At 34.3% G+C, this 576,716-nt stretch overlaps 1 protein-coding gene, 1 long non-coding RNA gene and 2 pseudogenes across 4 annotated transcripts, besides 4 other annotated features; 2 read left to right on the forward strand and 2 right to left on the reverse strand.

The window, feature by feature from the left end:
• RN7SL808P (RNA, 7SL, cytoplasmic 808, pseudogene) lies at positions 9,418-9,716 on the forward strand (annotated as a pseudogene).
• Positions 17,803-17,852: an enhancer, noted in NCBI's record as "active region_21841". NCBI's record gives its function as "activates an Ori minimal core promoter by ATAC-STARR-seq in GM12878 lymphoblastoid cells {active_cell/tissue: GM12878}" and the evidence as "EXISTENCE:reporter gene assay evidence [ECO:0000049][PMID:35858748]".
• Positions 17,963-18,166: a silencer, noted in NCBI's record as "fragment chr4:115729032-115729235 (GRCh37/hg19 assembly coordinates)". NCBI's record gives its function as "represses an EF-1alpha promoter that drives an FKBP-Casp9 reporter gene in an ReSE screen in K562 erythroleukemia cells {active_cell/tissue: K562}" and the evidence as "EXISTENCE:reporter gene assay evidence [ECO:0000049][PMID:32094911]".
• Positions 18,183-18,232: an enhancer, noted in NCBI's record as "active region_21842". NCBI's record gives its function as "activates an Ori minimal core promoter by ATAC-STARR-seq in GM12878 lymphoblastoid cells {active_cell/tissue: GM12878}" and the evidence as "EXISTENCE:reporter gene assay evidence [ECO:0000049][PMID:35858748]".
• On the reverse strand, positions 37,850-323,707 carry NDST4 (N-deacetylase and N-sulfotransferase 4). Of its 3 annotated transcripts, NM_022569.3 has the most exons (14): positions 323,531-323,707; positions 286,146-287,369; positions 187,274-187,361; positions 180,517-180,671; positions 147,405-147,590; positions 145,293-145,421; positions 80,855-81,037; positions 62,812-62,908; positions 58,302-58,425; positions 55,910-56,084; positions 49,465-49,635; positions 43,693-43,802; positions 39,877-39,979; positions 37,850-38,022 (listed from the first exon to the last, which is right to left on the reverse strand). In NM_022569.3, exons 2-14 carry the CDS (start codon positions 287,121-287,123, stop codon positions 37,903-37,905), a joined length of 2,619 nt encoding a protein of 872 aa, NP_072091.1. In that variant the 5' UTR covers positions 287,124-287,369; positions 323,531-323,707; the 3' UTR covers positions 37,850-37,902. The 3 variants fall into 3 exon arrangements, with proteins under 3 accessions (NP_072091.1, XP_016864034.1, XP_016864035.1); XM_017008545.3 differs by lacking the exon at positions 286,146-287,369; XM_017008546.2 differs by lacking the exons at positions 187,274-187,361; positions 323,531-323,707 and having other exon boundaries at positions 286,146-286,194.
• Positions 210,906-223,133, reverse strand: LOC124900764 (uncharacterized). The gene is made up of 2 exons (XR_007058239.1): positions 220,810-223,133; positions 210,906-217,655 (listed from the first exon to the last, which is right to left on the reverse strand). It is a non-coding gene; the product is annotated as an uncharacterized LOC124900764 (long non-coding RNA).
• Positions 353,005-353,783, forward strand: MRPS33P3 (mitochondrial ribosomal protein S33 pseudogene 3; annotated as a pseudogene).
• Positions 429,372-429,941: an enhancer, noted in NCBI's record as "OCT4-NANOG hESC enhancer chr4:116140441-116141010 (GRCh37/hg19 assembly coordinates)". NCBI's record gives its function as "activates a minimal SCP1, AML or CMV promoter by ChIP-STARR-seq in primed H9 embryonic stem cells {active_cell/tissue: H9 hESC(primed)}" and the evidence as "EXISTENCE:reporter gene assay evidence [ECO:0000049][PMID:30033119]".

Raw genomic sequence — 576,716 nt, forward strand, 5'->3', positions numbered from 1 at the left:
CAGAAACTGGCTCCATTACTAAATCACCTCTCTAAATTCGCAGTTCTGCATTGTTTTAGCTTTAGAATAATTTCATTTACTTTCATATAAGGTCAGCCATTCATGAGAGCTTTGTTTGTTTGTTCTATTACCCTCATCGATGATGTTTTTAAGTTTCGTAGCCTTCTTAGATTAGATATAATGATTAATTATGTGTGCAAAAACTTGTCAATACTGACTTTGTTATTAATGGACATTTATACCTTTGCTTGTCTTATATTCGGAAAGTTGTAAGATGGAGGCTTGGTATAATCAGAGAAATGTCAAGACCTACATTCCACAAATCTGTTGCATTTAACCCTATTTCTATAAGATGCTCTGATAACACAGGATCTCATCATGAAATAAAGCTGGGAACCATTGCATACCAAAGCCTCATTTTAGATTTACGATGAACATTTGCACAGTAAAAGTCCCAAGAAGTCACACCATAAATATCACTGTTTTATGTTGCTTAACATTTTTCTTAAAGCCTATTAATATTTGAAGAAAATAGTATTCTGTAGAATAAACTTTCTTATTTTACAAGTGAAGAAACACAATCTTAATCAGGCTTATGGATAGATACAATTAGAACAGAGTGAGGAGGAGAAATAAAGTCATGCTCTCAGTTAATTTATCTTGCTCCACACTGCACATATCTTATATCAGAGAAGCAAGTAGGGATCCAAAAGAAATGGGTTGCAGATGACATAAATATGCATATATTTGTAATTAGTAACATAATAAGTTCCAGCATATAAAAGCCTTTCCAAAAGTGATCTCTAGTATACTTGGACAGTCAACAAGGAAAGATGAACACATTACATTTTAGATTGGTGGTAATAAAAAGATCAGGCATTCAACAAAAAGCAGTGGAGAAGACCAGAGCACTCACTTCTCCTCCTTCTGCTTTTGACCAATTGACCTATTATTAACTACTTGCTAAGCAGGTATTTGAAAGGACACAAATGACCTCTCTCTTAATGAATTCTTTGATGTGGAATTAATGTTCAAAGACATTTAAATTCTGTACAACACAAAACTACTTTTTTCCTTTTATTCCTTTAAAACCTCTGCTTATAAGCATTAAGGAATTATCTTAATCCCATAAAGACAAAAAATTTAAAGTTAAAAAAAAGAAACTATTCCATCATATTGTAGAAATCTTTTAAAAGTCAGTTAGTCTACCATGACAAACACCTTGACTATTTTACCTTCATATCTTGCCATTGCACAAACTGAATTTTATTTATTTTTCACCAATATTATTTAAACATTCTCACTTACTAAAAAAAATCTGGCCGGGTGCGGTGGCTCACGCCTGTAATCCCAGCACTTTGGGAGGCTGAGGGGGGTGGATCACGAGGTCAGGAGATCAAGACCATCCTGGCTAACACAGTGAAACCCCATCTCTACTAAAAATACAAAAAATTAGCCGGGCGTGGTGGCAGGCGCCTGTAGTTCCAGCTACTCGGGAGGCTGAGGCAGGAGAATGGCGTGAACCCAGGAGACGGAGCTTGCAGTGAGCGGAGATCATGCCACTGCACTCCAGCCTGGGCAACAGAGCGAGACTCCGCCTCAAAAAAAAAAAAAAATCTGAATTTACTCCTTTTTGTATCACAGAAATCTTTTAACAAATAAATTCTTAAATAAAGTCCATATAGAATGCTTTGGTGAAGAAGATGTAGAGAATTTGCAGCTCAATTTTCTTAGCCATTCTCCAAACCATTTACCCCCAAGTCATGCAGACACCTCCTCAAAACCCTTAAGACTCCACACAAACACCGTGAAAGACTGTAGAAATCTTACTGGAAAGGGATCCCAATCCAGACCCCAAGAGAAGGTTCTTGGACCTCACGCAAGAAAGAATTAGGGATGAGTCCATAGACTAAAGGGAAAACAAGTTCATTAGAAAAGTAAAGGAAATAAGAATGGTTACTCCATAGGCAGAGTAGTGGTATGGGCTGCTGCACTTAGTATACTTACAGTTATTTCTTGATTATATACTAAAGACGGGTGGATAATTCATGAGTGTTCTGGAAAAAAGGCGGGCAAAAAAAAAAAAAAAAAAGGGCGGGGAGGAGCTCTGGAACTGAGGGCTCCTCCGCACTTTAGACCATACAGAGTAACTTCCGGATGTTGCCATGACATTTGTAAGCTGTCATGGTGGGAGTGTCTTTTAGCATGTTGATGCATTATAGTTAGTGTATAATGAGCAATGAGGGTGACCAAGGTCACTTTTATCTCCATCTTGGTTTCAGTGGGTTTTGGCTGGCTTCTTTACTGTATCCTGTTTTATCAGTAAGGTCTTTGTGACCAGTATCTTGTACTGACCTCCTATTTCATCCTGTGACTAAGAATTCCTAACCTTCTGGGAATGCAGCCCAGTAGGTCTCAGCCTTATTTTACCGAGCTCCTATTCAAGATGAAGTTGCACTGTTTCAAAGGCCTGACAGAAACAGATGAGAAACCTGAAGTTCTGTCTTTGCTATCCCTTTCCCCTTAAGCTTCATCTCCTAGCAGTTCTGCATAAAATGGCAGAAGTAGTTCTGCATAAAGTGGCCATCCACTACTAAGTCAGCTTTTGTTATAATCCACTCTTAGTTCTTACTGACTTCCATCTGCTATTCTCAGTCAAACCTTAGATGCCCATTATTTTCCCTTAAACAAGAGAACCCCAGGACTTAACTCTTTTACAGCCTAGTGCAATACTAAACCCACAGGCAGTTCTAGGATTCTGCACTACAATGCTTTCTAAATTCCATTAACTCACAGCATTTATGTGTATCTGACTTGAAAGACTTGAGGATAATCTGAAATAAATATATTACAAGGAAAATAATCACACTAGATGTTAAATATGTCTGTTTTCAGACCAGAGAGGAGAAATATAATTTATATCTCTGCAAGATTTCCTTAATGAGCACATTATTGTTCCTAGCCTTGTCTGTCTGAGTCTACATTTCATCCTGTAATTAGCCCTTCACCCTCCACTCTTTTATCCTTTTACTAGGGAAACCCATGATTAAATAATCCATAGTCGATTTTCAGAAAAGTTCGAATTGTTCTGGCTAGAACCAACACCAGGGGTGGGCAGACTTCAGCAGAACAGTGAAAAATGGCTTTAGTCATTTCAAGCCTTCACCTCTTTAAAACCTTAATTTCCCTCCGACCCCTGGTTTTTGTCCCTTGTTAAATTTTGGAAAGTAAAGATACTCACAAAACTATAAACACTGGCTGGATGTGGTGGTTCATGCCTGTAATCCCAGCACTTTGAGAGACTAAGGTGGGAGAATTGCTTGAGGCAAGGAATTCGAGACCAGCCCTGGCAATGTAGGGAGACCCTTTACCTGAAAAACAAAAACAAAAAAAAAACAAAGAGGCCAGGCGCGCTGTGGCTCACACCTGTAATCCCAGCACTTTGGGAGGCCAAGGTGGGTGGATCATTTCAGGTCAGAAGTTTGAGACCAGCCTGGCCAATATGGTGAAATCCCGCCTCTACTAAAAATACACAAATTAGCCAGGTGTGGTGGTGAGTGCCTGTAGTCCCAGCTACTCAAGAGGCTGAGGCAGGAGAATCACTTGAACTCGGGAGGCAGAGGTGGCAGTGAGCCGAGATCGCACCACTGCACTCCAGCATGAGAGACAGAGCAAGACTCCAGTCAAAAAAGAAAGAAAGAAAGAAAAAGAAAGGAAAGAAATAAAGAGAGAGAGAAATATAAACACTGACAACACACAAGTCATTTTCAGAGACAGAATCTACATTATTATTGAAAAAAAGAATTATTTTCCAGATGGCTCTATAATATGACTTTTCCCAGCCCACAATGTATATAACATTTAACATAATTTTTAAAGAAAATTCAATCTCCCATTCTTAAATATTTCAAACCTGCAATCTATTAAAAATTACTATTTGCTATAGTGATTAATATATTTTAATGAAATAAAATATTATAAATACATTTAAAGTCTAAGGTAACAGTTCAGTCAGTGTGTTTATTTCTAGTAAGTGTGTTTATATTTTACTGCATGTGGGTTCAAAAAAAGTTTCACTTTTAGGGCTCCAATCCAAGCCCTAGGGTCTTTAGGTCCTATTACTAAACCTTTCCAAACAACATTTACCTCTGGTTTGTTCACAGTTAATTGCACAAAGAACCTAGAAATAGGAGGAGGGAGTATCTAAATTTACTGGGACCCGAACTTGTGCAGGTGCTTTACCTATCTTTTCATATTTCATGATAACATTCATTATATAAATGGAGAATTTGGGACCCTAAGAGTTTAGGGTCTTAAACCAGGCCTCATGCTTGTAAAGAGTCAGTATTTGAAACTCATTTAGCCTTCCTGCCAAGCTGGAAGAGAAACGTGGCATCGCTGCTCTCTAGAGTAGGTTTATTATTTAAACTATGAAGTGATTGATGTTAATGTTAGTACTGTTAAATGAAGGCTAACTCTGTAATGGAATATGTATATCACTTTAACAAGTACCTCACCAATGCTTTCTAAATATTGTTCACAATAGAATTTTCCATTTCTAAATACATGATCAATTCAGGGAGATATCTCCAAAATTAATTTGATAGTCATGATGAAAGCTTTGGGACTTTTAATATAAAATATAGATTATCAAGATCACTACCATAATAACAAAGACATTCTTAAAAATAACTAGCTACAAATTATGGATGGAACAAATGGGACGTATGGAATAATAAATTTTTAGTAGACTTTTGACAATGATATGCACATAATTTTAAAAGATAACATCTTGAAATATTACTATTTTGGGGTCTTCTAAGACTTTGAAATCAATGTTGGAAATAAGTTAATATTATGTATTTATTCTATTTTCAGGAAAGCAGTTTGTAATGTGTTTCTATTGATATTACCCTTAATGTAACTTTACAACAATGAGCTATTCATGCTCCATTGTTTTGATGATCTTAACTAGGATCTAATATATGACATTCAGAAGATATTGTAATATTGGCCCTACAACTTAATGAAGGGCAGCATTACTTACTTTTATTTTTCCACAGGCAGCTGGAACTTAACAGCTGTGTGACTAATAAAACATGGCATCTACTTTCTAATATAGAAGCAAGAAAGTAAAGCTACCAACATTATTGTAAACTGGGTCACAGTCACATAACATGTTATCTGAAAAAGCTGAGTGGTGCTGCAATTAATGAATCACCTGGAACTATAACTGGGCTGAGGTTTTTTTTTTTTTTGACCTAACCCATTTTTCAGAAAACTAAATGCAAAGCTTTGCAGAAAGAAAACAAAAATTTAATGGCATCATTATCACATATACACATAATATAAATCAAGTATTGAGTAGTGGAGGAAAAGGGTAGGTAACAGAAGTAATATTTATAGAGTGCTCATTTTTTTATTGATATGTACTATGACTCTTATATAGGTGCCTTATTTAACCCCCACAAAAAAATCTTGTGCATTGATATTATGATTCCCATTTTACTGATGACAAAACTGAAGTTTATAATGTTTAAGTAATTTCAGCAGGTATGAATGAGGTAAAAAGTCATTCAATTTGACTCCAGGACCATACTTCTTCCCAACAAACCTCAGTGCCCATGAATGAAAAATACATTTTGAAGGGTGAATGTTCCTTGAGTGCCCCAAAGAAGAGATTTTGACATAGAACTTGGCCTGCAAAATGCTTGTTTATACTCTTAAAATTAATGCTTGTGGAAGGGAGGAGATGAAGCAGGAGCAAGCAGAGAGAGAGAAGTCAAGCTGTGACAGAGACCCAAGCTGACGGAGGTCATAGGAGCTGAGGCAAGTTTTTCACTGAAGGAGGATCTGGGTGGCCTCTCACAGTGCCCACCTCAAAGTTACCAGGTGGGCTAAGGGCTTCCCAACAAAACTTATGAGTTTAAAAATGTATAGAGGATGACAGTTTTTTGCATTTGTGAGATATTTCAATGGAATGGCTAGTTTACCTATTATAAGCTGAAATTGCAATACAACGGATTCATTGCAAGATTAAGAAACAAGAAAAGGAGGCCAGTGCAGTGCAGTGGCTCAGGCCTGTAATCCTAGCACTTTGGAAGGCTGAGGTGGGTTGATAGCTTGAGCCCAGGACTTCGACATGAGCCTGGACAATATAGTGAGACCCGCACCTCTACAAAAAATAAATTAGAAAAAAAAAAGAAACAAGAAAAGGTATTTTCTGTTTCATTACAAGTAGATTGTTGAGTTTAAGACAGTGGTGGAAAAAGTATTTTCTAAGATAAACTGGAAAGCTACCTCTCCAAGAAAATTGCCAGAAAGGCAAAACCATAAGGTGAATAACACTGGCCAGGGAGTGTGTCTACACTGTCAAGAAATCCTGCCTAGCCAAAGGCAATTCCCAGGAAATGGTGGAGATACAAGTTCTGAGGATAATGGGAATTTGATTTCAGTTGAGATTTTGGTCTCTGAATGTACTATTATTTTGAAAAATGGCAATATGATACAACTATTACGATTTATCTGGCAAAATGCATTCTAGAATGATGATTTTTAAAAATTAGGCATTTCCCTGAATAACATCAAGTTCATAAAATGTTTTATTGGTAATGTAAACATGTTTGTTTAATTTTTTACCTGTTAGCTTACTGTTTTCTGCTTATGCATTCATTTTCTGCTTATGCATTCACAAACCTTAAAGTTTGTGTTTCTTCACATATCTATATCCTTTCATTCTCTCTTATTTCCACTGACTTTAGATCTCCTTCATTCTGAGAGATGAGAGCCATGAAAATGAAAGAAAATAGAAAAGAGTTGACAATAAGATCCAAAGAAATATCGCCTAGACAAAAGTAAGTGACAGTTTGGAAAGAGCACCAAGAAATAGGGTAGGAATCACTTTGTCTTGGGTTTATTTAACTCCCTGTAAATATCACTTCAAATGAAAGATAGGTACCAAGGACAGCTTACATACCTGGCACTCAGCAGACTCTCAGAAAATAGTAAGTGAACACCAATTAAAGGACAAATAAATCCAGTTTATGGCATTATTAGACTGTATTAAGAGTTATTTATGGCCACAATTCAAAATTATTAGAATTGGGAGGGGACTATTAAGATGTCTGTGGCATTCTCCGTGTGACTTGCAAGTTGAGAGATTATCACCTGTGATAACTTCCAAGGATGTTACACAGATAATAGCTATGTCTTCTTAAATTATTATTTCTTGAGGTATCTATGTTAATATAATTATTAAAGAAATCTACCTACCTAAACTTCTAGAATTGCATTCCATTGTAAACTTTAGAAAAGCTTAGATACCGTTTGTTGAGAATGATTTAGGGACAAAAATTTCTATTTGTTTTGAAGTAGAAACCAGGGGAAGAAAAAAAGCCCAGTTAAAAACAGAACACCTCTGTTATTGGGAGCAGAGTCTCTCTTGATCCTCACTGCATCATTTTCCTTGATCTTGCTGACTTGGAAAGCTTAGTCTCAGAGTTGAAGCCACAGACACTGCACAGAAAGAGATGAAGATGACGAGCAAAAGGAGAGAAAACATTCTATACTTTTGGTGAAAAATAGACTCAGAGAGGAAATTTAAAAACAGGCATTAAAGCTAGAAAAAAAGTCAGAAAAAAATTATAAAGCTGCTATAGGTAGTAAAGGAATTCCTTTGTAATTGATGAAGAGAGAAAAGATGGGATACGTTTCCTTTAAAACAGTAGTTGGAAAGAAATGATATCCTGGAGCACATGTGCTAATCATCATCTGGACAAATAGCCATATGATTAGTATGTTACTGACCAATTCATTCCACTGGCTCTTGATTGATGTGCTCTTCTTTAATGCATGCATGCCTTCACTCATTCAACAACTCTTTCTGGGAACATTCCGTGTAAGTCACTAACTGTACTCCATGATGGAAATCTCTTTGTGAATGAGACTAAAACCTTTCTTGTCTTCTTAAAGTTTGAAAGCTACTGCTTGGGTGAGTGTTAGCAATCCTATAAAAAAAAATGAGCCGTAGATATATGAAGAAATATTATCCTCTAAAATGTACAGGTCTGTCTGACTCAGGCTGAAGGTCACCTTGTTTTAGTCATTTTCTTTCTTTGGATCCTACTTACTATGCATATATCCCTAGCTTTCTGAATTTGTTAAATAAAAAGAAATTTGTGTATATTTAAAATGTTGTATTTTTATTTACTCTATTATCAAGTGAATCAGGCTTCCTACAGTGCACTACCTGGATTTCAGTCTCAACTCTGTAACTTATTCCCTATGTGACCTTGATAAAATATATATATCCTCTTGATAACCTATGTATATTCCCATCCATTAAAAGGACATAATAATAGTACTTGTGCCATGGGTTTGAGTATAGGGTGAGATAATGCATGAGATTGGGCATCTTTTCCCATGGTTATTAGCTATTTATGATTTATCTTCTGTGGTATGTGTATTTTTGTCCTTTGCCAATTTTTTGATTGAGGAATCAGTCCAGTCTCTAAATCCAAGTTGAATTATTTGGGAGATTATTTTCATGCCTACCTTTCTCTTTTTCTAGGTGACTGATGTGGGCCTGAGCTAGGGTGTACACTGGCTGGTTCTATGAGGAGGGGAAGAGGAAATGAGGGTAATAGATCCACTGTAATACTAGATTAGGCTGGATTCTGACTTCCATAATGAGGAGATCTATTTGTCTATGTATTATCTATCTATTAATTACCTACCTATTGTCTGTATATATGCACACACATATAGACATATATACATATGCAGATATACATACATAGACATATGTACTGTCCGTCTATATACATATATGTGCATATATATGCATCTATAATTATTTTTGCTATTTTTAATTAAGAGAAGGAAATGAACTGTTTCAAAGTAGTATGGTAGAGACTTTTGTTGCTAGCCAAAAGGAGAGAAAAAGCCTGGAAGCAGGATCAACTCTAACAAGCCCCCACAACACCATTTGAAGTTATATGTTGTATTAGGCTGTTCTGGAATTGCTATAAAGACACAGTTGAGACTGGGTAATTTATTAAAAATAGAGCTTTAATTGGCTCATGGTTCTGAAAGCTTTACAGGAAACATGGTGCTGGCATCTGCTTGGCTTTTAGGGAGGTCTCAGGAAGCTTAGAATCAAGGCGGAAGGCAAAGAAGGAGTAGGCATGTCACATGGTGAAAACATGAATTAAATGACCAATCTTGCAAGACCTCACTCACTATTGCACCAAGACAGCACCAAGATGTGAGGGATCCACCCCCATGATCCAGACACCTCCCACCAGGACCCACCTCCAGCACTGGGGATTGCAATTCAACATGAGACTTGAGCAGAGATAAATATTCAAACCATATTATATGTAATGTTATCATATTACATAAAATATTATTTATATAGCCAGGCGCAGGGCATGCACTTGCATTCCAAGCTACTCAGAAGGCTGAGCCATGAGGATCACTTGAGCCCAGGAGTTCTGGGCTGTAGTGCATTGTGGGTATCAGGTATCTGCACTGAGTTCTGCATCAATCCGGTGACCTCCTGGGAAGTGGGGGACCACCAAGTTGCCTAACAAGGGGTGAACTGGCCCCTGTCAGAAATGAACCAGGTCAGAAGTCCTGTGCTGATCCCTAGTGGGATTGCACCTGTGGATAACCATTGCACTCCAGTCTGGGCAACATAATGAGATCCTGTCTCCAATATAGATACAAAATTTATATAGCTATTCATTTAAGTGAGTGAGAAGTGTATGGAGTAATTCTGGAGCCTTGTGAATTTCCTAAAAATAGGAAATTAATGCAATGTAAAATGAATATACATTATACAATTCTGTTTTCAATTGTCTGTTTGATGGAAGCAATTATAAAATACACTTTGTTTTAATTTAATGGCTTCCTTAGATACTCTATTATAAAAAGAGGCATTGTAAGATAGTATTACATTTGTCATTCATTGCTCTTGCTGTTTACATTTTGTTATTCTGATCAGTTTAAATACTGATGTGGAGGAGTATTCTTTACTTCCTTGGTCTAATGCATTATTATTAAGATGTTTAGCAATATTACATATTTAAAATAGCAGTCTAACATTTGTTACATTGTGTATATGCTACACCAAAGTTTGCTAATTCTCTACTGAGTTACTTCAAAATAAGTATACTAAAATAATATATGAGATCTACAAAAAATACGTAGTTGGTAGTAAGGAAGCATTGGTATTTTAAATCCTTAGCCCTTTATCAAATATTCTAGACATTTGTGTTTTTTTTAAAAAAATCTAATCTCCTACCACAACAGAAAGACTTTAATTCATATTCAAGAAAATTTTGAAAACTTCAGTAACATTTTCAGTTTTCAAATGCAAAGTTTACTATACCAAACCATATGTTTATTTTTTCACCAAATCAGCTAAATAGGGAACACATTGCTATCACTAATTTATCCAACTCAGTGTTTAGACTACATAATTGAATTCTTCTCAATCAATTTACAGGTGTGTATAACATATTTATAGTGACTGAAACATTTTAAATGATGCATGCTTAGTTTATGAATATACCTCAAAATGTAATAAATTTTTATTTTTTAGCATTTTTTATCTGGAGGCTTAAGTTTTTATCAGTTTAGTGTGTTCCTTTCAATTACACACCTGGAACTCAGTAAATATGAACGCATTTTAATCTCCCCTTTGGATATGTGTTTTATTCTTTAGATGCAACAATGAAGCGTAAAAAATAATCTCATCTCTGAACATATAAGCATCTGAAAGGCAATCGAGTTTGTAAAAATTGCAGATTTTTATTGTCTAGACATATTACAAATTTATCAATCTAAAATGCACTTACCATTACTTAAGTGAATCAATTGTAAAACTACATTTCAGAAGTGCCCTTAATGTAGAGAAAAACCACATTCAATGAGCTGTAGATGACCATTAAAGAGGGCATTTTTCCAAATACTCTCTATGACATTGTGTTCATGTTCCTTAATGCCTCTTCAAGGTAACTTATTTGTTTACTGTCACTTTAAATTGTTTTTTTTAAATAGTCAGAAGATACAGTACATTAGATTAACATGCAAGCACCCCCGCTAAGGTTTCGCATAATTTCTGTGCTACTAGTGACTCTGATTTCTGTTTTTATTTATATCCATAATGAGTTAAAATTGCAATTTCACCTTATTTCTAAGGTTTCTTATTTGGTGTTCACTTAATTAAAAGTATCATCGCTGCTGCTATAGTGATAGCAAAATATGAAGCTGTCTTGAAAACTTTGGTTAAAGGTCTTTATACATATAAAACCTGCATTTTGAGAAAACTTGCAATGAAGTTTTAATTCTAATAATTTGGTATTTCTTAGAAACAAAAATTAAGATATAGTATTTTTTTTCTTGTGACTAACTACCATGTGGCCCTTTGTGTGTACTATTGTATTAATATTAATAAAAGAATGCTATGTCTGGTTAAGTTTGATGGCTTAAAATATTAAGCATTGTGGTTTCCAAGTCTAAAGCATTTGATACTTGTACAACTAAGAATTGCAGAGAATGCTCAATTTCCCAAGTTTAGTTGTATAAAACCAGATTATTGACTGTGACAGCTCCACTCTATTAGATGGATCACATTTCTATATGGTAGACATCAGAATGGTGGGGGACTGTAGACTAGAATCCACAAATTGTACCAATCCTTGAAGATGTAGTAAAACATTTTAAAGGTATTATAATGCTAAAGCATGCTTTTTTTTTGCATTACTGTAGTCTGAAAAATAATTTGTTTTTGACTGATCACTTACTATATCAGATTAGAACAATTTTAGACCAAAATAATATTGATAAACCATTTAATCTTCTCTTTTTGTGTATATACATACACATGTCAGTTGAAAAGAAACTTAGCTAAACTTATAAAATAACCATTCAATTAAATTGAATTTTACTTGTATATCTTCTTTATTCCTGCCCTCTCTAATTTCTGCCCCATTTCCTGTCCTACTATCTGAGTCAAGTCACTTCTTATTTCTCCCAGAAAAACTTGTGCATAGTTTTATGAGAATTTCAACATTCTACATTGAAATTGACAGTTGTTTGTCTTTTCCTTTACTTTAAACAACTTGACAGAAGCTGTATATTTTTCATTAATCTTGTAATATTTTAATAACTCTATAAATACTTTTTAAGTTAATGAATAACAGTAGTGTATGTAAAGTTACAGCTGAAGTGTCAGTTGGCCTGAAAGTCTTCAGCCAAGTTTAAACACTTGTGGCTTTAACTTGGTGAGAGTCTGATGTACAAGAAATATTTCAGTTGATTAAAAAGGGAGATAATTTAGAATATTTGGCATCATATTGCATATTTAAATTAATGATGAGGGAACAATCAGATGGATACTGATTGGCTCATGTAGGTCAGCTTTACAGTTTTCATTCCTATGGTTTTGACCCAAGTCCAGAAAGATGTTTTGAAAGATTATATGGATAATTTCATCATTTACATTTATTTTCCTGGTTAGTCAAGCATAATGATATATCGTAAGAGTAGACCAATTAATTTTATATTGCTCATTTTTTATATTTTGGATAGCAGATCAATATAAGAATAGATTTACAAAAGAAATTATTAGGCTATTATGGCAATGGTCATAAAACAATTAGATATTATTAAATAAGTCATAATCATATATGCTTTATTGTTTGATATTTCATTATTTAAAATTATGGTTCGTGAAATGAAATATGACTTTAACTCATTTTTCATGATGTAACAACCATTTCACTCCATGATATTTAATCTTATGAATAGTAGTGTCTCCTTGTTAGAGAAAAAGATACTACAAAATGTAGATTTGAACTAGGATATTTTTCCAAATTCAATTCAATCAAGTTTGATTTAAAATAATTTAGTTTAGCAAATTTTTACTGAAAACTTAACATTATCTTTGGCATTGTTCTCTACACAGAGTACCTCTTAGTCCAGGCTTACTATTCAGAAGCATTTCTAAACCTTATTACTATCACTGAAAGATTTGTTTGCAGTATCCTAGCAATCTTATTATTGCTATAACAAAACTAAATGTATTTATTTACAAACATATCACTTTACTATTTGTAGTAAAACAACACTAAATAGCAGTAAGCTTTTTAGTGTGTAAAATTATCTATAAGATTTTGTAGGTAGAAAATAGAGGGTGACCTCACAAGCTCCTCCAGAAATGGTCTTAATGAATTTACTCACACTCTGTAAACCTCTCAGATATGTTTTCTTATTTACACTTACGTTGTAAAAGTTCTAGGGCTTTTTTCCTAATCATTAAATTTCAATGCTACATATAACAAAGAGATATTTAACAAATCTGAGTTTCATTAAGAATAAACATTTTGAATAATTAAATGAGAATATTTCTGAAAGCTCACTTTAGATTTATATGTCTCCCAAAGGATATAAAGAAACAAATCCATATGAACTCAAGTTACCTTAATGGAATGTGTCTTATTAACTTATTTTTATTTTATTATTTCTTTTACAGACAGGGTCTCATTCTGACACCCAGGCTGGAATGCTATGGTGTAATCATGGCTCACTGCAGCCTTGAACTCTGGGAATGAAGGTATCTTTTCACCTCAGCCTACACACTACCTTGGACTACAGGCATGCACCACCACATTCAGCTAATTTTATAGATTTTTTTGGTAGAGATAGGGCTTCACTATGTTGCCCAGGCTGGTCTAAAACTCCTGGCCTCAAGCAATCCTCCTACTTAGGCCTCCCAAAGTGCTTGGAATATAGACATGAGCTGCTGTGCCCAACATGTTTTATTAATTTAAAATACTATGTTCAATCAAGTCTTAATGATATAATTAAGAATGAGCTATGTCTATATGAGGGGAGAATATAACATTTTTTGATTTTCAATAATTTTCATCCAAGAAACTCAAGGAAATCAAAGAACTCAAAATAATTCTTTAAAGAAGGTCAGCAAACTACAAGAAAATACACAGAAACAATCCAATTAAATCAGGAAAATGACAAATTGCCAAAATAAGAAATAAAATAAAGAGATTGACATTACTAAAGAAAAATTAAACAGAAATTCTGAAATTGAAAAGTACAATGAATTAAATAAAAAAAATTAAAGGGCATCAATAGCAAAGTTGACCAGGAAGAAGATTCTGTGAACTTGGAGACAGATTATTTGAAAACATACAGTCAGAGGATTAAAAAACGGTGAAAAGGCATAAAGAACCTTATGAGATTTATGGAACTGGATCAAAAGAGAAGATATCCAAATTATAGGAGCTGAAGGAGAAGGAGAGATAAAGGAAAAAAAATTATGTTATGAAATACTAGCAGAAAACTCCCAAGTCTGCAGAAAATTATAAATTTCCAGGTACAGGAAGGTCAAAGGTCTCCAGTGTAATCCAAATTACAGTACATCAAAATATAATCAAACAGTCAAAAACCAAAGACAAATAAAGGATCCTGAAGGAGCAAGAGAAAAATAGAAAATGAAATATAAGGAAGTTCTGATAAGGTGAGCATCAGATTTCTCAGCAGAAATTTCTTGGTGCAATCATGGAAGGTCAAAGGTCTCCAGTCAGATTAAATTTAAATTAAACTACACTAAATTTTGTTGTTTTGAAGGTTTGTCAAAAAATTAAAAATAGAACTACCTTATGATCCAGCAGTCTCACTACTGGATATATATCCAAGAGAAAAACAAAACAGTGTGTCAAAGAGATATCTGTACTCTCATGCTCATGGAAGCATTTATTCACAGAGGCCAAGATATAAAATAAGCCTAAGTGTCCATCAACAGGTTAATGGATAAATGAAATGTAGTATAAATAATGTATGGATGCACATAATACAATTAATGAAATGAAAAATGAAATAAAGAACATCAATGGCAAAATTGATCAAGAGGAAGATTCTGTAAACTGAGAGACAGATTATTTAAAAAACATGCAATCAGAGGAGAACAAAGAGGGTGAAAAATGATAAAGAAGTTTATGGAATTTATTGAACAGCATCAAAAGAACAAATATCCAAATTAGAAGCATTCAACAAAAAGAAGGAATAGTATTCCTATTCAGTTCTAAAATAAAATACTCTTCAGCTTTAAAAAAGAAGAAAATCCTGTTATTTACAACAACATGGATGAATCCAGAATACATTATGTTAAATGAAAGAAGACACAGAAAGGCAAATACTGCATTATCTCACTTTCATGTAGAATCTGAAAGAGTTGACCTCATAGAAGTAGAGAGTGGCAGGGGCAGGGGTTGGGAGTGTTGGTCAAAGGATCCAAAATTTTAGTTAAGAAGAACAAGTTGAAGAGATATATTGCATAAAATAGCAACTGGAGTTATTATCAATGTATTGTATTTTAAAAAACTGCTGAGAGGATTTTTAAGTGTTTGTACTACAAAAAATAAGTATGTGAGATAATGTATATATCAACTGGCTCTATTGAGCCATTCTACACTGTTCATATATTTCAACACATTATGTTGTACATGACAATTATATACATTTTTAATTTGTCAATTGAAAATAAGTTAATTTTCAAAAGATACTAAACAAAATCAACTGCAAAACAAAATTTTTGAAAAAGAATCATAAAGTACCAAAACACAAAACAATTCAAAGATTTACATAGCTTTTTAATGGGAACAATAATTTTCTCACAATGAAAACTAACACCTTAGATATTACATGGGGGAAAAACATTCCTCATGCACTATATGTGATATATTACAAATAATAATACATGGAAAAATTTTGGGGACAATATAAAGACATCTCTATTTTATACATGTTATTATATATAAAATAAGACAAATAAAAAACAATAATTGTGATGGGAAGACTAAATAATTTAATGATATTATATTTTATGTATAATGCAGCTCCATACCAAACCTTTGCAGTAGAATTAACACGTTCATGTACTTAACTTAATGATGGTAAAATACTGTTGGATAATAAACAAGAAAATATTTAATACTTTTCAAAAATGAGAATAATTCTAACAATGTGAATTAAAAGATTGGTAAACAAAGGTTGATATTGGTACAGTAGATATTTCAGTAGAAGTGAATATGAGTTTGTATAATATAGTATTTGATAAAAAGTGGCATTAGTTCCAATTGAGGACCTAAAGGAAATAAATTTAGACAACTAGTATTACCTGCCATGTGAACTGGGGTTTATTGTGTAATAATGAGGAAAAAAGCACCATCATTCTTTCTGCAGAACCAAGTAGTGAAAAACATGACGATATTTGAGATATCCCCTTTCAAAACAAAATAAGTCTAATACATGTATAGAATAATGCACTTGGAACAATTTTATTAACATGAAGGAAAACTAACTTGTTTAATAAAATTGCTATTTTCTATAATCATACAGCTGCAGAATGGTGTCAATATACATAAATATACCCTAAATTAAATGTGTGCTTCTAATCATATGTGGATCAGTCAATAAAATATAACAGATATACAAGCAAAATGTTTGCTATGTATTTGGTTGTGAAGGATAAATAAGATTTTGGTTACATATTTAGTTTCTTAATACTAGGAAAAGTGATACTTAGCATAATTTTACTGATATACCCTGTTAAAATTTCCCTATGATTTACTATCTCCAAATTTCTTGTTCAATCCTGGAGTTCTACAATGATCGTTGTGATAGAAGATACTATACCACTTCTTTTTTTTTTAAATAAGGATGACTAGGGATATTGGATGCCAGTTCTCCTCAGAGAGAAGATCAAAGTGCAGGTGAATGGTCATGATCTGAGTGGAAGGCTGAAGGAAGAGGTCCAGGACCTGTTGGACAGCCCATGGAAAGAAGCTGGAGGACAGAAAAGGAAAGCAGCAAGAGTCTAGCAGGGATGGACCACTGAGGAACTCAGAGTCCCGTGGAAAGGGTAGGTGGCGGTATTTCTCTGTGTGCTCCCCGCACCCCTGTGACAATCTACTGACTGCCAAATTGTTTGGGAGCCCCTCTACCCTTATGTTCCCAGGTAAACCTTTTGGTGACAATTTGGGAACTTCTCAGGGATAGAGCACCAAGTGGCCAGCTCCTGAAGGTGTGCTGGCGCTCCCCTCAGGCCTGAACTGAGATGGTGGGCACTATACTGACTCTGCACCCATTGTGGGTGAGTGCCTTACCTGGGAAACCTCAGCCCTTGTTTTGCTGCATCATCAGACACACCATAAACACACCCTAGAACCTGCTCTGACTTTGGCAACCATGGGGCATTAGTGGGTCTCTGGGGAGCGGCAGAATCCCTGGAGATCTAGTGGCAGAATCTCTGGGCAGCCTCAACACGGGCTGCTTCCAAGGGAGTGGGTAGCACAACCTGCCAAAGCCTCTCTTGGGACAAAAGAAACATGGGCACGGCATCAATAGCTGAAGGGGGTGTAACAAATGGCCAGAAATGAATACTGAGGGGAGGTTCTCTCCCACTCCTCCCAACCACTGTCGCAGACACAACAGAGACTTTACTTGCTGGAGGCTGACACGAGTGCATTTTTACTTGTGAGACAGCCTTTTCAGCACTTTTTGTGCCGGCTGCGCCCCCATTGAAAGTTAGCCCGTGCTGCATGGGCTTGCATGAAGGGTGGACCCATTTCCCCGACCTATATAGAGCAGCAGTGTCTGGGCAATGGAGAGCAGAGAAACCGCACAGCTGTCTGCTCTGGAATGGAGGAAGAGGCTCTGCATTGAGCCCATTTTGTGGGTAGCCACCAGAGGAGGATTTCGGGGGACCTCAGTTGCACTGCAGCTGGTAGCCAAAGGACAATGTCAATATTAATCAAAGGTCGCAAGCCCTGTAACAGGAGTTTGATGGGGAAGAAGATCGCATTCCTCTCTGGCCAGAACAAGGACCTGGTGCATCCACCCTCACACCGCCTCTTCCTCACCCAACCCGTGGGACCTCAGTGTATCCCAACACAATCTCACCCTGCTATCTCTCCTCAACCTCCATCAGGGCAGGTGCTTCCGTGCATTATTGGGCTGCCCCAGGGCAAGCTGGCGCTTACTCTTTTACGCCACCTACTGGAAGGTAGACTGAACTGCACCACCGAATAAGAAACCTTTCAAGCATAGGCTGGCGCACAAGATCAGCTTCCTGAGACTTTCGCACTCTCAGCCCTGTAGAAAACAGTGTGTCAGATCATATATCTAATCTTTTGCTACAACAAGCGGCATTTAAGAAAGCCACGGCACAAAAGCTATCCATAACTAAGGAACCCATACAGAACCCTGGCCTTCTGAAAATACCCAGAAACAAAGCCAAACAATCGTACACAACATACACTACAATCATATGCTCAAGGAAAAAACAAATAAACGAAAGTCTCATCCAAACAATAGCAAATTCAAAAATACTAAGCAAGAGCTTTTTTAGATGAGAAGGAATCAATGCAGTAACTCTGGAAGAACAAAGAGTCAGGGTGTTTTGACACCTCCAAAAGATTGCATCAGCTTTCTAGCAATGGATTCTAACCAAAATGAAAATTCTTAAATGACAGATAAAGAATTCAATATATAGATTGCAAAGAAGTTCAATGAGATGCAACAGAAAGTTAAAAGCCAACACACACACAAAAAAACAGAAAAAATGATTCAGGATATCAAAGATTAAATAGTTTATAGCTTTATACATATAAAACAACATATATAAAAAACACTTCTGAAATTACATATACTTTATAATTATTATATATAATAATTATTGAATATTACAGTTTTAAATTATATATAATTGAAAAAATTATTATATATAATATGCATATTGAAAGAAACTAAATATTATTATTGTATATATTATGATATATGTATATTGAAAGAACTGAATGAAATTAGAACTAATAAAATCATAGATAGAATTAACAAAACAAAAAGTTGGCTTTTTTGAAAGGATAAAATTGATAGACTGCTTACTAGATTAACCAATAAAAAAGAGAAGATTCAAATAAGGACAATCAGAATTTATAAAGGTGGCATTAGAACTGACACCACAGAAATACAAAAGATCACTATAGACCTCTATGGAGATCTCTAAGTACACAAACTAGAAAACCTAGAGGAAATGAATTCCTTGAAACATATAATCTTCCAATGTTGAACCAGAAGAAAACTTGAAATTCTCTACAAATAACATGTTATGAAATTAAATCAGTAATAAAAATAACTACTAACCAAAAAAGCTCAGAACCAGATGAATTAACAGCCAAATTCTGCCTGACATACAAAGAGCTGGTACCAATCTTTCTGAAACTATTCCAAAATATTGATGAGGAAGGATTCCTCTCTAATTCATTTTATGAAGCCAGTATCATCCTGATACCCAAATCTGGCAAGGACACAACAACAATAACAAAAAAACACAGGCCAATATTCCTGATGAATGTAGATGCAAAAATACTCACCAAAATACTAGCAAACCAAATCCAACAGCACAGCAAAAAGATAAGTTATTACAATCAAGTAGGTTTTATTCTAGGGATGCAAGTTTGGTTCAACATACGTAAATCAGTAAATGTGATTCACCACATAAACATAAATTAAAACAGAAACCATGTGATCATCTCAGTAGAAGCAGAAACAGCATTTAGTAAAATCCAGCATCCTTTTCTGATAAAATCCCTCAACAAACTAGGCATTGAAGGAATATACCTAAAAATAATAAGAGCTGTCTATGATAAACCCACAGCCAACATGATACCGAATGGGGAAAAGTTGAAAACGTTCCTGATAAGAACTGAAAAAAGACAAACATATCCACTGTCACTACTCCTATTCAACATAATACTAGAAGTCTTAGATAGAACAATCAGGGAAGGGAAATAAAAAGCACCCAAACTGGGACAGAAAGAATCATATTAACTCTGTTACAGATGACATGATCTTATACCAAGAAAATCCTAAAGATTCCTTGAGAAGATTCCTAGACTGGATAAACAACTGCAGTACATTTTCGGAATGCAAAATTAGTGTTCAAAAATCTGTTGCATTTCTCTAAGTTGACAAGGCAGAAGCTGAGAAACAAATCAAGACCTCAATCCCATTTACAATAACTACACACACACACACACACACACACACAAACATAGGAATACATTTAACTAAGCAGGTGAAAGATTTCTGCAAGGAGAGCTAAAAAACTGATGAAAGAAACCATGGATGATAGAAACTAATGGAAAAAAAATCCCATGATCATAGATAGGAGGAATCAATATTATTAAAATGACTATATTGTTCAAAGCATTCTACAATTCAATGTAATTCCTATCAAATTACCAGCACCATTTTTCTCTGATTTAGAAAAAACAATTCTAAAATTCATATGGAATTGAAAAAGAGCCTGAATATCCAAAGCAATCCTAAGCAGAAAGAACAAAGCCAGAGGCATCACATTACTTGACTTCAAATTATATTACAAGTCGAAAGTAACCAAAACAGCATGGTACTGTTACAAAAATAGACACATAGATCAATGGAACAGAATAAAAAATCCCAAATAAAAGCCACATATCTACAACCAACTGATCTTAGACAAAGTCAATAAAAGTGAATAATGAAGATGGGACCCCCTATTCAATAAATGGTGCTGGAAAAATTGGCTAGCCATATGCAGAAGAAGGAAGCTAGACCTTTATCTCTTACCATATATAAATAATTAACTCAAGATAAATTACAGTTTTAAATGTAAGACCTGAAACCTAAAACTTCTAGAAGCAGACCTAAGAAAATCTCTTCCAGATATTGGCCTAGGCAAATAACTTATGACTAAGACCTCAAAAGCAAATGCAACAAAAATAAAAATAGACCAATGTGACTTAATTAAAATAAAGAACTTCTGCACAGCAAAAGAAACTATTGGCAGAGTAAACCGACAATCTATAGAATGGGAAAATATATTAGCAAATTATGCATCTGACAAAAGACTAATATCCAGAATCTATAAAGAACTTCAACAGATCAACAACGAAAAAAATCCCACAAATAATCCCATTAAAAATGGGCAAAGTATATGAACAGACACTTATCAAAAGAAGACATACAAGTGGCCAAAAAACATAAAAATTGTTCAACAACAATTGCTCAAACTAATTTACTTTCTTATTTGTTTATAAGTGTTTTTAAAACATTAAAGAAGAAAACAGAATTTTTTGTAGCTTTTCAATTGTATCTTTTACTTGTTTTATTTTTATATATAATTCTTTTAAATTAAATTATTGATTGATAGATTATTACTTGTTAAATCACGTATGGAAAATAACTATCACCAATACCAACTAAAATAAATGTCATTTGTTTAATCATGTAAATGCTATGTTTAAACTTTTATCTATCTCTTTTTACTTGTTTTACCATTGAATTTAATGATTTGGATTCTTTCTTTTTTCTCATCTGAATCTGAAACCCGAGCTATGCAGCAGAACTCTAGCCTTTGGGAAAATTGGTTACCATCAGTGTGACTGAGAGTAGCTTCCAGGTCACCAATCCAGTCCTCTTTAGTTTCCTCCTAGAAAGACAATTAACAAACAAAATAACCGCCTTCTAAAATTTAACAACAAAAAATTTAACGACTGAAAAATAAAGCATCTTATTTTGCAACCCTCTTCTGTTTCTTTCCTCGGGCTCTTTGAGATATGAGGAGCATCTCTTGTCTTCCTGGGTTCTGCTTCTCCTCCAGGGTTCTGCTTCTCCTCCAGGGTTCCTAATCCTTAAAAATCCTCCACTTGTTCTGGCTGGTCATGCCTCAGGGCCTCCTCTGACTATGTCGTGAATAATTAGGCTGACTTCTGGGACTTTCCTTGTGTTTTTCTTGGCTTAATCATGATACAAGCTTTCTATAACCAGTACCTAAATGCAGTCTTTTAACATGGCCCACATGACCACCGTTTTCCTATGCTGTTTCTTGCTGAATCCAATACAGCTTTTCTTACTTGGTTTCTCTGTGAATCCTGGCTTTCTGTAATTCTGGTGGGATATATCCTAGAAGTTTCTGCCTTTAAAAAATGTTGTAAAGGGAAATTGGAAACAATACAATTGGCACCCTTATTGGAACAGTGAAGAGGTCTGCAATAAATCTGTAGAACTTATTGCTGCAGCTTTGAAGCTTTGAAACAGGCCAATTTACTTTCCTTTCTGCAGGGTCTAATTCATTAGACTCCCACTATAAAAGTTTTATTGGAGAAGTTGAATCATAAAGTCAACCAGAAAGAAAGGATTTGGTGATAAGTGGTATAAGTGTCATAATGCAAAGAATAAAATGCTACGCACAAAATAAAAGCATTTATTTACTGCTTTTAGAAGTGAAACAGCTTGAAAAAGACAAGACTGCATTCCCAGTGATGATAAATTTCTGTTTCGCAAACTTTACAATGGTTTGGCAAAGTGGCAGGCCTGCTGTATTGGAGACATGATTACTATATCTGTACCACTATAACACACACATACATACACACACACACACACACATATATAAGCATACATTTTTGTGTGAATGTGCATATATGTGTGTATGTATTTCATATACATATATATAGACATATTATATATATACACTATATATAATATATGTATGTTCTAACTAGGGCAGAAGACTTGATTTGGAAATCAAGAAATTGCTCCCTCTTTTCTAGTGGGGTAGATATAAATCTCCTCCCCACATGCTTCTTACTTAGCAGATAGGTTTGATTAAGATGACTATCTGAATTATAAATAAATGAATACTTCTAAAAAATAAAGGTAAAACCAATAAATTGGTTTGTTGGTTGACAAATGGATAATCAACCAACCAATCAAATATTAGTTATAATATCCTGTCAATGGTTATACTCTCTCTCTGTCTTTTATTTTATACTAAATATCATATTCTTTAGAACTGGAAAGGAACAAAAGGCTAGGATTTTAGACTTTTTTGATGATTTTCTGGAAAACTCCAATTATGTCTATTCTTGAAGACTTAAAAATATGTGGTTACTTCTCCAAGCATCTCATTCCAATACCCTATTTACTAGAAAATATTTTCCTATTAAAGTATTTTAATAGGAAACACTAAATATTTTTTCTATTTCCTATTAAAAGAAAATTTGCCTTTCTATAACTTCTGTTCTTTTATGCAGCAGGTTCTTGATATCAATATGTTCTCAAAACCTATTCTTCACTTGCTATGACTTCATTTCCCTTGTCTACACACAAACTTTTGTTAAAAAACAGTTCAATTTTTTTCATGTGCTCCTCATTTGTTACGGTTTCCTGATCCTTCACCATCCTGTTTTTTTTTAAATTCATCTTTTTATTAATATCTGTTGAGAGCCTAATATAATGTGCCAGAGAGCTCCAGGCATAGGAAAAGCAGCAGGGAATAGAAGAGAGTCCTTTTCTCATGGAGTTGATAAGATAGAGGAAGCATAAAAATAATCAAGAAAACCCTCATATGTCAGTTGTTGGTAAGTGGTAGGGAGAAGAATTAAGCAAGAAGAGTAGATGAAAGTATAATGATGCAGGAGTCTGGGAAGACCTGCCTGACAAGGTGATATTTAAACAAAGACTTGAAGGAAGAGAGAGGATGAGCGATGCATATATCTAGGGAAACTTTGTTTATGCATAGAACAGAGAATGTGAAGGCTCTGGGATAGAGCCTGCTTAGCATGTTCAGAGAAATCTAAGGATGCTGGTGTTGACTGAAGATGGTCAGTTGAGGGGGAAGTGATAGGAAAATTGGTCAAAGAATTTCTCTGGTTGTTATGGAAACTAGTCTGTAGGACCTCAAGTTTTAAGTAGAAAAAGCTATTAGTTTATTTTGAAAAAGATGGTGGGGTCTTGAATTAGCATAGCAGAGTTGGAGATGACAGGAATTTCTTAGAGTCTGAGTAGTCTTGGAGATAAAGCTGACAGGATTTGTCAATAGACGAAGGTTGTGGGAAGAAAGAGATCATGGCTGACTGAAGTTTTTAGCCTGGACAAATGGACTTGTTCTTTCTGGAAATGAGTAATCCAGTTGTCTTAGTTCAGAAAAGTACTAAAGTTGGGCTATAATTCTTTAACACCTTACTCTTTCATAGTGTAAACTTCACCCAAGAATTTTTTATGTCCTAGGTGTGATCTGTTCAGTACAAAATAAAGCAATCTTTTTTATGATGATTTATTGTTATTTTTTCTCATGATCTAGATGCACTGTTATTAGTGGACAGTGATATTGCATCATCGTTTATGGATGTCTACTATTTTTCATGTTGAGTTTACCTTTAAACTAAATCTTGGTCTCATTTTCAACCCCAATCTGTGGGGCAGCAGATAGATAGCTGTTTATCAAATATGTATGCCATTCTTCTTTTCAAACAGCTCTACTACAGTTCTCAGCCTCTGTTGTAGTGAAGAGTAGCCAAATGACTGAATTCTAGACAATGGAACATGGGCAGAAGTGATGAACATGACTTCAAAGCTTACCTTTCAAAAATCTTTCACTCAGAAAGCCTCCACTCTTTTCTCTCCATAAGGCTTTCTCATTGACACAAGATAATCCAGGAAGATTTTCAAGGCAGATTCTCTGTGTAGAGGAAAACGGTTCTCTCTTCCACTATTTGGAGTATATGTGAAAGAAAAAAAAATGATCTTTTGAAAAATGATACTGCTAAGAATTTGGTATTAATCCATTACAGCAGCTAGTAGCACCTTAACTAATTTGAAAATTGGTAGCTTAAGAAGGGATGTTATAAACAAAGGTTAATATTTGCAACATTTCCCAGCAGTGGGAGTGGCTGCTAATGAGAACACCGAAATGAGAGATTGGATATTTGTGGCAAAACATTGGTGAAATTGTCATTTATGATAACTTGAAAAACAGACCAAATGCCTCCAAGATTGTATTTCTATGGAGAAAGCTACAGGATAGGATGTTTTTTATTTGTAATAGAAGATATTAGAAGAAAGAGATGGGCTCGCCCAAGAATTAGTTGATTTTGCAGGCAAATATAAAATGAAATAAATACTCCAGATATCTGAGGCCTCAAAAGTTTGAAAAATCTGAATTCTCCTAAACCTCAATGATACAATATTGAGAGAAGACTTTAGTTTAAAGGCCTCATTAAGATTCAGCCTTTTGAAAAGAGTAAAATTGAATATTACTTTTACATTTAAGCCTGGTGCCTCTGAAGGCTGCCATTAAATTGAGGAAGGAAGAGAGCTCCAGAGACAGAGAGAGGGAGTAACACAGAGAGAAGGAATGACTGGTGCAAGAAAATGATGGAAAAAAGCAGATACAAGAACCAGGGTTTGGAAGATGATGACTGGCCCACAGAACTAGTGGAGGCAACTAGATTAGATACCTACTAAGTTTTTGAGGTAAGTGTAGTGGCAAAGAAATCATAAGTCCAGATTATAAGGGAAAATGCTCCTAGAGGATAGAGATGGTCATCACTAGCAGCTCTAAATCACCAAACTCCAGATCACCAAATGATCAAGGGAACTCCTTTCAGAGAGCAAAACCAGCTCTAATAAACAAAACAAGTTTCCACTGCAGGCATCCCCTGCCTTGCCAGCAGAAACACATAATAATTACTGTCTATTAACAACCGTGTGTTACCTAGTCTTCCAATTTCCAAATGGGAATGTCTACTGTGGTTATCGTGCCCCTGGTCCACCATTGTATACCTGAGAGAAGATGATCTGCCCATGGATTGCTAGCCCACAAAAAGCCATACCTGGACCTGATGAAGAGGCTGACGTATAACTCAAAGATTTTCTACGTTGAGCTGAATGAAGTGGACAGACAGGATTTTGTGCTGTTTTCCTTGAGGAAGGGATGAATGTGTTCTATGTGTGGAAGAATGTAATGGATATTTGGTGACTAGAAGGGTGGACTAGGACAGAGAATGTCTAGCTATTTATCAAACCTATTTCCTTTTCCTTTTGGCATACAGCTAGACTACATTTCCCAACCTCCCTTCAGTAAAGTCTGCCTTATAATCAAATTCTGGTCAATGTTGTGTGTTTTAGAGTGCCATGAATCATTCTGAGGTCCATAAAATACTCCCACTTTCTGATTCCCACTTTCCATGTCTTGCAGGCTGGTCAAAGTCTAGAGTGACAGTGAAAGCTACATTTGCGTTTGAGGACAACAGAGCCTAGAGCAGCTTGATTTTCTAAATAACAACATGGAGCAAAATTTCCTCCCTTGCCCATTCCTCTTCCTTACTGATTAGATTTTTATGTGAGTGAAAAATAAACTTTGATTGTGTCAGGCTATAGCTTTAAAAATTTATCTTTTATAAAGGATACTAGTTTGAAAAATCTTTACTAAAACTATAGTACTTGGTTAGTTGGGTTTTTGAACCTAAGACAAATTATTTATGCTGAATCCAGATCATAACATTGCCTGAGATTTATATATCTTCCAATATTTTCCATATACAATTTTCTTAACGATAAATTTCAGATCAGGGCCCATAAACCCTAATGCCTTCAGCATCTAGACAGTTATAAATGGAAAATAGAAGGCAGTACATCCCAGGGAACTAGAGAGAACATGCCCTACCTAAAAGCAATACAGTAATTTAAAAAACCTACTGGCTAGTGTACTCCAAAGACTGCAATATTGGGACCTTTGATTTGGTTCTTTATTTGAATATTTTAATAAAAATTTTCTTGCACAAAACTGAAGAGTAAGCCACTCAAATTTTCTTTTTAGACAAACATTTATTCATTAACCATATTCTTTGAGTATGCTATTTCAACTGTTTGCCAGTTTACTGAACTTCATTAGTTTGTGGTTCATATTTCTCTTACTCATTTATAAAGATATCAAGAGAAACATTGGCTCATGGCTGCTGAAATCCAGAAAGATGATTTACTTACATCTACATATTTGGGGCTTCAAATGTTTGAAATATCTGAAGGCCATCAACATATGAATCACATAAAGAATTTGGACATTCTGTCTCATCTCGATTTATTCACTCAGATTTCAGGGGAGATGGAACTGTGAATCCAGATTCTTGACCAGCTCCATAAGCAATTCTTACGATTTAGTTCCTCTGATTTATTGTATTTTTCTAATCTAGAATTCTAGCATGTAAAATTAGATAATGTTTACTATAAAATGACTGCGTCTTTAAATTAAAAGTTGCCAATCTCTTTTTTTGTAAAAGATCCCACAGTGAGTATTTAGGCTTTGCAGCCTACCCACAGTTTCTGACTCATATTCTTCTTATTTTGAATATTTTTAACATTCGTTTAAAAATATAAGTCTATTAGTTCATGAATTGTATGTATAAAAAGAGGCTCTGGCCCATGGGCCATGGTTTGCTGGTATGAATTCTCTTCAAGATGTCTATGTACCTTTCTTTAAATGAATGGTTCCTAACTTGTACTCCGTGAAATTGTACCCCTGAAGGATGTATAAGCCAACAATTCTCATTCAAATTATTGGTGGAAGTACTGTACATTATTTCATCCTTATGGAGATTTGCCAAGTAAATCAACATAGTAAATGTTCATATATAAAGATTAGAGTTGTCTGGCCAATTAGCTCCATTTTTAGCAGTACTTTTTGAATATAGAATCCTTTTCTTTCTCCACAAAGTTCTCATTAATGTCTTTAAAATTTAATGTTAAATCATATGTGTTGAAGAACAGTTGAAGAATTTTAGTGTCTGTAAAATACTTTTGGGAAATTTCAAACACTCTTTTCCAGGATCTTAAAATCTTGCCCATGAGTAAATATTGTTAAGTTTAATAGTTTATAGTATACAGAAGATACTTTTTAAAATCCACTTTCAAAAATAAGTTGATATTTTTAAATCTCTGGTTTTAAAAAACTTTTTTCTTGTCCATTACTCCTCAGTAATAGCACCTAAACAGATTTATGCTGTTCTTTTTCCATATAATGATCTACATTGCAGGTTTTCTCAATGGTCCGTCCTTTATAGGCAACTTTAATTTAGTAACAGTTCAGTTTTCTATTTAATTTCTTCAGTAATTCACCTTAAACTTTGGGTTCACTTATTGGTACTCTATCTTTAAGCTCTTATTCTCAGTGTTTACTCAGGAAAAAATGAGATTCAGAATTCCATAATTTGGTCAACCATGTAAAAATAGTTGACAGAATTAAAATTTTAAAATACTTATATATCACAGGTAATCATCTTGTTATTGCCTTGTTATTATCTATAACTATCTTGTGGTTATAGAATCTTACATTTTTAAATATACTTAATCTTATATATATTTAATTTTATATGAAGCCAACACATTTGGAACATATTTTTAAAAACATGTATTTTGTGTCTATAAACAGAAATGCAAAAAGTAAATAACTACAGCGAACACTTTTAAAGTAGTTGCTATGTGGTAGCTACTGTTCTAGGTGCTTTTATGTATTTTAACTCATATAATCCTCACAATAGCCCCAAGGGATAGGTGCTATTATTGTTTGCAATGTAAAGATACAGAAATAGTAACACAGTGAGGGTAAGCAATGTGCCTGAGACACACCACATATTTAGTAAATGGTAATGTCAGAATTGGAACTGTCACTCTGGCTTCAGAAGTCCATACACTGTGTTATGTTGCACTCTGCTTCTTCCAGTTGAAAGCATTTTAAATAATTTGAAGGACCTTGTTGTTGAAATCGCAGGGGCTTGATACGAGTTGGTTCATTTCAGAGACTAGCACAAAAACTGATAAATCCTTGCATTATTTATTTTGATTGAAGGTAGTTGAGAATTCTGTGTTTGTATGTGTATCACCTGTGACAAAGGCACTATAACTTTTGTTATCTAAGTCTATTGCCTTATTTCTTTTAGCTTTGCCATGCTGCTGAAATGGGATCCAAGTGGCCTCAGAGTCTCATCTACAGGGAACATTACCAATCTCTTCAAGACATAATTACAGGCTTACATATGCTTAATTTAATTAACAGGTTAAAGACTTCTGTGTAAAAACTCTGTGATTTCCAGGCAACATTCTGGAAGCAGCAAGAGAGAATTACAATTGATCTGGACTTGAGAGTTTCATGTATAGACTGCTCTCTGGAGGTACAGAGAGAAAAGCAAGTCTACAGCTTCACTCTGTAGAGTGAAGAGAGCTTATTTTAGATAACCCAGACAAAGCAAAGTCTGTACATTTTTCATCTCAAATGCCAAGTGGGTTACTACAAGCCCATCACCCTCAACACTCCCCACCACATACTGCTCTATCTTTGACTTGTGATCTATTCTCATCAGCAAACAAGATGGGAGAAAAATAAAAATACATTCAAGGTAAGATTTGCTCCCCTGACACACCCTCATTTGGATATATATGTGTCCTGGTTCATGTACCAAGATGCCACCTCTTGCTCTGGGTCAAAAGAAGTTGATGTTTCTTCCTGCTTTTCTGAAAACATTGCTGATAATTGTACAACTCATAGTAATTTTTCTCTCCTACACCAACACATGTGATCTGGAAATGGCCATCAGGGGTCATAGGAATGCAGTCATGATTCTTTTGTATTCTTGTGCATTGGTTCCTGGTTTCTCGTTTCTGCTGTGTATCCTTACTGTGTTGCTAGTGTTGTATTGTTGGCATATTATTAAGATTTCTGAAAAGACTTATGAAATTTAAGGATATGAGAATGGAGCCTTAAATAATTCAGAATATTCTAGAAATAATCTTGTTTACATAGATACATCTGATTATGTGGGGATATTTTAATTCCACTTGAATTCAAATGAAAAAGTGCCATAGCTTTCTGGCATAACAATTTCACCTATCCTTTTTCTTGGCAGGGTTTACACAGACATTTTAAACATATCATTAAACAATTAGCATTATTCTCTTTGTCAGTAGAAAAAAATATATAAAACTCAAGAGCCTCAATAGTCAAATGCTAAGACAGTGATCTTTCATTCCCTTCAATAAGTTGAACTCTTTTTAATTCTAAGGCATGCACTGTCACCACACTAATTGCATTGTAGATAGCTCTTAGCTTTGCTCTGATTATTAACAAATATATTTGTAGGAAAAAAAATGCTGTGAGATCTTTAAATTAATACAAAAGAGCAATATCTGATGTAGTTAAATTTTTATGTGTTTAGAGTTGCTTAAATTTGTCTGTTTGGCAAAGTGGGAGCATGATCTTATTAAGCCAGAATAGGTGATTCAGATATACACACATAAAGACTCACAGAAAACAGTCAATACTCCTAAACCCAAACATCCTTGAAAGTGTATATTTTGAGCCTGTGAATGAGAGAATGACAGTAATTTTTTATGCTTAGAAATTGAATTTAATATCCCACCAGTGTAAAAATATAAGATCATTTAACACTCACTTTACTTATTTTGTGCCAGATACTGCGTTCTGCATGAGAGATCCAAAAATGAAAAGACAGTGCTCCTTTTTATAACTTACATTTTATCATATAGATAGACATGTAAAAAACTACGGTACAATATATGTTCAACAATAATGGTATAATGGAAGAATATCAAATCACCTTCTGGGATTATGGTTTAAATATATTATCATTAATACCCAAATATTGATGGCCTAATGCCAAGGGAACCGGGAGATTTCTGAAACTACTTTAAGCTGGAGATCCATGTGAAATCTTGTAAAGTTTAGAGGCTTGATATTTCTGTATTTTAGATACAAAGGAATAGGGGGGAAAAGGAAGTGGACTTTCACAGCTAGGTTGCTTGAGGTCCAGTGTTAATTATGTAAGTGAATCAGCAACTCCAGTTCATACAGGAAATTGATTGAGGAAGGGACAAATAAGTGTTCTAGGCAGCGTCACTTACAAAGGCCTGGAGATGTAAAAATTATAGTAATTGGAGAATTGCAAATGGTTTGTTGCTACTAGAATTTGGAATGTAATTTTTAAGAGATTGCAAAATAAAAAATAATAATAATAAAAAGAATAGTCTGGGCTGGGTGCGGTGGCTCACACCTGTAATCTCAGCACTTTGGGACGGCCAGGCAAGTGGATCATCTGAGGTCAGGAGTTCACTGCTACCAGCCTGGCCAACATGGTGAAACCTCGTCTCTACTAAAAATACAAAATATTAGCCAGGCGTGGTGGCAGGCGCCTGTAATCCCAGCTACTTGGGAGGCTGAGGCAGGAGAATCACTTGAGCCTGGGAGGCAGATGTTGTGGTGAGCCCAGATAGCACCATTGCACTCCAGCCTGGGCAACAAGAGCAAAACTCTGTCTCAAAAAAAAAAAAAAAAAAAAAAGAAAAAAAAAGAAAAGAAAAGAAGAAAGAAAAGACTAGTCTGGTATACAAGACCTTAGCTCATAAAACACTTCATAGAATAAGTTGTGGAGTTTTCAAACATTTTATTTGGAGGAAGATTTAGGGGTTTTTAAGGAAAGGAATGGTATAGTCCAATTTAGAAGCTGTGTAGACCATCCCATCAGTAGTGTGGTGTATGATTTAGAGAGAAGTGAAAGCTCCTGGCTGTACCAAAGGGAGATAATGATAGAATGAAAGAGTGTTGAGAAGTGTGATATGAGGCCAAAAATTAAGGCTCAATATCATCTGCTGCCTTGATATCTGGTAAAATCTGAAGGACCTTGAATGGCATATCCACAAGTTTCTCTTACCTCTCTGCTCCAGTGGATAAGGTTTTCTAGCTAAAAATCCTCCTGATTAAATGGACTCATTGCAGTTTCTGCTCATCCCTGAGTAGCGGGTTTTGGTTCCCTGACAATCTGCAGAGGAATTCAGACAAGCCCATCACATCTTCCTGTGGGAGCTAGCAGTGACCCCTCTCTATTGGTACTCCAAAACCTGCCTCCCATAGCCCCTGATTGTTCACTGTGTTCCTAAGTGCAAGCCCCATGGGGCTGCATGGCATGGGATGTCCTCCTCTCTGGGCTGTGTGTACAGTTGATCTCATCTGTCTTGTGTTGAGTGTTGTGTGTTCAGCCATTTTTTTATAACCCCAGGGTAGGAATCCCTCTCTCACCAATGGGGTGAAAAGAGGACCTCATAACAAGTACACGTGGAGAGTAGAGCTCAGAGCTGTTCTGTCTAGTAGCTTTTAGCCACATGTGACTATTAAATGCTTGAAATGTGGCAAGTCCTAATTTTTATGTGCCATAAGAGTATAATACAAACTGGATTTTGAAGACTATGAACACAATAATATAAATATCTCAGTAAACATCTTTATAATAATTGCAGGTTGGTATATTTTACATATGTTGTTGTTGAATAAAATATTAAAATAATTTTCATTTTTATAGTCTTCTAAAGTGGTTACTGGAAAACTAAAAATTATATACATGGCTTCCATTTGTGACTCATGTTATATTTGTACTCTGAGACTCTGGTTTAGTGAAATGGATTCAGGAAGAGATGCAGCATAACTTGGGTGTATGGAAGAGAGAGATTTCTAGAAAGGACTAAAATGTTGGTCTGGTTGGGTATAGTCATTAAAAAGACAAAAAGATAGAGGAGCAGAAACTTTACTTGCGTGATGATTTTGGATGTCCTCATTTGAGATGTCAGGCGGATATTTAGTTGAAGATGAACAGTGTAAGGTGGATACTAGGTCTGGAATTCCTGAGGAAGGTTGGTGCTGAAGATACAGATTTTGGAGTTGTTACTTCTGGCATCTAAAGTCATGGATAAAATTTCTAGAGCTAGAATGTAGAGCAAACTGAAAAGGTGGGTGGTACATATTAAAATACATAAAAGGGTTAAGTAAATTAGTACTGCTGAACACACTTGAGTGTTAATTAATTAACTAAAAGTTAATTAACCTTTAGTGGCTACCTACTATGTGCCAGGCTTTGGTGATATATGAGATTTTAGGCATTAGAAAAACAATAAAAGTTTTTGAATGGAAATTAATAACATATAAATATCTTATTTCAGGCATAAAATGTTGTGTATTTGCAGTTTTAAAAATGCAGAAAACAGGCTGGGCAGCTGTGGCTCATGCCTGTAACCCCAGCACTTTGGGAGGCTGAGGTGGGTGGATCACCTGAGGTCAGGAGTTTGAGACCAGCCTGGCTAACATGGTGAAACCCTGTCTCTACTAAAAGTACAAAAATTAGCCAGGGGTGGTGGCAGATGCCTATAATCCTAGCTATTCGGGAGGCTGAGGCACGAGAATCGCTTGAACCCAGGAGGCAGAGGTTGTAGTCAGCCAAGATGGCACAACCGCACTCCAGCCTGGGTGACAGAGTGAGACTGTCTCCAAAAAAAAAAAAAAATGCAGGAAACAACAGTGTTTGATATTAATAAATGTAATAGAAAATACATTTAAATATAATAAATAGTTTTTATTTGTGGCAAAATCTTTCTAGAAGAAGGTGACATTAGAGATAAAGACTTGTGGAGAATTCTGAAAAAGTTTCTTGTAATTTTATAGAACTAATTCTTTATTATATATGCTTTTATTATATATATGTCTCCATATGATACATATGCTGCCATTAAATTTTGTGACTTTGGTTTGAGGAAGTTGCAGCTCTAGATCTGATATTTTTGATAGAATATGTGTTACGTTGCAAAGAAATTTAAGAGAGCAATATAAAGAGAAGGTACAAGGGAGATATTCTGCTGAATAGACTGACAAAGGAATAGATAGGAGGAAAAGGAAAGAGACTTCAGTAGAATGGACTGAGACGGCACTACTTTGCTGTCAATGTTATCAGAAAAATAACAAGGAAAAGCACAAAATTTATTTTTTGATAGTGATGAGGAAGACAGTTTCCCATTTTGACCACATATAATTATATGTTTAAGATTTATATGTTTTATTTTAAAAGGAGTAGAAAAAACATATTCTTTTCGATAAATGAAGAGAGAATGATTCAAATTTTACATATTGTTGTAATTAACATGTTCCCACACAACTGCATCAGCATTGTGCTAAGTTATTTAAATGTATTTTCAATTAATGCCTATGAAAACCCAATGAGTAGCTATTGTCTATTTTTTACTAACTGGCTTAGAAAAGTTCCACAAACTGTCCGAGGCCACACAGCTAGCAGCTAGTAAGAGGGAGAACTGAGATGAGAATTCAGTTCTCATAACCTTGTGGTTATACTTGTTAAGGGTTTAAAATTCAGGGAGTATGTATACAGTGAAGAAAGATAAAAGAAAAGATAAAGAATCAACTATTGATTAAAGCCTTGGATTTCAGAGGAGAAACAACATGACTCTAGTGACCATACCAGCAGTAGTATTTATTCTGAGGAAGTGAGAGCCAATGATATGCTATGCATGTACTACATCAGTTTTTTTTTTTTTTTTTAACAATTTCAGTAAATACAGAACTCTCTCCCTGCTTTTCCCAGCCACCTCACTGGCTGACACAGAAAATATAATTTGGGAGACAAAAAACTAGTTGAAGTTTCTCAGACACCACATATATGCATATACATTTGCATTATACACATATAATGAGTGTGTGTGTGTGTGTGTGTGTGTGTGTGTGTGTGTGTCCATAGCTAAGCTGTGTTCTTATTGTTGAAAGAAAATTCTGCTTGCAAGACTAATAGATTTTTTTTCTTTTTGGAATAATGGGCCAGCATTATTTTTGAGGTACTTCCATCAAGGAAACAATTAAGTTTTCTAGCCACCAGAAACTGAGCTTTTAAGATATCTTTCCTCCTATAAATTTTTTGTGTTTTCTGTAATTAAAAATAAAGCAGTACTCATGGTAAATGTGTCACATTATATTAAAACAGTGAGACAGAATAACAAAAACTACACAGGGTAAATGGATAGGTTTGTTAAAATTGAAGGCTACAAAATCTCGTATTGGACTAAAAGCTATTTTTCTAGAAAAAAATGTGATAAAAAGAGTATAAATTTTTCTCACTAGCATTCTTTCTTGTTGTTTATTTAATTCTCTTTGGGCCATTGTTAAATACAAACAAAATTTGGTTTGGGGCGAGTTTTGTAATATAATTTTTAGAGACTGTTACTTGATAAGCATACACATTTTGATAAAGACAATGATCAAATATTGTTTTTGCCTTTATAAATGTGAGGTCATCAATGATTATATCTGTGAATTAGGCAACTGGATTATAAAAAAAAAAGAAAGGAGAGAAACTAGCTTGCTTTAGAATTTTTAAAGAAAGTACGTCATTCAAAGTGGTGAAGAGAGAGTATAGGATTCTAAGGTATGGTTATTTCACAGCGAAGAGGTATCTATCCCTTTTCAGAAATATTTATTGAGAAACTTCTTTTGCTTTATGGCCCACCATGCTGTTATTATTGTGGCTTTTGTCAAGACACTGTCTCTGTATTTATACTGACTATTGAATAGATACCACTGAAAGTTAGTTTGACACCTTATTTGGGAGATTAATATACTACTCTACTTAATTGCTTTGCCTACGGTTTGTGATGCTTCATATTCATTGGTAGAAATTAAAAGAAAGTTTAAGCAAACAGCCTGAATTTAGCCTAAGAACTAAAATTTTCCATTTCTGTAAATTCATTGTAATCACTTTTTTATTTATGGATAGCTTAAATAAATTTCATGACTACTAAAACATATATTATTTAAGACCATGAGATCAAATTTATTTAACATTTTAAAGAATTAAATGTATTAAAATCTTGAGTCAATAATTCTAAAATAGCCAGTGGGTAAAAATTGGAAAAAGCAAGATATTCTTAAATATTAAATTTTTCCTGATTTATTATAATCTCAGAGCCCAGAGTTCCTCTTAGTAGTTTATTGTAAGATGAAGATAAATTATACAATTAAAATTTATTTTGTTGTCTTCATTATCAACCTTAATGAGAAATATGTTCACATTGACTGAAGTAACCAGATTGAAAAGAGTAGTTGAGTTTGGGGAAAATTTTGCTCCCAGATATCTGTAGACAGCTAACTGATACTGTATAAATTATTTAGAAAACAATGAAAATGGCATAAAATGAGTTACACTTTTAAATGCCAGGTGATGGGTTGGAAAACCTTGAGTTACATAGATTGTACTTGAGATGTAAAAAAGTTTCCCTCTGTTCTATAAATATTACTTTTATCCCACTTGAAAAAAAGTTAATCACTATTTTTAAAAAGAAAGATTTATAATATAAATTGGAGGAAACTAATGAATAAATCAAAGGTTCGAGCTGTACATGCAGTTACTGTGATTTTAGTGTGTGTAATAAAATGCTGTGAAGCACACACTCACTTACGCAACAATAAGATGGATAATTGAGCCTCATAGTTAACAGAAAGGGACAACAAAAGTATATGTGATTTATACTCATGTCCATGAAAAGCCTTACATTTTTTGAATAAGGTCAATATCCTTTTGCTGAGAAACAACAGGAAAACAAACAATCTTAATGAAGTATAAATGTAAAGTTGGATGCTGAATACCCCAATTAGGACACATAAATTTGATGTGTTTGCTTAAAAATCAACAACAAACTAACATACAGAAAAATACAGATCTTTGATTTGCTATTATATTATTGCAAGCATAATTTCTCAAATTACAAGAAAAAGTAGTATTTTCTACAGCCAATAGGAAAATTACTCTGGAGGAAGAATAGGTTGTTGGGTAATGTTACCAAAGTCAGTTTGATTTACTGTTCTGTTGAAATTTTACCTTCATGTATTACTGAAAAGTTTAACAAAATATTAATATGCCATCATTGACAAATGAGATAAAAATCCAACTAGCCTTACAATAACCTCTAAATAAGAAAAGAACCTATAACTCTAAGACAGAAAGAACACCACTTCTCCAGAAATTAACATTTGGGTGGCGTGGCTGAGAAATTGGGTTTAGGTTAGAGAATTAGTGATGTTTGAAGAGGTAAGATTTGGATTATACTTATTTTTTTAATAGGCATTAAAAACATAATCTTCTACAATAGTAGACATACTGGCATATATGAAAAATCCATGCTTTAAAAAGATTAACATATACTATGTAGAAGGCACACTGCCTCACTATATATGCAAACACACCTTGGTGTTTTCATTCCATATTTTATCAATAAAGCTTTATTTCTATCTCAGATAGTGAAAAATATATAAATACTATATCGTTGTCAAGGTGGAAATATCTAGATTATTAGTATAGTAAGATTCGGGACCGACTTAAAGATGGCCTTAGACTTAATAGTGGTATTATGCAGCTTCATACTCTTTTTCTTCCCTAAAAACTTTAACAGATTTTGCTGGAATCAAAATGACAAATTCACTGGGAAAGGCATGTGCTGCCAGATAAAATAATATCAGTGAATATGGAAGCTTTCACGTAGTCCCCTCTTACAGGAGGAAAACAAACAAAAAACATGGGGAGCTATAACTTCACAACTTCTTTAGCAAGTCAAGAAATTAGTAAAGAGGAGTCATTGCAGAAAGAAAATATGTGGGCTGATATAATAAAGAGTAATTACTCACAAATAAGAGTATGGGGTTACATAATTCCCTCTCATAATAAAAGCAAAATTGTTTTTAAATTCTCAAGGGGAAAATGTTAGCCCTTAATTCAAATATTGAGTTACGACTAACCTCATTTACTTGGTTTTTCCTTAAAATTTTAACTGCTCACTTGTATATAATCCAGATTATCAGTCGTACATAGAGTATCTGAAACCTTATGCTTAACATAGGAACTGGGCTGTGCTATGATCTATACACTAGAAACTGGATAATGCCACAAACCCCCACATAATCTCCCAAAAGCTTACACAGGGATTGGTGCTAGTAATTGTCAATGCGTGCATATATAACAGTTTTCATTTTATGAAAAAGGCTGAAGGAAATTTATTCACACAGTTCTTTGTTGACAATCACAAGTGCTTGAGAATAAAGGTGGATTTATTTTTTTTTTAACACTAAAAGTATCTTGAGAGGCTTAGTTCTTGTCTCCAGTGCTATCTCACTTTCTGCAGTTCCTGTCTCAGCCACGATGGCAGAGGCTGTCCCAGTCTGTGTAGCAGTTTGGATAGTTCCACATTATGATCTCGGTAGTAATTAGAGAGGAACGTTCTAGACTGGAAAGAAAAAAAGAAGAACTTGAAAGAAGCTCTTTGTTTCATCAAACAGGATATTGTAATCTATATTTCTTAAGGAATATATCTACTACAGTATACGTGTCTACAACATATTATATTTCTTGTATTTTTCCTCAAATATCAGTTATTTTTACCTTTTGAAAATATTTGGCAAAGGTGTAGCTAAAAATAGAAATAGGACCAAGTATATCCTATATGGCGTATCTGTCATTACGGCACATATTTATTGTGGGATATATGAAGTCTACACAGAAAGAAAAAACGATGACAGGAGTGTAATACTAGAGATAAATGAGATAGGGACTGCATGAGGAATGAAATTTATGGAGGTAAGCTAGATAAATGTACATACATTTTTTTTTGAAAATTGGCCTGTAAGATAAAAATTGAATGTGAGCATAATCATAAAAACTAAAATTCACTATTACAAATAATAACTTGCAATATTATGCAAAATTTTTATACATTTACTCAGAGCTGAAATATATTTTTTTAGTCACTAAGAGCTTTTGGTTTCCAAAATATTATAAGGTCTCTGAAGCCTGATCCTTTTTGCAATTCTTATATTTCTAATCATGTTGCAGAGATGGGCCGTTATTAGAGAAATGCTAAAAAAAATATGAATGGTTTTAGTTTTATATTTATCTTTCATCTACACAGATTTCTGGAAAACAGGACATTTCTAATTGGACTTTCTTTCTGGATATCACCTATATTATAACCCAATTGGCAGATTTCCATCTCTTTGATAAAATTGGAGACGAACACTTTTCCTGTTGCTGGCATAGGTAACAATGCCTCCTTCATTGTTTTCCATTTGGTCCAAGATCCACCATCTCTCTTAAGCCCTCCTCAATATTTCAACACAAATGGTCTTTTACCACATAAAACTCCCTTAGCAACTTTTGTGTATACTGTGGAAATGGATTTAAGACAACTACATTTCATCTTGGAACGTTCACCAGGTATTTCATTATGTTTCTTCCCTTAAACCAGATTGTAAACACTTCACATTTCGGATAAGATGTTTATAGTAGTAGTGGGAACATTACATTTATTTCTTGGTGGATTAAAGTGATTTCTGAAACCCTTTTGAAGTTATTGAGTTCAAAAATGTAGCTTAAGGACCTTCTAGTATATCTATTTCCATAGTAACCCATGAATCACCTGCATCCCCCTTTGCCCACCTTGCCATAAGAGAAATATGTATGATACCTGGCTGAGCCAATTGCTGGCTGGTTTTCCAAGCCTGTTCTACCAGATAAGACATTTCTTCTCATATCCTCACTTCTATTGAAATATTTTCCTGCCGTTTTCTGGTTTCGTTTGTCATTGTTTTACGTTTTTATGTCCCTAATACAAATCAGTGGATATAACTAATTTATCCTGTAATAAATCTGAGCTCACAACTGTTTTATCTTTGTATTCTTTCCATTGCTTAGCCCACTTCCACCTGTAATGTAGGCCTTGAATATCTGTATTGAATATATAATAATGATACTTGAATATTTTATCCAAAATCACTTGTTTAGTAAACTATTTAAGTGCTTTAAGCATTTGGAAATGAGTCATTTTTTAGTAAATATTTATTTTTGAATTGCATTCAAACAGCAAATAATTTCTAGGAATGTATATTAATTTTAGTATCTATCTACCGATCTCTATCTATCTATCATTTCTATGTGTCAATTATCTCTATCATCCTCTAAGTATATAAAATTATTAATTGCAAAGGAAGAGCAGAAAAAGGAAGCAAATTTCTTGTTACTAGTTTTGAAATAGCTGTTTGCAAATATTTTTGCTAGAGTAATTCAAAGATTAAAAAATTATTACCTCTGGATCCATAGGTGGATATTTTCGGCCTTTGCTTTTTCCAAGGCATTTTGTCTTTCCTCCTTCCAGTAATTGACACCAAAAACCCTTTTGGGGATCAAACCTACAGTACATAAAACATAATGATTACAAATTGTATGCAGAATTTTCAGTGAGACAGCCTCACCAATTGAATAAAGGAAATGTATTTTTGTATGCCCACTGATTTAATTTAATTCATTTTTACAGATATTTATTTAGCTGATTTGAGAGAGGCTAACTGAGATGAAAGAAGCTATATGTTATTATATATTTTAAGTAGCTATACTATACTGAAAAAAGAAATAGATCTTTAGTTTACTTTTACATGAACATTTTTAACTTAAGTTCCTTAGCTTACCTATGCATCCATAAAAGATCAAAGACCAATAACTGAAATTACAGCCAATATATAAAGGAACTTTAGGATACTTTATTTACTTATGGATGTGATTTCAAAGATATGTTAACAGACTTATTTGAAATCATTCACTGGTATATATTAAAGGGGTTGAATGTAATGTAGGTATACTTCTGTGAATATAAACATGAATTAAAGCTTTCAGTTCAGAAATTATTGCATTTTTTACAGTTCAAAATGCTTACACTTTTCAAAAAACAAATTAGAAGTGTAAAAATAAAGTGGAAGATTAGACAACCTCTTATTTCTCTTGTTGAAGGCAGATAATCTGTTAGATAATTCAGGTACCTATATTCTTACAGAAAACTCTAATGTCGTTTTGCTCACATAGCTGCACTGAGTTATAAAAGAAAGGATGTGTGGCCTAATTTGTTTTTAAAAGTCAAATATGTAAGAATTTTTGTTTAGGACTAACAGGAGAGGAAAAACGGAAGAATGAACCAAATAGGAAGGGAAATTTTAAGTTCATTACTATGGGACTTGCTGCATGCATAAAACATCGAAAAGGTTTGCATTTTTGCTGCTCAGCAGATGTTTTAGAAGGATGAAGCATAATTGACTGGGATATAAAGTTAATTAGTTGCAGAATATTTTGTTGCCCTGGGCCCATTCCTATAATACTGGTGCACCTGCAATTTGCTTCTGTACATATGTGAATTCATTTAGGGGGAGAGGGAAGTTTTCTTCACAGTTCTCTGCCCAACCTATTATTAGAGACCTGAACCTTGCAGTCCAAGTTGTCCTAGTACATGTTGTAAATTAAAATTAAATACATCACTAGTTAAATGGATAAAAGAAAGAGTCATTTCCAACCTGGACTTTTCTTTTTTTTTTTGAGACGGAGTCTCGCTCTGTCGCCCAGGCCGGACTGCGGACTGCAGTGGCGCAATCTCGGCTCACTGCAAGCTCCGCTTCCCGGGTTCACGCCATTCTCCTGCCTCAGCCTCCCGAGTACCTGGGACTACAGGCGCCCGCCACGGCGCCCGGCTAATTTTTTGTATTTTTAGTAGAGACGGGGTTTCACCTTGTTAGCCAGGATGGTCTCGATCTCCTGACCTCATGATCCACCCGCCTCGGCCTCCCAAAGTGCTGGGATTACAGGCGTGAGCCACCGCGCCCGGCCTCCAACCTGGACTTTTCAATCTGCTCTTTGCCTGTCACAATCCTTTCTCCTGTTTTCATTAATTTCCCAAGAGGAAAAACAATTCAGCATGCTGTATAAAATGAGATGAAGTTGGCATAACAGTGCCCCTAAACATTGTTTTCTGCCTCAGGATGAGAATATTTAACTGCATTAAGGTAAAATACAGCCCTGGCAGCAAAGTCAACATATTTATACACATGCTGAGAGCATCTCCTTTGCTCTCAGGTAATGCCGAGGTCTCAGGATGGGCTGTGGTCTCTCCTTGTTATCCACAGCAGCTGTTGTAAGGCACAGCTTAATACAATCAGAGAAAGGAGAGCCCTCCAGAATACCGAAAGTCATTTTTTTTAGATAGGGTTGTCATAACCTTGAATCTACATGATTTTGCTGTCCTGGTTTCATTTATTGCATTGGCAACTTCATATGCCTTAAGTCTAACAAAGGACATTTATCCTCTCTAAGTTATATCAATTCATTGCTTTGTGGTTTTACTTTAGTAGGCATGAAATTGTGAAATTAAGATGCAAAGCCTGCCTCAATATAACTGTTAGGCAACTTTTAGTACATGAGTTGGTTGTGGTTTGAGTTTTTTTTATTCTACTGAACATCACTATAGTTATTAATTTTTGTGATGTGTGAGACATATTAAAAACGACATATTTTGTACTTGTTTGTAATCTCTCCTTCAAAAGTGTAATTTTACAGGTTTATTGAACCATAAGCAACTATTTTTCATAAACAGGATAGAAACATTACCTCAACTACGGCTGAGAGGCAGGAAAAGAAAGCCAACATCAGTAACTATTAATACAAACATATTATAGGAAGCTTCGTTTACTTAATTAACAGGAATAGGCCTTGTGTTGTTGTTATTTCCATGTGTAGGTAAAAACTTCATTAAGGTTGTTTTAGTGGATAAGGAACAACCCAATCTTATTACTGCTTTTCCTGTTCCTCTGTTAGCCTCTCTAATTGTCTAATTGCTGGTTCTAATCTGCTGCGAACTGGGAAATTACATAATTGTGCTTGTTAGAATTTTGTCAAAATTTCACAGGTTTTGTATCAGACCTTGTGGGAGAGGCTTTTATGAATAAAGTACAATCCCTTTTAAGGTATATTTTGGCTACTTGTTTTTGTTTGTTATTCTGCTTCTTTTACATTTCTCCCCATTTTTAATTATAAAAATATATGGTTTTATTTTCCCAAGATGACAGCAATCATATCTCCCATCCCACATTCATTCCCACTGGTGATGCTGTCCCACCCCACCAAGAGGTGCAGTCTTGTTTTTCTCCCCTTGGATTTGGACTGGCTTTAGTGACTATTGTAACAAGTAGAATGTAGCCTAAGTTATACTGTGTGACTGGCAGGTCCAGGTCAGAGAAGGACTTGGCTGTCTTGGACCACATGCTCCCTTGACTTATTGCTCCCTCTTGGAACACAGCCACCACAAGGTGAGAAAGCCAAGTCATCCAGGAGGCCTCATGGAGAGTCTTCAACCCACTGATCTCAGCCTTTGAGCCATGCCAGTCCAGGATTCAGAGACGTGAGTAAAGGAGACTCCAGATGATTTCAGGTCCCAGTCATCTGAGTCAAAGCCAGATATTCAAGTCTTCCAGGCTGTGGCTCTAAACATCATGAGCGAAGACAAGCCATCCTTCTGTATCCTGTCTAATTCCTGACCCACAGATTCCATGAGCATAATAAAATAATGGTCATTATAAGCCACTAGGCTTTGGGATGGTTTGTCATGCAACAATAAATAGCTGGAACAGTATACATGATTATATTTGGTTATAAATAATTTAATAAATACATAATAAAACATGAATATACTCATTTCCCAATTCTGTCCTACATATTGCATTTCATTTCTAACCTGTAAATTTCTTGAAAGAGGAGACAATATCTTTTTCACCTTTGTAAACTAAATTTCTAGGACACTTTCTGCACAGGTAGGCATATAAAAAATTTACTTAATCAAACTGATAACAGGGAAAACTCACAAAAAGAAGAATTTGCAATAATATAACATATACTTTACAAAATAAAGTATTTCTCATATTTAAAAGAGAAACACTACATGATTGATGAGGATATTCCTTTGATTGCTTGTAGGTAGCATAGGATGTATAAATTCTAGCTAGTATTAATGATGTTATATACACACCTACCAGTGATAATTTATGATGGCAAATAATGGAAATGAAATCAAGCATGACAATAGACTCACGTTAGTGCTTCAGAGTAATTATAACGAGGTGTAACTCCCAGAAACTTCTGGACTTCATCCATCACAGTAGCTGGGTCAGATCTCAGCTGCTGTCCATCAATAATTAGCAACTGTAAAGTCAGAAATAGTCACTTTATGAAGAAAAAAATTAAATTGAATAGACTGTGATGCCTTCCTTTACCTGGTGTGACATTCATAAATTAGATCAGTGTGAATAGGAAGCAAATATGCCCTACTTAGAATACATCCGAATGTTTATTATTCTTGCATCCTTCCACATAAACAATAAAGTTTGCCATAGGCATCATTTCTTGTGAATTATCAAGTTATAGCCCTTAACTTGCTTTTTGTAAATCAGAAGTAAACATAGACACTTTCTTGATTTAGTGCTTCAGTAGAAACATAATTTTCCATTTGTTGTGTGATCAGATAATTATCCAGCCTACCAAATTCCTATTAGCTAACCCTGGAGCTTAGGGCTCAGAAATAGTGGTCATCCAAATGAAAATCACCCATCTAATCTTAAACAAACAAGACAGAGGGAGGAGGGAAATGTTTGTCCATGCCTTACTGATCATTGGATCACTGCCCTAGAATATCATAATTGTCAAAGGAATACTGGAAAAGGCCGGGCGCAGTGGCTCACACCTGTAATCCCAGCACTGTGTGAGGCTGAGGTGGGTGGATCACCTGAGGTCAGGAGTTCGAGACCAGCCTGACCCACAAGGTGAAACCCTGTCTCTACTAAAAATACAAAAATTAGCCAGTCATGGTGGCAGGCTCCTGTAGTCCCAGCTACATGGGAGGCTGAGACAGGAGCATTGCTTGAACCCAGGAGGCCAAGGTTGCAGTGAGCCAAGATCGTGCCACTGCACTCCAGCCTGGGTGATGGAGCGAGACTCCATCTCAAAAAAAAAAAAAAAAAAAAAAGGAATACTGGAAAAAGGTCAATGGTAAGGCCCAGCTACTAGGGCTTCAATTTGCCCTGAGCTGGAAGATAGAATATTAAAGTTATGCTTTTTTTGTTAAGTCTCTGCCAGGTTTTGATATCAGGATGATGCTGGCCTTATAAAATGAGTTAGGGAGGAGTCCCTCTTTGTAACTCTGGTAGAATTCGGCTGTGAAGCAGTCTGATCCTGTGTTTTTGGTGGTAGGCTATTAATTACTGCCTCAAATTTAGAACTTGTTATCGGTCTATTCAGGGATTTGACTTCTTCCTGGTTTAGTCTTGGGAAGGTGTATGTGTCCAGTAATTTATCCATTTCTTCTAGATTTTCTAGTTTATTTGCATAGAGGTGTTTATAGTATTCTCTGATGACAGTTTGTATTTCTGTGGGATCAATGGTAATATCTCCTTTATCACTTTTGATTGTGTCTATTCGATTCTTCTCTCTTTTCTTCTTCATTAGTCTAGCTAGCTAGTGGTCCATATATTTTCTTAATCTTTTCAAAAAACCAGCTCTTGGATTCATGGATTTTTTGAAAGGTTTTTCATGTCTATCTCCTTCAGTTCTGCTCTAATTTTCTAATTTTAGTTATTTCTTGTCTTCTGCTAGCTTTTGAATTTGTTTGCTCTTGCTTCTCTAGTTCTTTTAATTATGATGTTAGAGTGTTGATTTTAGATCTTTCCAGCTTTCTGTTGTCATTTAGTGGTATAAATTTCTCTCTTAAGACTGCTTTACCTGTGTCCCAGTGATTCTGGTATGTTGTCTCTTTATTTTCATTTATTTCAAAGAACTTCTTTATTTCTGCTTTAATTTTGTTATTTACCCAGTAGTCACCCAGGAGCAGGTTGCTCAGTTTCCGTGTAGTTGTGCGGTTTTGAGTGAGTTTCTTAATCCTGAGTTCTAATTTGATTGCACTGTGGTCTGAGAGACTGTTTGTTATGATTTCCATTCTTTTGCATTTGCTGAAGAGTGTTGTACTTCCCATTACGTGGTCAATTTTAGAATACATGCTGTGTGGTGTGGAGAAGAATGTATATTCTGTTGATTTGGAGTGGAGAGTTCTGTAGATGTCTATTAGTTCCATTTAGTCCAGAGCTGAGTTCAATTCCTGGATATCCTTGTTAATTTTCTGTCATTGTTCTAATATCGACAGTGGGGTGTTAAAGTTTCCCACCATTATTGTGTGGGAGTCTAAGTCTCTTTGTAGGTGTTTAAGAACTTGTTATATGAATCTGGGTGCACCTGTATTTGGTGCATATATATTTAAGATAGTTAGATCTTCTTGTTGCGTTGATCCCTTTACTGTTATTTAATGCCCTTCTTTGTCTTTTTGGATCTTTGTTAGTTTAAAGTCTGCTTTATCAGAGACTAGGATTGCAACCTCTGCATTTTTTTTTCTTTCCACTTGCTTTGTAATATTCCTCCATTCCTTTATTTTGAGCCTATGTGCGTCTTCGCACGTGAGATGGGTCTCCTGAATACAGCATACCAGTGGGCCTTGAATATGTATCTGATTTGCCAATCTGTGTCTTTGAATTGGGGCATTTAACCCATTTACATTTAAGGTTAATATTGTTATGTATGAATTTGATTCTGTTATCATGATGCTAGCTGGTTATTTTGTACATTACTTAATACAATTTCTTCATAGTGTCATCAGTCTTTATATTTTGATGTGTTTTTGCAGGGTTGATGCAGGTTTTTTCCTTTCCATATTTAGTGCTTCTGTCAGGAGCTCTTGTAAGGCAGGCCTGGTGGTGACAAAATCCCTCAGCATTTGCTTCTCTGTAAATAATTCTATTTCTCTTTCGCTTATGAAGCTTAGTGTGGCTAAATATGAAATTCTTTTTTCTGTTTGAAAATTCTTTTCTTTAAGGGTGTTTAATATTGGCCCCCACTCTCTTCTGGCTTGTAGGGGTTCTGCAGAGATCTGCTGTTAGTCTGATGGACTTCCCTTTGTAGGTAACCTGACCTTTCTCTCTGGCTGCCCTTAACATTTTTTTCTTCGTTTCAACCTTGGAGAATCTGATGATTATGTGTCTTAGGGTTGGTCTTCTCATGGAGTATCTTAGTGGTGATCTCTGTATTTCTTGAATGTGAATGTTGGCCTGTCTTGCTAGGTAGGGGAAGTTCTCCTGGATAATATCCTGAATTGTGTTTTCCAACTTGGTTCCATTCTCCCTGTCACATTCAAGTACACCAATCAATTGTAGCTTTGGTCTTTTCACATAGTCCCATATTTCTTGGAGGCTTTGTTCATTCCTTTTTATTCTTTGTTCTCTAATCTTGTCTTCATACCTTATTTCAGTAAGTTGATCTTCAATCTCTGATAGCTTTTATTCTGCTTGATCGATTCGGCTATTGATACTTGTGTATGTTTCACAAAGTTCTCATGCTGTGTTTTTCAGCTCCATCAGGCCATTTAGGTTCCTTTCTAAACTGGTTATTCTAGTTAGCAGTTCCTGTAACATTTACCAAGTGCTTAGCTTCCTTGCATTGGGTTACAACATGTTCCTTTAGCTCAGAGGAGTTTGTTATTATCCACCTTCTGAAGCCTACTGCTGTCAATTCATCAATCTCATCCTGTGTTCAGTTTTGTGCCTTTGCTGGAGAGGAGTTGCAATCATTTGGAGGAGAAGAGGCATTCTGGTTTTTGAAATTTTCATCATTTTTGCACTGGTTTTTCCTCATCTTCGTGGATTTATCTACCTTTGATCTTTGAGGCTGATAACCTTTGGATGGGGTTTTTGTGTGGGGGTACTTTATGTTGATGTTGATGTTTCATATGGAACCAAAAAAAGAGCCCGTATAGCCAAGACAATCCTAAGCAAAAAGAACAAAGCTGGAGGCGTCATGCTACCTGACTTCAAACTATAGTACAAGGCTACAGTAACCAAACAAGCATGGTACTGGCACCAAAACAGATATACAGACCAATGAAACACAACAGAGGCCTCAGAAATAACACCACACATCTACAAACATCTGATCTTTGACAAACCTGACAAAAACAAGCAATGAGGAAAGGATTCCCTATTTACTAAATGGTGTTGGGAAAACTGGCTAGCCATATCCAGAAAGCTGAAACTGGACCCCTTCCTTACACTTTATACAAAAGTTAACTCAAGATGGATTAAAGATTTAAGTCTAAGACCTAAAACCATGAAAATCCTAGAAGAAAACCTAGGCAATACCATTCAGGACATAGGCATGGGCAAAGACTTTATGACTAAAACACACAAAGCAATGGCAACAAAAGCCAAAATTAGCAAATGGGATCTAATTAAACTAAAGAGCTTCTGCACAGCAAAAGAAACTATCATCAGAGTGAACAGACTACCTAAAGAATGGGAGAAAATTTTTGCAATCCATCTGACAGAGGGTTAATATCCAGAATCTACAAGGAACTTAAACAAATTTATAAGAAAAAAACAACCTCATCAAGAAGTAGGCAAAGTATATGAACAGACACTTCTCAAAAGAAGACATTTATGTGATCAACAAACATATGGAAAAATCTTATCATCACTGTTCATTAGAGAAATGCAAATCAAAACCACAATGAGATACCATCTCATGCCAGTTAGAATGGTGATCATTAGAAAGTCAGGAAACAACAGACGCTGGAGAGAATGTGGAGAAATAGGAATGCTTTTACATTGTTGGTGGGAGTGTAAATTAGCTCAACCATTGTGGAAGACAGTATGGCAATTCTTCAAGGATCTAGAGCCAGAGCTACCATTTGACCCAGCAATCCCATTACTGGGTATATACCCAAAAGATTATAAATCATTCTAATATAAAGTCACATGTACACGTATGTTCATTGCAGCACTATTCACAATAGCAAAGACTTGGAACCAGCCCAATGCCCATCAATTTTAGACTGGATAAAGAAAATATGGCACATATACACCATGGAATACTATGCAGCTATAAAAAAGGATGAGTTCATGTCCTTTGTAGGGACATGGATGAAGCTGGAAACCATCATTGTCAGCAAACTAACACAGGAACAGAAAACCAAATTCCGCATGTTCTCACTCATAAGTGGGAGTTGAACAATGAGAACATATAGGCACAGGGAGGGGAACATCACACACTGTGGCCTGTCAGGGGTGTGGGGCAAGGCGAGGGATAGCATTAGGAGAAATACCTAATGTAGGTGACGGATTGATGGGTGGAGCGAACCACCGTGGCACATGTATACTTATGTAACAAACCTGCATGTTCTGCACATGTAGCCCAGAACTTTTTTTTTTTTTTGAAGATCAATACAAAAAAAAATATATGGATGCCTTTTTTCAAATCCTTATTTCTTGATCTATCTCATGTTCCTGTAGCCATTATAACACTCCCCATTTGGCAGCCTAGTGCATGACCTTCTTTCCTTATAAGGGCCATACAGAACAAACAACATGCAGGTATCTGCATGTGGTGTTTCGTAAAGTTGTTGTCTAACTGGCTATTGTACTGGTAGTTGAGAGTTGTTGCCCATAAATCACATGATGTCTCCTGTATGAGAACTTATCACCTTGAAACTAGCTACTGTTCAAAAGAAGATTGTAAGAATGTGTTTTAGAGATATTTATAATGTTAATAGTATTAATAAAATTAAAAATGTAAAATGCACATTTCTTCCTTACTTATCATTGTCTCTGATTATAAATCACTGTCTCTGGCAATGTTAATTCCCATTTTCTGCTTGTCAGTGCAATACAATCATGATAAGCAGAAGAAAGTAATTTCAGGACATTATAATAAAATATAAAATTTCAGGACATTATAATAAAATAAACAGAAGAAAGTAATTTCAGGACATTACCTGAGAAGTAGCAAAGTAAGTTAGCCATCTTTCTATGTGGACTGCATACCATCCAGGTACTAGGCATCTTCTCTGCAAAGTTTTTAAGTCAGATGGAGCCCAATGTCCTGTTGAAATAACTTCATAGAAATTGAACCTCAGAGCAGCTGGATCTTCATGTGATCGTTGGTGCTTTAACAAGAAAGTCAATTGTAAAGTTAGATTTTTTTTAATGCCTGTGTAGATATGCATATGTGTATGGGTGAGCACATGCATGTGTGTGTTTGGTGTGTATGTATAAATGTGTGTGTCCTTTATGTCACAAAATAATAACAAATCAAATACTTAATTTTAGAATGAAAATAAACTAATGAAATGAAATAGAATGACAACCGTATACATTGGAATACCCATTGGCACACTGCTTATTTTAAAGTAAATTAAAGTACAAGCCTTCACTATATATCAAGTGGTATACACATAAACTTGTAGTTATATTTATGTCTAAAGTGGTTAGGTGCAAGGCAGAGGTAGGATGTGAGGATTTTCTTCATGGATATTATTAAGACTGAGATGATGTCAGAGACCAGACAAATCAACCCTAATGAAAAATTTAGATTTTGCAAGAATAATCTTTTTAAGAGTAGTCTTACATGTTTCTTGGGCCACTGTTCCATTACTGCCACTCCTTCAGATTCTGACATTTCCCCAATATCCCTGTGTATCAGGTGCTATGGGTACAGAGAAAGCTGCTGTCTATTTCTCATGCTTGTTTAGATGTCATATTCATATTACATCACCCAAGGTCCTTTCTGTTTGAAAGGGTTTCTATCTAAACCTGCTAATTCACGAATACTGCTTCACTTCTACTTTTCAGTATCAAATCCTGAGTCACACCAAACTATCATTGGTCAAACAGGAAAGGGCCCAGCTCAGTGAGAGATAAATTTAACAGTCAATACAATTTAACAAGCATTATTTAAGCTTCTTTCCAGAACAAAGATCTGAGATAGATCCTGGAGATGAAAAGATATAAGACATAACCACTCTCTTCAAAGAAATCAGATCTAGTGTGGGAGACAATAGATTGGAATAAAGTTGTATATTTGACATATTTGATTAGAGGTAGAAGTTACTTGCTGTGACAGCCAGATCAGTAAGGGATTAATTCTGACTGCAGCATGAAAGGACTTTTCAACGGTTGAAGCTTTCAAGCTAAAATGTAAGGAGAAAGATTGTGATAATCAGAAAAACAAAACCACCAAACACATATGAAAACTAAGAGGACTTCGTCATCTAAGGTAAGTTTGAGCTAAGATAGATGAGGTATGCGGGAATAAGTGTTGTGAAACTTCTAAAAGTGAATTTGAAGAAATTCTAGTGTAGGGTAAATGTGGAAGTATACTGGTCCGTGCTATGACTGTGTAATGGCTGGCCTTATGTGTGAGTGATGGATCTTATGTGTGAGTTAGAAATAAAAATAACTAGAAAAGTAAAGATGATTAGGAATTGATGAGTGGTTAAAGAATAATTAGTAAGTGGCATACACTTTTGAAGTTCTCTTGTTGTTGTATATTTATTGATATTTTTACATGTGTATACCTTATGCTGAGTATATAGATTATATAACTCATTTAATTAGTAAAATGTGTAGAAATTATATAATTTCAATGAAGAATAAGAAACACACTACATACATATTTAATACAGTAATGCTAAAATGTCTACCTTAAGCAGTGATAATATGAAACTGTGCTTAATCTGTTCTATGTTGACTTTTACCAGTTTAGCACCAACTTTTCTTTATATTCCTGCAACTAAGTAGATTAGCATAAAAATATGACCATGAAGTCACAAAAGGACATATTTTATGGAAAAACAGCACTATAGCTCCTCTGCGAGGTCCGTTATAAAAATGTGGGGTAGAAATTACAGCGGCAGGTGACATTTGTAGGAGTTTCTGAATTATGCCTGCTGAGCTTTGGATTTATGGTATTTACTGAATAGACAGGACTAGCTAAGTAATAGGCTACATTATTTTGAAATGTGGAGCAGTGTGGGGCCCTGCTCACTGCAATACAGCAATAAAAAGTATTATCAGAAAAAATAATTCCTTTCAAACCTGTATGTATGTTCAAAGAATTTATTTGAAAAAGCAAGCGCAGAGAGGCACACACATCATAAAGATTCTCTTTTATTGAACTGGTTTAATCTATGTGGAAAAAAAAGATTCACTTAAATCTGCTCTAGATAGTGACCATGCTTTCTGCTAGGGAAATGTTTAACATTTTCCTCAATTGCTTAAATTTATAACTTTAAGGCTTCATGCTTTAATGCTTTTGGTATACTGAAAAAATAAGTTTATCTTGCTTTGCAATGAGTGTTCACAAACTGAGAAAGACATAATTCTTGTACCTTGTGGGAAATACTGACTCGTGTATTAGATAAATTCTGATGGTAGTTTATAAATTTTGCTTCCAATCTAAGTGTTTTTTTTGGATCCCAACTACTCGACCTCCAGTTTGCAATGTCACATTTTTCTATACATCAGTATTTGTTTTCAGTAATACATTTTTTATTAAATAAATTTTGAAAAATCAAGAAAAAGAAGCAAAAAAATGAAATTACTTGTTATCCTACTCCACCCTTCAAAAATTCCCTTTTAGTCTTCTTTACTTTGGTATTAATTTGTATATGCACTAAATTCGTACATACACAAAATGCACTCACATCGTTGGGATTTTGGTATATATACACTGTTACCATCATAACTTCAAGATTACCAACTTGTATTAGGCCATCATTGCTGTAGGCGAATTTACATTTTTGTTGTCAGCTTTATTGCGCCACTGTATAATGATTTCACATCCTCTTTTTTTCCTCTTCTCAAACTGCTGTGTCTTCAAACTATCACCCTCTTTTCATCAGATTAACTCATTCCAGGCTTCTCAAAGGAAGGAGAGACCATCACAGTCACTTCAATTTTTCCATCTCAGGTCTTTGGATTTACCAGTGTCTACATTCATCCCCTCTTCTATCCCTTAAGCTTCAACCCAGGGATTCTCAAACATAGGCCTGTTGATAGAATACAGTGTGTCTACGAACTCGGATCAGCAAAAGAAAAAAAAGAAAAACGACAAAAATACTTTTTGTGGCAGGGCGCGGTGGCTCACGCCTGTAATCCCAGCACTTTGGGAGGCCGAGGCAGGCGGATCACGAGTTCAGGAGATTGGGGAAAACACGATGAAAACCAGTCTCTACTAAAAAAAAAAAAAAAAAAAAAAAAAAAAAAAAATTAGCCAGGCATGGTGGCACGCACCTGTAGTCCCAGCTACTCAGGAGGCTGAGGCAGGAGAATGGCATGAACCTGGGAGGTGAAGGTTGCAGTGAGCCGAGATCACGCCATTGCACTCCAACCTGGGCGACAGAGTGAGACTCCATTAAAAAAAAACAAAAAAGCAACAACAACAAAAAACTTTGTTTTCAGTAATTACTGAATGGAATGTATGTAGACAACAGCCACAGTATTTATTGTACTGTGATTGTGATTTTACCACCAATAAAAATCAGTTATTTTATATCCCATTACCAGTGTCTTAGATATATCAAAATGTTGCTTATGGTCACTATTTCAAAGTTATTATAGTACTAGACTCATCATTATCATATGATGTAGTACTAGACTCATCAAATCATATATCATATATCATATGATATAGTACTAGACTCATCAAATTATCATATGATGATTTAATTAAAAAGTTTGTTACTGATTGAAAAAGTATTTCACATTAACATAGCAGTTTCTTTTGTATACATATTTCGTTTTAGGCTTTTAAAATATATTTTTGAAACACTTACAGGAACCACCAGACAGCTAGAAGAATCTCAACACAAGAAAAGTTAAGAACTCAGAATGCAGGCAGGGTTGCCCCTGGTCCCACCATCTAAGCCATTTCCTATAGCCATTCTTTCCTGTATCTCCGCGGAGTTGGTTACCTATTTTCTCTTCTGGGCCTTTAACCTCTCTTTTTCTTTGGAAATGACTTATCAAATCAACACTACTACAGATCATGTTTTCTCAGTTCTACTTCTACTTCTATGTAATAAACCAGTGTCCTGTTTTACCCCTTCAAAATCACACTTTTGGAGTCTTTCGCAAGTGCTGCCTCTATTTCTTCACCCCTAATTACTTCTTTTTTCACCAAAATCCATCTGGCTTTGCTCTTTTTTACTGTCTTGCTAAGGGCTCCACTTCCCTCCACATCTTTCGCTTTGCCTAATGGTTTGATTTTTTAGCAGCTTTTGGAATTGTTGTCACGCCTCCATCTGGCAGCACTCCCTTCCCTTCGAATCAGTGCCACTGCACTCCTGAATTTTTTTCTTCTATTTTGGCTATATTTTCTTGTCTTTCTTGGCGCCTCATCCCGCTCTGCACTTTTCATCTCTAAACTCTTTCCTTAGGTGATTTCACCATTTACATGGCCATGGCTTCATACCTCTGATTCACAAATATCTAGCTCAGACTTCTCCCAGAGTGTCAGCTGACTTCACTGTTCTTTTGATAATGAAGGGTTTCATTCATCATGATCATAATCCACACTTTTTTTAGTCCCCACCTCCCACCCCACCCCAACCCTCCTGTATACTGCAGCGATTCTTTTTTCATGGGAATGTGTGGCCATCATCTAGGGCCCACATTGGAAATTTGTTTCATCCTTGACACTATGTTCTCACCAAATTCTGTTGATTTTAATGTCTAAATATCTCTGAATACTTATTCTTCATTCAGTTTCTACTTACCATTTTTGTCTACACCATTTCCATACCTCACTAAGTCTATTGCAATAGCTTCAAGTGTGATTTCTCCAAAGAGTCATTTGTCCTATTCCAGTTTCTTCAAATAGCAGATAATGTGATGTATTGTAAAAGAAAATCTGGTAGTCACACACTGGCTACTGTTTTTCAAAGGCTTTCAGTTGCTCAACAAATGGCAGCAGCCAGATGGTTCTAGCCCTAGTGTGCCTCTCAGCTGCAACTCCTATAGGTCTCTACCTAGGATTTTCCCACTAGCCACGCGGAATTTCTTCTAGCTCTTTAAATGTGCCATGATTCTTTATATCCAATGCGTTTAACATATACTGTATCCTCTACTCCACCTTTCTTCTATTCTCACTCAGGGAATATCTACTTGTCCTTCAGTTTTAGGTCTTAATTTATTTTCTTACACAATGCTTTCAGAGAACCTTTACATACTTCCTCACAGTACATTCACAATGTTTAATTACATATCACTATGATTATTTAATATCTACACATTAGACAAACAACTTTTAATTACTATTTTATTAATTAAAACCACAGTTAAATGTTGCTGCAGAATATTCCATTTTAGTATGACACAAATCTATGTCAATGAACACTTTCCTCTTGTTATTATTTTTGTAGATAGTGCTGCAATGCTCCTAAACATTTGTCCATCCTTTTGAAGTTTCCCTTATGATCAATTACAGAAGGGGAATCACATCACTAAAAGATCTTTACATCCTTTTTTGTAATTATTGCCAAATGAGTTTTCAGAAAATATCTTAAGTGTACCTTCTATTGGAACACTTGAGAACCTTTGTAATCACTTTCTTGCCAGCAGAGAAAAACATCATAATTGTTGTCAAGATACTAAAAAAAAGAATGGGCTGGGCTTGGTGGCTCATGCTTGTAGTCCCAAAATTTTGGGAGGCTGAGGTTGGTGGATTGCTCGAGCCCGGGAGTTCAAGACCAGCCTGGGCAACATGGTGAAACCCCATCTCTACAAAAAATATAAAACAAATAGGCGGGTGTGGTGGTGTGTGCCTGTAGTCTCAGCTACTTGGGAGGCTGAGGCAGGAGGATAACTTCAGCCCAGGAGGGAGAGGCTGCAGTGAGCTATGATCACGCCACTGCACGCCAGCCTGGGTAATAGAGTGAGACCTGGTCTCCAATTGGGTTGATTATTTTCACATAAGTTGTTGGACTGTTGTTTTTGTGTGTGCGATTGTTTAGCTGTGCCTTTTCTTCACTTTGCTCATTTTTCTACTGCGATATTTTACTTATTTATTAACTTGGACGAAACTTTTATAAAATAAAGCTCTATGCCATTCACCATGTATTGTCACTCTAGAAACTGACTTTTAAATTTGTTAATTTTTGATAAATCAACATTCTACATGTTTATATAGCTTAGGAAATCTATTAATTCTTTGGTGATGTGTGAGTTTTTAAATAATTATTTTATGCCTGAAAGTCCTTGCCCAACTTGGTACGAGTTAAATATACAGCTCATATTTCTCATATTTTTTGGTGGGGGTTGTGGGTTTAGATATTCTTACATTTGACTTTTCATATGTTTAGGTTCTATTCTGGTTATTTTTCATTGCCTCCATTTAAGCTATAACAAAATGCTTTTAGCCGATTTTTTTACTGACCATACCTGGTACCAAGAGTATGCCCTGTCTGAGGGGTCAATGAGGATGGTGATGATCTTGGCTTTGGGGACAAGAGATGCGGCTCGTCTTGGAGCTTCTTCCGAATGGAAGTAATTAGCACTCTTTTCAAACAGAAAGTCACTTGTAGTATTGGATGGTGTAGGGAAAAAGTCCATATACCTGAAGGCAGAGAAAGACAATTAATTAATCTGAAAATAATTTTTCTTGCCATATTCTGAATGTGAAATAATTGGAACATTTTAATATTCATTTATAGCTATTTCTGATTATTATGCTGTTATAGTTTAAATAATAGATATTCTATACACATTGAATGTGAAGTCAACCCAAAATATTCCTCTTCTAATGACCCATTTTGGGCATGGGAAGGAGTGAGGTGAAATAGGTAGGCCAATAAGGGTCAAAGGAAAAGTACTATACATTTGGGCTGATGTTCTGTGCTATAAAACTCCAATTCCAGAAATACTATTTGCCTGTGGCAAATAGCAAATTACACTATATTGTTTAGTTGATATTAAAAAATAGTAAATTTATGTTTGCAAATTTGAATGCAGAAATTATTCGGTGAGATTAAAGTTCACAAGACAGAAAAATGTGTGAGTCTGAATAGCTATAAAACACCAACAATTTTAGGGCATGGCGGTTCTCTTCCTTCTTAATTTCTTCGTAATTTGTAGTATACGTAGCGATGTGAACACTTTATAGTCTATCTAGAGTAATTAAGGGGATATTTCCTGCCAGTTGATCCTGTGGTGCCTCAGTAGGTTCCCTCCTCCATATGCTGTCAAAACGTTCCTCTGCGTGTGGATTATGGAATCAATATGTTCTGAGGTTAATTCAGTGCAAGTCTTTAATTATGTGTGTAACCCTCCTTACAGCTCATCACTTCTCTCACCCTCAAATGTTCTAGAAATAAATAATAAGAGCAATTAAGAATTCATATAAGACACTTATTTCCCTCTTTGACATTTGTTATTATGTTTCCCAAAAGCGGAGTGGTGAAGAGTCTCATCTATATTCCTGCTAAACAATTTGTGTTCCATTTGGGCTCACAGATCAGAGAAAATTGCCGTTCTGCTTTTAATAACCTGCATGCAATTCCAAAGGTTATTTAGCCTTTTAAAAGTAAGGTAGGATATAATGTCCCAGATGCAGAGTCGACACATCTCCAACAACAATGGGAACCTTGATCTGCTCGCCGGTGTTGCACCTGCCCAACCCTGATCCTAGCTGTACCTTAAAAAAATGTGTCTTTCGGCCGGGCGCGGTGGCTCACGCCTGTAATCCCAGCACTTTGGGAGGCCGAGGCGGGCGGATCACGAGGTCAGGAGATCGAGACCATCCCGGCTAAAACGGTGAAACCCCGTCTCTACTGAAAATACAAAAAATTAGCCGGGCGTAGTGGCGGGCGCCTGTAGTCCCAGCTACTTGGGAGGCTGAGGCAGGAGAATGGCGTGAACCCGGGAGGCGGAGCTTGCAGTGAGCCGAGATCCCGCCACTGCACTCCAGCCTGGGCGACAGAGCGAGACTCCGTCTCAAAAAAAAAAAAAAAAAAAAAAAAAAAAAAAAAAAAAAAAAGTGTCTTTCATTGCAAACAGGTTCATGCATGATGATGACACACAAACTTACATGCTGCAGATGTGTGCATTGAGGGGAATTTTCCTCAGGTGAGATTTGCTTTATATACCTGTGAACTAGAAATTAAATTCAGGACCATGTTTTCTTGAAAAATTGGAATAGAGCTAGAAAAAATCACCAGAGTGAAAATCATTTCCAGTATCAGGTTTATTCTATTTTAGTTTAGGGGAAATACTGTGATTTTATTTTTTTCATAATTTATCATGTGTTACTTAATATTTATTTTATGTACGTGTGTGACTAGAATTGATATGGTTTTGAAAATGTCCTGTTATTATTTGCATGACAAATATCAGCCTACATTATAACAAAACTTACAGTTTATGTGGTTAATGAAGATACATGTCACGAATTATAAAATAAACTACTGATTTATTTGTTGCCTGAAACATTGTTGCGAAGACAAATTATGTGTTGAGAAAAAAATTAGGCACAGTTAAATAATGCTACGCTTAAAGAGAATTTTAAATACCCTTATGAATAATTCTGATGAAATATATCCCATAATGTTTTTTATTCAATCATATTAATTTAGCAGAAAAATATTATCATTATTGCACTGTCCAAATCACATTATAGGCAACACTGATTAAACATATCATCATTATAAATTAATTTCTAATTCACTGTGGTGAATTTATCCTGTAATTATGCAGATGCCACACATACATCTGTAATTGCTCTGCAGTGATTGAGCATGTGTTAATAATGGAATTTATTTTTTGTTATTTTTCTTACCAGTCTATTCCTTTGTGATAGTTGTTGCCATTAAAGAACTGAACTTCCTCAAATGTCTTTGGACTAGGGAGATTGCTGATGATTGAAGGATGCATAAGAAGAAATAAATAAAGTGCAGTTGTTCCTGTTACAAAAAAAGAAAGTAAAAGGTTATATGGCAATAAGAGACAAAATATTATTTTAGCATATTTTTGCTCAAAAAGTAATATTAAAATAATCAACTATTTCCAGTATCAAAGTGATTTCCTTAAAATCAACTAGATGCATTCCATGCAGCCACAATCTAAGTGTTCTATTTTTAGTCTTCATGATTCTATTGATCAGAATGCCTGATTTAATATTAGCACATGGCCAAAGTAAAGCAGACTGATGATGCAGCTAGTGTGGCACTGCGGAAGTCATGCAGCTCAACTTTCCTCCAGGAGTCAGGTGAGTGGCTAAAGCATGAAGGGCAAGGGTCCTTCTGGCTCCATCTTTATCATTAGGCATGGTATCTTACCTGGTGGGTCTTCAATTAGCATTGAAATTCAGATGAATGAAATCAAACTATTTAACAGAGGTTGATGTGCTACTCTGTGTATGGTCCGGAAGTAACTCTTGATTAAGAAAACACATTTGCTGCCCTCAATGAACTTAAAGTCCCTGTGTGGACTTGGACAAGTACACAAGTAATTGTGATGTTGTGGGACAGGTGCCATAATGAGAGAAGACCAGAGCACCTTTCCAATATATGAGAAAATGGGTGATTTAGACTTGGGAAATCAGTGACAGATTCTAGGAGGAAGTGTATTCTAATACTTTTCCTTAAAAACATAAGTGTTACACAGCAAGGTTGAAAGAAGAAGGCAGGACTCTTGAAAGATGGCTGCTTCAATGACTTCTCTGGCAAAATATGACAAGTCTGATAATTGGAGCACTAGATAGAGCAGACTGGCTGATAGAAACCACCTGTGTGCACATTGCAGAGGTCTCAAATGTAATCTCTGAACCTTATTTCCCTCAGAGCCAGGCCGGAGACTGGCAGCTAGCTATAGCAGAAAGAACTCATGAACTGACTGGGTCATCATAACTCTCATAAATCAAGACTTTTCTTCTGGAAAAGGTAAACTGTTCTGTGATACATTGGAGTGAGCAGCAGTTGTTAGATTTCCTAGCCCTAGCAGAGCTGCAGACAAGCTACATAGGTGGGCTGGCAGAACAACTATCATTGCAAATGGGATCTGGAAGTAGACAAGGCCAGCAGATAATTGGCATTTTGTTCACATATACCTTAAGCTCATATGAGCAAAGGCTACTGCACTTTGAGTATTAATGAGATTGCCGCCCTTTTAGATCCTCCCAGCTTTACATGGCCACCAAGAGGTAATGAGTAGCTAAAGGGAAGAACGTAACAACAGATCCATGGGGACCAACCACCTTGATGGAAGACATGTTAAAACACCTAGAATGAAACACTGTGTGCGAAATAAGATGGCAAAATTAATAAATGCCCTAGGGATATGTAATTACTAATTTAAAAAGATTTAAGGAATAACAAATGTGAAATCGAATTATACAAACTTGATTAAAAGAATGAAGGAGACAGAACTGGTTAAGAACTAAATTAGAGTCTTAAAGTTTAGACAGGAGAAATCTCTCAACCACACTGAAAAATACAGATGTAATAGTTATGAGGGACGAGGGGCATCCTCAAGAGCTTATATGGTTTACTCCTAAATATAACAGGAGTTTAAAAACGAGAAAATGTGAGAAGAGCAAAAACAAAAAATGTTCTAGGGAAATGAATTAGCAATAGAGTAGAAACTGGAAGGAAACATGAAATCTAGAAGTTTTTTTTAAAAATACTTTTTAAGATAACACTTTCTTAAGGGGGGTGGAGAGAAAGATAGATTTGAGACACACAAAACACAAATGAGAAAATTGATAGTTTAATATTCCTAAGGTATTGAAGGTAGATGCATGCAGGGCACAGATAAAAATATTCTTTAGTTGTTGATTATCTAAATATAGACACTTTATAGCCTCACTCAGTAATAAGTAGAAATGTTTAATTACCCTGTTGGTCACATAATCGTACCCCGATCTCCCCTGGCCTACAGAAAGCCAAAGCCTTTATGTTCTGCACACATACCTTCATGCCTCCAGGACCTTAAGGGACATCAAGAGGCATCTGATAGGGAGGAGAGAGCAAGCACTCTCAACTAGAAACAGAAAAAATGTGGCTTGATATTCATGTAATCAGCCATAAAATCTGGGCCCATTACCTCAAAATGCACATTTTAAAAATTATCACCTAAATTTTTCATCTATCCTTGACATTAATTTTCTATCAATTTCTTTTACCTCATTTCCTTTTATATCAACTTCTTTAATATAAATATTTCATGGAAGAAGAGGAAAAAATCCTATACTAATAGAAACTATTCTATTTTATATACAATCAACTCCTCCTTAGTTTTAATGTACGGGGGTAAGCCAGGCAAATCATGAGACATTAATATTGACAGTGTGAACACTGATCTTCTGAAAGATCTAAGGCCAATGAGTTATGCTCTTATAATTGTTGTGCTAAATGTAACCCTATGAGAATCCTCTTTTTACATTGACAATACCAGAATTTGACTCTGAATGATGAAGGATGAATATCTGTTCAAAGGCTCACAAGGGACTATGATTTGAACTTTGAGTCCCTTAAGTCTAAGGTCTCTAAGTCTATGTCCATCATCTCTGCCTATTTCTCTTCTCCCCTTCCTCATTCCCTGACCGACTTTCAGCCCACAGGAATCTCTTCTGGGATTCAGCAATGGCAAAGTGAAATATCACGTCTTTCCATTCTCACCTCACAAAAACTGAGCAAATAGGAGTTTGGGAACCACTTTTGTACCTCATGCTTCTTGTAAGAGATGCATGCACCACATTTAAGTCACTGAAAGACAAGTTTGCATTTAAGGGAAGATTGGCAGCACGTATTTGTGACCCCCCTGCAGTGAATTTATAGTCTCTGACAGCACTGGGTGTTTTGCCAACTGAAGCAATAAGAAGAACAAACTATGACTTCAGACTTCTACAATTGGATTTTAAGAATTACTACAACCGTTTTTATATTAGAAGAATATTTTCATAGCCTATGAAATATTATTACCATCTGATTCCTTTGTTTTAACATCTTATTTGTTTGTTTGTCTTAGGAAAGCCAAAACCAGCTAAATGCTTTATCATTTCCATACTGGTAGGTCAAATATGAAAATCTAAACGTATAGCTTAATGTCTTTATGAATGCAAACAACAAGAAAGAAAAATAGATTTATAGTTACTAAGCTGTAATTTTTTCACAGAACTAAAACATAATAATATTCAATGACAAATGATAGGGGATACATCTTTCTATTAGATTTTTAACACAATTTTACAACACAGGAGTGTTTTATTTCTTTAGTAGTCACTCCAGAGTTAGCAATGCTGTAAGGGAGTTGGTAGAAAATTAATGTACATTTTAAACAACAACAAAAGTGATCTATCTGAAAATATGTGTTGCTCTTTCCCCTCCCTGCACATGTGTTAACTTACTGTTGTAATACAATTTATATTCCTAGAGAAAGAAAAGATTTCAACAACCAATATTTAATAGTCTGGAAATTTTGCCCACAACTTTTAAAATGACCTACTTACTTGTATTACAAATACCTTCATCTGGGCCAGGCTTATTTATTGAGACTGTTTGTTTTCTGTTATGGTTTGTGCACTCACTGATGAAAATGCTTCTAGTCAAAGTAGTGAATTCAAAATACAGCAACTCAATAAAACTTTAATTAATCAGGACATGAGCAAAGTGTATAAAACTGTCACATACTGAAGAAAGTATAAAATATTCTAATTGAAAGTGTCATCTCATTGGTGAAATGCTTTCACTCTCTTTTACTGCATTCTTATACAGTTGTCCTTCAGTGCATGAGAGAATACCAAGGAAAAAATACCTGATGAACTTCAAGTGTTTCAGAAAGTAAGTCCATATCATGCTAATACCTAATGATTAATTTTTTAAAAGGAATCACATATGTAAAATATTTGAAAGTAATCATGGCAGTGACTGAATAAAAATCAATTCAAAGGCTGATATACCAGATAAAATAGTTTGAATCGGGCCAAAACATGTTTTTATAAATTGCTTTAGAAATTAATTAAATAAAGCCAAAAAAGTAAAAATTAAAGATGAGGTACAACAACTGAGACACATAAGTTCAAAGTTGTCCAAATTTGGCATGTATGTTGAACAGTTTTAAAGTTCATAAAGAATTTAGTGTTTAAGGCTACTTAGTGGGAAACTTTAAGATCCTCTTGAGGTTCATGGTATAAATGCGAATCATGGAGATGACAAGCAGTTCAAATAATAAACTTGCATGGATAGCTAAATATTTCACAAAGAAAAATCTAATCTGATAAATCCATATACCAATGTATTTCATAAAATATTTTTAAAAAGGATATAAGTAGCACAATTGGCTATTTTTACCTGTTTTTTGTGGACCAATTACTAGAAATTTTGGTAAGTGGTCACAAGTTTTCTCTCTGGACCAGATGTCTTTGTGTCGTTTATCATCACATGGATTCTGCAAGAAGGAAGAATAAGTAACCTCACAGTGTAATGACTGTCTGGCTCTGTTCTCTAAAAATTGTTCAAAAGATGGAATCAAATTCTGGCCTAATACCTTAGAACTTGGAGTTAGACCTCACTCTCGTTCTCTGGTTTCCAAATCTTTTTTAAATAAAGTTATTGACACCTTCCTTATCTCAAGGCTGGGACTCAGCATCAAGTCCTTCCTGTTGTTATCATCTTTCAGTGTTTGGCAAGGCTCTAATCCCTGTGATACTACTCTATTTCTTGGTTTATGTTTTATGTCTATATATCAGAGGACTTGACTTAACCTGGTTTCATCATAGTTACTCATATTACTGTGTTCTCCCTAATCATTCCTATTTTTTCTCCCTAGAGGCTGGAATGCTATCCTTGAATTCCAGACTTGGCCAACTTTTCCTTTTCATTTCATTTCATGTTTTGATTCAAATATTCCCATGGTTTGGCCACATCTTATAAGCTGATAGCTTCTAGATCAGTATCCAGCCTCTACCTCCCTCCTGAGCTCTAGACTTAAGGTTTTATATTGCAAATATATCATTTTTGTATAGATACGGTGAGGAAATTTCAGACTCAACATACCCAATGTATCCATTGGTCCAATATTATGCCCATCTAACCTACACTTCCAGTGCCAGTTTTTATTTCATTCTATCTGGCTGACTCTAATTTATTACCAAAATCATTACACTTTTGAGAATTAAAAGGGCTTTTAAAATTAAAAGGATAAAATTTTTGAAATATTTATTGACTGCCATGTTGGTTTTATTATATTGGTGACCTACACAATAATTATATTCAAGATGATTGTCACAAGTAAAAGTATTTTTAAAAAACATATACCTTGGAAATTAAAACATTCTATTTTTATATTTATTATCCCAATATTAACAATGAAACAAGAAGGAAAAACATTTATGGTTCATATTTCTGTACTTTAATCAGTTCCTTTTTCACTTAATTTTTAATTTTTTAATTTTTAATTTTATGGCTACATAGTGGGTATATACATTTTTGAAATACATCAGATATTTTGATACAGGCATACAATACATAATAATCACATCAGGGTAAATGGGGTATCCATTACTTCAAGCATTTATCATTTCTTGTAGTACAAGTGTTCTAATTTTATGCTTTTGTTATTTTAAATGTAAAATAAATTATTGTTGACTGTAGTCACCTTGTTGTGCTGTTAAATACTAGATTTTATTCATTCGATCTAACTATATTTTTGCACCCATTAACGATCCCCATTCCTACCACCTCCACTTTGCTTCCCAGCCCCTGGTACCCATCATTGTATCATTATATGCTCTATCTCCATGAGTTCAATTGTTTTAATTTTAAGTTCTCACAAATGCATGAGAACATGTGAAGTTTGCCTTTTTGTGCCTGGCTTATTTCACTTAACGTAATATCCTCAGGTTTCATCCATGGTGTTGAAAATGACAAAATCTCATTCTTTTTCATGGCTGAATAGTACTTCATTGTGTATAAGTACCACATTCCCTTCATTCATTTCTCTGTTGATGGATACTTAAGTTGCTTCCAAATCTTGGCTATTGTGAATAGTGCTGAAATAAATGTGGGAGTGCAGGTATCTCTTCAATATACTGATTTCCTTTCTTTTTTTTTGAGACAGAGTTTTGCTCTTGTTGCCCAGGCTGGAGTGCAATGGCACAATCTCGGCTCACCGCAACCTTCGCCTCCCAAATTCAAGCGATTCTCCTGCCCCAGCCTCCCGAGTAGCTGGGACCACAGGCACGTGCCACCACACCCGGCTAATTTTTTGTATTTTTAGTAAAGACGGGGTTTCACTATGTTAGCCAGGATGGTCTCTATCTCCTGACCTCATGATCTGTCCACCTCAGCCTCCCAAAGTGCTGGGATTACAGGCATGAGCCCGACCAATTTCCTTTCTTTTTTAGAATATTTTTAATATTCATGATGTTAGATTGCTGAATCACATGGTAGTTCTATTTTTCGTTTTGTGTGGAAACTCCATATTGTTTTCCATAGTGGTTGTACTAATTTACATTCCCACCAACAGTGTCCAAGTGTTCCCTTTTCTCTACATCTTAACTAGCATTTGTTATTACTTGTCTTTTGGACAAGATATGTCTTAACTGGGGTGAGATGGCATCTCATTGTAGTTTTGATTTGCATTTCTCTGATGATCAATGATGTTGAGAACATTTTCATATAATAATTTGGCATTTGTATATCTTCTTTTGAGAAATGTCTATTCAGATCCTTTGCCCATTTTTAAATCAGATTATTAGTTTTTTTTTTCCTATAGAGTTGTTTGAATCCCTTACATATTCTGGTTAAAAATTCATTCTCAGATGGGTAGTTGCAAATATTTTACTTCAATCTTTGGGTTGTCTCTAAACTTTATTGTTTCCTTTGCTGTGCAGCCTTTTAACTTGATGTGATCCCATTTGCCCATTTTTGCTTTGGCATGGACTTGTGGGGTATTGCTTAAGAAATCTTTGCCCAGACTAAATGTCTTGGGGAGTTTCTCCAATGTTTTATTTTAGTAGTTTTATAGTTTGAGGTCTTAGTTTTAAGTCTTTAATCCATTTTAATTTTATTTTGTGTACGGAGAGAGATAGGGGTCTAGTTTCATTCTTCTGCATGCAGCTATCCAGTTTTTCCAGTACTGGTTACTGAAGAATCTATCTTTTCCCCAGTGTATGTTCTTGACATCTTTGGTGAAAATGAGTTCACTGTAGAGGTATGGGTTTATTTCTGGATTCTCTATTCTGTTTCATTGGTCTATGTGTCTATTTGCATGCCAATACCATGCATTTTGGTTCCTATAGCTCTGTAGTATAATTTGAAGTCAAGTAATGTGATTCTTCCTATTTTGTACTTTTTGCCTAGGATGACTTTGGCTATTCTGGGTCCATTGTGGTTCCATGTTAATTTTAGGATTATTTTTTATATTTCTGTGAAGAATGCCATTGGTGGTATTAATCAATTCTTTAGATACATCTTTCTTTAATACTATGTCACCAAAGTTCTGAAGAATGATCGTTTTTGATATATTATTATGTTTTGCTTTTCTATAAAATTGTCTTCAATCCTTCTCAAATTTGCATTTCATAGTTAATAAATGTGAAAGTGTTGACACTCAAATTACTCTTCTCTGTAAGCCACTGTATTTTTAACTGGAGAGAGAGTTGAGATAAGCCCCTTCCTTTCCTTTCTTTCTTTCTTTTTTTTTTTCAACACAGTCTCGCTCTGTCACCCAGGCTGGAGTGCAGTGGTGCCAACTCGGCTCACTGCAACCTTCTCTTCTCAGATTCAAGTGATTCTCCTACCTCAGCCTCCGGATTATCTGAGACTACAGATGTGCACAACCATGCCCAGTTAATCTTTTATTTCTTTGGTAGAGATGGGGTTTTGCCATGTTGCTCAGGCTGGTCTGGAACTACTGGCCTCAAGTGATTCTCTGGACTTGGGCTCCCAAGGTGCTGGGATTAGCATGAGCCACTGTGCCTGGCCAATAAGCAAATTTTCAGCTCTAATTTTTTTAATATGAAAATGTCTAAATATTAGAGACCAAATATTTTCACAATTATTTTCCATTAAGAATGTTTTTCTTTGACAAATACTTTTAAATATAACACTTGTCAAGTGAGTTTTCTCTAATTATGATTCTTTTAACCATTTTGCCAAATATAGGTGCTGCAAAATCATAGACTTCTCAATATCATTTTATTCTATGACAGAATATAATTTTATCCAATTAAAATAGAAGATCCATTAAGAAATGCTTAGGCCGATTCTTCCCAGTGTTATTATATAGACTAAAGGGACCAGTATCACCCTGGCATTCTGCAGAACCTAACACTGGCTCACTATATTGTTGACATGATATTTGGACCTGACAAATAAGTGGAAATTACTCTGGCTGCCTTAATAAAACACATGCACCTCAGAGGATGGAAGACAAGCATACAAAGTTTTAGGAGCCTGCCACCTTTTAAGCTTTCAGGGGTCTGGACATCTTGAGCACACTGGGACATCCCGTTCATAGCAAAGTGTAAGTTGTACATTGCAACTCCTACTGCTAAGAGGTAGCACAGTGCTAGGAAATATTTCTCTGTGCATTTATTGAGTGATACAGATAGCTTCAAGTTTAGGATGGGGCCTAGAGCAAGAAAGGGGTAGGCAGTAGGTAAGGCTGAAGTACAAGCCACCCTCACACTTGGGCTTTATATGCTGGAAGATTCATGATACTATGGCATCAATGATATAAATGGATGCCTTGTGGAATATCTGGCAAGTACTTGAAAAGAATCACAATGTACACTTTTAAGGTTCTGTAGCAAAGCATACTATCTGAATCATATTACGCAAACCATAGCACTTGTATACTGCTGTATCCAAGAAGAGAGTGCTATGGAAGAGAGTGTTTGTCATTAGTCACTAATGTGATCAAGTGGCCATAACTACCCACCATGAACTGAATAGTGATAGACCCATCAAATCATAAATTCAGGTATGTCCAGCAACAATTCACTGTAAGATGGGAATGGTATATCTGGGATCAGTGTCAGGCTGATCCAGGGGCCACTTACAAATAAGTGGCCCATGATTCTAAGTCACCTGTCACTGTTGCACTGATGCTTCTCCATCAGCTCATTTTTAGTTTTGTGAAGGGTTTCTATAACCTGCTGACAAAGAGGAGAAACCCAGGCTTGGTTTGCAGATGGGCTAACCCATATGTTAGTAGAAGACTAAAATGGACTTTGGTGGCACTACAGTTCCATTCAGAGGGGTTTCTAAAAATCGCTGGTTAATGGAACTCTTTCAGTTGTCAGAGTTGTGGGCAGTGTACCTAGTCATCTGCTTTTTGTTTGCTTTGTGGATAGACTTATAGCCAAAGGTAAGGATATGACAAACTAATCAGCAGAGATGAATAAATGGCATAGGATGGACAGGACAGGCAACTTGAAGGAACAAGCTAGGAAAATTAAGATAGGAAGTTCTAAGAAAGAGGCATGTGGATGGACCTATGATAGTGTCCAAAGTGTGTGATGGTCTTTGTATTATACATTAATGTACACCAGAGAGCATTTTATGTAGAAGAGGCCCTGACAACCAAGAGAGCAGTATGATTCAGCCAGGTTACAACATTCCTACGTGTTGCCTAACCTCTGTTGTCAACTAACCCAGAGCTAATGCAAATGGCTCATGAATAGAGTAACCATGGCAGCACAGGTGAAAGCCATGCATGGACCTCTTTCCCCTATGTCTTCTGTAGTTACTGCCAGTGCTGAATATCTGACCTGACAGTAACAGCAAATACTTTCAAATCTCAGAAATAGCATTATCCTGCCACTTAGTGAAACATTGATTATATTGGACACTGTGATAATGAAAAGGGCATGATTCACCTACATCAGGTTTGACATGTATTCCAAACATTAACTCTCCTTCTCTGCCCACGTAGCCCTGGCTATCACCACTATGAAAGGGCTCACAGAGTATATGGCTCATTGACATGTTATCTTACATACTATTGCTTGGGATAAGGGAAACTTCTTTCTGGTAAAGGAAGCATGGCAGTAGGCATATGGCCCTGAAAGTCACTGGTCCTATTAACATACCCCAGTTTCTACAAGTTGCTCGCCTGAGAGTGATGGAAAGGCCACTTGAAAGATACAGTTGAGGTACCAGCTTGAAGATATAGTGTACGCATTAAATCATAAACTATTAGTTGGTGCAGAGTCCAACAAATAGTTTTTATTTAAGGAATACACTATATCACCAACAGGTGCCTCTACTGTACCCTTTGTCCAAAGAGTTGTGTATTTGAGTCCAGGAGTTGATGTGGGAATGGACCCCCTTACCAGTATTCCCAATGATATGCTTGGAGAATTTGTGCTTTCTTTCCTCATAACTTTAAGGTTGGTGGATCTAGGAATTCTAGCTCCCATAGCAGGGAAGATTCCACCAGGAGACATGGGAAGGGGCTCACCAAACACAAAGCTAAAACTCCTACCTGGTCACTTTGGACTTTTTGTGCCAGTAGATTGGCAGACATGGAAATGAGTTACCATCCTGGTAGGGGTAATTGACCCACATAAACATGAAGAATTAGAACAGCTACTATATAGTGAGAACAGGGAGAAGTATCTTTGGCATTCAAATAGTTCACTAAGTTGCTTGTTGGTACTTCCTTACCCAGTTATAACTGTAAATGGCAAAGTATGGCAACCACTGCCTGATAAGTGCTAGATGGGGGTGCCAGAACAGACTACCATAGTGTACTCCTTAAGTCATCTTTATCTAAACACAGCTTTTCTCCTAAAGAAATTTACAAGAGGAGAGTCAGTGAGACAAACTATCACTGCTGCTACTTCCTCCAGTCCTAAGACTATCTGACCCACCCAGTATTTCTTCTAGGCCAGCAAAAATGCTAGACAAAGGTGGGGGAAATACAGAATAGGAGACAAAATGGGAGAAAATAATCACTGATTTCACCTTTGGGACCAAAAGCAGCAATTGTGTTATAGTTTCTCAAAATAATTCTCCTCTTATAAATTTCCCCAGGCAGGAAGTTTATAGAATCATGAGAAAAAATGTGTCTGGTTGGAGTGAACATAACAAATGAAACTGAGCGTGTACAGAGTAGAGTGTGGTGGAAGCTCTTTTCTCCACTGAATGCATCCTCTTTTCAGACTAGAGCAAACCCTCCACTCCTCTGAACTTTGCCAGCTGCTATTGCCCCCAGCTAGGGGATTGAGAATTCTCCCCGGCTAATAGAAGCCACCTGACCGGAAATCAAACTCTGCATCCCCTCCTCACTCTCAGGGGATAGCCCACCTCCAGTGGATGCAGGGGTACGGAAGACTGACCTGCTTGCCTCAAGGTGAGAAAATTGGCCTGTGACTAGTTCTCTCCCTGCAGATCAGGTAAGGCTAGGCTTTACCAGAGATGACATCCTTGTCAGCTCTTTTCCCGTCTTTTCAGTTTCATAGTTTCCCTTATAGGTTTTTCCTGAAAGCATTTCTTAAATCATTTGCAATGGAATCTCTATCTCACATTCTGCTTCTAGGGAACACTACCTATGGCAATGGCTATTCATATTCATACTCTATAAAATTAAAAGGCACTCTTGACTCAAATACATTTCTATCCCTGCTCTCATTGGAACAAGGCTGAAGTACAATCTAAAGGGATCAGTAATGTATAATGACAACCATATTATGTTAGAATTTACCTTGGAAAAAATTAGGTTACAGATCCTGGATTTTTCTACAAATTCATCTATGGAAACTGTGATAAAAGGAATTAATTAGAAGCCAGTAAACAACATTCCTTATTTAATTCACATAACTGAAATTTTGTTTTAACTGGTATCTCCATTTTCTGCCATCTTTTTATTTAGTATTCCATCTCATATACTCATATGGTGTAGTTTTAGTTCAACTAACCATATTTTTCACTGTGGCAGAGAAGGCTGAACTATCTATTCTTCACTTCTTCAGTCGATAATGGAGCATCCCCTATTTAGCTTATTATGCAGATTCCCAGCTAGAGAGTATATTTCACACTCTTTCTTCAATGTAGCTTTCTTCATATTAATTTCAGTTCAATGGAAAGTGAGACAAAATGATATGAAGTATCCTCAAAAATAAAGCCACACTCCCTGGATTTCTCCTTTCCAACTTACCACCAGCTGTAAAATGGCTAGATTGCAGCATGTAACTTGACCTCAAGTGGAAGCCATATATTGAAGAGCGTATCAGTCTGAGCCCCTAGGTGATCATGTGGCGTGGAACTGTCTGCAGCTCCAAGACTACCTGCTTACTTCTGGACAGTTACATGAGTGAGAAATACATCTTCATTTTATTTAGCCAATGTATTTTTGAATGGCATAATTACAGCAACATCACCTATACTCTAGCTCATTGTGTTTCAAAGTACTTGTCTATGAGAAGATAAGGAGCTTGTGCAAGAATGTGAATCAATGCATTGCTTGTTTCAAAAAGAACATTCTGTTACAAGATAAAAACAAAATTTCAAGGAAAGCAACTGGTATGCTTAGTGATATAGTTGATTTCTACTCTGGCACCAGCTTCTTGTCTCATGGTAAATCAGCAACGAAATAATTCAAACAGGCTATTAATGGACCACACTTTGAGTAGCACTATTCTGAGTTAATAATTGCCAACATCAACTTAATGCTTCAGTTATACTGTATTCACTACTGTAGAAATTCTCATGTTTGTACCCTAATCATTGAATTATTTCTCCATGTGATGCTCATATTTTTCCCCAAAATTTTGCCTACATTTCTAGCTTAAGCTAATATCTACCATAAACCTTCCCTATTTATTTTAGAGGGGTAGCATAGCCCAGTCATTAAGAGCATGAACTCATGAGGGAGACTGCCTGTGCATTAAGCAATTTTCCTAAATTATCTGGACCTCAGTTCCTTATTTATAAAATAGTGGTTGGTAATATTTATCTCATGTGGTTGTTGACAGCATTATATGTTATTTAAAATCATTAAATCATGCTGTATGTAAGAGTATTTATTATTTGATTCCACATTTGCCCTTCTTTTCTTTTTGTCCAGATTAGTTAGGCAAGATTAGTTAGGCAATTGGAGCAAGAGAAAGAGTAAATCTCACTGATGGATTGCTTTACTACAGGTGTTCATCTTGAGAGACTTCTTGGTCCATCATTAGAATGTACCAGCACCATGTGTGACTGTCTGTCCACAAGATAAGTTTTGCCTCACACAGTCAGATCACTAGACTTCTGGCATCTGTGAGTTACTTTGTAGAGAAATAGCTTGGAGTATCTTTAGCCAACTTGAGGATATAGATTGCCCTACTAGATTACCTGAAGACCATTATATAATCCTAATTTAACACATTTCTGTGTATACTTGCTGCCTGGTTCCTGCAACTCATAAAGCCAATAGTTTCAGCACCGCTTACCATTCAGATCTCAACACAAATGTCAACCCATGCAAGTGGCCTTCCCTGATGATGATAGTCAAAGCTTCTTCCCACTCTTGTCTCTTTCTGAGTTTCCTGTCATATTTTCTTAATTACATGTCAGTACCTAAAATTATTTTCTTTGTGTGTATGTTTGTAATGTTTATATATATAAGTATAGTTATAGTTAATAGTAATTCTATGTCAACTAGAATGTAAGTTCTCTGAAGGTGAGGTCTCTGTCTTCTTTATTGCTACAACCCAATACTTAAGAAATGCTGAATAAATATTTGTAGAATGACTTAGGACAGGCACAGTAAACATTTAGCAATCGGCATAGACTAATTTGGATATATGTTTGAAAACAAACATAATGTTAATTGTATAGACATTTAGCATCTAAAACTCCTACAACACACCATACATAATCCCCAATGCTGTCTTTCATGGCAGTCCCAGAAGCTAGTTAATGAGTACACCATCACTTTAGAACTTAAACATTATTTCTCTCATATTATCATATAACTATTTATAAAGAACTTCATTTCTGTACTGCATTTTTAGATACAAAGCAATAGGAAGGCAGTTCTCAACCTATACTTATTGAATTTCCCCACACATAACCCAGCAGAGCAAATCTCAGAGTAGATGTTCACTTCATTTGCTCAAATGAAGATATCTTTATGCTTAGCAAAGGTAGAAGAGTAGACTAATTGATAATTCATTGCCACTGTTGAATGTCAAAGTCTTATTTGTGAGCTCGTTCTTGGTTCTGTATGTTCAACTCGGCCACTTATCTTCTTTATTGCAGTGCACATGTCTTTGGCATTCTAATTTCTGCTTGCAAAACTGGTGAAATAAAATGTTCACAGAAATAAGCAGATTTAATATAAGACTTGAAAAGAGTTGTCGTTGTCTCCAACACAGAGAGAATATGGATAAGCATGCTTTTTGGGGGAAGAGGATGACACTAGTTAATATTTATTTATACTTTCCCAGAATGTTGGGATGCTAAGCTGTTACAATACTTGCTGTTCCAAATATTTTTATTACTAACAACTTAATTTACATTATTTCAGGTATTCCTATCGGTATGTTCCTCAATATAGGCAGATTGTCTTTTTTTGTAACTGCAATCCTTTTATATTATGCTATTTTAGGGATTTCCAGATGCCCATTTCTGTTTTCACCTCTTTTCCTGGCAAGTTTTCCCTTTAGCCTGTTAATCAAAACTTTATTAACGGATGTTTGTATTTTCTATTTTATATTCTGAACATGTTTGTTCAGACTTTTCCTACTCTGACTTTTCTTATACTGTATGAAAATCTGAATACCAGCAAACATAATGTCTAACTTTTATTGATCACCTTCTATATTCCAGGTACTTGATTGATGTAGATTATTTCTAAGCTTCAAAGCAACCTGGCAAGACAGATATTATTATCCCTTCTTGATAGCTGAGAAAGCTGAGATGCAAGGTGTTTTATTTAGGCCCTGCTGAAGGTCACACAGCAAGGTAGTTTCAGATTTAGAATCCAAATCTGGCGTTCTCTCTGCAGTTAAATTATGTGCGTGTGTGCATGCGCACATGTGCATGTGAAGTTTTTTGACAATGATTATGAAGGGTAAAGGATCTTCCCTCCAAAAAAGCTAAGCATTTAATTGCACTTTCTTACTTTGTTCTGTTTCTATTGTTTTAATTTTTAAGTCAGAAAATTAGAAAGCAATTATTTCCCTTTTCATTCTCCAATCTTATTGTTCCCTGCATAACTGAAACTGCAACAGATATTTACTGGTTTAAGTATCTAGCACTATAGATATATTTAAACTTTGAAAAAGGAATTCAGTTAAAATTGCTTTAGGCAGTTTATGGCTACAGTGCCAGTCTAGTGAAAGTACATGTAACTCAGCTGTCACACAGGTACAGGTGATGCACATGGTTTGTATTTGTGGAATATATGAGGCAAATTTACTTTTAAGTAAACATAAACAAAGCAGGCAGAAGATTTCCTGAAGCAATGAACAAGACTTAGAAAGGGCAGTAAAATCTGATGAAATTATGTTCCTTGCAAGGGCAGAAGCACCCTTGGATATTTCCCTCCAAATAAGTAAAAATTGCAAATTCGCAATCAAGCTAAAAAGAACATAGATTGAAAGAATATCATACCATTTACCTTATTATAATTCCATATTTTTATAGGATGCATTAAAATAACTTTTGTTCTTATTATATCTAGTTATTCAAAGTCTACATTGCCTTTTTGCTACTAAAATTTTGCTTTGCTCACTATTCTCCACATCCTTCACTGGCAAGGACACCATGGAATTATCAATTCAAGATTGATGATCCTCATCCAGGTCACGTGCCTATTCTAGATAACTAGGACATTTCTAGACCTTAATAGTTGAAACTTTAAAAATGCCCAGTGCTCATGATAGAAGGATTATTTTACTAATTACAAACATTTCAGAGGCCATTGGTTTGCTTTTCATTTCCCTTTTGGTATTCCCCTGACGGTTTAAAGAAGAATGCTATAAAAGGCATCTTTTAAAACACATTTTTCCTTTCCAATTGGCCTGTGTTGTTTCTTAATTTTTTCTGCTTATTGAGTCTTGCTCTGTGTATGTCTTTAAAATGCCCTTTCCAAGTTGTATTGTACAGGGTGGTGACTTTCAAGTTTTGTCTCTCAATGTCATTTAAGCCTAATACAATCCATGTACACTGATGAGGAAGTTTAATAGATTAAGGGTGTTTATTCTCAGTGCTCCAATCAACAAATCTTTATGGAAAAACTGAGAGACATCTTTATGAAGGCTTGAACTCTCCTTGTTCCCCATGTAAAATCCATGCAGTCCCTCAACTTCTTGGGAAAGTGTTCCTCGTGTGAGTACACTGATCCATAATAAATGCACTCACTACAGAACTCCTGTAGCACTTAATAGACTGATTTGTCAAACTTTGCTACAAAGTACCCTGAATTTCAAAGGTTTATAATGCCAACCTCTGGGGGTAGGACTGGATGGAAAGGAGCCCATGGTTCTGTGTCTGTCTGGGGTGACAGCTTCAAGAGTACTGCTTTAGACACAAAATGTTTCTAATTTACCCTAAATGTCTATCTATTCTTCACCATATTATACTCATGTTTATTTAAGTAAGTTAATACTACTGGTATTTTCCCATGAGGTAGTCTCATAGTAAAACTGACCCCAAGAGAAGGTGGCATATTTACTTTGTAGCGCTATCATTTTTTTTTCTTTTTTTTTTTGAGACGGAGTCTCACTCCATCACCCAGGCTGGAGTGCAGTGGCACAATCTCGGCTCACTGCAACCTCTGCCTCCTGGAGTCAAGTGATTCTCCTGCCTCAGCCTCCCAAGTAGCCGGGACTGCAGGCACACACCACCATGCCTGGCTAATTTTTGTATTTTTAGTAGAGACGGGATTTCACCATATTGGCCAGGCTAGTCTCAAACTGCTGACTTTGTGATCTGCCTGCCTCGGCCTCCCAAAGTGCCGGGATTATAGGAGTGAGCCACTGCACCCAGCCAGCTCTATTTTTAAACTAATGACTGTGTACTTTTGAACATAGTCCCTTATGTTATTATTTGTGTTTTAATGAATATCCTGGCAGGGAAAAGAAAGCCAACTCAATAAAATGAACTGTATTTTTAAACTCTTATGAATCAGTTGTTCTAATACAGTATTATGCACTCATATATGACATTGAACTTATCAAATGTTTCTGTAAGGCACAAACAAAAAATTCAGTTTCCTTTTTCATTATTATACTTGGATTAAATGCTCAAATATATTTTATGATGATTTTAATTTAGAAAGTATTGCCACTTTATTTTATTTTCAAGGGAGCTATCTGCAAGTAATTTTTTTTATGACTGAACCTCAATAAGTGGTTTGTGTGGGGAATTTGACCCTTGACAAGAACATGTTTGCAACTGATTAACAGGGAAAACAATCCAAGACTTAAGTCATCATTTTTGGATGTCAGAATGACTGACAGCCTCATATAATCAAAATGTTGCTTCAGTGTAAATTAAAGAATCAAAATCATGAGAAATTATTGCCATATTTGGTGGAGGAGATATTCCTGAAAGGTATATAACATACTATCGCTAAGTTAGGAGGAGAAAGATAACATGGCAAAATATAAATTTAAATTTTGATTAGGAAAAAATATTTAAGATAATAATGAAATCTGTCCTCTCTCATCTGTGATATGATAAAAACTATACTGACTTAATTTCACTGAAAAGACTAAAAGATGAAAGAATTAAAGTGAAAAGTGCTATTACAGAACTCCTATTTCCCCAGCAATGGGGGTAATTAGTCACAGATCACTCTTTCGTTATTCTCAGTCTCACTCACTCCTACTTCGAAGGTCTTGCTTTTCACAACCATGAAGCTCTTCTGGGCTTCCCTCTCTCATAGGTAGATTATTTTCCTATCTTCAGCACCTCCCTATTCTTACCTGTCCTGAGTAAAGGCTTCTGGTGTACTCTTCATTGACCAACATTTTTTTAAGTCACTTCACTCTCAACTTCAGAGCCTATAGCTTGTTGTTCCTAATTGCCTATCAAATTCAAATTACAGTGGCAGCATTCAAAGCTTCCCGCACTGACTTGTACCTGCTTCTATAGGTTACTTACCATTACATCACTATTTACTATCTGAGAAACAGATGTGCCACTTTTCTTGTTCTTTGTACACACAGCCCTCTGCTTTTGGTTATTCTTTAATGATATTTTGAAGAGAGTGGCTATTGTACTATGCTAGGTTCCAGGGTGCAAATATGAACCAAACAAAGTCTCATTCTTTAAGGTTTGCAGGAATCAGTATATGACAAGCATAAGTGTCTGCAATTCTGTGTGGTAAGTGCAGTAATATAATTATAAATAAGTTGTAGGGTGGTAAAAAGAGAAATAAATATGAAGACAAATTTGTAACACTATTTTGTTCACATAACAAGCAGTTATTGTGGCTTATAAGTTCCATGAAGGCAAGAATTTTCTTTTGATTATGTAAGTACTTCAAAAGCATAGGTTGAATAAATTCACACTGAACATACTGTCAGATCCTTCTAAAGTGAGGAGTTACCCCTGAAATTTCATTTGATGTAGAGTTGATGATAATAGTATACTTGCTTTTTTAATTGTAAAACCACCATCTTGTGGTTGAAATCACCCTTGAGGAGGAGTAAGAAAACCTAGGGCTTTAGTCCTGACTTGTTCCTAATAAGCCATGTGACTTAGAACAAGGCATTTCACTACACTGAGTGTCATCCATTTTCTCTCTACAATGAATAGGTTGAGCTAGATGTCCCTAATTTCTTATTCTGCTCTTACAATCTTTAATTCTCTGTGTCAGTATTCCTTCATTCCTTCAACAGACACATACTAATAGAATCTACAGTGTGTATGCCACTAGATCTTAAGATTTGTTTATGTCACAGCTATTCAAATTTCATCATTTCTAAACTGGGGCTGGATGTCTTGACAGCTGGAATCAGCAAAGGGATTAACCACCTAAGGTTAGTGCTCTGTGGTTTATTTTCCCACTTCTTTAACCCTGGAGACGTTGGCATGGGGAGAGAAACTTCAGCTCTTTGAGCATTCTCCTAGTCACACAGAAAAGCAGGAATCCACATCATGTTTGGCATGTTTGTTGATAGTGAGACTCTGGAGTGACTGAGTGAAGACTGGAACTGAGCTAAGCTGACAGTTTGAGAGCTTAAAAGCATCGATTAGCTCATGTGTAAGAATCTGACCTTCTAACTTCCTCCATATTGTGGTTTTGGTTCCCATAATGAGAATTATAAAAAAAAAAAAAAAAAGCAAAAAAAAAAAAAAAAAGAAAGAAAAGAAACCCTATTCTTTTACACTGTGTAGTGATTATTCTACCAAAATAATAAAGGACATGAATTAATGTACACGAGTGAGTACAATTTTAAGAGTCTTACACACTAAGGACTAAACTGACAAGGATACAGTCTGGGGATTGCATTTCATATGTGTCCTCAGTACACATTCCCATGTTAATCACCTGTGAAAGAATCAATTTCCAGTGAGAGATGAGCACAAATGCGTTTTGTGCTCTACTTATCAGGGTACCCATTGACAGATATTCATATTGCAGTTTTTAATTAGGTGACAAAGCAGCTTCACATACATGGTAGTTGGTGCTAATGAAACTTTACATGAGGAACCAAAGGAAATTAAATAGATGTGAATATTATCATTTTTCACTTTTTCTTTTATTTGTGGTAACAAGAATGTGTGAATTGAAAATCTAAAGAAAAATAATAGTTGACTTAGTTTTAAACATGAAATATACTGAATAAGAAGTCACACTTGTAAATACAAAAGAGTACTTTAATATTTTATTTTGACACTTTGTAACAATAACAGAAACACACCATGTTTATCTATTCTAACTCTCTAGCATTGTGATGAATGGGCCATAAAAAACCTACCAAGTAACGCTGGTTTTTTAAATAAAACTAAGTTCATATTTTATAGAGAAAAGGGTGACAATGCTTACCATTTTAAAATGTGTTATTATAGATATGAATATGAAAAGAAGAGATAACCACCAGGGAAGTGAACTAGTATTATGCACTTTATTGTTACTTCACAACTTGAAGACTTTTGGACATGATGTGTTTGGCAAAGTTCATCAGATTTGCTGCAGTAAGTCAACTTTTGTCAAAATCTCATGTATCTGAATAATTCTCCCTTTAACTTAACTACTCTATTTTCTATTCCTTGTTTTTCTTCTTAAATATATTTGAGAATATATGATATTTAGTTAACAAAAATGTTTGCAACTTTAAAATTTCAGTGAAAAGTAACCATATAAATAATATAATTTCATAATAGCAAAGGGAGTCTTTCAGTAGGAAAACATTTACTCATGTATCATTTAAGTACTCTTACAGAAAACTATATTTTGATAATGTATATGAAAATTCCTAAACTTATATAAACAACAGCAATGATGAAAATTTGTAAACTCTATGTTATCTTTTCTGAGTTATTCTCTCTCTTATGATGAACTTCCTAGGAACTTACCCCTATGATATTATGCAAAATTAAAATTATCAGCACTTGCAAATTATATATATATATATATATATATTTCTTATATCTTCCAAGAATGATGTAATTTCTTACAGAATAATCCCATATTTTAATTTCTAATTTCCATTTATACCCCTAATCCACCAGCACTGTATTCTATATTTAACAAACATTCAATCAATACTTAGAATCATCATGTTGCCCAAATCATATTGGAGCTGGCATATCTTTGATTATATTTATTTTTTAAGAAAAGTGTCACTGATATCCAAACATATTAATAAATACAATTCTTTATCTTAAAAATTTCAAATAATATCAAGAAATTTAGTTCATCATTAAAAAAAAGTTTTTCCTTTTTTCTACAGATAGAGGAAGAGTAGCGCTGGAGGCCATTGAAGGATTCTTTCTATGTAAGCTGTCTAAAATCTTTGTTAATTTGTCTGATTTTTATTATTACTGTGCCATAAATATTATAGATATATTTTATATAAACATTTGTGACAAAAGAATTGATTTACCATCAATAATTTATCAATTTTATAAAAGTATGTGAGATCTTTTGAATAATCACCATTTGTGGGACACTTGCTTTGTCTTTATACAATTGTATTTTGTGTGTTGATATATGCGCATAATACTTATGCTTCTATCTATTTACCTGTCTTTCTAAATTACATATCAAATGGTAGATGGTCAAGTAACTTATTGGGATGGTAAATAGAATGTAGTTCAGTGTAAACACAAACGGTAAAAAGCTGCTTAATAAATCATCAGAATATAATATGACATGTAGCAGTCAGTTTTAAAACACATTTTTGAAATGTATGTTAGTGAATAATGAGAAATCTCTCCACTGGCTTTGAGAAAAAATTTATTTTGTTCTTTGCATGCCCTAGAACATCTAGCCTTACCTTACACATAACAGATGGACAATGAACATGTGTTGGATGTATTTCTGACAATGTAGACAGAGTGGCATGTAATATGATTTATGGAATAAAGAGAAACAAACAGTCTTGACCAGAGGGAGAGAGGATGACAAAAAGTCTGTTTCACAGTAATTTCTCATTAATGGTGATGCTACTTTCTCAGCCGACTGCTTGGCAGGGGACTATCTGATCTGCTCTCTGCAGCCAGCCTATTGATTTTGTGGGTCGATGTAATCTGATGCATAAAGAGGCAAGAAAATGGGAGGCAACATTTGCCTAGATAACTGCCAAGAAGCAGATAGTTTACATTTGATGCATCCAGGCTAAGTGGCCCCACATGAAGTTGAATTATTAGTAAAGCAATCCTAACACTGACAATTCTCTTTTTCAGTAGGTCTAATATTAGTGAAAGATCTGTTAGATTTAAAGAAAAGTGAAGATATGCTTGAGAGGTTAACTCTATATGGATACAAGGTGAAAATTGCTTTTCCTTTCTTATATACACAATGTTGCACATATACATATCAAAGTCTAATTATAAATCTTAGATTCCAGTGGCTCTAGGTTTTTATTTCCCTAGATATCTACTGTCTAACCATTTTACTGCTAGTTAGTGCTCACACTGCATGCAAGTTAAAATGATTAGCTTGGAGAAGACACCAACAATAAAACAACATCTTCAAAGCAAAAATGTTAAACCAACCAAGCAACCAACCAAACAAAAACCCAGAAAAGCAAGCAAAAAATGCAAACAATTCATAAAATAAGCAAAAATTGTTGAGGAAGAGGATAAAAGTATTGTATAAAAGAGGATTTTGTGTTAAATTCCAGTTTTAATATGTCCAGCAGAGTGCCTAACACAAATTATACACTCACAAATTGCTAGTTTCTTTCCTTCCACCCCAAGAGAGAATGTTAAATGTTACCTGCCATAGAGGGTCTTTCTGCTCAGGGAAGAGCTCAAAATACTGGTGGGCCAGTTGCACTGGAGGCAGAGTTTGCAATTTCAGGTTGGTCCAGCTCTGCACAAAGTTGACCAAGTTCACAAAGGTATATAACCCTAGGCGGTCATTTCCATAGTTTGATAAATGGGTCATGAAAATGCTGATCTGAAAGATAAATAAAAATGACCACAAAAATATCATATGCTTAAGCTTAAAAGTAGCAGTACAAGCCCCAGGCAGCACCTCACCTCACCTTGGAATTTCACAAGAAGTACAATGATCTTTTTAAGTGGAAAGCCACACATTTAATTTTCATCTCAAAATAACACTTAAACTCACTTTTAAAATTGAAATTGAAATTGAGAGTGTCATTTCCTCACTGTTCTTCAGAAGTATAGCATTACTTTGCATATCAGTTTTGCTTATTGTGGAGCCAATACCATCAAACTTCAATCTAGTAACTTTCAGACTAGTGAAGAACCAATATTAGACCAGTTCTAAAATTAAACAATTTTTCCAGAACTTTCCTGGTGTAGATATGTGTACAGGTTGAAATAGAATCAGATTCAAGAAAACGTGTTTCTTTGTGGTCTAATTAAACGAATTTTATTTCAGTAGAGACTGTAAATGTTTGCACAGAAACTGATTGCATTTAGCCAGAAACTTTTCCCCACTCATTAATCCTTTTACAACTTTTCATACCCCAATATTAACTCTAAAAATATCATGGCATTTCAGTGTTGTTCTTTTGTGTATCACAGACAAAGAAAAAGTGAAATTAGATTAATTGGTATGGAAAGAGCAAGCAAAAATTCAAATGTTATTACAAACATAATCTAATATTTAGTTCATTAGGCATTGCAGCAGGGATTTAAAAAATACTAAATAAAAGAGAAATTGCAAAATTCTGATTGAAATTGCAGAGATTGTTTACGCAACTCATAAAAAGAGAGTTCATTACTTTGTGACAAGTATAATTTTGTACTTGTTTCTCAATTTCATGATATTTTCAAATTTAATTGTCTTAAAAATTCATTTTACTATTTACTGTATTGATCTGTATTGTAAATGTTTTATAACAACCCAAATATTATAATGAAATAATTTATTAACTTTATTAGAAATGTAAGGCTAATATAAGGTTATAAATAATAATATTAGAACAAATGTAACATCTGAAGCTGAACAGAAGAATAATATAGAAGAAAAGTCAAGTGTCTCATGGCTAATATTTGTATGGAAACTCGCTGACACTTTTTTAAGGGTTTATGTTTCTTGGTGTGGTTATTTGGAAATAAAATAGGTTTGCAGAACTATTCCAATGTTAATTTTATTGACACCTGGTTAGATACTAGCCATGCAATAAAGACTATATGCAGACCTTCTGTTCCCATGATCTAATATGTCACTGGATAACTATAAATGTCTAAAGAGGAGGCCTTTTATCTTAAAAAATAATAGAAGCATTATCTTGTACCAGAATTTAGAAAATCTGCTCTGGCAAGCCACTGTAAGTTAAAACCCCACTATAGGTTAAAAACATCTAAACATTAGTTGATAAAATGGTTTTACTTGAGATTCATATGGAATCATTTAAACAAACACAGGCATATACGTCACTGGCCAATGTTACGCTGACCAATCTGATAGATATCAGTTCGTTGTTTGAATGCCCTTTTTATTGTGGAAAAGATAGTCTCTATTATGTGTCATACTAGAATACTGAAAAAAATATCTGAAGAAAACCTATTAAAATGATCAAAGTCACACCTCATCATGGTTGAAGGTAGAGAAGAGAATGTGGCTTTAATGTCTCTAACTTAGATAAAATCTTACCTAAAATTCATATAGTGTTTGCTTACTATGTACTAAGCAGGATTCTAAGCCCTTTACATATATGAAATAATTAAATCCTCTCAATGCTGTTACAGATAACTACTGTTATTGTCCCCTTTTACAGATGAAAAAAAATGAAGCACAGAGCAGTTAAGTAACTTGTTCAAGTTCTACATCTAGTCAGTGGCAGAGCAGGACTTTAAAACCAGGCAGTCAGATTCCCAATTCTGACATATAATATAACTGAAACCTTCGCCAAAACATATATATACATTGAGTTTGACATCCGTCATTTTTTTTCCTTTTGCCCTTTTCAACAACAACAAAAAAGCAAGACAAAGAACATATTTTTATAGAAGGTAGTAGAAAACTATATAAGTATTATCCTGGCAGCTGAAAGTTTTTATTTTTCTTTTTAAATTGGAATGAAAAAAGAAAAAAATATTTTGGAAACCTTAAATGAAAGCTTTTAAGACAATGAATTATAGCATCTGAGAAGAATATTACTAATAGACTGCAAATTTATCTTTGAAGACAATATCACTCATCATATTTCTAGTCCATTTTTTATCCTTGGAGTATATTCAAATCTTTTATTTGAAACATCAAAAAAGACTATAGATATTTTAAAAATATTATTTATTTGATTTACCTAGGTAGAAATTTAAGTTAAACCCCTTAAATTTAAGTTAAACCACTTAATCTCTTTAAAGTTAAACCTCTAAATATTAGTTGACAATGATTTTAATTGAGATTCATATGGAATCTCAAGTAAAATTTAAATCATTTAAAAATTTAAATTATTTAAAAATTTTAAATTATTCCATATGAAGCTCAAGTAAAATCATTATATCAACTAATATTTAGGGGTTTAACTTAAATTTCTACCTAGATACATTATATAAACATAACACTGTCCAATGTCCCAATCTCTCACTCTTGAATTCTTTTATCTCAAATAGAAAGTTCCCTCTTGGCAGGACTTAGTTACAGAGTTTCTGTAACATAGCATGGTATCAGTAGTTGATGACCATATAATTGCAATTATTGTCATAAGAACTTCTTTATAATCACCACAAAATAATATGCATTCGATCCCAATAAGTATGCATTTATCTCATGTCACTACTGTAATTAAGAAATAAGACGGTGTAAGTAGCATGCTTCAGGATAATTATGGTTTTCCAGGACTGAAAATAGTATGAAAAACCAGGCTGCAGGCTAAATGCCTGAAGAAAGATAATAATGTCCTAGAAATCTACCACCTGCCTTCTTAGCGTTGTTATTTTAAGAAGGAATTGTAAATTTGTATTGTGCTAAAGTACACATAAAATGTACCATCTTCATCATTTCTAAGTATGCAGTTCTGTGGCATTAAGTGCATTCACATTGTTGTATAACCAGCATCACTATTCATCTCCAGAACTTTTCATCATAACAATATTTTTTATTTTGAATAAAATCATGCAGATATTATTGAAAAAAAAGAAGGAATTGTAAGACACCTGTGAGAGTCTAAAGTCTGACAAAATTGTAAGTAAGAATATTACTTTGAGAGTATCATAAAGAGTATTTTTATATCATAAGCAGATGTATATTATCATTTTATAAGGGTATTAATATAGGCTTTTAAAAGATTTTCGCAGCAGACTGGTTCTAAGTCATTTTTCCAGAACATTCTTAGGAGGATAAGCTTTGTTTGATGGAAAAAAAAGCTTAAAACTGAATGCAGGGCAAATGGAAAATCTGTCTTTTGAAGAAAGCAGAGTCTGGAGATATGTGGTTCTAAGCTGAGGCATGCTGCTGCATTTAAATTTTCCTTTACTGAGAATAAAAACAAGCACGCCATCCATATTGGTTGCAATCACTGTTGTATGGGGCAACATGTGCACATGCCTTACTGGTTAGAAACAAATTAGTGCTGGTATATGGTCAATTGGTTGCACTTTAAGAAAAACAATTCTGCAAGCACAGCTTAACTGTGCATATCTGGCTTGCTAAAATCACCTATTGTGCAGACACAGCATTTTAGTTTTAGCATTTCTGGGCAAATGGCTTCTTTAAACAAACAAATAAAACCTATTTCAGAGAGTATAGGTGTATAAGACAAATTAAAAATGGATGTTGTTGAGGTATAAATAAGAGAATTCAAAAGATATGTGGTATGAGATAGCAGCAAATAATTTTTCACAGACTTATGTTGCTACTATTTTTTACTGTTTATCTTTTTTTATATATTTATTTTGATTATTATTTTCTTATTGCATACTAAAAATAATCTTTCTCAACAGTGTACTCCCAAAAGTATCATCTGGGGAAAGTATGACAGTACTACATGGATAAAAATGGTTTATATATACAACCCACTGAACCTTGAAATATTGCAGCTCAGAGATATGCATTGATTCAAACAAGCAGAGCTTTATCTTTCATATGAAAAGGACAGGAAAGGAAATCTTGTTCAATGGATGAATTGAAGAATAAGATGTTCAGTATGTGCTAATTTCAGTAGGCCAATTGCAGCAGGCCTTCCAAGAGGGCACCAAGGTCTGGGTGCCACTGCTTCTGGCATCAAGCACTCTGGGCTGCCTTTATCTTGTTGTTGGCACTTCTACCTATGTTTCTCCCTCAACTCTCAAGGCTCTCAACTTCATTATAACCAAACATAAAACAAGTCTAAACTTTCTTATCTGTTGTAAAAATATACAAGCAAGCTTATGGGCACGTTCATAGTCTATTCATTAGAAACATAAGCAGTTTTTCATTAACCTGATTGTCAGATACAATACATATACTCAAAATATGGGAAGACATTATCTATGGAATAAATCTGTTTAATGATGTATCTAAAGTTCAAGGAAAAAGGAAGGTTTATGTATCAAAATGTATAAATCTTGATAATAGGGAATTGAGTAAATATAATTGAACTTTATGGATAATCCTTAACTGTGGGTAAACACACTGTCATAGTGACAAATAGAATGGTGGTAAATAAATTAGGCAACTGCTTATCCCCCTGAGTATTTAATTGCAAATTATACAATTAATTGTTTTTTGTAACATTTTGTGTTTGACTTATGAAGCTGCTAATATCCAAAATATAAGAAGAGAAGAAAAAAGGAAAGAACAAAATAAAAGTGAGAGGCCTTATTTTATCCACAAAATAAAGCATTACTCTCCAGGTTGAGTCAGAGTGTTTTCACTGCCAAGTCCAGAATAGTTTCCTTGCTTTTCCTACTTGTATGACAAATAGAATGGTATTGTAAACTGTATGATCATGAATATCAGTAGCCAGAATATATTATACAGCATTTTTAAATTGAAATTAAAAATCATTTTTAGAGCATACATTTTTAGTTAAAGTACACATTGAATATTTGGGTACTTAGTCCTGTGCCTTACAGTGCCTTTAAAAGTCAAATCATGTGCAGAATAGTCAGATATTTGGTTCCTAGGAAAAAAATGCACAATCACAAACACAGGATGAAACAACGTCTTTGCAGAGCAAGAAGAGAGCCACCCTGTTTTAGGGCAGCTTGCTTTGTGCTCACGCTGCAGCACAGTATTTTTCAAGATAGGCATTAAATATTAGCAGTCGGTTTCCATTTTTGCCTTTGTGGCTCTGATAGCGTGCCCCTTTTCAGAATAGTTCATTGTGTTTAAAAATATGTCCATTAGCTTGTTAAATTATTGATTATGCTTTTAGTTCTCATAAAATGTGAAGATAGATGGAATATAGGGAAATACATCCCTGATGGCTCATCTGATGGGCTTTGGCATTGTACTCACATTTTTCTTATAAAAGGTAATTTTGTGTCTTTATTTTATTCTAAAAATAGTCTGGAACCACACAAGGGATATTAAGAGTCAGACTAGGCTTAACATTACTAATATGAGTGCCAGTAACACTTCTTGATTTAAACACACATAACTATTGATAATAATTGTAGGCAACCCAGTCTTAGGCAACTCTTCAGGCCTGGACAACTAATAACCTGGTAAATGTCAACATCTATGTTCTTAGATATCAAAAGTAAGGAAAGTTTGTCCAAACCTAATATAACTATATTAATCTTTTGCTCAATCTAAAAATGGTTCTCAGCTTGGAGTCTACTATTTAGATACATCATTTTGTTTTTCTAAAAGTGAAACATTCCAATGAATCATTAATTAATGATTGATTGTAACATATTATTTGTTGAATGTTAATGTTAATTTACTTATATAACTTTACAAAGTGGTTTTATGTGCACTTTTGTTGTGTTACTAGGAACTAAGAAACTATCTTATTTATGAGAAAAGGAAATGAGGATCAAGGGTTTCAGGTGACTGTCTGAGTTTATATAGGGAATTCTAGCAAATCCAGCATTCAAAGTAGTCAACAAGCGGATTGCACGCTTAATGATTTGTTAAGAGAGTAGTTCCTATATTAAGTGTTATTAACACACACACACACACACACACACGCGTGCACGCGCGCAAGCCTGGGCATAGGAATTCAGAATCAATATTCTTTCTTATTCCATGGTTCTCCCAGAACTTTGGCTACAAATTCATCAAACTTCCGTCTATTTTCTGCTTCATTTTATTCTATTATTTTATTTACCTGGTGAATTTTATTTATAACAACCCTATATTGCAACTTACGATATTTCCTCATAAGCTTTTCCTAGAATGGATTAAATCTAAAATATCACTTACATATTTTTACTTTTTTGGAAATGAAAATAAAATTTGATATTTCAATATGTATATCTATGCACACACATGCATGTCAGCTGATTACTGACTCTAGACACTTTAAGATAATAAGTACTTAAGAGAGAAATGATTGTTTCACTTGGAAAGATTTTAATTCTCTTGCAGCACTAAAAATAGATGCCAAGTTTTTCACAATGGAACACAATAATAGATTTCCACTAAGAAATGTGTTCTATAAATAAAAAGTAACTCTGATCTTCCAATTTCAAAGAGACACATTTTATTAATTTAGGTAGATGTTTCAAGATTTATTCCTGTAAGAACTACACTTAGAAGGAGAAATAGGCCGGGCGCAATGGTTCACGCCTGTAATCCCAGCACTTTGGGAGGCTGGGCGGGCAGATCACCCGAAGTAAGGAGTTTGAGACCAGCCTGGCCAAACCTGTGAAACCCCATCTCTACTACAAATACAAAAAGTAGCCGGGCCTGGTGACTAGCTCCTGCCTGTATTCCCAGCTACTCAGGAGGCTGAGGCAGAAGAATTGCTTCAACGCTGGAGGCAGAGTTTGCAGTGAGCTGAGATCATGCCACTGCATTACAGCCAAAAAATGAGAAGTAAGAGAAAGAGGAGAGGAAAAAAAAAATAAAGAAGGAAAGAAAATGGAAGAAATAAAGAAAGAAAGGAAGAAGAGAAAAGAAAGAGAAAAAAGAAATGAAAGGAAAAAGGAAAGGAGAAAAAGAAACAAAGAAAAGCTCCAGAATCAAACACATCTCACCATGTGTAGGTCAGATGAGTAGTAAAAAGGTTAGGCTACTAAAAATTGTTTCGCTCATGTCTTTAAATCTCCACTTACAGTAAACTTCAGTTATTGATCTTTCCACTCAGGCTACTTCCCTAAGCACAGGAGCTCTATTGCTCCATGTGACTTTCAGGTTTCATATAAGATGTGCATCACCACAAGCATTTATAATTAATCACTAATCCTAGTTGATGTTTTAACATCCCATACCCTTGACTGTTAAAAGGAAATCTTTTTTTGGATGTGTGAAGAACTAAGTTTTTGGTTATTAATTTGGAGCAGGCTTCATGAAGAAAATAATAGTAATTAAAGAGTTAACAAATAAAAAAAGGGTATCGATTAAAATATCCCAGAAGTTTGTATTTAATAAGTCTGAAAATATTTAAAAAATCAGATTGCTATAATATTCATATTGTTTTGATTTGCACACAATGGAGCAATACAAACATGAAATTTGAAATTAGAATGCCTACGCTTGAGCACTGGCTCTTCATTAGTGTATCAATTAACTTCTCTGAATCTCAGAGATCTCTAAGGCTAAATGAAAACAATAATTTAGTTTATAGGTTTGTTGTGATGCCCAAATGAGTCGAGGTATGCCAAAACATTTTATAAAATGAAAAACATTGTATATTATCACCATGGATATTCAGTTAAAATAAATTTAGAATAATTAATATATCAAATATAATTTAACTTATTTTATTTATATCTAATAGATCATATCTTTTGTAAGCAAAGCCAGTGTTTCTTTGTTCCTCTGCTATCGTCTGTATATACCAAGGCCTATGATAATATAATTTCTGGTTAAACCAGTAAATTTTGGATACGTGTATACCAGAGTGAAAATGACTAACTTTGATACCTAATAAATGAAACTCTTTTGTAGTCTTTACGTTATTTTTAGGTTTTATTTTATTTTTAATTGATAAATAATAATTGTATATATTTATGAAGTACAACGTGAAGTTTTGATACATCATTGTGGAATGATCAAATCAGGCTAATTAGCATATCCATTACCTCAAATATTTACCTTTCTTTGTGATGAGTACATTTAAAATCTTCTTTTAGCTACTTTGAAATATACAATACATTATTATTCGCTATAGTCCCCAGGCTGTGCAATAGGAAACTAAAACTTAATCCTAATAAATGCAAGTTTTATCCATCAGAATCACCTCTGACAGCTGCAGTTAAAAATCAATATAGGAAGAGATTGTTAAATGGAATCCTTTGTTTCATTTTCAAAAGTTCAATTAGTAGATTTGAGAAGCAGACATCACTCAAGGGTAGTATGATGAGGTGATGTCTTGTTTTTCCCCTCCTCTACACACCTAAATCAAAGAGCACCCCCATCCCTCTTCCCCATTCCCTTGCCCTTCAGGCCACTCACTACCTGACATATTATGTATTTGTTTGGGTATTTCCTGGCTATTCCCTCAGTCTCACATTACATTTTAATCTCCTTGAATACAGGGACTCTGGTGCTGTTGTTTACTGCTGTATCTTCAATGAGTAGTAAAATACCTGGCACATAATAGGTATGCAAAAAATATTTATTGAATGAACAAATAAATCCTTGATAACATACACTTCTTTGCCAGTAGAAAATATGGAGTAATTTAATTGCCTTCCAATTATTCCCCAAGGTCTGAAAACACAAGGGGAAAAACAAAACACTATCCTAAAACCCTGAAAACAGCTGGCATTTAACAGGATACAATGAATTGTTAAATTACATTTTTTATTTGTGTTTCCCTTTCCATTATCAGACTAAATGCAACTGAAGTTCCATTCTGCATCTGATTATTTACCAGTGTCCCAGTTTTTCAGTCATAATATTTGGTTAGTGCATTATTAACAAATCAAAACTGTTTTGATTCAAGACTGGCTAGAGTGTAAACACCGACCTTCCTCAATAGAGAAGTTGGGCAGTGACTTCGTCAAAGCAGCAGTAAATAGGGCAGCTGTTCTAACTGAGAACAGAAGGCTCCTGCTATATTTCAGTGAGCAGGTGCTTTACTCTCTATTTTTCTTGTACATTAATAAAGGCTTAGTCATTAAAAGGCAACACATGCTCACAACCGTACAGTTGTTGCATATATTTGTGTTTTGTTTTCTTTTAGTAGGCAAGTCAGAACTGGGATTTTAGATGTCATGGCAATTACATTTTAGAATACCCTGATTTTCAACAAAGATCTCCCAATTTTACATGATGGGAGACAACCAGAGCTGCTTTCAATCTGAGTTATTTACCATTACTCTTTTTAAGAGATTAAATCTCCCTTTCAACCATGTTGCAATGATGCCACATAAAAGTCACTGAAGTGCAAATTCATAACCCCAGGAATAATCATGGGCAGTTCAGCCATGGGGAGGAGAAAACATGTCCATTAGTAATCAGTGTAAGCTTCACTGACAACCTCAAATAGAGTTCAACAGTTTTCAATGAAGAAAATAATGTCACATTTAGTTATTCAAGCAATCAACCAATTGAGAAACATTTATTAATGCTTAATAAGTGCCTGGCAGTCTATTAGAAACTAGAGATATAATACTAAATAAATTATCCATAGTTTTTGCCTAAAGATGCTTAGGGTTAAATGGGAACATAAAAAAGAGAACAGCAGATTATGATACAATGTGAAATGGAAATTCTGTTGTTCTATAATATCACACAGCTGCTTGGGGCAGGGTACTGATCTAAGACTTGCAGATGTCTTCTTGAAAGAGAAACATGGGAACTAAGTTCTGAAGGATGAGTAGAGAATCTTCACGTGAGACAATGGGTTGGAGTAGGAGCGGGGCTGAGATTACGTGTTAAGACAGAACGCATAGTGAAAAGCAATTGGTAACACAGTGCCTTCTAGAAACTAAAAGTTATACAATGTGGTTCATGAAAGGAAAAGAAAGAGACCAGCTCATATAAATCTTTTAAACTGTTGAGGGCTTGGACTTTAATCCTAAGAGCCATAAGGAACCATTGAAGGATTTTGAGTAGGGAGGGATCATAGTCAGATATGCATTTTACAAATTCTTAGATCCTGAGTGTCTTATGAAGAAGAGTGAAGACTGGAGGTGGGGAGTCATTTAGAAGGTTGCTGTAGGTGTATGATTGAGAGGTGATGACTACTTGAACAGTGACAATGGGAAAGGAGAGAAATTAAATAGATTCAAAATATGTTAAGATATTGAATCTCTAATGATCTGTGTTTGATTTGACGTCAGGGATGGAAAAAAAGGAAGGATCGAAGGTATACTCAGGTTTCTGGCTTAGGTGACTGGATAGATACTGGAGCAATTTCACCTAAATAGAGAACAATAAAGGGATGAATGAAACACAAGACTGAGAGGAACAGAAACCTCAAAATAGTGACTATCAGGAACCACACAGCGAGCTAACAAGAGAGTATAGAAGCATGCTGTGGCTGCTCTGAGGGTCCAGGTGAGCCCATATAAATTTATACAGCCTCTAATCTGCATGCTCTTCTCCAGCAGTACACCAATGAGAAGCCAGTTATAGGTCTGGAGGGAGAGGACAGCTGAATTCTTCTAGCCTTGAGTATTTGCCAAATAAATAGAATGAAAGTGCAGTGGCATAAGAGACATGTTTGTAATGATTGGAAGATAGGAATTGAAATGATTTCCCATCGTGTTTTCTCTAAATTAGTAACAGCTTCAATCTTCTAAAATAGATTTTTATAATATTTTAAACAACTCACTTTATGGCTACATGTAAATCATACTAAAATATGTTTACATATTGAAGTGTACATTTTAAAGTTTCTATCAAAGTGCATTAGGAAGCATTGACAATTATTTAGATATATTTTTTTTAAATACTACAGAACTCATATACTCTCTACTCCCTCAAATGTCAAGGGAGTATTCTGATAAGTGACAACAGTGAAGAAAGGGATATGCAGTGTGTTGTTTTAAAAGAAGAAAAAAAGGATCAAAATTTTCTCACACATGTTTACTCTCTTCCCTCTCCTACTAATTATTTAGAAGGATTTTTTTTTTTTTTTAGTTTTTAGTTTTCCTCTGGATCAAACTTAGCTTTTCATGACAAAACACATGAATTTCATGTGGGTCAGGGTGACACTAGGGAAAGTATCTTCACTGGAGTTATTTTGCAAACAAGAAGATTCCCCTCAAAGCAAGAAATCTCAAAGAGTAAGAGGCTTTATGACATGTGGGCCTTAAGGGGGCAAAAGGAGTTGAATATACTTCTGCAATAGGATATGGGTAGAAAACATCACTGCTATATTCCTGAAGAACCACATAGGCCTCCCTGAGAAGTGCAGCATTTGAATTCTGGCCACACTGGACACATACTTAGTGAGCTGGTGTTAACTACTCAGTCAGTTATTTACAAATAGATTCAACATGGCCAGGCAACAAATTAGTGAGCTTGAAGAGAGGTAAAGAGAAACTTCCCAAACTAAAGTACAAAGAGAAAAAAAATAATGAGGAAGAGAAATAAGCATGCAAGAACTGAGGGGCAATATCAAAAGTTGTAATATATCTGTAATGCCAGAATAGGAAAAAAGAGAGTGGTGCAGAAGAAAATTTAAAGTAATGACAGCTGAAATATTCTAAAATTAATGACATAAAGCATATCACAAATCTAGGAAGCTCAGGGAACATCAAGCAGGATAAGTACCAAACAAACATACAGAAACAAACAAATAAACAAACAAAAACACACCTAGAAAGCCAGAGGAAAAAGAAACATTACCTATTGACACACAAGGATAAGAATTACATGGAATTTTTCATATGAAACCATGCAAGCAAGAAGAGAGTGGAATAAAATATTCAAAATGTTAAAAGTTAAAAACTACCAATCTGGGATTCTATATCCAACAAAGTTATCATTCAAAAGTGAATGAGAAATAAACACTCACAGAAAAACAAAAAACAGGAATTTCTTTGTCAGTGGACTTGCCTTGAAAAAAGAAAAGTCAGATGAAGTTTTTTAGGCAGAGAAAAATGATATAGTTCAAAAACTTAAATCAACATAAAGAAAATGTGTTTAAATGAATAAATAAAGGTAAAATTAAATTTTTTATTTTTAATTAATCTAAAAGATAACTGTATACAGCAATAAAAGTAATGCATTGGGTGAGTATAGCATTCAAGTAAGTGAAATGATTAACAGAAATGTCATAAGAAATAACAAGGAAGCATTGGGGATACTGAGTTATAAGGGACCTGCACTACAGCACTACCTGGGAAATAGTATACTGTTATTTTAAAGTTGTCTATGTTAGTTTAAAATGTATATTGTCAACTCTGGGCAATCACTAAAAAAGTTAAAAGAATATATAATTGATGTGCTAAAAGAAGAGATAAAATGGAATTCTATGCAATGTTCAATTAAAACCTGAAATGTCAAAAAAGAAAGAGCAGAGAGCAAATGCAAAAAGTAGAAAACAGTTACAACTGGTATAAATAATTCAACCATATCAATAATCACTTTAATCATAAACTGTCTAAATACACAAATTAAGAAAACAAAAACAAGACCCAGATATTTGTTGTCTATAACAGTGGTCCCCAACTTTTTTGACACCAAGGACCAGGAAGACAATTTTGACAATTTTTTCATGGAAGGCTAGAGTAGGGGGAAGTAGGGAATGGTTTCGGATGAATCTGTTTCACCGTAGATAATCAGCAGGCTTTAGATTCTCGTAAGGAGCCTGCAACCTAGATCCCTTGCATGCGCAGTTCACAATAGGGTTCATGTTCCTATGAGAATCTAATGCCACCGCTGATCTGACAGAGGCATATTTCAGGTTGTAATGCTAGCTTGCCCTCTGCTCATCTACAGAGTTGGGGACCCCTGGTCTACAAGACACTCCCTACAAAATAAAGACTCATATGAAATAGAAGTCAAGAGATAGAGAAAGTCATGCCATGCTCACACTGACCAAAAGAATGCCAGAATGCTTATATTAATTTTAGAAAAGCCCACTTATAATGAGAAAGATTATTATGATAATGAATACATATGCTGCCCAGAGCTGACGCTGGACTTTGCACACTCACACATATGCTCACACACACATAAGTACACTCACATATTGAACTTAAACACACTCACTTGCACACTTATTCACACATGCATGTGTGCTCACATATCAACTCCAAGCTGCTGGGGAGGCAGGAAGAGGTAGTCAGAATTGGGAGGAGAAGAAAAAACTTTATTTGGGTTTATAATTGCAGTTTTTAACTTGAAACATCTATAATCTTCTTACAACTGAAAACTGCTAGTGAATTCTAAATTCTGGCTAAGGTTATCTTACAAAATTCCCTTACTTTAGAGGAAGTAGGTTTCAATGTAGCACATGTGAGAGTTCTCAACAAACATATAACCATACATGTTCTGATAGTAGTTCTTTAAGTCTCTACAGTGATGTGGTACCTTTAAAAATATTTTGTCTAAACACCTCAACAGACATAATGTTTATGTCTACATTAAAGCTTGTTTTAAGAAAAGTTACATCAATATTTTCTTATAATGTTGGCTTGAATTAACTTTTCAGAAATATTAATTTCTCATTTGAAAACGCATTTTTTGCCTTTATTGCCTTTTAGTGAAGAAGTCATAGAAAGCATATGAATGGTTCTCCAGCTTATGCTAAATGAAGCATGTTAGAATAAATCATTTTTTGAAATATCGTGATTGACACTATCAAAATACGTAAGATGATGTTTAAAAATAGAGCTATTAAATTTTTGATTAAAGTAAACCAGGCAGCTAAACTGAATTTGGTTTGGAGGCCGACTCTATTGTGAGATAGTAAGCTCAGAGTGGTTTTGCAGTTTATACATAAGATGATCTGAGAAACTAAAATTGTTTTCTTCTGTATTTCACCATTTTCCCTCCTGTCTGCCTTTTTCCTCTTTTCTACTCTCTTGTATGCTGATATAAATTGGGGTTTTGCTAGTCTCAGACTTTTTATTATACTAGCAAAATGTTCTATAATTTCCAAGCTGTCAAAATCTGATCTGCATGCCAACAGGCTATATTTTTAAATACATGAATAACATTGTGAACAAAAACATTCCTGTCAACTGTCCATTTCCCAGTACTAAAACATCTCCATCCTTGGTTATCTGTCACACAAGTTCTTTGAGATTTGAGTGTTGAACATGTGTCACATGCTGACAGTCTACCATTACAGATTATAGTCTGCTATTATAGATTAAAAAGCATTGTCCATTCATTGCTGCTGGATCTCCTAGAACATTTGGACATGGTAACTCAACAAACAGCTGCAGTAACAAAGAATTGCTGAAACCTAGATTTTGTGTTGACAGAGCATTAATTTTAATAATGACAAATTGTCTCAGAATTCAATGCTTTTTATAATATATTCATGACCCTTCTGGTCCTGAAACAAAGTAATTTGTGTGCCTGAAAATTGTTTCTGTGCCTTAATTTGGTATCCTTATAGATTTCTTGTATTTTTATGTCAGTTTATTTGACAAAAAGTTAAATGTTTTCTTTGTAATATTTTTTCAATGAAAGGTCATACAGGCAACATATGAATGGATTTTTTTCTTTCTCTTCTGTATTCCCATAGGATTTTGAGCATGGATTTCTGATACTGCTTACTGTATTTTAATTAATTAATTATTTCTTCCACTAGCTGTGAGCATATCTGGATCTGGAATAAATTTTATACACATTTCAATAAATTTTATACATCTTTATCTTGGGCTCTGTATAGTTTCTAGTAAAACCAGAGCAGGAACCACAAACTCAGTTGCATGTAAGGGACAAGCAATCAAGTTATAACTGAGCAGGTAAAGCCTATGAATTAAAAAAATACAAAATACAGGTACACATTTCTAGAAAGACCACATTCATATTTGAGACAATAGAGAGTGGTGGTGTCAATACTGAACTAGGGAGGTCACCTTTTGCTCTCTACTCTCCAACAGAAAGTTATGCTATATTTCAAAAGACTTCAAGTAAATTTTTCTAATATATTTATAATTTTTAAATGGTGAACAATATATTTGCCAAAGAAAACGTGCCTGTTAAGTGAATTCAGGTCATTGGCAGACAGTTTTTCAAACTTTAAAGAAAGTATTTGAAAAATATAAGAATGGTTAGCTGCAGGGCATCACTGTCTTACGTGGTAGAAAAAGTCAAGAAGTGCTGAGATATGTCGCTGTCCTACTTCTTCATTCTTGGAATCTAATGGAACTGAGTGTACTTCAAATACTTCAAAGTATAGAGGTAATCCTTGAATTTATTGAGGAACTCTTTAGACGGAGGCAGAAAACACTTTCCGGTAGCTGTTTATTGTTCATCTGCAAGTTATTCATTATTTTGTGTGGAAATATCAAATTGCCAATTAATGATGATGAGAAATAAGTATTTATGACATAGCAATCACGTTTTAAAGCTAATATAACAAAAAAGTTTGTGTGCCACCAAGTATTTTCTAATTTGTGAAATACTATAAACATTAAAAAAAGTTCTGTTTACAGTTTGTGGTTTTGCTCATTACCATGTAGTTTTTGATAGATGGGAAAATTTGTTTCTCTTATTCTTAGATACTATATGTTGCTTTATTCAATAAGAAAATAAGGAATAAATAATGAAGAAGTGATGGAGAGAAAAAAAATCCAGCAAGTACATGATGCTGGGTTATTCTGGTCTCCTAATCTCCTAGTCTGCTTGTTGGAAAATAACAAAACGAATTTTTGAATACTTTTGTGAGAGTAGAGAAGTCTTAGCTTTATGAATTGCTTGCAAACAAAGGAACTCACAGGAGAGCAGAGAAAAGTGAAAAAGATAAGACAGAGTTATGCCATTTAGTGAATATGTGGAATTATCTAGCAGATATACCTATGTAGTTTCTTTTTACGAGGTACATAATGGCCACTAATCCATTGTGAATTACACTTTGGCTTTCACATTGTGAAAACAACAATGCAGCAACAAAAGAGGCTAATGTGAAATCCAATATTCCTCAATGTGCTAAAGATTTATTCTTAAGGAATCTGAATTCAAAATCAGGTTTTAAATTAGAGAAATTAGATTATTTATAAAGACCTTTAAGAATATCTGGGTCTAATGTGAGACATTTTGGAAAGTGGCAGCAAACTCTTTGTTTAGTGTAAAAATTGATAGACTTCAGAAAGAAAACATGATTTTTTTGTGATACAGAAAGAAATCAGATAAATAGAAATTAGCACACCTGTGACTTTTGAATCTGAATTATATTAAGAATCAAGCAAGTGAAGATTATAATGCTGAAGAAGAGTTCAGGGCTTAAGTGTCAGAACTGTTTAAGAGGATGTCTGCCTGGTCATACATCTATAAGTTTCAGTGCTGAGTTTTTGATTAACAAGGATAAACTGACATTCAGCTGCAGCTACACAGAAGAGGCTATGTGATTAAAACTTATAAGCATTGATGTCTGCTTGCTGGCACAAAAGCAAACAGACATCCATACAAGGATCCACTTAATAATTATTCTATGAAATCCCAAACTATCTAGCTTAAAGTAATTTGGCATTTAAAATCCTTTAAATGTTAGTTAATACATCTGCTCATCTGGAGCACATTCAATTTATTTATTAAAATAGAGTTTGCTTTCCCCATGCAACTTAACTTTTTCACCCTTTAGACTACTGGTAAGCAGGAGAAGGGGACATTTACTCACCAATTTTCCACTTTGTTGTCACTAGATAATTTCAGGTTTTTCTTCACTGTCTTTAATGATAGATAAAAGGAGATAGATTCTTCTTATCAAATTAGTTGTCCTAATAGGCCTTATAATTTTTGCATTTAAATATTGATACCTTTGAGATGCTAAGGTGTGAGGATCACTTGAGGTCAGGAGTCTGAGACCAGCCTGGCCAACTTGGCGAAACCCTGACTCTACTAAAAATACAAAAAACTAGCTGGGTGTGGTGGCACAGGCCTGCAATCCCAGCTACTCAGGAGGCTGAGGCAGGAGAATCACTTGAACCTAGGGGCAGAGGTTGCAATGAGCCGAGATGGTGCCACTGCACCCCAGCTTGGTGGCAGAAGGAGACTCTATCTCAAAATAAATAAATAAATAATTTAATTTAATTAAAATATATATATATATTTATTGATACCTTGCCTTTGTGCATTTCTTCAAGAACTCATCTTAGAATGTAACTAAACCTTACTACAAGTGATAAAATTCCAGGGAGAAATGATACACCTGAGAAGTATAAACAGTTTAGTTTCAACCTGCTCATTCAGCATGGCTCAAGCTTAAAGGCATTTATTTACCTGGTTACTGATGAAAAGGACAAGTGAAGTTTAAAAATGTCAATTCGCTAGCACTCCCAAAGTAGCTCTTATATGCTAGTCTTTGCGACTGCCTTATAATGCTCATTTAACGAATGAACTGGTAAAGAAGTTAAAACTCAGAGAAATTGCATAACTTAGAGTAACGCATCAGGCTTACAACACAGGAGTTTGAGATTCCAAAGCTCAGGTTCTTAACCATAGTTCTAAGTACACTGCATCATTTTTTAATTTCTCCTTGTTAATCCATAAGTTATTTCTTATACTTGATACAAATTTTATCCCACCTCTTTAATTTTGTTGTCTTTGTCACTGCTTGCATCAGTTCAATGAGTAGCCCATGACTCTGGCCATAAGAAATACGGTATCAGCATTTCTTCGGTTGAGACCATGGGATCCTACAATAGGTAGTGGATTTTAATCACATAGTCATTCTCATTTTTTTTCTTATTTCACTTTTTTGATGTTTTGGGAATCAGAACACTAATATATTTGCATTTTATCTTTACTTTCCCTTATTTCTTCTTATTTTTTTAAAGGTTATTTCTACCTCCAGGTTCTCATCCATACATCCCTGCCAGCTATCAGTTCCTCACACATATATGTAGCAACACTAGATATTATCATGCTTTCTCAAATGACTACTTCCTTGATGGTATAAAATATACACATATGTATTTCCAAACCAAATTTTTATATTTTACAAAAGCACATGTGTTTGAGCAAAAGAAAAGCTGCCTACTTTGCTACCAAGTTAAATACTTAATTCATAATTCTGTTTTTGGAAAACAGGGATATTCTTTCAGACTGCCTTCCCAAGATACGTGTGAATTGTTCATTTTAGTGCATTTTACATTTAGTGGATTTTGATCCCACTTACTCTAGACAGGTGATGAATATACAAATTATATAACTGGTTATTGCTTATCAAATATTAAAGAGATGTCAAACGAAGAAGTGGAGAGTAGACTGAAGATGACCTTGAAGAATATATTAAGTAAAGTAATCAGAAGACCATGATCATAAAGTCTGTGCTGAACATGAACACTTTGGCGGAGATAATAAAACTTGTGTTCACATTAGGTAATAAAGTGTTTGAGGTTAAGCCATATTTGGAACAAAGCACAAAACTTTGATTCAGCAAAGGTGCAGCAAAGTTGATAATCCTTATGGAACTTTACAAAGATTTTTAGAAAATGTCAAAGCAAACATCAATCATAAGCTTCTTTCAGAAACATTATGGGCTGTCTTCAAATAAAGCAGCTGCGCCTTTCAGGGAGACAGCCTTGACTGGGGGGAGAAAAAGCACAGAGCTTAATATTAGATGCACCTGTGTCTAACTTCGGGCTTCATCGTTTTCTAACTGTTGGCTATGGGGAATTTTTTTATTTTCCCAGAGCCTCAGAGACTCCATCTGTAAACTGGGGAAAATGATACAGTCATAACTCTCTGCTGTGAGCAGGAAAGTACTTGGTTCACAATGAATACAAAAAATGTGTTTTCGAAGGTATAATATATTCGCACGAAGGGACAAAGTTGGGCCTGAAAAAATCTTGGTGCCTTTCTCAAGCTATTCTTTGGAAACCCCAATGCTTTATATCACTCCAAATTTTTATTTTACCCATGGATAGGTATTTTCATTATTTTAATGCATGTGTACAAATTTTGAGTAGTTAACCATGGAAATTGTTAGTAGTTAACAATGGAAATTGTTAGTAGTTAACAATTTTGAGTAGTTAACAATGGAAAGCTCTGTTTTATAAAGTCTCTTGACATCTTTTTTTGTAGACTCCACATTTGTACCATTTTCCAGGTTGTATTTTGGAGAATAAGGATATTTATAAATCTAATGCAATTATAGTTATCACGATGACTATAAGTAAATTAAGAATATAAATAAAATATTAGAGCAACTTTAAATAAATAATAACAGGTGGTCAAGGGCATGTTATTAAAACTTCATTAAGGCACAAAGTCTTGCATATAGAATTGCCTTACTCCTTTATAGGAAATACTCTAGGACAAATCTCTAAACACCTTTTTTTCTCATGTCATTATCAATAATATTTTCACTAAATATATGGAGATTGACTATACTGCATAAGCTTTCCTTCCACAGAAGTAACAGTTGTTATTCCAATCTTAGTATAGGAAGCAGTGCTAAGCAATAGTTAGAGATTTCTGCAAGTGCTTTCCCAGTATGCCCAAACTCTAACTTTATCCTCTCTCTCTCTTTTCCTGCTTCTTCAGAATAGAACAGTGTACTCAAGGTTAATCCTCTGTGTTCGAGTGGTACTCTCATTTGTCCTCAGAGAATTTTTCCTATTAATTAACCATTCCCTGCTCCTTTCTTAAGATAGGCACAAATTTATTCTCCTGCCTCTCCACTATCACTTTGCCTACAATCATATAGTCTCTTTATGCTAAAATTGGCTAAAATTCACTTATGCCCTGGAGCTGTTATGCAAACTTTCTGCTACCTCCCCCTGACTGATTTCTTCAAATTGCTTCATGTTTTCCCCAGGAACTGACTCATTAGTTCTTTTGTATTTGGCTTTGGGTTTGACCTCTACACCGAAACACCCTCCTCTTTTGAAAGTCACTAATGACTTCCTAGTTACTAAATTTTGAGGGATTCATCCTACTTGACACTTCAACCCCATTTGACAATGATGACTTTTCCTTTGTCCTTGCAGTGTTTGTCTGCCACAAGTGATAATAAACTCTCAGTTCACACTTTGTTTCTCCTTTATTGATTCTTCTCTTCACCTGAAAAGTCCTCTGAGTTCTACATATAACATTTTCCTTTTATTTTTTTATACAATATCCTCTTCTAATATTATTAAAGGTCTTAGCTTCCATTCCTGTCTTAAAGTACTCACAACTACCTTCAAGGCTAAAAATTTTAGTGCTACATTTGCAATCTGAAATGTAGACCTCTCTGACTGAATATCTTTAGATCATTTCACATTCTTCTCAATTTCTTGGTTTTCTTCCCAAACCAACTCCTCCACCAGATCAGCCAGTTCAGAATCTTTGTTTTACTCATTGCTTTCCCTTGTTCTCGATGCCCTGTCAGTTACCAGTCCTTTTGATTCTACCCTACCATTTTTCTTGCCGTAATTTCTTCCTTCTTTATTTGTATTTCCATCATTCTAATACAGAGTCTTTTTAATATCTCTTTAGCTATACTGCAGGAATCTTCTGATTGGTCTCAACTTCCATCTTTGTTCTAGAACTTCATTCAGCACCAAACACTGCATTAATCACAGTCAAGCTTATCTCTGCCTTTCTCCGACAGAAATGTTCACTGCTTTCAGTACTTTCTCGTTAAAGCTGAGGTTGCTTCAAAACTATTTGAGGCCCTTCATGGTCTAACCTTAACCTTGAGTTCCAGGTGTTGACTCTTTGATACAAAAGCATTCTATTGCCATCCTTCAAACATAACATTCTTTACACCTTACACATGCTCTTGTCTGTGTGATCACATTTCCAATTTTACTTTTGGAAATTCTATACCTTCAAGACCAACTTATGAATAATTGTAGCACTTCACTCTTCTCTTAGTGGCTGCACCATACACACTGTTTTGGGATTTTTGTTTTATTAGATGAACCGTATAAAATTGCCATTTTGTAGGACAAAAATTGTAGAAAATAGAAAATTTTACCAGGTGTAACCTAATATTTTTCCTATTGAATTGGAAGCTCCTTGAAAGTACAATTGAGTTTTACCTATCCTTATAAATTCCCCAGCATACTGATATTTATAATCACTCAATATTTATTTATGGAATTTAAGAGTTGGTAATACATACCATGTACATTATTTATACTTGGATGTATTGTAAATAATTTACTTTGTGCTTTTAGCTTGCTTATATTTTTCTACACTAATTGTTTTTAACATTTTGTGCTTTGATATATACTGTGCATGCAGAAAAGTAAATAAAAATTGTTTCTATTAGCCGTAGTATCTATTTGTGCAAGTTGTCTCAACTTCTTTTTTAAGAAATGTAAAATGTTATCTTTCTTTTACATACAAATTTTACCTAAGTAGCCAATACTTCTGACCATCAAAGATGTCTTATTTCACATCCCTACCACTTAAGTTTTTACCATAATACAAGCAAACTATTTCACATACATTGTGCCTCTCACAACTAACTCATTAATTATTTGTGTGTGTGTGCATTGAGTTAGAAATGGGTATACCGGAGATAAGAGGGGCCCAAGAAGGAACTGTATCTGCTGAAATGCTGAAATGTGTCTCTATCTACTTCCTAATTTTCTTTTTTTTTTGTGGGGGTGGGAGTTGGGAGGGCAGTCATAGTTTATTTATTTATTTATTTCTTCTTCTTAAAAAAGGGGTACATTTGCAGAACATGCAATTTGTTACATTGGTGTACATGTGCTTTGGTGGTTTGCTGTACCTATTGACTCATTCTCTAAGTTCCTTCCCTTCACCCCTCAACAGTCCCTGGTGTGTATTGTTCCCCTCTCTGTGTCCACGTGTTCTCAATATTTGACTCCTGTTTGTGAGTGAGAACATGGTGTGTTTGGTTTTCTGTTCCTGTGTTAGTTTGCTGAGGATGATGGTTTCCATCTTCATCCATGTCCCTGCAGAGGACATGATCTCATTCCTTTTTATGGCTGCATAGTATTCCATGGTGTATATGTAGCACATTTCCTTTATCCAGTATATCATTGATGGGCATTTGGGTTGGTTCCATGTCTTTGCTATTGCAAATAGTGCTGCAATAAACATACATGTGCATGTGTCCTTATGATAGAATGATTTATATTCCTTTGGGTATATATCCAGTAATGGGATTGCTGGGTCAAATGGTATTTCTGGTTCTAGATCCTTGAGGAATCGCCATACTGTCTTCCACAATGGTTGAACTAATTTACATTCCCACCAACAGTGTAAAAGCATTCCTATTTCTCCAAAGCCTTGCCAGTGTCTATTGTTTCCTGACTTTTTAATAATTGCCATTCTGACTGGCATGCGATGGTTTCTCATTGTGGTTTTGATTTGCATTTCTCTGATGATCAGTGATGTTGATCTTTTTTTCATATGTTTGTTGGCTGCATAAATGTCTTCTTTTGAGAAGTGTCTGTTCAGATCCTTTGTCCACTTTCTGATGTGTTTTTTTTTTCTTGTAAATGTGTTTAAGTTCCTTGTAAATTCTGGATATTAGACCTCTGTCATATGGGTAGATTGCAAACATTTTGTCCCCTTCTTTAGGTTGCCTATTCACTCTGATGATAGTTTCTTTTGCTGTCCAGAAGCTCTTTAGTTTAATTAGCTCTCATTTGTCAATTTTGGCTTTTGTTGCATTTGCTTTTGGCATTTTAGTCAGAAGTCTTTGCCCATGCCTATGTCCTGAGTGGTATTGCCTAGGTTTTCTTCTAGGGTTTTATGATTTTGGGTTTTATATTTAAGTCTTTAATTCATCTTGAGTTAATTTTTGTGTAAGGTGTAAGGAAGGGGTCCAGTTTCAGTTTTCTGCGTATGGCTAGCCAGTTTTCCCAGCACCATTTACTGAATAAGAGATCCTTTCCCCATTGCTTGTTTTTGTCAGGTTTGTTGAAGATCAGATGGTTGTAGATGAGTAGTGTTATTTATGAGGTCTCTGTTCTGCTCCATTGATCTATATGTATGTTATAATACTAGTACCATGCTGTTTTTGTTACTGTAGCCTTGTAGTATAGTCTGAAGTCAGGTAGCATGATGCCTCCAGCTTTGTTCTTTTTGCTTAAGATTGTCTTGTCTATTTGGGGTCTTCCTTCATTCCATATGAAATTTAAAATAGTTTTTTTCTAATTATGTGAACAATGTCAATGGTAGTTTGCTGAGAATAGCATTGAATCTATAAATTACTTTGGGCAGTTTGGCCATTTTCATGACATTGATTCTTCATATCCATGAGTATGGAATGTGTTTCCATTTGTTTGTGTCCTCTCTTATTTCTTTGAGCAATGTTTTGTAGTTCTCTTTGAAGAGGTCATTACATCTCTTGTTAGCTGTATTCCTAGGTATTTTATTCTCTTTGTAGCAATTGTGAATGCGAGTTCATTCAAGATTTTGCTCTCTGTTTGCCTATTGTTGCTGTAAAGGAATGCTTGTGATTTTTTGCACATTGATTTTGTATCCTGAGACTTTGCTGAAGTTGCTTATCAGTTCAAGAAACTTTTGGGCTGAGATGATGAGGTTTCCTAAATACACAATCATGTCATCTGCAAACAGAGACAACCTGACTTCCTCTCTTCCTATTTGAATAGGCTTTATGTCTTCCTCTTGCCTGATTGCCCTGGACCGAACTTCCAATACTATGTTAAATAGGAGTGGTGAGAGAGGGCATCCTTGTCTTTTACCGGTTTTTAAAGGGAATGCGTTCACCTTTTACCCATTCAGTATGATATTGGCTGTGGGTTTGTCATAAACAGTGCTTATTATTTTGAGATGTGTTCCATCAATACCTAGTTTATTGAGAGTTTTTAACATGAAGGGGTGTTGAATTTTATCAAAGGCATTTTCTGCATCAGTGTTAAGAGGGAAATTTATAGCACTAAATGCCCACATCAGAAAGCTAGAAAGCTCTCAAATCAATACCCTAAATTCACAGTTAAAAGAGCTAGAGAAGCAAGATCAAACTAATCCAAAAGCTAGCAGAAACAAGAAATAACTAAGATCAGAGAAGAATTAAAGGAGATAGAGACTTGAAAAACCATCCAAGAAAATCAACGAATCCAGGAGCTGGGTTTTTGAAAAAAATTAACAAAATAGACCACTGGCTATACTAAGAAAGAAGAAGAGAGAGAAGAATCAAATAGACACAATTGAAAATAATAAAGGGGATATCACCACTGACCCCACAGGAATACAAACTACCATCAGAGAATACTATAAACACATCTATGCAAATAAACTAGAAAATCTAGAAGAAATGAATACATTCCTGGAGGCATACACCCTACCAAGACTAAACCAGGAAGAAGTTGAATCCCTGAATAGACCAATAACAAGCTCTGAAATTGGGGCAGTAATTAATAGCCTACCAACCAAATGAAAGCCCAGGACCAGAGGGATTCACAGCTGAATTCTACCAGAACTACAAAGAGGAACTGGTACCATTCCTTCTGAAACTGTTCTAAACAATTTAAAAGGAGGGACTCCTCCTTAACTCATTTTAGAAGCCAGCATCATCCTGATACCAAAATCGAGAAGAGACACACAAAAAAGGAAAACTTCAGGCCAATATCCCTGATGAACATTGATGTGAAAATCCTCAATAAAATACAGGCAAACCGAATCCAGCAGCACATATATAACTAACCTGCACATTGTGCACATGTACCCTAAAACTTAAAATATAATTAAAAAAAAAAGCTTATCCACCACGATCAAGTTGGCTTCATCCCTGGGATGCAAGCCTGGTTCAATATATGCAAATCAATAAATGTAACCCATCACATAAATAGAACCAAAGACAAAAACAACATGCTTCCTAATTTTCAAAATGATCAAGCTTGCCTAACAGATTTGCCTTAAGAATAAAGTATCTTGTATTTAAAACCTAAATAAAGCCTAAAGAATGTGATTCTAATACAAAATATTAAGTAATATCAAAATTCTCCATATATTCACATTCATGGGATTATGGTATGAATTTTTCTGGGAATTAGAGGCTTTGATACCATTTAGCCATTGACAATTATGAACATCAGTCTCTAAACATTGGACTCAATCTTTGAGATCATTCATCTGTATTTCTTTTAGTAGAGGCTGAAAAAAGCACATTGATTAGTGTAGTTTTATATTATTATTACTTATTATTATTATGGCCTTTTGAGTGAGGGTGAAGGTATCATCACCTGCTGTTAAATTATTTGCTTTTGGGCCGGGCACGGTGGCTCACGCCTGTAATCCCAGCACTTTGGGAGGCCGAGGTGGGTGGATCACGAGGTCAAGAGATTGAGACCATCCTGGCTAACATGGTGAAACCCCGTCTCTACTAAAAAATGCAAAAAATTAGCCGGGTGTGGTGTCGGCCGCCTGTAGTCCCAGCTACTTGGGAGGCTGAGGCAGGAGAATCACTCCAACTCAGGAGGCGGAGGTTGCAGTGAGCCAAGATTGCGCCACTGCACTCCAGTCTAGTGACAGAGTGAGACTCCGTCTCAAAAAAAAAAAAAAAAAATTTGCTTTGGGTAAAATACTGCATTTTAGAAGAACACATATTATTCTAGAAATCAACCTTGTCTATATATGAGATGTTCACATTGCATGAAAATTCTTTGCAAGAAAACACAAGCCAGCAGCTATTTTACATGGTAATTTTAGTATCACTATACTTGTTTTTTTCTGTTTGCATGTTTTTAAACATTTATGATTTTGTCACCTTCTCTTTATGTTTCCCAGAAGTCAACCATGTACAACTCAAACTTTCTTTCTTCCTTATTATTATTTCTTAGTAGACTATTGTTTAGATCAATTTTCGGTTCAGAGCATAATTGAGTGGCAGGTACAGAGATTTCCCTTAAATCTTCTGACCCCACATTTGCATAGACTATCCCATTATCAATATCCCCTATGAGAGTGGTACAATTTTTATGACTGATGAGCTTACATTGACACATCATTATTACCCAGAGTCCACAGATAGTTTACATTAGGTTTCATTCATGGTGTGGTACATTATATAGATTTAGACAGATGTATAATGGCATGCATCTACTATTATAGTATACATAATAGTTCTGGAGCCCTAAAAATCTTCTTTACTCCACCTTTTCATCCCTATCTTCCCTCTAACCCCTGGCAGGCATTGATCTTTTTGCTGTCTCTATAGTTTTAACCTTTTCCAGAATGTCATATAGTTGAAAATCATACAGCCATTTAAGATTGACTTCTTTCACTTAATAATATACATTTAAGTTTCTTCCATGTCTTTTCATGGTTTGATAACTCATTTCTTTTTGGCACTTAATAATATTTTACTGTCTTTATTTACCACAGTATATTTCACTATCCACCTATTGAAGAATATCTTGTTTCTTCCAAGATTTGGCAATTGTGAATAAAGCTACTGTAAACATTGGTGTGCACAATTTTGTGTGGACAAAAATTTTCAGCTTTCACTGGTAAATATCAAGCAGCATGATTGCTGGGTCTTATGGCAACTGTATGTTTAGTTTCATAAGAAACAAATACACTGTTTTCCAATCAGCTATACCATTTTCCATTCCCACCAGCAATGAATGAGAGTTCATGTGGGTCCACATCCTCACCAGCATTTGGTATTGTCAGTGTTTGATATATGGGTAATTGTAATAGGTTTTTAGTGGTATTAACCTGCATTTCCCTGATGACATGATGTGGAACGTTTCTTCATATTCTTATTTGCCATCTGTATATCTTCTTTGTTGAGGTGTCTGGTAAGGTCTTCAGCCAATTTTTAAAATCTGGTTGTTTCTTTATTGTGGAGTTTTAAGAAATCTTTGTAATAGGTAACAGTCGTATATTTGATGTGCCCTTTGCAAATATTTACTCCCAGTCTGTGGCTCATCTTCTCATTCTTTTGATGCTGTATTTCGCATAGTAGTTTTTAATTTTAATGGAGTCCAGCTCATCAATTATTTCTTTCATGAATCATGCCTTTGGTGGTGTAGCTAAAAAGTTATTGGCATACCCAAGGTCATCTACGTTTTTAACCATGCTATCTTCTAGGAGTTTTATAGTTTTAGGTCTTAAATTTAGGTAGGTCTATGATCTATTTTGGGTTAATTTTTGTGAAGGATATAAGGTGTCTAGATTTATTTATTTTTTTATTTGATGTGCAGTTGCTCCAGCACCAGTTATTGAAAAGATTATATTTTTTTCAATGTTTTGCCTTTTCTTCTTTGTCAAAGATCAGCTAACTATATTTATGAATGTCTCTTTCTGGATTTTCTACTATCTTCCATTGATCTATTTGTCTGTTGTTTCATTAGCACACTGTATTTGATACCTGTAGCTTTATACTATCCCTTGAAGTCGGGTAGTGTCCGTGCTTCAACTTATTCCTCCTCCTTCAATATTTTGTGGGTCTTTTTGCCTCCTCGTATAAACTTTAAAATCAGTTTGCTATTACTCACAAACCACTTTTGGGGATTTTAATTGGGATTGTGCCGAATCAAGTTGGGAGGAACTGGCATCTTGGTAATATTGAGTCTTCCTATACACAAACATGGAATAATTCTCCATTAATTTAGTTATTCTTTGACTTATTTTATCAGAGTTGCATAGTTTTCCTCACGTAAATTTTGCACTTATTAGAATTATACCTAAATATTTCATTTTCAGGGTGCTAATGTAAATAGTATTTTTTTTCAAATTCCATTTGTTTATTGCTGGTATAAAGGGAAGCAATTGACTTTTGTATATTAACTTTGTACCTTGTGACCTATATTCACTTATTATTTCCAGGAGGGTTTTTTTTTGTCAATTATCTCAGATGTTTTACATAGACAATCATGTCACCTGCAAACAAAGACAGTTTTATTTTTCCTTCCCAATCAGTATACCTTTCGTTTCCTTTCTTTGTCGTATTGGCTGAGCTAGGTTTTCTAGTACAATGTTCAAAGAGTGTGGTGAGATGGGACATCCTTGCCTTCTTCCTGATTCCTGATTTTAGTTGGAAAGCTTCCAGTTTCTCAACATTAAGTATGATGTTAGCTACAGATTTTTATCGTTTTTTGTTTTTGTTTTTGTTTTTAGATGGAGCCTCGTTCTGTCACCCAGGCTGGAGTGCAGTGGCACAATCTGGGCTCACTGCAACCTCCGCCTCCCAGGTTCAAGGCATTCTCCTGCCTCAGCCTCCTGAGTAGCTGGGACTACAGGCCTGTGCCACCACGCCAGGCTAATTTTTTTTATTTTTAGTATAGACAGGGTTTCACCAGGTTAGCCAGGATGGTCTGGATCTCCTGACTTCATGATCCACCCACCTCGGCCTCCCAAAATGCTGGGATTACAAGCGTGAGACACCACGCCCAGCCTAGATTTTTTATATTAAGTTGAGAAAGTCTCAATCTATTCCTAGTTTACTGAAAGTTTTTTTTTTTAATCATGAATGGGAGATGGATTTTTCCAAATTCTTTTATTTACGTCTACTAATATGGTGTGATCTTTCTTCTTTAGCCTGTTGGTATGATGGATCACATTAATCAGTTTTCCAATGATGAGCCAGCATTGCATACTTGAAATAAATTCCACTGGATCATGGTCTTTTTATACATTGTTGGATTTAATTTCCTAATATTTTGCTGATAATTTTTACATCTTTGTTCATAAGATATATTGGTCTGTAGTTTTTGTTTTTTGGAATGTCTTTTTCTGGTTTTGGTACTACTAGGAAAATGATGGCCTTATTAAATGAATTAGAAAGTACTCCCTCTGCTTCTATCTTCTAAAAGGGATTGTAGAGAATTGCTGTGATTTTTTTCCTTAAATGTTTGTTAGAATTCACCAGTGAACCCACTTGGCCTAGTGATCTTTGTTTTGGAAGGTAATTATTGACTGAATTTCTTTAATAGATATAATCCTAATAAGATTGTTTACTTCTTCTTGTGTGAGTTTTGGCAGATTTGGTCTTTCAAAGAACTGCCCCATTTTACTTATGTTATCAAATATGTAGACATGGAGTTGTTCATAGTATTTCTTTATTATCCTTACAATGTCCATGGTGTCTGAAATGATGTCCCCTCTTTAATTTCTGATACTAGCCATTTGAATCCTCTCTTTTTTTTTCTCAGCGTAACTATAGGCGTATTACTCTTATTGATCATTTTAGAGAACCAGCTTTTGGTTTCTTGATTTTCTCTACTGATTTTCGGTTTACAATTTCATTGATTTCAGCTCTAATTTTTATTGTTTCTTTTGATTACTTTAAATTTTCTAGTTTTTTAAGGTAGAAGCTTAGATTGATTCTAGATCATTTTTTTCTAAAACAGTAATGGACTACATAACAGTGTTTTAGTCAACAATGGACTATGTATACAAGGATGGTCCCTGTGATTATAATACCATATTTTTACTGTACCTTTTCTATGTTTAGATATGCTTAGATACACAAATACCAACCACTGTGTTACAATTGCCTACAGTATTCAGCTCAGCAATATGCTGTGTAGGTTTGTAGCATAGGAGCAATAGACTGAACTATATAGCTTAGGTGTTTAGTAGGCTAGACCATATAAGTTTGTGAAGATACATTCTATAACATTCACACAAAATTACCTAAAGATGCATTTCTCACAATGTATCCCCGTCATTGTTATACATGACTGTACATGCATTCAGTGATATAGATTTTCTTATAAGCACTGCTTTTGCTGCATCTCACAAATTTTGACAAGCTGTGTTCTCATTTTCTTTTACTTCAAAATCTTTTAAAATTTTTCTTGAAATTTCTTCTTTGACCCATGTGTTATTGAGAAGTGTGTTGTTAATCTCCAAACATTTTGGGGTTTTCTAGCTATCTTTCTATTATTGATTTCTAGTTTAATTCCACTATAGTCTGAGATCAGACACTATATGATTTTTTTTTTTCCTTAAATTCTGTACGGTGTGTTTTATGCCCCAGAATGTGACCTATCTTGGTTACTGTTCCATGCAACCTTGAGAAGACGGTGTATTATGCTGTTGTTTGATGACGTAGTCCTATAGATGTCCATTATATCCATTTGACTGATGGTGTAGTTGAGCTCAACTATGTCTTTACTGCTTTTCTCCCTGATGAATCTGTCCATTTCTGATAGTTGGGTGTTAAATTTTCAATTACAATACTGGATTAATCTATTTCTCTTTGAAGTTCTATCGTTTTTGCCTTCAGTATTTGCACATACATACTAAAAATTGTTATGTCTTCTTAAAAAATTAATCACTATTTTATTATTTAATGCCCCTTGTAATCCCTGAATAACTTTCTTTGTTCTGAAGCCTGCTCTGTCTGAAGTTAATATATCTACTGCCACATTCTTTTGACTAGTGTTAGAATGATTTATCTTTCTCCGTTTATTTATTTTTAATCTATATGCGTCTTTATATTTGAAGTGAATTTCTTGTAGACGACATATAGTTGGGGCTTGTTTTTTTATCCACTCTGACAATCTCTATCTTCTACTTGATGTACTTAGACTATTGAAATTTAATGTGATCACTGATATAGCCAAAATAATATGTGCCATATTAGTAATGCTTTGTGTTACCTATTTTCTTTGTTTCTATTTTTGTCTTTCAATTTTTTTTTTGCCTTTTCTGGTTTTAGTTAAGCATTGCATATCATTGTATTTTCTCTCTTATAGCATTTTTCCTCCCCCTTCCACTCCTTCTCTTCTTTTCTTCTTCCTTTTTTCTTCTTCTTCATTTTTTTAGTGACTGTAATAGAGTTTCCAATATACATTTACAATTAATCCAAGTCCATTTGCAAATAGCATTATACTGCTTCATGCGTAGTGCAAATATCTTTTAAGAAAAGAAATCCTAATTTCTCCTTCCAATGTTTGTGTTATTTCAGTCATTTACTAGACTTATATGTAAGCATACATATGTGACACATATATGAAACATACAAATATGATTACATATATGACTAAATACTTTGTTGCTATCATTATTTTGGACCAACTGTTATGTGTTAGATTAACTAAGAATTGAAAAATACATTTTAATTTTACACACTTATTTTTTTCTCAAATTATGTTCATTTCTTTATGTAGAATCAAGTTTATGACCTGCATTATTTTCCTTCTGTTTAAAAAAATTTTTTCGCACATGTCTAGTAAGGCAAGTCACTGGCAACAAATTCCCTCCATTTTTGCTTTTCTAACAAAGTCTTTATTTCTTCTTCATAGTTAAAGGATATTTCTCACAGTACAGAATTATAGGTTGGTGCTTTTTGTCTGAACATTTTAGATATTTCACTTTGTTCTCTCCTTGCTTGCATGTTTTCTGAAGAGAAATCAAATGTAATTCTTATCTTTGCTCCTCTGTTTCCCCCTATAACTTATTTCAGAATTTTTTAAATTTTGTTTTTTGTAGTTTGAATATGATGTGCGTAGGTGTAATTTTGGGGGAGATTTATCCTCCTTGATATTCTCTGAGGTTCCTGGATCTCTGGTTTGGTGTTTGACATTAATTTGCGGAAATTATCTGTCATAATTGCTTCAAATACTTATTCTCTTCGTTTCTCTCTTTCTCTCTTTTTGATATTTTCATTAACCATGATTACACTTTTGGTATTTATTCCGTAGTTCTTGGATATTCTGGATTTTTCTTTTCAGTCTCTTTTTTTCTTGGCTTTTTAGTTTTGAAGATTTTACTGAGATATTTTCAAGCTCAGAGATTTTCCCCTTAGCTGCATCCAAGCTACTCATGAGCCCATCAAGAGAATTCTTCATTTTTGTTACAGTGTTTTTGGTCTTCAGCATTTCTTTTTGATTTTTCTTAGAATTTCCATCTCTTATATTCTACAACATTACATCTATTTACATTGCCTATATGTTCTTGCTTGCTGCCTAGTTTAACTGGTAGATTCCTTAGCATGTTACAGTTGTCTAAAACTATTGTTCTGAAATTTCCACATCCCTGCCATCTCTGAACCTTGTTCTGATGATTGATTTTGAAACTGTGTTTTCTGCCTTTTAGTATGCCTTGTATGCTTCGTAATTTTTTCTTGGCAGCCAGATATGATTACTGGATAAAAGGAACTACTGTAAATAAGTTCCAATAAGCCCCCTTCAGGTTAGGCTAGTTAAATATTTTCTCTCGAGGACAGAACTTGTTAAGAAAAACAGATTCTCTGCCATATTTCAAAATAATTACTTTTCCTCTCCCACTGAAGATAGCAGAGAGAATTATTTTTCTCCAGTATTCACTGTAAAAACCTGGTCAAGCTTCTGGAGGTAAAAGTTACAGAAGTGTGGGGGGCCTTATGACTGGGTTTCCCTGGAGTTTCTGAATTTCAGACTTGTCTACTGAGCCTGTAGCAATTTGTCAAGTACAGTTCAGTTTTTCCTACCTGAGCACTGATTCCCACGGAGATTTCTGCTTGGGAGGTTTCTGTTCCAGTAAGTTGTAATTATTTGTATTTGCATTTCTAGCTCCAATTTTGAGGGCAGAGGTATGCCCTGTGACTTCACTTCTCCTAGAGCTCTAACAAAAGTTGTTGATTGTTTAGTTTGTTCAGCTTTGTAATTGTTAGAATGGAGTTGCGACTGCCAAGGTCCTTAAATGCTAGACCAGAAACTGTAAGTCTCTGGATTGATTTACAATAAAGAAAAATAAAGGAGAAATAAAGAAAAAGCAACATAGGCACTATTTTTAATAGTGAATCACTTGTGATCTGAACTCTGGCTTCTTATTTTTAAACCTCCAATATCTGGTAATCTCTAGATTTTTGACATGCATAGGAATTTTTACTTCAGTTATAGATATCAAAAGTAGAAGCCAATTGAATGAATAAAATTCTGCAAGGCTTAGTTTGGGATTTCTTTGAGGTTGTCATTATATACCTATTATATTCAAGCTTTTAAAAATGTTAGCCCTGATGTCACATGCCTTTCACAATAATATTGACTTACATGTAAAAAAGTTTGCCCTTTCATTAATGCAGTTATTAGAAAAAAGGGTAAGAAGTATGAAAGTGATCTCTCAATTCATAAAGTGCTATCCTTTTCCATATTAATTATCTCTTAGTGGCAGTATTTTTGACCATGAAATAATCACTATTTCCCACTCAAGCAATATACATTTTTTAACTACCACATACATCATAAATTTCTCATTCATTTTTCCTTTCACAACTAACAGAATAATTATCAAAAATGTGAAGAAATTTGAAACATCAGAATGATAAGCAAGGTACAGAAAGAGAAAATTTTACACGATATTCTTGTTCTTTTACTCTAGAATTATACGTTATTATTAGTAATGTAATTGATATTATTCTCATTAATAACCTAAACTAACAAAATAATTTTAGCACCAATAATACATGTTCTCTTTATTTGCTTATGATACCAGATTGCTTAAAAGTCATAGAATAGAAAGAAGAATAAAAATGTGTGTTTTTATGCCTGAAACTTATTTTTGACAATGTTTATCCAATTGTTTTTGTTGCATAGATACTAGAAATAGCTGAATGTTATATGGATTTTTTTAGAATGATTATATCAATATTTCTAAAATATTTGACAGAAAGAATGTTGTGTAATTTGTAGAGTTTTTTTTACAGGGAATAAGAGGTATCAATTGTTAATAGCAATAATATTAAATATACACAAATCCAAGTAGATTGATAGGCATGTCATATCTATATTCTCTTCTCTAATTACTGTAGGCCACACTTGTGCTATAGAAATTCTTCCCATAATTAAACAGTTTTGTGACATTGTTATTCTTGCCTATCCATACAATCCACAATTAAAGACTGGAAAAGACCTCAAAGGGAATATTTTCCTTCTTTGGTAATGGATTATTGAGTTAAAAATTTTTACATAGTATTGAAGTTATTTTGCCTACAGCATCAAACCAGGCTGAAAAATGAAAGACAGATGAGCAAACAAACAAACAAAAGACAGCCTGTAATGATTTGTTTGAATCCTCTTTCTTCATCTACCCTGTCAAAAATTTAGTTGCAGCATAAAAATTCTTCCTTTTTTTTTTTTTTCTGCAACAAATCAGTGTGTGGTATGTGGGTAGCCTCAACCTAGTTAATATACTGCCCTATAAAATCCCTAAATTATGTATTCCCTGGACCAGTTCATTGCTAATTGGTGGAAATAAAGCTTAAGTGGCTTATCCATCTTGGATAGAATTACACAAATAATATTTAGCTTCACACAAATTGAACCTCTCTGTGATATGTTAATGGGGATTTCTTAACAATTTATAAGCTACACACAGAGAGGACAATCTGATTTTTTAATCCACACAATTTTAAGTGTAGATAAAGGGTTTTATTTGATATAGAGTAAAAACAGAGTTCTGTTTTTAAAAAAATTTAGTTATAAAAACTAGTGAATTTGAAATATAAAAATATAAGTTATTTGCTTTTCATGACTTTGTTTTTGTCAAGCTGATTTCAATAGCAACATTTTAAAAACTACTTGCAAATGATAATTAATTAACATCTATTTTGAAGTCTTACTATGTGTAAATAAACCTTAAAATTCATTTTATTCACTATTCAGTCAGTTCAGTAGAGATTATTATATTTTCAAATTAACCATTATCCAATTAATTTTGAATGATAAACAGCACAGTTGGAATACTGTTCTTTTTCATTTACTTCATTAAAGATTCATTTTAGGTAATCAGAGAATTTTGTATCAGCTGTTTTTTACCTTAAAGGTTTGTTTCTGACACTTTAATAAATTGTTCTGTAGTCTGTGCTGGAAGGTAACTGAATTTTTTTTGCTCAACAGCCCTCTCTTTGACACATGTTCATTTATTACTATTTCTTCCATCAGCTGACTCACTTGAGGCTAATTCTGATGAAGTGCTTTCAAACAAGGACCACTATTGGTTTACATTAACGAGGAAGTGGTGGAACGGCAGCTTCAGAACAGGAGAAATTAGAAAAAGAAAAATGATGAACCTTGGGATCAATTTTTCTATGAGTCATAACATAATTAACTATAAAATACGAAGCTGAAAAGTATTATTCTCAGTAGACTGATATTTTGCCTCATTTAGGAATTCTATATTAAAAAAACAAGGGAGAAAGATTGAAAAGAAAGATAGACTTAGTCATATTTAGAAAGAAAAATTGTGCAGAAAAGCTTGAGTTAGGAAGAAACAGATTTAATCATATATCTGGAGTTGGATGATAAAAGTCCCTTCTAGTTTTATGTTTGCACTCTAATTTTTCTATCATGTTATCTTCTCTAGCGGCATTTTTTTTTGTTATGAAAGGAGATATTCGGGGGAGATTATTCCATAGATAAGCATTCTCTAGTAACATACTGTTCACTAAGAATGTAATCTTCAAACTTCCATGCTGTAAACATAAAGTTTTGGTTAACCCATTCTGTCTCTCTAGTTCAGTTAATTTCGCAGGCCTACCACCAACTCAAAATATATAAAATATTTTACTTCTCAAATTTCCCTATATTTATTGAAGAACGATAAAACCATGAACCATCTTTTTTACCTCTCTGGTTTTAGGTCTTTCAGTTTTAAAAATATGTACATCTTAAGAGATATAGCTTATATATCTTGTCTACATAAATATCATTATAAATATATCTCTTAAAACATATGAAGATATATTTATAATGATCTTTTTGTAGACAAAAGCCATGCCTCCAATCAACTTGGACTTAAAGGTATCTAGATCCAGCTCTTCTGAAGGGACCATGGTGTATTTATTTTTCACAATTAAGCCTGTTTGTCAAGATTGGACTCTTTTGCACATTTTTATAACATTTGGCTTTTAATAAATAAAAGCAATAACTCTATGTTCTTTTAGATTCATGATTATATTTTCTTCAAAACTGTATCTTAATTTGACATAAAAGAAGTACTAACTCAGCTTAATCTAGTGGGAAAGTACATTAGAATTAGGGAAATGAAAACTAATATTTCCCAGATATGATCCTAACTAGCTATAGCACATTGGTAAATTATTTACCCCTGACAATCAAATTTTCTGAAACTCAGGGAAATAAAGCCGAGGCAGTGATATATGTCCTCACTGTTTTAATTAGTTATTTTGCTTTAAAGTCACATCTCATGCTTGTCCTTGGATTCACTGTAGATGGAGAAAATACATCTGGCCCAGAATAAGGGCACAAGCTTCTGCTCTTGAGGGCCTGCCCTCACAATATGGCTCTGACATTTACTAAATGTCTAGCTGTCAACACATTGCTTAACCTCACTACATTTCAGTTTATCCGTCTATTTAAAAATACGGTAAATAATAATACCTCTCTCATAAGGTTGTGAAGATTTAATTACCTTAATACATGCAAAAAAGTTACAGCAACTTCTAGCACATAGGAAAGTTCTTAATAAATGTTATGATTTTAAATTGTATTTAACAAATGTATTTATAAGCAATAAGCCACATTGTTGAAGCAAAAATCAATCTAATATGCACACTTAAACCCCAAGCTGCTTGCTATCTAAACAGGAGACAGATAAGCTAACAGGTGTTTTCCATATGTTATGATAGGGGATCAGTTACAAGTTTATACAAGCTAACATGGAAGCTTAGGGGAGAGGTAACTACCTCAACTTGGGGTGGGGGTGGTCAAAAAGTTTTCAAAGAGGAGGTTGTACTTGAAATGAGTGTGGAAGAGGAGAAAGAAAAAAGAGGGCCAAAGAGAGGGTCCTAACTTATAGGCATGAGAAAAAAAGGCTTTATTGGGAAGAAGCCAACATCAATATTATTGGACGTTAAAGTCTTCCTGTTGGTGTGAGACTAACTAGAGTCAGATTGTGAAGAAACGTGGAGCTATACTGAGAAGTTTAGACTTTCTCTTAAAGGAAAATCATTTAATATTTTGAGAGCAGTAACTTGAAAAGATTTTTGGCTTAACAAAATATATCCCTGGTGGCAGTGTTAAAAGGTGAACAAAGTGAGCAATATTGGTAAGAAATATTCAACAACAGAGGAATGATCAAGTGAATATTACCAAAGACACATTTTTATCTATAATATAATCATGTATAGGGCAATATAAATAAATTCTGACATCAGGGGAAAATCCCAATGCTATCATACTAAGTTAAAAAGCTAAGATATAAATGAATTATCTGGTGGTACATATATTTAAAGTACTTTCTAGTACTTTAAAATAAAATGTTACTTGTGGCAGGAGTTATGTGAATTTTATTATCTACTTTTATTTTTCTTTATTTTCACATTGTCCTCAATAAGCATGCATTTATTATCTTTGTTACCAGAATAATATATACTTTTAAACATTTTAAATCATATCAGTCGAATTTAATTCTGGTGAGTTTCTCTCTTCTCCTCTGGAACAGTAAAAACAATGTTGACTTACTTTTTAATTATGTAGAGTTTGTTAGATATAAAATGCTTGGCCCTTCCATTTTTATGTGATATGATATGATATGAAAAGTCATTTTACTGATTAGCAGCTGCAGGGCACTTGGGTGGTTTGAATTATGAATTATATTTGAGTTTTAAACAATTTTTTGGTTATAAAAGGTTAAATTTTCCTCGCTTGTCTCAGAAAGGAGACTAAAAAATTGAGTAAAATCAAGAAACGTGTTAGCACACATATATACACGTACACACGGGAGACTTTCAAAGCTTTTTTCTTAAACTGATGAATTAATGTTAACTAAGCCTTATTAAGTCCATACTTTAAATATTCTAAAAGAATTTTGATTTAACATTTTCTACTTTCATAATTATAGTAAGGAAAATAAACCGTAAATTGGAATATATATATTTAGAATTTGTTTAATTAACTAACATGAAATGTGTGCCAATATTATCAGTTATAAAGACATACAGAAATTTTACGAAAAATATGTTTCAAGTAAAACACATGAAGTAGAACAAATCTTTTTCTACTACCTTGATATAATGCCTCCTATCCACATCTTAATTAAAACAGTATGGTGATTTCATCAAAATTCTATAAATTGAAATACATCTCTACATTTATTATTATTTTTAAAATTCATTTATCAAAAATTATCTCCTCCTATTCTGGAAAATTTTTCAATATAAAGTAGAGTAAATAATGACCAAGATAATTAAAAAGTTAATGTTTTCTCATGACGATGACGATGATGATAGATAAAGCATATTGAGGATGTGTGGGTTGTTTGGTAATTAATTACATGTATGATGACTTGGTATCAAGGTTACAGGTCTTAAAATCTCAACTACTGAGACTTCTTAGAAAGCTAAATTATTGGCCGGGCGCGGTGGCTCACGCCTGTAATCCCAGCACTTTGGGAGGCCGAGGCGGGTGGATCATGAGGTCAGGAGATCGAGACCATCCTGGCTAACAAGGTGAAACCCCGTCTCTACTAAAAATACAAAAAATTAGCCGGGCGCGGTGGCGGGCGCCTGTAGTCCCAGCTACTCGGGAGGCTGAGGCAGGAGAATGGCGTGAACCCGGGAAGCGGAGCTTGCAGTGAGCCGAGATTGCGCCACTGCAGTCTGCAGTCCGGCCTGCTGGGCGACAGAGCGAGACTCCGTCTCAAAAAAAAAAAAAAAAAAAAGAAAGCTAAATTATTAATATAGATTAATTCAATGGCCATTCAGGGATTTATAAATTAAGATATCATCGGTTTCCTTGGGCAAACACTTATTGGTTAATAAAGACAATTTTATGGATTAGTATGACATTAAAAGTCTATTGATATGAGTAGCAAGATATGTTATTTAAATGCCAGAAGAATTGCTAATATCTCATTTGAAATGTAAATTTTATTTTTAATTTTGACTTCTACAGAGCTCTTCTGGGTTGGCATAAGGAATTATTTCTGAACAGATAATTATTTGGCTATTGTAAGGGGATGGTATTTAGAGCTGTATTTATTAGCTTATCTTGTCTGTTAAACATTTATGAGCTAGTTCTTTATCATCCAAAACGCCAAGGGAGCAAGAAAGATGAGCTGGAAAAAAGATACTATGAGACTTGTGGACACTGAAGAGATATGATCACAGGTTGGATTCTGTCTCAGGATGTTTTAAATATGTCAGAGCACATTCTCTCAAGATCCACTCAAGAGCTTGATGAAGGAATAGGGGGAAAATTAAAGGTATTCAATGAGGCATAAACTGCAGTAGGTGAGCAAAAAAGTAAAGCTCATCTCATTCATTCATCTCCTCAATTTCTCAGAATTACCATTTCAGGAAATGTACATCTCTATTAAGGAGAAAAAAGAGCCTTAAAACATCATAATATTTCAATCTTATGACAGTCATTCTAGAGAACAGGTGTCTGTGTGCCTGTGTGTATGTGTGTCTGTGTGTATAACAGTAGTAGCTCATTCTTTGTCCTAGAGAAAATGAGAACTTTTTTCCTTGAAATTACTAACAAGAAATAGCAGTGTCTGAATAATATTTCTACATATGCAAGATAAATTTATGTTTTTGAAATGTGTTCTTTTTCTCTGCAGATATATCATTCAGTCCTGTAATTTTATATGCCATCTAGATGCCAATACATCTCATTGTTATGTAGCACTTGAACTACAGACTCATCTAGCCAAATGACTAACGTGTTAGATGCCTAAAATTTATTTCAAAATCAGCATATCAATCCATGTACCCTTACTAGGCCCTTCTCCAAACTGATCATCTCCCAGTATTCCACATCTTAGTAAACATGCTTTCACTCACCTGCTCTTCAGGCTAAAATATTTGATACATCATTGACTCCTTTTTCTTTTACACTTCACATCTAATCCATCAGAAATTAAAACATATCCCATAGTCAATTGTTTCTCATTATCTCCATTATTACTGCCTAGCTGAAGCATTAATTTCTGCTTTGCAATAGCCTCCTAATTGGTATCTTTGTTCTACACTTGCTGACTACTGATTCTTCTCCATTCACTAATCAGATTGTTTTAAAACGTAATCTGATTGAATCAGATCCCTAGTCAAAAACCTTCCAGTGGCTCACATCTCACTTATGTGAATAAAAAGGCTTTATAAGAACACATTAAAAAATATAAACAGTAAAACAGTTCTTTCCATGGCCTAGTTCGCATTGCGTGACTTAGTCTTGATTCTTTGCTGATTTTATTTCCAACCACTTCTTTTGCTCAGTGTGCCTCAGCCAACCAGACCTCTGGAGGTTTCTTAAACATGCCAAACAATTCTACCCCAGAGCTTATGCCAATTGCTACTCTTTGTAACAGGAGCACTCTTCTTTTATATGGCCACATTAATGAATGCCTCATTACTTAGCTGTCTGCCAAACATTACCTCATCACAGAGGCCTGCCATGCTAATATATGTAACTCCCATTTATTGACAAAAATAACTCTATTTCTTTATTTTTTGTCACTCCCCCTTATAATATAATCTCATGAAAGCATGGATATTTTTTCTTATGTCTCTGTACCTAGGGCCTACTTGGAAGAAAATCCATGCTCAGTAAAAACTGTAGAACAACTGAACACTATTGCAGAGAAAGAGGAATGACCAAATATTTCATTTTTCTTAAGTACTTGTTACTCTTCCGTAGAAAAATGGAGGAAGAAAATCATGAAAATATCGCGGGTATTGGGTATTTTTTCCTTTAAAACCTCAAAATAGTCTCTTCTAAATTGCTAAGTGACAATTTTAGAACAAACTTTCATGATCTCCTACAATAAGTATAGAATTGTTATAGATTATATTAAGAATTGTTTTTATAGCCCCTGTTTCTTTTCACTATTTCAACCATCTAATGCTATCATTTACCTAGTTTGAGAAAGGGTTAATTACTGGCCAGAAGAATATACAACATCAACTGAAAGCAGCTGAGAGGGGGAAGTTTATAGGCATTAGGTGCAGACAGATGTAGTCTAATACAATATGTTGGTAATAACCTGCTACCAATGGAACATAAATTTGGTGCAAAGCTTTCTAACATCCAAAATGTAAAAGGGAAATTAGTTGTGAAAATTCCTGTTTCATAAGACTCTAAGAGACCAATTGCTCAGAAGAAATACTCTAGATGCTAAGTTTTTTCAGGATTTCTTTCAAGATCCTCATAGACATGGCACTATCAATGTGACAAGTGAGGTGATCAACAAAGCCACTTCTTATAAAGTCTCTGACACTTACACACAATTAAGTTTAAAAGCATCTACTATGGGCATGGTGGCTGTGAAGGGAAGCATCCTTGAAGATTTGAATGGCCTAAGAACACGGCTCTCTTCTTTTCTACTCAAATCCTCAAGTGGGTGTTCAAATACCTGGAGGAATGGAGACTTCGTAAATGTCAAAACCATTCTCCCCAATTACACATATTTGATAGACACTGAGTCAGGATGAATTTGAAATGATGCTTTCTGACGTACTTGTAGTACAGCTTGTCATGTTGGCAGTTAAACCCGAATGCAGGTGCCTGAACAAGCATAAAGCATGAAAAGCAAGGAGGAAGACGGTAGAATTAAACCTTCAAAGAAAACTCAGAAGTTTAGCAAGAACCTTGCCATCCCACCTTATCTCAAAAATAGCTATAAGACATTCATTCAGAAGTGGTCACAATTCTCTTATAAAATCATTTTGTATTTAGTTAAATTGTAGACAAAATAGTGTATCTGAATCCATTTTGGGGGCAAGAATTATCATGTCTGCTTCACTGTTTGGGTCATTAGCGTCACAACAACAAAGTAACTCATTGTCACATAAAAATCACTTGTTTTTACTTTTTATATATATAGCCAAATTAGGATGGATAGGTGAAAATGTTTATGTATCCAGACCATTTAAAAGTGATATATTTTTATGAATCAGGCTGTAAAATAATGGTGGATGCAATATATCCATCTTTACTCAATTTTAAATTCTCAATGTTATATCAAGAGATCCTGAAACTGATTCTGACTTTCTCTGTAATATTATGAGTTTGTTTTTCAATGAGCATTGATAAATTATTGAGCTCTTACAACTCAACCCATATCCAATTTTTGACAATGGAGTTACAGGCCACAGAAAAAAAAATAAAATTATATTTTTTTTCAAAAATAAGAATACCACAAATATTCTTTTAAAATAAGGACTGTATGTTAAATATTGACATTGTGATGTTAATTCCTCTTTATGCTTCTGGGATTAAAGGGCTAATTTAGAGTGATTGCAAATTTTGATAAGGTTTTTGATTGTAAGCTATCTACATTTGGAAGAAAACTTGGGACATGAAAAAAATAACTTTCTAAAATTTTCAACAATAGTTATTTTTGCCTATAGTGGTGCTTCTCAAACTTTGGTATATAAAATAAAATGTCTTAAAATGTTGACTTACGATATGCGGAAATACCTAGACTTCAACATTTTGATTTGGGTGATCCTAATAGAGATTATCTGCCTATTTTGAAAAACACTGGCCTAGAGAAAAAATGAACTTTGTTTTATAGAATGAGATCATTGATATAATCAATTTCTTCAGTTTTTAAAGGAGAGATTTTAATAACTTGTTTAATTTCTTGTGCATATTTAAGAATATTTTTCTACCTTTTAATCAACTTTTCAATCTACTACAGTGCTGGTCCCCAGAATGGTATGCAAGAACCCCTGTGGGTTAATAAACCTATCTCCAAGAAAAAAAAAAAAAAAAAAACACTTTTATTTCTATTCATTTTGCCCTTCAGTATAATGCATATGGCATAGTAATGCATTGGTATAGTAGGAATGCATTTAATTTATATATAAATAAATATTTATGAACATTTTGAGGATACTTGTTCAAAATTATTTTTATTGATATGTTAAAAAGTGTTGGCTGCTTCCAAATTTTGGCTACTGTGAACAGTAACAGATGAATGGATACAGAAAATCTCCTTTCAAACAACAAAGTACTATTCAACCATAAAAATGGAATAAGATCCTGTCATTTGCAACAACATGGATGAAACTGGAGGTCATTATGCTGAGTGAAATAAGCTAGGCACAGAAAAACAAACGTCTCAGTTCTCACTTACTTGTGGGGCCTAAAAATCTAAACAATTGAATTCATGGAGATAGAGAGTAGAAGGAAGGTTACCAGAAGCTGGGAAGGGTATCAGGGCATTGGGGGGAGGTGGGGATAATTAATGGGTACAAAAAAATAGAAAAATAAATAAGACCTACTGTGTGATAGCACAACAGGGTCAATAATAATTTAATTATACATTTTAAAATAGCTAAAAGAGTATAGTTGGATTGCTTGTAACACAGGGATAAATGAGAGGACAGATACCCTATTTTACATGATGTGATTTTTATGCATTGCATCCCTGAATCAAAATATCTCATACATCCCATAAATATATATACCTACTGTGTACCCACAAAAATTAAAATATAAAATTAAAAAGCAATGTTAGATACCACTGCATTAGAAAGAAGATTTTGCTTTTCATTACCCATAGGAGGAGAAATAGTAAACACATTTTATATAAATATATTAACTACAAGCTAGGGACTGTGTGTAGACTATGGGGAACATTTTATTGTTTAGTAAGGTAATGATATTGTTTTTTTCAGAATCAGTTCTGCTTTTTCAAGAGTTCCCTGAAATTTCAAAAAGTCATGGCATTAACCTAAATTCAAGTTTTGTTTTTGCTTATGTTTAAGCTGAGGTAGAAGGAAATGGAGATGCGAAGTACCTGAATTTCCAGTCCATGCTTTTAATCACTGTTTTTTTAAAAGGCAAGAGCAGCTGCTTGTTTCCCTTTAATGTTTCATTAACTTATTTTTACTCGTGCTATCGCCAGGCAGGGAATAGGTAACTTGGACTCAAGACAGTGGTAGGTGGAGGTGGGGCATCTTTTAATATCTGTTCCTATGATTCTTCCTGTATTACTCAATATCTGATCTTTATTTTCCCTTAAAATATTAAACTGGCACTATTTTTAATGAATTAAAACAAGAAGAAAAAATTAAATACAGCAGATTGCTTAGCAGAGGTGCTATGTATGAACAACTAAAAGCAAAGTCCTTCAGAGTTGATAAGAAGATTCCTGAATTCAAATGTTCTTACCAACCTCACCCTGTTCTCAGGGATTCTCCAGCTATCACAAATAGCCAGTTTGTTCTGTGGCCTCTCTGGTCTGTAGGCTAAGAACAAAACCACCAAGCTGTCAAATAATCAAAAGGAAGCCTGGAAAGATTGTCCAATGCCGTAAGGGGTCAATGAACCAGCTGTACTTGACTTTGATTTTATTTCTTCACAGTTCACTATTATCCCCCCACTTACACCAGGTAGGATGCAAAAAGGTTAATAAGTCAAATTAGAAGTTAAGATAAATATGCTATATGATAAATTCATTCCTTTTTAATAATAATCTTGTTAACAGTCAAAATGTGCAAAGAGTTACAGTAATTTTCATGAATAAAATTATACTGAAAAGTTGTTTTTATTGGGCAGTGACAAAGTCTTAACAATAGTTACCTTCCTGATTTTTCTTTAACACAGAAAACACTTCATTAAAGACACTAAGTAAACTAATGTAAATCCTGTGTGCTTTTCTAAATACAAGTTCATTTTAAAATCCACCTCATTGGTTGTTAATTGAAATCTATCACTTTTATTATAAATGCCATTAAAAGTCAGTGGACAGTGTAATATTACTACATATTTTATTATAGTCTAATAGTATAATGATTATAGAAGCAATGAGCTGAAGTTGCTTATTAAACAGAAAAGAAGAAGGAGGAGAAGGAGAGGGGGAGAGGGAAGGGAAGGAAGAGGGTAGGAGAGAAAAAAAGAAGGGTAAAAAGAAAGAAGGAAAAAATGCAAACCCCAACCACTTAAAATCGTAATATTCTCATTTGTTACACAGTTTTAAAATCAGTTTGAAAAGAAGAATTTTCAGAAGTCCTGAGATCTTTTATTTTGCAAACACAGCCTAGGAAGAAGAAATGGCACAACCTGTTGGTCTCATACCACCATTTCATTTGTGAGTAATGGACTATCGATATTTATCCTTATGTTCTTTAAGATGACAGTTTTTTGAAAGTTCTAGCAAGGGGCTGAAGCCACTCTCATGGTCTGGTGAAAGAAAAACTATCCTTTCTCAAGGAAGGTCACCATTTCAATGGAATAGCTTGAATATTAAGAAATATGAACATTAACTTTTGTTCTAAACCTGAGTATCATGCCATTCCCTTATGTAAGTGCCCCCACATGTGATCCATAAAAACCTGCCGAAAGTAGCACCACATTCTCTTCTAGCCTCTTTCTCTCCTGTCACCCTTATCTCTATCTCCTTTTATTATACATTCTTTCTATAGTCTTTTCCATATATGCTTCCAGCTTAGTAGCTCACTAGCTTCCTCTCAGCATGAAATAATATTCTTCTTCAATTAAAGTAAAAATTTTAAGTACTCTGTCTAGTTCAGATGTCACATTGTCCTGGTAGGCTCTGTGTGTGTGTGTGTGTGTGTGTGTGTGTGTGTGTGTGTGTGTGTGTTTGTGTGTATGTGTGTGTGTGTGGCAGTGGAAATGCACTCACTTTCTGTGTTTTTATGCTTTTTTTTTTTCTGACAGCTCTAAGCATCTTTCTATTTTTTTCTAAGTTATATTTTTTATTCTTTTTAGAGACAGGGTCTTACCATGTTGCCCAGCCTGGATTTGAACTCTTGGGCTTAAGCAACTCTCCCACCCTCCCACCTCAGCCTTTCCAAGTGCATGCCACAGTGCCTGGCTTCAGCAAATCTTACGTAAATTTTCTGTTGTATTTTTTTTTCTCCCTCAGACCATGAGAACCGTACCCTTAATTTTTTTTATTTCTCTGGAACACTATAAATCTTTAATAAATATTTAATGAATGAATCAAATAACCTATTGCTGTGAGGTGAACATGGAATTCTGAAAGGTATATATAGTTGTCCCTTGGTATCTGTGGGGAGTTGTTTCCAGGACTCCTTGCAAATACCAAACTTAATGGATGCTCAAGTCCCTCACATAAAATCATTTGGTATTTGCATATAACCTATGCATATCCTCCCATATATTTAAATCATCTCTAGATTACTTATAATACCTAATAAAATGAAAGTTCTACGTAAATAGTTGTTATATTCGTATTGTTCCAAGAATAATGGCAAGAACAAAAGTGTGTACATATTCAGCACATATGCTTTTGTTTTACTGAACATTTTTGATCTGAGATTGTTTGAATCTATGAATGTGGTACTCATATACAGAAGGCCAACTGTATACCTCTGCAATTACAGAAATGTGTTCAACCTTGGAAGCTGATGGAGTCTAGTTATTGCTGCTAAAATTCCTATCCCTCAAAAAGACATATATCTCCAAGTTATATTAGTATTTTGATAGTAGTTGGCCTTAGAGAGACAGCATAATGTACTGATCAAACAATAGGGACTTTGGAACTCGACTTTCATGCACCTACAGAGGCTGAGGTGGGAGGGCTGGAGGATTGCTTGAACCCAAGAGTTCAAGTCCAGGCTAGGCAACATAGTGAGACCCTGTCTCTAAAAAAATAAAATATATAACTTAGAAAAAAATAGAGAGATGCTTAGTGCTGTTAAAAATAAAAGCATAAAAACACAGAAAGGGAGTGCAGGGGTGCATTTCCACTACCAAACACACACATAATGAAGTTCACACGGTAGCTCTGCTACTCACAAGCTCTCTGATACTGAATTAATTAGTTAACTTCTCTGAATAGTTTCCTCATCCAAAAAATAAAAACAATACTAGTCTCAACTTTACATGGTTGATGGGAGGCTCAAGTGAGTTAATGCATAGAAAGCATTTGGAAGATTAAATAAGGTAAACACAATAAATGTCATTTATAAATAATCAGAACAAAAAGAGATTTATTACATTAAAAATAATCATGTCAATACTTGAGTGGATACTGAAGATGGCTTGGATATCACAGGAATTTTGCAGATTTTGCTCTCATAGTCCAGTTTTAGATATATGTTTCTTAGAAAATGATTACAAGGTATCTTTTCCTAATGTTAGACAGATCTTACTATAACCATTTTGAAAAGGTAAAATAAAATTTTTCTTTAAGTCAAACTTGTGCCAACTTTATTAAAAATGTTAAAATATGCCCCTGGCTGACAAAATGGGCTCCTCATGGCTAACTGGGAAGCTCAAAGTTAAAACAGAATTGGGCTGCGATGCTGGGTGAAGGAGCAATCATGTACTGTGTTCTCAGAAAGATGTTGTAAAAGTGTGTCAGGACTTCCCTTTCTAGAATCAAACCACAGGAAGAGGAATATCACACTCTGGGGACTGTTGTGGGGTGGGGGGAGGGGGGAGGGATAGCATTGGGAGATATACCTAATGCTAGATGACCAGTTAGTGGGTGCAGTGCACCAGCATGGCACATGTATACATATGTAACTAACCTGCACAATGTGCACATGTACCCTAAAACTTAAACTATAATAAAAAAATAAAAATAAATAAAAAAAAAATAAAATAAAAAATAAAAATAGAATCAAACCGAACAAGTTCCTGTTGTCATTGCCAAGATAAACTGCAGCTGGAAACCTGTCCCACCCCTCCCCTGACCATTTGAAAGAAACATCTGACAGAGACTTCTGGCTTGGGCTTGGAAACTCCCCGGTCAGAGATCAACTATTTTGACCAATCAGAAATGAACAAGTTTGAAGTCTTCATTTGCATAAATGGACCTGATTGAGAACATAGGGGAGCACTTTCTCTATTTAAGCCAGACTCTCACTTTGTTCCTTGGAAAGCACAATTTCACTTTTACCAAAGGCTGTGCCTCCCCAATCTGCAGATTGTTTTTTGTTTCTTGTTTTGGTATTTTTTTTAGAAAATAAAACTCTCCATTTTTCCTCCACAGATGTCGTGGTCTTTTGTTAACAAATACTTCAGGTATATGCTGTTTCCATAAAAATTGTAAAGTTATCTGTGTATGCCAAAACAAACAATGATCAATACAGAATTGATCTCATTTGCATATTAAATATTTAAAATCTTAGCTAAAGATTACTTCCAATGCTCATGAAGATATTTATCCAACAACATACAGTGGTTAAAATTCAAATCAATTTCTATGCCATCGGTCTCTTCCCTGAATTTCCCACAGCAATAAAAATGTGGCTGGGCTTACTGAGCTAATGTGGAGTTGATTGTTGGTGATATGAAGGTGGGGAATGAAAGTAGGGAAGGGAGACAGATGAAAAACACATAAATAACTTTAGAGAGTGGTAAATGCTATGAAAAAATAAGACAAGTTAGTGATAGAGAGTGACTGGAAAAAGGTGGACAACCCTTCTCTGAGGAGATAACTTTTGACCTGAGGCATGAAAGGCAGAAGAAATCAGGTTTCCAAATTCCTGGAAGCAACTTATTTCAAGAAATTAATGGTAGCACAAAAGCCCTGAGGGACAAACAATCCTGGCATGTATGAAAACCTATATGGAAAGAAGGATGGTGTGGTTATAGTGTAGTAAGTGAGTAAGTGAAGGTCAGAGTGGAACTTGGTAAATGCAGAGAGGGCGGCAGAGGGCCAGGTCATGGTCCAGAGTTTGAAGTTAATTTTAAGATTAAATGAGAAAGCATTGGAGGACATTAAGAATGGCTGTGGCATGCTCTATTTTACGTTTAACAATAATATTTTAACTGCTCTAGGGATAATGGATTCTATGTGGCCAGAGAGATAGCAATTTTTCTGGGAGAGAGAAAACAGATGCCTTGTCTTGCAGGGTTGCTGCAGAGATGGAGAGAAAATAATTGGGATATAATTTGGAAGGAGAGTTGACAGTACTTACTGATGAATTTATTCATTCAACAGATATATAATAGAACCTACTATAGGTACACACTGGTGAAAGGAATATCTCTTGGTATTATTGGGAAGTTGCCTACCCTCTAGAAAGTCATTTATAAAACCATAATAATTTAGCCAATGACTCTGCACACCACAAGTTACTATCATCACTGATGGGCTTCTTTTTCAAAATTTAAAACAGTAAATATTCAACAGTCATTATAAATAATTATGTATAAATATATATTGACATATATGTATTTTTAAGATGCATTCAGCAGAAGATTGGGTAAAAGCTGCATCAAATTTGGGGCAGTGTGATATATTTAATTTCTTTTTTATTTTTCTCAATAACTCATAATTCCCAAATTCTGTGTATATAAACATAACATCTCAGGCCATGTAGGAAGCTCTGTCTATATAGATTTGATTTCTTGAGCAAGTTAAGTGAATTGCAGAATGGACTTCTAAAAATAAATTGCAGGAGGATGGCAATTTTCAAGTCACATCTTTTATTCACTTTTGATTTGAATGTGTACCTGTGTGTGAAAGAGAGTTTAAGTGGATATAATAACAGCTTCAAAAAGGAGTAAGATTCTGTTACTTACACTTTATACTTTGAATGGCATTATTGAATATCTTAAATTGTGTTAGAAGTGGCAACTATAAATCAAGGAAACACTTCATGCTTGGAATCTTATCTTTTACATTGTTTAAGGTGGTAATTTCCATACAGTGCTAGAGGAGGCTAGCAGTCATCATGAACTTTCTGTTTACAAGAACATGACCTTTTCTTTACTTCTAAATCTCTTGGCTGTTTCTCTGGTTTTAGTTAATGTTCTCACAGAGAGGTAATTGAACACTGACTGTTCTGTTAGGTGTGAAGTTCAATGGAGACAGATCTGTAGGATCAATAACTGCAGACATGAAGAGTATCCTATCCACTAGTGATAGGTGATGAAACCCAATCTAAAGGTTTCTATTTGATTTGTGGGGTTGAATTTCTTATTTATATTAAATTCATCTCAGCCCTCTAAATTATCTGTAAAAATGTAACAACTAGTAAGGGCTTTAAGTTTTCATATCATTAATATATGTTTACCAAACACAGAGGTTGCCATAATTCTATGTATTCCTTATTCGAGCTAAACTTCTGCCACAGTCAGTGTTGAAGATAAACAAAGAACTTAGTGTTTCCAAAAATGTGTCTATTAATACAAAAATTAAAACACCTTAAAACCATCAACACTAGCAACTGAAACAAAAACGTTTGCCAAAAACATCTGAGGTATTTTAGTAGAGAACAAAATCAAAGAAAAAAAATTGTTTAGAGCAACCAAGCAAGTATTGCGTTCGATGACTCCATTCGTTTCACTGGAATAAAAAATAATGATGGAAGTGTTATCACTTAAAAATAGCTCAGAAAGCATAATAAACTGATACCACAAGAATAGTTTCAGAAGCAAAACATGTAATGAACTAAAAGCCTTTGTAATAGAGGATGTCTTTATCACATGATTTATGTGTTCAAGCAGCAAGAAACAACCAAGCAAAATTCAAGCTGTAAATAAACCCAGCACTCATGGGCTTCTAATACACCTCAAATATCATTTGATGATAAAAATGACATTTTAAATAACAATTGCAACCAAATTATTTATATTTTTTGTCCAAAAAATAAAATCACTTGCTTTTTATCACATCTTATACTGTTTGTGTAAAACAGTAAGAGAACCAACATTTATTTCTCCCGTTTTATAGACATATTCAGAAGCACAAGGAACTTAGATGACTTATTCTTCGCTATTTAGTAAACTAGAAAAAATAAAATAAGACAAGATTTTCTGAGTTTGGGTTATTAGATGATGCACTACCATTCCAGCTGCCTGTTTGATTTCATGAAAAAAGTGAGAATAAACTTCCTATTTTCTTTTTCCCCCTTCATTTCCCCTTTTCCCTGCTCCCCTTGACTCACTCCCCTGCTGTCCCTTTTTATCATTTTCTTCCTTTTCTCTCCTCCTCTTTTCTTGACTCCTCTCCCCTGTTCTCTCATTTCCCTTTTTTTTCTGACACAACATTAACAATTCATGTGAAAGTGTTACAGTCGGTAGTTAGTCAGACCCAGGCAGGGCAGGAGACCCCACCACCCCCCACCGCCTTCCAGTCACCAGGAATGTCCGGCCACCATCGGGTGATGGTCAGGCGGTTGTTAACTGTCTCTCTAAAATAATAATCGGTTGCAGCAGTGCCAGGGAAAGGCAGTCTCCTGACATATCAAAACCCTTGAAACTGGTGATCAGCAGCTTCCTGATAAGATCTCAGGAGTGAAGCGAGCAGGCTCAAGCATGCACAGTAAGAGGCAAGATGGCAGGGTTTAATTGGTATATGATCTTCCTCTAGAAACACTTGACTGGTAAGGCAAGAACACCTCAAGTGAGCATGCATATAGCTTCAGTAAACACACCATGCATGCTCACCTTCCAAATGTCGGCCGGCCACTGTGCATGTGGACAGCCTCCCCCAGTGGAAAAATCGGGCGAGAAGTAACACAACCGCAGAAGCATGTCAATGTATAAGATCCCAAGTCAAAGGTCAAACTGTGCACTGATCTCTAACACTGCCTGCTTGGCCCTCTTCCAAGTGTAATTTACTTCCTTTTGTTCCTGCTCTAAAGCTTTTTAACAAACGTTCCCTCCTGCTCTGAAGCTTGCCTCAGTCCCACACTCTGCCTTATGCCCCTTGGTCAAATTCTTTCTTCTGAGGAGACAAGAATTGAGGTTTCAGGAGACCTGTGTAGATTTACCACTGCAAACACACTTCGGTACCATGTGACCCAGATCCATTCCGTAGTGGTAACAAAAGGGCATGTGGTAGACACATGCGGTTATGGCATAATTTTCATTTGTTAATTTATTCAACCTATTGAGCCCATGCTCTATGCCTAGGGATACATATAGTAGAGGTGAAGAAGATAGTCACTAAACAGGTACCACCATGAGCTGTATTATGCATATGACTCTATTTGTGTAAACAGCTGTGACATCTGACCCAAACCCATGATCAGGCTCAGGGGATGAGAAAGAGAAAGCAGAGATGAAATCTGATAGACAAATAGGTTAAAGTGAGAGTAGTAGAGATATTAATAGAAAAGTACTGTAGGCATAAGAAGCTATACATACCAAAGCCTTCTAATACAGAATAAGCCCTGACATGTCAAATGGAACTCCAGGTCACCATTATTTAGCATTTACATACATACTCCATATCATATCTGCATATTAGCCACTTAGGGAAATGCTAAGCCAGAAGTATTTGCTTTCCTCAAATATAAAAATAGGAAAATATCAACATGTTTTAGAAAAGAGTTTATATTTTTATTTTCACTGTATCTAACTCTGAGGAATAACCAGAGGGACATAAAATAGGAATAAACAAAGTGAAATAAGGTAAAATGATCCAAAAGAGTCTTTGTCATTCACTGTACTTAAAAAAATAAATATTAAGGAAAAGAAACAAGACATATTGAAATATTTAGGTGTTATAAAATTTGTAAAATAGATAATAAAATCTAGCATTTTGAACCCTTCAGTAGAGTGAAACCTCACAAACAAACCAGAAAGAACAAACCAAAAAAGCACACATTTCCAAATTTAATTTTGTAGACTAACCAACTTCTACTTTCTCACCAACTCATTAGTCATATAAACACTGATACAGGGAGTGTTTTCTTTTCTTTTTTTCTTATTATGAATTCACTGATAATGTTTGCAAACTGTCCCTAAATGTGAAGAGCATTATGCACCTAGTACTTACATATTGCATGCCCCAAAATATATAGAGAAAAAAGGTTTTATCTGCTGACTAACATCCACATAAACAGGAGGTTGTGCTTTTGCTGTTGAAAGTTTATTTATGCTAAAGAGCTATTTTACTACCTTTCATTCCAAACTTTGGGAAAACTAAAGTAGCCAGTTATACTAGATGGAAAAGACTCCTCTAATAAAATATTGCAGCTTTCATTTATTTTTCGATGGAAACAAAATTGAAAAAAAATGCAATCTTACGGATTTTTTCATGTTCTGGAAATACACAGCAGTGCAAATTGTATTCCATCAGAACCGGTAGCAAATATTGTATTAGAAAGATATATGTCTACACAATAATATAAATCTCTCTCTTATTTCATGAGAAGACAGAGTTCAAGTTCAGGAGGCAAACATATTTTGGTCATTTTTTACAGCACACTTGATATTCTGAACTACTCATTTTTAAATAAATCCTATTGTGGAAAATTGAAACAAAACTACTACTAAAAATCTAGGGAAAAAGCACAAAATTTACTCACATTCTCTACATCCTTATGCTAACTCTGATCCTGATTTTCAGTGTTAACAGAAAGAATAATATCATACGTTGTAAGTCCATGGATCTTAGCTGACTCCAGATTTTACAAAATCTCTGCTGTGAGTGTGAATCCCTTACAGAAGTGGTGATTCATGTCCTTTTGTAAAGGTTAGTCCTGCAAATCTTTAAGGATAGAAAAAAAAAAAGAAGATAAAGGAAAAAAAAAAAGGTGACTGTAGGTCTTTCAGTGAGTGGAAATAGAATTTTCCACAATCTATATACTCCACAGGGGTCCATTCCTCTCACAGTTGGTGGCTGTTCTCCTCAGCTCTAAGCCCCAGAGCTCCCAATAACATTAATTGCTTCAAAGTCCCTGTCTAGAGAAGTAGATTTCACTCTAGTAGAAAAGTTACAAGTTAATTTCTATAAAAATAAATACCCCTGAGTTCCGGAGAGGGGCTAGGGGATGAAGAGACGTTGATTAATGGGTACAAACATACAGTTCGATGGAAGAAATAAGACCTAGTGCTTGAAAAATTTGTAGGGTGGCTACAGTTTACATAATCTGTTATGTATTTCAAAATAGCTCAAAGAGAATAATTCCAATGTTGCTAGCACAAAGAAAAGACAAGTATTTATGGTAATGGATATCCCAATTACATTGACTTAATCTTTCCAAATTATACAGAATGCATTAAATTATCATATGCACCACCCAAATATGTACATCTATTATGTATCAATAAAAAAGATAAAGAAAAATATAAATCCTCCTGGAACACATGTAGAAAATCTCCTAGGTCTCCAAGTTAGAAATATTAATATATTATTTTATGAAGATGAATATTTTGATGGAATATATAATTGCTTTGTTCTCCATGGAATATTATCTCATTGTCATAATTTTCTTTAAACCACTGTGTTTCTATGTGGTTTCTATTTCTATAAACCACAATGTTTATAGGAAATCAAAGCCAAAATCATCAAAGAATACTTGGAGACCTTGATATCAGTAATCACTTCTTTATAATCTGCTACAGACTTGGGATATTGCTTGCATTTTATTTTGTTGCTCTGCACATAAAATAGTTTTCTCTAAATTACCTCATCTATGCAGCTCTATATTATTTCAGCATTAAACAGAATTTCTCGAAGTTTGTTTCAGGTTATTTCATGTGGATGTTATCCTGTGCCTCACAGCTGCCTTTTCTCTAACCTGTCTGAAGAGCCAGCACTAATCCATAATGTACTGCACCTGCTATTAGATTCCATGAACTCAGAGATTGATATACACGGAGAAGGAAAGCTCATTAACCAGACTAGGTATATGAAAGTTCAGCAGACAGCACACGGAGAAGTTTATCATTGCAGTTCCATTATACTCTACTGTCAATTTCAAGTACACCACTCTTTCAGGCACATATTTTTTGTTCACCTGAATTTGCAAGTGGCCAATAGAATAGGTGAGGTTTAGTGAGTCTAGGCACTGCTCTGAACTTTGGAAAGTGTAATAACTTTTCTGGCTCCTGAACTGCTATTTTAGAGCATTCTACAATCAGAGCCTATTGAAACATATTTGTCAAGAAAACAGAAAATTCTATTTTTAATGTTGCTCTTTGTGTAGCATGAAATTAAAATGAGTAGAAAAAATTAAATCCTGTAGGACATATTAATTTCAAGCTTTTATACTTATTGTGGAAACCATCTGATAAGACTCCAGACTGTTTTGACTATTTTCAGTTGCTGCATATTTTATAGGGTAGTGTCTCAACTTGAATGATGGTGGACTACCTGGTGTAAGCTGTTTCACCTCATACATGATTAAATTATATTTCTTCCTGTCTGAACAAAGATTATTTGAAAATACAGGAAGGATGTGGCACCAGGGAAATACATGTTAGTATTTGACAAGTGTGGAACAGTGCAGAAAAATATCAATATGTGATGAAGGCATGATAAGAATCTAAGAAAAATAAGAGGGAGTTATCTGAATGTTAAATAGACAGATGTCGAAGTATGCTTTTGAAATCCCATTGAAATGGCCCTCATATCATTTAATTTTCAATTGTTAGGCTCATTTGGGCAAAGTAAGTTGGTATCCAGGGAAATCAAGAAACCCCATTCCTTGCAGTTGGCTGAATCAAAAAATATAACACATAATAGCAACAGGAGTTCATATGTAAATCAAGATGTAAAACTTTATTCCAACTCATATCTTCTGTTTTATGGTAAATTATAAAATAATGACATATTTTGAAATGTGTCAAACTATGAAAACAGGATATATCTCTGAATGCCAGTGAGAGTCAAAATTAAAAAAAAAACTGTTGAAAATGCAGAAAGAAAAAATATCAGAGACTTTTGAACACAGAATAGATACAGTTGTATTGTAGAGAGGGCCAACACAAAATAATGTGAATCCTCAAACTGAGTGCTGAAGAAATAAAGAAACAATACTGGCTTTGTTGTGGCATTTGCCTTTTTGACTGCAGAGCAAAGCTGCAGATGTTATTATAAACCAGAAAAACAAAATGTGAAACTTTTCAAGGTTATTTAATCCAGTTTCCTTCCTTTAGGCAGATGAATTCCCAAGGCAATAAGAAAGAACTATAGAGTTGTTGATTCTATTTTAAAGTACTCTAGAGGGGAAAATTCCAGGACATTCCTTTATATACTTTTTCCAGCTTTTATTAATCTCATAGGATGCTTACATACATATGAATTCAGTAACTACTAATCAAAATTCAAAATGGTCCTGCAAAATCTGGAAATTATATTTCAGTATACAAGTAATGGGAAGGTTTTTTTCTTTCTCTGCTTCCCTCAATATATCTACCATTAGATATCTTCCCATTTTATCTCATCCTTTAATTGTCAAATATGTTGACAAACTATTATTTCTCCATTTCCTCCGATCTTATAATTATAGATTAGATCCAAATTTATAATGCTTGTAGTATTTAAAATTAACTTGATTTGTGTGTGTGTGTGTGTGTGTGTGTGTGTTTTACAATGAGAGAGATGTAGCCACGATTTAATTGTATAAGAACATAGAAATCACGTATTCTTAGTACAAGATGAACTATTAGAAGCTCAGTAATAGATTTCGCATTTCTACAAAATTTCTGTTTGGACAGCTTCAACAACAGGGAACTTAATATGTCATGATTGTAGCCCACACAATTTTCTGACAGATTTAATTTATCCTTATATAATATTTATCCTTATATAATGGTGAGATTATATTATTATTTTATTTCAAAATGATTAGGGGCTTTTCATTATTTCCTTTTAAATTTCACCCTGTTAGATTTGCTTTTTTAATTCTAATATGCTAACAAAAACTAGATATTAATATCATAATCTGGTGTATTTACTTTCACTGTCAGCTTTGTGTCATGCTAGCATGTCCTTATTCATCCACTGATGAACATACTAAAATAACAATACTAAGTACAGAAAACTATCAATCATTTTCAAAACCACAGAGAAAATTACCATCCAAGAGAGATGTCATACATTGTCTACAGCATTTCTATAATATTAAAGTATAGATGATTAATGGAAAAGGAAATCCAGCATAGATTGGCTTTTATGTTTTAGAATTTATCCTAACACTACTGATCACCTCTTCTACTTATAAGTTCCTACAAACATCACTTTTATACACTAAGAGTCAGCTGGGAAAGTAGGTAGAGAAAATGGTAGTCTCTGGATGATTTCATGGATGTTGAACACTTCGCACTAAAAACACATTTCCCCCGGGACTTTGATACCTAGCAAAATGTATTCATGGATCTTCCCTTTAAAAGTCAGCTCTGTTAAATAGAAACATTCTTCAGAGTCAGCATATTATTTCATATCAATAATTTTAATCTTCATATTAACTAACTTCTTTCCTTGGCATGGTTTGGGTGAAAGATATGAAAATATTCTTTACTCTGACAAAGAATTAAATGATGATTGAAAGAAAAGAATGGAACAGAGAAGCTGGCTTATTGTTTTCTTTTTCTGGTTACTTCTTTCCTCATTCCATTCCTGCAGGCTCCCTCCTTGCCAGGCTTGTTGGAACCTTAAACTTAAAATAGTAACTCATCATCAAGTAGCCCCAATATTTACTTTCTCAACATTAGTGAGGTAAATATTAATCATAGCCCATCACCTCTCTATTTATGAGAAGACACTTACACAGAAAAAATCCAAGTGTGAATTATCTTTTCTTTCATTCAATTCTTCCTTCTTTCTGTGTTCCCCATTTTCTTTCACTTACTCCAAGTCTGCCTGCCACATTAAGTTCCTCATCTGGTATGATGGTTAATCTTATGTGTCAACTTGACTAGACCAGGAAATGGCAAGATATTTGGTCAGACCTTATTTTGGGTGTGTCCATGAGGGTGTTTTGGGATGAGAATAACGTTTTAATCAGTCCAGTGCACAACCCCTGTATTGGGTAAAGCAGATTGCCCTCTGTAATGCGGGTAGACTTTAATCAAGCTGTTGAAGGCCCGAATAAAACAAAAAAGCTAAGTAAAAGGAATTTCCTTCTGCTTGACTGCCTTCACTTTGGGACACTGTTTTTTCTTCTCTGCCTTTGAACTCTAACTGTAATCTTGGCTTTCATTGGGTCTTGAGGCTGCTGGCATTTGGACTGGAACTATACCATCAGTTTTCCTGGGTCTCCCCAGCTTCTTGATTGCATATCAGATCTTGGGTCTTGACAGCCCTCGTAATTGCATGAGCCACTTCTTTATAATCTCTCTGCCTCTCTCTATATCCCTATCTATCTGTCTGTCTGTCTGTCTGTCCGTCCGTCCGTCCGTCCGTCCGTCCGTCCGTCCATCCATCCATCCATCCATCCATCCATCCATCCATCCATCTATCTATCTATCTATCTATCTATCTATCTATCTATCTATCTATCTATGTATCTAAATCCTGCTGGGTCTGTTTCCCTGGAGAACCCCGTCTAAGACATCTGATAACTTCCGCCTATGCAAGCCGGGAAGTAAGCTCCATTTGGCCTGGGCTCTACCAGATGCTACCTGTAGTCTGTTTCCCTTGAAATCTGAGCAATATCTACTCAGATTGCTTGAGGCTATGCATAGTCCTTGTTTTGAGCAACATTGTTCCTTAAACAGTCATCTTTATGGACTAGTGCTTGCTTGATCTATACTTCATATTCCCATATTAGGATGTGCTATCTTATCCATACTATCGACCCTCTTGACCATCTACTCCTGCTGTGTCTGTCCTGGTCTCTATCATTTACCTATGTATCATATTTTGAGCTCACCATCAATTTACAATGACAAAGCAAGTATAGTTTGTGACTGGATAGATGAAGCCTCCTGAAACTCCCCTCTTTCACTATCCTATTCTGCCTAAAATTGAAATAAATGTGTGTAGCAATGATAAACTTTTTAAAGTGAGATTTATAAGACTTACTATAGTTTGATTAGTTCACAAGTGGTAAACATGGAAATATTAGAAGCCAAATAGTCTTTTATGTTATTTAAAATCCTGAGATTTATTTTAAGTTTAAATCTCCAAATTATGCTCTATGAGGGGTATTGGGTTCAAAATATTTAGAAACAGATGCATAATCCATGTCTTTATTGACAAATAGACAAACATTCAAGTAATAAGCACCAGTAACAATCACACCTGGGCAAGAGGTCCAGGGGAGGCAATGGTCAGTGTTCTGAAAATTATTGACTTACCCTAAAGAGATGACTAGGGCAGATATGTGTCAGGAATGTAGCCCCAGAATGAAAAGGGTATGATGAAGTGACTCTTACCTCTGTCGAGATTAAATTCTCAGTAAGGGAAGGAATGAAGAGAGAGGTTTCCACTTGCTTTCATTAACATTTACATCTCAATTTTTAAAAATTATTTTAGAATATCCTTGATGTTTTTAAAAAATATATACAAAAGGTGTTGATTTTGAAATATGCACAAAAATTGAAATATCTCAGATATAGCTTTGGTTGGAATACCTTTGAGGTACATTGAGGATTAATTCAACTAGTTTGTTATTCAGAAGTACAAGCAAGTTCTGAGAAATGAAGTTTCTTGCCAAAGATCACAGAGCATCCATGCGCCTGTTCCAAGTGTGGTGCCATTAAACCCAACAGACCTTTTGTTTTGTTTTGTTTTGTTTTTAATAGCCATGCAGTTGTAGGGGAAGACAGTTTAATCTGACAAAGCATTTTTGCCCTCACTTTCTTATCTTCCAGTCAAATTTAGAAGTTTCTATTTTCATACAATGTGAGTTTTTATTTATTTTTTTAGGAATTGAAAATAGTGTATGTGAATTATCTAATGTAATTTATTTTAAACACACCTAGAGCTTTACCACAGCCAACTTAGCTATAGCTTTGTTGACAGTGTATCTTTTTCTTAAGTATAAGCCTTTCTTCCATGAAACAAAGTGGGCATAGCATAAGGCTCACTATTTCATATTTTCTGTATACACTGGGACATGATGAGGACATGCTTTCCTAAGACCTCAGAAATGGAATCATTACAGAAGAAGAAATTAGAAAGCTGAAATAATCACAATATTATATAATGTTGGGATTCCCACACTGCTATACCATTGTACATCTATTTATAACAGAAAATAAAATTACAACTATTAAAGATGAAAAGACACACACACAAAAGGGTCAAGTTCTCTATCTTTGATTCCCAAAAAAAAATTAGCAAATATTTAAAAAATAAGCTTCAGGTCATCCAAGCACACAAAGATAATACAAAACTATCTAGTTTCAATTCAGCTTTATATTGTGGTCACTTTTAGAAACTGAAGTAAGTGTGCCTACTGAGATCTCCAGCCAGAAGCAAACTTAACTTATGGGCCTAATAGGCTCCTCTGATAAAATTATGATTTTTAATTTTTGGCTGGAGATTCACATATTAATATGTCATTACTATAATTAAAAATAGAAGCCAAATGAGATATTATATAATATTTAATTATTATATTAAACACACGCTTCTTAAAAATATGTGGTTTTCTTGACTACCATAAGAGAAACAAATTATTTAGAGGTGCAGTCTAAATTCTTTGTAGTAGTGCTAGAATTTACCAGCTAGTTTTGTGAAGAAGTTGTGAAATAGCTCTAAGAGGGAAATTTATGGCACTAAATGCTTACATTAAGAAAAAAAAAGATATCAGATAAAAAGCTTAATTTTATATCTCAAGGAACTAGTCAAAGAAGAAAAAAATTAGTCCAAAGTCAGCAGAAAGAAGAAAAAAATAAGGAATGCAGCAGAAATAAATAAAATAGAGATTAGAAAAATAGAAAATATCAATGAAACTAAGAGTTGGATTTTTAAAAAGATAAATAAAATTAGCATGCATATAGCTAGACTAAGGGAAAAGGAGAGAAGGCTCAAATAAAATGAGAAAGAGGAGATAGACAACTAATACCACAGAAATGCAAAAAGGGATAAAAACAGACTACTATGAACAATGATAAACCTAACAGGTTAACCTAGAAGAAACAGATAAATTCCCAGAAAGATACAATTTACCAAGATTGAGTCATGAAGAAATAGGAAATCTGAACAGACCAATAACGAGTAAAGAGAATGAATTGTAATTAAAGGTCTCTTAGCAAGGAAAAGCTCGGGACTTAATGGTGTCACTGATGTATTTTATAAAAAAAAAAATTAGAGAATTAACATCAAATCCTTCTCAAACTCTTGCAAAAAATTTAAGAGGAGAGTACACTTCCAAACTCATTTTATGAGGTTAGCATTACCCTGATATCAAAGCCAGTTAAGGGCCCTATAGGAAAAGAAAATTACAGGGTAATATTTCTGACAAACATAGAGACAAAAGTTCTCAATGAAATCCTAACAAGCCAAATTCAATACCAAATCAAAACATTAATACACCACAATCATGTGGGATTTATTCCTAGGATGTAAAAATGGTTCAACATATGCAAATCCATAAGTGTGATAAACCATATTAATAAGATGAATAAATGACAAAAATCATATGATCATCTCAATAGAAGCAGAAAAAGCATGTAACAAAATTCAACATCCATTCATGATAAAAAGCTCAACAAATTAGGTATAAAATATTCATCACAACACAATTAGTGCCATATATTACAAACTCACAGCTAATATCATCTTTAGTGGTGCAAAGTTGAAAGCTTTTCTTCTAAGATTAGAAGCAAGAGAAGGATGTTCACCCTAACTGCTTCTATTCAATATAATATTAAAAGTTCTAGCCAGAGAAACTGGGCAAGAGAAAGAAAAAAAAGACATCCAAATTGGAAAAGAAAAAAGTTAAATTGTTTCTGTTTGCAGATAACATGCTCTTTTATATAGAAAACTCTAAATATTCCTTGAAAAAACTGTTAAACTAATAAATTCAGTAAAGTTGAAGTATATGAAATCAATGTACAAAAATAGTAGTGTTTCTGTACACTGACAAGTTATCTGAAAAAGAAATAAAAAAGATCCCATTTACAACAGCATCAAAAAAATACTTAGGAATAAATGTAACCAAGGAAGTTAAATACCTATATACCAAAAACTATAAAATATTGATGTAAGAAATTGAAGACACTAACAGACAATCATCCCAACTTCATGGATTGAGCGAATTAATAGTGTTAAAATATCCATATTACTCACAATGATCTACCAATTCAATGAACTTTCTATCAAAATATTAATGACTTTTTCACAGAAATATAAAAAACAATTCTAAAATTTCTATGGATTCACAAAAGACCCAGAATAGTCAAAGCAATCTTGAGAAACAAGAAGAAAGCTGGAGACATCATGTTATCTATCATCAAACTATACTACAAAGCTGTGGTAATAAAAACAGCAAGGTACTGACATAAAGAGTGACATAAAGACCACTGAAACAAAGCAAACGGTCCAGAAATAAATCTATGCACTTACAGTCAACTGATTTTTGCCAGAGGTTGCAAGAATACAGAATGAGGAAAGAACAGTCTCTTCAACAAACAGGTGTTGGGAAAACTGAATATCCCCATACAGAAGAACAAAATTAGACCTTTATCTCACACCATATTTAAAAATCAACTCAAAATGGACTAAAGGTTTAAATCAAATACCTGAAACTGGAAAACTACTAGAAGGAAGTATAGGGAAAAAACTTTTTGACATTGGACTGGGAATTGATTTTTTCTTTTCCTTTTTTTTTTTTTTTTTTTTTTGTGTGTAAAAACCCAAAAGCCCAGACAACAGAAGCAAAATAGACAAATGGGATTGCATTAAGTCAAAAAGCTTTTGCACAGCAACGGACATAAATAACAGAGTGAAAAAGACAACCTATGGAATGAGAGAAAATATTTAAAACCATATATCTACAAATGCTTAATATCCAAAATACGTATCAGGAACTCAAACAACTTAATAGTAAGAAAAGGAATGACCTCCCTTAAAAATGGGCAGAAGATTTGAAAATATATTTCTCAAAGGAAGACATACAAATGCCCAACAGGTATACGAAAAAATCCTAACATCATTCATCATCAGGGAAATACAAATTAAAACCATAATGAAATATCACCTCACACCTGTTAAAATGACTATTAATCAAAAAGATGAAAGATAACAAAGTTGGCGAGGATGTGGAGAAAGGGGAACATTTGAACACTGTTGCTAGAAATATAAATTACTTCATATTATGGAAAACACTATAGAGATTCCTTCAAAACTACCATATGATCCAACAATCCCTTTACTGGGTATATAGCCAAACGAAATGAAATTAGTGTGTTCAAGACATACCTGCATTCTCATGTTCATTGCAGCATTATTCACAGTAGCCTAAACATGGAATCAATCTATGTGTCAATTGACACATGAATTAATAAATAAAATGTGGCATATGTATGTATCTACACATAAAATAAAATATTATTCATCCTTAAAAAAGAAGGAAATCTTGTCATTTGTGACAACATAGATGAACCAGGAGGACATATGCTAAGTGAATAAGTCAGGACCAGAAAGACAAATACTTCATGATCTCACTTATATGTGAGATCTAAAAAAGTTGAACTCTTGGGAGGCCGAGGCAGGCAGATCACGAGGTCAGGAGATCGAGACCATCCTGGCTAATACGGTTAAACCCTGTCTCTTCTAAAAATACAAAAAATTAGCCGGGCGTGGTGGTGGCAGGCGCCTGTAGTCCCAGCTACTTGGGAGTCTGAGGCAGGAGAATGGCGTGAACCCGGGAGGCGGAGCTTGCAGCTAGCGGAGATCGCGCCACTGCACTCCAGCCTGGGCAACAGAGCGAGACTGCCTCTCAAAAAAAAAAAAATAAAATAAAAATAAAAAAAATAAAAATAAAAAGTTGAACTCATAGATCCAGAGAGTAGGATGCCAGTGGCTGGGGGAAAGTTCGTGGAAAGGAACAAAGTTCCAGTTAGATGGGATGAATAAGTTAATAGTTAATAGTAACATATTGTATACCTAAAAATTGCTAAGAGAATAAATATTTTAAATGTTCTTGTTACAAAAATAATAAGAATGAGAGATGATAGTATGTTAATTAGATTGATTTAATTATTTCACAATGTTTACATGTAACAAAGCATCATGTTGTACTGTAAAAATAAAAAAATTTTATTTGTCAATTATACCTTCATAAAGCTGAGAGAAAGACCTAACTTGAAAAAAATAACAATGGAAAACATTGCTACTTCTTTACTGCTAGAAATAAACTTTTCACTACCCACATTACAAAGTAAAAACCATGACTTTGTAATGAAATCTACTGAAAAATCAGTCCCAAAGTCAAATTTTATCAAGAAAAGTATTTTAATATAGATTTAAATGCATGACCAGTAAGATGTGCTGTAAATAAAGAAAATAAATATGATTTAGTTTAAAAGACAGGAAAATAAAACACATTTAAAAATGCTAATCTTATTGTAAGGTGCATACATAGAATACATACTGGGTTTAGAAGGATTGTGAGAAAAAGTTCACCTCCTCTGATACTTTTATCCAGTTCTTGGGGTCCTCCTGGATATTCTTTGTAGAAAATAGTGTGAGTGAACAACCCACAAGTCTGTCGAGGGAGGACCTGAGTAAAAAAGGGGAAAAACAGCACATGGACGTGATTTAATTAAGAACTTCACCTGTGTCTCATAACTTTAGAATCTGCAAATTGTAATTTCCTATTGGATTTTCTTGGTTGCTAAGGCCAAATCTTATTATAATCACAAGTTGATGTTGGTGCAATTCTGTAAATATTAAGGGAGTTTCCATATCAAAGGCATAAAAAATATAGGTTAAATAATTTTCAGTTGGTTTTATAAATCTAACCCACCACCTGTGTTATGTTAAATGATTAGGGAAAACACAAAGCCTTCTTAGGGTTAAGTTCACCCAAAGATGGAAATTCTCCAAGGTTCCGTCTTTCATGCCATTAGGCCATTACTCTCTTCACTTCTGAAATCGAGTCCTGCATTGTAAAGGTATGCAGGTTCTGGGATTTACCACAATTGGTTTTCATAACCCCTTCCACATTAGCTTTGTTTTCACTACAATCTGAATTTACATTTTATGATATACTAGTCAAATTATTTAGTGATTACTTCTGGTATATTTTGTGGTTACTTCTTTTGTAAGTCTGAATGTTTAATAAAGAAAGCAAATAAGTAATTTTATTCCAAAATCATATTTTGAATGACAAACTACTGGTAATTTAATGGACAAATGCATCTAATTGCCTACAGTTTTTTTTTTCAAAATTATTTGCTTAATTATCATAAGGGTTAATATTAAACTTAAGGTAAATAAATGAATATAATATTGGTTAAAAAGAATGCTTTCATTTCATAATATGTTGAATGGTCATTCAAGGCAAGGAATTAATGCCATACAAGATCCAATGATGTTTTAGATACAGAAGGTAAAGGAAAGGTAAAGGGAAACCTGGGTATTTTCACTATGATTTGAAATTATGTGAGTAATTCTATTTATACCTTCTGGATTTCTATGGCCATCAATGCCACTATTTGCATTATCAATAGCTTCTCTTAAATCTGAGGCTTCTTCAGGCCTTCTGGTACCAATTTGCAATAAAATAGAGCTTCATGACTAATAAATATTGTGTATCAGCTCTGGTTAGATATATGTGTGTGCATTTGCTTTACTCACAGATGGCGATTAGATAGAAAAATAAATCATAGATAGATAAATAGATGATAGATGGATTTTAACAGCAATATGAATAATGAATTAGGAAGGTGTAAATATTCAAATGAGTAAGAACAGTTTGTAAACCAATGCTCTGATCTTGGCAACTAATTATAAAAACATCATCTAAGTCACTAGAAGTAGGTATACTTGTTTTAAAATAGGCTATTTTATCTCAAAATGAGTAATATAATGTTTTCTTTCCCAATGAATGATTGCAAATTGCCTTCTGAAATCCAATTGGTTTTATTCTCATTTATTAGGATTCCTACATCCTATTATTTTTCAATTACTATATCTGAAAAGAAAAAACATATACCTCCCTTTTTGGAATATGCAAGGAAAAGACAAAAAGAGAGAGCAGTATTCTTAGATACTTTTGAGTGCCTGAAAGCCAAAATAAACTGAGTGAATAAATTTAACTCTCAGATGCTATTTGTAACATTCTGTCTGTTGACAGAATAACAACTTGAGAGGTGTTTTCTTAATCCATGCAGCCTTACTCTGCCTGTAAAACTCTCAGTAAAACCACCCAACCAAATAGATAATGAGAAATTTCCTAGGAAAAGTATGGAATCCACAGGCAAAATTTCAATACTGAAACTAAAGTGGATAATCTATACATAACTCATTCCTGTTAGTTTCAGCTTGTTTTAGATTTGCCAAAGCCACTCCACAGCTTAGGAGCAAGCCTATCACCAAAAGATGGGTTAATGCATAACCAGTCACCATTGAGATATGTTAGGTATTTCTGATAATCATGTAAAAGAGGTTCGAGGTTACATCCTTAGAGGAAATGGCCCTCTGTCTTCATTCCACATGTAAATATTAACATCCTTCAATATACATGGCTCTCTGTGCTCACCATGATGCTATTGTGAATGAAGCCCTTTCTGTACCGGGCAGGTTTCAGATGTGGATATTCTTCAGTGCTGGTGACTTGAATACCCCAGACCTTCTTCCAAGCTGCATACAGCTGAATGTGAACCGGGTAGACCCCTGAGTGATGTGGGGCCACAGCATAGCCCATGTTGATTGGTATTCCATGTTCCTAAAACAAAGCCAGAACAACATCATGATGGGACAAGGCCAATTAATTCAGTGAAAATCATTTCCACCAACATCTATTTAGAATACATTGAACTCTATGCTAAATATGAGAATTAAAAATCCAGCAAGGTAGAGGTTTTATCTTCGAGCAGCTCATAATCTTATAGAACTCTGATGGCATAACAGATATAGTCATTACTTTGGGCATGTGGTGTGTGGGTGAGATTAATTTAAAATTTTGAATATGTAAAGTTTTGGGGGAAGATAAGAAGTGAAATTAGCCCTTCCTTGGATAAATGTGGGGGGCGGGGAAAGGTGTCATTTGAGGAAGCGCTCAAATATGAAGGATGAAAGGGCATAGAATGCGTGTGTACGTGTGTGTGTGTGGCGGGGGGCGGGTATTGAAGAAAATCAGAAAGGTAACTATGAATAATGAAGTGATGAGCTTTTACATTTAAACTGAAAGATTTTGAATTAATTCGATTTCAACAAGGTAGATAAGGAAGCTCTCTGAGCCTGGAGGGCCAAGATCTGCTCTGAGTTTTAAGAAGAAGAACCTAGTGACAGCATGTTAAGATAAACTGTAAGGGGAAGAAAGTGAATAAAGGCTGTGCATTAGGAAACTATTTCTATGCTACCAATTAGGTGAACATAGGTAACTAAATTAAATTATTTATGGTCAGATTCAAAGGCAGGGGATTAATACCATACAAGATCCAGTGATGTTTTAGATACCCAGGGTAAAGGAAAGGTAAAGGTTAAGATTTTCTCCTTGGTTTTGAACCTTAACAACTCAATTTGTTTTTATAAATCTTACACTTCACTATGAGATTCTTGGGTAAACAGTCAACTCTAAAAGAAAACAAGTATAAATTTAAACAAGAATATAAAAAATTGTCAAAGAATGGGATTATATTGCTAGGTACATAAAATAGATCTGCAGTTTTCTAATTTCTGTTTCTTTATATCCCTCCCTTTAAATGCTTATCTGCTTTAAAAGACTCCTTGTAGGATTGAATCTCATCAATTGAGGTTATAAATGACAATGCACAGTCACACATGAAAGCTGATTGAATCAATAAACAGAACACAAAAGTGTTGACTTGACAATTGCCATTTATATTTTCCATTATATGGTACACAGCATAGGAAAAGAATTCAGTCTCGTCTAATAAGCAAGTAGTGAATGGATCACATATCTACAATGCCTTAGTCATACGCTACACTCAGTTCAGAAGATGAACCCTAAATTTTTCACAAGTCTCCATCATTCTGCCTTTCATGTAATGACCCTCATTGTATAGCCAAAGTCACCTCTCTTTCTCCAAGACTATGGGTGTTTCCTAACATCTGTTACAGTAAATGACTCTGTAGAAGACTGAATTATGAAATCAATGCTGTAAAATGAGCTAGAGTCTTTTGCTAGACACTGGGGAGAATTTCATTTCTTGATCTGTGCAGAAGAAAAATACTTCTTCCTAGCACTTGTGTTTCCAACACAAGGCAAAGCTGGAAAAGTCCAGTAATAAAAGTACTTGGAAACTACCAGAGAGGACAGGCAACAGTTGTTACCCTGATATCACTAGGGAACATGTACTGGGACAGCCTTAGTTCTCTCAGGTTTCTTCCATGCTCGCCAATGAGTGGTCACAAAGTGTTTTGAGGATAAGCAATCCTCCAGCATCCAAGACATTGCAAGCTTGTGGATGCATTGGGTGTGAGACAGATTTTTCTCATTACTTCATGAGAAAAATCTAGAGACAAGCGTGTCCAGACTCCTCTGTCTGGTAAATAGAATTTGTATGAATGTGCCTAGAGAGGTGCTCCTGATGTACAGGAAAAGGGAATCAACCTGTTATCCTCCTTTTTACTCTCTCAAGTGATTCATACTGAGGTTTTATAAGGCTTGTCCCACAATGTGAAAAGTGACAAAATCAACAGTGTACAAATCCTAATAGTCTTAACTAATCACTTTGTTAGTCCTCATTCTCTATAACTGTATAAATTTGACTCTAAATTTGGGGCCTAGAAGGTTAGATGAAGTATGTGAGTGTCCTAGATACAAAGCAATGAAAAATAAAATCAGCAAAAAGTATTGAAATATCAAACAACTATATCTCCTCAGGAAAAAAAAAGAGACATTTCACTTTTGACAGGTAGTAAAATGAATTGTAGAACTTTCAAAAAAAAAAGGTAAAAAGCAATTGATTCGGTGAGTAGGAAGGAAGGGCAGTAAAAAAAAGTTACTATATTTATTGATTTCTGGGGGCCCAGTGTTATACTGTTCATAAGGTCATCTTATCACACTGGCAACTGGAGCTCAATTAAAATAGTATATCACACTATATAATTATGAGTTTATGCTTTTTCAATCTAAATGACAACACAAAGTGGGAAGTAATTCCCTAGCAACTCTTTTGCTATTATCATGGCGCTTACAGACCGAGAAGCTTCTATTTTCTATTGTCCAGGGCTTAAAACCTACTTCGCAGAGACTTGGCCAACTAGAAAATCAACCAAGCATCATATTTCCAGAAGATCACAAAAATTACAAAATTTGAAAAGCCTTCCAATGTAAATATAGGAAGCACTTGAGACTCTATAAATATAGACACGTAAATGACAGAAAACAAATAAATTCAAATATGGCTTTAATTATTTATTAGAATAATGTCTCTTACAGGATCTATGGAGTCTATACTACAATAAGACATGATACCACAAATATTCAGAGGGGTTTGACTTGATCTAATGTTTCCAGTCCATTAAATCCCAGTTAGTTGCGAAATAAGATATTGCAGTAATTTACAGACTATATGAAAAAGATCACCATTTTTCAAAAATTAGAATAAAATAAAATGTATTTAGCACTAAAGCTCTAACAGCAACTGAAATAATGTCATTTAATTTTCCCTTGATAATTCCTACTGATCATATCTTCTTTTAATTGCTTAGTTGAAATGGGATGGTTCCCTTGGGTTTGCTAATTTACTCAGCCCACAGCTTTCAATCCCTAACAGGACGGGGAGCATGTAGGTGAGTGAGCAGGTGCAGGGGCCAGCATGAGTGCTTCTGGGCACCGGCAGGAGTAGTTGCACTGTGCTCTTTTAGCTTTGCCGTCCATGGATGGCTTGTTTAACAGCTCGGTGGAAGGTCAGGTGACAGCCTTTTGCACCCGCCCTCTTGGTACCCAAGTTCTTGTCCAGTGCTGAGGAAGAGTCAGGTCCTATGAAGGAATTGAAGGGTGGTGAATGTGGGGCGGGTTTATTGAGTTTGTCCATGGTCGAACACTTCTCCAAAGTCCTGCTGTCAAGCTGGCCCTCTGAAGTCAAGCTGCTACCCTCTGGCATCCAGCTGCTTTTTCTCTTCTCTCCTCTGCTGCTCTGCTCTGCTGCTCAGTTGCTCTCCTGCTCTGCTGCCCCTCTGCCAGTGGTGGAGCCTGGGGTTTTTATGGGTACAGGATGGGGTGTGGGGCAGGCCAAAAAGCAACATTCAAGTGGGAAAACAAGAATGCATGTTCTCACTTTGGGCCGCAGTCCCAGGCTTGAGGGTGTGGCCCCTGTTGGGAACCTCCCTCTTCTACCTAGTATTTTCCTGCCTCATGTCTGCATCAATATTTATGAAGTATTTTTACATTTACGTGTAATATGATTCTCATAATCATTCTGTGAGGAGGACTGGATGCTGCTCTAAAATGTGGAAACAGAGGCTCAGAGAAGGCATGTAACTTGCTTATATTCATTCACAAGTGTCTGAGCTATACTTCTACCCAAGTTGTCTAGATTCATCATCTTTGCTCTTACTTTTTCACTAAGTTGCTTCTACTGTGACCCCTCCCCTCCCCTCCCCAAAGTATGAAGACACTTGACTTACAAAAGGGGTTTGATTTTAATATGCATGTTTCTGAACTGGATCTCCTGTTCACTTTTTTTTTGTTCTTGGAGAGGTTATAAAACAAAGTCTACATTTCTCAAACTCCTCTGCAGCTATCATTTTTTTTATGAAAATGAGTTTCAGCCTTTTAGGAGTACTCAAGACCAATTTCAGAAGGCAGTAGGAAGGCAAATCCTAAATTTTGGCAGCTCCTGGCTCCTGTTGCTGGCTGTAAGTTCTTGCAAATAAGCAAGTTTTTTTCTAGCAGTGTTTGGTGCCCATTTGCAGGGCAGCAGCAGAGGCTTTTTGTTTTTAACGGAGATCCTGTGGCAGCCTCAGAAATGGCAGCTCCCCCAGGGAGCCAGTTCTATATGGTTCTGAGAGTCCCTGCAGGAGTACAGCGTACAATCTGCTCCATGAGTCCTTCCAAAGATTTTGGAAGCACTGAAATCATTAAATAAAGTCTTCTTGTTTAAAATAACTTAAAGTGGCTTATGTTTCTAGCTTGGAAACCTGACTGCTAGAGCTGATTTTTGCCCATTTCTAATAAGTATAAAAAGATTTAAGAACTTCTGTTGAGACGTCTAGTGGTTTAAGTTCTAAGAAAACAGAGGAAAAATTTGGTAAAACACTGCTCAATACTTATCCAATAAAGCTGATTAACATAGTAAATATGTATTTTTCTAGCTGGATACTATCATGTAATGTATGTGACTGTTAAATGTCATGCACTGAGTAGCCAGTGAATACTGTATAGAAAATAAATAGGAGACTACAGTCATTTAAATGAAAAATACCAAATGCACATCAAAACAATTAAGTTAAACTACACTTGAAATAATTGTTTTTCAGTTCATGACTTACGTTAAGCACTTTGCTAAGTACTGGGGATGCCCTGGGTATAAGATAGGGCTTCTACCTTCATGAAGTTTGAAACCTGGAGACAATTGTGGAAATCAGATAGAAGTGTCTTAATTTTTGGTGAATTTTAACCTAAGATTATTTAATTTTTTAAAAAATATATTATTAATTTTAACTTTTAGGCATTTTCCTAGCAGAAAAGAATGATATCCTTGACACGAACATCTATAGAGGCTGAAATCTTCATCCTACTAACATTTCCTTAGTAGAGATTGAAATTAAAATAAGAAATTTATATCTAGGGGACTACAATTTTAATCTTCCTCAGGCTATTATTAGTAATTGGGTAAATGCAATTCAATATAATAAATTGTGTCTAGGAAGCTTTTGATAAGAATGGAATATGGATAATTACTGCTTGTGTTACAGTGATTTTTCTAGTGATGTGGCTGCACAAGCAATTTTTGACCCACTGACTTTATGTTGGTAAATGTTTCCCACACCCAAAATAATCAAATGGAACTTAGTATTGATGCTTCCAAGAATGATTTTTCTAATGGATTTTAAATAACAGTTAATAAGTGTAAACTTCAGAATCAAAAATATTCCAAACAAGGTCATAATCTCATAAAATACTGAAAGGAATAAAGTACTCCTGATCAATGGTTATTATGAAAAAAATTAGTATCTTGAATTCTTGAATCAATTTGTTTATATCAGTTTGTTTTATTTTTAGATGAGTAGAATTTATATATACTGATATATAATATTTACATATATTATATAATATAATTTAAATTATATTATATGATATATACATATATTAATTTATATATTATATAATATAATTTAAATTATATTATATATGTATATGATAAGGATAAGCTTAAAAAGATAACATTATTAGATCCCATGTATTTCCCATAAAATTCACATAAAAAGTTTGAATGTTTAATAATAAGCTTAAATCTTAAAAACAGGACAAATAGGTATTCATTCATATACCTAAATATACATTGACATATACAAATAATTTTTAAATAGTATATTTACACTATAATTCATATCTGCACTTTTACCATCAGAATGTTATTTTAAAAGTAATAACTTAATTATGTAATTCACCAGCATTAACTCATCCAATGGTTCCTTGCTGTGTTCAGGTTAAAGTACAAACTACCAAACTTTGCCCTCCAAATATCAGTAATGATTTCCTCTTGGGTACACTCTCTGATTCTTTTCTCCCACCCTAGACTGAGATTGGTTAGGTACGTTTGGGGCCTTATAGTCTTACATGAATATCTCTACATTAAAACTTTCTTTATTACATTTGAGTATCTCTGCCAATAGAACTTAATCTCTTCGTGTAGAGAGATTATTTCCGTTTTCACATAATTATATATAATATTTTAAGTACATAATAAAAATATTTGTTATTCCAAACAGTATACTAGAGCTTGGAATCTGGAGACTGGTTGGCTGGATTTGAATTTTGGCTTTGCCAAGTATTAGTTGTATGACCTTGAGAGAGACTTATTTTTCTGTGCCTCAAATTTCTCATTTATAAAATTAGTTTAATAATATTAGGGGACTAAATAGTTGGGGGGAATAGATGAGTTAAGAATTCCTCTGCTTGAAATAGTGGCTATGAAGTCATAAACTCTATTTAAGTGTTAATTTGTTGAGAAAAGGTACATAGATCATTTTGGAAAAACATCAACTTTGGGAAATGCAAGCACAAGGACCACAAGCTTGAGTCAAGTATAATGACTAAGGATTGAAGCAGAGAGGAGATTTAGACCAACAGCCAAATACTTTCCTAGGTCCCACAGAGGTGGAGCAGAGCTAAAATCTGGAATAAAAGTGGCCTGTCCATTACCACTGCCACCTCTTTCCACCCTGCTCTATAATTTAGGGGCCAGAGTGTGTGAACTGTTTCAAGGGGTTCTCTTGCTTTCTTGCTTCCAGTTGAGTCTGGCAAATGGAGAATCCTGGTAGGAGATCAGAGAGAAGAAAGAGTGAAGTGGATATTTATTCTATTAGCTCTTCTTATGCAATGCCATCTAAAGTTGTCAGACTCCTTCAATCAAAGGTTAAAACAACTGTCAAAGTGTCCCCAACCCCACATCACATATAACTCTCTCCATCTCAACTCTGATGATCTTTTTTCGCCTCTTCCCCTTCAAACTTTGGGATTTCACAGCTCACCATCTGCACTGTGTTTAGTCCTAGGATAATACTCTATACCCTACTTATTCCTTTGTAAATAGTCTTCTTAATAAATCCTCTGCAATTGTCATTATCACCTCTAATCTTCTGGCATCTGATGTGTTGCAAATAGTTACTATGAAATCTGTCTTAGATCCTAGGAACACAGATTAACACTATGGTGAAACCATACAATGTAGGTAACCTCACAAAAGGGGACAGATTTTCTTGAAAGAACACTGCTCCAATGGACTGATTTTGATTATCACAGCACCTTGGTGCCAGCATGCATTGCAGTGCTCCTTTGTGAAGATAACCACATCTTTAAAAAAATGGGCAAACATATCCGAAAGCTTCACATGCGGGGGTAGAAGAAACGATAGGTGAGCACAAACACCACCCCGGTGCTGCATTTTTGGTCAGGCACTGACAGCTACTTTTCAGGAGACGCGCCACACCACAGAGAGCCAGAGAATAAAAGAGGACAGCCTGTGGTGGCCCATGCCTGTAATCCCTGCACTTTGGGAGGCCGAGGCAGGCGGATCATGTGAGGTCGGGAGTTCGAGACCAGCCTAACCGACATGGAGAAACCCTGTCTCTACTAAAAATACAAAATTAGCTGGCTGTGGTGGCACATGCCTGTAATCCCAGCTACTTGGTAGGCTGAAGCAGGAGAATCACTTGAACCTGAGAGGCCGGGTTGTGGTGAGCCGAGATCATGCCATTGCTCTCTAGCCTGGACAACTAGAATGAAACTCCGTCTCAAAAAAAAAAAAAAAAAAAAAAAAAGACAAATGGAGGTGCAGAGGATTTGGCTCATAAACATACAGGAGTCATTGCCAGGATTTTACACAAATCGCTGGGCAGAAACTTGAAAAGTGGATGAAGGTGTCAATATAAAGAGGGGTAAGAACCAGCAAATGGTATTTTCTCTATTTTTATGACCCTATGTTTGCACTCCAGGAACTATGGCTTGTAAAACCAGCCCACAATATATTTGAGATAATATATCCCCAGTCCTTAGCAGAGTGCTTGGTACATTGTTGGTATTTGATAAATAATTTTAAAGGAAATAAACATATTAAAGAAACACATCATAGGTGTTTAATAAATTAGTGTGAAGAGAAAACAATAAAATAATGACTGCATAAAGTAATGCACTTGTTGTAAAGAGATAATGCATTAAGCAGTACCTTGTTGAACTTAAAGTGCTGGTTTCTTCTCCTAAATGCACAACTTCTAGGGAGTGACACTGGCGCTACAGAGAATAGATCTCATTATCTATTTCTCCTTTTAGTAAGGACTTGGATTCATATTGTCAACTTTGAAAATGATCCTAGAATCATTGATTTTCCACTGTGTTTAGGGGACTGAAATTGTCTTCTTCTGTTTTCATAAGTGATAAAAGTAATGACTATGTGACCCTGGAAATTGGCTGGGTGAGTCTTGACACTTTTTGGACTGAAGCCTAGCAAATGGTGACAAATCTCTGGAGGGCTCTGTGTTACAAATGGATTTTTCTTTTGACAAAAGAAATAGAACAGAAATGGCATTACCTCTACAGTCTTGAACTTTCCGATCCTAAGTAGAGCTATTTTGGGCAATTGAGACACATCCTTTTAATATTCTTGACCCTGCTGAAGGTCTACTTTGCTGCTTAAAGGGGACTAATGGAAAAACCAGCAAGTTTTCATTCACATTGTATAAAATGTGCCATTTCTGTTGATTTGGCACGTGCTTTGCTAAATTTTGGTTCTGAAGTCTTACTTTATTGACAATCAACATGTCCAACACATGGCTTATTAATTCATTTTATTCATGGTGAGGATACAGCAGTGAAGAAAACAGAAAAAAAAATGCCTGCCTTCAGGGAGCTTACATTTTAGCAGAGTGAGTCCAAGGTCATACAAAAGAAGTAAGTAAATTGTGTAATATATTAGAAGGTGATTAGAAATATGGAGAAAAATAAAGCAGAAATATAGAGTGGAATCAAGGGGTACGGGTTGCAAAATTAAATAGATCACTCAGCCATGGTTTAATGGAGAAGGTAGTAGTTTGAGTTAAGGTAAAAAGTTGTGACGGATTGAGCTATACAGACTATTTGAGAAAGATTATTCCAGGCAGAGGAGACAGCACAGATGAAGCCTGGTCATTTCTGAAGAATAGCAAGAATTCTATTGTTTTTGCAGCAGAGTTAACAAAGGGGGAGATTAGCAAGAGATGATGTCAAGAGGCAGAGTTGCTGCAAATAGCTTTGAAAATTTTTCACTGAACAACTCCAGGGGGCACCGTTCACATTTACCATGCTTTTCCAGAGGCTGTGCAATGCGGCAACACTGAAGAGAAGGAATGGGTACAGATCTTTTAGGTTTTTACATAAAAACATTGTTATGATGATTACTTTTTTTTCTGTAGATATTTTCACATGCTTAAAATTAAAATCGTGGCTACTATTTTATTTTTATTTTGTTACCATTGTATTGAAGTGGAAGTTGTAATAACAGAAGTATGTGAAAGGTTTTTTTTTTGTTGGTCGATTTTTTTTCATTGAAATAAGAAACAAGATTATCAGCTGAGAGTAGGGATGAGATAATTTGTGCGGTAGTTTGAAGAGAGAGGAAAAGGTATAGAAGAGTAGGATTATGAATGAAATAAAGACTTGTAATGTCTGGGCAGCATAGAAGGTCCCCTTGGGGTCTATGGCCAGGTATTAAAGTGAGAACAATTAAACACTGGTCCAAGACAAATTTAGTTTCAGTAGTATAGGCATAAACTTGGTGTCAATTTGGATTTAACCAGGGTTGAGGCTCTATAGGGAAGTATGATAAAAAGAAAAGTGTAAAGAAATTCAGAGCATATACAAGGGAATGAATGCTTACTATGATTGGCTCTTGCAAGAGGTTGAATAAGGAGGAAAGCAAGCGCCCAAGAAGAGTGAGGGACAACAAAGATGTGGTAGCATGATATCCTGAGAAATGCAGAACTGCATTTTAGCACTACTCCCTTAATTGCAGGACTGTGTTACATAGAGAGATGTTTTTATATTTAATTTAGAAGCAAGAGAAAAGTTACAGGTATTAAGTATTAAGTTTCTACTAGTGCCTTTAACCTGGACTAAATGATAACATTCAAAATTCTTCAACGTGTTAAGTCAGGTGGAAATAAGAATGGTATTATCCAGCCCATTATTACATCATTTCTATAGTACTGTAGGCAGAAATGTGGAAAAAGAAGGTACTTAAAATAATTTTGCTTAATTCAAATCATACAATTTTCACATTATGATTTTCTATAATTTTGTCTTAAGTAACGACTACATGTAAATATCTTGGCATATTTCTCTTCATTCTTAGTACCTCAAATATTTATGTGCAGCACACAAATAAAATATTAGGCTTTAAAAAATCTTCGATCTGATTGCATATTTTCATGGAGTGAAGCATTGATTTCAATGGGATAGCCGGGGATGCCTGTGTATGTGAAGAAGACAAGTGGAAGAGGGCTAAATGTCCTTTTCGAAGCTGTCTACCGTGTGCTTCATTTTATGATTATGAACATATTTCCAAACTTTTTGGATCCTTCTACAATTATATATAGCAGCTGATGGGTTAGAATCATTAATTCAAAGACATCACTTTGCAGAAAGAGTAGATTAGCATAAACTACTACTTTCTCTTAGCAATGGATTTTTTTAAATATTATTTTTGATTCAAGCTGAGATTTCCCTTACGAGGCATTTTCCCAACTTAATGTCAGCTTAACACATTTATGGAAAAATGTTTTAAACATTTGGTATATGCATGAGCCATCCCTCTGAATGTCACTTCCCTCCCCCACCCCCCAAATACAACGTGTTATTACATTTTGTCCTTTTATGACATCCTGTGCCTTCTCTTACTTAAAATAATGATTGTTTGCAATTTTGTGGAACCTTTACTACCAGGCAAAGCAGGTTAAATTTCATCAGACCAAAAGTAGGTTCCTATTAATAAATGGTACCTATATACTCAAAGAATTAAATGAATGATTTCATTTACTTGAGTAACTGGCCATATAGATTATTAAATAATTATATTTTTCTGTAGACATGTTCACACATTTCAAACTAAAATCATATGAATTATTATATTTTCATTTTGTTATCCTGTTGAAGTGATATCATATTTGGAAATAAGGTCATCAATACAGTTCTCATCCCCAAACAAGTTTACAGTAAACACCCCAATTATCCTGTGTTATTAACCAGCTTTAATTCTCTCCAGTGTAAACATATTTGGAAACAATTTCTTATATTTGAATATTGCTCAAGTTACTGCAGAAAAGACTGCAGAGAACTAAAGTGTCAACTACTTTAAAAAATCATGGAATGCTGAAGATGTTCAGCTACTATAGATAAAGTATAAAGGACACCATCATACTAAAATAATTTTTCAAACTCAAAAATGCAAAAGAGAAAAGAAAAGAGGCAGAGAAAGAGTTGTTTTAACTAATAGTTTGGAGGGATTATCCAATTTAAATAGTCATATTTAGTAGAGCAGTTAAATAATAATAATAAAACAAAAGAGGGAAGTAATAATGCTTTAAAAATCATTGAAAACTTTGGCTTTTAATTATTTCACAGTCATTTAATAATTAGAAACAAGGGTGATCACTGAAACAGTGAAACTAAATTTTGTGAGAGCTAATTATGCTATTATTGACCACTTCAAGAATCCAGTCACAAAACTGTTATCTAATAATTGATTAATAACTCTATCAATTTTTTTAGAAAGTATTAAAATATTAAATTTTAGGATATTATTCTATATAAATATTCCTTTGAGGGTCTGCAAATTCTAGACAATGGGAACAACTTGAATATAAGCAAATCTCAAAATAATTTAAGAGAAAAACTCTAAGGGAAAGCATTAGAGCATGATGTCGGATAGGGAATGGGTCCAGCCTTTGTACCAAAAAAGGAACAACCCCAAAAACAGTAAACTGAAAAACATAGGAATTTTATTTTTATTTTTTTCTCTCGTGTAATGGGGAACCTGTAGAGTAGTGGTTGCTAGTATTGGTTCAGCAGTTTAAGATTGCCAAAAGTGAGGCCTCAGATTCTCTTGGCATTTGCTCCATAGTTTTATGATGGATACTTTAGTTCCAGCCAATGGGACCATACAGCAGGTTAGAGAAAGAAATAAAAGCTAAGGGCAGAAGGGCAGAGCCCCAGCAATATCTAGCCTCCTTTTATGAAGCTTTCCTGGAAGCCCCATACTATAAGTTGTGCTTTCATCTGATTGGCCAGAACAATGTTCAATGCCCACTACCTAAAATAAAAGCTGAGAAATTTATTCTTTTAACTGGACAGTTTGGCTCCACAAGCAAACTTTGGCTTTATTGAGTAAGCAAGAAAGTAAACATTGGCATTGAGTATACATTTAGAAGTGACGTCCCAGGATTTAAGACATCTGTAGCCTGAAACGAGAAAGTAAAAATAAGGATGTAAATTCCCTGTTACTAAGCAGTCTACTTCCTATGTACAAAGTACATGTAAGAATACTGATTTAGAAGATTATAGGAGAGCAATAAATTATGATATATTAATTAGGAACACGGGGAGGTGAGATGAGAAACTGGAAAATTGTTATTTCAAATGTAGAGCTCTAAGCAAAGGTCATTTATACAGTTGGATTTAGGGTACCTGAAGCTCTAACACCTAGGATAAAAAGTTCCTCCATATTCTGGACCACATGAGCTACTTGATTCCATCTTCTCCTAATTCCCAACACAAAGCTTCCTCTGGAGCCAAATCGATTTATTATTTCTTTCTTCAACATTTTATCCACTTTTCCGAGGTTCATTAAGGCAGGAATATTGGAAATAAAATTTTATTGTCCATAAATTTCATATTTCTAAGGGTATAGTAGGTCACCTATAGTAACTGATGAAAAATGTGCATTAGCTAAGAATTCATGAACTACTGTTCATCATTATGATTCCAATTTTTATACTATCTTCAGAACCATGTGGAAGTTAAGGTTTGGTAAAATGTTGCCAGCAACATACTGCCTCTGTCACATATTTCCTTTCTTTATTTGGTAGTTACAACTCTGTAAAAATGTAAAACTTACTGTTAACATACCAACCACACACTAACAGACTGCAGGCTAAATCCCACAGGCAGTACTTCCCAATCCATAGACAGGTTGTTGCTAAACCTATGTGGATTTTACTGGAAGAGTACAGTAATTGGGCATAGTCTTGTGCTCTTTCTGCTACTGCTCCCTCTGTTTAGGGGTTCTCCTCCTGCTTTCTGCCTCATTCCCACCTACTTATTTTTCACAAATGTTATCAACTCAGTTGTTCATTTTTTTTTCTTACCCTTATAACAAACAAGTGTCTCTTTTGTGGCTGCACCGTGTTCTGTACATTTCTCTCAAAAACCTAAAATGTCACTATTATTCTTCATGCATTCTCCCCTCTCCTATCAACTAAGTAAGTAAAATCTCAGCGTCTCGATCATTTTTGCATCCCTGGTGTCAAGTAAGTTGCTCAGCAGATAATGCATATTCATCGTCTGTTGAGGAAAGGAAGAAAGGAAGTCAGGAAAGAAAAGAAGGGGAGAAGGAGGGAATAAGGTTGAAAGGAAGAAACAAGCAAAAAATAAAGGACTGACAAATGAAAGGAGGGATGTAGTTTTCACACTGAAAGTGTAAATTTTTGGACATAATTGGAAAACAATAATTTCAAAGATTCACGTGTTCACATGCACATGAATGAACACTTTAATTAATTTTTTCACTTTTTAAAATACAATTTTTATCATCCATGTTCTTTTTTCTTGGAATGTTTGTTAAAATATTAGTTTTTTCATTATTAAATACTTGTGACCACTTTCAGTATGGGGTTATGGATAGATGGAGAATTGCAAAGCAAATTAGAATGTCTTGTTTCTGTTTCCAACTTGAATATTACATAACCTTGAAAAAGTTATTTGGCTATTTCATGCATCATCAACCTCTTATTTCAAAAGTAATGATAGCATGCTTCTTGAAGAAATATGGTAAAACTGATGATAACCATAATGATAATGATGACAAATACTTTTGAAACACTTATGTGCCAATTACTCTGCTAAGAATTATGTATACATAAACATGTACACACAATATCCAATCCTCATAAAAACCTTTGGGGTAGGAACTACTGGCATATTTATTTTACATATTTGAAAATTATAGCACAGGAATTTTAAGTAATTTGCCAAGGTCATCCATATAATAATCGTCAAAGACAGAATTTGATCCAAGATTGGTCCAAAGCCAAATACAAGGGTTTGACTTCTACACTGAGCAACTAGGTAAGGACTCATGTAATGTGAACTCATATCACACAGGGAGGAGCCTTTATGTATAAAAGTAGCTAAAATTTTGTTTTCTTCTGAAAAATATGACTTCTTTTGTATTTTGTGCACAGACCATTGTTCTGAATAAGTGAAATAATAGTTGTAGAAAATACTAATTTGCTTTAAAGCAAGTAAATTAAGTATCCCCAAGTACATTAACTAGTTATCAGCCTATCCCCTGGGGGGAAACCTATGTTATAATTTTCATGTATAGGTATTTGAAAAGAATTGGAGTTCTTATAGTTAATCTCAGAAAATCATTTAAAAGCATAAGACTACAGAATGATCAAGTAAAGCAGAAAGAATGATTTTTAAGGCTTTACACTTACCAAAAATAATAATAACAAGGTATCCAGAAAAGACAGATGTAAATCTTGATAGATTAATATTAATGAATTTTGAGTGATATAAATAGCTCATTTTTCAATTATTGCTGCTTGATACTGAAGTGTATTTTGTAGGGGGCATTTATGTCTTTGAGGTTAAATGTGTTCAGAAACAAAACAGCTGCTTGACAAGAAAAAGATGCTGCAGTGAAAAAAGCTATTTGGTGGGTGGGAGGGTCTGCTATTGCCATCTGCTAGGAAAATCAAATAGATAAATATGTATTGTAGAGATTTTCTGTCTAAGGAAAATTCTTTCATCTACCTGCCAATACCAGACCAGCAAGTCAAGGACTTACCATGATATAACACATGACAAGAAAAGCCATTTTTCTCTAAATCCATTGCTGAGAAGTATGAATATTAATAGCTAATGAAATACCAATTCTAATTTGCAAGCAAAAAGTTCATGCTATCCTTTATGTTGTAAGTTTGGTGAAAATAGGAATTGACGAGAACCTTGGAGACTGCTAGAATAAGCCAGTTAAGAAATTTTTAAAACAATATCCTACTTGTAAAATGGGTAAAAACCTTATCTATTGCCAATGGGTACCTAAAGAAAGAGAAATAGAAAATATGTTTTCTTGTTATTCAATATGTGAATCATTATGCCATTTACACACCTCAATTTTCCATGCTAATCTAAGCTTTATGCAATAAGATCTCAATACCTAAAGGTGAGTAAGTTTTTCAACAATTACTCATCTATTCAAATGTCATTCATTCATATGTTACTTTAATTACCTGTGCTGTGACCAAAAAAGGCTTTAAGAAAACCGGGCACACAAGTTGGCTCATTTTTTTTCTTTTTTTTTTTCTTTTTTTTTTTTTGTGGGAAGGCCTTGTCCATTTCTCCCAGAGACCATCAGCTCTTACTTTGCAGTGCTGCGTGGTGGTACAACTGGAAACACATGGCAGCTTGTGAGTTCTTTGTGTGACTATGCACAAGTCACATAAACAAATTCTAGGGCTCGGTTTTCTCATTTGTAAAATTGAGACCTTTCAATATCACTTTAGAAATAAGCCTAAGAACCTTTCTCCATTTGATTTCGAAACTGAGAACAACTTAGATTTATATAATTTTAGAAGTATCAGGAGCTTTGATGGTCATCTAGTTTGATCACTTTGTTTTTACTGAAATGAGAATCTGGCTACTAGAATCAAATAACATGACAATGGCTGCAAGAGAAAGTTATCAATCTTACAAACTTGGACCAGGAGACTGAGGAAGTAGAAACAGTAGACACAAGAGCTCAAAAACTCTAGGAACATAGTTTAGGAGCAAATAGTCCTTATAATATCAGCAGATTCCAAGAACACATCAGGAGCACAGTGCAGTGAAATCATTCATATTAACAATGAAAACTTAGTCTTTGTGAATGATAAAAACTTAGTCTATGTGAATGCGATGTGATGCCTGGCATGCATTTATTAACTTAAAAGCAGTAAGTTATGTGTTTTAGGAAGTTGTTCACTGAAATGAATAAAACAATAAATAACTCAAATGCTGAACTTTTCAAGTGAGAAATGGCTAACTCATTCATTGTAATATAATATTCTATACTGAATAATATAAGAAATGTATGCATACTTAATATCAACAGCAAAACTAATTAACAGACATAATGATGAACAGATATTTCTATTAACTACATGGATATAAAAGAATACTTTTAAACTGCTATAAAATGCCATCCATAAATAAGTGTTCTATATGCAGTAACAAAATTATTTAGCCACTCATATAAATGAGCTTCAAGCTTACTAGCTGATGCTCTGTAATTTTTCCCACTGTGATTTTATTTTCTTCCACCCTAAGACTATTTTACTGATCACAAATTTCCAATAAAGAGAATTAACTATATTCAAGATCATTCACATACTCCATTTTCTAAACATTTAGCAAATTTTCACTGCTCTGTCTTCCAGGGAAATGCTAGTAATATTTTATGTTATTATTTGGTTTTTTTAAACTTAATTTTTTTGCCTATCCTGTTTTATGACTTAAAAATACTGTTTCAAAAAATTCCAGATATAATAGATTCTTTTAAAAAATTCTAAAATCACGATGGATTTAATTTAAATTAAATTTAATTTGAATGCCCAGTCTAGAAATTCTAGCATTGAAGGAGAAATTATTAGTAATCCTAGATGCATATCTATCATGAGGCTTAAATGTAAAAGCAGGATGGCAACTTTGGCACATAGTATTAGCAAAATGAATTAAACGGATTGAGGTATATTAGAGAAATGAGATAAAATAAAAATGATCTCATCCTTTGGAAGCAAGGAAAAGAGGAAATGGAAGATAAGACTAGAAGATAAGTAACTTACTTATTTTGTGAAAAACAGATAAAAGCTATACTCTCTCCAAACAACTTTTTGATACGGAAAAGTTAAATTTTGAATTGACACAAGATAATGTTACTAAAACATTCTTTTTTCCTGGCTTTTATAATTTGTTCTTAAAAGTGTATATATGGTGATATCATTTGGATCTGTGTTCTCACCAAATTGCATGTTGAATTGTAATCTCCAGCGTTGGAGATGAAGCCTGGTAGGAGGTGATTGGATAATGAGATCACAATTCTCATGAATGGCTTAACACTAACCTTCTTGGCACTGTCCTTGCAATAGTGAGTGAATTCTCTGCAAATCTGGTTGTTCGAACATGTGTAGCCCCTCCCACATCCTTGCTACTGCTCCCACCATGTGAAGACATCTCACTACCAGCTTTGCCTTCTACCAAGGTTAGAAGCTTCCTGGGACCTCTCCAGAAGCAGAAGCTGCTATGCTTCTTATAAAGCCTGCAGAACCATAAGCCAATTGAACCTCTTTTCTTTATAAATTCCCCAGTCTCAAGTATTTCTAGCAGTGGGAGAACAGACTAATACATATATTATTTTCATACTACATGTATGAAAAATGGTAGGAAGGGAAACACTTCCAAATTCAAGAACTGTACAGCCTTGATGGAGGCAGCTCAGCATCAATTTGTAGGAAGCTCAGGGGAACCTTGGGGTCAAGGTGAGAGTCACCAAACCAGGAGAAAGACCATGACACAAGAATGGCAACAGTGCGGATTGACTGTAGTCATCAATGAGTAAGTAGCAACTACAGGAACGGAGGCACACTGAAAACATCCAAGTACCAATCATTAAAAAAGCCAGAGGGGAGCTTACAGCATGTGAAACAAGGGGCCAGTTGCTAGGGGCTTGTGGGCTATCTTAAGTTAGCTTAGAGGGCTTTGAGACAAAATGTGACAGAATCTAAATTACATGTTAAGAGGATCACTGTAGCTGCTTTGCTGAGAATGGACTCAAAAGGCCAAGAGTGGAAATTAAAAGCAATAAAGATGCTGCTGCCATAAATTAGTCAAGAAAGAATAGTAGGATGCAGAGTTGTGCAATGGTGGTATGAGGAGCTCTGTGGACCATCTCCAAGTGAGACACCCATAACAGGTGAAAATTATTTTAAAAACATTAAAAATATCTGGAAAGTGAACCAAGGGGATATAACCCATGCAAAACCATTTATTCAAGAAAATCTACTACAAATGGTAAGAACAGTGAGAGTCGATGGCATGTGAGCCATGACCTGCTCCTTTCTCTTCCTGCCCCAGTTTAGAGTAACAGAATTCTTACCTTGGGTAAGTGTAGCCAAGAACATAGGGCTACATCTCTCTGTAGTGTCAAGTCTAGGCTTATGATTTCTCCTTGGAAATGGCAGTCCACGGCATTTCTCCTCTCCGCATCTCTGTATGCAGAAGTTCTATTCTAGTTAACAGCAAATTTGAGACCTGGAGTTTTCCTCCACTATGCAGCCCCACTCATAGAAAAGAAGCTGTACTCTAAGTGCAGAAGGCCAAGAATACTGTAATTTTAATTTTCCCTTGCCTCATCTCAATTGTGGAGTGTTGATTCCATTCCAGGAAAGGAAATCGGAGAGTAATAGGGGCTACTACCCCAACCCAGGACCCCGCCTATGAATCTGGGTGTTACTTTGAGAGAAGTAGACAATTGTAGTTACCTTTATCTCTGAGCAGTGGCACAGAGGTTTTGCTCAGGGAGAGAGGCAGGTCTCAAGAAGAGAGATCTGCAATGTTCTCCCCAAGGAAACACTTTATTTGAGACACAGTGTGAAGAACTTTCAGCCTAAGCTCACTCTCAAACAGTAGAGATTTTAACAGTAAGCAAGTAAGGAGGAGGCTGTTGTTATCATAATTAAGATAGAAAACAAGTGAATCATTGACTAAATAGAAACTTTCTATCTAGAGAGAACCAGATAAACAGGTAGCTAAGAGGAACACTCTTTGGGTCAGTAAAAGCCTCATAATCTGAGTGCCTTTTGTCAAAAGCAATCAAGTATACAGCTGATAATTAGTATAGGCTCACTTCTGACTAAGCTCTATTCGAGAGGCAGACAGCTTAACAAAAACATCAGGAAAGACAGTCAAAGAAGGCCATGCTAAAACCACTATTGTCCAAGAGTGACTATGTTCCCTATGAGGAGTAACATTGAGGCTGCACACTTCAAGTGAAAGAGTCACTTAAATTATCCAGCCATTCCATTTAAAAAATAACTAAATGGCAACAAAAATACATCCTTAACATGGAGGGAAGGGATCAGTGTGAAGAGTGCTGCCAAAATTATCTAAAATGTCCATTAAAAAAATACAAGATATACAAAGAAACAGGATGGTGTAATTCATCCACAGGAAAATAAAGCGAGCAATTGAAATTGCCTCTAAAGGGCCAAGGTGCCAGACATAGAAGACAAAGATTTCAAATTTGTTCAAAGAACTAAAGCAAACTAGGCCTGAAGACATAGACAAAGGTATGATGACAATATCTCATCCAATGAGAATATCAATAGAGATAGAAATATTAATAAAGAGTCAAATAAAAATTCTAGAGATGAAAAGTGCAATTATTGAAATAAAAATTACTACAGGTCTTGTATTTGTCCATTTTTATACTTCTATGAAGAAATACCCAAGACTGAGTAATTTATAAAGAAAAAGAGTTTTAATAGACTCACAGTTCCACATGGCTGGGGAGGTCTCACAACTATGGCAGAAGGCAAAGGAGAAGCAAAGTCACATCTTACATGGTAGCAGGCAAGAGAGATTGTGTAGGGGATCTCCCCTTTATTAAATCATCAGATCTCATGAGATTATTCACTATCAAAAGAATAGTATGGGAAAGACCCAACCCCATGATTCAATTATTCAATTACCTCCCACTGGGTTCTTCTCATAACAGGTGGGCATTATTGAAAATGAGATTTTGGTGGTGACACAGCCAAACCAAATCATTCCTGGCCTCTCCCAAATTTCATGTCCTCACATTTCAAAACTAAACATGCCTTCTCAACAGTCCCCCAAAGTTTTTATTACTTTCAGCATTAACTTAAAAGTCCACAGTCCAAAGTCTCATCTAAGACAAGGCAAGCCCCTTCCATCTATGACGGTAAAATCAAAAGCAAATTATTTACTTCTTAGATACAATGGGGATACACATACTGGGTAAACACACCTGTTCCAAATGGGAGAAATTGGCCAAAACAAAGGGACTATGGGCCCATGAAAGTCCAAAATCCAGAAGGGCAATCAAATTTTAGCTCCAAAATGATCTCCTTTGATGCCATGTCTCACATCCAGATCATACTGATGCAAAAAGTGGGTTCCCATGGTCTTGGGCAGCTCTGTCCCTGTGGCTTTGCAGGGTAGAGCCCCCTTCCTGGCTGCTTTCACTGGCTGGCTTGAGTGTCTGTGGCTTTTCCAGGTGCACGGTGCAAGCCATTGGTGGATCTACCATTCTGGGGTCTAGAGGATGGTGACCCTCTTCTCACAGCTCCACTAATCAGTGCCCCAGTGGGGATTCTGTGTGGGGGCTCCCACCTCACATTTCCCTTCCTCACTGCCCTAGCAGATTCTCCATGAGGGCTCCGCCCCTGCAGCACACCTCAGCGTGGACATCCAGGCATTTCCATACATGCTCTGAAATCTTGGTGGAGGTTCCCAAAACTTAATTCCTGACCAGAGACCCTAAATCATCTCTCTTAAGTTCAAAGTTCCACAGATCTCTAGGGCAGGGGCAAAATGCCACCAGTCTCTTTGTAAAACATAGCAAGAGTCACCTTTATTACAGTTTGTAACATGTTCCTCATCTCCATCTGAGACCCCCAGTCTCTTTCTAAAACGTAGCAAGAGTCACCTTTATTACAGTTTGTAACATGTTCCACATCTCCATCTGAGACCAATCATCTCCATCAAACACCACATGTAGGCTGCAAAGGCTTCGGGCTTTCGTCCTCTGAAGCAACGGCTTGAGCAGTATATTGGCCCCTTTTAGCAATGGCTGTGACAAAGGGCATTAAGTCCCCAGACTGCACAAAGCAGCAAGGCCCTGGTTCCAGTCCAGGAATCCATTTTTCCCTCCTATGCCTCATGACTTGTGATGGGAGGAGCTGCCATGACAGGTACTGGAGACGTTTTCCCCATTGTCTTGGTGATTAGCATTTGGTTCCTTGTTACTTATGCAAATTTCTGCACCCAGCTTGAATTTCTGTTCAGAAAATGGGTTTTTCTTTTCTACTGCATAGTCATGCTGTAAATTTTCTAAACTTTTATGCTCTGCTTCCCTTTTAAATATAAGTTCCAATTCCAAACCATATCTTTGTGAATGAATAAAACTGAATGATTTTAAAAGCACCAAAGTCACCTCTTGAACACTTTGGTGCTTAGAAATTTCTTCCACCAGAGACCCTAAATCATCTCTCTCAAGTTCAATGTTCCACAGATCTCTAGGGCAGGGGCAAAATGTCCCCAGTCTCTTCCTAAAATATAGCAAAAATCACCTCTATTACAGTTTGTAACATGTTCCTCATTTCCATCTGAGACCACTTCAGACTGGACTTCATTTTCCAGATCACTTTCAGTATTTTGGTCAAAGCCATTCAACAAGTCTCTAGGAAGTTTCAAAATTTCCAACAATTTCATCTCTTCTTCTGAGCCTTCCAAGCTGTTCCAACCTCTGCCTGTTATCCAGTTCCAAAGTCACATCCACAATTTTGGGTATACTTCTAGCAGTACTCCACTCTACTGGTATCAATTTACTGTATTAGCTCATTTTCATACTGCTATGAAAAAAATCCAAGATGGGGTAATTTGTAAAGAAAAAGAGGTTTAATAGACTCACAGTTTCACATGGCTGAGAAAGCCTTATGATCATGATGGAAGGTGAAGGAGGAGCAAAGGCACATCTTACATGGTGGCAGGCAATAGGGCATATGAGACTTATTCACTGTCTGGAGAACAGCATAAGAAAAACTTGTCCCCATGATTCAATTACCTCCCACCAGGACCCTCCCAAAACACGTGGGGATTATGGGAGCTACAATTCAAGACAAGATTTGGGTAGGGACACAGCCAAACCATATCAGGGTTCAACAAGAAATTTGAGCTAACAGAAGAAAAATTTAGCACACTTGAAAATCGATTATGAGATTATGCAACTAAAGAATAAAGAGGAAAAAAGTAGGAAAAATGAATGACCAGAGCCTCAAAGAAATGTGGGACACTATTAAATGTACCAATATATGTCAGATGGGATTATCAAAAGAGTGAAGGGAGAAAAAGAAACACAAAGGGTATTCAAAAAATTATTTCCTAAAAACTTTGCAAATTTGGTGAAAATTATTAATTTACACATATAAGAAGCTCAGTGAACTAGAACTAAAATAAACAAAGAAATCCATATGCAGATATATCATCATAAAAATTTTGAAAACAAAGGCAATCAGCAAATCTTGAAAGTCGCAAAAGAACTCATCACATAGAAGTGAAACACAAAATTAACTATTCACTTCTCAATAGAAACTGTGGGATCCAGAAGGAAGTGGAAAGAAAAAAGAAAATAGTAAATCAGTAATTGTATATCTAGCAAAGCTATCTTTCAAAAATAGCGGTGAAATAAATACATTCACAGATATATCAAAACTGAGAGAATACATTGCCAAACCTCTCTTACAAGAAATTACAAATGTAGTTCTTCAGACTGAAAGCAAATAACCACAGAGAGTAATTTGAATCAACATAAAGAAATAAAGGCTGGGTGTGGTGGCTCATGCCTGTATTACCAGCACTTTGGGAGGCCAACGCGGGCAGATCATGAGGTCAGGAGTTTGAGACCAGCCTGGCCAACATGGTGAAACCCCGTCTCTATTAAAAATACAAAAATTAGCTGGGTGTGGTGGCAGGTGCCTGTAATCCCAGCTACTCAGGAGGCTGAGGCAGGAAAATTGCTTGAACCCAGGAGGCAGAGGTTGCAGAAAAAAAAAATAAAAGAAAGAAAGAAATAAAGAATGTTGGTAAAGGTAATTACGTATTTATGGAAGACGGTATATATATTTCTTTTCTCTTCTCATCAGATTTAAAAAGCAATGATAGAAAATAATATGCATATAATTTCATTGCTATGACTATAACAAGTGTAAATGCAGTATATTTTTAATAACAGCAGAAAAAAGACAGGTGGGAGAAAAGCCATATTGAAGTAAGGAAGTAACACCAAATAGTATTTAAATTTACAAGAACAAATGAAGAGTAGAAAAATGTCATAGAAGAAAGTTTGTGTAGAAACCTATAAATATATACTTTCTCTGCCTTCTTATTTCAAGTTTTAAAAACATAAAATTATATAAAGTATAAACTATAACAATGTATTGCTGAATTTGTCACATATATGGATGTAATGTGCAATAATAAAGAAGGAAGGAGGGAGGAATAGAGTTATGTAAATATAATGTTTCTATACTTCACTGGAAAAGCCACTGTGAAATTGAAAAAGATTCTGAGAAGTTAAAATGTATATTGAAACTCTTAAGCAGCCACTAGGAATAAATCACAAGGGAGATTAGGAAATATTTTGAGATGAATAAAAATGAAGACCCAACTTACTAATACTTAGAGGAAGCAGCAAAATTAGTGCTTAGAGGGAAATTCATAGCTGTAAAATGCCTTTATTAAAAATAAAAAAGCTTTCAAGTCAATAACCTATTATTTCTCCGTAAAACATTGAAAAAAAGCGTATTAAATATAAAGCAATTAGAAGGAAAGAAATAATAAAGATTAGAACAGAAATTAATGAAATAGAGAAGAGAAAAGCAATAGAGAAAAACAATAAAATTAAAATTTGGTTATTTGACATGATCAACTAAATTGGAAAAACTTTAGATAGACCAAGTGGGGGAAAAGGCACAAACTGGTAAAATCAATAATGAAACTGGAGACAACACTATTGACCTTATACAAATAATAACTGCCATGAGGTAATACTATGAACATTCTATGCCAAATATTTGATAACTTAGATAAAATTAGTAAATGTCTAGACACACACAAACTACTGAAATTGACTCAAATGGAGATAGAAAATATAAATAGACTTATAACAAGTAAATTGAATGACTTAGTAAATTAAAAACTTCACACAAATAAAAGCAAGGAACAGGTGACTTCTACCAAACATACAAAAAATAATTAATGCTTGTAATTTGTGACTTCTCTTCCCTTTATACATAAAAAAAGAAGAGCAAAGAATATTTCTCAATTAATTACATGAGGCTAGTATCACCCTGACATCAAAGCCAAACAATGATGTCTAAAGAAAAAGAAATGTGCAGACCAGTATCTCTATTAATAGAGTTTAAAAAATACCCAAAAAGGCACTAGCAATCAAACTCAATAATATACAAAACTGATTATATGCAATAACAAAGTGGGATTTATCATAGGAATACAAGGTTAACTTAACATCTAAAAATCAATTAGAGTAATATACCATATCAAGAGAATAAAGGAGGAAAAAGTATGTAACAAATCCAACATCCTTCTATGATAAAAATACATGCAGATACATACAGAAACAGAGACTTCTTCAACTTGATAATAGGTATCTATGAAAAATCTACAGCTAACATCATGCCTAATGGCGAAAGACTGCATACTTTCCCCTTAAGACCAGGCATAAAACAAGGATATTTGTTCTTGCCATTTCTATTCAACATTGTACTGAAAGTTACAGTCAGGACAATTAGACAATAAAATAAAATAAAATATAGCCAGATTGAGGATGAAGAAGTAAAAGTATTTCTATTTGCACATGACATAATCTTATACATAGACAATCCTAAGGAATCCACTGAAAAACTCTAAAAATAATAAATGAGCTCAGCAAATTTGGAGGTTTGGATGTTACAAGAGCCATATACAAATATCAATTGTACTTCTATACAAAAAATTAACAATATAAAATTGGAATTTTAAAAGATTTTTGTTTATAATAGCATCAAAAAGATTAAAATACTTAGGATTGTATTTGATCAAAGAAGTTCAAAATTTAGACTCTGAAAATTATAAAATATTGTTTAAAGAAATTATAGCCGACCCAAATAAATGAAAAGACAACCCATGTTCATGTATCAGAAGACTTAATATTGGTAAGAGCTGTATTTCCCAAATTGAGTTGCAGATTGACTGCTATCACTGTCAAAATCCCAGTTGTTTATTGTGCAGAAATTGATAAGATGATCCTAAAATTCATATGGAAATTCAAAAGACCCAGAATAGTCAAAATCATCTTGAAAGAAAAGAACCACTTCACGCCCACTAGAATGACTATAATAAAGGTAGATAATAACAAGGGTTGGTGAGAGCAATTGGAACACTCATGAATTGCTGGTAGAATATAAAATGGTGCTCACACTTTGGAAACAGCATGGCTATTCATCAAAATGTTAAACATAAAGTTAGTGACCCAGTAATTCCACTTCTGGGTAGATACTAAAGAGAAATAAAAACATATCTCCACACAAAAACTTGCACCTGAATGCTCATAGCAGCATTATAAAAACTAGCCAGAAAGTGGAAACAACCCCAAAACAACCCAAATGTCTATGAACTGATAAGGAATGGATATATAATAGGTAAAGAAAATATGATAGAGCCATACAATGAGACATTATTTGTCAATAAAAAGGAATGAAGTACTGATATATGTTACAATGTGTTTGAACCTTAAAAACATTATGCTAAGTGAAAAAATCAAGTCAAAAAGACCATGTAATGTATGATTCTACTTATATCCCACGTCCAGTATAAGCAAATCTGTGAAGACAAAAAGTAAATTAGTTATTTGCTTAGGTTGAGGGAGTGGGGAGAAATGGAAAGTGATTGCTAAGGGTACTTTTTTAAAATGAGTTGATGAAAATGTTCTAAAATTATGATTAGTTTGCACAGATCTGTGAATACACTGAAAACCATTGAAGTTTACACTTTACGTGGGTGAACCTTATGATATGTTAATACCAATATCAATAAAGCTGCTAAAATGATACAATGGTAACTTGCACTAAGTTGATTGATAGTAGAAGTGGTAAGACGTCAAATTAGTCAGTTCTAAATACATTTTCAACTAGAGGCAACGGATTAGATGAGAGAAAGAAAGGTAATAGATGAATTCAATATTTATGGCTTTGAAGGATGTAATTGACATTAACCTTGAAGAAAAATATTAGGTTTTAGTTAATACGCAAATATTTTGAAATTAATGCAATAGTAAGTGTGAGTTATATCACACAGGATCCTCTGTATTTCTTATTTCTAGTTAGATGTGATAGGCAGCTTCTATAATGTCTTCCAACTAGTTATCGCTGTCTCCTGATATTCCCTTTATTGTTTATGTTCCCTCTTTTTGAGCGTGTGCTAGACCTAGTGACTGGCTTCTTCTGAAGAGTATATGGTATAAGTGAAGAGGTATTGCTTCTGATATTTATATAATAAAAGACTCTGAATCAATCTGTCTCTTTTTCTCTTCCTCTCTCAGAGCCTTAGCTCTAATGAAGCCAATTACTGTGTTGTGAGCTGCCATCCTGAATGACCCACATGGCAAGGAACACAGGGCAGACCCAGGCAGCAGCTGGTGGGAAATTGAGGTCTTCAATCCAACAGCTTGTGAGGAGCTGAATCTTGCCAATAACCATGTGAGCTTGGCAGCAGGTCCACCCTCCAGTTGAGCCTTGAAATGACTGCCACCTCAGCTGACACCTTGATTGACATCTGTGAGAAATCCTGAACTGCAGGATCCAGTTATTTCATACTCAACTTCCTGACTTCATAAACTGTTAAATAATTAAAGTGTGTTTTAGGTCTTTATAGTCTAAGTAACTTGTTATTAAACAATATCTAAGATATCTGAATGTTAACTAATGCACTCAATTACTGAAGTAATTTACATAGAAATTTGTACTAAATTGGCAGGTGTTCCATATGATACCTCAAGATCTTGTTCAATTTCCAAAAAATGTTTTATTATTTTATTTTATTGTGGTAAGAACAATTAACATGATATCTACCTTTCTGACAAATTTTTAAGTACACAATATTATTATTGGCTGTAAACACAATGTTGTATGGCAGATCTCTAGAACTTATTCGTCTTGACTAAAGCTTAATGCCCCTTGATTATTAAATCGTCTTTTCTCATTTCCTTCAGTCCCTAAAAACCACCATTCCACTCTTTGATTCTACCAATTTGACTGTTTTAGATACCTTATATAAGTGGAATTATGCAGTACTTGTCTTTCTGTGACTGGCTTATTTCACTTAGCATAATGCCCACAAGGTTCATCCATGTTGTCACGTGTTACAGAATTTCCTTCTTTTTTCAATGCCTTGGTGCTTCAGGGTTTTTTATTACTGTGATTAAATCTTTCCTGCACATGTGGATCCACTCTTGAGTGTAAAGATTTTTTTATTTGTTATTGAACCTCCAAAATACACTATTTATTCATTGTGAATTTTTGTTGCATATTTGTTCACAATTTTGTTTTAGTGTAAATATCCTTTTCTTCTCTAAATTCCCTACCTTTAAATACCCTATAAGTTATTATCAGTTTTTTTCTGCATTTGTGGCATAATACAAGGCTGTAAACTGGATAATCCAGTAAAAATACTGTAAAGCATTGTCAACATTGAAAGGAAGCTCTCTCTCAGTTTCATTTCATTATACTATTAATTTGTTATCATATTACTTTATTTCTTTTTAATATGACACATACATAGCTGATTGAGTGTGCAGCCTATTATGACACTTAAGGATTTTCCATAGTGTCTCTTTAATAGATTTGTGTTTTTATGAGAACAATTTAAATGTCAGCATTTTTTACTTAATGTATATTGTGTAATTATGAAAAAAGTTATATAGATTTCATAAATATGTGTAGCTTTTTAAAATCAGAATTTAAAATCCTATGTCTTTATTTCAAGAATCTTCACTTAGTCATGAAAATGATACCAGACTGCTCAATAACACAGCAAGTAAAATTCACATCATCATTGAAAATGTCAATATTAAGGACAAAAACTTGATACTTACCCCTTCAGGATATTTCATGTCTGCAACTATTAGTGAACTGAAAAGCCCTACTGGCTTGAAAACTTTAATGAGTTTATATGTAAAACTTAAAACAACAAAATACAATTTTTAAACTTTTTTTTCCAGTCTATTGTGGAATAAAGGTAAACAGTTCAGTGTATGGTATATGCACTTTTCTTTCTATGGCTGGAAAATAGCTGTAGGTTAAATTGGGAATAAGTTTTGGTAATTTTTTTTATTAGTGCTTTCATGTTGGCCAGTGTTTCTAGTTCTCTTTAGCCTTCATTCATCTATTGTTGTTATTGAAGCTTTGCATCTATTTATTGACGTACTCAAGCAACTGAATAGCAGCAAAGATCTATGAGTTATTGAAGGAAAAAGAACCAAAAAGTATTTTTCTCCACCCTACTGCCATACTAAGAAGGGTATCTTGTAACTGCCATATTTCGGTTGACTATGCTTGTCATTAGACTAAGATCCTGTATACAAACACACACATATACACATGACATATATGTGCATGGAGTAAGCATAATACATCCACACACATGTACACCCCCACTGCATACATTGGTGCTCATGGATTAAGCATATACATACACATAACTCCCACATGCATATACATATTCACATGGCATATGTGTGTGTGTATGGATGAAGCAATAACAATAACAATGTTTTATATTAATAAAGTCTCTTCCAACATGATGAAATGTGGCAATGTGTTTCTCTCATGATTTTTAAACATATTACAAGAGAAAACAAACTCCATCCGGAAACATTTCAGAGAAATTCCACAAATGAAACTACTCAGATAGATTGTATTTAAAAAATACAATTTTTGAAATATCAATATCAAGCTATTAATATATCTGAATATGTTTGAATCATTTTTGGAACTGCTATGAGAACAAGTGTGCTTTTGAGACTGACAATCCCTCTGACAGCCAAGGTCATATCAAGGGATAATGAGGAATGTCAGAATAGAACTTAAAAAAAGGATTTAAAGACTTTTGATTTTTATCTGTATGAATTGTTCATTTAGTTTGAAAATATTTTCTCATAATTGCTTCAATTCCAGCTAGATAAGGATTTCATGATGTTCATTCCAAATTTGTGGACCGATGTAATCCACAAATGATCACAGAATTTTAAAACTGAAATTGATCAGTAGCATTATCTGGTCCAGTGCCTTTGGTTGGCAAATGAGTTGATGTAAATTAATTATCTAAAAACTTTGTAGTTTAGAGAATGAAAGAGCAAGTCATTACTATTTCGAGAGAGGAAAGTGAGATATAAAGACATTAAATAAGTTGCCAATTTTATCAGAACTTGTTACTAGCAGTCAAGACTAAAATTTACTCCACCAATATCCAGTTAGTGTTTCTGCTATCCTATCCTATCTTGATACTGTTGATGGCTCTAAAGTGTCAGCTGGATGTGAAAAGATAATAATTTAATAAGAAAGAGATATATCTCTTGGCTCTCTGGATAGCACACATATTGTCATGTTATGTTGACAATAAAGGTGGGGTTCTGAATGTCACTGCTTGAAGAGTCTTGAGTTTTATTGAGCTGAACTCCAGAAGGAAAAGGACAGTGTCATTTCAGTATGATATATGTTTAATGGACTTCATTTTAGTCGTAATATTTGGACTATGTAAAATACAATAAGATTTTTTACACAATATATTTATAGGAATAAGTGTAGTTTCTAGCCACGCTGACTAAACAAATGTAATTACTCTGAATGGACTCTAAATAGCTTTCAACATTTCATTACAAAGCAATTACATCTGAGTCTTCTCAGAGCTCTCAGCATGGCTCTTAAAAAAGAAATTACACAAACAGGTGAAATCAACCATTATGAAATATAACCTATATCCCTAAAACGCAAGGCTCTAGAGTAGGAGTGTAGTGGAATGAAGTGGGGGAAGTTTAAGACAGGTGATAAACATGTTTTATTTTCAAGGTAAGTGTCCTGAGAGAATTTAGCATGCTTACTCAAGGTAAGTTTATTTTTGAAATGGAAAAGATTTACTTAATTTTATAATGCTATGAAGCAGTACCACATTTATGAGACATTTCCTAAAAGTTAAGTAAAAAATGACCCCTTGTAAATCCATATTTTTTTTAAAAAAAATTAGGTGTTTTAAAAGCAAGATGTAATTGCATGCTCCTCTGTATTTAGAAAGGTCATAATTGGTTAATTAACACTATTGAATGCTTACTGTGTGCCAGCCGCTGCTCTAAGCACATTATGTATATCCTCCCAGCAATTCCATGAGGTAGTTGTTACCATTATCTCAGTTTTATAAATGGAGAAACAGACATAGAGAATCTAAGTCATTTGTTCAAGGTCAAGCAACCATCAATGGAAGGTGAGGATTCAAACAGATAATCTGGTGCCTGAGTCCTTGATCTTAACTACTTTTTATGTTTTCTACATTTACTACTAAGAATCCTGTGTGCAGATCTGACATTGGTCTGGGGATTTAGAGACTCAAAGAGTGATGAGCTATTAGCTTAACAACTGGGCATAACTTTGTAACATATCATAGTATTAATTTGACTTGCGCTATGCTTCCAAAGATGGCTTAAAACAACGAAAATATCAGTAAATCACACAGTACTAATGAATCACAACAGTTTAAGTTAGGAGTTCCTAACTAGGAACTAGGGTCTTTGCTGGATTCACAAACCCTTTGTGATTGTATGTCCCACTGGGTGAAGATGTGAGAATGTGCATCTGAGCATTTTTCAAGGGAAAATGTTTCTGTCTTTTGTTAGATTCTTAAAGGAATACATGGCTTAATTAACGTCTAGAGCAGGGATGAGCAAACTTTTTTTTGGTAAAGATTGAGATAAAAATATTTTAGGCTTTGTGGACCATAGGATCTCTTTCACAACCATTCAACTCCGCCATTGCAATGTGAAAGCAGCTGCAGGCAATTCGTAAAGGAATGAGTGTGGCAGTCTTCCAACAAAATTTTATTTATGAACATTTAAATGTAAATTTTATATAATTTTTACATGCCACAAAATATCACTGTTCCTTTGATTGCTTACTTTTGATTTGAATTATTAAGAAATGTTTTTAAAAAAGGCTTTCTTAGGTCAGGGATCATAAACAGCAAGTAGCACTCCAGAATTGGCTTAAAGGTCACAATTTTCCAGCCCCTCGTCTAGAGCAAGTGATTCTTAGTGTAGAATCATGGGGATCATCTGGGAAGTTTCTGAAATGCAAATTGTCAGGCCTCTCTGCAGATCTACTGAATCAGAAACTGTGCTAATGGACCAAGCAGTCTGTGTTTCAGAAGTCTTCTAGGTGAAATAGATCACACTAAAATATGAGAGCCACTGGTCTAGAGTCATGGCTCCAAACATTCAACTCATTCATTTCTTCCTTCATTCTTGCAACAAATGATTTTTTAAACTATTATTTAAAAAATAGTCGAGACCATCCGGGCTAAAACGGTGAAACCCCGTCTCTACTAAAAATACAAAAAAATTAGCCGGGCGTAGTGGCGGGCGCCTGTAGTCCCAGCTACTTGGGAGGCTGAGGCAGGAGAATGGCGTGAACCCGGGAGGCGGAGCTTGCAGTGAGCCGAGATCCCGCCACTGCACTCCAGCCTGGGTGACAGAGCGAGACTCCGTCTCAAAAAAAGAAAAAAAAAAAAAAAAAAAAAAAAAAGTTCAGGGCTATGTGCAGGTTTATGATATAGATAAATTGTGTCATGGAGTTTCAGTGTACAGATTATTTTGTCACCCAAGCGATAAGCATAGTATCAGACAGGTAGTTTTTCCATCCTCTCCCTCCACACTCAAGCAGGCTCCAGGGTTTGGTGTTCCCTTCTTTGTGTCCATGTGTACTCAGTGTTTAGCTCACACTCATAAGTGCCAACATGCAGTGTTTGGTTTTCTGTTCCTGTGTCAGTTTGCTTAGGATTATGGCCTCTAGCCCCATCCATGTTGCTGCAAAGGACATAATCTCATTCTTTTTTATGGCTGCATAGTGTTCCATGGTGTATATATGGACCACATTTTCTTTATCCAATCTACTGTTGATAGGCATTTAGGTTGATTCCATGACTTTGCTGTTGTGAATAGCTCTGTGATGAACATGTGTGTGCGTCTTTATGGTAGAAGCATTTATACTTCTTTGGCATATAACTAATAATAGGATTGCTCAATCAAATGGTACTTCTGTTTTAAGTTCTTTGAGAAATTGCCACACTGCTTTCCACAATGGCTATACTAATTTATATTTCCACCAGCAGTGTGTAAGTGTTCTCTTTTCCTCTGCAACCTTGCCAACATCTGTTGTTTTTGACTTTTTAATAACTGTTATTCTGATTGGAATGAGATGGTATCTCATTGTGGTTTTGATTTGTATTTCTCTAATGATTAGTGATGTTAAGCAATAAATTATTTTTGAATGGTTAATTATATTGCACCAAGAATGAAAGTTGTACTATTTTTTCATCTTCATAGATACAAGAGTAGTCATCTCGTAAAATAGGAGTTGAAAGCTTTCTGAAAATAACTTACTTTTTGAAATATATTTTCTATATAATTACATAATGGTCCTTTACATATACACACATGCCTGAAACAAAATATCACAAAGTTATATGTACCCTCAATACATGTGATGCACCCTGATATTATATTTTATTCTATTTCTATCATATTCAACCCAATACATTAATTTTACACTTCCACCACAAGATCACAACTTATAGTTCAAAAGATACCACAATAAAATGTGCTCACCAGTGCAAATTCCTTGTTGAGAATCATCTGCTCTACTAAAGATGACTCGTTGTGGAAGAGGTGGGGCTGCATGTGGCTCCACATGTGAGGAAACCACCAGAACTCATCCACAGACCGAAGTAAAAGGTCATCTCCTTCATCTTCCTCTTCAGTCCCTTTAAAACATAAAGTTAAAAATAACTTTAGTGAAAATTTCTTACTATCTTAAAGGTTATTTTTGTCAGATTTATGTTAATTTTTCATGCTGCTGATACATATATCCAATTCTGTGGGCTTTTTAAATCAGAATAAAAGACCACAGTCTAAAATGAATCAAAGGCAAAGGGACTTGGGATTAGGATGGGGTGAGTAGGCATGGCTGGCACCAGGTCAGACAGTTGTTTAATTTAGAATTTAAGGGTATTTTATACTCTTACATATATGTTATACCCTTATATGTATTTTATACCCTAACATATATTTTTTACCCTTAAATGTTAAGGGTAATTCTCAAATAATTGGACATAAATTTTAACTCATAACATTTGTTAATTTTTTTCTGATTACATAAATAATATATGTTTATTAAAGAAATGTCAAAAGCACAGGCAAGTAATACACAAAGCCCAAAAACAAACACAAAAACAACAACAAAAAACCTGTAAGACCATCTTCTAGAGCTAACCAGTAAAAACATTTTTGTATTATTTTCAAAAATCTTTTTCTACTTATATTTTAAAAGTTTAGCTCTTGCTGTACTAATATTTTTGCATGCTTAAATTTTTCACTTAATGTTATACATATCAAATTTCCCATTTTAATATAAATATTTCATAAAAACTAAACAATGGATCTGATAATTGTTTATAATATGTGTGACTTGAGAATTTAAAACTAGTATCACTTTCTCTTCTTCTTTTGGGAAAATTTGTTAACAGCACCCAATACATAGGAAATAAAAACAAAAAACATTGTTATGCCACAGTTAAGAAAAAAAAAACTTACTTCTAAGAGAATTAATTATATTGCAGCTATCCAAGAATATCCACAAATGAAATGATAGAGTTTTCGTATGATTTTGTACAATTTTACTATATACAGCTGAATTTACAAATGTTGTGAATCGATAACATAAGAATTAATTCCTGCTTGCTCTCTTACTACTTAACTGTGTAAATAAGAGAATAAGTCCTGGCTTATAGTGTGGGTTGTATTATTTGGTTTATTCTCTCACAAAAGAATATGTTTTACAGATGGATGTTTGATTTTTTATTTTTATTTTTTACTTAAATTTAGGGAATAAATATTAAAGATGGTTATAAGGATTTTCTCTGAATGTTCCATGTGTGTGTCTTAAAGATTTCCATGGTCATGAGAGTAGCTCCATGAAAGGATTAAAGCATGTATTTGGTGTCACTCAGTACTTGGAGCAGAGTCCCTAGTTTTGCCACTTAATTAACTATGTGATCTTGGACAAGTTAACCTCTCTAGGTCTTAGTTCCCTGTTTTAAAATAGGATTATAAATACCTGTTTTACAGGGTCTTAGTGAAGAGTTGATGAGATTAATTTATTAAAGCACTTAATATTGCTACTTGCAAGTAGTAAGCACTTTTTGAATATACCTTAAAAATTCTATCTATTGCTTTGTATTTGCTGTGTTTTGAATTTATATGTATTCACACTGTTTTAGAAACTTTGCCTGCGTAGATTATAAATTTCTTACAGTCAGGGACTGGATCCCTTTACCTTGTACTGTAACACGCCACTTACCCAGAGCAGTGAATAAATGAATAATTTAATTTAGTCTATATTTAACAAAGTCAGTAGATTAAGCAGCTTCACATGGCCACCAAAGTATATAGCAACTTCTTTCTTTTATGTATACTCACTGTTCCTGGAATAGAGTTCATAATTCATAATCTTTGAAAGGTATAAGGACCTTCAGGTTTAATTAGGGCTTTGGCACCTTCAATGCTACTACACAGAGTTAAGAAATTCTATTACTATTAGAAATTTTGAAAGTAATAAAGTCCTATAATTAAGATGAGCAGAGGATTTCTTAATTTTTGTTTTAGCTAACAGTGTTAGTATTACTGACTCATAATTCATTGACTTTTGTTAATATATTAAGAATATGAAATATTAAAATTCAAAAGAAGAAGAGTTTACCACTTCCTCAGATGAGGTGTTTATATGTTTCTCATGGTCATATTTTAGCAAATTGAGGCACAGATTAGAAAGAGTTACATTATGTCACATATGATGAAAGAATTGATAGTTCTCCCACCCTCCTGGAATTGTCTTGTGTGCTTTGAATACAGAGTGTTTGAAAAATGCTTCCATTCATTTTAAACTCTGCTGATCATTATTGCAAGTGGCAGGAAGCACATAATGCACACTTGACCAGGTAGGAGGTCAATTACTCAATTTAAAGAAAATTTTGTGGACTATTGATAGAAACAGATGCATGACTGATCATAAAATCTTAGCAATTTTTATATTAGAGATTATGTTAATTTATAAACACCCTCAAAAAAGCTGAGAGTAACGTTTAAGACTTTCCTTTTGTTTGCATCATGGATTAATTTTTGTCAGCTTTTCTCTTGTTTTATGCTGGTCATATAATTCAAAGCCACATGAGGCAAACCTTTGACACTGGAAACAGCTTAATAAAAAATATGATACTAAGCCATACTGAGGGACAGCAGCAGAATCTCAAATGATTTCAAATCCAACTAGATGAAAGTATTACATTTTGGACTTCCTGTAAACATTTATTTTTCTGTACCTAATATATACTTAAATTATATGTGGAAATATCATTTGCAGTTTATATGTGACCAGATTAGCGCATTTATTTTTCTATACCTAATATATACTTAAAGTATATGTGGAAATATCATTTGCAGTTTATATGTGACCAGATTAGCACATTTATTTTTCTGTACCTAATATATACTTAAATTATATGTGGAAATATCATTTGCAGTTTATATGTGACCAGATTAGCATGTTACAGACCATTAAAATATCTGTGCTCAAATTAAACCTTTCACTTCTAATCTGATCTAGATCCTGGTCTAGATAATTATTAATGAAAAAAATACATTTTGCACTTATTAAAATTTTTTTTTTACATTTCCTAATTACCAATGAATAAAAAATGTTTTAATTCAGAAGTAAAATACATGAAGTTTGTTTCTTTACTATCACTTTTGGAGAATCTGTGTTGTGAGATAAAAGTATGCTTCTGAAATTTCTTTAAGTCTGCCAAAATAAGAATAATTTTGCCCTACAGGTTAATCTCCTTAAAAGTACAGTTATTAAATTAAGATATATATAATTTCAGTGTATTTATTTTCTCTTTTGTAAAAATTTCTACCTTATATTTGTGTAATTTGTATAAAATATAATTTCTAAATGTTGAGATATTTTCTAATTTTCCTTGTACATCGAACCTGGCATGGTTCCATATATGTGGGGATAGAATAAACTACTTTTTAATATTATACTAAATATAAAGAACTGTGGAATGATAAACATTGATTAAAAGCTACCTATGGTTCCAAAATTAGAAAATAGTGCCATATGAATTGTCTACTATTTACTTTTTGATAATATTTGAATCTTATATGAAAATAATTTTAAAATTAATAATAAACATTTACATAGCACTTGTAACATGCTAAGCATTGCTCCTAATAAAAGAGATATTATTATCCCCATTTGGTAGATATATAAACTGAGGCACAGAAAATTTAAGTAAACTGTGTTCAAATGCTGGCAAAATGTCAGAATCTGGATTTGAACATCAAGTTTGTTACCAATATCAGGTCTTTTAACTAATTCTCCACACAGAAAAGCAACATATGCAAAAAACAAAAAATCACAGAAGGGGTAAGAATGTAACACTCTACTTACTGTCATGCTTGAAAGTTAATGATTTTATAGAAAATGCTATTTTTCATAAAATAATCTCTCATGGAAAAGACCAATGTTAATTGTTAATTCAATTTGCAAACATTATTCATGAATTAATTATTGATTGGGTCACATTTAATTCCAAGGAACAGCAATGATTGTCACCAGAAATCATGTCCCTGGCAAAATACAGTGGGTAGCTCCTCTTTCAAAGAAGGCATCTGAATACTATAATGTCTCCATTTCTCAATTAAGCTTTTGTTATGCAATTCCATTCAAGCTCTAAATATTTCCAGACTAAGGTATTTCATTCTAAACTCCGTGCTTTTATTTTTTTCCCATTTAACCTGCACTACGTCCTTCCTCTTTCAGTTTGGCACCTGTGGGTGAATGACTTTAGGAAAAGCTTAGTGGTATGCCCTTTTGAGGTGAGATTGTTTTTAGCATGTGAAGGACAGAGAAACTGAACAGGAAAGAATACATGAGAAATACACATAAGTGAAGTAGCCTAAGAAATGCAGAATCAATCATTATTACACTGGGCCTATGTGATTAAATGTCTTCAAAACAATGAGGCTCATCCATCAGCATCCTCACGCACTGGGAAATCAGATCATTCTGGGAGAGAACAGAGACAGTCAGTCCGACAAGGCCATCTCCTCATGGTTACACATCACAGCCAAGTGCACATGTAAGGAATGCACCTCCTTGATTTGCAATTGTTTTTTCTAAAATGTGAAATCTCCGTATAGAAATGTGACAAGATAGGGGTAAGGCACGTCTTTCTGATATCTGAAAGGGTATCACGTTGTGTAACTCAGCTCCAGAAGAAACTTTGATATCCCTGAGTGCATTAATAAGTATTCATATAATTATGATGGCACTCTTGAAATATGTTATAGGTGCATTTCAATGATCCTACAAATGAAGTAAATATATCCATTAAATAAAAATGACATATTTATGTGAAAGAAATTAAACTTCTAAAATTTATAGATTTATAAATATTGCTTATTCTCTAAAGTGTACTATCACCACAGTATTACAACACAAACTATTCTATTGTTTTTGTTATACTGGTTTCAACACAAAGAGTCAATAATGCCTGCTTAAAAGATATAATTAAAATACATCTTTCTTTTTTACTGTCCTTCTTCAATAACTATTTCTGTGATACTGACTGGAGTGCTGCTCATTTCCCAGTGGTTGTGTACTCTATGCATGTTCAGTGTTTTAAAGAAGAAATGGGAAGTGGTGTATCCTCTACAACATTAACTTTGCAAATGTCAGGCACATTTAATAGGTCTGAGTATGAAAAGTAAATAAAAACTGAGGCAGTTATCCAGATATACTTCAGCCAAAAGAATGACTTTCCTTACAATCTACAGCTATTTAAGACAAAATAGTATTGTTTGTATGTGAACTCCAAATAATCCCATAATTTTTCCCCCTGCATGAGTAGATATAGCCTTTAAAGCTATCTGCTTTATAACTTCATAGTCAGAGCTTCTTTGGTCTGAAATCATTTCTTGAGGGAGTTTTGAAAAGATTTACAAAACCATGTCTATTTTCAAAATTGCAAGCTGAAATTGCTTTGCCTGTGCAGATATGCTGACCCAAATCTCTTTCTGCAAAACATCCTTTTAAAATATGAAATCATTTGATTTATCAACTCGTATACATACTAATTTTCCTTCTATTACTTTAAGCAGGTTTACATGTTTCAAAGCAGGAGAAAAAAAAGCATCAAGGAAAAGCCAATAAGACATTGTTATTTCAATATTCTAACAAACCATATTGAGCTTTTACATTAAAAAGCCTCATTTAGTAAACAAGGTATTTATGAAAACTAAAGACTACCTTTGAATAGAATATTTTAATAAGTTAATAAATTGCATACATGGATACAGAATAAATACTGTGAAATGTTTTCACTAAGGTGCTGTGAAACAACAACAGTGCAAACTTCTAAACAAAGCAATCAGTTCACAGCATGGATGCACAAATAGAAGCAGATTATAGGTATTCCCCTAACACAGGCCCCAACACATAGTTTAGTACTCTTTTTGTCAAAGACAATCAATTTTATTAGCATAGCTTTCTCTAACATGGTACCAGATATTTCAATGCTAATATTCAGAAAATAAAAAGTCAGCATTTTGGAGGTGAGGGTAAGTAAAGAAGTAAGGAATATCAGAACACAGCACATGAATAGCAATCACATTTTAAGAATTTATTTAGAGGGTGAGACTGAACATAAGTACAATTGTGGCTGGATAGAGATGGAAAGAAATACAAGTCTAATTGTGATGGTTTTAGTCTATGTTAGGCCAAATTAGTGGTAATATTGTTTTAGGGAAAAAATCCTGCAAGTGAAGGTAAACTAACAAGTTTAGAGTCTATTACATTTCATTGAGACCATAAAGTTTCTCTCTATCATCAGATGTTTTCCAAAGGAAAATAATATGTACAAAAGTATCTATCTCATCAACTATTTGATAATTTTAAAATTCTGTCAGTTATTATTAGTAGTATTCTCATTATCACTATTACTATGCCTTCTACCCATACTGTGCTGAGAAACAAGATGCACAGTCATACTCAGTACAGTGGTTATGCTTTCTATTTTTTAAAAAATGAGTTGAAAAAGTCAATTCTCTTTCTCTTTTGCCCTTGATTTTAAACAGTATTTGCCAAGGTAAATATGCTCATTGATTTTGGATTTGGCTACTCAAATAATGTGCCCAAGTTTTTCCCATAATCAATCTGGAGAATCTATCTCTACCACTTATGAATCATTCAAAATTTATTTCCTATTTATATGTAGCTGCCTGAGAACACAAAGCTCCTTCTTACCTGTGTGGTAAAACTTCCCTGAAAATCCAAGGTTGAAGGTAAAATTTGCAACCTGAGTGCGCAGTAAATTTTGAGTCTCTAGTAATGCCTGAAATAAATAAGAAATTAACATGATTTTAGAAAAATAAATATGAAGTTTTGGGATGCCTCTTTTGCAAATGTGTATGCATGAGTAAAACAAAATGATATGAGCTTTCTTGTTTTTGATGGGTACTGTTATGTAGTATTCGTATTTCAGGTATTATAATTATTATAGTCATTATTTTTATTGAAGGTCACCATATTATGAAACAGTTAAGTCCTAAGCACATTTTGCATTGCTGAGAGGCAATTGTCCAACTCCACAGCACTGAAATCATTTTTCATTTCTGTGTGAGACATTTCTTGAACTTTGGATTATTATACTTCCTTTATGTGGTGAAAATTTTTCAGAATTGTTGAATGCAGACAAGTCCTGTTTTCATGGTAAGCAATAGGAGGAGAACTTTTGTTTGAACTGCAATTTAATATTTTATTTAACTGGGCCACCTCCCTCATCATTTTTAAAGGCATAATTATTAAATTGAAAGCTTGGGTTTTTACCTTACAAACTACAGAGCAATGTGTATTTTATAGGACATTGCTTGCAAACCTAGTTATGAAAAAGGGAAGAACATGTAAAAATAGATACCCCTTTTTGTTACTAATTCCATAACAGAAATTTTCTAAATGTGACAAACATTTCCCTAGTTTCTAGATTTGGAATTATACTATGTGAAAGTCTGGTTTGTGGACAGGATAATAACACATTGCTAATAATGACACAGAATTAGTTATGTAAATTTGTTGCCAATCCTTTCACCGCCATTATTCCTATGTCAAAATTTGTAGCATAATTCAGAACCCTTATATCCTTGGGCTTTTTAGTTTGCTTACTGGTATGCATATTGATTCAGAATGCTTTTTCTATTTTTAATGGATTTTTAAAGAGGACATACTTTGTTCTGATTAAAATGAGAAGCTAATTTCAAACAAGAGATATTAATAATAAGACTGATTTTTGATTACTCCTATCCATCTGTTATGGAGACTAAGGAGTCAGAGGTTAAACAATTTTTTCCATTAGTCATGGTGGCTAAGCATTTGTTTCAAAGACTTGTGAACCTAACTGTTTATTCCTTTACAATGAAAGGAGTCTCCTGTACATTAGTTTAATTAAAAAAATGACTAAGTAACTAAAATGTTGATAAAATATATAGTCAATGGTTATCCAAGACCACAATTAGACTGGGTGTTATCATGTTCAACATTATTAAATATTATCAACTAAGTAGACAAAGGCAGAAATAGAACCACTAGCTTAACTGAGTTCTACAAAATATTAAAAATACATTTCTCATAGAGATTAAACTAAATATTAAAAACAGTTGAGATAAAAAGTGCATTGAACTAGTTGAACATATTGGTAAATGCTCTGGAATACAGCCTTAAAATAAGAATATTATGCATTATTTCCCTTAGTGAGTTCCCTTTTCTGGCTTTTTTTTTGGCTGTATTCCATGCACAATTTCTTAGTCTCCTTATCTTGATTTTTAAAAAAATTTCTCCCGTCTGCTATTCCCCTCACCACTCCAATTTCATCCACTTATCTTTCTTCCTCTAAGTTCTTGAAGTCATTCATTATTCTGCATTTATTTATCTGTGAAATGGGGTACTTCTGAAAATTTATTTTATACTCTTATTAGGAGAATTACATTGGGTAAGGCATGCAAATTGTTTAGCTAAGTGTCTGGCAAGTAGCATGAGCTCAATAAATACTATTACTGATAACTGAGTCTATCATTCTCTCTCCATCAGTTAGGTATCCTTGGTGCCTCCAACACCCATTGCTATTTCCTGCAAATCACCATGTACTCTGGTTAAACTTAACTATCTCCCACCTCCTACATTTCCCAGTGCTATTTCTCTCTTTATTCTCTTTGCCTAGAAAGCCTCCCCAGCTCCCAATGCCATTTCCCAAATCCTACCAATTCTTTATATCTCCGCCCAAATGTCAACTTTTTGTATAAAGCCTCCTCTGGTACACCAAAGTAGATTCCTAAATTATTTTCTTAAAACTTGCATTATTTTTGACTTTATTGCATCCATGCTCTATCTCATGTTTTCCTTTAGTCTATGCACCTGAAGCTCCATCAAACCTTATTCATTTTCATGTATCTCATGTTACTGGTTTTTTTTTGCATTTAGTAACATGAGATACATGAAAATGAGTAAGGTTTGATGTATCCAAAGTATGATAAAAGTACATACTAATACACAGCAATAATTGGATTAGTTTCATTTATTTTTAATTTTTAATTTTTGTCAGTAACATTTTTCCAATGGTAATATGATAAACATAGTTCATGGGCCATACCACAAGATGATATCAGAACAATATAGATAGGATCTAGCATTTCACCAGGATGTTTTATAACACAGATGTTTTATAGCCTTGTGTCATAGATCTCTAAAGCAAGTTCAGAGAGGCAAAGGCAGATGGGGGGCTAGTTAGCTATGTGAAGAACTTAACAGACCTTTTCATTGTTGAAAAAAAGAGCTATCTAGTCATGGCCTACTAACATGTAGTCTGGATTAATGAGGGAGTAAAAATGACAAATTCTATAAGTAAAAACAAAACGAATGAAAAAAAAGCAAATCTTAAAAAGTTTTCAAGGCTTCCTTGTTTAGTACAAGTAAATGTTCTTTAGTTTTCAAACTTCAGAAAAGTTTTCATGCCATTCAGTTACAAAGGAAGGGAGAAAAAAATAACAATGAATATACACAAAATGATTCAAACTAAAAAAAATCAGAAATAAATTTAAAAGAGAAAAGTGCTAAACCATACAAATTCAGAAGAAAAGTAGAAAGATGAAAGAATTCCAATATAGGAATAATGTAAAATGTCAGAAGAAATATTAGGGCAAAAATAATATGGATATAAATTTAAGAATAAATTAAGTACAAATTTAACTTATTCTTTTAAAACCCTTCAATTTTTAAAACCCCTTATTTTGGAAAAGCTTGTTAATGAGCTAGAAATAAAGTTTCTCAATTTGGGATACAAATAAAATAGTAAAGCTCAGGAAATACACTTTTTTCTACCTGAATATTTCGTGCGGAAACTTTAGTTTTGAATATGTGTAATAAAATGTGGCTGGGCATGATGGCTCATGCCTGTAATCCCAGCACTTTGGGACGCCGAGGCAGGTGGATCTTTTGAGGTCAGAAGTTCAAGACCAGCCTGGCCCACATGGTGAAACCCCTTCTCTACTAATAATACAAAAATTAGATGGGCGTGGTAGTGCATGCCTGTAATCCCAGCTGCTCGGGAGGCTGAGTCAGGAGAATCACTTAAACCTGGGAGGTGGAGGTTGCAGTGAGCTGAGATTGCGCAATGGCACTCCAGCCTGGGCGACAAGAGTGAAACTCCATCTCAAAAAATAAATAAAGAAATAAATAAAATAAAAATAATAAAATGCGTTTAGAGCTTTGACAATATACATTATTTATTTAATAGTCTGCATGACATAACAAACAATATAAATGGTTTTGAAATTTTTTCTTTTACTGCTTATGAAGAACTCACTAAGTTGATTGTATATTAAAGAGAATAAATATGTAACTTATTTATAAAAATCAATAATTTATTATTTTAATAAACATAACTTCCATTAATTCAATAGTCTCCTAATAAATTTCTTAGTATTTCAGAAAGGAAGTCTAGGCTGGGTGTGGTGGCTCACGCCTATATTACTAGCACTTTGGGAAGCTGAGCTGGGAGGATTGCTTGAGCTTAAGAGTCAAAGCCAGCCTGGGCAACATGGTGCAACCCCTTCTCTACAAAAAAATACAAAAATTAGCCTGGCATGGTGGGGTGTGTAATATACCTGTAGTCTCAACTACTTCCAGGGTGGGAGCGAGAGGATCACTTTAGCCCAGGAGTTTGAGAGTACAATGAGCCATGTTCATGCCAATCTGACAAAGCGAAAGAAAGAGAAGAAGAAAGGATGGAAGGAAGGAAGGAAGGAAGGAAGGAAGGAAGGAAGGAAGGAAGGAAGGAAGAAAGCAGGAAAAAGAATGAGAGTCCAACTTTGCCCCTATATAGCTACATACTGTTTGATAAAGCAGTAATGGTATTCAAACTTTATTATGTGTACAATTTTCTAGAGAAAATTGCTAAAATTGTCAATTCTGGGGCCCACTTCAGGAAATACTGATTTTTGTCTGTCATAATGCCTACAAATGTGCACTTCATCATATACTCCAGCTGGTTCTAATAAACGTCGAGCAATTATTTTCAAGTTGCCCACATGAAATGAATCACCAGCATGCTTGTAAAGTATCTACTCCCAGGCTTATCCTCTGGGGATTCTGAATTGGAGACTATAAAATGAAAACAAAAATCTGTTTTTAACAATGATTTTTATAGCTTCAACCTGGAGATCATCACCATTAGAACATTAGTGTCCTAATAATACTGAGTTAGTATACTATTTATATTAATTTCAAGGTGTTATGCATATTTCTTAAATCATTTGGATATTAGGTTGTTACTCTCAGGCTAACCCTTTCCCTAAATGTACCTAATAAGTCATGTGCATATTCACATTTTGATATAGTCTTTGATATGGTTTGGCTCTGTGTCCCAACCCAAATCTCACATCAAATTGTAATCCCCACATGTTGAAGGTGGGGCTTGGTGGGAGGTGATTGGATTCTGAGGGTGGTTTCTAAAGGTTTAGCACCATCTCCCTAGTGCTGTCTCATGACAGAGTTCTCACGAGATCTGGTTGTTTCAAAGTGTGTGGCACTTCCCCCCAAACACACTCTCTCTCTTCCTGTGAGTCAATTAAACTTACTTTCTTTATAAATGATCCAGTCTCAGGTATGTGTTTACAGCAGTGTAAGAATGAACTAATACAGAAAATTGGTATTGGGAGTGGGGCACTGCTATAATGACACCTGAAAATGTGGAAGCAACTTTGGAACTGGGTAATGGGCAGAAGTTGGAACAGTTTGAAGGGTTCAGAAGAAGACAGGAAGATGTGGGAAAGGTTGGAACTTCCTAGAGACTTGTTGAATGGTTGTGACCAAAATGCTGATAGTGATATGGACAATGAAGCCCAGGCTGAGGTGGTCTCAGATGGAGATGGGGAACTTATTGGAAACTAGAGCAAAGGTCATTCTTGCTATATTTTAGCAAAGAGACTAGAGGAATTTTGTCCCTGCTCTAAAAATCTTTGAAACTTTGAACTTGAGAGAGATGATCAAGGGCGTCTGGAGGAACAAATTTCTAAGAAGCAAAGTGTTGAAGATATGGCCTGGCCCTTCCTAAAAGCCTAACTCATTTGCATAAAGAAAGAGATGGTCTGAAATGGGAACTTATATTTAAAAGTGAAGCAGAACATAAAAGTTGGAAAAAATTGCAGCCTGACCATATGGTAGAAAAGAAAAATCCATTTTCTGGGGAGGAATTCAAGCCCAAGCCAGCTGCAGACACTTGCATAAGTCAAGAGGAGCCAAATGTTAATCACCAAGACAATGGGGAAAGTGTCTCCAGAGCATTTCAGAGACCTTCACAGCAGCCCCTCCCATCACAGGCCCAGAGGCCTGAGAGAGAAAAATGGTTTCTTGGGTCAAATTCATGGCCCAGCTTCTCTGTGCAGCCTAGGGATATGGTGCCCTGCATCCCAGCCACTCCAGCTCCAGCCATGGCTAAAACGGGTCAAGGTACAGCTCACGTTGTGGCTTCAGAGGGTGCAAGCTCCAAGCCTTGGTGGCTTCCATGTGGTGTTGGGCCTGCAGGTGGGAAGGAGGTAAGAGTTGAGATTTGGGAACCTTCACCTGGATTTCAGAGGATGTATTGAAATTCCTGGATATTCAGGCAAAATCTGCTGCAGGAGCAGAGCCCTCATGGAGAATTTCTACCAGGGCAGTGCAGAGGGGAAATGTGGGGTTGGAACACCCTTTCCAAATCCCCACTGGGGCACTGCCTAGTGGAGCTGTGAGAAGAGGGAGACCATCCGCCAGACCACAGAATGGTAAATTCACTGACCAGCTTCCACTGTGTGCCTGGAAAGTGCAAACTCTCAATGCCAGCCTGTGAAAGCAGCCATGGGGGCTGTACCCTTCAAAACCACAGGGCAGAGTTGCCCAGGGCCTTGGGAGTCCACCCCTTGAATCAGCGTGTCCTGGATGTGAGACCTGAACTCAAAGAAGATTATTTTGGAGTTTTTAGATTTAATGACTGCCCTGCTGGGTTTCAGACTTGCACAGGGCCTGTAGCCCCTTTTTTTTGGCCAAATTCTTCTATTTGGAATGGGAGCATTTACCAAATGCCTTTACCTGCATTGTATCTTGGAAGTAACTAGCTTGTTTTTGATTTTACAGCCTCATAGGCAGAAGGAACTTACTTTGTCTCAGATGAGAATTTAGACTTAGACTTTTGGGTTAATGCTGGAATGAGTTAAGACTGAGGGAGACTGTTGGAAAGGCATGACTGTATTTTGAAATGTGAGAAGGATATGAGATTTGGGAGGGGCCAGGGGCAGAATGATATGGTTGGGCTCTGTGTCCCCACCCAAATCTCATGTCAAATTGTAATCCCCACATGTGGAATGTGGGGCATGGTTGAAGGAGATTGGATCATGAGGGTGGTTTCTAATGGTTTCGCACTATCCCCCAAGTGCAGTCTTGTGACAGAGTTCTCACAAGATCTGGTTGTTTAAAAGTGTGTGGCACTTTCCCCTTGCACTCTTTATTTCTTCCTCCTCCTGCCAAGTAAGATGTGCCTTGCTTCCCCTTTGCTTTCCACCATGATTTTAAGTTTCATGAGGTCTTCCCAGCCATGTAGAACTGTGAGTGAATTAAACTTCTTTCTTTCTACATTATTGAGTCTTGGATATGTCTTTATAGCAGTGTGAACAAACTAATACTATTTATTTATTTATTTATTTATTTATTTATTTATTTATTTATTGAGATGGAGTCTCACTCTGGCTGATGGAGTCACCCAGGCTGGAGTACAGTGGCATGACCTCAGGTCACTGCAACCTCCACCTCCCAAGTTCAACTGATTCTCCTGCCTCAGCCTCCTGAGTAGATGGGACTACAGGCACCCACCACCATGCCAGGATAATTTTTGTATTTTTAGTAGAGATGGGCTTTCACCATATTGGCCAGGCTGATCTCGAACTCCTGACCTTGTGATCCACCCATCCCAAAGTGCTGGGATTACAGGCATGAGCAACGGCGCCAGGCCTAATACAGTCTTATATTTTCAAAATTTCAAAACAGCTACCTCAGAGTGATAGTGTTTGTTTTATATGGTCTTTTATCATACTTAATAGCTCAATAAAAAGGTGTCTTATTTATCCTAAGTAGATTATGATATGGGAATCAGAAGAGATAACTTATATTTATATTTTCCAGGTAAAAAATATTGCTTTATGGAAAGATTAAATAGTCCACCCAGATAACACAAGAAGAAGACCAAAATTGACCATGCCTGCCTTAAAACTCAGTCTAACCTTAGTAACCTTATATTCCAATATAGCAAGTTTGTGTGCCTACCTCAGTAAAATGGAGTTGGGATTCCATAAACTTTTGCTTCGATACTATTTGTAAATTTACAATTGAAGATGAATAGGGCTGACCCAGGATGAAAATATGAAGCTTTTAAAATTTGCATTTTATAGCTCTACCTTTCTTCTTACTCATCTTGATCTCATTTCTTTCTGATAAACTGTTACTGCTACTCAAGGAGGAATTTGCTATAATGTATACATTAACAAAAAACTTATACCAAGTTTTCTACGTAATATCATGTTAAATGGTTTAGCTCAGATTGTGAAATGGATAAGTTAATTAATTAAAAATGAGTGAATGCTTCTGATGACAATACTGAACAAGTACAAGGGTATTTATGGGGAGAAAGTTTGAACTGTAGGGATCCTACTTCTGAAATCACACTCAATCTGAAAAAAAACCTAGTGAGCCAAAGAACACCTTGACATTTCAGAGCAATTTTTCCTTTCCTCTTTTCACCCACCAGTTAAGTATTTCGTTGCCATTTTTCTTTTTTGGTCTGTCTCCAGGAAGACAGGAATCTAAAAGCTCACTCTCTTTGGGCACTCTTCCCTCCTTTTGCCACTCTTCATTCATTCATTCAAACAATATTAATTGGACTGTATGTTTTAGGTACTCAGGATAGAGTGGAGAATGGCAAAAATAATATCTAATATTATCAAGCTTTTACTATGTGTTAGGTGATGAGCAACACTCTAATTATTTATTTAAATCTTCCAGTGACCTTTTTATTAATCCTGTCTTACAAGTGGAGAAAATAATGCACGGAGAGGCTACATAAATTATGCTAGGTATGGAGTTAGAAAGTACCTGATAAACAAAACTGGTAAGTTTTCTGGTTTTTGATGGAACCTACATTCTTTTTAGACACACAGAGGATACACATAACAAATCAATCAAATAATTTTTTAATTACAAATTGTTACTAGTGTTGCAAAGTTAATTTTAGTACCATGCTATTATTGAAAGAAACACAAAGTATCAGTATCTACGTTTCAACAAGGTAGACAATGAGATCAATAAAGTCCACCCTGGAAAAGTGGCAGGCCATTTTGTTGAGGCATGGAAAATAACAGACCAGTTATGCCTAAAATGGGACCTGGGGAGTCTGCTCCAAACAATGGGGCCAGTGAGAACAGATCTTAGGGTCAGGAAAGAACTTAGCGTCGTTAATTTCAAAACTTTGTTACACAGGATTGGAGGGTAAGTTTCAGGAACTAACTGCACACAAAATGTATATATACCGGTAAGGATAATGGTTTCATTGCATTAGGAGTATTTTTTGAATACTGGAAGTTTAAACGTTGATACTGATTAAACATACTGGCAAAGAGAAGAAAAAAATTAAAAATTGGTTTGACCTTATAAAATAATATTAAATCATGTCACATATGTGAAGAGTTTGCATTTTCTGCCTGATTATCAAAGAACACAATGAAGGTTATATAAATCATTAAACTGCAGTGTGTTCATTGTGTTGTAAATTTTATTTCATTGCATCAGCCAAACACTCCACGTGTCTTTGACTCCTTTCCTAGTAGATGTGAGTGGATGTGTCTCGTGCCCTAAACGTTGTTACTGGAGGGTGTCCTGGTCATCTCCTTTCCACAGAACTATAAGCCACTGATTTTAGTCCACTCTGAAAGTGTGTAAGACGAGCTTCTGCTTCTGTTTTCTGATTGGCATTCTGGTTCTCTCCCTGAGATCAGAAAATTTCCTTAAGAATGCTGAAATACTGTTCAGTTCTTATAAGTCCTAATCTCTCTTTCAATTGTATCTTATTTCAGTTCATAAAGATCATCTCAAACTATGTCTGCGTCCTGCACTCTCTTCCTCTGGTTTCTGTTTCCCATGCTCTACTGAATTGATTGAAATTTTGAATCAAGTTAGTATATTTGAATAAAATGTGATCTCATTATGACCCTTCAAATGGTATCAGTTAGGGCACTGGCATTTTTGTTTATAATTTAGTTCCTCTAAGCCTGGTATCCAATTATACATATATATATATATATATATATATATATATATATATATATTTTAATATACTATTCCTATAAGCTCTTGCTCTCAAGTCTCCATTATAACTTATAAAATTTTTTTGTCTTGTAAAAAGATAAATATATATTTTAACTTCAGAGGTCATTGTTTGTGTGGCATAATTATTTCCTTAAAAGCTTCTTATAAGATAATCACAAAAATAACTCATATTTCCTAAAGGCAAAGTATTTAAATATGTCATAGAGTAATAGTGACGTAGAACTCAAGCTAGTTAGGATTTCTTTGAAAATAGCGGAATGAATCTTTTAGTCATTTTAACCTCAATGACTTAAAAATGGCTTTAGGAATAATATGAAATCAAATAGCCAAGAATAACATACATATACATATACGACATAAACAAAATAATCAAGTCAAAATCTTTTTTGGGTCAGAGTGGGAGACAAGGAGTTTATAACACAAAATATCCCCAAGAATTCTCAGAAAGGATCTGAGAACTGGGTCCAAGTTCTCTTTGCATTTGTTGCAACTTTAAAATGTAACTTGAATCCCTCTGCAAAATCCTGGCTTTTGTGTTGGAAGGCCAGCTTGATGGAGATACTTTGCATTGCATGTGGAAGCTCCAGAGCAGGTACAGATTTGGTTACCACTGTCAGAAATGGCTTAAGATCTGCAGAATGTGGATGTTTGAGCTACCTTCTTCTTCAAGTGATTATAGAAAATTTCACTGTGTAGGAAGAGATAAGTAGTGAAACAGAAATCTTTACCACAGACAAGTGGTAAACCAAACTATGATCCATGGGTCACTATAAATTTGGGTCTATAAAATTAAATGTCTGTGAAAAAATAATTGTATCTTCAAAATGTTTAGGAAACACACTGTATCATACACCACTAGAGAAGGTCTCAACCCACATTAACATACTGAAGTCCTTTGATAGGAAAAATCTTGCACTTAATGTATCTTATCTTTTACCTCAAATAATCAGCCAGAAACACCCACCTCCACTTGCTTAAGTTTATGGTTTGCTTATTTAGGAAAAAACATTAAGTGAATGTCTGATCATGGGAAAGTGAGGTGTCTTTTGGGGTCATGATCTCCTCTATTGAATATAGTTTCCTACTTATTATGCAATGCAAATGAAAAATGTAATAGCTGTGATTTTACATGAAATGTGATTCTGAATATGCATGCAGTCAAATAATCACATTAACTCTCTGCAAGTGATCTGTACAAAGGAGTGTTTTTCCATTATTCCAGGATTTGCTATTGTTAAGGAGCTTCAAATAAAGATAAATTCCTTCATATTATGGAATTCTGAAAATATATTTAGAATTAACAATTATAATTTTGATAAATATTATAGTATATTTCTTAAAGCATCTTATTCTTGCTGAGAAATCATGAAAAACAACTATTAAGTTAATGAAAACAACTTTTAAGTTGTTAATGAAATGTGGATTAATTCAAATTTTCATGATCAATTTTATAAACTTTTTGAAAATTTTCATATGATACGTGGTTGAGTATTTTGTAAGCACACAGATACACATATCTTTTTTTTTTTTTTTTTTTTTTTTTTTGAGACAGAGTCTCGATCTGTAGCCCAGGCTGGAGTGCAGTGGCGCAATCTTGGCTCACTTCAAGCTCCACCTCCCGGGTTCATGCCATCCTCCTGCCTCAGCCTCCCAAGTAGCTGGGACTACAGGCGCCCGCCACCACGCCTGGCTAATTTTTTGTATTTTTAGTAGAGATGGGGTTTCACTGTGTTAGCCAGGATGGTCTCAATCTCCTGACCTTGTGATCCACCCACCTTGGCCTCCCAAAGTGCTGGGATTACAGGTGTGAGCCACCATGCCCGGCCTACATACGTCTTTAAATGTGTACCCCCAAAACCACTTTCAAAGGCTGAATATCAAATTATGAGTCAGTTTATATACATTTGAGGCATTAAGGCTTATTTATTTTTTAAGCTCAAATGTAGTAGAATTTTCTCAGTGCACCGCCAGTAGGATAAATATAACTAATTTTAGATTTTGTTATAAATATGAAAACCATTATTATTCATATAGGACCATAATTGGTTATAGAAACTAGAAGAAAAACATATATACTAAAATCCATAGTATAGCAAAATATTTTAAGATGGATTTTTCTTTACTTGGCAGATAAATCTTTTTCTTGTGGAAAGTCTCTCCCTCTGACAAAAACTTAAGAGTTTCAAAAACAAAAACTCCTGTGATATCTTGTTGTCACCTCCTTGACTCAGCCCTATTTAAAGTCTAATTATGATGCACATTTATAACAAAGTAGGTGACATAATCTAATAAACACCTGCTAGTCTACCAAGTGATTTTCTGTAGATGAAGGGAAGCTAGTGAGACACTCATGAAAGAGAACAGCAATACCAAAAATGCATGAATGGTAACATTTTCCAGTACAGCTCTCATTTCCCAACAAGAGACAGAAACAGTATAATTATTTTCTGTATGAATGGTATCCTTTGGAGTTCTGTGACTGACATTATCTACCTTTGACATTATTTCTTTAATAAAGACATTTTGGTGTAATTTAACTTTAAGTGAACTATGTTGCCATGCTTACCTATTCAAGAAATATTTAAGCAGCTAATATAGTCCAGCTGTTGTAGGGACTGGAGATTCAGTTTTGAATGAAACAAACAGTCCTTTGGTTAGGAGTTTGTATTTCAGTGACACAAACAATAAACAAAGAAATTACTAATACATTGCAGTTGAACCTGTGGGAAGCCATTGGAGAGTTTTGAGCAGATACATAATATTCATGATTTATACCTTAAATATTTGGCCACTGTATGAAGAATTGCCTGGGTCAGAGCTGGAGAAGAATGAAATAGGAAAACATGTAGAGGAGAAAAACAGGTTAGCCAATTGAGAAATGAGGGTCCTGGAGTTTGTAGTAAAGCAGGAAGAAAGTGGTCAGATTTGGGACGTAGTTTGAAGATAAAGTTTCTAGAACTCTTAATATCAAATGATACATTAAATGCAGGTTGTGAAAGAATTGAATGTAGCATATGATGACTTCTGATTTGTTCCCAGGCTTTATGTATCAGATGAACACTGTTTGCAAAGTACCAGCTACCTTTATTCTTCAGTAGAGAAGTGTCTCTTCAAAATCCCTGTCTAGCCTTTAGTGAGTTGACTTCATCGGCATAAATCAGGTGTTCTTAATCTATGACATTTTTGACACTTCCATTTTTTTTTATGTCTGCGTTTTCATGAGAGCTCAAGAAGTGGGGAATAGAAGCAATTTTGTTCCAATATTTTGAAGAAAAGATGATAGAATGAGTAATCAAGCAAAATAACTATCCTAATTCTTTTAAAATTTAAGAAGCATAGTAGATACAGGTTCATTGTGGAGGAAATATCAAATTGAAACAAATTTCTAATTTTACATAAGGAATCTAAAACAATGAAGAATAAAAAACACATTATTACTAGCACTTTTATTCCATTCACTGAATTATTAAAATAAAACTCCTAATTATTATTTTACTAACTATAGCTCATTTAATATTATAAAAATTCACAAAGTATTCAAATTTATGGATACAACATTCTTTGTATTGTATAAATGAAGTATAGTAGCTCTTTTAAATAAGCTCTTAAGGAATCCCTTGACCAAAAGATATTTTATAAACTACAAGGATGTTTTATTAACTGATTCTTTAGTTTGACATTGCAAATATCTCTTATCTTGGGCCAGCAGTGAGATAAAGTCACTTAAAAAAATCTTACATCCCACATTATTTTACATTAATCACTAGAATTACGTTTAGAAATTTTTGAGTGATCTTTATTCTTCCTAATTGTTGCATGTATCAAGCAAGACAGATATATTTCTACAATATCTTTGTTAATAACTAACACATCACACATTTACATAATACACTTTTTGGGACAATTTCTGTGGTAACATTTCATGGCTAATAGGAAGCAATTTGCTTTTCTTTATTAAGTGCATTAAAACTTTATGCCCCAGACATCATTGACAGTAAACATTTGATTCTGCTCAAATTTAACGCACCGAGGCATTTCGCTGTGCCATATTAGGTTTATTTATGTGCTGTGTTCTGCATTGTTAGCTGCTAATGAGACTTCAACTCTTATTGCTCTAAGGCCTGAACACTAACCTCATTTTAATGAGTTCATTATTTGCTGTCTTCTGAGAGGAAGACAACAAATTTTCCTTTTAATTAAAGGTCAAAACACCTCTGGCGAAGTAAAGAGAAGAGGTTATCAAACCCTGGGAGAAGATGAGAGATAGCTCTTTCGGATTTCTAAGCTAAGCAGAATGAGTATAGACTGGTGTAGGCCCTGGTTTCTCAAGACTATAGACAGTCGATCAATCTCTCGAGACCATGGTGCACTTATTTAAGACAAATGAGAATAATACAACATGATAGCTAATGTGCCTAAGACTTTGTAAAAAATGAAAGTCAGCCAAAGTAATTAAAGAGGCTTTACTCCTAACCAAAAGGGCCTTGTGGATCAATACCACTGCAGGAGCAAGACTCCTCTTTTGCATGACGAATGAGTTATGGGGTGAAGAGAACAAATGCCACATTAACTGAGCCAAGAAAAACTATTCTCAAATATTTTACCACTGAAAGTAAAGCAAAGGCAAATAAATATTTTGAAGAACTATTTTTTAATAACATAAAGGGTATGTGGACACAGCATGTGATATAGGAATACACATTGTATATTCAGAAAAACCTGGCTGCTAAAATGTGACATTCCTGGAAATATCAGTTGTTATTCACATTTGCAGGCAATGCATACCTCTAGCCACAAGAGAAAAGCGAAATCTCAATAATATCAAAACAGATAATATGAACAACTTGTTACTTATATAAAATTTAATACAAATGAAATTAACAGACTTAGGCACAAAATTAAATGGAGTATTTATACTTAACAAATAATGTGCTTATATTACAAACCAAAAATTTTCATGGTGCTCTGATGACATACACATTCTACATATGGATTATTTGAATCTTGTACTACACTGCTTTTTAATTAAAATTTAACCTAATTCTAATAAAATATTTTTATTTGTACATATGCCTTCAATAACTTTAATGTGTGAGATCTGGCATATACCTTTTTATGTTTCTAGTATTGTTTCTGGTTTAAAGTATATAATCAGTATATCTTTTTCTTCAATACATTGTTTATTACAGAAAAATCTCAAAAATAGTACGGTTCCCATATACCGAATACTTATTGCATTATATGTTAGTATGGTACAGTTGTCACAATTAACGAACCAATATTGGTACATTATTATTAGCTGAAGTACATACTTTATTTTTTTTCAGTTTTTCCCTAATTTCCTTTTTCTGTTCCAGGATCCCATCAGGATAACACATTACATTTATTTATAGTTTTTACATCTCCTTAAGCTACTCTTGCCTGCAACATTTAAAGGTATCTTAATTTTTTTAAGAGATGTTTTAGGTTTACAGAAAAACTAAGCAGAAATTACAGAGTTCTATGTCCCCTGTCTTCTCACTCCCGCCCCACCACCCAGATTCCTCTGTTGTTGACAGTTTCCATTATGTGATGCATTTATTACAATTTATGAATGAATGTTAACACATTACTCTTAATTAAAGTTCCGAATTTACATTAGGATTCACTGGGTTGTACAGGTGACCCTTCACAGAACATGTTTGAACTATATGGGTCTGCTTATAGGAAGGTTTTTTTTTTTTTTCAATAAATAAAGTTGACCTTTTGTTTCCATGGGTTTCACATCTGCCACAAAACTCAGATAGAAAATACAGTATTTACAGGATGCCAAACCTGTGGATACTATGCATAATCTCCATTGAGCATTTTACAATTTTCAAAAGGTCATTATATGGTATTTCATTTAACTTTTACAATAATTCTATGCACATTTATTTCACAGATAAGTTTTACAATTAATTTAGAAAGGGGTGTTGCTTAACCAGTCTCTAAATCTCTGATCTAAACTCTAAATCTCTGATCCCAAATCTGTTCTTTACATTTCCTATGAGAACTCTAGCTCCTGGGTATAGGTGGCATCAACTACTCACTGATGGTCAGCTGAATTGTAAATATTTTATCTGATATTTGTATATTTTACTTAAAAAATAACCACTTCAGTTCCAGAATTCAATGTTCCAAAAGAAAGAATTAAAATTCACAGAAATGAAATAGTATTTAAATAATTATATATCTTTCTAACTTAGTTTCATGGTGTACTATAGATAGTAAGTGCTTAGAATTTCAAATAAAGAGATGACACTCATATTGCAAAGGCTCCATATTTTATTTATAATTTTAGCTGAGGCATTACAAATATTTTTGCTTATTATTCTTTTTTAGATGCTAAGATCCTAGGATTTTTGGGAATATAGAAATGACATCTGGGTGTGCACTACTAAAGTGGATCTAATTTTGAAAGTTTAGGATTCATCTATTTGGACAATATCTGTATTAGTTGTGCATTTCTTCATGTATCTGTAAGAATTGGAGTAGGCAAAAAACTTACTTGAACGTTCCTTCACCTTGTAGCCTTAAAATTATTGTTTCTGTTTTAAGTAATACTAGTTATAGAGGTAGTGCTGGGTACCAAGTGGAGAAATCAGAAATAGAAAGTGGCTCACTCAGCATTAATTGCAGTTTGGTATCACACTTCCCAATTGGACATATATTCTGTTGCCTTTACACCTATTTTTGTTGGAGAATATATGTTTTCCTTAAATCTGCTTTTGACATAGAAATACATGTAAAATACTTAAAAATATCTTAGCCTCTGTTTTAAAAACCAAATGATGAAGGCAACTGCTCATCTAGGTGTTGTGTGAAATATGGAAACCTGTGCATTCATAAAGTCTATCTTCCGCTAATCAACTGTCTAAAAAAGTTCCATCCTTGTCCATAAATTTAGCTCCTTAAAGACATTGCTTTTCTAGTTTTCAGTTGTACCACTGCAACTCAGGATGCAAAATAAAATTGGGAATTTTGTTTTTATTCATGATTCATAAGTGATCACATACATTCCATATCTTCTCTAACAACAGTGTCTATTGACAAATCTTAAGGAAATTGCTAAAAGTATGATGCTTCCTCTATTCCATTTTTCAAAGCCATATTGAATCCAGACATTTGGCCCAGACATTGATGCCATATTGTTAAAACACATTTGTATAAATTCCAAAAAGAATATCTGACTTTCTGATAGAGTATTCTGCTTTGTAAAAATTCATATTCTTGTTTCTATTTAATGAAACTTGTATTGCTGGAGTACTTAGTAGCCACTTAGAACTGCTCCGTGATCTTAGCAAGAAAAAAATAATAAAGTAACTGTTCTTACATTTAAAATATGTAATTTTCTGCTGAACAAACAAAACAGAATAAAGTTGTCTAAAAAATTTTATGTTCCATATGACTTAACACCTTCTGGTATACCATATAATTTAGCATTATATATCTAAACTTTCTCCCAGCCACTTGAATGAGAGCAGAGAACCTTTCTTTCTTTGCAAGTATACATACACGCTTGGAATATTTGGCTTCACCTCAAATCTCCTTGCTTTTTTTCTGTCTTTCTTTGTACCATGATGCATCCCATGAGCCTAAAAGTACCTAGAACACAGAGTGATCAATAAGTGTGTATGGGATGAATGCTAGTAGCGTTTGAAACTGATGGAAATCAGTTACAAGGAGGTAGGTGCTCAACACTCATGTCCCCAGGGTAAAGAAATTTCCAGTGTTGCTGTAATTACTGTCAGTTGACTGAGATGAATAGGAAATCATGTTCAAATACAAAAATGTTTTCCTTAGTTACCGAACCATTGTATACAGCTGGGTTTTGGAGCCTTTGGGGTTAGATGATGATACAACAAGAATAAGACTGCAATATGAAGAATACTTTGAGCTTGGAAAAAATCTTATCCTCTTGGGTTTAAAAAACATTAATGGCTTTCATTTTTCCTGTTAATTAATCAACAAGCCATCACTAACTATTTATGATTAACTAACCAGAAAATGACAGGCTGAATGAAGGGAATCATAAAATCTCCACAAATTTCTTAAGCAGCAGAAGAAAAATTCTTGACTAAATTATCTGCTTTTTTTGGGATAGGTCACTTCAGGAAGTCTGAAATTTTATCTGATTTATCAATATTATAGATTATTGAACTTGGACCAGAAGTATAAATTTAGACACTAAAATGTGTGTTGAACTGGCTAATTCTCACAACTTTTCCTCTAGAATCCCCAAGAAGCATTTAAGTTATTATTCTTTCTCATTATTACTAATTTCACCTAAGCCGAGTAGAAAGCTATGCAGTTATAAACAGTCCATTTAATGATATAATGGGATGAAGCCAGAACTGTCTTACTACTGTTAAGGGAAATATGAATGTAGAATCATTAATGTGATTCTTACATTAATGTGAATGTAAGTGACACATTTGCAATGACAGGCTGATAATATTCTTATTTGAATTAAGAGATTAGCTAGATTCATAATCATGTATACTATTGATTCATTTTCAATTGCTACCTCTATTTTCTATTTTCACTTAGAAGTAACAAACAGCAAAAGTATTTTGACATCTCTTTTGTAGAGATAACTATTATCATTACAATGCTGACATCCTGGCATTGAAAGGTAATGTTAATTTGAATAAGCATCTGACTTAGACATACATGTACAGTCATTTTGTACTGCCTAATGTACTCCATTCAGACCATCAAATATGGTTACAGACTAAATGATGTTAAACAATCCTGATACTTCTGTGGGAATTTTATTTGAATTCTCCAAAATGATCTTCCCAATTATTCATTTTTATCAGAATGCTTCTGTTTTTATTTGTTTTTATTTCCTATATGGTGCATTTAATTGTTACAAATGTTTTTTAAAATCTCTCTGTAACTTACTATGCAAAAAACTTTTTTTTGATGTATTAAATGACAACTCAGTAAAGATTTAAAGTAGAAACTTGGGTTGTCCACTGACTGGCTGAGTGAGTTTCCTGAACCTTAGTTTTCTTATTCTTAAAATAGGGAGAAAAATACTTACCTTAAAGAATTAATGTGCAATATAAATGAAATGACTCATACAAGTCATATGCAATATGCATATAGTATTTATATTCATGAAGAAACAAAAAACTAGAATGATCATAATATTGCTGACATTTCCATAGGAAACTTATCTTAAGAGATCATAATCCAGGTTCTCTGATTTCCCAGTTTATATGGTTTGGCTCTGTATCCCCACTCAAATCTCACCTTGAATTGTAATCCCCATAATCTCCACATGTCAAGGGCAGGACCAGGTAGAGGTAATCAGATCATGGATGCAGTTTCCCCTATGCCGTTCTTGTGATAGTGAGTGAGTTCTCAGATCTGATGGTTTTATAAGCGTCTGGTGTTTCCCCTGCTTGCACTCATTCTCTTTCCCGCTGCCCCTGTGAAGAGGTGCCTTCCACCACGACTGTAAGTTTCCTGAGTCCCCCCAAATCATGCAGAACTGTGAGTCAATTAAATCCCTTTTCTTTATAAATTACTCAGACCTGAGTATTTCTTTATAGCAACGTAAGAAAGAACTAATACAGCAGTTTTCTGTCATGTTATATTGTTATGACTCATAACTAATTCCCAATTTTGTGTATGAAAAGACTTTTTCAAGATAAGAACACCTTTAAGTAATAGAAACATCCAAGAGGCCTTTTAAGGACTGATCTTAGCTCTCCTCTCTGTTTCCTAGGTTCTAGCTTCTGCATCAAGCCAAGTCCCCCTCCTTGTACCTGTCAGAGAATGGTCAGCCAAAAATCAAATAAGCACATCTCATTTTTATTACAACAAATTCCTTAGGTTATTTAAAGAAGACCGATACTAAAAATTAAAATTTCATTCGGTATGTGTTCCTCACTAGTTTAAATTGAGAACTCAAACTACTTGCCAATGTACTTCTTTTCATGCAGGCAAAATTAGAAAATGATTCTAGATAATTTCTTTTTCATGTGTTCATAGGTGGCCTCATAGAGCAAAACAAAAATTAAAAAGTCATGTTTAGAAGAAATATCTACTTACTTTTACTCAAATGAGTTCATAAATATCAATGGTGCTGCAGGGTATTGTATTAAATAGGTACTTCTGGTACCTATGAGGCAGCTACCTGACCTAGCAATGTTGTATTTTGTTGCTTAAATGTCTCTACCATGGACAAAGTCATTTAGATATTTTTCACTTCCTCCTATTTTCCGCTTATCCAGGATAATGATGTGACCTATTTGCCAATATGATTCATTTTCTAACTTCGGAGCTTTTGCTTATGTGGAGTATTTTTCACTTCCACCAAAGCCCTATTGCAAAACTAGTATTCCCACTAACTAGTCCTCTTATAAACCCAAAACTTCCACAATGTTTTTCCAGATTATTTAAGAGGAGAAAATTTATTGTTTCATATTATTTTCTTTCTACTTCTCCTAGCATGTTTATATCAAGGAGACAGAATGAGAAAAAAACAAAAAGAGTTATGTTACCCAAGTTGCTAAAGGAAAAATATATCTGTCAGATAGGTGATAATATTATCAAAAATTCATAAACCCAGCTCTAAGGAGTATGAAACTTATCACTGTTTTAATTGGTTGGTGATTAATTTTTTTTTCAGTATGGCAGAACATAGCCTACCACATTGATGTCTAAGTAATCAGAATATTGAAGCATAAATATTACACCCAAGAAAGCTATGTAAATTAATTCAGTCTTGTATTGTTTTTGTGAAACTTTTCCTAACTTCCTGCAAGATAGTAAAGGCTTAGAGGGAAGGAACTTTTATTTATCTTCATGTTTCTCACATAAATAAACATGCACAATGCCTTATCTATAGTACAGACACAGAAGGTAATGCATTGAAGTGAATACTCCATTAGCTTGCTCTATACACTCAGAGAGAACTATGACTCATTATAAAAGAATTATGTTAGCGATGTTCTTTTCTGCCCACTCCAACCATCAAAATCCTGATTATAATAGACAAATAATTCCCCCTGGTTCTAGGGGTTTTAAACTTGCATCTTTTTGAAGAGGATTAAAGGATTTGTTGGAAATGACAGGCTATGTTGAAAATTATATGTAGTCTATGATACACAGGCATATATAATATGTTGTGGTAGTCATCTCTAGGTATCCTCCACTGATGACAACTTCTAAGTAGTATGGCTAATGGAATCATTTTGCTTTATACTGGATTCCTATACTTAGAGGACCTAAGGATTAATCACTTCCACCAGTGGTTCTTATCCCTTGCCTGCTTTCCTGTCATGCCCTCTAGTTTCAGAATTCTTGCAGCTGTCCACAAAACTTGGTGTTTGCTTTGCTAAATGCAAAAACGGATGCTTCACACTGTAACTTTCTCTTTGTCTATCCCCAAAGTGAGCATCCTATATCTACAGCCTCTTCTGGAGATTAGCTTTTTTCTGCATGCTGTGTGCTATGATAGAGGTTTTCTAAAACCTGTTTTAGTGGAAAGAATCACTTCCAGCTTAGAATCCAAGTTGAAAATGAATTCCCCAAAGTGCAGAGATGAGGAGGTCATGGCTCACACTGTGCAACCCCATTAACTATTCCCTGGGGAACAGATACTCTGGAGTAGCACATACCTCATGCCTTTGATGAAGGCCTTAGGGAAACATTGTTTTTAAAAGAAAACAGATTCTGGGCAAGAATTAAAAGCAGTCTCATACCATAAGTGCTAGAATTCAGGCTTTTAAGCCTCATTGCTCTCAGATACATCATCAAAGTGACATTGCTGATACAGGAGCTTTTGTGGTCTGACTATAGTTTTGCAATTAGAGAGTTTCCTTTTTTAATATGCCCCTAAACTTTATCAATAGAGTATTTGGTGGTCTTGCTTCCATTTCCCTGGGAAACTGCTTCATGGTATGTTATATTTTTCCTTTTTGGCAAAGGACTCTTGCTGGTAAATAAATTCCCTGTAGACCTTGGGCTTGAATTTGGCTTGCCCTTTTCAGAGGAGTTACCTCATCCACCAAGCCTCATGATTAGGCGTGACTTGTGATTTCCCCCTATTGTGTGGCCTAAACTTTGGGTCGAGTTGAAAATGCATCTTGTTTATCTCATATCATAATCACACAAGATTGAGAAAGTAAACTTCATGAAGATGAGGTCAAGGTCTATTTTGTTTGCTGTTATATCACAAATACTGGGCACAGCTTCTGGAGTGAATTAGGTACATGATGCATATTTGTTAATGAATGGGTGGATTCATATATCTATTTTTTACTTATTTGCTTCACTGAGATATTTAATTAGTTGTGCGTTTTTGTGAATGCCTATAGGTTTGGCTTCCATAGGAATTAGCAGGTAATAGAACAGCTGTTATGAAGCACTGTGGATTTAATCATAAGCAGTCTTGCTTCTGAGTCCTTGTAGGAGCTCTAGATTTGTATCCTGGTCCGCTGTGTACTAGTGGTGTGACCATTTAGATTCTCCTTCACCTCTCAATTCCATTATTTGTAAAATGAAACTAATACTCATATCTACTTCCTACTTTATGAGAAATAATTGAGATGCTACATAGTAACTTCTTAGGATTGATTCTGCTTGCACAGAAAGTGCTCCATAAAAGCAAGTGATTAATATTATCATCATAAATTTAAAAGTTTATTATAATTCTTATTTGGATATTCATTCATTAAGAAAACTCTTACTGGACACCTGGCTTTTCCAAATAAAGAAGATTTGAAGCACAATAACTGTAAATAAATAATAGCATTATCAAAGGTCTTAGCTTATTCATGGAATGGTAAAACATTCAGAGTAGCATTCCTTCCTTTTATTTTCTTGCTGAGAATTTTGAACTTACTTCCTAGGCAACAGGTAATCACAGAGGTTTTCCAGAAAATGTATCCTAAAATATGGAAGTCAGGAGGAAAGGAATTATTGTCGTAAAGGCTGTTAGGAGGTATATAATACCTCAGAATCCTGATGAGGTATTTAGTAAACTTGTAATTGATATGTCTGGAAGGCCCTTGGGGAGGTGATCAGTGAAGGACCTATACTTATCAAAAAATCTTCTTTTTGCCAATCTTATGTGTCAATGTTATTATCTTTCAAGAATATCTTCCAAATCTGTAATTTAAGTATATACTTCTGATTCTTTTATCAAAAGTCACGAACAACTGTTATTCTATGTTGTAATCTAATGCCATAGCATTAGCTATGTGTTTTGAAATGTTATACAAACCTGTGTTTTGAAATGTTAACTTGCATAATTGTTTAAGAGGTATATTTTCTCAACTCAATTCACTTCCAAAATGTGATGGCAACTAGATCATCTGACATTAAGAGGAACTGATTTGACTATTATGCTGGTTCCAAAGAATGATGAAATGAGGGTAAAGTTAAATGACATAAATTACAATGTAAGAAAGTAAAGTATCTTCATTTATCATCTTACCTGATTTTTCAGGAATTTAACCTTTCATTTTTTTTTATTTTTTGCCTCATGAGAATATCTACATCTTAGAATTCTGCTAAGAAATCAAACATCTCATTGAATAAACTAATGATGATAAATCACAAAGCTATAACAAATTTTAAGATGTCTTCAGACCCTTTCAATGTATGCAGTGAGGACTATTTACACATGGACCCAAAAGGATTGTCAGTAATTTAAAAATAAAGCAAAATAAAACAAAACAAACCTAAAACTACATGAGGCAAATACTTACTATCTGTCTTTATTATTAATGAAGTAGTAGTCCATAATCCTTGATATGACACTAATTACTACGCAAAATTTCTTACCCTTCTGCAAGAATTTTCTGCACTCAACTGTTGAAAACCTTTCTGTCCTTCAAGAATTACATCTCTCCTGAAATCTTCATCCAAATCTTTCCATTATGATCTTTGATTGTCCTAGTCCATTTGGTCGGCTATAACAAAAGACCACAGACTAAGGAGCTGATTAACATAAGAAATTTATTTCTTACAGTACTGGAGGCTGAGAAGTCAGAAGTCAAGACAATGACATATTTGATGTCTAGTGAAGGCACTCTTTCTAGTTCACAGATGGCATCTTCTATGTGTGGCCTCACATGGTGGAAAGGATGCATGAACTCCCCTGGGCACCTTTACAAATGCACTAATCCCATTCATGAGGCCTTCATCCTCATGACCCACTCTTCATCTCCCTCAAAGACCTCAACTTCTAATATCATCACCTTAGGGGTGAGAGTTTTAACATATGAATTTTAGTGACACAAACATTCAGACCATAGCATTTATTTACTTGTTAGAGTGATCACTTTTGCTTTTCTTGCTAATCAATCATTTTCCTTTTTACTGGTAATAGCACCTTGGTTTTCTGGCATTGCATGAGGTCTCAGTGGGATGCTTATGGCTTGCCTTGCCTTGATCAAGGGGTCAGCATACAGTCAAACTAGGCTAGCAAGACTCTTTCCTAGGTATGTAATTATTCAGAAGAGTGACCCAAAGACAGAATGTTAGAGTTGATCGGCCCACCAGACTAATGCTGCGGAGAGCACAACCATTAGTTTCCCCACCTAGACTATCAGAGCTTGTTCTGCCCCCTGTTAGGAGATTCATGGGTTTTTTTTTCCTGCTTTTTATACGAATATGTAAGCTGTCTTGTGACTTCCAATCAACTGATTTGGCATGAGATACCAGAGTAGAATTCTGTTTGATTACCAAAGAAAAATGACTCCCTGTATTAGGTAATTTTTACTATATAATAATTATACGCTCCACTCTAATATAATATACTATATATATTATAATGTAATTTAGAATCCTTCAGGACTAGAACCAAATAGGACATTTTATTTTTACAGCATCCCTCAACATAGCAGTCAGCTGTATTTTATGCTTAATAAATAATTGTGTAAATGATGCCTTGTTTTCAAAAATGACTTGCAGCTTTCAATTTACTTCATGAAATGAACTTAATTTGTTTTCATATTCACTGTGTGCATTTTCCCAAGGCAGGTATTATAATCATGCCTAAAGGCAGCATGGTAAATATGTAAGAGCCCAGGCAGAGTGAGGTATGAACCCTACTCCGTTACTTATAAGCTCTGTCTGCTGGGGCATCTTATTCAATGTCCCTATAGTTTATCTCCTCCTCTATCAAATAATAAATTAAAAAGTTCTTTCTTCAAGTTATGATGCTAGTATATGAAGATGTAAAAGGAGTAATATAAAATGGGTACTACAATGTTTGAACTAATTTACACTGCCACTAATAGTGTAAAAGGGTTCTTATTTCTCCACAGCCTCACCAGCATCTGTGGTTTCCTGACATTTTAATAATTGTCAGTCTAGCTGGCATGAGATGGTATCTCACTGTGGTTTTTATTTGCATTTCTCTAATGACCAGTGATGATGAGCTTTTTTTCATGTTTGTTGGCCACATCAATGTCTTCTTTTGAGAATTGTCTGTTCATATCCTTTGCCCACTTTTTGATGGGGTTGTTTGTTTCTTATAAATTTGTTTAAGTTCCTTGTAGATTCTGGATATTAGCCCTTTGTCAGATGGGTAGATTACAAAAATTTCTCCCATTCTGTAGGTTGCCTGTTTACACTGATGATAGTTTCTTTTGCTGTGCAGAAGCTCTTTAGTTTAATTAGATCCCATTTGCCAATTTGGGCTTTTGTTGCAATTGCTTTTGGTGTTTTAGTCATGAAGTCTTTGCTCACGCCTATGTCCTGAATCGTATTGCCTAGGTGTTCTTCTAGTTTTTATGGTTTTAGGTTTTACATTTAAGCCTTTAAACCACTGAGGAAGACAGTGTGGTGATTTCTCAAGGATCTAGAAACAGAAATACCATTTGACCCAGGAATCCCATTACTAGGTATATACCCAAAGGATTATAAATCTTTCTACTATAAAGACACATGCACATGTAGGTTTATTGCAGAACTATTTACAATAGCGAAGACTTGGAACCAACCCAAATGCCCATAATTAATAGACTGGATAAAGAAAATGTTGCACATATGTACCATGGAATACTATGCAGCCATAAAAAAGAATGAGTTTACATTCTTTTCAGGGACATGGATGAAGCTGGAAACCATCATTCTCAGCAAACTAACACAGGAACAGAAAACCAAACACCATGTGTTCTCACTCATAAGTTACAGTTGAACAATGAGAATACATGGATACAGGGAGGGGAACATCATACACTGGGGCCTGACCAGGGCTGCAGGGACAAAGGGAGGGAGAGCATTAGGACAAATACATAATGCATGCGGGGCTTAAAACCTAGATGACAGGTTGATGGGTGCAGCAAAGCACCATGGCACATGTATAGCTATATAACAAACCTGCACGTTCTGCATATGTATCCCAGAACTTAAAGTTAAAAAGAAGAAGAAAAAAGAATTCTAGATGTTTAAAATCAAACAAAATTTAAGATTGTCTTTGGCTACTACTGGCCATAGGAATTCACAGATTGTAGTGATAACAGTGATCTTATATATTTTGTTTCTCCAAGAAATGCATGGAAATCAAAGCTGATGCATGATTACAAGGTCATCTCTCACCATGTTCCTAAACCTAGTGTCTATTATTCTCCAGATTTTATGTCGCCTTTACCTAATTTTATGATGCATTCACCTTTGCCTGGAAATCTTGTTGAAGTCACTGACAAAAATTTTTAAGAATAAATTTAAAGACTGTATTCTTTTTTAAAAAAAGGGGTACTAGTACTTAGCGGTGGCTCACGCCTGTAATCCCAGTACTTTTGGAGGCAGAGGCAGACAAATCATGAGGTCAGGAGTTTGAGGCCAGCCTGACCAATATAGTGAAACTCCATCTCTACTAAAAGTATAAAAAAATTAGCCAGGCACGGTGGCGGGCACCTGTACTCCCAGCTACTCGGGAGGCTGAGGCAGGAGAATTGCTTGAACCCGGGAGGTGGAGGTTGTAGTGAGCTGAGATCACACCATTGCATTCCAGCCCAGGCGACAGTGTAAGACTCTGTCTCAAAAAAAAAAAAGTTAATTATAATTAATGTCATTTTAAAATAAAGAAAATGAGGTGCGCAGTGTTTAAATAGATGTTTCCCCTTCTTACAGTCAATAAGAGGCTGAGTGGGGAAGAGAACTTGGAGTCTGTGTACCTCTAGGCCACTGGACATTCCATTCTACCAAGACTCTGCTCTTTCTTTACTTATTGACATGTGGCCTCCTTTACTTATAGAAATAAGAAATTTCCTGCTCTTTGCCTATCTCTATGGATCTAATCGCCTAAGCCTTTGTTTATTTTAATCAAATAGGAAAAAATACCCAATGATTAAAAATATAAACAGCTGAAAATCATTTGTACCAACTTAATTTCATAACCAATTAAAACCAAAAAAATTAATTAGAAGTTTTTTTAGCCTGACAACACTTAATTATTAACACTTACTTGGCTTCAAAATTTGTATCATGATTTACCAAAACAATAAATATATAAGAATTTTTAGTGGAGATCTAGGAAAGGTACAGGCTTGCAAACAACATAATTCAGTTTTCATCCCTATGGGAGGTAAAGCGAATTTGCAGACTGCTTTTGCAGCTGGCTCATGGTAATACTTTATTTCCCAAGTCTTAAGCTTTGGGTGCACTATGTACAACGAAGGCAATAGGAAGCTTTCTGAGCTGCGGCTGAGAAAAAAGCAAATCTATTTGTCATTCTATAAGTAAAGCTGGCCCTGAGCATGAGGTTGGTATAAATATATCTTCATCTTGCTGCTCGTCACACCAACCACCCCTTCTCAATCAACCCCAAATCACAGTACAATTTGAACATATAATAGAAAGTTATTCTACTATAACAGGTGTATTAGTCCAGTGAGTTGTATAAGACATGTATGGTGTTTCTTTAGTACTTAATATTTCATCCTTTTCAGGACTAACTGGGCAAAAGTTCCCAGGGTTTTTCCTAAATTTTTAATAGGAGAAAAAGTGGAAAATAGTTTAGCTTTTTCTACCACAAAATTAAGTTTGTTACAGCTTAATTTTCAGGTGAACACACAGGAGTTTAGCTGTATTTACAGGATTGACTATTTTTCAACATTCATGATAGGAGAATTTTTCCTCTAATTTTAACAAGAACTGGATTCTTTAATTTTAAATTGCTTACATTGAATTTAATTATTAAAATTGAATTTCTTAAACATTTTAATTTCTTATTAATTCTATAAATATTTATGGGATACCTATTATGTGATTGTCACTATACTGCCTACAAAGAAGAATAATTCATCACTCTTTCTATTCATTGTTTGCTAAATATTTTTGAGTGTTCACTTTTTTCCAGGCACTGGTGATACAATAGAGAACAATACACACAAATGGCCCCTCTTTCATGCTTACATTAAACAGAGGAGACAGTCTATAGACCTAATAAACACATTACATAATATCATAGAGATTAATAAGGTAAGGTTGCTGGGCCTGCTGATAGGGTGGTTTGCAGTTTAAATAGGGTGGTAATGGCAGGTGTTTCTAAGCTATTGGGATCTTACCAGAGTTTTAAAGAGAAGGAGATAGTGAGCCATAGGCATATATGGCAGAAGTGGCAAGCAACACCAATATCTTGGGAAGAAAGCATGTCTGAGGTAGTAGAGGAAGAACTAGGAGGCCCACATGGTTGGGGAGAAGAGAGTGGGAGGTTGAACAATGAGTGACAAGTCCTTGTTTTTATTGAGCTCATAGTCCAGTGGGAAAAGGCAAGAATACTGATCCTAAAAGTGCAGGGTTTACTATATTCAAACTAATCTTAGGTATGAATGGGGCTTCTGAATAAGACTAGAGGCATCCTAGAGGTGGTGACCAAGAGATAAGTGAGATCTGAAGGTTGAGTACAAGTTAGCTGGATAAGATGGTGGGGGCAATCCAGAAAAAATAAAACAGAAACAGGTATATGGCTGAGGTGGGTGGAAGACTTGAGGTCAGGAGTTCGAAACCAGCCTGGCCAACATGGTGAAACCTCGTCTCCACTAAAAATACAAAAATTAGCCAGGTGTGGTGGTATGCGTTTGTAATCTCAGCTACTCGGGAGGCTGAGGCAGAGAATCGCTTGAACTCGGGAGGCAGAGCTTGCAGTGAGCTGAGATCGCGTCACTGCACTCCAGCCTGGGTGACAGAGTGAGACTCTATCTCAAAAAAAAAAAAAAAAAAGAAGAAGAAGAAGGAGAGATAGAAAAAAGAGAGAGAAAAGAAATAAAGAAAGAAAGAGAAAGAAAAAAAGAAAAAAAAGAAATAAATAGGTATATGTAAAGCCTGGAAAGACAACACAAAACATACATTCAGGAAATGGCTAGAAGTCCTTTATGACTGAGGAAGAGTTGATTAAGAACAGGAGACAAAAATAAAGATAGGCTTTGTGTAACAAACTAAAGGATTTGAATTTCATCCTCAAAGTAATAGGGTGCCATTTAATATCTTTAATCAGGGGAATGATGATGATCAAACAGATATCATTCATTGCAGATGAATAGAAGCTGAATCAGCCTATAGGCAGTTGGAATCCTATAACTATAAAAATAATTTAAAAAAACTGGACTTGGGAAAAAAGGGGTAGTAATAAATATGAAAGCTATCAACATAGTTTAATAGACAGGTATTAGATACAGATTTAATATAGGAGAGAAGTCAAAAAGAAGTTGTTAATTTAAATCCCTAATTTTTCTTTTAAACATGTAGAGGCATAGGAATGAGATTCACAGGCAGAGGAAGAACAAGTTTGTGGGAAAAGATGACGGTATCTTTTTGAGACAGGCTGAATTTGAACTACTTGAGGAATAGTCAAGCTGAGACACCCAGAAGTGGTATATATAAATTGTACATAAGGAGAGGATTCTGGAGTTGTCATGTGTCTGGTGAAGTTGAAACCATGGGTTTGGATAAAGTTTACAGAGACATATGTAGAATTAGTATAGTAGAAAGCCAACTACAGCACCTTGGGAACACTTAATGGTTATGGTGTGAATGGAGAAAGGCAGCCAGCAAGAAGACTACTAAGAAACAGCCAGAAAAATTGCGATAATAATAATAATAACAACAACAGTAATAATAATAGATGTGATCAAGACTTACAATTGTGAGAATTATAAAATGGCTAGGTTTTATTGCATATTTACTCTATGTACTTTACATTGGTTAAAGCATTCAGCCTCAGGGCTTAATTCCCGTATAAAATGAACTATTGTAATTCTCCATTTTATATCTCAGGAAATGGAGATACTGATAGTTAAATTAAACTTGTTGAGCCAGACACTGCTAATAACACTACATGTAAATAATTTAACTCTCACTACCATACTATCACCTCCTTTTACATACATGATAATTGAGGCACAGACTATGGAACCAGTAAACATGCAGCTGTAGTATGGTTAAAACTTCTAAATGCTTAACCCTTATATTTCTGTTTTGTGAAATGGTGACAAAATGTGCTTTTACTTTCACCATGTAAATATGACTGGGAAATAACAAGAACCATTTCAATGGGGTGATAGTGGCAAGAACACAGGCTATACGCAATTGAAAATTTAAGTGAGAAGCGAATGTAGACAGCACCTTCAAGAGTAAACAGACAAAAACTGATGAAACAGAAGGTAATGATACATGTGGATTAAGAAAGAGTTTTTTATTCGGTTGTTTTTTGTTGGTTTGTTTAAGAGGAAAGTAGGGTGAGCTGAGAATTCCAACAGAAAGCTGGAATGATGATACAACCAAGAGATAGAAGGACTGATGGAATAAAGTCCCAAGGAAGGTTGGGAGAAATGGGATATGAAACGCAGGGAATCATTTACCACACAAAAACAAACCAAAATAAAAGACCTCATTAGCTGATATCTGCTTAGATGCTAAAGACAACAGGAAGACTTTCTGGAATATGTTCAGCAGGTCCAAGCATTTCCCTTTGCTTCTCTGAAAGAAATGTAACTGAGGCAAAGACCATCTGGCACAACTCCTCTCTGGGCTCTGTTTGCATTGCTCCTGAAAGGATCTGAGGCCTGAGTAAAAGCTGGCTCTGTTCCTGAGTTGTCCTTGGAATTCAAGTGGTTCCAAAGATGCTAGAATAAAATTTATTTTTAAATCCACCACACAATGGGCACTAAATTTCTTTATTTCCTTTTCAACTAAATTAGAAACCCTGGGAATGACCTACAGGCCAGTGAGTTTCTCTGAGGTTTCTAATCCACAACAGAATTTCTGAGCTGACCACAAGAATAGTCTTAGAAATACAATACAGCACACTGATGGGTCTTGACTCTTTATCCAATTTGCCGGTCTGTGTCTTTTAATTGGAGCATTTAGGCCATTTACATTTAAAGTTAATACTGTTATGTGTGAATTTGATCCTGTCATTATGATGTTAGCTGGTTATTTTGCTCTTTAGTTGATGCAGTTTCTTCCTAGACTCGATGGTCTTTACAATTTGGCATGATTTTGCAGTGGCTGGTACCAGTTGTTCCTTTCCATGTTTAGCTTCAGGAGCTCTTTTAGGGCAGGCCTGGTGGTGACAAAATCACTCAGCATTTGCTTGTCTGTAAAGTATTTTATTTCTCCTTCACTTATGAAGCTTAGTTTGGCCGGATATGAAATTCTGGGTTGAAAATTTAAAACTCTCAATAAATTAGGTATTGATGGGACATATCTCAAAATAATAAGAGCTATCTATGACAAACCCACAGCCAATATCATACTGAATGGGCAAAAACTGGACGCATTCCCTTTGAATGGCACAAGACAGGGATGCCCTCTCTCACCACTCCTATTCAACATAGTGTTGGAAGTTCTGGCCAGGACAATTAGGCAGGAGAAGGAAATAAAGGGTATTCAATTAGGAAAAGAGGAAGTCAAATTGTCCCTGTTTGCAGATGACATGATTGTATATCTAGAAAACCCCATTGTCTCAGCCCAAAATCTCCTTAAGCTGATAAGCAACTTCAGCAAAGTCGCAGGATACAAAATCAATGGACACAAATCACAAACATTCTTATACACCAATAACAGACAAACAGAGAGCCAAATCACGAGTGAACTCCTATTCACAATTGCTTCAAAGAGAATAAAATACCTAGGAATCCAACTTACAAGGGACATGAAGGACCTCTTCAAGGAGAACTACAAACCACTGCTCAATGAAATAAAAGAGGATACAAAGAAATGGAAGAACATTCCATGCTCATGGGTAGGAAGAATCAATATCGTGAAAATGGCCATACTGCCCAAGGTAATTTATAGATTCAATGCCATCCCCATCAAGCTACCAATGACTTTCTTCACAGAATTGGAAAAAACTACTTTAAAGTTCATATGGAACCAAAAAAGAGTCCGCATCACCAAGTCAATCCTAAGCCAAAAGAACAAAGCTGGAGGCATCACGCTACCTAACTTCATACTATACTACAAGGCTACAGTAACCAAAACAGCATGGTACTGGTACCAAAACAGAGATATAGATCAATGGAACAGAACAGAGCCCTCAGAAATAATGCTGCATATCTACAACTATCTGATCCTTGACAAACCTGAGAAAAACAAGCAATGGGGAAAGGATTCCCTATTTAACAAATGGTGCTAGGAAAACTGGCTAGCCATATGTAGAAAGCTGAAACTGGATCCCTTCCTTACACCTTATACAAAAATTAATTCAAGATGGATTAAAGACTTAAACGTTAGACCTAAAACCATAAAAACCCTAGAAGAAAACCTAGGCATTACCATTCAGGACATAGGCATAGGCAAGGACTTCATGTCTAAAACACCAAAAGCAATGGCAAGGAAAGCCAAAATTGACAAATGGGATCTAATTAAACTAAAGAGCTTCTGCACAGCAAAAGAAACTACCATCAGAGTGAACAGGCAACCTACAAAATGGGAGAAAATTTTCACAACCTACTCATCTGACAAAGGGCTAATATCCAGAATCTACAATGAACGCAAACAAATTTACAAGAAAAAAACAAACAACCCCATCAAAAAGTGGGCGAAGGACATGAACAGACACTTCTCAAAAGAAGACATTTATGCAGCCAAAAAACACATGAAAAAATGCTCACCATCACTGGCCATCAGAGAAATGCAAATCAAAACCACAATGAGATACCATCTCACACCAGTTAGAATGGCAATCATTAAAAAGTCAGGAAACAACAGGTGCTGGAGAGGATGTGGAGAAATAGGAACACTTTTACACTGTTGGTGGGACTGTAAACTAGTTCGACCATTGTGGAAGTCAGTGTGGCAATTCCTCAGGGATCTAGAACTAGAAATATCATTTGACCCAGACATCCCATTACTGGGTATATACCCAACGGACTATAAATCATGCTGCTATAAAGACACATGCACACGTATGTTTATTGCGGCGCTATTCACAATAGCAAAGACTTGGAACCAACCCAAATGTCCAACAGTGATAGACTGGATTAAGAAAATGTGGCACATATACACCATGGAATACTATGCAGCCATAAAAAAGGATGAGTTCATGTCCTCTGTAAGGACATGGATGAAATTTGAAATCATCATTCTCAGTAAGCTATCGCAAGAACAAAAAAACAAACACCGCATATTCTTACTCATAGGTGGGAATTGAACAATGAGTACACATGGACACAGGAAGGGGAACATCACACTCTGGGGACTGTTGTGGGGTTGGGGGAGGGGGTAGGGATAGCTTTAAGAGATATACCTTATGCTAAATGACGAGTTAATGTGTGCAGCACACCAGCATGGCACATGTATACATATGTAACTAACCTGCACATTGTGCACATGTACCCTAAAACTTAAAGTATAATAATAAAAAAAAGAATACATATATGGCTCTTTGTGACTTTGAAATCTAAAGCGATTGTAGGATTATAGACTTGAAATATCAGATAATATGAAAGACAATCACCAGATATATTCTTGCTTCTTTCAAACACAATTCAGTTTCTTCTAAACTACTTCTAAAAATGAAGATGCTAGGCACTTTGGTCACTTACTAATAAAAAGTTATTGCTTAAAAATTTTGCTACAAATTTATAACCATTTGATTAAATACAATGTTGAATTTAGCACAGGTTCAGAATTAAACATGGCAAAAATAATAGTTAATAAAGCCTATGTTGATCTTTTCACATTGATAATAATTTAATTTTCATATGTAATATAATTGTAATGCCTTCATTTTCCCACAATTCCCACAATACCGAACAACTGACAAATAGATACAAAAAGGAAATTGATAGAAACATTCATGCTATGTACATGCAGTTTGCCTTCAGAAGCTTAGTACTAAGGAATAATATGCTTATCTTATCCTGCTATATGACTTACTTGTCTCTTGAATGGTTTCTATTCATCTGTATGTTACATGTCTACTGATAGGCCAAACAATTACCTTAACTGTGCTTCATGGCTGTCATGCCATTCTGGTACTTATCTATATTTCTACAGTCTGAGAAAAGTCTTATCACTTATCTCTTCAGATACTCCATTCAAGCGTATTTCTTAACCTTTCTTTATACTTCATGCACCATCAAACTTTCTACTTTTACAATGGAGTTTAGACTAACATGAAGGCATCACTATTTTTTTTTTTTCCTGCAATCTCCAGTACTCACTTCCTTAAAATGGTTGGTAGCTTTATGAACTAACATTTCTTGTAAGACCTATCATTGTCAACTTAGACATCTTGTTTTTTAAGTGAAGAATTTATTAGAGAAATAGCAGTTTCAGGTAATAATAAACAATAAAAATCTATTGTAAGATCTGTTCATTCAGGAATAATAAGTAATGTAGTGTCTATTTAAATATTAAAAGTTTTTATCTCTGTGAAAAATATAGAACTTACTTTATTTTATATTCCAATATAGCTTCCTCAAGATAAAATAACTCAATTTCACATGGAAGCCAAATAACAGGAACAGAAATGAAAGCATATTTATTGTACAATAGTTACATCGCCCTTGATGAATAATGTTGCAAGTTCATGAAGCAGTGTTAATTTTTCATGTCCATAAATAAAATGCTTTGTTAATTTAACAAAAATATACTAAATTATTTTTAAATTTTACAAATAGGATACATGAATGGCAACATGAAAGAGAGAAAAATGTGTATGTGTGTGTGTACGTGTGATAGGAGTAAAGTGAATAAAGTAAGAGAGGATTCAAAGCCTACTTAGAATGAGTACTAGGGTCTTAGAGCTGATAAATTACTTCACAAAAGAAAATAAAACAATAACAAAAAATTACAAACCAATAAACAGGCAACAATTGATTCCAAGAATCAATGATCCCATCATAAAACAAATGATAATTTATCAATTTTATAACCTAGATATCATACCTATTAAAGCTAGGTATTTCTGAGACCATTTTTTACAACCAGCAAAACATCTTGTTTTTACATTTATCACTGATATATGGGAGCTTTCATTTATAAAAGGCTGGGTTATCTGATGGGAAATTGAACCAGCATCTTAAATTTTCACTACTTGATGTTATGGCTCAATGTCATTCTAAATCAAATGTTTTATTACTTGACGGTTGCAAAGTAAAACTATCATTCCAACACCATGGCTTAAGTGACCTCACTTGTGCTCTTTTCTTGCTGGAATTTACTTACCCAAATTAAGTAAAATAAACAGTTAATATTGAAGTATGTTTTTACTCCATGAATTTTAATATAAAGGTTTGATTTAAATGTCTTTTCAATTCCACAATTAATTTTGCCAACTATATTTGGAAATTTGGAGGTTCCCCAAAAAATGAAAAATAGAACTACCATATGATCCAGAAATCCCAGTGCTGGGTGTATATCCAAAAGAAAGGAAATCAGTACATCAAAGAAATACCTGTACTCTCATGTTTTTGCAACATTATTCATAATAGCCAAAACGTGGAAGCAATCTAATTGTTCATCAGTAGACAAATGGATAAAGACAATGTGGTACATAATTTTAAAATGTATGCACAATGGAGTATTATTTAGAAGTAAAATTAAATGAAATTCTGTCATTTGCAACAAAAGGGATGAAACTGAAGGACATTGTGATAAGTGAAGTAAGCTAGACACAGAAGGGCAAACTTCGCATGTTCTCATTTATTTGTGGGAGCTAAAAATTAAAACGATTGAACTCATGAACACAGAGGGTAGAATTATGGTTACCAGGTGTTAGGAGGGGGTACTGGGTGGGGGTAGGGGGAAAGTGGGGATGCTTAATATATGAAGATATAGTTAGAGAGAATGAATAAGATCTAGTATTTGATAGCACAAGAGGGTGACTACAATAAACAATAATTTATTGTACATTTTAATAACCAAACAAGTATAATTGGAATGTTTATAACACAAAGAAATGATTTACAAATGCTTGAGGTGATGGATATCCCATTTACCCTAATATGATTATTATATATTGTATGCCTGTATCAAAATATCTCATGTACTCCATAAAAATATAAATACCATATATATATATATATATATATATACACACACATACATACCTAATATGTACCCACAGAAATTAAAACTTAAAAACTTATAACACACTGTTAATCTTTCTCCCAATCTGCCCCATAAGGATCTACAGTCTTTGACCAGGGAAAATGTGTACTGAAGAAAAGGAAATAATCAGATGTTTTAGGGACTATAGAGACTGACTTTGAACTGTCAATAATTCCAGGAGACACCAAATGTTTCTGTGGTCCACCACTCAGAGTACGGGCTTATGGAGGTCAGGTGATCAATGGAGTTTTAGCTCAAGTCCATTTCACAGTAGGCCCAGCAGTTCCCTGAACTCATCCTGTGTTTATTTCTGCAGTTCTGAATGCATAACTGGAATGGATATACTCAGCAGCTGATAGAATCCCTATATTGGTTTCATAACCTGAAAAGTAAGGTCTATTATGATAGAAAAGGCCAGTGGAAGCCACTGGAACTGCCTTTACCTAGGAAAGTAGTATATCATAAGCAATTCTGCATTCCTGGAGGAATTGCAGAGATTAGTTTCACTATCAAGAACATGAAAGATGCAGAGGTGATAATTCTCACCACATCCCCATTTGAATAGACTATTTGGCCTGTGCAAAAGACAGAAGGATATTGGAGAATGACAGTGGATTACCCTAAGCCTACACAGGTGGTGACTCAAATTGCAGCTGCTGTATCAGATGTGGTTTTATTGCTTGAGAAACAGCACAACCTCTTGTACTTGTTATGCAGTTATTAATCTGTCAAATGCCTTTTACTTCATCCTTATCAATAAGGCCTACCTAAAGCAGTTTGTGTTTGGCTGGTAAGGCCAGCAATGCTTTTGCACTACCCTGAGTCTCATGGCTATATCAACTCTCCAGCCCTATGTCCTAAATTAGTTTGCAGGAACCTTGATCACACTTCCCTTCTATAACTTACCACATTAGTTTATTACATTAATGACATCATATTGATTAGACCTAACGAACTTATGGGTAAGACATTTGCAAATAAGATGGTACGGAGTAAATCCAACAAAAGTTCAGAGGCCTTCTACCTCAGTAAAATGTTTAGGGGCTAATGGTATTGGTCATGTCGAGATATATTTTCTAAGGTGAAGGATAAGTTGTTGCATCAATGTATTCCTCACTGATGTGTGTTACTCCAGCACATTGACTTAATGACTTGAAAATCTACTGGTTTTGAGATTTTTTAGTAGGGTTCAGAACAGAAAAAGGCTCTGCAGTAAGTCCAGGCTACTGTGCAAGCTGCTGTGTCACTTGGGTTATATGATCTATCAAATCAATGGTGCTTGGAGTATCGATGGCAGAGGATGCTGCTTGGAGTTTTTGGCAGGCCCCTTTAAGTGATCACAGCAAAATCCCTTAGAATTTTGGAGCAATGCCTTGTCATCCTCCTTGGATAACTACTCTACTTTTGGAAAACATCTTTTGGCCTACTGGACCTTATTAGGTCTGAACACTTAACCATTTGCCACAAAGTTACCATGCAACCTGAGCATTGGCTTGTTGATCATAGAGCTCCTAAAAGTAAAAGAGATAGATGGCTACTAAATTCTTACTTGGTGTGTATGAACAGTTCTAGGTTAAGTGAGCAAAGTCTAACCTGGATTATAAAAATAGAGAGTCAAGTCCTCACAATACATTTGAACTGGGTATTATCTGACCTGTCAAGTCATAAAGCTAGGCAATCCCAGCAGCGCTCCACTGGGGTCAAGCTGGTCCTAAAGGCATGGCAAGATATATGAAGAAGTGGCCCAAATGCCCACTGGCGTCACACCAATTACACAGTTTTTGTGTGTAATTGATATGAGGACCATGGACATTTCTCTCCCAACCTGCACCTATGGCCTCATTGGAAAATATCTATGATCATCAAACAGAGAGAAAGAAGACTCATGCCAGGTTTACAGATGGTTCTGTGTGAAATGCAGGCAAGACCTGGTAAAATTCAGGTGCAGCACTATAGGCTCTTTTGGGATATCCTTAAAAGATAGTGGTGAAGAGAAATCTTTCCAACTGGCAGAACTTCAAACATTTCATCTAGTTGTTCATTTTGTTTGGAAGGAGAAATGGCCAATTATGCAGTAATATACTAATTCATGGTCTGTGGCCAATGGTGTTTGTTTGGATGGTCAGGCACTTGGAGGAAAAATAATTGAAAAATTGGTAACAAATTTTGGGAAGAAGTACGTGCATAATTCTGTCTTAAAGGGCAAAATATATGAACATATTTGTATTCCATATGAACGTTCACTAAAGGGTGACCTCAGCAGAGGAGGATTTTAATAACCAAGTAGATAGTACTAATTGTTCTATGAATACTAGCTCTTTCTCAGTCTACTGCTGTCACTGTCCAATGGGCTCATGAACAAAGTGGCCATGGTGGCAGGAATAAATGTTATCCACGGGCTCAGCAATATGGACTCCTACTTACGAAGGCCTACCTGGTTATGGCCACCACTGATGCACAGTCTGCCAGAAGCAGAGACCAACATTGATTTCCTGATATGGTATCATTCCCTAAGGTAATCAGTCTGCTGCTTGCTGGTATGTTGATTACATTGGACCACTTCTAGCATGGAAGGAGCAGCATTTTGTTCTTACTGAAATAGACATTCTGGATATGGATTTGCCTTCCCTCCGTGCAATGCTTCTGCCAAAACTACCATCCGTGAACTTTTAGAATGCCTTATTTATAGTCATGTTAATCCATCAATTATTGCTTCCAATTAAGGCAGTCACTTCATAGCAAATAAAGTGCAGTAATGGGATTTTCGTGGAATTCATTGGTCTTACCATGTTCTGCATTAACCCAAAGCAGCTGCTTTGATAGATTAGTGGAAAGGCATTTTAAAAACTCAGTTACAGCACCAAGTAGGTGGCAATTCTTTGCAGCTAGGGCAAGGTTCTTCAGAAGCCTGTATATAATCTGAATCATTGTCCAGTATACGGTACTGCTTATCCCATAGACAGAATTCATGGGTCCAGAAATCCAGAAGAGGAAGTAGGAATGACATCACTCAGTATTACTCCTAATGGCTCATTAGCAAAATGCTTGCTCTCTGTTCCTATAATTTTATGTGTTGCTGATCTAAAGGTTTTATCTCCAAATGGAGAAATACTTCCAACAGAAGACCCAACAATGATTCCACTGAATTAGCAATGAAGACTGCCACTTGACCACTTTGGCTTTCTAATGCCTCTGATTTAACAGGGAAAGAAGGGAGTTACTATGTTGGCTGTGGTGATTGATCCTATTGGGGGATATTGGATAGTACTCCACAATGGAGGAAAGGGATAATATGTATGCAATACAGGAGATACCTTAGGGCATCTTGTAGTATTACCATGCCCTGTGATTATCAATGGAAAAGTACAACAACCCAATCCAGGCAAGACTGCTAATGACTCCGACCCTTCCAGAATGAAGGTGTGGGTCATCCCACCAGGTAAAGAAGTATGACCCCCTGAGGTGCTTGCTGAAGGCAAAAAGTATATAGAATGGGCAGTAGAAGAAGGTAGTGATAAATACCAGCTATGACCATGTGACCAGTTGTAGAAAAAGAACTGTAATAATCATACTTCCTCCTTGTTTTGTTTTGAGTGTTCATGTGTGTATGTGTGTGTGTGTGTGTGTGTGTGTGTATTCAAATTAGGAAAGAGTTTTTCTATAACGAAATCTAGGAATTTGTAGTGCTGTTAAGATAAATTGTATTGTTCAATTAGTTACTTGATTTTCAATTACAAAATGGTTTCAATTACAACTAAGTCATTCAAACAGAATGCACATTTAAAAGTTGTCAAATATTTTCTAAGTATTATTAGGAAAGAACACACTGTTTAATAAAGCAAATTGACTTTTTAGAACTTCAACATACTATTACAAAAACTCACAGATGGATTGCTAAGGATTCTCTTTAATTATACTTTGGGGTTCCACAGAATTCAAATACATTTCATAGAAATTTTTATTCAATATATGCATTTCCTGTTTTTGTTTTATCCACCAAACACATTACCCAAATAAAAAAGCCACATTACAGATATTATTTCTTCATAAAACATTGTTACATAGAATACTATTTTATCCAGATCACTGCTTTATGCCATTCCTTGTTTCTCTAAACCTACTCAGATTTCAAATATCATCTTCTGCCACCTGGCAGGAGATTCTTAGACACCTTGAAGGTCATTTTGGGAAACACCAGATATAAACTTGCTTTTCCTTTGCCATAGAATTCACTATCTTGAAAACCATTTTATTTTACAAAGGAATATATATTAAAACATTCAGATGATAAGAGATCAATCCAGTGTTACAATGTGCTAGGTATATTATAAAATGTCTCAGTTATTTAGGAACAAAAAGGCAATCATTAATAAAAATGTCATCCAGAAGAGTGAATTTTACTTTTGGAGTAGAGGTAATCCATAATTGGATCATATGCTGCCCAGTGCCCAACCACATAGCCTGCTCCTGATTGTTTACATGCAGAGGATAGTAGAGAAAGTATATCTGGTTAGAACAATTAGATATTCTTTTGTAAAAAAAAATTGAGAAGACAAATTTAATACATATTGACTATATTAATAAGGGTATGATGTTATGATTTATTAATATGGCATGTATATGTTAATATGGATATATGTGATTGAACCACAACAAACATCTCTCTTAAAATCTAGCTTTTTTTTGTAAGTCAAAATGCTGTTGAAGCATGCATGTACCACTAAAGGCTACTGCAGCCAAAATATTTTAAATTTATAATTATAAATGAAATGAAGCTACTAATAATTTATACTCAAAAGTACAAATGAAAGCCATTGAGAACAAAAAACAAATTCACTCTGAATGTACTAATTTCCAAGTGTCCTTAAACCACATTACAAACTAGTCATTGACTAGTATAACATATAGCAGACAGATTTCTTAGTAGAATAGAGTTAAAATTCTCAGTACAAAATGGAAATATCTTAATTTTAGTTTTGTTTACAAAATCTCTTTTTCCACATAAACAATATGGAGCTGATTTAAAAATTCTTAATAATATGTATTTTAATATTGATTGTGTGTTTTCTTTGCAAACAATCTTACCTCTATTATATTGACTTTAAATCATTTGTTCACCAATAGAGTAAAAATGATGGAAATCAATTAAGTTATACAGAGTGCTTCTATAACTATTATATTCAAATAAGTGATTTTTATCAGGGATTGCAGGATAGACTGTAGATCCTCCATTGTCAAGGACCTTGGGCAGAGTTTTACATGACTACCAGGAACCATATTTAAGCTGCATATGTGATACATGTACATTATTTTGTGTTTTTCTAAGATTTCAAAATTTAGAATATTGATAATATAATCATGGGGCTAAGCACTTATAAAATTATTATTAGAATTATTATACATGCTTGGTAAAAATATATTAATATCAATACAATAAAAAATGCAAGTTACCAGGACATGAAAATTTCAATCTCCCAAAACTTATCTTTCATTTCAGAAAATTGCATCAAAGCTACATTTATTGCAAAATATAATTTTCTTGGTGAGAATGCAAATGCTAATTTTTATAGGTAATAATTATCTTGGAGACAACATTCCTTCCACTACTTCTTTATAGCTCTCTCATTATCAAATCATCTATATTTCTTCTTTTTATAATTCTAAATTTTCATTTAACCAGCCTAATTCTTGTTCTCACTCACCATTCCTTCTGGATACTACATTAACTGGTTTTTATTTAACTAATATAATACTTGGCTTTTACTTAATGTGTTTTAATACATATTGTAAACATGTTATGGCAAGTATATAATCTGAGCATATTGCCTACTTTGTTCAATGGGCTTCTTTAGTGTCCCCCCAAAACAAAATATACTATTATAAAAAACAAGTTTAAACTCCATAAAGACACAAGTTCCTCTAAACAAGGTGTATGTATTTAAGTGAAGTTAAAGCAGGTGACCTGATATATTTTCTGTCTTCATCCAGGACATACCCCAAAGAAAGAAAAGATGCCAGGTGACCCAGCCTAATCTTTTCATCATCTGGTTCTTTGGGTAAATCAACTGATTAGACTTGCCATAAGGAAGAGACCTGATCTCTAAAATGCCCGGAGAATAATGCCCTGGCAGCAGATTCTTATTTTAAATAGAACTCAGTATGTACGAGGCCTAGCCTCCTGGAGAATGTCATGAAACTTATGAAGTCGTCGGGGCATAAAATGTAAAAGTTTTATAATTTAAATTCATCCCACTGTGTTAGTGCCCTGGTTTCAATGGCCCCTCAAAAACCCATGTTGCAATTTAATTACCATTGTAATGGAATAAAGGATTGGGACCCCTAAGAGGTGATCAGGGCATAAGGGCTCTGCCCTCAACAAATGAATAATGCTAGTATTGGGGGAATGAGTTGCAGATAAAAGGATAAAGTTGGGCTAGCTTCCCAGTCTGTCTCACAAACTCAATTGTGCTTTTGCCTTCTGCTACGGGATGATGCAGCACAAAGGCCCTCACCTCCAGAATCATGAGCCAAATAAATTTCTGTATATTACAAATTAGCCAGTCTGTGTTATTGTGTTGTAGCAACACAAGTCAGACTAAAAAAAATTGATACCGAAGAGTGGGATTATTGCCATAACAGCCTGAAAATGTAGATGCGCTGTTGGAATTGGGTAACGGATACAGGTTAGAAGAATTTGAAGAAGTAACTTAGAAAAAAGCCTGGATTGCCATTAATGCAGCATTAAGTGCAATTCTGGCGATGGCTCAGAAGAAGATCCTAGAACTAGGAAGAGCCTAAAACTTCTTAGGTATTACCTAAGTGATCATAGTCAGAATGTTGTCAGAAAGATGGACTGTGAAGTCCAATCAAAGTCTAAGATGGAACCAAAGAACAAAGTATTGGAAACTGGAGTAAAAGACATCCTTGTTATATAGTTGCGGATAATTTGGGTTAATTGTATCGAAGTCCAAAGGCTTCATAAAAGGCAGAATTTAAGAGTGATGAACTAGGATATCTGGTGGAAGAAATTTCTAAGCAAAATATTTAAGAGGCTGCATGGCTACTTTAAATCACACATAGGAAAAACCCTTTTAGATATTGGTTTAGGCAAGGATTTCATGACCAAGAACCCAAAAGCAAATGCAGTAAAAACAAAGATAAATAGCTGGGGCTTAATTAAACTAAAGAACTTTTGCATGGCAGGAGGAACAGTCAGCAGAGTAAATTGACAACCCACAGAGTGGGAGAAAATCTTCACAGTCTATACATCTATACATCTGAAAAAGGACTAATATCCAGAATTTACAATGAAGTCAAACAAATTAGCAAGAAAAAAACAAAAAATCCCTTAAAAAGTGGACTAAGGACATGAATAGACAGTTCCCAAAAGAAGATATACAAATGGCCAACATCGTATGAAAAAATGCTCATCTCCACTAATGATCAGGGAAATGCAAATCAAAACCACAATATGATACCACCTTACTCCTGCAAGAATGGCCATAATCAAAAAGTCAAAAAACAGTAGATATTGGCATGGACGCGGTGAACGGGGAACACTTCTACACTGCTGGTGTCAATGTAAACTAGTACAACCACTATGGAAAACAATGTGGAGATTCCTTAAAGAACTAAAAGCAAAACTACCATGATCCAGCAATCCCACTATTGGGTATTTACCCAGAGGAAAAGAAGTCATTATACAAAAAAAGATATTGCATACACATGTTTATAGCAGCACAATTCGCAGTTGCAAATGTTGAACCAATCTAAATGCCCATCAATCAGTGAGTGAATAAAGAAACTGTGGTATATATATTCCATATATATATATATTCCACATATATATATTCCACATATATATATTCCACATATATATATTCCACATGTGTATTCCACATATACATATTCCATATATATATTCCACATATACATATTCCACATATACATATTCCATATATACATATTCCATATATACATTCCATATATATATTCCATATATATACATTCCATATAAATACATTCCACATACATTCCATATATACACACATTCCACATATACACATTCCATATGTACACACGTTCCACATATACACATTCCATATATACACACGTTCCACATATACACATTCCATATATACACACGTTCCACATATACACATTCCATATATACACACGTTCCACATATACACATTCCATATATACACACGTTCCACATATACACATTCCATATATACACACGTTCCACATATACACATTCCATATATACACACGTTCCACATATACACATTCCATATATATACACGTTCCACATCTATACACATTCCATATATATACGTTCCACATCTATACACATTCCATATATATACCTCCCACATCTATACACATTCCATATATATACCTTCCACATCTATACACATTCCATATATATACCTTCCACATCTATACACATTCCATATATATACGTTCCACAGCTATACACATTCCATATATATACGTTCCACAGCTATACACATTCCATATATATATGTTCCACATCTATACACATTCCATATATATAGTTCCACATCTATGCACATTCCATATATATGTTCCATATCTCTATATATTCCATATATATGTTCCATATCTCTATGTTCCATATCTCTATGTTCCATATCTCTATGTTCCATATATACATTCCACGTCTATACACGTTCCATATATACACGTTCCACGTCTATACACGTTCCATATATATATACGTTCCACGTCTATGCACGTTCCATATATATACACGTTCCACGTCTATGCACGTTCCATATATATACACGTTCCACGTCTATGCACGTTCCATATATATATACGTTCCACGTCTATGCACGTTCCATATATATAAGTTCCACGTCTATGCACGTTCCACATATATATATGTTCCACGTACATATGTGTTCCACATACATATGTGTTCCACGTACATATGTGTTCCACGTACATATGTGTTCCATGTACATATGTGTTCCATATATATGTGTTCCATATATATGTGTTCCATATATATGTGTTCCATATATATGTGTTCCATATATATGTGTTCCATATATATGTGTTCCATATATATGTTCCATATATATATATGTTCCATATATATATATATGTGATGGAATACTTCTCAGACGTAAAAATGAATGAATTAATGGCATTCGCAGCAACGTGGATGAGACTGGAGACTTATTCTAAGTGAAATAACTCAGGAATGGTAAACCAAATGAAATGGTTTGGCTATGTCCCCACCCGAATCTCATCTTGAATTGTATCTCCCACAGTTCCCACATATCATGGGAGGAACCCAGTGGGAGGTGATTGAATTATGAGGGCGGGTCTTTCCTGTGCTGGTCTCATGATCGTGAATGAGTGCCACAAGATCTGATGGCTTTAAAAATAGGAATTTCCCTGCACAAGCTCTCTTTGCCTGCTGCCATCCATGTAAGACATGACTTGCTCCTTCTTGCCTTCTGCCATGATTTTGAGGCCCCCTCAGCCACGTAGAACTGAAAGACCATTAAACTTATTTTTCTCCCCAGCTTCGGGTATGTTTTTATCAGCAGCATGAAAACAGACTGATACGCCAAACATTGTATGTTCTCACTCATAAGCGCGAGCTAAGCTATGAGGATGCAAAGGCATAAAAATGACACAGTGGACTTTGGGGACTCAGGAGAAAAGGGTGGGAAGGGGGTGAGGGCTAAAAGACTACAAAATGGGTGCAGTGTATACTGCTTGGGTGATGGGTGCACCAAAATCTCACAAATCTCCACTGAAGAACGTATTCCTGTTGGCCGAGCGCAGTTGCTCACATCTGTAATCCCAGCACTTTGGGAGGCCAAGGCAGGCAGATCACTTGAGGTCCGGAGTTCGAGACCAGCCTGACCAACATGGAGAAACCCCATCTCTACTAAAAATACAAAATTAGCCAGCTATGATGATGCATGCCTGTAATCCCAGCTAGTAGGGAGGCTGAGGCAGGAGAATCACTTGAACCCGGGAAGCAGAGGTTGCAGTGAGCCGAGATCGTGCCATTGCACTCCAGCCTGGGCAACAAGAGCAAAATTCCATCTCAAAAAAAAAAAAAAAAAAAGAACTTATTCATGTAACCAAAACCACCTGTTCCCCAATAACCTATGGAAATAAAAAAATTAATAAATCACATACAGTAAGATGCAAGAGAGAAACAAAGAATTAAAGATGGAATTTTTAATTAAAAGAGAAGCAGAATGTAAAAAATTGTAAAATTTGCAGCCTGGCCATGAAAAGAGTAAAAAACTGTGTTAAGGAGAAGAAACAAGGGTGTAGCCATCCATCATTTGCTAAAGAGATTCGTATGGACAAAAGGTATCATGAACACAAAGGGAGAATAGCACCAAAGGCATTACAGAGAACTTTGATGGTGCTACTTTTATGACAGGCCCATGCTATAGGAGGGCAGAATGGTTTTGGAGATGAACCCAGGGCACCTTCTACAAGCTCATTGCCCAGATCTGCGATGGTCATCTGTACTCTGCCATTCCAGTGCAATGCTTCTTGACCAGCCTAGCCACGCTCAAGTGGCCCCAGGTGTGGCTTGGCCTGCCACACTGGAAGGTACAAGTTGGCAGTGACCATATGGTGCTAATTCTGCAAGCTCACATCATGTAAGAGCTGTAAAGGCATGATGATCTTCACCTCCATCACTACTTAGGAGCCCAGGCAGACCTCCTCACAGGGGAAGAGCCACTTCACACAGCCCCCACTAGGAAAATGCCCAGCAAAAACACAGGAGTGAAGCCACTCTAGAGAATCCTCACTTGAGCAATGCCTAGTGAAGCCATGAAGGTGGGGTCACCTTGAAAACCCTAGAACTGTAGAGTTACCATCATGCAGCTTCATTCTGGGAAAGCTGCAGACAGGAAACTCCACCACTTGAAAGCTGCTGTGTGGACTGAGGCCTGCAAAGCCAAAGGAGTGGGGCTGCCTGAGGCCTTGGGGGATGCAGGATGCGGAGTCAAACGTCATTATTCTTCAGATTTATAACTGATTTTTTTTCCCTGTTGGGTTTTGACTTACTTGGCAGTAGTTACCCATCTTTTCTCACCTATTTATTTTATTTTCAAATGGGAATGCCTCTCCTTTGCCTGTCCCACCATTGTATTTTGGAAGTAAATAACTTGTTTTGATTTTACAGACTTAAAGCTGGAGGAAATTTGCCTCAGAATGAATCATGCCTTGAGTCTCACCCATTTCTGATTCAGATGAGACTCTACTTCTAAATTTTAAATTGGTGCTGGAAGGAATTAAGACCTTTGGGGCTATTGGAATAGAATGAATGTAATTTGTATGTGAGAATGATGAGTTTTGAGAGGGCAGGGGTAGAATGCTACTGTTAGAATGTCACCTTCAAAATGCGTGTTTAAATATAATTGCCATTGTGATGAAATTAAGAGGCAGAACTGTTAAGAAATTATTAGGCCATCAGGGTTTTTCTCTCATGAATGGATTAATGCTGGCATCATCGGTGTGAGTTAGAAATCTTGGGAGTGATAAAAGGTTGGCCCTATTTTTTCTCTGTTTTGGGAATTCACTTGCTCTTCTGCCTTCTGCCGTGGGTGACACGGCACAAAGGCCCTTAGCAGATGCTGGTGCTATGTCCCTAGACTTCCTACAACCACAAGCCAAATAAATTTCTGTTCATTATAAATTACCGAGTCTTGTTATTCTGTAATAGCAGCACAAAACAAAGACAGACCCCACAAATCTCCCTTAGGGACCTCACTGTATTGGACAAGTGTGACACATCCAACATGGGAGGAAGGGAGCTGGGCAACAGCCTCAACAGCCTAGAACATTCTCTGCTTCATCTGAGCCTGACTACTTGCATCCATGAAATTATTTAGTAAAGAGATATTGAGTAGAATATCAGTGAGTGAGATTTATGCTACTCGGATTTGACAATCTGATCCTGTTTGATAGCTTAGTTATCTTACCTGGAGAATGTCTGACTTCACTTAGGTAATGATATATTTCTTTTTAATAATTTGCTTATGAACATGAAGAACCAAAATGTACACTGAAATAAAAACTTAAAATTGAGGAAGATTATTGAGAGTTCCTGATAGAATTTAACCTTAAAGGAAAATTTAAATTTATTAGTAGGTTTCTAACTCTGCTATTTGTTCTTCATAATGGCCATAATCAGAAGAGACCTATTCCATGTAAATTCCATCAGCATGCTACAATGTGAGGAGCATATCTTACATTTCTAGAGTGCTTAAACTCTGTAGTATATATTTATTCACACTAAATGGAATAGAAGTTAATATGCAGAGACATAATTTAAAGTGATGCCTGAATTTAAAGTTTCTGTAATTTCAAATGTAGTAACCCTGGGTTGAAATACAAAGATATATTTTTCCAAGGTACATATCTATGCGGTACGATTTTATTGATAAGAATTATGTAAATTCTGCAAAAATCTTTATAGATGGAATCATTTCCTTAAGTAATATCTGTGATGCTTGTTCCTTTCAATTATGTTGTCAGTTGGGTTCATCAACTAATACTTGTATAGCCGTTGAACTAGTATTATAGTCCTAAAATTAATATTTATGATTTTCAATTCATGATATTGAACATTATTTAGAGCCCTTTTCCTCCACACATTCTTTGCTCTAGTTCTAGAATAATTAAGCTATATTCCCCTTTCAACTCCTTATGTTGCAGTTTTCCATTTGATTGCATGTACTTTAACCTTAAGTTAATTTTCTATAGTATAAGAAACATGTTGTATAATTGGCTTTATTGAAGCAAACTGATTTGGGTCAGTAAAAAGCTCTCAAAAAATGTGTTATAAGAAGGAATAATAATTATTTATTTCTGTAGAAAAAATGTCATGGAGAAAGTTAACATTATAGTTAAGTATATTTGAACTATGATTTCTGCATGTTTTTTCTCCAAAACACCAAGATACATACCTACATTCACATGCATTCAAGCAAACATTTTCTCATAGTCTTATTTTTTTTTAAAGTACACACACACACACACACACACACATATACACATACGTTGTGATTTCTGTGAAACTCAGATTATACACATGTATTTATGTATGTGTATAATTTAATTTTCAAAGAAATCACAGTTAAAGAAAAAAGCAATAATATTGACTCACCATTTCTGTAATTTACTCTCCAGTTCCCTGGTGCCAGCAGCATTAAATTCCAGATGTAGGAGACTTGTCTTTTTTTGCTCAACATTTCCCCATCATTTTTCTTTTTTTGGCGGGGGGGTTGCGGGGGCTGGGGGGAATTGACTGAGAATTTGCCTCAGAGAGATAGGCAGGCACAGCATTGTGAAGGTTATTGTACAGCATAGGAGCTTTCAGATAAAAGAGCTACTGAAGAGTTTCATGTAGGACTTTAGGTAGGATTTGTCTGATTTGTATTTTAATAGATATTTCTGATAGTTTTATGGGAGATGAACCTTGAGAAAATCAAAGTAGAATCACGTAAAAGGCTACAACTTGCATTTGAAGAAAGAAGAATGATGGCTTCTGTTCTCTCTGCTGACTTCCGTAATTCCAGAGTCTAGTTGCTGTTTAACTCCCAGCTTGGGATGATAGAAAAAAGAAGTAACCTGGCTGGTGGTTGAAGTTGACACCTTATCTATTGGAGTGTTCATGGGTTCTTTGAAGTTTATCAGCACTGTGGATCCCCATGATATTCTCAGGATACATTTCTGCATGCTTTGTACGTAAGTTATTGTGTGTCGCTGCTTGACCACTCCTCCTTAGTGAACTTCACAGGTGGGCAACACCACGCATATGTTGGAGTCTTTACATGCTCCCACACATTCCCCTTGAACAGGACTTCATACCGTCTGGGATGGAAGACAGAATTTGGCTCTCAGCCTCTCTATTAAAACAGTTTGCCAACCCATGCATTGATTTCTAGATTTCTGGGTGAGATCATTGTATCTCAACACTTATGGAGTGTATATAACACATACCAAGCTCTCTGGGCTATCTCTTTGAAGTTCAGTCACTGTATATTTGAGGTGATAAAGACGACAGCTTACATCCTACCTTCTCCTTAGAAAGAGACTAGGGATTCACAGGATTTATTTTAGAATAAATTTTCTCAAACTGGTCTCTTGATCATTTTTATACACTCATAAAAAGTGAGAAGTTTTAAATAACACAGATACAAATTTTGTTTATTTCCTTGGAAGATCCTTTATATCCTGATTGATTTTGTAATTTCATACGTACTGTATTTTGGTATCCTGTTGGAAACTTAAATTTTAATATCATGTTAAAACACCATTTTGAGCATTGAACTTCTTTGGTAAGCATGTTATAAGAGTTTCACGGCCACGAGCTTTGTCTTACGCCTGTAATCCCTGCACTTTGGGAGGCCAAGGCGGGCAGATCACCTGAGATCAGGAGTTTGAAACCAGCCTGACCAACATGGAAAAACCCCATCTCTAATAAAAATACAAAAATAGCTGGGCGTGGTGGTGCATGCCTATAATCCCAGCTACTCGAGAGGTTGAGGCAGGAGAATCTCTTGAACCCAGCAGGTGGAGTTTGCGATGAGGAGAGATTCACCGATTCACCATTACACTCCAGCCTGGGCAATAAGAGTAAAACTCCGTCTAAAAAAAAAAAAGAATGATCCTGAGTGGAAGAAATTATTAGCTCAACGATTCCTATGAATGTACTTGTAGTAGAGAAGGATAGAATGGTATACATTCAAGGAGGTATTTAAGAGATATAATCAGTGATAACTCTTGATTAGATGTTGGAAGTGATGGAGACAATCAGACAACTCTTAGGATTCTTACCACGAATGTCTGGTTGTATCAATTTGCTATCAAATAATAAACAGGATAAACACTCTTAACAAGGGGCAGGGTTCATGGAAACACTTTGGACAGAAACTTCCAGGAGATGATGTCTGTATTAAAATATGAATGCCCGGAAAGAAATATGTGTACATATATCGATTTAGGATACTTTAACATACATGTGATTGCTGAAACTCTGTCTGTTGATTAGCTTCCCTAATATGAAAATGTAGAATAAGAAATAAAAATGGGCTGAGCTGGCCCTAGAGGTAGCAACAAAATTCCTGGAGAAGAATACCAAATTAGAAGAGAATACCAAAAAAAAAAAAATGTATATTAATCAAAGAAAGAGAGGAGCTACAGTAAAACAAGAGGACTGTTGTACATTTGAATTTGTGAAAATAGCAAGTTGCAGGAGAGTGTCACTAGATGTATGGCAATATAATAAAAATTGAAAAGACTAATTATGAATAGGAATTAGTAGGTATTTGGAGCACTTAGCAAGAACACTTTTATTATAAAAATGTGGTAGAAGCCAGATTACATTGGGTGAGAACTGAACATTGCATTAGTTAAGATCCTCACAGGAAGCATGCCACATTAAAATTAGATAACTAGAGGCAAATTTAATAAACGGATGATTTACAAAAGTGATGGCAGGGAGTAGAAAAACCACAAAGGATAATACAGTAGCTAAGAGCCTAAAGGCAGGACTCTATTACTGCTCCAAAACTAAGGTGACAAGGAGGGAGTGTTTACCAGAATTGGAAGAAAAATAATTCTATGTAGAAAGGGTCACTTGAAAAAAGTGAGAGCTTCAGTCAAGAAACTTAGTCAGGGTGCAGCAATCCCAGGGGGAAATATGTCATTATCACACTTTCAAATCAAGGGTAGATTACTGTTTAAAGAAGTATCAGTAAGGAGGAGAAGAAAAGAACAGCTGCAACCAGAAAGGGATGTGAGGTCAAAGAAGGGTTTTTAAGATGAATAAGCAGTGAGCATGTTAATAGGGTGTGAAGATTGCCTTAGAGAAGGAGCGGTTGAAAAATAGAGCAGCCAGAGCTGTTCACTAATATCATAGGAGAGAGAGATGGGATTGTGGCACAGGTTAAGGCATTGGTTTTAAACAGCAAAAGGGACTCTTCTTCCTCTCTCATTTTAGGGAATAGATTTATGATTTGCTGACTAAGTAAGTCTAGATTGGAACCAGAAAAAAGTTTCTTGTCCTCTCAGGTAGCTCTGATGAGACTGGGCCAGGTTCTACCTAGAAGTTGACTTCTAATTTGACATCTAGGATAAAGTAGGGATTGGGAGAGAAAGGAAGGAGTAAGCCTAACTTTTTTTAGTTTATGATGTGGGGGCCGTTAGAAGACAATGGAATAGGTTGAGGTTCATACAGGCTGTTTGCCAGATGCTCAAATGAGGAGCTAGAAACACCTCAAATGCCCATGGTGGTAAAGGAGTGATGTTTGGAGGCACAGTAAAGCAGGAGGATCCCAAACTTCCCTACTGGACCAGTCATATTTAGCTACAGAGAGAACTATAGAGAAAATAGTGTTCCTAAGAGATCTAGTTTTCAGTTAAGGCACAAGATAGGATAAAAGGATTTTGCAGAAAGGTTGACTGTGTATGCAAGTTGGTTTCAGAGAATTCAGGGAAAAAGTTTGTAGCTGAGAATGGGGCATAATTTTGTGATAAACCAGGAATGAAAGAGCATAAAGTATGCTTAGTTAAATTATTTTCTTTCAACACAAAGAAGTCAATATATTTTACCTTATTGTGTAATTTTGTTATTACTGTTTTATGCTATGCAATGAAGAGGAACAATGAAAAAGGAAGATTCCTGTGTGAGAATTCATGAGCTACAGTGTTGAAAACAAGAAGTTTGAATGCTTATAAATGGATAGAGAAACAGAAACAATAGGTTTGTGAAAATATATTAGGTTTGTGAAAATATTCTGGCTTGTCTACCAGCAAGCCAGAAGACATCAGGGATGCTTTTCTAACACAAATTACAACATAAAAATATACAAAATGTGGTGTGATTAGAAGTGGTATCCATTTGAATGTATATTATAATTTTTATTCTGTTAATACTGAGCATCTAAAAAGTTCATAACAGTATTTTCAGACTATTGTCTTACTCAGAAGAAAGAAATAATAAGAGAAACTGCCAGTTTGAACTTAATTCTCACCCACACAAAAATGCTTCTTTGTAATGTCATCTTGACAGGAACCATAAGTCACAGCAACTGGGTCATCCTGAATTATCTAACAGAGAAAGAAGGGAAGTCTTACAGGCAAGTCAGACTTTTGGGAAGAAATATAATAAAACAGAAACTTTTTTTATTATCCCATGGTGAAACTGAAATGTCAACTCAAAAGGGAGGAAGAATGTTAAAAATATAATACTGATCATATAAGTGTGTAATCACAATAAAATTTTTAAAGAGAGATAGGAAAAACAAATTCAGTTTGGCAGAGAGTTTGCCAAAGACCTTAAAATTTTAAACATGTGTATGAGATAAAAGGAAGAACACGTTACTGGGGATGAAGACAAAACTGCATCATGTTCTATCGAGAATAGTGTTACAATGAGATAAGTATTGGGCCTCAACTTTAATCTAGAAATGGTAGTTAATTCAGAAAAGAGTTACAAGAACACCTCAAAATCTTAATATCACACCCTGTAAACAACTGTAGCCAATATAACTAGTTGAATTCATTATTTCTCTTACAATGTCATCACCCCATCTATATTATCTCCTGCTTCTCTAATACTCTTTGATAGCTCATAACTTTTCTGTTCATTGTCATTGTTAGAACAGTTTAATTTTCAGGGATTAAAAGAAATGTATTCCCTTTAAAAACTGATTTGATCGCCTATCTGATTTAATACACATCTTCAACTCCCCAGCCCAGATTTAACTTGGTGATGAGAGAAAGGGGAGTGGTCTGTTCATTTGTTATTCCTCTACCTGTTGTTGTTGTTGTCATTGTTGTTTTTAATGCCTCCTGCTCCAGACATGTTGCTCTGGCTTTTCCATTGTTCAGAGGATAGATGAGTGGGAAAGGAATAATGCCTGGCTTGAGTAAAGGAGATCAATTGCTGAGATCAATTCACTGCTTGAGTGGAATTTTTGCAAGGTGAATATAGCTTGTGCCATCCACTCTGAAAGTGCAGACTCTTCCCAGTAATGCCCTCTCTTCACTCTGGTGTAGAGTACTGCCTGACCAACCTCATCCCCTGGGATTATTCCAAGTAAGAGTAAGCCACCAGTCTTCTTCTCTCTGAACTCCAGGGAACTCTGTTCAAGTTCTCCTAAGAAATCTTTCTCTACCCACACTCAGGTTCCATGCTAGCTCTGGGACTCACTAAACTCCCTCATGTAGTTTAAAGTATGCAAGCTTAAAGTAGAAATCACCTTTCTCTCCAAACAGAAGAGAGTGAAAAGTTGTCCTAGTAATTATATGCAAAAATGAATCTTTACTCTGGAGCTTCCTTAGATTTTTTTCTTCCCTTTTATAAACTAGAATTAAGAAAGGGGCTAAGAGTCTATCTGCCATCCAACACCTACTCTTTTTGGGATGTGTCAGCATCTAATGCCATGGTCTTCAACAAAAAAGGAAAAGTCCCATGGAACATTCTGTTATATTTGTTATTCTGAATAAAGCTTAATGTTTACTGTGGCTAGAGGTTACTGAAGACCAGGGCATCAGAAACATATTTTTTCCTAATTACAGAAAGCAGAATCAAGACCCACCGCCCCCTCCAACTGGCAATATAAAATGAGAGTTCTATCTATCATAAAATTATGAGCTCTTCTTCTCTGGAAACTTTAAAATTGATTTTGGAACTAATTAATGACTTTGCAGAAACAAATCACATTTAAGCACACATGATGTTCTGTAGAACCACAAGGTGCTGATGTGAAGCTATATAAGCTGCTTCCTAGTCTTCAGGAAAAATTCTAATTCTCTAAATAAAAATTAAAATGACCCCAAGAAACAATCCGAAAAACGGTAATAGTCAGCAATAACATTGACTACATTTGTACTTTTATTATCTCTCTTTTAATTTAGTTTTTCAGTGGAATCATGATTTTTATGTAAGAACTAATCTCCATTTTTGTTTATTTGAATACTTTCTCTGATAGCTTAATTACATAAAATTATATTAAGAGGTTACTCTATGTAACTAGACTCATTTGAGAAGCTTCAGGGTAAAAGCTAAATCCTCATTCATTCAGAAACCAAAAAAGAAGAGATAATAATGCCTGTCCCACATTTGAAAGAACTGAGCATTTTCTCTTCTTTGCACTGCCTGCCTCAAAAATTAGAGCTAAAATTGTATTAGATTATATAATTAAATAATAGAGTAATGCATAGTTTCCATTGTAATCTTCATGAAATTACCTCAGTTGTATTACATATTATCTATCACAGTCACATTTATTACTGTCTTCTGACCAAAGCTTAGGTCCTTGCAAGAGCTTTTGGTAGGTAATAGTTGTTGCTGATGTTATAGAAGTTTGAGGTTTGGTCAAAAATAATGAAATTCATTAGTTGGAAGATGACTAATGATGTGTTTTGAGTTTCCCAAGACATACTGTTTTGTTCACCAACTTTCATAACTTGTTCCTCTATAAATACTGCTAATTTTATAAGCAAACATGTTGATTCCTTTGAATTCGTATGTTTTTGATTACTAATAAGGTATTAGTAGTAGTATCTTTCACCAATGTCTATTTACCACTAATATTTTATCTTTTATTTTTGTCTGATTACTTTGTCAATTTATCTATAGAACTCTAAAGGGGCTTAAATTTTGATAATCTGTCAATTAAGTTTATTTTGAATGCAAAAATTATATATATATGTGTATATATATATATATATATATATATATTTTTTTTTTTTTTGAAACAGGGTCTCACTCTTTTGCCCAGGCTGGAGTGCAGAAGTGTGATCATGGCTCACTGCAGCACTGATCTCCCAGGCTCAAGCATTCAGCCTCCCGAGTAGCGAGGACTAAAGGCTAATTTTTGTAGAAACAAGATTTTGCCATGTTGCCCAAGCTGGTCTCAAATTCCTGGGCTCAAGTGATCTGCCCACCTCCACCTCTCAAAGTGCTGGGATTACAGGTGTGAGCCACCCTGCGTAGTCCTGCTATTAATTTTTAAGTAGTTAATTGTGTCTTCAATTTTTATAAAACTTATTTATTCATAATATTGATTAAAATGTTTTCTTTTACATTTTTTATTTTAATATTTAACTTTTTGATCTATCTATAATTTATTTGATTAATTGTGTGGAGTAAGAGCTCTCATTTGATTTTTCCCCAAAACCAATTTTATTTATTTAATAATACAGAATTTACCCATCAGTTAGGGTTACAACATTTATTATTCATTAAGTGAATAGTCATTAGTGACAAAGGTATAGAAAGACTGCACAATATAAACCATTAGTGGCAGGTTGGTTGTTCAGTCTTTTTGAATAACATTTGAACGATGTTTATCAAGCATTTAAAAATTTTATTTCTTCTGTAATAAAAAACATACTTCTTAAAAGCTAGTTTAGAATTAACATAAATTACAAAAAGATTATTCTCAATATGCTAGCTGCAGAATTACTTAAAAGTTTTGACAGTTTTAAACAACTTAAAGACTCAATATTAAAAGAAATTAATTGTATTTTGACACTATCAATGTTTATCGTATTTTGATCCTAAAATCAATGTTTAATATTATGTGCTGTGTTGACATCTGGTGAAACAGTAAAAGCCTCAAATGCCCTAACCACAAGTTCCTCTCCTCACTTTGCTCCAGAGGATAAGGTCCCTAGCCAAAAATCCTCCTTCTTATGGGGACCACACTCGGATCCTGCTTATTCTTGAGTAGTAGCAGGTTCACATTTCCTGCTGGCTCAAAAAAATATTCAAACATGTTAATTACATTCTCTGAAGGCACCAGTGGAAATACAGATTCCTCCTGAGACATCCACTGGTTGTTTACTCTGTCCCAAGTGCAGCCCCCATCTGCCCTGCTAGCCGATGCCGTGTCCTCCTTCCTCCTTCCACTTGCTGTAGGTATTATTTGACCAGTACATTGCCATTGATCTCATCTGTCAGTGTCAGGAATTGTGTGTTTGACTATCCTCACAAACTTAGGGGCAAGAATACTTCCCTTAGCAATGAGGGGAATAAGAGGTGATTACAACAATAATAAAATATTATAATAATTAATAAACATTTACAACAATTTGAGTCACATTTGAAGTGCCTGTTATAACATTAAGTTTAAATATGTAGGAATCAAAATTCTATTGCTTTAAAGATATATGTTTACCTTAATCTGGGAGAAAGTATACTAAAAATATTCATTTTGTTGATGTGGAAGCCATGAAAATGTGGTGTTCTAATCTTTTATAGGGAGTGACATTGGTTGATGACCCCAAGCATGGCCCCCGCCTTGATCCATCACTGCTTTTGCACCAAATGCTCCCTCAGCCTGCTCCAACCTGATTACTGACCATGGCAGTAATAATAAAGATTATTTCTTTAAGATGCATGACTATTTCAATAGGTGTCTTTATTTCAAGGATTTATCGTCAGCCTCGTCTAAACTTTCTTAGAATTGTATTGCAATCTGAAACTCTTCCTATCTATCCTCCTTTCTTCTTCCTCTCTTTTACAGAAGTCAGAAGAGCCTTACAACCTGAAAGCTCATTCCACCTTCTCCATCTTCTCCCCCAATCAATAAATTTCTTGCATGTCTAATACCAACTTTACATCTGTTCCTTAGTGTACCCAAACTAACACAATTTTTCCAAAATCTTTATATTCAATTGCAGAACATAGTAAAACTATAACTCATCATTTTATAATTTCATTTGCTTGCAACTTTCATTTGTTTAACATAAATTTAATGTCATCCTATTAAGTGATAGGTCTATACCATCAAAAGACTTATGCATTTCCGGTAGAAACAAGATTGGTTATAACTTAAACAATAAGAATATGCAAATAATAGTAATAAAACAATAATGCAAGAAATTGCATCAGATAGAATTTCATTATGTGACTGAAAAGAACAGAAAACAAGCGCTATAAATTGTGGAAAGATATATCTTATAGTTGAAGTAGTGGGTAAAGTCTATGTGATCATAGGATTGGAGTTCATTCTTCAAAGTTAAATAACATAGAGAAACACTATGAATGGCAGAGGTTTTACAGACAAGGGGAAGTAGGAATAATAAAAAAAGGCAGCAGAAGAAATGTGTTTTAAGAGTAATGAATAGCAAATTGTGGAAACATAATTTGTAATCTCCCTTAATGTTAAATATTAAAATACATGCTGTGTTATTTAAAACATAGCGACATGTTTTTAGTTTTAAGAGAACATAATGCAATCTGTATTCAGTTGACTTTTATTCTATATGTGTACCTATATGACTACGAGTTGAAGAGTCAGAACATCTAACTTAAGGTTATGTGCATTATGAATGTTTAAACATAGTGAATATATCCATCACATATGAGATAGAAGTGCCATGTTGATTTCTACTTCTTCCTTTCTTGGCTGCATACCAAGGATGTTAGTAAAACATATAATTCATTATATGAAAGTCAATTATAGAATTGTATTTACAATGAAAAATGTCATTACCAGTAAAAATACAGAAAGATAATGAGAGCATAACTTGAATTTATCTTTTATCACTTCATGCAGGACAAGATAATAATTGGGACTCTAAGCTTTTGAGTACTTATCTTTGGAAATAAAAATTCAAATGAATAATTAGACTGCTTTCTTTGATGTTTATTAAAGCATACTTGTTTTAATAGGTAATGTAGTAACACAAAAATTATTTTTTATGTGTTTTTTTATAGCAAAAGCCTAACTTCTCAAAAGAGAAATACATTTTTATCTGGTTGGAAAATGTTTTCTAATTTGACTACTATATAATGTTTCTTAATACAGTATTGTCTGTAACAGGTATTTACATCAGTTTAAAAGAGAATCTCATTTTTCTGTTCACCTCATTATTATTATAACTAATCACTGGTTGTCATGGTTTACAGCTATTAATATGGGGATTTAATTTTTAATATAAATTTAATATAAACTATATATTTATATAATTTTAAGGATAATAAGTATGTGTGTGCATATATGTATATGTTAGATTCAAAACATTATAAATAACAAGGAAAACTAATAATAGTATCTATGAAGTGATTCAAAATAAATAATTTCATCTAGTCATTTCAGCAGACCAATAAATATAAAAATCTTCATGTATTCTTTCTTCCTAGGTGATAATTCTGACACAAGAGTTTAATAAATTTGCCAAGGTCATATAATGCACAGATGTCAAACCCAAATTCCACTCTGAGTTTTTTGTTGCAAGTTGAGCATCTTTTCTAAAGGTAGAGAATTATCATAAAGGCATACTTTAATGGTACATGAGTAATTTACTTCCAAAGTTCTTGACCTCAAAGTATGGTCTTAAACATAAAGATATTAAAATGAAATCATTATTCAATACTACAAAAAATTTTCAAGCATTACATTGATATTAAATAGGGAACACAATTATATAATATCCTTCAAACTTGTTTATTTTCATACTGATAATATATTTATCTGCAAATAAAATGGGTTAAATAAAAAGCACAAGTTAGTTAAAATATTTGGATAAAACATTTAAAAGAAAAATAGCTTTTTATATATTATTTTGCTTGATAAATTATGTGTTTTAATAGAGAAAAAGATGAGAGAAGGAAACAGAAATAATGTATGTGTGTGCTACAAGAGATTTCATGAAAAGAGGAACAGGATTTTATAACTAAGATCAATGAGGTTGTGATTCCAAGACCATTTCTCCTTTGTAAGGATAGTGGTCATTAATGATTCTTCCTGAAAGAAAAAAAGATGGAGAAGAGAGAGTAATCTGCAGTCTGGTGAACATTGGTAGAGACCAGTGACCCAAGAAAACAGAGTTAAAGCAAGACAAGTCAAGGTAAATGAGCAAAATGTACCACTTGGGAAGAGAAAGAGACTGTAGATGGTATTTTAGTTGGACAGAAGATTGCTACTTTGAGTTGGCATATGTGAATTTAATTTTGAATTGGACAGATGACTGCTAACTTGTAGATCAAAAGTTAAGTATATAAACTCAAAGTGAGCTAAGAAAGATATAATTTTATCTCTTGACATTTCTGTCTATACATCACACAAATCCTCAGAAGCCAAATTTTAAAATTATTCTTATTATATTGTTATGTGCATGTATGTAAATATGTATGTATCTACCTTTCTTTCCAGAATATTCTCTGTGATCAAGGACTTTTCTTTATGTATTTTCAGAGCATAAATTTAGCATCCAGAATCTTGTAAATGTTCAGCAATTTTTTTAAATTAATGACTAAATAGTTGGTTTGAGTAACTACCAATAAAAAGCTAAGGCAGAAGGCCAAAATTAGGATCCTAGTAATTCTAGTCCATGTCAGTCATAGTCAGCAGTATTGATTCAGGTATTCAACAACATAGGCCATTGATATTATGTCCCCCTCAGTAGCCTACACTTAAATTATAGAAGAAAAAAACTGTGAGTAAATATTTGAAAAGAGTAGCAAGAGAAAAGGAAAGTGATATGGCAAAATAACAAACTTTAAGGTAAGTTCACAGGTGAGTTCTATGTAAAATACATGTTTTGACTATAATTGCAGCTGAAGGAAAAATCCGAAAGAGAGGATGAAAATAGAATTCAGAATATCCTCCATGGAGAATACACTGTGCATTTTGTGAGTTTAGAATCAAGCACAGTGCTGACATATAACACCTGTTCAATTGATATTTGTTTAGCAAATAAATGAACTCAAATGGGGTTTTCAATTATCTTTTTACGAGGAAGTAAGAAACTATAAACAGGAACTACTGTAATAAATTTTAGAAAGTCCTATAACCTTTCCTGCTTTCTCATGTTTATTACTTTGCTATCCTTAGTTTTTTAAATATAGTTATTGAATAGGAAATCATTATAATTAGATTTGTTCTTAACTTTAGTGACAGCCAAAAGGAGAAAGCTGGGGAAAAGGATAAGACAATGGAAAAGGGAGCCCTCAGCAAAGGAAAGGACAAGGAAAGCCGTCAAAGACAGTAGGAAGACTAAATCCCTCTGGTTTTCTGCAGTAAAAGAAAGCCTGGGGATAAACAGCCTAAGTCTGAGAAAACATCCAGGGGCTTAATACCCACTCACTGAATTTAATATTCAACAAATTTAAAAGCCCTGAGGTACCCTATCTCTAATATCAATATTGTGCATTTGTAAAATGACTTAACATTTATTTTCAAAGAAGTAAAGGACATGTAATTAAGAACAGATATTTTTAACATGTGTTTTTCCCCTTGAAAAATTAAGTTATAAGAAATGTTGTGGGCTGATCATGGTTGCTCACACCCATAATCCCAACACTTTGGGAGGCCAGGAAGGCAGACCACTTGAGTCCAGGAGTTCAAGACCAGCTTGGGCAACATAGTAAAACCCTGTGTCCACAAAAAATACAAAAATTAATCAAGTGTGATGGCCCATGCCTGTGGTCCCAGCTGTTCAGGAGGCTGAGTGTGTTAGGAGGCTCACTTGAGCCTGGGAGGTCAAGGCCACGGTGAGCTGTGATTGCCCCATTGTACTCCAGCCTGAGTGACAGCAAGATACTACCTCAGAAAGAAAAAAAAAATTCTCAAAATATGTTGTCAGCAGCATATCTCTCTGATTTTCTTATAAACATAAACAGCAATTACTTTAGATAAACTGAAAATCGTGGACTATATCTATAAAACAATCCGGTGAGCAGGCATTTCAGTGAAATCCACAAAATGAGTGGGTAGGGCCAAACTACCTATAGGTGAGAAATTCATGTAGTACCAGCATTTGTAGAGGAGGAAGCAAAGGAAAGAAAGAGGGTGTGTGAAACACCAAGAATAGAACACAAAATCCCGAAGGATGCCCACTGGAAATCATTGCACATCAACCTTAGAAGAGCTGCTAGAGCTAGAAAGGTTTTTATGTATTTCTTTTCACTAAATTTAGCCTAAAATCTGTAGAGGCTGGAGGGATCTGGACATATGAACCTCAGAGCTAACTAACAGAAGTTTCCAGTGTGGACACATTCTACACTGAAAGAAAAAAAAAACTTGTTGGTCAAATCCGAATTAAGCAAGAAGTGAAAATAGGACAAATAAATTGATATAAAAGATGTGTGTGCATTATTCCTTCATATGTGCAAAATATGACAGAACTGAAGCTGTTCATAACAGCTATATCAATAAATGTAAACCACTTAACTCATTTATTAAAATAAAAAATTTGCATCGTCTAACAAAGCTAAATGTACACCATGTCCCATGTCTCTCTATACGACAATGGATCAATCTCCAGCTTATTGTTAAGGAAAAGAAAATCAACTTAGACAAGAGTGTGTGGTATATAATAACATTTACCTAAGAAAAGAGGGGTGTGTAAATAATACATGCACACACACATATATACTTACATTTATATAAGTCTTACATTTATATATCCTTTCTCCCATACTAAGAGTTTTTCAACAACACTGAGAATAATAAAAGAGCTCAAATAATTCATTTTCCATTATCTCATGATAACCCCAACATTTATACGCAACCAATACTAACATGTAAGTGGTGTGTGTGAATATGTATGTACATATGCATATATATTCATACATACCCATATATATACACACACATACTTGTTTTTTGATGAATAAATAAATTTTGATTTATATTGATTTATTATTTATAGTTTTTGCAAAGATCAAATAAAACGGAGGACATAGATAAAAACTAGACTTCTTTGAATATTCTTTTTTAGTGAATTTTTCTTTGAAAATATGCAACTTGTTTCCATGGTTTTTTAAGTTAAATTTTAAGAAGTAATCTATAAATATTAAAAATAAAATATACAATAGATCTAAATATATATCCAGTTAGAGGTATAATAACACAGTAAGGTACTATTCCAAGGGCCTTATAAGCAAAGCAATTCTTCTCTACATCCATACGAGATACATCTTAAGAACAATATGAACTACCAAAAAATCCAAGATTTTATCAATAATCACATTGAAATTATTATTCTAAGACTGCTGTGTTCATATCATGAGATATGGTAAATAAGTCATCCATATGAACTCTTCTGTTATCCTCAGTGTCTTTGATCACCTCTCTGTATAGGAGAAAGGAGATACAAAATATGAGACAGAAATGAAACACTGTGTCTTCCTGTTTTTGTTGGAAGTCCAAGTATGATGCCAAAGCTGGGAATATATTTTATATTAAAACAATGAGCATCCCTACAGCACAGCTCGTAGCCATGAAATGCCTTTACTTTTAGCAGGAGTTAGGGCTCTTTGGCAAAGTAGCTAAAACCAGACCTAGGCCAGAAAATTAACAAGACAAAATTGAAACATTTTGCTCTACTAATAGTAAGATGAACAGCTTCCCACCAAAGTTAGAATAATTTGAGCATCAATAATAGAATACAACGTCTGCAATAGGTTTATCTATATGTGCATATATATATATATTTAAATGTATTAAATCAAAAGGATAATAAAAACAAAAAACAAGTAATTGCCCACAGTTGGAGAATGCTAGTTTTCTAACACTCTGTTTTGAAAATTAATAGGTAAAAAGAACTACGTTTCTTTCACCTTTCCTTTATGAACTCTACCTCTGAGTAACCAAATAGAAGAGAAGTTTCTCTTTATAAAGGTATTCCAGCTATTAAATGAAGAAATAATTGCAATGTCACTATTTCACAACCCCTAATGAATTAATGCATAGAGGCATTGATCATTGATAGCTGCTAAAATCACACAAAGACAGACGTTAAGTGTCTCCTTATGGAAGAAGACAAGATAACTCCCTTTTTTGAAGCAGACTTACTTAAATATTGAAACTGAATCTAATCTAATCTCTATATCCAACTCTCAATTTACAGAAAATACAGAGCATGTTAAAGGACAGACTATTAGACAACTTATTTAACAAAAGACTTTTTTGGGATCTCTTTTTATTACCTAAAAAATACATCTTTTTAAAAGAGAGAATTATTTATAAAGTGCCTCAGCCTTCCAGAAAAATGTTCCCAGTTCATTGATGGCAAACTCAAACAGGTTTGAAAAAAAATCTCAATATTAAATATGGATATGATGCATCAGTTCAAGGTGATTTCTGGTTAGCTGTGTGCTGACAGGCTAGCTAATGATATTCTCTGAGAAGGATTACCTCTGAATGAAAGTGTATGGCTGAAATATGAATGTAAAGAAAAAAAGATTAAATGTCTTTTTTGAAGTTAATTTAATCACAGACCTTTGATATCTTTCTCCTTTTCATTCCAAGAATGTTACTGATCATTATAACCAGAATTTGGTGTTTTCCATTTATTTCTTCCTGACACATCACATTACATACCTGTGAGATGTCTGAGTTTCTGCCTATGGGTTTAAGTTTTCTCAACATACATTCAGGAAAGACTATATCCCTCAGATATTTATGAAGGTAATTCGAAAAATAAAACCGAGGTGGTACTTTTCTTCCTTATGAAGAAATGACTTCTTGTGGAAGGGCTTATTTGATCATGAATGAATTTCAGTCACCAAATATTTACCAAATGTTCATCATATGCCAACTTCTAAGGTAAGTGCTGAAGACATAATGATTTACTTATTAAGGTTATTCAATAGTTTCATAGTATATTAGCCCCACCCTTAATATGGTTTCATTTTCCATTTTCACTTACCTGATTCCAACTACTGTCTGAAAATATTAATAAATGGAAAATTTCTGAAATAAACAATTCATAAGTTTTAAACTACATGTCATTCTGATGAGTGTGATGAAATATTGTGCTGCCCTGCTTCATCTTGTCCCTGGATGTGAATTATCCCTTTGTCCAGTGTATCTATGCTATATACACTACCCGCCCTTTGGCCATCAATGTCATCAGCTTCTGAGATCCAGCCATTGACATCGTTATGGCTCAATGATCCAAGATCACCTGAAGCAGATGATTTTAGAAGGATAAATTGTAGTCTACTGCTATGTCACAAGACCTATGTTATTCACCTCGCTTTGCCTTATCACATAGGTATTTTACCATCTCCCGTAATCACAAGATGAAGGGTAGGTACAGTACAATAAGAGAGGGAGAGAGACTACATTCACATAACTTATATTACAGTATATTTTATAATTGTTCTATTTTATTATCTGTTATTTTTGTTAAAACCTTACCGTGTCTAACTGATAAATTAAATTTTATTATACGCATGTATGTATGTGTGTATAGGAAAAAGTGTAGTATATATAGAGAGAGTTCAGTACTATCCAAGGTTTAAGGAATCCACTAAGGAAGTATCCCCTGGCGGTGAGGGGAGACTACTGCACTCATTATATACTAGGCATCTTAACAACTGGCAGATCTGCTGTTTGAACTCAGAGAGGTTGTTTCTAGACTCTGCATCAGAAGTTCCCAAACTTTTTCATCAATGACACTTTGAGTGTCTTGGTAATTTATTTAATAATGTTACAAGACCAAAAGAAACATCCTAGTGTTTCATTATTATGTATTTAGGTCTCCAAGCTTAACAATACTAGCATATGTTGTGCCTGACAGATGTCTCTGTGTTTTTTTCAAATATTTAAAAATCTTTTGGTACTCTGGGAGTTTACTGGATGTTTAGGTACACTAAAAATGCAGATCAACTTATTTACCACTACACATGCTGCTTACATATGAAAAACAGTCTACTCTCAGTCTAGGCCAGCAATAGTCATTCAGTTTTAAAATTTATTTTAAAGGCTCAAAGTAATATATACATCAAATATAACTTTAAAAATAAAAATGAAATTATGATAAATATGCAAAATATTGGTTGTCAATCATGGTCTTTACTGATACATTAGAATATGTCTCAAGAGTTGGCAGAAGTATTATAAAAAAATTTTAATATAAGCTAAGGTATCCAAGTTTGGAGGATGATGTACATTTTAAGTTATCACTAAAATATACTTTCTGCATGCTTTAGTTAGTAGAAGGAATATACTCTCATATGTTTATCCAGCTCATTGGCAATTGTGCATTAATATTTGTATAAATGATGCACTCATGACTATAGGCACTATACACTGTTCATTGTAAGTCACAGTTTTGCAGAAAAAACGAAGTCAGGAACCACTGTCTAGAGTTACATAGAGGCATCATGGAGTGAGGAAGATAAGAACATAGGTTTTTAGATACGAAAGAGACGGAGTGGAATCCTGAATCAACCAAGGACTGATTGGTTGATTCAGAGGGCACAATAAATGTATGACTGTAGAAAAGCTACTAATTATCTCCTGGATGTCAGTGTCTCATCTGTAAAATGGGGCATATAATACTCAAATTGAAACTTATTATTTTGATTTAAATAAGATGCCTAAAATGCTTACTTCCTGGCATACATTAAATGTTGAATAAATGAAATAAAGAAGGGATATAATATAAAAGTTACTGTATGAAGTATCATAGCATTTCAGGGAGGAAATTACTTACCACTGGAGAGGTCAAAAAGATGTTATACGACTGGCTTTTAAGGATAGCTTAGAGCAGTGACTTTCAAATTTCATTACCATGACCAAATAAACATGCGTTTTAGATGCTTTATTACAATGTTGTGTTTGTATAATTTTAACAAATTCAAAAGATACATTTTCTTTCTATATTTGATGCATCCTGTTTAAAACCTACTAAATTATTTTTCATGTCTCTTAGTTTGAAAGGCATTTATTCAAATCTTGGGCAGAGACTGAATTGAAGCTTTAATTTAAGAATCAAATAGTATCTAGGTAGGGACTGATCCTTCCTTCCAAAAGTATGGTAGGCTAGATATGCTACAGAGATTGCCACTGAAACGCCTAAGATCTGGAATAAATTACAGTAACATATATCTTTTACATTAATATGTTCACTAAAATTAAGAGAAGATTAAAGATTCAGGGGCAACAAACAGACACAACCGTGAGCTGAACCATAAGCAGAGGGCAATAAGGAAGAAACAAGTGAGAAGAAAAGGGTATGGTGCATTGTGCCTGCCATTAGGGCACAAGCCCATGTTAATGTTAGTGAGGGAAAACAAAAGATTCTAAAGGCATGGCAAAGTGAAGAAGGTCCTCCAGAGATTCTGTGATTAAACTGAAGCCCATGGCAAGGCTAAAAATATTCCAGGTCATTTATAACTATTGGTTGAATAGTAGGATAAAATTCAAGTTCACTCTGGTGAAAAACACTCCTATGTATTTTGATAGATGAAATTCAAAACCAAATATACCAAACATGTTAGGAAACAAGACACCATGAGTAAAAGTCAGCAGGAAGGAAAAAGGAAAAAAAAAAACATTTAGACCACCAAGAACATCAGATATTGGGGTTACTAGATAAATAATACAATATAATTATGTATAAATTAATGAGAAAAAGAAAAGGCCAGGTAAGTTTCATGAAAATGACTGATAAAGACATGAAAAGATGTTTAAACCAATTAATAATCACGGAAATTCAAATCTGATTAAAATGAATTCAAATTTACACACACTAGATAAGGGAGAATCAAGAAGTATTATAATGTTAAGTGTCGACAAAAATGTGAAACAACTGGAACTTTTATACTCTCCTGGTATATATGAAATGCAAGTTGGTAGAGTAATTTTATTAAAAATCTGATAGTAACAGAGTTGAACATGTGAATACAACTTGGGAATTCTACTCTTAGAAGAACTTGAATGAAGTCTAATAAGAGAAATCCACAAAAATAAGACCTCAAGTTTTGCATCCTCAGTCTTAGGGTAGAGAGGAAATAAACCTTCCATATATAGAAGGGGAAAGAGGAAATTTGTCTATGGCATAAAATGATAGAGAAAATTTGCCTTAGGCATGAAAAAATATAGAATCAAGCCAATCTTTATATAGGTTTTAAGTTCAAAATCAAGCTGCCTATGTTGTGCAAAAAGAAAAACAAAACCAGACAAAAACCTCACTAGCTAATTTAAGTGATCTTTCTGTTGGTAGTCCTCCCATCCCTGCTCATTAGACTGATATAAGTAAATGTAGAGCTCTAGAAGAACTTATACTTCAATTGAGTCTTCTAGTAGTTTCCACAGAAATGATCCCTGAGAAGACTGGCTGTGTTTTCTGGTACAGAGGTTTCATGCATGGACTCTCTCTCACAAGGGTGATCTTCCTCTTGCTATTGTTGAATGCCTGACCTCCCAGCAGTAGACTGATATTGAACAACAGATCCCCTACCATCCCTGGAGACCTTTTTCATTCTGGAGAGGCCACTGAGTCTGTCTTACAGAAGGACACCTGCACCTAACATGGGTTTGCCTTCCCTTTCTACAGTACTTTTGTTTTATTTTATTTTATATTTTTAGTTCGAGGTGGGAATATAATAGCAAGTGAGGATGTGATAGGTCTTATCAAGTAGAAGGAAAAATTGATGTGGAAGAAATATGGGAGAATTGCCACAGTCAAGTCCATGAGCAATGAACTACACATTGGGGTGACTACTAATTCTTGAAATGGCAAAGGATTAGGGTTATGAATAGTTGTAGTGGATCTGGAGGTGTTCTGCCTCAATCATATTTACCGGAAGGTACGCCTATTCACCAATTGTGGAAGTTTTTTCTGCTAATAGCTCACACCTGTCGCCTTCTCTGATGAGTCACCTATAACCTAGGCCAAACAGGAGCGTTATTGCCCTGGTAGTTACACAGATATACCTGCGACTCTCAGACGCCATCCAGGCCAATGACTGAAGCAACTCATTCCAGAGTTCCTTTCAGGAAAGGCTGAAGGGGCTTCCTAGCTGGTATCTCCTTCTTCCTTGGCTTTTTGCCCTGCCCCATTCTGCCTCCCTATGGCCTGTTCCCAAGCTCTTCCTCAACCAATCTCTTGAGAATCTCCTTCTCAGATTCTACCTCTAGAGAAGGAAAACTAAGATGAGAACTTTAAGAGACTCACTTGTCCAGATCCTTATTTAACATAGGTTCCATTTACTAAAAATCTCTGTAGTGCTTGCCTGTATTCATGGCAGTCTTTCTGTCACTCAGTAAAAGAAAGCCATAACTTTTATTTCAGTTGAGTCCTACTGTGGCATATTTTCCCAAGGTGAGAAACTGTTTGGAGTACATGGAAGAGTGGAAAAAGGAGTAATTCATTATACTGATTTCAGGGTAGCCTCCTTTAATCATTAATCAAGGTACCATAAACACATCAGAATTTATTTTTCCCTGTGTGATGTGTGTGTGTGTGTGTATCAGATAGATGATAAGATAGATAAGTTTGGACAAATAGATGATACATAATTTAAGAGTTATTTCTGTTAAGCCTGTGTTTTAGCTTATACTGGAAAATTGTTTATTCAGGAATTTGAAGAATGTGGTGATGGAGGAATCACAATTGTTTATTAGTATATCTTCTATCTCTGAAATATTGCCCAATAATTCATTGCACTTGAAGAAAGGTCCACTGAGAGCAAATCAAAGAGAAAATTGTAAGAAATATTAACTCTTAAAAATGACTTCCTTTTCATATATTTAAATATATTGCAGATAGCCTCAAAATTCATCCCAAGAACACTTTAACTGGAGTTAAAAGCACATTCTAACAGCTTAAGCACTTAATGATGTTCATTCTTTACAATTGAATTTGAATATTTCCCAAGACTTCTAAATTTTGCAAGATACAATGAACAAAATCCACTGGAAAAAAAATACGATTTTGTTTCAGATTTAATAGTAAGATGGGTAAAACTTATTTTATTTGTTATATCACAACATTATCCAGAGTCAATTATTATCTGTTTTCACCTTATAAAATATTTAATATTTTTAAAACCTATTAACAAAAATAAAAATGAGTTTTATGTGTCAAACATTGTGTTTTAACAGTCAATATATTTATTTTAACTGCATAGAAATTAATGTAGTAATTTTTGAGTTTTTACAATATTGTTGATAAATACTTTTCAAGGCCCAAAACCAGACAGACAGGCACACATTTACCAAAAGAATACCATGGGTTTTAGCATATTCCTTGCCCTGGTACATGAAAATATTCTAGCATTTATTATTACAAAGTAAGTAATGAAAATAGCATATATATTTATCTTTTTATAACTTATTTTTCAAAAGGTAATTAAATTACATCCATTTGATTTTAATTCCGATAGCTTTGTTTGTAATCTATTTTACAAGATGCAACTTTTATTTTAGAATAGTTTTAATGCTATTACACAAAATATTTTTTAATTTAATAATGAGGATGGCCTTTGAGCTAAAATAAGCCTGATTTGGGTGGTAAGTTGACATGAAGATTGCCCTTGCTAATTAGGTTTGACGGCAGATAAATTGAAGAAGTTAATTGAGTCAAATCTTAGATCTCCATTGTTTTGATGGCTATATATCTATGTACCTATATCCTTATTCCCCTATTATATATCGTTTATCAATCTATTAATTGATCTATGACCTTCAATAAAAGAATATTATAAAAATAATGACTTGTCAAATTGTAATAGAATTAATAATATTTGATTTTTTTCAACCTTTTTAAAATGTATGAGGTTAAATGAGGTGCCATTATGTGAAACTCTTACATGCAGTGTCGTTATTTGATAAGTATGGAAAAGCTATTTTGTATTCTTTCCTGAAACTTACTAAGAGACAAACTTAATGACTGGGTAATACATCCTCTTATACAGCAGGAAGTTTATAATTTTTTTTTTTTTGCCTGAAGCAGCACCAGACCTGACAAACTTTTTAGCTGATAGGTCTTTAAGGTTTTTAATTTTGTTTTGTTTGTTTTAATGAGGGATAGCCATGCAGACTTTTTAAGCATCTATTTTGAACCAGTTAAAAGAACTGAAAAAATTACCAAAAGAAAACTTCTACTCTGACACATTAGTTAGAAAAACAAGGTTTTTAGCATTTACATTTATAAAAACAAATCATTGAAAGAAAATTGGTGCTGAACTTCTTTTTCATATGTCAAATTCATTCATGAAAATATACACTTATTGAAAAAAATCCTTATTCAGCCTCTTCAAGAGACTCATTTCGAATAAAACATTTTATGTTTACTAATTCCTTTGGAAAGTTTGCAGATTATTGCATTTTGATCAAAAATCTTACTATTAGTAATGCCACCTCAGTCTACGAGAATTTTTAAGGCTTGATTACACGCGTGAGCCACCGTGCCCGACCCACATTATGAATTTTTGTGCGTGCAGCAAAAATTTTGATTTGCATTTCTCTGATGATTAGTGATGTTGAGCACTTTTTCATATACCTGTTGGCCCAGGATGGAGAGCAGGGGCATGATCTGGGCTCATGGCAACCTCCGCCTCCGTGGTTCAAGCGATTCTCCTGTCTCAGCCTCCAGAGTAGCTGGGATTACAGGAAAGTGCCACTGCACCCGGCTAATTTTTTGTATTTTTAGTAGAGACGGGGTTTCAACATGTTGGCCAGGCTGGTCTTGAACTCCTGCCCTCAAGTAATCTGCCCTCCTCGGCCTCCCAAAGTGCTAGGATTACAGGTGTGAGCCACTGCGCCCGGCCCACATTATGAATTTTTGTGCGTGCAGTAAATCTAGTGAAATAATTGTAGGAGAAAAACAACATAAATATTGTGAATGTTAAAGAGTGCTTTCTCATGGATACTATGTTTTCTCTCTAATGCATGATTGAGGATGTTCAATTATTTTTGTTGAAAGCAGTAATTAGAACCACTTGACTTGTAACAGAATGTGTTGCCTCATCTTTACAGTCAGTATATTCTAGCAACAACATTTTGAAACTTTGGTTTCGCAGCCCAGAGATGATAAACCTTCAGCATGGTAAAATTTGGCTTGATGAGAAATAACGTGTCTTTTGCAAATTGGGAAAAGGGCGATCATTAAAGAGAAAGTGGAAAAAGAGACCAGTAAGATGTCAGGATCTCGGGTGCCTTCTCAAGCAGGTAATGTATAGAAGAAGTACATAGGCAAATTGAGGATTCTGTCATTGATTAGCTTAAAACTATGCCCTTGCTAGAAATGTCTTTGTGTATCTCTAGGGTTACACATAAATCCGTTGTTTGGTAGACCCCTACACTAGGATAATCATGTAGGGGGACCAAGCATCCCAGACCAAACATCTTTTTCAGGTAAAAAAGTAATCACTTTAAATTGAACTAATATGTAATTGTTTGTTTTCTCTAATATATTTCAGCAACTGAAGTTGCATACGGAGTAACTGGAGAATTAGACTTAAATGGAAAGGAGTTTTGCCCTGTGAGAGAAGGGCAATGATTAAAGATGTAGAGCAGGGATTAAATCTATAGTGAATTAATCAGAAAATGAGACAATTTGGATGATGAGGGCCAGTGAGGTAAAAGTTGTTGGAGTTGGGGTATTGGAGAGAAAATATGAGGTTATGGCATTCAAGTGGGAAGTTTAAAATTCAGGTTATGTAAAACATATGTTTTGTGCTATCTTGGTTACATCCACACAAAATAATCAATTTGTAGTTTTGCAGAAGGCCTTATAGCCCATTAAGCCTTAGTTCATTACCCTCCTTTTACAGATGAAGACCTAGCAATATTAATGAGAGGGTATTGCCTAAATTCTGTCAGAGGAAGAACCAAAACCAGACCTTTCTGATTATCATGAGTCCTTGCCTTTTTAAAAAATCTCTCACCTGATACCTTTACTTTAATATCTTGCTTTCATGTTATATATTCCTACCAATCCCCATACAGTTTAAATTTTCCTTCCCATAAAAACACAAATTGAGTGAATTCTCAAAGTTTTATTCTTGTGTAGGCAGAAATATCCTTAATGGTAATAGTTTTGGTCTGTACTATCTCAATGCCCTGGAGAATCAGAATCCTCAAACATGTCAATATTTTTCATTAAAACTTTTCTGAAAGCATTATCTACAAATATTGCAAAGTGACCTAATGCATGTAAACAGGTAAGAATCTATATAATCAATCATAAATTATACCTGCCTCCTTGCCAAGTACTGCTTTGAAAATGAAGCATTACACACACACACACACACACCATGACACATACATACACTGCTGTTTAGAATGTAAGATTGTTGGTTTTTAATGGAATTAAATACTCCAGAATTTGCCCAGAAATATTCATGGTATTTATGGGGAATTAAAACTTCTAGCTATGCTCCACAAGTGTGATTCTAGATTTCAAAGAAGTAATAACTTTGTTTTATGGGAAACTTTGTTTTCATCTTCAATAACAAATACAGTGGAATTATAGTTTGTAACATTCTTATCTTGCTTGGTTATTGTGTTCATGAATCTTAGCAGGTACAACTGGGAGGAAACAGGCACAGTTTGTGAGGTCGTAAAGAATTCAGTCTTCATTTGCATGTTTCCCACCAAAAGAGCAATTATTAGTTACTATTTTAAGTACATGAGACTTTGTACTGCATTAAATTCTTATGACTATAGAAATAAGTAATTTATATGTGGCTTGATGAAATACAATCTTCTTCAAACATAAAAACATTATGGGTTTGTAGTGCAGAGAACTCTATTCCAGGAGAAAATCCCCGGATTAATCAGTGAAAATAGCTTCTCAGAGTGACATACTGAATTTTATTTAGATTGTATGCATTTTAGTCACATTGTAAGAGTTTCAAGTTAAACAATTGTTCCAGATAGAATTATTTATAAATTGTAAGATTTTAGTGAACTAGAAATTGCTTACTACCTTTCAATATTTACTTTTTTCCATGCCAGTTGATTATTGTTTATATTTCCTAATTTTATTGAACTATGACCTGCCTTTATGATTTTATTCAGTTTTTAATGTATTCTCAACAGTGGTTCAAATTTCAGTGTCTTCATCTCGTTTATTTAAGTGCATATAAAGGATAAACATCTGTAAATTTTACATTTTTTTATTTTGTTTTTTTTTATAGCGGTAAAATATACATACAAAATTTACCACATTTACCCTTTTGAAGTATACATTTAAGTAGTAATAACCACATTTACGTTCTTTTCTTTCCCTTAATTTTCCCATCCTTTCTATCCTTCCTGGCTTCTTTTAATCACCAATCTATTCTCTATCTTCAAAAAACCCACTTTTTAATTTGCCACATATGAGTGAAAGCATGAAATATTTGTCTTTCTGTGCTTGGCTTATTTCACTTAGCATAATAGCCTCTAGTTCCATCCATGTGGCTGCAAATGGGAGGATTTCAGTCTTTTTTATGGCCAAATAATACTTCACTGTGTATATGTAGCACATTTTCTTTAACCATTCATCTGTTGGTAAGAACTTAGGTAGATTCCATATTTTGGCTATTACGAATAATGCAGTGAACATGGGAGTGTAGATATCTTTTCAATAGTTGATTTTGTTCCTTTTGGATATATACCCAGTAGTGGAAGTGCTGGATTATATGGAAGTTTTATTTTTAGTTTTTTGAGGAGCCTCTACACTATTCTCCATAGTGTTTGTACTAATTTACATTCTCACAATACAGAATTTACATTCTCACAAACAAAATTTACATTCTCAGAAAAGTTTCAATGAAAAATATTGACATATCCACATCAGATTTTGATCCAAGCCATTTTAACTGAGGTAAGATGATATATCATTGTAATTTTGATTTGCATTTCTCTGATGATTAGTGATGTGAGCACTTTTTCATATACCTGTTAGTCATTTGTATGTCTTCTTTTAAGAAACATCTGTTCAGATCTTTTGTCTATTTTTAAATAGTATTATATATTTAAACTGGTCTTGAGCTTCCCGAATATTGATAGATTGAATTAATATTTACATAAATTCAAACAGAAACACTTTTCTTTCATCGGAATTTCTTTTAAAATCAGCAGTTGTGTGTTCATTGTTCCACAAGCCAGCAATGTCAGTAGACAATTAGATTTAAACACCATTTTAACTCCTAAAACTTTTTTACTTTCAGAAGATACATAATGAAAAGAGGTAGATACAAATTTTCATCCTTGTAGTTTGTCAGGATAAAGTACTCTATTCACCTATCCATTCATGTTACAGTTTGGCTGTGCTGCCACCCAAATCTTATCTCCCATAATTCCCGTGTGTGGTGGGAGGGACCTGGTGTGAGGTAACTGAATCATGGGGGCGAGTCTTCCCCATATTGTTCTCCTGACAGTAAATAGGTCTCAAGAGATCTTATGGTTTTATAAAGGGCAGTTCCCCTACACAAGCTCTCTTGCCTGCCCTCCCGTAAGACGTGACTTTTGCTCCTTATTTGCCTTCTTTCATGATTGTGAGGCCTCCCTAGCCATGTGGAACTGTGAGTCAATTAAAACTCTTTCCTTTGTAAATTACTCGGGTATGTCTTTATTAGCATCATGAGAACAGACTAATACAACTCACTCCTTCATTCATTCATTCAACAAATATTCAGTTAATTCTAGAAACACTGTACAGTGTTAACACCTTCATTCTAGCCCAGTGAGCCTAATTATTAAGTACCTGTCTAGAGGAAGATATTTACGAAAAAACAGTAGTCACTGTAAATTTTGTTGTGATTTCTGCTGCAGAAAAGCCACACAACAAACGTAAACCACGTTAAAGGGAAAATAACAATACTTTTTTCTCAAAATTTTATTTATTCCTCGAACAAAAGGTACATGTTTAGAAGGAAATAAGACTTTTTGGAAAAATTAGGGTGGCGAGCATGTGCTGAAATATCAATAAATGGAAGCACCACAATATGTTATGGGAGACATAATGTATTGACTGAAAGTAAAACTGAATGAAACATGTTTCTCTCAGACCCAGAGAGCAACAAACACAGCTGAAACAGGCAATTTAAATAAAATTGTGTTGTCTTATTTACGAAGAAATCTAGATAGTAACCAGTGATGAACATTTTAACACTAGTAAAGAATTAGTAATGGAATTTCAGAAAAACATACTCAATGTACTTAAATAGGATGGACTTTTTCTTTTAAATGATGAGATAATTGTCTCAGGGCTTTACATTTAAGTAATTTTCTGAAACCTAATGCTATCAAATTCCCAAATCTCTTCATCTAGTTTATATAAGTTCATATAAAGTATATACTCCTGCATATATATCCTTTTTCCTGCCACACCCTTTCCTGTGCAATTTCACTGGCCTTTAAATTCTCAGTCCTTGCACTCTGGGGACATTTTACTATATGCTTGTGTACTTTTGATGTTTGAATGATAAACACAGTCACATACAAAACAATGCTCAAAGATATGACAACTTTCCTAGGAATGTAAAAATCTGTTAGACTATTCACCAAAATGTGTTACAATAACTACCGTCCTAACATGTTTTTACACTGTGCAGGAAAATAAAGCAGTCAACTCAGAGAGAGAAGGACCATGACTTGGGATGTATGTGGTTCCCTAAAAATGTCTCTGAACTTCTGACCTCCTTGATCAACATTCTACTGGTTCTCTACCTTCCTGTAACAACACAGTTATGACAATCATACTACCTCTTCTTACACTGAGTGTAAGAAATGTATCTAAAAATCTAAAGGGTTATTTTTTGTTTAGTAATTCCACACTATTACATATGTTTAGAAACCTAATGGATCTTAATCACTTTGGCTCTTAGTAAAGAGTTTTGTATCTACTAAGCATGTTACCCACTGTATTTCTCTAAATGATAATAGGTCACTGTGATGTCCTTCGAAGGAAGAAATAACGCAGATTATTAAAGTTTTAAAATTTTGTAATATTTAATAATAAATATTTACAATATTTAAAACATAATATACCTAAAAATGATACAACATATTATAAGAAGATAATATATGGCAGGCTTATTTTCAATAGTAGAATTATTGGAAAACTAGACAAAGAAACAGAACTCCTGTATCTATCATGAGGCAAGCAATCACTGGAGGGAGTTCTTGCATATCAGTTTAACTAAATAAGGAAGAACTATTAGACAGAAACTAGCTGAACTGAATTATTTTCTTTATGACTTGGTGTATTTACTTAGAGCAGTATTTTTCAAACTAGAATAAATCTTTGGATATTTACTCTAGTGGGCACACAACTTCTAAGTTATATACACTGATACAATAAGAAATTTTATGTTTTAAAGAAGTAATCATTATAAAAAGTGCAATGCTTATGTTAAATCAAGAAGAAATATTGTCACCAATTTTTTTATTTTATATAGATTTTAACATATATAAGACAAAATATAGTTATTGGAAAAGTGAGATAAAGCCTAAAGAGCAGAAATGCTAATATTTTCTTCTGACATTTCAATGGGGGTGTATGCAGCTTCCTTTGTAGACCATTCCAGAGGAAAACCAATGGCAGTCAGTGATGCACTATGAGTTTATTGTATAGACCTGACAATTACAGATCAAGAATTTCCTTATATGTTAGTATTATCCTGAAATTTTAGCTCCTTGTTTCCTGATGTGGTTCCTACTCCTTAGCAGATAGTTTTATAACATTAAGAAAATCCAGAACCCATCTTTTGACATGGAAGGTTGCTTATTTGAGGGTTCCTCCACTCCTGGGCCATGGACCAGTACCAGTCTGTGGCCTGTTAGCAACCAGGCCACATAGCAGAGGGTGAGCAGTGGGCCAGTAAAGCTTCATCTGTGTTTACAGCTGCTCCCATCACTTGCATTATCACCCGAGCGCCACATTCTGCCAGATCAGTGGCAGCCTTAGACTCTCATAGGGGCGTGAACCCTATTGTAAACTGTATATGCGAAGAATCTAGGTTGTCTGCCCCTTATGAGAATCTAATGCCTCATGATCTGCCACTGTCTCCCATCATTTCCAGACAGGACCATTTAGTTGCAGGGAAACAAGCTTAGGGCTCCCACTGATTCTACGTTATGGTAACGTGTATAATTATTTCATAATATATTACAATGTAATAATAATAGAAATGAAGTGCACAATAAATGTAATGTACTTGAATCCTCCCAAAACCATCCTCTTACCTCTCGTCTGTGGAAAAATTGCCTTCCATGAAACTGGTCCCTGGTGCCAAAAAGATTGGGGATCACTGGCTTATTCCATTGTTAGGTTGCTAAATATAAAGTTGGCACACACCCTTGAATAAACAGGAAGTTGTATCTTTACACTTGTGTTACTGATATGTATAAATCATTTTGTTGTTTATTCATTTGATAGCAAACTAAGTGAAAGCAACTTTAACCTGAGTTCAAGTTGTCATTGATCATATCGGTTATTGAGTCCAAATAGATTTGGGGGCCTTTTTAACTTATTACTGTGGCTCAATGCTGGTGATTTCAATATGTTTAATTTGAGTCTGTATTTTAAATCAAATTTGTGCAAAGTAATACTTGACTCTGTAGGTTAATGAGAAACAATAGAGGGATGATAGATAAAGGGTAAGCTGGCACCACTTAAAGGCCAGCAAGATATACAAATGAGCCAGAAAGAGTAAGTATAAGCAAGCTGAACTGTAATGAATCTCTGTGCAGCAGATAATCCCATATTCATTGTTCATGTTACTCACAGTGTGGGCAACATTTAATTTAAGCAGCAATATCGTTCATCAGATTAGATTTAAATTATCACTGTGTGTCATATTTTTTAAAAGAAACTTGTAAAATGTTCAAATTTGAAAAATACTAATAAGGGCATTACTGATAATATAATTAATATTAAGTTGCATTATGATTATATTACACTATTAGGCCAGGCGCAGTGGCTCACACCTGTAATTCCAGCACTTCGTGAGGTCAAGGCGAGTAGAGGGCTTGAGCTCAGGAGTTCAACACCAGCCTGGGAAACATGGTGAAACCTCATCTCTACAAAAGATATAAACATGAGCCAAGCATGATGGCTCATGCCTGTAGTCCCAGGTACTTGGGAGGCTGAGTTAGGAGGATCAACCTGAGCCTGGGAGGCCCAGGATGCACTGAGCTATGATCACTCCAGTCTGGGCAACAGGGTGAGACCCTGTCTCAAAAACATTTATAGTATTAGCTTATAATATAAAGAGTAAAACACCTATAGGCTCCAAAATTACTTGTAATCATGTAAGAGTGATGATGATGTTGATAGAGCTAACTTAGTTTCAAACAACTGTTGATTGTAGATTATTTTCCATTTAATTTAAGTTTCTCAACCAGGGAACAACTGAAATGATTTGTAATTTCATAAAGCATTGTGAAAGGCCATTTCATTGTCCATAGGAAATAAACTTGAAATCAGATTCCCTCTACCAAGTGCATGATAGAATGCCACTCTCACAATGAACCATCCAACTTTTATTAGAAACTACTGTTTCTCCATAAAACCAAACTCTTCCCTGCATTTTTGGTCATGCTCAGAAAAAAATATTTATTTTTTACTATGATTTAAGCAGTTTATAGACTGTCAAGACCATGACTCTTCACATTAATATGGTTTCCTTATTTCCAAAGACCAATTGATGTTCTTTTATGAAATGTAAATTATAGAAAAAGAAATCCTTCATGTTTTTGGATGATTACGGTCAGAGATCAATTTTGAAAACTATGTTATAGTAATTCCTAGTAATAACAACAGTAATAACAAATTTTGATAAGAAAAAGGACCATTATTTTGGGTAATTTTTTTTCACTTTGTTGGATTTTTTCTTTCTACTTCTCTTTCACACATTTCCCCAAACATACATGCTCGTGCACTGTAGTTACTTAAAACAGGATGAATTTACATATGTAAGTAATTCGACATTATATAATCCCAGAGGCTGATGCTTCTTTTGGTTATAAGAAATGTTTTTCTCTGGAGTAAATGGTCCGTGGTTAGCAAATATATCAATGGAGGTACAGTGGTACAGTAGTCTGCCTGTAGAAGTGCAAAGACTGGAAAGGAAGAGAAGATAGCTAAACAAAGAGGTTTTGAATTTTCCTTGGTAACAGATTATTTCAAACTGGCATTCTAGTATAAACATTAAGCAACTGGGAGGAGGAAGGAGAAACAGAGCCAGAGAGAGAAAAGGAGAAAATGAGGGGAGAAAGAGAGTGATGAAAAGGCAGAATTCCGGGAAGGGGAAGAGAAGAAGAATGAGGAAAGGAGAGGAGGAGAGAGAGAAGAAAGAGAACTGCCCAGCAATATAGCAACCCATGAGCGGCCTGCAGAAAAATGCCAACCTGAAAGTACTATTGGCAGACATCAGACAATGTTGGTTATATTTCTGTATTATTTCTAACGTTTATAACTGAACCTTAGTTTATAGTACACATCGATTCAGCCATAGTACTCGAATGAGTGATTTTATACACGTATCTGGCTTTGTTATTTGTAGATAGAAATTTTCCACTTAGCTATGCGTGCGCACGCACACACACACACACACACACACACACACACAGACACACACACACACACACACACACCAAAAAGGGCAGTGTTCAGATATGAAATTCCTATTTATCTCCATAATGGATGAAATTAATAGATTAAATCATATTCATTTTTGAATGTAAGCTTAACAATAATATATATACTATGTGTGCATGATATTACATCACTGTTGCAAGGCTCATAAAAAGTATGGAATATTAAAGATTAATAAAACTAGTAGGCAAATGTAAATATGTATAACTGTAAGCATGTGTATATGTATATATGTTTTAAAATCATGAAAGGCCACTTGGAAGTCAACATAGAAAATGCAAAATGGCTTTGAATTTATTTCACGTTCTGTTAATGAAATATCGCTGACAAAAAACATCCAGAAAGTATTTATATTTCTTTAAAATGAAATGAGTGTGGAGCTCACAAAGGCAATGTGTCTCCTCTGTAAACACAGAGAAATGATACTTTTACCTTTTCATAGCTATCCAACCACCTAAGCCATTACTGTCACTGAGGAATGTGACTTTTTAAAAATTCCTTGTATAATGTTAATGATATTCAATCATGTTATTACCCTAAGTGTATATCCTTGTACTTGTATTTGGATGGCAAAGCAACTTCAATCATACCATTGCCAATGGAAATGCAGCAGATCTGACAATTTTTGTAATGGGTTTATTACTACAACAAGGGCTTTCAAGTTAATCATTATATTGACTGCTTTTTAAGTTTGGATGAGCTAAATATCCTAGCATGATATTTTATCTCCTTTCCATGTGCTGTTTTCCAATATGTAAACAATTATGTTTGTTTCCTGACAAATGTTACTGTTTGTACTGAATTTTTAGAATATAGTTTGACTTTTCTCCCTCCATTCTTTTTCTTTTTTAAATTTTAAGACATTTAAAATAAAGATGTGCTTTTCTATAGAACACAATGCTTTGAACTGATTTCTCCTACTTTGAGGTAAAGGCAACAACGTTTGAAAGTAACATTTTCAGAACCAGTTTCAATTTCAAGGTCTCTTTCAATTTCCTTTCCTTTCAGTATTAATGATACAAAGTGAAATTGTACTCCACAGGAGCTCCAAACTTTTATTATTTTTTAAAAGGTAGAGCAGTAAGAAAAGCTTAGCATTAAATTATATAATCTTAGCAGGTAGTAAAACTAATTGTGCTTTTTTATTTAAAAAAATTAAATGGTTTCATAGAGTCAGAATAGATGGGAATAGCTGAAACTGTGGAAAGAGTTCTGAAGCTACACACACACACACACACACACACGCTCAAAATTAGATTTATTGAGGTCAAGAACCAAGCACTCATATCTTTCTATTATCACATAGCACTGAACAGAAAAGTAGTAGGACATTCCTTAGTGGGATGATGAGTAACTCCAAAATGTAATAACTTTATCCCCAAGAACCAAAAGAAAACAAAGCAATCAACTGAATTCTGATTGTACCAACAAGATGGTAATATGAGAATTAATCATAACCAAAGAAAACAGATTAGAAATGGATTGGAAGGGACATTAAGTTAGGTATGGAATGAACAATACAATCTAATGAAATAAATGAAAGTTACCTTTTGTCTCATTGCTTACAGAACCCCATCTCCATATTTGTAGACATGCAAAATATCTCCTCTCCACACTGTGATTACCTTCATATGGAAAAGGGTTTCATATGGTACACATGTGACTATCCTTGGATGTAATATTTTACAAGGAGAATTACAAAGAAATACATTTGGCCTTCTGCAGGCTTGAGAGCTGAGAATAAATACAGATGTGCACTAAGAACCTACATCTGGGAAAATCTCAAAGATGTGAACAAAATTATTAACCCAAGGAGTTCTATTATTTTTACTTTAAAAAATTCTTCTAGAGACATTTTTTCATACAGACCATCTATCTTTTAACCCGCTTTTTCTAGTCTTTCACTTTGCAATGTTGTATCTTGGTTTCTTTTTTAAAAAGCGGGTACATTCACATGTTCCTCTATTCTCCACTAGCCTTAGAAGTAAGACAAGTCATTTCAAGGTTTTCTAAACTTTTTAATTAGTAGCAACTAAGGGAAAGAAATTCCACACAGACACATGAGGAGAAGTTGCAATAGCTCTTATAACTTTTATAATAGTGTTTCTGGTACTCAGTCTTACTAGGTTAGCTTTCTCTAAAGCTTCAGTATAGGAACTAATTGGCATCTCCTACCTTGAGGATTATTCCCACTAAACCTCTGCAACCCTGTTATTTTTAAATGTTGGTTTTCTTCTGTTTTCTCAGATAGTTCCCGTTCCACTGTCCCCATATTGCTACATAAAAACAAGCCTTCATTGTTTATATCCTACAGAGACTAATACTGTGCAGTAATAAATAGTGGCTATTTGGGCATACAAATCATTCAAGGGGAATTAATTTATACTGTAGGGTAAGTGCTATATGGATGCCAATCAATGTGTTCCTTCTTTCTACAAAAGTTGCTAGGTATTTTCTTCATTTGTGCAGCCTAAAAAAAGTTTATGGGTTTTAGGGTGAGCAACTCTCAGCAGAAACATTCTGATGTCTCAATTTGGCAAAAGTTTCTAAGAAAGGAATTAACTCTATTTACTGTAGATTTCTATAACTTCTCTTACACTGTGAAAATGAAAAATGCATTTTCATTTTGAGAGGTCAATGTAGTAGTCTTTAAGCATCATAAAAACTCTAACTGAAATTAAGTAAACTATTACTGATAATCTGTGAGAGACTTATAATCAAAATTAAAATTTAAAATAGCTGTACAAACCTGAACTAAAATTTGCATTAAATATTCAAGTAGGATAGAGTTTCAATATTTAAAATAAATTATACTTTAAAATTTATGTCATGAATGCAAGGAGTAATAGGGAACTAATTGTGATGGTCCACCTTAGGTATATGTTAAATATTATTTGGGAAGACTGTATAAATTTGGGAGTTTATGTAATAATGATACCTTTTTTTCTAGCAGCAGTATTTCAAATGAACATTTACACACACAAAAATACACACACACAGAGAGATACACAAAGTTACTTTGTTCAGTGTAGTCCCAACATGGCATTTATAAATATTTAAATTATTAAAATAATTGTTTAAATTACACAAATGACATTACAGAAAGGAAATGAGCTAATTTTCTTCTTTCAATTAGTAGTTTAGAATAATTTATATTTGGGTACGTTGAAATAAGATATTGGAATCTATAAAGGACTTAAACAAATTTACAAGAAAAAACAAAAAACCTCAACAAAAAGTGGGTGATGGATATGAACAAATACTTCTCAAAAGAAGACATTTATGCAGCCAACAAACATATGAAAAAAAGCTCATCATCACTGGTCATTAGAGAAATGCAAATCAAAACCACAATGAGATATCCTCTCATGCCAGTTAGAATGGCGAAATAGGAATGCTTTTACACTGTTGGTGGGAGTGTAAATTAGTTCAACCATTGTGGAAGAGAGTGAGCTGATTTTTCAAGGATCTAGAACCAGAAATACCATTTGACTCAGCAATCCCATTACTGGGTATATACCCAAAGAATTAAAAATCAATCTACTGTAAAGACACATGCATACATATGTTCACTGCAGCACTATTTACAATAGCAAAGACTTGGAACCAACCCTAATGCCCATCAGTGATAGGCTGGATAAAGAAAATGTGGCACATATACACCATGGAATACTATGCAGCCATAAAAAAGAATGAGTTCATGTCCTTTGCAGGAAAATGAATGAAGCTGGAAACCATCATTCTCAGCAAACTAAAACAGGAACAGAAAACCGAACACCACATGTTCTCACTCATAAGTGGGAGTTGAATAATGAAAACACATTGACACAGGGAGGGGAACATCACACATTGGGGTCTGTCGGGGGTGAGGGGCAAGGGGAGGGAGAGCATTAGGACAAATACCTAACGCATGCGGGGCTTAAAACCTAGATGACAGGTTGATGGGTGCAGCAAACCACCATGGCACATGTATAGCTGTGTAACAAACCTGTACATTCTGCACATGTATCCCAGAACTTAAAGTATAATTTTAAAAAAAGTAGACAGTGTTCAAAATTGCAGGCTAATAGCTAAACTACTTTAAAAAAGCATGGCACACTTAGTTGAAATTGTAATCTTTAAATAAATGATATTAAATGCTTATATGAGAGGAAAAAAGTGACACTTCATTAGTTAATCATATATTTTAGGAAGACATGGAAAGAATACCAGAATAAAATAAAAATTATAGAAGGAATGAACGCACAAAGGAAAAAGCAAACATTGAAACAGAAAAGGAAGGCAAAATAGTGAGGATTAAGAAAAGGGAAAATGAAGTGAGCCAATTTCTGTCAAATAGAACAATCAGGAGAGAAAACAAAAATGAACAACACTCAAAAAGAAAATGTGACATAGTCAATGGGTAGAGAGTTTTAAAGTATCATAACGATCTGTTATGAACAACTCAAAACTAGAATTTTTAAGCAAGGCAATTGAAATACTTTTTGAAAATATAAACTGCAAATAACTCATAAAGATTGTAAGAGAAAGAATATACCATAAGCAAAACAACAAAGAATATACCGTAAGCAAACAAAGTAATTTTAACACATTTCAAAATTAAATTTTTAGGCTCAGATCATTTTAGAAGATCTTTAAATAATAAATAAGGCCAGTATACAAACTTCTAGAGGTGACAAAATATACACACGAAAAAATGCCCACAAGCGATGCATGATCATATTGATATATTTAACTACAATAAAATTAAGTTGTTGTATGAATCAAATATCATCATTAAAAGATATAAAAAGACATGAAATATACTATTAGGAGAAGATATCTGCAAGCATATCAGGCATTAACATGCAGACTATCTAAAGAACTTTAAAAAATTAATATAAAATATAAAATAATTCTAAATTAAAACAAGAAAAAGGCATACAGAGTATGCAAACTACATAAAAAAGAAATAGTCATTAAATACAAGAATAGCTAATCATCCACATAATCAGGAAAATATAAAAATTTTAATGTTTGACAATACCAACATTGGAGATAGTAAGTACTACAAAGAAAATTAGTTTAGTAAACTAGGGCTATAGGTATCAATGTGGGTGAGCCATACGAGTAAAAGTAAGAGAAAAAGCAATTTGAAGAAAATGTGTATGGTAGGAACATATTTATATAAATTCAAATTTAAAACATCTAGATACTAAGCAATTTATTGTTTAGGGTTGCTTTCTTATGTGATACAAGTAACAAGAAAGCTAAGAATATGATACACTTGAAATTCAGGATATGTGTTGCCTCTCCAGTGGTAGCAAAAAAGTGACGTGATTGGAAAGGTGGTGGTATTATTCTCTGTTCTAAACTAAATGGTTTGTGCCAAACTGTTCTTATTATTATCTTTTAAGTTATAGAAATTGTTATACAAACTCTTTAGAATGTAGGAAATGCTTCAAAATTATAAAAATAAAGAAAAGACATCAGAAGACTATTTGATTTATTTGGGGGAGAAAAAGTGATGGGTAGAAATCATCAATCCCAGCAATGCTCTAGAGCTAGGCTCAGAGTACACATGAATAATGATGAGTTGAATAAAAATAAAAGACAATGTCTATGACTACTTTAACAGCTTAAACTATTTTCTAAATTATAATGAAAATATATTCTAGCTTGCTCAGGGTTTTGTAAACTAGTTGCTATTTTCCATGATAATTTAATTTATTTCAGGGCACCATGTGTATTTCTATAAGGAGCATGAAAATAGCAAATTTTTGTTTTATTTCTTTTTCTCTTTAGTCATTCTTTAGATATGAAACCTTTTTGTGGTATCTTTTGCTGGCTATCATAATAGGAACACAGTGGCTTTAGCTGAGGAGGCTCATTATAATCTGAGCCAATTAATTGTCAAATTAATTACAATTTATCTCGCCACAGAGAATGACAAAGCATAGAAAACCAACCAGAAAATATCCCAGTGGACTTCCCCCAGGGCTTTTAAAGCATTAACCACAAGATTTAAGGACTCTTATAAAAGATTGCTTTTTTACCTTGCTCAGACTTTGCTAGCTTCTTACCAAATACTTCTTAATACTTTTTTTTTTTACCAAAATACTTCTTAATACTTTCTTTTCCTCACATAGACAATTGCTACAACTTGACTAGTGAAATGGAACTCATGGACATTAATTGTCTTCTTCCCTGGTGTTTCAAGAAATTGCTCTCAGCTCCGTAATTATCTAATACTGTAAAGTAACCAAAGTCAGCACTTAACGTTAGTATTAGATCCATTACTATGTAGCTTGTTTTGAGTATTAATAAATTTAGGCAATGTCCAATTTTTAAATTAAAATTTAATTTGCATTAAAAACAGTAAAAATATTCTGAGCAGAAAATCTTCACATTGTCAGAGGCCTTGTTTTGAAAAGTATATTTTTAAAAATTAATAGCTGGTTGCCACACAGGAAACAAATATGAATGAAAGCATGCCTATAAACCACTTGTTTCTAACAAAAAATAGACATCTTTGCAACTCCGTCCTCAAGAAAATAAACACATAAAACTAAATAAAATTGTTTCAATCGATCATAATTTCTAGGCAGAACAACTAAAAGTAAAGATTTAATTTCCTTGTTGTCTTGACACTTAACCCCTATACAACACCCTAAGTTTAGGAATATTTGTGACACAGTATCAGTTGGTACATCTCACAGTGATGGTAGGAGGCACTCATGTTGAAATTCTTATTCATCAAGGAGTCATAAATAGGAAGGAGAAAAAGGAGTTCCAAATTCCAAATTCCAGATAAATATTGTAATTTCCTTGTTTCATAAACACTGTTCTCTTTTGAGTCAGGCATTCCTTTAATTTTCTTTCTTTGAGGACTTATTGTACCTACTGAGCTTTCATGCTTTCTTCCTTATAACCAATGAAAGGCATACAAGAGGCTACTATCTCAGTGCATGAGACATTTTTCCTCTATGTGAAACTAACTTGTTATTGGTTTATCACCGAATATTGCAAATACTTTATTCAATCTGTTTTTCTTCTTCTTTGATATATTTCTATTTAGTGATTACCATTAAAATTGCAAGTGTTAAGCATGATGATTTCTAAATGTACACTGCCAACCCAATGGGGCCAGAAAATCTACATTTATTGTTTCAGAAGACAAATATGGATGCCCATGTTAAATCATTAGACCTTAACCCATTAAAATTATGAGACCATAAATCAAACTCCTCATCCTTCCAGCATCTTTACCTCTGTCTGATTCTATACATTTTAATGAACACATCCAGGCTGAAAACAATAGTGATGACATTGTATTTCCAGCTTTCTTTTTGCTCCTCCATTGAGTACATATTCAAATTCTGTCAATTCTACTTCTGCGAGGACTTTCCTGATTTTCCCTTTCTATCCTGTTTACCACCAAGATGGGCTGAGTCTATCTTACCGGCCAAACTCTGTCTTAGCTACTTTCCACTCCTTATCTCTTTAATGCTCACCAAAATATTCTGAATTGGGTTTCTTTACATTGGTGTTACAGATATATGGTATGAGGGTTGAAGAGATTAGGTTAAGGTAAACTAGTAGGTGCAGAAGTTAAGATTCAAACTCAAGCCAAGCCCTTGTCGTTTAAAAGAGAGTTTAAACATTCAAGATAGATAGTTCTGGGTTTGTTCCTTGTTCTGTCACTTATTAGCCATATATTAGACAACTATCTTAGTATCGCTAAGCCTCATTTTATTCATTCAAAGTGGATATAGTTAATATTGTTTGGGCTTGTAAATGATTAGCACATTTTAGCATATATTAATATGCTCAATGAATACCTTATTTTAAGATACAATCATTAGTATGATTGTATTATTGTAACATTATTTAGTTGGTCTCCTCAAAACAACTCCCTGGTTCAAACAATATATTTTCCTTCAATTCCAACTCTGATTATGCCACTTTCTGGCTTAAAAATCCTGAGTGACTCCAGTGGTATCCTATTTTCAACAGAATAAAGGCAAACGTTCTATAACAGAATAGGGGATTTATATTCTGGCCACAAACAGCACCCACATTTAGTCCCACTATTTCTCATTTACCTTGTAATTCAATTAACACAGGCAACTTACCATTCTCAAAAATGTCCTGATATTTTCAGCCAAGTCTGAGCTTAGGCTGATCCACTGCCCTAGAATACACTGCCCAGCTAGCTTTGCTACAGTTCTGTCCAGTGATCGCAGAAGACTCAAATACCGCATCCTCCATTAAACACTCCTGGTTCCTAGAGGAATAATTACTGTCACCCTGTCTTGGTCCCCATTGTGTACAATCATGTTGGCATGATATATATTGCATTCTGCCTTGTAATGCAGATAACTGTGAATATGTCCTGTCTCTACTACTGAAATCAGGAACTGAATACTTTACATATTTGTATGAACTCTATAATAAAGACAGATTCACAAAGGAAAAGGTATTACTGGTATGTATTTTCTCAACTTTTTAATTCTTATTTTAAAATGTACTTTTATACAATTTTGGCAATTTTTTAAGTGGAGAATAACCCTATTTGCTTCCATAAAGGAATCTCTTTAAAACAGATGACTTTTCCTTCCATTGATAAAGTTAAATGTGTGGTGCTACTTGAAATAATTCAGAAGAAATGAAAACCTAGATTACTTACAATGATATTTTCAATAAAAGAAAAATTATGATTAACTGTATCCTGTACAGTAACTGTCCTCTTGCAAGTAAGTTTGAGGTTCTCTGAGGTCACTGCTGACTGCCAAAATACATGAAAATAGAGCTTCTCTTTTCAAACAAGCAAAATTCTACTTACTAAAACAATTTAATTGACACAGTGATACTCTTTGTTTACATGGAATATAAACCATTCTTATTATAAGCCTTTGATACTGCCTGTTTTTCTCCTTGATCAACTGAGGACTTTCAAATAGTACATTGAATTCTCACAGCTGGGCACCTAAAGATTTCATGATGTTCTAAATGTAATCCCTCCCTGACAAGGGAGATCTAGGGAGTTCTATAACAGGGTATCAAGACCATCATTTCAGGGAAGTATTGCTGATGGCTCCTCTCTCCTGCACAGGCTTGCTGTGACTGAGCTCCTAACTACCACATTCTCTGTTGTGTGCCCTATGTCAAACTCCACATTGTGATGTAATTATCCAATCCCACATTTCCTCCAGGAGTAAGCCACTGCTGTCTATGCCATTTTTCTCAAGATGACTGCTACCCATAGAACTGAATCCAGAGATTTGGTACCCTCTCTCCACTGTCGAATATCTTGGATAAATGCTCATTCCCGCAAGCCCGGGCCATTGCCCAGGTCTTATGCTACACTTGCCAATTGCATGCTGGGTCACCCACCTAGAAACTGCCAGCAACTTTCACATACTGCTTGCTTGACTGGCTGGGCCATCCACCCAATTCTTGCTGCCTGGACTCCTTTGCATTACTAAATCTATACTAGCTGATATGCATCAAATCTGGATTCCATTTACCACAAACCAGACTTTGTGTTTATCTCTAACTCTGAAAATGATTCATACCTCATTGAGTCTGAGGTATGAAATATTCTAAAAACAGATTTTTCTACTAGTTTACCAAATACAACAAACTTATTTATTATCATAAAATATAGAAAAGTAATAGTTTCATTTACCAGTGTAGCCTCTCATCTTCTGTACTAACGTTCATAGGATAAATAATGTCTTATTTTCTAAAGACACAAACTTAGTAATATTGAGGTTTTTTTTTTCTTTCTCATTCAACCCTTATTCAAATTAGGAATCAAATTTTAAGATTTTATTTTATAATAGGTTTCTTCTTTTCTGTTCATAACAACCTGTCTCCTGTTTAATGATATGATAATTCTTAAACATATTTTGACTGGAATTTTTTTCAGATATTTACATTACTAATGGAAGAGTCCTTCTTAAATATAGTAACCTTATCATTTTCTTTTTTTTTTGTTTTTCTTTTTTTATTATTATACTTTAAGTTCTAGGGTACATGTGCACAACGTGCAGGTTTGTCACATATGTATACATGTGCCATGTTGGTGTGCTGCACCCATTAACTCATCATTTATATTAGGTATATCTCCTAATGCTATCCCTCCTCCCTCCCCCCACCCCACGACAGGCCCCAGTGTGTGATGTTCCCCTTCCTGTGTCCAAGTGTTCTCATTGCTCAATTCCCACCTATGAGTGAGAACACACGGTGTTTGGTTTTTTGTCCTTGTGATAGTTTGCTGAGAATGATGGTTTCCAGCTTCATCCATGTCCCTACAAAGAGAAGATTTCAAATGGCTGTTGGAACTAACTGAAACTTATTTCCCTGTGTTTTCAAGACCCTCTATTAACTGTTTTTTTTAAATATCTGTTAACTTATCATCTTTGTTTTCATCATCAAATTTGTACAATATATTACTTTTTCACTTTATAGTTTTGAGCCTATGGTTTTCAACTCATAAAATACATAGTAAAATAAAGGCATGAAAACGTTCATGTTAAGACATCAGTAAATTACTTGTATCTAGATCAAGCCTTAATACCAGCCTAGGTTCATATCCATTGAAAACACTACGTAGGAAGGAAAATCAAACCAAATAGCCTGCTAGCTTTGGACTCCAAGTTTATAATACAGATTTTGTTTTCTACTTTTGTCTTATATGCAAAATACACAAATCACTTGCTTCAAGATGAAGTTCAAAACTATCCTCAAATTATTCTTTCTTTACAAAGTAAATCAGTTCTGGCTGGGTGCGGTGGCTCATGCCTGTAAACCCAGCACTTTGGGAGGCTGAGGAGGGCAGATCATGAGATCAGGAGATCGAGACCATCCTGGCTAACACGGTGAAACCCCATCTCCAAAAAAAAAAAAAAAATACAAAAAAATTAGCCGGGTGTGGTGGTGAGTGCCTGCATTCCCAGCTACTCAGGAGGCTGAGGCAGAAGAATAGCACGAACCCGGAGGTGGAGCTTGCAGTGAGCCCAGATTGCACCACTGCACTCCAGCTTGGGCATCAGAGCGAGGCTCCATCTCAAAAAAAAAAAAAAAAAGAAAAGAAAAAGAAAGTAAATCAGTTATGTTACTAATTGATTCTGCCCTCACCAGTTAAAAGACAATATAATAATTGTCAATTAAATATTTTTTAATCATTTGTAAGGTTGTGTAATACATTCCTTGAGGCAAAACTAGATGTATGAGAAAAACTGTCACCTCTTAATTTTGGAGTTGACTTATATACATAAAGATGCTAACTGAGAATTAAGGTCAGTGATTATGCAGGGACTCAAGTTAAAAAGAAATAACCATCTGCTGGAGTCATTAGGGGATGTGTCATATTCTTATAAAAAGTAGAACTTAAAATGTGGGTAGATTCAGGAAAAGTATTTTAGTAAAGGCATAGAAGCTAAGAAAAATAGGTCATGGTAGACATGAGATAGTCATAGTTGAAAACTATATAGTGGGCAAGTCTAACAAAAAACAGTGCATATTGAGAATTGGGAAGGATAGATATTGAAATGCAAACTTGAGCTGGCTCACAAAGAACATTGAAATAAGAAATTTGGTTTTATCAGAGTAAACAGACAACCTACAGAATGGGAAGAAACTTTTGCAAACTATTTATCTGACAAAGGTCTAATATCCAGTATCTATAAGGAACTTAAGCAAATTTACAAGAAAAAAACAAACAACCCATTAAAAAATGGGCAGATGACATGAACAGACACTTTTCAAAAGTATACATACATGCGGCCAACAAGCATATGGAAAAAACTGAACATCACTGATCATTAGAGAAATGCAAATCAAAACCACAATGAGATATCATCTCACACTAGTCAGGATGGCTTCATGCCTGTAATCCCAGTACTTTGGGAGGCTGAGGAGGGCAGATCACTTGAAGTCAGGAGTTCAAGACCAGCCCAGCCAACATGGTGAAACCCCATCTCTACTAAAGCTGGGTGTGGTGGCACACGTCTGTATTCCCAGCTACTCAGGAAGCTGTGGCAAGAGAATTGCTTGAACCTGGGAGGTGGAGGTTGCAGTGAGTTGAGATCTTGCCACTGCACCCCCACCTGGGTGACAGAATGAGACTCTTTCTCTAAATAAGTAAATAAATAAAAATAAAAGTTAAAAAATAACAGTTGCAGAAGAGGTTGTGGAGAAAAAGGAATGCTTATATACTATTGGTTGGAATGTAAATTAGTCCAACCACTGGGGAAGACAGTGTGGCAATCCCTCAAACACCTAAAAACAGAACTACCATTCGACCCAGCAATCCCATAACTGTATATATACCCAAAGGAATATACATCATTTTATTACAAAGACACATACATGCATACAATCATTGCAGCACTCTTCAAAATAGCAAAGATATGCAATTGATCTAAATGTCTATTAATGGTAGGATGGATATAGAAAATATAGTACATATACACCATGGAATACTATAACAAGAATGAGATCATATCCTCTGCAGGAACATGGATGTAGCTGGAGGCCATTATCCTTAGCAAACTAATATGGAAACAGAAAAGCAAAAAACAAATGTTCTCACTTATAAGTGGGAGCTAAAAGATGAGAACACATGGACACATAGAAGGGAATGACAGATACTGGAGGGTGGAGGGTGGGAGGAGGGTGATGGCATTAAGGGCCACAGGAATATTAACAGGTCAAAACATGACCATATCTCTGACCTAATTGATAGATAATATTTCACCATCTTTAAAAACATAATTAGTTTCTAGGAGCTTATATACATGAATAATCTTTCTTATATATCTTGAGTTTTTAGGTATACAGTTAAATTTTATTAATAAACAAATGAAAGTTATTGAAACTGAATTTAATTTTGATTGCCTTACAAAAGGACATTGATTTTTATCTCAGTAGCATTGGTTGGAGAAGAGAATGATAAAATGAGATAAGGCATGAATAATTCTCCAAAAAAAAGATATATTGTAGATAGCTTAGGCCAATTATATCTAAGTATTAGAAATAATGAGCATTTAACTTCAGTCAAAAAACTCGTATTCTGGCCGGGCACGGTGGCTCATGCCTGTAATCCCAGCAACTTGGGAGACCGAGGTGGGTGAATCACTTGAAGTCAGAAGTTTGATGCCAGCGTGGCCAACATGGTGAAACCTTGTCTCTACTAAAAATACAAAAATTAGCCAGGCGTGGTGGTGTGCACCTGTAGTCCCAGCTACTCGGGAGGCTGAGGCAGGAGAATTGCTTGAACCCAGGAGGTGGAGGTTGTAATGAGCTGAGTTTGTGCCACTATACTCCAGCCTGGGCAATAAATAGAGCAAGACTCCATTTCAAAAAATACTAATAATGAAAATAAAATAAAAAAATAAAAAATAAAAATAAACTCGTATTCTTTTCAATACATTAATATTCTTTGCCTTAAAAGTATTTACTCTTTAACAGTATGATTCAGAATCTCTACCTCAAAATAGAAAATTTGGTTCAAATGAAAGTATGCCTTCACACACACACACACACACACACACACACACACACACACACACATTGATAGAGGGAGGTGGTACTGAGGATAAGGCTATGTCTGAATTTGTTGTTAATGCTCTTGCTATTCCAGTCTAATTGTGGAAGTGGCCAAGGAAGAGTCCAGTTACAAACATAACCAAGATTTTTTATCCCTAACACTCTTGCTTTCCTTAATTTGTTTTATTGAGGAACAGAATACCTCTTTCATACCTTGAAATAGGGATGACATTTGAATTTCAAATTCAAATAGGTATTTCATATGAATTGAAATATATATGAAATACCTATTAAAATACCTATTGAACACCTCTTTTATACTATTTCAGAGTAATATAGAAAATTGTCGGTAGCTATGCAACACCATTGTTCTAGAATTGGGGTAGAGTTTGAAGGAGGATGAAATTCTCCTTGTGCACTAGTGTGTTAATGTTGTACTACCAGAAAAAAAAAATGAGAATGAAGAATATGAGACTGTCAAAACTTTTTGGCACATAATTGAAATTATTTCCCACAAAATTATATTTGTCCAAAAAATAAAGTCAAAAAGCAAAAACTGTGACTAGAATATTTTTTCTATGGACATATAAGTAACATAGTAGATAAATAGTTCTCAATTCTCAATTCCATTCAAATTTCTCATATTTATTCATTAATAGGTCTGAGGGAAATATTCAAATTATAGAAGTTCAAGAAAAACACAGAGATAAAAAGCCATAAAGCTTATTTAATAAAATAATGGAATAAAACTGCTCAAATCTAAGGAAAAATACAAATATTCAGGCAGAGGAAGGCCAAACAAGACTACACTAAGACATGTTATAGTCAAAGAGTCAACAATCAAAGACACAGGATCTTGAAAGCAGCAAGAGAAAAGCATACAAAATAATCTTGAAGGACTTGAAGAAGGCACCAATAAATGGAAAGCTTATCCCCACTGATGAAGTAGAAAAATTAATATTGTTGAATGTCTATGATATCCAAAATGATCTGCAGATTCAATACAATTCCTAACAAAATTCCAAGGACATTTTTCACAAAAATAGAAAAAAATTTTTAAAAGATATTAAAATGTATATGAAACTACAAAAGATCCCAAATAACCAAAGCAATCTTGAGGAAAACAAAACAAAGCAAGATATATTACAAAGCTATAGTAATCACAACAGCATGATACTAGCATAAAAACAGACACACAGACCAATGGAATAAAATAGTGAACACAGAAATAAATTCTTGCATTTACAGGCAATAGATTTTCAGCGAAGTTTCTAAGAACGGACAATGGGGAAAGGGCAGTCTCTTCAATAAATAGTGTTAGGAAAACTAGATATCTATAGGCAGAAGCATGAAATTAGAGCCTCATCTCACACTATATAAAAAAACAACTTAAAATAGATGAAAGACTTAATTGTAGGATCTAAGCCCATAAAATGACTAAAAGAAAACATAGAGGGAACTTCTATGATGTTGGTCTGGGCAAGATTTTTAGATATGACCCAAAAACACAAGCAACAAAAGTAAAAAAACCAAATGGAATTACATCAAGCAAAAAACTTTTATACAGCAATGGAAGCAACAGAGTGAAGAGACAACATATGAAATGGGAGAAAAATTGGCAAACTATACATCTGGTAAGAGGTAATACTAAAGTATATATCAAACTCAAGTATCTCATAGTAAGAAAACAAATAACTCATCTTAAAAATGAGCAAAAGGCCTGAATAAACATTTCTCAAAAGAAAACATAAATGACCAATAGGTTTATAAAAATAACATCGCTAACTATCAGGGAAATGCGTGTCAAAACCATAATGAGATATCACATCATACCTATTAGAATGGCTGTTATCAAAAGGACAAAAGATAATAAGTGTTGGCAGGGATGTGGAGAAGGGGGAACCCTCATGTACATGGGTGGAAATGTAAACAGTATAGCCACTATGGAAAACAATATGGAGATTCTTCAAAAAATTAAAAATGGAACTACCATATGATCTAGCAATCCTACTATTGGGTATATATCAAAGGAAATGAATTCAACTTACCAAATCAATATCTGCACTTCCTTGTTCATTTAAGCATTATTTACAATAGCCAAGATATAGAATCAGCCTAAGCATCTTATCAGTGGATAAACGGATAAAGAAAATGGGGTACATATACACAATGAAATATCATTCAGACATTACAAAGAAGAAAATTCTGTAATTTGTGACAACATGGATGAACTAGAGGACATTATGTTAAGTGAAATAAGCAAGGCACAGCAAGATAAATACATAATCTCACTTTTTATGGAGTCTAAAAAATTTAAACTCAAAGAAGCAGAGAGTAAAATGGTAGTTCCCAGAGGTTGAGAGTGAAGAGGTTGGAGAGATTCGGTTAAAGTACACAAAATTTCATTTTGATTGGAAGAAGAAGTTGAAGAAACCTATAGTAGATTCTAATAGTAACAATATATCATATTCTTGAAAATTACTAAAAGAGTAGATTTTAAGTGTTTTCACCAAAAAATGATAAGTATCTGGGATAATTAATTCCTATGTCATTTTTCTGTATCTAAACATTTCATTATTTACACATATTTCAAAACATTATGTTGTACATGAAAACTATATACTGTTTTTGTCAATTAAAAATTAAAAATAAAAATAATTCTGAGGGAGAACCAGAAATAACAACAAAAGAGGCAGTAAAGAGTATTTTCTTCAAAAGCACAGTTCAATTAATATGTGTACATAAATAAATATTATATATTACTCAATATATAGGATATAATTCTATCCATATGAACACATACTAATAAATACATACACACACACATAGCCTTTCTGATTCTCTCTCCATGTGTGACATTGCTCAAGCCTTTGTTAAATTATTGTATTCTATTTGGAGTTATGTCACTTAAGATAGCCATCAGTGACTTTTGAATATTATTTTGAGTAGCAGTGAGTGACAATTTGTTTTTCTATTGAGAAAAAGTGAAATAGTTGAATTTGAGCTGGTTAAGTTCATTTAGACATATAAAGAACTTTTTAACTCATATTGATCTTTAGCCTGAAACTAGGAAATGCTATATTTTTAGCATGTGAAGATAGGAACCAACCACTCAAAGAACCTTTTGAAGTAACTGTCCTCTTGTTAAGCCTATGATTTCAAAAATAAAAAGAAAACTGTCATTTATACTAATTAAAGGAAATAATACATACTAAAAAAGTAAAAGAAAAAATGAGAAAAATCTGGATAGAACTCAATTGCGGTCACTTTATCTCTTCTTAACAGTCACAAAATGAAATATTTGGGTCACAGTCAAGCAGTGCTTCATAGGAACTTATTAAAAACAGAGTTCATTGGTTCACATATACTTTGAAGGTTTTTAAAAAGTGAACTTATTCTACTGCTTTCAATCATTTTGCTTTACAGTGGCCATCAGGTCTTAGGATGAAAAAAATACCCTGTTATTTTGAAGAAGTATCCAAATTTTATCTTTGGAAGATAAACACTTTAACAGAAGATCCAAAAACGTCGATAACATCTTAACACTCTTTGATTCCTTTATTATTCTTAGTTGTGTCCTCTAATTTTTTATGTGTTTGCTAAAATTATTTGCACACAAAATAAATTTAGTTATACATAGGATGAGACAGTCACAAGTAAAAGATCAGGTGAGAGTACTGCATCAAGATTGTTTAAAAGATGATTATCTTTAGAATTGTGCACCTAATCTAGTGTAACATATTGGCTTTATTTTTATTTAGTAGCAATCACAGGCTGAATCTGTTATTCAGTCAATTGATCAAAACCTAGAAGTGCTACCAGTAACACTGCTGTGTTTTCCCAAATAATGCAATGAATAAATAATAGGTATAATAATGAAAGCTACCTGAGGCTAATCCAATACCACATTCCCTATAAAATGATTTGTTTTTGCTAATATCTATATTTTCAGATATCTGAACATTTCATATGAGCAAATATTATGCTTGTTTGAGATTATAGAAAGGTCTTGTGCTGTTTCTCCATTTTCTATTTACACCACAATTTTCAAACCCGAGTTTGGCAGGATTTGGCAGGGTAATAATCCAGAAATAGAGTTATATGACTATCTTGGTTTCACTGTTACAAACTGCAGCATGTACTATAATAAGGGAGGTTGTTCTAAATGGTTCTAGCTGGGATGGGAAAGACTTAAGAAGAGGCAAGGAGGCCGGGTGCAGTGGCTCACGCCTGTAATCCCAGCACTTTGGAAGGTCAAGGCGGGTGGATCACGAGGTCAGGAGTTTAAGACCAGCCTGGCCAAGATGGTGAAACCCCATCTCTACTTAAAATACAAAAATTAGCCAGACGTGGTGGCAGGCACCTGTAATCCCAGCTACTCGGGAGGCTGAGGCAGAGAATTGCTTAAACCCAGGAGGTAGAGGTTTCAGTGAGCCAAGATCATGCCACTGCACTCCAGCCTGGGCGACAGAGCAAGAGTCTGTTCAGAAAAAAAAAAAAAAAAAAAGGCAAAGAGATTAAGTTCACTAACTCTTTGGGATATTTTAATATTTTAGCTCTGTCCCATTCTGAAGCTTCTGGTGTGTGTATGTGTGTGTAAAGAATGGTTAAGTCTTGGTTCAATATTTTTCTAAATGGCTATCTTATTTCAACTCTACTGCACCTTAAAACTTTAGGGATTAATAATCTATCATATTAGTAATATTTTATCGGTACCATATTGTGAAATACAAATTTCGATGTTGTCTATAAATAAGCTTACCTTCACATCTTTGACATTCATCCTTGTTCCCTCTTTCCCAACAAATATATCATCAATGTCCACAAGGATGTACCTGTCCAAGGACAATGTCAGCCTCTTCCCTGACAAGAAGGAGATGGCATCTATGAAGATGAGCTTGTGCAGCCAAAAGTTCAAGTTGTTGCCAAAAAGTACTCTCTGAATTCCATCATGAAGCCCCAGATCCTGAATCACCGTTGCAAAGAGTGTTTTGCTAGACAAGGATGACAGGGATTTTTCTGTCTGTAACTCAGTTAAAAGTACAGGCTGGTAGGTTGAATGATTATATTGGAAAATAGTCCAGTCTTCCCCAGGAAGAGGGCCTTTCTCAACCTTGGGGGCTTTGGTAATATGCAGCAAAGGAGATTGAGGGTTAACAAAACAGTCCTTTAGAGCTAGATTATTGAAAAGGTTTAACGGAAAGCCTTTTAATTGTGTACTTGGTAAGCTGTTCTCATTGGCTTTATGAAAACCGATTATACTAACACTGTATTCCACACAGTATTTTTCTAAAAGCTCTCGATTCCATGAGTCCATGCTGACATACTTCAGAATATTTTCATAAATAACTAAAGTATATTTCCCTTTGCCATTATCTGTAAGAGGAGGTATATCTCCCTTTCCAGGGGCAATAACCATGTGGTACTGAAATCGGCTGGACTCCAAAATAGCTATGATATCTTGACCGAGTTGAGAGTATTGGCTCTCCACGAAGAGAAGGACAGTAGGGTCCGTTTTGGATGTGTCAATAGGTTTAACTGTTTTCAGCTCCATTGACCTATATGGTAGAATTTTGATGTCAGTGCATTCTGCTTCTGCAGTGGTTTCAATAAGTGTCATTTCCTGTTTGTAGCCAGAGTAGAGAAAATAGGCAGAAATGACAATGCTCACCAAGCAAAAGGTAGCTAAGAGAACAATCAATGTTCGAAAACTTCTCCGAAGTTTCACAATAAGATTCATTTTTTAGAATAATGTTTTGGAAGCTTTTTCCCAATTTCGTTTCCTAAAGTGCCATAGTGAATAAAGTATGAGATGTTGCAAATATCACTTCCCCAGAGTTCATGTAACCATCGCAAATCATGTAAAATGTTTGAAGGGAGCACAACTGAGTTAAAGCTGGAAGGCAATAGATGGGAAGGATATACGTTGAGGAGATTTTGAATATGTCCAATACTGAGAATTGCTGCAGAATCCTCTAAGCATAATCTGAAAGAGAGGAGAGATGTAATAACTAAGATAAAAATAGAAATATAAATATTTATTTCTATATAAATGCTGATGCTCAAGAAACATATATAGCAATGATAATTTTAGTGTTAATATGCTAAAATATTAACAACCTGATGTTTACAGTCTAGACTTAACTACCTAGAGTATAGTAGATTTTTTGATAACCTCCAGAACACAGAACCCAATTTTATTTTGGCCTAAACATCCATATGTATATAGAAACATGTATTGAGATCATTTTCTAACTAATCCCACCAAAAAAGAAAAGAAGTAAGAAAGTAAGCTTTAACAAAGTATGTCAGTTACCATAAAACTATTCTACAGAACTGATAACCATTATATACATATAAAATTAGGAAATCAGGAATCAGGGGCTTAGAGCAATTAAACATGCTCTTAGGTATCTGCCTGAGTCTCTGGAATTCCCAGCTGACTAAATAAATCTGTCTTAAGTTTAGAGTAGTTACAAGTTTTTCTCTTGAATAATATATCCTTTATCTGGACTCACAGGGAGCCACTTGGCCCTCTTCAGCATTACAGCCCAGATACATAGGACTGCTCCTTCTTCTTGCAGGAACAGGCATTCTCAGATCTCGCTAATGAAACAGAGGACAGAACGCTTAGGTGAAAAGAACAATGACATGTTAGTCTCAAAGCATATTTCCTAATTTTGCCTACTCTTGTAATAAGAATTAAAACTCTTACTCATTGTCAATTTTTATCCAAGAATCAGATGTTCTATTTCTCTATCACTTCCTTTAGTTCAAAAAAAATGAATGTAGAATGCATTTGTATTATTTTGTTCTTGTATTGCTCTAAAAAAACACCTGAGACTGGAAAATTTATAAAGAAAAAAAGGATTAATTGGCTCACGGTTCTGCAGGCTGTACAGGAAGCATAGCAGCTTCTGCTTCTGGGGAGATATAAGGAAGCTTCCAATCATGGTAGAAGGCAAGGGGGTGCCAGGTATCTCACATGGTGGAAGCAGGAGCAAAAGAGAGAGTGTGTGTTTAGAAGACAGGAAGATGAGGATATGTTTGGAACTTCCTAGAGACTGGTTTTAAATGGTAGTGACCAAAATGCTGATAGTGATATGGACAGTGAAATACAAGCTAAGGAGGTCTCAGATGGAAATGAGGAACTTATTGGGGACTGGAGAAAAGGTCATTTTTTGTTATGCCTTAGCGAACAACTATGCTACATTGTGCCCCTGCCCTGTGGATCTGTGGAACTTGAACTTAAATGTGATGATTTAGGGTATCTGGTGGAAGAAATTTCTAAGCAGCAAAGCATTCAAGAAGTGGTGGGTGGATCACGAGGTCAGGAGTTCAAGATCAGCCTGGTAGGGATAGTGAAACCCTGTCTCTACTAAAAATACAAAAAAAATTAGCAGGCATGGTGGTGGGTGCCTGTAATCCCAACTACTCAGGAGGCTGAGACAGAGAATTGCTTGAACCCGGGAGGCGGAAGATGCAGTGAGCTGAGATTGTGCCACTGCACTCCAGCCTGGGCAATAGAGCAAAACTCTCTTCCGCCCCCACCAACCCCCGCCCAAAAAAAGTGACCTGGATGCTTCTAACAACCTATACTGGGATACATAAGCAAAGAAATGACCTAAAGTCAGAACTGATATTTAAAGGAGAAGCAGAACTGTGAGGCAATTAAAGCTCTTCTTCATAAATTACCCAGTTGCAGCTATATAGTCATTTGAGAATGAACTAACACAGCATTAAAAAAAAAATTTCCCATTATACACTACATTACTACAGGCACGGTGGCTCAGGCCTGTAATCCCAGCACTTTGGGAGGACAAGGTGGGCAGATCACAAGGTCATGAGATCGATACCATCCTGGCCAACATGGTGAAACCCCGTCTCTACTAAAAAAGTACAAAAATTAGCTGGGTGTGGTGGTGCATGCCTGTAGTCCCAGCTACTCAAGAGGCTGAGGCAGGATAAATGCTTGAACCTGGGAGGCAGAGGTTGCAGTGAGCTGAGATCACACAACTGCATGCCAGCCTGGCCAGTCTGGGCAACAAGAGCAAAACTCTGTCTCAGAAAAAAAAAAAAAAAAAAATCCCAAACTGCTTCATCACGAATGGACATAATTTTCCATTATTATTAGATGTTTTTCTTTGTATAGATGATTCTGACTTCAATGAATTACTTTCTATACAAGCTTACTTCATCTGTCTCTACACTGTTAGAGTACTTAAATAATTTTCGATTTCCCAGTTTGCCAAACTTTCCCTAGGATAACTATTTTGGGTGAAAATAGTTCATGTTATCAATGTGTGATATATATATTTAAGATATGCATTACATCAGACATATTACATCAGAGAGAATTAAACTAGCATGCTTTTTAATGAGTGGTATGTTCTATCACACTGTGGATATTTTATGGATTTCTTTATTTTTTAATTGGGGGATCTGAGTGATGAATGCTTATTAATGATGACTGAAAACTTTTTAGATTACATAGTTAAACATTGCAAAATTATGTCGCTACTTTTCATTTTATATTTCTATGTTCTACAATACTTAACCTCATTAGTAATTTAAGTTTTAAAAATCTGCATGATGTTGAAATGGTTGTTTTTGTCAGAAAATAACTTTTAAACTTTTTCAAAAAATTAAAAATTTTCATCAAATATTTTAAATATTTTAACACTTCAGATTCCAAATATATAAGTGGACCTTAGCTTTTCACTGTGAAACATATTGTACCAGTTTGCAGTCTCCCCAGTGACTTCACATGGACTTTAAAAACAAATGAATCCCACATGTTGGGGAATTACTAATACTCTATTTACAAATTTTATTTGTTTCATTTATTTATTTATTTTGAGATGGAGTCTTGCTCTGTCACCCAGGCTGTAGTGCAGTGGCCTGATCTGGGCTCACTGCAGCCTCCACCTCCCAAGGTCAAGTGATTCTCCTGCCTCAGCCTCCCTAGTAGCTGGGATTACAGGCACACACCTTCAAGTCCAGCTAATTTTTGTATTTTTAGTAGAGACTGGGTTTCACCATGTTGGCCAGGCTGGTCTCAAACTCCTGACCTCAGGTGATCCACCCACCTCGGCCTCCCAAAATGCTGGGATTGCAGGCATGAGTGACTACGCCCAGCCAAATGAAATTCTTTAATGTAATTGTCTGCTTTGCAAAAGTCTTTGTTTCAAAACTCAGCTCCCTTTAACCAAATTGGATTGCATTTTACTAAAAAGAAATGGAATACAGCAATAAAAAGGCTTTGGTTTGGTCTGAAATATATAAAGCAATTATATTATATCCTCTACTTTTATGTATGCTTGAAAATTTTCATATGTAAATTTTTTAAATAAAAACTCATTAAAAGATACATATATACATATATATAGTGTGTAGTGTGTGTGTGTGTGTGTAATAATGAAAGTGAAAGATATTTGGAACTTGTCGAAGGAGATTATTAATCTTATATCAATTCTTAGATTTATCCAAGCTCACATATTTAATTTAAAAATCTATTTAAACAAATGTAAAATCAGACCCACCCCATCCACACAACTCCCCCAAATAACCCAATAAGAGCAGATACCTACTTACATGCTTTGGAGGATTGCTTAGTATTTTAGGAATAAATTTAACCAGGAGATTCGGAGAGAAATTAAATGTAGGACAAGTTAATACTTGGTTTAATCTTTACTTCTTCTCACATTAAAAATGTGATTTTTATTTTTGAATACACAAAGGAGAATATGTCAGTTTTGCATATTTAGACTATCTCCTCCTAATGCAATAGTGAAAAATAAATTAAAAAAAAAACCATATGGGGCAAGAATCTGCCAACCCAAAGAATAAATAAAATTTAAATGTGAAATTTATTTAACAGTAATATGTTCAGAGTTAGAAGAATGATAGATACATATTACCACCATGGAAGACATATGTGTTTTCAATGTAGGTGTTTTAACTAAAGGAGTTATCCTTCCCATTCAATTCTCCCAGTTCTCCTTCCCTAGCAAAACTGGCCGGTGGAGATGAGGAAGCCTGGACCATACAACTTGATATACCATAAGTGTTTACCTATGTCTCACACCTGAAGTAAGAAATGGTATTATGACATTGTTTAGGATGCCAAAAAGGTGTAGTCTGTGATTAGTTTGAATCTCTTACCTACTGTGTGACCCTTGAAAAGGTGGGGGAAAAGGCATGCAGGAGTATGGATAGGGAGAGCAACCAACATAAGAATCTTAAGTCGTTACCATAAGTCGAATAAGACAATTGAGATTAATTTTCAAAAGGCACGTGTTAAATGAGTCACATAAAATTAAAAAAATTACTTCAGGATAATAACGAAGACATTAAAATGCTGCTATAATGGTATAAAATATGTGGCATTTATTTTTAAGTAGTCTAAGGTGATACACCAAAATTTTTATTTTACCTTAATTAGTTTCTTCTTCAGGAAGACCCTGGGACAAGTCAGCAAGAAACAGAAACATTTGAGAGCTTTCCTTTCCCCACTTTCCCCTTATATGGTGATGTTGACCTTTCATTATAGAAATAACAGACAAATATGTGGATTACTGAGTAAATTCCATCTGTGGAAAAACTATTTTATTAACCATCAAACCAAGTAAGTTAAACAGGCTTTGGTCCCAATTCTTCTTAATCTGACTTTCCATGTTCTAATAAATCTTTCGTTAAAAATTTGGAAGGAGAGATCTACTCATTATTTTCATGACAACCTGTCACAAAATGTGGGCTTCATGACCCCTGCACAGGCTTTGATAAGAAAAAAAGGGAGGCTTTTGTAGGTGTTGATTTTCCTGTTCTCATTTTTGTTTTCTTATTTTTACCTTCTATCCTTCCAAATGTGGCTTATCACCTAGGTAGTGGAATAAATATCTCCTAGAATCTTTGACTCTCTTTCAAGATTAGAAAATATTATATGATGATATTAACACTATTGTTTTATATATCTGTTATAAGATTGCCTTTTGACATTTTCAAAATGTGTTTAGAGATTCTCTAAAATACAGTTTGCAAAGTTCATTTGCCACATAATCATGGTAAATTTCTAGTAATCTCTGGTAGCAGCAGAGAAGTGAGTTAGTAAACAAAGCAATTACAGGTACTACTGTAGTTATTGCTACTTTTGGAAAGGCTGAAATACAGAAGAAAGCTAGATACTAAATCACATTGCATATACGTGTGGTTGTTTCTTTGTTGAAGGTGATCTGATGAGCTGTACAGATCACTAAAGAGGCTCCTGAAAATTCAGCTGAAATTGAGAACAAGAGCAACGACGTTTACCAGCATTTAATAAATGGCTACTGCTTGCTAGTAACTATGCTATATTCTTTGTATTCATCATCCTGTTTACTCTTTATGGATCTATTTTTAAAATGACAAAATTAAAATTTAGAAGGTTTAAGAACGGAACTAAGATTAAACTACTAATGATTTATGATACTAGGATTCTACAGTTGCACTGTAGAGAAGAAACAAAGATTAAGTTAAGTGAAGCCAAAAACTTAGCAGTCAGCATAATTAAATAATTTAACTGCAAATCAGCAAGTTTTATTTTAATTTTAAAAGTTCAGCTATTCAAAGCCAAAAATGTCTACCAAAAATGGAGAAAAATTGTAGAGGTGAATTAAATTGATTTGAAAGAGCTGTGTTGTAAATTGGAATGACTTAAGAATTTGCAATAATTTCACTGACCTTGACTTTTCGTGATGGCTGTGAGAAAACTATTTTATTATATACCTTGTTTTTACATGCTTCATGCGTTTTTTTGTTGGCTTTTAAGAATCATAAAGAATTAGCTCATATTTTATATTAATGAAACAGAATTTTTAATTAAAGCTGTTACCTAGGCCAGGCATTGTGGCTCACACATGTAATTCCAGCACTTTGGGAGTCTGAGGCTGAAGGATTGCTTGAGTCCAGGAGTTTGAGACCAGCCTGGACAACAAAACAAGATCTTGTCTCAACACAAAAGAAAAAAGAAAACAAATTAGGCAGGTGCGGTGGTGTGAACCTGTAGTTCCAGCTACTTGGGAGGCTGAGGCAGGGAGTTTACCTTGAGCCCAAGAGTTCAAGGTTGCAGTGAGCTATGATTGCACCACTGCACTCCAGCCTGGGTGACAGAGGGATACCCTGTCTGGAAACACACAAAAACCAGAAAACACAAAAATTATTATATAAACATTTAACTATTTGTTCATATACATTAACTGCACCAGTGCTTCTTTGGAGTGAATTCCAAAATTTGTAACCATCTAAAATGGTTTGGCTGTGTCCTCACCCAAATCTCATCTTGAATTACAGTTCCCATAATCCCCATGTGTTGTAGGAGGGACCTGTTGGGAGGTAATTGAATCATCGTGGTGGTTATCTCCATGCTGTTCTTGTGATAGTGAGTTCTCATGAGATCTGATGCTTTTATAAGGAGCTTCCCCCCTTTGTTCAGCACTCATTCTCTCTCGTCACCCTGTGAAGAGGTACCTTCTGCCATGATTGTAAGGTTCCTGAGGACTCCCCAGCCATGAGGAACTGCGAGTCAATTAAACCTCTTTTCTTTATAAATAACCCAGTATCAGGTGTTTCTTCATAGAAGCGTGAGAATGGACTAATACACTAAGCAAGTACCTCAGAGAGTGAGGCACTGCTGTAAATACCCTGAAAATGTTGAAGCAACATTGGAACTGGGTAACAGGCAGAGGTTGGAACAGTTTGGAAGGCTCAGAAGAAGACAGGAAAGTAAGATAAAGTTTGGAACTTCCTAGAGATTTGTCGAATAGCTTTGACCAAAATGCTGATAACAATATGAACAATGAAGTCCAGGCTGAGGTGATCTCAGATGTTGATGAGGAACTTGTTGGGAACTGGAATAAAGGGGATTCTTGCTATGCTTTAGCAAAGAGACTGGGCCCTGCCCTAGAGAGCTGTGGAACTTTGAACTTGAGAGAGATGATTTAGGGTATCTGGTGGAAGAAATTTCTAAGTGGCAAAGCATTCAAGAGGAAGCGAAGCATGAAAATTTGGAAAATTTGCAGCCCGATGATGCAGTAGAAAAGAAAAACCCATATTCTGGGGAGAAATTCAAGCCTGCTGCAGAAATTTGCATAAGTAACAAGGAGCAGAATGTTAATCACCAAGACAATGGGGAAAACATCTTCAGGGCACGTCAGAGACCTTCATGGTAGCCCCTCCCATCACAGGCCTGGAGGCCTAGGAGGAAAAAATGGATTCATGCACCAGGTCCAGGGTCCCCCCTGCTGTGTGCAGCTTGGGATTTGGTGCCCCGTGCCTCAGGCTACTCCAGCTGTGGATAAAAGGGGCCAACATATAGCTCTGACTGTTGTTTCAGAGGGTGCAAGCCCCAAGCCTTGGTGGCTTTCATGTGGTGTTGGGCCTGTTGGCACACAGAAATCAAGAATTGAAGTTTGAGAACCTCCGCCTATAATTCAGAGGATGTATGGAAATGTCTGGATGTCCAGGCAAAAGTTTGATGCAGGGGCAGAGCCTTCATGGAGAACCTCTTCTAGGACAGTGTGGAAGGGAAATGTGGGGTTGTAGCCACCCCCCCCACAGTCCCTACTGTGGCACTGCTTAGTGAGAAGAGGGCCAGCATCCCCTAGACCCCAGAATGGTAAATTCACCACATCTTGCATCATGTACTTGAAAAAGCCACAGACACTGAATACCAACTGTGAAAGCAGATGTGAGGGGGGCTGTACCCTGAAAAGCTACAGGGGTGGAGCTCCCCAAGGCCATGGGAGCCCACCTCTTGCGTCAGCATGACCTGCATGTGAGACATGGAGTCAAAGGAGATAATTTTGGAACTTTAAGCTTAATGACTGCCCTATTGGATTTCAGAATTTCGTGGGGCCTGTAGCCTCTATGTTTTGGTCAAAGTCTCCCATTTGGAAGGGGTATATTTACCCAATGCCTGTACCCCCATTGTATCTAGGAAGTACTTAACTTACTTTTGATTATACAGGCTCATAAACAGAAGGGACTTGCCTTGTCTCATATGAGACTTTGGACTTGGACTTTTGGGTTAATGCTGGAATGAGTTAAGACTTTGGAGGACTGTTGGAAGGGTAAAATGTGAGGACATGAGATTTGGGAGGGGCAGGGCCATAATAATATGGTTTGGCTCTGTGTTCCCACCCAAATCTCATCTCGAATTGTAGTTCTCATAATTCCTACGTGTCATAGAAGGGACCTGGTGAAAGGTAATTGAATCATGAGGGTGGTTACCCCCATGCTGCTCTCATGATACTGAGTGAGTTCTCACAAAATCTGACTGTTTTATAAGGTGATTTTCCCCCTTTGCTCAGCACTCATTCTCTCTCCTGCCACCCTGTAATGAGATGCCTTCTACCATGATTTTAAGTTTCCTGAGGCCTCCCCAGCCATGTGGAACTGTGAGTCAATTAAACCTCTTTTCTTTATAAATTACCCAGTCTTGGGTATTTCTCCACAGAGTGTGAGAATGACTTAGTACCTCATCTTTCAAGAGAGATGCAGTATTTTTCAAATTACAGGTCACCAACAAGTAAGTGAAAATGAAGTAGACCAGAATAGAAATATTGTCATACTTCATGTACAGCAGAGGTAAGTAGTGCTTTATGAAACTTTATGTTATGGTGTCCGTATATGCATGTGTGTGTATTTGGATACCAATGTAAGATTATTGCTTATTCTGGGTCATGGTCAAAAGTGTTTGAGGAGCACTACTCAGTAGGGCACAATTAATTCAAATTATTTAATCTGGTTAAAAGAATTATAAATATCATAAAGGTTTTAGCTAAAGATCAATGCAGTCTCTTATGATTCTGAGTGGTTTTGGAAAATATCCAATATTGATTAAATAGTAGTTGAGACTATGAAATGGTTGATATCACATGGTTGGTCCCATGGAATTCCTTTCAGCTTCCAGGCCAAAAAATATTATGATATTATTTTCAGTAGCAACCACTGCTACATAAATCATAAATTTTTCAAAATAGAGGTACAAAGTAATGAGTAATTGTTATATTTAATCAAAATCGAGGTAGTATGCCCAGTTTATAATTTTCTGCAGAAATGATCTTTTCTATACCCATAAATAACCAGTTGATATCACCTAACTTCCATACACTTCATATATTCTTGATTTCAGTGACATAATATAAATTTATTTTAGTCCCCAAAGTGTGCATTTTTACCAGTACAAACTCCTAAAAGTGTCATTTCAAACATAATGATAACATTACTACCATAATATTATATTGTAACATAATATTATACTAGGTTCATAGCTCTGAGCTATCAGCTACATTCATACTTCAAAAGATTATGAAGTCAACTCAGTAAATAGAAGAGTAAATGTCAGGCGGTTTCTTTTATCACCATTTCCTGCAGAAATATGTATAGTGCCTATTCACCATTTTCTTAGTTCTTATTTTCTAAAGCAAAGAAAGGACATGATTTTTTAAAAATAAAGAGTCTAATTTATTAAAAGCAACTGCAAATTTCTATGCATTCATCTTGCTTATTAGAAAAACATGGGGATTTTGCAAATAAAGAAACTTTTATGTGGATATTTCTTCTGCTTTGCCATATAAGATTTAGATAGAGTAGTAGAAATGCTATCCGTGGCCAAGTTGAGAGGTCTGGTAATCACTGCTTGGAACTTTGTATTTATATTTATAGCTAAGATTTCATCACTGAATTTTACCCTTATACTACTAAAATAATAATCAAATGCCCAGAATGTGTGGACCAGAATTAAACAGGATTAAACAATTTTTGAATGCTTAGATCTGCCCCAGGGTTTCTGACATTCAGAAAGTTTCCTCAGGACCTTACTTAGGATGACTTTGGGATAAATCTGTGACTCTGTCTCATTTTGTATAGATTTGGAGGTAATATTTACAATGGGACATTTATAATCAAACTGAAACCAGACAGGCTATCTAAAATTCAGTTCAATCATGGATTTGCTCCTATTTTTCTCTTTTATGTAAGAAGCCAAGGCATTTATCTGACATCCATTCAGCAAATATATGTATTAACATTTATCAAGAGCCTATTTGCCAGGTACATCTGCAAATTCAAGTATTTCTCTTATTACCAGCAAAAACATCTAAATTATTTTGTTTTAATCTGTTCTCTGTTTCTTCCCTTTCCTATTTCCCCTTCTTCTCTAGAATTTTTTTCTTTTCTTATATTTTTCCTTGACAGTGGATGGTTTTAAAGTTACTGACTTAAGCTTATGCTAATGGAGTTCATGTGAAAAGTGTTGGCATTAATCTGCTAATCTATGTAACAATGTTGCGATTTCCTATCTTGATTTTTTTTCACTCCATATAAACAATTTATATGGAAGCTACAAAGGATGACTGAGGAAATATAATATCATATATAATATCATGATATGCTTTCCTGTTTAGATGTAATATTATTAGCCATTTTCATTCAAAAGTAAACTTTTTTTCTGTAACTTATCAGCAAGGATGATGTGAAAATGTTTTAGAAACTCAACTGCTTTTTTTCTTAACAAAATTTATGTATATTTTATACTTGAAAGTATTATAAATTTTGAAAACCCATAATATTAAAAATAAAATGAACATTAACAAATTCTTATTTCTTTCTATATTTTTCTGTATAATGTGTTTTTACAGTTTAAAATATAATTTTTATCTTATTTTTACACTTAGATTATGATAGTTATAATAAAAGGGGAAATGTGATTGAGACATCTTTGAAATATACATCATTATTTTATTTCTATTTCCCCAACTTATACTATTTTGATGATTTCAATAACTTTCTAAGCCACATGGTCCCTCTCCCTAGCTCCACAATCTTCTACTTTACAAAAAAAACAGAAAGTGAAGGTTGAACTGGCTCAAAATTATGCAGGGAGCCAAGCTGACTCCCTCCCACTAATGTTTCCCAAACTGAAAAATTCTCACTGTCCTTATCTGCCTCCTGATTCCATAGATAATGTATATCTCTTCTAAAGTTAATTTTTTTTTTTTTGCCTCCACCTATTTTCTAGAACTTCAGCCTCTCTCTTCTAGGGACTTTAAAAAACTGGTATAATGCTTTGTTAGTAATTGACCATAAACAGCATCTAAATGTTTCATCTGTAGACCATAAACACCTTCTAAATGTTTCATTTGTAATTATAATCTTCAGGTATCTGAATGGCTTCAGTCCCTACCACTTCCTCACCTTTCCTAGTTTCTGGGTTCTGTGTTTATTTTAGTTGGAGACTCCAGGTATCATTTTGTTAAGAAGTTTAGCTCATGCCCATGTTCATAACATTTTCTGTCACTCTCACCCCCACTCCCGCCCCCAATCCAAGCAACTGCCCTAATTTTTCTCTTTAGCTTCAGAGTCAAGCTTTTTGAGAGTTTACTCTTATAAATTGTTTCATCTTGTTATTCCTGCACTTTATGTGTTGAACCATTTACAGTTCTGGAATGACCCAGGTTATCTCTTTTATCTTTAAGTCTAATCAGTTCTTATTCATTTTTAGAAAGATTCAGCTTGGATAAAACTACCTCAAAAAAGTCACCCCTGGCATTACAGAAGTTAGTTTAGTGAGTGTGTCTGTCTCCACAATGCTGTCATAGTACAGCCTATAACACAGACATTTTAAATGAGTAATTATTCATGGATTTCCACCAAGGCAGGAACTGTGATTTATTTAGAATTGAATCTTCTGCATTTTGTAAACTTCCTGCTATTTAATGCACAAAACAATTATGCCAAAACAACAATAACCATATTTATGTCTTGAATATATTCACCTTCTTTCTCTACCCCAAGGTACAACTCAAATGATCTTTTCTCCAGACACTTGTTGGGAAAGGTGGTGGATGGAAGGAGTCTGAACTTCAGTTTCTTCATTTTCTAAATGAAGGATATAAAATGGTTTATATTTCTATTTCCATGTATACACTCATCAGGGAAGATTTGGAAGGATGCTCAACAAAATATTGATCGTCTCTGTTTTGTATTTTCTATATTATTTCATTTTTTTCAAGAATCATATACTAGCTGTATAAAAGCACAAAAATGTAGGATCTTTTAAATGGGTGAGTTTCATAACTGTAAGTTTGCTTCAAACTATAAAATTCTATAATCTTATGAATAACAAGCCTTTCCTATTCATGCCTGTCTCTGGTAGTCTTTCTTCCTCTAAATCTCTGAAGAATATATTGTCCTTATCTTTTTTATAATACCTTTGCATTTTTACATAACTGGTTTATGTGTCTTCCCCAGAAGACTGTGGGTACATTTTCAATAGCCTAATCTATATAAAAAGCTTCTCTTTTCACAATAAGCTACTTAGTTTATTTTCCTTCAAGCATAACCCAATACTAAATTAGACACACAGTAGATTAGTAACAATCTTGAGTAAGTCAGTTAAATTGACGTTCAATGTTATAATGTTTTAATAGTTTTTTATTGGAACAATGATCTCAGAATCAAGCCTAAAGTTTTGAAAATTGGAAAACCAATTGCACCAAATTATCTCTAAGTTTACTGATTATCAACCAGACCCCATTTGTAGTCACAGGATATGTAGGTCTGGAGAAATCTGGATTATATTAATATTGGTATATGTCCCCACAGAATTTATCTATTTATTTATATTAATTTTATTTTTATATTTTGGTAAGCACACAAAATTTGATCTACCATCTTCACCAACTTTAAGTGTAACATGCAGTATTATTGCAGTATTATTTAAAAGTCTCAGCTGATTATTTTTAAATACAATGATAAATATATCATTTCTACCTCAATCATTAATTTTTTATGTTATTTTTAGAAGACTTTTTCTAATGAATTTTTTACTACTCAATCCTTTCTCTTGTATTTCAGAGAAGGAAATATATATTTTTACTAGGCACAAAACACAGCTATAAAGGACCTATAAAGTACCTCTACCAATAGAATAACCTATTCTACAGAGTTATGTTCTTGACTTTAAAACATTTTTAAAAAATGATATTTACACCTAATTTTTATTTTTTAAAAATCCAAAATAATGATAGAAGATAATTTATTATAAGGAATGAATATTTCCTAAAGTTGTAAAATACTCAGCCAAAACTAAAGTGAAAAAGGATCTAATTAAATTACAGAAAGATAACATAATAAAATGAAATAATTTATTCTCAATCCAGTCACCTTTTTTTATAACAGGCCATAAAACAGATTTGTTAATTATATTTGATATTTTTTTCTAGAATTAGGAAATAATAACCTGTCTATCGGTATATCACGTTTATGTGAAAGGAGAAAATAAAAAATTTGATTTTTTTAATGGGTATTTCTGAACACTCTTTTGGTCTCCTAACTTTTTCAACACTAGAGGGCAATATACTCTTGCTTTTATTGCAAAAATAGGCCAACAGCACCTGTTCTCCATTGACAGGTTACTAAACTAAAGAAAGTGTTAACTAGATAAGTCCAGGGAGTATAGGTAACTGGGCTCTCAGGATGAGCATCGTGCTGTTGACATCAGCGAAAGATCAGTGACTCAATGTTAAAATACTAATTTTGCCACAATTACACACCAAATACATTTTAATCAATTCTCTTCTTCACATTGTAATGAACAGCCATTTTTATATTGCTTGTATGGTTCCCTGCTTCTGAAGTTTTATTTCTGTTTTTCAATATACATCTTTTTGTTACTGTTGTGCACAAAAGAAGAAAAAATAAAACATCACCTCTGTTTAATATTCTGCTAATTTTTGTGAACTTTTAAGGTCTAAATCTTTTTCTGAAAGGAAGAGAGGTACAATATCTACAATTCATATATATCTAAAACAAATTTTGATACATCTTGGTTTCAAATTAACATTTGTCCAGTATCATATTTATTTTATTTTAAGTATATACAATAATATGCATTTGTTTTGGCAAAATAAATTTGCTTTTTCATTTTATATTTCTCTGTTATGCAAACGTGTGTGTAATAATTTCATTTACAAGAAATGACAAAATTTCTAAATATTTGAATCTGCTCAAAGGATTAATCATTTATTTTTTAAGAATCCAAAATCAACATAAAATGAACAATATGAACAACTTATATACAAAAGACAAATGTGTACACCATGGTTTAGATTATTTCTCCATCTACTCTTCTTCTCAATTGTGAGGTAGAAAGAAAAAACACAAGAGCTATATTTGAAATAACTTAAAATTGTGGCTACAATTTCCACTTAGAATGGCATTATAATTTATTTGTAAATTAGGCTTTCTGGATACCAACTTCTATTGTTCATAGTTATATTTTAAAGTTGTCACATTATGTGGTTCCATTATAATTTATCATTTACATGAGAATTTGTGAAAATACATGTTCATATGCAGTTGTTTTGTAGCTAATTTGAAAGATAACGTATCATTAGGAGGTTGTGCTTGCAATGAAGTATACTCAGATTAATCATTCTGAGTAAAATGCACATATATATAATAGATTTTATTTTTATTCATGTTTTGAAATCCTTTCCAAAGTTGCTTTCCCTAAATAAGTGATTAAAATTTGTTAAAGTATTTTTTGGTACTAACAAACCTTTGGTAACTATCACTGAATTTGTCATAAATGAGTACTAAATAACACTATAATATAAGATGCAAACTATATAACTGGAATGCAAACATCGAGATGATTACATGTAATTCAAAAAATAGTCCTTAATTAGGTTTAGTAACATTACTCTACTGAAGTTATGGTTAAGGGCATGTAAACACACACACAAATATCAGAAAAGTCCAGTTTGAAAAGTAGCCATAGAGCAAATATTGCACGACCAGCCTGGGCAATACTGGGATCTGGGAGTTCTTCAAGTGCCACTGCTATTGGTGCCCTTAAACTATGGATGTAGGTGAAGACCCCCAACCTAAAAGGAATTTTTTTTCTGCACCCACTTATTCCCTCATTCACTAGCTTCTGATTCAAAGTCAGCCAGAGGTATTTCAGAATAGCTGCTTTCAGTAGGCATGCCCATGACTTGGCTGTGAGGGAGGCTGGAAAACAATTATTTGATATCTGTAAATGAGGGGGAAACTCATATAATCACGAATTTCTCAAACGTAAGAAGCATGTTCAAGTTGCTGGATATAAGTGAAGTTAAAAAATGATAAAATGTCAGTTAGTCTAAATGAACGTGAGTATAGAATACGGTAATAATAAAATCCTGAGGGATTAAAATCAAAACCAAATAATTGAAATAAATAAGAACAATAGTATAAAAGTACTAAGGGAATAAATGGAGTAAAATGTTCTAGAAATGCTGTATTTTCTGCAAAGGTCATAGTATCAGTTAACTTTGCATATTGGTAAGTTAAGGGTGTATATTGTAGTTTCTAGTGAAACCAATAAAGAATATACCTATCTATGCATATTCTTCAACATCAAAACTAGTAGTGGAGAAAAAATAAAATAAGAGAAAAATATTCAATTAAAAAAATTTAGTAGAAACCTACAGCACATAAGACTAGTAGAAAACACAAAATAAATAGGTCTGTTTAGGTTAGTAATCACGTTAAAAGTAAATTAACTAAATTATCTTTCAAAAACAAAAATTTGCAGATTGACTGAAAAAATCCAAGTATATGCTGTTTACAATGGATATAAAATAATGGGTGAAAGTAATCATGAAAAAGATATGCAGAAATTATTTTGTGATGATAGAAAGTTCAATTCACCAGGGAGACATTAAAATTTAAATGTGTATGCATCCAATATCGTGGCCTCAAATTTACAAAGCAAAAATAGTCAGAACTACAATAAAACATTTATAAATTCCCAATCACAGAGTAAGAATTCATACCATTTCTCAAGAATAATTTTATAATAAATTGGATAGAACATTAGAGCGGTGGCTCATGCCTGTAATCTCAGCATTTTGGGAGGCCAAGGTGGGCAGATCATGAGGTCAGGAGATCGAGACTATCCTGGCTAACACGGTGAAACCCCATCTCTACTAAAAATACAAAAAGTTAGCTGGGCGTGGTGGCGGGTGCCTGTAGTCCCAGCTACTCTAGAGGCTGAGGCAGGAGAATGGCGTGAATCCGGGAGGCAGAGCTTGTAGTGAGCTGAGATAGCGCCACTGCACTCCAGCCTGGGTGACAGAGCAAGACTCCGTCTCAAAAAATAAAAAAAAAATAAAGAAGACCTAAATAATATGACTAACAAATTTGGTCTAAAAGACATATGCAAAATATGATTCTCAAGACCTGTAAAATATTAGGGAATTTGGGAATATTTACAAAAATAAATCATTCCAAGCCCCAAATGGAGTCTCAACAAATTTTAAAGAGCTAAAAATCACATGGAGCATATGCACTATGACTGTAATGCCATGTACCCAGCAACTAATAACAAAATAACTAGAAAATGCTCCTGTATTTAAAATTTAAGAAACATAATTAAAAACAATTATAAATAAGATATGAGTAAAATACATTTAAGAGTTTTAGAAGCATGTACCTGAAAAAGTCTGAAAATTAATAAGCTAATAATGTAAGCGGTCATCTTAAAAAGCTAGAAAAAGCAATAAAACAATAAAAAGATGGTAGAAGGAAAGAAACAATAAAGATGAGCAGAACACATTCAGATATTCAGATAAGAAATACAATAGAGAGAAAAATAAAGCAAGAAGCTGATTTTTTTAAAACAGCTAATCAATTTGACAAACCTCTGCTGACATGAAGATAAAACAAGATAAAGCAAACATAACTGATGGAAATGAAAAAGAGAAAGTAAACTACATCTGCTTCAGATGTTAAAAAAATAAAAGAAAATTATTAATGAAGTTATTAAATATTTTAATCTTCAGTACAATTACATGTACAAAGTTCCTATAAAATATTGCTTTATTAAAATGTAAGGTTTAGAGAAGCCTCAAAATGAATAAAGCAAAATAGAATTTGAATAGTCAAAAATATTTCCAGAAAGAAACCTCCAGTCACTGATGTCAACAGAAGATCTCATCAAAACTTCAAAGAATAATGTAATTCCAACCTAACACAATCTGTTGTCAGAGAAATGATAAGAGTAATAGCTGTCAACCTTATTTTATAAGACTAACATAATGTTGATTGTAATAAATAATAAGAGAAAACACAAAAAAAATTACAAACAACATAATTCATGAATATAAGATGTAAAATTTGTAAACAAACATAAACCAAGCCAGTTATCTATAAAAAGAATAAAACATAATGACAAAGTTGCAAGCAGCCATTATAGGTTGAATTATTTCCCCTCTAAAATTAATATGTTGATTTTCTAACCCCCAGTATCTCAGAATGTGACCTTATTTGGAAATAGGATTGTTGCAGGTGTAATTAGTTAAGGTGAGGTCATGCTGTAGTAGGGTAGGCCCCTAGTCTAATATGACTGCTGTCTTTATAGAAGGGAGAAATGTGACAGACAAGCACACTGGGAGAATGCCACAAGCCAAGGAACTACCAGAAGCCAGAAGAGAGATCTGGAACAGATCCTTCCCTACCACTTTCAGAGGGAGCATGGCCCTGTTGTCACTTTGATCTAGAACTTCTAGCCCCCAGAACTGTGAGACAATACATTCCTGTTGTTTAAGGCACTCAGGTTTTAGTGCTTTATTATGGCAGCCCTAACAAACTAATACTTTATCTGTGGATTGCAAAGTTAGTTGAATTTTTAAAAATTCATCAAGGCTCCCAACACAATGTCAGAGACAGCTGTCTACCAAGAATTCCAGCCCTTCTTTGCATGTTCCCACCTCATTCAAATCTTACAGCATGATCACTGCTGTAGGTATTGGGCTCCTCAGGTCTTAACTCATCAAACAGGAGCCTCACAACTTCCTTCATTATGCCATTTATCCCCGGCCATATCAGTTACCAAAGACACTCAGCACTCCAAGAACTTTCCTTATCCACCTAGCTAATACTGTTTGTGATGCTATTCCCTACCCTCTCTTTTTCTTGAAACCTTTCAGTGTGCTTAGCAGAAATCATGGTCAATCATCAGAAAAAGTATTTCCTTACATGGTGAAATGATTCTCCAAAGGTTTTCTTCATCTTCCTAGCTCTAACTGAAATCTGGCTTTCCCCTTAGGACCTCAGAGCTCTCTGGTATATGTTTTCTCTCCCAGTTAGTCTACTATTGGGTCAGGAAATTGGTTAGATGTCCTTTTTATTTCTCATTGTCACTAATAGCCTATTTTTCTTTTCTACTCCCTAAAATCCTCTAACTTTTCATCTTATCAAACCATACCACCTGCCTCTTCTCCTTAAAGCAATTACCAACTAGTACCTGGGTTAAACTCCTTTAATCCTAGAAAATCTTATCTTTTAGAAAACTCTCATGCTTTTAAAAAAGTACTCATGAATAATTATTGGTAATAAAGATATCCATATGGATGATCCTTCCAACACTATAGAGGTTTTATGCATCCTCTTAAATGTTTCTTCTTTCTCCCTACTATTGTTAACAGGCCCCATAGTCATATGCTAGGTCTTTTCATTATAATTAATCATTGTATAACAGTAAGCAATTAATAATATTTCATATATTGTGCTATCCAATCACAATCTTCTATTTCTTTTGCTCACTTCACCTGTTAATCCAACATCAACAATATTTCAAACCTCTAAAATCTTTAAGTCATTTATCCTTTAACTTTACACTCTCTCTCTCATGGCCTCACAATCCCCCTTACCCAGTTTAAATTCCATAATCAATTATTATATTAATTCTATTTTATATACTCTCAAATCATTTTACACTCTTTTATTTCATGATGTACATTTTTTAAAACAAAACTGACTAAATCCCACTGTCCACCAAATCTACACTTGCAATTCTGATAATGGATAGAACATTACTCAACACATTTTTTAGAACAAAACTGACTAAATCCCACTGTCCACCAAATCTACACTTGCAATTCTGATAATGGATAGAACATTACTCAACTGACTTAAATTCATGATCAGTAGACCCAAATGAGCTTTTAATTCTGTGATAAGTCTTGCTATCTCTTTTTAGTTCATTAACTATCTTTTCTCCTAGATGACTGTTTCATATTTTTCTCTATCTTCAAACTTCTAACATTTCTTTCCTTTTCATTGTTCTCATCTGATAATCTTGCTTTCTATTTCATAGAGAGCACAGTAGCAAGCAGACAAGGATTTTCATAAGCACTCAAACACTTATTCCCTATGTGAGTGTATGTTCTCTTTAGGATGAGTTATCCATTCTAGCTAAGGACACCCTCCTTAGCTAGAACAAGTGTTCACCAGTTCTAATGCATTATCACTTACTCACTGAAGATATTGCTTCAGTAATACTTTTCACACTCCCATGTAGCAATAATATTTTCCTTCTCGACTAAAATATCCATTCTAACACAGGCATTCTGTTCTTTTTTATCATGATTCACTTACTTCACAATCTATCGCTATATTTTGTTCCTGTCTACAGCAAAACTGTTTGAAATGCTAAGTCCAATTTTTCTAGGACCTACTCCAATCAGGCTTACCATCACAACTTCATTGAAATTTATTTTATAAATGTCACCAATAAACTTCACGTTGTAAAATCCATTTATCAATTTTTGCTCCTCATCTTATCTTACTTTACCTATAAGCGGCATTTTATACCCCTGATCATCCCCTCAACCGCACAGAAACTATCTTTAGTAAGCTTCTAGGAAATCGTATATTTCAGTTTCTTTATGACTTAGTCACAATTTATGTTTTTTCTTAATCCTTACCTTCTAAATGTGAAGTTCCCCAGGGCCTATTCTTTACTCTTCTACTCTTTTCTATTTATATTCACTTCCTTGGGATATCTTACAATGTTCTAGTTTTAAGTACTATTGATAAAGTTGACTTCAAAGTTTACGCTTCCAGCTAAATCTATTACCAACTCCTGTTTGTATATCTAACCACATATGTGATATTTTCACTTGGAAATCTAATGGGCATTTCCAACTTAAATGAGACCAAACCTGATTATCTGATATTTTCCTTTATCCTAAACTTATTCTTCCCACTGTTTCTCCATATAAGTAAATGATGCTTAATTTTTAAATTTGTTTAGGAACTCTCTTTCTCTCTATCTCTATTGGGGCTGGCCATTGACTCCTCTCTTTCTTTCCCGTCAGACATACCAGGCATCCCATCCATTGGCTCTACCCATAAAATATATCTTGAATCTGAACATATCTTAACAATTCCCATGGCTATCACCTCTGCACAAATTAGCATTATTTCTCCACTGGACTATTGAAATTTCTTTCTAATTGATCTCTGCCTAAGCCCTTGCTCCACATCATTTTTTTCCCAATACATTGACCAGGGTCCTCATTTTACAATGTAATTAAGGTTATGTCTCTCCTCTGATCAACTCCCCACCACCAAAATCGGCCCTAATTTTACTTAGAGTAACAGCCAAATTCACAGAGTGGTCCACACAGTTCTACCAAGTATTCTACTACATCTTCCCTACTGGGCCTCTCTATATTCTCCAAACATGCTGTGTTCTTTACATATGTACTTCTAGGCTTCTGGACTTCTTGTTTCTTCTTGCCTAGAATACTTGTGAACCAGATATAAACATGGCAGATGTCCTCATTTCTTTTAATCTTTTATTCAAATGTAATATCCTCAGTATAGTTGTTTCCGGTTTCCCGGTGCAAAATTGCAAGCTCCCTCCTTACACTTCCTAAACCCTGCTTGGTTGTGTGTGTAATACTAACAATCTATTACACCATATACATAATATTACATTTCTTCTTGTCTATCACTCCAATTAAAATGCAAACTCTTTGAAGCTGGAATATTATTCTGTTCTGTACCTTTTATTCCTAGTTCCTATATCTCTCTTTACAAACGAGTAGCAAGAAATTGGATTGAAAAGGTAGGTAGGTAATAGAAGATAAAAAGGTCTTACTCAAATTCTAGAGAGTTTAAATTTGTTTAAAATTGGACAACTATTGAAATACTTCGATGTGAAGACTGACATGGTAAACATTTCCTTTTAGAAAGTTATCTTTTGAGGAACTAAGAGGGTGGATTAAAGCCAGCAGGTAGGAGACCAGTTAATAATTAGTTACAATAGTCCAGAGGAAGACTTAAAAATGAAAATATGGATTAAAAAGAACACGCAAAGTATATTTGGAAAGCAAAAGACTCACAGTCACCAATTCAATATTAAAGGAGAATAACAAAGTTGGAGGATAGATACTAACAAACTTCAAGATTCAAGGTTTATTATAAAGCTATAGTAATCAAGACACCGTGGTGTAAATGAAAGAACAGACCAGAATAGTGATCCCAAAAATAAACTCACAAAAATATTGTCGATTAATGTTTTCCTTTTCTTTTTTATTTTTTAATCAGGTTCCCCCTCTGTCACCCAGGCTGGAGTGCAGTGGCATGATCACAGCATGGCTAACTGCAGCTTAGCCCTCCTGGGATCAAGTGATCTTCCCACCGCAGCCTTCTGCATAGCTAGGACCACAAGCATGTGCCACCACACCTTGCTAATTTTTTTTATATACATATTTTGTAGAGACAGTGGTCTCACTATGTTACCTAGGCTGGTCTTGAATTCCTGGGCTCAAGCAGTCCTTCCACATTGGCGTCCCAAAATGATGGGATTACAGGCATGAGCCACCATGCCCAGATGTCAAGTATCTTTGACAAAAGAACAAAGGTAATGCAATGCAGAAAGGATAGCCTTTTCAATAAACCCTGCTGGTACAACAGAACATCCACATGCAGAAACAGTGATTTACACACAGACTTTACAACCTTTTTAATAATTAACTCAAGTGAATTTTAGACTATTTGTAGATATAAATTTATTGAAATGTAAATGTAAAATACATAACTATAAGACTCTTAGAAGATCATATAGGAGAAGATCTAGATGACCTTGATTTTTTTTTACTTAACACAAAAGGAACAATCCAAAAAAGAAAGAATTGATACGTTTAACATTATTAAAGTAATAAACTTTTGCTCGGTGGCAGACACTCTGAAGAGAAAGATGACAGGCTACAAACTGGGAGAAAATATTTGCAATAGCCGTATCTGATAAAGAACTGTTTTCCAAAATATACAAAGAACTCTTAAAATTCCATAGTAGAAAAACAACCCAATTCAAAAATGGGAAATAAAAACCTAAATAGATACCTCCTTAATGAAAAAATACAAATGGCCATTTAGGATATGAGAAGATGGTACACATCATATGGTACTGGGGAGTTGCGAATTAAAGTATCAATGAGATGCCAGTACACACCTTTTAGAATGGGTAAAATCTAAAACAATGACAACACTAAATGCTGGGGAGGACATAGAGCAACAAGTGCTCTCATTCATTGCTGGTAGGAATGAAAAATGATACAGCCACTTTGCAAGACAATTTGGCAGTTTCTTACAAAGCTAAACATAGTCATATTATCCAGCAATCATGATCCTTGGTATTTACTCAATGAGTTAAAAAATTTACATTCACACAAAAATTTGCACACAGATGTTTTATTGCAGCTTTATTTATAGATGCCAAGGCTTGGAAGCTACCAAACTGTCCATCAAAAAGTGAATGAATAAATAAGCTTTGGTACATCTGTACGGTGAAATATCATTCAGCTCTAAAAATAAATGATCTATCAAGCCACAGAAATACATGGATGAACATAAAATGCATATTAGTAAGTGAAATAATCTAATCAGAAAAGGTTATATACTATATAATTCCATTTATATGAAATTCTGGAAAAGGCAAAACTATAGAGTGAGTGAAAGGATCGGTGGTTATCACAGGTTTGGGAGCAGGGAGAGAGGGATGAATAGGTGGAACACAGGTGATATTTAGGGTAGTGAAATTTTTCTATTTAATACTATGAAAATTAATACATAATTAAAAAGTAATGACAATACAACATTTGTTGAAACCCATAGGATATAAAACACCAAGTGTGTGCCCTGATGTAATCTGTGGACTTGGGGTGATAATGACCTGTCAGTACTGGTTTCTTGATTGTAGGAGATGGTGGTGGGAAAAGTTGTACACAGAGAAATATGGAAAGTCTTTGTACTTTCTGTTCAATTTCTGCTGGGAATCTTAAAGTGCTCTAAAAAGTTAAGTCTATTCAAAAAAAGAGCAAGCTGTTTCATGACATTTATATATAACTTTCTAGCTCTTATAAATTTGTAGCCCTATGTGGGCTACTATTACACATGCACAGTAGGATACATTTAAGAAGCACAGTTTAAGAGCCACAATACTTTATTTAAAAGGAATTATGTTCTTCACGTATATTTCCTTAATAACATTAAATAGTCTGATTCATAAGACAAAATGACACTTCTAAAATACCTGTTTCTCTACTCTTCAATTTCCCTGCACCCCAAAGCACGGAGAATTTCTGGAAATCCTCTCATTACAATACCTCGTTTCTGACAAATGCTTCACTCCTTTTTTTTTTTTTTCCCTCCTGCTCTGCCCTCCTTTCCTTAAGTTCCTATTGTACTGATAATTAACCTCACATTCAGAAAGCAAGATGCCCTTATCTTTAAGGGGAAGTAAAAAGCGTGGATGGTTATGTTGTTTGTTAAAGAGACAAGGTCGTGAATATTTTCATATGAATTATTTTTGTCCCATCACATAATAAATAGAAGTGTCATGATTTGGTGATTGATTGGATGTAGAGGAAAAAAAAATCACCCAAAGACTTCAGGCTTTCACAGTCATTCATTTAAAATTGATTGAATGCTCTCTAATAGCCAGATGCACTATCCATCTGACAAACACTATCTCTACTCTTCAAAAGCAATGGAAGTTTATTCTGTGACATATTCTATGACATAAAAAGGCAATTGCAATAAGGCATGATAAGTGTAATAGTGGGGAAGATACAAAGTTATTTAGAAGTAGAGAAGTGTGAGGAGAAAATGAGTAAATTATAATATATCATTTTTGAAAAGTCTGTGAAATATCAAAAAGGAAATGTCCACTAGTTTGCTGACTAATAGAAATGGAATTTAAATTCTTTGCAGGAAGTGTAAGTTAAAGGATAGAAAAAAAACCCTAATATTGAGTAAGAACACTAAGGAACAGGGTGCATGGTAAGATGATAAAGGCTTGCCATGAAAATATTAGGAAATAACACTAAATAAATGGTGTTGGTGGAAGAGGGTAGTAGAAGCTGTACGTAAATAATATAAAAATAAATATTTGTGATAAAAGCTGAATACTATTTATGAGTCAAGAAATACAACACAAAATTGATCTTGAATTTGTCAATCAAGAGAATACTGGTGGTGGTGTTAAAGCAGTCCAGTGGTATAGTGAAGTCAAGTAAAATGTTAAAGTGAGTTGAAAACAAAGTGGTGGTGAAGAAGCTGAGAATAGTTTGAAGAAAAAGAAAAGGAATTGAAAGAGTTAATAGGAATACAAAACTTTCTGTCATGAGGAATATATGCTTATTAGCAGGTGAGAACTCTGTAAGCGATATGAGATTTCAGAGAGAGTGGAGATTCCCATGGACTGACGTCATTAGGAGACGGGTTGGAGAGGGATGTAAATTGTTTTAGCCATTAAAAAATGAGAGGATTTAGATTTTGAGGAGAAAAGAGAGATTTGAAAAAGAAGAGAAAACACAAATCTGTGACAAGTCAGGGGAGTGACATGATCAACTTTGTCCTTAATATTACAATGGAGTATTTATTTTCTGTACTTTTCTGTACACTTAAGTTAAATCAACTTATAGCCAGCAGCAATGATTATCATCAACTGATAATTGCTTTGTTTTAGCTCAATAATCATTATTTAAAACCATTATTATATTTAGTATTGATTTGCATCCTTGCTAATTGCCTCAGAAGACAATCATGGAAGCAGTTATCCATGAAACATAAAATGCTCATTTGACCCTTGTATTCTTACAGGCAAAAAAACTATAAGATACAGAGACAAGTGAATGAAACCAGAATGTAGAAATTTGCTAGCTGACTTATGCATAAATAAAGGAGAGAGAAAAATGATTTTGCCTAATATTTAACATTAAAGTTTAATTTCAAGAAATCACAAAAGAAGTTATTAAAATATCAATGATAACAGTAATCAAATTTTCCATTATTTTTTAATGTAAATTTAATGCTAATAGTATTGCAATTATATTCAGAAGTTACATTAATATCCATAGTCTCTTAGAAGCTATATTTGTAATATTTTAATTATTCTGCTTCTGAATTTAGGTAAGCAGTCACTTCCATCATCATAAATGGAATTTGCCTGTATCAGATGTAACAAAAGATTACTATCTCTTAAAATTCACATCAGTGGTCATTTATATACCATATACTTCTGACTTCCTTTTTTTTTTTTTTTTTTTTTGACATGGAGTTAGGCTCTTATCAGCCAGGCTGGAGTTCAATGGTGCGGCCTCAGTTCATTGCAACCTCCACCTCCCGGGTTCAAGCGATTCTTTTGCCTCAGCCTCCTGAGTAGCTGGAATTATAGGCGCCTGCCACCACGCCTGGCTAATTTTTGTATTTTTAGTAGAGACGGGATTTCACCATGTTGGCAGGCTGGTCTGGAACTCTTGATCTCAGGTGATCCACCAGCCTGAGCCTCCCAAAGTCCTGGGATTACAAATGTGAGCCACTGCTCCCAGCCCCACTGACTTTCTTATCTAGAGACACTTACAATAAATACATTAATGCTGTCCAAAAATTTGGATCATTTTTGGGTGATATAACAAGAGTCTATTACCTAGTTTACAGAAAGGTCTAGCAAGATGTTAATCATTATGTTACCTTTCTATCAAGAAAGTATCTATGTGACATTCTGACTTTGTGCTGCTGGTGATGGAAAATAAACTCTTTCTAAATTGTCACTTTAAATCTATAATACAAAAAGCTATAAATTTTAATTATCAAAATTATTATTCAGAGAACTCAAGGGATGAATGAATGAAGAATGTAATGCCCAAAGAAGTGAAGTGACCAGTCCACTGTTAAACAGCTAATATGAACCCACATTTTTAAATTAATTATAAATCTCTTCTTTCATTGCCACTGCTCTATATTGGCACCTTAAATATCATGAAGTAAAATTTTCATTGCTGTACTCAAGACTTACAAAGAATCTTACTCAAATAGGAAATACTGATATTTTCTTTTGATTATTTTCTAACTATATATTTAATAAACCCTGTAGTTATGGTTTCCACCTTTTATTTACTTCAGAGAGTTCTTAATTTTACGCAACACACAAAATGATTGGATTATTCTTTATCATAAGAGGCATACTCCATTCAATTTCACAGGTAAACCTGCTATTTTTAATTTAATTTCCTTCTATTTTATGTTATTTTGTCTTTTAGATATTAACAAATAAAATGCCAACTTGGCCATAAACCAGAAATAATGTGGATAGTAACATGTAAATATATCCTGTATAGAATATTATTCTCCCACCAAAAACTAATCCAGGTTACACAATTCTCAAACATCAGAAAAGCATGATAAAAACTCAAGAGAAGAGATCTGGAGTGATTTCACATATTCTGCTTCTTGTCAGAGACAACATTTCTTGAGATGTTCCTATTTTAATACTTGATGACTGGCATCTAGAATTATCACGATAGTTACTTATGGATCCTTTAAAAGAATACTAGACATCGTACCAAAATAATTCACTTAGCAAACTGGTTTGGTGGAAAATACTGGGAGATTTAGAAATGTGAAATATTGTGTTTATATTCAAAATATATTTTGGGGAAACAAAGAATAGGAGTGAAAGTGGTCTTGTTTTACATGTGGAAACCATGAGATCAATTTAAAATTTATCAGCACATTTGTGGCAAAACTTAGAATATAGTTTATATCTTTTTACTTTCAGCCTGGGTTAACATTAGTAATTAGTAATTTAAAGTAGCTTATTATGTTTACCAAACTGCTTTTTTGGAAGAAATTACTACTGCCTTGAGAAGGAGACAGATGGTGGCCAGGAAGGTTTCTTGTGTTTACATTGTGTCACTATAAGGGGTGTGGATAAAGACTTCGGAATAAATACTCTCTTCACCTACCTCTCAGCTCTAGCAGTTGGTCAGAAGACCAACTAGGAAACATTTGCATTTGTTTTTATTCTATCCAGTTCTAGTTTCTGAATCTTTGTCTTTGTCTTCTTCAAATTCCATGTTTCTGCTTACTCCAGCGTGACAGAAAATAGAGGAAAACTATTTGGCCCCTTTTTCTAACATTTTTTTCTCTGGGATATAGTATGTTTTCCTGAAAATTTTTGAATGTTAGTTAATTTTCAAGATCATGATAAATCACATTAAAATGTTGGTGAATGAAATTTGATCCTTTAAGTTAGATTCAATGTTATTAATATTAAAATATATGATCAACAATACAGTAGAGACAGTAGAAAAAGGTGACTTAGATCATTATCTCCAAGTGAGAAAGATTGGGAGCAGTCAATACTAATCACTCAGGGGATACTTTAAATCAGTACAAAATGTGGCATTGCAGGCCAAAGTCAGAGTACTGACACATGTAATCAAAACTTGATACTATTAATTTAAAATCTCATGTTTCCCACTGTGTACTAGAAACTTTGGACTTATTGTTATGTTTAGCTGTCTCAGCAAGTCTATGAATTATTATTACCCCATCCCAGATCATGAAGCTGAAGCAGAGAAGAGTTAGAATTTTCAAGGTTATATCATGAGTCAGGGCAAAGCAAGGCTTGGAATCCTGATCTGGTGGAAACCAAGGTTAACACCTGCCTTCCAATATGTCACAATATTATCTCATCTTTAATTCACATTTGTTTACATGAAGGCTTCTACAAAAAGGCATCATAATTAGGTCAATCAATCTCTGCATTCTTTAAAATTTAGAAGTTTATGGAAAGCAAAATTATTTTTCTTATTCATTCCTCTAATGTTGACATGTTATCTTTCTTGGACTGTCTCAAAAGAATAGTAAAATAATATGTTTACAATAAAAAACAAACTTTCACTTACTCAAGAAATGTATTATTTTATTTTCTTTATAAAATGGTACATCTTATAAATAATTCTATTATGAAAATTTGCTTTTTTACTCTAGGGCATATCCTGAGTAATTTCCACTGTGTAATTTTACCCAGTGGTTATTTACTTGAATTATGTTGACCAGTCTTCCAGCCAACTGCTAGAGCTGGATTTAGGTGGGCCAAGTGCTCATTCTAAAACCTTTGTCCATACTTCTTATAGTGCGACAACAAAAAACAACAAGAAATCTTGGTAGCCAGCATTTATTTTCTACGCAAGGCAGAAATTCCTTCCACAAAAGTCTTCTGAACAGGTAGCATTCCAGCCTGTGTTTGTTGCTTTGACTGAGTAGAATCTCACTGATTTTTAGGAAGTATTGTTTTACCTGACATTGCATAGAAACAACTTCCGTACCTTTCGTAGCTTAGTCTGCTAGCGTCACATAACATAAAACAAATTCCTTTTGCATAAAAAAGTATCTAATATATAAAGATAACTATACTGCTCCCTTTTAGCTTTTTTCCTTTAATTATTACTGTGTTTTTCAACTGTTACTCATATAGCATAGTTGCCAGATGTCTTCTCACATTTTACATTTATCAAACCCTTAGTATCTATTGATTATTGGTCAAGCACTCTCTAAGCATTTCTGCCATCAAAAAGCTTTTGGATAAATGGGGAGCGCTGACACACACACAGCAATTACATCATAAGGTAATAAGTGCCCTGATGGAACAGTGTGGGGGTAGGGCAAAAATATCTGGTTCACCATGGGGGAAGAGGAAGGTCATAGAAGACTGCTATTAACATGAGGCATCGGGAAACTGAGAATGATGAACAGGCCAAATAATGTCAGACTTGTATTAAATAGGATCACAGATAACTGTTTCCTGGATGTTGACACTATGGTTCTGTTAATGCATTCTAAGTTTGTATTAGCATTGTATTAGTGTCATCAAACTTTTGGTTCTTGTTAAATTTGAGGTAATTTTATAATTGGAGAAATTTTTTAAAAAAGAAACAGTCATCTCTTGTCATAAGGAGTGGTTCCTGGACCCCCTAACCCTCCAGGACCAAAATCCAGAGATACTGAAACCCCTGTATAAAATCGCATAGTATTTGCATGTAGCCTATACACATCCTCCTGTATACTCTAGCTCAATTCTAGATGACTTATGATACCTAATACGATGTGAATGATATGTACATAATTGTTATACTGTATTATTTAGAGAGTAATGACAGGAAAAAATGCCTGCACATGTTTAGTACAGAAACAATCATCTATGTTTTAAAATACTTTTCATTTTCAGTTAGTTGAATTCACAGATGGACCCATGGATACTAAGAATTACATCGATCTTCATTTCATTATGTTAGGTCCATCATTCCAGCCAACTGGGTGATGTTTTGGAATATTGGTTCTTACCGCCACCAATTTGGGAGAATGAGATATGGAGCCAGCTCCTCTGCTACGTAAGATTTAGTAATAGCACTGAGACCAGGCAGTGGCTCATGCCTATGATCCTAGCACTTTGTCAGGCTGAGGTAGGAGGATAGCTTGAGGCCAGGAAATCGAGGCCAGCGTGGGCAACATGACACCCCATCTTTACAAAAAATATGAATAATAAAATTATCTGGGTGAGGTGGTGTGCACCTATAGTCCCAGCTTCTTGAGAGGCTGATGTGGAAGGATTGCTTGAGCCCAGGAGTTTGAGGTTGTAGTATGCTATGATTGCTCCACTGCCTCCACCCTGGGTGCCAGACAGTGCAAGAGCCTATCTCTAAATAAAATTAAAGAAGGAAATAAATAGCATTGAATTTCAGTCTGTGAGAAAAAAATTTAAAAACCAGTAATTTGAGATAATTTACACACATAATACTTCTTAATACTTAGAAATATAAAGAATAGAAGTAAAGGTGAGACTTCTATTTTCTAAAACTGATTAGTTTTTTTACTTTCCAGAGAAAGTGACACTAAATAGTGTGCCATATCTTAAATTCTCCCAAACAACTTCACAGACCTGAGGAGGATAATCAATAGACAGAGACAAAATTCAGCTTGTCAGCTTGCACATTACAAGAAATTGCTACTCCTCATCACATTTTTCTACAAGATAAAATAATAATGTTACTCAATTTGACATCTATGTTTTATATGGATTTACTGAGTTTCTGCCTTATCAGAAAGGCATTTCCTGACCAGTCCTATCACTTTCACATACAGCTTTTAATGTGCCACCTTGACTTATCTTTATAGCACTCACAGGCACTACTGTGGGGTCTTTATTTATTTACTGTCAGTTTTCTACCATGAGAATATAAGCCTCCTGAGAGCTATTTTGTTCACCCTAGTAACTTGCATGGTGCCTGACACATATTAAAAATAATAGAAAATATTTATTTTCCTTATTTTTATGAACATTATTGAGCAAAAGTAAAAAAGCTATTTTTTTCTGTCTAAGGTGAAAAATATGTCCAGACAGATAGAGTAATTTAAGTATTGAATTGAGTTCAACCTCGATTGATCAATTTTAGCATTATTTCTATGGATATCAAGAAAATGTCCTGTTTCAAGGAAAGAAACTTCAAAAACTGTGTTATCAGGAACCATAATACTTTAGATAAGTTGGTAGTATAATTTATTGATTGTGTTTTATTTTACTTATTACAGTACAGGGAATCTCAATTGAATTGACATAACTATTAGTGAAAGATTGATTGAGAAACCAAATTTAAATTCTGATTCTAATTATTCACTTGCACTTTAGAGTAATGAATAGAATTAGGACTGTTATATGCATTCACAGGAGCATATGCATCTCTGCATCTGTTACCTTTCCTTGCATTAATCTTTAGTGATGTTATATTTATTTCTGATGTTTAAATGATTGTTATGTAGGCATGAAAGACTATTCAATACATCAAGAAGAAGAAGAACTCTTTTGAGGTGTCTGATGAACTATGACAAATTCTGTGGATCAGCAGTCTACAACTGAATTTCTGATTCAGGAATAGAATCAAGCCAAAGCATCTAAATGTGTGAAATCACTTTCCCTTCTCTCTTTTTCTTCCACTAGCATGGCAGTTGGCCTTTGGGTTGCTTATGAATGTTAATATCCTTAAACTACTAGATATAAAAATGATTTAGAGGATTTAAAATTTCTAAGGAAAAATTATTTATATTTATTATTATCATTTTATTTTTTACCACTAAGGTGCATCTGCTATATGGAAAAGATGTGACTGATATTAAAAAGGGAGTGTTGGAAAAAAAAGAATTCCACTTAAATAATTTAGTAAATTAAATGGAAATTTATAGGTGGAAGAACAGCCCATATGTTAAAGTCAACATCACTATTTCTCTGAAATAAATCTCCCACCCTATTTCACTTTTCCTTGATTGCTTATTGCAACTTAACCCACTCTTTCTCTTCATTTTCCCCACTTACTCTGTGTTCAAACCAGGTTATTAGATTAATAATTGCCACAATACTAAAGATGAGTGATTTGCTTTCCAATTACACAAGAGAGCATGTAAGCTGAAGTGGCAAAAATGAATGGAAATAAAGGAAGGAGGGAAAAAGGGAGGAAGAAAGGAAAAAAGACAAGAGGAAGGTAGGAAAGCAAGAAGGAAGAAGGAAGGAAAGAGGGAAAAGGGAAGGAAGGAAGGAAGAAAGGAAGGGAGGAAGGAAGGAAAAAGTGGTAAAATAAGAAGAGAAGAGAGAAAAGAATAAAGAAAAAGAATAGAAAAAGAGAGGAAGGGAAGGGAAATAAGAAAAATGAGTAAAAGAAAGAGAAGAAAGAAAGGAGCTAATGAAAAGAGATTAAGGAAGCATTTCTCCATTTACTTTTTACTTGAATATAGTGAACCTGGCCAAGCTAACTTTCAACTTCTGTGTAGTTATAGTTGACGATGCATTCCATTAAGGACTTTTTAAAAGGAGGCTAAATATTTGAAATAAATCACAACATAAGTTCAATTGATGGTGGAATTTGCAAAATAGAGAAATTCCTCTAATTTGGGAACAAATGAAGCATGTGGCCGCACATAAAACTCATGTGTTTATTAGCTTGCTAAAGTTGCTTTCTTCATTGAACTCTTCAAATACTTAAAGTAATAATTTCTAAACAGAGTACAAATTGGATTTAGTACAGAAGTCCCAATTCTATAATTCACTAGAGTCATCACTTTTGTTTCTCAACAAAAGTCTCGCTTCTGTTTTCTGAGTACAATATCAAATTATATTCTCAAGCATTCAGACATAGTTTTAACCCTTTTTTCTCAGATTTTTCAAAATTTCAACTAATTAAACATAACTATTTATTTAGTGTTAATGAAGTATATTATCTCTTTTAAAAGATATATCTAAAATAGCCTATGTATGTAAATGACCTCAAAGGGTCACCTGAAAACCATTATTTAGCCTGTCATGTGTAGTTTATTTTATTAAAACCTATTTCATGGCATGAATTTTCTGAATACTGATGAATATAGACAAACTATAACAATGCAAAGAAAATAAATACATTAAGTTATATCAGCAAACATGTTTACCTGTTGGAATGAAGAGTAATTTACTATTCACATTTCAAAAAAATATTTTTGCCTTGAAATGCCTGAGGCTATTGATGAGTTTGGAATTCATTTTCAGACTATTTTAGCTTTTGAGGAAATCTATTTTCAATTCAATATTATTTCTGAAAGAAATTTTAGATTTGTCACCTCTAGAAAGTGATAGTTTTCCTTAGAAAACTGAGATAAAGAAAGCTTGGAAATAGAACTATATCTATTAGAAATGCCTGTATATATGTGTACACATTCTGCATTGCAAATAACACCTCTAACTTCTTAAGCTTGCTGAAAATAACTTTTAAAAATAGGGCATTTAACACCCTGCATAACAGCATAGCTGAAAGTTTCCTGAAGTGTTAAAGAAAAGGCTGGCTAGATGTTTTATCATGATGGCTGAAGGCGGTAGCATTGTGTCTGACACCTGACCCATTTATCTCACTTCGTAAACTTCAAATAAATCAACAGACAACATGGTTTCTCTTTTTCCTAGTTATCTGGGGGTACGTAATGAGAGTTTACCTTATGTTTGCTGCCTACCTTCAGAAGATATATGCTACAACAGTATTTAGTGTGTGTATCTTTACTGTAAATTTTACTAGGCCAGGTATTTTAATAAAACTTTCACATTTCTTTGTTTTGGCATGTATCCATATGTGTCATTTCTGATCTCTCTGCCTCTCCAAGATCATGGTTAGATGATGCATCTCATCGTTATTTCTTTTTCTTTTCCTGAGAATAAACTGTATTTTATAGGAGTTTCTGGTAGGCTTATTTGCATTTTTTCAACAGAGCAACTTTTAATAAAGAAGAAACCTTTGTTAGTTTAAAATTTAATTCTACTTAGAAAATATATTTGTTCTTTAAATATCCCACAGTTTGTACTGGAGAAAAAAAATAACACTTCAGGTTAGACTCTAAACATAATGCATTATCAATGAATTTTAGCCCAGAAAGAATTAGCCTTCTGGGTGCACAGCTTCTCTGTCTTGGCTTCCAGCCAGGGCTGATATTCTAGCTTTATTTTATGTTTCCCCAGCTGCTTTCTAAATCTGGGAAGGCAGCACCAGCCAGAATCTTCTAGTTTGAACACAGTATGCTAAATGCTTCTCTCTTCTCCCTTAGTAATTGCTTGTAAATGATGCACACAAAGTTTGATCTTTGGATTTTATTTCCAAAGGCCCCCTTTCAACTCAAACAGAAAGTACAAGGGGATCATATGAACATTTAACCTACTGGGGACAACTGTTCTACTGGGTTGGAAACATTTATTTAGTACGTTTAAGAACTAATGTTAGTATTGAGATTGAATTATGTTTATTTTAAATCCAAGTATAGAATGCTTTTCTTTGGGAGAAGAAAGAATAGGTATAACAGTTTTTAATCTCAAATAAAAAATGAAAGATCCTTATTTTCCTGAGGTGAACATAAGCATGAGCATATGTTTCTATTTTGATTATCAATTATAGAAATTCCAAATTATGACTTAATATATTTATATATAAAAATAGTCCCCATATACTTCCTTTTGATGTTTAGGATAATATATTTAAAATTACACATTTCTTAAATAATAAGCCTATCTTGGAGAAAACAAAATGTAATTTACATATATTTGCATTTTTATTTATTATTTATATATTTGCATTAATCAATTTAAAAAATTCAAATTTTCAGGAGGTTTTACCTTCCTTTTATTTAAAAATAATGCCTGAGTTTCTAAATTGGATCTAAGGGTGATTTTCAAGTTATATTAGTAACTCATATATATTATAACTTTTTCAAAGGGTTTTTATGTATCAGTCTTAGTGGTGACCAGGTGCCATTCAGATAGAGTTAAAAGGCCCATTCTGCTTAGTATTCAATTTCTAAAAATCTTCCCAATTAGCTTATTATGAGATGTCTATCAATGTAAACATTGTTTAATATTGATCATCATAATGTATTGTCATACGATTTCTTATTTTTAAAAATGTCAACAATAGTAGGCTTAACTTCCCATTTATATATTGAGATAAATGTAAATGGCAATTATATTTTGCTTATTAATTAGTTTTTTATGAATTCCAGTTGAAAACTTAGACTGTTGTAGTCAGTGGACTTTATATTCTTTACATAAACTTGCTACTCACACACACACACACACGCACACACTCATGCACACAAATGACCAGCACAGAACCTATGTGACACTGGGATATAGCTAACTGGCATACTTTTAATAGAGTAGAATAAATTACTCTTTTGATATGAAAAAAAAAAAAAAACCTTTACATCGTTGTGGGAAAATTCATTGCTTCCTAGTTTTGGGGAAATTCAACCAATTACAATAACTTTCATCTTTATCAATTTCCTCTTGGGGCAGAAACCTCACAGGATTTTAACCATGTTGTTGGTGAGAAAGTGGAAAACTAAAATCATTCTGAGAGTTACAGAAACACATCAGTATCTTGGTATGCAATTTATGTTAAAGCATTTATGAAACTGTGCAAATGAAAAATATTCTGATAAAAGGCACCACGAAAACAAGCAAAGGTGAGTTTGAAAGAGACATGATAAAACATAAACTTAAAACTTTCTAAAGCTGTATGAGAACTCACAGTATAACTTATCATAATAAACAAAACATATAATCACTTAAAAAAACTATGACAGGAATTCTGTAGAATATAGTATTTTATTAATCAGGACAAATTCTAAGAAAAATAAGGTTTAATTTTCCTTATTTAGCTTTCTCAAAAAGAATATTGAAAAGAATGAGTAAAACCATATTCCAATAACATTTCTTGTTTTCCAACTTATTCTGTGCTTGAGGAAATTGGAGGTATACCATAAAGCTTTCTGTCCTCCTAGGAAACTATGCTTAGGGCATATGACATATATTGTTCTAAGAATTTATTTTTCTTTTCTAATAGGAGGTAGGAGGAAAGCACCTATTTCTTTATAAGCAATTTATGACTGTAACATACAATTTCACATGTCTGTGACAGCTGTTTCTCTAAAGCAGACCATTAGTACAGAGCATGCCTATAAATCTCAGGTCCAAAAAACAGGAGTTCCCATCTTCGGTAATTTGAATGCCATGTTTTCAGTAACACTTATTAGGGAAACATTTATAACCCTACAGTTAACTTTGGATGTTGAGTTTGTAAAATTGGTGCTTTTAATATGAAAAGGCTAAAGTTGTTATCAAATAAGATATTTCCTATGCAAATGTTCCGGCAACTGTTTAAATTTTATCAAGTTGTATCTCTTTTTTTTTATGTACGACTGTATTTTCTACTTACGTGCAAATATAACTTCTATAAAGCATGATGACAGGTAAGCACACACATGCGGAAAAGGGAGATTGAATTTGGTTTTAAGATATTATCTGCTTCTACATAAATCTTTCACAAATAAAACTTTATTGTGTCCGACTTGTTTACATAGCTAAGCAACGCATATTCATTTATGATACACACCTCGATTTCAGCAAATTAAGCAGTAACTTACCTAGAGAAGCATTTCAATATTTTGTCTTTTTCTAACTTGAATTTATCCCGTGTTAGAACATGAGATATCCAGTATTCAGGTTCACTTGGCTCCAGGTTAATTAGAAGGAGCTTTCAGTTCATGCAATCTGCCTCAACAATATTCCAAGAGCACTCTCTAGCTCCAGTCTTAGTGTCTGAACTCTTCCAGCAGAGTCCTTTTATTTATACACACATTGTCCTTTTCAAAACAAGCAGCCAGCTGGAATGATTCAAACCTCTGTTCAGCACACCGTTAAAATGCAGCTTCCTTCTTGGACACGAGAATTACACCAGGGAGCAGACCGAGTACAGCAAAAAGGCTATGAGAACTATTTAATCACCGGAATACCAGCTGCTCCTGCTCTGCTGTTGCTAGTGCTGCTGTGCCTCTTGTTTAGCTGTAGTCGGTCTTTCCCTCCCTCCCTCTCTCTCACATCTCCAGAACTATAAAGGCAGCTTTGCCGGATTATGATTGGCAGAAACAGCCAATTCCTTCAGCTAATCATCCTCAAGACTTTCAAGGACCTGGAGCTGTTGTGATGTCATCCAGTCAGTGGGATGTTACACATGAATACATTCCAACAGAAGCTAATTCAGCGATGGGCTGCATTCCGCTCACACCGCGGTGATTGATTAGATGCTCCTTGAAGATTTGCATAATCTTTCATTGTACAGTTCGACTATTTCCTATGAAATTTGAGGATAGAATTCCACTTTGCAGCTATGACACTGTTCCACGAGATTCTATTGGACAAAATAAGAAAAGTTCAAAGCAGGATTTTCTGCTGTAAATGTGTGCCAGTTAAACACAAAAATTACAAACTCAACAAAAGCCAACAATGAGCAATAGGAAACTCGGACAAGTATTAGTAAGCTACATAGTCCTGAAGTTAATAACAGCATTTTAGACCATGATAAATGTTAGAAGAAAAGAAAGAGTATGTGCGTGTGAATTTATTGTGTGCATTGTTTTAGTAATTAAGGTAAACTACTGGATTATTATGGAAAAGTTCTTTTCTATGTCTCTTTTCTTCTTTTTAACGTGGCAATATAAGTTGAAAATTACCTGCTCTTTGTTTTCTATTAATTCGTGTAAACACATAAAGATATTATCAAGTACTTTTATATACATTATGTAAAGTTCTTTAAACTTATTCATTAGGATATATGTAAAAGTAAAAGTAAAGTGCTTTCAGGTACTTCTCCTCATTCCAGACTACATGATTCCCTGGGCTTTTCTTGCTTTAGTACATCCCTTAGTTTCTACCATTTAATTTAGTGGAATAAGATAGGCTAATGAGAATTTGGTTCAACACCCCTAATAGGTTGCAGAACAGAACTACAAGCTTTTCTCAACTCCAAGTCCTCCTCAGGTATATGGGTGTCTTTGGTTGTACGTAGTAGTTCCACTTGAAATACTGGTGTGGTTTCAATGAAATCCTCTATAAGACTGGAAGGTAGGGGTAGGAGGGAGTCCTTCAAAACTCAGCATTTATTGATGATGTGGTCTTTCAGAAGAATAATTTTAATGCATCCAGGATTACTAGTATTATTATACTGCACAAGGTTTTGAGGGTTAGCAAGCCATAGACATATGCCATACAGAGAATAGGGAAAAAAAATCTAGCAAGTTAGAAAAAATATTTACCAGTTATTCATAAGCAATAAATAAAACCTAGTAACTCATAGGTCATGTATCAGTTAGTTTTTCAGGTGCACAGGCTAAAATATATTAAAGAAAAAATTTATATTTTAAAAATAATTAAAGCGTTCAGGTACTTCTTACTACCTTTTAAAACATTTGGAATGCAAAGATGCATTGAAGTCAAGTCAGAATTTTCAGAGTGATACACATCAAAATTCAAAATGGATAAATAAACTGCAGTTAAATATTTCAAAGATGTCATAATAAAATAATTATTACTAGAGTAGCATCATGGGAAACACTAACAGTTGATAAATAACATAAAATAGCATAAATTGTAAAAGCCAATTGAAGATTTTTCTGTTGTATGTAGTTTGGCTTACTAATAATGCCTTCTTCTTTATTCAAGTTGGGTAATTATTTTTAAGTCTTAACTTTAGAAAAATAATTTAAATGAAAAACTATTATAAATGCTCAACATCTTTATATTATTGACATAGTTCTATTTCACAACTCAAGAATGCCACTTTATCAGAGTATTTTCATTTATTGGAACTAAATGGCAACACAGTGATCTGAAGATAAAACCCATCACATTAAAACATGGAGCAGGGTTTATATCCTCGGCTCTAGTGATAAACTAGAGCTGATATCCATTGATGATTACAAGTGAAAAATGTTGATCAACTTCTTCTCTAGCATTAAACTATAAACAATGTTTTAAGCTGAAGAGGTAACTACTTTCACAGTGTAAAAATGCTATATAAAATATTAATAGAAGATATTCTTATTAAAGGTAAAATTCTTTTAAATATTTGTGAAACATGAACTTTGAAATTCAAAAAATCCAGAGATGAGTAATTAAAATTCAATTTAGGGAAAAAATACCCAACTTTACTCTCCCTGCCTCATTTTTCATTCAGAAATACACTAAGTACTGAAGGCAGAGGGTCCCACCATATACATATGTATAAATGAATGGAAACCCACCAAAAAGTGCTTTCTTTTCTATTCCTGGGGAAAACCAGAGAAATTCACAACACTCACACTAAAACAAAACAAAATAATCCTCAAAGTATTTTGAATATTTTTCTTATACTTTTCTTTGTATATTGTATTCGCAAATGACTAAAACAAACATATTTGTGAATTTGTAATCTTTTATCATTTTCTCATCTGTCATGTTGGGAAAATGAAATAAATGACCTTGGACATTTCTGGGAAGAAATGTAATACACAAGAGAGAAAAGAGGAAATAATTACTTGCTCAAAGTGTTTTAATTTTTTAAATCATTTAACTTGTGTTCCACAATTTACAGGGCTTGCACTTAAATATCAAAATGTAGCATCAAGTCAGCTCATTTTCAACAATACACGCAATGCAAAGCATTCACCCAATTGCTTATAGTTGACTTTTAAGAAGAAAGTGGATGCTTTTAAGTTTCTTTAAGCACTCTATAAAGTATAATATAATTGTTCTTTTATCTATTAAGATGTAGGTCCAGACTTATATTAAGACCTCAATGGATTTTTAAAAAATTGAATTGAACTTGTTGAACTAATAAACTTTTAGAGCTCCACATATTTTTATTCAGTTGCTCTCTTGACTCAGCAAAAGTTAAAGTAGTATTTGCCCACTACAAAACCTTTTCATTCAACTGAATTTATCTTTGAATTTACCTTTTAAATTTTCAGTGGCGTTTCCTTGGAAGTTCAAGAAATGTGTATGTGTTATATGCATTATTTGGAAATTTTAAAAGTGAAAAACATTGAAAACATTATATAATATACACTTATAACATATATCTAAGAACATAATATACTTTCAATTTAATTTATAAATACATATATACGCTTTGTTCTTTATAATACACACATATATCTTTGTATATACTTACTCAATAGAAGAAAAAAAGATGTTTATTTTAAAAGGAAGGTCTTTTTTTTGTTTGTATGTCAAGTCTTTATTACAGTGAAAATGAGAGGGTAGTAATATCTACTAATAAAAATCTTAGAAAACTTCAAAAAAACTCGGTAAATTTAACAATTTCAAAAATTTTCATCATTTTCTTTCTCATTTTGTTCTGCTAATTGTTACTAATGGTAAGTTTTAAATGCTTGCCTCTAAAATAAATAAAGGTTTGCACAGAAAATACTAAAACAAGATTCCAAGTACTTCATAATTTCTACTTTTTAAAAAATTATTCACATGCATATACAGGCTATAAACAGAAGATATTTAGATCTTTAAATGTACATTTTTATTCATTTCAAGTTTCATCTTTTTTGTTACTTTTAGAGCAAAAATAATTTTGAATGAGCACAACCAAATAAATTTATAGTTCTCACAATTTTGATTGAATGCGTTTAGTTTAATTTACAGTCTTCACTACTAAAACTTATAAATACAAGATTCTATTACCACACTACCACTTTCTGTCTATATCCTTTTCTTTTAATTTTATTTTTTAACATGAGCAACTATCCTGTTGTACCAACACGAAAGGCTATAACTCTTTTTTAAAAGAAAAAGCATGAATAAAAGAAACTTCTACGTTCAAAGTTTATGCCTTCAGGGAGCAGGGGAAGCCTCTAATTGGGCTGTGAGTGACTAATACAAAAACTTTTTATTAAGAGAAAAAAATCTTCTGCTAGCAATTGTTAGGATAAGAACTTATGTGAGAAAGAAGTTGCATAAAGTCACTTTTGCTTCAATGGTATCATAATACATGATAAAAAAATCGTAAGTGCCAAATAGCATTACGTGGATAACAAACACCCCAGTCACAGACTTAGATGTTATCTTATTACACATCTGGATCTCTTGTTAGCAAGTTATTAGAAAAAGGGAAAAAAATAGGAAGAGCAGGTTGGAAGAAAGAATCTTTTTGCCAGTATCACTCTAGTGCATTGTTGTAGCAAGAGAGAAATCAGCATGTTAATGCTTCAAATAAATCCTTTGAAGATGCAAAACTTGAAAGGCCAAGTGAGGGAACAAACAGACTAAACAGTCCAATTCCAGTTTGGCAGACAACTACTTAAAGGAACATGATTTTTAATAAATAGCAGTTGTTGGCCAAAACACCATTGCATCATAAGAAATTTTGTTGTCACTAAAATGTTAGCACTCAAGTGAGAGACCCAGGGTGAGGTGGGGGAGGACAGTAAAAATTAAATTTATGATTTTTCCATGGTCTGATCTTTGCTATGAGAATTTTCAGTTAGTTTCTCTTTTAGAGGGTACACAAAGGTGAGGAGAGTTCATAAAGCGCATTAATTGGGCCCCAACTCCAGCGGGAGTGTCTCATCAGAGTAGGATCTTTAAATACCTTATAGGGGTTGTATAAGTTTTATCTAGGATAGGTAGTTTCAGTTTGTTTCTTTCTTTGTTTCTCTTTTCTTTGGAATTTTCATTTGCCAAATTTTATTAGGGTTTGATGGTGATTTCCTTTTGACTTACGCCTTACAAGTCATTTTACATTCTCTAATTTGAAGTCCTAAATGTTCAAAGTGAGAAAGCTACTTGCAGACCAGAATCATAGCATCACAGTGATAAGTTTGATAAAATTCTTTTTGTCATATAGGATATTTTCTTTCATCTGTTACCAAATTTTTTGTATTTTAAATATCCCAATATCATTTGTTTTCCGCCTGCTCCAGTCCTTCAGGGAAAGACATCTCATTTATGAACTATTTGGCTAATGCTCTGATCAGCATGGGAAATCTTAATTTTTTACTAAGCCTTAGCAAATCAGTTTCTGTCCTGTTAGCTTCAGTGCCTCACTGTAAATTATCGTCACTCTGGGGTAATTCACTGGATGCTGTCACTCTTTCTCCTATTTGGTTTAAGCCGTGTGTGTGTGTGTGTGTGTGTGTGTTGGGGGACCATGTTGAGATGGTAAGTTGTGAGGAAGTGGTATAAGAACATGAGATGTTCTAAAGCAAGTCAACAATGGCTGAAAGTTTCCTTAAGCTTGAGAAGCAATACTTGTGAATTCTAAGTCATGCTGTATTCCAAGACCTGTAAACCCAGTGTTGCCCTCTGTAACCAGCTAGCAATGGGGTACACAGCATTATATTGCTATTGTTGCCTGATTTGTAGGCACACACATAATGCTAGCAATGAAGTCTTTATTCTTTGAGGACAGAGATAATCTCTTTTGTTTTTGTTTGTTTGTTTGAGGCTTATATCCTTAATACTTGGAGCAGTGCCATGGCATAGTTACTGACATTTAAAAAAATAAATTTATGAATGAATGAACGAATGATGGCAACCCAAAGCTAGAAAATAGGGAACCAGAAATTAACATTTCCCCTACAAATATATTTTCAATGAAACTGTTGCACCAGTTCTGTATGTCACAAATAGAAGCAACAATTCATTTCAAAAGGAAGATGCAAAGATACATTATAAAGCAATTTTCCCCATGGATAAGAAGACCCAGATTAGTTTTCCTTTTTAGAATCCATGTCATTTAATCTTCCTAATATTATTCATGAATAAAAATATTTTAGTAAAAATATTGTCATATATTTTAAAGAATTGAAAATATTTTATACATTACTGTAATTTGGTTTGCATTTATAGAATCAGAAGAATGGCACTGTAAATTCTAAATATTCCTTTATGTAAAATGATTTGTTTGTCTTCCATATTAAGTATAATTTTATTTTAGAACTTTAATTGGTGTTTCCCTTTTCTGAAAAGGAATTATCATAAATGAGATGATATGAAGTAAATGAAAATATAGTACTCCGAAAACAGAGATATTTTACAAAAGAAAACCAAACAAATAATTAAATATAATGTAAAATAAATAAAGTAAAATGAATTCTGATACTCTAAACCTACTATATAATAAAACAATGATGAATTTTTTTGTCAGCTCAGCTGTTTATACCTGTTAGAGGGTGGGAAAGAGCAAAGTAATTAAATTAAGAGGAAAGAAAAATCATGTGATGAACACAGGAGTGTATGAAAGAATATACTTATCACCCTGCTAAAATATTCAATATTTTACAATATTCCCATAGAGGGCAATATTGTATAAAAGATGGTGAATGAAGACTCTGCCAATTCATCTCTGTTGATATGCTTTAAAGAAAACTGCTGTTACCATAAATTTGGAGCTCCACTTCCCCTCAAACTCTAATATATAAACTGATGCACACAAAAACATAACACAGAGTCTCATCAAAGGCAAAGAAAATTAATTTGGTATCACTTACTGGTAGATTACTTGAGTGAATAGCCTCCAGTTTCACCTTTAATTTGATTTAATCACTGCATCTCAGATCTCAGATAGCAGATTGAATTCTCCTATATAACTTACATCTATAATACACACATGTACATATATATACACAATACCATTTAGTTTATTTGAAATATTAATAAGGTAGTGCCTTCTTCAGTGCCTGGAAAGTAAAGGTAAACTACAGGTAACATATAAAGTGCGGCAAATTTTGTAAAATCGAAGTCTTATCAATGATTCAAATATAACTCTAAGGATCTAACCATAGAATAGGGCTGGGCCATGGAGAATGCAAAATTATACTTAGCTATATCTCTCAAATTTATTTCTATTATAAAATCATCTTGCACTCATCTACCTTCCTTATTTAAATATACTCCTTTACCTTCCCCTCTTGTAACTCAAAAATAGATTGCTTCACTGTAAAACCCTTCCTCTCAAAGATGTTAAGTATATTAGAACTTGAAACATTTGCTCTTGAATGACCTTTGTAATAACTGCTAATTTGCATTTAGCATATACTGAAAGAAAAGACATTGTGCATTCTGTAGTATCATTAAAACATACTATTATCTTAAACATTCAATTATCTACAGATTTTAATACACATAGTGATATGGAATACATGGAATTATGAAGCATACTATAACATTCTACCTGTCTGCTATGCCACAGATGCAATTCTACCTTCAGAGAGATGAGTCTCCTCAGTTCCCTCGTTATGAGATGTCCTATACAAGATCATTATGATTATATCCTATAAAAATTATTTTAAGGCTAATGTAAATAAATGAAAATTAATACGACTATAAGCCAGATTTAGTCATAAGAAATATAAATCTAGTCCTTTTATTTAGGACATCCAATTTGTACCTGAATATTAAATCAAACTAGAGTAAACTGTTTAGTTCAAATTAAATTATGTGAATCTTTAAAATAACGTTAATTACTTGTCAAGTACAACTTCTCAAGTCTAAATAATTAATATTCTTTAATCTGCCAAAGTAACTATGGTAATCAAGCAATTCTTGTGTGTGTTTGCAGTTAAACAAGAGGTACATTTAGAACAATCTGGTTTCTTGAAATCCCTATCTCAAATTTCCAGATTACTTTGAAAGGAGTTATTCCTCCAGCATAAAGCACTATTTGGCCTGACCCTTCATGACCACTGTTAGGATGATTAAGGGAAAAAGGCTATTTGTTGAACCTGATACTCTGAGTCACAGTTGATAGTAGAGGTTTGTTCCAATTTACTTGCTTTCATAATACATTCAATACTAACATTATGTAATCTTCAACTCATTTTTAAAATCTTCAGAGTTTTCAAAAGATGTTCTCATAGATTATTTGATTTGAGGGTCACAATGATCCTATTATTAGTTATTGTGGTATTATATCTGCATTGTATAGGTTAGAACACTGAGACACAAGTAGCAAACCTGGGATCAGCAACAGGACTCACTAATCCTTAGCCCTGTGGTCTTTCCACTATACCAAACAGTCGTCTGAATGAACGTCCCTGGAGAATGCCCCTTTTCATTACTCTGTAAGCAGAGTGGCCTTTCAGGTGGCCATTCAAAACCCTGTGCTTTATAATCCACTTGGTAATATATAGATAAAACAAGAGTTATGCTTTTAACCTTTCTATATGGCAAGTTACCAATAATTTGGTAGCATTGAAATTCTGATATCTTCTCCATGAATATGTTTTATACAAATGCTTATCTATACCAAGATCTGTTCTAAAGAATAGTAGAGAAGGAAAGATTTAATTAGGCTTTAGAAATACTAGGCAGCACAGGGAATCATAGTTCATAGTCATTGGCATATGCTAAGGGGAGAATTAAAATGAGGGAAACTTGTGAGATTTTATTTTCTGTTCATTTTTATTTAAATTATACAATTTCTTTTTCTGGTTTGAAGAAAGAGGTGGATCAGAGAATTTCTCAGACCGGTGCTAAGATATCACAATCTAGATCACTGGTTGTGAAATTTTTGTGACCCACAACACAGAGACACTAAACAAGAATTTCAGAAAACAATTCTTACTTCTTAGTTGACTGTGTGCAGTGCATTTGATTTTCTTTTTTGTTCCATTCCATTCCATTCTATAAACATTTTGAAATGCTGACCTAAATCTACTAATGTAAATGCATATAAAGAGTCATGAACTGAATTTTAAAAAATGAATCTAGATTCATTATGTATTTATACAGTACTGAATATAAAAAAAGATCAAGTCATTTCCATGGTATAATAATTGGAACTTTTCCCTAATTTTTCATTTAGCTATTTTAATAATCTAAGCAGAACACCATTATTATTTCACAAAGTGACTGTCAATAGAGAATGCTATTCTTTGGGAATATAGAGGCAAAGAGGCAGACCAGGTTGTCATACAAACATGGAATTAAATGGAGCTTTGAGGTATACAATAATAGCACTGGCCTCTCTTCATGTAGACAACACCAGAATAACTAATACGTTAATTCCTTTTAGGACTTTAATTATTTACAATTATAAATTTATAGATAAACACTTAAAAATTCCAAATTTCCAATTAAACAGGAAAAATGAGTTTTCATAAAACTGTGCAGTGTAGCACTCAGTATTTTTTCATGATTACTGTGAAAAAAATCATAGAAATGTTATCACTACCTTAATGCTATCTTACTGCTGCCTTACAAGTCTGGAAGAATTTTAGGGTGCTACTATTAAGCTCATTTAGTTGTGTACCGTTTGTAGAGTGAGAAGTTCTGACCTAATTCGAAAATTTTAAAAGGTTATTTTCTTTTGTGAAATGTGTAGCTATAATTTGAGGAAAATAATCATTGCTTCAAAATATAGAAGAAAGAAGAAAAAATGTAGCAGAATGCATGATTTGTCTAATTCTTCAGCCTTTTGTCATGTGACTTTGTAGTTCCTCTCAATAAGAAGGTTACCATATTTCCCCACCCCTTTTCTTTTGGTGGTGGTACATGAATCGCTGTGACAGTAGAATGAAGGGGAAGGGACATTATGCTAATTTCAGGTTTGCTTTCTTGTAATTCCATCATCACTGTGAGAAGGACATGCCAGGGCACATGGACCAACACTGCCCAGCTTAGGTATTCTTGCCAAGACTAGCTTAGGGCAGAGCCCATAAATCACCTATATGTGCATGAGCAAGCCTAGTCAATACCAGCAAAAGACAACCAGATCAGCTGAACCAAACAGACCTGCTGATCCATGAGCTGCAAGGAGAATAGAGACAGAAGCAAATTATATTAATGCAATGAACATAAAAATAAATGGAGCTTTGAGTTATATATTAATGTTCACCTCTTTATATCAGTAACAGCAAACAATATTAATTCATTTTGGTAGTACAATTGTTTGGATTTATGGGTTTTCAGATAAAAACTTAGAAATGCATGTCTTAAAAATTTTAAAGACAAAAATGTATATTTAAGACATAAATTTTGGATAGCTTGTTACACAGAATTACTTAATTGACATAAAGTTGTTTTCTCTCCAGCTAAAGTTGTTGTAAAATATCTTATTCTACCTAATATATAGCTATATGAATTGAAGCAAGAAAAAATAATGATCATGTTTCCTTATCAGTAGAAATTGTTATATGATTTAAAAATGTTTCTATCTATAGTAAATTTTTTAAAATACTCTTTAAAATGTGAGTAAATTTCAACCTTTTTTTTTACCCTGTTTAGGTCTGCCTATTTCCTTGGAGCAAACATATTCTTTGATTCTTAAACAATTTGCTATTTTATTGTTAAAGTAAATATGGAGTTCAAAGCAGAAATGGCACTCATAACTCCACAGCAATGTTTGTTTGTTTCTTTTTTACTTTCAGCCAAGATATAAAGTAAAAGTCATACCTTTTTAAAGTAAGTGAATTTTTGGTACTAAATGATCCTAAATTTATGGAGGAAGACATTTTTGACTGACGTTATTTATGAATGAATTATTGGAGTACCATCAATTTTACTGTAAAGCAGCAACTGTAAGCTAAGTAGATTTAACTATAATAAAATATATTAGCTAAAGACACTCAACCTAAGTTTTTAAGTTGATGTTAGTCTGCTTGAAATGAGGACAAATTAATATTTCATTGATTCACACTTACAGAATCATTTCACTTTGCCAAGACAAAAATGTAAAACAAAGAAAAAATACTTTGATTTCTAATTTCAAAAATACAGTTATTGGTTTGCTGTGTCCATTTTCTATTAAAATTAAGACATATTAATACTTCTATGTAGGAAATACGTAGACAAATGGCTAGTAGAGTTGGCCCTCCATATCTTTGGATTCCTGACCCATGGATTCAACCAACCACAGATCCAAAATACTTTTTAAAAGAGACTGGTTGTGTGGTTGTGCTGCACTGAACACGTACTGACATTTTTCTTGTAATTATTCCTTAAACAGTACAGTGTAACAATTATTTACATAGTGCTTACATTGTATGAGTTGTTATAAGTAATCTAGAGATAACAAAGTATACTGGAGGATGTACGTATGTTATATGCAAATACTATCCCATTTTATATCAAGGACTTGAGCATTCTGTATATTTTGGCATCCACAGGAGGTTTTGGAGCCAATATTCAATGGATACTAAAGGACAACTGTGTACATCAAATCACTTATCTTTTAAGTACTGAGAAATGAGAATAATAATCCTCAAATAATACTAGCAAGTAGTAATAATGACCACAACAATAATAGTTTCACAACTAATGTCATCAAGTAACAGAAATGCCAATAATAATAGCAAGTACTATTTTTCAAACCTTTATAGGGGTGAGGCAATGTGCTAAATGGTTTGAGTTCCCTTCATGATAATACATTTAAGACCAAATTGGGATAGGTATCGTGTGAACCTTATTAGATTGTGTAAACTATGTGTCTGTATGCATTTATAGTCTATAATTTGTTAAGAGTTAAGAATAACAGAAAGAGAAATGGAAGAGGAGGAGCAAAATGAGAATAGAGAAGAAATGAAGCCACAGCCTTATGTTAATGATTATAGCAAACTTTGAGTTAGCCTGGTATCTTCTAAGCCGTTTTATTTTATTAAAATTAATGCCCTTGGCCAGGTGCGGTGGCTCACGCCTGTAATCCCAGCACTTTGGGAGGCTGAGGTGGGTGGATCACGATGTCAGGAGATCGAGACCATCCTAGCTAACAGGGTGAAACCTCGTCTCTACTAAAAATACAAAAAAAAAAAAAAAAATAGCTGGGAGTGGTGGCAGGCACCTGTAGTCCCAGCTACTCGGGAGGCTGAGGCAGGAGAATTGCTTGAACCCGGGAAGCAGAGGTTGCAGTAAGCCAAGATGGCGCCACTGTACTCCAGCTTGGGCGACAGAGCAAGACTCCGTCTCAAAAAAAAAAAAAAAAAAAAAAAAAAAAAAAAAAAAAAATTAACGCTCTTACGCCTCATTAAAAAACCTACCTCATACAATACAAATGAAGATATTGAATTACAGAGGGGTTAAGTATCTAGTTTGCCCAGGGTGGTTGGCTGGCATATGAACTTGATTGGTCCAGCTTCTAAGCCCACAATTTTAACCTCAGACCACACAAATGGGAAGATACGCAGTACCCAATACCGGTAAATTTCAGTACTGTTCGGTTCTTTCACTCCCTACTTTTCAAAGCACTATTAAATCATCTAATCCTTATAGTTTAGAATGTCTGAATTATGAAACAGAGAACAATGCCACAGTGGAAAGTACAGTAAAACATTAAATTATTACTAAGATACATTTAGAGGCAATTTATTAAAAAGGAAGGAAAATCTCTGCCAGATGATAATCAATAAATTGAACAAATCAATAGCAAATTGAAATAAATGACAGAATCAAATGTTAGGATTTATCTAATCATAAAAGAAACCAGTACATAAAGTTACCTATACAACCTGGTTTGACATGGGCAGTTATAGCTAATTCCTGCTGTTCAGGCTTAGCCTTTTCCTGAATTTTTTATTTTCTTTGAACTAAATATAGTTGTTAATGGTTGCATATGCCAGGATGGGGTTGGTAGACTCTCACTTGCTACTGCCTGCCTTTGCCATATTCTCTTCTTGTATTGTATTAGAAACACATGCAAAGCACAGAGTTCTCACTTTAACATGTAGTTAACTATGGAAGATTACTAATTACACATCTCTTTTTTTCCTTTTGTTAGATTTTTTTCAGTCTGAACTCCCACCTGTCTTTCCACCTCAGCATTCAGGATAGTTGTTGATATAAGGAAAGTACTTGGATACTTGTAGTCAAGGACATACCTCATGCTGAGAGGGGGGCCATGGTGGTGCTGAAGGCTGCCAGATGCATGAAGCCACCAGAATGCGTCAGTGGGATCAGCGGGAGGTAAAAGTTCTATTTTTGTGAATGTGAAATCTGTGTGGGTAATAAATAATAAGGAGCTGTACCATAGAGTTTAAAGAGAGTTTATAGAAAGAAGTTCAAATATTTTTTCTTCTGTAGTTTGCAGTATAATTCAATGATATAATTAGCTGCTATTTATGTTACTATTTGAAAATACTTTTTATGTTGCAATAGTACTTTGCAGCAATCCGATTTTTAAAAGTCCATGTTTAATTTAAAAAAGTATTTTATTTCCCTTTTCAAAAAATGTTGATAGAATCACTAAAGGCTATGTGATATTACTTCTTATGAAGACAACCACTGCAAGTCTGCTAAACAAGTTCTAGGAACTAGTTAAAATGTTACAGCTAGTTTAATTCAAATGTGCTCACAATGATTTATCATACAGAGCTCCAGAAGGGCACTTACATATCATTTTGTGAAGTATGTGTTTTCAATTAAATCATATGACTTCTTCTAAGCCAACTTTTATTCTTTTGAATTCTAAGATTTTTTTCTGTATGTATGAAAAATGAAATGTAAGTATTGAGCCTTTAGAATAAAAGTAGCACAAGAAGATAAAAATAATTTGAAAATAGCACATTCTGAAATGTAAAATATAAATTTTAAATTTTATAAAAATTTAATAATGGTTTGAAAATTTTTTCTCTAGTTCTTGGAATCAAAGAAAAGCTACTGGAATTTAATCTGACTTTTAGCATCATTGTACATGTTATCATAAACTCAATTAAAACTCACTATTAAAGATAAAAGGAATGGTTTTGTAATTAAAAGTGCAAGTTTTGGTAAAGCAGATAATCATAAGAGCAACATTTTTACTAAATAAGTTATAAAGTGGAATTGGAATGTATTGAAATTGTAGTGCATAAATAATTCATAATTGATTTCAAACAATCTAATATTTTTCTAATGCAAGATAAGGTGTGCCTTTAATAATTTTCAAATATTTGTATATATACACAGCTAGAGTTTTGAACTACAATGTTTTTGTAAAGAAGCTGATAGCTAATGTTGAAAATATGTATATACATACATATTGTTGAATATATGTATATGCATACATATATAATATGTGTGTGTGTGTGTTGAATATATATTTAGCCTAGCAGGATGTGCTTTCTTTGCTGTGATCAATCAGATTTTAGAGGTATTTCATCTTCTGAAGAACTATTTTGTAAATCAACCTAAGTGTCCTATAAAGGTATTTATTTTTCTTTTTTAAAAAATATGTATAAATTTAAAGACTGTAAGTAGAATTGCTTAATTTGATGTCTGGACTTTCAGCATCACCATCACTCAAATAATTTACATTGTATCCACTAAGTAATACCTCATCATCCACCTTTCTCCCGCCCCCTAACCCTTCTGAGTCACCATTGTCTATCATTTCACACTCTATATTCATGTGTACACATTATGTAGCTCCCAGTTATAACTGAGAACATACAGTGTTCCTCTTATCATTTCTGAGTTGTTTTCTTTAAGATAATGGCCTCCACTTCCATCCATGTGGCTGCAAAAGGCATGATGTCATTCATTTTATGGTTAAGTGGCATTCCATTGTGTATGTATATCACATTTTCTATATCTAATCATCCTTTGAGGGACGCAGGTTTATTTCATATCTTTACTATTGTGAAGAGTACTGAAATAAACATGAGTGCATGTATCTTTTTGATATAGTCATTTATTTTCCTCTGGGTAGATACTAATTAGTGAGATTGCTAAAAGACATGGTAGTTCTATTTTTAGTTCTTTGAGAAATCTCCATAATATTTTTCATAGAGGTTGTACTAATTTACATTTCCAACAAGAGTATATAAGCACTCCCTTTTCTCCACATCCTTGCCAAAATCTGTTATTTTCTGTCATATCTTATCATAATAATAGCCATTCTGAGAAGCTTATGCACAGCAAAAGAAATAATCAACAGAATAAACAGAGAAGCTGCAGAATGGGAAAAATATTTACAAACCATGCATCCAACAGAGGATTCATATCCAGAATTTACATGGAACCCAGATAACTCAACAACAGCAACAACAACAATAACAAGCATTAAAAAAGTGGGCAAAACACAGAAATAGACATTTTTCAAAAGAAGCTATACAAATGGTCAAGAAACTTGGGAAAAAAAGATGAACATCACTAATCACCAGAAAAATGCAAATTAAAATGACAATGGATATTATCTTACTCTAGTAAGAGTGGTATTTTATTTATTTATTTATTCATTATTATTTTGAGATGGAGTCTCACTCTGTTGCCAGGATGGAGGGTAGTGGTTCAGTCTCTGCTCACTGCAACCTCCTACTCCCTGGTTCAAGCGATTCTCCTGTCCTCAGCCTCCTAAGTAGCTGGGATTACAGGCACGCACCATTTATGTCTTTTCTAATGCATTAAAAAAACTTGAAACAAGCATTTGATGAAGGGAGTGCTAAAAATTTTTCATTTTCAAGGTTTACTGACATCATTGTTAACATCAAAATTTGCAAACAAAAAGCATTGAAATTAAGTTGTATAAAGGCAAAGTAAGTACTGAGTAAATCAAATTATATGATTTCAAGATATGTAGACAATTTAGTTTTTTAATTGTATATTGCACTTTGGAATATCTTGAATTGTAGGAAGAAATTCAGGGTCTTTTTATTTCATTGTATGCCTTTATATCTCATATTGGAATTTTGTAACCCATCATTTTAAATTATATATTATTTTAGGTTTTAAAAAATGTTTATGGATACGTAATAGTTGTACATATTTATGGGAAACAGGATATTTTGATACAAGCATACAATGTGTAATAATTAAATTAGGGTATATTGTTGATGCATAGGAAATGACTCTTCGTGAATGCTCTCAGTGAAAATTTGGGAGTGTTTTATATTTTGCTGCAAGGGGATATCTATTGTTTTCCCAAATATAGATATTTAGGCAATCTGGCCTTATCTGCCATCATTCTCATAACAGAATTATTTTCCATTAGAATTAACCTATCTCCATGTTCATATGCCGTATTAAGTCAATTAAACTTGAGGTTAGACCTTATTCCATCCTTGTTGGTATAAATAATAGAATTGGGAATATTAATATGTTGTGATAAAGTAGAATCCCAATCTAGTGATTCAGAAGACTTGAATTCCTAGGTCTGAATCTGCAAACAACTAGACCTTGGATCTTAGCATCTTTGAACATATTTCCTGAGGAAATAAAACATTTAACATGCAGTTTACTGTCCACAATACAGCAATATTACTTTACTACTCCAGGAAACTTCTGCCCAGTAAGAATAAAAGTTGCAAATGACTTTACTATCTATTCAGGGACTTCTCAAAGATCTATTTAATGAATAACAAAGTTGTCATCTTCTCAACAGGTAATTTCAATTAACTTCTTACTCTTCATGATTCTTTAAAATGTTTGTCTAAAAGCCCTCACTCTGATGTTTCCAACAATCCTAAACTATTCCATCATAATCCCTACCCAGTGCCAATAATGCCCTCTTCAATCCCCACATTGAAAGACTGCAAAAGTCTCATGAATATACAACCTTTAACCTCTCATTTGAGAGAAGACTATGACTCTGTTAAAATTGTGCTCCTCCTGACCAGGTAAGCAAAAAACTATCAGAGAAGTCACAGAAAGAACTAGGGGACAGAAAAAGAAGGAAGCAAGAGGCTAGCAGAGATCGAACCCAGAGGGACTTGGTATGTTGTCAAAAGGTTAGATGGGAGTGTTTTTGGTTCCCCTCATCCCAGGGGCAGACTGCTGTTTCCAAACTATCAGAGAGCTCCCCTGCCCTCACAATCCCAAGCACTTGGTTGAGCAATGATTTGGGTACTTCTTGAGGGCATTATGCTACACTACCAGCTTGCACAGGGCCACTCGCCCTTTCTCCAAACCTGAGCTATAGTAGCAAGCTACTATGCTGGGTATATATCAATTGTGAGACTCTGCCCTGCTGGAACTGTAGCCTTTGTGTCTCCACATCACTGAATGCCCCCACAGACATTCTCCAGTACCCATTCAGATTGTGGCAGCCACACAGAGCTGGCTGGACCCAGGGGAGCTGCAGGAGTTCCAGTGGTCTAGCCCTCAGGGCGTGCTGCTGCAAAGGGAAGGGAAAGTACAGAACATCAAGAGACAAGAGCATCCCTTGAGACAAAGGAAACCAAAGCATGTATTTTGCTGTACCTGAGAACTTCCAGCATGTGGGCTGAGAAGGACTACACCTCTTCCACTAGAGATGCAGACATTGTGCTTTGCTCCAGGCATCCTACATACTTAGACACACACATGGAGAGAGAAACTTTTCTTTCTTGCTCACTGCTACAGACACAGCTGTGGGTGATCCAATAGGAGACTGGCATAGGTGTACAAGTGGATGGCCATTCTAGGACTATTAGGGGTGGCAGTGCCCCCATTGGCAGTGTGTACAACAGGCTTGGGTTTGCATGAAATGCAGATCCTATCCCTACTCTACACAGAGTGGTAGCATTGCTCCAGTAGAGAGTAGGAAAGCCTCAGATCTGTGTTTGGGGCTGAAGGAGAATGTTCCACTGAAGTGGACTCCTGCCTGCCCAGGCCATGGAGCTTGGCCAGCTCCCTCACCACCTGCAAAACCCTCAGTGCATTTCATCAGCACCTTCCCTACAACCCCCATCAGGGCTGGTGCATTTTTTCACCACTGAGGGATACAAGGGTGAGATTGGTGGACCAGCTCCATCCAGCTTTGTCCCCTCCTCAGGGGCTGAGCATGGATCTGAGGGCACTGGGTATTCCACAAACCAACCCATTCCTTGAGGCCACAGAGAGCATCTTTTGGTAAAGAAAAAGAAGCTTATACCCATTGGTCTCTTCCACAGCCAACTTTTACCCATAAGCATCTGGCCTGGAGGTTGAACTACATACCCAATGCAAAACTTGCCGACACGAGTGTACAGCACAGGGGAATAAGATAAGCTTCCTGAGACCTCCACTGTCCCAGCACCACAGGAGGCAGGGAACCTGCTCATATGCCTAATACATCACTAGTATAACCAGCATTTGAGGAAGCTACCACAAAAATCTATAACTAAGTAACTCCTACAGAGTTTTTTGGCACTAAAAGCACTCAGAACTAGAACCAAATGACCATATACAACTTGTATTATATTCACATCCTCAAGGGGAAAAGAAATCCCATCCAAATGAAAGTAAATTCAAGAAAAAAGGAAAAGATATTTTATTCAGATGGGAAGAAACCAGAAAAAGAATTCTGGTAATATGAAAAAACAGTGTTACAACATCCCCAAAGGATCACATTAACTCCAGCAAGGATCCTAACCAAAATGAAATCTTTGACATTCCTGATAAAGAATTGAAATCATTGATTTTAAAGAAGCTCAATGAGCTCCAACAGAAAGGTGAAAACCAATACAAATAAATCATAAGGATAACTTAAGATATGAGTGAAAGATTTCCTAAAGAGATAAATATTAATTTTAAAAATCCAGAACTTCTGTTAATAAAATATTCATTGAGGGAGTTACAAAATACGGTTGAAGACTTTAACATTAGACTAGTCCAAGAAGAAGAAAGAATTTCAGACCTTAAAGGCAGGTCATTTTTATTAACCCAGTCTGCCAAAAATAAAGTAAGTGGATTTTAAAAAATAAAGTTTTTGAGAAATATGGGATTATGTAAAATGTTTAAACCTATAAATTGTAGGTATTCCTGAAAGAGAAAAGGAAAAAATAAAAGTATGTAAAATTTATTTGATGAAATAATTAAAGAAAACTTCCCTAGTCTTGTGAGAGATTTAGACCTCTAGATATAGAAGGTCAAAGAACTTCAAGAAGCTACATTGCAAGATGAATTTCACCAATTCATATAGTCATTAGAGTATTGATATGGTTTGGCTGTGTCGCCACACAAATCTCATCTTGAATTCCCATGTGTTGTGAGAAGGACTCAGTGGGAAGTAATTGAATCATGGGAGCAGGTCTTTCCCATGTTGTTCTTGTGATGGTGAATAAGTCTCATGAGATCTGATGGTTTTATAACGGGGAATTTCCCTGAATAAGCCCTCTCTTTGCCTTCCACCATCCACGTGAGATGTGACTTGCTCCTCCTTGCCTTCCACCATGATTGTGAGACCTCCTCAGCCATGTGGAACTGTAAGTCCAAAACCTCTTTCTTCTGTAAATTGCCCAGTCTCAGGAATGTCTTTATCAGCAGTGTGAAAATGGACTAATGCAAGTATGTGAAGTCAACATGAATTTAAAAATCCTAAAATTAGTAAGAGAGGGGCATCTAATCATCTATAAAGAAAATCCCATCAGACTAACAGTGTGTTTCTCAGCAGAAACCTTATAAGCCAGAAGATATTGAAGGCCAATTTTGAGACCTCTTAAAGAAAAAGTAAAAAAAAAAAAAATAAGTAAATAAATAAAATACCTGTCAGCCATGAATTTTGTATCCTGCTAAAACTAAGCTTCATAAATGAAGGAGAAACAAGACAAGCAAACACTAAGGAAATTTGTCACCTCTATACAAGACAGATGAGAAACGCTAAAAAATGCTGTAAACATGGAAACAAAGGGTCAATACTCACCATCATAAAAACATACAAAATTAGAAAACTGACAGGTCTTATAAAACAATTACAAAATTGAGACTGTAAAGCAACAAGAACAAAATTAACATTACAATAGGAGTAAAACATCAATATTAACATTGAATATAAATGGACTAAATTATCCACTTAAAAGATATACATTGGCAAAATAGATGTAAAAAACAGAATCTAATTACGTGCTAGTAAAGACAGTTATGGACTCAAGGTAAAGGGTTTGAAAAAGATACTTCACATAAGTAAAAATCAAAAGTGAGAAACAGTAGCTATAGTTTTATATGTTAAAACAAACTTTAAATAAATGACAGTAAAAAAGACAAAGACAGTCACTGTATAATAATAAAGGTATCAATTCAACAAGAATATATAACAATTCCAAATACATTTTCACTCAACACCAGGGCACCCAGATTCATAAAACAAGTATTACTAGACCTTAGAAAAGAGATAGATTTCAATGCAATAGGATGAGAGACTTCAACATTTCATTTAAAACACTAGGGGGTCATAGAAACAGAAAATTAATAAAGAAACATTGGACTTAAATAGAACTCTACACCAAATGAAACTAACAGATATTTACAAAATATTCTGCCCAACAATCATAGAATATACATTCTTCTCATCAGCTCATGAATCATTTTCTAAAATATATCATATGTTAGGATACAAAACAAGTCCCAGTAAATTTTTTTTAAAGAAATAATTTCACGTGCCTTCTTGGACCACAGCAGAAAAACAAACAAACAAACGAACTAGAAATCAACACCATGATGAACCCTCAGAATACACAAATACATGGAAATTTAAAAAAAGAAAAAAAGCCTCCTCCTGCTTGATTTTTGGGAGAACAGCAAAGTTAAGATAGAAATCTTAAAAATATTTGAAATAAGTGACAATAGCGACATAACATACTAAAATAGCTGGATACAGCAAAAGCAGTTTAAGAGGGAAATTTAAAACACTAAACACCTACATCAAAAAGATACAAAGATTACAAAGGATACCAACCTAACATTGCACATCAAGTAACTAGAAAAACAAGAACAAGAAAAGCCTACAGCTGGCAGAAGAAAAGAAGTAACAATCGGAACAGGGAAAAATAGCATTGAGACCAAAAACTAAATAAATAAACACACACACAACCCCACAAAGCATTAGAAACCCCAAAATTTTGTTCTTCGAAAAGATTAACAGAACTGATAGACTGTAAGCTAGTTTAACCAAGATTAAAAGAGTGAAGATTCAAGCACAATCAAAAATGAAAAATGAGACATTACAACTGATATCACAAAAATATTAAAGATCATCACAGACTACTATGAACAACTACATTCAAAAACTAGAAAACCTAAGGAAATGAATAAACTCCTGAAAATATACAACCTCTCAATATTGAACCAGGAAGAAATAGAAATTCTGAACTGATTACTAATAAGTGGTAAGATTGAATCAGAAATTTTAGAATTCAATAACAAAAAAAGCACAGGACTAGATGAATTCACAGCTAAATTTTACCAGACATACAAAGAACTAGTACCAATCCTACTGAAACTGTTCTAAAAAATCAAGGAAGACAGAATTCTCCCTAACTCATTCTACAATGTCAATATCACCCTGATTCCAAAGTCAGGCAAGACACTACACAGAAAGAAAACTACAGGATGATATCCCTACCGAACATAGATGCAAAATCCTCAAAAAATTACTAGCAAACCAAACTCAACAGCACATCAAAAGATGATACATCACAATCAAGTGGGTTTTACTCCAGTGATGCAGGGCTTTTTCAACATACACAAATCAATAAATATGATTCACCACCTAAATGGAATTAAATGCAAAAACCATATGATCATCTCAATAGATGCAAAAAAAAACCTGGTAAAATTCAGCATCTCGATATGATAAAAACTTTCAACAAACTAAGAATTGGAAGAACATACCTCAAAATAATAAAAGCCATATGCAACAAACCCATAGCCAAAATTATACTGGATGGGGAAAAGTTGAAAGCATTGCCCCTAAAAACTGGAGGAAGACAAGTATGCCCACTTTTATGGCTCCTATTCAACAAAGTACTGGATGATGTAGCTGGAGCAATCAGGTGAGAAAAAGAAATAAAAGGCACCCAAATTTGAAAAAAAGAAATTAAAATTATAATCTAAATACGATATTTCATGATCTGATTGATACCTTAAAAAAAACCTTACAAATTCTTTTAAGATACTCCTAGACATCTTGATACATGACTTTAGTAAAAGTTTCAGGATGCAAAGCAACATGCAAATGTCACTAACATTTCTATACATTAATAATGATCAAGCTGAGAACCAATCTAAATTAAAATAGCTACAAAAAATATCCAGGAATAAGTTTCACTGAGGAAGTGAAATATCTCTACAAGGGTTACTACAAAACACAGATGAAAGAAATTGTAGGAGACACAAACAAATGTAAAACTATCCCATGCTCATGGAATTCAAAGATCAATATAATTACAATGGCCATACTGCCCAAAGCAATCTACAGGTTCAATACAATTTCTATCAAATTACCAAATGTGTTTTTTTCATAGAATTAGAGAAAACAATTCTAAAATTCATATGGAACCAAAAAGAGCCCAAATAGCCAAAGGAATCCTCAGCAAAAAGATGAAAGCTGGAGACATCACATTGCCTGACTTCAAAGTACATCACAAAGCTATTGTAACCAAAACATCATGGTACTGGTATAAAAAGACACATAAATCTATTATGGAACAGTAATCTATTCTCTTCCAGGATAAAGATATTCTGGAACAGAAATCTATTTTGTTCCAGAATAGAGAATCCAGAAGTAAAGCCAGTTTCCTACAACCAAGTGATCTTTGCAAAGTCAACAAAAACATAAGGGAAAAGATCCCTTATTCAATTAATCGTGCTGAGAAAATTGGATAGTCATATGCAGAAGAATGAAACTGGACCCTTGTCTTTCACTATATACTGAAATTAACTCAAGATGGAGTCAAGATTTACATATAAGACCCAAACCTGTAAATTCCTAGAGGTAAACCAAGGTAAAACTTTTCTAGACATTGACCCAGGGAAAGAACTGATGGCTAAGAACTCAAAAGGAATTTAGAAAAAAACCCAAAAATCATCAATAGGACTTAAACTAAAAAGCTTTGCACAGCAAATAAATAAATAAATAAATAAATAGTGCAAACTGATAACTTACAGAATGGGAGAAAATATTTGCAAACTGTGCATCTAAGTATAAACTAATATCCAAAATCTATGTGCACTCAAACAACTCAATAAGAAAGAAAATTGAATAACCTCATTAAAAAGTGGGCAAAATGCCAACATGGTGAAACCCTGTCTCTTCTAAAAATTAAAAAAAAAAATAGCTGAGCATGGTGGCACATGCCTGTGCTCCCAGCTACTCAGGATGCTGAGGCAGGAGGATGGCTAGAACCCAGGAGGCAGAGGTTGCAGTGAGCTGAGATGGCAGCACTGCGCTCCAGCCTGAGTAACAGAAAAAGACCCTGTCTGTAAAAAAAAAAAAAAAAAAGAAAAAGAAAAAAAAGTGGGAAAAGGATGAAGACATAAGCAGATAACATTTTAAAATGCCCAGTATCACTAATTATCACAGAAATGCAAATTAAAACCACAGTGAAATGCCATCTTACACCATTCAGAATGGTTATTATTAAAAAGTCAAAAAACCCCAACAGATGTTGGTGAGAACGTAGAGAAAAAGGAATACTTATACATTGTTGGTGTGAATGTAAATTAATACAACCTCTATGAAGAACAGTATGGATATTTCTCAAAGAACTAAAAATAGAACTACCATTTGACTTAGCAATCCCACTATTGGATATCTACGCAAAGCAAAAGAAATTGTCACATCAAAAAAAGACATCTGCCCTCAAATGCTTATTGCAGCACTATTCACAAAACCAAAGTCATGGAATTAACCTAAATGTCCATAAATCGAGGATTTAATAAAGAAAATGTGGTATATTTATACTATGGAATATTACTCAGCCATGAAAATAATGATGTCTCATATTTTTTGCAACAACCTGGATTGAAGTAGAGCCTATTATCTTAAACTAAATAACTCAGAAGCAGAAAGTTGATTGCTGCATGTTCTCACTTATAAGCGGGAACTAAATAATGTGTAAACATAGACATACAGAGTGGTATAATAGACATGAAAGGCTCCAAATGTGGGAGGGTAAGAATGGGTGAGTGATGAGAAATTACCTATTGGGTACATTGTTCACTATTTAGGTGATGGAGATACTAAAACTATACTTCATCACTATGCAATATATGTAACAAAACTGCACTTGTACTCCCTAAACCTAGACAAATGAAAATAAAAAAGATTAATAAAATAAAAAATTAAAATTTTCTGGGGGAATATAGTGACAACATTTCATTTTGAGTGAATTTCAAAGAGTAGAAGAGATATTTGAAACAGTGAGGACAGATAATAGTTTTGACAAGTTTTTCTGGTGAAGAAAACAAAAATAGATATTAAATAATAGAATATTTTATTATTTTAAGATTAGACTAATCACAACATATTTGTAGACTGATACGAAAGATCCAATGAAAATGAGAAACCATGATAGAAAAGAGAAATGGTGAACTAATGAAATAACGTCCTTGAGTAAGAGAGAAGGGAGGAATCTGTTAATGAAATGATAACTTAGTTTTTGATAGTATAGACAGTTCTTCTAGAGTAATAGAAAGGAAGGCAGTATATATGGAGGCAGTAGATAGTAAATAAGATGATGTGGGCTTGTGTATGGTCTTTTTAATGTCTTCCATTTCCTGGGTGAAGCAAGAAACAAGGTTGAAAGGGAAGATGAGAATGAAATATTTAACATTTGAAGAGATGAAAAAAATTTAAAAAATAAACATCTAGGAGAAAGGTGTGGTAAATAAGCCAAAAAAATGTAGGTACTGGCCATGAATGTAAAGTATAATTAGTCCGAGAATTTTTACCTGCTACTTTCAGCTGCATTAAAGCAAATGAAAATTAAGGAGTGAGATATAATCAAAGTTGGCATTTTGTCAAAAGTTTATAATTAAAGAGAGGACAAATATGGAATTTGTATTTATCAGGGGTGATTATAATTATTGTACTTCCAATTAAAGGTGGGGCATGAAGACCTGGGGGAAAAGAGAGATAGTGAAAAGTTTCCAACATCAATTCGTGGGTCTTAGTAGATCAAAATATTGGAGTTGAGATGCTAGATGAATGAGATTTATTGCTTTCTGCTTTGCTTTGTGCCTTTTAGTAAATAAAAATTTCTGTTCTCACCGTATTTTTCTGGCCACTTTCACTAGTAAAATACCTGGACAACTATTACTGTAATTTATTCCATTACTATTAGGCATAAGAAAGTCTTCCTGCCATGTAGATTGGAAATTCCTGCTATTTTGGAAAAAGGAGGTGTTGGTCAAAGAATTAGATGTTTAAAACTGAAATGCTGAGGTGTGGTAGGTAGAGCAATGGTCCCCAAGGTGGTCCACATCCTAATTTCTAGAACCTGTGCATATGTTACCTTACAAAGCAAGGGGAATCAAAGTTACAGTGGGATTAAATGGTAATCAGCTGAATTTATAATAGGAAGATTATTCTGGGTTATCTGGGTGACCCTGATGTAATCACATAGGTCCCTGTAAGAGGGAGACAGAAAAGGGGGTCACAATGACTTGAAGGGAGAAAGACTTCATCTGTTCTTACTGGCTTTTAAGATTCATGAGGAATGCCATAAGTTAAGGGAAGCAGGTGACATCTAGCAGTTTGAAAGTGCAACAGATTCTTCCTTAGAGCTCCCAAAAGAAATGCAACCCTACTGACACCTGGATTTATGCTCAGTGAATTCCACTTTTATCTGTCAGAACTGTAAGGCCATATCTATGAATTGTTTAAGCCTCTCCATTTGTGGTAATTTGTTGCAGCAGCAATAGGAAACTAATACAGGAGGAATTGCAAGAATTTGTGAGGATAAGGTTTAGGGTGCAAACATGGAAGTGAGAGGCTCAAATATGGGCAAAGGAAAAGTCCTTTGAGGAAAGGAGTACAAAAACCATCAGGCCAGGAGTGGAAGGATATTAACATTTATGTTGAAAGGTGATATGGTTTGGCTGTGTCCCCACCCAAATCTCACCTTGAATTGTAGTTCCCATAATCCCCATGTGTGGTGACAGGGATCCAGTGGGAGGTAACTGAATCATGGGAGTGCTTTCCTCCATGCTATTCTGGTGATAGTAAGTTCTCATGAGATCTGATGGTTTTTTAAGGGGCTTCTGCCTTGGTTCATCTTGCATTCTTCTCCTTCCTGCTGTCATGTGAAGAAGGACATGTTTGCTTCCCCTTCTGCCATGATTGCAAGTTTCCTGAGGCCTCCCCAGCCATGCTGAATTGTGAGTGGATTAAACCTCTTTTCTTTATAAATTACCCAGTCTCTGGTATGTCTTTATTAGTAGCATGAGAACAAATGAATAAAAAAAGGACTTTGAATCAGCACAGGATGGGTAGAGTTAGAGTGACTTTTAAGAAGTCCTCTGATATAGACCTATCCCTCTGTTCATCTGCCACCTCGTCTCTTTGTGTGAAGAAATGAGATAACTCTTGCCAACATCTCAGCTACTGATCTCCCTAGGCCATTCTTATAGTATTGCGGATAGTTTAGATTTTTTTAATTCCTTCACCAATAGAAATTTCAAGTACACCACCAATACACCAGAAATGTGATTGAATGTGAAACTTTTTCAGTGGCATGTATTACGCTATCTTTTCTATTTCTTTATCTTTTTACTAACAGGCCTTGGTTTTAGAGACTGAATAGCTTAGTTCTATCACCTGTTGGTGAATAAAGCCATACTCTTATTTAGTTTTGTTGTTGTTGTCTTGAAACATGGTCTTGCTGCTGCCCATACTGAAGTGTGGTGGTGCAATCACGGCTCATGCAGCCTCAACCTGCTGGGCTCAAGTGATCATACCTTCTTAGATTCTGCAGTAGCTGGAACTCCAGGTGCAAGCCACAATGCATGACTATTTTTTTTAAATTTTGTGTAAACACAGGGTTTCACTACATTGCACAAGCTGGCCTCGAACTCCTGGGCTCAAGTAATCCTCCAGCCTTGGCCTCCCAAAGTGCTGGAATTATAAGCTTGAATCACTGTGCCCAGCCCTACTCAATATTTAAGCCTCATTTTACAGTTTATAAAGGGGGACAGAGAAACTATTAAAATAAATATATAGTTATAGAATAATGAAGTCCCTCTGGCAGCTTGTGATTATGCAGATCATTGTTGCAATACGAAGTTCATGGACAGGATTCCAGAAAAGGCATCTGATAAGGCACACTTATAATGCTCCTTCCACCTCCGCATTTCTGAAAGGAAGCTTGTTACTGACTGAAGGGAAAATAAGTTTTAATATTTTTTATATATCTAGAATTAATGAAAATAGTTTGGTGTAAGCCCTCCATATACTTGAGAATTTTTCAAGAATACTGCAAGCATGTTATGTAAAGAACATTTTCAGGTGATTGATAGATGAATATATTTTTATTGTTGAAAGATTGTTCAAACATATTGTATGTTATGGTTAAAAATTCAAAATATGGTTATAGGTTTCAACATAATAACAAACAATTCAATAACATCTCTGTTTTCAAAGCTAACTAGCATTAATAATGAAATTATCCGTCATTTCCAAATTGCTTTGTGCTTTGCTTTGTGCATTTTAGTAAATTAAAATTTCTTTTTGCACCTTGAGAATTTTTCTGGCCTCTTTCACTATTAAAATACCTGGACAATTATTACTGTAATTTATTCACATTTCTATTATGCATAAGAAAGTCATCCTGCCATGTACATAGGAAATTACTGTTATTTGTAGTTTTTTATTTTTTAAAATACACTTTAAACTGACAAAAATTATATAAATTTATTGTATACAACATGCTGTTTTGAAATGTGTACACACTGTGAAATGGCTAAATTGAGATAATTAACATATGTATTGTCTCACAAACATTTCTGGGGTGAAAAATGCTTCAAATCTGCTCTATTATGAACTTTCAAGCATACAATACATTACATTGTTATTAACTATAATCACTATGCTGAGTAATAGATCTCTTGAACTTATTCCTTTACTCTTAATTGAAATTGTGTATTCTTCCACCAACATCTACCCAGATCCCATCCCTCAGTCCCTGCTAACCACCATTCTACTCTCTACTTCTATGAGATCAACATTTTTACACTTCACCTATAAGTGAGATAATGTGGTATTTGTTTTTCAGTACTTTGGCTTATTTCACCAGAAGAGGATATCTAGCATTACACAGCTAACATTTCAACTAATTTATTTAAAGATAAAGTTCTTTAGATCATACACCAAAATTTTGAAAGAGTTCCAAATGGTGCCAAAGTAGCATTTAAGGTTGAAACTAAATTCTCTAAATTTGATTTTAAAACGTTCAAGTTGGTTAAGAGAAGATCCTCTCTAAATAAAATATGAGTATTCAGCATTTTGACTGAAGGAAGCCTGGTACATTATCACTTAAATGATACCCATTTATTGATGTGAAGAAACAGCTAATATTTTGGGTAAAGGGAATGAAATGAGACACCTATGATTTAAAAAATGGCTTTGTAAACTTTTTAATGCTTTTTAATTCATTTAAAAATTTTTGCTGTGCAGAAGCTCTTTAGTTTAATTAGATCCCATTTGTCAATTTTGGCTTTCGGTGTTTTATCAAAAGCTCATTATGAGATTCATAAGAACTAAGGATAGGTGATTTTGTCTATATTTGAGCTAGATCTTAAAGGGAGCAGCATAACTTTTGGAACTTGATAAAGAGATATTCAATGTGAATATCTCCAAAAAAAAAAAAAAAAGTTACCAGACCTTATGGTTTACTTCTGTCTGCTAAATCTTCTCTACTAAAATCTTAATGAACTTGTATTTCATAAAAGCAGAAAAAAAACCCCAATAAATTTCTCAGTTATCAATCAATTTTGAAGTAACATCTGCATTTAATTATGTTATGTGCATATAAAAGACAATAATGAGTGCTGGAGACTCAATGCTGCTACCATTTCAAAAGAAAACTGTCAGGCCTAAACTGAAGGTTTCAACAAGAAGAATTTCCCTAAATGTTTCTGTCTGAAGAATACAATACCTGAAAGCAAGAGATTTCTAGTAAATAATTTATATGCTCATAAATATTTTAAAAAATCAATGTTAAAATTCAAATTACAAAGAAAATCTGTTATATGGATTAACAGAGAAGAGAATCAATCAGTGAAAAGTTCATATTAGTCATTTTAATAACAAAGTACAAAAGAATAAGGTAATGACAAAAAAGTGACTTGTGTTAAAGAGGATGACTTGAAGGAATAGCAATTATTAAATATCTGATTACATATTTTATCAGTTAAAATATGTTTCTTTATGTGTGTTTGTTATAAGAAGCAGGTAGGGGTAATAGTCGCCAGCGTGAGCTAGGAGTCTGGAAGAGGGCGCGGTAGGTGAGGAAGGTCAAGTCCAGGAACTCTAGCTCCTTGCCACTCAAGAAATGTCCTCCCTTTCAGAATATGCTTTGCGCATGTCTCCTCTCAGTGCTCGGCTATTTTGTCAAGTCGCCAGGCCTACTGATTCCAAGGCTATGAAAGTGGTGAAACTATTTAGTGAACCTCCCGTGGCCAAGAAAAAGGAAATTTATGACTGATATCCAGATCACAATACTTAATACTGCACTCACGGGGACACTCCAATTTCTTGGACTCTACAGAGATAAGCATCAAGATTTTAAAGATGAGCAAAAAGGACTAAAGAAGCTTCGTGGAAAGGAGAAACCAAAGAAACGAGAAGGGAAAAGAGCAGCAAAAAGGAAATAGGGTCGCTCCCTCAAGAGGGAGAATTTCTTCCTCCGTGGCAGAGAGAAGAAAGTGCATTTATTGCCTTTCCACATATTGGAGGAATGTCATCTTCTGAAATGAAGGTTATTTGGAGAAACACAATCATCTCCTAGTTGAAATCTATTCCAGTTAAATTGTGACTGGTTTGTTGAACACATTCTAACCGTGCAAAACTCTTTTGGCCTTGGCCGTGTAATGTGAGGTTTACCTAATTCTCTAATGAAGTGAATACATAAGCTAATATTTAATGGTTTGGGGTGGGGTGGGATGTTGGAGCAATGGAGTGGAAACCTCATTAACTGAGCGTCCTATAGTGTCCTCATTTCTCGCTTCTTGCTTACTTACTCACCCAGCCCTAAACTTCTTTAATCTAGGGCCCTGCAGCCACTGTCTCCACCACCAAGCTCACAAATTTTCTGTGCCTCTTCACCTACTCCTTTGAGAAATCTATTAAGATGAATTTGCAGGATAAATATCTTTTAACATACTTCCCTTACCTAGAAAGGAAATATTGAATACCTGCTCTATACAAGATACTGGGGCCCTGGTAATACAAGTGATTAGCAAGAGAAATACTCCCTACCTCATGTAAGTTTCTGTCTTGTGGGAGGGACTAAATATTACATAATTACATACAATTGTATTACATGCTACAAAGGAAAAAGCCAGACTTCTATAAGAGTGTGGATGGTTGGGGCCGGGCGCCGTGGCAGACGCCTGTAAACCCAGCACTTTGGGAGACCGAGGCGGGTGGATCAGGAGGTCACGAGATCGAGACCATTCTGGCTAACACGGTGAAACCCCGTCTCTACTAAAAATATAATAATAATAATAATAATAATAATAATAATAATAATAATAATAATTAGCCAGACGTGGTGGTGGGCGACTGTAGTCCCAGCTACTCGGGAGGCTGAGGCAGGAGAATGATGTGAACCTGGGAGGCGGAGCTTGCAGTGGGCCGAGATTGCTCCACTGCACTCCAGCCTGGGCAACAGAGAGAGACTCCGTCTCAAAAAAAAAAAAAAAAAAAAAAAGAGGTCCAAACCACATTAGGGAATTAAAAAAAAACCTCCCTAAAGAAATGATATGTAGGGGCAGGGCACGGTGGCTCATGCCCTGTAATCCCAGCACTTTGGGAGGCCAAGGCGGGCAGATCACCTGAGGTCAGGAATTCAAGGCCAGCCTGACCAACATGGAGAAACCCCGTCTGTACTAAAAATACAAAAAATTATCCGGGCGTGGTGCTGCATGCCTGTAATCCCAGCTACTCTGAAGGCTGAGGCAGGAGAATCGCTTGAACCCGGGAGGTGGAGGTTGTGGTGTGCTGAGATCGCGATAAATAAGACGTAGCCAGAAGAAAAATGGTGAGAAAGGTGTTTGAGGCAAGAGAGTACCATTTGCAAAGCCCTAAGATATGAAGAAATTGTCTATTCAAGGAACACTGACTTTTTCATGGTTGGCCATAAGAAAATAGAGGCCAGATCATGAAGGGCTTTGCAAATTCTGTGAAAAAGCTTGAACATAACCAGAGGTTATTTCTGTGAGAGATGACTGTTGTATAGATTTGAGTAGCTAGCTGCTGGTTTTATTGTATTCTAGCAATGAGTTTCCAAAGAAATTGTGAGGGCTTCTCTGATTTTTTTTCCCAACAGCATGGCCAGTAAACCTTTTTTAGTATATGTGCTGCCGAAGCAAGCACAATTTTTAATACTTTTTATTACTGTGGTAAAAACATAGAATTAATCATCTTAACTATTTTTAAGTGTGCAATACAATAGTGTCAACTGTATGCATGTTATTGCACTAAAGTACTTTTAATCCCTGTTTCTAGCTCTCAGGTAAAGAGAACACAGTGCATAGGCAGGAGTATGTATAGCAATACTCCAGCCACAGTTTTCTTTCTCTGTAACATTGAATGATTCCTGAACTAGAAAGAATTCCAGTACATATGTTTAAACGAATGATCCTTTTAAAGATACCTAATCCAGATGGTATGGCTAAGGCCTATTTTATAGCCTGTTAAAAAAATACTAAACTAAAATTGGGTGGTTTGTATCTGATAGAAGTGAATTCCAGCAGAAGGCTGATAATTCACTCATTAAGAATTCTTTACTGAGCACCTGCCATGTGCCTGACACATAATAGTTGTAGAGGATACAGAGACCAATAGACTCAGTCCCTAAGATTGTGTGAATGAGCATGTGTGTTTTACAAAGTATTGGCAAGATCCCAGAAATTTGCTTAGACAGGTGCAGACGCACTGTTACTCTTGGTCAATGCAGCCGAGCCAGGTGTGTGTGGATGATTACCCCAGGAGATTGGGCTGAGAAACAGGCTCTCAGCCTGAACCCAGTGTAGCTAAGTAGATGTTTGAATTATGTGATCTCTAATTACTGGAAAAGATCTGAATGTAAGAAGAACTTAGGACAATTAGCATGATATTTTAAAGAGAATTACTGCAATAAATACTAACAGCAGACCTGAGTTAGAAAAGAAGTAAAGAATCAATGTACTGATTTGCTGATAGAAGAGCTTCAATGAGATCTCAGACTCTGACCCTGCAATGAGCCTTGGCAATGGTTAACATGGAAGTTTGTTGATAATGCAGCAGTAGATTAGTGTGCCACTGCTCCAGGCTGAAAATCAAAAATGAAAGCTAAAATTTATTTGTACATAAGCTATAACTTCAAACCAACTGATAGAGCAAGTTGTGTGACTCAAAACAGCCTGTACTGAACTACGATGGACCAGCTGGAAACTATTAACAGAAGAAAAGGAAAATTTAACTCTTGACAGCAGAGAAGTCAAGAAATTTCAGGACACCAGTGACCAAAGGTTAAGATGAAGACTAAATGCAATCAGAAAAAAATATTTAACTCAAAGCTTGGACTAGCTAGTTTGTTTAATTGGATTTCTCTAGTTTGTTTAATTGGATTTCTCTGGTCAAAACTTAAACTATTGGTGCTTTCTAATTGGGTTCATTGTGCATAGACCATTTTGCCCTCAGTTTCAGCACTGCATAGTAAAAAGACTGGGCTTTGTATTCAGAAGTCATGGGTTTGTGACATAGTTTACTTACTGGTTATGTGACTAAATCACTTACCTTCTCTGAGCCTCTTTCCTTCTCTATAAAATCATAATACTTCATTAGATTAATGGAATATTAAGGTATTTGTGAAAAGGAATCTGAATTATAAAAGGTTAAACACATCTGCTAAAAATATAAACTTCTCCACATTTACAAGCAGCACGATAGATTCAGGAAGAAGAGGCAGATGAGAGATAACATCTTATTGTTTCTGTAATTATGGGCTCCAGAAGTTTATTTTTCTAAGCATCGTATATGTGTGTGTATTTCAAAATAAACATAAGGCATCATATATTTTAACATATATAACCATAATGCTTGTATTTAAAAATCATCTTCCAAGAAAGAATAAACCAAAATTTGAAATTCAAAAAAAGAAGCAGGTGGAAAGTTTTCAGTAAATAACAGAGATTAACAGAAAAATTTATTTGCCCAAATGTCCAACAATGATAGACTGGATTAAGAAAATGTGGCACATATACACCATGGAATACTATGCAGCCATAAAAAATGATGAGTTCATGTCCTTTGTAGGGACATGGATGAAATTGGAAATCATCATTCTCAATAAACTATCGCAAGAACAAAAAACCAAACACCGCATATTCTCACTCATAGGTGGGAATTGAACAATGAGATCACATGGACATAGGAAGGGGAATATCACACTCTGGGGACTGTTGTGGGGTGTGGGGAGGGGGGAGGGATAGCATTGGGAGATATACCTAATGCTAGATGACCAGTTAGTGGGTGCAGGGAACCAGCATGTCACATGTATACATATGTAACTAACCTGCACAATGTGCACATGTACCCTAAAACTTAAAGTATAATAAAAAAAAGAAAAAAAAAGAAATTATATCAGACTTTTCTTAGAAAGAAGTTAGATAGCAGATAGTTGTATTACTGTAAGATAGCAACAGATAAAATATAATCAATTTGATGAAGCATGACATTAGCTTGACTATAATATACATGTCACCTAGAATATTTATATTTCTAACAATACATCTAAAATGTATAGTTTCCAGAAACCTTATGTTTCTCTGGAACCTTAATAAAATCTTTTGAAATTATGGGCATGGCATGTTGATTTAACTGTGACACTTCTTAACAATATATATCTTTAGGACAATGACTGATTCAACTGTTTCCCCCCAGTATCAGGTAGTATAATTGGTTCCTTCCATAATCAATGATTAGTAAACATTCGTTGAATCAAGTAGAAAATATTCAGTACTTTCTAGTTAATCTGTTGAAGTTCTAAGAAGAGAGAAATTAAATTTCATGCTACTACCAAGAGTTCCTGGAGTTCTATGTAGTTTTAATGAGTTACCAAAAGCAATATAACTGTATATTTTTTCTCATTCTTTTAATTCAATACTAAAAAAGTAATTTTCATGTAATAAAAAAGGTGTATATAACAGTGAATTTAGTCTATTACTCAATTCTTATGCAAATGACCTAGTCTCATTGTATATATCCTTCTAATACATTTTCACATTCACTAAGCATTCTTTCATTTAAAAAACAACTGGACATATGTTTTACAACATGATAGCTATTGGGGATACAAGAGGAGTAAGCTGTGATAGGCCATTATTAAGAAATTCTGAATAGAAAAGGAAACACTCACTGAAATAATAAAATATATAATATGTTAGGTATAATGATAGAGGTATACACAATGTTCTCTGTGTCATCAAGATGAGAACCTAGTAATAGCAACTAATACCTACCTAATATTAAATGTGTTCCATGTACTGTTCTAACTTCTTTACAATTATATTCACATTTATGACATACAGTTATTGGGTCAAGAATAGATGCATGTGAAATAAATGAGAATCTCAGGACTCTTTCTTATAAGGCCAGGAGAGAATAGAATCTCTTTCTTGGCAAATCTTGGTGTACATAGAGTATACCTATTTTGTCATGTAAGAGAAAAAGCCTGAGAAGAAAGCCTGTCTGAAGCTGATAGAGCTGAGGGAAATTGGAGTGAATTCACAGACCTGAAGCCACTGAAGTAAGCTAACTGTGAATCTTGCTCTATTTCTAGACTTTCAATTACTTGAACCAATACATTCCCTTTTTAAGTGAGATTGAGCGAGGTTTTCTAAGACTTGTTACTTGAGTGGAAAAGGACAATTGGTTTAAATACCATGATATTTTCATGTGATTTTCAAAGCCCTCCCAACTTTACACATTTCTCCTTCCCCTAATAAATTCCAACCCACCTACTAAGATTGAACTCAACTCTAATAACCTATATTAAGCCTTTCATTATCTCTCCAGTCAGAAGTAATTAATTACCTCTTTTCCTTCCATTGTATCTAGTGGCACTGATTTAACTGTCTTGTATTTTAGTTAGCTGTTTTTCATAAGAATTCCCTTACTGGCTTTGTGATTAGAAAGATGAGGTTCAAATGTCAATTTCTCCAGTTATTATTTGGAAGTTCATTAAACTTCTTTGACTTAGAACTTCTTCATATCTGTAAAATAGTGATAATAAAAATTAAATTATAAGATTAAATAGGATGAAATTAGATAACACATATGTTATGGATTGAATTGTGTCTCCCACAAAAATATATATTAAAATTCTAACTCCCAATAGCTCAAAATGTGACTTTATTTGGAAGTGGAGTCATTGAAGATGTAATTGGTTAAGAAGATATCATACTGGAGTAGAGTGGGCCTCTAGTCAAATATGATTGGTTTCATTATAAGGTGACAGACATGTGAGGAAAGAGAGACACGCAAGGAGAACACCATGTGACAACGGAGGCATAAATTGGAGTTATGCAGTTGCGAGCCAAAGATCAGCAGAGATTGCCTGCAAACTACCAGAAGATAGGATGAGACAAGTAAGGATTTCAGAGGGAGTATGGCCTTTGTAATGTGACAGGAAATTGGTCCCGATCCAGACCCAGAGAGAGAGTTATTGGATTTCACACAAGAAAGAATTCAGGGCGAGTCTGCAGTGCAAAGTAAACGTAAGTTTATTAAAAAAAGTAAAGTAGTGAAATTACAGCTACTCTATAGAGAGCGTAGGGTGTTCCCAAGAGTAAGAAGACCCACTACCACCTGGATTTTCTACTTTTAGACTTCAGAACTATGAGACAATAAATTTCTGTTATTTTTAGCCACCCAATCTGTGGTACTTTGTTAAGATAGCCCTAAGAAACGAATACAGCATGGAACATACTGCTTATTGTTGAGCAAAACGTTAAACAACAGTGAGTTTATCTGAAACTTACTAGGTAGGCAATAAATACCAGCTAAATTTTAAAAGATTTTATTGATCTCTATATTGTTCTCAGTACCTAACACCCACACATAAACACACATGCGTACACACACATTTATTATATAGTATTTATGTGTATACTGTATTCATATAAATATACACTAAATATACTGTATATATTTGTGTAACATGTATTTATTTTCTTATTTAACTGTATAACAGTTTTTCAATGTATATTAAGATCAACATTGTCCTTTCAGGTCAAGGCTGCATGAACGTCTCTCCCCACCTCTTCTCTTTCTGATACATTGATACTCATGGTCTACCAGTCTTCCATAAGAATAGCAACATGACAGCAATGACATCTATTTCTTCATGACTCTACATCCGTTTTATCTTGCCACTTGTAGAAGAAAGTTGGCATCATTGAACATTACCAGGATTTATTTTATAAATGGGCCAGCAGCTAACAAATTTAAAAAGACAAATTAAAACTTTAAGTTAGGGCAGTCAGTTTAAGTGTCACAGGACTCAATGTTCTCATGGCCTAACAGATTGTAATTATTTCATTTTGTTAATTGTTGGAAGTGTATGAATTGTGGAAGAACATTTTAAACTGTATTAAATCATATTTAAAGTGTACTGTGCATTTAGCCTGCATATAGTATAATTTATTTTGAATGTCCAGTATTAAAGAAAATCTTTTAAAGAAGACTGATAATAGAACTATGTACTTCCTTTGAACTCAGGCCCAGATTCATACTGGACCATACACCACTAAATTTCATGAGTCTCAAGCCTTTGGACTCAAACTAAAACTATACCATTGGCTCTCTTGGGTCTCCAGCTTTCCAACTGCAGAACATGGGAGTTCTGAGCCTCCATAACCACATAATCCAACCCCTTATAGTAAATATCTTTGTATATATGTATCCTATTGGTTTTGTTTCTCTGGGAAACCCAAACTTACATACACTATATGAATATTATTTATGAAATTCCTCTCTTGCCTCAGTTTTTTCAAATGGAAAGTTTTGATCTGAATTACTTAAGTATGTGAAGCTGTATCCACTAGTGAATTCAGGTATATATTCTGGATATGAGGAAATGTGAATTCTGAGTACTCTATAAATTCTGGCACCTGAAGTTATATAGATCATATACACTGGAGTCCTAAATTGTGCACCAAACCATTTATATATGGCTGTCTCAAGCTGTAACCACTGATATAACAAACCATATATTGCGCAGCAGCAACTGGAGCCTTGAACACTGTATGCATAGTTTAAAGGGGTACATTTTGCCTGCTTTGAAGTAATGTCTGAAGTTGTATACACTGAAAGCATGTAATCTGAAATCTTGCACGTTGAACACATTGCCGTCTCAGGCTCTACCTTGAAATATTATTAGCCTTGTTTATTTTTGCTTTTTTTAAACACTAGCATCTAAAGCTATGTAGACAGAGCTTTCAATCTTTATTAATTTTTTTCCCTTTCATCCAGAGGCATAGTTTTAAGGGCCTATATTTAGGCATACTCACATGTGTAGGTCAACAGTCTGGGTTTTATTTCATTACTGACTTTTAAACATCTGCAATTTTCCGTGGCTTATTAGCTTAGTTGGGTAGTGTCTGATGTTAACATGATCAACGTTGTGCGTTCCATGTCACTATGAAAATGATTTCTGGACCTTCTTCCTTGTGTTTCTTCCTTCCTTTCTCTCATAATTGTATCTACTCAGACAAGTTTTCTCATTAGTATATGCCCAGGTACTAAAAAGGAATCTGGCAAAAAATATGACTATGTATGCAGAAATTAACAGAACTACTGCTAAAAATCTATAAAGAGTAATCAAATTTCCTATTTCAGTTCAGTTCAGAAAGCCTACAATGAGAACTGGGTGATGTGCTATCAAAGGACACAAAAATTAATCGTGTCCAAGTTATCCAAAATTTGCTTGTCAGACAAACAACTATAAAGAAGGCCATAAGACCAGTTAGACTATTACAAGTACTATAGTGACTTATTAAAGCCAGTTGCTTAAGATCGTTTAGATTAAAGCTATAAATATTTTGGGGGATGAGTGAAGTAGCACGTAGATAAGGGCCCTTTGACAGGTCTTTGAGGATGCTCTGGACCTGGATAAGAAGTGGTATATCAGTCAAAGCTCTTGGTCACAAGCCAAATTACCTCCTAGAGTTTACAAATTTAGCAAGTCTGGATAGGATGTACTTATACTAATTAATTAGTCAGTCTATTTGTCAATTAATTAATTATTTATTACTTTTGCTAGTCTAGCAATCTTAGAAGGGGTATTTAGATGTAGGACAGGGAAAACTATGGCAAATGACCATTGACACACAAAATATTAAGCCATAGGCTTTAAATAACTTTAAAAATGAGACTATCAATATAGTTTTCATAAAATTCAAATTTCAGCGAAATCTCATGTATAACTTTAAAAAGAATCATAAGATAATAACTTGTATATTTATGTGACCCTAGAGTTTTCTGCTCATTTGTATATTTAAAGATAAACTACATAGGGTTTTCTAAAAATAGGGTTCTCTAGTCTTCAAAATGAAAGCGCAAGAAATACTAAGTTTCTAAGTTTAGTACTGTTTTTCTGAAACTGTATGGCACACTAAAAAGATCTGTGTGTGAAGTTCTACAAACACTCACTACCCTACAAGAAATAACTGACATCGAATCTGAAGAACTTATATTCACAGTTTCACAAATCATTTAAGAATAGTCCTTGGGGAAATACTAGATATTTGTTGAATAATTCTGATAACTTGAATTTCAATCAGATATCAATTTCCTGCCAAAGAATTGTCTCTATTATCTAATATAGTTACTTCCCTGGCAAAATCTATTAGATTTAAAAGGTCAAAATTTTGGATGCTTCTGCTTTTATTTAGTAAGTATTTAAATGGGCTGCTATCTATTGGAACTTATTTTAAAAGGGTACATAGACATTTTATTCCTACAGCTATTAGAGTTACTTTCATAAACATCAGTTTATTTCCTCATAGGGGACATTTGAACTTCTGGATTATAGCACTGTTATACTGACCAGCCAACCTCTGAAGAACTGCTCTTGAAATGTCCCCCAAATAGTGTGTGGGGAAAAAACAATCAATCCAAAAACATCTTTATTAAGGAATTCTGTAGTAAGAAATTACTCTTTTGAGTATTACACATTTCACCTCTCAAATAATTAACACCACATATTTTCCTAAAAAGAACAGTACCCTGGACTTTATTATATCCCATGATTTAGGATTGGAATTTGTGATAACAGATATTAAGTCATAGAAACAGTATCTGTAGATAGAAAAGAATAGGTATGTGAAATGAAAATGTGTAAAGAACAAGCATGATATCCACATAGAGGAAGTCACAGAGAAAATGAATCAAGATAACAGTATTATTGTGAGGCACAGAGATACAAGAAAGGCCTCATCAGCAAATATAATCTGTAAAGGTTAAGAATTTTAATTTTCTTCAACAGTAAATAGCACTGTCACATTCCAGGAAACAGTGAATGACCTTGGTAAGCATGCAGTGTCCATGTGAAAAGAAGGAAGTAGTGAAATTAGTTGTGAGGTGAAGCTGTGAGGGTAGACAAACAGGTGGATAAAAAATTTTGAGCACAACCTATATTTATATAATATGATAAAAATGAAGAGTCATTATAAATGCTTTGCAAAGACTGGCCTGATAAAATGAAGATTGTTCTAATACCTGAGCAGAAGTTAGATTAAACTAGAATTAGCTAATTTTTCAGTTTGGTTGGGAGAGGCCTATAGTTGACTTTTTAAATGAAAGATTTGGGAGAATGAATAGTTAATATTTTAGCATACATTACTTCTGAGCTGAACCTTAAGAAAAAAACAGAATAGCAGTGTCAAGAGGTTACAGTATCTCTGGAATACATTTAGGTTGCTATTTCTTCCAGTAACGTCCTCAGCTACAGTCCACCCAATCAACCCTCAGAGTGTTGTCCATAGAACTACAGACAAGTACTTTGGGAAACTATTAATAATGACCATGGAAGCAGGCAGGACTCATTTAAGAGGCAAAATCAACATAATTTGGTAAATTAGAGAAAAATAAGTAAATTAGTAAGCATAGAGGATGAGAGTGTGGTGGTGAGATTTATGTTACTGTAGACAATATTGAGAAAATAGTTGTTTTGTATATACAAATGATGAGTTTATAGTCACCATATACTTCAAAGTACTTATTTTATATGTTTCCTAAGTACACATTTTGCTATTGCTATTGATTCATTGTTCTATTTGATTTTTTTGCTATGATTTCTAATGACAGTTGGAAATAAAGTGCTGTGCATACTTGAAAATGTGTGGGATTACAAAACAGTCAAGGACCCCGGGTCCGGTTACAGCTCCCAAATTAATCCTCTGAAACTTTAGCCAAGGCACTCTCCCTCTCTTTGTCCAGATTTGCCATTTATTGAAATTAGGTATAACATTTGGTGGTCACTTAACACATACAAATGAGTAATGGCACTTTTGAGCCTGACAAGATTGTAAGCAGATTTTTACTCTATGGGTTTATATTTGTGCTATATTTCCATTAAAGCTCCCTTTCCTCAGTATCCTTCCAAGTTTTGCTCATGTGAGCTTCTCAGTGAGGACTTCCCTGAGCAACTCTGCTGAAAATTTGTTCCTACTCCTCTCCACCCTCATCCTTCCTCATGCTTGCCTTTTCTCCACACTTCTTACACATGATGTAACTTACATACATACTTTATATGTTTGTACAACACAGAATATTACATGAATGATATACCTGGAATTATGCAAAAGAAATGCAGTGTCATGATTTGAAGGTTAGCCACAATGACAAATTGAACTCAGATTAAAAATACTTTTATAGAGTGTATTGTTAAACCAGCAATATAAAAGATAGCCATATGCAGGGGAATAAGTCATTGACTTCTTACCTCCTTCCAGTGACATAAATGGAATTCAGTTCATCTTGGTGGCATATAAAGAATAAGAAATCTAAAAGTCAGAATAGCCGTGAACTGGGGCTTGTCTATATACAGAAGTGATCCTGAAGGACTTCTCATAAAAAAGACATGAACTAACTTAGAAAAAAAAAAAGGATGTAAGATATTTTGAAAAGAGATAGTATTGGACCTGCATATAACCTGACACCTATTAAAATATTCATGGAATATTAAAAAGACAAAAACTTTCACAAACTCATAAATGTAAGAGTTTTCAACCTTAGCACTACTGACATTTGGGCTGGAAAATTATTTGTGGTGAGATGCCATCTGTTCATTCTAGGATGTTTGGCAGCATCCCTAGTCTTTACCCAGTAGATGTCAGTAACACTCTCCCTCCACCATTCTCTGCACAGAAGTCACATTAACCAATAGTGTCTTCAGGCATTCCCAAATATCTCCTGGGAAGCAAAAAATCACCTCTGGTTGAGAACCCTTGCCCCATAGCCATAAAAGCAAACAGAGAGTTCCTTATAACAAGCAGATGCAAGCAAAGTAAAAATCTACAAAGCATGAAAAAGGGAAGTAAATCTGCAACACTTGGATGGAAATACCGGTCTGAAATGGTAATAAGCATTACAGCTTTAAATTTTTCTAGTAAATATAAATTAAATATAACATTTACCTTTAGGAGAGAAAGAAGATACCAAGAAAGTAATAGCAACTAATATTATAATAACATTAATATCAAATACATAATTAAAAGAAATACTACTCAGTGGGATGAGTAAGCTAATCTTACAATAAAAAAAGTTAACTTCACAAGCCCTTGTACATGTAGGAATGTGGCATAAATCAAAACATTTTAAAAATATGAGAAGACATTGGCAAATATAGATGAAAAAGGGAAATTTAACACATGGTACTCTGTATCTGATAGAAAAATATTACAACTTGCGGCTGAGGCAGGGGAATCGCTTTAACCCAGGAGGCAGAGGTTGCAGTGAGCCCAGACTGTACCACTGCACTCCAGTGTGGGTGACAGAGTAAGACTCTGTCTCAAAATAAAAAGAAAAATATTAAAACTTGTTATTAACAGAAACCATAGAAGAATGAAAGTTGAATTGATATTTTAAAACTTTTTCTACAAATAAAGATTGCAAGATTTTTCAATGCTCCAAATATTAATATAATTTACCAAAATTGACTTAAAGTTGGAGAAAAAAGAAATCTAAAATAAATGCGTGTTTGTGCTCACACAATTATATGTGTACATTACAACCATAAAGATCACAATCTTTAAAAACACCAAGTAAACTTAAAACGTAATAGCAAAGACAGAAATAATGTATCAAAACAGAGAAGACACAAACAAGACTCCAACTATTTTGAAATTTCAGCAAGACAAAACATAATACCAAATGAAAAGTCTGCAAAACAAATAATAGTGAAAGTGACTATTGTTTAACATACCTTCACTGCCTATATATCACATGCTAAGTATTACATATAAATTTATTTGATCTGCAAAATCACCAAGTGAAGTCAGGTCTCTCAATGCTGCCATATTACAGAAGGCTGACATTTACCAAAATGGGGAAATAAAAAAATAGCACATTTGGTCTGTGTGTGGTTGGGGGAATGGATGAGTTCAGGGAGAAAGAATCAGAGATTTCTCTGAGATGTGCTACATTTAAAGTACCGGTGCATTTGCACCGGTTTCTCCTTTATCCTGGAGAACTTTTCTCCCAGATTTGCATATTACTCACATCCATATTTTAGTCACCTCCTCATAGGGGCTGTACTGAACACCTTATTAAAAACAGCACCTCTTGCCACCCTCTTACATGACTTCATTTTTCTGTATGTGTATAGTGTTCTAAGCAATTGAGGCAGGGCGTATATCTGATCCATCTTTTATGCCCAGCACCTATTATAGTGTATAAATATTACTGAGTAAATATTATTATTTACCTAATTAATTAATGAATAGAGGATGTGAAAGAACATTCAAGAAGAGAATACTGGTAAAATCAGGAAATCAAATTGTGGATGTTAGTGCTGCCTGTGATTCCACAATCCCAGACATGATCTAGCTTTCTGAGGTGAGTGGCTCGGGGCCATGCATTTGGTGATTTTATGTGGATAATTAGAGCCAAGAGAGGGTCGAGGGAGAAGTCAGAGTTTTAGCAAACATCATGCAACAATTAGCCAACCCCAAAAAAGTAGGGATTTCAAGTTCTATTTGTTGGACACAAATTTTGGTCTCAATGCTGTACTAACTGAAAAGATTTTTAATGTGATATGGTATAAGATTATGATTCTTCATAATCTGCTGCTTCCAGAAAGCTGTAACATTCAACGCTAAAAATAATTTTTTTCCGTAGCAAAAAAAAAAAGGTTGATACCCATCTAAGGAAAAAATCTGTTATTGTTTTAACTTATCTTAAATTATATGTATTTTTTGCAGCAAGGACACAATGGCTTTTAGAGATGTGACTTAAATCCAGCAGCAGAAAACATCCTTTGACTCTGAAGCTCACTGACTTTCTTATTATTTCCTCTTATTACTATATCATTCACTGTTCTCCATTTTTAGCCTTCTGGTTGTTTTCCGCAGATGAGTTCTATTTTAATTCTTTTTACTCAAATCAGCTCATGCCTTAATGAAACCCAGAGGAATATTTAGTCCATTGTTGCTGTATAGAACAGTGATCTGGTTAACTTTGAATCAGATTAAATGTTATTATTTAATCCCAAAGAGTAGAAATTTAACTCTTTGTTACTACTACATTATATATTACTATATATTAATGACACCTGATACTGATACAATCACCTTAATAGGAATTTCATGCAGAAGTTTTCATTTTTAAATTTGTTCTTTTACCCTTGTTACACGGAATGATTGGTCTTTGCTCTTCTCATGAAAAGTTTTCTTCCATGTGTTTCCTCAGTATTTATTTGAGTGCTTTATTTGTTTCCAGAACATATTTATTGTTGCTTCCTGATTTTATGTGTCTTCTCCTTTCTTATATTTTGTTTTATGGAATTTATATTTAAAACATAATAAATCTTATCTATTATGTCTCTGGCATATAATACATTGTTTTGTTAATATTATTGCTGGAAAATATTAAGTCATAATGTGACAAAGATGGCTGATATAAGCATTAGGAATCCTTCACTTAAAAACTATTTCTAATTTGTATTTACTGCTATGATATGAATCTGCAAGATTATCTCAATGTCTGCATTTTACATTAAAAAAAGAGACTCAAACAAGAAATTATATATTTTAAGCCAAATAGTCTCAGAATATGGATTTGAATGTCATTTTATTTTTGATATGATTCTCTTATCCTACCTATTGCCTTTTATTCTATACCACCAGATCAAAACAAACCATTCATCACCACCATCAAATCACACCTACATATATGTATACACATATTCACTAAGAATGAGCTACCCCTCATCTTCTGGCTGTAACTTTCAATCAAGACTCGATAATGAGAGATGCTTGGAAACTTTATTCTCTTTTCACTTGGACCTCAGTATAGCTAAATAATTTCTATGGTGGGATGCATATGTTTGAAATTTGTTCAACTCTTTTAGCTGGAATAAAATTGCTTCAGAATCTGTTAGCCAAAATAATCTTTCAGTAAAATAAACATAGTGAAGAATGAAAGGAAAAATTTCATTATAATTGGAAGTGGTGACAAGAACTGAAAGACCTATATATATGATTTTCATTTTCTTCATATGTTCATACGTAGGAGTCAAAAGCAAGAACTTCAACAGGATGCTCTCAAATACTTTAAGTGTCCCTGAATGTTGCATTCCATAGTTGTTCCCTGGGGAGCTAATGAACTTATTACCCCCCGGGACCTCCTTTACTCAAAATATTTCCTAGGGATTTTGGATATAGCTTGGTCCTTGGACTCAAAAGTGACTTCTGAACACTCATGATGTGACAGTGACATATTTAACCTTACTGAGCTCCAGTTTTTTCATATATACAGACAGACCTTAAAGTATTTTCATAATAATTAAGTCAGATAAATTATGAGAAATCTCAAGTACATAGTAAAAGTTTCATACTGCAAAAGAAAATATTCTTGTTTTAATGGACATTCTACATAATGCAGAATGGTAATATGCAATGTGGCAAATCAGTAGTTTTCACTACACTGGGCATGGAAATGATGTTGTTAATAGATGCTTTAAATGAAGAGTATACCATCATAGATTATTTAAGGGCTATTCCTATAAGACGTGGCCAGCTTAGCTACTGCCTCGTAAGATAGAATTTACCTTGAGCTATGATTTTATCAGGGTGGTACAAAATTCTGATCTGAGAATCACCCTGAGAATTCCTCTCTCAGGGTGATGACAGATGTTATGCTTACAAAAAGTTATGTGTAGTTTTGTGAATTCACAAATTTCTAGTCAGTGTGGAAAGTCAGCTTAACATCAAAATGTCCCTTAGCAAACTTCAAATCACCATGAGGTCAGCTAATTTTATAATTTGAACATTAATGATATCAAAATATGAGTGCCTCCACCATTGTCCTTTCAAAGGACCAGGATGACCATCCCAATTGTCAGGAAAAACGGCTGAAAGTTAAATCCAACATCTTGATCCAAACATCTGACCCAAATCTCTCACATTAATTATAATCATCTGGAGAAACATTTTTTCCTGCTTTGTCACTGCCACTAAACAATGAGTAATAAACTAAAACAAATACCAGTTTTAAAAGAGAGCTAAAAATGTTTTGGGGGTTTCAGAATCTTATAAACAAAACTCACAAGAGAAGAATATTTTCTAAAGAAATAAAATATTAAAATACAATGGGAATGTAACCACCAGCAAAAGATAATGCATTTGAAAATGCATAATATCTACCTAAAAGTGACAATTATTTTTAAAAATGTGTTTTTTTAGTAAGTGGTAAAATATTTTGATATTTCAAATAGAAAATTCAGGTTACACAATCATTTCAACTTTTTAAATGATTTAGTTAATGAGGAAATAGAGTGATTCCTCAAAGAGGAATTAAAAGCAAAATTACTATACTGATATGTAAAGAAAATCTTGAAAGGGAATTCATAAAATTCACTGTTATCAGCTATTCTGTCAAAAATTGTAAGTGATCATTTATATTTATATTACAGATGTAATTTTTAACTCTGATGTGATGTAATACCAGTATTTAAAGTTACTTCTTTATATTATGCTGTATTATGTTGCATATGAAAAAACAAAGTAAGTAAATAGGACTAAACAGAGAAGTTGGGCACAACACCTACATATTTTATTTTCCACACAGGGAGACTGACTGTTCTAAACTTTGCAGTGCAATACACACACACACACACACACACACACACATATACCCCCACACACACATATATACACACACACACACACACACATATATATATACTGTTATATATCAGTCATACTTTAGTATTTTAGTTTTGGAATGACAGGTCATGAACTGAATCTTTAAGGCAGGGGACAGGGGACATGGGACCTAGGTGACACATTTTCTCTTTTACATTACCATTAAGAGTAAGATAGCAGGAAGTGCAAAATGATAATGTAGCAATGTAACATTAAAGCACATGAGCAGAGAGACCTATGCTATCATACTTTACACTACTAAAGAATATTTAAGGAAAGAAAGGAGGGGCACAGGAAATCAAGAAGAATGTATAAATGAAACCACTTTCCTTCAGGAATAGTATCACTAATCAACCATAATATCCCAATATAATTTGTGCTGGCCTCTTTTTCCTCATATATGTGATGAAAGCCTTAGATAATAGGAAAAAAGTAACTGTTTTGTGAACACTCACTAAGTACCAGACACTATTTATTATAATGCATTCATTCAATCTCTCTTCAAAACAAACGTCTTCATTTTGCACACAGTACAATGAAAAGTGAAGTAGTTTTCTTAAGGTCGTAGAGCTAGGAAGTGTAGGGGACAGGCCTTGGAGCTCGGCAGTGTGACTCGAAAGCCTATGCTTGGCCACTACGCAATGTTGACAGTTTCTTAGGTTTGTTTCTCATCTGAGTGCTAATACTTCCATGATCCTGAAGAAAAGTTATGATACACATTTTATACTGGTGATCTTTACACTTGGAAACAAAGGAGATTAATGAGAAATTACATAAATGTTATTATTTATTTTTACAAATGCTTTCCAGGTGGTCACAATATGCATACATATGTTAGACACTGATGACCTCTGAAACTCTAGAATATAGATCAAGTTATTTATATACATTAATGCATACTCTTGGCCTAAGCATACCAAAATACATTAATTTGTGCTAACATTATTTAATTTCACATCCATTCCTATAAATTCAAAGTAAAAATAATGAATGCAATTCTGAAAACTATAAAATAGTCACATTTATAAGAAACCAATAATCAGATACCTGTTTAGATCTCTGACACATTTCACAATTAAATGCTTTTTCAATATTGAGTTGTATTTTCCTTGTCTATAAAATGTAATAGAGGAAGCCAACTCTTCTGTTTCTATTATTTCAGTTCTTAAAAACAAAACAAGGCATAAAGTATGTTTTACTCCACTTCAAGTTACCTATTGTATGCCACTGGTCTGAAAGAATGTATTAACAAAACCATATTCAGTATATCCTAATGGCTCACTGTCAACTCATTAGTGGCTTAGAATGAACAAAATCTGAAAAGAAAAAACAACACATTCACTTATAACTTCAATTTAGTTAGCTATTGTTTGACACTAGTCTAAAATAATGTACTAAAAAATATAGTCAGAGAATTTCCTTATTTTGTTCTCAAGTCATTAGTTGCATTAAATGATACCCTGTGCCCAAGCATCTATTTGAGCCATTGGTTATCTATAGAGCCTTTTGTTTTAGCCAAAGTATTTTGATGTTATTATGTAAGTGAGTGTATTTGTGGACAATAAGGAGGAAAGTGAGTGAAACAGAGTGCAGAGTGGGTAGGGTAGCACCTGTTTCCATCCAGAACCTTAGACAAGGCTGGAGCCTCAGTTTGAAGCAAAAACATATAATAAATAACTATAGTTTAGGACAGGGTGTTTTCTTGGGACAAGTTTTGCTGTACATGCCAAATGACAAAGAATGGCATGAAGTTAGGGGATGTTATTTTGTTCTATTTTGACTTTGACACCAACATTGCTCAGTAACTTCCAGGTGAGCAGCAGATGGCAATGTCAACCATGAGGTAATTTCAGAGTTTTTACAGTAAGGAATTATTGTATTAGCACCGAAGATGAACAGGAAGAACATGGCAGATGCATTCTGTGGGGGGAAGTGAGAATAACCAATTGATTGCTGTGTGATCTCATAAGGCATCCTTTCGGCACTTTCAGAAATAGACATGAGGAGATGTCTATTCATTAGACGATGAAGATTTTAATTGCCTACATATGCCAGTGGGAAAAGTAAAATGCATATTAGAAAATTGACACTAATGTGACTTCATTTGATTTCACTGGGTGTTGAGGTCTCAGAGCACTGAAGTTTCACTTATTTTAAATCAGTTGATAGACACCTCAAGAGTCACATTTATATTTTGAGGTATGTAACAGAAGTAAATTGGGCATTTGTTATCAGTTTGAATTGATAAATACAATATCTTAAAGTAATTGTTATCATTCTATGATTGAGATAGTTATTACTCATTTCTCTTTCATCTTGACATAATGGCTAACTAAGCAATGACTGTAATATCCCAGTTTCTTCTCATCTTTCTTACCAAATATCTCGGGCAGAGTGAGATGTTATGTTAGTGTACCTGAATATGCTTTGCAAATGTATAGTGTATCATAAAAGGGAAAAGAAAACATATTTTTCACCATTCATTCATTCATTTTCAGGGAAAATATACCAATATATAGCAATAGGCCATTTTGTCATTTGTGCATGCATGTTGCCTATGTGTAGGTGCTGTAGAGATCAAGTTTGTGTCTAATTTTTTTTATGTTTGAGACCCCTGATTACTATTATATTGGATGTGATGCCTTTTAAATATGTGATACAAAATGTGATTGTATGGAAATTGTTAAAGAGAATTTTTTAGTTTCCAAAATTCCTGACAAGATTCTAATTACTATAACTTTTAAATCAAAACATTATGAGTTTAAATTATCTTAGTTTTGTCCTTCATTCTATAGTTGTACAATGTAATCATGTAATTTTAGCTAAATTATGCTCTTTTGGCTAAGTTACGTAATTGTGACCTTTTGAAGTCTTCATAACTACAAAAATTCCTGAGAGAGATTTTATCTAAATTATAGATAGTTGGGCTCCCATTTAATTGTTGATCACATCTTTATTTCTATTATTTAATATTTGCTAATTATTGTCAATATACTATTCTCAATCTGTTATATACATTTTCTTATAATAATTGAAATCTCCTTTCTTAAGTAACTGTCTTTGATAGAGTTGGTTCATATTCAATGATAATATGTAGTTAATATGTTTTCTAGACTCCAGGAACCCAATGTTACAGAAAAACAGACATAGCTCATGTCCTCATAGAGCTTATACCTGAGTAGGGATAAAAAGACATTAACTAAAATATAAAGTCTGAGAAATGTTAAAATAAAGAAGCACAGGGCTATGAAAATATAAGGGGTTGGATCTAATGATAAGTGAGGTAAAATATGTTTGAGTAAAATTAAGTAAGAAAAGTTAACATTAAAACTCATTATAAATAGAGAAAATGGCAGTTATAATGGAAGTGGGCTGATACAAAGTGTGTATTATGAACAGCAAAAATCTTAATGTGGCTTAAGCCTAAAGAGCAAAGAGGAACAAAGCACAAGAGCTTGGAGTAAGGGCAAGTATAAATGAGGGCCACAGAGTATAAATTGGGCCATGCTAGGTTTTCCATGCTTTTCCATGAACTTTGGACTTTCAGACTTTCAGAGCAATGGGACAGAATTTAGCATTTTTTTTGTCAGAAAATCCATATTTTTAGATGCAAGGAGAAATTTTAGGAGACAGTTATAACAATCTAGTTAAAAGACAATGGTTTATAACTTCAGTGACATGGTGGATAGAAACTGATAGAATTAAAGGATGCTGACATAATAAAGTTAGTAAGTCTGGATAAGGAGTAAAGGAACTATGGATTTTTTAATGTATAAGATGGAATATGTGTTGATGGTATTCACTAAAACATGTAACACTGGAAGATAATACATTTGATGGGAGCAGGATCGAGGAGTTTGCTAACAGTTGATTTTGGACAGCTTAAATTTGAAGTCTTTATTTAAGTTTTTAAATTTAACTCACAGGTAAAATTGTGTGCAATTATTGTGTTCAACATGATATTTTGAAGTATATATACATTGAAGAGTGACTAAATCTAGATAATTCACATCTGCACGATCTCCCATAGTTATTATTTTTGTTGTGAGAAAAACTTAACAGTCACTCTCTTGGCATTTAAAAAAATACAAAGAAGTCTTTCTAGACATATCAAAAACGTGGTCTGGTAAAAATAAGTGGGAGAGGTTTCAAATATGTGGTTGACTATACTGATTTGAAACTAAAAAAAGGTATCTAGAAGGGAGACACAGATTTTTATAAAGATGAATACATCATTTTCATATAAATAATTTTCAAAGAGATGATAACTGAAGCTGTGCTCAGTATTGAGAACAACAGTTAGAAAATATGAAATGAGAAGAAAATAAGCCTAAGGAAGAGACTTGAGGAACTCCTGCAATGATTTTTATAACAGAGACTAAAATGAAAGGTCAGAGGGGATGTATAATTAAATTAAAAAAAAGATGTTTTAGAAGACATGGTAAATACTGTCAGATGCTGCTGAGATACCAAATATGTTCAGGATTGAAAATATGTCAGTTGAATGTTAAGCATAGAGATAATTTGTGTCCCTTATGAGAACTTTTTTTATTGATATGATCAAGTCAAAATTGAGATCATGGTTAATTTTTGAATAAATAAAAAAATATGGATGTAATAATTATATAAAGTTGTTTTCTGGAAATTTGGTTCTAAAGTAAATTTAGAAAGTGCTTTGTATATTTGGTTGATGAAATTAAAATGAGTTGAGCATATGTCAAAGTGAATGGGAAATATTCAGGTGAAAAGAAAAGTTAACTGATTATATAAAGTTTCTGAGAAGAGGGAGGATTTACATTAGATAGGAGGAGGAAACTTCCTTTATTTTATAGTAGCAGAAGAAGAGATGATAAAAAGTTTTGTATGTTTGGATCCTGAGGATTTGCAAAGCTTTGAGTCAGCATCTTTCTTACAATATTCTATTATGCATACTTCAATAATATCACTAGTAAGAATATACAGTATAGATCTTCCACATAATTTGAAGTCATTCTACCTAGATTTATATAGATTAGAGAAAACTACACTTGGTCCTGAAATTAAAACAATGAATTTTGTCCAGCATTAAAATACATATTTTAAATAAATGTATTAAAAATAGGAAAATCAAAATATAGATAGGTGGAGTGCAAATACTAAAAGTAAATATTGCCTCAACTTTCAGTAATATATGTATTTGTTAAAGAGGGGGGTTAAAATGTAAAATTATTTCTTATTTGTGAGTCACGGGCAAAAATTATTTGACTGGGTGGTACCACAATCAATATATTACCTTTAATAATTTGTTTCCTGTGAATGTGAATTATGGTGCCAATGATATTTTATTCTTTTGTAATTTTTAAAATTTTCTAGGCAAATTGTCTACATAATCCTAGTAGAGAAACAAATTCTACAAGTCACATCAAATATTATCCAGTAACATCATTATTTAAGCTAAGAGTTCTAAAAGATCACTCTGTTAAAATCTTTTGAAGTCAGTAACAAATCTTTTATTTCTGAAAGCCTTTTCTCATCCAGCATGATGCAATTTTAATATATGTATCTGTGGTTTGCTAAGATGTTAGAATAAAAGGAGAGTTCATCTCCTTTAGTTGGTCTGTAGAGGAAGTTTCTCTTGTACACTCAAACCCATAAGCTTATTAATCATCCTAAGGTTTTTGTCAAAAGGAGTGTGTGGTTTAATGATGCAATTATGTCCATGGATATCTGGGTTCTGTTTTCAGTTTTCTGCCTAGATTATGTTTGGTGACTTAGGGAGTCATTTAACTTAGGGTAGTTTTATTTTGTATGTTAATCCTATTTACAGATTATTCCAATGATAGAAAATTATGTTATACTAGTTAAGCAATGACTGAATAAAATTTCTATGACTCTGGAAGGAATTCCTGAGGATAATGAACAATGCTTGTTGGTTTTAGATGTATTAACTATTAACAACATATGGCATAATCACATTTCTTTGTTTTTTCATTTTTAATTTCCGTGGGTACACAGGTCTATATATTTATGGGGTACATGAGATGTTTTGATACAGGCATGCAATGTGTAATAACTGCATCATAGAAAACTGGGGTATCTATCCCCTCACGTATTTATCCTTTGTGTTACAAACAATCCAATTATACTTTTTTTAGTTTTTTAAAAATAGCTATAGTCCCCCTGTTGTGCTATAAAATTCTAGGTATTGTTCATTCTTTCTAACTATTTCTTTTGTACCCGTTAACCATCCTCACCTCCCCCGCAATTCTCAATACATTTCCCAGACTCTAGTAACCATCCTTCTACTCTCTATGTGTTCAATTGTTTTCATTTTTAGATCCTACAAATAAGTGAGAATATTTGATGTTTGTCTTTCTTTTCCTGGCTTATTTCACTTAACGTAATGTCCTTCAGGTCCATCCATGTTGTCGTAAATGACAGGATCTCCTTTTTTATGGCCGAATAGTACTCCTTTCATTGTATATAAGTACCACATTTCTTTTAACCATTTATCTGTTGGTGAACACTTAGGTTGCTTCCAAATCTTAGCTATTGTGAAAAGTACTTCAATAAACATAAGAGTGCAGATAGGTCTTTGATGTACTGATTTCTTTTCTTTGAGGCATATACCCAGCAATGGGATTGCTAGATCATATGGTAGCTCTATTTTTACTTTTTTGATGAACCTCCAAATTGTTCTCCATAGTGGTTGCAGGAATTTACATTTCCACCAATGGACTACAAGGGTTCCCTTTTCTCCACATTCTCTCCAGTATTTATTATTGCCTATCTTTTGGATAGATATTTCCTAATGTACTATAACTACAGAATGATTTCTGCTCCTTTTTAAACTCCTACACACTCAACTCTTTCTAGATAAATTGATTCACATCATATGTGATTGCCATGAAAACTTCTAATTGCTGGCTTATAGAACTGTTTCCAAATCTCTAGATGATATGGAATGTGAATATATATATATATTTTATATATTAAATATAAATATATATATATTTACAAATATTTACAAATCCCTCATGACTAAGATGCTCAGGGGTTTTAAGTGACAAATGTAGAAATCAAAGTAGGATAGTTGAAATGTTACTTGCAAAACATATAGATGAAGGGTTTTGAGCTTAGCAAGTATATATGGACTGGCATCTCCCAAATTCATTTGATTTTGTTTTCTTTGAAGCGTATACGTGAACACTGCTCAGTTGGATGCCCTCTAATAAATACCAGAAAGAATGTCCTTTGGAGTTCTGTGGCTGCATATTGAGTCCTAAGAATGTAAATTTTATAAAGTTATTAATAATCAATGAAGAAAAATGCTGCAAAATTGTTGCTACAATATAACAAATTTAGACTGATTATTTAGCCAGGATATTGAAATGAGAACTCTACTGAGCAATGCTGGCCTCTATCCACTACCAATATGTCTCATGAATGGGAAGTTAAGTGGTTTTTGTTCCAAGTTACTGATATTCTGAGTTATTTGTTACCATAGATAGCAGAAAATATAAGCAAACACTCATTGTAAGAGGAGGCATGTTTAATTTCATGTAGCAATGAAACTTTTAATTTGGAAGAAACATACTTTTTTATTTTTATGTGAAAGGCGAAGACAAAGAGAAAGATTTTTTAAAATATAAAAATGCTAAGAATTTGGAAGTTGATCCTAAAACTGAGGTTATTTAGTGTTCTCTCCCATAGGAAAGCTTCACTGAATATATAATTTGCAGTTGATAGTCCTTTAAGTTGAATGTTTTAAAAATGTTGGGCCAATTTTTTTCTAGCCTTCCTGGTTTCAAATGACAAGCCCACTGTTAATGGAATTGTTTTACTCCTATAGGCAATGTGAAATTTCTCTGCAGCTTTCATTATTTTTTCTTTACTTTTAAAAAGTTTCATTATAATGTCTTGTCCTGCATTTCTTTGGGTTTCTCCTACTTTGGGTTTGCTCAGTTTCTGAAGCCTATAAGCTCATGTCTTTTTGCCAAGTTTGGGAAGTTTTCAGCCATTATTTATTTAAATACTCTTTTAGACTCATTCTCCTTTTTCATACCTTCCTGTACTCCAATTATAGAAAAGTTGGATTTTATTAATTGTCCCACAAGTTCTTAAAGATCTGTTTATTTTCTATTTTTCCCTTTGGTTATTGTACTGTATTTGTTCTATAATTTTCATTTTTTAAAAATAACATTTCATTGTTGAGATTTCCCATTAATTTGAAGACAATTTGTAATTATTTCTTTAGATGTTTTTATTGTTATTTATTTATTTTTTCAGACAAGGTCTCACTCTGTTGCAGAGGCCGGAGTGCAGTGGTGTAATCACAGCTCACTGCAGGCTTAACCTCCTGGACCCAAGTGATCCTTTTCCCTCAGTCTCCCAATTAGCTGGGACTATACACACAAGCCACCATGCCCAGCTAATTTTTAAATTTATTTTTTAGTGATGGGGGTCTCACTGTGTTGTTTAAACTCATTTCAAACTCCTGGGCTCATGTAATCCTCGTGCCTCAGGCTCCCAAAGTGTTGGGATTACAGGCATGAGTATCATGCCCGGCCTGAGGTATTTTATTATGACTGAGTTAAAATACTTGTCAAATAATTATAACATCTGATTCATCTCAGTGTTGACATCAGTTCTCTTTTTCCATTCCAGCTGTGATTTTCCTGTTTTTTTGGTATGATGGGTGAATTTTTTTTTTATCGTGTCCTGAACATTGTGTCTATTATTTAAGGAGCCCCTGGGTTCTATTTGAATCTTTTGTTTAGAAGGCAGTCATCTGCTTGGTTTCATTAAGCAGGTCTTGAGCTACCTTTGTAGGTTTTGGTTCCAGTTACAATTTAATTTCCAGAGGCTTCTTGGGGCTATTTTGGTCTGCTTTGTTGATTTGGTGCTTTTGGTCTCCTGCAGGTTCCTGCTGCTGCTGCCTGAAGTTTTTTAGGTTAGGCCACCTGCTATCTGTCAGAGGGGGGAAGAAATCCCTGATGCATGGGGAAGAAGAGGCTTTGTGAACTAGCCAACTTAATGTGGTGAGATCTCCCTCGCTGGTTCTTTTCAGCCATCCATAGACTCTTGATGGGGAAGAGGAATCTCTAGCCTGTTGGGGAAGGAGAGTACTTCCCAGGTCAGGAGATTGTTGTGGTTGTCTTTCCCTTTCCAGTGTTGTGTAGCCACCTATTTTTAGCTTCTGACTGACACTCCATGCCCATACTATCAGGCTTATTGGTGTTGTCAGGAAGACCTCAATTTGACATAAGTAAAGAACAAACCTATCTGAGCAGCCCTCTCCGGCTTACTGGAAGGTTGAAAAATGCTGGGTCTGTAGTGTTTTCTGTTTTGTGGGCTCGTAAGTTGCCCTGTTGTTATGTCTGTCTTCTAATCCTGGAGTCTCTAGTTAGCATACCTTCCTCTTTTCACCTTTTAATATTCTCCATTGTTTGCCTATGGAATTATTTCCTAGGCTCACAGTTGTACTTAATGGAGAGAACCAGGAAGAGATGAGCCGGTGCTGTCATGTTGGAATGGAGGCTTTGTAGATGTAATTTAAAATAGTTTTTAACTTGAGAAACTCTCTTTAATAGCCAAAGACAAATCATTTTATTAAAATTGGCCTCTGAATTGCATTGTGTGGCAAATTGGCCAACCTAAAAAATTAATTATCATTATCAACCAAACATTTAAAAATTTTAAGCAACTATTTAAAGCTTCTGTTTTAGTCAGAATAGGTATACAAGTAAGTTTCCTTTCCCACTAGTTTGCTTATAACTCATGTCATTCCAAACATAATACCCCATCGGTATTAGTTTCCTGGATATGCCATAACAAAGTGCTTAAAAAAAAGAAATTTATCACCTGATAGTTCTCAAGTCTAGATGTCTGAAATCATGGTGTCAGAGAGATTTTTCTTTCTGAGGTCTACGAGGTAAGGGTCTTCCCTTTGTGCCTCTGTGTTGAAATTTTCTTGTTTTAAAAAGAAACACTGATATTGGTTTGGGGACTACCTTGATGACCTCATTTTAATTTGATTGCCTCTGTGAAGACCCTATATCTAAGACTGAATTCTGAGATACTGGGGGTTATGGTTTTAATGCGTGAATTGTGGCGATACACATTTCAACCATAGCACCATCTCAGTTAATGTTAACTCTGTTCTTCCAAATCATTCCAAAGTCTTGGTGTTCCCCTTGACTAGTCTCTTTATTCTGCATTCCACATGTGATACATCATTGAAACTGTATCCATCTGGGCCAGCCTCATGCCTGTAATCCCAGAACTTTGGGAGGCCAAGGGGGGTGGATCTGGGGTCAGAAGTTTGAGACCAGTCTGGCCAACATGGTGAAACCTCATCTCTACTAAAAATATAAAAATCAGCCAGGTGTGGTGGCGGGTGCCTGTAATCCCAGCTACTCAGGAGGCTGAGGCAGGAGAATGGCTTGAACCTGGGATGTGGAGGTTGCAATGAGCCGAGATGGTGCCACTGCACTCCAGCCTGGGTGACAGAGTGAGACTCCCTCTCAAAAAAAAAAAAAAAAAAAAAAAAAAACTGCATCCATCTTCAAATTATATAAGCATTTTCATCCACTTTCTATTACCTCAGCAGCTATTACTCTGTTTCAAGTCATTATTAGGTCTGTTCTGAATTATTGCAGTAGCTGTTTAATTTGTCTTCCTGCTTCTACCCTTAATGTCTATAGACTATTCTCAACATAGCAGCCAGAGTGACATTGTCAACATGTATGTGAGATCATGTTACAAAATCTCCCAATGGTTTTCATTACATTGGCCTCCTACCTTTACATGATTTCTCTTTGATTCCTTGGACTTCATACCTTGCTGCTTTCCTCCTTGCATCTTCTCCAGCCATCCAGATTCCTTATTAATCTCTACACTTTTTGGGGTTGGTCTTGCTTCAGGGCTTTTTTGCTTGCTGGTTTCTTGGACCAGTGTGTCCTTCACTTGTATATCTAAAAGACTATCTCTCTCATTTCTTTTAAGCCATTACTCAAGTCACCTTCTCAGTGAGGACTTTCCTAGCACATTGTCTTAAATATTACCCTTTCAAGGCATTTCATGACTTCATCTGCTTCTTTATTAACATAATATATATTTTACTTTTTAATCTGTCACTTTTGTTTCTCTTCCATCAGAATGAAAAATGTATAAGGTTATGAACTTTGTATCATTTCTTATATTACCACATCCTCGCTATATTAGAGTATTGGTCAAATAATGTTTACTTGATAACTTTTTGTTGAATGAATGAATATATGAGAAAAAAATTCAAGATGCCAGTTATTTAGTCCTAGATATTGGGTAGAAAGTCAAAATGGGCAAGTTACAAATAGGAGTTATAGTTTTTGCTGACACAGATCAAAAAAGTATGTATCTGCACTTTATAAACAAATGTTGATAAATTAGAATAAAAATATTCACCTATATTAAATTATACATTTAAAAAATAATTTACAGTGTTATTTGTAACTCTGTATTATAATACAACTAGCTACCTTTTATTATACTTAATAACTCTTGGATGTGCTTATCAACTCATGGCTTTTCTCACAGTCAATTCATTTCAAATTTACAATAGTAAAATGACAATTTATAAATGCTTAATTTGCACAAGTTTGGCTAGTGGAAGCACCTTTAAATTGAATTATAATCCTTTCACTTATTCCTTTAACATTGTTGGCAATAGGATATTCCCAACCCTTCATTTTTTATACTCCCAAGGCCTGAAATGAGGCATCTTCAAAGGAGACTTGGTTCCCTTCAGTGGAGTATGTTAGTAGAAGCCATGTGCTCACAAGTGAGTTGGTGGTGGGTGAGTGTTTTGCCCCTGATACTGCTACTAGAGCACTTTTATGAGTGAAATAGCTTTAAATATATTTCCTTTCTGGCTATGAGTTCACATTGATCTTCAAAATTTAACATATCATATTACTTGCCTTACTTTTTAAATAGTGTGTGGTTTCATTGATTACCAGTGTTTTCTTTACATTGACATTTGGCATACCAGATGTCAGGCTGAGTTAGCAATAAAGACAACCTAGGGCATAGGAGGTAATATGGGAGCCAGGAATGAACTGGATGACTGGAATATCAATGTAATTTAATAAGTTATTCTTTTACGAACCTCTGTCAAATAACAACTCTGCTCCCCTGCTTATGATACCCACTGTTGTTTTTATTTTGCTTTTTTTAATACCAGAGAAAAAATATTTTACAATTTGTTATGTTTTCTTCACTAGCGTCTAAACTCTGGAGGAGACTATATTTTGTTCACTCTCATCTTCCCATTGCCTGAAATAGTGCTTGGGGTCGGGGGGAGCCAAGATGGCCAAATAGGAACAGCTCCGGTCTACAGCTCCCAGCGTGAGCGACGCAGAAGATGGGTGATTTCTGCATTTCCATCTGAGCTTTGAAGAGAGCAGTGGTTCTCCCAGCACGCAGCTGGAGATCTGAGAACGGTCAGACTGCCTCCTCAAGTGGGTCCCTGACCCCTGACCCCCGAGCAGCCTAACTGGGAGGCACCCTCCAGCAGGGGCAGACTGACACCTCACACGGCCGGGTACTCCAACAGACCTGCAGCTGAGGGTCCTGTCTGTTAGAAGGAAAACTAACAAACAGAAAGGACATCCACACCAAAAACCCATCTGTACATCACCATCATCAAAGACCAAAAGTAGATAAAACCACGAAGATGGGGAAAAAACAGAGCAGAAAAACTGGAAACTCTAAAAAGCAGAGCACCTCTCCTCCTCCAAAGGAACGCAGTGCTTCACCAGCAATGGAACAAAGCTGCACGGAGAATGACTTTGACGAGCTGAGAGAAGAAGGCTTCAGATGATCAAATTACTCTGAGCTATGGGAGGAAATTCAAACCAAAGGCAAAGAAGTTGAAAACTTTGAAAAAAGTTTAGAAGAATGTATAACTAAAATAACCAATACAGAGAAGTGCTTAAAGGAGCTGATGGAGCTGAAAACCAAGGCTGGAGAACTACGTGAGGAATGCAGAAGCCTCAGGAGCCGATGCGATCAACTGGAAGAAAGGGTATCAGTGCTGGAAGATGAAGTGAATGAAATGAAGCGAGAAGGGAAGTTTAGAGAAAAAAGAATAAAAAGAAATGAGCAAAGCCTCCAAGAAATATGGGACTATGTGAACAGACCAAATCTACGTCTGATTGGTGTATCTGAAAGTGACGGGGAGAATGGAACCAAGTTGGAAATCACTCTGCAGGATATTATCCAGGAGAACTTCCCCAATCTAGCAAGGCAGGCCAACATTCAGATTCAGGAAATACAGAGAACACCACAAAGATACTCCTCGAGAAGAGCAGCTCCAAGACACATAATTGTCAGATTCACCAAAGTTGAAATGAAGGAAAAAATGTTAAGGGCAGCCAGAGAGAAAGGTTGGGTTACCCACAAAGGGAAGCCCATCAGACTCACAGCAGATCTCTCGGCAGAAACTCTACAACCCAGAAGAAAGTGGGGGCCAATATTCAACAGTCTTAAAGAAAAGAATTTTCAACCCAGAATTTCATATCCAGCCAAACTAAGCTTCATAAGTGAAGGAGAAATAAAATACTTTACAGACAAGCAAATGCTGAGAGATTTTCTCACCACCAGGCCTGCCCTAAAAGAGCTCCTGAAGGAAGCGCTAAACATGGAAAGGAACAACCAGTACCAGCCGCTGCAAAATCATGTCAAAATGTAAAGATCATCGAGACTAGGAAGAAACTGCATCAACTATCGAGCAAAATAACCAGCTAACATCATAATGACAGGATCGAATTCACACATAACAATATTAACTTTAAATGTCAATGGACTAAATGCTCCAATTAAAAGACACAGACTGGCAAATTGGATACGGAGTCAAGACCCATCAGTGTGCTGTATTCAGGAAACCCATCTCACGTGCAGAGACACACATAGGCTCAAAATAAAAGGATGGAGGAAGATCTACCAAGCAAATGCAAAACAAAAAAAGGCAGGGGTTGCAATCCTAGTCTCTGATAAAACAGACTTTAAACCAACAAAGATCAAAAGAGACAAAGAAGGCCATTACATAATGCTAAAGGGATCAATTCAACAAGAAGAGCTAACTATCCTAAATATAAATGCACCCAATACAGGAGCACCCAGATTCATAAAGCAAGTCCTGAGTGACCTACAAAGAGACTTAGACTCCCACACATTAATAATGGGAGACTTTCACACCCCACTGTCAACATTAGACAGATCAACGAGACAGAAAGTCAACAAGGATACCCAGGAATTGAACTCAGCTCTGCACCAAGCGGACCTAATAGACATCTACAGAACTCTCCATCCCAAATCAACAGAGTATACATTTTTTTTCAGCACCACACCACACCTATTCCAAAATTGACCACATACTTGGAAGTAAAGCTCTCCTCAGCAAATGTAAAAGAACAGAAATTATAACAAAGTATCTCTCAGACCACAATGCAATCAAACTAGAACTCAGGATTAAGAATCTCACTCAAAACCGCTCAACTACATGGAAACTGAACAACCTGCTCCTGAATGACTACTGGGTACATAACGAAATGAAGGCAGAAATAAAGATGTTCTTTGAAACCAACGAGAACAAAGACACAACATACCAGAATCTCTGGGACACATTCAAAGCAGTGTGTAGAGGGAAATTTATAGCACTAAATGCCCACAAGAGAAAGCAGGAAAGATCCAAAATTGACACCCTAACATCACAATTAAAAGAACTAGAAAACCAAGAGCAAACACATTCAAAAGCTAGCAGAAGGCAAGAAATAAGTTAAACCAGAGCAGAACTGAAGGAAATAGAGACACAAAAAACCCTTCAAAAAATTAATGAATCCAGCAGCTGGTTTTTTGAAAGGATCAACAAAATTGATAGACCGCTAGCAAGACTAATAAAGAAAAAAAGAGAGAAGAATCAAATAGACGCAATAAAAAATGATAAAGGGGATATCACCACCGATCCCACAGAAATACAAACTACCATCAGAGAATACTACAAACACCTCTACGCAAATAAACTAGAAAATCTAGAAGAAATGGATACATTCCTCTACACATACACTTTCCCAAGACTAAACCAGGAAGAAGTTGAATCTCTGAATAGACCAATAACAGGAGCTGAAATTGTGGCAATAATCAATAGCTTACCAACCAAAAAGAGTCCAGGACCAGATGGATTCACAGCATAATTCTACCAGAGGTACAAGGAGGAACTGGTACCATTCCTTCTGAAACTATTCCAATCAATAGAAAAAGAGGGAATCCTCCCTAATTCATTTTATGAGGCCAGCATCATCCTGATACCAAAGCCGGGCAGAGACACAACCAAAAAAGAGAATTTTAGACCAATATCCTTGATGAACATTGATGTAAAAATCCTCAATAAAATACTGGCAAACCGAATCCAGCAGCACATCAAAAAGCTTATCCACCATGATCAAGTGGGCTTCATCCCTGGGATGCAAGGCTGGTTCAATATACGCAAATCTATAAATGTAATCCAGCATATAAACAGAGCCAAAGACAAAAACCACATGATTATCTCAATAGATGCAGAAAAGGCCTTTGACAAAATTCAACAACCCTTCATGCTAAAAACTCTCAATAAATTAGGTATTGATGGGACGTATCTCAAAATAATAAGAGCTACCTATGACAAACCCACAGCCAACATCATACTGAATGGGCAAAAACTGGAAGCATTCCCTTTGAAAACTGGCACAAGACAGGGATGCCCTCTCTCACCACTCCTATTCAACATAGTGTTGGAAGTTCTGGCCAGGGCAATTAGGCAGGAGAAGGAAATAAAGGGTATTCAATTAGGAAAAGAGGAAGTCAAATTGTCCCTGTTTGCAGACGACATGATTGTGTATCTAGAAAACCCCATTGTCTCAGCCCAAAATCTCCTTAAGCTGATAAGCAACTTCAGCAAAGTCTCAGGATGCAAAATCAAGAACAAAAATCACAAGCATTCTTATACACCAACAACAGACAAACGGAGAGCCAAATCATGAGTGAACTCCCATTCACAATTGCTTCAAAGAGAATAAAATACCTAGGAATCCAACTTACAAGGGATGTGAAGGACCTCTTCAAGGAGAACTACAAACCACTGCTCAAGGAAATAAAAGAGGATACAAAGAAATGGAAGAACATTCCATGCTCATGGGTAGGAAGAATCAATATCGTGAAAATGGCCATACTGCCCAAGGTGATTTACAGATTCAATGCCATCCCCATCAAGCTACCAATGACTTTCTTCACAGAATTGGAAAAAACTACTTTAAAGTTCATAGGGAACCAAAAAAGAGCCCACATCGCCAAGTCAATCCTAAGCCAAAAGAACAAAGCTGGAGGCATCACACTACCTGACTTCAAACTATACTACAAGGCTACAGTAACCAAAGCACCATGGTACTGGTACCAAAACAGAGATATAGATCAATGGAACAGAATGGAGCCCTCAGAAATAACGCCACATATGTACAACTATCTGATCTTTGACAAACCTGAGAAAAACAAGCAATGGGGAAAGGATTCCCTATTTAACAAATGGTGCTGGGAAAACTGGCTAGCCATATGTAGAAAGCTGAAACTGGATCCCTTCCTTACATCTTATACAAAAATCAATTCAAGATGGATTAAAGACTTAAACGTTAGACCTAAAACCATAAAAACCCTAGAAGAAAACCTAGGCATTACCATTCAGGACATAGGCATGGGCAAGGACTTCATGTCTAAAACACCAAAAGCAATGGCAACAAAAGCCAAAATTGACAAATGGGATCTCATTAAACTAAAGAGCTTCTGCACAGCAAAAGAAACTACCATCAGAGTGAACAGGCAACCTACAAAATGGGAGAAAATTTTTGAAACCTACTCATCTGACAAAGGGCTAATATCCAGAATCTACAATGAACTCAAACAAATTTACAAGAAAAAAACAAACAACCCCATCAAAAAGTGGGCAAAGGACATGAACAGACACTTCTCAAAAGAAGACATTTATGCAGCCAAAAAACACATGAAAAAATGCTCACCATCACTGGCCATCAGAGAAATGCAAATCAAAACCACAATGAGATACCATCTCACACCAGTTAGAATGGCAATCATTAAAAAGTCAGGAAACAACAGGTGCTGGAGAGGATGTGGAGAAATAGGAACACTTTTACACTGTTGGTGGGACTGTAAACTAGTTCGACCATTGTGAAAGTCAGTGTGGCGATTCCTCAGGGATCTAGAACTAGAAATATCATTTGACCCAGCCATCCCATTATTGGGTATATACCTAAAGGACTATAAATCATGCTGCTATAAAGACACATGCACACGTATGTTTATTGCAGCATTATTCACAATAGCAAAGACTTGGAACCAACCCAAATGTCCAACAATGATAGACTGGATTAAGAAAATGTGGCACATATACACCATGGAATACTATGCAGCCATAAAGAATGATAAGTTCATGTCCTTTGTAGGGACATGGATGAAATTGGAAATCATCATTCTCAGTAAACTATCGCAAGGACAAAAAACCAAACACCGCATATTCTCACTCATAGGTGGGAACCGAACAATGAGAACACATGGACACAGAAAGGGGAACATGACACTCCCGGGACTGTTGTGCAGTGGGGGGAGGGGGGAGGGATAGCATTGGGAGATATACCTAATGCTAGATGACGAGTTAGTGGGTGCAGCGCACCAGCATGGCACATGTATACATATGTAACTAACCTGCACAATGTGCACATGTACCCTAAAACTTAAAGTATAATAATAAGTTAAACATTAAAAAATTAAAAAAAAGAGTGCTTTCCATGTAATAGTTTTCTAATTAATGTGTTGAATGAATTAATAAATTTGTTATTCCTTACAAAACCCATAGGTTAGATGATGTCATCAAAATAAAATGTTTTTAGAGAAAAGAGCTGAAGCTGAAGAAAGTGGATAAGTCGTATTGTGTTTCGGGCAAAGAGAAGAAAAATCCAAAACGGTGGCTAAGAGGAAGCCACCAGATATCAACGAAACAAACAAAAATGGGAGTGATAGAGGCCAGAAAGGAAAGGAATTCTACATTGAGATTTATGGCCAATAATATCAACTATTTTTAGCGGTCATTACGTTTGGCAATGCATAGTCCTGTTTTGAATTTGGCAAGACCAGTTTAAATACTAGTTTCTGAAGGAGTAAATGAAAAGTTAGGCCATAAAGAGAATGCATATCTAGTATTTAAGAGTAAGACTATAGAATAGTAAATAGAAATGTGGAGTCTCTGAATTTTTGTGTGTGTGTATTTTCTTATTAAAAGAGAGTGGTTTGAGCATGCTTTATATTTTGAGAATAAAGATTCAGTGAGGGGTTGAGCTAAGAAAACAAAATAATTTGTTGCTCAAGAGTAAGTGGTATGAAATCTAAAGCGTAAGAAAAGGGTTGCCCTAAATCTGATAAAAGTATCTGGAGTTTTTTTTTAGCTCTCCTACTACCAAAAAGTATTACAGTCTGTTATTTTTTTAATACTTTACCAGTGTGTCCGGAATTGGCGGGTTCTTCGTCTCACTGACTTCAAGAATGAAGCTGCGGACCCTCCCGGTGAGTGTTACAGTTCTTAAAGGCGGCGTGTCCGGAGTTTGTTCCTTCTGATGTTCAGATGTGTTCGGAGTTTCTTCCTTCTGGTTGGTTCGTGGTCTTGCTGGCTCAGGAGTGAAGCTGCAGACCTTCGTGGTGAGTGTTACAGCTCTGAAGGTGGCACGTCTGGAGTTGTTCATTCCTCCCGGTGGGCTCGTGCTCTCGCTGGCTCAGGAGTGAAGTTGCAGACCTTCGTGGTGAGTGTCACGGCTCATAAAGGCAGTGTGGACCCGAAGAGTGAGCAGTAGCAAGATTTATTGCAAAGAGCAAAAGAACAAAGCTTCCACAGTGTGGAAGGGGACCGGAGCCGGTGGCCACTGCTGCCTCTGGGCAGCCTGCTTTTATTCTTATCTGGCCCCACCCAAATCCTGCTGATTGGTAGAGCCCAGTGGTCTGTTTTGACAGGGCACTGATTGGTGCCTTTACAATCCCTGAGCTACACACAGAGGTTCTCCAAGTCCCCACCAGAGTAGCTAGATACAGTGTCGATTGGTGCATTCACAAACCCTGAGCTAAACACAGGGTGCTGATTGGTGTGTTTACAAACCTTGAGCTAGATCCAGACTGCCCATTGGTGTATTTACAATCCCTGACCCAGACATAAAGGTTCTCCAAGTTCCCACCAGACTCAGGAGCCCCGCTGGTTTCACCCAGTGAATCTCACACTGGGGCTGCAGGTGGAGCTGCCTGCCAGTCCCACGCCCTGAGCCCACACTCCTCAGCCCTTGGGTGGTCGATGGGACTGGGCGCCACGGAGCAGGGGGTGGCGCTTGTTGGGGAGGCTCCGCTGCACAGGAGTCCACGGCGGGGGCGGGGGCTCAGGCATGGCGGGCTGCAGGTCCCGAGCCCTGCCCCTCAGGAAGGCAGCTAAGGCCCGAGCGCAGCGCCGGTGGGCCGGCAGTGCTGGGGGACCCAGTACACCCTCCGCAGCCGCTGGCCTGGGTGTTAAGCCCCTCATTGCCGGGGCCGGCAGGGCCCGCCGCTGCTCCGAGTGCGGGGTCCGCCAAGCCCACGCCCACCCGGAACCCCAGCTGGCCCACAAGCGCCCCGGGCAGCCCCGGTTCCCGCTCGCGCCTCTCTCTCCACAACTCCCTGCGAGCTGAGGGAGCCGGCTCCGGCCTTGGCCAGCCCAGAAAGGGGCTTCCACAGTGCAGCGGTGGGCTGAAGGGCTCCTCAAGTGCCAACAAAGTGGGAGCCCAGGCAGAGGAGGCGCCCAGAGCGAGCGAGGGCTGCGAGGACTGCCAGAATGCTGTCACTTCTCACCAGGTGATTTTAATACGCAGCTGTTTTGAAGATCACTGACCAACATAGAAAAAAACAAAATAATCAAAGTATAAATTATTATAAATATTAAAATATTAGCAAGATGGCTCAGTTCATGTCATTAGCAATATGTAGTAGAATATATAATAGAATAGTGTATGTTTATATCAGAAGTTATACATTGAAAATAAAAATTTCAATGGAAAACAAATATAATTTGCAAAATCCGGGAACTATAGAGTAATATGTTAAGTAACTATTACCTTGAGAAAAGAATATACTACAAGACTTTAAACTGGGAAAAGTAATTACATTTTATTAAAAGACACAAATAAGACTATTTCTTACTTCTAGTTGAGATGGTCTGATAGTTTGTAAATGTCAGCTTCACAGAAGTATCCCTTAAACTTACTGTAGTCCCAAACAAATTCTGTAGCTAGATTTAGAATTCACCCAAAAATTATTCTGAAGTTTTCTAAAACGTATTCTAAGAAAAATGTGGAGGAATAAAGTTCTCCGTAGCTAAGTCAACTTAGATGCAAAGTAGATAGTGTGGCAAAGAAACTGCCTAGCAGATAGTAAAATAAATTATAAGACAACCTTAGTAAAATTTTGATGTTGATGTTGTAAGTCCAGGCAAGAAGACTAATGGTATAAAAACAGTTCAGAGATGTACACTTGTATATTTTGGAAATTTACGATTGTGTAGTAAATGTTGTTTTGAAACCTAGTTAATATAGGGAGAAAAATAAAACTGTGTATAAGTGGATTGCTGCTGGACTAAAAACTTAAATATAAGAGAGATAACTAGAAAGGTAATACAATTAAAAATAGGAGAAAAAGACCTTCAGGAGACAATGGTTTGTTTGCGTGGTATTTGATTAGCACCAAGCATAAGATAAGAATTGATTATATCAAAAGTGTAAACATTGACAAAGGTAACAGAGAGAAGGCCCATTGTGCAAAGATATTTAGAACATTTAAAATTCACATGAGACTAATATCTAGAATTTATGATAAAATCCTATAACTCAATGAGGAAAAGTAAATAATAAGTGATGAAAAATTGGGTAAAGAACTTTAATAGACAGCTCACAAAAGGAGAAAAGCGGTTGGCTAACCAGTAAGTAAAAGTTATACTTAAATTTATTAATGATCACAGAAATGCCAATTAAAATAGCATAAAAAATTGCCAATGGCATTAATTCACAGAACAAAAACAGAGCATTTAAGTAACACATGAAATTATGTCACTAACATAATATTTGTTAATCTTTACTAGGAATCAAAGTACTACCAGAGACACAGAGGCCCAGAATTAGTTTTGCAACTTGGTAAGAACACATAACCATTTTTTCCACTAAGAGAATATTAAGACATTTTTATTCATATATTATGATAAAACTCTTATGAAATTCTTTCTGACAACTTTGTTTGGCTACTGTCTCTTAAGTTTTGAAAGTTTCATGGGAAATTTCACATGAAAATTGTTTTGCTGGGAACACCTTTTCATATTGTGAATTTTTTCTCTTGTCTCTTCCTTTAGCCTGTAGACATTATTTAGCTTTCTATTTAATTTTGTTGGTCTACTTATTAATTGTTTCCTATTTTAGTCTACTGAATTCTGCTGTGAGAAATAATACTCATAAAATACTATTGTGAGAAAAGTACTCATAAAATATTATAATGAGAAAACTATTACCATGATTAGATTTTTCTCTATCATTCTTAGATGTCCAGTATCCAATCCTTTGCTGTCCAATATTTCTTCTTTCTCACAATCTGCTTACCTACTTTCACTTTGTTTTCAGTCTTCTCCCTTTTTCTTGCTATTGTTTCCAGTAATGAGAATAGATACTGTGGGCTCTTAATATTAGATCGAGGTCAGATACAGTATTTATCTCCCAGATTACGATATAATCATAGCAGTGACGTGAGCAGAATTGCAATGAGTGTACAGGACAATTTGTATAGTTCTGCAGCTATTAATATTTCCTTTGCTGATGAGTTGCATTAAACATTAAATACACATTTTATTCTAATTTTTTGATTTTGGAAACATCTCAGTATTAACTATACATTAAATAAAATTGTAGCCTGACTGTAAGAAATAATAAAAATATTACTAGAAGTTTCAATATCCCTTTAAAATGTCTCCTCATTCTAGAATAAAATGAATACCTGGTGATTGCAGGATAACAACAGCAAGTCATACAAAATTATTCAATGAATTAAATTATTCAATTTAACCTAGTATTTTGACTTCTATCCTGGTCAATCAGTTTTCTCAGAATTTTCTGGCTATTAGTCAATAGTACAATATTTCTCTACAACAAAATGTTTTTATAAGTATTTATAATTAACAACATTGTTAATCAAATTGAGACATTGTTAATCAAAGACAGTCAATCAAGCACAGTTGATCAGATCTAATGAAACACAAGAATGGAGAGAAATAAATATTAATGTCATCCTCTAAGCTCCTATAGGGGGCAAAAATGTCTCCAAAAGCAACATTCATGATTTAGGTCTCTAATCCCTAATAATACTATTTTCTTTTAATTGATTTTATTTTTATATTATTCAAAAATATTGTATTATGTAACTGTTGGGGTGTGCAAGTGAATAAAAAATGCAATAATAAATAGGTCTCAGATTTCATTCCCTTTACTTATATCTCATTTGCTTAATTATTTTGGTCTTCATAAATTTAAGAAGAGAACTTGGGTTATTTTCACTTAAATGTTTATATTAACAAGCTTTTATTCTAATCTTGATATTAATGTTCTTTTTCAGATGTTTCAATTCATTTAAATAATATATTATTTTGGTATTGATACTTTTAGTACTTTGCCAATAACCAAAGTTCTAAAAATTACTTTAATCTGTGTTCCTGATTGCTTTGCTCCTGTGATTTTCTGTTATCCTTGCTAATTCAAAGCAACTGTATTTTGTTTAGCACCATTGAACACATCATCTCTGCAAAAGTAGCTACAACTTCCAAAATTAGAGTCTGTGCCATACAGTAAAAGTCAAACTACCTAACCTTTCACAAACAACAAGAAATGTGAAAAGTCAGTGACACACTGGACAGAAGAAACAGTGAGACCAGCAGGCCATTTAATCTACATTATTCTCTCCAGGCTTTTAAAAATAATTATGCCATCATGTGCTTTTTGCTGCTATTATGTCATAATTGTCTTACATCTCAAATCATTAATTAAAATGGATTTTAAGAGTAAGGAATTGGTTGATTTAGAATAAGAAATTTGAATCTGAAAAGGGCCTCTTCCAAAAATATATCAAGGCTAACTTAGAAGTTATTCTCTCTCATTGGCCGGGTGCGGTGGCTCACGCCTGTAATCCCAGCACTTTGGGAGGCCGAGGCGGGCGGATCACGAGGTCAGGAGATCGAGACCATCCCGGCTAAAACGGTGAAACCCCGTCTCTACTAAAGATACAAAAAATTAGCCGGGCGTAGTGGCGGGCGCCTGTAGTCCCAGCTACTTGGGAGGCTGAGGCAGGAGAATGGCGTGAACCCGGGAGGCGGAGCTTGCAGTGAGCCGAGATCCCGCCACTGCACTCCAGCCTGGGCGACAGAGCGAGACTACGTCTCAAAAAAAAAAAAAAAAAAAAAGAAGTTATTCTCTCTCATTTACATTGTTTCAGGAGTGAGCATGTAGTAGAAAAAATAGTACTATATGAGGATTCTAAAGCAATAAGGATGATTATATACTTTTATGAAGAAGTATACAATATGTAACTGAAGTATTTTCCAGAGAAAATAATTTTTATTTCCAACATATATATTCTGTAATTTAAAAAGAGAAATCATGAAGTACATTAGTTTCAAATTCATAAAAGAATATATTCCATTTCCACATTGACTTCAATTTTTCTTAATTTTAAGAAATATAAAATAAAAACGAATCACTATCAGGTAATGAAGTGAAACGTGCTTTGTTACTTACTGAAATCAAATAATGTAACAATAACAAAAAATACAGATGCCTTTGAAATATCTAAAGTCACAATTTTACAGAGTTAAATGTCATCTGGTGGGCTTACATTTCAGTAGTGTGACACAGAGAATAACAAAATATACAAGTAAAACAAATTATGTGTCGGATGGTAAGTGCTATGAAGAAAAAACACAAATGGAGCAAACTGCTATTTGAAATAGGGTAGCAAAGAAAGTCTTTACTAACTCAAATGTCATTTGAGTAAAGATCTAGAGAAGGTAAGTATCAAGCCAAATAGATATTCTGGGTAGGAGAATTCCAGGTAAAGGAAGAATGGGTCAGCTGGATACCTGCTGTGATTCCAGAACAGCAGGGAGTTGGGTTAGGCTCAAGTGTCTATTAGTAGATGGTTAAGTCGAAAAGGTGTTTATGGTGGTGGTAGTGAAAATAGTAATCTTGTATTCCCTTATATACTACTCTAAAGTCTTTTATATTTACTCCAATTGAAATGAGACCCACTGGAGGGTTTTATGTCTTTAGTCATAATCAACAGTGTTATATCACTGCTGTGGCAGAGCAAAGTGTGGGCAGAGACAGAAAAACTAGCTACTAAGTATTTACAAATATGTATGAGGCAGATATTGGTGGTTTGGGCAAGAGGAGTAGAAGTGGAGGTGACAAAGATTCGAAGGATTCTGGCTACCTTTTGAAGAAAACACTAACAGGTTTTCCGGAAATTGCAAATGAGGTGGAAAGAAAAAGAGATATTGAGAGCCACCCAAGCTTCTAGCTTGAGAAACTGAGAGGATGAGATTGCCTTTAATGAAATGGAGAGATTATGGGAGGAAACAGTTTTGGTAGGGGGAGGAGGGCATTTAGTGATTGAAAGTTAAGTTTTAGAAATTTTAACTTTCAAATGCTTGCAAGATATCAAAGTAGAAACCCTGGGCAGGTGAATATAAATCTAGAGTTCAGGAGAGAATTCTGGAGTGGAGACATAAACGTGAAAGTCATTCAGATAAAATACAATTTAAAATGGTAACACTGGATGATATCACCAAAGAATTGAATAAAGGTGGAAAAGAGAAAAAATTAAAGGACTAATTGCTGAGATAGTCCAATACTGGAGATGAGGTGAAGCCACTGAAAGAAATTGAGAAGGGACAGGTAGATTGGAGAAAAAGAAAACTGGTACAATGTGGATTTGGAAGCCAAGCAGGCAGTGTTTCAAAGCTCAAGAAGTGTCAAATGTTGCTAATAGATCAAAGAGGAGGGGACTGAAAAATGGCAGTTAAATTTGGCAGAGTGAAAATAATGAATTACCTTTTCAGGGACTGGTGGGGTAAAGGTCATATCAGAATGATTTCATGGAAATACACTGGAAACAGGAAACTGAGAAGGTTGTGGGGGTTGGCTACAAAGAGAAGATGTGATATGGTACAGAAGACAGAGAAAGAAGTGGAATTAAAATAAAAATGACTCAAATTACTGTGAATCTCAGCATTTCATCCTAGTAAATCAGAGTTCCCAAACCTTAATTAGAGTACAGCATATCAGAATTAAATTAAGATGTGCGAACCATTATTTGATTTATTTGTATTTTCCTTTATTGGCAAGGACTTCAACTTTTAATAACTGAGGTATTTTTAATTGTATGTTATTTTTCAGTATGTTCTTAAGGATATTTTTAAAACTAGATCAGTAACTCATACAATTAGCTATTAAATAAAAGCACAGATTGGGTAGCACTGGCTCTATTTCTCCCAGGTATTTTGCAGAAGAAACTGTAGCAATACGTATACATATCCATGACAGTGTTTCCCTGGATTGCCTAAAACATGTTTTTCACTCATTCACAATGGTCTTTACAAGCAAACCATCTTTAAAGTTTTACACTTGATATAAATATAGTAAGGTAAAAGCAATATAAAAAGTAGAAATAGTGACATGAGTTTCTTTACATCAAAGGGATGGTTTTGGCTAGTCAAGTTTCATATGCATCAAATTACACAATTTCACAGAGTTTTGTTCAGACATGTAAAGAAGTGATGATGATCAAATGAAAACTACATTTATTTTCACTTCATGTGCATCCCTTGGTTTGGCCATGAGAGTGTTATTGCAAATCAAAATAAAATATAAACAAAACCACATATCTTCATAGGTTTATATTTTATCATCCAAAAGAAGAGGTGAGAGCAAGTGCTCTCATCAAACATTCTAGTGAATGAAAGTGAAAAATAAAAGATTTCAGAAAAACTTTTAAAAAAATTGATAGACAAAATTATTTGTACTTATTAGGTATAACATGATGCTTTGTTGTATGAATTGTGCGTTGAAGTGTGTGTGTGTATACATATGTATATATGTATACACACACATAATATATGTATGTGTAGATATGTATATATATATGAAGTATATATATACATATGTGCATATACAGGTATGTTTATATGGATTTCATATATAAAATATGTAAAAATTTATAAAATATACAAAAATGTGGTATCCATATATAAATATATATATAGTGGAATAATTAAATCTAGCTTATTAACAAATGCATTACCTCCTTTGTGATGAGAAAACTTAATATCTGTTCTCTGCAGTTTTCAAGAATATTTGATGGCAGGAATAGACACTTTCAGTTCTATACTCAGTTTTATTTCATGTTTCAGCACAAGCTTGAATAAAGTTCAGGTAAAATGTTATTATTTAAAATTGTTTACATGCCCCCACATGAACTAAATTTTTAACATTTCTAAGTAGTGTGAAAATAGTCTCCTGCTGCTTTGCTTTAACAGCATAAATAGCCTCCAAATAATACATGATCTTTAGGAAAACATTATGAGTTTATCTAATATACTTGCAGGTGAACACATTTCTAAATGTGGTGGGTGTTATGTTTTTCCCCAAATATTTAAGCAGTTGACATAGTGTTAAAATATTATTAGTTATGAATAAATCAAGGTCTTATTAAGAAAAATATAAATCTCAATATTTAAGAACAACATATGCAGAATTATGAATTCAGTGAAATTGTTTTCAGTTCAATTGAAAATGCTTATCAAAAATTTTATTATTCACTGTGACATACATAGACATTGCTTTGGAAGAAAGATAAGAAGAAAAGAGATAACTTTTCTCAAGGTGGTCAACATCTATGAGTGATATCTTATTAACAAAAAAGGTATTTGATAATAAGAATAATAACATATTTATCAGTCTGAAAAGTTAAAGAGGACTTCAGAAAGGAGATTATAATTTAGCTGCATCTTAGTACTTTAAAATAAAAGAACTGGTTTTATATGCATGATCTCACTGTACAAGCATGTTCCCTTCTCAACTCACACTAGTAGAGTTTTCTTTTCAGCCCTTTCATTGAAAGGACTATGGTCAAGGTCACAAAGAAGGAACTGATGAAAAATTTTAATTGTGACTCATGAACTCTGAGCAATACACATGTATCAGTATGTTCTCACACTGCTATAAAGAAATATCTGAGACTGGATAATTTATAAAGGAAAGAGATTTCTTTGACTCACAGTTCCACATGGCTTGGGAGGCCTCAGGAAACTTACTCTCACGGCAAAAGGGGGAGCAGGAATGTATTACATGGTGGCAGGAGGGAGTGAGAGCATGTAAAGGGGGAAGAGCACCTTATAAAACCATCAGATCTCATGAGAACTCACTTATTATCATGAGAACACCACGGGGAAAACCGCCCCCATGATCCAATCACCTCCCACCGGGTCCCTCCTCAACACCTGAGGATTATAATTTGAGATGAGATTTGAATGGGGACACAAAGCCAAATTATATCAACACGGAACAAGTTGACCACCTTTTTCTTCTTAAAATCTTCTCTCTTTACAAACAAGCTTATTGCTTCTGGGCTACAGATCTGTACAGTATGTTACAGTACTGAATACAGAGGCCAGTTATAACACAATGGTAAATATTTGTGTATCTAAACATACTTAAACATTAAAAAGGTACAATGAAAATTTGGTATGAAAGATTTAAAACTGGTACACCTGTATAGGGCAGTGACCATGAATGGAGTTTTCAGAACTGGAAGGTGCTTTGTATGAGTCAGTGAGTGAGTGGTGAGTGAATTTGAAGGCCTAAGAAATTTCTATATACTAATTTAGATGCTGTAAACACCATAAATCTAGGCAACACTAAATTTATATAAAAATTTTTATTTCTTTAGTAATAAATTAACTACCTTACTGTTACTTTTCTACTCTAAAAACATTTAATTTTTTTAACTTTTTGAATTTTTTGTAGTAACACTTAGCTTAAAACACAAACACATTTTATAGCTATACAAAAGTACATTTTTATATCTTTATAAACATTTTTCTATTAAAATTTATTTTTACTAGTTTTTTACTTTATAACTTTTTTCTAAATATGAAGACACAAACACACATTAGCCTAGGTGTACACAGAGTCAAAGTCATCAATATCTCTGTCTTCCTCCTCCACATCTTGTTCCACTGAAAAGTCTTCAGGGGCAATAACACACATGGAGCTGTCATCTCCTAGGAAAACGCCTTCTGGAGTACCTCTAAAGGATCTGCCTGAGGCTGTTTTACATTTACTATTTTTTCTATAAGTAAAAGAATTACACACAAAAATTGCAATAAAAGTATAGTGCAGTAAATACATAAATGGTAAAATAGTTTATTATCACTACCAAGTATTAGGTACTGTACATAATTGTATGCACTATGCTTTTTTATATGGCTGGCAGCTCAGTAGGTTTGTTTACAAAATCATCACCATGAATACGTAAGTAATGCAATACACTAAGACTTTAAGACGGCTATGACATCACTAGGCAATAGTAATTTTTCAGCTCCATTATAATCTTATGGGGCCACCATTGTGTATGTCAGTCATTGACTGAAATGGTGTTATACAGAACATGTGACACAGTCTCTCTCTCCATATATGTATACATACTATAAACACATTTTATATTTATTGCATTTTTTTAAATTATTTGTTCCTGAGTAGGATTGGCCCTTGGTATCCTTTGCTTTTTTTTCTTCAACTTTTATTTTACATTCCAGGGTACATGTGCAGGATGTGCAGGTTTGTTACATAGGTAAAAGTGTGCCATGGTGGTTTGCTGCACAGACCAATCCATCACCTACGTATTAAACCCAGCATCCATTAGCTATTCTTCCTGATGCTCTCCCTCCCCTCACAACCCCCTGACAGGCCCCAGTGTGTGTTGTTCCCTCCGACATGTGTCCATGTGTTCTCATCATTCAGCTCCCCCTTATAAGTGAGACCATGCAATGTTTGGTTTTCTGAAGTTTACGTAAGGCTTGTACAATGTATCAAGGAATGTTTCCTTTCTTTTTCTTTCTATGGCTTCATTTTGTTGAAGAGCAGTTTTAGGTTTACAGCAAACTTAAGAGAAATGTAGAGATATTTCATATATAACAGCTGTCTCCCCACACACATAGCTTTCTTCATTATCAACATCCCCAACCACAGTGGTACATTTGTTAAAATTGATGAGCAATTTTAACATCATTACCAAAGTTATGTTTAATTGATGAACATTGACACATCATAACCCAAGTCCATAGTTTACGCAGCACCAGGAGTGCACTATAATGTATTCTATGGGTATGGACAAATGTATAATGGCATGTGTCCATCATTAGAATATCATTCAGAATATTTTTACTACCCTGAAAATCCTCTGTACTTTGCCTATTTATTTTTCCCTTCCTAACTCCTGACAATCACTGAATGTTTTACTGTCTCTATGGTTTTGTCTTTTCCAGAATATCATATAGTTGAAATCATATAGTATGTAGCCTCTTCAGATTGGCTTCTTTCACTTAATTATATGCATGTAAGTTTTCTCCATGTATTTGCATGGCTTGTTAGCTCTTTTTTTTTTTTCAATCAGAATCACAGCCTCAGCTCATTTATTTTTTCTACTGAACAATATTCTGTTTTCTAAATGCATCACAATTTATTTATTCATTCACCTACTGAAGGACTTCTTGCTTGCTTCAAAGCTTTGGAAATTATAAATAAAACTGCTTTCAATATCAGTGTACATGTTTTTGTATGGACTGTTTTCAATGCCTTTGGATATATATTAAGGTACATTATTGCTGGATCGTATGGTAAGGACATGCTTCATTTTTTCAGAAACTGCCAAATTGTCTTCCAAAGTGGCTGTACCATTTTGCATTTTTGCCAGCAATGAATGAAAGTTTCTGGTGCTCCACATCCTCTCCAGCATTTGGTGTAGCCAGTCTTTTGAATATCGACTATTCTAATAAATGTGTAGTGGCATCTTGTTTTATTAGCATTTCCTTGATTACCTATGATGTGAAACATCTTTCTATATAATTATTTGCCATCTGTAAATAGTTTTCTCTGATTTCATAAATATTAAGACTTCTTAAAACTTTAAAAAATTTTTAATTTGATGGGTACATAATAGTTGTACATATTTATTGAGTACATGTGATATTTTGATACATGCATAGAATGTGTTGTGATCAAATCTGGATAATTGGGATATCTATCACCTCAAGCATTTATCATTCTTTCTGGGTATAAATCTAAAAGAAAAGAAATCAGTATATTAAAAAGATGTCTGTGATCCCATTTTTTTTGCAGCACCATTAACAATTGTCACAACATGGAATTAATTAAATTGTCTGTCCATCAAGGGATGAATGGATAAAGAAAATATGGTACATGTATACAATGGAATATTATACAGCCATGAAAATGAATGAAATTCTGTCATTTGCAATGTAAATGGAACCAGAGAAATGTCTGTTAAGTGAAATAAGCCAGGCACAGAATGACAGATATCAAATGTTCTCCCTGATATTTGGGAGCTAAAAAATTATTTTGAAGTCATTTGTATATCTGTATTTGATGAGGTGTCTATTAAGGTCCTTTGCCCATTTTTTACTCAGTTTTTTTTTATTATTGAGTTTCTTAAGTCCCTCGTATATTTTGGGTAATAGTCTTTTACCAGATGTGTCCTTTACAAATATTTTCTTTCAGTCAGTAGCTTGTTTTCTCATTTTTGGACCATTATCATTTGCAGAGCAGAAGGTTTAAATTTGAATTAAAGATAACTTATCAATTACATTTCATTCATTTTCATTTTCAGAGGTTTATATAATGTTAGAATTCTCAGATATATTTGTTGATAATATATTTGCTAAAAGTGTCCTGTCAAATATATTTCCACTGTGGAAAAATTTAAATAATGAATAATTTTTTGAAGGCTATATGGGTATACTAATGTTCTATATTTTGTTAAAAGTAAGATATTTTGTAGACTTTTGTTCATATACCTAATTTCAAACTTACTGGCATCTCTATTGTTTTTAATTCAAATATCAGTCTTTCTACTTACTTTTCTGTTTGCTAGGAATTCTATTTCCCTAGATTTTATGATTTAGGCCTCAAATCAAATGTAATCTCAAAGAAGCCTTCCTTGACTATGCTATATTACTATGTTACAGACATTCATTTTATTTCTGCATTATTAATTTAACTGCTTAGAGAAATTATCTCAGTTGTTTACTTTGTTATTAGAATTTTAGCTCCACGAGAGCAGGAATGTAGTCTGTCTCATTTATCACTGTATTCTCAATCCCTAGTACAGTGTCTAGAGTATAGTATGCCATATGTATTTTCTGAATAAATGAATCGTACTTACTATTGTTAGGAGACAATCTTCCATAGTTCTTTAACATTTCTGCATAGTGTACAGTGAGGCATTGGCCCCATTTTATTCTGGATGTCTTTTCAAGATTGTCTGAGTAATGAACAGTCTTTGAAGATAGATCTAATATTTTCCTCTGGAGCAAAGGGAAACATGCTTTCTAGTATAATAAAGATAATTTCTATCTCCCAAGTACAGGATAGGAATGTGGATTACCCATTATAAAATATTTGCTTTCTATATGCTCACAATTCCTTTCCCAAAACACAATCCACTGTGTGTGCACACATCCATCTACTTTGTCCTTGTGGGATTTGGGAATAAAGGATATTGGCACAAATTTGTCCATGCTAATGATGCTTGCTGTACTGTGTGTAATGTAGTCCACTGTCTTTGACCCAGAAGTCTCATAGCTTCTCCAAGCATTCATGGAACTGTGGAAGGCTAACTTGTTATCTTGTTATAGAGTTAAATCTCAAATCTCAACATTTCCTCACAATTGCATACTAGTTGGAGATGAAGGTACATATTAGGTGAAGAATGCTTGCCCATACTTAGTCTTGAGGACTTACAGATCTTGCCCAAAATTACACAGTAAATAATTTAAGGTTTTGGGACTGGGGCCTATGTATTCTATAAAATATCGCTTAATACTAGAGTGAAAAACCCCAGTGTTTATAAAAAGATGTATTTTTAACCTTTCCTTTATATGCCTTCAAAATGTTCTGATATTCCTTTATTATATTTGTGTTTATATAATTGTTAATGACCAAAATATATGCTATTATGCTCAGCTAAAGCCATTCAAAACTTCATTGTACAAAAAACCAAAAATCCTTTCAATTTCTTATGGTAAAATGGTGCTAAAAAAGAATCACTTTTTGTTACTTGCCAAGAGCTCATTTATATTTTAGTTGTATTCAAAATATCTATTTAGATTTTTTACAAGTTTCATGAAGTCTAATTTCCCAATAAGCCTGAATAAAATACTTGTTTCCAATAGCACATTTTGAAATGTTTTTTGGAGTTGCTACTGAACTCCATTTGTACATTTTTTAAATTAAGAAAATAAATCAGCTAAAGTCTATTATAGCACAGTTATCCTATTTGTTACACTAGCTTTGTAGCTACCAAAATTTCCTTGAATTATAGCCTCAAAATTTAACCAAGGTCCTCCACCCTAACCATCCATGGCTGAAATCATACTTAATAATTTTCTCTGACTTGATACATAAACAGCAATATATTGACTTTATAATCCCTCTGAATATGGCTCATAAATTTGGGTTACTCAGCTTTAAAATTGTTTTGTGGACATAAAACTCACTTAACTCATCAATTATGTAGTTCAACCACTGTCATTTGACTTTTTGGAATATAAATAACGTGCTACATTTAAGCTACTGACTGTTGTTTTATAAATTTTATCAGCTGAGAGATTATTGCACATACATGCAATTGTGAAATAAGATAATCAGTGTTCGTATATTTCATAAGTAGTCATTCTGGAATTTAAATATCTTTATAAAAAGATTCTATAAAATTTACAAATATTTGCTGTGGCTTAAATTGCTATGTGTGATGTAGTACAATGACTTTTATCCCAAATAATTTATGCTTTTCAAACAGGTGTCAATCTTCAATGTTAGAGGGCAAGGAAGTCACATAATATAAAGTTATTGTTAAAGAAATATGTGCTCTTCATTAAAAATCACTATTTAACCAGTTATTTTGATGTTTAAATATATGTAGATATAATGAAATTTACTATTAAAATATTAATAGCTTCCAAAACACAGTTCAGAAAAGGTAATATTTAGACAGTTAATTTTGGAAAAAAACGAAATGCTTGTTTGATTTCTCTTTATTATTTTTACATTGTAGTATGAAAAACACTTTCACAATGTACACAGTTTCTCTAAAATTGTAATGATATTCTCCATATCATTTTAACAAAAAAAAAACTTACAGTTAAAGCAAAAAAATTATCTTTGCCTCTATTCTTGAAAACAAAAGTAAAATATTTTTCATTTTTTCTTTTTAATTTTTATTTATTTTTTAATTTTTCCATAAGTTATTGGGGTACACATGGTATTTGGTTACATGAGTAAGTTCTTTAGTGGTAATTTGTGAGATTTTGGTGCACCCATCACCTGAACAGTATACACTGCACCATATTTGTAGTCTTCTATCTCTTGCCCAGCTCCGACTCTCCCCCAAGTCTCCAAAGTCCATTGCATCATTCTTATGCCTTTGTGTCCTCATAGCTTAGCTCCCACATATCAGTGAGAACATATGATGTTTGGTTTTCCATTCCTGAGTTACTTCACTTAGAATAATAGTCTCCAATCTCATCCAGGTCACTGCAAATTCTGTTAATTCATTCTTTTATGGCTGTGTAGTATTCCATCATATATTTATAATTATCTCTATGTATATGATATATTTTATATATATAATCACAGTTTCTCCACTTGTTGATTGATGAGCATTTGGGTTGGTTCCACGATTTTGCAATTGTGAATTGTGCTGCTATAAACAGCATGTGCAAGTTATCTTTTTTGAATAATAACTTCTTTTCCTCTGGGCAGATAGCCAGTAATGGGATTGCTGGATCAAAGGGTAGTTCTACTTTTAGTTCTTTAAGAAATCTCCACACTTTTTCCCACAGTGGCTCTATTAGTTTACATTCCCACCAGCAGTGTAGAAATGTTCCGTGTTCACCACATCCACACTAACATCTACTGTTTTTTGATTATGGCCATTCTTGCGGGAGTGAGGTGGTATTGCCTTGTGGTTTTGATTTGCATTTCCCTGATCATTAGTGATGTTGAGCATTTTTTCATATGTTTGTTGGCCATTTATATATTTTCTTTTGAGAATTGTCTGTTCATGTCCTTAGCCTACTTTTTTATGGGATTATTTGTTTTTTTCTTACAGATTTGTTTGAGTTCATTGTAGATTCTGGATATTAGTCCTTTGTCCAGATGTATAGATTGTGAAGATTTGCTCCCACTCTATGGGTTGTCTGTTTACTCTGCTGTTACTTTTGCTGTGAAAAGCTTTTTAGTTTAATTGGGTCCCAGCTATTTATCTTTGTTTTTATTGCATTTGCTTTTAGGTTCTTGGTCATGAAATCCTTGCTAAGCCAATGTCTAGAAGGGTTTTTCTAATGTTATCTTCTAGAATTTTTATAGCTTCAGGTCTTAGGTTTAAGTCCTTAATCCATGCTGAATTTATTTTTGTATAAGGTGAGAGATGAGGATCCAGTTTCATTCTCCTACATGTGGCTAGCCAATTATCCCAGCACCATTTGTTGAAAAGGGTGTTCTTTCCCCACTTTATGTTTTTGCTTGCCTTGTCAAAGATCAATCAGCTGTAAGTATTTGCGTTTATTTCTAGGTTCTCTATTCTGTTCCATTGGTCTATGTGCCTATTTTTGTACCAGTACCATGCTGTTTTGGTGACTATTGCCTTATACTATAGTTTGAAATCAGGTAGTGTAATGTCTCCAGATTTGTCCTTTCTGCTTAGTCTTGCTTTGGCTCTTTTTGGTTCCATATGAATTTTAGAATTGGTTTTTCTAATTCTGTGAAGAATGATAGTGGTATTTTGATGGAGATTGCATTGAATTTGTAGATTGCTTTTGGCAGTATAGTCATTTTCACATTATTGATTCTACCCATCCATGAACATGGGATGTGTTTCCATTTGTTCATGTCGTCTATGATTTTTTTCCACAGTGTTCTGTAGTTTTCCTTGTAGAGGTCAACTGACACCTTTGTTAGGTTTATGCCTAATATTTTATTTTTTTGCAGCTATTGTAAAAGGAGTTGAGTTCTTGATTTGATTCTCCACCTGGTTGCTGTTGGTGTATAGAAAAGCTACTGATTTGTGTACATTAATCTTGTCCCTTGGAACTTTGCTGAATTCTTTCATGAGTTCTAGGAGCTTTCTTTAGAAGTCCTTAGGGTTTTCAAGGTAAACAATTATATCATCAGCAAGCAGGGACAGTTTGACTTCCTCTTTACTTATTTGAATGCCCTTTATTTCTTTCTCTTGTCTGATTTCTCTGGCTAGGACTTCCAGTATTACTTTGCAGAGGAATGGTGAGAGCGGGCATCCTTGTCTTGTTCCAGTTCTCAAAGAAAATGCTTTCAACTTTCCCCCATTCAGTATTATGTTGGCTGTGGGTTTGTCATAGATGGCTTTTATTACATTAAGTCGTGTCCTTTGTATGCCGATTTTGCTGAGAGTTTTAATCATAAAGGGATCCTGGATTTGTTGAATGCTTTTTCTGCATCTATTGAAATGATCATGTAATTTTTGTTTTTAATTCTATTTATGTGGTGTATCACATTTATTTACTTTCATATGTTAAACCATCCCTGCATCCCTGGTATGAAACCCACTTGACCATGGTGGATTATCTTTTTGATATGTTGTCGGATTCAGTCAGCTTGTATTTTGTTAAGGATTTTGGCATCTATGTTCATCAAGAATATCAGTCTGTAGTTTTCATTTTTGGTTATGTCCTTTCCTGGTTTTGGTATTAGGGTGATGCTGGCTTCACAGAATGAATTAGAAAGGGGTCCTTCTTTCTCTACCTGGTGGAATAGTGTCAAAAGGATTGGTATCAATTCTTCTTTGAATGTCTGGTAGAATTCTGCTGTGAATCTGTCTGGTCCTGGACTTTTTTTTGTTGGTAATTTTTTAATTACCATTTCAATCTCACTGCTTGTTATTGTTCTGCTCAGGGTATCTAGTTCTTCCTGATTTAAGCAAGGATTATATTTTTACAGAAATTTACCCATCTCTTCTAAGTCTACTAGTTTATGTACATAAAGGCATTCATAGTAGCCTTGAATGATCTTTTGTATTTCAGTGGTGTCAGTTGTAATATCTCCTATTTCATTTCTTAGTGAGGTTATTTGGATTTTATCTCTTCTTTCCTTGGCTAATCTTGCCAATGGCCTATCAATTTTATTTATCTTTTCAAAGAACCAGATTTTGTTACATTTATGTTTTGAATTTTTTTGTTTCAATTTCATTTAGTTCTGCTCTGATTTTGGTTATTTCCTTTCATCTGGTGGGTTCAGATTTGATTTATTCTTGTTTCTCTAGTTCCTTGCGGTATGACCTTAGAGTGTCAGTTTGTGCTCTTTCAGTCTTTTTGATGTAGGCATTTAGGATTATGAATTTTTCTCTTAGCACTGCCTTTGCTGTATCACAGAGGTTTTGATAGGTTGTATCTTTATTGTCATGCAGTTTGAAGAGTTTTTTAATTTCCACGTTGATTTTATTTTTGATCCAATGCTCATTCAGAATGAGGTTATTTAATTTCCATGTATTGGCCTGGTTTTGAAGGTACCTTTTGGAGTTTATTTCCAGTTTTATTCCACTGTGGTCTGAGAGAGTGCTTGATATAATTTCAGTTTTCTTAAATTTATTGAGGCATGTTTTATGGCCTATCATATGGTCTATCTTGGAGAAAGTTTCATGCACTGTTGAATAGAATGTGTATTCTGTGGTTCTTGGATGAAATGTTCTGTATGTATCTGTTAAGTCCATTTGTTCCAAGGTATAGTTTAAATCCATTGTTTCTTTGTTGACTTTCTGTCTTGATGATGTGTCTAGTGCAGTCATTGGAGTATTGAAGTCCCCTACTATTATTATGTTGCTGTCTGTCTCATTTCTTAGGTCTATTGGTGATTGTTTTATAAATTTTGAAGCTCCAGTGTTAGATGCATATATGTTTAGGATTGTGATAGTTTCCTGTTGGACAATGTCTTTTACCATTATATAATGTCCCTCTTTGTCTCTTTTAACTGCTGTTGCTTTAAAGTTTGTTTTGTCTGATTTAAGAATAGCTACCCTTGCTCACTTTTGGTGCCCATTTGCATGAAATGCCTTTTTCCACCCCTTTAGTTTAAGTTTATGTGAGTCCTTAAGTGCTAAGTGAGTCTCCTGAAGGCAGCACATGGTTGGTGAGTTGTTATCCATTCTGCAGTTCTGTATCTTTTAAGTGGAGTATTTAGGCCATTTACATTCAATGTTATTGAAATGTGAGGTACTGTTGCATTTGTTGTGCTTTTTATTGCCTGTGTACTTTGGTTTTTTTGTTTTTGTTTCTACTTTTTAACTTGTATTTTTGTTTTATAAGTCCTCTGTAATTTTTCTGTTTTGATGTGTTTCCAGGATTTGTTTCAAGATTTAGAGCTCCTTTTAGCAGTTCTTATAGTGCTGGCTTTGTAATGGTGAATTATCTCAGCATTTGTTTGTCTGAAAAAGCTGTATCTTTCCTTCATATATAATGCTTAGTTTCACTGGATACAAAATTCTTGGCTGATAATTGTTTTGTTTGAGGAGGCTGAAGACAGGGCCTCAGTTTCATCTCGCTTGTGGGGTTTCTGCTGAGAAATCTGCTGTTCACGTGATAGGTTTTCCTTTATAGGTTATATGATGCTTCTGTCTCACAGCTCTTAAGAGTATTTCCTTCGTCTTAACTTTGGATAAAGTGATGACAGTGTGCCTGGGTGAAGATCTTTTTGTGATGAATTTCCCAGGTGTTCTTTGTGCTTCTTGTATTTGGATGTCTAGGTCTCTAGCAAGGCCAGGAATGTTTTCCTAGATTATTCCCCCAAATATGTTTTCCATGCTTTTGGAATTCTCTTCTTCCTCAGGAACACCAATTATTCTTAAGTTTGATCATTTAACATAATCCCAGACCTCTTGGAGGCTTTGTTCATATTTTCTTACTCTTTTTTAGTATTAGTTGTATTAGATTAATTTGAAGAACTGTTCTTAGAGTTCTGAATTTATTGCTTTTTACTTGTTCAGTTCTATTGCTGAGACTTTCCAGAGCATTTCACGTTTCTAAAAGTGTGTCCAAAGTTTCCTGAATATTTACTGTTTTTTTTAAACTATCTATTTTCTTGAATATTTCTCCCTTTACTTTTTGTATCATATTTTGGGTTTTCTTTCATTGGGCTTCACTTTTCTCTGCTCCCTCCCTGATTAGCTTAATAACTAACCTCCTGTATTCTTTTTCAGGTAAATCAGGGATTTATTCTTGGTTTGAATCCATTGCTGGTGAACTAGTGTGATTTTTGGGGGGTGTTGAAAGAGCCTTGTTTTGTCATATTACTAGGGTTGGTTTTCTGGTTCCTTCTTATTTGGATAGGTTCTGTCACAGGGAAGGTCTAGGGCTGAAGGCTGTTGTTCAGATTCTTTTGTCTCACAGGGTGTTCCCTGGATGTAGTACTCTCTCCCTTTTCCTATGGATGTGGCTTCTTGTGAGCTGAACTGCAGTGATTGTTGTCTCTCTTCTGGGTCTAGTAACCCCTTGAACCTGCCCAGCTCTGGGCTGGTATTGGGGATTGTCTGCACAGAGTCCTGTGATGTGAACTGTCTGTGGGTCTCTCAGCCATGGATACCAGTGCCTGTTCTGGTGGAGGTGGCAGGGGTGGGTGCAATGGACTCTACTTGGGTTCTTAGCTTTGGTGGTTTAATGCTCTATTTTTTTGCTGGTTGGCCTCCTGCCACGAGGTGGCGGTTTCCAGAAAGCATCAGCTGTGGTATTAGGAGGAGGAACTGGCAGTTGGCAGGGCCCTAGAACTCTCAAGATAATATCCTCTTTGTCTACTGCTACTGTGTCCGGAATTGGTGGGTTCTTGGTCTCACTGACTTCAAGAATGAAGCCGCGGACCCTCGCGGTGAGTGTTACAGCTCTTAAGGTGGCGCGTCTGGAGTTCGTTCCTTCTGATGTTCAGATGTGTTCGGAGTTTCTTCCTTCTGGTGGGTTTGTAGTCTCGCTGGCTCAGGAGTGAAGCTGCAGACCTTCGCAGTGTTACAGCTCTTAAGGCGGTGCATCTGGAGTTGTTCATTCCTCCTGGTGGGCTCGTGGGCTTGCTCACTTCAGGAGTGAAGCTGCAGACCTTCGTGGTGAGTGTTACAGCTCATAAAAGCAGTGTGGACCCAAAGAGTGAGCAGTAGCAAGATTTATTGCAAAGAGCAAAAGAACAAAGCTTCCACAGTGTGGAAGGGGACCTGAGTGGGTTGCCACTGCTGCCTCTGGCAGCCTGCTTTTGTTCTCTTATCTGGCCCCACCCACATCCTGCTGATTGGTAGAGCCAAGTGGTCTGTTTTGACAGGGTGCTAATTGGTGCATTTACAATCCCTGAGCTAGTCACAAAAGTTCTTCATGTCCCCACTAGATTAACTAGATACAGAGTGTAGACATAAAGGTTCTCCAAGGCCCCACCAGAGTAGCTAGATACAGAGTGTCGATTGGTGCATTCACAAACCCTGAGCTAGACACAGGGTGCTGATTGGTGTGTTTACAAACCTTGAGCTAGATACAGAGTGCCCATTGGTGTATTTACAATCCCTGAGCTAGACATAAAGATTCTCCACGTCCTCACCAGACTCAGGAGCCCAGCTGGCTTCACCCAGTGGATCCCGCACTGGGGCTGCAGGTAGAGCTGCCTGCCAGTCCCGTGCCGTGCGCCCACACTCCTCAGCCCTTGGGTGGTCGATGGGACTGGGCGCCGTGGAGCAGGGGGCAGCGCTCATCAGGGAGGCTCGGGCTGCACAGGAGCCCATGGAGGGGGTGGGAGGCTCAGCCATGGCGGGCTGCAGGTCTCGAGCCCTGCCCCATGGGAAGGCAGCTAAGGCCTGGTGAGAAATCGAGAGCAGCACCGGTGGGCTGGCACTGCTGGGAGACCCAGTGCACCCTCCGCAGCCACTGGCCCGGGTGCTAAGCCCCTCATTGCCTGGGGCTAGCAGGGCCGGCAGGCTGCTCCGAGTGTGGAGCCTGCCAAGCCCACGCCCACCCGGAACTCCAGCTGGCCCGCGGGCGCCGAATGCGCTGCCCCGGTTCCTGCTGGCGCCTCTCTATCCACACCTCCCTGCAAGCTGAGGGAGCCGGCTCTGGCCTTGACCAGCCCAGAAGGGGGCTCCCACAGTGCAGCGGTGGGCTGAAGGGCTCCTCAAGTGCCGCCAAAGTGGGAGCCCAGGCAGAGGAGGCGCCGAGAGCCAGCGAGGGCTGTGAGAACTGCCAGCACGCTGTCACCTCTCACTACCAAGGTGGGTGAGGGAAGACCATCAGATGGGGGTGGGGCTAGGCGAGTCTGGGCTTAGACTCTTCTTGGTCAGATCTTGCTGTGGCTGCTGTCAGGGGTGGGGGTGAGATTCCCAGGTCACTGGAGTTGTGTACCTAGGAGGATTATGGTTGCCTCTGCTGAGTCATGAAATTTTTCAGGGAAGTGGGGAAAGCCAGCAGTCACAGGCCTCAGCTAGCACTCACACAAACTAAAGGGCTGGTCTCACTCCCCTATGCCCTTGCCAACAGCCCTCAGACCTTTTCCAGGCAGAGTGATATAGGCTTGAAAAACTGCCCCAGGCTAACTGCTTCCCAGCTGCGAAAGAAATGGGCTTGCTTCTTTCCCTGCCTGTGGAGCCAGCACAACAGATTTGCACCCTCCCATGAGTTCTGGCCGGGAGGCTTCTCACCCCATTCAAACTGTTACAAAGTTCAGCTAGAGGTTTGCTATTCCCTGTAGTTTTACCCCCTCTGTTCCTCCAGCATTGGATCCGTCTGATGCCAAGCAGGAATGACTTCCTAGGGGACCCTGTGAGCTCCCAGGGCCTTTCTGCTGTTTCCTCAGTGGTTCACATCTATAATCACAGCACTTTGGAAGGCCAATGCAGGAGGATCTCTTGAGCCCAGGAGTTAGAGACCAGCTTGGGCAACAAAGGGAGACCCTGTTTCTAAAGAAAAATGTGGTAGCATGTGCCTATACTTTCAGCTTCTTGGGAGGCTGAGGCAGGAGAATTGCTTGAGCCCAGGAGGTAAAGGCTGGATGATTATGCCAAGATTGTGCCACTACCTGCACTCCAGCCTGGTTAACAGAGAGACCCTGTCTCAAAATACATGAATAATTAATAAATAAATAAATAAATGAATAAACAAACTTGCCAATTAAAATTTAACAAAACACATAGAACTGCAACACAAGAAACAAACAAACAAGGTTTTTTAAAATGATACTTCAGACCAAATGTCTGGTAAATTTTATATTAAATTACATTAATTGTTTCTGTATGTTTTGTGTTGCTTTACATTCCAGATAGATACTACTGTTCATTATCAGAATTCTAAGTTTCAATGATCATTATCTTTTATTATTTTAAAATTAAAGATAGATAGATATAGTATTTTCTATATTTATCTAAGCTTAATATTCCTCAGAAAAATGACCTAAACAATACACTGTCTAAGCTGAAGTTGCAAGAAAGCTTTCAGACATATAAATATATTAGGCTTCAAATAATGAAAACAACATAAATCCAAAGCTCATACTCAAGTTTGAGCTAATTGTATATTTACAAATATAGTATTTTATTCTTTCCTTTTAAGTTATGTGTAGTATTTGTCTATTATAGTTACTGCTTGAGGAAAAAGTGAACAAGTTTTGCTTTGTGTATGCCTAAATAAAATTATCTTTTGAATATTGACTGTTAGCATATTACTACCATCTTAATATAGCAAAAGTAACATTAAATATTATAAAAAGTAAAAAATTATATATATAACCTGACTTCCTGAATGTGTGATCTATTTTTGGTATAAGTCGATGTGAGAGAAGCTTATCTGAAATAAAGATAGAAATATAGTCAAGACATAGTTGTCTGTCTGTGGTTCACTGACTTCTTTACCTAAATATATACCACAAAGCTCAGCACATCTCCACTGCAAATGCCAAATTAAATATTAACAATGTAAACCCTGGACTAATACAGGCGATAGCTGGATTTCAAGTTGGAAGTTGTTTTGGATGTATATTTAGATGTTCAGAGTTTTTTTTTTTTAATCCAAATATGCTTTGATGCTGCAAAAATCACTTTTAGTAGAAGTGCTGACAGAAACATTATTATGACAGGAGCTTCCAATTTTCCAGCCAACATATTGTTCTCAAAATAATTTTTATTTTATTTATGGACATTATATCATAGAGATATGAGAGCCTAAATGAGCAAAGTAAAGATTCTTGGTTGTTTCTGTTTTTCTTAGCTTTCAGAATCCATACATCTCACTCAGATCATTAAAGAAATAATACAGTTTCTACATTTTTAGCTGTTACCATAAGAAGTATAGGCCAATTTTTAAGAAACTAAAATGCCCCTTCGTGTTTTTTTGTTACCTCTTGTAACATAAAGGAAGAGGTTTACATTAAATAAATTACTTTTACACTAGTACAATGAAAGATTCAGACATAATTATGGAGGATGAAGATATATGGCAGCTCTTCTTTCTTTCAATATCTCTGTCACTAAATTTATTTTTATTGATGGCTGAAATATCCTAAATGTGGAAGAACAGGATACTTTATTTTCTTCTTCCTTCCTCCCTCCCTCTCTCTGTTGTTCTTTGCTTCTTTCCTTTCTCCCTTCTTTCTCCCCTTCCCTCTTCTCTTTGCCCTCTCCCTCCCTCTCTCCTTTCATCCTCTCTTCCTTTCCTTCTTTTCTACCCTTTCCTTTGTACGCTGTGAGCAATTGGTATATTTTGGGGGCATTCAGGTATTCATAATTGGATCAAAGTACTGGTTTTCAAGAGAAGGAAGAATCAAAATAATTTGTGGGTGATGTTCCAAAATAAGTACTTATCCTCTGCAACCCAATTCTCATATATCTCTATTTGGGGAAGAGAAAAATAAATGTTTTGAAAAAATTCCTAGGTGATTTTACTATTAGCCCCTACATGCTCCACATCTCCAGTTGGGAAACATAATTTTAGAATATCACAGTGATACTTTGCATGTGTGATGCATGTATCTGCTTATGATCATATAAGTTTGAAAAATTTTGAAACATTCTAAGATGTAATTACAATGAAATGTCCAAAGAAAATTTGAAGATCAAACAGAAATGTGGAACAACCTCTTATTAACGAAAAATCATTTTTGAATATTCCCTCTGTTTAATAAATATGATTTCAATCTTTTCACATTCCATGATTTTTTATGGGCTGGATTGTGTTAATGTGACACAAATCTTGCCTCAAATGTTTACTGGTAAGTCTGAGTAAGTTATAGGCTTTGTTTTAGCTATGTTCCAGTAATGCCTAGCTAAGATTTTATCTCAATCTTTTAAAAAAAATACTATAATAACCTGGTATTTATATTTTTCAAAATAAATTAACAAATCGATACTAAGTCTTGTCTGACAGTATTTGTGAGATTGTTTAGTGGGAATTAACTTTACAAAGTCAGATTACCTCTGAATCAACTATGATCATATCTTATTATTTAAAAACCAGCAACATGTTGCAGCTATTGTGACTTCAAAGTGCCTTGCCTGAATCAGTTGACACTCTTTATCCTAAACACTTTAGTTTGGCATAAATCCAGTGTTAGCTATTAACAAAGGCTATGATACAGGGAACACATAACTAGGACATTTAGAAGTTAACAATGTAGAGAAGCCTTGTAAAGTTTAGAAAAACTATGAAGACTAAAAAATAAAAATAGCAGTATCTAGAATATAATATACCTGTGGTATCGATAGGAAATTAAGTGCACAAAACTGCACTTATTAAGAAAGTTAGAAGTTTAAGAGGAAAGCTGAGTCAGGGTATCTATAAATCCAATTGAAGATAGTCATTATTATTGATAGTATTATTATTATGCTTTTGACTGTGCTTTACCCAAGGAAGGTAAAGTTTGCACAGCAAGTTGAAGGTCACACCTGCACAACTGTCATGAAGATTTTTTTCTTCTCTTTTCTTTGTTTCATGCCTGAAAGGAAAATGCATCAATATTACACAATTAATCAGTATAATTTTAATTTGTATCTTCAAATAACTGATGATTCAACATGATTTTATCATAATTCACTTTTTATGCTATTGAACAGGAATATAGAACTTCATTATTGAACAAATAGACTATAGTGCAATAGTGTGCATTGACCTGCTAAACAAAGTGTCTGACTAGAGCTGAATAGCTGATGTAATTGATTGAGGGCAAAATTGTCATAAGTTAAAATAATTTGAAAGGTGATGACTGTCATGCTTATAATGCTACAACATATAGATTTTTCAATGTTTTGCAATGATTATTTATAATATAAACATTTTGAGATATTTCATGATGTGATGGTCAAAATAGTTAACTCCTCACATACATTAAAGAAAACATGGCATTTAAAATGAAATGATGACAATCAGGTTTCTACTCTACACTGCTCAGATTACATGAATATTGTTCAGTTCTAAGAGAATAAAAATAAAATGTGAGTTGAGATGCTTGATTATTAATTAAACTGAAGGGATTTTAAAAGATAGAATCAACATATGAAGCATATGAATGAACTGGTCATGTTTTGAACTGAATCCGAATTGCTCTATGGAAGAATAATAAGAGTAATTTTATAGAAGCTCCAAAAATAGAATTTATTCAAATGGCAGATATATAAGTAGATATAAAAGAATTAATGTATCGAAGAATTATTTAACAAAGCTGTCAAAAGTTGAATAATTCCCGAAGAGGTAATATGGGTGTATAGGCTAAAATATCTATAGCAGGTATGCTCTATAAATAATTATGTAGATAGTTGAACAATGTGACATTTAAATGTCCTTATAATCCTTGAATTCTTGACTTACGATGATTCAATTAATTCATTAATTTGTCATTTACTAAATATTTGGTTTTTGTTAGGTGAGAATGGTTTATCTCTTTTACAATCTAATTCACTTGGATTATTTTTCTATTAGAAAATTTATTCTAGTTCTCTGTATTTGGTTACACCCTCTTTTTCTATTATTAATATAATTCTGCCACTTTTTATGTCCCTGTCTTATCCTAGATTCAATTAGTTAGGGGCATGAAAGTCAGGATTTATCATGGGAAAGGAATTTGCAGTTTATATTCTAAAACTGCACTTTTCAGACAACTGATTTGCTGAGCTGAGGGGAGTGTCATGCTATTATCTAAATAAACTTCATATTTTACAACAGCCATAACAGAATATACAAAGATAATGTCAAAACAAAGAATGCATTCTCCCTATTATACATGCCATTTGGTTTCTCATGTACCAGTATTATGAAAAAGGAAATTCTGGCTGGATTTCCTGGCGCCATGGCTCACACTTGTAATCTGAGAACTTTGCGAGACCCAGGTGGGAGGATCGCCTGAGTCCAGAATTTAGAGACCAGCCTGGGGAAAAAAAAAAAAAATGCCTGTAGTCCTAGCTACTCAGGGAGGCTGAAGCAGGAGGATCACTTGAATCTAGGAGTTCAAGGCTGCAGTAAGCCATGCTTATGCCACTGCACTTCAGCCTGGGTGAAGCTAAACATATTAAAAATATTAGAAATGTTACTCTTACATAGATGTTTCTACCATTGACAATAACTGTTTGACTAATATCAAGTCAACAAAAATAGTGTAAGAAATAAAAGTTATTGGCTGGGCACCGTGGCACTCACCTGTAATCCCAACACTTTTTGAGGCCGAGGTGGGCAGATCGCTTGAACTCAGATGTTTAAGACCAGCATGGGCAACATGATGAAACCCCATCCCTACAAAAAGTACAAACATTAGCTGGGTGTGGTGTTGTGCACCTGTGATCCCAGCTACTTGGGAGGCTGAGGTGGGAGGACCACCTGAGCCTGGGAGGGCAAGGCTGAAGTGAGCCATGATTGTGCCACTGCATTCCAGCATGGGCAACAGAGCGAGACCCTGTCTCAAAATAAACAAACAAAGAAATAAAAGTTATTTCTGTTATTGCCATTTATTTGTAGTTTTAAAATGATTTTAAATTCTAACACATGCCTATATTTGTCTTTTGCCATCAGGTCACATTTAAATATGAAATATATAAAGCACTCTGTGCTGAATCCAACCTATTGTGTGTCAGAAAATTATGTGCATTTTTTTCCTAGATGGTAGTAATTAAGTAGTAAGCACTGACACTGATGGAGTAAAGTTTCCAGCATCATGCCTATCTTTTTGTTCTAATTATTATTATTATTATTATTATTATTATTATTTTTGTGACAGGTTCTCCTTCTGTCACCCTGACTGGAGTGCAGTGGCACAATCACAACTTATGGTTATTGTAGCCTCAACCTCCCGCGCTCAATCGACCTTCCCACTTCAGCCTCCCAAGTAGCTAGGACTACAGGCACATGCCACCATGCCTGGCTCTATATTTGTACTTTTTGTAGAGACAAGATCTCACTATGTTGCCCAGGCTGGTCTTAAAACTCCTGTGCTCAAGGGACCCTCCGGCCTCATCCTTTCCAAGTGTTGGGATAACAGGCATAAGTTGCCACGCCCAACCATACCTACCATATTAATAAATGATAGATATCCAATGAAGAAAAAAACTGAATCGTTAATTGATTCATGTTTTAAATGAAGCTGGAATCTGTAAAATGGTTGGTAAATACAATGTATACTAGTGCTCAAAAACATTGTCATGAATTTTCGCCTAATTCTTAAGTGATAATTTTAATATGTAGTAAATATAAAGTTGTATACGTAACCCAAAGCAAATTACAGAAGTATTCAATTTTGTAAATAAAACCATGATTGTATTACGTAATTGTATGTATGTAAATAAAGGGCTACCACTAATTTTAGTGGTCAAATGACACCCTTGTTGAAGGGATTTTGCTGTATTTGGAGTCAAGTAAAAATAAATAAGAAATTATGTTTTTTTAAAAGTCTTTATTATCATAACTATTATTTGGTTTCAACATATTCCAGGAAAAATAGACAACCTAGAGTGCATAATGACGGCCATTATTAATGAAAAAAAAAAAAACAGTAGTAATCTGCAGGTAAAAGGAAAATAGAGGGAGGTAAAGATGCTTATTACAAAACCATCCAAATCAGTAAAGAGGAAGTCAAACTCACAGTTTGCCAATGATATAATTGTATACATAGAAAACCCTAAAGACTCATCCAAAAAGCTCCTACATTTGATAAATGAATTCAGTCAAGTTTCAGGATACAAAATCAATGTGCACAAATCAGTAGCACTGCTGTACAGCAACAATGACCAAGCTAAGAATCAAATCAAGAGCTCAACCCCTTTAACAATAGCTGCATAAAAATAAAATTTTTAGGAATAACCCTAACCAAGGAGATGAAAGACCTCTAGAACAAGGAAAACTTCAAAACACTGTTGAAAGAAATCATAGACAACACAAACAAATGGAAACACATTCCATGTTCATGGATGGTAGAATCAGTATTGTGAAAATGACCATACTCCCAAAGCAATCTACAAATTCATTGCAATTCCCATCAAAATGCCATCATTATTGTTCATAAAACTAGAAAAAAAGGATCCTAAAATTCATATGGAACCAAAAAAGAGCCCACATAGCCAGAGCAAGATTAAGCAAAAGAACAAATCTGGAGGCATCACATTATCTAACTTCAAACTATACTACAAGGCTATAGTTACCAGAACAGCATGGTACTGGTATAAAAATGGGCATTAGATCAATGGGACAGAATAGAGAACCCAGAAATAAAGCCAAATATTTATAGCAAACTGATCTTTGACTAAGCAAACACAAATGTAAAGTGGGGAAAGGACACCTTATTCAACGAATGGTACTGGGATAATTGGCAAGCCACATGTAGAAGAATAAAGCTGGATCCTTATCTCTCACCTCATATAAAAATCAACTCAAGATGGATGGAAGACTTAAATCTAAGACCTGAAATCATAAAAAATCTAGAAGATAACAGGAAAAACTCTTCTAGACATTGCCTTTGGCAAAGAGCTCATGACCAAGAACCCAAAAGCAAATGCAACAACAACAAAAAAATAGATGAGGCCAGGCACGGTGGCTCACACCTGTAATCCCAACACTTTGGGAGGCCGAGGGGGGCAGATCACCTGAGGTCAGGAGTTTGAAACCAGCCTGACCAACATGGCGAAACCCCGTTTCTACTAAAAATACAAAAATTAGCCAGGCCAGGTGGTGGACACCTGTGATCCCAGCTACAGGGGAGGCTGAGGCAGGAGAATTGCTTGAACCCTGGAGGTGAAGGTTGCAGTGAGCTGAGATTGTGCCATTGAACTCCAGCATGGGTGACAGAGCAAGACTTCGTCCCAAAAAATAAACAAACAAACAAATAGATGGCACCTAATTAAACTTAAAAGCTTCTGCACAGCAAAAGAAAGAATTCACAGAGTAAACAGACAACCCATGGAATGGGAGAAAATCTTCAAAACTATGCATCCAACAAGGGACTAATAGCCAGAATTTACAAGGAAGTCAAATAAATCAGCAAGAAAAAACAAATAATCCCATCAAAAAGTGGGCAAAGGACATGAATAGACAATTCTCAAAGGAAGATATACAAATGGCCAAGAAACGTATGAAAAAATGTTCAGCATCATTAATCATCAGGGAAATGCAATCAAAACCACAATGAGATATCATCTTACTCCTGCAAGAATGGCCATAATTAAAAAATCAAAAAATAACAGACGGTGGCATGGATGTAATGAAAAGCGAACACTTTTACACTGCTGGTGGGAATGTAAACTAGTACAATCACTATGGAAAACAGTATGAAGATTTCTTAAAGAACTAAAAGTAGAACTACCATTTGATCCAGGAATTCCACTACTAGGTATCTACCCAGAGGAAAAGAAGTCATTATATGAAATAGACACTTGCACACACATGTTTATATTAGCACAATTCACAATTGCAAAAATATAGAACCAGCCTAAATGTCCATCAACCATCAAGTGGATAAGGAAAATCTGAGATATATATATATATATAAATATATAAATATATATATAAAATATATATAGTGATATATAGATATATTATATATGAAATATATAACATTTTTTATATATATATATATACCATGTATACTGCTCTGCCAATAAAAGGAACAAAATCATGGCATTCATATATATATGCATATATATTATATATTATAATGTATAAATGATATATATAGTGTAATATTTATACCAAGCATACTGCTCTGCCAAAAAAAGGAACAAAATCATGGCATTCAGAGTAACCCAGATGGAGTTGGAGACCATTGTTCTAAGTAAAGTAACTCAGGAATAGAAAACCAAACATCGTATGCTCTCACTTATAAGTAGGAGTTATGAGGATGCAAAGGCATAAGAATAATATAATAGACTTTGGGGACTCAGGGGAAGGGTGGGAGTTATGTGTGGAATAAAAGACCACACATTGGATACAATGTACACACCTCAGGTAATGGGTGCACTGATATCTCAGAAATCACCACTAAAGAACTTTTCCATGCAACCAACCACCTGTTCTTCCAAAACTGTTGAAATATTAAAATGTACACGTATGTTTGTTGAGGCACTATTCATAATAGCAAACACTTGGAACCAACCCAAATGTCCATCAATGATAGACTGGATTAAGAAAACGTAGCACATATACATCATGGAATACTATGCAGCCATAAAAAAGGATGAGTTCATGTCCTTCGCAGGGACATGGATGAAGCTGGAAACCATCATTCTCAGCAAACTATCACAAAAACAGAAAACCAAGCACTGCATGTTCTCACTTATAGGTGGGAATTGAACAATGAGAACACCTGGACACAGGGCAGGGAACATCACAAGCTGGGGCCTGTCGGAGGGTGGGGGGCTGGCGGAAGGAAAGCATTAGGAGAAATACCTAATGTAAATGACGATTTGATGGGTGCAGCAAACCAACATGGCACATGTATACCTATGTAACAAACCTGCACATTGTGCACATGTACCCTAGAACTTAAAATATAATAATAATAATAATAATAATAATAATAATAAAAGAACTTTAAGAATCCCATGAACTCTTCTTTGTGCTTTTCCTTTTCTTGTTTTTTTTTTTTTTTTTTTTTTTTCCCATTACTCTTTTTCCTGAAGAAACCATTTTCTTGGTGGAGCAGAGCAAGCAGGAATCAAAAGTGGAAGCAGGTGGAAGCTTCGGCCACCCAAGAACTTGTTCATAGTGAATTCTGCATATTTGTTAAATACAACAAACAAATAAATACAAATGTATTAGTTCATAGATCCTTGAATATTACTTATTACAATTTCATATTTAGCTTAAAGGTGTCTGAGGCATATTCACTTTGAAATATTGATTTAGGCAACCAGGTTTAGTCCCAATAATTCTGGAGAAAACTTTAAACTGGAATAACTCACTTGTGATTATCGGCACATAGTTCAGTTAATCCGCAGTTACTAAGGGAAAAGTACAGTGCAAGTATCTGAGAGCTAGAATTGAGCCCCGAGAAGCAATGATGATGACGATATTGAAGGATAAATCGTGTTCTGTACAATATTTCAAGATGAGTATTAGCTAAGGTCAGTCTTGATGTGCAATTCCACTGTAGTTTATTCCCAGGAAATTATTTTCAGAAAAATTCAGAAGCTTGGGAAGTGATAAAGGCAAAGAAGTTTGTGAATTCATTAAAGAGGACATTTAAACATTGAAAATTAGAAACAAACTCTTTCTGGGATGATAAAATGACGCTGGAGACATCTAGCAGTGCTTGGAAGAGATAAAATGATGGCAGTTATCAAATTTTAAAAATAAAAGAAAGTAGTTTTTTATTTTTGTAAAATTACTGAAAAATTTATAATAGCTGGATGACATATTCTAGCAGTGCAGATCCTCCCTAACAAATAATGGAGTTAGCAGAGTGAATCTCAGCAGTGTTGAAAGGAAGACAATTGTAGGGACTGCAGTGAATGAGTCATCTCAATAAGCCATGACATTAAAGAATTCTGAATAGAAGACCACCCACCATCACCTCCACTTATTGTAAGCCTGTTGGCAAACATGAAAATTAAGAAATCAGCTATCAAGTGAAAATGATAAAAAATTTGCCAGAGTCATATAACAGAAAGTGAATTAAAGTTTCTTGGTGTTAATTATACCTATTAATACAACTCTGTTATAAAAGGCTCTATTTCTTAATTTAGATATCTCAAGAGTGCAAGGAAAAGGAGCTATGTAGATGAAACTAATTACCTGGTAAAAATTATTTTTAAAAATTTTACTGAAAATGGTGCTTCATTAATATGAATCAATAATGCAATTTGACTGCTGAAAAGGCTAATGCATACTCAAGCTTCATTAATTAAACCAGAGCACCAAATCACAGGAAATAGTAGTTTGATTGTACTTGAGTTTATTAAAAGTTAGTTTGAAATATATGTATCTCAAGGATTTGCACTTTGAGCAAATAAAAGCCATGCTAGACTATACAAGAAAAGAGGAGATTTGAAATCATACAATAAGCAAAGCATTTTCTCCTAGTGATTTTTCTGTTGAGATACTTTGCCTAGCATTGCCTGAAATGCTTTTTCCTGAGATCTTCTCACGATGGCCCTTTCTAATCATTCAGGTTTCAGCTGTAATCTCACCTCCTGTAGATGAATGCTTTGGTTATTCTCTGTACCTAACGCTTTTCTCTTTCAAGGCAACACCTTCCCATCATCTTGTTTATTTATTTTCACAGTAATAAACATCATTTTATGTTTATATATCTGCATATACGTCATCCAGAGAGTATGCTTCATGGGAGCAGAAATGTCTCTGTACTGATTATTTCTGTATTTCTAGCCAAGCAATACCTGACACATAGAAAAACATTGATGTACATGAATTAAGTATGTTTTAATATATTGGGAATATTTGAACTAGAGAAGTTTAAAGTAAAATGCAATAGTTTTACTGAGACAGTATGTATTGTTTTAAAATACAGAGTGATGAATAGTAGTTTGAATTTGAAAGAGGGCATATTTCACTTCAGTGCAAGAAACAGCTTCCATACAACTGAAATATTCAATGAATGAAGTTGCCTTATTCAGAAAGACGTGTGCAAAAAAAAAATGTAGAAACTACATGTTCACCTGTTAATTAAACTGTACAGGTTTAAAATGGTTAGATGGCCTGTAAGAGCCCTCCAAACTCTTGGACCTTATCGTGATATAATCTACAATTTATTATACATTTTATTTCAAGAAGAAATTATTAAAATGTTACTCAGTAGCATATGTCTCCCCCTATGATTCCTACTAACTTTATATCTGCATTTTTTAGAGCAGGTTGTTCCAAAATATTTTGAGGAAAAAAACTAGTATTTTTTATGTAATGAGGTATATAAACATTACACTCAACCCGACCAATCTAGATCCAATTCTAGAACCCATTGCATTATTAACAAAAATTATTAACCAAAATTCTGTGGCAGATACGGCTGTTCTCCCTGATACTATACTTAGTTTTTTACTTTTAAAATTTAGAACTATAGATAGCTGTGTTATTTAGAAATTAAGCTAATTTTTTATCCATTTATATTTCTTGTTGCTATTGCCTTAGGAATATATACAAATGTTACATCTCCTCTACTAAATGTAAACAATTATGAGGTATTTTGTCTATTTTCAAATATTTTATTTGGATTTCCAAATGTACTTTTATTAATCAGGATTATTTCTGTTGTAATAACAGAAAATTATCTACAATTACTTTAAGCATTGAGAAAAGAGAACTTACTGCCTCATGTACCTAAAAATCTCTGAGAAGGACCTAGCTTTATCATAGCTGAATTCAGGGGCTCACTCCTTTTCTCCCCATTGCCCAATTTGGTGTTCTTTTTTGTTGGCTTCAATCTAATGCAGGCTCTTTCCCTGGAAATTACAAAATTATGTTCCACCAGTGTAACCATTCCACTAAAAGTGAATTCACTAAATTTAACAGTTCTAGCAATTCCTGATCATAGTCTTTCATAGGCCCACATTGGGTTGAATGCATTTTTCTGGGAAGATTCAAACCTGAGGCCCTCGCTGATCATCTCCAAACTAATACCATGGACTGACAATTCGGGATGGGGGAAAATTGCTCTCAAAAAGAAAAAAAAAACACTCTATTACTAGAAGAAGGGTAGATTCTTTATGGTAAGTAAACAATAGTCATTTATTACAGGTCCTCTTCTTCCTGCTTTTGGGAAATTTGTGAATAATTCCGAGGTTACCTTACTCAAGGATTCACAACCATGGTTTTGAAATCCTGTTCTTCATCCTTCTCATTTTAATTCTTCATTTTAAATTAGTTCCTCATTTTACTATTTCCTGATATAATCTCCCTTTCCTTATGCATTGGCTCTATTTTATTGCCCATTTGTGGTTTCATCATGTGTTTCTTGATGCACGGTAAACGTAACCACACAGCCATATAAAATTGGAGGACCATTTTCTGTTGGCTTTCTATTACCTTTCTGAGAAACCAATGTTTCATTGACTGTTAAAGGCTGAATTTTAAGCTCATTATCTTAGAGTAAAATTTAAAATAGTCCTTAGATGTTTTTTCTTATATTGTTATCTAGAAATCAGCACTCAGTTCATTTGATTAGTTCATTGTACAAATACTTTATATTAGAGTTGTTCCCATGTAAGATATTTTGTATATACAGAAAACAGCTTGTCTTGAGAAGACAGAGAGAAATGGATTTAATCTAGATATATCAAGAGAGACATAATAGCTAATTACTGAGATATCATATTAAAATTATTAGGTTATAGGGGCAACTCTTAAACCTCTGAGGAATATTGTAGATCTTTATTGTAGACACCATTAAAGTGGAATACAATATACTCCATAGAAAATATATTTTTAGGCATTGCTTTCTCTCACCACTCTTTTTCAGCAAACTCTGAATTAGGGACAAACAATCACAAACCCAAAACTCTGCTCTTCTCTATCCTCACAGCCTCTGCCCACACAGTCTGTTTTCTCTCTATCTGCACCTTCATTGCCCTGGATCTTCACACACCTCTCAGGACTTGGTAGAATCTGTTCTCTGTTTCCAACTGGTACTCTTGAGAAGAACAAACTTTTTGGTTACAATAGTTTAAAAAACAATAAACAAAAAAACTTCACCTGGTTTTATCACTAGATTTCATAATATTTTAGAATACTTTCAAACTTGGGAGTTTCTTGGTATGTGTTCTTCAGAAAAATGTATTAAGATGTCAAGTGAAATGACAGGTAGTAACTACAACTAAGAAATTACATTTAGAAAATCTGCCATCTTACCTCTATGAGGTATATTCTGTTTCCAAACAGACAGCATAAAATCACAGTTGAGATTCCGGAGTTAGAGTGTAGGAATGCAAAAGAGTTATTCATGTGTTATGCACTTCAATTGCCTTACCGGTAACATCAGAATGATATTAATTAATGTACCTCATAGGATTGTCAAGAGTAAATGGTGTAATGCATGACACATATTAAAAACAATAGTTCTAGTTTTAAGTATTTCTTATCTGAAATCAACACCCAACTGATTATTGTTCCATCTCGTGAACATTCCTGGCAAAACATTTTAAGAGATGTTATTAAATATTTCCTCTTTATGTTTCCTCTGAAATGACTTTTATTTTTTGACATTAAAAATGTTGATTTTTCTAAAATGGGTTGGTTTCCTCAACAATACTTTATTATTGGTTTTGCACCCCAATTTGGATTAATGCTCAGTATTCTATGATTTTCTTGATTTGACGTAGAGCCTTTCTCATGTTTAAGGATTATAATTTTAATCTTTCCAACCTCTGCCACATCAGCTATTCATGAAGGCAAGATTGGGCAACAGTTAGTGACATCCTTAAGATCCTCCAGTACGGAAAATGAGTGCTGACACATTCCGTGGGGGCTATATGATTTGGTTTATTCAACTTGCTTTTGTGCTTCCAAAGCACGTGTTATTTATTTCTATGTCATTAACTATTGTATTTTATTTTAATTATTTATATGACTTATTCTTGTTTTGACTCTGTTTGTCTTGAGGATTTTTTCCATTCATTTATTTCATTATCATTGCTCTCTAATTTCTGTCAAAACACACACACACATGCACACACACACACACACACACACACACACACACGTACACACACCAGATCCAAAACATATTAAAGAGTTGATACTTATTTAGAGAATGGGTCTGTATAATATTAAGTACAATTTGATAAAGAATCGTGAGCTTGACAATAAAAACTCTCAACACATTGCTTACGGAAGGTAAAATAAAGCATTCTGTTGCCATTTTTGCCCTCTCAAATCTTTGCCTTAATCTCAAAATTATCAAGAATATATCGAGTTGTCCTCATATTGGTGAGATAACAACAAACAAAAGCAAACATTTGTTGGATGACTATCAGAATAGCATCGGGCTAGGTACTTAACTGGAGAGAAGTGAATTTGGACAAGGTTGAGTTATTGGGAATTACAATTTTGCTTTGAGTCAAATAAAAGGAAGCGGTGAATGAAGGTAGCCAGAGAGTTTACTGAGTATACTTAGGTAATAAAAAGGGCTTGCCACAAAATTCCAATCACATTGTTTTATTTGCATTCTTGAGTTTCCATTTAGATACGATTGTTCAAAGTGCAGACCTATGTATCTTAAGCATGAGAGAGTAGCCCAGAGGGAAGGAATCAAGGGAGTAACAGTGTGAATAAAACATTTGTGAAAGCTTACAAATTCCTTATAATATGCTTCTTGAATAATTTTGTGCTTTATATATTTTAGTTTTTATATAATTTTTCATAATTAATGAGATTCCTAGACTTCTATTATTTGCATTTGCTACTTATTTAGGTTTTCCTTTAGTTGAGCACTGGGCAGCTAGTTCCTATAGGGTCCTGGTGAGCCAAAATCTAGACAACATAAAAACTCTTTTTTCCTTTATTATTATTGACTAATTTAAGTTATATTAATATAATATAAACCTATTTCCACATTTTAAAGTAGATATTTGTGAAAGTGTTTCTGGGTTTAAAAATTTTGTAATTGCCAGCATGAAACTATAGGTCCCTCAAATCGTAATATGGAACCCTGTCAAAGACTAATCAACATAGATACACTGTAAGTAAGAACTCTCAGAAATGGTGCTTGAGTGAAAAGCATTAAAATGCCAGTTTTAAATTTTATGCTGGCATTTTTAACAGGAAAACAATTTTTATGAATGCCCTCTTATGTACCAGTATGGAAGAAGTGTCATAAATGTAACAGAGCTATTGAAATAAGAACTATTTCTAACTCAGGTGAGAACCTGTCCTTTTCTCTTCCCAGGAAATGACAACTACTACCATATTTGAAAATTAGATAGGGGAATACCCAAGTAGGATTTATTAAGAAGGTGGTGTATCTTCCAGCTTATAAAGTAAGTTGGAACAACTATGTAATATGGTTGAGGTAGGAGTGAGAATTTTTCCTCACTGTAACACACACACACACACACACACACACACACACACTTTAGGAATACATTTACTTGCAGTTCTCTAGAGGGATGGAAGATAGAAATTGGTGCCAGATATGCATTTGGAAAAAGAGGGTGGCTGATTACCTTTTCTAATTACAAAATTGAAAGGAGTAACCTGAATTTCAGAGCTTACCAGAACGAAGGATGTTCTCACAGTAGATGACAGTCATCTGAATCAGAGCATCATTGAAGGGATTTTGCCTAAAAGGGACAGGAGTGTGGTTAAGAAGGGAATTCTAACAGAGAAAGGCTCAATAAATTGAACATAACAAAATCAGGGAATGATGGGGAACTTATATATGACCAACCAAGGGAAAATGCATCCCTTATTTCATTAAAAGTATCTCAGAAGAGCATGCTTCAAGACAGAGTTTGCTTTAAAGACCAGCAAAGCACAGAGAAATTCAATGCCAAATAATATCAGTCACTCTCAAAAATAAAATTCCTACCTTTTACCTCTTTTCTCATTAATCCCCCACTTCCTTTAATCCTGGAACAGCTTAAGGCAGCCTAGTGAGAGATGGAGAAGAATACAGATATAGGCAAAAAATAGAAAATATATCATGCATTCAGCCATATCCTTCTGCAAACTTCCCATCTGGAAAGCTTGATCGTTAAAAAGGACAAGATTTATTTCAAACAAAGTTCTTGAAAGAGATGCTTCTCATTTGAATGAAAACAGAAGAGCAAGCAATAGAGTTAAAGAACGTGTCAAAAATTCCATCTAAGGCAGGAAAGTTCCATTCTTACAGAGTAGGTTAAAATGAGTAGGAGGAAGAAGGAAATGGATTTGTTTTCTGACTGCACTCTAAAAACCCAATTTGTTCAATAAAATATATCTATAAAAATTAAAATTGCAAAGCTTTAACAAACATTTATTTTTCTGAGAAAGGAAAATCTAAAAGATCAAACATCTAACATTAAATTTCTTAATTATTTTTTAGAAAAACAGTTGATTCTACATAAATAAATTTTCTTAATTTGAGGCATCTTCCCAGAAAGAATATTAGGAATATACACAATTAAGTGAAATGTCAGCAAGCCTTAAAATTGTGAAAACTGGAATGTAAATGAAATTATCAGCAATTAATTTTTTGTCATTATCTAACAATCCCCAATACTGGCTATATTATTTTTCTGTTAACACTTAAAAATAAATGTTTGTAGAAAAGTGATTAATGATTGAATAGATGGATAGGTGAATGGCTAGATAAATGCATAGGTAAGTAAAAAAAAATGTATCTGAAGTTTGAGAAAGGTACCTGAATAAACTTCTTGGCAGTGGCTACTTTATTTTTATTAACATAAAAAATAATGCGACTCAAGAATTTTATGATCTGAGCTGATGGAAACAGTATGGATGAAAATAGCTAAATTTGAATAGATTTATGAACACTATATTTGAATCTGTTCAGAGTATTTAATGCAGCTAATTTATCACTATGAACACTTTTTCTTCTTTGCTGAGATTAATATGAATTTGTGCTGCTGTGAAAGCAGAGGGGAAAAAATCCTTCCTTTATTCAACCTCTCATACTGGCTGAGCAGAGAAATAGGAGCTACAGGAGGGATTCCTTGCAGAATTCAGAGTAGGAGCTCTCGAGAGAGAATACCGGGTGTTCTTGTGGAGAATGACAGATCATTATTTACGTTCATCACTGACTCCATGGCTTACTCCTGGACAAGTGGCAGGAAGTATACACAAAGGAATGAATGTGTGAAACTTAGTTTTAAAAGGTTACCATAAAGGAAATAAATGAAAAACATGAAAGCAGAGGTGCCTCTTCCATATTCAGCCCTTCACTTGAACTCACTATTTTTTTTAAAAAGCGAAATGATCAGAAAAATGTCATATCTAGGTATAAAAATGGAGGAACACAATTTTCTTACATAACAATTTAATGGGAGTTTTGAAAAATATGAATATTGTTGTTTTGAATTAAGTGAGAATATCGGTATCAAATAAAAAGCACTGTAATAACATGCTATGTTAACTTATTTTAACTATCATTAATAGAAATAATTTCACAAACATTAAGTATATCCAACTAACATTCATTTTTTCAACCTTCTGTAAAGTGTTTTAAGATGGGTTGGCTAATTTTAAAGATATTTTATTTTGAAAATTTGCTAAATATGTTGTTCCGAGGTACCTTTTAACATTAGTAACTCTTGACTTCACACTGGCTACCAGTCTACTGTCTACCTGACTACATTTTGGCTTATGTACTTTTTAGTTACAGGAATCTCAAGGGCTGGAATTTGTTTTTAAATTTCATGCTTTTCTATTTGAAGTAAAAATATAAATAAAGAAAGCAGAGCAAAGATTAATTAACCAAACACTGTGTTTGATGAAAACTGTCAGATGGCAAGGAAAATGGACGTAAGAGCAAATAAATGTATGCATACCTGCAGGCTCCAGGAGACACATCAGTATTTTCACACAATGGATAGTGTATTGAATACACAGTAGGAGTCCTAGTACTCACTAAGGCTTGCCTATTATTAGGTGAAGATGGTAGGTGTATGACAGGTTCAGCCTGATCACAAGAATGAAATTTAAATATAAAGGCACATTTAAATTCTTCTGAGAGATGCAGTGTGGCAGTTGGAGAGCAGAGCAGGAGCAACACGAGTGAGGAAGTAAGTGACTCTTGGCAATTAATCACACATGTCAAAGAACAGTCAGGAGGATCTGTTGCATTTGACAAAATAAGGGACTCCTTATACTCCTGAAGAAGAGGTCCTCCAGGTCCTCTTGTCCTGGTAACTATGTTTGTTTTAATCAGAGTGGCACTAGGATGAGACACTAAGTGGAAAAATAGAAATTCAATAAATATAAAGTAATTCATGACATTGTATAATCATATTGTTGATTTTACTATACCTTTAATATTCAGTAAAAATAGCAATAAGCAATCTTAATTTATATATATATATAATTACAAAGAGTGTATTTTCTTTTGTTTGCTTTGGCATTTTGGTTCATTTTTACACATGTGCTTTTACTGTATGATAGTTGGAGGCACGTGGAGCCTTCTGATACATCCCCATCTGTGCCTACTATTCTGTTGACTCTCATTCCTGCTCTCTCTTTTGTCCTCACATTGCTAAAACCCCTGAATCACCATTTACTACTCACTCTCTCTCTCATACCTTGCCTCTCATCTGTTCATAATTATACCAGAATTGCTTGTGAACTATCTTTCTATTCCTGCCCTTTTTCTGGTTCCCAGTTTCTGCTTTTTTACATCTCTTCCACAAAATTACAAGAATTATTTTCTAATGTAGACCTAGTCATACCATTTTTTCTTAAAGAAAATCCTTGAATGTAAGCACAAGAGAATCAGATTTGGGTATTTAAGAGATGTTGTAAAAGCATTCTTTGATATGAATATATTATATAAAACCAAAGAGAATCTATATTATTATCTAACTTGCAAGCTTGTCCAACCTTCCTTATATTTTGTTTTTGTTCTTTTTTTTAATTTTTATTTTAGGCTTTCAGCAGCCTGAAGTCACGGTTTTTCATTTCTGTCTCTAGTGATAAGTGGAAAACAGGGATAAGGAAGGGGCTTTACGGGTCTAACCAGAAACAAAAACTAAGAACCCATGACTGTATGGTTTCCAGTGGATACCCTGAATATGTTTTATTTTAAATAAAAATAATACCTTTTATGTATTTTGTGTATATAGGCTTAAAGGAAGTGCTTCAGCCTATTCACTGTTTGTCTCCAATAAACATGCATTCTTTTGGTAATGAGATGCCCACTCCCATGCCCAATTCAAGACATGACACAATCTTGATGGCAATGTGTACAGCTTCTTTAAGACTTTCCAGGATCTTTTCCAGCCTTCTTTCCTAGCTCATAATGTTGCAAATTCTCTTTATCCTATGCCCTGCCTCCAGTCCGCTGTAGCCTTGTTAGATGCCAATCTTTTCCCAGAGAACTTTGTTCATTTTCAAGAATTTTTTCCTTTTTACATATTATTCCTTCTGCCTGAAATTTTCTTCTCTTTCTTGTCTGATTGATGAATTCCTATTTGTTCTTTAGGACAATTCAGGTTTTATGTGCGTGAAGATGTACCTAACCTCACTGAGGAAATGAATTGTTCTGTCTTGGATACGGTATTAGAACAACCTGAATATATACAACAGCTATCAATTATACACTAGGTGTTTTTTAGCTTTCTTGGCTCCCTGATAAATGATGAGCTTTCTTAGACTATGTCTTCCATGGATTGTATTTTATTTCATATTTTATTCACAATCTTTAGTGAGCTACTGTGAATTTGGTAAGTCTTCAACAAATGTTTACTCAATGAATGCAAGAAAGAATCTGAGACATAAGAGCTGGTCGCCTTAACTTCAGATTTTTAGAAAATTATTTCTTTTATATATTTGTATCATCTAAGATCCTATTTGAATTTTCAATATCATTTTCTTGATATTTCAGTATAATTACTGCCCTTATTTCTTACTTCTTCCAATCATCCCCACATAAGATTATATTCAAATACACATCCCTGAATTCCTGAATAATATCTTTCAGAGATTGGAATTGTTTCCAAGTAGGAAGAATTCCCAAGGAGGGAGAAACTGTATGATGCAAATTTGGACCTTGAGCATTCAATCTTCTCCCCAGTCGTCCTCTAAGAACTTATGTCCTCAGAACTTTTATAATGGAAGATAAGCATGGCGGGGAGAGGGGAACAAAACAATACACAGACAATTGTGCCTAGCATTAGGAATAAATAAAAGCTTCACACATAAATGATTTTCAAGAGACATACATGTTATCTCATAGTTTTCTTAAACTTAAGTCCTGAGTTCTCAATAGAAAAATATTAAATCGTGGGCTGAGGAAGGAAGAGAATATGTGGATGGAAAGGTAGTTGGGGATACACTCAATTTGCTCATAGCGATTTTTATTCAGCACAGCATAGTTTATGCCAGACAATAAATACTCAATAGATTGTTGTTATTTGAAATAGTGAATTCCACGAATAATAGTTGAACATCTATTATCATTGGTCAAGCCCTTTTCAAGGCCTAGGGAATTCCTAGTTTAGGGAAGAAATGCTGTATGTTGCTTATCTTATCTGTAAATACTTAAAGAAGATACAGGCTCTGTCAGACTCTGTGAAAGGAAAATAAATCTTTGGGCTCCAAAATCACTAAGCTACTGGGAAAACTCAAGCTGGGAACTGCTTAGGGCAAACCTACCTCCCATTCTATTGAAAGTCACTCGTCTGCTCACTGAGATAAATACATATCTGATTGTCTCCTTTGGAGAGGCTAATCAGAAACTCAACATAATGCAACCATTTGTCTCTTATCTACCTATGACCTGGAAGCCCCCTCCCTGATTCGAGTTATCCCGTCTTTGCTTCAAGTTGTCCCGCCTTTGCTTCAAGTTTTCCTGCCTGTCTGGACCAAACCAATGTTCATCTTACATATATTGATTTATGTTTCATGTATTTCTAAAATGTATAAAACCAAACTGTGCTTTGACCACCTGGGGCACATGTCGTCAGGTCTTCCTGAGGCTGTGTCACGGGGCATGCATCCTCAACCTTGGCAAAATAAACTTTCCAAATTAACTGAGACCTCAGATATTCAGGGTTCACAACACTAAACAGCATTCTGGACACAAAGAGAACAAGCCAGTTGTCATTCCTGAATTCACAGAACTCCCAAGCTGAAATCATAATAGAACAATATTTAAATGATATGAGCAGAAATTGATAAAGCTCTAATTATACCTAAAGGAAAATAAAATAACTTTCAGAAATGTGTTAAACATTTATTGATGGATATGCCAAGTATTGTACACAGATGTGTCATTTATACCACCCTGCTGGTTTATTATAGTGCTATTTGTTTCTGAAATGCTTCTATAATTTTGCATATACTAAAACAGAACAATTTATTTTAGTACAATATGTAATTTTATTTGAGTTCTGTTCTGTACTCTCTCTCAGCCAATATTTGATCTAGCTTGCTTTCATTGAGTTTATTATAAAGTGTGGTTTACATCAGTCTAAACTTTATCTGCCATTTACTTTTCGTTTTGGTTAACAGTTTTGATCATGACTGACAAAAGGAAAGCAAGTGATAGTGCTTAACTAGCTGCAAAAAAATAAAAGACATATCACACATGATATGAAATTGGAAGTCATATAGATTTCCATCAGAAAAGCCTCAGAAAGTGATTGAGAAAAAAGATGGCAAAGATTATCATACAACTTAGAACTGGTGAATGGGTTTTCATATTATAAAAAGTATCAGGAAATTTAGTGCAACTTGAGAGTATGGCAAAAGAATCATGTAAGAGACAGTTGAAAGTGAAGATAACAAACTAACAATTGCAAGTTTGCTATGCTGTAAATACCAGTACTGTGTTGCAAACACATTTCTGTGGGGATAATGCCATGAGGGCCTATGCAAAACAGGTCCATTTAACAAGAAAGACTATGTTCAGTGATGCATCCCCTCCCTATCTAATCTGTGTATGTAAGTATAGTGTCTTTTATATTAGTTATATAAGGACAGGAATAAAACAAAAATAAGTGGCACTGAGCTGGACTTAGAACAATAAATTGTATTTCAATAAGTGGCCAATAAAAAAAAGAGAAAATCAGTCAGAAGAAGTAACCTAAATACATGTGTCATATTCTGGGTCTTGAAAATCTTACAGGATAAGGTTAAAACTGGGGAAAGAAAAAATATTCGAAATTTAATGTAAAGCAGTTGTAGAAAGTATTCTACATTTTTATATTATTAAAGTATGTGTAGTTACTTTAGTTTTGATATGAAGTTGAAAATATTATTAATATAATCAAAAGGAAATAAAGGCAACTGGAGATCATATATTTTACTATAAATGAGCTTAGATTTTTAAAATAATTCCTCTTTACAGGTTTTACAATTTGACCTATTGTATATCTTTCTTACCTGTCAACCTTACCTATCGAGAATATACTCAAGAAAAAAATAAGGTAAAAATACTGTAAATAACCATAATGCTTCCTAAAATCTAATTTATTTTATTGACAATAGAACACTTAACATAGTTCTATTTAACAATCCAAACTTCTTACCTCTACTTTACCTCTCAGTTCATAAGAAATCAGAAGCAATAATATCAACAGGTTTTAGAGTTGATTTCTGCTTGTTGATATGAAGAAGTAGCTTGCAGAAAAAAATGAAACCAGACAAAATATGATGGGATCATCTGTCTCTAGAGTTGCTAGCCAGGATTTGAGGGAGCCTAGCAGAGGTGGGCTGATGTTCTGCAAGATGTACTAGCTAAACTCAGTGTATTTGTTGATGCTTAGGGACGACAGAAAGGCTGTGAGGTCAGACATAGAACTATTATTGAGAGGCCAGAATGCCAGTAGAGCTTTCGTCAATTTCATAAGACTGGGGAGAAAAATTGAGCTTAAGGGTGCAATGGCAGCCAAACCTTACATACCAAGATCTCAGAAAAAGTGAAGCATAGAGAAGACAAAATTTTGTGATTTTCCTCTTGCAGCATTTATTGAAATCTTAATTTACACAGGAGTAGAAGCAAAAAACTAAACAGATAGTTGCTCAAGAATATTACAAAATTCTTTGACAATCTTAAAGTGTGAAAGAGATAATATTAAAAAGAGAAAAACATAAAGGGCATATCAAGAAGAAGGACTCTTGGTAAAGGCGTGAGTTATCTCAGCTCTTGACTAGATTATGGTAATCTGCCTCATCCTAGCCACTCAAAAAAAGAAAGACTAGAAGAAGAGAACATTGTTTAGAGACTCTGAAATTATAAATGTGAGTTGTCCCACAATCAATGAGAAAGTACCCAACATACCAAGAGACAATACCAAGAGAAATAAATGACCATAAAATGTAACCGAAGGAAAACCTCGATATTGTGTTTACTAGGAACATACTTTAAAATAAGTGTGATTTAAGTTTAAGAAAGCAGATGATATAATGGAGAATTTCACCAGAGAATCTGAATCTATAAAAATAAAGGATATAATTTTTACAATTCAAAATATCAAAAAACTTAGGAACAAAAAAGATAAACTAAATAGCAAATTGTACAGAGCAAAAGGGGTTAAGTGACTGGAAGAGAAGGGCAATAAAAAATATTCTGACTAACACATGGAAGGTAAAGAACAAAATACAGAGAAAAGAGAGTAAAAACTCATGAGGAAAAAGTAAAATGTCTACTTTAGTTGCAGTTGGAGTTTCAGGAGAGAATGAAGAAAACACATCAGAATGATATTTAATAATGGCCAAAACCTCACCAAAACCAACAAAAGACATAAATCTACAGACTCAAAAAATGTTGCAAAATCCAAGGAGGATGAATTACAAAGAAAGGAGAACCATGGCCTGGTATGTTGTTAACATCATCAGGGTTCTCTATCTGGGTAAACTAAGCAAATGTTGGTATCACTGAAAAAATAGAGATATTTGAGGAAAGATGGGAAAATGAGATAAGGGAAACATGATGAGCTTGATTTTAGAAATGGTCAGAAAGCAGGAAAATAAGTAGTAGACATAGGCAGCCTCAAAAGAGATCTGTCTGGAGGTGCAGAAAAGAGTCCTTCACCAAAGATGTCTTTGCCCATGGAGAGGAGAGGGGAGGGACTGCATTAGTAAAGAGGGTTGCAGGAACTCACAGAATCCAGGACCCTGTACCAAGTCTCCAAATATTTCAAATTGAACCCCCCCTTTGGTTTCACTTGGCTTATATAAATTGAGGAGTTTGGCAGAGATAATTGTTGTTATACGTATTTTGAATTTTAGGATTGTATGCATTTTATGAAGTTTTCATATGTTTTGTCTCACTATAATATGTTATGATTGAAAAAAGGCAAATATTTAAAGTCTCCATTACAACCACAATGGAACTGACCTTGAGAAAAGTTAAATGTGTTGTATGTATGGAATCTCTCTGGCTTTAACTTTCTAGAACTCATCCTCTAAGTCAAGAAAGCATGATTTTTTTATGAAGTCTAAAATGTAAAATATTTACATTTTAAGGAATTATAATTTAGGAGTGATAATGGGATTGTGATTATGTTTTTAAGAATCCTTTTGTTTAAGACATATGTACTAATTTTTTTTTTTTTTTTTTTTTTTTGAGCTGGAGTCTCACTCTGTCGCCCAGGCTGGAGCGCAGTGGCATGATCTTGGCTTACTGCAAGCTCCGCCTCCCAGTTTCACACCATTCTCCTGCCTCAGCCTCCCGAGTAGCTGGGACCACAAGCGCCCACCACCACTCCCAGCTAATTTTTTGTATTTTTAGTAGATACGGGGTTTCACCATGTTAGCTAGGATGGTCTGGATCTTCTGACCTCGGCCTCCCAAACTAAAATATTTTGAGTATGATACTGGAATTTGCAACAGAATGATACAGTAAGTAAAATAGTAATTCTCTATATGTTTTTATTTTATTTTATTTTATTTTATTTTATTTTATTTTATTTTATTTTATTTTATAGAGATGGGGTTTCACCCTGTTGCCGAGGCTAGTCTAGAACTCCGGAACTCAAGCAATCTGCCAGCCATGGCCCTTGGCCTCTCGAAGTGCTGGGATTACAGGCATGAGCCACCATGCCCAGCCCCTATTTCTTGTTTTGGGTCATTCTAAAATACATCTGTACAGTTACCAAAACCCATCCAACTAAAAATTTAAGCTTTTTGCATTTTAGTGGATGCAAATTGTGTCTTAGTAAGAAGAACATACAAAAACTAACAAAGATAATGTTGAAGAAAATAACAAAGCTTAAGGACTTAAACTATTACCATCAAGACATGTATAACTACAGTAATTTTAAAAACTGTTTTCTTGCATAAGTATAGAGAAATGTACTAATAGAAAAGAATAAAAATTAGAAACAGACAAAAATAATCACCTGATAGTTCATTCTGTAATATAATTAGGAAATAATGGTCTTTTCAATAATACTCATGAGTCAACTGAATACATGTGTAAGAAAAAAATCAACTGTGCCTTCTACTTAACAATATATTAAAAATTTAATTCCATACAGAAAATAGATGTAAATGTGAAAGACAGAAAAATAAATCTTCCAGAAGAAAACATAGGAGAGTACCTTCATGACCTAGGATTAGACAGAAATTTTTTAACTAGGTCACAAAGGCACTAGTCATAAAGGAAAAACAGAAAGAGAAATAGGGTTACATTAACATTAAGACCTTCTATGTATCAAAACACACCACGGAAAATGTGAGTAGGTATAGCATAGACTGGGAGACTTTGCAAGGCATGTATTTGATAGAGGCTTATATACACAATATATAAGAACGTGTACAATTCGACAATGTAAAAAGCTCCATAAAATACTAGGTGAAAGTTTTCAATGGGCATTATAAAAGGGACCAAGGAACATATGAAAAATTCCCAATCTCACTAACGGCAAAAAAGGCAAATTAAGAGGCAATGCCATTGTTCACACAGTCTCCAAAATGTTAAATCTAAAAGAGAGACAATACCTAGTTCTAGTAAGAATGTGGAGTAAATGAACTTTTCGCATACAGGTGGTGAGAGTGCAAAATAGTAAAAATAACTTAGAAAATTGTTGGCAGGCCGGGCGCGGTGGCTCATGCCTGCAATCCCAGCATTTTGGGAGGCTGAGGTGGGCAGATCAGGAGTTCAGGAAATCAAGACCATCCTGGCTGACAAGGTGAAACCCTGTCTCTACTACAAATACAGAAAATCAGCCTGGCATGGTGGCACGCAACTGTAGTCCCAGCTACTCCGGAGGCTGAGAAAGGAGAATCTTTTGAACCCAGGAGGCAGAGGTTGGAGTAAGCTGAGATCGCGCCACTGCACTCCAGCCTGGCGGCAGAGCGAGACTCCATCTCAAAAAAAGAAAATTCTTTGGTGGTATCCACTGATGTAGAACATGTGACCTAGTAATTTTATTCCTTGATATAACAAAGTTTAGCCTGCAATGGAATTGGGAAATAATGGTCTTCATTGGTTTTTTAAATGGTTTTTCATTTCTTAACACATACCACATATTCAAGAAATAGAATATTATAGTATCTCTAAAGCCTCCTTTATGCTCTCTCTTATTACTCTCCAAACAACCACTATACTAACTTCTGTCATATATTAATTCTACCTATTTTTGAACTCTACATAACTGGCATCATATAGTATATTTCCTTTTATGTCTTGGTTCTTTCACTGAATAATACAAATTTGATACTGAGCCTTTGTGTTTTGCATAGCAGCAATTTGTGTACTGCCATTACTACATGATTCTTACTTTTACAGATAAAGCACAATTTATTCATTCTGCTATGGTGGTCATTTGGGCTGTTTCTCGTTATTGAATTCTAATATATAAACTTCTATGAACACTTGTGCATATGTTTTTATTGATTTATGTATATCTATCTGTTGGGTATATATCAAGTATACCAAATGCATACTTATATATTTAAAAAGACTATGAATGGTTAAAAAAATCTGATAGTTAAAGCTGTAAACTTTAGATATGCATTCATTGATTTAACAGCTAATTATTAATTGAGTATGATGACATGTGAACAAAGAACATTAGAACATTTAAGATTTTCATATTTTTCTGATTGCATGTTATAAATTAGTATAAAATGTATCCTCTCCAGTTAACACACGCACACAGTCACACACACACAATATTTTATCTTATTAAACAACTAGGAAGTATCAGATACTGTACTGGGAATAATGAAAATAAAATATACAAGGCCATATCATCTTAGAATGTATTATCTAATAGGCAATTAACAAATTATCAAGAAATGGACATAAACTTGGAAATTGAAACAAGTATTGTGAATGAAATAGAAGCGAACTTCTGAAAGAGAATAATGGAGGGTAGGCAGAGGGGCAGGAAAAGAATAGGACAGTGGGTGGTGTTGAATCTGTTCTCTGAGGTTGTGGTAGTGAAGCTGAAGCCTTTTGTTCTAACTTTGCTTAGTGGGAGAAAGACCTTTTCAGTCACACCGAGCTTGTATATTCAGGGACTTGCTGAGGACATATTATACCAGATGAGGATGGGAAGTCTGGTAGAAATCACATAATCATAGCCTTAAGGGCTCTTTGGAAATGGTAAGAAAGATAGGTTTTGTTTCTCTTGCACAAATAATAGGGTGGTTTTAATTAGTGGGAGCATAATCTAATTTATGATTTAAAGTACATCTCTAGCTGCTGTATCAAGACTAGCTTGCAGGGATGAGTGAGGTGTTAAAAGACTTGGGTTGAGTTCATGTGAGAAATTATGGACCCTGCGCAAACAATGGTTTGGCAGAGACAGAGATTTTTTTTTGTATGTAGACTTGATAGCAATTGCTGATGAACTTAATTTGGAAAGGTGGTGGTTGGGCAAGGTAGAACAGAAAGTAATTTAGAATGATTTCTAGGTCTCTGGCTTGTTCACTTGAATGTATGTATATTCCTTTTATTTATTGAGAAAGAACTTAGTAACAAATCACTTTCAGAAAAGGCAGAGTTCAATTATAAGTGTGATAAGTAGTTGAAAGTCTTATATATGGATGAATCAAGTTTACAGTTGCATTAATCAGTTGAGACTTCAAAGAGGTCTGGGTAGGGGATATATTTTGGAGGCTGTCAGGATATAGTTGCTATATAAAGCCTTGAGAATATGTGAGCTCATGTAGGAAGAAACTGTAAAGAGCAAATGCCCAAGGTCTACCCCCAAGATTCAATCTCTCTGACATTTAGTGTCTGGAATAAAGCCTGAGATGGAGCAGCAAAAGAAATACCAATAATAATAATAATAATAATAATAATAATAATAATAATAACAAGAAAAAAAACCCAAAAAACAAAAAAAAACCCAACAGTGTTTTGTTATAAAATGTAAGTGAAGTAAGTGCACCAAGAAGAAGCTAGTAGCCAAATCAGAAATTTTTCTGGGCAAGTAAGGGCTAAACAAGTTCTGTATGTTTGGTTATGATCTTTGACAAAAATAGTGTTAGTGGTGGTTTTGTGGTTAAAAACCAGATGTGAATGGATTTCAGTCCATAGTGTTCTATATCTGGCATATGGCAGATTAAAGATCAGAATGATACTTTGGATTTGATTAAAGCAACTCAAATGCTGGGTAAAAGTTGAAAACAATTTTAATGCATCACTGAGCTGCACAAAAGTAAGAAATACACTGTGATTAAAAATGAAATTAAAGCAGGAACCTTGGGAGGTAAGTGAACACCAAAGCTTGTTTTCAGCCAGAGGGTTTTCTGACAAACCCTGGGAACTTGAGGTTTTGCTTTAATGAACCTCATTACATAATGGGGTATGAGGGAGAGAAGATAAAACTCAGAGCCTGCCCAAGATTCAGAATTGAGTTACATAAAGCAAACCCCTACAGTTTAATGAAAATTAAACCCCATTGCACAGAAAGGAACTGATTGGAGAATTTAAAAATCTTAACCTTGACAATAAATGAAGAGAAAAATTCACCCTGCATATTTATATTCACAAGGTGGCTTTTACATGGGGTGAACATCTATAAAAATAATGTAATTCATGCCAGGCACAGTAGCTCATGCTATAATCCCAGAGCTTTGGGAAGCCAAGGCCAAAGGATTACCTGAGGCCAAGAGTTCAAGACCAGCCTGAGCAACATAGTGAGACCTCATCTATACACAAAGAAAAAGGAAAAAAAATTATCTGGGTGTGATGGCATGTGCCTGTAGTCTTTGGTACTTGGGAGGCTGAGGCAGGAGGATTGCCTGAACCCAGGAGTTTGAGATTAGAGTGGCCTGTGACTGAACCACTGCACTCCAGTCTGGGCAACAGAGGGAGACCCCATCTCAAAAAATAATAATAATAAAAATGTATTATAATTCAAAAGGCTTCAAGTAATTCATACTTCAACATGTTAAATGAAAAGGTTAAGATTATATTATCTTGATAAAAATGGAAAATATGCAAGAAAATTCAACATTGATTCCTTATACAATTATTAGTAAATATTTTTAAGTGTGTAAATTTTGTAGACAGCAAATTATAAAACTTGACTATATGATATTAAAGAAAACCTAAAATCGATAGAAATATAACTATTTCAAGGGTTGGGAAATTCAACATTTTTATGATACAAACAACAAAGTGGCTGCAATTCTAGTAAAATTCTCAGTATGGTTTGTTTCACTTAACTTTACATTTTACATTTAATTTGTCAGTCTGATTCTAAAGTTTGCATCAAAAAGCAAATGATCAAAAATAGGCAAAGGAATTCTAGAAAAAAAGAGCAATGTGAAGAGACTGGCCCTTCCAGATCCTCAGAGCAGCTATAGAGCTATAGTAATTAACATGGAGAGGGTTAGCACAGTAGGAAACACATAGAGAAAAGGATCTAAAGAGAAAGCCTAGATATAGAACCACAGCATAGATATAAACCCATGTATATATGGAAATTTTATTTGACACACAAAAAGAATGGCAGAGTGATGCAGAAACAACAAACACATTTCAGTGTGACAATGGTACCAATAATAACAAAATATTAATGATGGTTTGGGGTAAGAGAAATATGAGAAATTATTGCTTTCTTTTTTGTGAATTTTAAATGAGATTTTCCTACAAAAACAAAGATAGTAAATAATATAACAAGTAGTGAATAAAAGGCGAAGAAGTGGAGATGGAAAAATAACTCTTCAAATGGCTATGAAGAAAAGCAGATAATTTAGATATTAGTTTGAGGTATGCAAGGACAAGAGGAAATTATTGTTAATATTGGAATCTAGAGGGCCTCTGTAGCCTGAAGGAATGATCAAGTAAAAAGTGAAATCTAGATGATTCAAAAGGTAAGGGGGTAAATTATTTAAAAGTTTGTCTACATAGGGAACTCTTAATGTTCTAAAATGCTGTGTAAGCGAAGCATAGTTAAAATGAGACATTGTGACCATGAATTTGCATAGCCCTAGGTTTTCTTTTCCAAGCAGAAAGAATAGACATTAGGAGACATAAAAAATCTGTAATATTCCTGGAATAATCTTTCTGACATTGAAAAATGTAAGGCAGACAGAGCAAAATATGTGAGTATAGATATGAGACCACAGAAAATAATTTGATACAATTTTTCATTTCTTCTTGAAATAATTTGAAAGTTATCCTTTTGAGTTTCTTAATCATAGAAAGTATTCTGGGTCTACTGAACTACCAAGAGCTTATGAATGCATGTGGAACAGAGGTATGACCAGAGTCAAAGGTTTTCTATTTCTTCCTTGATGTAAAACCCTGCATATCCATTTCTTCCTGCTTTTTATCCAATCATAAAATGTTGATTCTAATGATAGAAGCAAAATTAGAAAATTATGATTCTAAGTTATATTAATGAACTTAAAATAGTCCAGTAAAAAGAAAAAAAAAACTTGATAGGTTCTACCCCTGTTCACCAAAGTCTGGCCCTTCTGCATTTCTGGGCTCCAGCAATCCTCCTGCCTCAGCCTCCCAAGTAGCAAGGACTACAGGCAGATCATTCCCCCTTGAATTACACAGTGTGACTGTTTTGGTCAATCTAATGTTAGGAGGAGTGAGGTATCTTATTTCTGATGGAAAGCAATGATCCATTATTCAGCCTGACTCTTCCCTTGCTGCAGCTAGTGTGAAAGCTTATATTGCTGTGGAGGTACCATAAATTCAGAGCAAAAGCACATCTTTATTGAGGTAACCCAGTGAAAATTTGGAGTTGTTACTACAGCATAACCTGAACTATTTTGAATGAATTAAGAAGCTAAAGTAGAAGGACTAGCAGGAAAATTAAACCCCAGAAGAAGTAAAGGAAACTGGGTAGAAGAAAATCTAAATCTTCAAACTATCCCTAAGCCTTAGGAAGAAAGGAGTTGTGTGTGAAAGAAATTGTAGAAAGTGCTATGTCATGGTATAGCTCAGTTTATGTATTCCTTTCTAGTGGAACTGGGTTTGAAGGTTATTTCAGTTTCTTCGCAAAATTTTACCTCATTTAAAAAATTTTTAAATATTTTAGTTGCCCTGGGACCAGAAACCTAAAGTTGAGGATTTTGAGTCTTAAAATTAGAAAACAGATTATGACTTTGAAAGGTTTCAATTTTTTATCTTACAAAACTTACAGTGACTAAAAAAAGGTAATTAAAAATTAAATAGCTGGTCTTGATTCTTAATTTTTTAAGAAAATGCAACTTGTCTTTGGTCTTTTTATGTTTATGTGTTGCTTTACCATTTTATTTCAGGGATCTGGGTCTATCTTACACGAATTTCCTATGAAGAGAGGCTTACATTTTATAACTGAAATTACTCCCACCAAGTGAGCTTAAAAACCCATTTTTCATGTTTAGCAAGACACTCCTGCATATAGCAATGAGAAAAGATTATTTGTCAGTGAATTTCAAGCATGTCTTTAGAAAAGTCTCACACAGTGCCTTTCTTGTGTCCTTATTGACTTTTAAATATTAAGTCATGCGACAATACTGTTTTTACTCCAAGGGTCAGGTGACAGAAAACAATAAACTGGCTAAAAGTAATAAAGCGCTATTAAATAAAATCAAACAAGAAAATATAGCTCTAAAATTCAGGCTACCACTTTGTCCTTACTTTGGCTTGCTTATGGGAATTTATTGAAGAAGCTTTTTAAACTTCATCAAAAAAGCCTCATAGCAGTTAATGATAGTGTGAGGGAGAAGAGGTTTTGCTATGTTTAAATTCCATTAGAGCATTGTGGGTTTTCACTTCCTTAGTGGACCTTTTAACTTCCGAAGTAAATCCTTTGAGGTTTAAGCTTATTTGCTCTCAGCAATAATATGGCTTCTGTGACAAAAAAAAAAGTAATACCATAGCAATTTTTACAGCATGCACTTGTGAAATATCTTCCTATCATGAATATATAGCTGAAAGGTATCTTCAAATTAAATTGTATGATATGATGTGTAAGTTTAAGTTTTTAATGAAATGGAATACAGCTATACTGAGTATTCAATCAATTGCAATTTTTAAAATTTCACTTAAAGGAAGAAACACAAATTAATAATAAATTAACTCATAACAGCAATATGATTAAAAAATCATGAGTAATTTCAAACCTTATAATTCTTTCCCAATGTTTCTGCTAGATTTTAATATAATAGGGATTAAATTCTAGAGCCACATGCAAGAAAAGCATGTTTAGACTACATAGGGTCTTTGATAAATACAAAGTAGATAAATTCATGATTATATGAGATAGAATGCATAAAATAATTTTATTTCATTTATGATAATTTTATTATGTATAATCAAAAATTACACAATCAAAACTTTTCTTAAGGATTACATCATTCTAATTCACTAATTTGACTCTGAAGCTTCTGGTTAGACATGGACCATTGATTGATCACTGACATTTATCTCCTCTTTTTATGAAAACTCACTAAAATAGGAATTCAAAATACATAAAAATCTATAAAGTCCAATACAGCAAGAGAGAAAATAACATAAAGAGAATATGGTTCCTCACTTAGCGGATTTATAAAAAAGTACCTGCAGGGGGCATGCCTGACACAAAATAGAATTGTTTCCACAGCTCCTGGGAACATAAGTTATTGAAAAAGACATAGCTAAAATGGGAACCTGAAAACAGGAGGTTGTGTAAGAGGCTGTATTGTATTATATTGACTCCTCACTCCCAGGTCCCTTTCTTACAACCAATCCATCCCTCAACACTAAAGTTTTATTTTCTAAGAAAACTCAGTACATGAACTACAAGCATAGAAGAGGACAGGGCCAGGCTTGGGACTATAACCAGCCTGAGTGAAAAGCAGAACTCAGGTCCCTTTCCCCATTCTGGGAATAAACGAAGCAATCTGGTATTTATTTGCACAGCAGGAAATTAGGAGACACCACTAAGGAAAGACAGAGTCATTGCAGCTCATCCCACAGTAAATGGCTTCAATCAACAAAGCCTTTACAGAGAGCTTCCAATCAGCTTCAAGTGTTTCACTTTTAAATGTAATGGAATAGTAAAAGCTTACCCGATATTTGAGGAAAGCCACCAACATGAAAAGTGAGCGACCAAAACTAACAAAAAGTGGAAAAATGAGAAAAGAAAGCCAATGGAGAAAGGAGAAAATAAAGCAAAAACAAAACAAGACTAATTGTCATATTAAGATATGAGAACATATTGCATACTTTAATAAAGTGGTCTTCTCTAAGAAGAATAAAAGAAAAAAGCAAGAAGACATGGATAAAATAAAAACATGTAATTAATGGGTTGGATAGTAAAGTTGATAACATTTTCTATCATGATCTCAGGTCAGAAAAATGCATCCTGCAAAGCAGTACACACAAGACACAAGGAAGAAAAGGAGAGTTGTGGTTCAATTCGGCCATTTTTCTCTTTGGAGACCTGGCACATAATTTTGATATGCATTTGATTGTAATGCATATCAAAACCTAACTGATAGTAAAGATACTTAAAGTAATCATTAATCATTGAGGAAACTAAGATCAGATTTGCTGGTATTTTATTTATTAGACATTTGCATCTATATGCATTAGCGAAATAAGGTTAAAGTTTCATTTTTATTTTTATCAGATTTTGATATAAAGGTTTGTAAATGTTTTTAAAAAATTTTTTTAACAAAATGTTTCTTATATTCTGGAAGATTTTGCACAGACTTGGAATGTCCACACAAACCTAAAATATCTGCTATAAAATCACCTGTGTTCAGAATTTTAAAAAGTTATTTATTTCACTCTTTTCATTTTACTATGATTATTATTTTGTTGAAATCATGTTTTGTTTTTAGAAGATTTTGGTAAGGATGTAATATTCTCTATATTTGAAAACCATACTTGTGTTTTTATCATTAGTCATAAATATTCCTAGTTGTGTGGTGATTTAATTAAACTTGTAAAAGCTTTATATATTTTATATTTTGATTATATCTACTAAAGAAATATTTTTTGGATTAATTTAGTTATTCTGTGGTTTTTTCTTTTTCTAGTTGATAACATTTGTCTTTAACTTGCCTATTTCTCCACTATTCGTTTTTTTTTTATTTATCATATCCTACTTTTTTTTCAACTTCTTAACTTGATGTTTAATTAATTTAATTCATTATTTAAATGTAAGCATTTCACTTTATAAACCTCAGAAGCCAATGTGGATACATCCTAAAGCACTTAAAAGTATTCCCACTTTCAGTAATAATCTCTAGTTGTTTTAGAATTTCCTAACTGAGCAAATTTTTCAGAGGAATGTTGATTAATAATCAAATGGATGTTTTATTTGGTTTTTGCTCAATTAATTCATAATTTTATTACCTTTTGAAAGAACATGTGGCTGAAGTAGTTTCTATTTATTGGAGTTTTCTGAGATTTTCTTCATGATCTAATATATGACTGTGATCAGGGAATAATTTTTAAAACTAAGAGCTATCCTACATATTTGGCTATGTTAAATGTCCTTTCAACTCTCTATATTCTCATTGTGTTTGTGCTGATGAGAGTAGGCAAAAGCAGAGATTGTATTTTCTATTTATTTTTATGTAAACTATATTTTTACATAAGAAGTATGGATACTTACATATATATATATATATATATATATATATATATATATATATTTACATATATTTTGAAAGATTGTGAGTGGTTTGTTAATGTCCTTTCCTGTATTTCCTTCAATTTGTATTTGTATTTATAAGAATTTCCAGGCCAGGTGCGGTGGCTCATGGCTGTAATCCCAGTACTGTGGGAGGCCGAGGCGGGTGGATCACGAGGTCGGGAGATCGAGACCATCCTGGCTAACACGGTGAAACCCCGTCTCTACTAAAAATACAAAAAAATAGCCGGGCATGGTGGCGGGCGCCTGTAGTCCCAGCTACTCAGGAGGCTGAGGCAGGAGACCGGCTTGAACCCCGGAGGCGCAGCTTGCAGTGAGCCGAGATCACGCCACCGCACTCCAGCCTGGGCAACAGAGCAAGACTCCGTCTCCAAAAAAAAAAAAGAATTTCCTTCATATATATTTAAAGTTATGTAGTTCAGCAAAGCCTCTTTTCTATCCAAATTATAGACTTCTTTAATTTGCCTTGAAATATACTTCATTATTTATTGCTTATTACTGTTATTAGTCTTGCATCTTTTTGTTTGAACTTCTCTGATAAAATTTTGCTCAGTTATGTATTATTTGCCAACATTTTACATTTTATCAATAATGAATATATGGATCTTGAATTCCAATAAGGTTTTATTTTTTAAAATGTTTAATTTCTTTTATAACTTTCATTTTATTTTGTTTTGTTTGTTTTATGATTTCTATTCTCGATGCTCCTAGTGTTTTGTTTTTACTTTATGGACTATGTTTTATTTATATCATTTTTTAACTTTCTAGAAAAGTTGGGCCCTGTGCCTAATATTTTAAATTTCTCTAAGGGTGATTTTATGGCTATGCTAATTGCTAAATGCTTATGCTAATCTGATTTTTTTTATTACTTTTAAGAATGAGGTAAGATCTTGTAATACCTTTGAGAATTGAGATTGCATTTAACTATGAATAACTAGAAATTTAATTACAATTACATATAAAAATACTTTATCTTTCTTACAAACGAATAAATCTGGAATCAGTTCATTGCTAGCACTAGTTAAGTAAAAGGGGCCAAGTTCTCCAATGTTGGCTTGGCCTTTCCCTAATAGTCTTAAGATGTTGGTTTAAGTTCAAGTCCTGAGAAAGCTCTGGACAAGGTAAGAAGACAGAGTCATCCAAAGATTTAACAGGAGCATCCCCTTGTCTGAAAGGAGGTAGTTGCTGGCATTATCTTTTGCTTACAAAAAAAGATGAGCATCTTTTTCTTGTTACCTTTTCCCATCTTCTTCCTAAATTGATTTTTAAATTCTAATTTATTAGATTTATGTTTAGAGAAAATTCAGTGGTTTGTTTTTAACCTCATCTTTCAGAATTCATTTCTCTGATTTAATATTTATGTTAATTTTTACAAAATTATAATAATCATTTAGACAAAACGTAGCTAAATATTCATGTGATGTCTTCTAGTTGTTTCTTTGCTAAATCTCTGGTGAATTGTGATGTATATTTTATATATTTTATTGTATTAATACCATCATGTTACTTTTTCAAATTTTTGAGTCTCTTTTTTTTAGTCTTTAGAAAATTTTCTTAATGTTGAAAAACTAGAATGGTATTCCACTATTGAATTTTGTTGTTGAGAAAACTTCGGCCAATATGATTTTTGTGTACTCATAAGTAACAATTTTTTTGTTACTTGCTTTTCAGTAGCTGGTTTTTCTATCTGGATGTGTATATATTATTTTATATTAATTTATTTTTACACAAAAAACATACCTTTTAAGGGTGTTGATTTATGTTTACCAATTTTGAGACATCTCAGTGAGTCATTGGCATTTATAGGTTTTAGTAATTTTTAAGATCACTGTTTTTTTCATCTGTTCTAGCTTGAATATTGCATCTGCTCCACTAGCTGTGGTTATTTCTAAATACAATTTAGAAATATATTATATATATATATTTATCTCCTTGTTACCTCCACATTCTATGTGTGGCTCACAAGTTTTTCTTCAGTTTTCTTATTTATTTCTGCAGCATTAGTTCAGCTCTTCATGATTTATAAAGTTTATTTTAATATGGCTTTGGAGGTATTAATTTCCTTATAATATTTTTCCTCCGATGTAATCTTTCAAGCGTTTTAGTAATTTTCCTTTTCAGTTTAATTTGATATTTTATATTATTTTAATTATAACCTCCTTTTTGACACATTCTCAGAAAGTTACACCTCCAAAAATTAAAATTATATAATTAAGATTACACCTTTCTTATTACATTGAACTCAAGTTCCACTTCTTTTATGTTGTAGAATCTTTTCACTTGCAAATCTTTGTAGCTGGACCAGTAGTCCACAGTATGGTTTTGTGTGGAGGCTGCTGCCAAACATAGATGACAGTAGCAAAGCTAATCAGACCCGCCCCCCACCCCCGCTTATGCCCTATCACCACCCAGGAATTTAACTGTGAACGTGGGAAATATTTTCAAGTTTTTTAAAGTGCCAGTGGGAAAAGAGAGACAATATTAGAAGAGATAAATGAGTAATTTTAAAATTAAAAGAGAAAATTAGAGACCTAAGAAGTACTGTTTGTAATATCCTTAGAGATACTGTCTTGAATTCAGTACCATTGCTCTATTACAGTTTCTTTCAGGAATGACTATTAGGTTTCTGTAAATTTTCTTTTTATGTGTTGTTCTACATACATTTTTACAATGCAGACTTCTGTCCCATGTTGGTTGAGTTAGTTTTATTCCTGATTATTTTTGCTTTGGCATTATGATTAGAAAGAACACTCACAACCCAAAGTCTAAGAATACTTACTAACATTTGCTGATACACTTGCTGATATTTCTGTAGTTTCAGGTTTTTCATCCTTAGTAAATCTTTATTTATTTGGCCATATGATAAGGTGGTATAACGTAACCGTTTTTTCTGTTTAAACAACTCACAATTGCCACAATTCTTTAGATTGGCACATCGTACCTCATAACTTATATGCATTATATATTAATATCATTACTAATACTAAGTAATTGAAATCGAAAATTGGTTGAACTCAAGATGTTTGAGGAAAGGGCATCGTACATTATTTTCTGCCTGAGATACTTTTTCTTACAAGATGCATTTCTAAGGTCACAGTCTTAAAATAAGCTCTTTCTACTAGATTAAATATAACTTTTAATTGTAGTGGCATTCATACAGTATCTCTAATCAGAACTGTATCTTAGGTTTATACAAATGTGCTCTAAACATGCAGCTTTAACCTCTACTGATTTCAAGGACCCTGTCATTATGCCATTTTCCAGGGTGAGGTGATTTCTAATTACTGCACATCCTGATGTTTAATTTCATGTGATAAGCTAGAAACTAATAAATGAATGGTGCTGTTTATCTCCAAGGACACACTAATTTGAATAGAATGGCAGGAAAAAAAAACACTTAAGAAATGACAAACGTGAATTTCACAAACAAGATATATACTTAACTGGGGTTTATCTGTAATTTCCTGACAACAAAAAGTAAAACAAAAGCCTCTTGACCTTTCAAAACTCATAAAAAATAAAATAGGCAAAAATGAAAATGACAACCATTTTGCTGCTGGTTTATATACAGTATTTTTCTTAAATCACAAAAATGAACAAATTTATTCAAAATATAATTTAATATATTTTAATATATTTAATTTACTCATTAAATATATTTTGTGATTATATTTATGAATAATATATTCATAAATATATATGTAAATAATATATTCATAAATATATTATGAATACTATATATTCATGATATATTATGAATACTATACATTCATAATATATTATGAATACTATACATCATGATATATTATGAATACTATACATTCATAATATATTATGAATACTATATATTCATAAATATATTCACTAAATATATTTAATATATTTAATTTATTCAAAATATAATTATAATTTTAAAATGAGAATTTAAAAATATTTAAATGAACATGCAGAGTTAAATTGAAGCACATCTTTTACTATATACCTATTTTTCAAAATTATTTCTTCAATTTTCCCTGTTCTATTTTTTAAAAAAAGATAAGATCTGCTGATGCTTAATGAATTTTAAATATATAGCTAGTTGTGTATCTGTGCATATTTATCAGCAGGATAACGAAGGGTTAACAAAACACCTCTCTACTTTGTGTCGTGTACATTTGTGAAGTGCAGGTGTGCTATTTCTGTTGAAGGAGTTAGAAGTGGGTTGCAAGCTGGCTAAAGAAATGTACATTACATTCAAAAATGGCTTTATATTCCCTGGCTGTTCACTCTTTTGAATGCAAAAAGTAGTTTTTGCTAACTCCATTTTGCGGCTCATGGAAAGCTGAAAAATCAATAGCTTCAGGTTGATGAAACCTAAATCCATTTGATTCCTTTCCACCATTGCCATTATGCAGACAGTCAAGTGTGATGTATTTAGTTCATGCAGTACTTATTACTCTCAAGCACAGCTTCTCATCAGGGAAAAATTAGACCAGATGAGAAGTAATCAAGAAATTCTGGAGAGGTTTCAAAGATCTTCCTTCTAACTGCTTCCTTAAAAAAAAAAAAAAAAAAAAAAAAAAAAAAAGTCTTGCTCTCTCAGTCTTTTGGAAGAAAAAAAATAAACATCTCTACACTCTACCATAAAGCTCTAGAAAGTTCTGTACAATTGCTTCATGTCACTATTTTCTAACAATAGATAATACTAGCTGAATAAATGCCAAATTAAGGAATTTTTCCCCTTACTAATGGTACCAGAGCCATCACTCTGGCAGAACTAATGCCAAAGCAAAAATAATCACAAATCAATCAGGAATCAGAACAAATAAAAAAACTACTTAAACTGATTTGGGTATTTCATTTTTACTGAATTGGCTATTTAATAGAAAAATAATGTTAAGTGGTTGTATAATCAAAAGGTTTAGAAGATTTGGCAACGGATTGCAGTGGTTCAAATCATACTCCTGTTAATTAGTAGCTTTTTTATAAGTCTTAAACACATTATATATCTTTCCTCTCTAATTATGAATTTTATCATATGTAAAAGGGAATTATAGCAGAATCAACCTCAAAATTTTGGTGAGAGAATGAAATGAATAATCAGTATAAAACGTTTAGCATAGTAAATATTCAATATGGATTAGTTGTTAATCTCTTACATAGCAATAATTATATTTGAATATCTGGCACCTCTTTTCTATTTTAGCAATGTTTTGTGACATTCTCATTGAAATTTATAGATACCTAACTGACAAAATCTCCTATACCATCCTGCAATAATGGAAATATTATAAAAATTATTGAATGATCATCTAGGCCAGCATCCTATTTTAGTGTTTGAATCCCTGAAGTGTAAGAGAGTCTAAGTGATTTTTCTGAAGTCAAACATCTACTCTTGGTGGAGATCCAAGATTAGGATTTGAGTGTTCTGATTTTTTGAAAGTGTTTTCTTCAGTTTATTTTCACATCTGTGTGTACAACCAAGACTTGTTTTTCGGACAGGAGTGGAGTAGACAAGTTAACTTCCAGATTGCATATACTAGAATTTAAGATAAGAACTTGATCACTAGACTGTGCATAAAGATTATTCTTTCTAGAAATAGTGCAAGTGCCTGACCACTTGGGATGAGTTAGTAGTTGGCAAATATCATTGTCTCCTTGACCAATGGGGTGAGAGCCATGATGATAAGAAAAGCCAACTGGAAGGTACTGAAATCCCAAGCAGACAAGATAGTCAAATAAAGCAATGTTGAATCTCAGGAAGAAATTAATCTACCATCATAAACCTTTAGGATGTTGGAGATGTGGTCGCTAGTATTTTTATGATCAATTCAACTGTGTTGATTTTGCACAAACCAGATAGTTTGTAACAAAAGATGGTGGATTATCATAATTTTAATCAAACATGAGCCCCAATCACTTTTGCAGTTCTAAATGAGGTACTTTTACCTAAAGATATCAAAACAGGCTTGGAAACTTAGTGTGCTTCTATACATATAACAAATGTATCATTTTCACTATTAGTTGAGATGAAAAAAATTGCCTTTTGTGACAAGAATAGGAGGGCAACAATTATTTTATCTAAAGGATATATTAATTTTACTTTTGCCTGTTCAAAGATAATATGAAGTACCTCAATTTGGTGTTCTGCAGAATTTCACACATTTCATGATTACATGATGAAAAATTGGATCTAGTGAGTAGGCAATGGTATATATTCATTATGCCATGCTAGGACATGTAAATGACTGTCTATGTGAAATGAACTGTACAAAGATTCAGAGACATGCCATATTAATGAAAGGTTTTAAGGGTTGCTCAGCTAGGATGGCTGGTACAAAATGGGGGACTGGTGGAGTTTGTCCAGAATTTAAGAGATTCACTGAATTGTCTCTTTGCAGTTCTATGCCTGGTGACAGTGGTGAGCAACAATTTTAATGACAGTAGCCTAACAAGGGAAAGACAACAAAGAGCTTAATTTTGTGAGATGAAAGAAAAATCAACCCACCATGGAAACAAGCTAGACCAGCTGAATTGCTGATCCGGGCTGAAAAAAATCTAGGATGTATAGGTGAAAAAGAAAAATGATAAATATAACAGTGGAGATTATAGTTTGTTTCAGTGACCATTGTATATAGTCTGCTGTGCTATATACAAAACGAGGCCAGCAATCAATTTGAAAATTCAATGCGATAAAAGACTAAAATGATGTAAGTGGTAGACGGTATCTGATGCCTCAGTTACCCCACCATACATCTTCCTTGCCTCACATATAATTGTACCTCTGGTTTCATGGATAATTCTGCATGTGTTTTGAGATGCCTGGTCTTAATAGCATCTTGTTGTCTGTGTCACCTTTTCTCCTGAGCTGCAGACGTAAATGGGTGTTACTTCATTATGCTTCATAGTAATCCCAAATCAAAGGGAAATTAATGCCCTTGAGAACAACTCTTAACTCTTAAAGTGGTGGTAGCAGCAGATGCATTAAACCTTAGGTGGGCAATTCTAGGAGACATTCTGCACTCTCCTTTGAATCTCCCAACTGAAATGAAGCCTCAGTTGCTCACAACAATGTGTATTATTACAAAGTGACTAGATTTTCCCCCTTACCTCCTTCCTCCTTTCCTCCTTTTCCTCCTTTCTTCAGTTCTTCAAGTATGGAACAAGGATATATATGCAAGCTGCTTTTAGGAAATAATCTCAAGCAGCTTGCATATAAATCTTTGTTCCAAGCTCTACTTCAAGGGTTCCCCAGTCTAAGATATCTTTTGTTCAGTAAATCTTGTTTTATTTTATTAAATCCTGCTTGGCTATGAGAAATATATTTTTGTTAGAGCAATTACAAGACAATTTCAATTGATAAGTAAAATAATTTCTTTCCATTTTATGATCCAGGATAGCTCCTATTATTTTTTCCACATAACTATCTTTCATAATCAATTTATATACATAAATTGGTGAAAGTTAGGCAAATTTATAAGATTCATTCTCTTTTTATGAATCACTACTATACATTTTAAACCAAGTTTCTTTCTTCCCTTGGTAGCTAGTTCCACCCATACCACTACCTTCTTTAGTGTAAAAATGACTCTGTCTTTGAAATTAAAAAATATATATAAATATTTGTAAACATCATAAATAAATTACGGAATAATAAAGAAAAGCCCACTGCTTACAATTGTAGCTCAGGCAGTATGGGGAATTAGATTAGGGAACCTGGGTGGTTTTCTGTTTGAATAATATATTTGTAATGGTATTACATTTAGTAGGATTAGACACATATGATAATTGTTAAATTCATACACAAATTGACTTTAGTTACCTCTCATGGTGCATTGTTACTGGAAACACTCTTAATATATTTTGAATCTCTGTGGCATGTATTCATTAGCTTCTTTTATTGCATTATAGAAAACCAGAAATGCAATTTATATCAATTTGCTTTCCATACTTCTTAAAAAATTTGAATAAACACGAAAAAGTACTTCTGAGTTCCTGTATTGTATACTGTAATAGGGATATATGCCTATACAGATCACTTATTAAATTGTCTAACACTTTCAGATAATTCAGTATAAAATTCAGTACAAAATTCTGCATGTAAGACTACCATTTCCTGCCAGATTTACAAATTCACATATTCTAGAATATTATTTATGAATATATATTTACACACATACCTCTTATTTTCTTCTCCACACTTTGGAATTTGGAGGATGAGTTGTGGAGAATAAAAAAAAAAGTGGTGGGAAGAAAACATTTACTTGTCTGTGTTTATTCTCTGCTGGGTCTTAGTCGGCAAAGCTACCTTTGTAGTAGGTCCTCTTTTCTTTTATCCTTCTTTGTTGTTCTTTCAAACAAAATTTGGAGATGTTACCCACTTTGTCCCAGTTTCTGATTCTGGTGAAATCAAAATTCAAATCTTTCTGTCGTTTTAAATTTTAATATTTTCGTGACTATTTTTTTCCTTTTTTGGATGGATTACATTTGGTTTTTGCTTCAACAAATTTCTTATTTCGGATTTAGGTACACAATGATTTGTTTGTGAATTGATATCTTAGACAGTCTTCTGTTGCCTAATGTATTTCATTCCCTCTTTTCACTCTCCAATAAATACATTTATCATATTATGTTAATGAAAGATAGGCTTCTCCATAACTTTCTAGACTGTATGTACACCGAGAGAAAGAACATCATAAGTTGGATAGTAATGGTGTACATGAAAGACACATAATTATTAAAGATTATTAGTAAATGTGCAAAATCCTATGTCCTTTATAGTATACACTATATATTTGTTTCTTTAATATGCTGCACATATTTGCTAAAGATATTTATTTTATACCTATACTTATGTATTTACCTCATAACAGTTACTTAGGTAAAATATTCAAAAATATAATTTCACTTTAAACACTGAAATGGCCAAAAGTTGAAGAGATGCAAGAAAAAGGAATACATTGCATATTATGAGAGAAAATTTTGAATTAACAATTTGAAGAAAATAATATATTGAATCTATATTATATGACTCTATACCAGTCAAATTAAATACTTTTAAAACCAGACATGGTTAACTATCACTCTACTTGGTTAATTATTCTTGTCCAAAGACATGATTTCATATGGAACTATATAGACTATTGTATTCCAAAGGTAGGGATTACTGAAAGGCCAACAGACACCTAAAAGTGATCTTTTGCCTTTGATGCTTCTACATTTAAATTACATGTGCTATTATTAGCAAAGAGGAATTTGGCAAATTATGAAGCTCTTTCAACCCTTGCTAATTAATTCCATCCATTTGCCAGATATTTCCATATTACCAAGAAGTTCTTCCAAAGGCCTAATATTAAATTGTTGTGGTCTAGGACAATTTTTTCTTAACTGTTCTCTGGTTTGTGACAGATATTATGTTATTAATAGAATATAGCATTTGATTCTTATATTATTCCATACACTACCAACTGGTTTACGAAGGAGACCACCAATACAATTCTATTAAAGTCCCTGTCACTTTGTTTGCTATTTAAATTGTTTCTATATTGAATCAAGTTCCTTTTATTAATTAAATATAAATTATATTCAGTGGTAATTAAATATTTCAATTATTAATGCTTAGATTTTAACTTTTTTCATCTTTTACATGAGAAAATGACTTGTTTTATAAAGTTCAAGATTTAGCAATTATTTGTAAACTGTTACTAAATATATATTTTAAAAATACTAAATTGTTCTTTCGATTTAATTTGAATTTTTGATTTGGTTAAAAAATCTGAGCAATGCTGATTTATTTTGCCATCCTTCCATTAAGTCAAGTTTTTTTGGTTTTGGTTTTGTTTTCTTAAAAGATGGCTCCTACAAGATAAGACATTTCTTACATGGCCTAATCTGAAGTAAAAATCGCCAAATTGTATATATCACTTTGAGATATTTTATGGTGTTGCTTGTCACATTGCTAGATAATTAATGCCACTATTTCATCATGTTAAGTTTATAAAACAAATTATTTAACATAGCTGTCACCAAAGCTTTATCTATTTTTTTCAGTTCTTCCCTGAAGAAAACCTTATTAATTTAAATCTATGTGAATTCATTAATTTACTTGTTTGTACTTCTCTAGTTCGAATTAACTGTATTTCTACTAAGGGCAGGAACCATCCCTTAATTCATTAAGTAATGTCTGTATCTTACTCAACACAGGTTAGTGTGAACTCAAGCCATAGAGTAAAGGGACTGTATAGTATTATTGCAGAAGTAGGGAATATCCTCTCAATTTCTTATATATTTCAGCTTTTATGATCTACTGTTGCTTTATCCTTAATTTACAAATATCCCCAAGTAAATCTCATCTGTAAATCTTCTTTCTGGCCCATGTTCCTTTGTATAAAATATTGTGACTCACTGCTTTAAAAAGCATCTGTATTTACTGTCTCTTCTAATTCCTCATTATTATTCCTTCCACGTGGCTAACCTAAGGGCACATTTTCCATTTGTATTAATTGGCCTCTTTCGTGAGTGAGAATCCTGACCACTCTTGCTCCTACAGCAACATTCTACCCTCAGCTTAGCCTGCTTCTCTAGGGAACCCCTTTCAGTCTTTCTCATGAGCTGCTCTTCTGTTTCCTTTCTAGTATTCTGGAAGCTTTTCTGGCTCTGGGGATGTCATGCAATCCTCCCACGGTCTTAACATGACTTGGCCTGCCTTCTGCCCAGTTCTACAGGCCCTAATTTAACATAATTTTTCCCTCACAACTGCCTCTCTTTGTTATTAATACTTTTGATAAATTGCACCACTTCACATTCAATGAGTCTCCAAGTCCAAATGACAGTCCCTGTGATGCTTAATTTTATGTGTCAACCTGGCCAGGCCATGGTACCAAGATATTTGGTCCAACACTGTTCTAGATGTTTCTGTGAAGGTATTTTTTGGATAGAATTAACGTTTATATCAGTAGAATTTTAGTAAAGAGATTTACCTCCATAATGTGGATGGGCCTCATCCAATCAGCTGAAGACCTTAGAAAAAGACAGATCTACCCTGAAAAATACAGAATTCTGCAAAAGTCTGCCTTCAGACTCTAACTTCACCATCAACTCTCCCCTAAGTCTCAGTCTGCTTGTCTACACTGTAGATTTTGGACTTGTCAGTCTCCTTAATTGAGTGAGCCAATTTCCCAAAATCAAGAGAGGAAGAAGATAGATAGATAGATAGATAGATAGATAGATAGATAGATAATAGATAGATAGATAGATGTTCTGTTGGCTTTGTTTCTCTGGAGAACCCTGATTAATATATTTCCTAGATGCCTCTGAACTATGTCCCTCCATTCTATATTGAACTGTTTTTTCCACATTAAATCATATCTCATTTGTTAATTGGAAAAAAACCCTGTTGTATGAACTTTAAATTTATCAATTAATAAATTTAAATCTCAAAATAGTTTGATAAGTTAGTAATTATTGTTTCTATTTTACAGGTGTAGAAACTAAGGCAGAGTTAAGTAACTTAGCAAAAGATGGCACAGTTAAAATTCAATGCAGGCAGATCTAGTTTCAGTGTTGGAGCTCTTACTCTGCTAGCATGTCGTTTTCACTGATTATAGTTCCTCACTCATTTCACCAGAATAAAACAAGAATGTTTTTTGTGGTCTCTAACTTCTGTCAGAATTACTGAATTGATTCAAAAAAATACATTTTTTTTACCAAAAATTATGATTTTTACTAAAGCTTTTACTCAAATCTCTAGACTGACAGGCTGCTAAAAAAGCCCATTTTTCACAAAATTGGTGGCAATTATTTATTTCCTTTTCTATAGTTCAAAATCTGATAATAAAATATGAACTGAACTTCCTAAAACATAAACTCCTAGCTAGGAAGCATCCAGATTCATTCAATAATATTTATTTTAAAAGAGTATTATCTTATGCGATACTTTTTCAATGTGATTTCAAGTCTAGTATTTCCATCATTATGATATTTAAAAATATCCAACCTTTTCATGACAATATTGCATACATGGGAATATAAATGAGCAGCACATTTTTTGAGATGTACAATAAATTACATATAGACAAATGTGTTAAGCATTTCCTGTTTGTAGTGGTGGTTAAAAGTTGTTAATTCTTTCATTTACCCTAAGATCTTGCAAGATCCTGAAGCATCTCCAAAAACTAGTGATGATTTCTGGACTACTTTGGTCCAGATTTATTGTTAAAAGTTTTTTATATGAGTGAGTGTTAATCCTCTTTTTCAAATATTTTGAATAAACAGATTGTGAATATCTAATGCTGCTGAATTATAAAAATGGTAGAGATATTGTTAAGTGTGTTCAGCTCATTTTTCCTCCACTTTTCATTCATATATATTTGGAACAAAGATGCAAATCTTACCTACAAATCTAGGTGAAGTCATTAATGATTACTCCTCTTTTAAACCGTATTTGTATTTTTATTACAATTCCAAGTTAACCAATCTTTAGAAAGTTATATGACTGTTACTTTTCTAACTTTGACCATCCTTAGAAAGCATATTGCAAATATTCTAACATCTGTGAAAAACCCATATTTTTATGTTAAAAAAGATAAATTTGTCGGTCATAATAAAAACTTCAAAAACTCTGTTATACTAGGATTAAAGTTTTAAAATCTCACACACATATGTTAATACAGATAAGAACATTTAAATATTTATATTGGCACCCTTGAATCTAGAAATTCCTAGACTTCAAGAATAAAAATGAAAATAATACTTCATAATTTCCAAGTAAACTTATTTGAAGGTATGAATAGATGCATGGAAATACCTTCTAGAAATCAGAAATGCCCATGCTAATCTAAGAACCAGTTGAAGTTAAATAACTCTTTTCAAGTAGAAAACTTTCTCTAGTGAACAGGTTAAAATTTACATATCCGTTAACAAAGATGATAATAGAATACTATCATCTTCGTTGCTGCTAAGCCCCAGGCATAAGGGAATAACATAACTTGATTGTAAATGAAGCTACATTCTCTCAGATCTTATTAGTCTTTTATAGCTAATGTATATCTTTAAAATGAAAATTATCACAGAACAGATATTAAAGACCTGCACAAAATTTTGTCTGAAGATAAATCACCTCAATATTTTACATAATCTCTAATATATGTGCTTAACTAAGTTAAATACTGAATGGAATTTTTGGTATGAATACTTAACAGTCAGTTTGTGCAGGTATTGTTGCTTTGGAAAAGGAGACATTAACCGTAAACAATATACGTGGAGCAAAATTCAAACAAATAAATATCTTTTTGTGGTTACCTGACGTGAAGAGTGATTAATGAGTACTTGTGGCACCAGGCTTTTGATGTGGGGAGAATACATGCAGACACTCATAAGAAAAATATTTATCATAGGAAAGAGGTTAAAAATGTTGGTTCTGAAACTTGACTGGGTTATCATTATCAGTCTCACTTAACTGGTATTTGAACTTGGAAAATTACTTAGGCTCTGTGTACCTCCCTTTTTTTCTAAGAAGAAAAACACACATACACTATTATATAACACACATATACTACTGTAAGTGTATAGTAGTATACGTTTTTATGAACAATGACTAGCACATAGTAGATGACCCAGAAATGTTAGTTATCCATATGATAGGAAATGAGATATGTGAGGTTAATATTCAAATACTGATGATTTGTAACTTTTTTCAGTCTCTGCTATTATTAGTTTGATATTTGTATCCTAAAACTTTCCCAATATTCTGAATGATGTCTAAGAATTATAACATTGAAGTCAATTTTCCCAAAGAATGTTGTAATATTTCTTGAAACAAATGCCCCAGGTTATATTTAGCTCATTATTTGGGTGGTATTCATTATTTCATGTTGTATTACTTGAATAATACAGAAGGTTGGAATTGGAAGGAAAATTAGAGGTCATGATTTAACAAAAGAAGAAATCTTAGATTCAGATGAACATTATGAGCTTCTGAAAATCACCCAGCAGGGAAGTAAAAGATAGGAGACTGGAATTCAGGTCTTTTGACATTCAGATCTGTGTTTTTCTTATGCTTCCCTGTGCTGCTTCTCGGCTCTGAAATTGTAGTGCTTTTTAAATTTTCTTAAATATGTACATATTCATATATATATATATATATGTATTCCTTAGAAATGAGAAGTGCTATTATAATTTGTCAGGCTAATTTACATTCAGGCAGTCTTTTCTTAGCTTTCTGATTCTAAATAATCGTTATACTATTGAACAAATGATAAGGCATTTTTCACATCTCAGGATATAAGACCAATATTTCTAAATTTTTAATCATGCCCAGAAGAAATACATCAAAGGAATCAACTATTGTAATGATGATGACTTCAATTAAATATTTTGTAATCCAATAATGCATTTCATTAGAGTATTCTAAGAACTTTTCTGGCATTGTTACCATAATCTTCAGTGTTCCTACTTGGTATTTATTTCAGGACCTAAACATAATAAATAGAAAGGCACAGTCCCTACCACTAGATAACTTGCATTTGGTAGTGGAACACACGGCAGCATAATATGGGTTGACAAAAAGAAATATTTGCATCCAAATTTTACTACTGTGGATTAGTGACAGTTCAGTATTGGTTAATTACCAGAGAAAAGAAGAGAGAAAAACAAAGGAGGAATTATTATTATTATTATTTGGCTCTTGTAAAGCCAGACCACAGCTGTTGGTAAATATTAAAGCTGCTGCAATCTTAAATTAAGGTGAAATATTCACTTATTTTACAAAATACATGTAAGTAAGATAACAAATAGTAATTATGGCGTTTAAATCTGTTGAGCTGAGACATTTGTTAACAATAGTACTGGGAACTTGGTAATATTCTTACTACCCAAATTAATTCTCTTAAACTTAACCTCCATCTTATTTAACTCAGCATCTCTTTCTAAAAGATTCCCATTTAACAGCTCTGTCTTTGCTAGTCTAAACATGTGTTTTCTTTAGCAATGACTGTATTTGTTTAAAGATTATCCGTCAATGCCTGGTAAGCTGAGTGAGTAGATGGGCATGTGCTCACATCTCATTATTTTACAATCTGGTGGTCTCCTTAACAGATTCTTTAACATGTGAAGAATCAACAAAAAATACAACTACGTCTGATCTTTGTCTTAGGCAAAAGGATCCTGCTTGTCTTACTCATTATAGGAAAAAATATATATAATGTTCATGCTCATTTCCCATTTTTCTGTACCATGAGATGAACTCCTAAAATGGGAGAAAATAGAACTCATTCAAAAGCTATTGAAGGCAATACTATGACCATCTGGTGACTAGAATCTCTTTACCCATTTCTGTACAAATTGTGATTTGCCTGTACACTTATAATGCATCATTCTTTTATATTTTCACAGTTCTGTCTGGAGAGCATTTTTCTAAAGCGTAGCTTTCTCTTAACCACATAAATGTAGATCACAATGACAATGGCGTATCCTTTAATTTTAACTAATTATTAGTTGATAGCTATGATTTTGTCCCATTTAACAGCTAGAGACAAAAACATATACAGAGCTCGAATAACATGCTATTGATAACACCTCATTTTGGCATACAAATATTTCTTACTTTCTTAATTGGTTTTTCACCTTGACGTATCACTAATTGAAATGGTTCTGTTAAAATTGTCCACTATATTGGTCAATTTGTCAAATTCTTCCTCTCTTGCATGTGTATGTACACGTATATGTGTGTATGAATATATATGCATAAATATTATGTATTTTAAGGTAATTTTATTAGAAAATAATTGTTCAGAATTTTTATATTTTTGGTGGAATGAATCTTTAATCATTACATATATAGTGTTCATAATGTTTTCTTGATGTTATTCTATATAACATTAATAGTGTCATATCAGTTTTTTTGATTAGTATTTTTCTGGTATACATTCCATTTTTTTCCTCAGTAACATTTTTCTTATTTTAGGAAGGTCTCGTAAACATCATACCTTGATTTCCAAAAGTCCAATTTGACAATATCTTTCAAATGAAGAGTTTTTCTGAGCTTCTTCATCCACTTAAATCTGGTTCTAGCATTTATGCTATTTTCCCACATTTTCGGTGCTTCCTTCTACTTCCCAGTCTTCAAGAAAAACTATTAGGTATTGTTTGTATATTTATTCCTTTCATTCCATTTCTTCACATTCCTTTAGAAGCCGTATATTATATTTATTTTCTTATAGTGGTTATAATTTGTAAGCTATACTTAGTGTAACATATATATTTTAACATCCCTCCAAAAATATAAGGACTTTAAAATGCTTTAATTTATATCAGTAACTTGGAAAGTTCTGTCATTTTTATCCAGAGTTTTTTAAATTCCCCCGATATTATGAGTATTATTATTTATAAAGACAGATTTGACTAGATTTACCTATATTTATTATTTTTTCTCACTACTAGTATTATTTCTCCTAGTCCCAAAGTATATATTTTTAGAACTCTTTTAAATTTAGGTCTATTTTTATTTATTTTCAGTTTTTGCTGAAGTTTTTTATTTTAGCCATATTCTTTTAAATTTTTTTAAATTCATGAAATTCTAGACTTCTGATATGTTAATCTCTCATATTTTAAATATCTCATAAACCCAGGTTAACTATTTTTAACTTTCATTTTTAAAATTAATATACTACTGAAAGTTTAATGATTGTTCTTTTTAAGGAGTTTTCTTTTTTCTCTATTTTTAAGATACTCTCTTAAAAATATCCATCAACAGGCTGGGCACAGTGGCTTACACCTGTAATCCCAGCATTTTGGGAGGCTGAGGCGGGTGGATCATGAGGTGAGGAGATTGAGACCATCCTGTCTAATACGGTGAAACTCCCTCTCTACTAAAAATACAAAAAATTAGTGGGGCGTGGTGGCGGGCGCCTGTAGTCCCAGCTACTCGGGAGGCTGAGGCAGGAGAATGGCGTGAACCCGGGAGGCGGAGCTTGCAGTGAGGTGAGATTGTGCCACTGCTCTCCAGCCTGGGCGACAGAGTGAGACTCCATCTGAAAAAAAAAAAATCCATCAACAGATGAATGGAAAAAAAAAAGATGTGAGACATATGTGTGAGCACACGTGTGTGTGCATGCGTGGTCATGTGTGAGTGAGAGAGAATAGTGTTCAGCCTTAAAATGAAGGAAACCTTGCCATTTGGGATGATACAGATTAACCTGGAGGACATTATCCTAAATGAAACAAGTCAGACACAAAAAGATTACTGCATGATCTCGTGTATTTGTGGAATCTAAAATAGTCAAACTCATAAAAGTAGAGAGTAGAATGGTGGCACCAGAAACTAGTGAAAAAAGGGAATCAGTAGTTGTTGGTCAAAGACTACAAATTTTTGTTATGAAGATAAATACTTCTGAAGATCTAATGTACAGCAACAAAGACTATAGTTAATAATACTACATGCACGGTGCACTTGAAATTTGCTAACAAGATAAATCATGTCTTAACACACACACACACACACACAAAAGGAAGACATGACAGCCATGTGCGGTGATGGGTATGTTAATCAGCCTGATTGTGGTGATTGTTTTACAATGTGTGTGTGTGTGTGTGTGTGTATATATATATATATATATATATATATATATATCGAAATATCAAGCTGTACATCTTAAACATATACCATTTTTCTTTGTCAATTATATTTCAATAATGCCAAATAATAATGTTCCCTTAGATGTTGGTGTTTCCAATTTCATTTTGATTTATCTGCATGTGGGTTTTTTTATTCATCTTATTTGGTATATACTGCATTTCTTGTGCCTGTTGTTTTAGATCTTTCATCCGTTTTGAATAATTTTATTATTTCTCAAATATTGCTTCTCTTCTTTCAAGGCTCCACTTCTAAAATGTGGATGAATTACATGTATTTAGAATTTCCTATTCTTTTTCTTTCTTTCTTTTTTTTTTTTTTTTTTTGATGGAGTCTCGCTCTGTTGCCCAGGCTGGAGTGCAGTGGCGCGATCTGGGCTCACTGCAAGCTCCATGTCTCTAAACCTCTTTTTTTCTATCGTATTTATCTCTCTGAAGTTCATTTTTTAATTAGGTTTCTCAGAATTTTCTTTCAATTGAGTTACTCCTTTTTAGTTATACCTACTGTGTGCTTACTCCATATTTTTAGTGTTTTTCAACTTACAGTTTTAACTTAAAATCTTCCATTAAAAATGCCTATTGCTTACTTATTTATGAAATTCTATTTTCTATTCTTTAAATATCCACTCATAGGAATACATATATACACATTTCAGATAATTTTAATATCTGAATTACTGAGTAGTCTAAACCTGTTTTTTGTTGAATTAATTCTCATTCATGACATTTGGTTTGATTGAATATTAGCTAATTTTTTATATTGAGTCACATGTGATTGATCACAAATTCTGGAAACTGTGGATGCTAAACTGAATCTGTTTTTCACAGGAGATTTGCTCTTGCCTCTCTGTGATATCAAGTCCAATGAGGATTTCTGATATCTAGCTTCCCACCTTGCTACCAGCAATACCCTTAGAGCAACCCTTGCTTTTCTATTTGTTCACTGCTCACCAGTCTAGTTAAGATCACTTCTTATTGGCCCCATGGAGTTTTCTCTTCTTTGCTGTGAGCCTAAATTACAATGGCCGCTTCCTGCAAAAGCTGCAGCATGAGGATTCCTTACAGTATCTAGCCCCAAATGCTATATTTTTTACTTTCACAGTTTGCTTTTAATCAAGGAGTTGATAGATGGAAGTTTTGAGAATTGTTTAAATTCATCTATATAATGTTAATTATTTGATATTTTAATTAGCAAATATGTATGTATATGTTTTCATAAAGTTATATGGCCTTTTCATTAAATAAGATATAACAGATGTATAATGATAAAAAACACAGAATAGTAGTTATTTCTTCACTGTCATAATATTTCCTAAAATTTAATTTCTGAATCCATGATGTAGAAAATTTCTTTTCTTTTACCCCCATATACGCCTGATTAAAATTTATTATATTTGTTGTTTTAATAAAATAAGGCACTAAATTTCTAACAAATGCTTTGGAGAGTATTTATATAATAAGCAAGTCTTCTATCATATACTCCTTTGGTGAATGCAAGAATTTTTTTATTGGAGGTCATCAGCATCAGCCAAAAAAATCAATTCAAATCAAATCAAAGTGTAGCTGCTCACATTTCAAAATTTTAATATGATTAATATACTTACATTAGGTTTACTCTTAATATATAATTTAAATCTTTAAACAATATGTAGATAAATTTTAATACACAATTTTTACTTATACTTTTATCAAAATTACATATATTATGGAGCGCTTTTATCAAAATTACATATATTATGGAGCTTGAATATAATTTGCAATGCTTCCTTAATGTATAATATTATATATGTTAATTTCCATACCCATAGGATTCAGTCTAATATGATGTTTTATAGTGTAGGGGATAGAATGTATTTAAAATCCAGTATAACCCACATATTTTATCAGATAGCATTGACAGACCCCATCCAAGGCTAAACACATGATTTTTATTAATAAACGAATAAATAATCAATTATATTCAAAGGTTTTATATGAGAATAAAACTGTCTCTCCATATTCTGTGGGTTTCACATCTATGGATTCAAAAATCACAGATTGAAAATATTCAAAAATAATTAAAAAATAAAAATAGGGTTCCGGTTGAAGATGGCAGGCTAAAAGCAGCTAGTGGGTGTCTCCCTCGCTGACAAGAATCAAAACAGTGAGTAAATATTAACACTTCAAGTAGATCATCTAAGAGAGCACATGGAGTTTATCAGACAAACAACAGGAATCACAGAAAATAGGAGCGTGAAACCAAGCAGCCCTCTGAGTTTAGCCTGGCATGGAGCTGGGAGAGGAGCTGGGAGAATCTCCCTAATGCAGGAAAGGGATGAGTGAGTGACTCCTGGGGCTCCACACAATCAGAAATGATAAAAGTGAAATCATAACTGATACCACAGAAATACAAAAGATCATCAGAGACTACTATGAGTACCTCTACATGCACATTCTAGAACACCTACAGGAAATGAATAAATTTCTTAAACTATAAAACCTCCCAGTACCAAACCAGGAAGAAATAGACTACTGAACAGACCAATAACAAGTAGTGAGACTTAGTTGGTAATAAAAAAAATCACCCAGCAACAACAACAACAACAACAACAACAACCAAAAAAAGCCCAGGACCAGATGTATTCACAGCTGAATTCTACAAGAACCATGCAGAAGAATATGTACCAATCCAAAGTATTGCATATAATTGAGAAGTAGGGCTTCCTCTCTTAACTCGTCATCCTAAAGAACCAGTATTATCCTGATAACAAAATCAGGAAAGGACACAACAGAAGTAGAAAACTACAGGCCAATATCCCCAATTAAAATGAAAAAATCCTCAACTAACTACTAGCAAAGTAAATACAAGAGCTCAGAAAAACATAATACCTCAAGACCAAGTGGGATTTATCCAGGGATGCGAGGATGGTTCAACATATGTAACTCTATCACGTTCAATAGCTACAAAATATAAAATACCTAGAAATGTATTTAACCAAGTGAGTAAAAGATCTCTACAAGGAGAACTACATAAGCACTGATGAAAGAAATTGTAGATGACACAAATGAGAAAACATCTGATGCTCATGGATGGGAAGAATCAATACTGTTAAAATGACCATTTTTCCCAAAGCAATTTACAGGTTTAATGCAATTCCTATCAAAGCTCCAATATTTTTTACATAATTGTAAAAAAATTATAGAATTTATATGAAACCAAAAAAGAGCCTGAATATCCAAATCAATCCTAAGCAAAATGAACAAATTCGGAAGCATCACATTACCAGACTTTATAGTATATTATAAGGCTATAGTGAACAAAAGTCCATGGCACTGATACAAAAAAAGACATATAGAAAAATGGAATAAATATACAACTCAGAAATAAAACCACATACTTGAAACCAACTTATCTTTGGCAAAAGTAACCAAAATAATCAATGGAGAAAGGACACTTTATTCGATAAATGGTGCTGGGAAAACTGGGAAGCCATTTGAATGAAACTGGGCCACTACCTAACACCATATACAAAAATTAACTCAAGATGGATTGGAATCTTAAACGCTAGACCTGAAACTATGAAAATCCTTGGAAGAAACCTAGGGAGAATTTCATCTGCATATTGGCCTAGGCAAAGAATTTATGACTAAGTCCTCAATAGCAAATGTAACTAAAAAATAGAAATATGGGACTTAACTACAAAACTTCTGCACAGCAAAAGAAATAATGAACAGAGTAAACAGGGAGCCTGTGCAATAGGATAAAATATTTTCTAACTATGCATCTGAAAAAAGACTAGTATCCAGAATCTAGAATGAACTCAATTCAACAAGAAAAATAAAATCCCATAAAAAAGTGGGCAAAAGTCATCAACAGACATTTCACAAAGAAGACATATAAGTAGCCAATAAAAATATTTTAAAAATGCTCAACATTACTAATCATCAAATAAATGCAAGTTGAAACCACAATGAGATACCCATCATTTTACACCAGTCAGATGGCTATTTATAAAAAGTAAAAAACAACAGATGTTGGTGAGGATGCAGAAAAAAGGGAATATTTGTATGCTAGTTTGGAGGTAAATCTGTACAACCTCTATGGAAATCATATAGAGATTTCTCAGAGAACTAAAAATAAACCTCAGTTTTGACCCAGAAATTATACTGCTGAGTATCTACCCAAAGGAAAAGAAATCAATATATTAAAAAAGACACCTGTACTTGTGTGTTTATCACAGCACTATTCACAATAGCCAAGATACGGTATCAACCTTGATGTTCATCAATGAATGAATGGATTAAGAAAATGTGTTTTATATATATACATAATAGAATACTATGCAGCTGTAAAACAGAATGAATCATATATTTTGCAGCAACATGGATGGAGCTAAGGCTATTATTTTAAGTGAAATACCTCAGAAACAAATCAAATACTGAATGTTTTTACTTATAACTGGGAGAAAAAGAATGGGTACACATGTGCATAAAGATGAAATAATATTAATAGATACTTGAGACTCTTAAAGGAAGAAGGGTAGGAGAAGGTTGAGGGTTGAAAAATTACCTATTGAATTCAATGTTCACTATTTGGGTTATGGGTATACTAGAAGCCTGAACCTCACTATTATACAAAATATTTATGTAACAAACCTGCACATGTACTCCCTGAATACATAATAAAACAAATAAATAAATTACAATAACAATGCAATAATAAAAATAATACAAATAAAAACACAATATAACAATTGACACAGTATTTCATTAGGCACTATAAATAATCTAGAAATGATTTAAATTATACAGGAGGTTATACGCAAATACTATTCCATTCTATATAAGGGACCTTTGCATCCATAGATTTTGGTGTTTGGAGGGTACTAGAATCAATCCCATGATTATACCAAGGGAGGACTGTACTCTGCATCTTATAACTACACAATTTGGTGCATCCTAATACTATGATAATAGTTACAATAAGTGACAACTAATATTTATTGCTTTCTTTATCTTTTAGCTATTTGATTGTTAAAGAAGTATGTTAGAGACCCCTGATAACATTTATTACTTTATAGCACTGTAAAAAGGTAAGAATGGTCTTCACCAAACTGTTTTTAAAGTCAATGTTGAGTTGATAAATTATGTTGCTATCCTAGTAATTAAACTTATAACCAGTCTCCTTGATTTTTTAAGTATAAAGACATTATTTTAGCCTGTAGTGTATCTTTATATTTAAATACTTAAGGGTATTATTTTTCCCCTATAAAAATTCTATTCAGGTCTAGCAGAAATAAGAAAGGCATGTATAATTGATATAGTTTGGAAGTTTGTCCGCTCCAAATCTAGAGTGGGACATTGCTATAAATATGTCTGAAAATATGGAAGCCTCTTTGGAAGTAGCTAAGTAACAGGCAGAATTTGGAAGAGTTTGGAGGACTCAAAATAAGACAGAGAGATGACAGAGAGCTTGAAACTTGTTAGAGACTGGTTAAATGGTTGTCATCAAAATTCTGATAGAGACATGGCCAATGAAGTCCAGGCTGAGGAGTTCTCAGACAGAAATGAGGAAGTTACTGGGAATGGGAGTAAAGGTTACCTCTGCTGTGCCCTAGCACAAAGCTTGGCTGCATTATGTCCATGTCCATGCTCTGTGGAAGTTGGAACTTAAGCGTGATGATTTAGGGAATCCAGTGGGAGAAATTTCTAAGCAGCGAAGCATTCAGGATGTGAACTGACTGCTTCTAACAGGATAATATCACATATAAAAGGAAATAAATGACTTAAAGTTGGAACTTGTATGTAAAAAGGAAGCAAAGTTTAAAGGTTTGGAAAATCTACAGCCTGGCCCTGTGTTAGAGGAGGAATACAAGCAGGTTGTGGAGTAACCACTTGCTGAAGAGATTTGTGTAACTAAAAGGAAGCAAAGTACAAATATCCTTGAGAATGTAAAAAAAGCCTGAAGGGAATTTCAGAACTCTTCTAGGAAGCATCTCCCATCATAGGCCTAGAAGTCTAGGAGAAGAAAATGGTTTCACCATAGTGCTTTCACTCTATGCCTGGAAAAGCCACAGTGCTCACCTCCAATCAGTGGTAATCATCAGGGACATTGCACCTTGCGACACCACAGGGGTGGAGCTGTCCAAGACCTTGAAAGCCTACTTTCTGCACCAGTGTGCCCTGGGTGTGGGACATGGAATCAAAGAAGATACTTTTGGAGCTTTAATTACTGCCCTACTTGGTTTAAGATTGTGTGGGTCCTGTTACTCCTTTCTTTTGTCTGATTTCTCCCTTTTGGAACAGGAATGTTTACCCAATGCTTGTACCACCATTCATCTTGGGAGTAGATAACTTATTTTGATTTTGCAGGCTGATAGGTGCAGACAGATGAATTTCAGATGAGATTTAGCACTTTGATACTGAAGAGAGTTAAGACTTTTGGGGGCTATTGAGAGATGATTATATCTTGCATTGTGAGAAGAACATGAGATTTGGGAAGCCAGGGGTGGAATTATATGGTTTGTATTTTTGTTCCCTCCAAATTTCATGTTGAAATGTAATTCCTTGTGTTGGAAGTAGGGTCTAGTATGAGGTGTTTGTGTCTTTGGTACAGATCGCTCATGAATAGCTTGGTGCTGTCCTTGTGATAGTGAGTTCTCTCAAGATCTGGTTGTTTAAAAGTATGTGGCAACTCCCTACTCTCTCTTTTGCTCCTACTCTTTTTTTTTTTTTTTTTGAGACGGAGTCTCGCTCTGTCGCCCAGGCTGGAGTGTATTGGTGCGATCTCAGCTCACTGCAAGCTCTGCCTCCCGGGTTTATGCCATTCTCCCACCTCAGACTCCTGAGTATCTGGGATTACAGGCGCCCTCCACCATGCCCAGCTAATTATTTTGTATTATTAGTAGAGATGGGGTTTCACCGTGTTAGCCAGGATGGTCTCAATCTCCTGACCTTGTGATCCACCCGCCTTGGCCTCCCAAAGTGCTGGGATTACAGGTGTGAGCCACTGCGCCTGGCCCCTCTTGCTCCTACTCTCAACATGTGAGATACCTGCTTACCCCTCTTGCTCCTACTCTCAACATGTGAGATACCTGCTTGCCCTTCACCTTCTGCTGTGATTGTAAGCTCCCTGAGGCCCTCACCAGAAGAAGACGCTGGCATCAAACTTCCTGTGCAGCGTGCAGAAGTGTAAGCCAATTAAACCTCTTTTATTTAAAAATTACTCAGTCTTAGGTATTCCTTTATTGTAATGCAAATGAACTAATACAACCATCTCTTGAATCTGGAAGGAAAACACTACCATCAACAACAAGATTGTGCCAATATGATATTTAATAGAGATAACAAACCTAAGAGGGGCACTAGTATTATGACCAGTTTACACCAAGTAAACACAATTGCAGCTTCTGCACTTAAAGCTTTCCTGGCTGTGAAAGACAGCATGGTTCTATCTCAGCAGAAGTAGCTTCCTTGGCAAGCCACTTTCCTAGGGTGCCTCAGTAGTCTTTCTTGAGAGGTCAGACCAAGTCTCTCCAGTTCTTAAAAACTCCCTTAGGTCACTTAATACACTTTAATAAGTTGCTTTCTTCTGAAATCACGAATGGATTATGTTTTCTGTAACTACATTCTGGTGTGTAAAACATATAAGAAAATAAAGACAAAGCCACTTCACATGTTTTAGACTTGTTAATTGCAGTCAGAATTTGAATTCAGTTGGTGTGAGTTCAGAGTCTAAAATGTTTACTTATATAGCCTTTGCCAGTAAAGTATTTTAAGCATATCGAAAATGGACAAACAAGTGACACATTAGGAGGAGGCCCTTGGGAAATCTCATTGGGACCTAACTGAATTTCAGTAAAGTTCATATGCAATTAAATGCAGTGTCACAAAGTTATTCCCAAGTAATCTCAGAAATATAAAAACATATGAAATGTTTTTCAAAAAGATGAATGGACAAAAAACCCTATTTGAAATCACTGTACTTAATATACAGTTTTTGAGTTATTTCCCTTTATTATAAGTTCTCATACTAAATAAAATAGTGACAAATTCATTAAAATCATTGCTTAGAAATAACCCAGAAGGAACAATAAAGAAACAAAATACAAAGATAATAAGCAGAGAACATATTTTTAAAGATGGTAAATATAAATCCAAAGATAACTATAAATACATTGAATGATAAAGGGGTGCCAATTAGAAGTCAGAGATTGTTAGAATATAAAAAGGAAAGACCCAATTATAAACCATCTTCAAAATCTGTACTTTAAATGTGAACATATAGATGGCTTGAATATAAATGAATGAAAACAGATTTGCCATAAGCATGGAAAAAATCAGGAGGCTGGAGTGGTTATACTAATATGATATAATATAGACTTCAAGAGAAAGATTATCTTCAAAGATAAATAGGGACACTTCATTATAATAATAAGTTAATTAGGAAGACACAACAATGATAACATTATTGTTTTCTAATAACAGACATTCATATTATTACATGAAAAAAGATTAGCAGAATTAAAGAGAGCAAAAGACAATTCCTAAACCACAAGAGAGAAAATTAACACCCCTTCATCAACAATTGATAGAACAACCAGATAAAATAATGTAAATAAGTAAAACAATAATAAAGACATAGACAATCTGGACAACAGTATCAACCATCTTGATCTAATAGGCAATTATAGATACTAACTTTTTCCAGGAAACTTCTTTTGTGGAATTTGTATTTAAGGCTTACACTTTGACTTTTATACTAAATGTATAAGGTTAAATAAGCATAATAGTCTCGGTGTTTACTTCTTAATTTAAACATAAATATAGGAAGTAGGTTCTTAATTAATAATCTCAAATTCTGACTAGAGGGTAGTAAGTTACAACATATTATGAAGCAGAAAAATGGTCACCCATTTTATATTTACCCTTGCGTAGAAAAAATTATTTCATAAATCTTAGGCAATTTCAGAAATTTCAAAATTTTCTTTTACTTAAAGAATTGGAGGAAACTTGATTTTTTGTGAGAACAATTTTCTCATTTTTAAAATTATAGATTCATAGTAAGTTGTCTCTGTAGGACAGATAAGTCTTGCAAACAAACTCTTACAATTTCCCTTAACAGTGGCACATTATATCACTGTAGTACAACATGAAAACCAGGAAATTGGCATTGGTACTTGTATGGATGTGTGTGTGTGTGTGTGTGTGTGTGTGTGTTTGTGTGTGTGTGTGTGTGTGGTTCTATGTACTTTTATCACATATGTAGAAAATTGTTTGGAATGCTTAGATATGATCAGATACAGAGCTATTCCATCACCAAAACATATCTTGTGCTACTCCTTTACACTTACACCCATCCTTTTCTACTCCCTGAAACTTAATCCTTGGCAATCACTAATTTATTTTTTATATCTATGTAGCATGTGAATTTTGCAGGTTGGCATTGAATGAATGAACTTAACATTGTAACTTTGAGATCTACATAATTGTATGTATCAATGGTTTTTTTTATTGCTAAGTAGTAGTCTACTGTCTTAGTTCTCTCTTCTGTTCCACTGATCTATGCATCTATACCTCTGATAATAACAGTAGACTGCATATATGAACAATCTTTACTAAACTGAGGAAGTTCCCATATGCTCTTTGTTTTCTGAGAAATAGTACAATGGATGGATGTTGGATTTTGTCAAATTTCCGTATCAGTTGATAGAATCATGTGATTTTTTTATTTGCCCTATCACAGTTACATATGCTGATTGATTTTTAAAAATCAATACTTAAAATGGATTTTAAATTTAAAAACGTAAAGACTGATTTTTCTTGCATACCTGAAACAGGCATTTCTTGGTCATAGTATACATACGTTTCATACTTGATTATTTCTATTTGCTAATACTTTGTTAAGGATGCTTTTTACATCTGCATTTATGATGCTGGTTGGTCTGTAATTTTCTTTTTCTTTTATTTGTCTTTTCTTTTTCTGATTTTGGCATCAGGGTATTACTGGTGTTGTGGATTGAATTCTGCTCCCCACAAAATATATGTTGAAATTTTAACTCCTAGTACCTCTGAATGTGACCTTATTTCTGAACCGCTTCTTTAAAGAGATAACAAGGTTAAAGTGGAATAATTAGGGTGGCTTAACTCAATATGACTTATGTCAATATATAAAGAGAAAATTTGAACATAGACACAACCACTCACAGAGGAAGGGCAATGTGGAGACACAGGAAGAATATCATGTGGAGATGGAGGATTAAAATGATACATCTACAAGTCAAGAAATGCCAAAAATTGCTGGGAGCATACCAGAAGCTTGGAATATACCAGAAGGAATTCCTGTTGGGTTTCAAAGGGAGCATGCTTCTGACAATGCCTTGATTTCAGACTTTTAGACTCCAGAAATATGACACAATACATCTCTGTTAAGTCACACAACTTATGGTGCTTTGTCCCAGGAGTCATAGGAAATGGATACAACTGTCCTCATAACATGAGTTAGGAAGTGTTCTCACTTTTTCTATTTTCTGGAAGAAATTTTGTAGAATTAGTGTTGATTCTTCTTTAAAAATTTGGTATTACCCTTTAGTAAAGCCATCTAGGCCTGGATATTTTTTCTTTGAGGGTGTTTAAAATTCTGAATCTAATTTCCTTAATAGAGAGTTATTCAAACGATCCATTTCATGTCAAGGAATTGTGGTAGTTTGTGCTTTTTGAGGAAATGATTCATTTCATCAAAGTTGTCCAATGCATGCATGTAGAATTATTTGTAGTACTACCTTATTTTCTTTATGATGTATTCAACATGTGTAAAGATGTCCTCTGTTTCATTACTATGTCTTACCATGAATTTCTTTGGGTTTATCTTATTTGGTATTTACTCAACTTCTTGAATCCATAGGTTTATGTCTTTTGCTAAATTTGGCAAATTTCTGGTTATTACTACCTCAGCTACTTTTTCAGCCTCACAGTCTATCTTCTTCTTCTAAAACTTCAATGTTACAAACATTAGATATTGTGTTATGGTCTCACAGGTCTCTGAAGCTCTGTTCATTTGTTTTTAGATTCTGTGCATTTTTTTGATTATGACTTTTTTTCTTTTAAATTTCTATTATTTGTTTCTTTATATCTTTTTTTCTGAGTTCTATTTCATTGCTGAAAGTTTATTTTTAAACGTTTTAAGTGTGTTCAAAAATGCTAGTTAAAAAGTCTTTATTATGGCCTCTTTAATGTCCATGTCAGATAATTCCAGCATCTCTATCATCTCAATGTTGTCTGTTGATTATCTTTTATCATTCAAGTTGAAATATTTCTGCTTCTTGTTAAAATGAGTATGTTTCCATCACTTCCTGGATATTTAGGCTATTATGTTATGAGACCCTGGATCTCATTTAAATCCTCTGTTTTAGTAGGCCATTACTGGAACCACACTGGTAATATGAGGAAAGTGATGCTTTATTACTGCTTTGTAGGGGTAGAAGTCAAGGTTTCCCACTCAGCCTCTGGTGACATTTCAGGAGAGCGGAATGGTGCCTCATAACTGTTGGGTAAGGGTGGAAGAAAACTCTCTACTGAACTGTTGCTGCCACCATCCTGGCTACAAAGGGAGAAACACCTAAATACTCCTTCCCCTGTGGCCTCCACTGACACTGTGTGGGGATGGTTCTTTCCTGTCTGATGGAAATGAAGTCCCAGGTCCTGATTTGGGTTTATCAACTCTCTCACCCCAGTATGGGCAAAGGTCTTTGCCGAAAGTATGAGGGTGGGGCCACTGTTTCATTCTGCTTTATTCATGGTATTTAGCTGAAGTATGATGGTTATTGTCTAAAAGGTTTTTGTCTTGCTCAGCTGCCACTTTGCTTGTCCTTTTATAGAAGGAGAAGTCTTTTCTGAGGTCATTTTCTGCCTGAGATTTCCAGGACCCTGGTGTCTCTAACACCAAGTCCAGGATTATGAGGTAAAAAGAAAACCCAAGGACTTACCATCATGTTTCTCTTCCATTCTGAGGTCCCTAGGCAATCTGCTTTCTTATTTTCACCTTTTAAAAGCTCTCTTTATATTGCTTTATATGTAATGCCCAGCATTTTAATCTGTACTTAGCAGAACTAGGAAAAAATACATCTACTCCATCTTGTCCTGGAACCAGAAGCTCTGTAGTACCCTTTAAAATGTTATTTCTTGTCTCCTACCCCTGCTCGCCCTACTTTAAGAAAAAGAAATTTTCATTAAAGAAAGAAAATAAGCTACAAGTGAATCAGTAAAAATGCTGTGGGGAATGACAATATTAATTATTCTAGCAGAAATAATTAATTACATAATTAATATAACAGCAGAAATAATTTTAAATTCTAGCAGAAATAATTAATTATAAAATAATTATCATATATAATATCTATTCATATGTATAAAATATCTATTCTTACTTTGTGGGTTAGTTTGATCTATCTTTGCCTCTTCAGGCATTATTCCAGTGCCCTGTCATGATTTGCTTACATTTTATTGTCTTCTTTTTTTAAACATAGTATAGTCTCTTTTTTAAAAAGGCAGTATAATCTTTTAAAAGTTCTGTATTTTGTGTACTTAAATTCTTCGAAGAGTCTCTTTAAATGCAAGACAGAATAATTTTATTTAGTATTTAATTGATTGATACCAAACTGAATTTAGGTTACTTGAGAGTTTTTTTTTTCCCTCTTAGATCCCTGCCCAAAATGTTTACTATTACATATTTACAAATCAAGGGTACATTACTACCATTTTTCTAGTGACTTTCAGAGTAAATATTTCTTCTTACTCATTTAACTTGGAATCTGGGAATAATTGAGGCAAAAGAAAATAAAAAACTCATATCAAAATATCACATTTTTGTGTTGCAATCTCTCAGGCAGAAATTAGGTGCATACTGAATCACTATATTATAGAAATAATAGTAAAGCATGTATAAAGTTATTGTATCTAAATGGCAAAAGGGACTTAAGAAAACAAACATTCACTTTCTCTTTTCAGTAACAAGTATAACTGTAATGTTATAAAAATAGTTTTGTAATTTATCTTTTAGGGAGCACTGACATTCAGTAAGAATGCATTTTGTTTGTTCAAAAAGGGCATTAAAGCTATTTATGATCTGAACTTGCTATTGCAGAATTCTAGATTATAGCTATAATTTATTGGCCACCTACAATGTAATTTTCATATGTATTATAATTTAACTCTTAAAAAATACTTCAGAGAAATTAATTCTGTTTTACTTATGAGACAAATGTAGTTCAATGAATTTGAGTAACTTTCCCACTGTAACAGTAGGTATTAGAACCAAGGTCCAACTCAGGCCTTTTTTGTTCAAGACTCATTGTACAATGGAGAACTATCTTTCAATATTATTAATTGTCACCTTAAATAGGGTTCATTAGCTATTTTAAGATTATTTTGTTTACCGAATAATATTTAATTAAAAGGCATATTTGAAAATATTACTTCAGCTTTGATAGATCTTTCTATTTTTTCTTTTTATAGAGATAATGATATGTGTACAAGTTATTTTTTAAATAAAGTATAAGTAGCAGTATTCTTGTAAAGGATGATGTTTCATAAACATAGAAGAGTGACAAAGCAGATAATTCTGAATTCCTGTTGCTTCCTTGAGGACAGATTTATGATGATGTGATGATAGTTTTCTTTTCTTAATGCTTCAAAAGAAATTCATGTGAAATATATCTGAGCAGTTTTTGAACAGAGAATGCCAAAATCTGAAGTAGAAGAGAAGTGTGAGCAATGTCCTCTGCTATTAGAGTATTAACCAAGTATATCAGGACTTTAAACTTATCAGATATTTATTTCAAGTGTCATTTCAAAAGGCATAATTCTACTATTTTTAAAAAATAAAAATAATACAGCCCCCTCCCCCCAGGCTTAAAGATATGAAAAACTCCGCTTTTGTCTACTTTTCATGCTCTTCTGACTTCCTTCTCATATTGGCCTATAGGGAGAATCATTTTACATCTGCTTAGTTCCTAGGGATTGTTATTATGCTTCTTTTTAAGAGATATAAGGTAACCCATCTTAGAGAAAATGAAAAACTGTCTGTATCTGCTGCAAAAAACTTGATGACACTGAATTTATGATGCTTGGGAGAAGACTCAAACTGAACAAATTTACGTTTGTTTGGAGCTAGTCTTTCTTTGAGAATTTATAACCCACCACTGTCAAATTCCAGAGAAAGTGAAAAGTTATGTTAAATTTGTATTTTATATTTTAAAATTTTGATTAAGTAAAAAATTCATTTTATATTTTGTGGTATAAACATGCAAATACATATTTGAACACAGTAGGCTTAAATTTTATTTCTTGATGAAAAACTGCAGTCCAATGATGGAGAAAAATAGAAGACAGAAAAAAAGCCATTTGAAATAAAATTATTATAAAATTATAACCAAAAATTTCTGTTAAACCATAAGCAAATTGCAATATTTCAAGTGAGACTTTTTCCATGATCTTATTATCACTACTAGTAATAATGATTGTTAACGTTTATGGTGTGCTTACCACGTCCATTCTCCTAAACATTTTATACTAATTTTCTAATTTATTTCTCCATACTCAATTTATTTCTTATACAGAAGAAATTGAAAATATTTTCATTTTATAGATAACAAAATTGAGAATTTGAAAATCTAAGTTCCTCACCAAGTTAGAAAGAGACTCAAAATTTGAACACAGCTGTACACCAAAGCCTGCATTGTGAACATGGTAGTGTACACCCTGCAAATGGTGCTGAGGCCAATACAGATATACACACATTAAAAGATAAATCCCATTTTATACTTTTTTCCTAACTCTGTTTTTACTGATTTGCACTTTTCGGTTATTATTTATGAACCCTGACCGGCCTCAGAATAAATAAATGTCTTTGCCTTCATTTGACATCTAATAGCCTCTTGGCATTTTCAATCAGAATTAGAGAAAAGCATAATTTCCCAAGCTGCTTGTGACAGTTTAAACATGTAGTCTAGAGAGGAAAAAAGAAAGGACTTCCACTAGTTATATAAAATCTCAAACAGTAATATTTATTATTGATATGTTCAGGGCCCCACTGGATATCACTATGCTGTAGCAACAGCAAAGAAATGCAGAGACTAGTCGTCAAAATAATGGAATAAAGCTAACTCTTTCTTTAGAAAATATTTCAAGAGTATTTTATCCTCTGCCTCGAAGTGCAATATAGCTCTACACAATTTTGTTGACTAGAACATTCATGATTCTGTCCTGCAAATATTTTCTTTGGTGATTCAAATTAACACACTTTAACACTACAGCCAAATATTGTTTCTGATATGCATTGACTAACAGAAAACCACTCACAATTTTTGAAGCATTGCATTTTGATTGTTTTCATGTGTTTTAGTGGGAAGATAAAAGAAGTTGTATCAAAGACTGCTTATCATATGATATTTTAAATTGGAATGCTTACTGAAATCTCTTGACTAAAGCAAAACTGAAAATAAACTAGCATGTGACATTGCCTCACTAGATATCTCTTTATTCCAAGGTATAGATTCCAATTATATGTTGTTTTATATATTTTAGAAAAAGCAAAGGAACTCAGAACGTTTACTGTTCATTTCATATATGTAGAGAGATGTTCAGTCTTGAAGGATTGTGTCAAAATTACTCTTGCAGATTCAAAAATACGGAACACAGATTCTGCAAAATGAAGTTCACCTCAAGAACATATTCAAAATCTATTACCTTGAAGCCTGATGCTGTCAGTGCAGATGGAATAACCTGACAGCTGGTGGTCAAGATATCCTGGTATTCATGATGCTGGTGAAGTTGAATAGCTGAACTGTACTTTGATTGGTAAGAAAATGATGTCTCAAGACACTGCATCTTATCCACCATTACTCATTAATTGCCTCAGAAATTTTAGCTAATTTTTAAATGCAAATAACTGATATAGTTTCTACATTGTTTTCTCACAAATGCTTTTATGAAAGGTTTTGAGAGTACATATTTTTAAATGCAAAATTTATGGTCTATGCTCCTAGAAGTGCAGTTATACAGTTACTTACATCTTTAAAGCAATCTGTTTTCAGAAAACGATTGATGAATAACTTGCTTTATTATCTAAGTAAAATAAAAGGTTTAAGGGGTACCCTTTTTGTGTGTGATTTGCACCCTTTTTTTATTTGCATTGTAAAACTAGATATGCACCTTTTGTTGTAAAGACGTACATGAGCATATTAGCTTCCATTCAAATTCCTTTGATTCTCTCTGTCTCTCTCTTTCTCTCTCTCTCTCAGAAAGCGGGGAGAGAGAGAGAGAGAGAGAGACAAAGGGACAGAGTCAAAGAAATTTGTATGAATGCAAGTCAATATTTGCACCTACCATTTTAAGTGAACTATACCTCTCTCTCTCGTGTGTGTGTGTGGGTGTGTGTGTGTGTGTGTGTGTAAAAGAGAGATGGAGGGGGAGAGAGAGAATACATTTTTCAATGGTGTTGCATTTCTCAGTGGGCTCAATAGAAAGGAACATTATGTATAACTTTGGAGACTACTAATGCTTTATGAAGTGAAAATTCAACTACTCTAATGTTTATTGACTGGAGTTCTCAACATTCTTCCTAAGCAGAGTCTTTGTAAACTTCCACCCTTTATAGGTTTATTATTTAGTAATTGATGATGCAACTTCTGATAGGTCAATTATTTCTCATCCAAGCCCATTAAAACCCTTGCATTTAGAAACATCAGAGCTCTTAGAATTTTATATCATCATGTAAAATAATTTCTCCAAATTTATCAAATTCTTCATCACTTAACACATTCATTTTTTTAGCAGGCTTTTAGAAGAGACATACTATCTGCTCTAAACTAAGTAAATATTAGATTCAGACAAGGTATTAAGAGGCAAACACACTCTCCAGGAATTTGTAGTCTAGTACACAGACAGCATTGGATTTAGGATCAGACACAATGTAATTGCCATCTGTGCTCCAACACTTACTTAGATATGTGACTTAGAGATGTTCTGAAGAAAAATTAGATAATATTTGTAAAATGCTTATTACACTCTAAAGTACAAGATAAATAGTAAATAAATAGGATTTTTAAAATTCAATAATTTTATTCAAATATAGATATGCTACTAATGGAATGACCTTAAAAATTCTTATGTTTCTGATGAATTGTACGACAAATATTCTAACCATTGATTTGTCTGCATATATTTTTTCTTCAACTTAAAATATTACAGAGGACAAATGAGGAATAATATTTCTTACACCACTAATATTGTCCAGGTTGAATAATTTTGAATTTGTAAACATACTTGTTTACATATATTTGGCTTTGTAAAAAGACATGTCTTTACAAGTTAAAAGATTATACTAAAAAGAGAAGGTTGTTACATATTTAAGGTTAACTTTCTTAAGTAAACTTAAAACCAAAAAAAAATGAAAAGAAATCAACAAATTTTCATAAAGTAATTCCATGCATGTAACGAGTACATAGATCAAGGAGAGCAATATTAGCACTCCAGAGTTCCCTCTGCATCCCTTTAAGTCACTCTCTGACAAAATTAACCACTGTCCTGATTTTTTGCATGATAGAATAATTCCACTCTGTTGGAACTAGTATAAATGGAATCATGCAGTATATTATCTTTTAACTCTGGGTTCTTTCACTTGACATTATGATTTTAGATTCAGTGATGTTGAACCTAGCAGTAGTTTGTCCATTCTCATGATTGTGCAGTATTTCATTACAAGGATATAGCACAATTTGTTTATCCATTCTAATGTTGATGAACATTTGGTTTCTGGATTTTGATTCTTGTATATTATGCTGCTAAGAACATTTTTGTACCTGTTTTTGCGGGAAGTGTGGCTGCATACCTGTTTAGAGCAAGATGTACTCTTTTGTGTTTGGCTTTTTTGTCTCAATATTATGCTTGTGAGATCCACCCATGCTGCTATTAATAGACATAGTTCATTTGTTCCCTTTACCCTACAATGTTGGAGCCCTGTGTCTTGATATGTGTGTTTCCTTGCTGGTTTTCCTGTTGCTGGTTGCACAATTTTTCTGACTTAGGATGAATTTGCTTAGAATGATGTTTGCCCCAGAGAACAACTGTTAGTAGCATACTCATTCTCTGCCTTTTTACTCTCATCTTGAAACGGCACTTTAGTCAGTTTAACACTTGGCAATCAATGCTTAGTGGCTCAGTACAATGAACTATGACTGTTACCATTTGAAAAGCTGAAGAAATACTCACTCTATACAAAGAGTTAAAACTATTTCAGTATTTTCTAATTTAGTAGCCACTGACTTTATTGTTATTTTACTTTATTTTATTTTCTCCTGAAAATAATTTATATTTAAACAAAGTCGATGCTTAATATACTAAAACCTTTACTTTTCCTTACTTTTGTACCTCACAGCATATATTACTTTCTCATGTGTTTCTAAAAATGTGAAAAGTATAGGGTAGGAAGAAACTTGCTTAGATTTGTTCAAAATGAAAGTTTATGTAAAACTGGAAAAAATGACTCAGCTACATTTGTCCTGTCAGGTGGCTCCAGGATTCTCGCCAGTAAATTGCATGCTGGATAGTTCTTCAGATATTGTTGGTTTTATCTCTATTTTAAATAATCAACCATGCCACTTATACTTTATCCCACCTTGGTATTTACTTACTGATACTATGTAAAGTTCCATCTCTTCTTCATTGCCTAAAGACACTTTTATTACTAAGAAAAATTTTACTACTGAAGTACTATGTCTATTTTGCATCCATTTATTTCTTTGCATTGTAAAACTAGATATGCACCTTTTGTTGTAAAGAGGTACACGAAAATATTGGCTTCCATTTAAATTCGTTTGACTCTCTCTGTCTCTCTCTCTGTCACACACACACACACACACACACACATACAGAGAGAGAGAGAGAAAGAGAGTGAAAGGGACAGAGTCAAAGAAATTTGTATTAATGGAAGTCAATATTTGCATGTACCATTTTGCTTTTCTGGCTTTCTTGCATTTGCATGGCTTTTCTGCTATTAATACATAGTTTTAACATTCCTTAGAGATCTTTAGTAAAGATCTATTTGTAAAGAGCTAAAAGCGAGGCTTTAGTAGATAGTTTTTGTAGCACGAGATTCTCAAAAATACATACAAAGGCAACTTATGTTACCCAATGATATTTTAGAGTAGGTTTAAAACAAACAACAGGTTGTTATCTATTTTTTATTTTTCTCAAATTATTATGTTTTAAGAAAAGAACTGTTGGAGAGGTGAGCTGGAATATTTTAATCCTGGAAGATAAAATAACGAGAAGGACATCTGAGAATAATAAATTAATATTTAACTATTCTTTAGGATATTACATGAACTATCAAAGAAAAGCTGCACCAGCCAGAGTTAAACAGCCAAAGAAGACTTTATTAGAGACTATTGTAATGTGAATAAAGACTGCGAGAGAGTTTAATTTAATTCTGCTGAAATGAAAGATGGGAAGATATTTAAAGGATGGTTGAGCTAATGGAAAAGTACAGGAGGACATCAGGGATACCAATGGTCAATATGAATAGGCCATCTGTGTTTGCTAATCGGGGCTTATCAAAGGTGGTTCTTACGCTCCCATAAAGACTGAGAGATAAAAGCCCTATCTTTCAAATAAGTAGAGGACGAATTTACAATTACAAGTTTTCCAAAGTAAATCTCTAAGGAAGATCAGGGGATTATAATGAGGAAGAAACCTGTGTAAACTTTATTCAAGCTGAGAGGAACATTAAGGACCTCTTGGTCAATACAAAGTATTTTTTACATACATAATCATTTACAGGAGTATCTTTCTCTTTTTAATTCAGTAACTTATTTCTTGAAAACCAACCAACCAACCAACCAACCTTGTACTTACTTTTGGTATGAATATGAGAATTGATCTTTACTATGTATCTTTTTTAGGCAGAGTTATAAAAACAAATAAATATTTATTATGATACACATGGTAATAATATCCAAAGACATAGTTCCATAGTTTTAATATAAAAATAAAATTAATAAGTGTAACTTTTTTCAAGAATCCAGTATTCAACCTTAATACCAACTGCTTGCTATAGTTTATATTTTTGAGATAAGTCCAGTTATCTGGTTTTCTATAAATCAGACCTGATAAGTTTAATTTTTTCTGACTATAAATGAGTCCCACAAGCAATGACTTCCAATGGACCATAGACAATTTGAAGTTGCTATTAATGTAAGTCAGTGTTCCTGTAAAATAACAATAATAAAAATATTTTAGCTTTTTTGTCTTATGTGCAACAAATATATTTATTCACTATTAAAACAATGGAATTTTATAATCAGAGAAGAAAGCATGAAAAAAATCTTTAAATTACCTTTTGCATGTTAATTGCCCACTCTTTAAAAGTCTGTTGACACTTAGTGGTTTTGCACAGTGTTATATAAATTACCACTTCCTGTTTTGCTCTTACTTATAGATTTCCTGTCTCCTACATTTACTGTCCTACATAAATACTTTCCCCATATGTCTGTCAAACTGCTACTTTTAAAATTCACATTGTTACATAAAATAAATGATGTGAAGCACAAATTTCACTAAAATTTATTTTTCATATAATGACTATACTTTCTATTACAAATAAATGTAAAAGAAGTAAAGCAGTTTTAAAATCACTTTTCTAGAAGTATATTATTTCAAATATAAAATAATTTGTTTTCCTCATTAATAAGTCAAAATAAAACCACAGACTACTGATTTTTAAATCACTTTGCATATGTGATAGCTGTTACTATACTTCTCATTATACAGTGTTTCAAACAATTTCTTTCTAAAATTTAATCAAAAATGAATATATTTTGAAAATGAATGCATAAATATATATGGAACTCCTTTGGCTTTCACATGACTTTAATATAAGAGCTGGTTGTAGCTTTTGAACAAAACAAACAAAAAATAAGAATAAGCTTCTTTGTGGAATTACTCTAAGGGTTTTGTTTTTGTCACTATAAATAACCTGCTGGTTTCCATACATACATTTTGTATAAACTTGATATTATAAACACAATGAATCACAGATTTTAAAACAATTATCCATTATTTACCTTGTATTATTTTGTTCTAACTTAGATTCTGATCTATCTCACTAAACCACAGAGTAATCTATGAACCAGAGTGAATGAGAGAAGGCTCAAATTGCTTTTTTAAGTGCATTAGACTCTGACAAATGAGTAGGTTCAATTTTAAGATCCATTCTATATGTTCTGTGGAATCTGTAAGAGAAAGAAATGAGAAATAGGATATTAAAATGTCATCAAAGGAGGAATAACTTCAGAAAATCTAATAAAAAATGTTGGGGCAAGTGGTAGCATAAATGAGACTATAATTTCTTGTCATATTTATTACCATAATATTTTCTATTTTTCTGCTCTCTGCTTTCCAAGAACCTGCAGAGATTGGCCAATTGTTGGACAATAGCTGTGTTCTCTTCCTCTTTGGCACTCTGCTAGACTTTTCTCAAGCTGTCACTTGGAGACATGTGACAGAGCTGTGGCCAAAGCAATGTCAGTTTAAGTGATAGACACCACTTCCAAGCCTGATTGCCTGTAAAATTTCTGGCATAATGTGCCAAATTATCTTGCCTTCCTCGCTTGCTGGCAAGATGCAGAGGATCTAGTGAATGATTCCAATTTTCTAAGGAAGACGTATAAAAAAGAGAAGGCTTGATCTTTGAATGACACTATGAAGTAGAGTTTCCCAAAGATCAACTGTCATTGAACTCCACTGCAAATAACAAATAAACTCTGAGAAGTTGGAAAGTTGTTAAAATAGTAATTACTGTGATAATACTTAGCATGAATAACATGGATATATATTGGTTGTTAGTTGTCTGTAGTCGCCTTTTCATGGTATTGAAATATGTTGAACATCACAATAGGACAAAGTTTTCCATTTGTAAAAAGTATTACTTAAATGTTTCACCTACTCAGTGCACCAGAATCTTGACTAAAATGTGCTCAAAAAGAGATATTTGAACCATACTGGCCTCCAGTGAAACTTGGAGCATATTGTAAAAATTCTTAATCTTGGGATGTAATAAAAGATATAATAGAAATACCTATTTGAATAACAGAATTGAGATTATCACATGACATTACATGTATGTGTATATATGCATATACACATTTATATTATATAATTTAATGTATAGAAGTATGCATATTTTATTTAACACATACTAAGTTTATTATATAATTATAGCAAAGTATGTAAATTATATGTTATACACCTAATATGTAATTAGTTAAAGAAAAAAATCACCATTAAAAACTTGATATGAATGTTAAATATTTCATTTGGCATGGATTTAGAGCTATCCCTTTGCCAGTGTTGCAAAAACAAAGGTCTTTGTTCTCTCTCTCAGTTTTTCTTACTATATTGTTCAGTTATAAGAAGGTTCTCTTTTGTTATACTCATATTTTCGTCCGATGTGTGCTGAGATGTTGTCTTCTTATAAAAGACCTTCAAAATTTGGCGAAGTTGTTGAGTATGTATTTTAAGCACATTCCTTTTTTTTGAGTATTAAATTTTTCAATATTATATTTAAAAAATAAAATAGAATATCACTTTCCTGATAAGAACTATGACGTGTCAAAGAGATTTTATTTTGGTAGAAAATAAAAGACTCACGCCTGTAATCCCAGCACTTTGGGAGGCCGAGGCGGGCGGATCACGAGGTCAGGAGATCGAGACCATCCCGGCTAAAACGGTGAAACCCCGTCTCTACTAAAAATACAAAAAATTAGCCGGGCGTAGTGGCGGGCGCCTGTAGTCCCAGCTACTTGGGAGGCTGAGGCAGGAGAATGGCGTGAACCCGGGAGGCGGAGCTTGCAGTGAGCCGAGATCCCGCCACTGCACTCCAGCCTGGGCGACAGAGCGAGACTCCGTCTCAAAAAAAAAAAAAAAAAAAAAAAAAAGAAAATAAAAGACTACTGGATCAGAAATCAGAAACAAAGGAGTTTATTGCTCACACCAATAACATTGGCCAGACATAGATTGGCAGAATGAAAAAATTTACAAGACCCAAACACCTCCTAGCTTCAGGACACTCATTTTAGATTTAAGGATATGTATACGTTGAAAGTGAAGGGGTGGAAAAAAAATTTTCCATGCAACTCATAACCAAACATTGTAGGGTTGGCTATTCAGTACTTATATCAGACAAAATAAACTTTAAGTAAAAAAATTATCACGAGACAAACCAGTACATTATATAAGGATAAAATTGTCAATTCACTGGAAAGATGTAACAATTGTAGATGTATATGCACTCAACATCAGAGCACCTACAAAGCAAACATGCACAGAATTGAAAGGGGGAACAAACAGCATGCAGTTACTGACTTCTATTGTAGTACACTGTGGTAGCAGACTTATCCCACTTTCAATACTGGAAAGAACATCAAGACAGAAGATCAATAAAGAAACAGAGAAGTTGAATAAAACTATAGACCAATGGACCTAATAGACCTATATACAGAAGATTTCATCCAAATAGCAGTAAAATACACATTCTTCTCAAATTCATGAATATTTCATGAGGATAGGTCACATTTTAGTTCACAAAAATGTCACAAAAAATTTAAGAAGACTGAAACTACACTACATATATTTTCTGACCATAATAAAATAAAAATAGAAATGACTAACATAAGAAACACAGGAAAATTTACAAATAAGTAGATATCGAACAACACACTCTTGGACAACCATGAATCAAAAAAGACATCAAAAGAAAAGTTGAAAAAAAAAAACTCAAGACAAATAAAAATAAAAAACACAATATTCTGGAACCTAAGGGATGCAGCAAAAGCCACAGTAAAGAGAAAGTCTCAAATAAACAACCTAACTTTATACCTCATAAAATAGAGAAAGAACAAATAAACTGTAATTAGCAGTAGAAATAAAATAACAAAGTTTAGAGCAAAAATAAACCAAGTAGAAAATAAAAAAATAAATGAATCTCAGAGTAGGTTTTTTGGAAAAGATAAAATAATTGACAAAACCTTAGCCAGCTTTACTAAGGAAAAAGGACAGAAGGCAGAAATATCAGATATGAAAGAAGAGATATTGTAACTGATACCAGTAATAAGAAAAATCATCAAAAGGTTATAATTGTTCATAATTTTAATATATATTACATATAATATGAACAATATGATGTATATTAGACATATTATTATTAACAATTATATGCTAACAAATTGGATAACCTAGAAGGTTGGATAAACTCCTGGAAACATACAACCTGCCAAAACCAAATCATGAAGAAATAGAAAACTTGAACAGATCAATAATGAATACAGAGACTGAATCAAGAATCCAACATTTTCCAACAATGAAAAGCCCAGGAGCAGATGGCCTCACTGGAGAATTTGATTAAACCTTTAAAGAATTAACACCAATCCTTCTTAACACTCCTAAAAAATTATAAAAAGGGCACATTTCCAAACTAATTTTATAGGTCAGCATTACACTATACCAAAGATAGAAAAACACTCTAGAACAGTTAAAAAAAAATATATAAAAAAAAACCTAGAGGCCAACATTCTTGATTAACATAAATACAAAAATCTTGAAAAAATATGAGCAAACTGAGTTTAGCAGCACCTTAAAGAGATCATATACTGTAACCAAGTGGGCTTGATCTATGGGATGCAAAGATGATTCAACATATGCAAGCCAATTCATGTGATACATCACATTCACAGAATAAAAGATCATGTGATCATCTCAAAACATTGGAGAACATTCGACATTCTTTTGTAATAAAACAAAACAAAACAGATACTCTCAACTCAAAAAACTAGGTACAGACATGCTGTCATAAAATGAAGTTTCAGTCAATAGACTGCCTATATGATAGTGGTCCCATAAGTTTATAATACCATATTTTCACTGTACTTCTTCTGTGTCTAAATATGTTTAGATATATGAATGCTTACTATGGTGTTATGATTGCTACAGTATTCAGTAGAGTAATATGCTGTACAGATTTGTAGCCTAGGGACAGTAGACTATATCATATAACCCAGTTTTGTATTAGGCTATATTAACTAGGTTTGTGTAAGTGCATTCTATGATGTTTGCACAATGATGAATGCCTAAGGAGGCATTTGTCAGAACATATCCCTGTGGTTAAGTGACACATGACTGCATAGAAAGAATTTACCTCAACATAGTGAAGGCTGTATATGACAGGCCTACAGCTAACATCACACTTCATAACAAAAAGTTGAAAGCTTTTTTTAAGAACAGGAATAAGGCAAGCATGTCAACGTTCCCCATTTCTACTCAACAAGGAAGTATAACTTCTACCCAGAGTAATTAGGCAGGAAAACAAGTAAAAGACACCCAAACTGGAAAAGAAGAAGTAAAGTTACCTCTGCTAACGACATGAACTTATATATAGAAAATCCTAAAGACTCAATTAAAAAAACTGTTAGAACTAATAAACAAATTCAGTAAAGTGGCAGAATACAAAATCAACATTAAAAAATCAGTTGTGTTTTTTACACTAAAAATGAGATATCTCAAAATAAGAATAGACAAATAATCTAATTTATGATAGGACAAAAAAATAAAATACCTAATGATAAACTTCACCAAGAAGGTGAAAGATTTGTACCCCGAAAACTATAATACAAAAAATTAAATATAACTTTAAAAATAGATGAAATATATCCTATGTTCATGGTTGGAACACTTAATATTGTTAAAATGCTCATACTACTCAAACCAATCTACAGATTTAATGCAACACTTATCAAACTCCCAATGGCATTTTTTACAGAAATCAAAAATTTTTCTGAAATTCATATGGACACACAAAAGACCTGGAATAGCCAAAGTAATCTTGAACTAGGAGAACAAAGGTGGGACATCAGACTTCCTGACTTTAAAATCTATTAGAAAACTATAACAATTAATATAGTATTGTACTGACATAAAACAGAGATATATACCTGTTTTATATATATATGAAACACAATAGAGGTTGTGAAATAAATTCATACATATATGGTCAACTGATTTTTACGAGTGTCAAGAATACGAAATAAGCAAAACACAGTATGCTCAACTAATAGTGTGGAGAAAACTGTATATCTGCATCTTAAAGAATGGAATTGGATCCTTATCTTAACCATTCACAAAAATCAACTCAAAGTGGATTAAAAATTTAAATGTAAGACCAGAAATTAGAAAAATCATGGAAGAAAACAGAAAAAAAGCTTTATGACTCTGTACTTGGAAATAATTTATTGAATATGGCAGCAAAAGTACAAGCAAAAAAGCAAAATTAGACATACTGAACTATACAAAACTAAAAATCTTCTTCATAGTAAAGAAAACAATCATCAGTGTAAAAAGGCAATATTCAGAATGAGAGAAAATATTAGCTAACCATATAGCGGATAAGGGATTAATATCCAAAATGCATAAGTCATTTTAAATCTCAATAGCATAAAACAAGTAAAACAATTAAAATGGACAAAAGAATTGAGTATTTATTTAAAGAAGACATACAAATTATTAGCAAGAATACAAAGAGGTGCTCAACACCTCAACATCTCTAATAATCAGGAAAATGCAAATCAAAACCACAAGATATCAATTCACTCCTGTAAGGATGTCCCTATCAAAATAAAACCCATGAGTTAACAAGTGTCAGAGAGGATGTGGAGAAATTGAAACCCTTGGACCATTGTTGGTGACTATTGAAACTAGTATGGAGGTTCCTCAAAAAATAAAAAATAGAAATATTATATGATCCAGCAATCTCATTTTGAGTTATGTACTCAAAAGAATTGAACTAAGGACCTCAAAGAGGTATTTGCACTCCCATGTTCATTACAGGGTTATTTATAATAATGAAGTTATGGAAACAGCCCAAATGTCCATTAACAGATGAACGGATAAAGAAAACGTGGTGTGCACATACGATGAACTATTATTCAGCCTTAGAAATGAAAAAAATCCTGCCACTTGCTACATGGATGAAGCTGAAGGACATTATTCTAAGTGAAACAAGCTGGATACAATACTGCATAATTCCTCTGGCATGAGATATATAAAATATTCAAACTTACAGAAGCAGAAAGTAGAGTGGTGGTTGTTAAGAGTGGTGGGAGAGGACAATAAGTTTTTCTCAATGGATATAAAGTTTCAGTTTAAGATCATTAAGTTTTAGAGAACTACTATATAACATGGCACGTATAGTTAAAAATATTGTATTGTGTACTTAAAATTTTGTTAAGATGTTAAATCTCATTTTAAGTATTCTTACCACAAAAAAACAAGAACTCAAGAAATCTACTGGAGGTGATGGATATGTCTACTACTGTGATTGTGGTGATGGTTTCATGGGTGAATGCATGTGGCCAAACTCATCAAATTGTATATATTAAATGTATATACATTAAATGTTTTGTATCTCAATTATACTTTAATAAAGCTGTTAAAAAATTCAAATTATATGATTAAAAAATACTCTGTGTGAATGTACCTGGACACATTTTTAAAATTTGATCTTTCCATTACATTAGCATGATACATTATATTAATATGATGTAGTAACAAAAGATTAAAGGTCTGGAATTACAGGCTAATGTTCCTACACACTACGTGTAGGCCCTTGAGTGAGTCAAACTCTTGGGTCTTATTCCCCCATATGTAGAAGATATACACTGGGTTTTATAATTTATAAGGTAATAGCAGTTTTAAAATTCTGCCATTTTATGTAGTCCAAATAAATGGATAGGGAGAGGAATGAAATATTAACTTTGGACATAGGTTATCAGAAGTTTGGAAAACCAATGACTACGCTTTACTACACATGGCTACTAAACATATTTTGCATAGTTACATAAAAATGACCATAAACATTTGTAATTGATATTACATAAAGTATTGGAATAGCATGGAAATCATTTAAAATTATGAGTTCATGTCCTTTGTAGGGACATGGATGAAGCTGGAGACCATCATTCTGAGCAAACTATCGCAAGGATAGAAAACCAAACACCGCATGTTCTCACTCATAGGTGGGAATTGAACAATGAGAACACTTGGACACAGGGTGGGGAACATCACACACTGGGGCCTCTCGTGGGGTGGAGGGAGGCGGGAGGGATAGCATTAGGAGATATACCTAATGTAAATGATGAGTTAATGGGTGCAGCACACCTACATGGCACATGTATACATATGTAACAAACCTGCACCTTGTGCACATGTACCCTAGAACTTAAAGTATAATTTTTAAAAAATCACTAGAAAAAAAATCATGGGGCTTATGTCATGTTTAGATTTGAGGCTTGTAAGGTGTATCTTTGTCAGTACCATCAAAAATTCTACTGGTCTGTTACATCTAATTCAGGAGTACTTTAAATTTTTTTCCCCAAAGAAAACAAGTCAGGTACAATGAAACAAGCAAAATGTAATGGAGAAAAACAATGTATTAAACATGCTGCAGACTTCCCATACATTAACTTGTCTGGCCAAAGGTATTTGCTAATTCATTTAGCCCTAACCTTGTCTTGAAAACTCACAGCTGGTTACAAATCCAATCTTTTACAAAGCTACATACCTGCAAGCAGCTAAAAGAAATATTCAAGTGCAACTCCAACTTCAATGGGAAGTTAATCATTAAGTTAACTTTCTGGTTTTCTTGCACAGTTGAGTCAATCATGTTGAAATTTTCCTTCTAACATTTTGCCCCTTCCCATGCCTAAAAGTGATTTGGCCCTAGAAGGAGAGTGAAAAAACAAAATAAAACATTATTGATAGAACAACTGGCTACAGGAATAGCTGCTCTGGAACCATTGAGCCTATTATTCCATTGCTGGTGAGCCACTTTGTTCAATGAACATGAGTGTTTTAGGTTTCTTATCTTACCAACATTTCAGATTTCAAAAACAAATATTTTACTTACTTTTCTTAACTTTTTTGGCAATGTAGTTGTCTGCATGCATTCAATATGACTGTTCTATCTTCCTTCTCCTCCATTTAACTATGATCAATTATATCACTAGTATATACCAAATATTATATTTGATAGTAAATCTGATTGAATCAGAAGTTATAACAACATTAAATAGTCAGGGCTGCATTTTACATGCAAAGACAATGTTTAAAAAAATTAAAATTTCCATGAAACTGGACTGTCACCTAACTTATTCCTAAAGGAACTTGATCTTACTTTCTGTAAAGCTAAAAACTTCAGTATATTCTGGAAACCTTCAGAAGACAAAAATTCACCAAACTCAGGTACTGCCAAATGAAATAATAGAGGCTTTAAAAAAGTCAAATTTGGTATTATTGAAAGCTCCAGATAGAAATTAATTATATGGCCATACTCTACTCAATTATTTGTGCATAAAGAGGCTTACATGGGTAGAACTTTTAGCTGTGTCTATATAAAGATTCAGATGAAAACATGAGACCAGCCTTCTTTTTAAATCAAGTGCCTTTGATATTATTTGTCTTGTCACAATGTGAAAGAACTGTTAAGAAAAACTATAAATATTTTGAAAATCAAAAGATACTATGATGGAAGTTTTAAAAACCCCATCTAAGATTTTTTGTTGTTATTTACTATTTGAAGATTACTAAACCACCTGAGTCCAGATTTCAAAACCTTAAATACCCTCTTAACCTTCTCCTCCAAAACTACTAAAAGTCTGTCAGGTTGTATTCTCTCTTATTAAAAAGTCTAATAAACAGCTAATTTTGAACAATGGGTTTAAGTCTAAGTAGCTTGTTATAGCCACATGTTCTGTCTGCTAAATCTTTCCTGATCCTGGTATGCTTTGGGACAACTGGTTGTGCTTTTTACTTTGGATTAAATTGCTGAGGAAAATTCTTGTTCCTGTGATTAATTCTTCACCATCCCTATTCTTTCCTTTTGTCTACTTCATCTCATACCCCACTTGCTCTTTCCTATCCCATACAAGACAAGAATTCTTGCCACCTTCTCCCTGAGAAGTTGGACTGGGTAGTGGACTGGAGAAAGGTATCATTTATGTTACATTTAAACTCCTGTTATCCTGGGTAATTTTTCAACAGATCCTTACTGTGTTATTTGAAAATGCAATAACTGGCAGCAACCCCATTTGCCTAGATAAGTGATGCTAGGCTCTGAATGTTTTTCACCCTCTAACATTTATATGTTGAAATCTTGATCCCCAAGGTAATGGTATTTGGAAATGAGGCCTTTTGGAGTCAGAGCACTCATGGCTGGAATTTGTGTCCTTAAAAAAGATCCCTGGGAGTTAGCTCATCTCTTTTGCCATGAGAAGACAATGCTGTCTATGAGGACGTGGGCCCTCCCAAGACACAGAATAATTTGGTGCTGGTGCTTGATCTTGGACATCCCAGCCTCCAGAATTGTGAGAAATACATATTTATAGTTATAAGCAACCCAGTTTATGAAACTTTGATATAGCAATCTGAATGGACTGACATGTGAGTAGATATGTCTTTAACTATATGTCACCTAGACATATCTCTCTCCCTTTCTTCCTTCAGGTCACATGGCCCTTTCAGTGAGGCCTTTGATAAACATCCCAATTTAAGTCTTTGTTAAAAACCAAAAACAGAAAAGCTCTCCTTATTCTCCATCTTCATCCCTTCTGTTGCCTTTTTGCTTTTCATTCCACTTATTATCTATCACATAACATTTTTATTTAGTTATGCTATTCATTTTCTGTCTTTCCTAGCTAGACCATAATTCTCATGAGGGCAGTAATTTTTGTGTTTTATTTACTAAAACTATTGCACACAGTAACTTCTTAATAAATATTTCTTAAATATTGTTCAGCAAATACATTTAACTTTAAGGATGGAGTTAAATCCTACATTGTATGTGATATTTTCTTAGTATTATTAAACAGAGATTTAAAGAAATTGAAGTTGAATAGAATTTTGAGATAATAACTAAATTAGTCTGCTTTTTTTTTTTTTACTTAATAGACACATTTTAAAAATCATAATAACAAATAATGGTGTAGAATACCAGTGCTTTCAATTGCAGAATCTGCCTCTGTAGAAAAAAGGCTGTTTTGACATTTTATAATCATAGCAAACATATTAAAACCAAATAGCTTATGTCAAACACAGAAGTTGAAGAATACACATATTTATAAGTGAATTTATTCCTGAATGAAATTCAATTTTTCATAAGCTGCAATAAATACTAGAGAGTAAGAGAATAGAACTGGAGTTGGGATAATGGCTAGGTGCTGAAAAAAGATCTTGTTCCCTCAACCTGCAATGGGCAACAGATCAGTTTTATGGGAATCTGAGAATGATGTCCCTTGCCTTTGGTTTTCAGGCATTTAAACTCAAGAAGCATGACCTGGAGCAGGGTACTAGAGTGGCATAAATCCTGGAATCAATATGGGGAAAGAAAACTTGCTGGATTACTCAATGCTCTAGAAAAAATGCCGTGGCTTTGTGAGCCATGAAATTGTATACAACATAACGATAAGGGATATTTGCTTTTACTTCTGCAGGAACATTTTACTCTTTATATACCATGATAATTAGATCTGTAGTTATGTGTCTAGTTAATTATTTTGACCCAAGAAGGCCAAATGGTTACACATTGAGCTAGGTCATTAGGTTAAGACACAGGTGCTGGAAACAGAAGAATTTCCGGGTTTAAAAGCCTCAGATATCTGGGATTTATTTGAGCACTGAAAAATTGTATTTACATTTCAAAATGTTAGGCTGAGAACCTAGGTTCTTTTCCATTAATCACAAAGAAGCACATTATTTTTAATTTCTTTTGAAGGATGAGGAGTTAGTTACCTTCTTGTCTCCTTTGTGTAAACAGAGTAGACATATTGCTCTTTATCCATTATCTGCAGACTCACCCAAGGCTGATATCCAGAATAGTATTTCTTAGGTTTTCTTCTATGATTTTTATACTAGGAAGTCTTCCATTTTAGTTTCTAACACATCATGAATTAATTTTTGAACATAGTGAATAGTAGAGGTCCACTTTCATTCTTCTGCACGTGGCTAATCAGCTATCCCAGCATCATTTATCGAATAAGAAATATTTTACCCATTGCTTATTCTGCTCAATATTGTTGAAGATCAGATGGTTTTAGGCATGTGGCTTTATATCTGGGTTCTCTATTCTGTTCCATTGGTCTATGTGTCTGTTTTTGTACCAGTACCATACTGTTTTAATTAATCTAGACTTATACTATAGTTTGAAGTCAGGTCATGTGATGTCTTCGACTTTGTTCTTTCTGCTGAGAGTCATTTTGACAATTCAGGCTCTTTTTCATTTTCATATGAATTTTAGAATAGTTATTTCTAATGCTGTGAAAATTGATATTGGTAGTTTGATAGGAATATCACTGAATCATCCATGATTTCTTTCAGCAGTGTTCTGTAGTTCTCTTTGTAAAGGTCTTTCACCACTTTGGTCAGATATATTTCTAGTTATTTTATTTTTCTGTGGCTATTATAAATGGGGTTGCATCTTGATTTGATTCTCAGCTTCAATAATATTGGTGAACAGAAATGCTATTGATTTGTGCAGATTTATTCTGTTTTCTGAAACTTTACCAAAGTGATTTATTAGGTCTAGGAGCCCTTTGTTTGAGTCTTTAGGATTTTCTACGTATAGGTTCGTATCACCAGCAAAGAGAGATAATTTGACTTCTTTTTCTATTTGAATGCCTTTTATTTCTTTCTCTAATCAGAGCAATCAAGCAAGAGTACTTAGGACTTTTGGTACTATATTGAATAGGAGTGGTGAAGGTAATTATCCTTGTCTTGTTCCTGATCTTAAGGGGAGTACTTCCAGCTTTTGCCTATTCTTGTGATGTTGGCTATGGGTTTGTCATAGATGGGTCTTATTATTTTGAGGTATGTTCCTTCAATGCCTAGTTTGTTGAAGGTTTTTTTTTTATCACAATGGAATGTTGAATTTTATCAAAAGTTTTTTTTGTGTGTGTCTATTGAGATAATCATGTGGCTTTTGTTTCTAATTCTGTTTATGCGGTGAATCACAGTTTTTGATTTGTGTATGTTGAAACAGTGTTGAATCCTAGGAATAAAGCCTACTTGATCATGGTAGATTAATTTATTGATGTGCTGCTGGATTTGGTTTCCTAGTATTTTGTTGAGGATTTATGTGTTTATGTTAATGAGAGACTTGGCCTGTAGTTTTCTTTTTTGTTGTATCTTTGCCAGATTTGGTACCAGGATTGATGCTTCCTCTGTAGAATGAGTTAAGGAGGAGTTCTTCCTCCCTGATTTTTTGAAACAGTTTCAGTGGAATTGGCACCGATTCTTCTTTGCATGTCTGGTAGAATTCAGCTCTGAATCTGTCTGGTCCAGGGCTTTTTTTGGTTGGAGGCTTTTTATCACTAATTGAATTTTAGAGCTCAATATTGGTCTATTCATGCTTTTGATTTCTTCCTGATTCAATCTTGGAAGATTGTGTATTTCCAGGAATTTATCCATTTTCCCTAGATTCTAGTTTATATGCCCAGAGGTGTCCATGGTAGTGACTGAGGCTCTTATGCATGTCTGTGTGATCAGATGTAATGTCACATGTCACTTTTGTCATTTGTAATTGTGCTTATTTAGACTGTCTCTTTTTATTTGTTAATACAGCTAAAGTTCTATCAATATTTTTATTCTTTCAAATTACCAACTTCATTTCATTGATCCTTTGTATGAATTTTTATCTCAATTTATTTAGTTCCTTTCTGATTTTAGTAATTTCCTTTCTTTGGCTAGCTTTGGATTTGGTTTGTTCTTTTTCTAGTTCCTCTAGGTGCAATGTTAGATTGTTAATTTGGGATCTTCTAACTTCTTGATATAGGCATTTAGCACTGTAAACTCTCCCCTTAACATTTTTTTTGCTACTTTCCAGAGATTTTGGTATGTTGTGTCTCTGTTTTCATTTATCTCAAAGAATTTTGTGATCTCTGTTTTAATTTTATTTACCCGAAAGTCATTCAGGAGCTAATTGTTTAGTTTCCACGTAATTGTGTAGTTTTGAGAGATCCTCCTGGTATTGATTTCTCTTTTTATTTCACTTTGGCACAAGAATATAGTTAGTATGATTTTGATTTTTTAAAATTAATTGAGACTTGCTTTATGGGTGAGCATGTGGTCAATCTCTTTGAGCTTCCTTGCCATCTAGGTTCTAAATTCTGTATCTGTCATTTCAGTTGCCTCAATCTGTTTGCAATTTATTACAGAGGAGCTAGTGGGAGCCTTTGAAGGTAAGAAATCATCCTGGGTTTTTGAATTGCTGAAGTTCTTATTCTGATTTCATGTGAGGGGACTGGTGTATATTTTCTTTTCCTTTTTAAAAAATATTGCCGTCATTCAGATGGGGCTTTTTGTTTTTATAGTCTCTTTGTGCCTTGAGGATTTTACTGTGGTATATGTTGTATATGGTCAATCGGCCTCATTTCTGGGTGCTTTCAGGGGGCCAAGGCTCTCTATGGGTTCCTTATTTGAGGAATGTTTCCTGCATTGGGTTTCACAAACATTGCATGCTGAAGGCATTTTTGTTTTGTGGTGTAATTCAGGTTGAGATACAAGATGACACTTAAGAGTAAAGGCTGGAAGATACCTCTTGCTCAGCTAAGTACCTGCTTTGTATTTCAGTGCACGTGCAATAGTGCATGCTTCCCTAGAATGCATTCAAGACCAGGAGCTGGTCCTGGCATTCAGTGACACTGAAGGCTTCTTAGCTTCCTCTGTCTTCAGTTGAAGTCAGAAAATAATATTGATATTTATTTCAAAAGCATTATATTTTGTAAAAGAAAAATTGAGGTTTTTATTTTCTATGCTTTGTATTTAGCATGCTATTTTATCTCTACTAATCCTTTAAAAATCTGCAGATTTAGCATGTATGCATGTATAAAAATCTTTTTCTAAAGCATTTCATCTACTTTTTAAACCTTGGTTAAGTTTTATTCTACTTTTTTTTTTTAAATGTGTTAGCTATATTTTATTCAACAAATATCCATTAAGTGTCTACTAGGAGACATATGCTTTTCTAGGGATCTGGGAATACAGGAGAATAAAAGGAAAAGTTTACATTATATTGGGAGGGAGATAGACAAAAAACACAATTATATAATATTTTAAGAGGTATTACAATGAAAGGGACAAATAAAATAAAGGGGCAAAGTGAATATATACTGTATGGTGAGGCAATTTTAAATAGAAGAGTCACTGAGATGGCAATACCTGAGCAAAGACTTGGAAGAGGTGAGGAAGTACACTGTGATGGCTTATTTTATATGTATCTTGACTCAGCCAGGAGATGCCCAGATAGCTGGTAAAACGTTATTTCTCTGTGTGTGTGTGTGTGTGTGTGTGTGTGAGAGAGAGAGAGAGAGTGTGTGTGCGTGTGTGTGTGCGTGCACGCATGTGTTCATCTGCAGGGGTGTTTCTAGAAAAGATTAACATTTGAATCTGTAGAGTGGCGAAGATCACCCTCACCAATATAAGTAGGCATAATCCAATCAGTTGAGGGTCCAAATAAAAATGTGGAGAAAGTGTGAATTTACTATCTTTTTGCGCTGGAACATTCATCTTCTCCTGCCCTTGGATATCAGTATTCCTCTTTCGCAAGTCTTTAAAATTGGATTCGGACTTGCACTCTCTGCTCCCTGGTCCTCAAGCTTTTGAACTCAGCCAAAGTCACACTACAGACTTTCGTGTTTATCCAACATGCAGAAGGTGGACTGTTGGACTTCTTGGCCTTCATAACTGTGTAACTGTATGAGCCATTTCCCATAATAAGTCTTTTCTTACAGGTATATCCTATTGGTTCTCTGGAGAAACCTATCTAATACATATATGAGACAAATGCTTCTCAGTAGAGACAAACAGAAGAGCAAACACCCCAGAACAAATTATGCCTTGTTGATTCCTGGAGCAGACAATATGGTGGGAGAAGAATAATCTTGGGGATGAGAGTGGTGTTGGGGATAAGGTCAAGGAGTTCAGGGTTAGGGAGGCACAGAACATGCGGGACATAGTGAGGCATGTTATAGGTGTTAACTTTTAACTTGAGTAGTATGTGGGTAAATTGTAGGTTTTAATACAGGAAAGTATCATGATCTTATTTTTATTAAAAAAAAAAAAACTTCTGGTGGCTAATTTGAGAACAGCTTGATTCCCAAAAAGCAGGAACAGGGGACCCTTTTTTTTTTTATAGTATTGCAGCAATCTAGGTGAGAAATGATAATGGTTTAGACCAAAGTAGTGATAAGAAAGGCTGAATATGTTTTAAATGTCCAGTCAATAGAATTTGATGCTGGAACAGATTGGTCTAGGAAATAAAAATTAGAGTAAAAGAATTAGACTTAGGAGACTGGAAAGGTGAAGTTAATTGTTGTTGTTTCTCAAAGTCAATTAGTAAAACAAGAAACTACTTAAAGAATTACAAATGTTCATACTTTAAGATAATTCATTTTTTTAGAAACACTAAAATATTATTTTTTCAGTGAAGAAAACAGTAGGAGATTCAACGGAGTGAATTGTTGCTTCTTATCAAGGACTAAGATTCTTTTGGAAACACCTAGATCAGTTTGTGTCTGAACTATTTTGAGAAACATTTACTTTACATAAACGTCACTATATAGGATTTCTTCAACATTTCTAATATTAAGTAATTTTACACTAAAAATAATGGTGTTAAGATAATTCTGTCATACAGAATGGACTTTAGATTAAGGTTATGTAGCAATTTTTGAACACTAACTAACATTTAACCTTTTTGGCTTAACTTTTTTTCTGGGTCAAAATACTGCCACACAATTCATTATTCTATCACATAAGTAACCAGAATAAATTGAATTTTAGTTTCCAGTCTTATTTTATAAAAACCATCAATAATCTTTATCATAGACTTTCACTAGAACTAGTTATATCTAATAAAATTAAGTTGTTAATGTATACTCATCTCATTTTCTATAGATATTGAAATTTTGATGGCTATAGAAATGAAATACTAAAATAAAAAAAAGTATAGAGAAGTCATTAGCTGGGTAATTAGCTCCTGAATAGTTAATACTTAGCTGTAAGGTAATTTAAAATAAAATGTGAAAAGAAAGATTTAATATGTATTTACTGGTCTTAGAAATAGAAATGATGGTAACTTATGCCATTGGCATAGACAATCTTATAGCCCAGTAACCTCCTTTATGATATTACAAGTTTAAAGGAATTGCTTGCTAAATGATATTTTTCTGAGATAATTTTCTAATTGTCCAATCTCAATTAATACTTAATTTTCAAGGCCAGCAAATTCATGACAAATTTATTTTTTGAACAAAGCATCACACCAAATAATGAAGCCAAAACTGATTTTTTTTTCAACTGTATTAAGTGTAAGGAAATCCAAATAGCACAGTGATCACTGTACATTTGTATGTTAATGTTGTCAGGTAAGCATCTTGAAAGACTGGGAATGATTAACGTGTTTGAGCATAAACCAGAGAAAATGTTCAACATTTGATAGAGACAGAAACATTTAGGAAAATGCAAAAACATCTGCCTAGGAAACTGTTTTCCGAACATTGAAAATTATAAGCAATTATCAAGAATTTTACCTGCATATACTCATAACTCTGACTTAGTGACAGCTTAACTGGTATTAAGCTTCAATTTTAGCACGAAGATTTTGGGATAATCACCATGTGCCTATAATTTACACTGCTTCTTTATACATGCTAAAAACATTTCAGCAATATATTTTTAAGAGGGTAATTAGATTGTAGTATAAAACTGATTTCATTTTTTAAAACGAGTGAAAAGAAATTTGGTGTTACTGTGCTTACCTAAAAGTTTGAGAACATATTTTTTCTCATTTATAATTTCATTCTTTTACAAAATAACACGAAGACAATCACTTCTTAGAGTGTACATTTTAATTGCACATGTGTGAAATAGTTAATAATACATAGAATCATGCCCCCATTTGACTGAAAATATACAATCCCTGTAGTTCCACAGTTAAAACCAAGAGGCCAGGGCAGGGAGAGGAAGTGGTCATGCATGCTGTGTCCCTGGAAAGCGTGACAAAACATGTTATACTGTGACCAAGTTAAAGAAGAGTTTCTGAGAAAAAAAAAAAAAAAAAAAAGGTTAGATGAGGAGCTGGAACTTCCTCATCTAACCACCAATAGACCACCTGGCCTCAATCAGTCAACTACCTGCAACCAGCCAGTTAACAGAGATTGATGATTAGGGGCTTAAAGGTCATTCAGTCACTCCTCAGTCCCCTAACTCCCTTCCCCTGCTCTGTGTTCTGTGTTTTTTGGCTTTAAAATATCCTATGACCCCTTCTCACAGGACACTTTCATTTTGTACTGAAGGACGTCTCTCTAACCTTTAGACTGCTTTTAGAAAACAAAGTTCTCCTTTTGCCTCTGCAGATTCATTAATCTTTCATTAACAAGTAACATATAAGACTAATAAAAAAGAAATAAAAATATATGTAACAAAGTATAGGTTACACAATATACAAAGTATAGGTCTTGTATTAGGCAAACTGATATACAAATCTTAGCTTCATGTCCAACCCTATAAAGTTGACATCTCTGAGTTTCAGTCTATTCATGTGTAAATTGGGACTACTTCTGCTAAAAGGAATAAGGTGTTGTATACAGGGTGTTTATTAAAGTTACCAGAATATGATAGACATTCAATGAATATTATTACTTTGTGTCAACAACACACTTTTGAAATATAAAAATTATACCTATTTACTAGTATTATTTGTAATACATATTTCATCTGCTGTTATTCTCATTAACCATACAAACTTTCTACATCAAAAGAAAATTAAAAATGATAACTGGTTAATGATAAGATTAGTGAAGTTACATGTGTCAGTCAGAGCGCAGTCATTCAGAACAGTCACCAGAACAGTCATTCAAAAATTCTTTGAGCTTTTAAATCTTAGTGGAAGATGCAATTAAATGTCTTTGTGTTTAATGTACTTCCTGTTTAATTCTTCAGCCTGCCATAACTACATATGAAAAAGTGAACTACAGTGTATTTTTCACATGAAACTATACTCCTTCTTCTTACCTGCATAGCTGAAAATTACATTCATATAGCAAACAACAACAGCATATGTACTTTAATCCAAATACTAAAAGTCCTGAATGTTATAGAAAAAGGATTTGCTGTCAGGTAAATTTTGAAATTTAGGTCTTAGGAGACGATAAACCCTAATAGATGTGTTTAATATCCTATATCTGGCAGTGGTTATGTCTCTTAATATGACTCTGTACTGCATTTTATTTTAATATTACAGAAATATATCTTTAATCTCTAAGTGAAATTATAAAAATGACACAATATGAAATACCTATCATATCTATGAAGATTTTTCATTAGTCTATATTTTATTCTGGGGATCTCAGAAAATCCATCCTTCATTTGCTTGCTATATCCCCAAAGTAATTATTTTTCTATTGTATGTTATATTTTGACACATTACAATTTTCAAAATTTAAAAGTATATTTAAAAACCTGTCATTTACTGCATAATTGTACTGACTACAAATGCTATTTCTGCTGTCAAGACAACATTGAATGAAACTTTTGAACAGCAATGTAGTTTTTCAACTTCTATTAATATGGAGAGAATTTATGGTACAGACAACGTTTAAACAACTGAACAAAACACCAGAATTATGATCATCATTATCATCATTGTTGAATAGGTTCCAGTGATATGTAGTGACAGATGCACTATCAGGACAGAAAGATATCAGTTTTATTGATAGGTATATAAAGATACTAATTGCCTGAAAAATGCTGAAACATGTTTCGAATCTAACTGTTACATAGGAGACAAATTATATGGCTGTGTGACAGCTTAAAACATTTAATTATGTTTAAATATTTCTCTCCAAACTTTAGATGATAAGCAGTTTATACATGATTATGAGAACTAGACTGGACAAGCAAAATAACTAATTTTTTTCATGTCTATATTGAATTTTTTTTAACTTTGAGAAATTCAGCTGGTTGAAAATTGATGCTAAAGGAGGAATGAGAAATTTGTCGCCCATCCACTTCTCAATGTATTGGTTGTCCTCTTCTAGGGTACAATTAAATAACAAAAAAGCTATACATTTGAATGATTTTAGCTTTGGGCATCCAAAAGAATTAAGTATAATGTAACTTTAATTGAGTTACACTTTATTAAAATAAAATTCACTTTTTTTAAATAAAGAGGCAAGTGACAAGAAAATAGGAATACTATTTCAACTTGAATCATAATTTCTGATGATTGATAAGAAATAGGAATACTATTCAACTTGAATCAATTGAATAACAATTTCAATGATAATTATACTTTCATTAAGTATTTATTTCCAAACGATAAAAAATACTCATATATTTTTTATAATTCAAGTGCAATATACTTATTTTGATATACATTAGGAAAATAGTTATATTTAGTAATCATATCTACTAATGTTTAATGTTTTCTTATTTTATGTGCTATCAAATTGTATATTTTCAAAGAATTACCCTGAAAGTCAGTATTACTAATTAATTGCATATTCAGCAGAAAGAAGACAGACTTTTAGTTTAATGAGTTAAAATTATTTTCATTATTAATTAGAAATCAATGGTTGTAAATCCTCTTTACTTTTTCAAGATTTTCCTTTGAACTGTTAATAATCTAAATAACAGTGTTTGTTCTCCAGTACTCATATATTTGGCTTATTTGAAATTTTTTCTTTGGAATGCTCAGAATCTTTATACTGAAAAATAATTCTGAAATATTATTGGAGTTGACAAAACAACTCATAACCAGGGCAATTATGTAAATTCTCTGCTTTACGAAGGTACTATCCTAAAAGTATTACCTTACTAATGACGCCTGAACCTTTCACAGGCCTTAAATAATAGATTTTGGTGGGAAAATGGTGAGAAGCAGAAAGGTAGTTTCCTAGTTGAATAATATATATTGACCAGAGGGAATAGAAAAAGCAATTAAAAAAAAAATAAAATCTTTTTAAGTGATCTTTGCAAGAGAATTTGCTGGCTGACGAAAGACCAGCAAGTAGGAGGGAATGCTGGTTTTATTCATTTTCCTGTGTGAGAAAAGAAATTGATGGGTTGTGTGGGGACTTAAACATCTGAATTTATTTTCAAGGATTTCTTGTATTAGTAAAAAAAAAAATGCTGTTTTTGGAATGGATTGTAGAATACAGAGGAAAAAGACAGAAATTCCACTCAATTATAGTTGCTAGGAGCTAGATGTTCAATATCTGAGCCAAAATAACGACCATGAAAATGAACTGGAGTGGGTATATATTAAAAAAAATGCTTTAGAATTGATCTGTGCTTAGGAATTATGCAATCTAATTTAAAATAATCTAACTCTCCACAATATTATAAACAGGTGGACATTCAATGTTGACAAAAACTTCTCTCTCTAGGAAAAAAACAAAACAAAACATGATGTTCTTTACTTACCTGTTCTCAATCTATCTCTTTTTTGTTCTGTTTCATACTGTATTCCAAGGAATTATTGTTTTTGTTTTTTAAAGCTCAACTCATTCTTTTCTTTAGCATCCTTAATTATACTGTCCTCATTAAGTATTTCTTTTCAAAAGATAAAACAATACACTTTTGTATATCTTTTTTTTTTTTTTTTTTTGAGACGAAGTCTGGCTGTGACCCAGGATGGAGTGCAGTGGCACAATCTTGGCTCACTGCAACCTTGGCCTCCCCAGTTCAAACGATTCTCCTGCCTCAGCCTCCGGAGTAGCTGGGACTACAGCCACATGCCACCACGCCTGGCTAATTTTTGTATTTTTAGTAGAGACGAGGTTTCACCATCTTGATCAGGCTGGTCTCAAACTCCTGACCTCATGATCCACCCCCTCAGGCTCCCAAAGTGCCGGGATTATAAGCTTGAGCCACCGCTCCTGGCACTTGTATGGCTTTTATAATTCAAGTGTGATGTCTTTATTTTGTTATATATTATGAAACGTTATATTTAGTAATCATATCTACTAATTGTTAATGTTTTCTTCTTTTATGTGTCATCAAATTGTGTATTGTTGATGTTGCTCTCATTTGATGCAATGGCATGTGGTTTATTTTTTCTTTTCATATTTTTTAAAGATATAAACCCGCTAATGAGCAACTCCACTTATACATGTATAGCCATTTTACTATTAATAGGTATGTCTCCCTAATTTCTGATTAAATTATCAATGTCAACATTTTATTTTTAATAATCACGGTTTTTCGTAAACATTTTAGGATGATCCTTCTTTCCTTTCTTTTTTCTTTTTCTTTACTTAGGCTTTCTACCAAAGCCTAATTCTATTCAATATTTCTCTTCCTGGCAATTACAATTTAAGAAATAAGTTGGCCGGGCGCGGTGGCTCACGCCTGTAATCCCAGCACTTTGGGAGGCCGAGGCGGGCGGATCACGAGGTCAGGAGATCGAGACCATCCCGGCTAAAACGGTGAAACCCCGTCTCTACTAAAAATACAAAAAATTAGCCGGGCGTAGTGGCGGGCGCCTGTAGTCCCAGCTACTTGGGAGGCTGAGGCAGGAGAATGGCGTGAACCCGGGAGGCGGAGCTTGCAGTGAGCCGAGATCCCGCCACTGCACTCCAGCCTGGGCGACAGAGCGAGACTCCGTCTCAAAAAAAAAAAAAAAAAAAAAAAGAAATAAGTTGAATCCAGATAGACATTTTCTCTGATTCTTTTCCAGTTTACTGAGGGATTAAATTATATATTAAGTCACAGGGCCTGATCTTATTAAAATGAAATTCTTATCTCAGAATTCAGAAAATATTTGAAGCAGGTATTATAGGGATGGGTCACCGTCCAGGCTCACCCAAACACCTGTACAGAGGTTTTTCCATCAATGTGTCTGTGAGACCTTTGAATCAATGACTCATCCTGTTTCTTGGATAGGGAGGCTTCTGTCCAAATCCTTGGCTGTTAGCAAAGGAGGTAACCACAGTTAGAGTTAAGAAAGATACTAATCAAAATCTAGTGGCTCAGGAGACTAATTTTCTGCAGGAAGAGCCATAGACAGTGGGCAGACAGCTATTCAACATAGTCAATGAGAGCAGTGAACAAGGCTCCTCAGCATGGGCATTTTAGAGCCCTCTGTCACATGATTTTGGATAATCCTATGCAGCCATTGGCTAGACTTCCATCCAGATTAATTGACTCTTTTCTGTGGCCATCTCTCAACATTCGCTGCTAACTTGCTTCTTGCCCCAACATACTCTTTCCTTATTCTTGGTCTAGCTAACCTTACGTAGTGTCTTTAGAGTGAAGAGCAGAATTTTCTCTTTTTATTGACACTATTATTGTGTTTATAGTATGAAATTGTTGATTCTCTTCCCTTGGTATATTCCATTTTGATTTTCAAAAGTCTAATTAGGAAGCAAAAACAAAACAAAAAATAATGTAATATAAACATTATACACGCTACATTTTGTATAATGCTCTCCGTTTTCTTCAAGGCCCTGCAGATGACTGTAAATGACAAGCAAGAGGGCATTTATTTTTAATCTGTTTTACAATGATAGCTCCAAGCCTTGACAGTTTTTGTTTCGTGGCTCACTGTTACTTTACACAACGTTACTTTTATTTTCATACTGTTTTCACAGACATGTAGGCAATTTTCTAACATTTTAGCCAACCCTGTCCTAGCATTCTTCTTTAGGATATTATCCTCTACTTCATCTCTGTATCTGACTTCCACAGTCATATTTACAATGTTATTAAAACAAATAACTGAAATATGTCCATAATTTCATACATCTAACCTTCAACTGCTACATCTTATTCTTCCTCACCTAATTTTCTCTTGTACCATGAGCTCAACAATCCTTCAACCCCATGGAGGCCTCCAATTCATTGTTTCTACTGCCTTTTGAATATCCCCCATGCAATTGGTGTCCCTGATGCTTTCCTTACCTATGTTTAATGATTATAATCACTCTTTGTATATTCCTTCGGTACCATTGTTCTTCTTGTTTTTGTAAACACTTGCAAAACCATGGCCCTGGCTAGATTGATCTCTTTGCCTACTTCACATCTGTATCAATGCAACTGACTATGGCTAGAATAAGAAAAAAAAATACAACCACATGTGATGATCTCACTTTAAATTCATGATTAAAACCTCAAGTGAGCCATTAAGGCTGTAGCCAATCATACTCCAATTCTCCAGTCTGTTTACTCTTCCTGTCTTCTACATGCTGATTTTGTAATTTCCCCTTTTTGAAGACCTTGAAGACTTGCTTTCCCATCCTCAAATTTCTGCCAGTGGCCACATTTCCTGCACTGCTGACCAAACTGAAGGAGTTAGAAAGGGATTTTCAGGCTCTTCTAACCAATGTCTGCACTCAGATATAGTTTTTTTGTTTTGTTGTTGTTGTTTTAGGTGGAATCTCACTCTGTCACCCAGGCTGGAGTGCAGTGATATAATCATGGCTTGCTGCGGCCTCAAATTTCTGGGCTCAAGCAATCCTTCTGCCTTAGCCTCCCAAGTAGCTAGAACTACAGGCACATGCCACCATGCTAGGCTAAGTTTTAAAAAATATTTTGTAGTGACAGAGCTCGCTATGTTGCCCAAGCTAGTCTTCAACTCTGGGCTCAAGCGATCCTTCCACCTTGGCCTTCAAAAGTGCTGGGATTACAGGCATGAGCCATGTGCTGGACCAGATACTGTCATTTTTTTTAATACCATATGTAAACTCTCTATACTTCCTCAGAAGTCATTTTCTCCATTTGTGCATCCAATTCTATCTCCTCTTTTCTGCTTAAGGCATTATTTCAGAACTCCACTCTTTTTCTATTATGATTTTCACCTCTCTAGTAGATTGTGCCCATCAAAATTCTCAGTTCTCACCTTACTTGAACTTGTAAGAACAGTTAACAGAGCTATTAATTCCCCTTGTATTATTTTATTCAACTTGTTTCCAGAATGCATCATTTTCTTTATTTTTTCCCACCTCTTGCCTTATATCACTGGTTGCTCCTTCTTGATTCCTATTACTTCTTCCTATACTTCCTTCCCAACCATTTATTTTGGACTGTACGGAACATCACTTTTTTTCCACTTCTATCAACATTCACTATCGTAGTGACCTTATCAAGCCCCATGACTTCAAACCCCCTCTCTATGTGAATGACTTTCAAATTTATTGCTCCATATCGTTAGCATGCTAATCTGCTTCTCCACTTGGATATAAAAGTATAAATATCTTAACCACAACATATCCAAAACTAAATTTCTGATCTCCCAAAAAAGCCTAGGCTGTTTTCAAGTCCATACTTTCCTTTGGTCAGAACAGCAACTTTGAAATCATCTTGAATCAGACTTGAATCAATTTTTTTTTTCTTTTCCCTAATGGCTTTTACCCAATATGGCAGCCATTCCCACTGGCTTTATTTCAACAATATATCCAAAATAAATGTACTTGTCATCAATTTTACAGCTACAATATTGGACCAAACCATGATCATTTCTTATGTAGCTCACTAAAATAGCCTCCTCACTACAGTCTACTCTCAAATCAGCAGAAGAAGTGATTCTTTTATAAATGAAAGTTGGATCATATCACTTATCTCCTGAAAATCCTACAATGTCTCCACTCCCTGTGTCAGCGTAAAAACCAACGTGTCTTCAATGACTTATGAGGTTCTACATGATATATCTGTTTGTCTCTACTCTCCATTTGTTTTCTGACTATATCTCCTCCTTGCTTATTTTGCTTTAGCCACGTGTACTTCTCGATTTTTGAACAAGCTAACATGCTTCTTCCAAGATCTTTCTCCTAGTTGTTTCCGCTGCCTATATTTCTTGGCTCATGACTACTTTCTCCATCTTAAAGCCCAGCAGCATAGTATCTTTAAATTTGAATCTCTCTCTCTTTTCCTTTCCCTCTCTCTCCCTCCCACTTCTGCTTCTGTGATGTCTGTTTCCTTGACTCTGACCCTAAACTCTTCCTTTTTTATGGACCCTTGTGATTGGACTGACTTGGATAATCTAGAATACTTCTCCCTTCTCAACATCATTAACCATTTAGCTAAAATATTTATAGATTCTAGTGATTAGGATGTGGATATCTTTGGGGTAGGGCACAACTCTTTCTACCATAATCACTCAGCTTTGTTATCAGGCCAGTGCTTATAAATAAGATCATAAAGAGAATAGCCTTATTGGGGTGATTCTTTATGGATCTCTCAAGTGTCTGAATGTGTTACAAAGCAAGACACTGACCACCATTTGTTCTGGATTACTACATTTGTACTAATTTGTTACAGCAGCAATAGGAAAGTAACACAGATATATTCACAAGGCAGGAAATACTGTCCTCTAGATTGTTGAGAGTTCTTTCTGTGTATGCTGTCTATACTGAATACCTGGCTAAATATGGCCAATTTAAAAATGAAGACACACTGCTAAAAGTTCATTTTTCTAACCTTATCATCTAAATCAAGCTCAGTAGATACCGACACCAATTTATTTTAGCTCATGTCACAAGCCAATGTGAGTTAAAGACTGAGGTTTCTTCTCCAGAGATCCAGGATCACCAATTTAGTGACATCCGTTATTTTCACATGTGTCCAGTGTCAAAAATAGAAAGAGTTGCATATGACCCAGAGGATAGTTTATGCAGAGTGTGGAAGTGGTGTACATAATTTCTGCTCACACTGCATTACCCAGAATGTGGTCACAAAACCCCACCTATCTATTAGATGTTACTTGCAACGTATTACTTGTATTTTTATTTTATAGATGAATGTGTGCTGAGAAATACGTAACTTATTGTAAGAAAAATAAATAACTTTTCTAAATGTACACAGCCCTTTATTTAGGGCACCAATTTCCATCCAGACAATATAGAATAATAGTTGCAAAGGCCTAGTTTGGAAATACTTTCTTTTGTGTTTTATAAGGTAATGGCAATTTTAAATATAGTCCACTATATATACTTTATACTACAATAGAGTTTACTATATTATACACGCTACTAGAATCCAAAATTCTACTAGATTCTTTTGTAATTCTTTATACCTACTTTGTCAGTCCATGTATTTGGTCTGAAGAGATCGGTAATCTTACATTGCCCAGGGATTTTTTGTTTCATCCCTCTTTTAGGCTTGTAAGACATGGATCTCAATCGGTATCAGGTATATTCTCTCCCTACACTTTGTGGATTGATACTGAGTCCAATAACTGATTATTTTTAATAGCAGAGAACTTTCCAAGTACTTACTGAAGATTATGCATTCAAATGTACTTATTTTAAAATACAGCATGCTGACGTAAAAGGAAGTCCCCGTTATTTACATAATATGTGTAAGCATATTTTTATCCAAGACAAAATCAATCAACCCAAAACAAGAAAAAAATTTTTTAAACTGAAATTTAAAAATACATACTTTAACAGTTAAATATTCTTAGAAACATATGCAACTCACAAGACCAAAATAAATTATAATTAAATTATGAGAGGCAGATAATTTTAATTTAGGTGAAAGAAGCATCTACTTTCTCTTACAAATTTGAGGGGCTAAAAATGAGAAAGACCCTTAAGGAGCACACTATTATCTGTCCTGATATCCATGCCTGGGTGGAGTATCCTTTCTATGTGGCTTCATAACACCAAGAATTTCTCTTATCTTAGCATTTATCATGCCAGATTATAATTTTCTGTTTACTTCCCTGTATCCTCCAATTATCTGGTAAGCTTCAGAAGGACAAGAATCATGAACCTCTTGTGTATTTCAGTATCTTCAATGTAATAATAACTGATTGATTTATATATTCAACAAATATTTACTGAATAAGTGAACAACTGATTTAATAAAAAATAACCTAAATATCCCTAGGCTTCCTTCAATAAATTTACATTAAAATTAAAGAAAAAACATTTGAAGAGAGTATCTCTTTTCTTAAATGCAGTGCAAGCCAGAAGACAGTCATGTTTATTTAGTGCTTAATATGTTTAAGATGTTCTGCTAGAATGTGATAGCCAATGAAAATATGTATCTTGATACAGTAAAAATAGTTCTATCAGAAAATAAGGGAAGAATCCAGAATCAGCCATACTACATGTTACAAAACTCCTTTTGGCAATACTGTGCATTCAACTCATTGTGAGTTGAGATCTGAAACAAGATTATATTTCTCTATTGTCTGCACTCAATCTAGAATTCCTCTCAATAACTTTCCCTTGGGAAAGTGAACTGAATCTACTGGTGTACATTGTGACATGTCCAAATTAATTTTTGACCTCTGACCTCTGAAGTTCACTTAATTGACTGCATCTAGGATTATGGTCTCCTCTGTTCACTACAGATCTTCTTTTATCCTTTCCAAATGACCTCTATCCTCCCATTAATAAAAAGTTAAGTCCTTATAGGAAGTTAATAAAAAGAAAGAAAAGCTTGCAGTATCTGTCTCATGAGATTTGTGATCTAGACAAGAGATGATAAAAATACTATGAAAGTATATATGAATAATCATATCTTACATATGAGATTTGCTAAATATTAATGAAGCATGGTAATCAAAGACATGAATAAAGGCAAAGAAACTGTAAGAAAATTGAGTCTTAAAGAAAGGAGAAATAATCTTGTTATGGCCTGAATGTTTGTGCCCTCTCAAAATTCATATGTTGAAACCTAACCCTCAATGCCATAGTATTAAGGGTGAGGACTTAGATTATGGGGACAGAGCCCTCATTAATGGGATTGGGCCCTTATAAAAGAGGCCAAAGAAAGCTTGTTCATCCCTTCTATCATGTAAGGATACAGTTAGAAGGCGCCATCTATGAGGAACAGATCCTCATCTGACACTGAATCTGCCAGTATCTTGATCTTGGAATTCCCAACCTCCAGAATTGTCTGAAATAAATTTACATGTTTTTAAAACTACCCAGTCTGTGGTATTTACTTATAGCAGCCAAAATGGAGTAAAATAGATATTAAGTGTGGATAAAACATAGTCAAAGAAACAATGAAAATATTAAAACTAGCCACATAAGCATGTTTTATAAAATATAATACTAATATATAATCACTATGTAATTGAGAGAAGAAAGAAAGCTGGGCATTTACTGTAACCAACATATTTGACAATAGTTTTTTTTTTTTTTACTTCTTTCCAACTCTCCAAGAAAAGAATAATAATTTGGGATTGAGTTAGTTTCTCTGCCTATCTTTAAAAGACACTGTGTATATTTAGGCTACAAAATAATTTTCACTCAGTGATGTAGTTGTTATTTTTGATGAACAGCGTGGAGTTGCTGGATGTGCCTTGCCTGTTAGAAAATCCACAGGAAAAGAGAGTATATGAATGTGCAATTTAATTATCTGAGGATAAATCTCTTTGAATATTTTTATTCATACCATGAATACAAAGATAACCTCTTACTTTTATGAGACATTTGTTTTTGCATATCTACTCTAATAATTATTGAAATAAGATTATGAGAAATAAATGTAGTTTTACAACCCTGCTCCTTTAACCATATTTAAGGGTGTAGAATATTTCCTCTTCACTATTGAAAATACATATCTGACTGATTAAAAATTTTAAAGAAGTAGAAGAATATAAATCTTAATTTTTTTTTTATTTTTAACCTATAAACATTCTCATTGTTTTATTTTTAAAATAACCAAACCTATTAGGGCAGGTATTAGATATGAATGAGTAATGGAAAATTAAATCATGTGATTTAATAAAGTTGTCAAGCTCTACTCCCATAGGCCAGAATTCTGCTTCCATAAAGTCTGGTGAAAATTTTTTGTGTTCATGACATAAATTTTTTTTGTCCTTAATTATATTTGTTTATTTTTAATGACAAATATTTGTTTTTAATTCTTCAGCTTTTTTTAAATTATTATTATAATTCAAGTTGTAGGGTACATGTGCACAACGTGCAGGTTTGTTACATGTACCATGTTGGTGTGCTGCACCCATTAACTCGTCATTTAGCATTAGGTATATCTCCTAGTGCTATCCCTCCCCCCTCCCCCCACCCCACAACAGTCCCCGGTGTGTGATGTTCCCCTTCCTGTGTCCATGTGTTCCCATCGTTCAATTCCCACCTATGAGTGAGAACATGCGGTGTTTGTTTTTCTGTCCTTGCGATAGTTTGCTGAGAATGATGGTTTCCAGTTTTCATAAGATATAAACTTTTTCATTACGAAATTTTTCTCATTATACTAAAAATTTTGAGAAATAAATGAAAACATTTAAAGTTGTTCAAAAGTGTATTACCTTTTTAAAAACCAAGTAAATGTAGGAGAATAAAAGTAGTTCCAGGTTTTACTTGAGTCTATAAAATTAATTCTTTTCAATTGATATTTTATGATTTCCTTTGTATCTAGCATTTTGAACATGTGAAATTAAAATGTCTGTATGGTGCTAGAATAGCCTATCATTTTACCTCATCTTTATTATTGTAGTCATAATCTTTGCAGTCAGAGGTATTTATAATTGGTATTTGAAAAACATGGAAGCCAAGGCAAATGGGTGTGTGGGCTAAAGTGCCAGGAATGGAATCAAGGTAAATATATTCTATGAATATTACAATCAATCAATAAATAGAGTTGGTATCAATACTTGTGCCAGGGACTTTGGATGACTAATATTGTTTATTTATATTAAAGAAACAAAAAAGGGCTTCATTATTTTTCAAATTGTAAAGATTATGAAATTAATGCTTCTATTATGTAATTTCTCTAGGATTACATATCAGGTAAATGGCACCGTCAGAAGTGTAATCCAAGGATATCTGATTCTAATGTTCAAACTCTTAATTATAATAATTCTTACTGCCTTAGTATACAAGCCCATATGCAAACTAAGTTATTTGGAAGGCGAGGAGTAGACTTACTATCTGCCTGCCTGGGCTCATGAAAGAGAGGAAAATAAAAGATAATTTTAAATGAAGTGAGTATGTTCTGGTCATCTCTTGCTATATAATACACCCTTAAATCTCTTATGTTTCTGAGGGTGACTGGGCTTAGCTAAGCAATTCTCAGTTGGGATCTCCTGGACTTTCAGTCAATTGGTGACTAGGGCTCGTATCATCTCCAAGGTTTCTTCATGTCCATGACTGGCAGTTCATGCTGACTGTCAGGTAGAAATTCAGGTAAGATTTTTAGTCAGGACATCTTCACGTGTCCTCTTTGTGTGTCCTGGGCTTTCTCGCAGCATGACAGATTGGTTCCAACAACACGCACCCAAGAAGGAAAGCCAAGTGGAAGCTTTTACAACTTAACCTCTGAAGTCATGTGAGTTCAACAACCTATTTGTAAGAAAATGAGGCATCAAAGCCAATTGATATTCAAGGGGGGAAAATTAGACTTCACTTTTGGCTGAAAGGAGTGCCATATTTTAAAGGCACTTCAGTGTACATATTATACACATATTGTAATCTCATTTTTTTCTTTAGTGTCAGCTAGTAGACTAATTTATTAATTCCTTGCCAGTTGTTAGAGCATCAGCTACACAAATATAAGAATTAGTCTGATCATACTTGACACATCCTTTGGAGTCCTCTGGTGCAATAACTGTTTAACTACCCATTAGAATCGAAACCCTTGAACTAGACACAATTAGATAATGAGATGGAATAAAAAGAATACCTTTATAGAAATTAGAAACCTGGCTTCCTGGCTTTATCCCTTATTAGCCAATGTATACTTGGGCAAGTCCCTGAAATTCTTGCACTACAACTTCACCATCTTTGAAAATGGAATGCATATATTTGTTTGAGTTTCAAATGAGATAATGGAAAAAATACTATGGTATAAAATTTTCTCAATGTATATGAGGATTTTGAGAAGGGGGAAAGTGGCCTACTCATTAAGTTAAGTAAATATGCTGCTTCTAATAAGCTGACTTTGAAAGTATCTATGGAGACTTAAATAAGGACATTTATAGAATAGTTCTTAGAGGAAATCTACCAAACCCTTATTTTACAAGTGAAAGAAAATGAGACCAAAGTTTTTACAAGTGATGAAAATGATACAAATGAAGAAAATGACACCTTGTGCAACATCACAGACCACTGGGCAGAGGCGTAAATTCAGAAGCCCTTGACCAGAGCTTGAACTATGATATTCTCATTTAGAATTCTATTTAACTTACAGGCAAGAAACTATATAATTTGTTTAACATTATAATCACCATATTTATACTTTGCTTGATTTTTTATGCATTAGCTTAATTGACATAATTTTGCTTCTGTATTGATAACTGTTTTGCATAATCTTTTTGTAAATTTCACCATTTGAAGCCTACATTTTATCACTTTGTATGCTTTTGTATGCTTCTAAGTTATTCTTACAGTCTAAAACCAATGGTTTAGTAATAATCATGTCTAAATTCCCTCCCCACCTCCTCGGTCAAGAGAGGTACAAAAGGAAGTGTATCTGATTCTTGTGATTTACTGGTGAGGTGAAAGCAAATATAGGTCAGGAAATAACTAATCAACTGACTGCAGAAACAAAACTAAAACGTAGTAATGATCTCTGAAGACATTATTCTTTTATGTTCTCTTTCTGTCTCTTTCTGCCTCTGCCTCTGTCTTTGTCTCTGTATCTGTCTATCTCTGTATCTATAGAATATATCCTAGCATTCCATTTATGGAAGTGAAGCTAATTTCAGAAAGAAATAAGCTAGTATTTTGAAGTATATGCAACATATTTTATAGCGTATTTAAAGAGCTCACCTTAAGTTTTCAGCAAAAAGTGTCTTAGAATAAGATGTACCTTCAAATTGTTTCATTCATGTATTATATATCTGTTATTAATTTGAGACCATACATGGTGCTAAAGACAAAGAGCAGCTAGAGTTTTGTGGATATGGCTGATAACTGTTCATCATGGTGGCTCATGTTCAGTAACCTATTACTGGAGTCATAGGAAAAAGTACTTTTGAGGGTTGCTGACAAAGACAAGGAGAGTCAAGAGGTCAATGTTTTGTTAGTGACCTTTCAGATAAATACTTAAGGGTTGAGGAAGAGTATTTGTGATAAAGGTTAGAGACTGCAGAAAACAACATTTGACACATAGAACAAACAAAACACATTCAGTTTGGGTGAAATGGCAGCAAAAAATAGGTATTTAAGCAGAAGATAAATCATGACATTAATTATAAACCACATTCAGTGGTTTTAATTCTATCCCTAGAATCGTGAGAAGACTCAGAATGAAGTATTTTTCCTCTTCCAATAATTGGGATCAGTTTCTCTGCATCTCTTTTTTATAAGTGATTTCTGATGTTCTAAGCCTAGAGTCAATCCCTACTTTTCTTTGCCAATATTTATCAAACAATACTTATTCATGTCAGGATAAATTGCAGATATATTAATTTGTACTTTGTACTTTTAAATAAAATAATTATTGAAAAATGAGAGTTTTTAAATTTTTGTTGGTTCAATTTCCCACCTCCAGCCATACTTTCCATCCTCCATCACCTTAAAAATGTAAATAGGTACATAATATACTCAAGAGTTTTAGGTTTTGAAGTCTTGGAGTTTCTTTTGTTCTAAGAGAAGATTTAAGACACGTTTTAAAAATTATGTTTTTACTAATATCTTGAGTTGGACACATAAACTCAGATGTTAACTAGAATAAAGTAAGTAAACTGAATTAGTGAAATTGGTCATGTTTAAGAAATCAATGGGAAGTTAAAATAATTAACTGTAAAATATATTTTGAAGAATAATTGGATACAATTTAAGATAGCTTGAGTACTGGATGACATTAAGTCATTATTGCTATTGTTTAGATGTCTTAATAATATTGTCATTATATAGAAAAAGGCATTTATTTTTTAGAGATGTACATTGAAGTATTTGGAAGTAAGTATCATGATATCTGCATTTCACTTCATAACATTTTGCCAACAATGGGAAATAAGTGTAAAAAAGGAATGAGTAAAGAGGGCTAGGCAGTCGGCTTAACTGAAGATAAGTCTTATAAATTGAGAGCCATTACTCAGATTTTCACACATGAAAAATAAAGGTTCAGGATTGGCCAGATGTTCATTTTTTGACATATAAGTTCAAACTTCTGATTTATAAAATATAAAACCACCTGAGTTTTACATTTTGGTAATTATTTATCAAATTTTAAATGATTTTTATATCAAACAGAGCATCTTTAAGACCTATAAGTCTTTAGACCATCTTTGAAATCTGTAGCTTCAGTTTATGCACAAATATAGGAGAATGAACTCTGAGATTTGGAGCATGAGGAGGCAGAAGCAACCATCTGAGGAGAGTTGTTGGATGTAGACTTCTAAACTAGGGGGTGGACCTGTAAACTAGGAAGCAGGCATGGTACCCGAAGTGTTCAAGTAGTGCATGCACAGAAGGTGGTGGGATTGAGAGAGCTACATTTCAGAAAGATGTTTATGTAAATCCTCCTTGTTTCAAGAACCACTGGGGCTTGAACTCTAACCATATTTTTACAGACAAGTATGAATCTATGAATGTCTATGAGTTTTGGAATCCTCACTGGGTCACTGCCTAGTAGAGCTGTGAGAAGAGGACCAGCATTCTCCAGACCCCAGGGTGGTAGATCCACTGACAACTTGCACTGTGTTCCTGGAAAAGCTTCAGACACTCAATGCTAGCCCATGAAAGCAGCCAGGAGAAGGGCTATACTCTGCCTAGCCACAGCGGCAGAACTGCCCAAGACAATGGGAGTCTACCTATTGCATCAGTGTGACTTGGACGTGAGACATGGAGTCAAAAGAGATCATTTCAGATCTTTGAGATTTAATGACTGCCCCTTTAGGTTTTGAACCTGCGTGGGGCCTGTGACCCCTTTGTTTTGGTCAATTTCTCTTATTTGGAATTGAAGCATTTATCAAATTCCTGTACCCCCATTGTATTTTGGAAGTAACTAACTTGTTTTTGATTGTACAGGCCCATAGGCAGAAGGGACTTGCCTTGTCTCAGATGAGACTTTGGACTTGGACTTTTGAGTTAATGCTGAAATGAGTTAAGACTGAGGTACTGTTGAAAAGACATGATTGGTTATGAAATGTAAAAAGGACATGAAATTTGGGAAGAGCCTGGGCGAAATAATGTGATTTGGCTCTGTGTCCCCACCCAAATCTCATCTCAAATTGTAATCCCCCTAATGCCCACGTGTCATGGGAGGTGATTGAATCACAGGGACAGTTTCCCCCATGCTGTTCTCATGATAGTGAGTGAGTGAGTTCTCATTAGATCTTATGGTTTTATAATGAGCTCTCTTGCTCTCCCTTTTGCTCTCTCTTGCCTGCCACCATGTAAGATATGCTTTGCTTGCCCTTTGCCAACATGATTTTAGGTTTCCTGAGGCCTCCCCAGAACTGTGAGTCACTTAGACCCCTTTCCTTAATAAATTACCCAGTCTTGGGCAGCTCTTTATTGCAGTGTGAAAACTGACTAATACAACACATTCAAATGAGGGTAATCAGAGTTAAAACTAGAGCTAGGGGAAAGATATTCTTTTCTGCTATTCTTGTGAACTCTGAGTAGATTATCTTAGGAGAACCTCTGTGTGGAGAATGCAAGAGAGCAGTGAAAGAGAATGTAGGAGGCAAATATAGAAAGGCAGAAAAGAGGTAATTAGATATGCCTGCTAGCATTTGAGGTATTGGTTTCACATTTTTTCAAAGCCAATTTTCAAAGAAGTCAGTATATCTTCTTGATCTGCTTAAGATAGATAATTCTATAATAATATATGTTTTTCAAAAGGTCAGAATATGTAGAGAACTAAGGTACAGAGTAATAGCTGCAGGAGTGAAGGGTAGATTAGGGCTTTATAAATTATATATATATATAATATTATAATATTATATATATAATTTATAAATAAATCAGATAAATGAGAGATTATATATATATGATATCTGAATACACACACACACACACACACACACACACACACATATATAGGTAAACTTTAAACACATATAGAAAGGACCCAATAGTGAAAACTTTAGCAAATCAAACTGAAAATATAATTCTTAATTATATAACACACAAATAAGGAGCGACTTAGACTGACCTGCAATAATAGTAGTTTATCTTTAATAAATAGGGTTAGTTTACCAAAGTAATTACAAAAGACTACCTTTTTAAAAAAATTAATGTAAGTGTTCAAATGAGGAATTTTAATGTGAAGCAGTGTTGAATTTTATTGAAAGATTTTTCTGTATCTATTGAGATGATCATGTGGTTTTTATCTTTAGTTATGTTTATGTGATGAATCATGTTTATTGATTTATGTATATTAAGCCAACCTCACATCTCAGGGATAATCCCCACTTGATCGTGGTGAATGAGCTTTTTGATGTGCTGCTGAATTTAGTTTGCAAGTATTTTTTTGAGGATTTTTTCATAGATATTCATGAAGGATATTGGCATGAAGCTTTCTTTAGTTGTGCCTCTGCCAGATTTGGTGCTGGCCTCATAGAATGAGTTAGGGAGGAGTCTCTCCTTTTCAAATTTTGGAACAGTTTCAGTATGAGTGGTAACAGCTCTTCTTTGTACATCTGGTAGAATTTGGCTGTGAATTCATTTGGCTTTTTTTCATTCATAAGCTATTTATTACTGATTCCATTTTAGAGCTTGTTACTGGTCTATTCAGGAATTCAATTTCTTCCCGGTTCAGTCTTGGGAGGGTATATTGCCCAGAAATATATCCCAGTTCAGTCTTGGGAGGGTATATGTGCCCAGAAATGTATCAATTTCTACTAGATTTTCTAATTTGTGTGCAGAGAGGTGTTCATAATATTCTGTGATGGTGATTTGTGTTTCTGTGTGGTCAGTGCTTATACCCCCTTTGTCATTTCTAATTTGTGTTCATTTGGATATTCTCTCTTTTCTTCTTTATTAGTCTAGCTAGTGGAAACCAAGTATTGAGGGAACACACCTCAAAATAATCAGACACATCTGTGACAAACCCACAGCCAACATCATACTGAAGGGATGAAATCTGGAAGCATTCCCTTTGAAAACCAGCACAAGATAAGCATGTCCTCTATCACCACTTCTATTCAATATAGTATTAGAATTCCTGGCCAGAACAATCAGGCAAGAGAAAGAAATAAAGGCATCCAAATGGAAAGAGAAAAAGACAAACTATCCCTGTTTGCAGATAACATGATCCTATATCTAGAAAACCCTATAGTCTCAGGCCAAAAGCTCATTAAGTTTATAAACAAGTATAGCAAATTTTCAGGATACAAATCAATGTAGAAAAATCACTAGCATTCCTGTACACCAACAATACTCAAGCTAAGAGCCAAGCAATTTGATCCATAATAATCACGAAAATAATAAAATACCCAGGAATACAGCTAACCAGGGAGGTAAAAGATCTCTACAATGAGAACTACAAAACACTGCTCAAAGAAATCAGAGATGATATTAAGAAATGGAAAAATATTTCATGCTTATGAATAGGAAGAATCAATATAATTAAAATGACTATACTGCCCAAAGCAATTTATAGATTCAATGCTATTCCTATCAAACTATTGTAGAGATCCTTCACAAACCTAGAAAATAACTGTTTTAAAATTAATATGGAATCAAAAGAGAGCCCAAATAGCCAAGGCAATTCCCAGCAAAAAGAACAAAGCTGGAGGCATTATGCTACGTGACTTTAATCTATGCTACGGTGCTGCAGTAACCAAAACTGCATGGTACTGGCACAGAAACAGACATATAAACCAATGGATCAGAACAGAGAGCTCAGACAAGTCTATACATCTACAACCGTCTGATTTTGACAAAGCTAAAAAAAAAACAAGCAATGGGGAAAGGATTACCTAGTCAATAAATGGTGCTGGGATACCTGGACAGCCATATGCATAAGATTGAAACCAGACCCCCTGCTTACACCATATGCAAAAATTAACTCAAGATAGATTAAATACTTAAATGTAAAACCCAAAACTATAAAAACCCTGGAAGACAAGCTAGGCAATACCATTCAAGACATAGGAACTGGCAAAGATGCTAAAGGTAATTACATGATAAAGATGCTAAAGGTAATTACAACATAAGCAAAATTTGACAAGATCTAATTAAACTAAATAGCTTCTGTACAGCAAAAGAAACTATCAACAGAGTAAGCAGACAACCATCAAAATGGGAGAAAATTTTTGTAAACTATGCATTTGGCAAAGGTCTAAAATCCAGCATTTATAAAGTACTTAAATTTACAAGAAATGAAAACAAATAGCCCCAATAAAAAGTGGGCAAAAGACATAAACTGACACCTTCCAAAAGAAGACATACATTCAGCCAACAAGCATGTGAAAAAAAATCAGCATCACTGATGATTAGAGAAATGCAAATCAAAACCACAATGAAATACCACCTCACACCAGTCAGAATGGCTATTATTAAAAAGTCAAAAAATAACAGATGATGATAAGGTTGCAGAGAAAGAGGAAGGCTTATACATTGTCGGTGTGAGTGTAAATTAGTTCATTTATCATGGAAAGCAGTGTGGTGATTCCTCAAAGAGCTAAAAGCAGACTACCATTCAACCCACCAACAACATTACTGGATATATATCCAAAAGAATATAAATCATTGTATCATAAAGACACATGCATGTGTATGTTCATTACAGCACTATTCACAATAGCAAGGGCATGGAGCCAGCCTAAATGCCCATCAGTGGTAGACTGGATAAAGAAAATGTAGTACATATACAACACCAAAAACTATGCAGCCATAAAAAAAGAATAAGATTATGTCCTTTGTCAGAATATGGATGGAGCTGGAGGCCATTATCCTTAACAAACTAATGCAGGAACAGAAAACCAAATCACATGTTCTGAATTATAAGTGGGAGCTAAAAGATGAGAACACATGGACTTGTAGAGGGAAACAACAAACACTAGGGGCTACCTGATGGTGGAGTGTGGGAGGAGGGGGAGGATCAGTAACAGTAACTAATGGCCACTAGGCTTAATACCTGGATGATGAAATAATCTGTACAGCAAACCTCTATGAAACAACTTTCCCTATATAACAAACTTCGCATATACACATGAACTTACAATTAAAAAAAAAAACCTCAAAATGTATTAAAGACTTTAAACTTAAGGCCTGAAATCATGAGATTAATATAAGAAAATATAAGGAGAAACCTCTGCAATATTGGTATGGCTAATAATGTTTTTGGATAGGACCCAAAAAGCCCAGACAACAAAAGCAAAAACAAACCAATGGGATTATATAAAACTGAAAAGCTTCTTTACAGCAAAAGAAGTAATCAACAGAATGAAGAGACACCTAAAGAGTGGGGAAAAAAAATTTGCAAATCATCCATTTGATGAGGGGTTAATATCTAAAATATAGAAAGAACTCATCCCAATAGCAAGAATATAAATAACCTGATTTAAAAAATGGATAAAATACTTGGATAGCCATTTTGCAAGAGAAGATATACAAATAGCAGACATGTATATGGAAAAACCCTCAATCACCAATACAGAAATGTGAATTGAAACCACGAGGAGATATCAACTGTTCAAGTTCGCTGTTATCAAAAAGATGAAGATAATAATTGTTGGCAAATACATAAAGAAAGGAGAACATTCATACACTATTGATAAGAATGTAATTAGTATATCTAGTATTGAAAACAGCATGGAGGTTCCTCAAAAAATTAGAAATAGAGCTATCATATTATCCAGCAATCCTACTACTTGTTATATGTCCAAAGGAAGTGAAATCAATATGTCAAGGAGATATCTGCACTCCCATGTTAGTTGCAGCATTATTCACAATAGTCAAGGTATGAAATCAACCTATGTGTCCATGGAGGAATGAATGCATAAAGAAAATGTGTATATGTATATATATATATATATATATACACACACACACACACATACATACAGCCACACATATACACACACACACAATGAAATACTGTTCATCTTTTAAAAAGAAGGAAATCCTGTCATCATGACAAAATGGTTGAACCTGGGGTATATTCTGTTAAGTAAGCCAGACACAGAAAGAAAAATGCCACATAATCTCACTTATATTTAGAATATTAAAAAAGTTGAATTAATGGAAGTAGAGATTAGCATGATGGTTATCAGGGTCTGGGGATGGAATTGGATAGGGAGATGTTGGTCAAAGGAGAAAACATTTCAGTTATATAAAATAAGTTCAACAGATCTATTGTACAACATGGTGACTTTATTTAATAACTGTGTTGTATTCTTGAAAATTGCTAAGAGAGTAAATATTAAGTGTCCTCAATATAAAAAATTATAAGTATGTGAGAAAATGATGTTAATTAACTCAATTTAGCCAGTCCAAATATATGTGTGTTTCACCTTATGTTGTACATAATAAATATACATACTTTTTATTCATAAATTTTAAAACATAAGTAAAATGAGGCATTTAAAAAGTTCTAAGGACAAGTAATATACAATATTATATAATAATTTTAGCTTTTGTTGTTTTTTTCCCTTGATCCTTATTCTATGCACTTTCCTTCATGTAAGCAAAGTGACGCTACATTAAAATTACAAGTAAATTTTAGTGCAATTAGTAATATGCTACATATTAAACAATAAATAACCAGTTCTCTCAAAATGTACTTGTTAAAATTTGTTTGGAATTTTTGTTTATCTTATGTTGATATTTAAATTAAATGAAACATGATTGAAACCTTATTTAGCCAGCTTTGCATGTGAGCCTGATAGAAAGTGAGAGTTTTATAGAAAGTATGTACACCATGATGTACCACATAATGACTTTTTGGTCAGTAATGAACCACATATATGACGGTGGTCCCATATGATTGTAATGGAGCAGCCCTACACAGGTGTAAATTTTTTTTATCATTTATAGTGTATTTTTACTATACCTTTCCTATGTTTACACATGTTTAGACACACAAATACTTACCATTGTGTTTCAATTGCTTACAGCAGGGGTCTCCAAACCCTGGGCCACAGACCAGTACTGGTCCCTGGCCTGTTAGGAACTAGGCCACAGAGCAGGAGGTGAGCGGAAGGCTGTATTTACAGCCACTCCAAATTGCTCACATTAACACCTGAACTCCACCTCCTCTCCGATCAGTGGTGGCATTAGATTCTCATAGAAACCTGAACCTTACTGTGAACTGCGCCTGCCAGGGATCTAGGTTGTGCACTACTTATGAGAATCTAATGCCTGATGACTTGTCACTGTCTCCCATCATCATCCCCAGATGAGACAGTCAAGTTGCAAGAAAACAAGCTCGCTGCTCCCACTGATTCTACATCATGGTGAGTTGTATAATTATTTCATTATATATTACAATGTAATAATAATGGAAATAAAGTGCACAATAAATGTAATGTGCTTGAATCATCCCAAAGCCATCTCCTGAAACTCTGTTCTGAGAAAAAATTGTCTTTCACAAAACTGGTTCCTGGTGCCAAAAAGGTTGGGGACTGTTGGCTTATAGTATTTCATACAGTAGCATACTGTACAGGTTGTAAGCCTAGGGGAAATTGGCTATACCATATAGCCTAGGTGTGTAATAGTCTATACCATCTAGGTTCCTGTAAGTACACTCTGTGATGTTTATACAAGGATGAAACCACCTAATGATACATTTCTCAGAATGTTTCCCTGTCTTTAGGCAATGCAAGACTCTATGAAAAGAGAATAAAAGCAAATTGTATTTATTATATTTTTGTTTTCTCTATCCACTTTCACCTGAAAAGTCATCTTTGTTATTAATTTAATTTAAAAGCCTTATATTCTTTGAAGAGTAGCTAAGTAGATGCTCAAACTTAATTCTTTTAAAGGTGTTATAAACAACCTTGTATTATGCTGATTGAATATATTGGATGCTACTTTTAATTTAAAAGAAATTAAAGTACTTCTAATGTGTATGGTGGCCAATTTGCAATTATGATCTCCATGATGAGATTCTTCCAGGAAATGAGAGGTGCATTATAATATAAATGGAGTTGTAGATATGGTTGATTTTAATTTGTGACCTAGAGGTCAATAGTTATTGGGTGTAATAACGCTCTAGTAATGGGGAAATTCAAGGCACATTTGTATAACAAGAAATCATAACTAGTTATAGTTCAAGATGATGATTCTTCTTTTTGCCATTCTGATCTGCTGGGACTCTGACTTAGTTTTATAGACTTCATACTTCTAGTATTTAAGATATAATTTTACTAGACAAAGTTATAAGTTAGTCTTTGATTTATAATAAAGTTTATAATATCCACTATATTCAATGCAGTATTCTTTTATATGCTTGGTGCTTTAAATGCATGTTTTTATTGTCTTTTTGATAACTCTTGTATTGGTATTTGCTTGACACATTTTTATTTTCCTCATGATTGTCTTTCATACAATCAGATTTTCCTAGATTTATTTATTTGTTTATCCTACTAAATTAAAATGCACATTAAAATAGAAGAGATTCAGAACAGTGCTGTCCTTGTATAAAACTTTTTATTACACATCAAAAATAAAATTTATTGCAGGTTTAGAAACTAGAATTTCAAAGTTAAATGGAAATTACATAGAGAAAAATAACATAAAGTCTGATCTTTATTCATCATTGCCAGATCAGAACTTAATCTTCAACTTAAAATAATTCAAGTCACAATATACTCAAAATTTTTTTAAATGATTGAAAAAGATTTTACTATATAGATGTGCTTTACTCAAGAATAAAGATAAAATAATAAGGATAAAGATGATACCTTTTTGAGCAATTATGCTATGTGACAGAAATTTGTTAGGTGCTTATCATGAATTCTTTAGTTAATCTTTATAACTACCAGATGAGATAAGTACTATCTTTATATCCACTTACAAAATGTTAAATCTGAGACTTAAAAAGATTAAAAAGCTATATCGATGTCACATTCCTATTAAGTGGATTTAGATTTTTGTGGTTTAAAATCCTGTGCTCTCTGAACCACTCTTAGAAGTGTTGTCTTTGACCATCTGCTCAGACCTACTCAGAGTTTTGGGCTGTGTCACTTAAGAATCTGCACCTTAACACCTGCACTGGAATTCATGTTTCTCACACAGGACAACTGAAAAAGAAAAAAAGCAAATAATTAATGATGACTAGAATTTACTTCAAACAATATAATAATGGGCAGGATTGTAGACAGTTCAACAGTAGAATGGGATAAACTGTTCATTTTAGCAGAGAGCTGCCTGTTTTCAATCATGCATAAAGCAGTAAAGCCTTTTGACCATGCTTTCACTGGACATGTCTGTTTCTGAACCAGTTCTCCATATTTTTCAATGTGTATTGGAGCACTGGTACTTTTTTCTCTGTCAGCAATCTGAGTCAAATGGGATGTTGAAAGAAACAATAGCTTATGCTGTGAAAATCCACTTCGTTCTCTGTTACACTGAACATTGACTTGGTTTACTTTAAGGAGCTTTATAGAAATCTTCCTTTTCAATGAATACATCACAGAGCGTTTGTAGTTATAATTAGAATTTCTCTAATATCAGCTTTCCTTTCCTAGGGTTTAAACAGTTATTACAGGTGAAACAAATGTGTTTATTTAAGGTCTTTAATATTTAAATGAAATAATTTTTATTCACCATTTGGCATGAAAAACACATCCAGAAAACTGATCTTTTGGGGGAAAATTGAAAGAAATTAAAATCTAAGACCATCAAAGTAGAATTACATATTAAGTGTTTGAAATATGGATGAAAGAAATATTTAATGTGTCCAGGTTTTTAAATAGCTTCAGCGAAATTGTTGAATTTTGGATTATTGGAATTCTGAGAAAACGTATATATTATAAAGTAATATTGGGTAATTTATAGTAGGTTCAATATAAGTGTCTTTTTTAAAAAGGTGCAAATCACACTTTAAAAAAATAGAGAATTAAAAATCAAGAATGAGGTAAAAATAATAATAATCTTGGTTATGTAATTCACATCTAAAGCAATGGGTTTATTTCTTACCTACCAACCTGTGGCAACAACCAAGAGACTACTTCCTATTGACTAGAAAAGCTTTATCAAAAATAAATGAAATTTTAAGATAAGACTAATTCCCTCAGATCCTCAAGAGGCTTTCAGAATGGTCCAGCATTAAAATAAACAACAAACAAACATATTTTTACTTTATAAGAATAAGGATGATGTTCATTATAAAGTATAAATTAAAATATAAGCAAAGGGACAAGAAATAGAAGTTACCAATAGCCCACCAGACAGAAATGAATATCATTGTTTGGGGCATATTTATTCTCAATCTCTTTGTTTCCCTACCACCCTTCCAGGATTGGAATCGTAGTGGTATAATGTTTAATAAATTTATTCTTTGAATTTACGTAATTTCTATCCATATCATAACTTCCCATATCATAAAATAGTACTTTATAACTCTGCTTTCAAGGGCAATATTCTATTTGCCTATGATGATTTCAAACATATAATAATGAAACAGGTTATTCTTGGATATGACAACCAATAATGTAGAGGATAAAATGCAGGCTGTGGAAACTGACTGCATGAACTCAAAATATGATTCAGCCTCTTGCAAGCTGAATGACCTGTACTGTGTGATCTAATATATCTGTACCTCAGTTTCCTTAACTGAAATGTAGATAAAGATATTTGTTGCCTCATGGAATTGTTGTGAGTGAGACTTGGATGAGTTAATATAATACCAGTGCCTGGAATGTAAAACTGCTAAAATAAATAGTAGATGTTATGAAGGCAATAATAACTGTGATACATTCTTAATAGAATTTTCAAGTCAAAAATGCTGCTTAAGTTTTCAAATATTTGATGCCTATTGAGAAATTGCCCAGATTTACCCAATGGGATACTCAGATAGAGATATTTCTATCTATTTATCTAAGAATCTATCTATCTATCTATCTATCTATCTATCTATCTATCTATCTATCTATCATCTATCTATCATCTATCTAATCTATCTAATAAAATCAGTTCTTTTTCTAGAGAGGGTCTCTTTCTAGAGAGTTGAGGGTCAAATTTGACATACAAATTGTCAAAACTTATCTCTGAAGTTGGTAAACTAATATCCCAGGCATGAAATCCAGGTAAGTTTCTAATGTACTTTTTCATGCATTACTTATAACTTGTCCATAGCTACCGTAGCTTTATTATGATAAGCAACACATCCTATTTCAGTCCTTGGATAGTCATTTTTCTTCTTCACACCTGTGCTAAGTAGCACATGTTAGTGTAAGTTTATGAAGTTTATTCCAATTTGAAATGTACAATTAGCATATAGGTATTGTCTTAATTTGAATATTTAATATATTTATAAAGTAAACACTTTTATTTGGAACTATTTATTTTTTGAGATGTTTCTACTAGATGCTTGCATCCATTTGTTACTAATATTTTCAATCTTTCTCTGCAAGACATTTTACATCTTTTTTCACACTTTGTTAGTCTACTGGTCTTGACTTTTTTCTCTTTCATTTCTTTCTCATGGGAGTTGTGTATGGTATAAATGTATGTTTTTTTTGCATGTTTATATTTGTGTGTGTAGTCGAATCTATTAGTCTGTAAATTTATAAGCCTTTTTGATCTATAGTTGATATAAGATGAATGATTCTTTTTTAAATTTGGCATGTATAAATCATTATTATGATTTTGAGATTCAAAACCATTAATATTTTCTGACACACTTCTTTTGACTTTCAGCCTTCTAAAGAAACCCCATAATTTCCACAGTAGCTGTATAATTAGCACATATCACACACCAAAAAATGACATCCATTCTGCTAAATAATTTGCATGCATTCTTTAACTTATTCTTATAAGGAATTAGGTGTTGTATTATTCCATGTTTCCCAAATTAGAAAATTATATATACATTTTAAGCAGTGGTCCAATTCTATAGATCTAGAAATGGCAGGGCTGGGTCTTCCTGCCTTCTTAACCACTCTACTAGATGACCTCTTCTACACTATAGCACTGACATATTGGAACACTCACGAAGAGGTAGTAAATGAAGCTTAAAGAGTGTACACACCAGAACTGTATTGCTGGAAGAAATCTTTGAGATTATATGCCAAAGTGCTATACTTTTTCTGTGAGTAGACTTAGGTGAGGGCCAAAGTGGTTAAATATCTTATCTAACATATCGACTAGGTAATTTCAAGAAATTAAATGAAGCTCATTTTATGTAGGGCATGTTTGTTTTATGTCTTTGTATCTGCAATTAAAGCATCAGAATCCACTCAAATCATTTGTGTGTTTATCATGACAATATATAGTTTTATTCTTTATATATACATACATTTTAAGAAATTAATATTTTCTCAATTTTTTTCAGAACTCTTAATTATGGGCTCCTTTAAGATGAAAACAAACTATCAGTATCTAAAATGATGTTAGCTTTACTAAACATAATAAAATATAAAGAAATTTAGGTTATTATTTATAGTTAGTTATGTCTATACTATATGCTGTACAAAATATATGCACTCTTTTTTTTTCCCTCTGGCATTAGGTTTGAAAATAATGCAAAGATTTTCCTCAGAGAAACTCTATTCCAGATAGCTTAGTACATGCACACATACCTGCAGGTTTACCTTTCCCCTGTGGAAATTGATGCCATGGCTGTCAGCAGACCTACTGGAGGCTTGAACAATAATCACTTTTCAGAGCTGAAGGCAGAAAGAAAATTTCAGGAAGATATTCACTTGAACCATAGTTATAATTTTTGTATACGTTTGGCTCTCATATTAAGTGAATATATTTATAAGTAAACCAAAACTATATGTTCTGTAGCATAGGGCAGAAAAACAATTAAATGAAAGAACTCATAAGTAGAGTGCAACATTTTTCCTGGCCAAGATGGAAAACAACCTTCACTTTCCACCACTTTTAGCTTTTCTCTAGTTACTTCTCACTCTACTTAGCATGCCATCTCAAGTTTTATTTTTCTAGCGTTCACATTGTGCAATGATAAGGAGAAAGTAATGAGCTGGAGAAACAAAGATTTACTTTTTTATGCAAAAATACCCTTCAACTCTGAAGGAAATTATAAAACTAAATACTAAAATTTAATTAATCTCTTCAAATATATTTTTAATTTGATGTCTCTTGAGTAAACATGAACTTGGGGGTAAGAATGATATATGGAAAAAATAAGTGTCAGAATAAATAGCCTCACATTTATGATCCCCATGAATTTAATTCTCATAGGATCTATTCTTGCGTTAATGAGTATGAACAGCATTTTTTTTTCAATTTTGGAGAAAACTCAAAACATAGATTAGCCAGTTTATTTTGATACACTGTCTTCCTCATTTTTGCTTTGATCTCTTTGGCTACAAACTTCACTCTTGTTTTGCTCATTCCCTTCACAACATCTCCCATCTCATCCCCATAAATCTATATGTTGGCTTGATCACTTTTTTTCTGTCATTCGCTCACTGAAACTTTACTTGTAAAAACTGATGTTCTTTTATATGCCTGGGGAAGCGTGCATTTCAAGTATCCAGGCAAATCTATGTTAATTCTTAATTACTACCACTTATTGAATGTTTATCTCTACACTAAGCACTGTGCTATGTGTTCGAAAATTAGGAAGAATAGGCACTGTCTCTGCCTTTAGGACCCCAATCTCCCTGGTGCTTTTTAGTTACCTTTCTTAACATGTAAGAAGAATGAGAAGTCACAGGAGCTCTTCAGAGGAGACAGATATTTCTACAGAAAAAGTTGAGCTTTAAGGTTGTGCAAACAAAGCCAAAAGAAAAAAGAAAGAAGAAGAAGAAGGAGAAGAAGGAGAAGGAGGAGAAGAAGGAGGAGGAGGAGGAGGAGAAGAAGAGGAAGAAGAAGAAGAAGAAGAAGAAGGAGAAGAAGAGGAAGAGGAAGAGGAAGAAGAAGAAGGAGAAGAAGCAGCAGCAGCATACAGGAGCACCAAATACTGTGAGGGGAAGCTCTGTGCTCTATAGACATCTGTGATCCAGTGACTAGAGGTGTTTCTGACAAGAGTAGGTGCTCAAAAAGTATTACGTTGTGTTGGCTGTGCCAATAGTACTGATTCAGAATGTATTAGAACTCAGAACAAATAGAAAATATTGGCTGGGCATGGTGGCTAATGCTTGTAACCCCAACACTTTGGAAGGCTGAGGCGGGAGCATTGTTAGGCCAAGAGTTTGACACCAGCCTGGGCAAAATGGCAAGACCTCATCTCTATGAAAAACAAAAAAAAGTAGCCAGGCATGGTGGTGTGTGCCTCTGGTCCCAGCTGCTGGAGAGGCTAAGGCAGGCACATTTCTTCAGCCCAGGAAATCAAGGCTGCAGCGAGCTGTGTTTGCACTACTACACTATGGCTGGGGCAACAGAGTGAGACCCTGGCTCACAGGATCAGTCAAAAAAGACATGTTTGAGGATATTTTATTTAAAATGAAGATGGAGCACATAGATAAGCGGAGATGGGCAAAAGGATATTTAATGAAGAATTTAGAGTTTATTATAAACGCAAATGGGAGTTGACTCAGGATAACCTAACTGCTTTAACCATTTTATTATTATACTTAAAGACAACAAAAACATGCATTTACCTATATTGTAAGCGTTCTAGTGTAAATTATTTTATCATATTAACTCAGCCCATAAGAAGAAGGACTCAAGCTTGTATGAAGCTAGGAGGAAATGTAAAAGTACACTGTACTAAAGGAAGGCAAAAGAGTTACAGATATTTTTTAAGATGTAAATACTTTTTATTTTTATGCAAATTCTTCATCAAGAACACTTTTACTGCGAGCCAAGAGTAGGTATAATACCGAAAAGTATCCAGAGAGTCACAGAAATTCCTTTCCTCTTCCTTGTTTTTAAATGAATGGATAAGGAGAAAAATTGAGAGGGAATTCAAGAAGTTAATATGCCAATCTGATAAATGGCATTATGCCAAAACAGCACTTTGTGTGAACAACTGAAAAAGAACCTGTAAATGCAAACAATGGGAACAGCTGAAGGCAAAGGAAGGTAGGAATTTCATTATAACCATGACATTGTTATTGGAGACGCAGCAGCCATAGCTGATTATGCCTTTGTGCAATAAGTAGATGTGGTGGTTTAATTTGGAGTAAAAGCACAAAGTCAGCCTGAGGTTAGCAGAGTGGGTTTTGGGCTCCCTCCCAAGCTCTAATACTAAGAATAAATGGTGTGTGCTGACTAAGTGGGAGAGGCAGCAATGATCACGTCTTTAAATAGACAGGAAAAATATGTTTTTGAGATCAGCTTCCTGTGGAGAAAACAGTTATTATGAGGGAGTGTCAATGTAAAATTACAATTCAGGATTGCTTTTATGCAAAAACTATGAAAAAGGAGAAATTTGTTTTCAAAGTCTCCAGCCTTCTCTGTACAATTCTATTTGCCCCTTGGTGCTATACACTTAAATGGAAAATAACATTTTGTCACAGACAATTTGATACAGTCAATATGAGGTACCGTTAGATGCAAAGAATGACTCCAGATTGAATAAAGCAAGTACAAACTCAGCAGATATCCACATCCTACCTCGAGCTTGTACCTCATCCCATATCTCAGCTTCTTCCTATTCCATCCTTCTGAGGAGAGACCACAGTGTGAGAATGGTTTCTACTTTTTGCATAATTTTTACAAACCTGCAAATACAAATGTTTATAAAAATACTTAGGGAATATGTGCAAGTGACTATTTTTATTATTTTAGTCAAGAAAAAAACCCCTCACGTTTGAAGATCTTTCACACTGGCTAGACATCGGAGAAGAAATGAATGGCAGCATTTAACTATTGTAATCTCTTTTTTTAAAAAAATAGATGAACTGCCCAAAAGCATTTGTTGTATATATTGGAGGGCTTATATATTTTGTATAACAAAAGTGCTTATAACTTAGCAGAAAAATCAGGAACCCAATAGAGAAGAGAAATCAAGTATGCACACTTAATTTTTTTAAAATAGAGATAAATGAAGCCTTATGGGCAATAAAAATACAACATTCAAAGTCAAGCAAAATTTTAAACATATGATTATTTTAACATTAGATTGTCAGTTATAGAAAAATCTTCAATATTCTAGATATATTATTAATTTAAAAATGATATTCATAGGAAAATATGAGCAGTTCCCACTTGAATATGAATAGATTTCAGTTATGGAAGCTCACACAGTTGTGAGTATGCATGTCGTAAATATAAATATATCCATCTATCATCTATCTATCTTCATATTGGTCTGGATGGATATACATTAAACAGTTTAAATCAAGATATTTCTGGGAAGGTGAGTGGGGATGTAAGGTGGTTAAGAAGAACTTCTCTTCAAAGTTTATTAGCAGAGTTGGACACCCGTTTAAATCAAAACTAAGTTTCTGCATGAAATTAGTTCTGTCATGAGAGATGGGACCAGCTTGTTCATGGCTTGAAACAGTTCATGAAAACAAATTGTGGGCAACAATTTCTAACTCCATATTCAGTGGCACCATGTTAATAGTTCCGTGTTGGGAGACTTTACAACAAAACAATCAGCAAACAAATAAGAGGCCTACAAACCAGTTTTTTTAAATCTTTCTATCTCTGTCTTTGTATCTGTCTTTTAATCTGTAGAGATGATTGTTAAACATTTATAAGGATACCACTGGATGGGATCATTGAAATTGGCTTGGACACATCAGGATTTACCTTTCAGCAGTGAGTTATATGTGACGAGTACCATTAGTAAACTCAGAATTCTGAGCAATTTCAAATGATGGGTGAATATTAGATAGTGATAGTATCTGATATTATGATATAGAGATCAAGAATGGTGATAATTTCCATGCATTTTGGATGAGGCTAGAACATTTATATTACCATATTCAATTCTAGATAATCATTTTAAGTGTAGCATTGATAAGCTAGGGAATTCTGATGGAGTAAAACAAAGCTGCCATGTCTAGAAAGCATGGCACATAAATGACTATGCAATGTTATGGCAATGCTTAAACTGAAAGAGGCAAGTATCATGGAGGATATCATATCATTCATTGAAGGTCTATTATTTGGAAGAGTGCTCTGACTCCTTCTAGGGTGTGGGGATGGAATGTGCATATACACACTGACATGGAAGCCAAACTCTACTCTTGGTAACTCAGGTATGATTAAATGCATAATTTTTATGGACTTGACTAGTTTTAGCTCATTTGAAATATTTTTTGTCTTTGTACCTACATATATAATTTAAAAACCATCACGTCTTATTACATTTTTGTACTCATAAACTCTTTAAATTAAATCAGAAAAAATAAAGTATAATTTAATCTCATAAATTTTCTTCTTTATAATCCAATTCTCTTCAACTCCTATGCTTTTTGACATTAATAATTCAATATGTAAATTTAATCCTTGCATTACTATAAAAACACATTAGTCTTTATACTTTGTTGTGCAACCTAGTTCTATGTAGACTATGACTGAGTATTTTGTATATTAATATCAAATATCATTGAAGATTAAACGGAGCAAACATATTTTTATGCAGCATTCCTGTGAGAACACTGAGAGAAACAAAAATGGTTTAATATACTTGTTACCACACACGGGAAACCACTGCCACATTCAGGACCAGAAGGCTGTTCTTTACCCCTGTTTTTCATTAGCTTTTCCTTTGCATTCTTATCATAGCAGGAATAGCAAGTGCTGTGTCATTCATCCTTATTCTGTTAGGGTGTTGACATCTCACTTTTGTGACAAAGTGAGATAAATGAAAAGTAGAACCCATGAACATATTGTCATGCTTCTTAATAAAATGACAATATCATATTTTTCACTTATTATGCACATTGTGCCATACAAATTGTTCACATTTTGACTAGGCAAACATAGAGAGTTCCATTTTTTTGTTTTAATCACAAGTAAAAAGGCTGAATCTAAGTGATTTATGGAGAGGTGGTCAAAGCCTCCATTTCGATTAGGGAGTTTGGCATCTAAATAAGATTTCACTTGCTAATATTCTTCTTTCTCTGCTAGTATATGTAAAGAAGAAAACAACAAAACATACATTTCTTCTCCTTTTCCTTTTAAACCAACCAACAGTATTCAAGTATTTGTTGATCACCAACTCAGGACCAAATTTTGGGTAGAGGACTCAGAATAAAAGAACTATAAGCCGTGCTATCTGTTCACAGTGAGCAAATGTGAAAAAATCTACTCTGTATTCCTGGAAATTTTTCCTTTTTCTTTTTGAAGAGGAAAATCTGTATAGTTAAATAACAAAACACATCTATACTCTAACTCAACAAGTATGTTAAAAAAAAACTGGAGTTAAAAATGAAAAGATCTAGAATCAAGTTAGAGTCTACAAAAGTGTGTGAGGAAACCACCTCACACAAAATTCACATCTGTACTTTCAGAATGAAGAATATAGCTATCTTTCTAATAAAGTTTGAACATCAAATAAGATACATACAATGCTAGCTTAAAAACATATATATGTGATCTATAAAGTCCTGTCATGTATGTATTTTCCAAACACATATAGACTATTTACCATGTTCTAAATATAATGTAGTATGTGAACTTTGGTTCAATTAATAATTATTGAAGGTTTCCCAAGTACTAAGGCACCGTACCAACTCATTATCCTGTAATTTAACCCTCTGATTCTCTGAACAAGCATTGGAGCACATATTCTCTTATTATAGACAAGGAAACTGTAGATCAGAGATGTAAAATTATTTGTCAAAAGCTAGTAATAGCTGAAACTAAATAATGTTAGCAGATTATCAATCCAGTACACTTTGTGTACACACACTGCCCAAGTATTTGCTCACATACATATGAGCAAATATAAAACACAACTTTTACTTTAAAAGAGCTTGAGTTCTACTTAAAGAGGAAATTTATAAAAAAAAGAAAAGTTTAAAACAAGAATCCAAGGCATTTTGCCATTTTTTTTTTCTGAAGAAGAAATAAAAGATGCAGAAGTTCTAAGGAAAAAGAGATTTCTGGGGGCTGAAGAGGTCAGAGAAAACAGTAAAAGCTGCAATCCAAAAGCTTAATAGTATTTTTAATAGCAAGATGGGGCTAAGAAAAAACAGTTGAAGCAGAGGTAATGGTGAAAATATGGATTCCTAAGGACCGTGAGAGGAGGAAATTGTTAATAGATACGTTAGTGTAAAATATAATTACTCTTTCACATGCTTCGTCAAGTATAACAATGGAAAAGAGATCACAAAAGTGCACTTTAAAACTACTTTCAAGTAGAAAAACTCCAGTTGCAATGAATTTCCAAAGTATATACTTCATATAATTGGAATAAAAGAAAAATATTAGGTTGGTTGAAAAGTAATTGTGGTTTTGCCATTGAAAGTGATGGCAACAACCTTACAGTCATTCACTTTTCCTATTTGCTTTTACCTGTGATACACACACACATTTAAATATTTCAAGAGAAATTTTCTTAATAAATTCATGATTATAATTAAAGAAAACATTTGTTGTTGCCACTGCATAATTTTCTCACTTCCAATCAGCCAGTTTGAACATTTATTCTATTCCAACGATCCTCCAAATATAGGACTGCCATTCAATAATGCTATGGGCCATGCAGACTGACATGCTGTATGTAACAGCTAAATACATATCTTACATTGTATTCATTATTACAAGTCAATAACAGGAAACAACAGAGGACATAGTCATTGGGGGAAGGGTTAAAAATAATTGATCTTTATCATTATTTAAATTCTAAGCATACATTGAGATTAATAATTAGGTCAATTTCAGAATATTTACTTGTCAAATTTTCTTGAAACCTTCAATCTTAATTTCTCTATATTTTTTTTTGTCTGGAATTTGCAGCTTTAAAAATCAGAAACCCATCACTTCCTATGAATTAGGATTCATATAGATGTTTAACAGTTACACTAAAGCCTAGTTTACTCATCTGTGCAATGTGTTGAATAATATTCAACTTGTATCTCACACATTATCCTCAGGCACTACTAATTCATGCTAATAATATGCTTCGAGATTCAAAGGTAAAAGGTGTTATGTAGAGATACATAAAAACCCTAATTTGAAAATTTTAGTTTTCTATATTCTTAACTAAACAAAAAATAACAATAAAAATAACATAGACAAGTTTACAAGGAAAGTGTTGTCAGTCCAAATGGCCTGGATTTCTGGCCAATATATCAAAGAACTTTGATCTATATAGATAGATATATATAGAGAGATGTATATGTATATATAACATAGCATATGCAATTATATATATATGTAATATAAAATAAAATTTATTTAAGATAAAGTGAGTGAATAGTGAATGTGAAATTGGGAATATTTATGTTTTTATTCACTCTGCTTTTTCTTTACTTTCATATTTCTTTTTAAGAATTAGAGGTTCTAGTCTTAGTAAAACACTGAAAAGATGCTTATCCCAAGTTTGAGAAAATGCAATCCTGTAGAGAGTTTAATGTGAATATAAAAATAGCATTAAAACGATTTTCATCATAAATGAATAAAGATGTGAGTCTTGAAATCTAGCTGTTAAAAAGACTTTGTGTTACAAATAATTCAATTATGTATATATGTTTTAAAAATGTGATTCTTAAAATAAAATTAAGATCTATTTTAGTTTTGTTAGGCTACTCTGACCACTGAAACGATACTATTTAAAATATTACTACTAGTTCTGAGACAGGGTAATATATAAGAATACATGTAGAAAAGTGGTCATATTTGAAGCAAAACAAAAATGATGCTCATATTTTGAAATTTAATTTCTAAATACAGTGGTGTGTTCAATTTCATATAAAGGACCAAATAATAGATAATAGAGTGATTTAAGGCATCCTTAAATGCATGAATATTTATGACCTATTCACTGTCAAACATTGCTGTTTGTGTGTACTCGAGGATTTCAATCTTGATATGAAAAAATAGTATAACTTTTATCATATTATTTTTGTTTTATTCTGCTATTTTTCATTATTATTTAGATGTAATATGTATGTCCTATATTAGCATAATAATACAAGTAAATAACTTATAAATAAATAATTAAACATTCATTGAGATACAAGAAGTTAATTTTTTTGCTGGTAAAGTAATAAAGTTAAGAGATTCTTACTCTAGAAAATCTCTTACACACCACTCAGGACACAGCAAATTTAAGGGAATTCTAAAAATCTTTTTGTTGTATAGGAGTTAAACCAAATTTAATAAAAGTGATAGATGCACTACTTACCCCTATAGAGAAAAAAGAAGAGATACACATTTCATTAATTTTAATTTTAAAAATGGAATAAAAAATGTCTTAATATAGATATATGCAGAAATATCCTAGTAGCCAGGACAAAGTTAATTAAAAATATGATAGATTTCTCTGATTATTTTTCTTTCTTTTTCTAAAATAAAAGTTTGAAAAAAATAAAATTTAAATTAAAAAATTAAAATTAGACCAATCTCAACTTTTATAAATGACTTACTTATGATAATACTAGGCCTAATGATAAAAGAAAAGGCAGGATAGTGTTTAAGATTCCTTTATACATTTTAAAACCTTTTTTAATTTTAAAATTATGAGAAAAATGTTCTTATTCTTTATCTGTTTTGTCTTAGTCCTCTTGATAAATTTTAAAATTCATTTTCCTGTGTCTATGTTTTTTTGAGGCAGAGCAGTATAGTTCTTTTTTTTAACTTTTATTTAAGTTCAGGGGTAGAAGTCAAGGTTTGTTACATAGGTAAACTTGTGTCATGGGGTTTCTCATACAGATTATTTGCTTACCCATGTATTAAGCCTAGTACCCATTAGTTATTTTTCCTGATCCTCATCCTCCTCCCACCTTCCACTCTCTGATAGGCCCAAGTGTCTGCCATTCCCCTCTATGTGTGCATGTGTTCTCATCATTTAGCTCCCACTTATAAGTGAGAACACGCAGTAGTTGGTTTTCTGTTCCTGTGTTAGTTTGCTGAGGATGACGGCTTCCAGCTCCATCCATGTCCCTGCATTTGTAAATCGATTTGCCAAGATGCTCACACTTGAAAAAAAGAACTACTTTCTAGCATGTAAACTAGAAAACAGTTCAGTTTGAGTCCTGAAAAAAGTCATAAACAGGTTTGCTAGGGTTAAATTAAATTTTTCCTGACTCATTTCCTGGTCAGATTCATTATATTTAGCTTAGTATATCTTCTGTAAATGTTACTATTTTCTTTTTTTGTATACATTTTGTGAACTGTTATTTATTAGGTAGATATTTTAAGCAAATGCCTCATATTAAGCACTAGGATTAGCCACCCTGTTTTACTGTTGGGAAAATGGCTCTGTAATCACAAAAAAAATACTGCTGACATAGTCATTGGTATGGTCTTTATTACCTGAAAATATTTAAAGGATAGACTGTCTAGAAAAGACTGGAAATTTTTGGATATATTTTATTTCATAAATATATTACATTTGGGGTAAATAAAAGACTACTCAAACTAAGTTTACTTTTTCTGAAATAGAATAAAATTGCAGAAATTATTGTAGAGATAAAGCATGATTTTGTATTTTAGGATGCACTTTCCATTGAAATATGTACATTTATTCATTGACCTAACCATGACTTGAGGGCAGGAGCCTGTCTGCCAGTGGACAGTGAAAAGTAAAGTTCTATAATTGTCACTAGGATTGCATTTCTTCTTCTCCTCCTTTTAAGGAAAAAAAAATTTAAAAAGTTTTGTAAAAAACCTAACAAATACCATTTCCGGATGATTTACATTCTGTAAAAATAGTGACAATTCAGTATTAAAACAGATTATGATCATGATGATAAATACATTTTATACATTATTCTATTTTTTCCCCATGCGATAAGTATCAGAATACAAATTAACTAGCTTTTTGAAGAGCTATAAAACTGTGTGGCATTAAATAGAGAGTTTAATATCAGGGTTAGATTACTGCTCAGAGTTCACATTTTAGCCTAATTTTAGATAAGAAACTAGAATTGCCCTCCCTGCGGTATGTTCAACAGGGTTACAGTAATCACTTACACTTCTAAGATACCCTGAAAGAAACTGTCTTAAAGATGAGTCTGCAATACATCGTATAAATAAGTAGATCTTGGCTCCTAGAGTTAGCATTTACCATTTTCAGTATTGTGACAGAGTCAATGTTTTGCTGCTTAGTTCTAGCCTATCATGCTTCCTTGGCCAACTTAGCAACAACCCTTTTGAACAACAACAATCTTATTTATAGGTCTCACTTTGGTTCTTTTGAAAAACCTATTAAAATAGATCCTTCCAATATATCCAAATACTACTCTCTTTTTCTGAGCTCAGCAAAGTTTCTAATTTTTTATTGTGCCATTTTTCATTAGTTTCTAGTTTTTGTTGATTGTGCCAGCTCAGTTTCATACTCAGAAACAAGAAGTACACCACCTATCCATTAGTTTAATAAAGAATTCTTTCAGCACCTACTCCGTACATTACATTGCACAAGACCAAAGGAAATATAGAATATCCTAGTAACAGATAACCTCACTGGCAACCATTTAAAAAATCTAGTTAACAGTTAAGACATTACATGAATAAACAATTTGTAATCTAAATATGATAATATGTATGTCAAGTATCTGATCACAAATGTAATCTATATATATAAAAAAATCAAATATTTAAATAGCTGAAGGAGCTGTAAACAATATCCCATAAAAAGTTTCAACATCATTTATCCCATTTATTTTATAATTTTAGATATTCAATAAATGTTTATTAATTAGAATTTAATCCCCATCCCTGCTGCCTTAATTGTCTAGGGATTGCAGGGTACCCTATTTTCTTCCATTATGTTTCAGGAACACAGAGCAAATTACATATGCCTGGCAATTGAATATGCTGAAAACAGCTTTACTAATCAGATATGGCCACAGTCCAAACACATTCACTTGACATTTACCCTGCAGGTCTATAACTTTCAGCTTCCCCAGGTGAGTGACATTCAGGATGTAATTGGTCATTGAATTTTCTGAGCTCGTATTATTGTAAAATGTGGCTATATGAAGAGAATAACACAGAAATAAATCTATTTTGCAAGTTCCATTTTAAATGGTATTAGATGAATATATAAATAAAAATGTTGTATTTGCAGGGCAACCTAGCCTTTCCATTTCTATACTTACATCTGCAAATGAGGACTGTTTGAAACTCTATAGTATCCTTCTTCCCATTAGAAATGTGCCCAAAGGCTTCCAAGTAATAGGAACATCCAATATACCTAATAAATAATAGATGTTCCTATTGACTATGGTTAATGTAGACTTAGTTCTCCTTCAGGATATGGAAAAACATTCAATTATTAATTTTTAAATGACACTCAAGAAATAAACTGTTTTAGGTTTAATCAGTAACTCTTAAAAGACCTATTGTTAAAAGATTGTATTATTTTCTAATATGTTTTTCTATACATGTTTCAAATAACTTGTGATACCCTCTTACCTCTACATTTGGGATCTCCCAAAGGCTAGTAGTATCTATCTCAGAGACTACATCTTCCATGTCTCTTGAAATGATTTCATCCTGTAAATTTTGGATTTTAGATATTGTAAACATTTTGGTGTAATATGTATATTTTTATATTGGGCATCTTCGCATTTTGTATTGTCTGAAAATTGAATTCCTTACTTCTTTAGAGATTTTAATATTAATAAAGTTTCTAATTTGCTCCTCTTTGTGATTCCAGTTTGAGTTGTAAGGTATCCTATATTTTAGATATTTTTGTATATTTACAAGTAAGAAGTCATTCATATTATGCTTAAATGGGACTGGAAAATCATTTATTTTGTAATTACCATACATTTAAAAGATGCTGTTAAAGGCCTTATGAAATCACAACAAATGCCACGCAATTCCCAGACTTAAGAACCTTCAGTGCATTTCCATTGCACACCCAATGCATTCCTTGTGATTTTCAATATCTTCTCTGCATTTTGTTTGCTCTGGGCTCTTTATTATTAGCTTTTTGCACCTTACCCCAGAAAAAAACAGCAACGATTCTTGTTTTTCACACTGACCTACTTTTTAGCCCTTCCTCCATTCTCCACATGCCAAAACACATTTCAGTTCTATTTCATAATAAAATTTTGCCCCTCACTCAGTTCCAGGCACTGTTCTATATTCTTTGTCTGTAAGTCATTTATGTCCTCAGATAAATTGATGAAATTGTGATTATTCCCACCTTCATTTCATGGATGAAGAAACTGAGGCACAGTGAGGTTAAGTAATGGCTGGCAGTCATCCAACTAGTTTGTGGCAGAACTAATATTTGAATTCAAACAATAATCTTCTAGGATCTATACTCTTAGCTACCATACCACTTGTAACTACCAGCTCCGAGGAATAGTCATCTTACAAAGTATCCTAAACCCTGTAGACAAAAGTGACTTTACACTAGATTGTTTGTATCCTTTGGGTTTCTATGTTTGCTTTTATTATAATTGAAGTTATGTTGTAATAATTAGCTTATGGGAAATAAACTAGTGAAATATTATTCATCTATTTCATAACCAGGTATTAAAGCAACAATGAAAATTTGAAAGTCCCCCTTAGGACTCTTCCCACCCCTTGCTCACCCACAAATATTCACTCTTTTAGCAATTTTTTTTTTCTAAATAAGAAAACCATAGAAGCTCCTTAAATAAAAGAGGATATAGAATAAAAACAGGTGAAAGAGTGCTTAGAAAGCATTATTCAGTAAGAAGTTTCAAAACTGTATAGTTTTGTCTTTTTTTAATGAGAAAGTTAATTATAGAAAAGTCACAAAATGAGGACTGAAATACTCGTTTGATGTTGATCAATATTACAGTTTTGGCCATATTCACATGTAAATGTCTTCTTTGTTCATTTATCCAGTACCTTTGCTTATATTTTGTACATCTTAGGTACAAAAGGTTTAGCATCTATTTACCAAATTCTTTCTGATTTCTGGGAAATAGGATAAATACTTCTCCTTATTTACCCTAAATTCACTGAATGCTTATTTTTCTTTCTTCAAACTTACATTTTTTTAAACCAAAGCTGACTAGTAGAGATTTAGATACCAGAATGTTTGCTGATTGTAGACAGAAGATTTTTAAAAAGCAACAATATGTTATTGATTATCTGGTTCAGTTAGGTCTGAGAACAATAAAAATTCAGAAAGTATTAAAGAATGGAATTTGGAAGCATGTGGCACACAGTAGTAAAACAACTAATTAAACAGTAACTCATGGTCACCTAGAATTGAAGGGCACAATTCAAGACTGAAAATCAAGTGGCCATTGATTAAAACTAATAAAAAATCCTTCATTTAAAAAATAAAAAAAAGGCATAACTGTTTGAAGAAGATGAGGAAATAAGAATTGGAAGCAGATTGGATATCTCGAATAATTACAGAGAACCAGAAAAAAAGACATGGACAAACCAAAACATCTACAATTTACTCTCAAGGTGCAGATTGAACCCCAGGAACTTTCTGTAACTCTGATGAAAGAGTTTCTTAATTCATGAAACCGTAAAGTCAAGGTAACCAAAATCTACATGCAAAATCTGAATTGGTTGCTTGCCAAGTTGCAATGTTACTAGGATTTTCAGTTTCACAAAATTTAAAAATAAAATTGAGGGTATTTAAGAATATATATAGAGAAGCTAAGAATTGAAATGAGACTCCTGGTAACTCATCTCCCAATCCCCAGAGGGGATTGCCACCTGAACCGCTGGTTATTATTCAGGAATGATTTCTTGCATTAGGTGCAGATTGTACAATTACTTAATGTAAGTGAACTACGTGTGAGGGAAATCTAATTCTCCTTCCAGAAATCACTCTTTCTAACCTTTCTCTCCACCACTGCTCATTGCTTCTATACATACAACTAGAATCAGGACTTCTATATTCTGTTGGCAAATTAAAGTTAACAGAAAAAGTAGAAGGTTGACCTCACAAAAGTATTTCAAGACTTTTCTCTTTTATATAAGCAAATTTTAAGATAATATATGTGGGAGTGGAGTTTGGAAGTACAGACAAAGAGCAAAGAAGATAATTGTAGATGAAGGTAAATTTATAGAAATGGTTGAATTTACCTGTCATTCTATATTTAAATGTACTAGCACATTATTATTATCATGGGAAAAATACTGACAGCTATAGCTCATATTTGTTGAATATTTCTACAAGGCACTTTTTTTAATTTGTGTTCTAAAATTAGTGTTTTTACATATAGTAAAATTCACTTTTTGTGTATAGGTCATTGAACTACAACTAATGCATACAATCATGTAACCACCCCACAATCAACGTATAGATCAGTTTGAACATTCACCCCTCAAATCCCTCATAATCCCCTTTGGTAATCAGTCCATCCTCTAACTTCTGGCCCATGGGAGCCACCCATCAATTGTATGATTTTGCCTTTTCTGGAATGCCACATAAGTGAAATCATGGAATAATGGGCCTTTTTAGTCTGGCTTCTTTCACTTAGCATAATCAATTATGTTTTTGCATCTACAAATATTTATTTTCTTTTTATTCCCTATAAGATCCTATTCTATGAATTATCAGATTGAAAAAAAATCACCAGTTGAAGATATTTGAATTTGTTCCATTTTTTAGAAATTATTTAATAAGAATAAAACTACTAAGAACAGTTGCATACAGGTTTTATGAACATAGTTTTTATTTCTCTCAGTTAAACATTTAGGAGTAGGATTTCTGTTTTTTATTATACTGTAAGTTTCAGGGTACATGTGCATAACGTGTAGGTTAGTTACATATGTATACATGTGCCATGTTGGTGTGCTGCACGCATTAACTCATCATTTAACATTAGGTATATCTCCTAATGCTATCCCTCCCCCCTCACCCCACCCCACAACAGGCCCTGGTGTGTGATGTTCCCCTTCCTGTGTCCATGTGTTCTCATTGTTCAATTCCTACCTATGAGTAAGAACACGTGGTGTTTGGTTTTTTGTCCTTGCGATAGTTTGCTGAGAATGATGGTTTCCAGCTTCATCCATGTCCCTACAAAGGACATGAACTCATCCTTTTTTATGGCTGCATAGTATTCCATTGTGTATATGTGCCACATTTTCTTTATCCAGTCTATCACTGTTGGACATTTGGGTTGGTTCCAGTCTTTGCTATTGTGAATAGTGCCACAATAAACATATGTGTGCATGTGTCTTCATAGCAGCATGATTTATAATCCTTTGGGTATATACCCAGTAATGGGATGGCTGGGTCAAATGGTATTTCTAGTTCTAGATCCCTGAGGAATCGCCACACTGACTTCCACAATGGTTGAACTAGTTTACAGTCCCACCAACAGTGTAAAAGTGTTCCTATTTCTCCACATCCTCTCCAGCACCTGTTGTTTCCTGACTGTTTAATGATTGCCATTCTAACTGGTGTGAGGTGGTATCTCATTGTGGTTTTGATTTGCATTTCTCTGATGACCAGTGATGATGAGCATTTTATCATGTGTCTTTTTGACTGTGTAAATGTCTTCTTTTGAGAAGAGTCTGTTCATATCCTTCACCCACTTTTTGATGGGGTTGTTTGCTTTTTCTTGTAAATTTGTTTGAGTTCATTGTAGATTCTGGATATTAGCCCTCTGTCAGATGAGTAGATTGCAAAAATTTTCTCCCATTCTGTAGGTTGCCTGTTCACTCTGATGGTAGTTTCTTTTGCTGTGCAGAAGCTCTTGAGTTTAATTAGATTCCATTTGTCCATTTTGGCTTTTGTTGCCATTGCTTTTGGTGTTTTAGACATGAAGTCCTTGCCTATGTATATGTCCTGAATGGCATCGCCTAGGTTTTCTTCTAGGGTTTGCAGATGACATGATTGTATATCTAGAAAACCCCATCGTCTCAGCCCAAAATCTCCTTAAGCTGATAGGCAACTTCAGCAAAGTCTCAGGATACAAAATCAATGTGCAAAAATCACAAGCATTCTTATACACCAATAACAGACAAACAGCCAAATCATGGGTGAACTCCCATTCACAATTGCTTCAAAGAGAATAAAATACCTAGGAATCCAACTTATGAGGGACGTGAAGGCCCTCTTCAAGGAGAACTACAAACCACTGCTCAATGAAATAAAAGAGGATACAAACAAATGGAAGAACATTCCATGCTCATGGGTAGGAAGAATCAATATTGTGAAAATGGCCATACTTCCCAAGGTAATTTATAGATTCAGTGCCATCCCCATCAAGCTACCAATGACTTTCTTCACAGAATTGGAAAAAACTACTTTAAAGTTCATATGGAACCAAAAAAGAGTCCACATGACCAAGTCAATCCTAAGCCAAAAGAACAAAGCTGGAGGCATCATGCTACCTGACTTCAAACTATACTACAAGGCTACAGTAACCAAAACAGCATGGTACTGGTACCAAAACAGAGATATAGATCAATGGAACAGAACAGAGCCCTCAGAAATAATGCCGCATATCTACAACCATCTGGTCTTTGATAAACCTGAGAAAAACAAGCAATAGGGAAACGATTCCCTATTTAATAAATGGTGCTAGGAAAACTGGCTAGCCATATGTAGAAAGCTGAAACTGGATCCCTTCCTTACACCTTATACAAAAATTAATTCAAGATGGATTAAAGACTTAAATGTTAGACCTGAAACCAGGAGTAGGATTTCTAAGTCATATAGTAAATATATGCATAACTTATATTTACTTATAAAGTTTCATAACTTTATAGCTAAGAAACTGTAGAACTCTTTTCCATTTAATGTTAATTGTGGAAATAATTAGATGTAGGTATACCATTTTATTAGCATTTTTCCCCTCATTTTTTGTTTATCTGCTCCACTTCCGTATCATATTTAGATTATTTAAATATTTCTAGTACCCATTTTAATTGATCTACTCGATTCAGACCATACCCTTTGTATTTTTTGTGATCATTATATTTAAACCTCCACTGTCTACCCAAAATGTATATTTATCCCTGCAAATAAAATATATAAACATTAAAACTGTATAAGTCCCTTTAGCCTCTCCACATAATATGACAGTTGCCATATGCATTACATCTACATATACTGATAATTCTCCAAGACAATTTTATAATTGTTGCTTTTTACGATAATATAAATTTTAAAAAATAAGAGGAAAAAGATAATATATTGTATTTACCCAGATATTTGCCATTTCTGTTGCTGTTTGTTCCTGTAGTTCCAACTTCTCTCTGATCATTCCCCTTTGGCCTAAAGAACTTATCGGATAAGTATTTTTTTCAGAACAGTTCAGCTGTTGAGAAATTATCGAAGATCTCATATTTGAGAAAATACCCACTTCATAGCTAAAGGTAAAGAATGTTTGTTTGCTGTTTCTTGTCTTCCAACTAGTGAATTACTTCATTGTTTCTGATAGAAAACTGCAGTTATTCTAATAATTGTTCTTGTATATGTACTGTGTCATTTGTTTTCTTGCTGCTTTTATTATTTCTAATCTTTGACTTTTTAGTGGTTTGTTTATGGTGTGTTTGGGTGTAGTTTTACTTGAGTTTATTCTGTTTGAGGTTGTCTGAGCTTCTTAAATACATATTTTATTTATGTTTTAAAATTTAAGAAATTTTGATCCATTACTTCTTCAAATATTTTTCTGCACCAATTTCCTTCTTCTTTCCTCCAGGAAATCAAATAATAAAAATATTAATTTTTTAATATTGTCCTACAGTTTATTTCTGATAATCTGTTTTTATTTTTTGTTTTTCCAACATTTTCTGTCTTTTCTTGAGATTAGATAATTTATATTCATCTATTTTCAAGTATACTGATGCTTTTCTCTGCCATCTCCATTCTGTTATTGAGCCTAGCCAGTGAATGCATTGTTATGGATATTATATTTTTTAGTTTAACAATTTTCATTATGGTTTTTCATTTTTTTAGTGGTTAACTCTGCTGGGAACTCCTATCTTCCCATCCATTGCAAGAATATTTACATTTATCTCATGTTGAATGGTTACAATAGGCACTTTGAAGTCTTTGTGCAGGTTTGACATTTGTTTATTGCATTTTCCTTTGAGAATTGTCAAGAGCTGAGTTGGAGAGAACTGAGCTCCCAGGTATTTAGGTGGTCAGTTAAAGCAACAAGCCAAAATGAAAGTAACAGTAAAGCTTTTAGTCACTCACTGATATAGCAAAAGCAGGAGGCTGAACAGGAAAAAGCACTAGGACCTCCAGTTTTCTTTTTTTCTTTTTTTTTTGAGATGGACTCTCGCTCTGTCGCCCAGGCTGGAGTGCAGTGGCGTGATCTCGGCACTCTGCAATCTCTGCCTCTCGGGTTCAAGCAATTCTCCTGCCTCAACCTCCTGAGTAGCTGGGATAACAGGCACACGCCTCCTATTTTCAGTAGGGACAGGGTTTCACCATGTTGGTCAGGATGGTCTCGAACTCCTGACCTCGTGATTCACCCACCTCGGCCTCCCAGAGTCCAGTTTTTTATTTTTCCCCACAGAATGGTATTGAGTAAGGGTCAGGTCTATCAGCATAAAAGTGGGGATTATCTCACTGCTGAGGGAGAGGCCCCTGATGGAAGGCACCTGAGTTAGACTGCAACTCCTTTCAGGGACTGAAGTCCACCCATTGTGCACCAAGTTTTTTATGGGAGAGCAGTTTTCCCCCATAAGGCCATCTAGGTAAAGATTTTGTAATTGCCTGGATCTGGGCCTGAAAGAGACATAGGATTCTGGCCTGGAGCCAAACTTGTCAAGCATTTGTCTTATTTTTCTATGTGTGTGTGTGTGTGTGTGTGTGTGTGTGTGTGTGTGTGTGTGTGTGTGTTTAATGTTGAGTAATTTTGATTTTTATCTGGGACATAGTTAATACTATGTTGCAAGCCTCAGATGCTATTATAATCTTCTAAAGGCTGCAAGCCTCTGAAACTATTATAATTGCCCAACAGCTGTTAATCTTTTGTTTTGTGTTTGTTTTGCAGGGTTTTCAGGTACAAAACATTTATTTCATTACATAAGTGTTAGTGGAGAGTAGTGCCCTAGAGCTTATTTGCTTTAGTGGTTGACTTAAACCCTTATTCAACAATGACAAAATAGTCATGAAACTGAAGTTTCAGATATTACTTGGTATAATATAGTGGAATAAATACAATATATAAGAAAATATGGGCTTGGGAATAAATTTAATATGTATGGTCTTTTTGCCAGAACTTCCAATTTACTTGAGTATGTCTGTTCATCAGTAAAAAGGAGTTCCAGCTCAGATGGTTCTCTAGTGAATTCTAAATTTAAGGAAGATATTATACCGATTCTTCATAATCGCTTCCATAAGACAGAAGCAAAAGGAATACTTCCCAACACAATTTAATAGGACAGCATTATCTTAACACTGAAACCACACAAAATGGTTGTAAGAAAAGAAAACTACAGACCAATATCTGTCATGAAAGTATATACAAAATTTTCAACAAAATAACAAACCAAATCCCAACATGTATAAAAATAATTATTCAACATAATCAAAAGGAATTTATTACAGGTATGCAAGGTGGGTTCAACATTCAAAAATCAATTAATGAAATTCATTACATCAACTGGCTAAAAGAAGAAAAACCACATGATTGTATTAATAGATGAAGGTAAAGTATTTTATAATATCAAAAATCCATTCATAATAAAACACAATACCAGCCATATACAACCGACTCACAGCTAGTATCATATGGAATGGGGAAAACCATTCCAAGGAGTGTCCCCTTATTTCCCCTTGCTGAGAAGACCTGGCCTAAGAAAATTATCTGCATTTAATTATCAGCTACTACCTTTTCGTTGGTTAGATGATCACAGACTTCGAAAAAGCAACATTTAGTAACTGGCGTCATGATTGTTTGGGAAACAGTCACTTGTGTAACACAAAAGTATAGGTGCTCTACAAATCACCATTAAAATGTCTAATTATTGAATAGATTCTTAGAAATTAGCCAGACAAATTGACAGATTATTAATTCAGCCACCTTTCCTGTTTTCTGCCATGTTTGTTCATTCACATACCCAATGTTAGTATTATTTAAGGGTTTTAATGTATCATGCACCATTTTAAGCACAGGAGATACAGAAAACAAATCAGGCAAAATATTGGGCTTACAATTTAGCTAATTAAATAGATAATACAAAGAATAGACAATATTATTCCAGACAACGGTATGTGCTACATCAGAGTAAGAGGATACTGACTAAAGGAAGTAGGTGATGTTTTAGATTAAGCAGAAGGGAGAACTCTGAGCAGAGTCTGCATACTTTGCAAATTTAATGTCAGGATAGAAGTCATACAGTACCTCAAAAACATGTTATTCTCTTCATATGATGTGACCACTTTTTCTTTAGTAGAAATTAGTCATGATATCAATACAGCACTATAATTCAGGGGAACAGCATGTTCTCTACAGCAGTTGATTACAATGAAATCTTTTCTGTTCTGGAGTGGCCAGTGATATTTCTCATGAAAATACATATTTCATCTGAATTTGTTTTTGCTTGTCATGCTTACTTTTTTCTGAAGAATTATTGAAGGGCTCTTTGGACTTATTAAATGCCTTTAATTATGAAATAATATTCCACCCACACTGCTTCACATTCAAGAACTTATTTCAGAGTAAATAAAGTTATTTTTCAAGAGATTTTCTGATGTTATTATACATATATCCTCTCACCCAAAAGTACCGTCCTTAAGAAAATAGGAGTTGACTAAGGATTCAAACTATGCTCAGATTAGTGACCCATACATGAAGCATTTTTTCCAAAGGCAAAATACACATATCTTGTCTCTAAGATGTTAAAGTGGGATAGATCATTTGATTACTATAATTAATAATTCATTTGCAAGAGCAACATGAGTTTTTATGTTTACTGGAGGACAAAAAAAAAGAGGGTTACTACTACACAAAGTGGGAAGGAAAGAGTGAGGATGAGAACCTAGAGTGTTTCTTTTATTAACAAACACACTGTGCTAGTGTTAAGGAAATTTTAACTACATATGTTGGGCCATTTGGGTACTCTCTGTATAGTTTAACGCCACAGGCATACCTCTAAGGGCAAGTCCCCCACAGCTGGGAGCCCATAGAAACAAAAAGGTAATGGATAACAGAGAAGAGAAAACATGTCAGTCATGCCCAATTACCACTTACAGAAGTGGCAACTGTATCTCATACTAGCATCTCTTCACTGTTGTATTATATATAGTCACACCTGTATCATAGAGATAGATGTAACACATGTATAGATAGGTGTAATTATAAATATATTCTATATCTGTCTATATTTTATAATACATACTATATGTTTAATATATTTATATTTTATATATAAATATATATATTTTATATATATGTGTGTGTATGTGTATATATCTTTATGTATGTTCTTTATCTTTGTTCAGATTTTTTTTCTTTCCTTTGCTTTCTTTTTGAATATAGGAAATGAGAGAAAGAATGGCCATTACCCAGAGATCTGGGGCTTGGAGATGGATGTGGAATTAATGGGCCTTGAGGTGTACTTCGTATTGATGGAGGATAATTGAATTGTTACTGGAAGCATAGTCAAGGGTAGTGAAACTATATGAAGAAAGGTCTGTATTGATATTGTGAAGCCAAAGTTGGGATTACTCAGGACATTTTTTTTCTTTTTGGCTTCCTAACATATAAGCCATTTTTGGAGAGATGGGAGAATTCTTACCATGTAAATGAATAGAGTTTACCTCCAATTGTAGAAACCACAAAGACTAGATATTCACTTCCCTAGTCACCCCTTTTAACTAGGACACCCATAAATTACTTAGCCTCAGAGGCCCTTGCCTGTGACTTGTCTTCAGGATTTATGACTCAAAAAAAGCAAAAACCATGTAAAATGCACTTAGAGCTAAAAGTTGTCATTAGTGAAAGCAGTGAAATCTAGTTTTCATGGGAAACAGTAGAATTCAATGTCCAATTCAGTATCCATGGTGCAAGGCACCTGGTGTTGAGGTCTAGCAGCTGGTATCTTCACTCAACTAGTTTGGTGGGTGATATGGGCAATATCTCTGGCTGACTAGCTTTCTTTTTCTCCAGCCAACTTTCTGAGCCTGTTTCTCCTCATCCTAGAGATTCAGTGAACTGTCCAAATTAAGATCAATAAGTTATTTATTGCTTAATTAAATAAGAGGTTACATTGCTTACAAATAAGCATCAAACATGACTAGTACATAAGTCGACTTTTGTTATATTTTAATCATTGCATATGGTATATTTTATTTGAGTCATGAATACATGTTGCCCATATCATGACACTGTATTGTTTCCTTTTAATTTTAATCATTTTTTTTCTTCTTATTTGTATGGTTTTGGCATTTGTCGATACAGTCTGTAATTCCTTCTCAGGTCTTTTATATTACACATTTTATTTGTCATAATGTTTTTATTCTATTGCTGCCAGATGGTATTAACAGTGCTATTGAGATTTTGGATATTGAGGAAATGGACTTAACCATTTCTATGTTATTTAATCCACTAAAGGTTACTTGTGATGTTCTAATATTAGTTTCAGAAGCCAAGTAAAGTGAATTGAATTATTCTGGTGTCATTAGATGTTTAACTTTTTGTACATTCCTCTGCTGTGTAATGTGTTTTTCCATTTCCTCCTTCTCAGTTTTTTGGTATCAGAATTTGGTGTATAAAAAAGCACAATTACCAGCACACAACGCCTGGTATTTAAGGAATCTTATTAACATAATATGGACTAAATTTACTTTTAGAGATTATGACTTCCAGAATTCAAAACCACATTTCCCTGTTATTATGTTTTATGGGGAATTATAAAATCACCCAGTTATAGCAAATGATATAAACGGGTAGAGAGGTTAGAAATTGGGAGGAATACTTAGTTAACCTCACAAAGCAATCCACTTGCTAAGGTCTATAACATGGAAATATGGAAAGAGAAGCTGGGTAGATTCAATATTCCTTGATTTTAGTTTCGCAAAGCAAATAGAACAATGTTGGGTGCTAGTAGGGTTTCCTTATCCTAGCTCTATTGGTCTAATTTTCATTAGTACTAATTTTACCCGCATTCTACTTCTGTTAAATCATTCTTAAAAATAGAAACAATATTGTGACTTTTCTCTAAATAACTGGTTCTCTTGGATATGAGAGCATTTAATAGAATAAATTTGGCAATAGTGACTTGAATTATACGTCAGATAAATTGAATATTCCCTGAACAAATGAAAATATGTTATTGCAGGGCGCCGTGGCTCACGCCTGTAATCCCAACACTTTGAGAGGCTGAGGCGGGTGGATCACGAGGTCAGGAGATCCAGACCATCCTGGCTAACACGGTGAAACCCCGTCTCTACTAAAAATACAAAAAATTAGCCAGGTGTGGTGGTGGGCAACTGTAGTCCCAGCTACTCGGGAGGCTGAGGCAGGAGAATGACGTGAACTCGGGAGGCGGAGCTTGCAGTGAGCTGAGATCATGCCACTGCACTCCAGCCTGGGCAACAGAGCGAGACTCCATCTCAAAAAAAAAAAAAGAAAATACGTTATTTATATTAAGACCAATAATGTTAAAATTGCACATATAAAATTCTTTGGATATTACATTAAAAGGTTTATTAATAGTCACACAGCACTTCAGATAAGGATTCATTAGGCAAATGGATCTTTTATGAAAATCAGCTAGCTGTATTGCCTGCATGTGAGTTGTACATTTAAGGAGACACTAAGTGTCTATTGCAAAAATCCAACAATGTACTATTAGTATTATTTGTAAAATAATATGTTTATCTATGATGTCTATTCTGAAAGAGAAATCTCCCCAGAACGAAGTAAAGCCTTATTGCAGAGTTAGGAGACTGCTGGTTAGATATTTTGATTACTTATATTATTTCTTTACCAATGCTCATTTACATACTTTTTTTCTGACTGGCTTAGTTTGGGAAAACACCAAGATGTTGGTAATTAGAACCAATGATAAAGTGGCTTAAAAAATGAGTTTCTTTTTTATCTGTCACTCCTGGCCGTGGCTTTGCTCAGTGCGTTCATTCAGGGACCCAGGCTGCTTCCATCCTGTTGTTCCTCCATTTCCCAGGGCAGGGGTCTGGAAACGTATGCCTGTAAATGAACAGAGTGTACATACTTTTAGTGTACATCCCAGAAGTACTGTCTTTGTTGTAGCTCTTCATAATAGCCACAGTGATGGGAAAGTAGCCTCAGACTCCATGTCATGAGTGAGCATGGCTGCATTCCAATAAAATTTTTAACAACAGGCAGAGGGAAGGATTTAGCCTGTAGCCTGCAGTTTTCCAACTACTGTATTAGGGCACTGTTGCTATAAGCATGGTTGAAGCTGGGTCACTGCCATGTCTGCTTCCTCTGGAAGAAAAGAGAAAGAAAGTATGAAATGGACACACCAATTTCCTACCACCCAACAATGAAAATGACAGATACCACTTTTGGCTGGCATTCAAATTAAAAAAAAATGTCCACCATTTCTAATTATATGGAAGACTGGAAGATATAGTTTGGCTGGACAATAGTGTGCCTAGATGCAATTTGTTCTTTTTTTCTTTTGTACGGAAGGCACGAAAAATCAATTAGAGTAAAAAACAATTTCTGCCACATTGACAGATGATTGGTGAGGAAAAAAGTGGAAAATTAATATAGCAATATTCCAGTATGATTTAGCCAGGCAACAAAAGGAATAGAGAAAGGTTATCAACCTCCTAAATATATAAATGTGTATAAAATAAAATTAGATTTATTAGAATTTTATATATCATGAAGCGATTCCTCATCATTATAAACTTTTAGATACTGAATAAATTAGCTGTGAGTTACAATGCTTAACAAATATTACACATATCATGAAATTAGTATTTTTAAGCTCTCAGCTCATTTTTTCTTTCAGTTTGCATGCCTAACACATTCTTTTTTTTTTTTTTTTGAGACGGAGTCTCTCTCCGTTGCCCAGGCTGGAGTGCAGTGGCGCTATCTCGGCTCACTGCAACCTCCACCTCCCCGGGTTCACAACATTCTCCTGCCTCAGCCTTCCGAGTAGGTGGGACTACAGGCGCCCACCAGCGCACCCAGATAATGTTTTGTATTTTTAGTAGAGACGGGGTTTCACCATGTTAGCCAGGATGGTCTCGATCTCCTGACCTCTTGATCCGTCCGCCTCAGCCTCCCAAGGTGCTGGGATTACAGGCGTGAGCTACCGCGCCCGGCCACCTAACACATTCTTAAACAGAATCTATAATTCACAGCCTGCAGAAGTTGATAAATGTGTCTGTGCAGTTTTGTGAAGAATATATGCCATTTGAAATAGCTGAATGAAAATTAGGTTGATGACGCTCTCCAGCTATCAGTAGTTCACTAGAGAATATCAGACTGGCTGCAAATATGTCAATATTTTATTAAATACTTTTATGAAATGCATATATACTAATTTTATTTCCACACTTTTTTATCTAAAAGATAGCTTTCAGAAAGAATGCATTGAAATTACCAGAAGTTAGCTAACCATATCTATTTAATCTCATACACAAGATTAAAACACCAAGACTATAATCATATAGAAATAAAATATGCTGTTTGTGTTTTTATTCTTTATGCATGGCCTAAAGTGTAAGCAGTTTTGAGTGATCACTGGTTCCAAGACGATATGCTTCAGTTACTTTACACAGTTTCATTCATATAATATTCATTAATTTAAAATGCTAACAATAACAGTTACAGTTCTCAAATGGCATTCTGTAAGGACACAGATTTTGATTGTAGTAGTGAACATTTATTTGGGTTCACACAGATTTTCATTCTTACTTTCTGTTTCATGTCAGATTTTCCCTCCTTCGGTTATCCACGCACTGATTGACATCTTATAGCTTTTCTCACATTTTAATCTCTGTTAGTAAAACTCAATTTTCTGTTGAGATATTTGTTGAACTATTACTATATTTTGATACTCTGTCAGTATAATATTCAAACTTAAATTTTTTGACCCCTCAAAATTTGTATATATTGATATGAGTTGTCAGTACATGATGGGTTTTAAATTAATTTTTGCTTATCAGTCTTGACTCCACTACAATGATGACATCCTCTAGAGCAATAAACATAACTAAGATAATGGGCTATTAAATAAAATGAGTCTTTATGGGTACGAGTAAAATCTTGTTCTTATGTATATTTAAAAGGGATAATTTAAGTAATCATGCGCCTGAAATTGTGTAATGACACACTTTTGTGAAAGGTCCTAACTTATCTCCCATGTTCCTTTGTATGATGTGTGTTAAGTTCTAAATTAACATGTCAGAAGTTAAGTAGTTCCTGATTTAATTACTCTCATTTCTTAATCACAGTACCTTGAGCACAACAAAAGTGTTATCAATAATACCATAGGGAAATAATAAGAATTTGCAATAAACCAATTAAGCGATGAATTTTACCCAAGAAAGTGATGAAGGATTTGAATTGGTAAACAAAGCTTGTAGATATATGTATACTTTTTCTGTTTAACATCCTTACTATTGCATCTGAAGTAGAAATAATAAGATTTTGGTCTTAACTACATTTTTGCCCTCCATTAAGATGAAAATTTTGAGAAAATAGTTAAAAATGTGACTGCCCCTACTCTAAAGAAGCATCTTTTGAGTAGCCAATGCGGCATCATTTTATAAGCTTCTTTCTCACCTCTTTCTTTTATTTGTCTTACAAAATTTTTTCATGACTTTCTCATACATCCAGGTACTACAGTTCTAAGGCTAACCCATGTTATCATTGAAGAGAATTTGACAAATATCTTATGCAGGTTATGTGGAGAACTCTTATCTTGGGAGGTGCCATCAAAGAGCACAGAGTGTGGTTGGGATAGGAGCATTAAGGAAGTCCTGGCTAAAGAATAGTCCTTTGCATTTTTCTGCATATTTACCAAAAAGAAACTCAGATTTTTCAGATAGTATGGAAAATACACTCTTCTGCTTAAAGTTGAAAAACAATGTAGGCAGGTGAAAACCCTCTTATTCTAGTGAACTGCATTAATGATTTTTACAAGAAACAACAGAATCTAAAGAACAGAGTGGAGGATTTTGGCAATATCTAAAATGAAGCAATGGATACAAATAAGCATTACATCAATGCCTAATGAGAAACAAGCAGAGTTATTTCTCTACAATTAAAAATTAGTAAATAAAAATTTATCAAAATGGGACTTATAAATTAGTCCCATTTTGGTGTTTGAAAGGAAGTATTACAATGAAGACTGAAATGGAAAACACACATTCAAAAATAAAAATATATATATATATATGTTTATATTTTACATATACAATCTATTTTATTTTCCCACGTAGGACAAAAAAGGTATGGCCTCTACGAAACAAGGCAAGGACAAAATGAGTGAATAATAGGATATATCCAACCAAGGAGGGAAGCAAAAATAAAAGTATCTGGGAAAATAAATTGTTGCAGGAAACAAAAAATAAAACAAAATAATATCCACATAGAAGTGGGATAAAACAGATTAACACTGCAGAAATTTTCATCAAATGTATAAGGGATGGAGTCGGGATATATTTCCAAATGTAGAATGTAAGAGCAAATGAACAACTAAAATGAAAATGACAGGTAATGGAAAACAGGAAATAATTTCATTCTATTAATTTAAGAATGACATCTTAAATATCAAATAAAATACAAATAATAAATAAAAATTAATAATATGATGGAAGATGTCCTTTACCAAAATAGAAATACTTTATTTAGACCAAAACAGTTCAAAATTTTCTGGGCAAAAAATAATAAAGAGATTTATATACATTTAAAGCTATAATTATGAAAACTTTTCCTAATAAACATGCAGATGAAAAAGGGTTTAGAAATGAAGACCAAAGAAATTATGCTGTCAGGTATGCAATAGAGACAGTATGTCTAAAAATAAACAAGCAATAACAAGAAACAGGTAAGATATAGACCTCGAAAATTAAACTCCAGAAGGCAAAGACCCAATAACTCTAAAGATTACAAGATAAAAGCAAATAACCCAAGAACGTTCTGTGGAGTCTTCTTTCATTTTAAAGGCAGCATATGTAAATTATACAGCTAAAGGCTCAGAAATATGCAATGGAAGAATTTTTCCTGATAAAATGTAACTAACTTGCAAAGAAACAAGTTTTTGTGACTGGCTTATTTTATTAGCATAATGTCCACATGATTCATCCATGTTGTAGCATGTGTCAGAATTTCCTTCCTTTTGTTTTTTAATTTTTTAAATTATACTTTAAGTTCTGGCATACATGTGCAGAATGTGCAGGTTTGTTACATAGTTTGTTTGTTACATACACGTGCCATGGTTGTTTGCTGCACCCATCAACTCATGATCTACATTAGGTATTTCTCCTAATGCTATCCCTCCCCTAGCCCCCCACCCCCTGACAGGCTCCAGTGTGTGATGTTCCCCTCCCAGTGTCCATGTGTTCTCACTGTTCAACTCCCACTTAGGAGTGAGAACATGCGGTGTTTGATTTTCTGTCCTGTGTTAGTTTGTTGAGAATGATGGTTTTCAGCTTCATTCATATCCCTGCAAAGGACATGAACTCATCCTTTTTTTATGGCTGCATAGTATTTCCATGGTATATATGTGCCACATTTACTTTATCAAGTCTATCATTGATGGGCATTTGGGTTGGTTCCAAGTCTTTGCTATTGTGAACAGTGCCACAGTAAATATAGGTGTGTATGTGTCTTTATAGTAGAAGGATTTATAATTTTCAGGGTATATACCCAGTAATGGGATTGCTGGGTCAAATGGTATTTCTGGTCCTAGATCCTTGAGGAATCACCACATTGTCTTCCAAAATGGTTGAATTAACTTACACTCCCACCAACAGTGTAAAAGTGTTCCTATTTCTCCACATCCTCTCCAGCATCTGTTGTTTCCTGACTTTTTAATGATCGCCATTCTAACTGGCGTGAGATGGTATCTCATTGTGGTTTTGACTTGCATTTATCTAATGATCAGCAATGATGAGTTTGTTGGCTGCAAAAATGTCTTCTTTTGAGAAGTGTCTGTTCATATACTTCACCCACTTTTTGATGGGGTTTTTTTGTTTTTTTTCTTGTTAATTTGTTATGTTCTTTGTAGATTCTGGATATTAGCCCTTTGTCAGATGGACAGATTGGAAAAATTTTCTCCCATTCTGTAAAATGCCTGTTCACTCTGATGATAGTTTCTTTTGCTTGCACAAGCTCTTTAGTTTAATTAGATCCCATTTGTCAATTTTTGGTTTTGTTGCCATTGCTTTTGGTGTTTTAGTCATGAACTCTTTGCTCATGCCTATGTCCTGAATAGTATTGCCTAGGTTTTCTTCTAGGGTTTTCATGGTTTTAGTTCTTATGTTTTAAGTCTTTAATCCATCTTGAGTTAATTTTTGTACGAGGTTTAAGGAAGGGGTCCAGTTTCAGTTTCTGCATATGTCTAGACAGTTTTCCCAATACCATTTATTGAATAGGGAATCCTTTCCCCATTGCTTGTTTTTGTCAGGTTTGTCAAAGATCAGATGGTTGTAGATGTGTGGTATTATTTATGAGGCATCTGTTCTGTTCCATTGGTCTATACGTCTGTTTTGGTAACAGTGTCATGTTGTTTTGGTTACTGTCGTGTTGTAGTATAGTTTGAAGTCAGGTAGCATGATGCCTCCAGCTTTGTTCTTATTGCTTAGGATTGTCTTGGCTATGCAGGCTCTTTTTTGGTTCCATATGAAATTTAAAATAGTTTTTTTCTAATTCTGTGAAGAAAGTCACTGGTAACTTGATGGGGATAGCATTGAATCTATAAATTACTTTGGGCAGTACGGACATTTTCACAATATTGATTCTTTCCGTCCATGAGCATGGAATTTTTTCTTTATTTGTTTGTGTCCTCTTTTATTTCCTTGAGCAGTGGTTTATTGTTCTCCTTGAAGAGTTCCTTCACATCCCTTGTAAGTTATATTCATAGGTATTTTATTCTCTTTGTGGCAATTGTGAATGGAAGATCACTCATGAATTGACTGTCTGTCTATTCTTGGTTTATAGGAATGCGTTTGATTTTTGCACATTGATTTTGTATTCTGAGACTTTGCTGAAGTTGCTTATCAACTTAAGGAGTTTTTAGGCTGAGACAATGGGGTTTTGTAAACATACAATCATGTCATCTGCAAACAGAGACAATTTGACTTCCTCTCTTCCTATTTGAATACCCTTTATTTCTTTCTCTTGCCTGATTGCCCTGGCCAGAACTTCCAATACTATGTTGAATAGGAATGGTGAGAGAGGGCATCCTTGTCTTGTTTCAAAGGGAATGCTTCCAGATTTTGCCCATTCAGTATGACATTGGTTGTGGGTTTGTCATAAATAGCTCTCACTATTTTGAGGTATGTTCTATCAATACCTAGTTTACTGAGTGCTTTTAGCACTAAGGGGTGTTGAATTTTATCGATGCCTTTTATGCATCTATTGAGATAATCATGTGTTTTTTTGTCATTGTTTCTGTTTATGTGCTGGATTATGTTTATTGATTTGTTTTATGTTGAACCAGCCTTGCATCCCAGGGATGAAGCCGAGTTTTTCATGATGGATAAGCTTTCTGATATGCTGCTGGATTCTGTTTGCCTGTATTTTATTGAGGATTTTAGCATTGATGTTCATCAGGGATATTGGCCTGAAATTTTCTTTTTTGTTGTTGTGTCTCTGCTAGGTTTTGGTAAAAGGATGATGCTGGCCTCCTAAAATGAGTTAGGGAGGATTCTCTCTTTTTCTATTGTTTGGAGTAGCTTCAGAAGGGATGGTATTAGCTCCTCTTTGTTCCTCTGGTAGAACTAGGCTGTGAATCTGTCTGGTCCTGGACTTGTTTTGGTTGGTAGGCTATTAATTACTGCCTCAATTTCAGAAGTTGTTATTGGTCTATTCAGGGATTTGACTTCTTCCTTGTTTATACTTGGGAGGGTGTATGTGTCCAGGAATTTATCCATTTCTTCTAGATTTTCTAGTTTATTTGTGTAGAGGTTTTTATAATATTCTCTGATGATAGTTTGTATTTCTGTGGGATCAGTAGTGATATCCCCTTTATCATTTTTTATTGAGTCTATTTGATTCTTCTCTCTTTCCTTCTTTATTAATCTGGCTAGCGATCTATCTACTTTGTTGATCTTTTCAAAAAACCAGCTCCTGGATTCATTGATTTTTTGAAGGGTTTTTCATGTCTGTATCTCCTTCAGTTCTGCTCTGATCTTAGTTATTTCTTGTCTTCTGCTAGCTTTCAAATTAGTTTGCTCTTTCTTCTCTAGTTATTTTAATTGTGATGTTAGGGTGTCGATTTGAGATCTTTCCTGCTTTCTCTTGTGGGTATTTAGTGCTATAAATTTCCCTCTAAACACTGCTTTAGCTGTGTCCCAGAGATTCTGGTATCTCGTGTCTTTGTTCTCATTGGTTTCAAAGAACTTATTTATTTCTCCCTTAATTTCTTTATTTACCCAGTAGTCATTCATGAGCAGGTTGTTCAGTTTCCATGTAGTTGTATGGTTTTGAGTGAGTTTCTTAATCCTAAATTCTAATCTGATTGCACTGTGGTCTTAGAGACTGGTTGTTATTATTTTCTTTTGCATTTGCTAAGAAGTGTTTTACTTCCAATTATGTGATTGATTTTAGAGTATATGCCATGTGGCAGTGAGAAAAATGTATATTCTGTTCTTTTGAGTGGAGAATTCTGTAGATGTTTATCAGGTTCATTTGATATAGTGCTGAATTCAGGTACTGAATACCTTAGTTAATTTTCTCTCTTGATGATTTGTCTAATATTGTCAGTGCGGTATTAATGTCTTTCACTACTATTTTGTGAGAGTGTCTTTCTCTGCGAAGGTCTCTAAGAACTTCTTTATAAATCTGGATGCTCTTTCCTTGGGTGCATATATCTGTAGGATAGTTCAATTTTTTATTGAGTTAGACCCTTTATCAGTATATGATTTTTTGTCTTTTTTAAAAATCTTTGTTGGTTTATAGTCTGTTTTGGTCAGAAAATTGGATTGAAAACCCTGCTTTTTTCTGTTTTCCATTTTCTTGGTAGATTTTTCTCCATTTCTTTATTTCAAGCCTATGTGTGTCATTACATGAGAATGGTCTCTTGCAGACAGCATACCACTGGGTTTGGGTTCTTTATCCAGATTGCCACTCTATGTATCTTAAATTGATATTTAACCCATTTACATTTATGGTTAGTATTGATATGTGTGGATTTAATTCTGTCATCATGATACTGCCTGGCTATTTTGCAGACCTGTTTATGTGGTTGCTTTATAGTGCCACTGGTCTGTGTACTTCAGCGACTTTTTATAGTTGCTGATAACAATCGTTCCCTTCCATATTTAGTGCTTCTTAAAGGAGTTCTTGTAAGGCAGGTCTGGTGATTACAAATTCCCTCAGCATTTGTTTGTTGGAAAATAACCTTATTTCCCCTTCACTTATGAAGCTTAGTTTGGCTGGATATGAAATTCTGGGTTGGAATTTTTTTTTCTTTAAGAATGTTGAATATTGACCCTCAATCTCTTCTGGCCTGTAGGGTTTCATCTGAAAGTTCCACTGTTAGTCTAATGGGCTTCTGTTTGTAGGTGATCTGACCTTTCTCTCTAGCTACCTTTAACAGTATTTTTCTTTCAGTTTTATGTGGGAGAATCTGATAATTATGTGGCTTGCAGATGATATTCTTGTGAGTTATCTTACTGGGGTTCTCTGTATTTCCTGAAATTAAATGTTGGCCTAAGTTGAGGAAGTTCTCATAAATGATATCCTGAAATATGTTTTTCAGATTGGTTCCATTTTTCCCATCTCTTTCAGGGACACCAATCAGCCATAGATTTCATCTATTTACATAATCACACATTCTCAGAGGTTCAGTTCATTTCTATTCATTCTTTCCTGCCAAATTTCAGAAAGCCAGTCTTCAAGCTCTGAGATTCTTTCCTCCACTTGGTCTATTTTGCTTTTAATACTTGTGATTGCATTATTAAATCCTCGCAGTGTGTTTTTCACCTATATCCGGTCAGTTACATCCTTCTCTGTACTGTTTGTCAGCTCGTGACATTTTTTTATCATGATTTTTAGCTTCCTTGTATTGGGTTACAACATATTCCTGGAGCTCAATGAGCTTTATTGCTATCCATATTCCGAATTCTGTTTATCTCATTTTAGCTATTTCAGCCTCAGCTTCGTTCCGAACACTTGCTGTAGTTGTAACACAATCATATGGAAGAAAAAAGGCACTCTGGCCTTTTGAGTTTTCAGCATTCTTGTGATGAATTTTTCTTATTTTTGTGGGCTTATCTACCTTCAATCTTTGAGGTTGCTGACCTTTGGATAGGTTTTTCTTTCCTTTATCCTATTTGATAACCTTGAGAGTTTAATTGTAGTATAGGGTAGATTCAGCCAACTGGCTTTATTTCTGGGAGATTTTAGGGGTCCAACTCTCAGCTTCCAACTCTCTGAATGTGTGCTCTACGTCTGTGGAACTTGTATTGGGCCCTGAATTGATTCTCTGGCTCCCTGATGTTTGAAGTCCACTGTGCTGGGGAGCCGAGGAATGGCAGCTGCATTCGAGTGTTAGTGAATGAAGAGGTGCCTGCTTCCCTGTGGTGTTCTGCACAGTGGCAGATACAAGGCAGCTGGGAGTGGGGAGTGGGTGCCCCTGCTAGAGACTGAGTTCTGTTGCAATGGAGGTGGTGTTGGCTTGGGGTGGGGTGCTGGCCAGTGCAGACCTGGGTGCCTTCTCTGTTTCCCAAAAGCAGGAGTGATCACTCAAGGTATGGGAGGATTCCCTGTTCTCTGCACAGCCTTAGCCCAAGGGTGGACCACTGGTGGGGGTGGGGCTTGCTGGCTCTGTGCCCACCAAAGACTCTGCCTGCAATGCCAGTTGGTGGGGGATGAAGAGCATACTGAATTCCCAAGTCCTGGAGGAGCAAGTAAAGCAAAACCTGTCTGTGCAGACACTCACTGGCAAAGTGATGTGGGGAGTTGCCCTGGGCTCCAGGGAGGCTACAGTATAGGGCTGGTGTGCAGCCATGTGGTCTCCCTTGCTGCAGCTCTCCACTGATCAGGCAAGGTCCACCAGGCATGGAAGCTGTGGTGTGGGCTCCAGGGCACCTCAGACTTCCCTGTAAGAAGGCATGGCTAGGCTGGGGCCCCAGGATTGGTAAACAGACCAAGGAGTTCTCCGGTCAGAACAACCCCATCTGATGTACAACACCACCCTGCAGAGATTAGGTCTGACGGTTCCCCTAGGGCTAACGTCTCTTATGGGAACAAGTTGAGCCTAGGGAGACACCCATCCCCAGCCATGCTCCATTGCAGGCACTCTTACACCAAACCTCCTGGGCTGCACATCAGCTGGTTTCCTGCCCTACCACTTCTCTAAGCAGCTCTCCCTGCCGCCTCAAGTGCCTGTAGTGGTTGAGTAGTCCCTTCAGGCTGAGGTTCCAGAGTCATGTGGGGAGAGCAGGTTGTTCTTTATCAGTTCAACTCACCAGTTCTCCCAGAGCTGTTACACTTCATAAAAGAGTCCTAGTGTGCAATAGCCCATGCAGGGTTCCCAGCTTTATCTCCCTTCAGCTCAGCTTCTTTGTCTTCCCTTTGTCCACTCTCAGCACCTTCCCTCTGAAGATCTGTTAAAAGCACACCAGTCATCTCAGTCCCTCCATGGGAGCTGTTCCACTTGTCTGCAACTAGTCAGCCATCTCCATTCATGTTATCTCTGTAATATTTCTTAAAACTGTACACAAACCAGGGAAACATGTTGTCTCAGAAAGGTTGGCCTAGGCCTGGTGACCCAAGTCACCCAGGACCAGTACAATTGGGAACATGGGCAGCATGGCTGCCATTGCTGCAGAAAAAGTCCTAGAATTTGGAGCATTCAGGAACAGGCCAATAACGTGTTGCTTCACCACTAGGAAGCCTCCGGGCATTCCTGTCCAGGGATAATCTTTTATTCATAAGATGACTAATGTGGAGGCATTGGATCCTATCTCAGTTCGGAGCCCATAAGAAATTGGTTTAGGAATTATGCAGATGCACTAGCCCTTTATCTTGAGAATTTAGAGAATAGTTTCAAAAAGAATCAAATGGCCAGCGAGTGTAACGAAGGCAAATTCACTCAACATTCATTCCTTATTTTAAAAAAGTCAATTTATTCAATATAAATGTCATAAAGTCCTAATTTGTGTTGAGCACATAATTCTTCTGGGGCCTCTAAAAAATGCAAAGCACAAAATATATGATGGCAATGCAGAAGTGCAGAGGAAGCAGAAGAGTGAAAGTATTTGCCACAGTAAACTAAGGTAAATTTTTAAAAAATCTTCATTATATTGTTAGTGAATTGCAAGAAAACATGGACTCTATGAATTAATAGATGCAGAGTACAATGTTCAGTAAGAGATTTAAAAAGATAATGAGACATAGAGAAAAAATTAAATGTTAGAATGGGCTAGAATACATAGCAATAAATCTAAAAATACAACAAAAAATTGAAACCTATTATTAAAAATAAATTTATGAATTAAGATCTTACAAACTCAAATTAAAGAACAAAATAGAACAATTCTCAATATGTTATGAAATATGACAAAAGGAAGAAAAAGGCCACAAATTATAGTGAAAAATGGAATATAGAAAATGAAAATTCAAGGTAATATACAGGTCACTGATGTTCATTTGTTCATGGGGCCTTTAATTATTTTTTACCAGGCCCTATGCTGATCAATATAGATACATCAATAAACTAAACAAGAATAGTTCTAATCTTTCAGAAACATATATTTGTGTGGCATACAGTAATAATAACAATTATTATTACTTTAATGAAATAAATATAAATTTAGAAAAGTGCTATTTTGTCAGAGTTTCTATCTAATTTAATCAGAAAATAGTTTATCATGGGTTAATAAGAAGTTGAAGAATCACTGCAAGGCCTAAAGAAAGCAACTCCAAATTGAATTTTAGGAAAGACTCGCTAATTTATACTGCAAAGCTGAGAACCCAAGGGGAACGCTGCCTTAGTGGATTGAATAGTGGCCTCCAAAAGGAAATCTCTACATCCTGGAAATTGTGAACGCAATTTTGAGAAAAAGTGTTTGTTTATGTGGTTAATTTAAATATCTTAAAATGAGATTATCTTGAATTATCTGGATGAGCTCTAAACCCAGTGACAAGTGTCATGAGAGACACAGAAGAGAAGTTTACCTGAAGACTCAGACAGAGATTGGAGTGGTGCAGCCACAAGAAATGCTGCCAGCCACCAGAAGCTGGAAGAGACAGGGAATAGATTATCCTCTGGAATCTTTGGAGGAAGAATAGTCTTGCCTCTACTTAATTTTGGAGATCTGACTTTCAGAACTGTGAGAAAATAAATTTCTGTTGTTTTAAGCTACCAAATTTATGGTAATTTGTTTAGGTAGCCCTAAAAAACAGATACATTGTCTTTTCTAGGATTAGGAAACCACATAGCAAACTGCCTCTACAGCTGCTGGCTCCACAGGATACCACAATGAGCATCTCCCACAATCAAGAGACCTGCTATAGCCAAGGGGCACTATCTCTGCTGCTGTCTGCAGAATCAGCCTACATTAGCTAGAAATGGATGATGATTACCAGTAAACATATCCATGGTAGTTCTATGAAAGAAGCAATCAGAAGCAGATTGAGATAGAGAGTTACAGAATGAGGCTAGAGGTATGGGCCTGAATGAAAACAACTTGCAGGATGGATGAGAAAGTATTTTCTGAGAATAAGACATTGTGTTTAAAATTTGAGAATGTGAGAAGAAATGTAAAACAATATTTTTAAACCCAAGAGAGAACTGAATCTGCAGAGCCAAAGGAATAAAAAAATACCAGGGGGAATAAAGAATAGATAATAATTTCCTATGGTTTAAATTTCTGTCCCCATAAAAACACATGTGGAAATTTAATTCCCATTGTAATCATTAAGAGGTGATTAGGTTATGAGGGCTCCACCCTCATGGATGGAACTGGTGCTTTTATAATAGTAAAAGTTCCCTGTGGCCCTCTCTTTGCTCTGTCATCTTCTGCCATGTGATTACACAGCAAGAAGGCCCTTACTGAATTCCGGTCTTAGACTTCCCAATACCTATAACTGTGAGAAAATAAATTTCTGTTCATTATAAATTACTCAATCTGCGGTAGTCTATTGTGGCAGCACAAAATGGATGAAGATATCATTAAAAGATATACTGGTGGAGATTTTTAATTGTAGGGATTCTTTTAAGAAGATAGGGTTTCTAATGATAGGTAGGCAGTAAAAATAAAGATGTATATAAAGAATAACATGTATGGTATATTTAATGGCAAAGAAAAATATATAATCAACCAATGCATTGCTTCCTATATTGAGATAGATTTGATATCCCTCTCCAAAAAATATATATATTTTACATAAGTAAATACACATATGTTATATATATACGTATATATATAATATTTTTTATATAGTCAACAGAACACAATAGTATGTTTAGTGACATAGGCAATTTATATTCTGGCTTAAAATTTATGTATCTTCACAAATTAAAAACATTTTGCAGGCTGGCATTCTGAGTAAAACTATCATTGTGATTATAATCACAAAACAAAAACAAGGATGCTCACTTTCACCATTGTTATTGAACATAGTACTTGAAGTCCTAGCTAGAGCAATTAGACAAGATAAAGAAATAAAGGGCATCCAAATTGGAAAGGAAGAAGTCAATTTATCCTTCTTTGCAGATGTCATAATCTTATATTTAGAAAAACATCAAGACTCCACCAAAAATAAATAAATAAATAAATGCCAGAACTGACAAATTCAGTAAATGTGCGGGATACAAAATTAGCACACAAAAATCATTAACATTTCTATATTCCAACATTGAACAATCTGAAAAAGAAATAATAAAATAATCCCATTTACAATAGCTACAAATAAAATTAAGTACCTAGGAATTAACCAGAAGTGAAAGATTGCCACAATGAAAACTCTAAAGCACTGATAAAAGAAATTGAAGAAGACCCTGAAACATGGAAATGTATTTCAGATTCAATACAATCTCTATGAAAATACCAATGACATTCTTCACCTAAATAAAAAAAAATTCTAAAATTTATATGGAACCACAAAAGAACCAGATTAGTCAAAGCTATCCTGAGCAAAAGAACAAAACTGGGTGGATCACATTATCTGACTTCAAATTATGCTACAGAGCTATGGTAACCAAACAGCATAATTTTTAGTTTGCTTGTTTGTTTGTTTGCTTTTGGTGAAAAGTATTAGATTTTAAACTTCCTGCTTTGACCTTTACTAGTTTTCTGTTTGTGCTACATAATTGACATTCTGAAATTTTTCTGAACCATGATCCAGGGAGTTCAGAATATTTTCTTTTTACATTCTCATGTGTAGTATTCTACTTATCCTAACCCAGCTCTCCTTGTCTTTGTGCACCTTATTTTTATATAGCAAAAGATTTCCATGAACTTCTTGAGACAATGCTTATGGGAGGCAATTTTTAAGCTTTATGAAGGTATTGAAGGAGAGGGTTTTGCAAAATGTTCAGAAGCTCTTTTTTGTGCATGTTAAGTTTATGATGCATTTTTGATATTCTGATGGATATATTGAGTAGATAATGGCTTATTCAATTCTAGAATACAGAGGAAATGTTTGAGTTATAGTTAATATATGGGCGACATTTATATATTTATGTAAATTATAGCCTCATGACTGGACAAAATGACAAAGATGTGTAAAGAAAAAGAAAGATAATAAATCTACTATCTAAATGGGGCATTTAGACATAAAGAATGGGGACGATAGAAACAAGCAAAAAAATTTGTAAAGTATTAACCAGTGTGGAAAATAGAGAGAACTGTATGCACTGGAAACCAGAGTTTAAAAGGAAGCAATTATTTGTAGATTATTATTTTTAGCAATTAAAAGACCTCTTCTAGACCTGTGGAGTACAGTTGAATTCACACTCAAAAACTCTCTGTTCATTCAGAACAGCAAACGTGAAGCATAAAAAAATCAATTCTCAAACAAAATACCTATATCTTAGTAGAATAGAAACAGATAAATAAACAGAAAACAAAGACTGAAGCCATGGGCTTGCTCAATTTAGATCCTGAAACAGGCAGAGGTTGTAAAATATGTTTAAAATGTTTGTGGAAAAGAAGACAAAGTGTACTGGCACAGAACTGGGAGCCATTAGATGACTCACTGCTTAAAGACAACGGTCTTTTGAACTCATTAGATAGATCCTTAAAAAGGCTGTTAAACTGTTCATTGGAATCTAAAAAAGTCATGGAAAAAACAACAGTCTGGCTTCTAGGGGCCAATTGAACTTCTGTGTGAGATAGAGCCTGTCATATTTTACACCTGCAAATGCTAAAGAGAAAAAGATGAGTAGAGTAAAAATAAAGAGAGTTTTAAAAAACACAAGGTTTGCATTGCAAAATATCAAAACACAGAAATCAATGGTAGCCAACAAATTAAAAAATCAGAGATACCATGTTTTCAAACAAAATTTCTAAATTATATTCCATCAAAGATTTTATAATAAACATATGGGACATGTTCCATTATTACAAATTTTAAAAGCATAGCATGTATTTTTTAAAAGATCATAAAATAAAAACAGGGAGAAAAAAATAATATCTAATACATGTGTAAAAAAGAGGTGATACCCGCTTTGGAAATAAAATGTATAGTCATAAAATAAGAAATGCAAGAGATAAAATGAACTCTACACTTTACGCATAAAACAACAAAATAATCAGTTAGAAGAAGCTCAGCCAGATGCATGTATATAAAAATATGAACATTCACATAAGAGGCATGAAGTTGATTAACTCAATATTCTTTTAGTGGAAGTTTCAAATGAATAAACTGTAGGAGATGAGATAACAGCAATACCTGAAAATATATTTGCAAAAAATTTTCTAGAATCAAATCAAGAAATCAGTCTCAGGTTGAGCAAGATAAAAAATAATAATATCATGCCAAACAAATTTTATTAAAACTACAGAATGTCCAAGATAAAGAAAACAATTTAAAAGCTGTCCAAAAAGAACAGATTATATACAAATAATGAAGGAATAATGCTTCCTTCTCAGCAGCCATTGAGGTAGATAAAAGACATGGCAGTAATATCTTCAAAGGGTTGTGGAATTCTTAAACACAGCCAAATTAATGTTCAAGATAGGGGCAAAATAAAGATACCTTCAGACTTACTAAAGACCAACAACGATTATAAATCCCAGATTTTTATTAAAATTTATATTAAAAGGCGTTATTACTAAATACAAATTCGAACACAGAGAGAATACATAATATACAAGAAACACAGTTACCCCATAATTTGATGAAGTTGATAAATGTAATTACCTATTGATATAATTTGCATACATATTTTTAAAGGAATATGACTAACACAAATGATCAAGATAAAATATTAAAAGATAATGACAAAAGTAAATGGACAGTGTATCCAAATGGTATTTTAAGATTGTGAAATTTCTCAAGATGACTCAGAAGATGATTTGAAATGCTAAGTGGCACTTCAGTTAAAGTTTTCAGCATAAGGCTAAAGAAAAAATTATCTAACTAGAAAAATATTTACCAAAAATAACATCAACAGCCAATTTTTGAAAAACTGTGGTAACAATATTGGCATAAGTGAAAAAGATTTTAAAGCAAAAAGGAATAATTAGAAATAAAAAAAGGAACATAATACAATAATTAAAGAGAAGCCCAATAAAATGCTATAGTGATCATATATTGGTATGTTCCTGATGGTATAGTTTCAAAATATAAAAAGTGAGAAATGGGAATTTTCAGAAGTTGACAAATGGATAAACATAATAAAAATTCTATGGTAATAGTCTAAGTAATTTAATTGATAAAACAAAGACGATTTAGAAATAGGAGCTTTGAATACAAACCTTAATTAACAATTTAAAAGATGCATAACGTGTGATCCCTAGTGTATACATGTATACATACATACGTATATATATATAGCCCCTTTATATAGTGGCTATATATTATCACTTGTTAAATTGTTAATTAAATTTGATATTTGTGATGTTATGTATAAATGCATAAAGATATATTAATACACATACAAACATACATGTATAAACATACTAATATATCCTTACAAACATATACATAATGAGCTTACATATAATATACATTGTGTATACATGGTATATGCATACAGAAAATACTTGAGATTTACATTAAATTATGTATCGAATGAATATTGGTTCATTTTAAGAAGATTGTGACTCCCATTAAAGAAATATTTGCCAATGAATGAATATAAATGGTCAAGCTTTTGTTTACAGGTTATTTTTAAGAACTACGTTAGATTTATTGTTGAATTGGTCTTGAAAAAGAACTTAAAATTCTTTGCTTCTGGTATTATAAAATCACAACCATTTCCTTTCTCATTTCTGCACAGTCTGTCTCACTTTATGACATGTCTTCATTCTGACCAAGCTATTCATTTATCTTTCAAATTTGTTATTCTATAAATCAATATCACTGCTGTGTCTGTAAGGTCCTCATTTCATTTCCAGCTCCTTACCCATCATTTGACTTCCACTATTTCTTTGAGTTCTGGATCTGCCTCCCTTACCTGAAGAAAACTCCAATGACCTAATTTGAATTAACATGCCTTTTCCAATCACCTGTTTCACTTAGTTGATTAAATGCTGTGGTTTATTAATATATATACTTATTGAAAAATTCCAAGTGAAATTATACGGTGTTGAATTATACAATGTTGAAAGCCTCTATGTGGTAACTACATATTACTTGTATACTTCAGACCCATGTATACATTCATATTCAGTGCAGGCACACAGAGTGGTGTTTCTTAAGGCCCAATGAACCCAAACCAATATATTAATAAGATTCTTTTTTATTGGAAAATTCTGAAATGTAACATATTGAATATGTGCCTTTCATTGAAATATAAAGGTTAAAATAATTTTTTTCAATATTTTTGCTCTAAGTCATAATTTTAATGTGAATATACTTGTGCCTATGCTTTTCAGGAATTCTAATTCACATTAATGTGAATTCAACTCACATTAATAATTTTCTTAAACACTGGAATTAATAAGTTATTAAAAATGTTTAGCAAACATCTCAAAATACTTAGTTATCAAGACCAATAATTCTAGGGACATTCTTGGTTGAATGAGTATGCACCACTTGTGACTCAGTAAATGTATTTAGTAATCCCTAATATTATTGAGGTTTTACATCCTTAGCATATCTTATTTTCTGATAACTCAATTTCTAAGAGATGTTAAGTAACATATTTTAGTAAACCACATAACTAATAATTGATAGAACAAGTGTGTGAATCCCAGCGATCTAGCCCAATAGATCCACTTTTAATCCCTACTCTATACTGAGCTGAAAAATTGTATGTGTTTCTGAATTGATATTATGTTTCTTTTTTATTTATATAAATTTATGGGATAGAAGCATATTTTTGTTATATGTATATATATATATATATAGATTATGTAGTGATCAAGTATTTTTCTTAATATTAAAATTGTCTTTCCAAATGGGCAAAATTATTTCAAATATATGACTAATCATAATGGAAAGGTTGGCCAATGATCTCTTTATGTATTTAGCTTTAAGCACTTGAATTATGAATCTTACAGTAGAAAATGACCTTGAAAATTATTTTGTCTAATACCCCTAACAAAATGATGAGGAAATTTGGGTCCCAAATAAATAACTTCCAAATTTCATCCAAATATTTTCTGAATTGTTAAAAATAGCCTGGCATTTCTTTGCTTCTTTCTAGCACTTGTAATATCTGTTTGATACATGGCTAGGGCAAAATACATATCCTGTTTTTTTTGTGTGTTCTATAAACCAAGTAAATATGCTGTCTAATCCATGTTAGATAATAGACCCATTGGAGATAAAATAATTATAAGAAAATCAAATCATTATGAGTGCACATTTATTTTCTATTATCTTTTAATAATAAACTTTAACTAGAACCTTACCTGGACATATTCATTTACCTTCTACTTAGGTTGAAGTAATCATTACATGTTTGGATTAATGCCTACTTAATATGAAAGTTCAAAATATTTGTGAGTATGAGATTATATTTTACAAATATCAAATTTTCCTAAGTACATAATTTACAATATAAATCTGATTAACTATTGACATGGGTTTCTCTTGCAAGATAATTCTCCTGACTTTTGAGAAGATTCTAAAATTCCTGGAATTAAGTCCCCCAGTACCCTTGGCTGCTTCATATAAATGACAGTTGAACCAGCAGACAATAGCAAATAGAGGGTTTATTTCTATAATACATATAGAATTATATATATGTAAGAATTTTATATAATAAAAGTCTAATATATATTAGAATTATATATAATAAAAAATATAATTAAACCAACTATACTTTGTTAAATTTTAGCATTAAATATGGTTTAACTACATGTTCATCATTAAATTAAAAATGAAGTTTTAAAACAAGTAAAGAAATGTAGATAGAAAACAAACTTGGGAAGCAAATTGCTCCTGTATCATTATTCTGTACATTGCCCTGTGGCTGGGATTTCCACCATAAAGCATTTTCTCCAAAATATAATTTCCATTAAATATTCTTATCAATATTTCTATCAAATTAAAATACCCATTTAAGCCTTACATTATCAATTTGACAAAACAAGTAGATCAACAGAGTTAATAGAATTTTATAAACATGTATCTTAGTCCAGAAAATGACACTGTTGTATTTGAAAATATGAGAAAAGACAAAGCTCAATCACCAACTGATGGCAGTGGCAGCCCATCTGGAGTGGCCACTGCCAAGTCACTGGCTGCAGCAGGGGCGGTGTGGCTGGGGCTGCTCACTGCACAGAGCTGGTGGGAGCTGGGAACAGGTGGGAAACCCATGCGCTTCTGGGTTGGAGGGCCTGGAGTCTCACCCTCCCAGGCGTAGCTGCAGCTGCCCAGTCACTACTGTGGACCCCAGAATTCCTGCACTCTTAGGGGCCCAGGAAGCCCCACTTCCTCTACAGGCTCAGAAGAGCCTGCTCCAGCCATCTGGCCTCTCCTTGCTCTAGGACCCTGCTCTGATTTTGAAGTGACCAGCAGGGTGTACGTGCACTCAGAGCAGCACTGACACACCAGCCTCCTGCTGCCTTGTCCCCCTCCAGACTTTGGGCACCAACGAGCATGGGAGGGAGGCCAACAGGGGGCTACGGGCAGATTGGTGTGGGCCTGCAGTTGCCCCTTGGCATGAACAGCCTGGGGACCATGGGAGCCATAGGTGGCAGGTTGATGGCAGCAGGAGGCTCACAGGCTCCTGGGCAGAAAGAGGTGGGTCCCTCATGAAGCCCCACCTTCAAGTCAGGGATGGCCTGAAGCAGGAGCCAAGTTGCCAGTTCCCTGAATGGAGTAAGAACTTATGGTGCTTTTTCTGGTCCACCCATGGCCTACCATGGACCAATCAGCATGCACTTCCTCCCCTCTGAAGCTCATAAAAACCCCAGGCTCAGCCAGACTTTGTCAGATGACAGGATGACCTGCCTGTGAGTAGGAACTACACACTCCAGGTCTCCTCTTCACTGAGAGCTACACTCATCAGGAAAACCTGCCCGCAGAAAGGAGCTACCTATTTTGGGTCTCCTGAGAGCTGCACTATTGCTCAATAAAGCACCTCTTCTCCTTGCTCACCCTCCAGTTGTCCAGGTACCTCACTCTTCCTGGACACGGGATGAGACCTGCCAAATGGTGGAAGTGAAAGCTGTAACACAAACAGGGCTGAAACACACACCCCCACTAGCCATGTTGCTGGTGAAGAGAAGGAGAGAAGAGCTGTGACTCTTCGGAGATCCCAGACCCGGGAGCTTCCTGAGCCAGGGTTGTGACACACTCTTTGGGGTACTGCAGTTCCTGGCATCTCCAAGCTTCCAGGTGCCACTGCATTCCCTAGTGCCCTCAGTGGAACCCACTTGCAATATGCCTAGTCTGGCTGCAGCCTCGCGGAGAGCCAGTGCCTTTGCCAGTGCCTGGAGCTGCCTGCCCCTCCACAGCTGGCATGCTGGGCTGTGTGAAGTGGCTGGACCCTAGGTTCACTCACTCATGCACCCCACACTGCGACCCTAGGTTCACTC

Source organism: Homo sapiens, chromosome 4, assembly GCF_000001405.40.
Source record: "Homo sapiens chromosome 4, GRCh38.p14 Primary Assembly".
NCBI lineage: Eukaryota > Metazoa > Chordata > Mammalia > Primates > Hominidae > Homo > Homo sapiens.

Excerpts from the sequence above, each read along its gene's own strand:
- NDST4 (NM_022569.3), bottom strand. The coding sequence starts at position 287,123 with ATGAATCTTATTGTGAAACTTCGGAGAAGTTTTCGAACATTGATTGTT. Across the intron at positions 58,426-62,811 it reads AATTGGTCCACAAAAAACAG|GAACAACTGCACTTTATTTA; the intron begins GTAAAAATAGCC and ends TTTTTGTAACAG. Across the intron at positions 49,636-55,909 it reads GGGCATACTCTTGGTACCAG|CACCAACGATCACATGAAGA; the intron begins GTATGGTCAGTA and ends TTCTTGTTAAAG.